This window comes from Acromyrmex echinatior, chromosome 4, assembly GCF_024713525.1.
Source record: "Acromyrmex echinatior isolate Ae372 chromosome 4, ASM2471352v2, whole genome shotgun sequence".
Lineage (NCBI taxonomy): Eukaryota > Metazoa > Arthropoda > Insecta > Hymenoptera > Formicidae > Acromyrmex > Acromyrmex echinatior.
The window spans coordinates 7875970-8341749 of record NC_141855.1 but is presented as its reverse complement, the minus strand read 5'-3'; the positions used below and the strand labels follow the sequence as shown (position 1 = coordinate 8341749).

Genomic DNA, 465780 nt, shown 5'->3' with positions numbered 1-465780 from the left:
GACTTTAGTCTCCGTGTTAAACGCGATGATAACGAGACTTGGACATCTTCGGTCATTCGAGCAGCCATCAAGGGTCAGGGTAGTTAATTAAGATCCGTCTTCGTCTTTACCTCTCTACTTTTCATCCTGCTCGCTCCACCTATGTAGATCCTTCTTCGATGTCCTTTTGACATATTTCGGAGCCGTCGCATGGTCGCGATCGAGATCAAAGGTATGCTTTCGCGAGTTTTAATGAGCACGAGTTCACCGCGAAAACGACGGCTTCCGTAATTATTCAATTACGGTAACGTTTGTCGGTGAATATCGCCGCGACATCTACCGAAGAGATTATATCAAAGAGCTGTAGTTAAAAATTCCTTTGTGCAGGGAATTGAGTATTCTCTATTACGCAAATAATACCGCGGCGGAAATTTTGAAATTCGTGAGGGAGAATTTAGTTATGATTTATTCCTGTGTGATGTAAAGCTTCAATTTGAGCAGTATTTATTTAATCTCTTCAATATTATTATTAGATATAAAATACTTTAGACAAAACTTTCAAAAAGCACTAAGCCTAACGTTAATTAATTATGACAAGATCAAACAGTTCAATATAGAAATATTTCATAAAGTATCAATAAAAAAAAAAGAGAGAGCAGCAATATCTTTTCCAATATGTCTTGTTTCCAATTTATCACCTTCGAAGATTTCATATGAATTGTTGCATCTATTGAATTGAGCCGATATCTCTTCTTTGGATGAAACAGCACAGAATACATCCTTTGACAAATCGTTCGCGTTCGAACACACCGCGAATTTAGGGATTGAAATCTTATCTCCTCGATGCAGACAATCCTGTATTCTTGCTCTAGTCTCACTTGCGCCCTGCGTGCAACGTACGTAACGCGGGGACCACCCTTAAATCTCTCATACATTCATAAAGACCGCCTGCGAGCAAACAACTATGATGAATTCCCGTTTCATCGGCCATCAGGAGGGCCGGTTTACATCCGAAAAGAATGGGCGGAGCGACATATGTGGGCTTTTTTCTTTGTTCTCCCGCACCCTTATGCCCTTATTGATTGGCTTCCACGTGACGGATACGCACGCCACCCACGTGATCGAAGTGCACGCATATATTCACGGTGTGTGAGTTTATATACACGTGTACGTATGTACGTGTGTTCGTATAACGCACGGCAGGCACGAGACCAAGGGTTTCTCGTGTGTACATCTGGCAGTTTCCAATGATAACGTCCGAACCATGAATATCACTGCGATATTTGTTCTCCGATGCGAGAGCACAGAGCAAAACTATGATTTCATTTGCAGTTTTGCAATTGTGATGTTCCGCTGTGAAAAACGATACAATATCCCGAATAGTCATCCCTTTCTATCGTATCGTGTGTTAATGACCGTCAAGTGATTTTTAAAAAGCTTTGAAATGAAAATTCCACGTTAATTAAAATATCCGGTGGATCTAGCAATTTCTGTCGCGTTGCAGTTTTAGTTCTAACTCTAAATTAAATCTTTATAATTAAATTGTTAAATTTTAACAATGTTATTTGAATCAAAATGTGTAAAACTATCATATTGAATACAGTAAGATACCATTAGTTAATAATGCCATTTCATAGAATTTATGAAGAAATTTATGTCGTGTAAAAATTAACGGTGCACGTAATTCACTGTACGTCTCGTTTAATTTCTAAATTTATTAATCGATAAACCTGCTCTAAGGAAAGAGGTCGACTCATGCTGCGCCTCCCATATATTTCCTCGTGAAGCACCAACAAAACGGAAAGGAGGGGCCGATTCTCTGGAGGTCTTAACTTTTAATTTTTTAACCGTATCCGTGGATGCTTCGGGAAAGCCAGATGCGCGAAGCCCGTAAAAGCCTAGCAGTTACCCCCTGATAGCCGGTACAATTTGTATGCACGATCACGTCGTGTGTGGGAAACCTGAGTAGTCAAGAAAAACTGCAGCAGAAAATAACAAGCAATATTTTTACAAACAAAAAAGTTTCTCTGTTTAAAACATTCGGAATAATAAAACTAATAAATCGTGTACAAATGAGTACAAATCGAGCAACTCTTCTTTTCAATCTTTTTTTTTTTGTTGCTCAAGCGCTGCTATAATAATTCTTGCTTTTACATCTGTCGTGCTCAATGCCTCGCATTGAATAGCGTGCAGATCTGCAATGAAAAAAGTAAGCTTTTTGTGAAGCCGGTTTGTCATTATATGGTAGGGCCACAAAGTTTTTTTTTTTCAAAACTATCCAGAACCACGCCCGTACGCTGCAGACGCAGGATCGTCATTTTGGCTATTGTTGCACCCCTTATGTCGCGTGTCATACTCGCACCCCCTCTATTCGCCTTTAGTTATGCTAATTCGTGCGCGGCTCTCCCTCCAAATTGTATATGAAGCGCAAGAATATAAAACCGATTTCATAGGCTGTCGCGAGCACATTAGTGTATATATGTGAAATTTTATATATATGTATTATATATAAAGTTCTTTTAGTTATATACAATACAATTATACATATATACATCATACATTTAATCATATTTAAAAGAAGCGGTAAAAAAGTTTGATTTTTGAAATTTCATTAAAAAGTTTCAAAATAGAAATTCTATATTAATTAAAATGTCCAGCGACATGATACTTGCTGGCGCGTTGCAGTTTTAGTTTTGTGATCCTAAATTAAGTTTTTATAATCGAATTGCTGTTAAAGTTCAACAATATTATTACCGATCGAGCAGAGAAAAATTATTTGTAACTATAACACTAATACACATTAGTGAAAAAAATATTACCAATTTTCCAATTTATTCAACGAATACACAAGCGTGATTAATCTCAAGCAATTCTCATCACTTCATTTACTCGCATTTCTCATTGTCGCTATTATTCGCACCAATAAATGATTGGAAATGAACTGCGATTAGAGTAATCGCACGTACAACACACGCTCGGATATTTCTTTATAACTCCGAACGAGAGAAACCGTCCTCATGAGGGCAATCGAGACCTTATAGTACATTCCGTATTGTTACGAGGCCATTACACGGCTGGGGGAAGGAGGAAGGAGGGGATGAACCAGGGGGGGGCTTGGACAAGACGCGTGTGCACGCGTGCAGCCTCTATAATGGCAGATGGTGTTGGGGCTCGCGTTTGCGGCGCAGCTGCAGACGGGAAGGGCGGCACGAGCGAGAAAGGACGAAGGGGAGAAGACCCGCGAAATCGCGAGGACCACCCTGTGACCCCCATAACCGTCGGAGGAGCCTTCCTTGCACGCGGGTTGTTGCTCCCTGTAGCTCTCGAACGCTAACCTGTTGGTGTGTGGTTGGGCCCGTGCCAACTTGATTATCGCGCGACGAAAAAAAGCTCATTCTGAAAACTCCAGGAATGGGAGCTACAAGCGCGTATCGCGCGAGAGAACGTGAATCCTGTTATCATCCTGCAATGCGCACCGCGCGTGCACGTGTCTGTTGCAGACAACAGCGAAAAGCTCACTCGTATGGACCGCGAATAATGGATGTACGTTAAGCACGCGAAACGGGCTGTCGTTCAGCACACGTTCGCCTCGCCGACCCCGTAAATGGGAAACGCTCTGTCGTTTAAATTGATTAGTATCGGCACAGTGTCATATAATCAGATTAAAACAAGAGAACAACGAGAAGCACTCGAGCCAACAGTACGTCAGGATTTTCAGAAAATTGACTTCCACATTTGTTTGAAGAAGTACTAGGTACTAGGAACGGACCATTCGAAATGCGTCTGAATTTGATTTGGAGTTCAACATTTTTTTGTTCTAAAATGTACGTTTATTTAATCATTAAATACTGCGTGATTACTATGCGGCAAGATTGAAAAAAGAGAAGTTATACGTGTCGCGTCTAATATTTTATATACTTGGAAAATAGCTGTATAGAACTCGAATTTGATTATTCACGTAGGAAACATTGCATAGTGAAATAAGAATTATGATATGATAAGAATATATTTTCCAAAAAAATTTATAATCGTTTGTGGCACAGAAGTAATAAACATAAGAGAGAGAGAGAGAGAGAGAGAGAGAGAGAGAGAGAGAGAGAGAAAGCGTTTATTTGAAATTCTGTGGCAAGCCATCTAAGAACATGCAAAATAAATTGAAACTTAAGAGAAAACGAGTTATGGCAGACGGTAAATAAACGGTAAAGATTAAATGGAAAGGAAAAGATATTGTAACTATAAGAGTAAAATAGAAACAAAATAAAATAAAACGAATACAACGTGATGCATATTAAAATTAAAATAAAAAAAGAAGAGAAAGAAAGGCAATGTGTGTTATATTCTTTTAGCTAACTTCTTCATCATTCGACTTGATAAAACGGAATTTTATTGTTGCAACCAATCGCGATTGCAGTTTCGTACTTACATATCATTTCGGTTATAGACTCACCCCATCATGGAATCGGCGGATTCTCAATACTAAACAGCAGCTGCCGCTGTGCTCTCGACGCAGCGGGGGGAGCAGCTGTTCTCTCTCTCTCTCTCTCCCTCTCTGCTCTCGAACCCGGATCTCGATTCTGGTTTTGCTTGTCGTATCTTCCGCGCCATATGTGTGGATGGATTCATCTCTACGAGTGACCCGATATAGCTTCCAAAAAACGTGTTTATCCAAATAAAATGAGTGTTGCACTCGCGACAGTACATTCGATGTAGGCTTGATATAAACGAATTGAATTGAACGCGCTGATGTTTCTTCCATCAGAACATTAATCCCATTTTTTTCAAGGGATTGATTTATAGAAATAAATTCCGATTTTTATTTTGTAACTACTGTAAAAAACACCTACTAAAAAACTGATTCTTTTTTTACTAAAAAGATCGACGAAACATATACGTTTTGAAAATATATTGAAGACATAAATTGTAAGGAAGAATATCGGTGAATTGGAGTATGAAAAGATCGGTCTAAAATGTTAAATTGAATAGATTTTCATGAAACTTCTATCAAACGTTATACTGGGTCATAGAATATTGGTGAAAAGATTTTATGTAGAAATGATCAGAAGGGCCAATATGGCGACTTGGGATAAAGGCTGCTCCGTCTTTTGGATAATATTCCATTCTTTTCAGTAACTTTAGGAGATACGATAGATATTACGATAGATAGATAAATAATAAAAAAATTACGAAGAAATTACAAATAATTCTAAATTTAAAAGTAACACAATAAATTTTTAGTGGCAGTTTACCAATAATATCAAAAGTTATTTTAGTAAGAAATATTTTTTTAATCTGTGCTTTCTCTAATAGAAATGATGGAAATGTATTATAAAATAATGACAAAAATTTCAATTTTTTTTTTATGTAAGTACTTTAAATATTCAAAATGATTTATGTGAAATTACATTGCGATACAAAAGTCAGTTGTCCAGTAAATATATAAAATATTTATTTATTCTAAATCTTTGTAATTAATCAGTGAATCGCAATGACACTTTGCATAAATCATTTTGAATACTTAAAGTACCATAGAAACATTTAGGTTTTTTTATTATTATTTTTAAAATTTTAGTTTTTAACAATGAAAATAAAAAATAAGTAAACAATAAAAATGAATTATTCAATGAAAATAGGGTATTATAAACATAACTTTTCTATGTATATGGTTTGTTTAAATATAAACATTAATTTATGTGCTGTTTCTTTATCGAACCTTCTAATTTTGTTAATTTCGCAATGCATTCTCTCAGTCATTCAAATAGTCTGTGAGTTTTTTTAGCTTTTTCCAAATTTCGAGAAATAGAATGATCTATCAGATTTCACTTATTTTATTGATTTGTTATATAAAATTCTTGCATCAGTATGATTCTATGATAAGTAAAATATTTGATGAAAGTTACATGAAAATCTATTTAATTTAACATTTTTTAATAAATCTTTGCATATTCCCTTCAACGCACATGTCGAATAACAACAATATTATGAATGGATACTTTTGTAACGATTTTCCGTTGTTACACTTCGATGATACAATTGACGTAAACGGCAATAAGCGCGGATTTATCGAGTCGATTATATCGATACGCGAGCGCCAGCGATTTCTGAACCGCAGACATAAATAAAAAAAGAAAGAAAGAAAGAAAGAAAGAAAGAACAGACACAATCGAGTGCGAAGGAGGTACGATAGAGGAAACGATGAAAATTGTAGACAGACGTGAAAACGATCGACATAAAATCTTTTATTTCGTGATGTAAGTCACTATTTACTTACATTCACATATCGATATCGTGGAAACTGATGCGATAACGCAAAAGGCAAACTTGGATGAAGGAATCTTTTTATCTCGGGAAATGGTTTCGATGATTTATCAATATTTGTAAATCCGGATATAAGATGTTTTCCAGCAAGACACAGTGTAACACAACGAATTATTTCATCCTTGTTTAATGTTGATAAATAGCAAGAATGTAATGATTCACTGTGTTACATTGTGTCTTTGACGTCAACAAGATATATGTTCTTTGATATGTTTTATATCAAACTTATGATATTTGAAATGCGACAATCGTGCAAAACGTCGTTTGATTCTCGTTTAAAAAAATCTCATTATCAAATTCTCCCAGCTTCAGAACTAAGAATTAACAATCTCGAATTAATAATCTCGTATTATTGTTCTCATCATTTGAAAATCCTGTTCAGTCGAGTTGGACTCGTCCTCCTCAGCTTAATGAACGTCGCTCCCCTTTCGCTCATCCAGATTGTCAATTATGGCGTAACGCGCATACTACGCGAGGATGATTGCGCGCGTGTCAATCGACTCGCGTCGGCGACTCGGCGATGAGAAGGGTGGTTCGCCCTCAACCTAAGCAGCATTGTCCGCCCGATTCTGGTCCCTCTGCCAGCTGTTGCCATTTTTTTTTTATTTAGCCCCTTCTCGCTCGTGCTCGCCTCCGGGCTCTTTTGTCGAGCATCGCGTACTCGTTCATGTCAGTCGATCCGAACCAAAATTAATCAAAAGGGGACGATCGGTTGCACGTGGGCAAGCCTCTTTCTCCTCCTCTTGTCTCTCGCCCTTGCAAACGCGCACTTTTCCTCCATCAAAATATTAAGTAGCGCAATCCCCAGTAACAATTCCGCCCGGAATAATGAGGGGGACGAGGAACAAAGGGGAGAAAGAGGAGGACGTGGAAATGAAGAAGCGAACGGCCACGTGCCAACCATGGGAATATAATGCCGCAACGGCCACGTGCTTAGTATCTATCGGGTGAGCGGCAGAAAACGACCACTGGTTGCGTCATGGCGACTTACGCTTCCAATTCCGTTTCCCTCGCGCAGTCGGCAATATTTATTTAATTATTTGCATCTGGGATTTATCTTGAGTGCGGATCTTAGCTGAGGAGCGTGAAAATTGAATTGCCACCGATGAAGAAAACAGGCAGCCACTCCCCTCGTGTGTAACTTACCCCCGCGATTAAATAAATGCGTATGGTAATTGACTCGAGTAGCTTCGCGGCAATTGTAAAATCCAAGAGAAAGTACCTCGGTTTTAACGTTAATAAATGTGCTTTTATTAAAATTAAATGCACGAATATTACGCGTGTTAAATTGTTACATTAAAGCAAAAATTGCTGCAAATAATCTTCACTAGAAATTTGTTCAGATTAATGAAACTTTTGATATTGATGATTTGATTAGAACTACTTTTTTTATAAGTAACTTTGTACTTTATTCAATCTCGATTTATCAACGTATGACATCATAATAAACAATATAAGTTATTTACATTATTGTAATTATATGATTATTCTTTTAAAATTTACTCTTATTTTTTTCAAACTTTCATAATCTTCGTCTTATCTTGTGGATAAAAGAAGTCAGAGTTTGTTGGACGTTATTATTGGATGTCTTCGTTTTTCTATTCAAGATTACAGAATGTTTGTACAGAAGGTTTGTACGTAATGGGAAATAGCTTGTTTCAGAGAACTACAGCATTTTCTGACTCATGCTTTACGTACCGCTGAATCATTTGATGCTCGTGACAGCATCTCGCATCGTAAGCGTAGAAAATAAAATCCAAAGACTCAAATGACATGACGAATCGCTTGGGTCATAACGCTCCGTAATCACAAATTACAAAAGGGGGTGCAAATGGCGACGCCATTGCCGGTATAAATTAGCCTGGCTTAGTCTGTTATGCTCTTTCTTTCCGTATTAACTTTAAGCGTCGATAAATTACTTTCTCTGCATGCTAATAGAACCTAAACGAGGGTAGATAAGAACTCACGACTCTCCGCCGCCAACTTTGTAAAATTTTAATCTAACTTCGAGAAAGCCTCATAAGTAAACACGGCGAACGTTTCGAAAGGCTATTCGCCATTTACGGTATACTATTTATTACTGTTTCGTTTTTTATAAAAGTTTTTTATAATTTACATTAAGTAATTAAATAAAGAACAAAATACCAGCATTAAGCAAAATATTTCAATCATACATATTTGTTAACACAACGTAAAATGTATTTAATCATAAAATATACTTATATAAAAATCATTTCTCCTACAATTATAAACCATCCGTTATTTGTCAATCACGACGATTCCAAGTGAAAGTGTTTCTATAAGCAAATAATTATAGATAGGATTTAATACTGCACTAAGACTTCATACTCCCTGTATGGTATTTCCTTCCCATCGAACGGAATGTACAGAACACCGTGACTTCTTTGAACCTGTCAAACAATAGATTTAGGTATATGTAAAGATTTCTGATCGTTTTCGTACAGTTACATATTGTTTTCCAGCTCGGACACGCTACGTCACATTGTGTTACACCGTGTAAAATAATTGTTGGCATAATTGTTTATAGTTTCATAACATGACACCAGAGTGCATTATAATCTTCCATTCTTATTTTTACAGGTATTAGACAGTATCTATTATAGATTTATTATTTTAATGTATAGACTTAAATTATAAAATTCTTTCAGGATTGCAGTTTTATTATAAAATAAGCATGACTACTAAATAATTTTTTAAAAAGTTGATAACACTATTGTACTTATACCTTTACATTCGAGCAGAGTAACACTATGTCATAGTTAGAATACTTTGTATTGAACACAGTCATCTGTATATTCCTTGTGGAAAACAGCCACAGACTGTGTTTGGCTTAGACGCTCACGCGCTGTAAGTTTCATTATCTTCTTTCCGTATGCAATGAATGCGAAAGATAGAATAAAGTTGACAACGTTCAAACGTCTAAACGTCCAAATCCAATGCTTTCAGCGCTTTTCAGTATTTCTATTCTTATTTTCGTCTAATGACCGATAAAGACAGAATGATAATTACAAGCGCTTAAAGCGTGTGAGCATCTAAATCGACCGCAGCCAGTCTCACTAAAATTAACGAGCAGTTGACTCAACAATGGGCGCGTTCAAGTCGGCAAAACGGCTAGCCTGCTCGCCAAGCAAATGAACATGATTGGTTGTTACTTATGGATCCAACTAATCACATTCAATCACTCGGCAAGCAGGAGAGTAGCTTTGTCCGGTTTGAACGCGCCCAATTGTTCCGATTCCTAGCGTACCTTTCCTATGCAGGGTGCACCATTGTGATAAGTACGACCGACGTAGAGCATTTCCCCGTTCGCAGTCCTTCCGGCCTCCACCGCGTGTTCCGGTACGTGACCGTGACCCGCTCGAATCCAGTTAAAATGGGCGGGCATCAATACCTAAGATACAGAAGCCAGCGTTGTTTTAAATTACGTTCGCCTGGATTTCGCAACGGAAAGAAGGAAGGGGCCTCGAATCCAACCAACAAAGCGGCATACTTTGCATTTTCCTTCCGACGCAAATAGATTAGTCCGCGGACGATCGTGCGGCTGTGTAAGCCGAGCCGAGAAGAAATTGATTCGGACGAGCGCGATCGAGTGCACGCCAAATAGCAAACAAAGGGTCCACCCAATGCGGGATGGAAGGATGTACTTCAGTAACGCATCGAATCTCGCTACCGATCAATATTGAATAATACATTTCGTTCTACATTCACTATCCTTATGCTTTCGTTTTTCATCCTATCTGGAAAGTAGAGGGTTATCTATTATCATTCAGTATTTTTATGAAGAATTTAGTGAATATCCTACGATGAAAATTATTGCTAATGTTGGCGAGATAATAAATTAAATTATACGTCGTTCCATTCGTATAGGAGGTGTCTCGGATTTGCTATGACTTCATCAAGGAAGGAAATAATTGCGAAAATGGAGGGAAACTGGAAGAAGATTTGTCGGGGCAATAAAACGCGCTCGATCGTTTCTAGAATATCGCCGTGCAAATATCCATGACTAACACACTTCGCTCGATCACACAGTCGTAATCTTATCTTTGCTATCGAAATGAGATGCGCCAGGGATATAGAGATAAAACGCGTTCGTGCGCTACGTTACGTAAAGTTTTACACAAACTCTTTAATTCGCTTATTAATGAAAGAAGAAACGATAGCGTTATGAAACTAGTAACTGTCGATGCGGAGGGAAAAAAACACATAAAAATGTAGTTCATGCAGTTGTTACGTAATTACAGATTGATTAAAATTATGATGTCGTATAAGATAACTAAATGAAAATAATTGACGCACGATTGATGGTATTCGAATGGCAATGGCGTGTAATTGGAACTTCATTTCACGTAATTGGAAGAGAGATAATTTCGTTTGAAATTCCAGCTCGATGTCAATGTGTGAAATAACGAAGAGAATCGAATCTCTCGTTTCTCGCGATCTATTATACCTCAAAGTCATGTTTCATGTGCTCGGCACCTCCGTGGCAAACGTAAGCAACTCCATGATCCGGCTTCACTTTCGCCGGCAGCATATCACCCTGGTGCATGGCACGACCTACGACGAGATTCATACCGTCCAGGTCCCTGCCGATGGAGATCATCATGTTACGATCGGCATAGGAGGACCATCTGACCCATTTGTATCCTGCAATAAATTCTCACGATACTTTCACGAAGTCGCTCGTAATGATGTATTTCAAGATTTCCAATCAGAATTTATCGCGCCTTCTTATCATATCGATTACTCATCGCGTCGATTCTCACAAGTAAGTAAATAAATGAGTAATCATTACAGTGATTATTAAGGAAACTTTATCATATTTTTTATCAAAAAAAATTTTAAATAACAAACAGATAATTCACTTTCATGTTATTTATCATGTTTATCGATAATTATCGAAATATTACACAGTACGACAAAAATTGAATTTTTTTTCTCCTATGAAAAATTCAAAAGAGATTCTGAAAGTAAATGTAAAAAAAAATACTCATGTCTCGGCATTTTAGATCAAGTCGTTAACGTTTTTTAAGTATCATCAAATGTCTTTTTATAATATTGTACAGCACAAGTTTTCTCCCATGAAAAATTCAAAGAGATTCTGAAAGAAGACATTAGGAAAGCATTTATTTGATTATTTTAAATTCTTATTCAGTTAATGGTCTTATTCAGGTATTTAAAAAATGAAAACTTCCGTAAATTGTTGAATACAATGGAAAAACGAGCATGGAATGGTTTGGTAGCCGTCATCGAAAATTTTCTAGGCAATAAAAAAGCCGACAATTACAAAAAAATTGCTGAAATGATTTTGGCTTAACATGTCGCTCAAAATACACTTTCTTCATAATCATTTGGATTTTTTTCCACCAAATTTGGATGAATTCAGTAATGAACGCTTTCATCAAGACACTGCGATCATTGAGAAATGCTTCAAAGGAAAAGATATCAGATAAATGCTTGGTGAATACTTGGTTTATTGTTCGTGATACAAAACTGGAATCATACAAACGGCAAATCAAACAATCAAGATTCTTATAATAATTATAATTATAATTGTATAATATTATTATTATTCTACAAAAATTTAAAAATATATAAAAAAAATTCTCAGTTGTTTTTTTGTATTCGGACTTATTGCATAATTTCACATGCAAAAACATTAATTATTTATTTTAAAAAATTATTATATAATTTAAAACAATTGTAAAAAACCAATATGAAGCAAATACGACAAATGCATAAAAACCGCCGAGACACGAGTATTTTTTTTTACATCTACTTTCAGAATCTCTTTGATTTTTTTCACGAGAGGAAGTGTATGTTGTACTGTGTTATATTCTTCATAATATTTTTTAAATGATCAATAAGTAAATAAAACAATGAAACCATTTTGTTGTAATTACAATTGTATGTATATATATATTAGGTGTTGGAATTAATTCGTAGCGTTTTTTAATGAAAGAATGTTATTTATTTCACATGAGCATTAAAAAATACATTAATGAAAGTACTTCCCATCACTTGTAAAACGCTACGAATTAATTCCAACACCTAATATATATATATATATATATATATATATATATAAAATTATATATAATAATTATAAAACTATATTAGAATTTGAAATATTTATTAGAAAATTTCATATCAGATAAAACAAATACAAATGATTAAGAAAAATATTAATAGTTTATAATTATTAAAATAATTATATTAAAATATTCAATTTATATTTTTATATTAAAATATTCATTTATTTTAGTTGATTGGGATAATATATAATGCATTATAAAAATAGAATCTTTTTCTTCTAGAGTCTTTTTGTTCTTCATTTTTAAAAATTGTATTCTAAAATTAAAAACCAACTTTGCATTTACTTCATGATTTGATTATTACTTTTATCTGTTTATATCTGAATTTTATGATATTTAATATCACTGCTTACCAGGCATTATTGTTCCTTGATCGAAACCCGCTGTCGTACTGTCACGCTACAATGAATAATTAAATAGCACAAGTGACGATTTGCGTGGCGACACGTTTAAGTGAGAATTATCACTGAACGTGTCGATACTTTGGGCGTAAACGAGCTGAAGTCGCAATCCCACCAGTCGAGACCTTATCAATCTTATCAGCTCGGAAACGTATGTTACATAGAGCCACGCAAAATGCCATGTTCGAACACATGAGCCATATTATTCTATTCATTCGTCATATCACGCGACGTGATTCCATACCTATAATAATCTCGTTGTTACAACTTTTACTTTAACTTCACGGTTGTATGACGAAAAGTGATGAAAGTATATCGAGTAGCGCGAATTTGCGACACGTAATACATTAATCACTGTTGCGTGCAAGATAAAACAAATTCATAATAATCAATCTGATTGCATCATATATGTTATCGAGAACAAATAAAGTAGTCGAAAGGTAAAATACAATGTATTTCGCTCACTAAACTGTTTGAACTTATTTTGAAAAAAAAAACGCATAATCCCATTAAAATTTTGATAAATGGAATATAAATAAATTTTCAGAGCAGAGTGATTTGTCAGTTCACACAATGCAAGTTTAGCAATCCGCAATAGCGTATTTAGGAAGAGAGGAGAGGGAGGGAAGGGAGAGAGAGAGAGAGAGAGAGAGAGAGAGAGAGAGAGAGAGAGAGAGAGAACAAAGCTCAGATCGAGCAGTCTCGAGCAAAGAAGACCCGTTATTTTCTCGTCACTGTAAACGTCACAATCGTGTCTCGCGAGGAATGCACGACGGCGGAGGAATGAACTTTCTCGTTCGTTCGCGCGACAGGAAACGAGCGATTTGCTGCGCTCGTCGCTCGAGCGAAAAGAAGCCCATCTCTTACGTATCGCCGTGTTGTACACAGAAATACACACGTTACGCGATTCACGATTCACACTTGGAGCGATCGCACGTAGTCGTGTTTGGCCATTATCGTGAGATAAAAATCTTGTTAGAAAACACATATTATATAATGAGAGAAAACGCAGGTATAATCGGACTTTAGATGAAAATTTATCTTAAGTACTGTATAGTATGTATAGTATGTACTTGGAAAAGCGATCGTTTACTGTTTCCGTTAAAATTACGGCTAAAATTAGTAAGGTAAAAAGGTTCTTTCGCCAGAATCGCCTGCCTTCTCTAATCGCTGATCCGTAGTTAATTGTGCCACAGGTAATGCATTTAGAGCGGAGGCGGTCTGTTCGTTTAATGAGACGTATAACGAGCGGGCATATCGCTTCGAGCGTAAAAAAAAATAAGGATCTAACGATCAATCTTGTTTGAAAATTCTGTCCGGTTTTTCGCTCGAAATTTCGCGCGAATCCATTTCGTGATTTGCACTCGCATTCGTTGTTTATTTCGTTTTATACTCACACGCTGTAAGCAGTTCGTTCTTATTATCCATCAAATATTGAACAAGCGCTGTAAGTGCATCACGGAACGCATTCGAAGTATGTCTGATGTGATGGATAGCATCCGAAATTCGAGACATTTAATCGAACGAGATGAGACAGGAGTGTCTTTTGCCGTGCTCTTGTATGCAAGAAGGGTGATTTAAGCTCGAGGGTGTTTTAATGGATCTGCTAAGGCAAGTGCTATCTTATGGATATAACTCCCTCGTCCCTTTGTGACTAACGCTTTCGCTCACACCGTGATCGCTCTTTTCTTTTCTTTTCTTTTTCCGATATAACAGAAAAAGGAAAGATATATATATATATATATATATATATATATATATATATATATATATATATATATAGGTATATATAGTAACTCTAGACTGATATAAAATATCGAAATCACGGCGATATTTGCCCAATACTATTGACACGATAGAGAAGATATTGCGGCATTCGTTCGAGTTATTCAAAAATTCTCAATGGTGATTGCCAATATACATTAAAGCAGCTGCTTTAATAAAAAAAAATATATGCATATATTATATGAATATACTATGTATATATATATATATATATATATATATATATATATATATGCAAACCAAGTAGAATAACCCTTTATAAACATAGATAAAAGATAAAAGATAAATTTATGTATAAAAGATAAAAGATAAAAGATAAATTTATGTATAAAAATTTATGTATAAATTCTACATAAATATGTGATATATCAATATAATAATATAAATTTATAGAAATATAACAAATTCGCGCAAAAAAACTAGAATATGTGCATGAATTATTACAATGTTTAATGGGAGATATTTGTTTCAGTGTTATTAGATCAATTAATTCCGAGCGAATTATCATCATTATCCGCAAAGATAAACATTTTCATGTTATAGCAATTTGCTTCAATTAGTGCGACTGCAAAACTAGGTTAATTTCGTTTAACGAAAGCGCTCGCCTTTCTAACGAACGTTAAATCGCAGGATTCAAGCAGAAGTGCTGTACGCATAGCAGACGCACAGCGTCGGGGTAGGTTTCACAGCGACAGAACAAGAGAATTGCTCAAGCCGCTGAACCGAACAAAACACCCTGGCCGGCGCTTTAAGCCGACAAAACAATTCCGCCAGCGGAGTGGCGGCTGGCAAATACGTTGCCGGTAGTCAATGTTCCAAAAGGATTCATTTGTCTCGCTCGACAAAACGTCGGACCGAGCGTGCGCGATACCGCGTTTATTCCGTATCACGCTCACGCTGCATTCAACATGCACATCCATAAGTAATGCCATGTTAACGAGTCAAGTGTGATTCTCCGACCTGTTTAAGGCGTTTGAACGTTAACGTATTAGATATGATGACGTTATATATCTATGTAGATAACTAGAAATACTTAAAATAACTCGATCTCCGAGAGATATTTTAAATTTTTGTACATCCCTTTGAAGGGTTTAAACTCTTTAACCTTTAAGTAGTTAGGTGGCTACAGTACTCTATGCATAGTTATCTTAAAAACCTTTTGGAAAAGAAAATTAAAAAAAAATTGCCAGAAGTCTTAAAGTTAATTATTTTTAAATTTTTAGTTTTCTCTCTCTCTCTCTCTCTCTCTCTCTCTATCTCATAAATAATGTAAATTTAACTTTATACGTATTATTAAAAAATATAATTATAAAAATAAAATTTGTTTGGAGTTCTAAACGTTCCACTTATTTACTTGAAAGTTAAAGATAATTGTAATCTTTGTAGATGTCATAGCTGATTTGACGTGATATTACTTGCTTACTAGCGAGTAATACGATTGCTAGCTGTACTCTTCTTAAGATCATAAAATTTCTGGTCATTAATTAAAATTTTATGTTTAGAAAATTATATTAATAAGAATTGTCAATAAACATCATTGTAAAAATTTTGTTTTATCAAATTTAATGCATAAAATAATTATACCTCCTTCTTGTGTCTTATCATCTTTTTTAAAAAGTGTACGTATGTACTTTTTTCTTCATGATTCAGATATGATAATCCTATTTACGAATGAAACGTCAATAATTAATCTTCGTAAAATAATTACAATAATCTCCGAAGAAATGATACTATACAAATCTGTTTGATCTCAAATAAGTGGTAATATGGGACGAGTTAAGTCTCGACATATAGAATCGGGAAACAAATCGCGACTTTCTTGATGATGGCAAAGAGAATTAAACAAAGTATGTTTTTCTTTGCTGTTTGATGGTTTTTTTTATTCATATCGTGAAGCTCTTTAATATGCAAATAGAATAGAAATTATATAATAGCTGTATACTTTGAATTAAATGTAAAAGTTCGTCGAAATTCGTTAGCATATATCTAGAGACTGCTCGAGACAGAAAGGATGAAATCGAAACTTCGATAATGCCATTCGATGTTATGTTTAAATTAGATGTCTGTTTATATATCGCTAAATATCTTCTATTTATCTCAGTTGATACGAATATAGAATACGAAATATCATTATGCGAAAATATTGTTTTGCAAAGTTTGTTTAAATCTTATTAATTTCTTGCTGTATGTTTTTGTTCGAATTAGTTCAGCTTAATTCCTGTTTATATTAATTTCGTTCAACTATTTCTCAAATCTTTAAATCTCTGATAGCTTTTAAGCGCAATTTTTTTTAACTTCTGTTATATCACTTACAATTGTTAAATCATCATTAAGAATTCTGAGTTAGCCAGTAATTCCTCGGCGAATGTTATTTTAGCGGTGAAAGGCTAACAAAGGCAAGCAAAGTTCGAGCTGTTGGCTGAGCCAACTGAGGTGGCACAATAGCCGACAATTCCTGAATATCGTTCAGGTTATTTAACGTAATTAAAATAAAAAACCATTACTAATGACAGTTAAAAATCCTCATCATATTAATCATTTTAATTTCAGGTAAAGAAGAATTTTTTTTCAAGACGAGTCTTGCAATCGCTCCATGTCAGCGTTCTTTCGCGCGGTGAATACGCAACAACCGAGAAAGACGCGTCTCGAAGAATCCCGTCGACAGAAAACAAAGAAACACCGCAAAAGTTTCACAGCACCATCGCGTTTTCTTTGTTCAAGCAATCCCGCCACGCGACGCGTCGCGTCGCGTCGCACAACGCTGAAGTCTCTGGTGTTCGTGAGGTGGAGGGAGAGCTCGAAGCTGGCACCGCGATCGATACAGCACCAAGGGGTAGTGTTATGGGGGTGGCTGGCTCGTAATACACGGGGGCTCGCCGCTATTCCGTGATGGCAAAAGCGTGCGAGCAAGTGAGAGAGAGAGAGAGGGAGGGAAGGAGGGAGGGAAGGAGAGAGGGTTGAGAAGAGGGGACGAGAATGAGAGAGAAAATGTACGTGCACACCCTCTGCTCTAACCTGGCGGAGGCAGAGCTAGCGCCAGCAGCATCCCATTCGTCAATTCTCGTCCCTCGTTGTTGAAGGCTCTTTCTCTTTGTTCGAGTTCGTTAAACTTCCAGTCGGCCAACACGACCTCCGCACCCCTGAATCTATATCCCTTAACCGTTTCCTTCGTCTTCCGCGCGTTTCTCGCACCGGTTCTTAATTACGACGGGTTTGCGTCTCATTTCCTTCCGCTTAAATGAGGCTCACCTTGAGATTCGCGGCACGAGTTCGAAATACTCCAGTACACATCTCACAGTTATCCCAATTATTTGCCAACACGTTCTATTATTACAGTATGCTATTATCCTAAATAATGCTTATTGTTTCTCGGTTTCTTTTTCAGACTATGTTATTGTCACTTAAACATTGATTGTGGAGATAACAAGCGCTATAAATTTATTTCTGAGCAAGAGTAGATAACTGAAGATTAATATCTCTTAAAGATGAAAAAGAAAATATAATCAGACATAAGCTTTTAAACTCGCGAGAAGTCTCGTTCGTCGCTGTAGACGGTCTGACTAGATCGTAGAACTTACTACTTGCATCAACCATAAGTGCTCTTATAGATAAAGTTGCACAATATTTGTGTGAATGTGTTTTGCTCCGCTTTTGAAGTACTGTTTTTGTTAAATTATAAAAGAGATAACATTTATTTGTCGAATAATTCGTGTATATATTTTCTCAATAAATCTAATCTGAAGTAAAAATAACAAAGCTAAAATAATATTAATTATCAATCTTCTTGATTATGTTAAATCTCTCTCTTCTTATTAATAGTTTGTCACCAGTAATAATTCTCTCATTAAACTTTATTCAAAACAATCAAAGTTCATTATATATTATTCATTATCATTGTATCTGTATCTGAATAAATTGTTTACATAAACAATTAAAATCCATTATTTATCATCGTTATACTTTATAATTTGCTTGTATTATTGTTTCATAATCCTTTAAATAAAATTAGAGATCCATTGCAACTGCGGGTCAAGGACGAATGAGGAAACTGACGGCCTCGCAATGCGTTTTCCGATATGCGCTCGCTTACAAAATTGAAATCATGGAAACATTCAACGGTCTGCATTATGATATACTTTTTCGCGAATGTAGCGACGTTTCATTGCGCATAACGGCAGGTCACGAAGTTCCTTGGACTAGCTCGGACAAAGGAGAGAAATGACGTCGGCGTTCTGGTACAGTTGCCTCGAAGTATACTCTAACAATAGAATAAACTTAGAAAGATAAAAGACGACGCGTAAGCGAGCGAGACTTCGAGGAAGGAGCACGACACCATAACGATGATTATTTTTTTATGATCCCGCAACGGAACCAGGATAAAGTTCTTGTGTGTGCGATCTACGACGCAATTTTCGTCTTATCACAATCTCATTAACTGCGCGCGCCTTTGCAATAATATTCTAATCAGAAGTTCTAAAGAATAATGATGCATTTATAATGTCGCAGAATTTAAATAATTTTATGAGAGAGAGACAAAGTCGCTAATTTAATCTTTGAATTAAATATGTAGTTCTATATACTGTTATATATACGTAGCCATTTTATATATATATATATATATATATATATATATATAAAGCTCATTATACATTAATAATTTATATAAAAGAGCAATTTCCTTCTTCTAAATTTTTCTAAATTGTCTTGTGCTCGCGCATATTTGTAAAAAAGTTATGACATAAATTGTATAATTTTCTTTTGTAATAACTACTTTACACACAGTGTTTGATAACATATATAATTGATACATTTATACAATATGAAAAACGTTCATCTCATCTTCGATATCAGATTAAAGAATGTAGTTTTAATACGCGCTAATTTTAAGTTAGAAAGAAGTCGATCGTAATTTAAAAGATAATTGCAGATATAATCTAATTGCACGAGAAGTGCTATAATTTTACAAGCTTCAGAGCGACGGAGCATTGTGATTACAGTTAGTCAGACAAGACGTATTTAGACGTCAGAGAGAAAGGGATACACGATGGTTACGAGACAGGAATTTAAACCAGGTTTAGTCATAGCTAGCTTTCTCGAAGCACCATCTTTTCTCTCGCCAGCTCTATGGTAGCTTTTGTACCGAAAGCTTCCACGGAGCTTACGTTCCATTCTAAATGCATTAACCCCTGTACATCTTCTGCGTACTGCACTTTACCCGTTCCTACTTCACCGGTACGTTTTATCCCACAATTCCCACAGGCGATCCAACATCACAACTATTACAATTATTTTCAGAGCATTCGCAGACATAATACCCTTTTATTTTATTTCAATATTGCATATTCTGCAAATCATGTGCTCGAATAAATTTATTAATAATAATAATAAATAAGTAATAATGCAATTTATGAGAAATTATTTGAAAATTATAATTCTGTTAATAGCAACACATTTACATTATTATTTAGTTACTTATATCCTTCATTAAATAAACGCTCTGATAAAAATACGTTTTGTTATAAACTTTTTCCTAATATTTTCATGTCATGTTAATTTTTCCAAACTTTTTAAAATTTATATAAACTAGATATTAAATTAAAAATAAGTTAAAAATTGTAATATTTTGTGACGTTATTAAACTTTCTTGATAAAATTTGTTCAACTTTATTGTTTAATGTAGTTTAGAGTTTTAGAGACAGTCTAACGTTTCTAGAAACTATAATACGGTATGCATAATTTATCATTTAATATATTTAATGATATGGTTATAGGCGCGATGCGCCAAGTTTTACATTATTTTACTTAGATTTCATATTTTCCAATTCAATGTGCATTTATTTGAGATTACTCCGGTCGTTTTATTGGACAAGTTCGATCTTTAACCGAGTCGTTTTCCTCCCTGAATTGCTGCGGAAGTGATTTCACCGTGAGATGATTGTCCCATTGTGAGATATAATATTCTTCCTGTTTACCAGACAATAGCAAATAGCAAGAGAGAGTCTGTTTAGAAAGAATATATATCTTAAATATTTTACATAAATACGAAATAATGTTTAATAAATTCTTAAAATAATATCTAAAATTTATAGAAATATAGAATAATGTCTAATAAATTGATTTCGCAAAGTTTAGTCATATAAATATATGTTGTTTATTAATACTATCTTTTTATTGAATAGAAAAAAATTTGTGCGAAGTTACTTATTACAGTGGCGATAGATTTTATTAAAAATAATCAATCAGCGCAATAGTAATCACAATATTTGTTTTCTAAAATGGCAATAAACCTCTTTATACGCTTAACAATATTTAACGAAATAAAAGATTATAAATTGAAACTAGATTGTAAAAATAAATCAATTAATAGAAATAAACTGGTTAAAGTGGATTTTAGTGCTTAATAATACTAAATGCAAATTTTTGCAAATATATATTTCTACTTTAATCAAAAATAGGATCATTTCTACTAATTGAAATAAATTGAAAAAGATGCAAATAATTCTACTAATTAGAATTAAAAAATGCATTATTACTTCCCAGCAATAGTCATATTGAATTATAGAGGAAATTATAACTATCAGGTACGTAACGTGTAACTTGAATTTACTGGATGTTCTTTATATTAATATTACTTTTAACTGTCATAAAAATCTATTTTCAGAATTTAGAAAAAACGTATGGAAGAGATATATTGTAGCAATGATATGCTAAGAAAAGTTGAAACATAACAAAACTCATTTCGAGGCCAAACAATTTTCGATATAATAGCTATAATATCCATGATGATCGTCAGTTGTGCAAACTATGTGAACTACTTTCAAGATTGACAATACTAAAGTGCAATATCTCCCTTCGTATTTTTACGAAGCAACCTCTTCTTCCGCTAACGACTATCTTGGGAAAGAACATTTCTCAATCGAGTTTCTCCGTGTCTAAACTAAAGTTCATCGGAATCGAATTGATATATACCGTGTCCAAAACTAATAAAACTATAATATTAATGCAAAAGTCGCAACGTTTGACGTTTAATATTTACGGTAATTTACATCTCTTTTCTTATATCTTTATTCTAACAAAAGAGAAAATTTTATATATAATAATAGATATTATATATTAATATATAATAATAGAAATTATGTATATATTAATTTTATATATATATATATATATATATATATAATATAATTAATATATACATATAATAATAATAAAAAATATATTCTATGCAAAATAGTATTCTCAATATTTCTTTTAATTATTTATTATTGCAGATGTATATGAGAACATTATTTTTTATATTAAAAATAAGAAAATCAAGTTATATCACACGCGCGCGCGTGTAATATAATATATAATACATTTAATAGACACGGTTATAAAAAAATTATTCTTAAATATTTAAAAAGTAATTAATATTATTAAATTTCATTGATTAATATTATAATTATGTATACTTAAAATTATTTCCTTACAGGCTTCTAGGTAATGGTAGTGCTTCGATAATTAATAATTAAAGCTTATGATGATTATAGGAATAATTTTGGAAGAGACTGTATGATATTCTATACAATAAGCGGGTGAGTTTGCGTCATCGACAGCATTTGAAGGATCTATTACTTGCTAAGGTAACGGTGATTCAGGTCACTGTAGAAAGTGGATATTCCTTGTATTAGTTGTAATACTACCGGTAGTTGAGCTAACAATGCGAACTGTTACGGTCGTTAAACGATGTAATTACCACAACGTTCAATATTATATTACAATGAATTAATTAGCAGTTTTAAACCTATATGTAATGGCATCGATTAATTCTCAATTATTGCATAACTTTCCCCAAAAGAAGTTTATTCAAATATATTTTTTGTAGAGTTTAATCTGTGTAAGATAAAATGTAAGATTAAATATCGTTTTTAATTACTAGCATCTTTCAAAATATTTAGAATCGTTTACTTTTCATTTTAAACTTTATCAAATGATGTGACATTTGAACAAGGAAAGTTATGAAAAGTGAAATGTGTCGAAAATTTTAACGATCTCACGCGTAAACTTCTGTCTTTTCAAAAGAGAAGCTTATATGAAGAAAGTGTTTTTAGGTCAACACTTTCATTTCAGATCAATCGTTTTTCTTCTACTTCCTTTTTTACAGGTATATACTTCACCAATGCACATCGCACTTCCTTTACATAACACGCGTGCTGTGCTCCTTTCGCCTCGCCATTGTATCGCATTGTATCGATCTACGTTAATTATAACGGAGACTTTCAAACAAAAAGTGCTTAAAAAAATTAAAAAATTCGTCGACAGTAAAAGACCATGAAAAAAGATATCGGATTAAATTTGCTAAGAGGAAAAATCTGAAATTTAATTTCAAATCTTTCTAAGAATTTGCGATTGTAAGAGAGAATGTGTGGTTTTCATCACATCCCTATGTAAATACGTTGCTTTAATGAGATTTTTGGCATGCGGAAGAGATGCTTGAGCCTAAGGGCGACTGACATCAGGCAGGCACAATATTTTTTTCTATCAAAAGTTCACCAGGGTTCCCCCGTATGCTATGTAATGATAAATCCGCTTTTTTTTCTTCTTTTATGATCGCCTTTTCGGTATTTACCCTTGGTCGAGGATTTACGTCGTCGACTTCTGTAGTAGCGGATTTTCGCATAGAGACATCTCGACATTGGAGGCTTCGACTTAGCTTGCGCAAGCAGTCTCACATCGAAGGGGAATATCCTTCTCTAAAGGTTTTTTCCTCGTAAAGAGAAAAGTTACAGGCCGTTATTGGAACGCGTTCTTTCAGTCGAATGCCATCGGCGTTTCCTACTTTTTTTTTATTGGAGATAAAAATTTTAAATTCTATTTCGTATAGCTCTTTATTTCATTTGCGCGACTGAGCGGTTTATTCGAGAACCTAAGATCATTCACTGTGAAATATTATATTAATTATCACATAAATGGCAAAATGTTAATTATTAAATAAACAGCAATATCACTACTGTGCAATAACAACAATAATAATTAATAAAGTTACAATTATTATAATATAATTAAATAATAGGAAGATTGTTTAAAACTCATTCGTTTGTTATAATTATTTACAGATGACCTGTTTAAAAAGTTATGCAATTTTATTATAATTCGATAATTATCTATTAATTAATTATTATTGTTTAATATTCTGAACAAAAGGAGATTATCTCTTGCATAATTTATACGTACACATTATATCATCAAAATAAAATTGTGTAATTATTAGTTTAATAATACATAGTATAGTATATAATATAATAGTATTTAGTTTAATAACAATATTTAAAGAAATTATTAAGAGTATCTCAACAGTTTGCATCGCATTTTATTTAAAAATACGATGACAAGCATTTACGGCGAAATCTTCCGATATATTTCCATTCAAATATGATATTCTATGCACACACATAAAACTTAAATAGAATTAAATATAAAAAAGAAATCGTTATGTCACGTAGTTAAAAAGTAAAATGGAAAAGAGATCGTTCTATATAGGACATTTATATAGAAGGGATTACGAGATAAAAATTGAACGGGCATTGGAAGGATTGGAGAGGCAATTATTACCATGAAAAGTACTCTTATACTCTTGATCGAAGAAAAGTTGCATCGTGATAGGAATGGCCTGCAGCCGAGCAAATTAGAATCCTGCAATTTCCTTCCAGGAAATATCCCGGAATATTCTACTGAGAAAACCGGTTCGCAAAGCAAACGTATCCTACGAAAATGGATCTCTTCGTCTTTTCCCAACAGGGATAGTTATCTTCATAGGAGACTGTTTAACTTATTTCATGTTTCCCATGAATACATTATCACGGATTAAATATTTCGTCCAATATTTATTTCGTGAATTCTCGCATTACGATAACAATTATCGCGTTTATGACAGTAACATCTAAGATAGAGTCATGTACTGGTATATCTAGAATAACTCTTTTTAAAATGATAATATTAAAATGTTAAAACATTAAGAGATTTAATCACAAATATCGTAGTAATTAATTATATTCAAAAGTAATATCTGTAAAAGGGTGCATTTTATCCACGCATGAAAACTTCAGGACGAATTTAATTAGAGAATCTTTGCGTATCACCTTACGCAAATCGTGCTGAGCAAAAAAGAGACAGGAGGAAGAGGGAAAGAGAGAGAGAGAGTCATATAGTAAAATGCATTTGGAGAATATTAATTTCCGGATCCTGTACCGCGCGTATACTGCTCGATAATTAAAGCGTGACCGAGAACGGTTAGATAATTAAATCGATGCGCTGTCCGATGAATTAGGAACGCGATTATCATATATATTTGTTCTCCAAAATATTATTTCCATCATGTTGTCACGTATTGTAAAGAATTATCATGTTGTCATGTATTGTAAAAAAATCATATTTTTCTTTCTGAAAATCTGCGATGATGGTTTCATTATTTTCCTTTATGACACAAAAGTAATCACTCTTTATCACCGGAAGGGAAATCAAAAGTTATAGTGGATAAGTTAATTCAGGAGCTGTCACGATGGTAATGAGTCGATAAACAATAAGTTTAATGTCCGCGATGGTTTCGAGGTACGATGGTTCACCGTAGTTTACCTAGACAAATCCGATTTACTAACTTTAACTTTAACAACGACGGAGTCATAACACGAATTTGTACATAATGTTTAGTAGCAAAGAAATTTGTCAACCAGAAAATACTAATATAATATTAACTATAATATATATATATATATATATATATATATATATATATATATCGATAATACGATCGTAAATATATTTGATAAGCCACTTATATGTTTCACATCCATACGCAAAAATAAAATTATTTCAAATATAAAATTTATACAAAATACAACCTAATGAAGAAATGACATAACATTTGCCTTAAAACGGCATTTCTTTTATGTAATACAACAATTGTATTTTAAATAATAATATCTTGATTTTAAAGATTTCAAAAATTAAATTATATAAAATAGATATAATTTGATGCTACATATAAAATTGTGTGTGTGTTAGAAATTCCTAACGAGAAAACAGAAGATAAGCAATATTAGACACAGAATAATTATTCTCAAAAATAAAAAAATGTTAACTTTTTGACCATAATGAAATATCCTATAACGGAAATGCGATTGCAAAAACGATTGTTTTTTAAAGATTTCCATTATTCGGAAGAATGAATTTTATTGACTATGAAAGAGGCTGTACACGCGCGCGAAGGCACGCCGCGCCGTGCTGTGCTCGAGGATGACGACGCGGAGGTAGTAAAAGAGGAGGAAGAAAAGGGGAGAATAATTCTGGTGAACGCCCTCCCTGCCTTGACCTCGGTGACCTCTCGTTGCACTCGTCCGACTCGGGACCAGATTCCTTCGAAGCTCCGAGAACGTACAGACCCGAGTAGGCGCGTGCAGTTGCACCGCTGTTCAGTATGACGTGTATTGCCGATGCAATTGGAATTTCTCTCCGTGGCGAGAGATTGTAGCAATATTGCAGCAATATATACCGTCCGAGCTCGAATCGCAAATATTTCCCGGTTTATATATGAACTATTCGATCGAGCTATTGTAAATAGCAATTTATTGCAATTACAGATAAATCGCAATGCATATTAAAATATTAATCAATTATAAAATATTTTATATTAATATCAATTAGAATAAAAATCTTCATTTAGAATATATTTGTGCTCATCTGTTGTTTTGTGAAATTATTTGTAATACTACGAGAGAGAGAAAAAGAGAGTAAAATATCTCATGTTAACGTAATATTATATAATAATGTAATGCGCATCTCTTTTACGGTCAGATATACTTTACGCATAATGCTTTTACGGATACATAGGATTTGAGAATTATTCCATGAATTTATGCATTTCTCAGATGCTATATGTTGGCTTAATTATGTCACTCGATGATGCATGGTGCAGCAGCCGCGATTGGATCATATCTCACGGGACGTCCAGTAATCCGATGAACTGGTCCTGTCCGCCAACGTGACAGGATATTGTGTTAGCATCCTTGTTCTCTCGTCACACTTAAATTAAAAGGGCACTAATAAATCCGCCTTGAGTTTTAATTGCATCATTATGTTGGATAAAATATAAATAGTGCTAAGTAACGACAGAGAGGAAAAGAGAGACTTATTTCTCTCTCTTTCTCCTTCTTTCTCTTAAAAATCAATTTAATTTGTAAAACAGTCAACATACTCGACAGACGATCAGTTCAAATAATTTTAGTCAATACACTAATATAATTATATGCATCCCCAAATCAATACTAAAATACTCCGTATATACCGATTGAAATACGATGTTTGTTCTCGCTGTGACGATCATTATCGGAATCGTTCTGCTGACTTCCCGCTGCATCAATTTTAAATCACCCTCCGGCGATCGAAATATTAGGGATCGACGCAATTTTCTCTCTCTCTCTCTTTCTCTCTCTCTCTCTCTCTCTCTCTCTCTCTCTCTCTCTCTCTCTGTCTCCCCTTTCCCTCTCTTCCTCTCTTCCCCTTTCTCTTTCTCTCTCGGTACAAAGGTCTCGTGCTTTATTATTTTGTGAGATGAATTTGAATAAAAAAGGAGAGCAACCCCAGCGGAGAGAATGAAAAAGGGGATAGAAGACACAAAACCTGGAGAGGGGTTCTTGTATGGAGAGGTAATTCTGGTTGCAGAAGGACATCTGTCGCCGCGCGAGATGCAAATTAGTCAGCAGGACTCGTCTCGGGGCAACGTGTCCTCTCTGTGTCGTCGAGTTTCTCTTCTCATTCTAAAAGTCACGTTGGCGTTTGCATTAAATAATCAGGAAAAAGCTGCGTAACGAATTCATAAAGACTTTATTTGACGACACGGTGCATCGAGTAACACAATTGAATTTCACACTCTGTCGAGAGAGCATCAGAGCCGAGAATGCGTCTCCTTATTATTGATTAAGCGACTCCTTTCGCAGCAACGTTCTACTTGTTGCTTGGATATTCCTCTTCCGCGCAGCTTGGCTTGAGAATCGTATAAATCGATAAACATACCCGAGCAAATACTTGTGTCTCCAGTTTGATTTAAGTCGCCGATTTAATTAATTGTCCATTAGATAAGCGCAAACATTTTTGCAAGTTTAAAAACTTGTATCGAAAATCGCTAAGCACTCCATTAAATTCGCGCGTTTTCAATTACACGATAAATGAATTCGTTCGAAGAATCATAATACTTGTTGTGAAGAAAATGAGAAAGTAAATATTTCTTGACATCAAATGAATCGCGTTTTATAGCTATTCTTTGATAAGACTACAAGACTATAAACTACTCGTTTACCTCTGAAAAAGCATCACTATCCTGTATTTTGAAAAATACGAGGTTACGTCACAATAAAGAAAATCTGGTGTTCCCACGTTCGTGTGATAAACGTGTTTTTTTTTTGTATCCTCGTAAAAACATCTCACTATAGTTTTATACTTATATTTTTATACTGTGGAAGTTATAATATTGTCGATGGATATACCACTGCTTTTTTGTTCGCGAATTTATGCGTATTATTCAATATCATATATCTTCAAAAGAAATTCCTTGATGTTTTTGCCTTATTAAAGAGCATAAATAAAATCAATTTAAATTTTTGTATTAATGTTTTTTTCGATGACTATTCCATGTTCTGAAAATTTTTTAAAAATTAGAAAAGAGAATTCACTTCGAATGTATAAGTTCATGTTATTTAAAAACTGCGCTTTCTTTCTTTTCTCATCACGCGAAATGTTTTCATCAGGATTTCTTGCTATCTGATTAGAAAAATTTCTCATTTCGATAGAATAATCTTAAAAATATCCATATTGAGCTCAGCAATTTTCTCTTTCATTTTCTCTGCCAAAATCTCACTCGTTCCCAGGCGGCATGTCGCTCAACGTTTTTCATGATTATATCATTCTCTCATTCCCGAAAAGTTTCTTTCCCTCTCTCTCTTTCTCTCTTTCCCTGTTATAGAGCAAGGACGATGCCATCGTGGAAACCAATAAATCCATTGAACGTCGTGCCTCATACGTCAGCGAAGTCGGTGCGGCGCTGCGGTGCGAGGGAAAATTCGAAGAGAGCCGCAGGGAGGAACCGCGACCCGTAAAATTTCCTGGCGAAGTCATTCCGCGTTTACGGTGGCCCATAAACATGGGGAAACGTCGTTACGCCCGGGAAAGATTTTACGATAGTGGTACCTGCCTCCACCAGCCCTGTCGTTCTTCCGATTTGCCACGCTCGAAATTCACGCGCTCTACCTCGTGCGAGAGATAATGTCCTTCGATCGTGAATAATCCCCGTGTTCCGGTACACGCGTGTTCGAACTAGAATTTTGCACTTCCTAAATAACAAATTTATTATTATGTCAGCGGGATATGTATTTCCCAGAAGGCAAATCATCTCGCGAAATCGCGAGAAGCAAAATTACTTAAAACAATTAGGGAATTGTATCTTAAAGTGTCTATATCATTCCGTAGACACCTTCCCGTTTATAGAAATATCTCTGTTTATCAAGTCCGACAATGAATCTCTAGCAAACATATTCATGCAAATATAATATTTCTTTTAGCCCTCAATTACAGCTATAAAAATTACTTAAGTTTTAAAGTTGCCTGTTGAAATACAATGCAAGTGAATTATTGCCTTACGGTGATTGATGGTTCAAAATTATTTTATAATTTAGAACCTCATGGCTCATAGTACCAATTGTACAACTGTCTAAAATTTTCGCTTTGGATCTAAATATAACTCGTTGCTATAGTTGAGAGTTGTTAAATAGATTCGATCTAAACAATGTTTGCAAAGATTGTTTTTCTTGTTTTGTACGATTTTTTGTTTATAACTCTTATATAATCATATACAATGAGAGATTTGGATATGATGATATAATATCAAGATGATATAATATCAAGATATTTTCATATCATAGTCTAAGTGGAATCGACAACGAGAAAAATGAAAGGATGTGCGAAATATCTTGGTTGATATTATCATCAATGTGGAACATGATAAGCTTATCTGTCCCTATTACAGAGATCCCTGATAATTCGAAAAGGGATCATCAAGATTCTTTACACAAAAAGGGGAAACCAGCTATTACATCTGAAGTGTCAAAAGAATACTTATTTGAACCTATTCTATTTCGAGATTTTTGTGTTATTGAAGGAAGTATTGAATTTGTAAATTTCGTAAATCTGATGAATTCTTACAAGCATATTATATATAAAATATGTGTTCTTAAAAATAACAAAATAAACATTTGAAAATTATGTATAAAAGAGATAAAATGCTAGATAATGTTTCCGTAAAAATTTTCATGGCGACAATTATTGTAAAGAATTATAAAAATAGTGACATAAGAATAAAATAAAATACTCTTTTCAAAATAATATTTCTAAGATAAATTTTACTACATTACATTTTACATTTCCTTCCTTTTAAAATAATTTAAAAGAAAGTTATAAGAAAAAGACAATTATAGACTAGATAAGTTGAATAAAAGATCGATAAAATACATGAAATTATGGAATATCACAAGGACTTTAATTCACAATAGTCTGTGCATAGCGACAAAGGATAATGATTGCAAATCACTCGGTCGAATCGATTCAACAGAGACCAGTGGGAACTCTATAATTAAACGGCTGGAAATTGTATCACAGCGTTGCACGTTCGTGGGAACGCGTGTGTTGCACGTGGCACGGATGTGACTCTCATCACCCACACGAGCAAAATATAACAAGCAGAGGCCTAGAGACTTTAATCAGCCATAAAAGTGGCTAGCAACAAGTGGTAGAGCTTTGAGTCTCCAAGAGCTTCGCCTGGCATGGTTATAGATCCGGAAGACAATACCTAGAGAAAGAAGAAGATTAGCGCATCTCTTGACAAAAGAGTGACATTCCAATAACTATTCCCCAATAATTATTCCCTTAAAATTTTTCTTTGCATAAGTGGATATAACATCGCATTCATTATCCGTAATTTTTTTATTAAGTAGTTAAAAAGAAGAAATATCTGTTTTGCTTTAAATTATAATATTTTTCTAATATTTTTTAGAATTGTACTTATGTAAACAAATTTGCTACTCTTTGCTTAATAATGTAATCAGAAGCCAGTAATTCTAAATATGTAATATTAATAATTTATTTCATTTAACTTTCCTCTTAGATGTTCGCATGAGTTTCTCCACTCTCTCCAAACTATTGGCAATTAATTTTTCACACAAAGAACTGTATTTATATTATATAAGTATTATTGTATATTTGCAAGAGGAACAAATTTCGCGTATCAGTTCAAATTTTCTAACCTTTTAAAATTATAAATTACATATATAATTAAAATATAATTTCCTTGTACCTTTTACATAAAGAAATAAAAAAAAGTTTTTATAAAATCTATAATATTTAGATTTAATGTAATGTTAGGTTATTTATTCAGTTCAAGATTTTACGTTTTAATACGTATATAATAAATGATCATAAAAGCAGAAGTTAATGTGTAACCGATAATAATATAAATCGAAAAGGGAACCTTCGAATACTTCCTTGAGGCTATGGCGAATATATACGGCTAATACAAGCTGCCCTAGTTTCATTGATCGCTTTACCCGTCGTTCCCTGGTGTATCCTGTTTGAATTTAAATTACGTATGCAGAGTCATGTACACACATCGAAGCCAAACTAATAAATTAAGAGAATAAAGCCGACACAAACTTACAAAGATCTCTTGTCGTAAATAGTTGGTGAAATAAAAATATTTTAAAATGTAAAAAGTTTTTATAAATCAACAAAATAAAACTTTTTTTTCATAACAAGAATTGTTCTCTGATTTCTGTATTGACACAATAACACAATAACGCAGGTTTGTACAGTAAATAATATGATTTTTACATACAGTTTTCGTTTCTCTCGTGAACCAACTTTCAAAGAAGAAAAAAAATTTATAGATTAAATTTATAGAATAAAATTTTGCTAAATCAATTGTTAAAAAATGTGACTATTCTAATAGCAAACGATTAATAACTTGCTGCAAGTTATTAATTCCAACACTTAAAATTATAAATTAAATGTATAGGCGATCTTCTGTCTTTTTGTTAATTTTTAACAATGTGCTTCATTAATATGCTTTGTCTTCCCTATTTTTCCGATTTTTCTTCTCTTCTTTTTCTCTCACAGACTTTTTAGTATTACTCGAAATACTCGATCGCCTATTTCGCTAACAACAATGCCATTATCATTATCACAATTGCCACTATTTGTCGAACTATTAGACAGTACTAGTAAACAAGCGCTACATAGCTGGCGTAAAGCAATTACTATCCTTGTTGTTGCTTGTACATGTCCGATAATGGATTTTACAGACCCCTTTATCTCAACATTTTCAACTATACATTTGGATGAATTTTACGATACGTCAGTTAAATGCTTTTTTTTCAATATGGCAAACGTTTGTGCGAATAAAAATTTTTAATAAATGGAGAAAAATCTATCTATTATACATAAAATTATAGTTTGAATTCTGCTTAAGATTATATCATTACAAATAAAGAAAGATTTGTTCAAATAACAATCAATCGACAAACACAAATTTCACGATAAAATTAATACATATTGTGATGATAAACTATAATAAAAATAAATTGTTATTTTTATCGATAATAATTAATGCTTTTCTTGCTTTTTCTTTGAATTCTGTAAATTCAATTACTCAAAATAGTTCAATCGGAATTTTTTGTCAGCAACCTATTTATTTTATTAGGTCCCATTATTACTCTTTCAAACGATGCGGTTTTTTACAAGCTGTCGCATGTTAACTGTTATCATTTTCATCGGGAGTCGCGAAAGGACGACAAAGCGACTCTATCGTTTCAACAATAAATTGCACCGTCCAATGCACGTGGTGCACTGAGGTTAACAGCTGTCGCAGTCACCTCTCGTGCATGTGTCTGTACATATGTCGAACGATAAAGAGAGAACAAGGGAGAGACAGAGGCAGCAAAAGTAATGTATGCATGATATATAATGCGTAGGTCTACATACATGTTTCAATTACATCAATAGGTAAGACCACCTGTACGAACAAACCGATGATGCTGCTTTTTAACCTTCCTGTACAAGAATATTTTTCCCCAAGCAGTTCATTGCGTGTAGATTGAACGATATATTAATAATTGAAGTTGCCTTTTGCCTGCTAACTCAACGAGAAGTAAAAGACCTCATTAAACGAAATGTGGGCAACATTCATATCATGTTGAAACTACCAATTCCCGTCTGATCATTGAAGTTAAGCACGGTTAGTACTTGGATGATCGCTTGGAAACATCGTGTGATATTGTCTTTCAATATTTTATTTCTTGCTCCTAGTTAGTAGAATGAAATCCTATGAAAAAAAAATCACTAACATAAACAGAATATCCATTATTTTGACATATGGCAATTTTTTCATTTTACAATATTAAGAATCTTTATTTTCATTTTAGATTGAGTTTTGTTTAACTTATTTTTATTTCTAAAATACAATTGTATTAAATCGAACTTTGTATTGAATCTAACTTGTTCATTTTGCACAACTACGTTACAATACAACTTTCTCATTTTTAAACATGTTATAGTTATAAAATATAAAAAATAACACATTTAATTTTCATAATATATTAACTGTAAGTCAGGGAATGGAAGAGTTACTTTCCGTTACTTTTACAGTTACTTTTTATAATAACAATTTAATATTATAATAATGCAATTTTTTATGATTGTAATGATGACTAAACGCTGAGGTTACGCTAAAGTCAGGAAAATCACTTTAAAAAGTAAGTTTCATCATTACGCGTTACTTATTAAAAAAAATAACAAGTAACAAGTAACATCGTAAAATTACTCCATTATAAATTATTTTAAAAAATAAAATTACAAATTGCGAGTTATTTTTTTCAATAACGAATGATTTTTCCAGTTCATTATAAGTAACTATTGACTGTTCCAACTCTGATATTACATTATCATCACAAAAAATTTGCAAAGTCATTATTATAAAAATTATTATTATAACAAAGTAATTAAGTAATAGCAGTTACAGTAAATAGTTACTTCTATTCTCTGTTGTAAATAAATAAGAAATGAAACAGAAATAAATAATGAATATGACAGCAATAAATAAATATATAGCTTTGATACTTTTTTATCTTACACAACTATAATATAACTTTCTCATTTTTAAAAGTTATAAAATATAAAAAAGTATAAAACACAAAAACACTAAAAAAACAAAGATAAGTAATGAAAATGATAATAATTAAAGTAAATAAATAGTTTTGATAAAGACAATATGTATTACAATTACATAATATGATATCATTGCATCACAAAACGCCGATAGATAATTGCATCAATTTTCACATTTATAAAATATTAGATGTAGGTAAAATTGTAAAGTTTTGCTTAGAATGCTTTTGGAATTTTTCATTCTTTACTGAGAAATTGACTTTTTCTTCTTGGCGCGAGCGGTATGGACGATAAGCAATGACAAAAATAGAATTTCTTTTTACGCACCAGCCATCACATGTAACATGCGGCGATGCTTACGCCAGCAAGAAAAAACAGCTTAAAGTCCGTCGTGGGTGGATGAGATAAGAGGTTTTAAGAATCGGTATTTGCCTGCACAGGGAAATACGTGACATTAGCTTGCACAACGGGATTCGTCATTCTGACAGAGAATGCGGCTGAATTAATATTAATTATATTATTTATATAAATAATGTAACTATTTCCAACATAAGACACAATTTTCAAAATATTAACAAAACTTGTAATTTTCGAAATTTGATGCATGAGAAATGATGAGCTGCTTTGACATTTTCGCTAAGAAAAGATCTTTCAAATTGACTGAAGGAGCTTTAGTTAAAAGGATATCTCTTCGTGTAGGAAGAGAAAAACACTTTATGTAGTCTCGCGTTGCACACGAAATTGGAGTATTCTCATGGTGCGGAAAGCTTCTAGCACGGCGATAAAAAGCGGTCACTTTTATCCTTTCGAGGTGATTACCGGTGGAGAGGAACTCCCTGCAAGCTTCTCTTTTCGCCTTCGGTATGGTGCCATTGTGTGGACTCGCGCCACTTAGAGGGAATATGCTCTTAAAGATAATGACGCGACAGTGTCTCTACGGACATTATTAAGTCTTCCTTCCTCTCATCGCGATCCTTTATCACAGGACACACGCTTCTGCTGTTGTCTCGACAAGAGCAGATTGATCTTTGTATAGAGAAGTCGAACTGAAGGAAAGAGAGATCAAAACGTGTCTTCGACAGTCGCGAGGGTACTAAAAAGCATTTTCAAAATTAAAGAGGATGCAAGTCAGAATAAAATGTCCAATTTAATGACTATCTTTTATGTTGAAAGTTTATTCGCATTTATTTCTTCGCTTGGTTTAACTTAATAGTCACGGCCATTACGGCAAACTTTAGATAATAAATTTCGTAAATCGTTTCACATTTTTTAGAACATAATGTTATGCGCTATGTAGACGTCATAAATATATATTTTTGTAATAAATTTTTTAAATCCACTTTTAATATTTTTGTGAATAAAATCTTCAATCGATGTAATTTCATTCATTTTTATTATGCTACATACCAAGCAATTTGTACATTAATTGCGCAAATTAAAAATATGTCAAAAATAAAATAATATTTTATTTAATTCTATCAACGTTTGTACATATTCTCTGACTCTAATAAAGTTTCGTATATCTCGAGAATATAACCACTTCAAAGAGATGACCTGTTTCGTGCTTAGACTTTAGAGAGGTAAACGTATATGTGTACTAACCGAAAAAATTACTTCATTAATAATGAATAATTGACGTTCACTTCGAATGTAATACTGTCAAATGAGCACGAGAGAAGTGCAACGTATATAGTTTGTAATATGCATATTAACAGAGATAGCTGCAGTCCACGAAAGTTTTGGCATAATTCAAAAGCACTCGTCCATCTTGTACTTTGCATCTGCAAAGTTTGGGAACGATTCGAGTACCGAATAACTGAACAGGTACGAAGATATGAATACGGTATATATCTATTATCGATACGTTGACATATATTTTTTTACATAATATTTTCTTGTATAAATTATATATCTGTACTTAAAGATGCAGTAAGTGAGAAGCGAATTATTATTATAATATTATATCGATATGTACATGTAAACAAGTTACCAATAAAATACTTGTTAAAAGGTCACAGAGCTAAAACGCTTTTATTTTTTATAATACTGATGTTAAAAATTGATCGATCGTCGCTTTAATATTTGTTAATAAGCAGTTTAAAATTCAAAATAATAGAATAAATCACGTAAAAATGATAAAAATTGCAAAAATAATTATGCAAAAATAAGACAGTTTTTTGTGTCCAAATTTTTATAAGTTGATTATTGTAGTTTTGTATTATAATAATAAATGGAAAAGCAAATATCTAAGAGATTTAATCGCAGTCGATGAAATTTTATGATTATAAACATGACTTATAATATAGATCATATAATTAATTAAGATCACCAAAAAGCGATTCTATTTATAAAGAAGAGAAAGGGATGAAAAAATCTCTTGGAATGAAATTTTTAATATCCATCCATTAATGATCCCTTTTACGAGAGAGGTAAATTTGAAAATATAACTCGAAGGGCAGCGACACGAGGAAATCGATGGCCATCTAGGGGATGATAACCAATCTCCGTGCTTCCCGGGTCGGCATGTGAAACCGACGGGTCGATTAATAAAAGGACCGTGTCGAGATTACGCCATATTGTAATGCGGTCGAAATAATTACCAAATTCGACGGATGGATTGATGGTTGGTCCGCGATAAATTATTCGCACGAGCGCAATTAGACGGGCCGCCAAACCGGCGTAATTGCGCCCGTTGACCGCATCCGATAATGTATAGGAAACGATGTTAAGCGGCAGAAAGACCGACTCGTATTTCAGCTACATCGCGTAGCAGGTGCCTGTAGCTTACGTAGTAGTAATTAAATTAATATTTAAATATCTCATGACACCAAAGTTTCACTGTTATTATATATTACGTATGTAGTTTTCGAGTAAAATATTTGCGTGTAAAAAAACTCTACAGTTTTTAACGCAATCAATGATATTAACGTTTGTTAAGAGAGAACCTTGTTTTTACGTTGTGCATTTATTACCACCATTTATTACCATAAATCACAATTATAAACACCTGCAAATCATGAAATAATAAATTTAATGCTCTCTCTAAATCTGAATCAGTGAATCCAATTAAACAAAAGGAAGTTTGGACATTATACGTATAGCAATTATATTCATAATTTGTTAGATAAAATAGATAAAATTTTTTTTTGGACTATATAAATTTCTCAATAAGATCAGAGCATCAAGAAAAAATTATACTATTTTTTTCAACAATAGAAAAATATATGGTACTACAACGTTAGATAAATGAGTGGGACTGTCTGGTCGAAGGTCGACGAACAACGAAGGTCATTTTTCCTGTGTGGCCCTCTCTCTTTGTGTGGCCAGAGAAAGGGCTCCCATGGGGAAGAAGAGATAGCGAGTTAGCTCCCGACAGACTTTCCCTTTTCTGTTCGTAGGGAAGTCGGACGTGAGCGAGCAACTTCCGGCTGAAATAGAGGGACAGTGCTCTCACCTTTATTTGCTCTGTAAATAGGATTTCCTTTCTTCAGGGTGAGAGAGACAGACTATAAATCGAGAACAATTCTTCTTGATAAAGAATTGTCTACATTTGAGTCATTTGATATATCGAGATAAAGTTTTCGAAACTTCGCGTCTCTGTTTAATTACACTTCTATTAATTTTCTGATATAAAAATGATTAAAATAAAATTTTCTAGGTATATGCAAAGTTTTATTAATTTCCAGATGGAATCATATTTCGTTAGTCGACTTAAATTTTTAATATAACAGTGAAAGATGAAAAAATATAATTATTCTAATATTTTAATTTCTGTTACAAAATTGCGATTATATTGTATTATATATGTATATTTATAGACCAAAAAGTTCAAGGTGAAGTATATTGAGTTTTACTCTTTGTAAAACTCGGATTCAATTTTTGGTCATGTCAATTTTTCCTCAACAGAAACATCTTTCTCACGCAGTTCGTATTTCATTATTAACAAGAAGCACGTACCAGAAACATCGACCTTTGCACATTCGCAATTCCCGATTGAAAGGGGAATATCACTGGAATAAATTCCCCTACATTACACACGAAGTTCCAGCCATCATATAAAAACGTCACGAAAATTTTGCATTTGACAGCCAAAAATTTTCTAGGAACTTAAAGAAACGATTGAATTTTTCAAGGTACTCGTCCTGGGACGAGTCATCTGTTCCCTCATATCTCGTGAAAAAAATGTGACGTCAAGAAAAAAACAATTATAGTTGACGAAAAATTGCGGATTCTACTCGCAAAGCGTTCCTCTTTTCATTTTCTTTTTCTCTTGAAAAACTCATTTTGCCCGACATGTTTCATGTTGCGTATCGATTAAACCACATTTCGCGTGTCTTCGGTATAATTCATGTTCCGGTGATTGCGCAGAGCAAATATTCAACAATAAACGTGTTTGTGTTACAGAATTATGAATCGACGCGAATTACAGACTGTCATACGTTACATACAGAATATCAGAACTTACGAGTTTAAACTGACTTTCACACACCAGACCATTCGGATAATTCCGAATTCTAATTAATGATAAAGTACGAACGTGTTGATCGGCGTTTATTACTATTAAAATTGAGAGATGCAAATACCGAACAGTTAACAATTCACATATAATATTTACATTGTAATAAATACATATTTGCTGTTTCCAATTAGATAAAAAGTCTAATTATTGAGATCTGATTATAAAACCGATAAAATATTTTTAAAAAATAATGGTATGTGCAAAATTCTAAAAATTGAGAGATTAATTCGCAAATAGAACTACATATTTTATATTTAAAAAAAAAGGAAATTTAATTAGAGTATATGTATGTCTATCAACTATAATTAGAAATAGGACAATACACGCAATGACGATCGCATTATACCAATTGGATGGTTTACAACCCTCTAGCGTAATATTCACATTTGTCTCCGAATTTGCTAGACACATTGAAATCAAATCGCTCGCTTGCATTAGCAAGCGAACAATTCTGGACATTCGCGTCGGGTTACCTGTCATTAATTCATATCGGTTAATGCATGCAGCAATCACTAAAACGCACACCTGTCGAAGCACTAAATACGTGCTCGAAATACGTTTTTCCGTTATGTAATGATTTCTACTATCCCTTCGATTACAAAATTTTGATAAAATATCTGAAATTATAAAACTGGAGACAAAGATTTCTATTTTATTTTTTAAATATTAAAGTCTCTGAAGTAAGCTTATAAATTTAAGCGAAAATAAAAGATATAAATTATTAAATAATTCAAAATAGAATACGAAATATTTAAATCCCAGAATTGCTAAAGAACCAATTACCATTCGTAAATATCACGAGTCAATAATGTATAATTTCTGTTACCTATATCGCTTCGATTCCTATGTCAAATTAATAAATCGCATGAAATATCGAGTTTGATAAACAAACCTTGCCTCGATACGCTTGAGTTAATTAATAGCGCGAGCTGATAATCGCTAATTGTTCATAGGGAATCGCATATCGAAGAATAATAACACAATGCACAGAGCAACTCGCGCAGTTGCCTCCTCGCTCGAGGCTTGCCAATAGGCGACAAAATTACCACATGTATTTGCCCACAACATGCATTAACGCCGCAAAAAATGAACGCCGGACACAATTTGAAATATTCAACAAGCTTCAAAACAAACGCCGATTATTCTTTATGCATCGAATTAATCTCGATGAATTATTATCGCGTATTAAATTTAATTTATTTGGGAATGAAATTTATTTTGTTTGTCAATGAAACAAATATTTATGTAAAGTAATTTAGTTTTTTTTTGTTATTTCAAGAGGTATTCCAAGGGGAAGATACATAATTATATACATAAATAGTTAAGGAATTTTTTTCAGTATCTTTAAGTTATAAAAATAATTGAAATGTAAAGAAGAGTTCAAAGAAATATTCAAAGTTATTTTCAAATTTATTAAAGGAAGAAATGCTCTAAAAATTATTCCTAAAAATTGTTAGATTGTAAGAAAGTTTCCTTCCAGTGTACATTTTGTTAAAAGAAAATTTACTATATTTTCTTGAAAAGATAAAAATTGATCAAGTTGTTCAAAGATAAGAACAAGAATATCAAAGTAAAGAAATATATGTACTATTTCTAAGAAAGTTTAGTCAATATTAGTCTTTGTGCGCTCGAAATGTCGTTTGTAATAGCATCACAATTTCTTAAAACAGAATAGTTGCTTTTGAAATATCTTGTTTCACTTTTATTTACTCTAATTTTGTGTAAACGGAAGAATGTAATCTAATCTAATTTAGTTTTATTTATATATAAAAGTGCCTATTGCTGAGTAAATTACACAGTATAAAAGATCGTTCTTATTTTTTTTTCATTCTCATTATTTATGTGTAGATTTAAGCGCTAGATTTCAAATGAACTCTGTTATGTTCTCCTAATCCGCGCGTTTTTTTTTGTAATGTTTCCTGGAAGAAAATTTGCCGTTAATACCTACAAATATTCGTCTGTGTCTCTCGACGAGGTCTCTAAAATATTCATTAGTGCAGGGATTTTCGTGCAGACGCTCTTTTGCATCGTGCTTGTGTCCCGCCACTGCGAGTCAAGACTACGTCAGGATGTCGCAGTGCGGTATGCACGTGCGAGCCAATGAAAGAAACCGGACCTTACTGCGCTGTGTAGCGAGCCTCGAAATTTCAGTCGCAACCTTAAATCGCGTACTCGGATTCGCGTTGGATTTAATCAAATGCTGCGAGTAAGCTGCCGAAGAAATGCAGCTGTAGAAAGTCTATGTGATTATTAACCCTATTGAATAAAAAGCTCTTCGAGAGAAAGCTCACTTTTACGATCTCTGGGAAGCTTCACGTCAGATTACAGGATTTTGAAAATTCAAGCAAATTTGAAGAAATTCCTATTCAAGTCGATCAAAAACAGCAGAATAAATTTATAAAAACATTTTCCTTATTTTATTGTTATCAATAATTCAACTGGTGAGTTCTGAATAATTTTATAAAATATTGGTCTCATGATTTAATTGACACTGAATACGTTTCAAATTAGAATTAAAAAGAAATATTTTTATTGGTTAGCATTGTTTTATCATCTATATATTTATTTTTAGAAATACTGGTCTTGCTTTGATTTTAATCTTCTTTCGCGTGAAAAAAAAAGATCTATTTCACAAAAGAAAGTTAGAACTTATTAACACTCGCCATGAAAAATCGATTTGCTGCAACAAGATCACATGATTTCTTAACTGCGTATAATAGCCTGCAGTAATAGCTCTTTGTTTTATTGCGAGTAATCTCGTCTCTTCCTGCGGGATTTGCGAGGGAGAATTGTGACATTGTTGACGTAGGTCTATTCCCGTAGCAGTCTCTCTGCGAGCGTCTAGGCACGCGCATAACCAGTGCCGATACAACGTCAGGGAATCGCCTCAATTAACGGCGTAACCATGAGCCATTGTTTCGGCCGTAGCACATACAGCGTATCTTGCATGCAAGTACGCTCAGCCAACCGCTCGAAATCGGAGCTCATTGGGAACGCGACACACTATAGCGACATCCGATGTCCGATAATGATCAGCTGTATACGGAGCAAAATGTTTCCGGTCAATCATCATCAGCTTAGTTATAACATTCATAAGTTCACAGTCCATTCGTAGATTAATTACAGAGACAATACAGAGATTGTTCGATCTCGCGCTTGTCATTCAAAAATTGAAATATACCATTCTTTTGTGTGATGATGCTTATATAGTACTAGCAGTTATTAAGTTCTTCAATATTATTCAAAAATATCGGTACGTTTGTAACCAATACGTTTTAAAGATATTTTGTCAAATATTTTGAAAAATTCTCGACCTAGATTTTATTAATTTAATTATAACATTTTTTTTTCCAAACAGAATAATAGAGAATTCAGGATTTGAAATATTCTAAATGATATACAGAAAAACACGAAGTGTTTTTATTTTAAATAAATTTCAAAATGAATAAGTAATTTTTGTAATTTTGAAATCGACTTTTAACCATTCGTAGGCAAAATTATAAGGATTAATAGCATAGTTCATTCGGAAAGGTCTCAATTAGACATCGAAGTGACGCACTGTCGTTGTCTCATGATTCCGTTCACTACGATCGACAGAGAAGATCAGAGAGTCGGCTGCTTGTCTCGTTCCAGTGATTTCGAGGGTTTGTCGCCCGCGCGTTCCTCTCTCATCCTCTTCTCTCCACTCTTATTCCGAAAGGAATTTAATCAGACTACCCTTCGAATCGAGTCGATTCGAACCGAATTGAATCGAATAGCTTGTAGCGGCAGGGGCGAGAATTTCTCGCGGCGAATGAAAAGACACCCTCACGAAATATTTGACGAGTTTGAGCGAAAATAGGGAACTGCGCGGGAAAACATCGAAGCAGAGAACGGCGAGAGGAAAGGAGATATCATATTTCCGACAATAAATTCCCCGTTGGTACTTCGAGTCGATTGATAGCTCAAAAACATGCCGAAATGAATATGTTGAGATCAACCAAAAATGATATTATATGTACGCATAAAATATTTTTCTGCAGTAAAATTAATATGCTGTTGAATAAGAGAATTGATATTATTTATCATCAAATATAAATTTTGAAATTTATAATTCAGATAATTATTATAAAATATATATGAAATATAAATGTCCATATCTCCATTATTTGAGCAGTGAAAAAGATCATAAATAAAAAAAAATTACTTATTATTAAATTTAAAAAATTAGCCTTAGAAAAACGAAAAATAAAAAGATCGTTGATATTTTGTTAGAAGTTAATTTGTATTGGAAAGCTAACAATAATTTGTTAAAAATTAATTTATATTGGAAAGCCAATTTAGTTTATAATTTATGCGTATTTATATTAAAAATACGATTTCGTACAAAACTAGGACGATACGTAATTATTATTCCGTTAATTGTGATCGCCTTGAGCATTGTTTTTTCTCTTCTTTCCATATTGTTTTTCTCTCATGATATTAATTCAAAATACTGTGTTTTCTCGTTTAAGCAGTGAACAATGTTTTTTAAACATTAAAATAATAAACAATCACCCATATTCTGTAATATTCTCATAAAAATTTGTTTCAAAACAAGTAAATTTGTAATTTCGGCAAAGTGAAACTAATTAACAATAGAATATTACACGTAATAATTTATTATATTGTCTCACTTTTATATTATATATTAAATAAGTACTTTTCTTCGTCAATTAACACGTTTTTGTTGCCTCATGTTGTGCAAAAGAGAATTTGAAATTTCTCCACAGAAGATAATTACAGAAAGAAACTGATAAAAATTGTAATGAAAGATACTTTTATAGATATCATATAAAATGTACGTGTATATAAAACATGTTATATACAGTACCTTTCATAAGATTGGGAACATCCTACGTTTTACAGGAAAGCCATTACATAACAGCGATCTATACATATTTTTGATTTACTTCGTAAGACATCTAAATGACGATAAACATTTATCTAGAATACCTATAAGCTTATACATGCCGAAAATATGTTAGACAATCATTTCACAGCATCGAAGCGCTCAAGATTGAATTTCGCGCTTTGGTCTTGTTTATATGTATATTGCCACTTGTTTTGCAACATCATTATATATACAGGTTATTTAATTGTAATTTAATGGTTTCTATAAAAGTGGTAAACTATTTAAGTCGCAAATTGATTTCAGACTCCGTAAAAATTATAAAATGGCTCCGAAGAATCAGATTTATAAATCGCATTTTAATAAAAATTCCATATTTTAATAGCATGTAATTAATAGCATGTCTTTTTTCAATTAAATAATTATTTACAAATCTGTAAAACGTAGAGTATTCCAAAACTTATGGAGAGTACCGTATATATAGAGCAAATATAACTTACGAAAAGCACAAATCTCGTGACAATTTTCTTAACTCTCTTTAAGATCTCACTTATTCGCGTGAAACCCGTGATTACACTCGTCCCATATTCTAAATATTATTCTCAATCAAGCACGCTTTGTTCTATCATGTCCGTTTATTGCCGCCGACACGACTCATGGCGAATAAGAAATAACAACGTTGCGACGCATTTTTACGTGCTGATGAGAGCGAAACGAAATTCCGACAGATAATTGCGAGTCTTCGGATGTCCCCGGTTTGATTATGCTGCGACATAATTCGATTTTATATCGCGCAAGAGAGATGCGAGGCATGGTTGACGTTGCATTCGGGAAACGCTTAGCAGAGCTCGTTTTCATGGCCGGAAGAACGAAGCTTGTAATTTCTCTCGCAAAAGTCTCTCTCTCTTTTCACTTTCTCGCTCTTTGTCATTGTCTCTTTTTCCCTTACTTCCTCGAGCCTTCTCGGTTTAGATCGCGCGACACAATAACGTGCAATTACGCGACACACATACAATTACTGTAGTACGTTCAGCGCAAGCAACACTAACCGCTGCTATTTCAAGCTGCGGCTGAACCTCTCCGGTTAGCCCCTGTGGGGGTTGGAACGATTCAGGGAGAATATGCGCTGTTAACGTTTTCTCTCCGCGAGTAACTTAACACTTTAAACCCGACGCTGCCGACACCTTCGTGACATTTCAATCATCAACGAGACGTGAATTTATTTTCACATGTAATTTATTATGTAATTTATGATTCCTTCAACGAGAGTCGTTTTTGTTGATAATAAATGCGTACACATTTCTACGATCAATCCCCATTCTTTTTTTAGTTACGTATATTCGTTGAATTATTTGGCGCTCCTAAAAATGTTTCTAATAGATTTTCTTGAAATATTGTAAAATAGATTGCTCCGATTAATCTAGAAATTTTTCGAGAATCGTTTTATACATAAAATATATTATTCTATATTGTTAAGAAAAGTAATTACTCATGTCAACTTACGTTTTTCTTTTAAGTAGCGGTTGTTTATACAAAGAATATTTTCTTGGAAACAGTCTTAAAAAATATATTTATTCCAAGTTTTAGTAACTATTGTCATGTTCTTAAAAAGAGAATTTATTTTCTTTTGAAGAATATTATAAAATTCTATGAAAAAAGCGACTTCATACGTATAATAAGCAAATTTACTCTAATTTAATAACTTTGATTGAAGTATTAATTTATTAAGATTCAGAATATATTTTGAATAAAGGTGCTTGTGATAAATTTATAATAGATTTGCGAAGAGATGAATGAATTTTTAAAATTCTTAAAGCAAATAATTAGCATTTAAATATAGTATGCGTATTATTCTGTGTACACATTCTAAAAGTTATCTGTTCTTGAATGCATTCGCGTGGTGCATCTGTATGCAGATATTTACGTGTTTTTAATTTTATCGACATGCAAAATCTAGTGAAATGCTTTGAAAGATTCGCGGAAAAGATCATATAATTTGATATACAAATGTAATACTGATATACAAACATATAATTCTAACATACAAACATTGTTACAATAAATAAATTCGCTCTTGCTTCTTTTGATGTTTATAAAGTTTGTTTAATTTCCTTATATCATAAAAACAATTCTACAATTAAAAAAAAATTTACTCAAATATTATTATTTTATATTACTTTATATAAAATATTTTAAATTTTATCTATTTTAATATTATTTTTTGTATTCTACTGATATTCCATATTGTAAATAGTGATATTTTGTACTTTAAAGTAATCAATTTTGTTTTTAACGTATAACATAAATGTTCTTTTGATTATGTACAAATATTATTGCTAGAATTAAATATCATAATAATAAGAAATATCTCAATGCTAAAAATAATTTTAATGATAGATTTTATTACAAAATTTTTCATAATTGCAAAAGTTTCATAAAATGTTGTAAGAACATTGTATAAATTCATTATATTAGTATTTAATTCTCTGAAAGAAATTCTTTACGTAGAAGTGTGTTGGTAGAAGAAATCATGTATATTTATTTGTGACGAAGAGTTGAAGAGTCCCTTTCATTGCGAGTCTGAGCTATGCGATACTGCTGGTTCTCGATATCTCGGGTCGTTTAACTGTGGTAGACTCATTGCGGAAAATTGCATTTCTGTCTGTGATAAATCGTCGAGACGTGCTGCTATGCTCGGAAACGGAACGGAAAACTCGATGTCTTGCTCTCTCTCACCGAATCCGACGACATTCTTAACGCTCGGATTAAGATCGTTTCAGACAACTCTTTTATACAGCTTCTCATCCGACACGGCGTCTCAAATACAAACATTTTGGAAATGACTCCAGAATAAAATTTTATTTCATAAATTTTAAAAGGAAATATCTATTAATTTTTTAGCTCGTTTATAACAAGTTAATGAACGATTTGACATGCGAGATATTTTATATTAAAGGATTTTATATGTTTTATAATACATGTGAAATTCTTCAAGCTTTTGACACGTTATTTATGTTCGTATATGTATATGTACACCGATTCAAGCAATATAATATTTGCGCATAACAATTTGCCATAGCAATATATCTAGCACAGCTATGCTTCAAGATATCCTACATTTCCGAAACATTTCTGTTCTTCACTAAATCTTCTGTGTAAGTATATAAGCACGGTCGTAAAAGTACATGAAGGATATATAGATATCGTATATAAATAAATAATAGTAAAAGCAAATTTAAGTTGAGTGGATTTTCAGGGATCCAGGGAAACGAAAAATTAATAATCCTAACCGCTATAAAGTTTACAACCAATCAAAGATATTTTTAAAAAAATAATATGTACATTTTAAATAATCCTGGTATTGATCATGAATTATGTAATTGAATTTTGTACTTATTTTTCTATAAATTTATAGAGTTGAAGAATGTTTTATTAAAATTGAAAGGCTGTTAAGCCACTTTTAATTAGTTATTAAATTTGCTAGCAAGAATAAGAATTGAAAAACATCATGAAGATCAAAGATCTCTTTCGTAATTAGATGTATCTAGGAAAATTTATATTTCATATGAATTTTAATAAAATGATTTACGAGATTTTAACAAAATGATTTAATACAAGTATAATAAGAAATCGTTATTACTGCATATATCCAGTACGCCAAAACCAAAATTCACGAGTGGATCTTATCAAAATTTTCAAAATTTTTTATCATTATGTTGCGCGAATAGCTTTCAAACGTAAAGCATTTCCCATGATTTTACTTACTTCCCTTTCACACATCGAATCTCGTCCGGCGCAAGCGCGCTGCGAACGCGTCGAAGAGAATCCACCTTCTTTTCAAAACCAGCTCCATCGGTTTCCTCCATAGGGAACTAAATCCATTAGACATTCGTCTTCTCTTTTTCCACGAGATAGACGAGATATGGGTACGAGCGCGATGCGACGGAACAGTAAAGCCAATGTGAAAAAGACGCATCTCTCGGCGAAGAAGATTCATTGCGAATAGCTGGATAAAAAGAGTATCTAGCAAATTAAAGTATCGAAAGCCACACGCACATTCTTGGATTCGATTTATTTATTTTCTCATCGATTTTTAAGGTTATAAAGAAACATCTGTTTTTTTTTATACGATATTAGTTTACGGATACAAAATTGCTAGGAAAATTCTTATTTCGTCTCTTTGATTGAATCGTTATATGGGTTAAGGGACAAGCCAAATTGCTCCCACAAGATTGACGCTAATTGCAGGTCGTGACGTAAGAGACTGGAGTATATTGCAAGTTAGCACAAGTCAAGATAGCACATAAGGACAAGGCACTTTGCTAATACACTTCTATAAAGTATCACAAGGCTACGTTAGAAGCGATTTTTTCACAATATTGATATTAATTCATTAAATAATGTTATTTTCATGTTCGATTTTAAGATAAGATATTTTGAGGAAAAATATATTAATTTCAAAGATATTAATTTTAAGGTATAAAGTAATTTTTTAAAAGGTATTAATTTTTAAATTTTATATTATTTATTTTTTTCTGAAGAAACTTATTTAAATACAAAGCTTATTTATTTTTTATTACTTTTGTATATCAAATTACTTTTCTTATTACAAAAAATGTAATATTAATTTCTACAAGAAATTAATATTCTTTTACATAGAAATCTTTTCTAAGTTGAAAAGAATAATACATTTATTATCATATATTGTAAAAAGTAAAAGTAAGCTATTTAATTTCTTTGAATAATACATAAAATAACTAAAGATTTTCAGTATAAATTCAGTATAAAAAGAAAAGTATAAAATGGGATAATGAGAATCAGCACGGTAATTAGTGCACAAGTCTTTTAAAATATAATAATTTAATAATTTATTACTCTGTAAATCTGAATCAGTGGATAATCACTGATATCAGTGCCAAGTATGCCACTGGTAATTAGTGAATGAAATGTGAGATCCTTAATTATCTAATGTTTATTATGTGATCCAATTAACCTTGTTTTAGTGCATAAATTCAATGAATATAATATTAGAAGATTGAAATTAACATGGAAATATCAGTATTTTAATTATATAATGTTCAAACATTCTTCCTTTTTTAATTAAACTTCACTGAATATCCAGTACCAAGTATGCCATTGGATAATTAGTGACTATCTACTGATTCAGATTTAAAGAGTATACATCATTCACAATGAGTAATGTTTAAAATCCGTACGTTGTAGTACCAAAATTTGTGCACTGACTTCAGTTTCCCGTTTTTTTCTTTTTCTTTTAATTTTTTTACTTCTTCTATTAGGTGTTGGAATTAATTCGTAGCGTTTTACAAGTGATGGGAAGTACTTTCATTAATGTATTTTTTAATGCTCATGTGAAATAAATAACATTCTTTCATTAAAAAACGCTACGAATTAATTCCAACACCTAATACATAGAAAAGAAATCTGAAATATACTAAATTATTTTTAATACTATTTTTAATTCTCATCAAAATTGTATTATCGTCAAACAGTGTATTCTGATATCACGACATTCACATACATCGTTAAATCTATATAGTGTCAAATTTAACCTAATGTAAGTCGCCACTGCTCCTACTATATATCGTTATTTTATACTAAATTAAATAATTAATTAAATTATTAAATTTGATACTATATCGTGTCAATTTGACGCTATATAATGTATAGTGTCAAATGTAATCATTGTTTTAATATAAAACAACGATATAATTGAGCAGGAGCAGTGGCGACTCACATTAGGTTAAATTATAGATTTAATAGTGTACATATATATATACATATATTATATATATATATATATATATATATATTGTTAAAAAATTTGCTTTAACCAACTTTTTATTTTATTAATATTTTTCGCAATAAATTTTTTATTAACAGTTTTTCAATATATTAATTTATCTTTAAATATGATGCTTGATTGTAGCATTACATTATTAAAATTACTTGTCAATTTAATTCGCGACTAAAATAGTTTAATTGTGTTTATAGTCCGGAAAAATAATTTAGCGTAATTCGAAAGGCACAATATGATATTAGGTGTTGGAATTAATTCGTAGCGTTTTACAAGTGATGGGAAGTACTTTCATTAATGTATTTTTTAATGCTCATGTGAAATAAATAACATTCTTTCATTAAAAAACGCTACGAATTAATTCCAACACCTAATATATATAGTAATTCAAGATTGAATTATTTAAGCAATAAAAATTTAGCTTCGATTAAGCTTATAAGCATTTTAATTTCTAATATTGATTGTGTTTTCACATATGCAGTCTAAAATAAAGATTCTTAATATAGTTTTTATTTTGCAAACTTCGCGACGTAACAATCAATTATCCGACGAGAAATAATCGATCGGCGCGAGAAATTCCGCAAAAAAGAATGTTGGGAATATAGCAATCGAGGAAATGGCCGTCGATAGAAGTGGGAACGATTAGGGTGGTTCAAAAGCTCGAACGGAGGGGAGGTCGTATTTGTCACGGTTGTTCAATCCCGTGAAATTGCGTGCGTGTTGAACGTTTCCTTCTATGGTGGACCACAACAGAGCTGGGAATGACAGCTCGTTACGAGGATTTTCAGGGAAACTTGAGCGTATTCGGGTTGCGCTCATTGTTAGAGGATCGCTTTTACACGTGGGCCTAGGTTACCGTGATTACAAGTCAATTCTAAGAAAACACATCCCTTTCTTGTTGCAAAAACAATCCTTCTTTCGAAAAAAGAGTGTGCGCGAAGTGCGATATCGTAGGTATGATATCTCGAACAAAAATTGTAAAAATAATATACTGTAATGAATTGAGATACGCGTGTTCGTTACTGAAAATATTTTTCATGTGAAAACTTAAATTAAAGTACTGACTTCCAAAGATAATTTTGTGAGCAAGAAGAATAAATATTGTAAATAGTATATGAGAGGTTCAGTTTTTTTTTACTTTTATTAGCAAAAAGAAGATTTGACATATGATATGATTTTGTAATATTATATAATTTCGAAAATTGCAACACATGCGATAATATGCTCGTGTATTGTTCACGATATGTGAAATTATAATTACATTTGTTGTAGTTCATAGATCCTTAAAAATATTAATGAATGTAATTAAATTAATTACGTACAATGATGGATACGTGCACGTAAAACCTATGCTAATTGGAAATTCGGTACGTATCGAATGTAAATAAAACGTTTTTAAATGATTCATACTTGTAGTAATATGATATTCTATGTCGAGAATTAAAAAAGAGAGGAGCGAAATTATACTACACAGATAAAAAAAATCAAAATTGTTCTCATTTAACAATAAACTAGTGATATGGATTCTTATTCTAGTATAATAAATTTCATTTCAAATTCTCGAGATAAGCTATTATTTGTTGTATCTGTTATGATTCTAGATATTCTCAATTCTGTTTCAGACAGTTTCTGACAGATTGAATATACATGAGTACGTATGTTTTCGCGAGCAAAACATGATTATTGTGAATGATAAACCAGACAATTACAAATAAAACTAGAAAATTCTGACGTAACAACTACACTAACTAAATAAATAATCTTTTTCCGTGAAAGCGAAAATTGCGATAAAACCGTAAAGCTTTCAAACAAACATTTCAAGTTTTAATTCACAATTAAAAATTAATAATAAATTCCTACATTAATTATTATAATATCAAGGTTGTTAGAATACACTACACCTATTATTTATTTTGTAGAGTTTAAATCAAAATTTTTTATTAATCAAATAATCTCAATATTTGTTTTTTTTTTAATTATCGCGATCAAATGAAAAATTAATTGATCGAAAAGGAAATAAATTTATAATCCTTTTCCTTTCTAAGCAAATTGCGAATTGAAGATTATTGTATCGCGCAAAATGAGATCGATCCAAGATATTTCTCAGCGACCTTACGACTAGTGACTCGCAAAAGAGGGACCAATCCCTACACGCAGTACTAGACGTCGCATCCTCTCGAGTTTGTTTCCACCCCTCGTTTGCCCCCAGGAGCCCTTGGCCTCGCTGGCTCCTGCCACCTGCTAACCCCTGGCTCGCCTGCGACACGTCAATATTCGCTATCCACCCTCCGAAAACCGCCGTCCCCACCATCGCCACTATCCCAGAGGCCTGAGGAGCGCAGGCGCTCTAGATAAACTAGATTGTACGATGGAGCCTCTGGTACTGAAGAACAAAGCGCTCGGATACGCTTGTAGCGTTTCGTACGAATACCATGCACATGATAAACTCGCGTGTCGCGAATGCCAAATTCATTTGCGAGCCATTATTTATAGCGAAGCATCTAGATTCTGGAATACAAATGAAATAAATTTTAATTCTAAACTTCTCACGCAATTACGGCGTGTATTATACAATATAAAATTTCTTTTTAATCAAAGATAAGAAATGAATAGATAAATTAATTATAAAATATCTGATAATATGCAATAACTTGGTTAAATATGCAAAATTTTATGGAATTCGGTCTCAGTAAATAATCTTATCAAGATGTTCTTGATAAGATTATTTACTGAGATATAAGAAATATTAACACACATGAATGAAAAATTCGGTCAAGGCGATTCTTTGTACCTAACAATACTTCTTAGCAAATATAAAGTTCTTAATGCTACTATACAATTACATATTCTGTCTTTTAATCTTTTTAGAGATATAATTTCTCAACAAATAAAATGTATGTGTATGTGTGTGTATATATACATAAAAATCGAAAATCAGTCTGTAATTTTTCAAAAAAAAATAATCGCAGTAAAATAAATAGGGAATAATAGCGTAATAATTTTCGCTTTACATTCATAATAAACTCGTATTAACGCGTTTAACACACGCATGCGTCCACGTGTCAAACATGATAATACAAAAGTCAATAAGCGGAATGTATAATCGAATATGAGGAAGCGTTATCTGCAATCAAATTACAAGATCAAACGCAGCGTTTGTATGGATTTGATGTATCGAACTTTGGCGAGTACAGCCATAGAGGCTGCGAATTCGATTAAAGCCGATTTATAATTCACAAGACAGATGAAACTTAAGGGCACTCCATGTGCGCTTTAAATAAACATTATAATAAATGCGAAATAGCAACGGCACGTTACGATAATGTAACGCCAGTATTCCGCATCAAAGTTGGAGCGAGAAATTATTATATAAAAACTCCTTTATTGATTTTATCGGTTTAATATCACGTTGATTTAATATCACATTTATTTTAGATGAATCTTAATCCTCTGAATGATCATTTATAAAAAATGCAAAAACCATTCTTGGAAATGCTGATACTTTCATAATAATCAGATTAGCATTAAAAACAATGAGCTTTTCCATTGAACTCATCCTATCCGTATCTCATGTATCTGACACGTGTTATACACGTTATATATCCATCACATAGTATCGCAATTTTTCGTGGCAAACTAAGCGTTGCGTTTGGAATGTAATATCCTTGAAGCAAGTAATAGAATACCATGCAATCTGAAATTTGCGGAAAATCTCAAAAAAAATCTCTCTCATTCTCTTTTAAAGGCATTTAATTTTAAAAGAACTTTTTTCTTATATAAGATAACGCAATCGCAATCTTCGATAAAAGTTTTTAGGTATGAACTGGAAGAATCTAAATGACCGAATTTGTGCCATTTGAAATAAATGGAAATTACTATTCTATACGCATCAGCGTTACGGCGAATCGAAAATTTCCTTTCACAGGAAGATTACTCGCGTTTCACGATTCTACAAGCCGTCTGCTACACTCTATTTCATTGTACAACAAAATTCTATGATTTTTCCGATGTCGAAAATCGTAAGTGAATTATTAGTTAAAGGTCCGTGACGTGATCAATAAATAATATTTGTGTATCGATATATTTTTTTTTTTTATAAAAAAGAGATGAAGAATATTATCTATATTAAGAAGCGCTGTGCGCGCTGAATTTATGCTTTCAGTCGAGCAATTCTTTACGTTGGAAATGGAACTGACATCGGGGAAAATTAGTTAACGCGAGCGAAACTGGTGGAAATTCTTTTTGTCAGTAGTGACCAGCCAACCGACCGGCGACCGTTCGCACTATATTCAACGCGATACTTTCGAAACAAAAGCAACCAAAATAAATAGTAGGATTGATATTTTCTAACATTCAAACAGTCTGGGTTCCATGTAGCGCGCAGTTGGAAAAACGGCTCGTTTTTCACATGAAATTGAACCATGGAAGGAGGAATTCTGTTACGGTCAGAAATCGGAAATAGATTCCGTCACTTCAGTTATTTCACAACTTTGTAAGAAACATTAAAAGCTTATCTCTGCGATCACATCTGAACCTAAAAAAAAAATACGCCAAAATGACAAAAATTGCCATTCTCTGGCGAAAACAAAAAGCGTAAATCGAATATAAGGGAAAAGAAACAGAAACGTACACGAAGCTTCTAGGAGATAAAAATTGAAGCAACGAAACATAAAAGAGGTGTAAACGCCGAGTAATCTTCCGTTTTGTTGTTTTAATTTTCGCCTCCTACAAATTCCATTTATACTTCTGTTACTCTCCCCTTACATTCAATTGACTCTTCGATTTTTATCGCCAGGATAATCTAATTTACTTAATATTCTATTCAACTACAATCCTGTTTGAAGCAATGAAATCTTTAGGAAAATAGGCACGAATCGCAGAAGTTCCAACGCGCGCAACCGAGAATGTATTTCACTAACTGCTTGTTTAACAGTGATCTCATGCAGAGTGGACCGAAGAAATCCCAAAAGGTTCGCACGAACAGTAAATATCGCGGGGGCGTGCGAACCTGCGCCCAGGTTCGTCTCACTTTACCTCACCCCCGCACCCTGCTCTCGCACCGCCATTGCTAACCCCTCCTACGGCGGGGTTCCGCATCCCCGCCTCTCACAAACGTCGCCTCGTCGGCTGCTTCGTCGACTGGCGTCAGCGCCGTCAACGTCGTCGTCGGTGTCGTCGTCGTGGTGGTCCTCGCGTCGGCGTAAGTCCCGGCGATCAGGCTCTCGCGAACACGAAGCTGCACGGCAAGAACCACGAAAATACGGCAAATTCGTGATTATCTGCGTGCATCTCGCGCACTCGCGCGTACCTCGAAATCTCGCGCGCTTCGCTCCGTGAACCGGAAGTGCGGAAGAAAGCTCGGTTCAGTGTTATTGTTCTACTACTGTTAACGAGTGTTTTTCATTATAGCGATAAGCGTTATCAGAGATCTAAGACGAGTCCCAAACGAATTCCAAAAGAGATTTCCGGACCCGGCGATAGTTTACATCCCTGTCACGTGGCGAATGTAATGAAAACGCGTCGTCGCATGGCTGACTCAAGGTAAAAGCATTTATGTTACATTTGTTTAGAAAGATCTATATTTTGCACATATTTATCTCTTTATTTTGATTTTAATAACGCTTGCTGTTAATTTTCATACCTTTGTGAAAAACTGCTAAAACTCTTTTTATCAAAATTGAGATTGATGCTTTTACATGTAATAACGTTATAACGTTTATACCGAGGTTTATACATGTTAGAGTTCTTAATTCTATCAAAAATAGTTTTTACGTCAGCTTCCTCGGTACAGTTAAAGTCAATTTTTCTTTAGCAAAAGCTTTCTGAAAATTTTTTATGTAAAACAAAATCATAATTTATGAAATTATATATTAAATATTGCAAACTATGTTCTAAATAAATCACAGAAAAATTGCCGTAATAAAACTATGATAAACGTCCGAGATTATTACATTTATATAACATTGTGAAAATGTATCACGTGAGTATAAATTCATATACTATTAAATTATATACCTTTTAACGAATTATTAAAATAATTTGATATGTATTAGTACATACTATATAAAAACAGATAGCATAAATTACTAAAATATCGCTATAAAAAGATAGTAAATCACTCACTGGAGGAAATTTGGATTCAAAAAACGAAAAATTATTTATGATTTCTTTTGACCAACTGGTTCGAGTTATTTGAAATTTTAGAAGTATCATAAATATATTATATTCACTCTCTCACATCGTTTTCTACCCGTGTATCTACATTCAATACTTCTCTACCTAAACCCTCATCCTTGCTGGTATCTCGACGTAGTGTAACCAGATGCACTTGGGACGAGCTATTAATATGAGAACCCTATTTCGGTCTGTGGTGTGTTTACACCACGAGCTTGCCCCGTGCATGAAACGGAAGTACGGCGGATTCGCTTTTACGTACGACGCGTTGGAAAGTCGCTTTTAACCAAGTACTCGTGACTGCCCGTCGCAATTTTCCTAAATTAATTAAGATTGCATTCGTCGTGTCAGCAAGCCTGGGAGTTACAAAGTTGCGTACGCCAATCAACGTGTCGCTTATAGAGAGGAAAAGTGTAGAGAAAAAAATATTCTTAGCTGCGCTAAGAAAAGATCGTGTTTCGCCGTAATTAAGGCTTCCTGATTTAGATAATGATGTGCAATATCCATTACCGTTTCTTTTTGCACAAGTTAGAGGCAGCGTTTGCAAGTAGTGTTATAAATAATTAACTACGAGCGAATATGTGTTTACAAAATTGACGTTAATTATTTCTCCAACGTAATTCTACGCGAAAGTGACATTTATATATATTGCAAATTCAAATTTGTTATGCAAATAAGAACTTTCCAAGCTATAGTTGGAGATTCAATATCACATTTATTTGAAATTTTATGAAAATATAAAAACGTAATTATAGTTTTGCAAAATATCCAAAATGGCACAAATTAAAAAAAAAATTAAAAATAAATCTAATGAGCACATATTTGATATTTTTATTACCATAAATAAAATGTTTCAATTTCTAAAAATTATTACTAAGGTATTAGGTACTCCAAGATATTAAAATTTTAGAAAGATATGACGATTAAGACAGTAGAGTGTATATATATATTAGGTGTTGGAATTAATTCGTAGCGTTTTACAAGTGATGGGAAGTACTTTCATTAATGTATTTTTTAATGCTCATGTGAAATAAATAACATTCTTTCATTAAAAAACGCTACGAATTAATTCCAACACCTAATATAATATATATATATAAATTATTTTATGGCAGGAAAATCCAGAATTTTGATGATGGCAAAATATACAAAGATAATCACCATATGCGATGAGACATGAAAAGACGCATGATCTCGTGTGTTTTCATGAGATTTTATTGCTGATCGCCTCTCAACGTTCCTTTTCTCTTCGTTCTCTATTCTACCATATTCGCGACTCAAAGATGCCGAGTACATGGTTGCGTAATGCTCGACGGAGGAGAAAGTCGGCCTTACGAAGACTGTGGAGTTCTGTTCGTGCACGTGGAGCGCGCAGACGTTGGTTCTGTAACCGCGATCACCAAGCGTTACACAAAGCGCAGATTTCCATCGTACTTTCGATGGATAAAACACTCGCGCTCGGCCGCATTATCTCGCCCGCTTATCTCCACCGTCGAGTGCTCGGAAAATACGTGTTCCACACTTTGACGTGCGCTTTGTTGATTTTCCTCGCGTAACTCCAAGTTTCGATCGTTAAAATAACAGTCTCATTTTTGCGTCGCAGTCCCAAATAGATATTTTGTACTCGAAAGCCGTGTTCACATTGCTACTAATTGTTTTAAGTAAAAAGGCGTATGATGAGCTGAGAGATTTAGAAATAAATTTGTGTATTCTACCGTAGAAAAATTGGATAACATTTATAATTTTATCTCTTTGTAGTTAAACCAACAAAATTTTGATCTAAATATTGCTCAACCTACGATAAATCTGATTGAAGACATAATCGTTACGTTCACGTTTATAGCATCGTAAAAAGTCAGATAAAGCTAAACTCTTTTCTGGTATTAAGAAAAGGATTTCCACTAAGTACACGTAATTCCATGCAGATATGAGGATAATAATGGATGATGCTTTTATTCTATGATGTCTTTATTCAAAACATTCACAACGATGATTAATCAAGACTTTCTCATATCGGAGCAGCCATCGACGGACATTTCCGGGGAAATGTTAATGGAAAGGAAGAAGAACGCGCTTATTTGTTAAAGCAAGCTCGTCGACAGGGCGCTTTTGATTCAAAGACAAAGCTCACTTTGTCTTCGCGTAATCACCGCACCGATCCCGATACGGATGACGGTTGTAAGGAGACTGCGCTTTTCCCACGAAAGTACACTGCTAGGCGTGTCTTTTTACTGTCAGATATTCTCGCGGCTATAACGATTCCCTCGCAAAGAAGTCTTCAGCTCGAGCCAGATAGCTCGTTATACTGTCACGTAAAAGAAGATAGAAAGCAGTAAAAAGTACATTTTTCAACATAGCTTGCTCCGTGATCTAAAAAGGATATTTATCTTACTGATTTATGTCACGGTATTTCACCGAAATCATAAACTCTGTGACTACTTCATTAGTTTACAAATTAAAAATTTGACAAAGCAATATATGCTGTAAAATGTGTTACACGTTATTAAATTTTTAATATTAATTTCTCGTTAATATCGAAATTATTTCTCTCAATTAGAATTTCCGTCCATTTATACCTTCATATCCAGAAAGCGTTCCGGAATTTGCTCTCGAAAAGAAACTGGATTTACGATTCGAAGTCATAAATTTCTGATGGTAAACAAGTCAAGAACATATCTTTATGTAACATCGCACATTTTCTATCAAATGCAGATTCTTTGATAGATTCAAAATCGCAACTTTTTCTTTTGTAACAAAAATTATAAATTATTTTCTTTAAAAAATGTTCTCTTAACAAACAAGTAAGATCATCTTAAGATAAAATATATTTTAATATAAAAATAAGCAAAGAAGTTATTTGTTTACACGTTAGACTTTAATGGACGTTGCAGTTCCACATGTCAATATTTAGAAAAGACTTTATCAAACCGATCTCCTATATGATTTGTTTGTAATGGTCATTTAATTTATGTTTGTTACACGTCTTTCAATGGTAATAGTTTTCATTTTATCAAATTAAATATTGTAAGACTTTTGTATAAAACTTAATGTGAATTTCGTTACATAATAAATCATATATTATATTAGGTGTTGGAATTAATTCGTAGCGTTTTTAATGAAAGAATGTTATTTATTTCACATGAGCATTAAAAAATACATTAATGAAAGTACTTCCCATCACTTGTAAAACGCTACGAATTAATTCCAACACCTAATATATATATATATATATATACTCACGAAAAGGACAATTTTGCTGAAGCATTTAAAAAATTTAGCTAGATAAGTAAATAATTATTAGACTATCAAAATATGTAGTTAAAATAAGTTGCTAGAATGTCAAAACTTTTTACAATCATCAACATATACAGTTATGCCCATTTCTGCCAATATAATTTAATTTTAATCTCAATTCAATTAATTCTTCATCTTTTTCTAGTTTTAAGAATGAGAAGAAGATGAAGAATAAGTTAAATCAAGATTAAAATTAATTTACATTGGTAGAAACGGGCATTAGATTCTACATAATTATTTTAATAAAATCCAATAAAATTATTTTCCAATCTGTATGTAACTAAATTTTTAGATACTTCAGCAAAACCGTTCTTTCCGCATAGATAGCCAAATTATTATTTTATTCCTTGATTCATATATCCGAACACAATGATCTTCCGAGAAATCGTGTTATATATTTAACAAAATTTCTGCAAAACAGTTTCAGTGCGAATTTAATTTGCGAGTGCGATGATATTCTTGCAAATAGCTGGTCGCCTTTGTTTCAACGTCTCTCTACCGAGACGATAATAGCGACTGTTATGGCGCGTGTCATAAGATTGTGCGGCAGACTCCGCAGGTAAAAATTGTATTTTCTCATGAAAGTCGGATGAATCATGCCGCGGTGCACGTCGTCAGCGCCGACGATGCAATTCCTACGGTCATCTTTTCTCCTTGAGGTTACGCTGCTGGTCCTCAGTTACGGAGCGGCATAATAAGATTTCGCCGTGTATTTCGCTCGCTCGCTGGCGCGGTTAACTCGAGAGTCTCCTGAGAAAGGAGCCCGTCCGCTTCGTAATTACGCTCTCGATGAGCCGTTAATCCGCCTTACGGCTGAAATTGTTTCAACAGCGAGCTTATCGCGTTTGAAACGGCAGAATATTTAATCGGTGACTAGAACCATATTAAGTCACAAATATACATACATATTGATTTCAAGGATAGAAACCTTCTTTTTCTCGCTTAAAAAATATTGTTTATTAATTATAAAATTCCAATCTCTCCAATATCTTTTCGATATTCGTTTCAATATTTCAAAATTAATTTAACATTTATCTAAGTTGTTCAATGTTAATGAGATTTGATATATATTCAATGAAAATGCATTCAGAATGAATATGAATTATATTTCTTCTACGACAGGAAACTGTTCGATTCATCTACTTTCACTCCTTGGATCAGAATCTCACTCAGATAGATGCTTTCCGTAAATCCATGAGTCTCGTGAGAACCCGACACAGATCTTCCTGTTTGAGTTCTTGGTAAGTGCAAAAAGGCCAGATACCGTAATCTCGGCAGCGATCATATTTTCGAGATCATTGACTTTTGCAATTTGAGTTCCTACGTTTAGCAGAGATGAGAGAGAGAGAGAGAGAGAGAGAAAGAGAGAGAGAAGTTGTCTTTGTTCTATAACAAAGGCAAGGAGACTAAATGAGACCTTCGAAGTTTCGATTATTTTACCTACCGTTTATTCGGGAAATAGCCTTGCGAGGAAAATACACGATAAGACGATACGTAAAAGTGCTGTCTCTACGAAATGCGATACACGTCGATATCTACGCGCATGTAATAGATGTTGACGCGTTGTGCGGAAGGTGAGATCTCCTCTTCCTCCTCCTTCGCCACTCCTGTGTATCTTCTCCTCTTTCAACTTTCGATCGCATTCCATTTTATGCGTCGGCGAATCTAGGTTATCGCTTAGACGACCATCGCGCATCGTCGCGTATCTATATCGGTTTCTGCACCTAAGATACGAGCCGTCTCGAAATGCTTAGTATTAGTAATGATATGAGAGTCTTAATAAAATTGAGACATTACAGCTTTGAAAAAAGTCCTTGTACGTTCATTGTTTTTATACATTTAAGCCTGACGCCATCAATATAAGATTAATCTTTTATCTCGATTCGATTTATTTTTTATCTCTTTCTAATTCTAAGAATTAAAAAAAGATAAACATAAAGTTAAACTGAGATTAAAGTTAATCTTACATTATGGAACTATACCGTTAATTGTATGCTTGAGCTGAATAATTAACGAAGAATATACATTTGCAGCGATACATGATATATATTCAGATAATTTTCCAAAAGTACAATATATTGCATAATGAAAAAAATTCTGTCGAAAAAGTTTGAAAATTTCTCGCGACACGAAGGTAGAACGAAAAGAAAGATTTCTTTCACCGAAGATATTTTTTGCTCTTTTATATCTTCTCAGGTGGTTTTTGCCAGAATCCTCGTCGACGTCGACATTTTTACTCAATCTTACAAAATACCTGTTCGTCTCTTTGCTCGGATACGTTTGAGGAAAATTCAATGTTCCGACAGAACACTATTCCACTGATGAACATCTTATTTGAAAAACATTAAGATTATTATACTATTTGATGAAGAATCATTATATGTATGTCGATATGTACATCTTTTTCTATTTTTTAAATTTCTAAAGATAATTAAATGTTATTTAAATGTGGGTTAGAATTCAGTAACTCCTAATGATAGTATCGAAATCTCAATTTTTTATATGTAATACCTGCGCAGTGATACTAATATCATATCGACTATAGTTAAGAGTTACAAAATCTTCAAACGCTGGACGCTAATTGTAGTGAAACTTTTGATGAAATTATATCTTTTCACTTCTTTTTTTATTAAATAAATTAATCGGAACAAAAATCGGTTAATATTGAATAAAAATAAAAAACACTTTCAAAACAACGTTACATATGTTACCGATAACTATCGACTAACTTTAAATATAATACTTGTTGCGTTTTATTTATATAGTTGCACACTGCTATTTAAAGTGGTGGGCCAATTTACAATCAATTATAAAGATCTTATTTAACTTAATAAATGCTTTTCTCCTTTTTTTAACACAATAATTCTCGGCTATTTGTATCAGATTAATATCTCCACTTACTTTGAATCAAATTATTTGACCTGCCCGACATATAGTTCAACTACGCGGATCTTTGGGATAGCGATGGCTGCTTGCAGAGCAGTGAAGCGGTGTGAAACGGGCGCAAAGGCCCGAGGAAACTTGAATTAATAAAGCAAAGCTTATACGAGCAAGAAAGAAAGAGAGGCAGAGAGAGAGAGAGAGAGAGAGAGAGAGAGAGAGAGAGAGAGATAGAGAAGGTACAGGCAGCGGCCGCGCATGTATTTATAGATCGTCTTGCAAGTAAACCACTTCGGTTGCGTTCAATTACGCTTCTTCCGCGTCGTTCCGATATGCCCATTTTGGCCCAATCTCCGTTCTCTATTAAATCGATCGTTCGACGGCTCAATTTAAATCGTCAGCGCGGTTATCGACCCGAGGAGAAAGGGTAGAAGACATTGCGAGTGCACAAGCAAAAAACATAGGTATCTTCCTATTAAATAAAGTATACAATTGATACAAAATATTACAATTTTATAGAAAAAAATGAGTAAAAAATTTCTAATCATCTTGATCATGAGAGGATATATCTATTTTATAATTTATAAATCTGATTTTAAAAAAATCTCTTTATAAAATGTCACTTATATTCTGAGAAAAGATGACACTTCATAAAAGAGATTTTAAGCACGATGTGTGTACTGTATTATTCGAATTTACTGCCTGAGAAGTAAAAACTCATGTTTTGAATTAATGAGGATTGATGAAGACTGAAAACACTCGCCGTGGAATTTTTCATTAAATTGTGAACTATACATTTCTTTTTCAACTAAACCTACAGTCTAAATGTAACGAATTTAACATACTTGGTTACAACCAACGAGTAGTCAGTAGCGTCAGTAGACTACTTGTAAACCAAGCAGCCAAAGTTTAAACTATCCACTCCTTGGAGACTCAAGTATCTGACCGAGTGCTCAGCCAAGTGCCCGCGGTGAGTGTATACTCGAAAGCAACGAGAACCGTACAGAAAGGAAAACTTTGTTTTATCCTGAACTGTTGTTGTAATTTAAGTTCATTCCCGCATAGATCTTCAACCAGGTTTGAACTTAAAGAAGGAATCCATTAGTATATCATAGAATAATAACACAAATATAGAATAACATTATATTTTGTACGTCATTTTGCAACCTTCGAGCGCTTTGCTAGTTTCTCGCAAAAGACCTGCGAGAGCAAAAGCTTGGTGAACCACGTACTTGAGAAAAGCTCGGAAGCTATATCTACGCGAAGGAAGAAACAGTCTTCTAGCCGAGTGCATGATTAATGCCTGGTAAACTTAACCGTCGTGCCACTGCTAACGTGTATACATTATGACGCTGCAACGTCAATGTAACGCGAGCAACTCGCTGTTCATATGTAAGAAACGGCGCCGTTGTTGAGACGAAACAGTTAAATTTGACTCTGCATCTTACTAATATATATTTAAAGAAGCTAACAAACATTTCTGTGAATTTCTTTTATTTTCTCCGAGTATATTTAAGGAATGTTGCAAATTCATAAAGAGAAAGAAAGAGAGAGAGAGAGAGAGAGAGAGAGAGAGAGAGAGAGAAATAAATTATTTCATCTAATTAATTAAAATATTCTTGTTTTATCTTCTTTACATCTTTGAAAAATTTCCCTTGTTATTCACGTAGATATTAATACTATTTTAATATAATAATATTTCTATTACAAATATTATACTAATATTCAACTATTTATCTGTTTTTAGATACGAAAATATATTCATGACTTGTTTACTTCACATGACTTGTTTCAACGTTATTATATAATTTTATGAGTTGAAAATTAATTATGATATAATTCCTTCTAGTATATTTAATGACATAAAAAATATCTAACTCGTGACTATCTAAAATTAAATTACACTCTCGCGAAGTTTCAGTGGACCTCGTGATGACGTGAAGATTTCTAGCACGACAACAAAACCAGTTACTACCTGTGTGTCGTACGAGTAATATGATACACCGGTCATGATAAATTTGTGATTTAATGATAACGTCAAAATGGCGGTTTATGTCGTGATAAAAACCAATTAACTTCGCGAAACGTTGACCCGAGTAACTTGTCGTACTCGTTTGTAAAGGGCAGCGCGAAGCGTTAATTAATTAATTCCACAAAGGTTGCCTCCTTCGTTTTGTCACGGTGTCGCAACGTCGCTCTCAGTTCCTAAAACGGTTACCTGAGATTTTACAATTATGGTCTCGATCTCATCAGATTACGCAATTAATTTACTCCATCGTAAAACAGAATAGGAATTTTAATAGCACAACTTATTGTCGTATATTAGATATCCATTACGTGAATCGAATCTAATGGAAAATCGAGATATCTGGAATTCCATTTTTATTTCACGGGGGGAAGAAGCTCACATCATTCACTATTAAAGAAGTGAATACCAAGAAGTGAAACTCAGCGAGGCGCAATGTTCTTATACTCTATCGTGATTATTCTCGCGAACGATGGCATTTAATCTTCGCGCGAAATCGAAGAAGCTTGTAAAGCAAATCGCGTTCGAGGTCTTGCTCGCGGGACACACTGTTTGAAGATTGATGGTTTCGCGCGAAGAAGGCATTAGAGGAAAGAAAATAATGGATAGATATTGACCCTTTCTATAGATAAAAGAGGCTTTTACCCCCTCGGAAGTTCGCAACATTGTCATTAAATGTACATTAAGATCTAATGTACCCCCCCACATTCAATCACTTTCAATTTAATTCAGTTTTCTCCTTCCGTTTTTTTTTTACAAAAGAATTTTTTTTACAAAAGGAAAGAGAACATAAATCTATTTGTAAAAATCTTAAAAATCTTGAAATCTTTTAAAACAAAAAATATTTAAGACATATTTCTTCATCAAGCATACAATTTTTTCATCGTACAGTGGCGTTAACGAAATTAGAAAATACTGACTTGGTTGGGCGCCAATATCGACTTCTAGAAATAAACATCAAATTATCGTGTTGTGGAAAAGCAATTAAAGAGAAGTATCCGAGATATGGAGAACGAAGTTATAAGAACGAAAGATGGAAATCCGTGTTGAAGTTTAATGGATGATTTTTTTAAAGTATTTCACGCAGAAAAAATGCAAAATCATAAAAAATACTTATAGAATTTCGATTAAGCGAAATATACATATATTGAGTTAAGAAGTCTTTTTACGAGTTATCTCGGTTTTTTATCGAGAAATCACAGTTCTATACTCATGGAATAATGGCTCTATCTTAAAAATGGCAAAAGATCATTAATCAAAATGGCACATATTTAGTTTAATAAAAGATTTCTAAACAATTTAAAAAATATGTTTCAATTATCTATATGTAAAAAGACTTTTTCCTTAACCCAATATTATTCTTTCGTAGAAAATTCAGTTTGATTAATGAATTTTTATACAAGTTGTACAAAAATGCTATAATTCATACGAATTGTATAAAAATGCTATAATTTATGCAGAATAAATCAGGTTGATTCTACTTATATAAATTCGCTAAATTTAAATTCCTATTTTGTGTATTTATTCTACATGTATCTGATTTCTAATTAGGTAAAAAATAATTTCCTCCAGCAAGACAATTGCACTATCTAACAATAATTAATACTGATCATTTGCCAATGCTTCTAATAGTAATAAATGCATTTAACTCACCGGTCTTCATCAAGATGAGAGACGTGTGAAGTAGAGAGTTGTTGTCACACATCGTTGAAAGAATTACGCGAATAAGTACGAAATGTACGGACAAATCTATCGTACAGCATGACGCACAGAATTCCGGATCTCCGAGAGAATTGCAGACAAAATTGCATTATGTTGTCCGAGAGATCGTATCCAACTTTCAGTCCCTCGAGAGCATGGTAGATTCGCGTCGGAAAGACGGTGACGTTATCAATTTAATATCCAATTACATGCGCCGCGTCTATGCTGCATTATCGACCATGAATTATCTGGATACACTGAAATCAAAATTAAAGCACAAAATAAAGTACTAATTAAAAATGCAATATTAAATTTTGCAATACCTCCTATTACTGAATAATAGATACATTTTCTGTTTTAATAATACATGTATATAAGAAGAAAGATATAATAACATAAATAAATATAAAATAAATAAATATATATATGAACACATTTAAAACAAAAAATGGAAATATATTATATTTTATATAAGATGTATATATATATATATATATATATATATATATATGCATATATATGCGATATATTATATCTTCTATTTCTTCTCATATATACATGTTGAGTTTGCTAATAACAGAATGCGTTAATTACAAATATAAAATCCTTGCATATTATTACGCATAATAATTTGGCGTTATATGGAGAGCATAATATAAGAGAGATAAAATATCATATCAATATTATCGCGAATAAATGAAATACACTATATGAGATAACACGTTCTGATATATACATAATAGCGTAATAGCGATATAGAAGTGTACTGTAATTGAGTACAAAACCAAATTAATTTAGTATTTTGCGGTGAATTGTTTAACCTTTATCATTTCTCTTGTGTCGAGAAATATTTCGAGAGTAACGCAAATGCTGTTTTCTTATTTTATTAACCCGCTCGCTTGTGTTTAACCACGAAACGTTATGTGCAATACTATACAAACAAGGTGCATGACGTAAATATAAAACGTGCACGACTTTCGTAGCGTAAAATGTGCTTGGTATAAACGTTGACGATAAGCAATATAGGCAGTGATAAATACCACGGACTTATATGCGAATTTATACAATTCGCTCGTAATAACCGATTGTGCATGAAAGAGAGTCCGAAAAAAGATATTAATCCGTTATAACCTTTTCTTGAATTCAAACCTCGCGAATTGCAATCTTGCAACACATGAAATATGATGATACATAAACACTCGCGTCATCTTAATAAGCATTTATCTTAATTACCGTTTGATTAGTGAGATAATTTATGATTAACTTTCTATATCTTCACATAGACGTGTTCACGCGAATCTTTTTGAAACTCATATATTATTATTGCAGAATGTGAACTTTTGATTAAAAAATATGATACTTTCCGTTTATTTACGTTTTTTTTTCTCGTTATGCACGAAAATGTCTACATGTAGATATCCGATAGCTTATATCCCGGAACAATGTGTAAATTCCGAGCTGGACGCAAGTGTGAGCGCGTGAGACCCGTTCGCATCATAAACACGTCGCGGATATGGCGCAGGTGGACGCTACACGTGCGTCCGAATGATGTCATTATGCTCTTACTCTATCAGTGATCTTTCCATGTTTGGTATTTTACAATGGCGAACATGCCCGCGGAATAGCTAAGTAGTCTCGTGTGGACGTCACACCGAGAATAAAGGCAATCTTTTATTATCGACTAAAAAAATGCGTGTGCCGTGACTTGTTTCGCTTGAGGCGTGTATTTATTCACGCTTATGTTAATTGATTAAAAGGAGTTATTTATGACATTCGTTGCCATTTCGTAATTTTATAATGATAATAAGTTCTTAAGGATCATGTTTTATTCAAGATAAAAATTTTTAATCTAAACATCTTTAAAAATTTTGGGAATTTTACACTGAAAGAGCAATTTTTTTAATTTTGCTAAACTATCAAAATAATTAGGTAAGACGACAAATTGATTGCTAAAATATTAAAAAATTTTGCAACATTGCTTATCAAGATTTCTGTAAAATTATTTTAATGATCCGACAAAATTATTTTCAGATCTTATCAAATTTTTAGATTCGTCAGCAAAATTGCTAGTGTAATAAATGATCTACTATGAGTCAAATCAATTTACAATGAACATTATCTCAATGAAAACTTAATATAGGATAACATAAAAAATAGCACAAAAGCGGATTAGTGATCGTTAAAGTATAGACACAGTTTGAAACTTTTTGAAAATAAAACGCTAACGCTTTAAAAATAAAGAAAGAAATATTTAGAACGCCACATGTACGTCGCATCGTAATCCACATGGTAAATCGACGCATTGTTCGTGTAAATTTTAACATATGCGTTAGGACCATGAAGCAAAGTTGCAAATCCGCAAAAAATGCTGAAAAACGTTCTGGAAACCATATCGAATACGCGGACGGGATTACGATTTATGCTATAGTCCGAGATACAGGAAAAGGCCCGACAAATCTCGTGCATTCTTCGGGATCGTATATCATCGCCGCTATCAAAAATCTATCGCGATTTATGGACGTGACGTATCCGTCAGACGGATACGATATAGGCGCGTATAGAATGTATAGATTTCTTTTTTTTCTCCGTAAGCAAAAGTATGCGCAAGCAGTTGATTTATTCTGCAGCTATATCCATTGCCGCACGTTCGCGTCCATGACACGAAAATTCATCGTCGCGTCGGATCCGAAACGCGTTCAAATGATGAGGTACGAGTTGGAATGTTGTGGTCCATCCACACTTATTGGGATTCCAAACCGATAGACCGTCCGAAGGATGTTTCTCGCTTTTCGTTTTTCGAAGCTGAACAGGCGCTTTTGGAGCAACCCTATTGATCCCTTTTCACGATACAATAGAGTTTCCTAATGGATACACGGATATTTGGCGCCAAATGGATAAATAAACTAATGGGCGATGTGCCAAAATATGTTAGATTAAAATACAAAGTGTCGCGTAGAATATTCAACTGTTCGATAAGCGATTGACGATGACCAGTATGCTTTCCATTCGTGCTAACATCGATGCCTGCGGCGTGGCGGACTGTCACGTCGCGTCGTGTCGTCTCGCGGCCAGGGTCAACCACTTGTAGAATCCTGGCAAGCGTCTATGTGGCTCGCGGTATTCGACCGGATACCGTGCCAAAATCTCACGCCATTATAGCCTTTGTTCCACCGTCAATGACCCCTTGAAGCTCCCGCATTCGCTCCCGCCTCAGCGATCTTATCCGGTGAACGCCGTAAATGTCATTAAACGAAGCTGTTAGCTCATCACGTTAACACTTTGACTATCTTGTCGCTAATAAATGAGTTTGTAAGGACTTCCTCAATCAGAAATAACTTAATTAAATATTTATAAAGATATGAAAAAAGCAGAAAATATTATTTGTATGATAGGTATAACGTGCATTTTTTTCTTAAAAAAAGAAATTCTACCTCTATCCAACATTTAAACTCACTTTACACTATAATTTGCGTATTATAGTATACAATAAATTGGGCTATAAGTGGGAGCCTCTCAAAGCGCTGAATATATATATAATAAATGATAACAATTCATTCATTCGATAGCGCAACATCCCAAAATTAAACCAGGGTCTACTTCTTATGAGGTATACATAATAATGGATTTTTTCCGGAATTAGCTTGTTAAGTCTAATATCTAACCTTCAGTGGAGGATCTAGATGTATCCGGATCTACAGATCGTGAGTCAATCACACCAAGCAAATCACTCGACGCCTAACTACGGCACGACGCAAACAATTATAGCTATCTGAGCGATTACCAGTGTTTCTAGCTCTGCATACTTCACACACATTCGTACATTTTCCAGCTTTGAGTTTTTCAAGACTCACGCGAAATTAGCTTGGCAAAAGCAATAGCAAAAATAATGAAGTTAAATCTGTGATTGTACTATTATTTGAATTGTAATCATTTTAGTTCTGCGTAGAAAATCGATATGGAATATTTAATACAAACGCTTATCTGTGACTAAATGCTAAAATGACAGTTTAAAATTTTGTAATGTAACGAGGATAAAAGGATCTCGTGAATGTATAATATAATATTTTCTGCGTCATTCGTAAAATACTAAATCTATCATGATTTCAATTATAATCATTTGCCGCTTGATGCATAGAAAACTATATTTAATACAAATGATGCTTATATCTGTGACCAAGCAATAATTGACAGTTTAAAAGATATTTATAAACATAGCGAGGATAAAAGGATCTTGTAAATGCGTTCCTATGATATTCGCAAAACGTATTATTTACATCAGGTCACAGTATTAACGAAAATCGTTGTCGAATCGTCACGATAGGCCGCACGGCGTACGATAATCGCAGAAATAGATATCGTTTTCGTAGTATATGGCGTAGTCGACCCGGGGTGCTAGAACACGCACGCATGATAGTGCGTAATATACATGCATACCGTGTGACACGTGTGCACATGCATATGTGTACGCGTGCCACGATGATATACACGCAAGCCTGAACAACGGGCTCTGCATTGCGGAAATTCCAGAATCGCATATATTACCAATGTTAATTCATTCCCTTTATATATATTCGGCCATGTGTGCATTTACGCGCATTTACATGCGCCGTACACAAAAGGGCCTCGCGAATTCATCACGCAGCCTTTCGGCGGAAAAGTCTTTCTTCGTTGAAACTGAAATCAACTTGTTTTAATAGAATTACATTTTATAATTCCAAATGTATCACAGTTTTGAAAAACACTTTTTTTTTAATTTTATAAATTCTCAGAGATTGTATACCTTATCACAAGTACAAATAACAAAACACAAGATATTAGCTTTCTTTTGTTATTATAGCATACATATATCAATGTCGCTATACACGCGAAAGATAAATCTAGTATTATCGCATCGGTGATTAGCGACACGGCGAACCCATATATTCTTCAAACATCGGTTTTCGCACTTTCATCATGATGTAATTAGTTCCTTCTTCAGTAGATTACCATCACATAATTGAACCAAGTGCGAAGATCTTGTTCGCAAGTAATAGACCGCGCCGATATAATTAGTCCTGTGCAAGTCACGTGGATAGATTTTATAATCGCGAGTAAGCAACAGGCTTCAATTTCGAGATCCGTTGGAGGGTCTTTATACGCGATGAATATCTCTCTCTCTCTCTCTCTCTCTCTCTCTCGTAGGATAATATGAAACGATAAGTCCTCTATAAAGAAAGGAAAATCCCGATTGAGAAATCTCTTTGTCCTCTGAGAAACAAGCTTTCCATTTGCTTCTCTTCCTCCTATGCTTTTCTTCAAATAATTAAAATCTATAAACCCTTTAGCGAGATTTAACGATTTGAATACGCAAGTGGCGATTAAATCAATATGATCTTGTATAAATTTATAAGGACTCTTATAAAGAACGTGAGAGAAAGAGAGAGAGAGAGAGAAGTAAATATAAATTGTTTATATTTAAATAAAATATTAATTACTATATATATAGAGAAGATACTGTCTCTTGTTGTCGAACTCGGTTACAACATTAGTTCATTAACAATGCAGGGCACTACCTGTGATGCGGATCAATTCGATTAATTGAATCAATTTACAATTATAATTACTAATTACAAGCATAATATTCGTTTATTACCGATACATTTAATTCAAAATTTATGATTGTCGCATTATTTAAATTTTGATAGAATTATAAATGTTGAGTTAATAAATTTGCTTTTTTCTTCTTAGATACATTACATAATTTGAAAGATAAAGATATTAAATTTTAACTATTATCTGATGTCTTTAATCGATTGGAATTTATGATAAATGAAGTCATGGTTTAAAATAACAAATAGAAAGTATACGAAGTTATACGTTACTTTGACAACAAAACTATATGTAATGATTATACAAGTATATATGCTATGTATAGATTATGTTATATTATGAGAATATTAGATAAGAAAGTTATATACTTAAAATTTTTAATTAATTTTGATTTCATTAAGAAAGATAAGACAAAAAAAAGTGATAAAAAAGAAAAGTAAAATAAGTATATATTATTAAAAATGATTGACAATTAATGTTTTATCGCCGATCCTAATAAAATCCTAATCAATTCTTGAGAAAATACTTGCAACTGATGCAAGTTGTAGTATTATCAATAATGTAATGTTATGAGCGATACTCGCATATTTCTGTAGCGATCTGTTGTTAATAATAGTTCACAAAATTGTAAATTATTTTAATATACGAAAACTTGCTTATTTATTATGAATTCCTTGAGGTACTAAAAAATTGTTTTTTTTTTAAATTGAAAGATTTGTAAATCTTAAACAAAATTAATGATAATTATTAAAAATATTGAATACTATTAAAGTTTCATTACAAAAATAATGTTGTTTGTATTTCTTTGTAAACTTGTCGAATTTTAAAAAATTCTTGTATATTAAGATGCTAATTTTTAGGTGATTCCTTGAACATCTTTATTGCCATGGCTTGGCAATTTGAAAACCGCTTGCAGGTATTCAAGATATCATCTAAAATTACTTAGAGATTAAAGGATAAAATATTCGGCTCGATGCTATGTCCGATATTAGAAATTCCAGCGCGCAGGCACCCCTAGATAACATCATTTATGTGCTCTCGTCTGCGTGTATTCCCATTTGGAAATCACAGCCATCGGAAGAAATTTCCGTTAGTACGCTCCCGTCTTAAGTTGCAATTTAAATGCGCGTTCTCACATACACACACACATACAGTTATCGTCCCGTGAAAAACCTCATACGAAAATTCTAAATTCTACGAGACAACAAGAAGCGTCAGAGAGAAACAGAATGTATTGCAAAGATATCGTCTTTATTACCGTCTTATCAAATCAAGTTTGAACTATTGTCATATCTAAACAAGTTCATAAAGATAACTAAATTTTTTCAGGGAAACTTTTCATTTGGAAAATTGAACTAAAAATCTTATGTTCTATCACAGAAGCACAAAGATATCATTATATAAGGCTAGTCTCCAATTTAAGTTCTCTCAGATTAATATCGGATAATTCTTATATGGATTATTCTTATACTTTGTGGAATTTCGATGGTCGATGAAAAATGAATGCAAACTAGAAAATCCAGTCGATTATTGTTGTTCTCTCCTCAAAAGAGAGACGCTCACGAATGCTGCTGCGTCTTTGCATTCTTCGTCGTTCCATCGTCACGGAACCGCCACGTCCGCAGAAAAGAGAGGACGACGAAGAAGGTGGCAGGTAAACCAGTTTCTCTGAGCCCCGGCGGGACCCTCGGCTCGGGTCGAGGTCCCTCAAGATGCCCTTCGTTCAAGAATTCCCAGGCCGAGGTTCAGTCCGGTGTACCTTGCTCTGCACCGCGTCTAACGGTCTGTCTATTGTCCCCTTTGGGGTCCATAGCTCGGGGCCTAAGGCTCCAAATCGCGATCGGGCGCCCCGAGATCCATCACGCACCCTCTTTCCTCTTTTTTCTATCTTTTCGATCACTCGCATCATTGACGAAACACAGATGTACAAATTTTTTCTTCAAACGAATCGTGAGGTGACGAAATGAAGTAGATATATATAATAGGAAATACTTATTCTTTATATTAATTCATTACTTCGCAGAATAGTTTTCTTTGAATTTCTAATTATAAAATAATTAAAAAATATATAATTGAAATTAATACTAATTAATTGTGGTACTAATTAGAATATTTTTATAAACCTAACTAACTTTTTTGATACTAATATACTTTTTCAAATCGTGTAGACTCGACTTTTCTAAAAGCGAGCGAAGGTTTCCAGTTACAAAATGGATTGTCTACAAAGATCTACATTTTGGACAAATTTATGAAAAAATTGGAAATCGATAGTGACGTTCTGATAAAAAAAATCAAAATTATTAACACATTGATACGCGTATATGATCGCGTTTATATAGAAAATACTGCTGTTCAAAATTTACTTAACAAATAACACAGGGAAAACTATGTGGAACTAGGGAAGTTCCTTCTTCGAATCGCGAATAATATCAAAAGACGCATTCGTCCGAGGTAGTTCGAACGGAATGCAGCCGACAGGATGCAACGTTGCACGGTCGCAGTCGCTACAGGCGGTGAGACGTATCGCGAGGTATATAATGGTTGCCCCGGCCGGGAAAAAAGGCGGATGGAAACGATGGAGAAGGTGAAACTGGATGTAGCGAGAGAGATGCAGCGCGAGATGAAAGGGAAATGACGGGTATAAATGGCAGATACGCTGATATAAGAAATTCCATAGGCCATAAGATATCAAGAGATCGTAATAAGTCGGGAGATAAAGAGAAAACGTGAAATAAGAAATCTAGGAGGAAGACAACATAAATTATATGGCAACAGAACAGTTTATGATAAAAGTCTTATGAATAGATGAATAGTCTTCTAAAAAAGTTCAAAAATATAAAAGGAGATACTTACTCTCTAAATTCTTTAAAGTGGAATCTCATTCTAAGTGAAAATTAAGCTAGTCTTGAAGAAGAGCTCAATTTTCAATCTTTAAAAGTGAAGGTTTACAATCTTCAGAGTGAAAATTCACTCTAAAAGTTTTAGAAGGTATTTAAATCTCACTAAAACTCATTGAGATAAAATAAAACGGAAGTACATAAGAAAAAATAAAAGTACATAAAAATAGCGACGCAGAAAATATTGACAGTAATTACAAGCGGAAGAAGGCAACCTCGTGAAGAGAATCATGACTACAGGAAGAAAAGCGACAAGCAAAAGGAAATTGTGCAACCTGGGAAGAAATAGAAGAACAATGTGAGAGGAGAAGAAAGGCGATCGTTTCGATCTGAAACGGACGAAGAGCGGAGTAGCTCGTACACTTTCTACGTTTCAGTGGAAAGGACGAAAAGGATAAGTGGAAGCGCAAACGCGCGCGTTTGTAGGAGAAGAACAACGAATGGCAAAGAAAGGTGAACGAGGAAAAGGGAAGAGGAAAGGGAGAAAAAGGGAAGAGAACAGCTCGTTGGCTCCCCCGCGTTCCTGTGAGTCTTCCACGAAGAGAGACCTACGGGGTTAGTCCTCGGCTTCACGAGTTTCCTCTACTCTCGGCACAGACCTGCGCGGAGAGAATAAGAGAGAACAAGAGGCGTAGGCCTGACATGGGTATCGTAGTTTCTAACTTCGTATTATTATACGTTTTATATGGCGGTATGCTATACATCACGGCGGTGAGTCGATTAGTTTTACGAGAATCAGGACTCAGTCTTGACCAGGATTTGACACTTTCAGGACACGTGTTCGTGATTGAATTTAATTAAACGCGCAGATTTCAAAATGAATCTTAGAGGGATAGACAGCACCTGGTAGATTAATCGCTTGTCTTGTTAATCCTAAATGACTCCTGACATTGTCGAATTTTTCGGTATAATTAAATTAATATAAGGAGATATAAAAAATACGAATATAATATTTAATTTGTTTTATCTATGAATTGTGCGTTTAAAAGTGCAAATTAAAAATATGATTTAAAATATAATCCTTCCTTATTAAAATCATAATAATGTAACTTTAACACTTTATATAAATTAAATATAACTTTTTATAATTATGAAGAGATAAAGTGTTAATAAAAAGGCTTAAATATTATGATGTAAAATAATTAAATCATTAATATCTCTCTTCACTGTTTTACGGAAAAAAACAAAGACAAAGTTAAATATGTGATTTTTTCCCCTTTTGAATAAAGTTGAATAATTATTAGAATTCACTTTTGAATGTTTCATGTTCATTGTATTACTCATTGTATAGATTAATATTCATTAACGTTCATTATTCAGAGCATTCTAGATCTACCAGCGCGACTCTTTAATTAATTACAGCGAATTTTATTTATACCGTATATAACCATCGTATAGAATAAAATCACAATGAAGGATCATTTACAGCAATATCTACGTGTACTATATGCTTGTTATTATTTTAGTAGAGACTGGCATTTCACGATATGAAAATTTTCACATTGGCAATACAATTAATATTTCAATCGACACAAAGCCGATACATAATAAATATTCGTGTATCCGTAAACTTTCGCTACTCCTTTTTTATTGGTTTTACTGAATATTTAATTCATGCTGCTTCGCAGCGTTTTTTTTTTCTATCGATAGAGACGTAACTCGTATATATAGGATAAAAAATGCACCGGTGCGATCTTAACGTTCCATCGCGTAGTCATATCAAGGCTATCTTCGTCAAGGTCAAAACCAGTTTGGCCATCTTCCGAAAGAAAAGCAGCATCGTGCGAAGCTTTTCCATAACCAGTTTCACTTGGCCCAGATACTCAAGCCAATGTCGTTTCTGATCTAGATCGCGTGACTCTTTTAAGGAGAGTTCATCTTCGCGACTTAGAAATTATCTTGTCAGATGTCATCATAAATACCTTAACTGATTTTAACGGTATAAGTTAAAACATAAATATAAATAAATTGTGTGCGAAACTCTTCGAATAGTTTTCATCTAGAAACTCGTTCAAGTTTTAAGTTCGAAAAGTTTACAATAAAAGGAGGAATCGGAAAGTTGAATTGCGAAGCAATCCAATATTCGAGGATTTCGTAAAATAATTATATCGAGGAACGTTTATACGATAGAATAAGATTTTTTGAAAATACAAATAACCAGCTTTCATTTTTTTCCTTTTTGCAATATATCGCTCAACTTTACTCGGCCATTTTACCTAATTCAGCTTGGAAATATTTTTCAAGTCCGAAGTGTGCAATCATTTAAAAATTTAATTGTGAAAAATGTTAAGATTAAATTTGTGATTCAAAATTAGATCATAAATTATGAGTTCCACAATAGAAAATGAAATAAACAATATATAATTGTAATTTGCTTTGTAGATGTCAATAAAATTATATCTCTTTTATTTTTCATCATTTATGCCAGACAGATATTGCGTCTATATTACATTACTCACGTTTGATTTTGTCATTTATCTACCATCACTCTTTTCACCCTTGCAATTTGTCAATCTGTCACTGGAAAACAAATGTTCCGTTAATTTTCACGGATCAAAGGAAAGTAGACAATACATTAATTAATACCTCGCTCGTCCATCGTATATAAACGTTTCGAATGAAAAATTACGTCGACTTTATTGCGATTCCACCTCGCGCCTTCTGTTAGTCTCAAAGGGTTGAAAATGAACGAGGTGTCACGGCGTGACCTCATTCGCGCCGACCACCGGTTGCTTCCAAGTCATTCGTGAGAGATGGAAAAGACAATTCTCGCGCCTTTCAGAAGGAAAAATTCTCGACATCTAACCGGAATATATATAGAGTGATACACGGAACAAATGATTCCCGATTCGTTAGTCACAGTGCACGCCAACTCGATCACTTTCACGATCAGTTCGAACCGATAGTTACGTTTCAGTCGTTTCGTTTACAATTTCCGGGGTCAGGAAATTTTATGTACGAAACAGCTTCCGGCGTCTTACGCCTGGCGCGTGTCATTTCCGGTCTATGAGGAACGTTAAACCGGAACGTCGAGTGTCGCGTGCGGAAGGAAATTGCGCGTTGGCGCGGCGACAGGATGCAACCTGATGCACGACGTACTAAAATATCCGCGCGCAAGAAAGGGCGGGGAGACCTTCGATCGGATACCGGTTTTACGGGAAACTATTAGCTGTGCAAATCACACGACGACACGCACGCTATTAATTACGCGCGTACGTTCAACCCCGTTATTTATTAGTAATCGCACTGTATATATGTATAATAATTTACAGGAGTTTACAGGAGTGGCCCTTCTTCGCTCTCTGATTGACGTACGCTAATAATGTCATAATTTAGATTCATTCACTAGATTGAAAACTTTTTTTTGCATCATTTTGTGACTGTTATTTAACATTTTTCTACGCGAAATCAACCTTTCGGAACTAACGCCAAAATATGTAACACAATTACTGACGTTGAGTCTGTAGAAAGAGAGAGAGAGAGAGAGAGAGAGATTTAATTTGTTAATTAACACGTTGCCGCGCTAATTTTAAATGATTCGCGCCGTGAATCGTCAATGACGATACGTGACCTACGATATTTTTGTTTTCGTTTAATATATTTTTTAATAACATGTATTTTTTAACAAAATTATTGTTAAAAAATTTTTTTAATTATTGTTTTATAAGAAAGGCCTAATATACATCATCTATTATTATGTATCCACGTATATGGCATTAAAAATTATTTTATAATCACATTTCTTTTTATAGCTAAAATAAAAATGAATAATAGAAAAAATGGTCTGAAAAATTCAACGTACACAAAATGTGTTAAAAGATTTTTACACTAATTAATTTTAAAGAAAAATGACATAAAAAGGAATAAATACTAATGATGAATTCGTTAAAGCCATCGTATACTGATTTAATTTGAGTATAAAAGTAAAATGCAAATATTTCGAATTATAAAATACATATTTTACTTAATACTACAATAAAATGTACTGAGTGTTTCAGGATTTAATCGATTTCTATGTTTATGTACAAACATATCTTTATGTTATTTTGTGAACGATGGCTTTAATATGCACCCTGAATATGTTTAATCGAATTCGCTATAAGTGTATATATATACATATTAATAAGGATTATTCAAATTTGCAGATAAACAAAATTTAATTGTTTGATAAAGAAATTTATAACTGAGTGGGTTCTCAACACGTCAGTTCCGAAGAATTAAATATTAAATATTAGCCCTAATCTTATTGTTATTTATTATATTAAATATTAAATTATAACGAAATTGTTTAGCTGTAAAATTGTTTTTCCCTATTTAAATCACAAGAATCGTGTAAAAAATTTAAATTCGATATTAGAATATTCGACGATTATATTAATAATCGCAATGGACTTCCAAATAAGACTTACAAAAGAATTGATCTTGAATAGGATAAGGGAAATGATTCAAATGAGATTAGATCGATCAACGTAATCTTCACGTCTATCTTTGAAGATCAATTCGTTCATGCTACTTTTTTGTCAGCGTTTTGTGGATTAAATTTTAATCGTCTTAGGGGGCGACAGTGTATTTAACTTGAGCAACCGATCGATCAATATTAAAGCGAATAACGTAAAGGAATAGGTCGCTAATTAAATGAAATACAAACTTGTTGAAGTAGCGAAATCGTTATTTCCGTTGCAGCACAAACTTTTGTAATTTGTCGAACGTTATATACGTTAACTCCTTCGAAGTTGTTTATTTAGTTTTCTTTTTCATAAGTTGTTTCATTACGAATTACGGAACTTTATTCTGTATACTTAAATGTAATTTTTATGGAGCATTCAAGAAAATGTCTCTATTAATAAAAATATTTGTAAGTCAATATGCAAAATTTTGTATTTGAGAAACGCTGGTATGATTTTAATATTTTCGTTTCCAGCATCAACCTTTTTTCTCCATCGCTACCTTTCACCACGAGAATGCCAATTCGGATTACGATACGCGGTCATATTTATGACATCACGAGGTTGTCGGGCAGGAATAAACGAAAGTTGCGGGATTACTCTCACTCTCGTCGTGCTCGGAACGAGGACTCGTTTCTCATGTATAACAACAAGAAAGTGGGAGCGAACATACCTTAAGCTACTTTTTCATCTTGCAATGTTTTGTCGCGGTAGTGCACGTTTCTAGAAGAAAGTTCATGGTGTATCATTATTATTTTATTGCGATGCAGGAGCGAGACTAAACTCTTTCGCAACTCTTTTGTACATATATTAATATATGTATGTTAGCTCATAACCTTGCACCAATTACAACTTGTTCTCGCGAAAAAAGATGTTCTTTTTTACAATTACACAATATCATTCCTTTGCAATATCCATATATTATTGTAACCAACTATATTTAATGAAAAAAATTCTTGATAAGGCTCGAATGAAAGCTATATTATCGCCATACAGAAAAAAGATTATTCTTAAATCAACCATAATATTATATACTCACATATAAACAATATTGTAATCTTGCTTCAAAGATATTAGTCTTGATTTAATTAAAGAAGGATGTTAAAAAGAGGTCGATTTTTGAAAATTGAGTATAAATATGATATATTTGACAAATTTCAATATTCTTATTTTTTAAGGTATTCTCTTTTTAAGGTATCGATCTCGAATTTTTTATTAACATTATCGTATTCAGGAAATCAAAATTTATAAAATCGCTATTCCTTTTATTTACATCTTTATGAGCAAAAATCGACCTCTTTTTAACATCCTTCTTTGTTTTGATGCAAGTATTACTTTGCATTCAATTTAAGACTTGCTCAATTAAAAATCTTATATCAATACGAGTTCTCTTTAAAGCAAGATTACAATATTTTTGTTTATATATGAGTATATTATGGTTGATTTAAGAATAATTCTTTTTTCTTTGTTGTATGAGATTAGTAATGTCAAGAGTATATTATGAAATGACTAACTATTTATAACGAGAACATTAAAGATTTATTTTGGATATGCCTAAATAAATTTAATTATTTTTATGTGGTGGATTACAGTTTATTAGGAAGAAAGGAAATTACTAAGCATTAATTAATCGAGAGATTGCTAATGATATTGACTCTGTGTTTGGAATTAAACACGAAATGAAAAAAGAGATATAAAGTGCTTCAGAATAACTTTTGAAGTAAAAATGATTGCGCATTAGTGAGAGTAAAAAATTAATGTAAAGTTAAGCCTCTTTGGTTATAGTAAAAACAGGTCAGGTTAAATTAAATGCTCACATGCGATTATCAAACTTTCGAATAAAATCGTCATGTATTATTATGAAGAACGCGTTTGTGCGGAAAAAAAAATATATCTCGATTTTTCTTTCGCGAAAAAGTTGTCAGAAGAATAAATTTTCAACCCGCTTATGTGCATCCTAAAGTTTGTTCCACGTATAACTTTGGAAACCTCTACTAGTTGAGATTTTTCTATTTCTATTTCTTTCTTTCTCCGCATACTTATCAGATTGTATAGAGGAACGTGATTCTTCCGAAACCAAACTGCACGATTCTATTTTTTGCAAAATCCATAATTTTAACTCTTTATATACGCGATAATTTTCTTGTCCTTTGCTATACATGATGGATTGTGTCCTGTATTAATGCCTTTAGACCCTGTATACATTATAATGTAATTTGAAGATTATCTGTTGAAATTATTTAATTCTATTGACATCATCTGAGATCAAATATACATAAATAATGTATATTTAATATTAATAATGTAATATTGAAAAAATAATCAAAATTTTGAAAAAAAATTAATTGTTTAATTTGAATTACTCATTAAAGCATCCTTGAATGGAATTAAAAAGTTTTTTTTAATATGATTTCAATAAGATCAAATCTGAAGGAGTTAATTTTCATCGTTTTTATAAGTATACATATAAAAATTAAGTGATTTTTACATATACTTTAACATCTTTAGAAAGTATTTGGAAGGTGGTAAAATTTAAAAAGTTGTAATTAATTATTTGGTGCGCTTAATATTTAAAAAAGAAGGAAAAAAAATAAATATGCAGGCTGACCTAAATGTGTAATAATAAAGATTAATATTAAAGCGTGAGTTTTTTATTTTCATTACGTTTTATTTCATGGATTAATTTGATTTTTCAGATTTTCGTAAAAAGTCATTAAGAAACTAGATTGTTTCAATTTTAAATAATACGAGACGGGACGATTTTCAAACTTCATTTCAATAATAATTTTAGGCCACACCCTATGGGACAATATACACAAAGGCAAAAGTCATATCGATGCATTAATATCCTGCATTAATACGATCGGAACAGCCAGACAAAGCATAGTATATACACATTTCACAGACTCCACTCGAAATACCGAAGTGCATAATGCGTTTACATGATTGCACTGCGTATATATGATCCATCACACACAATTTTATCGATCCACGCTGTGCTGCAGCGTAAAGGCTGTCGAAATGTCTGGCATTCCTAACTCACATGCGCGTCGGTCGCACGTATAACATACAGTGGGGGGAGTAGAGTATCTTTCTACGTACAGTAAACCATAATATGCTGCGAATGCGTCTGCCCGGTATGTCCGTGCGAAATATTCAAACAAACCATGAAAAGTCAAGGAACTCGATCGAGCGTTAAACAGTCGAATAACCTTGACGAAAAATTCTTGGAAAAAAGCGATGAATTAAATCGTCAACCGACATGACGTGGCATTCGAGTGTTTTCAACTGATTATTCGCGAAATTTTTATATATTTTTTTGGCATCGTAAGTATGAAAACATTTTAGAAATAGCTAAATTCGTTTGATATTTGCATGCATCATTTATATTCGGATTTTATTGGAAAGTTTTTAAAAAGTACTGCAACTTTATGTACTCGGAGATTTATATTACTGAATCAATTATGATAAAGATTATAAAATAAATATATATATATATATATATATATATATATAAGATATAATAAAGATAACAATTAAAATAAAAAATAAAAGTTGCCAATTAATGAGCTTTAAAATAAACTTTACCTCTGATACATTTCATGAAATCCTTTAGGAAAGCATTTTGTTAGTTTAAGATTCGCAGTACTATTTTTACACTCTCTTTTATAAGAAAAAAATATTATATAAAAGTTATAAACTTAAAAAGCTATAAACTTGATGCATTTATTTTTTGATATTTAAATGCTCTTTATAAATTTTTTTAAACATTGTGAAAGGTTTTGTTGCCAATTATTTGCAAATCTGTATAGGCACGTTAAAAAAACATCGACTCACTATTGTTATAATGATTCATGTAGTTTTAATCTGAATTGAAATAAAATTTTTAAGAAAAGTTATCAATATTCTTTTTATTCGACCTATAATTAAATAAAAATTTCAATTTTTCGATTTTTCCAGTAAGGAAAAAGCTAACAAAAACAGCGAAAAAATTAAACTTCTTTTTGAAACTTTATCATTTTTTTTTTCACAAAAACCAATGTTTTAACTTGGATGTGGGTCGAACGTAAATTATACTTATAATAGGTTCTGAATTTTTTGTTTCAAGTAATTTTTGTATCATAAGTCATGACATGAGATGGCATGATTATCTTGACATGTGTACACAGATTTGCAAATAATTGCCAAAAAAATCTTTTATAATATTTAAAAAGTTTGAACATTTAAATATAAAAAAATTAATGTATCAAGTTTTATATCTTTTATACTTTTTCTCAAAAAATAATAAAATGGGAAAGATACTGAAAGCAAGAATACTCCCCTAAGGAACTATGAAGAATAAAAATCTCGAACGAAATTGTTTTTAACATACTCAGAAAAAACATAATCATGACAACTATAAAGGTAAAATAACTGGTAACTGATAACTGTATAAATTTGATATGAGTTTTTGGGACAACTATATATATATTTATAGTTATTTTACGGTTATATCAATACAAATATAGTCAATTGAGCTATTAATAGTCACATACACACACACTCTGAAAATCTTTAGTTTTTTCATAACATTTTTTAAAACAAGAAATAAAAACTGCCAATTAATGCTTTAAAATAAACTTTATCTTTGATATTAAATTTCATGAAATCCTTTAAGAGAGTATCTTTTTAGTTTAAGAAGATATTTTTGTAGTATTTTTATACCTTCTTTTAGAGGAATTTTTTTATTTATTATTACTACATAAATAGTAAAAAAATAGTTATATTCGTTATAATCACGATAGTTACTGAATAAAAGTATTTTATTTATTATTTATCTCTTGATACACACACACACTTTAGTATATTAATATTTGAATAACAACAATAACCGTAAAATAAAGATGTCAAATTTAAAACACTAAAAGATTCCTACTGATTTAAACAATAAAATAATAAAGCGAAAGCCATTAGGAGTTGGCGCGGTAAATGGATTTGCGCGCGATAAATTAATACAAAAATTCATTTAATGATTCAATTGAAAATACATTGATTTATAAATTTTACACGTCGGCGCTAAATTGAGCCATTCTCAGCACAAATAGTTAACATATAAATGATTAATATTTTAAATTATTATAATTTTCAAAATTGAGAAATAGATATATATATGGTTATTATTACTAACATTATAGCAATAATAATCATAAAAATGAAACTCCTAATCATAATTATTTTACCATACAATTATAGTCTTAAATACTATTTTTCTCTCAGTATTCAAACATGAATGCAAATGAAAACTGACTATCTAAGACCGAAACCAGACTACGCATTGAAGATTGAGATTGAAGACTGAAATTTGATCAATAAAGACAAAGAAATTTTGTTCCTTTTGTTTCGATTGATCAAATTTGAATTTTTCAATCTTTAATCTCAATCTTTAATAGCGTAGTCTGGATTCCGGCCTTAGATAACTCGGTAAGATGCTGTTATCGACGAGATAGTAGTAATAGCAGTAGTTGGAAATAATTTACGTTTTAGGATCGGAGAATTTGTACCAGGCGTAAATAGCGCGAGTCTATTCCGGCGCGCGCCTTGGAAGCTTGTTCGCGCGGTTTGAATGAACGACGCGCGAATCCCGCAGGCGAAACGATGCGAGGTATGCTCGAAGGAGACTTACATGTCGACCTACATGAGTTTAGAGATCGAAAGTCTTCAAGTCTCGCATGAATCGCGAACTTGTGTACAAGGCGCCGCTTCTTGCAATTGTCAAATAGAAGGATCTCCTTAAGCAAACAAAAGACATTTCCCGCTTTCTATATTCTACTACGAATATGGAGATCCTCCATCTTTGAATTTAAATCATAGACAAAATCGGTCTTCTTTTCTTCGCGAGAGGCGCCAGAACGGCGTCGCCGCTGATTGAGTCGAAGCGATCGAAAGATAGGATAAGAAAACGAGAAATTTCTACGGCTTATCGAAAAGATCACAGACATGCAAACAAACCTCATCCTTCCGTCCAAAAGAATTGATTCGTCGGGAATACGCGACCACCTACGCGATGTACGTCGCAACGTTCGAGTTACTTCGGGCACTTCGGGCACTTCGGGCTGTTCCGGCTATTCGTGCTGGCGCGGCGGCTCGAGCGCGACCGAGGCCGGCCGAACGCCGCCGAGCTCAGCCGAGTGCGTCCGAGCACGGCCGAGCGCAGCGGGAGGCGGGAGGACGCGCGAGCGGCGAGCGGCGTCGGGTGTGTATGGAACGTGCGCCGGTACGTGCAGAGCGATCGTTGTTCGAAAAAGTCGAGTTTTTCGTGTACGTGAGGTCGTCAAGGAGTCGCTTTAGCGAGTATACACGTGTTCCACGGAATCGCACGTTAAATTTGACCCACGATCATCGAGTCGCGTTATCGGACACCTCGAGACGTGTCTCGTCGGAAAGAACCCGGCACGTGCCGGCTGTTCTCTCGAGCCACAAGCCGGCAAAAACCTAACCTTCAAAAATAACTGCGTGTCTTTGAACTGCGGAGACGCTTCTAGATGCTTCAACCAGCTTCGAGAGGTGAGCGTGTGAAATTTTCAATACGATAAAAGCCCATGAGTTAAGGGATACAGGGTTCCTCTCTTCTTCCGCTTATGAATCTTTGACTCTGAAGAGTCAGGATTTCTCGATTCCAAAGACAATCAAGAGTCTGCGTTTTCTTCTAGTCAAATGTAGGGAGAATAATCCCTCGTGGAGGCCTTGAGTGCTCGTAAGTGCTCGAGTGCTCGAGTGCTCGAGTGACGCTTTAATATACGGGACAGGGTTTTTGTGTCATGCGTTTTTCCAACAATGACGTTCAACGGCGCATCTGTGTGTACGTTAGCTGTGCGTTGTAAGAATCATGGCATGAGACCTCCTTTATCTTTTTACACGTAGTTTCATACGCCGTCGGAATGTCGGAATCTGCGTGTGCGACCGGTTATCCTCGCGCGGTGAAAATATTTAGATTCTCTTTCACGAGACATTTCTTTCGTCTGGTTCTTAGGTTTATAAGAACACCACGTTTCTTAAATTCATGAGAACATCATGCGTGTGTGAATGTCGATTCCGCGAAGAGTTCTCTCGGGAATTTAATATTCTTCCCAGCTTTGTCATTCCGCGAACTGTTAGTACTTAAAAAAATTTCTACTAATGTAGATTAACTTTAATCTTGATTTAATGTATTCTTTATCTTTTTCTAATTTTTAGAATTAGAAAAAGATGAAAAGTTAGTTAAACCGAGATTAAAATTAATTTACAGTGATAAAAACGGGTATTACTCCATTTTCATTTTCTGGTTAATTTTTTATTTAACCTCACTTAACTTGATAATAATATAAAAATTGTGTTTTTTTTCTAGCTTTGATTAATCTTGATTAATCATTAAACTAATGATTTTGTAATGGTAGCTTTAAAAGTTATTCTACAAAATCATCAGTTTTAATAGATTAACTATAGCTAGAAAAATATAATTTTTATTTTTTAGGTATTGTTTCTACCATTTGATGCATTTGCATCAAAGGGACCTTCAGTCCCTTCTTGAGGTTATATAATGTTAAAAATACAATTTTTACATTAGGTCTGTTGCGTTGCTTGAAATTTTAAAAAATTTTTACACTTAAAAGGACATAATACATGTTCGAATTAATTAAAGAGAGAGAAAGCAATGATGCTAAGTGTAAAAAAGTGCAAGCAACACGAACAGACCTATTATCATCAGGTTAGGAGTGCGTTCCGTTTCACGCATGATGCACATGATGCGTTATTTTATCCTTATTCATTAATATTAATATTAAGGACCAACTAGGAATACCGGCCGTAGAATCAGAAAAAGATATAAAATAAGTTAAACCGAGATTAAAATTAATTTACATTTCTATCAATGTAGATTAACTTTAATCTTGATTTAATTTACTTTTTATTATTTTCTGATTTTTAGGCTGGTTTTAGTTGGATTTTGTATTTGAAACCGTTTACAGTACAGTCATAAGCCAAGCACAGAGTAGTATTAACATTAATTACTTAGAACTGCTTGCTGCACACACTTTTTATAATAGTAAGACTGTGTTTGAAAACTACCTGAATGCCTCCTACCTACCTGAATGTCTACTACCTGAATCATCTTGTCCTTGTTTAAGTTTCAGTGAACAACAAGGATAAAATGATACTCGGAGGTACTCGATAATGTTTTCAAACGCACTCTAATCGTAAAGTGCCAATGTAGATTAATTTCAATCTCGGTTCAATTTATTCTTGATTCTTTTTTAATTCTTAAAGCTAGAAAAAGATGAAGAGTTAATTAAGCCAAGATTAAAATTAAACTACATTGGTAGAAACAAGTATAAGACATGTAAGAATTAGCCAAATATAGTCAAGAATTGTAAAAAAATTTTCTGCTCTAATTGGCTACGGAAAGCGTATACAGTCTTTAAGATGATCTTGAAATAAGAACCAACTGATGTAATTACAGGTCTCATATCAGAATTAGATTAGAATAAGATAAGAAGTAAGTTAAATCGAGATTAAAGTTGAACTACGTTAGAAATGGACGCAAGTCCAACCTCAAGTTAAGCAGAAAATGAAAAACCGAATCTTTAAACATGATCGTTTCGTACGCGAGCACGCATTACGTAAATCATGATTTCCAAGCACGTTCACGCTTGATTTCAAACCGTGTTGATATTTCTCGTCGATTCGAGAGATATGTTCAATATCAATTCAAAGACTTTTCGGAGCGCAGCGTATTGACAAAGACTCGTCTGTCAATTACAGGTACGTAATCTCGAAGTTCCTATCCGATTTGGATCCCGAAGTCACGACGGTGCAGACGATTGCGAGTGACAGCCGTATTGGTGAGTACGCAAATGAATATAGTGAAAACGAACGAAACTTTTCATCAGTCGCAAATTCCAAGGACTAGTATCTCTAGAAAAGTGGCCAATCTTCTAGGATTCTAATTTCATTAAAAATATACACATATATGTGCATCAAGGTGTTCCGTGTATCTATTTTTCAATTTTTTTCACGTGCTCAGTCATCTAGTTTGCCCCGCCATTTTTCATCATGCTAATGGCTTTCAGCAGAAAAAAATTAAGTTAGCACTTAGTGATTCTTTAATATAATTGGTTCCTACACTTAGATTCAGCGAAGAACTAAAGGCAAAAATCGATCATATAATATTAAAAAAATCATTAAGTGTTAACTGATTAGTCTTCTCTGCTGAACACAGCCAGTAACTGTGAGACTCAAGAGTTGAGTGAGTGTTGACTATTATTACATTGAAAAAAAAGATTGACTGCTGCAGCAAATTAATAAAATATGGCATAGCATTTTTAATTAGCTGCAACAGTCAATTTTTGTTTGCTGCTGCCAACTTTTTAATTATGTTAACCTATCCGCAAGTATAAAATTTCGATTGGCAATCAAAAATTGACTGCTGCAGCCAATTAAAAATGCTATTCTATATTTTATCATCTAACTTGCTGCAGCAGCTAATCTTTTCTTTCAACGTAATGTATCCTTCTAGATCATCCTATCAAACTTTTGAATCTAAAAGAATACATCAATCGATCGATCACTCAACTGTTGAGTCTGCTGAAAGCAGCCAATCCAAAATAGGACAAGATTGGCCAGACTTTTACGACTAATAGGAACTTTATAGCGAGGAGCGCATCTTCCTCGATGTCCATGCAGAGAACGACGAGGACGATTTGGAGCGGCCGGCTTGCACGAGGAGAGAAACCGGGTAAAAAGCCTTAATCTCTTCAACATGTGTGCGGGAGGTGACGGATCGTAGGCGATAAACGCTTCTCTCTCGTCGTCCTCGTTCTCGCTTCTCTTGTGTTTGTGCGTGCACGTACGCAACCGACGCGGCGCAGTGCGTACACGAAAAAACCGCCTCGGTTACGCTCGTACTGCGTCTCCCGCGCGCGCTTTTACGGTCATGGCAGGAGGTTCGGCGTAAAATCGGTCGAGACAGCCGGCTGTTGCTGCCGGTCGTGACACACCCCGAAGAAATTACGGCCCGAGACATTCGCGGGAAGGGACGGAGAAAGATCCTGGGAATTATCATTTTTTTATTACGGTTTTTCGTCGGACGCGCTTTAGAACGAAAGTAGATACGAGAAAGAGAATCTCCAGTGGGTTGACGATAAGCTTGTTGCACAGGGTGTTCAGTAATCTGCGATAGGAATCAGCGAGGTAATTGTGGAAAGACGGAGTAAAAAATAGAAAGTGAGTTCTTATCGATCGTGTGAGAAAAGCGATTATGAACTCTTGAGTTTTTCAAGTGTAAATCTATTTGTCCTCATATTAACCTTTAAGTAGGTAAATGGCCACAGCACTCCACGCACAATTATCTTAAAAAGCTTTTTCTGGAAAGTTGAAAATAAAAAATATTGCCTAGAAGTTTTAAAGTTCATTATTTTTATATTCTTCTCTTAAAAGGATATAAATAATGTAAAACCGTACGTACTATTGAAAGAGATATAACTATATAGAAATAAATTTTTTTAGAGTATCTGTGTACTTATTTATCTACTTTGTTAATCCACGAGTAGTTATTTTTTACGTAAACTCACTTGGGATGTTTTTACTTTGTAATTAAAATCGCTTATTAACTACATAATATTATATACTGTATATTGATTGTTTTCCGATTTATTAGTATTTGAGAATTATGGATTTAATCACAAGTTTCTGAAAAAATAAATAAAAATGGAATAAATTATTAAATAAAATAAACATGTGAAGTAGCTTATGACAGGATTTCTAAACAATAAAGGTTTATGTAACGTTTTTTTATTGTGAATTTTCAATGGAATTATCTATTTAAAAATTTATAAAGGAAGTTATTAAAGATAAAAGGAGATATATTAAACATCCAAACAAAACAATATTTTAAAAATCACACTTTTTTGTTGCTGGAGTGTAAAAATACTCCAACTGTGATTAATGATTCAGATTAAAAATTAACGTTGTGCATATAATTATCTAGTTGAGATATTATTACGAACTCCAAATTCTGTATACAAAAAATGTATCGCGATTGATGTATCTTGCTATTTTGAGAGGTTAATGAACTAACGTTGTCAGTATTCTGCAACATAATCGCACATAAATAAATTCTAAAGTCAGATGTGAAGAATATTTTGCTGTCAGTCAACAGATTGTTTCAACAAGTGTTTACGTATAAATGAACGAACGTTATTTTTATCTGAATAATCAATTTAAAAAAAAAATTCACGCAATCTCACAGAAAAACTTATTCTTTACTTGTTTTTTTTTCACGAGGAATTGTTTCTTCAATATTTACTGACGCAGCATATATATGTTTATAATCATTATTTATAATCTTTGTAAATTTGAGGTCAAACAGAATTGTTAGATGAACTTTATCTATACAAATTTATCAGTAAGTTGTTCCTTTTCCAAATTCGTCTTAAAGAATTGGAGCACAGGCGGTCAAATGTTATCGTTTAAAATAAATACTAAATGAATTCTAAATAAATTCCCGAATCGATTACGGATGATTAATGATCACGGATTTGTGTCCGTCTGATTTTCGTTATCCTTATTATGTAAAGATGGCTATTTTTGTGAAGTGCGATTTTTAATGTAATGACTCGCATGAGAAATCGACGCTCCAGGCACGAGACGCAACAAAGCATCGACGTAACCTTGGTACGTTTCCGTGGCGAGAAAAATCGTCAAAGCAGCACGGTCGCTTTTGCTCTCACCGATACGTCACAATCTCCCTTTTACTTTTCTTTTTTTTTCATGAAACTCTTCCTAAGACTCGCTACGACCTTGAAGGAAGATTGTTCAAATCAAACGATTGTTTTTTCGCTCGCGTTTAAGACTTGTAAATATACTTAACGACAATCGATTGTTAATTGATTGAATAATTGCTGTATTCGATATTTCTATTTTTAATTTATATTAATTCTGCTTTCTTGATACTTATATATATTTATCCGAATATAAGCGTTTCTTATTCTCTGAGAAAAATGATGTTATGTCAACATTATTTTTATTGAAAACAAAAATAATTTTGTTGATTCTATAATACTGTTAATGAAAAAAATACGTCATATTTTTATTTTAATAAAATTTTATTTTTTTTCATTGTTATTAACAAGATTACTTTTAATTAAAATAATACTATTGATATAATGATATTTTTTTTAATCTATATAAAATATTAATTATTGGATTTTTATATTGGAAGTATATTAGAATATAATAGTGTAGAAAGTATATGCCTCCCTATCATTCTTTAATTTAAAATTGTTATTTATTTCATACTATCATAATTCCGTTAATAGATTTAATTTTGACATATTTTTACGTCAAACAAAATAATCACAATTTATATTTTTTTAAATATGATTATTTAAATTAAATTATATGTATTAAGGAAGTTCTTAATTATATCGTTCATCATCTATATATAAAATATGTCATTTTTATTGGCAATCAGGATAATATATTTATATAAATTACATCAGGAAAATATATTTAACTAGCGTAAAAATTTAATGAATTAATTTGCGGTCTCATGCGGTAAAACATGCATTGACAATTTTCATTTTGACTAATCGTAAATTGTCAACGTAATTTAATCGTTGACATTTCTAAGTAAACACAATCTCGCTATGAATTTCTTCAACGACAAGTTAATTCGAAACCTCTATTTATGCTAACATTATAAACTTTCAGTATTAAATGTACGATTGAGTCCGAAGTAAAATTTTCGTTAGTGGTTTGCCATTCAATTTATCGAAATCAATTACTGTTAACCGGTTTGCCGTACAAATTACTGAAATCAATTTGTGTTACTCGTTAAAACTTATGTAATCGATACTTCGTTAATATTGAAAAATTCGCTAATTATATTGTGAATTATATTCTTGTAAATGCATTTGCAGAAAAGAAATGGAAGAAGATCATAGAAAGATTGAAATTTAATTGACGAGATATTTATGAAACATTCTCTAAATTAAGTATATCAATGTTTGTAAATTTTATTTCGAAAAAGATTTTATATATACATATATATTGATAGTTTTTTTGCGCACAAAAACTTATATGTACTGTGTATAATATATTATATAGTAACGAAAGTGCTATTTAAAGTTGTACTTAATTGTGACGGACGGATTCGATGAAATGATTCAGGTAGTATAAAAGTAGTCCTTGAAATCAAACAAAGAATTATTCGGAGAAACGATAATCAATAATCCATTTTTGTGGTTCACATCGTCATCTCATACTTTCCATACCATCGCAAATTGGAAAGTTTTTGATCGAATTGTCGGGACGATTAAAGTTTGTCGTTCGCATTATATAAATTTAAGAAAAACTTAAGGAGAGCACGAGGATGGAGACGTGATACAAAACGTGTACCAAGAATTGCATGAATCAAAAGCTCGGCAAAGATTATTGCGGGTGGTTGGAATAGATTGGACTTTGTGACAATCGAGCATAAATTAATAACTCTTTAAAAAACAGAATTTTATTGCATTCGGGTGTACAGCATATCTGGTCTACTGAATTTGTTTGAAGTATCTAATGTGTTGATAAATTACTCGATAAATATATAAAAAGTGAATATTTGAAGTATTATAATTTTTAACTTTTGATATCAGATATAGTTTTAATTAATTGAATAAATTTGTTGAAAAAAGATTCACTTGATGAAAATTTATTATTTGTGTATTCAAACATTTCCTTTAGAATAGAGAATTGCAATTAATGATGCTCTTTGATAATTTGTAAGCAGTGTTTTGTACACATTTTTCTAATTAGTTTTTTGTCAAATAATTATATTATTATGAAGCACAAATGCAAATGTACTGCTTGCATGTTTGTTATTTCGGTTCATTTATCAAATTCTCTCTGTTGATATAAAGGCAATTGATTCAGTTAACCATTATTTGATATTACCAAGATCTGCACAATTTTCCAGGCATTCAGCCACGTAATTTTGCACCTATTCGTCAGCGCGTCCTACTTCTTCGATACGTTCATTCTGCTCCATTCATTCGCGAATCTATACGTGAATAAATCCCGTGATTCTTTCGGATTGTGACATGATGACCGAAGAGTACTCCGCGAGAAGACATTCGAAGAAGAGCGAAGCGCGAGTCGGATTAATCGTTCTCGTTTTCTTGCTTGAGCATTTTCTTGGAATTACTGAGTCTTATTTTAATTGCGTGGTTACATCAGACGATGGTGAACTCAATTCGTCGGCGTGAATACTCATGCTGCGCCTAGTACTTTCCCCAACTCTTTGATCGTCGACCTGTCTATAACAAGCCTACGCGCTAATTCTATGCGAAACGAAAATGTATCTGCGGCATTATCGGTGGTGCGCATATTAGTTAGATGAGCAAGGTCGCAATATTAACGAGCTTCCAGCTGGAAACTTTCCAGCAAATTTTCCGGTTGGAAAACTCGTCGCATCATATTGATGATTCAGCAGGTATCATTTAATCGAATGTAATTCAGTCCCTCTTCAATTTTCCGGATTGATTTTAAATATTGACCTGCTACTTTATCTCGTTAATCAATACCAAGTCACTGAAAAAAGGATCTGATAATAGCTGTTAAAAATTTAATGAAATAATTTTAATTTAAGTGTGTTTTGGTTTTAGATTTGATTTTATTTGGAGCCATGTTAAAACATTTTTTAAAAGGTCTCTCTCAATTCATGCGCACTTTAATAAGTAATTTATACTAAATTATTAATTTTTTTCGAAATTTTGACTATTTTTTCAACGTATACATTGTTATGTATATCAGATCTCAGATGATATCAATAGAATTAAATAATTTCAATGGATAATGTCAAATTTTATGTACATTACAATGTGCGCAGAGTCCGAAAGGGTTAACAAAAAATTATTTTAATACTTTTCTAAACATTTATTAAGTATTACTAAATGCTTGATTATATTATTTTGATAATACTTAATAAATATATTTAGAAAAATATTAAAAATTGAAAGAGTAGATAAAAAGCTGCGAGACTATTTAGATTCATAGCCTTTTATCTATTCTTTCGATTTTTAACAAATTGAGCCTTGTTCCATTTAATTAAAAGTATTAAAATGATTTTTGGTCATATTAACCGAGTTTGATTTAAATTATTTTACTCAACATTTAGTCGCTATTATCAGACTCTCTTTTTCAGTGAGAGATTAATTTACGACCGATTTAGCACGACGCAAAATTCTTCTGAGAGTCGGTCTATCGTGCCGGTTCGATGCATTATATTGACAATAACATCAAAGGTAAACTTCTCTCAGTATTCAAGAGGCATTCATGCACACGATGGTAACAAACGGGTTCAAGTTTTTTGTGGCCTTTACCATCTACAGTACTTTCCATTACTCGTAATACCGCGGAAGGTAATGGACCGGCGATAAATTCTTTTTTCTTTTACAGTTAAATATACTCGGGAAAATGCCCTAATGGGGAAATAGCCCTCACGCGGAAATAGCGATTGAAAGTGGAGAATTCTTGTAATTATTGCTGATATAGGCGATAGTACTTATTTTATGCATCTTTAAGAGTGTTCAATACATTAACTTTCTTCATTGTTGTATGTGGGCTTAGGTAATTAGGTTATTATATATATATTCAACATGCTGTTCATTAATTATGCCCCAATTACCGCAATGTTATCGCAATATATTGTCAATACTTCATATTTTAAAGTAATGTACTGTAATTCAACATAAACTTATTAAAATGATAGATTTCTTAACGATAATTTGATTCCCTTTTATAATAATCATGGATTACACCATTATTACACCATCTGGAAAAATTTCTTTTACATTCCTTGATACCAAATAATGAAATGATATCGAATTCAATTGTAACAACAGGAAATTTGAATAATTGCGTAGTTTATAGATGAACAATTGTAAGTTTACAGATGTTTGAAGCGATAACGATTTCTTTCGTTTATCGTATTAACGTCTCTCGTCAGTCATTATATTTTTTTTTTATCAGAGAACAATTCGCGTTGTGTCACGCATACAATTACTTTGAAACGAACTCTGGCGTACTTAGTTATTGGCTGATGAAAGGCACACCCGGTATAAGGAACGCAGACGGCTCTTAGCTCGTGGACTGGCCAACCAGCTGCTCCTTCAACGAAAAAGTACAAGTCAGCTGTTTTCCGGCGTGGCGCACGTCGCGCCGGTTCCAGGCGTCCATAAGCGGAAAGGCGGACTTGAGAGGATGCGACGAGCTCAAGTCTGCCTTTCATTTTGCAAGGCCAATTCCAAAAGTAAAGCCGATATGACCGCCTATACTCCACAACGAGTAGAACTTTACCACATTTGTCAATGAGCCTTCCTGAATACGTTTCTTGATATTAAAACTTTCCAATGAAACACGTAATTTTTTAACGTTACACGTGTCAAACACATTTGTCAATAAGTCTTCCTGAATACGTTTTTTGATATTAAAACTTTCCAATGAAATACGTAATTTTTTAACGTATCAAACAATAATTTCTGTCTGAAGACCAGTTATTTTTAAGTAAATAATGGCAGTTGTAGCAACTGTCATTAAATGAAGCTTCTAAAGGGGAAGGCTTGACTCGTGCGAATGAGTAAATATTACTTAGGAAGCAGCTGCTTTCCCGAAAAGTCAGCTGTTTTCCGATATTCGTATCGGTTCGTAGCACAGGCTGATTATAGTATGATAGAGAAAATATTGATTGGAAAAGGTCGGAAAAAAATTTCATCGATTTTAAAAAATGTAAGTGAATCATCAGTCAATAGACAAGTATTTCTCGACGTTTTAATCTCTGTCTGTATTTGCCGAAGAGCAATAAAATTACAAAGTAAAAAGTCGAAGTAGACAATCAAAATTCAATTTTCGCGTGACAATATAAAGGAAATACCTTTCATATATACATAACATAGCAGGTCTGTTTTTTTTTTCCATTAGACTGCACTAGAACTTCCTTTCTCGCTTTCGCAAAATATCAAATACATACCTATTTAACTTCCGAGTTCCAAAAGTTTACACTAGTTTAGCTAAAGAAAACAGACTTATGCCTGTTTCTACCAATTTAATTTTAATCTCAGTTTATTAATCTCAATTAATTCTTTATATTTTTCTAGTTCTAGAGAGAATTAGAGAAAGATGAAGAGTAAGTTGAATAAAAATTAAAATTAATCTACATTGTTAGAAATGGCCACAAGCGTCACACTCGTAATCGTAAGATAATACGAGCACGCTAAAGGAATTGTGTAAATGACGCAATTAACATACAAATTTTGTATTTAAGAAATATTTTTGTCTCGTGGATTTTTCAATCTGTAATTACTTTCGCGCCACTTTTCCACGTGACAGTTTTCGTAACTTCGATTGTTAAGAATAATGAGTTGAGAACCGCTGTCCTTTGTACCCGTTTGCCCGGAACGAAACGGAATGTAACCGACCAGAGAAAATACGCAGGGTATGTTCGTTGCGTGTAACGTCTTTCGGATCCGGAGCAGGTGCCCCTTGCTGTGCTCGACCGGGACTCAGGGCCGTAAGCCATTCCGATGGTGGCAAAAACTCGTTACGAGTGTCATAATTTAACGCCCGGGTAGTTGTGATGTTCCTTCACAACTATAATCATATATATCTTGAGACACTTTGAATACTTTATCTTGATAAAAAAAGAAAGGTTTTCAGTTAAAGGGAAAAGAATTTTTTGTGCGAATCAAAAGATTTCAATACGTTCGATACGTTCTAGCTCTACAAAACTTCATTCAATTTATGACGATTCTTTTTTCCTTTTTATCTTTAAAATATACTTTACACGGGACATCGAATTTGTACGCTAATAATTTTACAGTATTAATAAATTATAGCAAATTGTAAAAATTTCTTCAAAATTTGTTCAGTATTAACAGGTTTACGACGAAAATTTCTAGAAATTTCTTCTCACTTGGTGAAAGCACGCAGAATGATATTTCAAAACTCTACTAAATTTACTGACGTTTCCTTAAGTCGGATACGTTGGTCGGGCGAATATCGATATTTATCGCCAATGCAATCGTGGTGTCGATAAAATTTACGATGACTTTCAGAGTATCTGTGAATTTACTACGAAAGAGTTTTGAGTCGTACAAAGAGGAATTTTTTGGGATCAACTTCCATCATGGAAAAAAGTCTCTAAAGCGATCAATGTAACAGATACAAAAAATATATACAAAGACCTGTAGTTTATCAAAAACTTCAAAGAAAAACAAAGGAAAACATATTAACTATTTATTTTATCTTTACAAATCGGTGAATCTCACATCACTTAAAGTTTACCTTTCTTCAGAATTCTTGAAGGATTCTTTTGGGACCAGAATTTGATATTCGAGATTTTGTCCCAGAAACGAACCCCCACCGATCCTTTTATACTTTTTGAAATGAATAAATACGAGCATATATACGGGAACAAAACGAATAGTATCTTTATTGGTATTCATTACTTAACAATACTCATCCGTTCAATATTCGTTTGTTCATTTTTTGCAATATTCAATTTGATAGAATGATTAACGATTATAATTTGACCTAATTCTCTAATATTTCATTTTTTTCATTTTTTATTTTTATTGATTGATTTATAACAATGTAGATTTATAGCGCGATGGAAATGCGACGTGTAATTGGAAAATGCGGAAAACATGCATCACTATACATATTTCAAAACGATTTTGCATACCTATACAATTTTTTAAAATTACAACGACGTACTGTCGTTATATGACGTACTTATTTCGAACTTGAAAGGGTACGTAGGTATTATTATTACGATATGATATAAAGATATATGTTTATACAAATAAATTATTATTATTATATTTTGAAAAATATTTAATCTTAAATAAATACTTATTATCGTATTATCGTGAAACGTTAATGTCATCTCTACGACACCCGTAATTATATGCGTGCAATGCTCGCAGTTAAATAAGCAGAAAAAGCCGCCAATACTCGTAAAAGTGTCTAATGGTTGCAATGTTTCTATCTTGGTGATTTCTAACTGGTGGTGATTGGAAAGTTGAACGCGACGAAACTTAATGTTAGCTCATCTACCTGTGAATTTAGACTTTTTAAAAACATACAAAATTTTAGAAAGCAAAGTCGCTTCTTCAGACGTTCGAAATTCCTGTTTTTCCGACAGCTTAAGATTTAAAGTACAAAAATTGTCAAAAATTGTCGTTAAAATAACGAACAGTTAATAATTGTCAAGTTATTCTTCATTAACGAAAAAACAATTTGTGTAAATGTAAACATATACGCGTTTTATCAGAATAATACAATGACACGATGGAGATTCTTTTCGCTTTTTGCGCAAATACTGTCAGAGTCTTTAATTTTATGTTCATCGCGAATAAAGAAGGTGTTAGCTTTCATTTGTCATCGCCCTTTCGTCATCCCGCCATTACCGGATATTTTTGCCGTTTATTCATTTGCAACTGTGCTATGCGGATTTTTTTTCCATCCCCGGTAATTGATTCGCCTCATTTCAAACGTCACTCCCCACAACTGCCGTGCAATATAACCGACCCCTTAAACCCATGAAAAAGAAACTTAGACTGTTTGTCTCCTTCCCAGCTACCTCGAAGCTGTTTTCTCATGAGTGTCAGCTTCGTGAAATATTCCATGAAATAATCTACTTGTCTTGATAGTATTTTCTTATATTTTATGAAATAATGCTGAAACTCATGAGCACATGAGAATCTTTTGAAAAATTGATCTGCACGAAGAACTTATTCGTTTTTAATAAAAATTTGTTGCGTGACGAAATAAATTTTGTGTATCGTGATGTATTTAGGATGAATTCCTGTGAGCACAGGTGAATACGTTTACGCAAGATAAATTTCACCGCGCATTACTACGTTACGTCTGTTGCAAATGTTTACTTTGATTTCTAGCAAAAGCTCTCTTTCTACATGGTAATCTTTATATAACGAACTGGTGCAAAATGTTTTCATTAATTTATGCTCGACACGCATGTACAAGGCGATTCCGCGATATTTTCAAGCGCTTTCTGGTTTTGCAATCGTACCTACTCTACTGTTCATCACTTTCGATTATGTAATGTTTTTATTATATCACGTTTTTCGCTAATATAATACGAGCTACATAGTTGGAAAATATATGTTAAACTTCACGTATTTCAAAATAGTTCACTCAGATTTTTAAGATTGTTAATTTAATACACGATGTATTAAAAGTAATTCAAATATTATGTAAAAAAATTAACATGAAAGCGCAACACTGACATTGTAGAAACATATTTTTTTAATTACATTAACATTTTTAATTGAATTAACATGTATTTTATTCACTTATTTTATAATTTACGTTTTAAAATGCATTATTTTTATGTTATTTGTTCAAAATTGTGTTATTTTAGCAGTAAAAAAATATTGAATATCAATTTAACATGAAATATTTAAACAACATTTTTTTAATTACATTATGTTAAATTAACATTCGGATATGTTAAAAATTCAACGAGGAGTTGAGTGGACTGATTTAAACACAGATACAAAACCGTTTTTACTGTGCACGATAATTTTATACGATTAACAAATGATATGTAGAGAATGTAGATTCGAGTTACACATTATGGTTGAATTACGACGCGGTATATGGACATATAGAATAAGAAAGCATACAATCGTTATATGAACGCCCAATGAAAGAAAAGCAAAACCGCGATCTCCACACAAACGGGGAAAACCACTGCGTGTAGAAAATTTTCTCACGAATGTAAAACATTCTCTCCCTCGCAACGACCGGCATACTTTTCCTCATTATCTCTTATATCCTCACCTGGCGTCCACATCCCTAAGATTTTCACGCTTATTGTTTCTTTTTTCAACATGCACACATGTATTATAGATAAATGATTCACATTTCCAATTACTCACATTGTAGAATATTTTTTTAATACAGTTAATTTAACTCTAATACGTTATTTAATCTTTTCTTGATATGAACTCCAACGAAAGAGAGAATGAATAATACTATTTAGAATAATTGAATAAAGTTTGTCTATTTTGTGCGTGTCAAGTTGAGAAAATTGAAATGCTATGCGAGATATCCCTCGCGCAAAAGTCAATTAATTTGATCTCCGAATAATTAACAAGATAAATAGTACTTTGGAATAAAGTATATTTTTGCACAATATGCTATATTAATTTAAGAAAATATTAATTTAGATATTAATTTTAAAATTAAAAATTAATTTTTAAATTTATCTATCAGAACTCACAACAACAAAATAAAAAAGTTGTGTTTTTACACCAATAATATATATTAGACTTTAAAGGTACAATTTTTTTTATCTTTTTATTATGGATTTCTGATAAAGATAAATTTAAATCTGTAAAAAATGAATAAAGTACAATCCAACTTCTGTAGTAGTGAAAACTCGTCTGAAGCTTTCACAAGTATGTAAGAATTTTTTTTACATTTTTATGCAGTACAGAACAATATAAAAATCTGCATTAAAATTCAAAGACTCAGATTGCAATTGCAAGGATGAAAATGTTCAATGGAGAGTTAAGGGCAAAATGTACATTTATTTAGGGCAAATGAGAGTCAAGCGCAGTTAGTAAAGCGCAAAATGAGTCTATTCTTATTTAGGAAATATAATAAATTCAACTTTATGAATTTATTTGGTATATGAATTTATTTTATGAATACATTATTTTATTTTATGAATATATTATTTTATCTTATGAATTTATGTATATCTTTTCTAAATAAGAATACTCATTTTGCATCCTACTAAATACGTCTCATTTACTATACACTTTACGTTTAATTTTTATATTCTTGTATTTTCTTCTGAACAATTGCAGCTTTTGAAGTACGCTTTATACATTTTGTGAAAGAGAGCAATAATAATATTTAGGAAAGTTCTATTTCGGAAAATAATACATCATACGAATTTGACTGTGTCGAATGCGGCGAACTAAAATAGCTTCTAGGAAATATATGATAAGAGGCGTCATGTTTTACCATTATAATAGATGGATGTTTTATTGATTCGTCGTAAACTACAGTGTATCATAGGTTATGGTATGAAACCTGTGTTCGTCTGTAATTGGTTACGGTTTTACGTCCGATTGTCCCACAGCTGCCGCTTTCGGCTTTGCATTATTTATCGCGAGGCGTCGCGCAAAATGTGCTTGCAACATATATTCATCGATAAAGAGCAATAATGTCGACTCTATCAGTTTATCGCAACGCAATATCGAAAATCGTTTTCTTTTACAGAAAAAAAAAATTTTACTACAGTGGCCATACATTTTTTATTGTAAAGAAAGAATAGTCTTTTATTTCAGACAGCTGTTCTTTAGATTTATTTATTTTTTTTCTCAAAACTCAATTTTGTCTCTTATTTTAATAATATTACGGGAAATTCTACTTCAGTTAGCATTATAATGTATTAATAAGCAAATTTTAGAGAAACAATCAATAAATTTAGTTTTATGCAAAGGCAATATTAGCTCAAGCAAAATAATAAATACACAATAATATTAGAATATCATCAAAATGAGTTGTGATTAATTAAGAAGTGACTTTTAATAATCATCATTTTAATGTTCTGATGATTTGTGCTTACTTGGAAATTATCTCAGCTATATTGTGCAAACAAAATTTCAGAAATTAATGCACAGACTTCTGATAGTCGCAAACTAGTTTGGTAATGTTTAGGAATGAAAGTTCTAAAATTTCAGATTTATTATTCTTTTTCTCTTTGGCTGAGTTTTTCATTTTTCTTGTTAACTTGTTAGATTTAACATCTATGATTCATCTATGATGATGTCCTGGATGACATTTATTGGGTGAAATATCATTAAGCTCAATCACAAGTTAATCAGATGAAGAAAAACCGAGTTTTAAAATTATTGTGACAAAACTATCAGTTTAGTGATTGGTTGGTAACTAGAAAAACGTGATTTTTCATATGTAAGATTAAGTCTAAACTGGTTGATGAAAAGCCGGGTCTAGGAAAATGATGATGGTCACTGTATGCGTGCACCTAAGAAAATCCTGTTCTCACATATAAAAGAAAGAGACGTGTTTTCGTTGCAAATCTTCCAACTTATCTAACGCACATCTCTCTCTCTCTCTCTCTCTCTCTCTCTCTCTCTCTCTCTCTCTCTCTCTCTCTCTCTCTCTCTTTCTCTCTCTCTCTCTCTAACATTAATCCGATGACGTACAGTACGGCGATAGCACCAAAATTTACGGATCAAGATCAAGGTTATCGTCCCGAAAGCGTCGGGGAGTCCGCCGTTTGTGCGGCGATCGATCGGTGCGGAGCATCAGTGACTTCTTTCTATCTGGCCACCCGTTATGACGCCAACGGGCGCCGCGTCGCGCCGGGTTGATGCCGCGAGGGTGTTGCGCGCCAGCCGGGAGGGCAAGCCGGAACGGTGGAAGGGAAAGGGGAGGCACACCACCGGCGATGGCGGTGGCGGCAGCGGCGTCAGCGTCGGCGTCGGCGTCGGCGATGGTAGTGGTGGTGGTGGTTGTTCCAAAGCCTCCCCTCTCTACCATTTACCACAGCGTCTCGACGCCGCCGTTCAACTCGGACTCCACCGTTAGAGCGTCGTTTCAGTTACCAACAGACTGCGCGATCGTTCGCATCGCCGACGTGAAGTAAGAGGGGGAGCGCGAGAGAGAACGCGAGAGTGAAAGAAAGAGTGAGAGAAAGAGAGAGTGAGACAGAGAGAAAGAGAGGAGTGCGCGAGTGTGGCATGTGCATACGCGCAAAAGGGAGCGAAAGAGAAGGATCAAAATAATACGAGAGAAAAGCGCATCGGGAGAGGAGAAGAGAGGGAGAGAGAGAGAGAGAGAAAGAAAGAAAGAGAGAGAGCGGAGACTATGTTACGAGTCGTCTTGGTCGTCGCAGTCATCGTCGTCGTGCCGCTCGGTCTTGCCTGAACAAAGGAAGGTTCTTCTCCCTCGGCTCTCCGCGTCGAGGGTCGTTTCCGATCGACGAACCGTCGGGATCCTACCTCGGGTGTCTTCGGCGCGGCTCGTATGCGTCGGCCGCGCACGAAGCGGTCAGTCACGTAGCAGCGGCCGAGACGTGAGGAACAAAGGACGGCGGCAGGATCTGCGCGCGCGTGAAAGAGGGAGAGAACGGTGCGGGGTAACAAAACCGAGCGTTGTATTGTACATATACGGCGGTCGTGCGCGTTACTCCCGACATTGTTGACATTTTAGGGGCCGGTGTAAACGCTCGTTCGATCGAAAGTCTTCTGGAAATCGAGAAAGAGAGGCAGAGAGAGAGAGAGAGAGAGACAGAGGGAGGAGAAATTCTTCGAGAGCAGCGCGAGCCAAGTAACACCGGTGCTCCGAAAGACAGACGCGTCGTCGCGAACTCGACTTGTGCATTGTGCGTTGTTTTTTTTGCTTTTTTTATACTTTTCTATCCCGACGATATCGCAGTGCGACGATTCTGGAGTAAGGAGAGAGAGAGAGGAAGAAAGAAAGGAACGTATATACCTGCCTGTCGGATATCCTTCGAAAAGGGACAGGATTTGTGAGTGAAAGGGAGAAGGACCGATATATATTCGATCGAGAGTGCAGAAGAGTGAGAGTGGAAGAAGGAGAGAAACGAGATCCCTCTCGGATTTTTTGGCCTGCCTTGCCTGTCTGCCTGCCTGCCTGCCTGCCTGCCTGCCTGCCTGCCTGCGCGACGAACCGGCGACCTAACCTAACGACAACGACGGTTGAAAAGTGCGCGCGAGAATCCGAGAGAAAGAGAGAATCTCGTCAGTGCCGAGGGTCAAGGGAGAGAGAGGAAGAGAGAGAAAGAGAAAGAACGGGAAAGAACGGGAGGCGAAAGGACGAAAGTGAAAAGGTAAAATTGGAACGTCCTCCGTTCTTCGCTCTGGCGTAGGTTTAAACGACGTCGCGCGCGTCGTGAGGTTTTTTTTTCTTGTGACATGTGCCGCGGAGTGTACCGCGATTGAAGGGAGACACAAACGGGAAGCTCAAACATTTATTCGGCAACGCACGGATTATCCTCGTGTTTACGGTGAGTTTTTTCATAGTCTGGTTAAAAAAAAAAGGCGGTGTAAGATATGTCCCGTCGACTTTTCGACTTTCGGCTGCCAAACGACTTTCGGTTTTCGGAGCCGCATTTTAGAACTTCACTCTTGGTTATTGTTCTACGAAGGGTATAATATTCTTTTATTTTTGGAGACGGTTTATTTTACGGTTTTCAATCAGCCTTCTTTTGGGTCTTCCTTTCTTGGAAGAAAGAACCGTATTTCTTTATGAGGGAATAATGGAATAACGAAAAGTGTGACGGGGTAGAATAAATAGGGAAACGAATACAATGAACACATTGAAACACGAATATATGGAAAGAAAATTGGAGGAAAATCTTTAGTGACGCCCAAGGGGAATCGTAAATACTTTGGGAAATTTTTCAGCTTCAAGATTCGTGGCACACAAAAAAAACTTTAGGCAACAAAACGTAAGCAGTAAGAAAATTAACATTTTAGATTTGTTATTGCTTGCGTTATTATTCACTGTTAAATTTATAATGTCAAATTATACTCGATTTGAGTTATTTTCAATCAAAATTTCTATAAGTCTGCTCCTACTCGATATATCGTTAATTTAACTAAAACAATTGAGTTATGCAATTTAATTCAAGAAAATTATTGTTAAATTGGACTTTAATTTATTATTTATTAAATGCATACGTTAATATGGACGTTTACATTGAAAATAATCACAGAAATGGATTGATTCACATTTCGACACACATTGAGAAAAATTTCTGTGTGACAATGAACGAAAAGATTCTGATCATATGAATGAAAGAAGTGTTATCTTAATTAGAATTCTAGATTCAGCCAGAAAATTCTGAAATTTTTCTACTTTTAACCAGAATTACAATTAACGCAGATTAACGAGATTCTTTTTTCAGTGCATAGAAGTTAAAAATAATCAAATGTTATTTAACTCGAGAGATTGGATTACTATTGCTTCTTTGATATCTAATAGTGTTGCCTTACGTTCTCTAATGTGATTGGCCGATTCGTTTACTACCTCACATTCTTTTGTGTGCCGTAACCTTTACTTCGCACGAACTTGAACGAAAATTTTCCGCCATTAAAGTAGATGAGATGCGTTAAAACGTCGTGAAACTTGGACGGCTTGTGCGAGTACGGTTTGTGCGATTTGCGATTCCGAATCGCGTCCGCGTTAAGTAGAATTATAGTCGTGCGTCACTACTCTCGTCAGCACTCGCATCAATCGAGATACCGTGTCGAGTTGTATTTTCTCCCACGCGTTAACATCTCGAGGAGCCCCCGTTTCGTCGAATCTCATCGAATTCTCTCGCTTTCCCATTCGTCGCTTCACGGCGACTTCTCAGTGATGAAAATTCCACGACTCGGCGCGTCGCTTTTGATCGTTGAAGAATTCCCGGGTTCCCGGGAACAATGAGACGGTTGGAGCCTTCCTTTCTCCCATCCCGTCCCTGCCTCCTGCCCATTGCGTTGTATAGTTACGGTTGTAATCACGTTTTCCATGCGGTACGGATGGTCTCCGGCCCTGAAAGAGAATTCCACGAAGCTTCCAGAACGTTGTCGCGTCTTGCGAGGGAGGGCGCAAACATAAGTCGTCGGTGATGTTTGCATACTCCTGTTTATTGTCTTCTCGGTGGTAAACAGGAGTATTTACGCGATCGGTGCCATTGGTTCCTGCGGGAACATCGTGGTATACGCGATCATAAACGAGCTATTCGGAGGGAAATTATTCGTCTCTCGAATATATGACTTCGGTACCAATCGCTCCAAAACTGTCTCGATGAAGGGTGGTGTTCGTGGAATTTTTCTTGGAATAATATTAAACTAAGAACTTTTCTGGAGTATACATGGAGAAAAATAGTTGAGTAATTTTTAGAAAAATAATAGTGAAAATATTCTGATTATTTTTGTCAAACTTATGACAAACAAACTCTCTAAAATCTTGTAGGGTAGAATCTAATTCTAAAAAGTGACAAAGAAGTGACAGTTGAGTCATTGTTGAAAAAGAGTGGCTCAAATATCAATTTTTAAATGTGAGATTTTATTCTTTATAGAATTTGATTTCACTTCAAAAATTTTAGAGAGAACTTTACTTGTCTGAAAATAAAAATAACGAAAGTGTAAGGTAAAAAGGATATTACAATTATAGTAAATCCAAACTGACTTTATTATACCTCATAATAAAGTAAATATACTATTCTCAAGACTAAGCACAATTCTAAGAACAATTCTCAAAATTTACGAAATGTAAAAAGTACCTTACGGTGTGATTATACGACGATCGCTCATGTATCAGAAATGTAAAGTAAATTTTATATAAGTGAGCGTGTGTCCCTACATGGATCTGCCAATTCCATAAAATTTACTGGAATTCTAGTGTTTATTACTTTACATTTTTCTCCATGTAGGGTGCCGTCCGTGCTCTTTGAATATCATCCTTTTTTTCATCTGGGGAGATTTTTCAAAGGTATCCGAATTATAAGCGTCCGGGTTTCAAGCTTGTAAGTTCTAGTTCTGAAGATTTCAATATGGCAACCTCACAATGGAACAGAAACGTGAAAAGTGGAAATTTTTTCCATTATCATTAATGAGAAAAATGTTAGCTTTTTGTACGCTTCTGCTCTAGGAAAAGTTATACAATTACTATCTTGGATCGGATAAAAAGAAGTTACGATCAATGATAGTATCGCCGCGTTACAAATCACCTTTTATTGTAATGCACGGAAAAAATTATGTATTAATAGTATTAACCAACAGCAATTTAATTCAAAGTAATCTTGTTGATTTAATGACAGTACTAATAAAACAAATAATATTTTATTAAAATAAGAGCATGACTGATTTGTTTTATCAAAGCCACACAATGCATTTTTTCCTGCTGGATTGCTTGCGTTTTATAAATTATTAGAATTGTACCACACAAAAAGAATGCAGAATTTTTAATAATTTTTACAACGGAAGTAATTCAATAGGAAAAAATGCATAAGCTTAATATTATACTATTATCAATATTAACGAGATTATTTTCGATTTTAGATTATTGTTATTAACGCTATTAGTGCATAATTTTTTCCATGTATAAAATTATGTGTATATAATACGATTCTTTTCTTATTAATGACTAGTTTTATTGGAGACTTATTATAACGGAGATGGATAGGAGTTGCAAAGAAATTGAATTTATTTCTCTATAAAGTTTATGCATCTGTCAGACGTTGTCGGTTTCCGGCGCATTTCTCCATGCATTTATGGCAACATGACTCGGACGGCTACATTTAGCCCTAAATGCGCGTCGAGAGCTAGCGGGCCTTTGAAAATTGCCGCGCCGCGTCATGACAAAGTTAACCACGTTTGTCGGCGAGTACCGAGGAGAGCTTAATTAGACATTCGTTCGAGAGCGACATTTCCCGCGATCCTGTCGTTGACAGTGGTTAATTATTCAAAAGCATACGTGTCGATGCGATACATCGAGATTGCCACTTCCGGCAGCTCGCAACTTCGTCAATGACAGAGGGGAACAACTTATTGCGCAAGACGTAAGCGAAGAAAGTGACATGCAGTATCTACTTTGTGTAATCTGTCAAGCGCGGAATGGAAACAAGAGAAATTTTTTTTCTTGAGATCTGACTGTTAAACCTTCAGAACTGCCGTCAAACTCTGTAATACATTTATTAATGTTGGATCTGTAAAACTAATTTGTATTAATTTATGTTAAATTTAATTTATGTTAATTGAAAGATTAATTAATTTCAAGGAACCAAAATGACGACATAACTTATATAAAAAAAGAATGAATATTGAGTATATTTTAATAAGAATAATTCGAGGGAGTGATCAGCGGTTATAATGTATAAAAATTACTCTTGATACTTTCAAGGATTATTTTTAAATTACTTAAGATCACCTAATATTATCTCAAATTACCCAAGATTACCTTAAAATATTTAAAATTAAGTGATATTTTCTGAGATTATCCGAGATCTTTCCAAATTTACTTTGCTCATTTAGAGATGATAAGCAAAAATTACCTTATACGAGTAGTATATAAAATATTATTTCTTCAGATTACTGTAGAATATCTCGGTCTTTTAATAATGCATTTTTATAATAAATAAATATTTATTGCAGGAATACAAAAATATAATTTCGCAAACAGAATATGTATTTTATATAAATAGTAACAAGTTCGATTACTCGCACGTTTGAGATTTTTTTATACTAACAAAACAATATCCAATTGAACATAAATTTTAATAGATATTTTATAAAATAAAAAAATATTTTTAAAGAAACCAGTAATAAGTCTGTTAAACAATATCACAATTTAGCGTTAAATTAAAATTTTCGTGACTAATCAAGTTAAGTATAAATAAAAAGGTATACTAAAAAATTACATTGGATTATCCAAAATTTTGTTGAATTATCTGAGCGTGTGATCAATCCCTTGGAATCCAAAATTTTTTTACAGATGTAACACAAAGAAAATTAAATTATTTGATATTTTTCATAGCTAGTGGATTTAAATAATTGAGTAGGTTCAATAGATTCACTGTCAGTTCCAGAGGGTTAAAATATCTAACATTGATAACTGAAGAGGTAGAATAAATTCTCCAACAAAATTAGCAATCCCTATAAAATAAAATAAAATTGTAAAAGTAGATCTCTGTTATATAAATATGTAATGACGCTGTATAAATATACAACTACACACACAACACACACCGTATACACACACGCGCGTTTTTATGAAACATTCTTCAAAATTTTCTCGTGCTTCGACTGTCGGCAAAATGAAACGCGCGTCGCATACGGACGGCCCATTGATTTCACGTAACGCAGCGTTTCTATCGATGGATGCTGATGGAAAAGGAGAGGACAATGCGCGGATCGCGCTGAAAAGAAAAGGAGGGGAGAGAGATGAAATGGAGGAACATCAATTTTCTGTAGGACAAGCGAGTAATTAAAAAATTTTGTCCCGCCCGCGCGCTGACTTCGGAAATCAAATCGGTCCGTCATTTATGGCCTGCGTGATATCCTGCGTTTTTATTTTCGTTTTCTGTCGTTTTCTAACTAATAACATGAGAGAGAGAGAGAGAAAAGAGTTTTGATACCAAATCAGCAGTCGAACACGCCACATATATGTGATTTATTACAACAGTTAAAATTATGTTATTTTAATTACCAGCTTTCGCTGAAACCATTAATTGCTGAAGCTCATCCTTATGAGAATGTATTTTTATTTATGTACATATATCCGGTTTAATAATGGCAGAACTTTGTTTTTTTGAAATGATTATTGATATTCTGGCTATTTGAAGATAAGTTCTTTATAAGTTGAAGAAAGTTTGTTATTAGAAAGCACGAAAGTTAGAAAGTTTAATAAGCTTAAAAGTGCAAAAGTTATTTAATCTGGCATAATAAAATGAGTGTTATCGTTTATTGATAACGATCAAAGTGATGTAATAATGTACTGTAAAATAGTAAAATGCATATAATCATTACTTTAAGTGATATTTATTACATTATTTTGATTGTCCAATAAATTTGCTCTCTCGTTGTCATAATAATCAACGCTCTTTTCAATATGAACTGATCGAAAATCCATTTCAATGATAAACTGTGCTTGCATTCGACGCGTCCGACGAGAACAAAGAATTTATGCGAGATTTTCAAGCGCTCGCATGATCGAAATCGTCAATTTAGCCGAATAAAAGGTTGAAGAATAAAACTTCTAAAAATATAACAATTTATCTACACCTACACTATTATATTTTACACTATTATATTTATTTCACGTCTATTGGCGTACAAGTAATTTCAGACTATTGTGTAAAGTTCATAACGTTTGAAATCGGAAGTTTTGTCGTAAAATTTTACTTTATTTATGTTTAAAATAATGATTTCCATATCTACGAAAAGTAGAATCGATATATTATATTTGAGAAGATAACTAACAAAATTTTTGATTACGATAATTTTCTTTACGTGACAATTGAAGAATTCTCTGCGTGCCAGCGAGATGATTCAAACAACTTCTATTTGCTCTTATCTCAAGTCATTTTACAATCATCAAACCTAGAATATCTCGTATCTAATCATCTGATCTTTGAAGTATTAAATTAAGTGATTTAGAATTACGTATATTTTTCCTTTTACTTTTTAATATATTTACAGAAATAGAACTATTTTCTTTTCAAATTTCCTTCTGAAATATTTCATGTAATACTATTAATACTTGTAATCTATTCTATGTCGTTATAGTATATATACATATGTAATCTTTACATTATCTTTGTTTGAAAAAGTATATATACACACTTTTAGAGAAGCCATTATTTAATATAATGGCAACATGCAATCTGTATTGTAAATGTTTTTATTGTTGGATTCAAGATGACTCATTCTGTACATATACGTTCAAAGATTAGAAAGCTGGACTCTTAGCCAAACAAAAACATATTATATGATATTATCGTTTATTAAACCCGACGTAAAACCATGTAACATGCAAATTCGTATTTGAATAATCTACTGCAACTAAATTTTGAGCGACATGGCTTATTGTGTAAATTCTAAATTGCTCATACTTAGTCATATAACATATCCAGTTATATTCTCATACATATTTTATAAAAATGGTAATTTTGTAATTAATTATAGTTACTTTCAATTCTGTTGTAAAAATGATGCTAACGAACAGTCAGTACAATTATCATTCAATTCTAAATTTGAATGTTCTATTCTTTATTACTGAACTTTGCGTAAAGATTTTTTTAATAATTTTTTTTAATAATTTTTTTTTAAAACAGATTCTAAAAAAAGTTCGAAAAACAAAATCTATATTTGTTCCTCGCTGTTTTTGAGAAGCTCTTTTTTGTGAACGTGATTTCGTCGCGATTGTGTTTAGGTGAAAACAGATTCACGCAGCCGTTAATATTTGCACCGCGATAAAGCCAACGCATAAATACCCACGTCCTCCCCGGTATTAAAGTGTCATTGCGATTAATGCGTCATCGCCGGCGTAGACCGCGCGTAATCGCTTTTCGTTACATCAAAGTTTCAGTAAAGCGCCGGACGAGGAGATCCTATATCCGATGGAAAATAGTGTCGTAGTAGGGATAGTAGAATCCGGTCGTATTTTTCATGAATCATACAGTTTATTCGGAAAATAGGGTAAAAAGAATGTCGAAGGAAACGTTCGAGCAAGCGCTGACTACCTGAAATGGATATGGTGTGAAATTCCTAAAAGATTGAGTAAACAAGACATACGAGAGCGATGAGATCCCAGAGATCCAGACAAGATTGTCCGATTTATTTCGTGACTTTATTACTGTACGAATATATAACTTAAAATTAAAATACAAATTGATGTACAAACCAATACAAAATAACAATATATAAAATTGTATATATATTAATAAAAAATATATACAGACCAGAATTTAGGTTCAGTATTTCGGCTTCAGTGTAGAATAAACAAGTCAATAAATTAAATATTGAACATTACATTATAATTGATAATATAAGAATATATAAACGAGATATAGAATCGAAAATATATTGCAAGTTTAAAATCTAAATTAAGAATCCAGAAATAAAAGTCATCAACCAATCTATCATATTTAACAGAATATTTAAATCGTAAGTCAGATATTAAAATATTGATCAAAAACAATAAAATATCTCAGTCTAGATAACAACAGCCTGAAATATTGAACAAACAATAAAATATTTCAGTCTAGATAAAATAAAACGTTTTAAAATTTACGTTAAAATAAGATTTCAATGAATTATTGAAATAAAACATATACATATGACGAAATGTGTATTATATACACATATAAAGATGCTATCAGCTATGATAGAACATCAAAACAAATGAACGTGTATCTATAACAATAAATAAATAAAAGATAAAAGCACATATAACACTTTAGTTGTAAATTACGATATTTTAACAATCAGAGGCATATTATTAATTATGCTAAAATCAAAATATAGCTTATGCCTCCAAAGCATTGCGTATCATTATTATTGTATAATTAATATGTTGCGTCCGGGTATCTCAAATTAGTCCATCAACTTTTGAATGAAAAACTAAATAAAATATATAATTTCGTAATTTGTTTGCGTCAATGTTCCGGGGAAATGTTGATAATTACTAGTGTGCGTTTATAACGATCGGTTCGATGATTTGAATAGTTGTGGTAATTACTTTTTCGTTCGGCGCGAACGCGAGCCGTCTAATTGCCCATCGATTGGCTTTATCTCGCAACGACCGCTGTTTAAATCAGTCGCAGTGTATACCTGTCGTCTGTGGTGTTATTGATATCTCTTTTTTTCCTTGAAATTGACATTAATATCTTTGACAGAAATAGTGAAAAAAGTTAAAAAATACAGATTATTTAAAGGTTTATTTTACATTTGACAAATCGTGTGCTGTAACAGATGTTAATTTTATATTACAAATTTAGCGAAAAAGAAATTTTTCGATGAAAAGAATTTAAAATATATGATTCCGAGAGGCTAATAATAGAAAGCAAAAATAAAAAAAAGTTTCGAGGAAAATAATTTAATTCAAAATAAGAAATAATTTATATATATTTATTTCTTTAAAATTATAAATTTTCTAATTATTTTTTTTTAAGTCGCTATATATTGTGGAAACGTGATGTGATAATTATGTTTTAGTCGTTGCAACGTTGAAAAGTTTGACACACTTTGCAAAATAGAGTTACGTCTAATCAAAAGGATTACCCTATACGACCTCTGTGCCATTTATCCAAAGTTATGAAAAATGTGTGGACGTGCCTTAAACAGCGAAAGTAAACTGTCTGTGTTCTATCGTTGCGAAGACGAAAGCGTATCTCGCGTTATACAGGAGCAAGACGACGGCTGTCTTGCATGTTACATAATTACACAGTAGGAAACTCTCTGATCTGGGCAGTCGAGCGCAATAATAGCGTAAATCCACTTACGTTGTTATTGCACCAAAGACCTTTCTAAAATCGAGATTTATTCAGCTCTTATGCGATTATTCATCTGTTACTAAGGTTTCCTTTACAGAGATCACCTCATGTCATAAGACATTTTATTATAAAGTAACCGTTTGTACGTCACAATGATGTGAAATAAATCAAAAATTTATGTAATAAGGACCTAATATTTAAATATCCAGGAAAAAATAAGTTTCTTTTTATTATTTTTATTACAAAATAACGTAAATAAATCATTAAATTTAAAGTATTTCATTACATAATTTTTATAAAATCTATTATAAATATTAAGACGTATTGTTCCGTATTATAAATAAATTTTGTTTAAAAATTTTGTTTTTATTTAAAAAATAAGAGTTGTAAATCTTGTTGAAATTATTTACTTTGAGCTTATTTCTCTCGGAGCAATTATATGTATTTTATATATTTTATGTTGCTTAATGACAAATATCTCGCACCAACAATTAAATAACTAATTAATAATTAATATGAATAATATTTTAATAGCGTGTGCTGAATTATCTGTCAGCATAAATTTTATTCCAAGTATGCATATGTTCGACATAGCTCAAGGTAACCATGTTTAGCATTAAATCCAAGTCCGGTTCGAGGAGATAAACGTACACAATTTGCAGGGAGTTAGTTTCCAACAGATATCCGACAAATTCTCAATTTAGAAATCGGACAATGATTGTGCCATTGTCATCTGTAGTCTTCAACAAACAACAAATAACGTCGAAAATGAGACGCACAATTGTATTATGTATTCAACGAAGCACACTGCGTTCGCTCGAAAAATTACAAAAATAAGGATGATTCGTAGAATTGGATATTATCTTTCGACTGTGAAACGCATCAAATATATCCAAATATTCGTGAAATTTAAAATTTATTTATTGATTTATAATCGCGTTTATTCAATTAAGCAAGATTATGTCCAAAATCATATTTGTTATTTTTGTCGATTGAAATTTCAACGCAATATGAGATTTCGTTTACGAGATTAATATGAGAAAATTGAAAAAAATATGTCGTTATCATAGTATTGATTTAGTTTTATCTGTGTAGAACATATATTAATTAAAAGATTCCATTATACTAATCACATAATTATCGTGACTCGAGAGAGTACACATGATGAATAGCTATCTGGTAAATAGCATATGAATAACTTGTGATTACCGTTAACTCTAAGCTTTTTTGCTATTACATTTTTTGCTATTACGTTGCATATATATATATATATATATATATATATATATATGTGTGTGTGTAAAGTATAACCTTCTGGACATGCATTTATCAAGTATCATTATCAACACGTTCATGTTAGATGATTAATTTTATTAATAATTTAGAATAGAGGATACTGTTGGTCCTTAATTAAATCACTTTTCTTTATGTATATTATTATAAAGGATATGATCTACAAATGGATAGAGGTTCGCACAATGACTATGTTTGCTTCTACAAGTTTGTCGATATAACTATCATTACATCTAATGATGATAAATCTTTCCCATTCTATAAATAACACTTTCCTTTAACGTTGCTGTCATCAATCTATCTCGAATCATCTATCTCAATCCGTACATTAGAAAGTTAATCTGAAAATTACATTTAGCTTATACATATCATGTACGAAAAGCTATAGAAAGATATATAAAAATTATTTATAATTACAGCTTTTATCAATTAGAAAAATATTGCAAGTTTTATAAGAACGGGAAATTTTTGGTAATACTTGTTACATATTTATTTACGTGAGAATGAGAACGTCAATTTAATGGATGTCACGAAAATCGCGAAGCTTATCCGAAGTCTCCTATTCCGTGTATTTCGATACTTTAGCCTTTCTAATAGTCGATCTTTCGTAAGGCAGCCTTGCTTTTCGTCACGTCGCGACATACGATAGCAATTCAAGATAGATATTAGATTGCACGTTGGCACGAATCAATATTTTAGAAATGAACCAAAATGCGCGCAAAAACGACAAGAATAAACTGTATATTATTACGTTTTGCCTTTTAAAATACGAATAAATTGTACACCATTATAAGTTGAATTAATTACAAATTATAATTATAAATTATAATTTTATCCATTTATTTATTTTGAAATTATTTCGTTTCTAAGGAAGAGTAATTACCTATTTCAAGCAAAACAGGCTTACATAAGAATTAATTTCCGCATTTTAATGAAATAATATTTATATGGGATTATGATAAATGTTATGCGGTTGCACATAGCGTGTTAAAAATGCAACGAAAAAATTGACGGAACAAGAATGTCGTATGTATAGGTACAACAACAGCAGCTTTATTTGCTCCATTTTGACGTAATCGTATGCGATTTTTCCACTATCGCTTTTTGTACTTTCGCTCACTGTCGTTGACTCGTGCCATCTCGACAGCCTCTCGATCTCGCGAGAGTGAAATGCCAAAGTGAAAGGGTATGTCTTCCCGTGCGTGCTGTTACCTCACAACTCGTCGCGCCGGCTGTAACTGTGATTCGAGAGGAAGTCGTTAAGCTGCATACACATTGCGTATCCTTTTTATCGAAATGCCAGTATCCTTCTCGATCTCTTTGTGGTTTATCACTCATCGTTTTATTTAAACGTTTGAGAATTGAAGCTCTATAAAAGAATAATCTAATACAAATGTCATGTAACTCAAATATTAAAGACTCAAACGTTATACTCAATACGTTATACTTATTACACTCAAACGTTAAAGAACTTGAAGCTTCAATAAATCCGATTTAATAATTTTTATTAACATATTTTTAAAAATATTTAATAATATTTAATATGTTAATAACGAGATTTAAGATCAGCTCGCTGAGGAAATGCAAAATTCAAAAATCACACTCCTTTCTCTCGCTTTCTCTCGCGCACGGTATTATCCAACAAGAAGATAAATGACATCGAACGCAACTTCAAGTTAATAGCAAAATAGTTTATTAGACAGTTTAAAGAGACAGACAAAATAGTTTAAAGAGACAGACTCGCGAAATTTTATAAAGTTTCTTGAAATTCTAAAAATAATTTCGTTTCTTCGAGCCATGGATGGAACGTAACGAGCCTATTGATGACTTGAGGGATTTGGAATCGCGGAGCTAATGTCACACATAAATGATGTGAATCATACAATGTAGTTGCGCATAAATGTAAAATGTCGAGAGTTACATAGTTCGTTGATCGGCCCTCGCTGGCTCTCGTCTGAGAGCGTTCGTAATATCGCGTGCGCGTTGGCGTGAAAAGGGGTCTTGCGTTTAGTCGCTCGTCGAGAGCACGCTGCTCCACGCGTGTTCCACATCGGCCACGTGACGTGTGCGGAGCCGATTCGCTCGACGCGAGATCGATATCACACGCACGACTCGCGTTTGCATGGCGGTCTTTAACCCTCTGCGACACGAATCGCTTCAACTAAAAGGTTAATAAAACCGCAACTTCCGGCGCGACGTATAGAGACGAGTGGAACTTGCGAATAACGCTTTTTCTTCTCAAACTTTATATATTCTCCGTATTAATAACGAATATCTTCAGTTTCATATTTTTAATTTGAATTTCATATTTTTAATAATAAGCAATATAACGTAGTAGAATTTATAGGAAAATGTTAGAGAAATTTTAGAGAGAGGAAAGTACATTTACTTTTAAAACTGAGAAAAATATATAAATATATATATATTTTTTTTTTGTTTCATAAATTATATTACATTTTTATTTTAAATAAACTATCTCTGAAGTATTCAATATATTCGATATGACACATTTACCATTCTGTGGACTTTACCATGGCTATGTGTAGTGTCATAAAAGAGTAATTTATCAGACATGCGATAAGACCGGAAGGGACTTTACTAATAGCGTGATGGAGATTATGGTGCAACGTCTGTCTGCTAGATACCTAGGATGGTAACGATAGGTGAATTTATGATGGGATTCGTGCAAACAAGAACGATGGAAGAATCAAAAATACGTTGCCTTATTATATTCATCGTCCTTTTTATGTATATATTCATCAACCATTTTCTCAAGCTTTTTACGTGGTAATTTAACTTGCCGCACAAGTGGACGTAACCTTTTCCTCTTCGCACGAATATACGGAGTTGGTTTTTGTAAAAAGGTAGATTGTAATCGAGTTACCCTAGATGCATCAATATTGTGCAATATGTAAATTTTTTACGTTGTGTTTGAATACATTTCTCCGCGCTCTCAAGAGCAACTCTCGATGACTGAGAACACTCTTCAATGAATAGAGTTGAGAATGACTCTCAACGAGAGGATAAAAAAGTTGGAAGTCTATAGAAATAAGAACGACTCACTTAATGAGTATACGCTGAGGATTTCGTCGTAGGTATGATTCTTAACAGTGAAATCCTCGAGTGAACACGAAGAACAGTCTTCAATAGTTATGCTTTAAAATTGTTGAGAATGGCAGTTAATACACAGTGGTGATCTCAAAGGAAATATCTAGTTTTACTTCTATTATATCTTTGAAAATTTTATTTGCTACGAGAATAACTTTTTAATTCTTTCTTTCTTTTGTTATAATAAGAAAAAATCTTAACCATACCTTTCAATAAACATCTATTTAAAAGTTTATTTTCTGGAAACAATCTTCTCTTTAAATATATTTTATAATATAAGATTTACCTTTTTCTGTAAACATATCTGCGTTATTAAAGCAAACTTTTTAAAAAACTTTTTATGTTTGACATATATAATTACGTGACGCCCAGGTTGGTTCTCATTTTCCTTTCGTGTAGAAATTTCGAGATTAAATGAACATTCTCTAAAGCAACAACAAATGTTAAGAATTTATGTAAGCATTTCAACCTTCTGTGTCTTTCCTTTTTTTAATTCGTGACCGAATTCGCTTTCGTAAGATCCTGTCTCGGTTTGCACGGAATTATAATAGTCACTCTATATTTAATTTTAAATACGATTCTCTTTAATTTTCAATTTATTAAAATATTATTTTACACGTCATATTTCTGTAATCGATATTCAAAATTGTCTATTCTCAGATTTTATAATTCTTAACAGCTGACAAAATTTGTATATTCATCACATCTAATTATAAAGAGCACATAGTTACATTGAAAAAAATATCTACTAAATTTTAATAAATATTTCTTTGAATAGTTCTAAGTAAATATTTATCGAATATAAACATATTTATTTGATATAGAAACCGTTCATTTGATATAATTATTATATTTTATTGAGTAAATATTTATTTACTATAAGTAAATGTTTACTTAGTACCAAATTTTTTCGAGTAAAATTTTATTCCAAAAGAGTTAAAATACTGTTACTATTGAAAAAGAGTGAAAAATTTGCACTCTTGAATAAGAGTGACAGATTTTCATTCTTTTTTTTTAGAAGTAAAATTCATTCCAAAAGAAAGAAATCTCCCTTTTTTGGAGTGAATCTATTCAAGAAATTTAGAGTACTATTTGAAGAAATATGTATTAAGATTTAGTAAATTTCTTTTTTCCGTGTACTATCATCGATTTATCAACATTACGCTTTAAGATAATATTGATAGATCGCTACGATCTTTTGTTGGAAGTCTCGACGAGTCTTGAGGGACGACAGATCGCAATTTTACGGTTGCGAAAACTAGGTTAAGAACAATCGCATCGAGAATCTATTGATTAAGTCAACCGATTAATCGCGAACCGGTCCTTTTTAGTCAGTTGGCGAGGCCACCGCAGATAAAAGGTGCTCGCGCGTGTAGGATTTACGCGCTCCACGAACGAACGTATTACGAGAACTAGAATAGCAGACTGTTCCCGAAGACTATCGAATCAGTCGTCGCAGCCCGTCATTTTTAACAGTTAACGTCTGGGGCAATTTAAATTCTCCGCCGGTTGCCGGGCTAATGTTTTACGCGTGTGGAAGAAAAATGGCACCTTGGCCTCTAAAATAAGAAGCTCCGATCAATACTAGTTAGTCTCCTAAATAATAAAAGCATGATACCTGTAATATGTGCAACAATAATACTATCGACAGTTAAATAGCTTTTTGAAATATTTACTGGATCGATCATAATAAACGAATATACCAGGGATTTTAAAACCTAATAAAATTTTTACCGTATAAAAATTTATCGTAAATAATTATTCATATCAGTTTCAAAAGAAAGAAATAGCGGTGAGTTTAAAACTTCAAATTTTTATGGATTTATACTAAATCCATTACATTCATCGAATACATTTTTTTATTGAGAAAGTATTAAATTAACAGTACCAAATCAAACATATTTTAAAATATTAATGAACTCCAAGAGATATCCGAAGAAAGTTCATTTGAGCATAATAATGACGTAATGATAGTATATTTTATACAGAGATTGAGTCATCTTTATTCAATATTTGTAGAATTGCAAGCATTTCAAATAATGTTTCGCTGCACATTGAGATTATCGGAGAAAAAAATATTTTTTCTTTATAACAATTGCAGCTTTTCAAAACATCAAATACTATTAAATGCATAAAATGCTTGGTCTTCACAGCCGTTTTTCTTCGTTCAGGTAAACATATGCTAGAAGAATGCATATCCAATTCTTGATTTGTTGAGAAAGAAAGGAACGCGCTTTGTGTTAACAATCTTAATGTAGAACATTTCTGAAAGGACTTGTGCCAAGGAAACGGAGATTAAAGCGCTTGCGGCGCTGTATCCTTGCTCCATTTTGCTTTGTATATTAAAACTTTGTTCTTTTACTTCATTTGGTGCATCTTTCTTTCTATTTATCAAGTGTGCAGACTGTAAATATTTTTCCTGCAGCAATTTACAAAAATATTTTCATCTCATAGGTGAGAGATTTATAGCAACTAATCGTTTGTGACTTCTCGAATCGACAGATCATTCGTCACCATACTTGCTAGACCTTCACGCTTCGATATGCGACCTTGACACGCTTTCTCTTTCTCTTGTAGAATATCTGCCCTTTCGCACTTTTCGATCTGAAATTTCTACTCCGGCGTTTCATTGAAAATTTAAAATCAAACAATGGTATTTTAATTTTAAAGTAGATAATCTGAATTTGCGATTTATTTAATTCTTTTATATTAAATGAGATATCGTATATTCTATATTATGATATATTATGCTGTTGTAATATGTGAGAGTTGTATTTTAATTGAGATAAATGAAATGTAAAGAAGCTCCGTAGCTAATGATATAATTTTCATAAAACTGAAAAATCAGTGATGAAGGAAAAGGAAAACCAATCATAACGAACATTTTTTTTATTTTACTTTCACGAATCTATGCTCATCCGCCACCGATTTATTTTTCTCTTTTCCAATGTTATACTATATTAAGTTATGCTGTAGAATAAGTCGAATTTTGCTGTTGATGTTTTTCATTGTTGCTGTTGTTGTCGATAATAAATCGGGTGAAACATAACACGGCTTTCAGTTGAAAAATTGCGTCGAGCAATTTGGAGGTATTGCAATTCGCGATATGTATTGTTTTAGAATTTCAACGCTGTTACGGCGCATCCTCTCTCATAATATTTGAACACTGTATTTTTTTCTGTTTTGTATTTATTTATTTTACGTAAATACCACATGAAATATAAAAGTATTATTGAGATTTATCGAGTGATCATGATTTTATGTATTGTTTTGCTCAATACAATTTTCACGTTATAGATGATTTTTCGCGGTTTATAGATATTAATATTTACTAGCTTATGTATATTATGTATAATTTATGTTTAATTTTTGTGCTCTCATTTCTAGTTTAACTTATTTTAAGCAATTTCATTTTTACATTGCAACTACTATTAATTTTTATGGCAAAGATTGCTGAAATTTAATTTATTATGTATTGTAATATTAATATATTTATTTAGTTATGTTATATTACATAGTCATTAACATTTTTATATAATCTGCATTTGTTCATATAATATAATTTGATTATTTTATGTTATCTGCATAATAATTGCATATAATAAAATTATTATTATGTTAAGTACAATATTAAAATCATATTATTAAGCAAAAAGCTACTTTTCGAAGTAAATGTTTTGACGTAATTAATCCATATTATATTTATAATATTTTTGTTCGCTTAGACATTATTGAAAATTTTATATATATTTGTTGTATAATTACAGAAAATGTTAAATTTATAAGTATATAAAATATTTTTCGAGAACAATTATTTAAGAGGAAATGAAATTTCATGTGAAATAATTTTTCTTTCTTGAGTAGGTTATTTTAATATCATCATTGAGATAAAACAATGTCTCGTAATCAGCAGAGTTTATTATAGAATTAAAATTATCAATTTATGATAGAAATTTAAAATTTCCAAATCGTTGCAAATACCGATGTTTATCGTGTAAACGATTATTCGTTGTGAATATTTATTTATCAAATACGTACATATTTCATTATTCTTATTTCCTATCTGTATTATTGCGTAGTAGAACGCGTCCTTTCGTTTCAACAATTCATGGGAGCGATTTTGGTGAGAGTGAGAATCGATAGTAGCTCAATCTCTATGTAAATGTTATTTGAGGGCAAAACGCGAAGGGAAACGCGATTTGAAAAATGTCCACGAATGTCAGAAACACTCGCATCGCCGCGGATGAAAATTTTAAACTATCCTGCGGCTGTAACTCGAGGTTACGAACAATTACGTGTGGAATTCTCGTTTCACTAACACACACGGAAAATCTGCGAACACGTCATCGCGTCGTACTAACAGTGAACGGGTCAACCTCTTACTATACAGCGTATAATATATACAGGGTGTTCCATGTACCTTTCACTCTCTACATTGTATTACACGATGTACGGATTCTTCCCACGCAAAATGACTATATAAATTTTTAATCTAATCTTTTAACTTCTTCCATTAAACGCTTCGATAATGATTTTTGAAATTATATAATTCTGTTGGCGTCTGAAATTTTCACTGGAAAAAGTCTGGTTGCATTAATCGAAAATCATAGATAAATAGATTCAACCGTGAAGATACAAATCAGACACTTCTAATTAAATCTATCAAATATTCAAATTGAGATAATCAGAAATTCAATTACAATAGAATTCTAATTAATATGTGATCATTTTGTTTGTATCTCTTGTCTGTATAATTAGAACATTTTTTTTTATAAGAGTTTCTATATTTCTATATTTCTATTTTTTAAACAATATATACAAGTATTTATTATACTTTGTTTTACTCAATACAAATTAATAAATTTTCGAAATAATAATTACGCATAATAAAATTATTATGATGATAATGTTAAGTATAATATTAAACTCACCAATTGTATTAAGCAAGGAACTATTTTTCAAAGTTTCAAAAAATGTTCTGACGTCATTAATTCATAGCGCTCTCTCTCTCTCCCTCTCTCTCTCAATTCCAAACAGAAAAAGATAAAATATTATTATATTAATGTTACTTTATCTTTTTGCTTGCAAAATATTCCGGCAACGAGGTATTGACGACTTGGGGTTAAAATATTGCATATTTAAATAAAGCGATGTGGATGGAAATGTAGAAATCTAGCACCTCCCCCCCCTCTCTCTCTCTCTCTCTCTCTCTCTCTCGATTCTAAATAGAAAACGCGTGTCGCGTTTATCCGATGCGACGCGCCGCACCAGATGGCCGATATATCGACAGAAGTGTCGATTTAATTCTCATCGTTATTCTTTATCTAGCACCATTCCTGTAGATAAGCGTGCTCGATACGTCCGAGATTTACCCTTCATGATCTTCTTTTTCGTCGCAACAAACGACGGTCGTTAAAAGTAATAAACCGACACATCGGTTCTACGCGCAGTCAGACGCAAATTTATCGCCGGAAATGGCCTCCACGTTTCCCGAGTCCTTGGTCGGCTTTATCATTTGGGCCACGCACGCAAAGGAAAGAACATTCCTATCATTTGCCACATAATATGACTATAAAACAGAGAGTCATTATATACGCAAACTTATTATTTAAATTTAAAAGTCAGGAAGTCGGGCAGTGATTTCACGAATATCGAAATATAATTTCATTATGATGCATATTAACAATACGCTTTAATATGTTTTAATACGCTATGAAAATTTCAAGTTGATGAAATTATGTATCTAAAAGGTTTTTAACAACATTGTGATAATATAATAATATATACAAAATGTAGCAATATATGGAGAGAGAATATGATTATCATGGTTCGGTTATTTTCAACGATAAGGGATTACAGAAAATTTGTCTGGTTTACATAATTCGTTAACAGAAAATTGATATTTATAGAGATGAAGCCGTAATTATAAAAAATCGACTGTAGAACATTTTTTACAAGTCTCTCTCATCGAAATATATCCTTATATATATCCTTACGACACGGACGTGAGATTGGAATTTAAATCATCACACGAGCGCCTCGACGAGAGATTTCATGTCTTAGAGCCGCGAAAATGTGGCGGCTCATTAATGCAGAAGGTCGTAGATGAGTAGATATCTCATTTTAACATTCGGAGGATGTTCTCACGTTTCCGGTTAACCAAAAGTGACGATCACCAAATGTTTCCTTGAACGGGTAACGGTCTCTCTGTCTCTTTTATTCTCTCGCTCTTCCTACAGGCGATTGATCGAAGACACACGTAGTCGCTAACGTCATCGAGGACTTGTTTAAGTTTATACAATTGCAATTTCAACTTCCTTGAACGCGATTACGTACGGAGTTGCGTCTTACATTTGTGTTCTCGCGAACAATGCGTGCTCCGAACATTTAACCTTTAAATACATTTTACATTAATATGAAGAATATCCTGAATAATCAGCATTATGAAACCAAATTTTTTAATTTCTTATAAACATATTTCTTATAAACATATTTTTTTAATTTTTATAAAATAAAACTTGTCCTGTTTCTTCTTATTTTTTTTAAATATGTATAATTATACTGTCGTTTGAGAATGCGATATGTTTAAAGATTTATAATTCTTGAAAATTGATTACTTGATCTGAACAGAAATGTAATTTGAAACTCGATTGTCAGGAAGTTTAATTAAAGATTAAAAATTTTTGGAAAATATGTATTTCTCTTTCCGATTGTTAGAAGAGAGAAACTGGCTCAATTTATAGAATCTACAATATGACCGGAAGCATATTCGGTGATGGTTATGATAGGATTAAGATGTAAAGCGTGACAAGGAAGATTTGGAGACTCTTAGATCTTATGGAAATGCAATCAGCTCGCGGAGCAGATTTCGAAGAACCAGTCGGTCAGATTCCCAGTAACCAATCGCGGTCCTAATCCCTACAGGTCACTCTTGGCACACGGCGGCTTGAGCTGCCGTGGTTAATCGAATCTCGACGGAGAGATGCTCTCACAGTCGGTAATCTCTCCGATGGGACTAGCGCGGCAACGCATAAACGCTCGCTTGAACGGCACACACCGAATATACCCGCTCTCGAATATGCAATAGTTAGCCCCACATCGTTGTACGCCCGTGTGTTGTATTCGGCTGCCCGCCTACTTGAGATGCCTAACTCCTCCTGACTCCATAATCGCCAGTTTCGCTCGTTATCGCGTGTTCGTGGAGAAACTACCGTATGATCACTGACCCGTGAAATGATTTTCAGCAAAAATATTTGTAAAAGAAGTTCAATGTCCGGCTTAAAGGGGAGAAAATTTCCCGTTTGTGCACTTGAATTCAATTGGCCTTCATCGCATGATATAGCGATCAAGTTTTCCAATTTGAACTTTTCATGATAATAATTTATTTATATGCACATATATGACAATTATTGTAGATAACTGTGTATCATATATATTTTATTATTTCTTATTTTATTAATTGATTTTGTAACTTTGTGTATATATTTTTTTCCAACACAGAGTAAGTGACATTAATATTTATAGGTATTTTGCACGTTATCGAAAAGATAAAAATAATTGTAAAAGTTTTTTTTACAATGAAGTTACAGTAGTAACTTGACTTTTGTTTGTCAGTATTAGATTTGAAATATAATATTATTAAATCTACCTATTTAAATACAGCTGCAATCGAAAAATCATTATTTGCTTGAAATTTTATATATATTCAGAGATCCAAATTGTCTTTGGCTGCATTCAGCAGAAAAAAGCAGCTTTGCAACTGTTGTAAAATTCTTTAAAATGATTGGTCTTGGCCTTAACGCTTTACTGGATCTAAATGTATAAACCAATCGTATTAAAGAATTTTACAACAGTTGCAAGCTGCTTTTTCCGCTGAAATTCCGCAATCATTGAATGCACATATTACTAAATTCTTCTTACCGTTCTTACTTTTCTCGCCAAGAGGCAATTTCAACTACAGATTACGGGTTTGATCGGTGAATGCGACCCATTGCCGATCGTGAGAACCGAACGGAAGGCGGAGACCGGCATTCGCGGCACATGTCGAGCGGTCCTTTCCAATGACTTCTAATTTGTGGCCATATATATATATACTCGCGTGGAAAAAGTCTTGCATTGCTCGGAAGTGACAGCAATACCTGTCCGTCGTTCTTCCTCCATTTATTCCTTTTTTTTTTTTAAACCTGGGAAAGAACGAAGTGAAATAACGGTGCTCTTAAAGCCATTTCCGCTTTACGACATCAAATCAGAGAGTGCGAATTTTTACAACATTAATATATCACAAAAAATATCGAGATTGATATAAAAATATGATAAAATACAATTTTTGTAAAAAAATTATATTTTTAATGATATGATAATTATACGAAAAAGATGAAAAAAGAGAGATATTCCGTCAAAAAAAAATGTTTCGCGCTCAGAGATTAAAACTTTAGAGAGCTTTTAGGGAAAGTCCATAAATAGCTTCGCGTGAATGAAAATTGCAACGATATCTCTATACTATATCAGACATGCGCCTCTGTTAACATCGCCAGGAGGCAGTGAACAAAAGCGGTAGCGTTCAAGCGATTTCGTATCACCCTGTATAGAACGAAAAGGACTGAAATTTAATGACATCATAAATTTCAGTCTTCAAGCAGACGTTGCTATTAAATATCTCTCCTTTTCGAGATGTCTTTCTTGCGATTGAGAACACTATTTCTCAGACCTGTACAGAAGTTTCTATTTCACTGTATTTCTATATTATTCCAAACATAAGCCTGATTTACACGATGCTTTTTTCTTAGCAATTAGCGTGCTAAGTCTTTTTATAAAATAAAAATTAGCTGTTGAAAAATATAATTCATAAAAAATATAATTCATAAAATTATATTTTTTTGTGCTGGTCTTTTAGCGAGTTAAAAAACTAACAAAATATAAAAATAACTAAAAAAATATTTTATAAATTTTGTTTAAGAAAATTAATAGCTAAAAATAATTTACAGAATTATATATTTTCTAACTGTGTGCTAGTTTTCTAGTCGCTACTAAAAAAGTGTCATACAAATCAAGCCTTAGGAATCTTAGAAAGTTATTTTGATCAAATCGATGTTTTCTTATCTTTCATGATCGTTTGATTTTGAATACTGGGTCATCTCTGAATATCGTGCAGAAAATCGAAGGCAGCGTCGATTTATAGAATGTAAAGAGACGCGCGTTCGCTAGTGAATAAGGACGATTCTCATGTCGCCGGTTATCGTTTAGGGGCCGTTCTATTTAACCGCGAAGGAAAGTAACCGGCGTGATAAGAGCGAAACCAGTAGCATAAATGGAAGACGGAGAGAGGAAGGGCGAAAGGGCGTTCACAACGTCGTCATCGAGGTAGGTCGAGAGGTCACTGGCTTCGTGAGAATTTTCGCGCGACCGATGCGCGATGCGAGCTGAGATCGCATTGTTATCTTGAAGAACATAATCGAGCGTGTTTGAGATATTATCCAGTCTCTGGCGTGATGAAATTTACACAATTCTAAGCATGTCTATTTAATTTACACTCAGTCGTGAATATAATATTGCGATAACAATCTGTAGTTATACAATTAAATATCTTTACATTTACTTCTAAGTTACTTCTATTAAATTAACTAATGGCAATTTTCATTGGATATACTCAGTGCGCACTGATGCACGTTAAAGCCGTACATAAATTTACGTAAAGATATGCATATAATATAAATATAAAAACGGATTAATATCCATTTCTACCAATGTAGATTAACTTATTTCAATTTACTCTTTATCCTGTTGTAATTCTCAAAACTATAAAAAGATGAAAAGTAAGTTAAATCGTAGATTAAAATTAATCTAAAATGATAGAAACGAACATAAATCGTGAAATTCTTAATACTTTAATCTTTTTATTGTACTGTTAAGTAAAATATGTATTTTATAATTCGAAATATTTGCATTTCACTCTAATACATATTAAATTCGTGTACAACGATTTTAATATACACCAGTGCGTTCACCTGAATTTGCTACAACATACTTGGAATTCCTCATCTTTATTCGTTAATATTATTATATTTATTAGTTTGTCTGGAGAATTCTGCGATAGTTCAAGAATCGTATTTTACACAAATCGGATTTTATACAAGCGCAATTTTGCACGTAATTCGCAGGCAGAGTTTCAGCGAGCATCAATTTTGATGAATTGAAAAAAGCATTAGCACATACAGTTAATATGAAGTTGAAAAAAGAGCTCAATGGATCTGACAATTCCAGATAGAACGATACATTTGCTATATTAATTTCTAACGAACTGGTGAAAATGAACACGCGAAGACCGATAGCCGTTTAGATGATAAAAAAATCCCAAAAAAGAGATACCATTCGCGCCCTCGTGTGAATTATTCAGTGGACATTTTACGCATTAACTCTTGCGTGTATCTCGCTAACGCGATCACTCGAGTTGTTGCTTTTTGTGATACTCGATTCTCGAGTGGCATAAAGCCTACACAGCACATCGTGTTGGACTTGTCAAACAATTTGTAACATGGGTTGTGGAATATTCATATAGCATTGGATCGAAACGAAAATCAAATTCTAGCCAATCAATGTAACTTTTCATTAGTTTGTAAAATAACGATGACTGATCATCCATAATATCGTTCGATCGCATGCTTAATGCATTGATGCTATTGAGAATGTTGGGCGATCTGTTTTTCGTTTAAGTGCAATCTGTATTACATGTTAATGTCATAATAATTGAATTGAGAAAGGGAGGAGAGAAAGAGAGAGAGTGTTTAGTATAGTTGTGTTAATTATAAACTCTTGAAGCAGAGAGACATTAATTTTTAGAATTGCGTGCGTGATGTAAATTCTCAAATTTACAGTGAAATTGCGTAATTTGTGTAATCAACGTTCCTGGAGCTGTCGAGCTGTTAGTTCAATGAATAAATACACTTTCATATTCGTAGGTACTACAAGACGGTCAAATTAAAACGATCATATATTTCTCGAGAAGAAACAATTGGTCTCGCTGAATCATCACAATGCGACTCAGAAACTTGCTTATTCTCATAATTTCGCGAGCCATCTCTGTATCCGTGTTACAATATACGTTTTCAAAATTTTTAATCACAGAGAACTCAACGTAAAGCAGCGTAACCATTTCTTGCATGAAGATTAAAAAATTAAATGTAAATGATTACATCAGGTTTTCTTGGAAAAGAGAATTTTGCCGCATTAATTAACTCCGATCATTTGTTTTACGATTTATTTATCCTCTTTATCGCGATTCTTTTTTTAATATATTTAACATATATATAATCGAATGGAATTTCGACAATTTTGTTTCTGTCCTCGCACTTGCGGATGTCACAGTGGCAATGTGGCCTTGGCTTACTGCCAGACCGTGTCACATCGTTTCTGAATTTCAAATGATCGTAATGCACGATTGTTGTTTTACGACTGCGATATAAGTCTCTCTTCCTCTCGTTTCTTTTGTCTCCTGCTCTCTTGTACCAGGTGCGTCAAGTAAATTGATGGGAATGACGGCGATTAACTTACGCAACGTTTCCCCATTTCCGCGCCCTTTCAAAGTTTCGACTCCGCTATTAACACATTCCACCGTTACGACTGACAGGGTCGTTTCCATTTTGGCCGGGAAAGAACGTATTTCTCAGTCTGCTTATAAAAGCTTTTCTTGCGTGAAAGTATTATATAAGTGAATGATAGAAGAAATTACAAAATAAAGCGAGGAAAAATTTATTCTGTTGCGCATTGTATTTTTCGATGGGGATCGTAGGGAAGGTCTACCATTTTTATGCCTTTTTGTTGATGTTAGTATTTCGTGAGACGAATAATATATCGCAGTAGAAAAACCACTAAATCATTGCTAAAATTATCAAGAATAAAAATAACAAGGGACGCTCGTTAAAGCACCGACAAATTGTTTCATACTCTCCAGTAGTTTGCATAAATGTATTAACATTGGCTCGCGAAGCAATTTTGCATGATTGCGTCGTATTTCTGCTGCGTGTTACTTCACCGCTTAATAGTATCCTCGTCGCAAACGCGTATCGACCGCGATGAGTTCTTGTGCGGTTTTGTTGCGCACACCGCGTATGCCACATGGGTGTCGGTTTCGCCGGAAGTTTCGCTTCGTTGCGTGTTTCCGGCTATCTGTTGAGATCCGACAATGGTATTGCGCGGTGCAAAACATTTCATCCCTCCCCCTTATTTTTTTTATTTCTTGCGTATACATTTAGATCAGAAATAGTTAATGCTGCGGGAAAAGTCAATGAAGAAATTAGTTGGACCTATCTTTTAGATAAAATATTACTAATTATCACAAAATGGTATTCAACTTCGTTACATATTTATTTTATTGTTTATCTAATATATTTATATTATTTGTAGAATGCAATATATTGTTTATATTAAATTATTTCCGTTTTAATTACCAATGTTTGTTATTACAATTGATATGTTCCGTTTTTTTCCTTTATTTCGATTAACATTTTAAAATTATTTTTTACAATTATTATTTATATTGTGTTCTCTTTTCTAATCAGTTTCTTAACATTTAACAAAATACATACAAAATGCTTATACACTATTAAATCTACAGTGTCAAATTTAACCTAATTTAAGTTGCCACTCAATATATCATTGTGTTATATTAACACAATGATTAAATTTGACACTAAATATATTGTTTTAGTATGAAATAACCATATATTGAACAATGACGACTTAAATTATGTTAAATTTTTGTACTCTAGTCATTATTCAATTACACATTCAATTAAGAATATTTTTCTTTTACAAAAGAAAAAAAACTTTTAAACCTATTTTGGACATAATTTAAAATTCTTTTTGCTGGTTATGAATATAAGTTATGGATTTTCTCGGATGTCGATAATCTCAATAAAACTTCCATTAGTTCATAAATTTTCAATTCTGTTCATGTTTTTCGTCACTTCATTTTCCTCAAACGCGAGAACTGATTTTCCAACGGCAAGGAAAAACCTTCTATCCAAACTTCTCGTGATTTTGGAAGTCAGAGGAGATAACATATTAAATGGAAAAGTTCTAAAGGCGGATGCGAAAGCTCATTTTGCACATCCTTTCGGGCGCAAATCGATCTAGTCGTCATTGTAACGTCGATCGTGTGTCACACGGACATCGATTATTCAACCCCCGTCTTTTGCAGATATCTTCTGAAATAAATATCGTGTATTTTTGATTATGTCGTGTATTTTGTTATGCCGGGAAAAATGATATTATTCGCCGAAAACAAGCTTCTTTTTTGTGATAGAAATTTGTTGTAGATGATTTGTTAATACTTCTCTTTCATCAATCATTCTTTAGTAATTTGATTATTTTTACACGAAGCATTTTTAATGACAAAATATTTTATAATTATAATTATTACTGTTTATTGTGAAATATATATTTTTTCTGTTATCCTAAAAATAATGTGTGATTTATTACTTAAGATCTGAAATTTTGTTTGATGAGTTTATGGAATAGGGCATTGTTTTATGATATAAAATAATAGGTCTGGTTTACATGATATTTTTTTTTCACAGCTAACTAGTCTTCTAACAAACTGTTTTATAAACGTCAAAATTGAAACGAAATTTCAGGTCTCGTATAACAAATAACACATTGTTTTTGAGACCAAATATATTTTTCACGATAAATAATGGTGGTAAATATTTTGTTATTAAGAATGCTTCGTATAAAAATAATCAAATAATTAAAGAAAAATTTTTGTATAATTATATTTTCTTTTAAGCTGCTAATTTTCTAATTAATATGCTAGAAGACTATAGCATATTATTTGCTAGTAAAAAACCTTCGCATAAATTAGGGCATAATAAAGAAAAATTATATAATTTTTTAATAATTTTATTTTACTTCTATATTTTTACGATGATGACATTAATGAATAGTATTTTGGGTAATAAATGTTATTTTAAGCAATGCTGCAATTGCTTCGAGACAAGTACATATAACATTAAGGACATAATATTCTATCGTGAACATTGTCAGTCCACTAATTTAGGTATACCTATATACTAAAATTTTCTTTTCTGCTTTCAGGTGAGTATTGTGATGTTCCGGCAGCGTACCGTAGAGAAGTCATAAATTTTGCGAGTACAAGATTACCGAGTATTATATCTGGAAGGTAACATATAGGCTTTTACGCTACTTGTCAGTACGAGCTCGTTCTTTACGACTTTGCATCATAATCTCGAAGAATGCGCTACAATTTCTCAGAAAGCAACCTGAGAAAGCTTTATAAACACCATTCTCGTTCTGTACAGTGTAATAATGTTTATATTGCGAGACATTTTTATGTTAGATAAAAGTTATTCTTGTTACGTCTTTTCTCTTGCTATTCAATATTTCAATTCATTTTACTTTCAATACAGTCCGATCGTGAGAAATATTTCAATAAGAAAAAGAAAAATATATTGCAGAGAGAAACAGGAAAAAGAAAATTGTTGCAATGATTATTATTTAGTTATTTAATATTGTCACGAGATTATAATGTGAATCAGTAAATAACAACTAACTGCTCAAATTTTGTCTCTCTTCTAATATGCGAAAATATTACGTGATTTGTAACATAACGTATGTACAATAATTTAACATACAATTTAATAACGTACAATTATTCCATATCTTATAAAAAGAGAATTTAGCATTTTTTTTTTGTAAAAAAAGAGGTATTTGAAGAATTTTGTGATATAAAAATTTATTACATATTTCTATAAAACTATTTTATTTTTAAAATTACGTGATAATTGATGTGGTGAAAATTTAAATTCTAATTCTCGAAATAGATTAAATGTAAAAAATAAAAAATACATAATTAATAATATAATACATAAAATAAAAACATAATAATAATAATAATAATATATAAGGACTTATATTCTCATTACAAATATGACATGGACTTCCGCAAATCGTTGCACCTTGCAAAAGATTTTATAATTTCTATAAACTATCTAATCCAACTCTCCTGTCTCTCTACTGATGTATCTGCATGTCTGAGAGAGCAATTAATCTCGCAATTAATATCGCGTATGTTATCCACGGCAAGGGTTATTCAAGGGTTATCCTTCGGTAAAATAACGCCGTTAGATCTCTAACGAGCATCTTCGATGATACGGTAGACAGGGATATGTTAATAAATTCGCTAGCGATACTGTAATTCTGCTCGCGACGTGCGCTTTAAGTAATTTATCGTACTTATAACATGTAAATTTTTATCTTGCGTCGACGGCCTCGGATATTAAATGAACGATCGTAATACAGTTCAACGCGTGGAGCCGAAGACTTTACAACGTGATTGGAGAACTGATGCGATGTAAACACGTGCCAATCAAATCGACTACTAATTTAAGAGATCGTAAATGAGACGGGAGCTGCAATACTACCTTTCTACATCAACCATACAAACCGTGGAATTGCGCGTCTACCATGCATTATCGACGCGTGTGGTTATGATCAAGCTATTATACCCTCGCAGATCTTCCGGAATCCGAATAACTCCAATCTATTCGCCGGGAACCCACCTTACCCGCGATACACGTATGTATTATAACTTATTACCGATCGGCGTTATTCGAGTGACTCACGCGATTCTTCGCGTCGTTCGGCGATAATTCATCGCTACGAGTTGTCGGTTGCAAGATGCATGCCTCATGCCGGATACTTCTCCCGGAGGCGCATAAATACGTAAATCGCTGTGCTGCTGCAGTATTTCCGGATTAATCTCGCGCTTGACGGTTAATGCACGCTTAGGATACCGTAGCGAATGCGGCCTGCAGGCTGTTCCTTACGCAAATTATACGATAACGTAGAAAAGTGAATGGAAGAGTTGATGAACGCCCCGAAGACGAACTTTCAAGTTTTTTTCTTGTTGTACGCGGGAAATGAGGAGCGACTCCGTTGATTTTTTTGTAATTTAAATCTAGATATTTTAGTTTATTAACTGTTAGAATATTATCGCTATTGAGTGATATAGTATTGCTTTTGATAAATTTTATGTACAAGGAAATAGGTCACTCTTAATTAATATAACGCAAGTTTTGTGTATTTCGCACTTTTTTTAAAACAATAAAATATTTATAATCGACATTTTTATAAACGTACGAATAATTAATTTAATTATACATTTCACAATTTTAATAACAAAATATTTGTAATCTAGACTTTTATAAATAGAAATCATCTAATTATTAACTTAAAAGAAAAGACGAAATGAGCACACTATTAAATTCAATCTTGAAATTATATGCAGTATGTATAGTCCAATTGTGTATGTACGTCTCCTCATAATACTTAACCTTTAGAGGGCAGAAATCTATTTTTAAAGTCTTACAGCTTTTTCTTGATGAAGATTTGTTATAATTCATTATTTCTTGTCTCAAAGTATGACATTATTTCAGCACCACTAAAGTGACTTTCTCATGCTATAAAGATTAAATAAAATATTATAATAACATAAAACTTTAAAAATTCAATCACTTGTCACGCTTTCCGTTAATACTGACGATTAGGAGTCCAAACTGATATGTAACATAGAATTTTTAAATGCTTGTCTTCTCTTATCCTAGTGTTTAACATGGCAGATTGGATCTCCTAATAATCACTGATAACATAGCTTAACGTTCAATGATTTCGCTGGCTTGTAAAATTTTTACGCATCAAGCATTCCAGAGTTAAAATTCATATATGGTGCATTAGCTCATATTTGCATATCATTACAGTCTGTAGCGTTTGAAAAATTAATTTTGTACACTGAAAAAAAATTGTTCATTTGAAATTAATTTAATTGTCTTTATTTCTTTTATTGAAGAATGTATGTATTTAAGTCACATATAATATGTTTGACTTAAAGACGTTTTTCATTGAAAGAAATAAAGAAAAGCTAAATTAATTTGGTCAAATGAAGAATTTTTTTCTTTGTGTATTATTTTAAAATTATGTGGCATCCTTTTCTTATTTCTCATTATCGCATTATCATTTTTATTTTTATAACGAAGAAATTGGATTGCCCAATAGTATTTCGCTCTTTAATATACTCACTTTATTAAACCAAGATAACTAAGTGGAATAAAAATTTGCGCGTAGATTCCTTAATGCGGTAAATTTTCTCACGGCGGTTTTCGTGATCAAAAGATCCGTAGGCGGACAGGAATAAAGAAAACCGAAGGTCGCGTAGGGAGGCAAGTTATACGTATATCTACGGACGGGTATGTGTACAGGGAAAGCAGCACCTACGCGATACGTGTCGACGTTCTAAAAATACGGGCTTATTTTAGCGAGGAGAGGGATGTACCCGCGTGAGAACGACATACGGCCGAGTATCATACGGGTTCCTGCTTAAGCAGGAAGGTCATAGAGTGAACTACAAGATTGCACTGTAATACGCAAGAAATTATAGACGAAAGATACTGTTTGTCGATGATGAATGTATATCTCATATAAACTTGAAGAAGAGTATGCTTTATGAGGAACCTTTCATTAATTTATTAGATGCACTTCTCGCATGTGTTTATGAATCTTTAAGCCCGTGTCATATTATGCATTGGAGATTAGAATTCGATCAGTTATAATTTTAATTTTAAAAAAGAGGGTTTAATCTAAAAGCTGAAACATGTAAGAATTTGTAGAATTATAATTTATGTATTTGTTTGAAATTTAATGTAGTGTAATCTATTTCATAAAATTTTGTCTTAATAATTTTTACACTCATTTTGTCAAATCGATTCTTATATGCTTTTTACAATTTCATTTTATTCTTTCTGATTGAGTTCTAATCTCTAATTCACAATCTTCAATTACCAATACGTAATGTGACATGACTTTAGACGTATTTTGAGACGACTTTAGCTTTAGACATATTTAAGTTTAGGATGATTTGCGTGGCGTACAAAATATATAATAAAAAAATAAAATGGCTGTTTCTACTACTATAAATTAACTTTAATATTTAATTTACTTTAAAGTTTAACTTATTTTTAATTTTATTTAATTTTAAAAATTAGAAAAGGAAAAAAATGAATTAAATAGAGGTTAATTTACGTTGGTATAAATATACATTAATCCTCGAGTTATTTAACTGGAAACATTTTTTGAGAGAATTACGCTTTATTGTTGCAAAGAAACTAATGTCTGGAAGAAATTTCGGGGCTATCACAGTCGCGAGTATCGCAACCACCTCTCTGAGTTGGACGATAAGTGACAATGATATCGATTGTGTGGATCGCGTGCGTTGCACGATTCTCTCCCCGCGTGGGGACGTGTGCCAAGCGCGTGCGGCGCCGGGCGTCGCGACGCCCCCTCCAACAGACGGTGAAGAAAAAAATAAGAATGGAAAAAAGACTACGAGTCGCAGCGTTTAATTATTTCTGCCACGGTGCTGTCACGGTCCCAAACGTAAGCGACCGCAAAAAATGAAATTTTCTCCGTCAGCGCGTGGATGTCCCCTGCAATAAGCGTTGAAAGGTCAAGGGAAAAATTATTGTTTTTTGATTTAATTACGTTCTTGGAAACAAGAGAAAGAAATGTTAACTTTACCATCAAATGAGCATTGGTGTTACCTATGTTGAGCTGAAAACATTTCTGGTGAATTTTTTGTTTATTTGTTTATAAAGTTGGAGTTTAGTTTAAATGGTTTTATTTAAAAATATATTAAAATTTATTTATCATTTCGTCATATGTATTTCTGTAACACAAAATATAAATTTTTTTATAGGTCTTAAAATCTATCTTTCATTTTTTATTTACAGACGTTTTATTTTTTTAAACAGCCGTCTGATTGCGTAAAAAATTTCGAAAGTACTATAATCTCGTATTCAATTTTCGATCGTCAGAATCCCGTGCTGTTAACGGACGCTGATCTCGTTTCCGGCTGTTCGGCTTTCTCGCCAATCAGTACGCCAAGCTAATTTTAGCCTCTATCGATTCCCACCTGGCAGAATTCGGGCTGGCCTTTCGTCCAAACGCGATGGATGATACCGCATTTAATATTGGCAAATGAATTGTGCATCGCCGAAAATCGAGGAACATTAATTGCATTATGAAATATCTCCTTCGAAAATGGAACTTTCTCTTAGTAACAGTACTCTTACTGAACACTGTCGATATATTGATTGTGGGAATTAGGAATTACAATGTTATGTAAATTAGCGTGCATTATTTACTGCAGAATATAAGTTTCAACAATGTATAAATTCTTGTGCAATACAATAGGTGCTGTAAAGAATAACGTAGATATATTTATATCTTGCAAGTATGAAATATTAAATCTGGAAGATATCGCGATTGCGTCCTGGAATATTGAAGTCTTAGAATTTTGGAACCTTGAAACTTTAATATGAATCTTCTCTTGAAGCTCTTGAACCTTGGAACCTTACAAAAGCTACTTCAATAGGTTCAAAGGTTATGAAACTTTAAGTCTTTGAAATCATCGATGTTTGGGACAATAACTTTATAATTTCGAAATTTTTAAAATAGCTCGTTCCATTTATATGTAACAAAGAAACGAAATATCTCTTTGGATAAAAGACACATAAATTGTATCATCGATTTTTGCTCAAAGAATCATCCCAATTTGTTTAAAACGTGAGGCTGATATATTTTTTTCAGTCTGTAATACTCAGCATTGAGAAAAATATTTTAGCTTTACCGAATCTTTTCTTAGTAATATTATATGTAATATAATCAGTTGTATTTCTGTAACAGATTGCATTAGCATTAATAGTCGACTGTGGAAAGGACGTGTCCATTGCAGTAACGTCATTTTCACGGTGAAAATCGTCTCGTCGCACGAGCAATCTAGAACATTGCGTAATGCCATAAATAAGCGAGCTGGACTCTTGTTTAACATTATAAATATCGTAGGTACCTGGTATATCGATCGATGTCTCTGACACAACGTGCGTCGTTGTAAACAACCTCGCAGCAGTGAAACGAGTCAGAAATAATTTCCTCTCTTTTCACGACGCTTTAGAAAGCTGAATATCATAAATAGCACATCAGCGTGTACTTGCTAATATGTGACTAGTATTGCTTGAATTGCCGATGATTGATCGTGGTTGGAGATTGTCGTTGTAATGAGAATTCACTTTTATGAGGTGCTATAAATTAAATTAGTTGTAACAAAGCAAAAAAGTATTGAAGATAATGAAGCGTATTTCGAGTAAAATTTGTTTTTATTGTTATATGAAACGCTGTCATTTCTGCTTTCTATATATAATCTCAATTTTTAGTGTTTTTTTAGTGTCTCTAACTTCGCGAAGTGACAAATTGATTCTGGTTTTTAAATAAAACTTTATATACAATGCAATTGTTATGTAAATAGATGAATTTAGAACATATCAATTGCGGTTCAAAAATGTTTCAAGGTATCAAAAAATGTTTTTATATAAAAATTTTGCAATAAAATTACCTCTATATTTATTTACGTTAACAGCATTTGTAAAACATTTTTAAAAATTATATATTTTTTAAATAATTAAATAATTATTGTGGATGAATAAGATAATTTTATTGTAAAACTTTTGTATAAAAAATTTGATATCTTGAATAATTTTTGAAATAAAACAAAAAACTAAAAATTTACACAAAAGACGAGTTTACTCCTTAAAATTATTTTTAGATTGCCATTATCATTTTCTAAATTCATCTGTTTATATAATCTATGTATATAAACTTAGATATACAAAGTTTTGTTAAAGTCAAAATTTGACACTTCGCTAGATTTTCTTATAAGTTAAATAAACAGTTCTTAACTGTAATAGAAAGTAATAAAGATCGTGATAAAGATCGTGTTTATTATTCTCTACATTTAGTGCGAATCTTATAGCCAACTCCTACGCTTCGATTCAAGTGTCGTTACATGCATAACGATTATATCGCTAATACATAAATAAATAGTTAGACACCCCGATCGTTACCCGTCACGTGGACAAGGTAATTAAGAAAGTTCTAACGGGGGAGGTTTCCTATGCTTTAATATAACTCGGACGATCTCTCATCTTCAATAAGTGGAGCTTCCATAAATTAATTAATAAACCTTTGGAATTCAGCACGGAGAAGCGTGGTGGTGCCGTGCCGTGCGCAGCATGTCCTCTCATTAAAATTGCAACCCATGTTTATGTTCCTGAAACCGCTCGCCCCGTTTCGTTACGTTTCGTTTTACATTGTAGCCGATGGTGTGTAACGTAACACGAAAGTAAATTTCAGGGGCCGCCGGCTATCGTTGAAAGATTGATCGCAAGGCCGAAAGAGCTTCGACATAACATTTCCTGCTCGCGGCTCACCGCAACCATAAATTTCTCACCGCGTTCACAAAATGCACCTCGTGACGCGAAACGGGAAAATGCCCCGGAATTCTCGTCAGTGAGAAATAATACATGATAAGTGTAATAAAAACTGGCTGTTTGGGACAAGTGAAAGACCGAAGAAACAGTTCTGAACACTTAAAATGGTAAATGTGAACTATAAATGTCAGGAAAAAGTGAAGTCATTGACGAGAAAATATACATCTTGATCTCTTTTAAGATCATTCTTATCGCATTTAGTCTCTTGTTTTATTTTCAATTTTCCATTCTTTCTTTTCTCATTTATACCGACCACTGAAGCTCGAAGCCATTTATAAATGTTTTTGTTACATTTTATCGAATTTCTTTGTAAAAATTTCAAACTGAAATTGCATAAAAATATAACCAATGCGGAATTAAAAGAAGAATAGGTTGAAACAGAAATAGAAAGGTTTTGTTCCGCAACGTTTGACATATTAATCAGAAAATATTCAATTTTGTCAAAGGCTTCATTATGACTTATTTATTCCACTATATAGCAAATCGTGTAATTTGCAAGTAGCTTGCATTCAAGCCCTTAGGCTCTTCTCTCGGAACTAGCTACAGTATAATACAGATAATCCTAAATGCGAAGTATATCGTTCTTTACTATTTCACCGTGAGAAACTGTTCGCGCAACGAACCGCATTACAATTAGCAATTAGTATTGCGGCGGCCGTATGTATTAATTGGAATAATAATCATGATACGCTCAGCTTGCTCCGAAGTCAGAGCACTTTAATCGCGATCCGGAAAAGTGTGCATGCAGTGATAAAATTTGTTATTGTTACCTTCAGCTAGAGCATTGCCGAGCGTTCTCTGCAATCGTATTAATTGTAAAATCATGCTACACATTACGTATTATTATTTTCTCTCTCTCCTCCCCCGTTCCCTCTCCTCTTTTTCTCTTCCTTTCTCTTCTCTGCATATTTATTCCTGAACGTATTAAAACTATAAAAGCGAGCTTTTATAAAATAATTAAAAAATATAGAACAAATGCGTATAAAAATATTTTATTTATTTTTTGTTATTCAATAATAGGGGCACGCATAGAATACAATAAATAATTTTCTGAATAAAAAGTGTAATAATAATAATAATTATATATATATAATTATTATTATTACATATATATATAGAAATTTCAGGAATTTATGAAATTAATTTTACTTGGAAAGGTTATAAGATTGAACGAAGATGATAAAGAAGAGAAGTATTTTATATAAATATATGCTCTAAAGTTAAAATTAAAAATATTTTAAAATTATCTTTATACAAAAAATAATAGACACATCGAACAATTAATTAATTTATATTTAATGCAGATTAATAAAATGTATTTATCGTATTTTGATTATTCTACGCTCAGATTCCTGTGGGTCGCATTGTGTAAGATCCTCGAGATTCTCTTCAAGACTCTCGATCATGTGGTACAAACATCAGAAGATGACGTATGCGGGCGACAGCATAATGTTGTCTGGTGCTTCCGTTAGACGTAATTGTTTCTATAGCTATTAAGGAAGCCTCGGGTATTCTCTTCTCTTCTCTTCTCGTATTTCACGAAGCATGAAAGAGTGAAACTGAAGTAGAGATTTTTATATAAAACATAAAAATCTAATAAATTGAAAATAATGTAAAGTTTATTTCACAATAAGGAATCTTAAAAATATTTTATTGCGTTTATAAGAAACTTAATTTTCGAGAAATATTAAACTATTTAAGAAGTGTATCTGACAATCACAAGTCTCACACTCATATAATAATTTATTTTGCCTTTTTATATTACAAATATAAAAAACATCGATACGTTTAAATTACAATTTTCATTTTTAAAAATGTTAATTAAATCAATTATACATTTATATGTATTATGTTAATTGGTATGAATTAATTTTTATTTCGATCATTTCGGAAATCATGCATTTAGACTACATACATGGAAAAAGTAATTTACAGAAGAATCTAAAAATTTATCTAAATATAGATTTGAGAATAATTTTCTAGAAATTTCAACCATGATACGCAATACTGCAAAAAGTTTTGACATTTTGGTAATTAGTTTTAAACGTCCCACATAATAATTTTAATGATCCAATAAAATTATTTTTAGATCTGTTTTTAACTAAATTTTTTAGATTCTTTAGCAGAATTATTTTTGTTGTATATAATTAAATTTATCGCAAATAAAAAAAAACTTGTTGAAACTCATTGTTCAATAATTCGCGAGTATAATCAAATCTTTATCGGTCATAAGCGTATCATCATTAGCGTATTAGGTATGCGCTTTTTGTCGATATCTCTTGTGAAGCTTCTCATATCCTCTTTCACACACGTATATACACACGAGCGCGCATACACTTCTCTTAAAATTTCTATCCTTGTATAAAACTATTCATGTTAAAACATAATGTTCTGAAATTCTGCCATAAAAGATTAATAATTTAATAAGTTCTTTTGTAATAAGTTGCTCATACATTTAATATTTACAGTCTATTAATCTATTTTGAACATGTACATCTAACTTGATCTCACTGATCGCATAACACCGTCTTGCGTGCTCGAGAAAGTATCACGTAAAGCAAGTAGGTATATCCGCCTTTCTTCTTCCCACTTTTATTTTAATAAGCGTCAAACGAAGCATATCTTGAATTATGACACAATATTATGTAAATAGTTCTGTGTTAAACTCTAAATCTGAATCAATGAATAGTCACTAATTACCCAGTGGCATACTTGACACTGATAATCATTGAAATTCGACCAAAAAAGGAAGAATGTTTGAGCATTATATAATCAAAATACTAATATTTGTGCACGTTAATTTCAATTTTCCAATACCATATTCATTGAATTTAAATACTAAAACAAGGTTAGTTATTAATTTTTATTATCACATAATAAAAATTAGCTAGGTTAGGAATCTCACATTTAATTTACTAATTACCAGTGGTATACTTGGCACTGATATTCAATGATTATCCACTGATTCAGATTTAGAGAGTAAGAATCATCAATGATTGCATGGAACTAATTTCCATACTGACGCGATGCGTTTTTAGAAACGTGCTTTAGCTGATGGTAATTGCGATTGCTCGGAGGGCTAACGAAACGCTGCGCGTTCAATGGAACTAGTTGTTTACGAATATCTGTAGAAAATATAGCATACCTTTTACACAATGTGCGCATCGACGTAGAAATTAATCCTTCCTGGATTAATATAAATGATTGCATGTGCCTGGAAATAGGATTCCTCGAATATTATTTGTGTAATAAATTTGCAATATGGAAACGTATTTAAAAAAAAAATATATATATATATATATATATAAATAAATAATCATTTAATAGCGACAGTGAACTATGCGACACGCCAACCGTTAACTAGTTGAGACTGATTCGAGACTTTTAAAGTAACATTAATTACTTGATGGTCTTAATTGAAATCTTACTTAAGAAGAGCACTTCGGGCTTGTTTTTGAAATTAGTGGCTTCCGTTCTCCCACGTCATACATTCACATATCACCCCAATGTCGTCATAATGATCGATATAGCACTATTATATTTTGAAATGTCTGTTCATCGTAAATTATGTCAGCAGATAAATCATTTGAGGCAATCTATCACATCCTAAATATTTCGAAATATCTAAAAGTATCTCGCAGAAACGTATTCCATGAATTGATCAATATGTACAAAAGATTTATTTGAATTATAAATTCTTCTCTTTGAGAGATTTAAAAATACTATTACATCTGACAACGTCATAATGACTTAGAATGCAAAAAAGTTGAACTGCTATTTACTTCTTATTTTTTTTAATTATTTAAGAATTAGATATTCAAATATGCTAAAGAGAGGAAAAACAAACGAATTATTTTTATCGGTTTGGAAATGTTTGTGCCCAGTTATGTTTACATGTATTGAAGCAACTTTGACTAAAATTTTAAAGGCAAGGTCACGATGAAAGAAGTCGCAACCAACTTCGACCTCAAACGCTGTTTCGCCGCGCGCGAAAACAATTCTACCAATGTTGCTCTCCTTAGACGTGCGATTTATCCGACCCACCCACATTGCCGTGCGATTTAACGAGCCATCGTGTAACGGTCGCTTAACGATGATTCAGAGACCGGTCAAATGGTGCTTGAACCTCGCTTCCACTCATCCTCCCTTTCGCTCTTTCTCTTTTTCTCTCCCTTTCTCTCTGTCTTTGATATACGGCGTCATTCGCTCGTTTCCACTCTCCGGTCTCCTCTAGGTATACTCTCGTGCGCCAGTCTCATCAACTGAGAACTTCGAGAATGATACTAGATACTACCAGCGAGAAATAATCGTAACAACTTCCTTACTCTTCAATGTTCAATAATTCAATATCCTTCCATCTCGTTCATTTCTTTTTCAGACATGTTTACGAGAAGAAAAATATGTGCTTTGATAAAAGAAAAATTATACATCAAACTTTAAAAAAAAATTTTTATTTGTTTATTTATTACTAAACTTTAATGTTCAACATACAGTGATACCAGATTTTTAATATACAAATAAAAATTGTTGTTCAGTTTTATATTACTTAGATGTGCATATATATATATATATATATATATATATATATATATATATATGCACATATAAATATAAATATTGGAATTATTATTTCAATACACGCGAAAGGAAAGTTTTATTGCTGTACCTGAAAATTTAGTTAAGTATAGATCTGAAAATAATTTTGTTGGGTTATCAAAATAATTATATAGAACGCTTAAGCGTTGATAATGTTGTAGAAAATGTTCTACAATTCTAGCAATTAGTTTAAACGTTCTATAATTATTTTGATAGTCAAAACAAAGTTACTTTCAAATTTATGTTTAGCTAAACTTTTAACTATTTGAGCAGAACTGTTCTTTCCATGTAGGAATCACTCTTTAATAAGTACTTTCACGTGACAGTTGATTATAAAGTTGCTTATGTATTTTTATAGATATTCTTCACGCGTTAAGATCGATCGTTTAATAAATATAATTATGCTGTTTCCTATATTGATGGAACAAGATTCATTTAATACTCTCGTAGCGTACCGATGTATTTCCGTATTTCGTTCATCTGAACCGACATTCTATCCCACCGTAACGATGTTACAATATATTGGAGGTCATTCAACTTTCTGTATTGTTTCAAAATTTAGGTACATTGTTTTCACAATGTATTCTGACGGAGTTATCAGGATGTCAACATGTATACAAAATCGATCTTGCAATTCGCGCGACCTTCTGTCGACGAGAGAGGTTCTCAGTGCAGTGACCTCCTCCTACGTATTCCGCATGCGGAACAGAACGTCGTCCGCATGGCGTCATAACCACTCCGCGCTTGTAAACCATCGGCGGCGGAACGACCGACACTTCCGGAAAGCGTGACGCTGATGCACTTTAACGTTCAAAATGCACCGGCGGGTTTAAGTCCCCGACAGCGAAGAGGATTCGAAACTTCCACTCGTGAAAAGTACTCGCTCGATTTAACGTTAACAGAAATATCATCGCGCTCAAACGCACGCTCCACTTTGTAAATTGCTGACAATCGAAACCGTAAAATGTAAGATGACAACCAACACAATTCATTTTGTAGTATTGTATGGTTTATTGATATCACGTATTTCTATCGTATTAATAATAATTGTCACATATTATCAATTTTGGCAACATTAATTGATGGATTAAATTTATATTATATTATGAAACAATAATCGTTAAAATTTCTAAGGATAGAATAATGCTATACATGTTGTAATTTTGTAAGTCATCAATTATGTGAAGATACAGATTCTTGAAATCATAATAATCCTATATAATTTTGTTAAATAATTCTACAGTATTATACATTTATGATGATAGTTAAAAAATTGCAATGTTTTCTTCAAACAGGATTAAAATAAATTTTGTAGTAGCAAAATTCATAAGTTAGGCTCTTGAGGTAGAAAATTTTCCATTCGTTAGAAATCCTTTGCATTGAGACCTAAACGATCTCGTTACAACCACTTTCCTTTGTCAATGCCGGCACGCAGACGCGATCGATTTGGCGTCTGGCAGGCTTCCGTCTCATTGTATCCTTTTCTCAGCTCTGGAATATTTTCTCTTTAGGGATAAAATATTTTGTTTCCATTAATAATGAAATATCCAATAGCTTTGTACATTTTCTAGATATTTTCATACAAAATTATATCGTTATTTCTGATTATTGATTTATGATTGTTAAGAATATTTTACTATTTTCTTATTTATTTATTTTATATGTATTTGATATTATCAACTTGTCGTATTGACCGAGGTCAGAATAATCAATAATCAACATACACACACATACGTGCGCGCGCGCATGCTCTCTCTCTCTCTCTCTCTCTCTCTCTCTCTCTCTCTCTCTCTCTCTCTCTCTCTCTCTCTCTCTCTTTCTCTATTTTCTTTGTAACAGTTTTCTTTTCAATAATATACTACTATTTTTTTTCATTTACTTATTTTTTGTGTTATGTTTTGCGCTTGAGATCTTATTCCAGAGCGCGTAATAAAACGCCCCTCCTCTTCTTTCTCCTCTCTTTCTCTCTACACATATATACACATACATATATATACAGGGTGTTCAGCGTAACAGTCCGCACGATTTTTCGGACAATTTAAAAAAAAAGTTGAAAGGTGAATATTTATCTGTCTTATAGAGACTACAATATATAATAAAAAAATTTTTTTTAAAAAATTTTTTTTTTCATAAAAGTATTCTTAAATTTTTTAAATGGCACTATACACAATTTTTTTCTATAAAAGGGTGTTTTTTTAAGCTTTATTTTTTTAAGCCCGATAGAACTTAAAATTGTAAAAACTAACACAAAAATTAAATTATAATAAAAAAATTTTTTTAGTCGAAAGATCAATGCATGGCATTAACATTTGAAAATGATTTCGGGCATATGGCCACCGCGGCTGTTTAATTTAATTTTTTGTTTTATTTTTTACAATTTCAAGTTCTATCGGGCTTAAAAAAACACCCTTTTGTAGAGGTCTTTAAGACATTCAAATTACTATCGCGAAATGTCACTTTTATTAATGTTTTATTGATACTTAGTATCAAATTCGCATCATTATTAATAGCAGTACTTATAACTTTTGACTAGACAAGAACATACATACATATAGAAGTTACAGTTTTTCTTTATTGATTTATGCTTATAATAGTATTCTTTATGAATATTTATGATACATACATATTATGTATTTAATAAAATATGCAATAAATACAACATTAATAAAGGTGACATTTCGGTAGTATTTATAATTTAAATTGAATTCGTCTTGAAGACCTTTGCAATATTATGGAAAAAAATAATATGCCATTTAAAAAATTTAAGCTAATTTTTTCTGAAAAAAAAATTTTTTTATATTTTTTCTTGCATGTTATAGCCTGTATGAAACAGATAAATACTTACCTTTCAACTTTTTTTTTTAACTGTCTAAAGTGTCCGAAAAGTCATGCGGACTGTTACGCTGAATACTCTGTATATAAAATTTCTAATTAATATCTAATTTCTGTTTTTCATTTAAATTGTATTATTAATACGTGGATGAATTAATAAATAATCTCAATTTTTATTTATATTAATTTTGATATGTATAATATATAGTATAATATATTATGTATACACATATACATGATAGGTCAATCAGTTAATCAATTATCATTATATGTCAAATATATGTAATTATCAGATATTATAATGATGAAGGTGATAAAAATTCAGATTACTCACCCACGTATATAATTAAAATAATATCTACAATTGAAATTAAAAGCAGAAATTAGACATTAAAAATCGACTTGCGTTATCAAATGGAAAATATTCGTTTCGGAGCGGAATAGATCAGCGAGAGACAAACGTTCGGACATAAAACGGATAAATCCGTATATAGGTATATTTCTTCGGATATTGTCACGTGTACGTATCGTGCGTATTGTTAAATATACGAGGCCTGGGGCTCCGAGGTATAATAAATTTCTCCCTTCCTATCCGTCCATCACGCTCGCTTCGCGTTCGCTCGCCTACCTTTTCCCATAACCGCAGCGCCGCAGCCGTTACCAATCCGTCTGCGGCGCAGGCCGATGGCCTTTTCGCTCGGCTCCGTCTGTCTCATCTCGTTCCTCGTTCCTTGTTCCTCGACTCGCAAACGTGACTATACCGCCGCCACCGCCGCCGCCGCCGCCACTGCCATCGCCGCCGCCGCGCCATGTATCGATCGTGGTCGATGCTTGCCCGTCGAGCAAAATAACGTTAATCAAACGAGAGGGTGGAGGGGGCAGGTGGCGACTGCTCCCCTCATTTGGGGCTGAAGAAACATCCGGCAGTGACATTGAAATTACCGGCCGCAGTACACACGAGAATGTATGTATGCCCCGGGTAGTGCACTCGATACAAGTCTTGCTGACACTGTGGACGCTATTTGACATTTAATTCCCGATGAGCGTAAATTCGTGGGCATAGATTTTCACGGATAGTTCGATTAACTCGATTTTTCGAAAATATCCATCTGAATATATTCTAAAGTTGTAAAATTTGAAGAAGAGTTAAGTCCTTAAAATATTAAAATAGAGAAAAAAGAGAGAACATCAATTCTCAAAGTTTTAAATCAATTTACGAAGCATTATTTAAATTGCCACCGGAGGAACAATCAATCATAGAAAAATCTGTAAGAGTGTATATTGTTAAACGCTGTAAAGTAACGCGTTTTTACAAAGAATATTATTAATCAATCTTTAAAGTTTTAAATTATTGATAATCGATAAGAACATCGTAAAATCTTAGCTTCATCAATATCAGTGATTATCGCTGTGGCGATAATCACAGATAGATAACGAAATAAAAAAACTTTGTTTAACGATTCTTTTTTTTAAACTGTTCGCGATTACTCCCGTATATCCTGGCTTTTCGAGATTCTTTTCGATCACCCCGTAGAAAAGCACGCACCAGCAGGCTGCGTCGAAGGGCGATGCACCAACGGTTACCGTTCCCGAAGGGCGGTTGCCATCCCCCTTGGTTCCCGCCGCACCACCGTCGCTACCACCACCATCACGAGCGGCAACGGACTCGACCCTCGTCGGAACAACTCCGGTTCGAAGGGTTGGGGCGGTCGATGCAGCGTTACCATGGAAACCAGACGCGCCGTCCGCCACCCCTTCCCACGGTGCATTCAACCGTGGGGTTGTGCGATCCGCGTTCGAAAATGCAACGGTACTTCGATAACGGGAATTATCCTTGCCAAGGACACGTTCCTACGCCCGTTTCCCCTTGATCCCCCGTCGCATTTTTTATTCAGACACTTCATCCCCTCGCGCGCGAGAAAGAATTAACCTTCCTCTTCCTCCCTCGTTATATCCCGTTGCGGTACGTGATTTGTCATACGTGCACGATCGTTTGAAATTACGTTTTTTTTATATTCTTCTCCCGACAGTTGAAGCGTACATGTTCAAAGACAGATGTTAAAAGTTAAAATGAAATAAACTGGGTGAATGCATAAAGTAATAAATTTTTATACAAAATCATGTATCTTTAACGTATTCCAGATTTTACTTTAAAAAGCTAACAAATAAGTGAAAAAACAAAAAACATACTTGCTATTTTCATAGCTGACCTATCTCAATTATATACATTGATTGATTATTGAACTGCATACATTCAATATACATATTTTACGTAAACAATACATTAAGTAGTTTATTATTAATATTTTATAAGTTAAATATTTCAACAATTTGCCATTAGCTTTTTCATTATATACATCGCATTGATATCGTATCAAAGTTAATGATTATTTCCGATAATAAAATGCTATTTCTTTTCATCTCAATAAATCTCATAAAATCCGTTTTGTCTTTAAAAGCTTTAAAGGAGCTATTGTTGATATGTAAAATACAAATAATTCATTTTATTAAAATATGCGTGCTGAATATTTTTTGCATGAAATTATTTCAACGGGAAGATATTTTATGTATATACACAGTACACTGTTTTTATACGTAGACTTCTTCACAATGGCGTGAATTCTTACTTTTGGTGAGTTCATCGCGCGTTCCTCGCTATTTCCTCGGCCTTGGTATGTTAAACACGACTTTCCGGCGACCTCGGGCTCCACGGACACTTCCCTCAGGAGCGTTCACCTTTTATCTCGGGAGTTAATCGAAATTCTTGCACGAAGACGGCGCGCACTAGTCGCGCTCGCGAGCGAGGACTCGCCGGCGCAGCAACTTCAGAAAGTGTTTCCTGGAGCGCGCGAGCAAGATGCTCTTTGTTCTCTTCGCCTCCGCGCTTTCCTCTCTTCCTCTATCTGTGGCTTCACTATCTTGTTTCCAATATTATATTATCGCGAATTTCGACCACTGTTCGACCTCGATTAAAAAATATGAAACAAATCGAATAAAAACGATTTTGAGGGAAAAGAAAATGTCGATATTTTCTATCAAGTCTTTCTTGCACCGATGAGATAATAGGCCTTTCTCTCCAAGAGGAAGGAAGAGGAAAAAAGATGAACTGGTGCAAAAATTTAGTCAAAAAAAAAACAAGCCTAATGTCGGTTGATGCACAAAATTTCCGAGAAATGATATTTTCATTTAGACAAGCTTAACACGTTGAAAAAGATCCTCTTCTTTCTCTTTCTTCCTCTCTTTCTCTTATTTATTCTCTCTCTTTCTCTCTCTCTCTTTTCTTTCTTGTCGACATTACCTCTTTCGCGTTGCTCCTCCTCTTCCTCCTCCTTCTCTCGAGCGTGGAAAAGCGAGTGTCGTCGCACGGTATCCGATAAATTCGCTCGACTGGGTGGGAGAGAAGTACGATAACCTTCGCATTTGTGACCTTGGACTCGCAATTTATACCAGTCCTCCCTCATTCTTCCTTTTCCTTCGCCGCCGGCGCACGTCGTTTCCTTTCCTCCGGCCACTTGGACGATCTCTGTCTTCTTCTGACTGCCAGGTGAAACATGGCCGTCCGGCTCGAGCGATTTAATTAGACGGACCGAAGCCTCCTGCTCGTCGCGAGCCACGCGAATAACCGCTGTGCCTTGGGGGGGTGTGAAGAAGGTGAAAAGGTAGCCAGACGTACGCGTGGGAATCGCAATAAAAGAAACCTTTGAGATAGGAAACACCGTAATAACAATTAATCGCAACGACAATGGCCTGCCTCTCTCTCTCTCTCTCTCTCTCTCTCTCTCTCTCTCGAGGAACAGTCAGGGAGCGACCGATAGTTGAATAAATAAATATTACAACGTTATTATACTATTGTTATAGTAGATACTATTACCGATAAGACACAGAATAATATGATATTCTCTTCCGTTACTGCAAACTCTCTCACGGATGAAGTAAAATGTACAGAGAAATTCGCATTACTCTTAGCAAAGCTCCGTTATTAAAATTTTATTTTATACTAGCGTGTTTTACATAACAGAAAAATATATAGACACACTCGGTTACATCATTACGTAGTTATGACGCTAATAATTAATGAAATAAATTTTAATAAAATCATCATTTTAATGGAAAATTAAAATTGTAAAGAGAATTTAGAAAAACGTATGTAAACATGTACTTTTGAAATAAAGTGACAGAAATAATGATATAATTGTTAAAATGTTTCAGATACAACAAAATTTTGTATCTTGTAATATTTTGTTGAAATAATAGTCTATAATAATAGAATAATAATATAATAATGATGTATACAAAATGTAGCGATACACGATATAAATATTGGTGATTTCTGCTTGCAGGGATGCCGGTTGACTGAAGATGGCCTCGCCGACACCCTCATTGGAATCGCGCGCAAATTCCCTCGGGTCCCCGGTCTCGCTGTCCCCAGTAACGGTGAGCGGCAGCTCGCCGCCTGCTAGCGATTCGGCGATCTGTGACGTCGACAGCTGCGACTTGTGCCTCGACGCGCCAAAGTCGGGCGAAGATCCGTGCCCGCGCTGCCGACTGGGTAGCACCGGTGGCACCAGTCGCATCCGTTGCACCGGTTGCAAATCCACTGAAGCTGGCGCTGTAGCGCGTTGTTACGATTGTGATCAATTTCTCTGTCCAAATTGCGTGATGGCACATCAATACATGCTCTGTTTCGAAGGCCACCGATTATTGAACCTGGCCGACTCCAAGCTGGAGACCGTCGGTAGCGGCGGCGGCAGCGGTGGCGGCGGCGGCGGAAATGGCGGCGGCGGTGGTGGAGGCGGTGGCGGTGGCGGCGGCGGTGGTAGTACGATCACTGCGACCACGGAATTGCCTAAAAACGCCTGTAACGGCAGTAGCGGTGGCGGCGGAGGCGGTGGTGGCAATACTCTGGTTATCAACGGCACCGGAAACAGCAACAACGGTGGCAACGCCGAGAAGGTACACTTCTGTTTGCGACATAAGCAGGAGATAATCAAGTACTTCTGCCGAAGCTGTAATGTGCCAATTTGCAAAGAGTGCACGCTGACGGAGCATACTGCGCCGCTACATGACTGTGCCCACGTCACGGAAGTAGGCTCGCAACAACTGGAAGCATTGTCGCGGATCATCCAGGAGTGTCGCTCGAAGGCGGCGGACGCGCGTGCGGCGGTCAAAGCAACGGACCATAATACCGCAATACTACAGGTGCAGTATCACAAAGCGCAAAATGAGATCAACGATACCTTCCAGTTCTATCGATCGATGCTGGACGAGCGCAAGCAGGAGCTGTTGAAGGAACTCGATTCGGTGTTCTCGACCAAGCAAATCTCCTTAAATGTGCTCTCCCAACGAGCCAATGAGATGGCGGACAAAATGATGCAGACCTGCGACTTCGTTGAGCGTGTAACCAAAGTTACCACTATCACAGATTTCCTCATGGTCAAGAAGATCCTTGAGGCTAAGCTTCAGTCACTGCTCAGTTACACTCCAAATACAGACATTGCCAATCAGACAGCGGACCTCGAATTCGTCAGCAATTATCAAGCGATACAAGTGGGAGTGAGGAATACCTTCGGTTACGTTCGGAGTAATAGTAACAGCGAAAATAACGCGATCGGCAAACAACCACCTATCGCACGACCTACTGCTCTGTCGAGCAACGGCATTGGTAGCAGTAGCAGCAGCAACATTAGCAACGGACCCGGAAGCGGCGTTGGTTCTCTGGGCAGTCTTCTCTTAGATCGGACTTACAGTAACGGCCTGATCTCCTCCAGTATGAACTGCGGCTCGTCATCCTCACCTTCCTCGATCGACACTGTCAGCAGCGTGATCTCAAAACGTTTCAGTTCGGCCAATAGTCTCGGCCCATTCTCCACGACGATCAGCGACGTAAACTTAAACGGCATGAATACCAATCCATATGAGAAATGGAGCAACGGCGGTAGTGACACTTACCCGGTCGTGACGACGAACGATCATTTCGCGATGCCGTCGGTAGCTGTAGCGACGAACGCCGCACCAGGCGATTCCGTCCTTGACTTGACTTCGAAACTGATGTCCGCCACCGCGATATTCCCGCCCAAGTCACAAATTAAACGACAGAAGATGATCTACCATTGCAAGTTCGGTGAATTTGGCGTGATGGAGGGTCAGTTCACCGAGCCATCGGGCGTCGCGGTAAACGCGCAGAACGATATCATCGTTGCCGACACGAACAATCATCGCATTCAGATCTTCGATAAGGAAGGCAGGTTCAAGTTTCAATTTGGCGAGTGCGGTAAACGCGATGGCCAATTACTTTATCCAAATCGCGTCGCCGTTGTGAAGACATCTGGTGACATTATTGTTACGGAACGTTCGCCGACCCATCAGATTCAAATTTACAATCAATACGGTCAATTTGTACGCAAGTTTGGCGCAAATATCCTCCAGCATCCACGTGGCGTCACCGTCGACTCGAAAGGACGGATCGTCGTCGTAGAATGCAAAGTTATGCGTGTCATCATCTTTGATCAGACTGGCAACGTTCTACAAAAATTTGGTTGCTCGAAACATCTCGAATTCCCGAACGGCGTGGTGGTGAATGATAAACAGGAGATCTTCATCAGCGACAATCGCGCCCATTGTGTCAAAGTTTTTAACTACGAGGGCTCTTACTTACGACAAATTGGCGGTGAAGGTATCACCAATTATCCGATTGGCGTGGGCATCAATACGCATGGCGAGATACTGATAGCGGACAATCATAACAATTTCAATCTGACTATCTTCACGCAGGATGGTCAGTTGGTCTCAGCTCTTGAGAGCAAGGTGAAGCACGCACAGTGTTTCGACGTGGCGCTAATGGATGACGGCTCGGTCGTACTGGCCAGTAAGGATTACCGGCTGTACATATACCGCTATGTACAGGTACCGCCGATTGGCATGTAGAGCAGTGACGCGTCACGACGACGACGATGATCGTCGTGCGCCAGTGTCAACGTTTTTCATCGTGTCATTGTCATCGCCATCATCATCGCCGCTCTTCGTCGTTGGACGGTCGCGTGGCCACCACGATCTCATCGATCTTTTCTCTCACCTACCTTCGCTTGTCTTCTACGTCTGCTTCATCGTCAACGCTCGTGCGCTCAACTCACCATCTTCTTCGCCATCATCTATTCATCACCTTCTTCGCTCGCCCCAACGAGACCTTTCACGCCGACCACGAGAAAAAAGCGCACCATTTATTGCTTCATATATGACTCTCAAGGAACCGACTCCCGAGCGAGTGTCGTTTACGCGGCAAGAAAATGGGAGTCCCCTCGCCGGAACTTTCCCGAGGCGCTCCTCTTGTGGACTCTGCCGAACGACGGACATCACCGACGGTATGCGAGAAAGCACGCGCGCGCTTCCCTCGATATCCTCCTCGCGTTTCCGCGAGCTATCCCTCTTTATCCCGCGTGGACGAGCGGAAAGAAAGAGGAAAAACGCGCGACGCTTTGTATGCATAGCCCTTGCGATGCTGGGCTGTTTAGGACCCGCGAGAGAGAGAGAGAGAGAGAGAGAGAGAGAGAGAGAGAGAGAGAGAGAGAGAGAGAGAGAGAGAGAGAGAGAGAGAGAGAGAGGACGTCAACCCTGCCCCGAAAAATTCGCGCGCGCTCCTTTCTTCACGCGTACGCGCTATGAATACGCGTGCGCGTACGCGATAACTTACTTGTTAATGTTGTTATAATACTGAAAATACTGTTGTTGTTGTTTAGTTGTAGAGCTCGCCGCCGCTAGTCACTTCCCCCCTCGCCTTCCACCCTCCGATCCTCTTCCCTTCACGCCCATTCCCTTCGTTACCATTCTCCTACCTTCCCATTCCCATTTCCCACACTAACCACGGTCTTCTCTCTGAGACCTCGTCCGACGATCACATCAGGAAGTGCATTTCCACTCGTCGCGACGACATGGTCCACACTAACACATGCATCGAGTTGTTACGTGTGCCCGAATCCACGCGCGTATTATCATTTTTGTTACTCTCTTTGATGGTGATCGATCGCGACCGTCGCGCTCGGGTCACTTCCGATCATCGCGCTTGAAATGTCTCCCTCCAAATGCCGTGCGAGGTTCGCGAGGAATGTCCGTTCGTCGCGCGAACATCCGTTTCGATGTATATCTCGTGAGAGATTCGTTTTGAGATCTATGAAATCCAACGATTTTCTGCAAACCGTTTTCAACAGGTTTGATTTTGTCCCATGGGACATGAGACTGATTGCCGCGAGTAATTATTGCTTTACTTCGATAAGCTTCGAATTAGCTCATACATCATCAGCACATCTTATTCGCGGTTTTAAACGATTTTGTTTCCCAAATTGTTCATACGTTATTTCTATGGACAATTGTTTGATCTTATTGCGTAAGACATTAGATTGATCCATATGTTATCAATATATAATATGTTTGCGGAGATAGTATGAGAAATTGTTGGAGACATTAATAATTTCATCATTATATTTCAATACAATAATATATATAATATAATATATCGATATATTTGGGTAGCAGACTCGCCGAAGATTGTTGAATCGTGTATGGGCGCGTTTGGGACTGTGCTGATCATCCGAGATCAGCTTGACCCAATTAATTTTCCGTGAGATGCGAGAATAGAAGCGGATTCTAAGTAACCGGACGACAGGACATCTTATATGTTGCGGATCGATAGATTGTATATTCCCTATGAATTTGCCTTTTGATTTCCATCTCATACGTCTTTCCCCTTCGTTTTGTAACGGTTATCGACAATTCCTACGGAAATTCATTCTGAGGTGCATTTCGTAACTATGACAGCGTTTTGTTGAACGTCATTGAACGGTCATCGCACGCATTTATTTTTTTTTTGTCTTTCCAACTTATTATTATTATTGATCAGTTTTACTTACGTAATTTTCGCACCTCCCACCCCAGTACATTCGTCTCCATCGTTTTGTCGCGAAATCGTATCGACCTACGTTAACTTTTTGGTCAATAATTACTTTTCTCACTCAGTTTACGTGATAAATTTAATAACTTTTGTCGGCGAGTATATGCTGAGTGCTTATCGATGGTATCATTATTCATTACGTTTAAATATATGTCACGATACGTTTCGAATAAATTCGCGGAAAATCGTACCAAGTAACGTTAAACGCTTACATATGAGATCCTGAATTCACTTATAGATAACGCAAATAACTAGAAATAAAGATCGTTCAACTCAAGGAGATACGCAGGAAATTTATAGAGACCTGAATGATGTAGTATTACAGGAAATGAATCTCAAGAAAAGAAATAGGATGTTTGGCGTTTGATTCAGGCGTATAAAAAAAGAAGCCGATTGCGTATACTACAGTTAAATTATCGAGGCTCATTCTCGACTTTCATAGCAAAATAACGCAATCGTTTTAACGTAATCACTATCTTCATTAACGATATGAAAACAGAAGACGAATTGTCATTGTCGTTTCTAACTTCCCATTTTACAGCAAAATCCTCTTCCTTTTTCTTTCTTATTAGCGTAGTTAGTATTGTAGCGCATATAGTAGCTATTAGCCGGTTTAGCAATCAGTGTAAGACTTTTCCTTTTTGCTCTATATCTCATTCTCTCGATAGTTACGTTACAGCCTGATGCAACTTTTATTTTTCTCTCTTTTTCATTTGTGTCGCTGCGCTTAAAAAAAGAATGCGTTGTTGCTACCGCTTATGTTTTTGAATTCTCACGAAACCATCATCTACCCGAACTACCAACGATGAGAACTACCACCACCACCCTCCGATTCCCACCTGACTGCCGCGCAGCCGTTTTAGGTTTGCGCCGGAGTCTGTTTCACTTAAAAAGAAAACTTATAGTATTAATATATTTTGTTGGATGGATCGCCAATCGCGGAAGTCCTCACAAGTCCTCCGCTGCGCGACTCCGTGCATGTTTGCTATTATATTTTTTATTAATATTATTATATTATTATTATTCTATTATTATTAACGTGTTGCGACTTTCGATTGTCGATACAAGATGTCATCCAACGCCCCTGTATTATGAAGAGAAAAAGGCTAGCTGGCATGACCTAACGACTCTAATTACAATGAGGATTCGTGGATTATATCAGGATCTTTGAAGATCATCAGAGATTGCTTCATTGATGCAAACATCAACTTAATTCTGAAAATTTTGGAAAATTCTTAGATTGCTCTAAGGTTTTCGGATTTTTGCACTCAATCGTTTATTAAAAAAAAGAAAGTTATTTCACCACTTTGAGAATATTACACATATTTTACACATAGATAATTATTGAATTTTTTTACAAAATTAATTTTCGATGACTCGATCGAGTATCGGATTGTTTCAAATCAATGACAGATTTTTAAATAGAATAATGAATTAAGTGGATAGAAATAACGATCTCTTAATAATTGACTCCGTAATTCGATTAGGATTCGAACGATAACTAATATTTAACATTTCCGCGTCTTCAAATAGTTTCGTAATCGATTGCAATCGAAGATCCTGGGATAATCCGCGATTATTGCTATCTCGTGATCGCTTGATTTGGTAGTCGATTTGATCAAGTCGGCAACAAGCTGATATTTACGAAGTCAGACTGAAGATTCATGGCATTCGATTAAGGACTTCGATCCAAAGACTTAATTCTTCGATCAATCTACCGTGAATTTATAATTCGAGAAACAGGAATTGTGATTTAAACGTTTTGTACCTGCTGTAGTCACTGTTTACAAGTATAAACGACTTTTAAAGAAAAGAAATACATGTGATCAAAAAAATATATAAGTTTCAGTGACGTTTGTATAACGTTATGAATCTCATAACTGATGTTAATGAATATTTAAAGACACGCAAATTATGATGTACGACAAACGTTTTGCATCTGCGACGAACAAGTATGTGATATTCGACAGATACAGGTACTAAAATAGATGTTGAATCGTGAATCCTTTAATTTTTTTACACAATTAAAGACTACCGAACCAGGTGATCGTCGTTGAATTTTATCCTTGTTCGTCTGAAATAATTCCGTAGACATTCCGTGAGCATTTTCGATCTTCTTCCTTCGAGTCGCGTAAACGCTCAGAATCATATCGCGGAGTAGCACCTGTCGTTACATGTCGTTTGCCATCTCGAATGAAGGATTCGATATTATTTTTGACCTAAATGAAGTAAATTCTGGACATTTTCCGATTGGGATGTCCTCGTCATGAAGACGAAACTTTAAGGATGAACAAGGATATTAAAAATTAACAGGGTTTCCGCAGAGAAAACGAATGCAGAGATCACCGAGAATTATTTAGATCAATCTCATTTTTCATTATATCGCGATTTTGTTTCGATGTTTCTGTTTTAGTCTCTTGATTAAGCGCCATTCTCGCGTTGGCTCGGGCAAACCGTCAAGCTGTTTCAACATTAATCGATCACGCCTCCGTGTCTATTTTTTAAATAACTTGACAAAGACGGAATGCCAAGAGAACGACGCGAATGGAATATCAGTAATTCGAAATCTTTTTCTCTAGGAAGGGGGATATTAATTTAGGGAGGGGGAGGGGTGCACAGAGGAAACTTGCACCATCGAGACGGCATCACAAGGTATCTGTCCATTAGTATTTATATCGCATAAACATGCGTTGATCCCTAATTAACATTACTGTCATTATCATTATTGCTATTATTAATTAGTTATTATCGATTATTTAGTTACTATTATTATTATTATTATTATTATTATTACATTATTATCCTTATTAATCAGTTATTATATCGTTATTATATTGTATTAACGCGTTTGACGCGAAAACTGAGAAGAGACGATGCGCCACCTTGCCAGCTAGCCATCACTACCACTTCGCCGCTCTCATTGTCAGTAATCGGCCGTGAGGCGCGCGCACACAAGACAAGAGATTAAATTCCATTCCTACGCATTACTCCCAAAGTAAGAGTCCGCGAGATGTACGTACATGCGTGTGTGTATGTGTGTATATGTTACTACTGTGCCTGCGTGTGTTTTATATATGCGTGTGCGCGTTCGCATTGCTCGCGTTATCACCGAGAATGAGACGCGCTCCGCGATGCGCGCGAGAGATGAGAACGAATTACCGTTTCGACACTGTCACTTTTCTTCTCGCTATCAGCCACTCTTCTTCCTCTTTTTTTTGTACTGGTTTGTTATGTTATTATTATTAATATTATTATAATATTATTGTATTATTATTTTTAGATGATACAACTCGATTGTTCTTAATTTAATTGTAAATCGTATTTTTGTTTGTTTTTTAGTTATTTTTTGTTGTAAAATGCTTTTTAATAATATTTTCAGTTCACATTATAGATAAGCATTGGTCTTATTTTTATTTTCTACGTCTCTTGCCTGCTATTCCCTGACAACGGCGGCGGCCCGGTTCGGAAAATCAATATCCCCCTTTTGAGGAAAGTCCATTTTGAAGCATCGAATGGAAATGTAACTCTTAAGAAAAGTCCACTGTCAAATGAAAGTTTAATTAGTCATATAAAATTCCCAATTTTATTATTTCATTCTTGTTGCACATAGATTAAATATTCTTCGCTTAGTATCGCAATGCGACGGTGCTGTTTGAAATTCATTCTTAATTATCCATTACATAAATGATAAAAAAGTATTTTTATAGCATAGATACATAATTTAAATAATGTAAATTTGACTATTAATTCGTTATTTCATTAATTAATTATTTTTCTCATTTTTTTTTTTAGTAAATTGCTTTAACATAATCTCAAACTAACATATTTCTCGAACTGGTCCGTCAATATTTTCTTATCCGAGTAATCGAGTTTTCATTTACGATCCTTGTAGGCGTATCATATGCATTTTAACGCAAGTATGATCGACGAGAAAACCTACTCCCAACGAAGTTTCCTCGTCGATGGTGATCAGTACATTCCACTATAACGTGTGCGTTACATAGCTTTATGTTCCTGTTTGATTATAGATGATGCAGTATAGTCTCTATAGATCTCTTAACGTAGCTAGTTGTTTGTTGTCCACCGACACACATGTCCTCGTTACGTGTAACCGCTGGGATTTCTCATAGTAATTTAAAATCTATTATGCGAAAGAAGAAACACTGTCAAAAATAAAACCGAAATTTTATCTTTTATTCAAATTAACTATTTGTATTATGTGCCATTTCTTGATTTTTATTGTTAAAAATTATTATTAATTATATTATTCTATAGCGAGTTTCAGTATTTGTCATTTCTTTGATTTGGTCTATAAAAACCCGGAAAAAAATATTTTGTATGTAATAATTATATATAATTTTAAATAATTATGTATAATTAAATAAAATATTTGTGATATAACATATTTTATATATAACTATATAATTATATATAACTATATATGAAATATGTCCGCATATATAACATTTTTTCCCGGGAAAGTAGATGTTTATTATTTTTTCCTTTACTAGCAATTTTTTTCTTCAAATTCCAAAGTCGTTTGAGAAAAATATAGTATTTTGTACAAATGCCAAAAATGATGAATAGAAGTGATACTTCGAATGATAAATGAATCCTGAAAAAGGCATTGCCGATAGCAAACATCTTGTCGATCGATACGGTTCAGTCGAGGAATGACCAAGTCAACTGCATATTCTCTCGAGTTGTTGAATTTTACTTAACTTGTTCCTAGCACATGTTATTCCTTCTGATATCTTAAGTGCGAAAATGTAACGTGAGATGAAGAACTTGGTCAGTTCTCGATCTTAGTTTCCAATACCGAATATCCTCGCTTTTCCTGACAGTTTTCTTTCCGCGCGATGATCTCTCGTGACGGACGTTCAGAAAAATGGAGAAACGATCTCGCGACTGAACGGGGAAATTCCTGTGAGCGAATGCATGGCCCCTCGGCGGCACTCGACGCGACGTCGTAATCGCCAGTGAATTAATAATAACGAGAAAAAAAAAGAGAGACGAGTTTTTAGAAACCTATAGCGGATTATATAGATATCACATATATATTTTTGTACGTTCGCAACGCGCGTTAATTGTGTATCGACCGCGCCGAGCGCCGCCGACGAAACGCATGCAGAACGTCTGTCCCTTGAAAACACGAGGAGGGATGACTTATTCTAAATCATTTGACTTGCTGCAATTTGTGCGGTGAAGTCACGGATGCGTCTGTGTTACGAGTAATTCGATCTCGGTCGAGGGTCAGAGAAAACTTTTCCTTACGTGGGAGAAGAGGAGAAGAGACGAGATCGAGAGCTTAATGACAAAAAGGTATACATACATTTCGAAAGAAGGGGGAACTTTTTTTTTAATTTTCCACACGACGCCACACATTTTGAGACACAAAAGCAAAGACAGCGGCGCGCGGCGACTCTGTGTAACTTTCGCGAGAAAGGGAGAGAGCAAGAGAGAGAGAAAAAAAAGAAGAAAAATTACATTCTTCCCGGGCCCAAGTAATGTTACTTAATGAGTAAACAAAAAAGAGCAACTGTGAAAGTGAGATGATGAGAGAGTGAGACAGATACTTTTGGGGAGAAAGGGTACGAGAGGAGATTGAATGATTGATCGCTATTTTTAACTTGAGAAAAATACCACTCCAAGTATTGTTGCATGCCTAGTTATATATTGTACTTGCTGCCGAGCTGCAGTCTCTCTGACACCACACAATGCATATTAAATGCTATAAATGAAATCCGTGGAGGATCGGCGCATCGCAATGTCGGCTCGGTGGCACCGAATCGGCTCCGGTCGATCGTACTTTCGTCCTCTGCACGGCTAGGTTATTATAATTTAGCGAAGTCGTCGGATCGCTGACCGGAGCTGATCGAAATGCGACCGCAAGCCTTGGGCGACACGCGCGACACGAATTTCCTAGTCCGTAAGCGATATACGCGAATTAATTATTATTGTACGCATATATCACTAGCATGATTAAACGTGGTGTATACGTATCCGCGCGCGACGTGCGCCAATCGACGACGGTACGAATTACAAGAGGGTCCACGAATCGAGAACGAGCGTACGTATATTAATGACGAAGTTTTCGAAGAATTTTTTCGAAGATGAAGAAATTCGAAGGAAAATTCATGAGGTCATTAATATTATCAGTAAATTCAGCTCGAGAGACTCGGTCATATACTCAATGTTTGAATCTCTCGATATTCTGTAATCTCGTTATTCTGGACTATGTAACTCTGGAAAGCACAGTATCCAAGATAAAGAAAATGATAAAGTTATTTTGGAAAAATCCATTTCAACATTTCCTGATAAAAGAAAATCACTAAGGGGAAACTCGCCTGTCGCTGACCGTTCTTATAAAATCTATTTAAGTCTTGATTTTGCAATCGTGATCGAAATGGCGATCTGGAAATGACGGAGTAGCGAAGTATGCAAGCGCGGGAAATGACGTGAATTACGCCGTAATGCGAGTTACGAGTATGAAGAAAAAAGGATATGAAGAGAAAAAAGAAAGAAAATTGGTGCGTACGTTTGAAGTACAAAGATGGCGATTCTTTATTATTATAGCCTGACCGACGAACAAATTATCAAGCCGGTCGCGTCGTTCTCCTTTGGAATTTAAGTAGATCTTAAGACGTTACTCGATGTTGAATGGCCAGTTATCGTTAATCGTTGAACCGCCCTTACTGCTTACTTACCTTGGAAAAAGTTTTTAATCGTCCGTATGTTGAAGCGTGAAAGCGAAACGATGCGACCAGCATTCCGTGTTTCCATTAGAAAATAACTCTTCACGTCTTTTTCTTCTTTGAAGAATCGCTGCTGATCTTCCGATACGCCATTAAAATCTTCGATTTACTCTGAGTTTGATATACAATATAATATTTATATTTCAAATGATTAATAAGCCCTTTGTAAGCCCTTCTTTATGTATTGTAGTACGTGCTTATTAACAATGATATAATTTTATCCGTTTATCTTATCCGCTTTGTAACATAAGAGGATTTAGAATCGAGGTGTTATGTCTCCTCTAATTCAGATACTACAGACAAATTACTTATGTCAAATAATAGTTCAGCCTTAAATAGAATCTTTCATAAGAGCACGTGTCCTAATTCATCACGCTTGGTGATATTTCCAGAGTTGCATGTTCCCTAAAATGGTACACGAGCATGAGACGCATAATCAATTTTCAGCCCTCGTTTCGATCAGGGAAAAAAATAAACACCTGTGAATTTCGATATACTTTAACGCTTTCGTGACGAAGAGGTGTAAAGTATCATAATTGTAAAGTATCGTAAATGTAAGGACGTTGTAACGCAGATCTCGCGTGGACCACTTGTTGTGCGATTAACTAATACATTCCATTAAGAGGAGCTTATCAGAAGGAATGCAGGGTCCGAACGTACTGGTTTGTTTTCCCCAACGAACCGCCACTTTTTTGCGGGGAAAGGAAAGAAAAAGAGACGGGAGGAGTATGAACGATCGAACTATAATCGATCAGTTGATAGCCGTTGATTGGGCACAGCACGTGGTACGGTATGTGTTGTAATTTAAGGTACGTTTTTCTAGACTTAGCTCTCGCGTGTTTTTAAGGTTTAACTCTAGCGAACGAAAATAAGAAAGAAGGGTGTACATGCATGGGCGAGATAGAGAGAGTAAGATTTTGCTATGTGGTGTATAGATAAGAAGCCTCCAGTATTCCAGAATGTCTGTCATGTAATCGTGAATCGTTTACTCTCTTTTAATTTTTACCATTGAGCAAGAGAAGGAGGGGAGAAAGAGCGCCGAGTATCTCCTTAAAATGACGAAGGAGTTAAATTACTGAAAGTAAGATAGCGCATTAAATAAAGAGGACGAGGAAGAAAGAGAGGGAGAGATGAGAAGATGGGAGGACAAAACTTATATGTATATTACGTGTATGGATATATTAATTAAGTCGAGTGTGTTTTATTCGTCGGCCATTTTTCCGGTGCCGCCCGCCATCTTGTTATTACTATTGTAAGTCGTATGACAAGAAAACTTATACGATTGAATGTCTAGTCATGGCCTCTCGATAACCTTTGCTACTTTGCATCGCGTGTAAAACAAGTTAAACACTCAGCGTATGTAATAATTAATACTATTAGTCAATAAGGTATAACACGTATACACGCACGTATATACATAAATATACGTACGACACGGAGACACGCGCATGACACACACGTACACTCGAGGAAGGACACGTGCGCGGAGCACAGGGATAATTGCTATTATTATCGCTATTATTACTATTATCATATTATTATATTATTATTATTATTATTACTATTATTATTCTATTATTATTACTATTATTATATTAGAAAGGGGATTTAATAAGGCTTTTCCTACATTTTCATACTCGTCGTCGTGATGTCAGTCACATTATTATTATCATTGATTACTATTGGCATACGACAATTGTATTATCCCCGCTATCGAATCTGTTGCCAAACGCGCGCGTTCGTCATTTATTATCGGGTCATTACGACACCTTGCCATTTACTATTGTCTCTTTGTGGAATTATATATCTTCGTCTCTGTTCTGTTTATTGCGGTTTATCGAATTTATTAAGTATTATTTATAATTGCCGACCTTAATTGTCTTTGCACAAGCATCGCGACACAACTCTAGTCGCCAACTACTAAACTCCGCGATGCGATTTTATTATTACAATCTAATTACTATTAATTGAACATTATTTATTATTTTAGTTTTATTATTTTTTATTATTACTCTAATATTATTTTTATTATTATGATTATTATTATTGTCATTATTATTGATAAATTATTGCCCAATCTAACATTACGCATCATTATATTCCATATAAATCCTATTCATATCTCTATATTCGCTAATCGAGCATAGTACAGACACATAATATACGCATAATACATTACAAATATATATGACGTATACATGCATATATATTTAAATTAACTATTATTATTACTTAGATTGGTAGGATTTTATTAAGGAAGTTAACACGAGCAAAGAGATAGGGAGAGAAAGAAGGAGAGAGAAAGAGAAGCACGGAAGCGGCAGAAGCGTTGTTTGACAAGTTGAACAAAAAGAAAAAAAAAACGAAAGAGAGAAAAGTAAATAGTTAGACCGCGCCCGTCGCGATGCGCGTGTCTGGTTGAGAATATATATGTATTTTTTTAAATTTTGAAATTAACAAAGAACACAAAAAATTGTGTGTGCGTGAATGTGAGAGGGAGGCGCGATGAATAAATAAATCTGGGAACAGTACTACTTGTAGGTTATTAATTAACGACTCTTTAGCTGTGCAACGTCACGGTGACATTAGCGTTGATAACACTCTGTTGATAACGACAAGGAGCGATAGGAGAGATACGGAAGACAAAAGGTGACAATGTGGTACGGGAGGGGAGGAGGATAGAGGGAGGAGAAGAAATAAGCTGAGATTCGGAGAAGAGGGCTTGGATGTTTCTCTTTTTGTTTAGACGATAGCTAGATATTAGCTCGTTATCGACGTAATTGTATGTCTGCGAATTATCGAATAACATTTCCGCGTAATCTCGCGACTCTTCTCTCTCGTAGGAACAACTACGTACGCGGCATTTGAACTTTTCTCTCGCAACGATCCCAGATTATGGTAATCGATAGCTCGTCGTAACGCGCTCTTCCGGCGAACGAGAAATGCGGATCTAGAACGAACAAACGAACGAACAAACTCGCAGATCGTGCGCGATAAACCGCAACAATAGCGGCTGGAAATTTGCGCAAAAATCAGCGATGCTTGACACTCCGCGTGTCTTAATTCTTGTACTCTTGGAACCAGATGCCATGGGCATCTATCCAGCCATTCCTGTCGCAATATTTTTTTAAGCAAGTATCTTATCTATCACACATTTTTACGGATTGAGCTAACAAATTTTTACAGATTCAACTAAGAATTTCCTTTAGATAGAGACTAATTATAATACTACTTTAAAAAAATTAATAAATTTCTGATTGTGAATCAGATGCCACTTTAAAACAAGCACTTCTCTTGGATTCTGTACAATAATTAAGAAACAATATGAAATATAGAAGGGGAGGAACATTTGAAGATTTTCTTTAACACGTGCACATAGATATATCGTGTTTGTTGACTTCTTTTTCAATACATTTACTTACTTTGTGCGATAGAGGACAGAGGAGAGTTGATGGAAATAATACGAAAGGTTTGAGTCACATTCATTAAAAAAAAAGAAAAAAGGAAATTACTTTTTTTAATATATGACTTGTTAATATATCTGACATTTGAATGCGTGACGCAATATTTTAAATGTCATACTGTATCATTAAATGTCACTAAGCCCGAAAAAAATTTTTATATAAAAACATATATAAATATGTATAAAAATATATTATAATCTAATTTGATCATACAAGTTTGATCATATGAAGTTTGATCATACAAATTTACATGTTCTTCTCCTTTTGTAAAATTACTGTTTAATACAAGAAAAATAATAATGAGAAAACATAAAAAATAATTAAAAGAATTATTTTTGCATTGCTTCTTTTACAAAAAAATCTAATTGGAAGGAATGAAGAAAATTGCTATATAAAAATTTTTATATGTGTTTATATATGTTTATATATGTTTTTATATGAAAAATTTTTTTTTGGGAATTCATTAATTTTTGTCACAAACGTCCCTTCGATCTATCTACTCTCCTCTTCACGCAAGTCAATCGACCACGTGAGAGATAATGTTTAGCGGTGGAAATTTTATATCTCCGGGAAGCTTGTTACTTTTCATGATAAAAAAATTCTTTTTTTATATTTTATTAAAATCCTTTTAGTATCCAAAGTTTGGAAAAAATATTTTTCAATTTTTATATACTTTGTATGATTTTTTTTCATGTTGTTAAGGATATAAAGAAATTGAAGATTTTAAAAATCCATAAGAGATATTACCTTTCTTATAAAATATTAATTCAAAATATATTTATGATTTTGTATTGCTTTTCATGATATCAATTTCTATCGCTATGCGAGCGCATCGAGTCGCGAGGAAACAGAATTGAGTGAAAAAAAAAGGGAGGGAGTTCAGCGAAAAGAAAGGTATAAACTATAAGTATCTTCACATGTCAATTACTCTAGGGAACATCAAAGCCACGGGTGAAACGTAGCCTTTGCGAACCATCAAAGGAACTTTTTATCCCGCGAAAATCTTTTTTCTACCATCCTAACGTATGTACTTTTTAATGCGTATCCGGTTATCGACCGATTCGTCTACCGCTTCCGCTTCTTCTTGGCACACCGTTCAATTTTGATGCACGCTGATGCGAGAGGAACAAATAGAACGCATTGAACAAAAGAAGAGCGGAACCACACTGACCACGCGAAAGGCATCATTCGCAGTTCTGGAATCCGCGATTCGTTTCACACGAAATGAAAGAAAAAAAAATGGATAGAGAAGGACATAAGGAAACTCGACAGATTTCGGGCGGGACGTCCGATTCTTTCTCGGAAATTATGGCAACGGGACCGAAGTTTGTTTTGAAGGTACCGTTACGACATACACTTTTGCATGAAATGAAAGGGAAAAAAAGGGGAGAAATATAGAAGCGCGAAATGTCGCATTCTCGCTGGCTTGATCGGTGAATGATCGATAATAACGCTCAGCTGATAAACGCCGACGATCGTTGAACGAGAGTATCAGAGTTGTTCTTTGGAAATTTTATTTTTGCAAAGCAAACCAATAATGATAGATCAGCTATATAGAATATAGCGACTGCCAAGAGAAAGATGACAGTCTAATAAGATACGTATTACGCGTATTGTTGTAATTCCCAATATGAAAGAATAAACGTTCCCTCCGAGCTGATCGACAGATCAAAGTCAAAATAAAAAAAGGAAAGAAATAAATATAAGGGAGCCAAAAACGAGATAAATAGAAAAAATGTGGAAGCGATCAGTTTTTCACGAGCAACATGCGCGAACTTTTATACGACTTAATCCTTCCGAGGCACTTTTTTACTATTTAACATTTGACTAAAAGCATATCTTTTATTAATACATCTGTAAAGTCATTTTCCCTTCTTAAAATTTGTTACTATTTAATAAATTAAAGATAAAAAAGGGAAAATAAGTTTACATATCGATTTCGAAAAGTTATTATAATCTTTAACTTTTCTTTCCAAAATAATATCCGCGCAGTACTTTTCTATAAGAACTTTTGTAGAATTCAATCCCAATCCTTAGGACACAAATTCTTCGAAGTCTCGAAAGGCTGAGAGATTTTCGTAGCCGCGATCACGAAAAGCAGCAGAATATTCAATTTGAAAACTTGTGTCGACTAAATTTTTCAACTGGATGGCTAAATCAAACCGAACTGACACGCGAGGGAATTTATTCAACAAGTCTGATTGTTATAGGTGTTTTAAAAAGTTGAACGAATGAAATTTACAATCATTAAAATTACATTACGTTGTTGGAGCACGACGCTTTTATCGATTCCATTTTGATAATTCCATTTCGATAATCATATACGTAGATTCGTTAGAATTAGGAATTAGTTATATTTTTAACGTAACGATTTAGAGGCCAGACTGTACAATTGTTTGAAGAATTATAGAACAACGTAAGAATTTTTTATAGAATATGCGGAGGACGCAAGTATCGATCGTTGACGCAAGGATGGATGTTTTTTTATTGTTATCTGAGAGAAAACTTCGAGCACATGTGATTCTGTTTTCAATTGGGGAAGCGTTTTGATAAATTGAACTATAATTAATTTACAGACAATCTTATTTTTAAAGTAATAAGGAGACAGCACTGATTTTTGTGTACCGAGATATATTCTCCCTAGTGCACATTCGATAAAGATGATCGTAGATTAATATTTCGTACGAATGTGTAAAATAAAAAAGAATCACATCGAATTATTGATAAATTTACATCAAGACTTTGTTTGCTCGCGATATTCACTTTCACGTCCCACACTTATAAATAATCTCGTGCGCGATAAACTTGTAAGATTTCACACCAAGTGAAGCTCAAGGAAGAATCGTTTTACTTGAATTTGAGAAAAACGATTCTTTAACAAGTGAGTCTTATCGCAAAGTTGACAACAAAAAATGCCTATGAGATTTCTATACACGAATTATTATTTTTCAATAATGTCGAATTCAACATTTTGTAAGTTGAATCATAATCTGGTGATTGTTAATAATTTTGGTCAATTTTGTTACATTAATGTACGTGAATCATGCGCAAATTTTTGTTACAATATGCATACAGTTAATATTTCATAATTAAAAAAGATGCTACAGCCGAGCTATTTAATTTCTCGTTCAGTTTCCTCATTGCTTGACCAGGCATGATTTAGATCCGGCCTACAATATCGATGAACTTAAGTTCCACCTCCACGTGATGCGATAGCATGGCTTTATTAATCTCCAGTGTTGGATATTTATTCGATGTTCGTTGAATTTGGCCGCGTGGGGATAGATCTTAAGCACAGATTGATAAAGGATGTCTCGCTCGTTCAAACTAACTAAATCCTTGAGAATGTAAATCTCCAGGAACCGAGTTGAATCGTTAAAAGAGATGACTTTAAAAGGGGTACGCGCAGCGAGAGAAAGAGGAATAGGAAAGAGAGGAAGAGAAAGATTTTTAGAGTATTATTTTGTCATAGTAGTATTTATCATATTTGTAGGTATATACATAAATTAGAAAGCCAATATATCGATTAATGGTTAACAATATACGTGCATATTTAACGTACATATACGTATAGCTATTTTAGAAAACGCACTATGACTAATTATCGAACTATATGATATTAACAATTTATCGAATATGTTATATAACATGTTTGTACGTAATTTTTAATTATTGATTAACTGCGTTTTGCTCATGTTGCGGGGGGGATTTTCACTGTATGAAACATTCGTGTTATCGCATTTGCAGATTCGTATGGAGCGAAGTGGGAAGTTCCAGAGGCGTACTTTGTATACGTTTGATTGCGTGCTACTTTTAGTGGCCCTTTCTCTTTATCAAGTTTTCTCGAAAGGCATTTACAATATATATTCGATATTTTAGCAAATGCACTTGGTAAGAATTGATAATCAGGAAAGACAAATACGTGAACATGAAAATTATTTTAAATGTTACTTTTATTTCGAAAGAGAAAGAATCTGTTCTAGGATGTTCCAAAAAAATACGGAATGACGTAATGATAGAAACAACATAAATGATCTTTAGAATCTGGAAGAGAGCTTCGATGAGTAGCATAAATAAGGTCTATAAGGGCGATATTGACAGCCTAAGAGGAAGAAGAAAATAATAAAGCTAGTCTATTGTAAACGATTATTACGTACGACTGTACTATTTGTATAATTACGATTATTGGCACGTTTACTTACATCGCTATGACATTATTATTATGACAGTTACGACGCATAACAATATCATTATAATATCTATACGTATGCCATCACTGTTAGTTATCGATGTCCTTTGACTCCGATCGAACGCTCAAACGAACGATGTACCGCGTATCGTTCGTGCGATCGTACGCTCGGTCGCTTGATTAACATCTCGTAGAAGTAACTTAATCGGACCTTAGATATTCTTATCAACAAAGGCTTGGTGTAAATATGGACCGTGTGTATGTACGATTTTACAATCGTATACCGCAGGACCGTCGTTTGTACGTCGTGCTCATTCTCCATTTTTATCTACGCAAATAATGCTACCTATTTAAGTATCGCGGCATTAAGCAGCGCGCTTGTGTCAGGATGTTATAATGTATAGTCGCTTTGCTAACTAACCCCCCGCGAGCAAGAATACATACGGAAGAGTGACGATAAACTGTAACTGAACACCAATACCGTAACAATATCAATTCCAATCCCCACCCTATTTTAACTGCGTTAGTACCCTCCCCTTTGACCCGTCGTTTCTATACGCCCCAAACTTATCGAATTAGTTCTCGTGGCTTTAATTGGCCTGTGTTACGCGAACGTGCGACATTCTGTCGGTCGGATTTCGCATGAACGTTGAAAGAGAAGACATCGCGTTTTCCGCAAAACCCTAGATATCGTTTTATTCGCTCGATTTGTGGAAAATATATTAATTTCATATTTCTCATTACGCTCGAATTGAGAGCTTTGAATATAGACGATTATTTGTAATAATCCTAGCGGCGAATAATCAAAGAATAATCTGTGGTGTTTTGATGTTAAAAGCACTGAGTATTACTATTTTACGTAGTAACAATAATCCGTTGTTGTTGTTGCGGAACAGATAAACTAAATTATCATTAATAGGTAATTTATAAATTGAATATCGATATTGCATATTTAAAATGTCAGACATAAATTATATAATTTCTACGAAAAAGAATTAATTATATAATATGATATTGTCATAATTTAAATATTCTCAAGCGATTTCGTCAGATTTTTTTTCTAAAGAAAATCTTTATGTTGATCTCTTCTTTATGTCTAAAATATTTTCAAAAGCAGTATTACATTGTACGTACATGAATACATGAAAGATATATTTGCGCGAGCTTAAACGTTGTTGAACAAAGCGTTGTTTGTTCCTACATTGTTCGGTTAATGTGTTAATCCTTCGAGACAGTCGAGGTCTTTTATTAAGGTAGTAATTTTTATTAATGGATTTATTAGAATCTCACTTTTCAGACGTTGGGTGAGATATTTTTTATAAGTAATTTTACTATCTCATGTTATTTTATGAAAATTTCGTTGCTCATTATGTTACGTATGTGACATTGCTTTATCGCGGTAATGTCAATAGATCGATATCCAGCAATCGACTCAGCGCGTGTTTATATTGGGCGTTCGATAGCATACATATGTTGTCTTCAATTTCCGCAAATCCCCGAAATCCGTAATATTACAATTAATGTGTAACATGTGACTATATGTAACGTGTAGTCTGTGTAACTAAACCTCTAATCTAATGTGCATCGTGAATAGCTTAGTCATGAGGTCTGGTGAAATAATATTCGCAATTTTACACGCATTTACTCACGTAATTACTAAATTGTGCGTGTACGTGCAATGTGTCTGCTACTGCGAAATTATTTAAAAATTAAACATATTCACTTTATTTCTGAAGTACGATAGCTTACGGTCATTGCGGAAAAAGAGTAATTGTAATGCTCGCATGCAATAATTCGTGTCCTCAGTTTCTATATATATATATATGTACGCGAGAGAAGAATGGCGGAATTAAATCTCTTACGGTATATCACGAGTAGATCCCTTTTGCAGAAAGTCATAAATTCCAATACAATTTCGCGATGAGTTGAGAACTTTACTTAAACGGTCTCAAGTATAAAACTCAGCAACGGAAAGCATAGAAGAGATTCTTCTAGACGAAATATTTCTTCCTCACGTTACGCTCATGTATTAGATGATTATCTCTGTAGTATCGCATTATTTATCGACATCGAAACTTTTGAGAGACTGTTTTTTAATCCGACATAATGTTTGACTATTAAACAAGCGGCGATACTCATTTGTTGCAAGTTATTGCCGACGCTGTTATACAAGTTACTCCCGTACTGTAATCGACAGTGAATCGAAGGCAACATATTTCGATATATCTTATCGATACGCTGATAGCCACACTGTTCAATAGAAGAGTGTATTATTGAAGCCGTGATATGAAGCAACGTATTGATAGGCTGTCACAAGCAACACGGAAAATGTACTATTTGTTGCTGAAACGTTTATTGTCCTCTATTAAGCGATAATTATTAACATGCGGCGCGTAAAGCCGGTCCTTGTAAAAATTCGTTGATCATTCCTCTGACTAGAATATTTTTCTGCATACAAAATATTTTTTTACCAGGAGAATATGAGAGTTAAGGGATTAAACGCGATGACGCGAGTGCTGATTAATCAAGTTAATGTTGCGTAATCACCGTTTTACCGATAGTTATTTCGGATATTGTTCGACCAATACATATATATTCGTCGTTTCTCGTTTTTTAATCTTGCCACGCACAATAAACATCGTAAAAAGCACTAGTAGGTAACACTGTTTTATAACGTATAAAAAAAGGACAAGAGACTTAATGCGACATCAATCGATATCAAAAGAAGTAATTGATAAATAATGCTTCGCCAGTATTTGTAAATTGAAACGAATTTTTTTTACTTTGATATTAAATAATATTATAAATCTTTGTATTTACTAAAAGTGTGAAGTTATCTCCGCTGGAATACAATCTAATATTTTTTCGCCCTAGTTTGGGGGGTGTAGAATTAACTCGTACAAGACTTCGCGATTCGTCAAGAAGCCTAATGCAATTTACAATCGGGATTTAAATGTCTCTCGAGAAAATACAGCACTCTGTGTTTTCTTTGCCGTGTTTTAGCGCTAAATGCGGCTTTCAAGCTTCGTTTACTTGTTAATATAAGGATTCACGTTCAAAATTAGTAAGATCAGATTAGAAAGAATCAAACACTATAACGAGGTAATTTATAGATCCAAAAAAAGACTTTTCCAAGCTACGAAAATGAAGTATTCGCAAGTCTTAATAATGAAACTCCTCTTTAATAAAACCTTGTTTTCTCAAGTTTAGTAAAACATTTAACGGAAATTAATAAGCGAATAAGTGATAATGATATAACTAAATTAACAAGTTCGCAAACTTGGAGTAAAATGTTACAATAAGTACATCTTGGATAAATATAAGTATATCTTTAAGAATTGAGCGGTCAAATGCGTTTAGCGCTAAAAGGCGTGCCGAGAATGCGGTCTGTTATCTCGTAATAACGCGATCGAATCAATAACTATTTTCCTCCGGCGACGTTACGATCGCGCGTATACCTTTGTAGGATTTAGGCCAGTCGTGTAGTAAAAGCGCTCGTAGTAAGCTACATGTAGTCGAGTACTCCGTGCCAGGGGGGTACCCGTTGTAGAGATCTCTTTATTAAATAAGGACATAAGGTAGCCATTCGGTTTTTCTCTTCTTGTCGATAGGTATTATAGGCGGGGTCCACCTCAGGGTCGACCGCAGTCACGCGTGTAGATTAGCAATAGTGAGTCGTAGCGTAGCGATTATTTCGACGCACCTATTATTATAACCCTTCACGAGAGCGTATATGAGAGAGAATGGCCCTCTGGATTCAAAGCGTGGCGGAAGTATCACAGATACGTACCGTTCCCTGCATACCCCTCTCGTTCGGTCGTGAGTCCCTCGCCAAAGATGGTCGCCGAAGGGCCAATGGAGAGAAAAGGGTCTCGTATTTTTGTCTCGTTGAATGTTGGTCTTATCGATATACGAGATGCTTTTTAACGCGCGCTAAATATTTCAGGGATGATTCTGGAAGTCAAACACATCAAGAACGAATATCTATACGAGCCGTTTTTTTTCTTCCTTTTTATTCGATAAAAAAATATACGGATTATATCTAACGAAATATAAATATTTTGTTAAATGTGATACAACGTGATAGATGATCGCTCTACAACGGTTCGTATGTAATAACCAAAAGTATAAATTGTTTTGATGAAAATTATAAATGGTAACACGGTGGAAAAAAATAATAAAATTGTCTCTGTAGCAATGGCACGTGTTAAGAAGCATTTTATAGTATCATCATTATTAAACATTTGAGAAAATTTATTTTTCTACTGCATACACATCGCGCGTGTCGCACAACAGCGAGCATCTTTGTTTTGCGTAACGGCATCCCCTCGTGATTCTCACGCTGATTTAGAGAACCACGGTTTGGAAAATTGAAATTTGTTAACACTAGAACACCCGGAGGTGAACAGTTTGTTCACCAACGATTTCATTTAACTATAAGATTTAATGATATACCTCGGGGAGAGATATTGTAAAGAGAACATGGATGCTTTTCAATTATAAAATCACTATCAGACGCTTTCGTGCACGCGGCGACACAAGCTGTGTTCTAATTGTCGTAATTATCCACAACTACACATCCATATACAGAGCTATTAGTGTAAAGATACTTGTGTTTTCTAAAATTATTAAATGCTCAGTTTAATGTATGTTACTGTGACTCTAGTTCTATTCATGATTTCAAGAATAAGATTTCGGAGCGTGGTTTGCAGAATTGGATATGTATATAAATTCACTCTAATTAAGATCCATTATCTATTTTCTCGAAAATAGATTTATTTCTCTTGACTTGTGCATTCTGGTAACAGTTATTTATATGTTACTAATTGCGGCGATTAGAAATGAAATTAGAAGACGTTGGATAGTTGGTATTTTTACTTTTTCTTTATTCAATACGGGAAAAGCTATATTTAACTTAACTCTCCGAATCCGAAATCATGCACGGCATGCACATTCTATTCCAACTGAGTTGTGCACAATGCTACACTTAGTGCTTTCCTGTATACGTTTGTATTAAGCAATTGAAAAGCAATTGAAAAGTCAATGTGTCTTTTAGTGCCAACAAGTATATTTTTTTCTTGATATATTCAGAGACAAATTGAGCATCATTCAGAATTTCATATGTAAAAATGTCACTTTTTCATAAAAAAAAAACTTTTTTTTCTTCTTCTTACTTAATATGACATATTTTGAAAGAATGTCATGTATGCGTTCTACGACGTGTATATAGACATCCGCAAATGCGGCGTGTATCAAGTCGCGAAGTTATTGCTCTTGCTTATACATTATTCAGTGCTCGCGACTCGGTTTCCGATTTGATTGCGTATGGCAAGTTCTGGAAGAGTGGCATTCGATCGAGAAACGACCGGACGTTCTAGTGTTAAGCAAACGCAGATAGGAATCTTTCTACGGAAAGGCACCGAGAGGAGCGAGGGGTAGTTAAAGGCCAGGACTGAAATCCGTTGACTTGGTAGAACCGAAAGATTTGAGGAGAAAGAAGAGGAGAGAAAGAGAGAAGGGGAGGGAGAGAGAGAGAGAGAGAGAGAGAAAATAATAAGACATTTCTCTCCGACATTTAGATCGAGGACTCACGACACGCACACATATTTTACGCACACGAGAATAGAGGGTGGGTGAATAAGGGCGGGAGGAAGAGAGAGAAAGAAGAATTAACGTAAGCAGCACACAATGAAAGACACATACATGTATATCGATTATGCTATGTGCGCACAACATTCAACACGATCACACATTATAACTGTTGTATAAAGAAATCGCCGTTATCGTAACTACTACTTTCGCAGGGAGATTGTGTAAAGAACATTTTGCATGCACATTTTCACACGCACCATTCATATTCTCCCCGCGGCATTAGTATCCCTCTTTTACGTCTCTGCGCTCTTCGCTATTATCATCAGATGAAAATAATTGACGGAAGAGGGGGAGGAAATTATTGAGTTTCGAAGAAACGATCGTGATCGGAAAAAGAAGAGAAATCGTACGCTTCCTCGAAGAAAATAGTTTCACGTTACTTTTTTTATATAATTTTGCATATCCAAAAATTTTGTATATCCAAAAATATCCATCGGATATTCATACGAGGTGATATATCTGCGAAAGTTAGTACCGGTACAAAGAAATATTTGCTTCAGGCGGAGCAATACAAGAAAGAGAAGGAAAAGGGAGAATTTGAGAAAATCGCCTTGAGAAAGGTCGTATCTCTTGGGAGTCGCACCACCTTGCACATCTTCTCATCCATCCTTTAAGACTGAACGTTCATATGTATTCGTGTGACTTCTAAAAAAGACGTGACAAGCGTACACGATTCTCGTTTCTTAAGAAAAAAGAGGAAAAAATGAGGGAAAAGACGAGAGAAAATTGCTTCATGACAATAATACACATGAAGCAAGTAAATCGCATGAGGAATGTTACGCGTGAACGAGATAGAGGGATTGGACGACAGAAAATGATGAGAATCTGCATTTTTTTAAATACAATGCCACGTAGGTGTTTTTCGTCGCGCGAGTTTGACGCTTCGGCGAAAGGATCGAGCGTGTGCAGCCAAGAGTTTTGCCTTCGCGAGGTGAATTAGTTTTTCTCTCGCAGGGGAGACGTACGTTTGAAAGTTACTCGCAGAAAGCAAAACTCCCGAGAGTGATTCTTAGGGATGTGAAAAATGGATGGGAAAGGGCGCGAGACGGAGAGTAGGGATATTATCGAGGCGTAATCGATAAAAAAGATGAAAAAAAAAAGAAAAAAGACATAATAACGATTGATTCTAACTCTATCTCTATATTCTTCTACCAATTATATTTTTCTAATTATATTTGTACGTTGACTCGTAAGCTAATCGACCAAGCGATGTTTCGTGCTTGTGGTAGAACGAGGACGAGGAGGTGATAAAATGCGACAAAATTTTTTAAAAAAAGAAAAAAAGAGGAAAGTCATAGGAAACGGAAGAGGAAGATAGAGACATGTTTTTTGGATTAAAAGGGAGAGCGGGGCTCGCGTTGCACTTCGTGATTACTACAATAAACTGCGTCGCTCGTTTTCACGTAGACGATTCGGTCTATCTTTTTTATTCCCGACGATCAGCCTTTATTCGTACTGCTGTGGTCTACAAAAATACACGCGATAACACTCGCGAGATTTTGAATCGATGTATGGTAATTTCGGTAAGTTCGGATCTTGGCGTTTCACAGAAAAGACGAAAACAACCCCTATGTCCGTTCGTCGCAGTAAAAATAACGAGGATGAAGCGTCTTCTTCTTCTAGTCACGATATATTTAAGAAATTGAATTATCGAAATTATATACTGAGAATCTCATTTGGTTGAATCAACTAATCTCTTGTTTAGGCAAACAAATCTTTGATTGATACAATAAAATTCTAACATTTTACTTATGTTATCAGAAAGAAATAAAATATTACAATAATCGACTTTTTGCTTCAATTATTTTATTGCATAATAAACAAAAGATTAGTTGATTCAATCAAATGTGATTCTTAATGTACCGATTTCAAATCTCGTGCACATATTACTTCGGGTCGCACTTCAAGAAAAATCACAGTAGCTGCGTTCAGCAGAGAAAGCAGCTTTCCACCTGTTGTAAAGTTTTTTAATATAATTGGTCTCGCTTTTTTTCCTCTCTGATTCTAAATGTATAAACCAATCACATAAAAGAATTTTACAACAGTTGTAAAATTGCTTTCTCTGCTGAATGCAGCCATTGTCGCAATCGCGGGCAGAGCTGAGTTGCTTTGACGTCGAAGATATAAGGACAATCGGTTACCCATTTTATAAAATCCCTCGTCTGTAAAATAAAAAAATAAAAAGAAAGAAAATTACCGTTCGAAAATGAAGCTAATTGCGCTTTGTTAATCGAGATTCGCTCAGAAATCTCCAAGAAAGACAGGTTCATTGAGAACTCACAAAGACGATCTTTTTTTTTTTTTAGCTTTGTACCGTTCGTCTATTAGCTCGAAAAAGCGGAATGGAAAAATTTGCGTTGCGTTTAAGATTTCCTTTTCTTGCTGGTCGAGTTGTAATGTATTCCTTTTCGTTCGCTCAGCTCTGTGCGCAAAAATGCGGACGTAATTAAGACTCTAAAACTACGTATGCACAAAACCGTATCAGATCGAATTTATTCGGCCGATTTATTACGCTCGTATGCCGCGCCTGGTCCCCGACGATAGTCTGTCGGTTGAAAAAAAGCGAAAGAAATAAAAAGGGAGAAAGATACGTCTGTTCGATCTGACTCGGTATGGATATCGGCTCTACCGAAATAATTTCTCGCGATTTCCAAAAGAGCTACTCGGAATTTTTCGTGCAGTACGACGAAAAAATTCTTTCACTAAGACTAAAGCAATCTATTAGAATTTATTTTTATACTGCAAAAAAGAGTCCTCGTTCGATGCGAAATATGCATTATCGCATTTGTACGAATGTCAAGTGGATCATTAAGCTCTATCAGATTTTCCTAAGGACCTTCCGCGTCAAATGAGGTCAGTCCAATTGGACGACGGTGAACTAATATTAACTATCATGCTGCTACAATAATATTATAATAACTAATAAATTCTTACTAACAATATTATAATGCGACCACGGTTTCCGCCGAGCAGTATTTACGGCGATTAACGATCCCCGTGGCTTTCATTGACGCGATTAAGATGATGTTTACTCTTATTAAATCAAAAAAATATACAAGTCTCTCTCTGCGAATCCACAAAAAGTTCGTATTTTTGTGTATAATGGAGCGAGATGGTGCACACCGACGCGTTCTCCACAGAGCCATGGCACTTGTTACGACTAATTTCGCACGAGACACACGTACGCAATTTCCATGAGGGGGTGGTAAGAAGGGGAGAAAGAGGGAAGGCGCAGTGGCTCGAGATCGCGTGGAAAATAAAATGGGAGGAGAGCGACGTCGGGCCCCCGAGCGCGGTACTCTTTCTTCGAGCGGTCGCACCAGACACACAAAAGAAAAAACGGTTATTAATCAATGTGCAAAATAATAAACTCGAAGTTCAGTCTCGAACGGCGTGGACAATTCTTTTATATCGCGTTTATCTGGCGTTGTTAAGTCTTAGCGTTAATGATCGGCCAAAGGAAATGCACACACACCAACACATACGTGCGCATACACACGCACATACACGCATGCACGCACATACACACACACACACACACACACACAAAGGTACACGACAAATACGTGCGATATTTTGGCACAAAGTTGGAAACAAGTGAACAATACATACAGGGACTCTTCATTTTCTCACCGCTCCTTCCGGGTGTAGAATAATGGAAGTCAAAAAGATATTGGTATTTCATTCGCCATCGGCGATCGACCATTCGTACATTCCACACATCAATCGGTCGACAATGTAAGCCGTCGATGTCTTGCATACAATGTACGTAACGTAAAATGATTACAACTTATCTTTACAATACAAACACACGTACACACACACGTACGGATCTTGCGAGAAATCCGCGAATTTGTACGAATAGTATCTACATTAATTGCGTATATACATATATTAATCACGAACACGCGTACACGAGTATCTATACGTACACGTTTGTAATATGTATATACATGTATTATCAAAAGAAGTGAAGTAGAACGTAAGCTGATCGCGGCTACTTCGAGAAATCAAATTTACGTGTACGCGCGGATGATGTTGTGAGAACGTGTGAGGAACTGAGAGAATGAGAGCGAGAGAGCGGACGGGTGGAGGGGGAGAAAAAAATGATGGAGATAAGTAAATAATAATAATTAAAAATGATGATGAAAAATGACGATGACTGTAAACGGTTAAACAAGCGCCGCGGGGGGCGCGGGGTATGCGCGCGTGGTCGATGTTTCGCGCGTGAAGAAACGAGAATAGGAAATCGGGTGTACGGCGTGTCATCGGAGTGTTTGTGACAGGCGAACGCAAATGCAATTTTCTGCAATGATAATTATGTATAAATACCGCGATGCAATTAATATTAATGCGCTAAAGTCACAAAATTTAAAATTAAATAGGCACAAAAACTAAAAGATGCGCCCAGCTGTCTATAATTTTTATTTTGTAACTGTATTTTTTGGTAAAATATTTTTTGTAATACAAATATTTATATTTGTAATACAAATTGAAGGAAATGCTCAAATTTCCAAAGATCCTAAGAATCTGCGAAAACATTTCAACAAAACAATTATAATATGAATTTGGATAGATGAAAATGAAATCTATTTAAGTAAGAGAAATTCTATATTTTAGTCGAAGCGGATCCTTAAATATTATACTTCTGTGTGAATTTATATACATATCTGATTCTGCGAACCGCGCCCCGAAATCCTTTCCGGTTTTAAAACGCAATTATAAGTAGAATCAGAGTAGTAATATTACTTATTAAATTGATAAACAATATCATTAATATAATAATTTTTGTTGCTAATAAGCATCTATAAAAGAATATTAATAATCTGATGTTAATTAGAATTTTAAATCTGTAAATAATTTATTATAAAAAATATTGTTATAAATACAAGATTCCTCTTATTTGATTTTAAAAATTACGACTTCGCGCAAAGATGCAATATACATTTTATGCATCGCTTTTATGCGTTATATGAAGTAACGAGAATAATGTTACTCCTTTTTTACTGGATGATAGATACGAGACGATATCGCATTTACCCCGTCACAATCACTCCGATAAAACTTGCGACGATAACGTCGGTGCTCCTTCGGCGAGCTTCCTGTTTGATAACGTCGCGAAGGGGGAACGACACTATGGATAGTATTCGTGACAATTTGGTGATTACACTGACTTTTAAATCGCGAAGCGGCGTTACGTCTCGTTCTGCATAATCGATATGAGAAACGGCTGTAAATCTGTATAAAGGGTTTTCCAGTTGAAATAATTATTTTATTAACTTGGTCGTTTGTACGTGTGCGGTTTTTGCGGTGTAACGAGGAGAGAGTATATATTCGGGGGGCGATATATATGTATACGTGTACGTGCGCGCTTGGAATTGGTTCAATTCTTCCTCAATCGCGAGAAGATCGACCGCCCTCAAATGTATTTTTGTTACTAACGATGTTAGGCGTATACCTGAGAGAATGAAAAAGAGAGAGAGAAAGAGAGAGAGAGAGAGAGAGAGAGAGAGGGAGGGGGGGGAGGTGAGCTAGAAAAAGAAAAAAAATGAGAACCTATAAATATATATTTTTCTCTTAGAGAGGTCGCTTTCAATAAGTGTATTGGACAATTTCGACGCGTGAAATAAAACTTTTTGTTGAGATTCCATTCAACGCTAAGGACTTTCAATACTAAAAGCAGAAAGCAGCTATCGGGGATTAAAGCTGCGAAGGTTACTCCGAAAATCTCGTATATATCAGGAAACTCTCTCTCTCTTAGAAACGACTAAGAAATAAAAAACAAAGCTCTCAAGTATACGTCAGATTTTGCTCGCGACGGTGACGTTGTTGGTAGAACGGTACGTGCATTACGTTCGCATTACGGTACGTGCTCGCGTGTACGGGTTTGAACGAGGAGGAAGTAAATTTTCGATATCGCGGATACGGCACGTAGAGAAGGTTGAGAAGGGTTTTTTGTGACGGTGACGCAACAGATCGGTGCAACATCCGCAACCCCTTGTTCGTAAACCCCCCCCCCCCCTCGGTCGCCGATTCATGTTTGTTTGGTTTTTATTGTCAGAAGTTTCTATTTTTCCATAATATCACGATAAGGGATGATAATATTTACTACTGATATATATGATGTGTGTATATGCATGTATGAGTGTAAGCGATAACGTCTGATCGAGAAAACATAAGAGAGAAAGAGAGAGAAAGAAGGAGAGAGCGAGAGAGAGAGAGAGAGAGAGAGAGAGAGAGAGAGAGAGAGCAACCAGATTGAAGCAAAGTTTTATGATATTTGTTAAGTTATTAAAAGGAGGCCACACACGCGTGTTTGCGGAAGGTACTTTAACAGTGCCCATCATCGGGGCTCGAAAATCACGTCCGTTATGTTGATAAGGAAGTTGTTGCTATTAAGTAAAGAGGTGCTTAATCGAAACCCGTAAGATTTGTAAGGAAAAATAAAGGTTAAGATTAAACCTCTTGTTCTAACTTCTTTTCTTTCTTCCTTTCTTTTTTTTTTTTGGTTTTCGAGCCCCGTATCTGTTATTACCTGTGGCGAAAGATAAGAGATGAAAATAAAGCAAAAAATCTTGCAAAGTTATCCAAGTTGATAAAGATCGCGGTAAAGGGACGGCGGAGTGAAGAAGAATCGGATACGAGTGAGTGCGAGCGAGAGAGAGACAATTTTTTTCTTGTTATGAACTAAGTGTGCCTAGTCAATAGAGAATATATCTCGTCAATTTTAATATTATATATATATTATATATATTATATATATATTACTACGATTATATGATTTAAACTTGATACTCTCTGTAATATTAATGATGTGAAAACCTATCGAACGTGAGGAAAAAGGGAGAAAATGGAAAAAAAATGGAGAAAAAAAATATAATGAGATGCGACAATGATTGTGCTGTGTTGTACTACGAAATGTTGGCCTGTGACTTATATTTGTAGCAATTATACGTACGTACCCCCGTATAAAATGATAAAAAAAAAGAAACAACCAGAATACAAAACAAGGAAGTAATAACAATACGCGAGTCTCACACACACACACACATACGTACATATATATACGTGTCTATATATGTAGGTTGTGCGACTTTTTTCAGTCGAACCCCTCGAAGAGAATCGCGAATGATTGATGAAATAGAAATGTGATCTCTCGCAAAATATCGAATCTCCAATTTTGTTCCAATCGAATGCGTCTTCTTTCTTTTGAGAAAAGCAATAATTATTTATCAAGATGATTTATTCGGAAGGAGCTTGAAATGAAAGTCCAAGCTCAAAATTAGTTGAATCGCATCGAGAGTCGCAAGTCGATGCAACCAAAATTTGATTTTTGCAAATTACTCGGAATCGAAATTGTCAAGAATGTCAAGAAGCTTCGCGATTCTTGTCCTTCTGTTACGCAGACATGAGAGCCAAAGCTCGTGGTAGCGAATGACGAGAGAAGCGCTCATGTGTGCTTCGACTTATATTGAGGATAGAAAACTTGAGAGAGCCACGAGGAATACGAAAGAATTTTGAAAATAGTAAACGGTAAAGTGGATCAACGATAAATTTGTTCGATTCTTTGTTGCTCTCTCTCATTTTCTCTTACCCATCTCTCTTTTTTCCTCTCTCTCTCTTTCTCTCTCTCTCTCTCTCTCTCTCTCTCTCTCTCTCTCTCCCTTTCTCATGCATTCCGCGTGTTGAAAATATAAAATATGATTTGTAAGAGTACTGAAAAGTCGAGTATCAATGCCGAAAAATAATAAAAATCATGCATGTGAAAGTGCGTGTACATGTATGTGTATGAATATGTGTGCGTATGTCATGTATGATATTATATGCATGTAAAGACAAGACACTCCGAGCGGGAAATATTTTTTCTAATAAAGACTCGTCCCAGTCATGGCAAATGCAACCCCCTATCTTGTTACGTGCGAAACTAATTCGCTATTGATGATTAATTCGTTGTAAACAGATGTGGAACCAAGAATGAGAGAAGCAAAGAAAGAGAGAAATAGAGAGAGAGAGAGAGAGAGAGAGAGAGAGAAGAGAAAAAGAGAAAAAGAAAGATAATTTCTGTTAAAACCAAAGATAGCATGAAAAGAATAAGATAGTAAATAAGAGAGAGAGAGAGAGAGAGAGAGAGAGAGAGAGAGAGAGAGAGAGAAATGGGGAAAACCAGAGGCAGATATTGAAGGGTCATATCAAGATTGGTTATGGAATAAGAGGGCTATTTATTTAGGATATAACTAAATGGTCTGTTTTAATGTGTCACGGGCTACACGTATTGTACTATAATATCTAACAATAAAGTATTTTGTTTGCTTCAAGAAATTTCGCGCTTTATTTATCCTCATTATCTTAATTCATTGTCTTAAAAAATTTCAAATCGTAAAATTTTACGTTTTGAGTAGAGGTAAGTATAGAAAAATAATTAGTATTAAGCTACTTTTAATACGTGAATTTAATACGTGAATGTTAATGTATCAAATAAAATGTACGGATGTTGAAGTCGGAACTCACGTTTATTCATACTACTGTCGATTGTAACTGTTTGACAAGTAGCTAAAATACCATGTGCAATATGAAGATGGTTAAATTAAGAATATTTTGCGAAATAACTATTATATTAAATTCTGATTATACCTTTTTAATGATTCTGAGAAAGAGTTAAATAGAGAGTTTTAAATTATCTTTAGAATCAATATCGTATTAATTAAATAATATGTGTCAATTACAGTGTTATAAATTATAAATGTATCTGATAATACAATAAAATGCATTATATAAATGCAGCATATTTGGATTTATGAAACATTTGACAAGTAATGCATTTAGTGCTAAGTTTAATTATTTATAATTATAATATATTTATTTAATATTTATTTATTTACAATTAATGTACTTTTATTAATATATTTACGTTGTATATTCAGTACAAGATTATATTCTATATCTTATCACAGTATATTAAACATATTATATTTTTTAATCCATTATTTACATTTCTCGTGAATTTGCAATTTATATCTTGCATTTAATGAAACAGCAATTCCTTGATAAAAATTTTATGTGCTGCAGGAATATTATTTTCTCTGTAGATACTTTAATCTTTAAATTTTTTATAGATTTTTTTTTTTATAAAATGATATACTCCTTTAATAAAGACAAAAGAAAAATAATAAACGTTGGAAATATAGCGTAAGAGAAAAACAAAATTTCTTTGTATTGAAGACTATCTATGCTGCATGAACATCGTCCGAGAAAACGAAGGCAGTACTGAATTACGAAACGAGCAAGCAAGATATATAACCGGGTAAGTACATAACTATTTCTCTGCATTATGACTGGAAGCGTAGAACTTTTCCAATCGAGCGTTGTTTCTTCACAACTATCCGTTGGTGCTTCCAAAGCGTTCTTATCTATCACATAAAATGAAGTCTCATAAAAGATTTCCACGTCAACGGATTAACTGGATTATTATCCTGAAACTATTTTATTGTTGTGAACAGCCATGTATGCGCATGTAAGGACGAAAAATGTTTAACTTTTTTTTATCGAGAATTATTCTAGAATGTGTGTTTTTCAGCAAATTTGTAGTCTTTTCTACGTTCTATGTGATTTTAACGTCGCTGTTTTTTATCGAAAGTATTCCTTAAAATGATTTCGAAATGATATTTATAATAATTAATAATTATTTTTCTTCCAACTAAAACACAAGTCATCATGATGACTCTAAAATAATTATCAACTTTTTAATCATATTTATAATTCATTTTAAAACTCATTTTAACGCCAGCGGAATAAAGGAGTTGCTAACAATACGCTAAGATAAAAGAATTAATTAAGATAAAAGATTAACAGAAACTATGAGATGAAAGAAAGGGGAGAGTGTAAGAAAGGAAAAAGATACACACACACACACACACACACACGCGCGCGCGCGCACACGTACATATATACCTATCTCTAATTGAACCGCAACTTCAATACATTAACTATAGGTGCATACTTGTGTTCTCGTGGATCTATCCGAGGCTTAGATTTCACAAATCATTCAACAATCAATGAAAGCAAATCATATAAGGAGTGGCACTCTCTATTCATGTGGGTATCTATTTTCACAACGTGACCCCTAAATACGTTAATTTTATATATATATACGTAGAATGTAATTAAATAGATTAATGTTGAGTCTAAAGACGTGAATGTGACAGCTTTTATGTGAGAGGGAGCGTGGGATAAACGTCAGTTTCTATTTCCATTTGTTAAAGATTTCATCCCTCTCTCTCTCTCTCTCTCTCTCTCTCTCTCTCTCTCTATCTCTCTCTCTCTCTCCTATCACTCCTCTTTCTTGCATTCTCACCTTTCTTCCACCCACATAGTTTCTGTTAATCTTTTATCTTAGTTAATCCTTTATCTTAGCGTATTGTCGGCAACTCCTTTATTTCACCGGCAAGTATATCAACCCCTGTAGACGCGCTTCGCAGGGGCAAATACCGTTCGGAGGGGGTTATCCCACTCCTGGTCTCTCTCGTCTCCCTTGCTCTCTTTCTCGACCCTACGAGTCCCTCGCGACCGACACGATCGATGGAGCGTCGCCCGCGGTGAGTAACCGGTCGACGCGACGCGACGCGACGCGACGCGACGCGACGCGACGCGACGCGACGCGACACGATGCAATGCCATAGACTCAATATTGAAAACATAATGTAATTGTATGTCTGATTTGTTTTTACATCATTACAAAATTTTATTATGTACCCATGATGCAACAATAATTAGATCCCTGGACATGAATAGTGAGGGTAATGGTGAAGCAAGGTGACAAGGAAATTCTGAATCTCTAAAATTTAGGCGCTGCGTCGGAACAAATTGGCTCTCTGCGCTTTAATCACGCCTATTTTTCGCAAGCGAGAGTAACTAGGGTACTTCGTTACTTGCTCGTTCAGCTCGTTGGTAGACGAATTGCAAGCGTAAACGCGAACGGCCAATTTCGTGAAATAAAGTTAAACGAGCAACGCGATGAGTTCAAGCTCAGCACGAAAATAATTAACCCTCAGGTACTATCGGATAAGTTAAACGCTGGTTCGCGGTAGTTAGAGCTAAATATATTGCGCCTTGTAGGAGGATTCTTCGGATTAACTTCAGTTTCGTGTTCCATACTCACGCATGTAGAAAATGAAAGAAAAAGAGCGAGTTAATTAGACTAAAATGGAACGGAGCAGCAAAGGTAATACCTACAACTGCGCATGTTCCTTTTAATAATAATGATATACTGTTGAAAGATAAATCAGTAGTTTTGTAAAACGTAGTACGAAAGAAAATAATAAATATTACAATATTAAATTTGAAACTTTTTTTGAATAAGTTTTAATTAATACTTCCCTTTGTTTCACATAAAATTAGTTCATGTATGAATTGGAATATCTAATAAGAATAAATAAGATAATACTTATTTTTGTATTTAAATTTTTTCTACTATTGGATTATTAAGCAAATAATAAATAAATATTATACTGTAATATTTTTGGGGAAAAGATTATTTTCTATTAATAACCAATTAAGACTAAATTTTAAGCTACGGACGATCTAAAACTAATATTCGTTTCCATTAAGACAGCAATGTAGATAAACTTTAATCTTATTGTTTAACTTACTCTTCATCTTTTTCTAATTCTTAGAACTAAAACAAGATATGAACAAATTGAGCCAATTTTAATCTATAATATTTAATCTGTAATATTTAATCTATAATTATTAATTTAATTTATAATCTTTAATCTATAATAATTTATAATTATTTTTTTTATTTGAATTTTTAATGCTAATTTAAATTAAAGTTCTTTGCTACATTACTGGCTCTTTGCCCTTCTTTTGTACCGCATTGTTTTATACGTACAGAGTCTTATTACTATTTATTAACTATAATACATTGATGAAAACGATCATAGGAGTTACTTTAATAAAAAAATTATAATTTTAAAATTTATTTTAACAAATGATTATATAATAGTAAATGACTATATAATAGTAAATAAATAAAGAACGCTAATTGATAATGATTTTATTAAGTGAATAATTTTTACTGATTATGTATTTGTTGATGATGATTTTGAAAATAATGTAAGAATTTATCCTATGAGCTCTTTTTTACCCAAATTATTAATAATTTTTTACCCAACATATATATATTTTTTAAATTTATGCGTTTTGCTAACAATAGCTCGTTACACAAAAACTTTTTCTTAATAAAAATAATTTATTTTTGTTTAAAGTTTTTTCTAATAAATAGAAGATTATGATTGAATTCAATAGCTATTTTCTATGTTATTAAAAAAAAATCTTGCTGTTCTAATTTGACGAAAACAAACATAAATTTAACTTAAAAAATGCTGTAAGAAATAGCTTTATTTAACAAAAAGTGAAATTTTTATCAGTGATAAATCATGTTTCTATTAATCGAAGAAAAGTACTGATAAAGTGGACTATATTTTATAGAAAGGTTTCTAATCACTTTTTGTGCACAGTATAAATAGAATTCAACTTTTCCTGTCTTACGGAAAAAGATTTGCATGATAGTGCAAAAATATGTGTGAGTCAGTGTCGAGTCAGTATACGTGCAAATGACAATTACTCATTAATCCATGTTGAATTGAGCATAGCCTTTAGCGAAGGTTTTCTGGTCGTAGAAAACATGATTCACACCGCGTGTTCTCACGGTTCTGAATCACTACGCGTCACTGGAGAAAACGTCAACTGTCAGCTACAACTCTAAAGTGCATTCAAAATAAAATTCTATTTCTATATGAGCGAGACAAGTTACATACAATATATAGCTTTGTTTTAAGATGATATATATGATGTGAAAAAAAAGATACAGCAAATATCTAAATTCGTTCAACAAATCGTTATAGAAATATAGTAAAGAAATAGTAAAGTGTACGAAAAATTTTCAGTATTTTTATTACTTCAGAACTAATATAATTTTAAGAAGTTATACATTATCATAGCATGTGCGAATTAGAATTGTCTTTAATCATGTTATAAATCTATATGTAATTATTATATAGAAATATATCTTTATTTTAATAAAATATTATGTTTTTTAAATTACAATTTTGAAAAAATATTATTTTGTATATATTTATAATTGTTATGAAGTATTGTTTTATTCTAATAAAAGGTTATTACATAAAATATCAGTTACAACTTTTTTTAATTATATTATGTTAATCCATATATATGTGTGCGTGCGTGCGTGAGTGCGTGCGTACGTGCGTGCATGCGTACGTGTGTGTGTGTGTGTGTGTGTGTGTGTGTGTGTGTGCGTGCGTGCGTGCGTGCGTGCGTGCATGCGTACGTGTGTGTGTGTTGTGTGTTGTGTGTGTGTGTGTGTGTGTGTGTGTGTGTGTGTGTGTGTGTACATATATGTACGGCATATGCGTCCCGTATACGCCATACCAGTGTCATCTAGCGATTAAAACATGAAACGAAATATTCAACAGCAATGTGCCATATAAAGATGCATTTACGTTGCCATTCTACAGGTGCTACAGATACTACAGTCTCACATGTACAATTTGCGAATATTTTTGCACTGTCTTTACTCATAAAAACAATCATATGATATCATTTCTAGGAAATATCATGTCACTACAATGAGCAATATATAAAAATATAATAAAAAAAATTTTTTTAATTTTTAATATAAACTTAATAATTTAATAATAATTCAATATGATAACATATAGTGAAATCAGGCTCAATCGAAATAAATCTATATAATGATATAAATACCTTTATAAAACGCATTAGATTTATATTTCTTATCGAATAGATACACTTACACATTACTGTCATCCTGTGTCGACTCATAAAGACATTTATATTATTATATTAATTTAATAATAATTATACCGTTTATTATATTTATAAATATTAATAAATTGCTAATTAATATTTATTATCTACAAATAATAAAGCCTTTTTAAAATCTCGTATACAATTACAAGTACAATTACTTTTTATATTTACTATATAAAAAGTATATATATTATTAAATATATCTATTACAGATGAATTATAATAAATTTAAAAAACAGAAAAAGCATGATAATATCCATTTATCAGAAACTGTAAAATGTACTGTTGTGAGTAGATTATTTAGTATTTACTTATTTTAATATATGTTAAGTACACTTTGTGACAGCGAGGCTATTGATGCGCGACCTTACTCAAAGAACATGTCAAAAATGTGATTATAATACGTCTTGAAGACTAAGACGTCTTAAAGACGTCTTTATCTTATCATCAAGATACCTTTCAGACATTGTTATAATGTCATAAAATTGTTCTCAAAATATCTGTAAAAACTGTATGTCTCTTTTTTGGACATGCTCTCTGGATAATGATTGTGCGGCAGATGAGACGCGTTGTACGTTGTATGTACTTATCCACAGTCGGCACGCTATCATTTAACGTTAAATTAAGTCTTTGAGATCTGAAGATAAAATATTTCCGACTACTAATATAACATTTTCGACTGTTGAAATAAAAAATGTCTGTAAAACAATTTTGATTTATTATACACTATTTAATTCATGATTTTTTCTACAGATGCTTCATAAATTGGACATAGAGATATATATTTACAACGCAATAATATGTTGCCATGAAACTTTATTTTTTATCACAGTTATTTCATCGTGGCATAAATAATAATAATAGCAATACAATTTTAATTTGAAATGAGATATAATCAAGTTGTATTTATATTTTCATCTCGATATTTTGTCAGGATAATAATAGTACATATAAAATGAATGATAAATTATAAAATTAATATTATGTAAAATTAATATAAAATCGTTTCTAGATTATAACAATTATCAAATAAATTTCTATACAATTGTCAGTTTTTTAATAACACATAAGTACTTTACGCGATTAAATACAATCCTCAATTATTGATTTCAATTTTAGGCAACTCATAAATATATCTAAAAGTCGTTTATTGCAAAGCGAGATGCGATTTATCCGTAGGGATCAAAGCGAAATTCATTGCAATTTACTTATCGAATGATGATTATTCCTTGAAGAATGTTCAAGTACAAACGTACTCTACATCGTGCTACATTGTGCTTCGTCAACTTGAGAATAATTTTCTTATCATTTTTACATTGAAAGTGTGAAATGATACATTTATGTGAATTGTTATATTGTGTAAGTCATGTAACGGAATATGCGAATTAAGTAACAAAAGACTGCGATATATTGATCATTTAATAACACTTGTGTTCTGTAAAATTTATATGCAGAAATTAACATAAATTGATTATGATTTCAATAATAAAGACAGTAATGCGTGATTAATGAGTACATATTGTTTGTAACAAGAAACGATTAATAAACATATCGTGACGACGACTTTTTATCAAAGTGGATATTAATTTGAACGATTTACTAATTTAAGATATAAATTTGAACCATGATATTTTTTCCGAATAAAGGATATAAGTAAAAAAATTTGAGAAAAGGACGATTTAAAAATTTAAATTTGACAAGAATTATAAATTATAATTAAATATTAATTATAAATAATCTCTAATTAGCAATTTATTTGTCAGTTAAACTGTTGCGAGTTTGCATAGTCTATATTTATTACATCTGTAGACCAGCTTCTACAAAACTTTTTGTATAAAAATACAGAAAAAATAAAAGTGAGACATATAACTTATGTTTTAATTAACATTTTAATTATTAATAGAGTAAATAATATTCATAAATTTTAAAAGAAGAAAATATTGTAATTAACAACAAGTTTAAACTTAATATTAGTATAATGGTATGCTACTGCTTTCTAAAAGCCAACAAGTAACTCGATTGCGGAAAGGGATTACTGATATACTAAACTACATAGAAAGGGAGTGACTTGGACTACTGGTGCGGGTCATTAAATTACAGGCAATTAATATCATATCAATGATCACATAACCCCATAGATTTGAGGTCCCGCAACAAAGCTATTCGCATAAAAGTGTTTATAAATAAGTAAATAATAAAAGAATAACAATGGTAAGTGTAAAAACTCGACCGTTTGTTTATTCATTATTCATTATTCATTATTATTTAATGGATAAATAATATTATTTTCAAGCTTTGTTTTATATTTAGTAATAATGTACATGTTTTTGTTATCTGCAAAAGATTTATTTCTGAAATAATCCATACAAAAGCAAAAAATGAAATTTTATGAAATTTATATTTATATATTTAAAGAACTAATTCTTTAACAACATAATCCATTGATTAAGAGAATCTTTTTATTATTATACTATCACTCAAATGATAATAATTGGATTATATTATAATAAAATTCAGATTCTCCCGACGAGATAATCCGACATTTTTTTATTCTCAAACAATTTTCAATTTTAATGTTATATTGATCTGATATTACATTAAGTAAATTCTATACATGATGTTCTACAATTGACATTATTTATGAATTTTAATCATAATTTCTTAAAGACTCTACATTTATTTAGTTTATTTATCTTTATTTTATATTTAGATTTTTATCTTCTTTATTTATTTTTATACACTTTTGTTATTAATTTATTTATTCCGTATTATGCCATATCAATTCTAATTTATATTCTTTTTAATTTATGAATTCTTGATATTTATGACATTTTAAATTTTCATGTTGAGGAAGACTTAGTGTAGTCAAAATATTCATATTATTTATTGAATTAATATTATTAGTATATAACATTAAATATAATTTATTAATTTTATTATCCTTCTTAACTCGTTTTATTGAATATTATTTTTTTTATTTGGATTCGCATATATCAAACTTATTTAACAATTTATCTTTATAAATCTTATTACTCACTTTCTACACAATTTAGTATTACATATGCCTTTTAAATCATTGTCCTTTTAAAAATTATATATATTATCAGGCAAATGGAATAATTATTTCTAATTAATATGTTTGTCGCTAATTAATAGAATTTGCAAATAAGTTATACATCGATTAATCTACGGGTTGTATGTTACAACGGCCGGACGCCAACGCAATTCCCTCGACGCGTGGCGTCGACTGGTCTCCACTTCCCCTTCCCAATCTTCGCTTAAGAGCGTTACAATTTATGCCCAGCTACGGGATTTCACAACGAGGAAATATGTGGCAATGACGAGTGGTAGCCACTAGCTGCAAGATAATAATTCCATGATTATTTCATAAGGGGAGGAAGGGCTAGGAGGTATCCGAAAGAGGGTTTTCCAAAGTCGACACACTAGAAAAGAGGAGATACCAGTCTCTTTGAATATGTATTTAATGAAATTTATAGCCGATAAGGGTTGGATAATTGTAAAGTGCCCCTGCATTCGGAGGGGATTTAGCTAAGAGCTGAGTTGACCGGTAGCCCTTGAATATGTAAAGATCGCGAGCGCACCCCTTGTGGCAGTATAATAGAACCAAAACATTCTGTAGGCCTGAACGAACCCTTAATTATATTTTACTGCCTCTCTAACAATCGTTACTGCGAAATTTTCGTTTCTCTACAACCTCTCTTTTTTTTTTATAACAGGGTTTTGCTGCAACAGGCGGCCGTGTCGAATTTTTTTCGAAGCATCATATACATTGCTCATACAGCCGCCGGCAGAAAACGAATAAGGAAGCTGATATATAATACACTCCACATAACTACATGAAATATAGATTCCAATTAGTTACGCTATAGAACGCTCTTATAAACAAATTTTTTTGATAAACATATATTGAATACTGTTTATGAATAATATAATTTTACTATTTAATCATACTAGTATTTTTTTTACAAATATTTATAAAATGTGTTTTTATATTTGTAAAATATTTACAATTTTACAATTTTCGAGTTAATACCATAAATTTGTAAAAAATTGAAAAATCTATACCATAAATTTGTAAAAAATTGAAAATCTTATACAAAAAATATTGTTATTTTTTTATATTAAAGTCAAATGTGATATTATAGAAACAGTTTAACCTATACTTACAATGTAACCTATATTTAAGAAAAATCATAATAACATAAAAGAAAAAAAAGTATAAAGACATAAAAAAAAGGATATTGGAACATGATATAGCAGGGAGATCTTTCATGCTTCGAGAGAGATGCAGTTTGATGTCTTAATAACAAGTCGCATTACGATAACAGAATAAAGAACACGAATCATAAAGAGCTTGGCTGGGTAAACTACCGAGTTGCGCTGCAACCGAAGCGAATGTGAGAAAAACGCGACATTGTACTGCAGAACTTTCAGTAAGTCACATTTCTGCTACAACGTTGCAGAGTAAGCTCGTTTTTTTCAATTTTTCTTTCCATTCCTCCCTAACCACTTTCATCCACCTTGTCCACTTCTGTTTTAGAATTGAATGAAAGTTTCATGAGATTTAAAATAAAAAAATAATCTCTCAAGTAAAAGGACAGTTTACGAATAGTAAAAGGAAAATGATTTGAATGAATGAAATGAAAATTTAAAAAAATGTTTAAAAAATTGTTTTAAAAGCTTTTTAAAAGCCAGGTATTACGTTAATCATAAAACTTTAATTTTATAATTATTTTTTTCAAAATTTAAAAATTATTGAATAATTAGCTGAGAATTATAAATCATTTTTATTTCAAAGATTTCTATACTGACTGAGGTACTATATCTTTCCATACTGAAACAAATGTTTGTTGGAAAATTATGTAAAAATATATAGTTCCACTGTTTTAAAAATAAAAAGTTATTCTTCTAATTTTATTTTCATCAAAAATAGGAAGTTTAAAAATAGAAAGAATTAGTTTAAAGCATTTCCAATTTTATTCAATTGTTAAATTTGTACATCAATACTGATTTTTTCTAATGTTTTGAAATATTATATATCTTTATCTCATGAATTTTTCATGAAATATATACTATAAATTATTTTTATAGTATAATATTCGTGTACATTCGTGTACATGTATAATATTCGACTTAAAAATTACTTCCTACACAAATTTACTAATTTCTTTTGTATTTCTAAAAATTTATCATACAAATAAATGTATCATACAAATAAAAAAAATTTGTTTTAAGTAATTTCATATTTTTGTTATAAATGTCACTTTAACATAATATTCAAAATTGTCAAAAATGTAGATATTTACATGTGATATTCAATTATTATCAAAAAACATTTACATTAAAGTGTTTGTAAAAATAATTTAAAATGGCGAAGACCACACTCGTGTGGTCTAGTCGGTTTAGATGCAAAATAATTTAAGTTGCATCTCGTGGGATTTGTATCGTTTACTGGATTTCTTTCTATTCTATTGTCTTTTTATTTCTACCGCATGCGCTTCTTCCTTTATTTACAAGACGCTCAAGGTGAGTACATCTGACACTTGCTCTCTCTCTCTCTCTCACTCTGGAAATTATGTTTATCTCATCTGACATCGGACATTAAGTAAAAGCTTCTGACCATGTTTACTTGATCTCGCGAAATGTTCCCGCGAATTATTCAAACGTGAGTACTGATGGCACTTTATATAATTACGTAATATTTAAATGCAATTGCTATTCATTTAAATTAATTTAATATTATACATATATTAATTTGACATCTTATTTTTAGTTTATTTAGTTAGAATATTAATTTGATATCTTATTTTAGTTTTATATTTATAAATACTATATAATTTTTTGTTGTATAATAATTTTATTTTCAAAAAAACGTTAATGATTTTTTTAGTTTAAGTTATTTATTAAAAACCATTTAATTATTTATTCTATTATTGGTTCCTATTATTAGTTTCAATTTGGCTTCTAATTTTAAAATGCATACAAAAATTAATTTGTTTTCCAATTTTATCAAAACAATTTTATTTAAATACAATATGTTTTTTTTCAGAAAATTAATATTTTTATTTTTATTTTAAAACAAGTTATATTTAAAAAATAGTTTTACAAAAATCGAATTTATTTTTTCTCCTTAATTTAAATGACAATATATTATTTAAATATATTATTTAAAAAATATGTAATGACAACAATTTATTTTTTAAGAGGATTATTATTAAAAGTAATCGCAGCGCGCAGTCTTATATTTAAGATAAATTTATATAAATACATTTAGATGTAAATATTATTCTAACATCTGACTTTGATCGCAAGTGGCACTTCTCTTACTCTTACTCACTCTTATTAGTTTTAAGTTAATTTATATATGAATATGCATACTTAGAAAAACATATTTTCGTGTTTTAATACATAAAATAATGTTCGAAGAACTAAGTATTAAATCAAATGACAATAAACAAAATTAAATGACTAAAATTTCAAAAAAACGATATTATAAAGGGCATACACCATTACGCAAGGATGTATGCCCTTTATAATATTGTTTTTAAATCAAATATTTAATAGCTCTGTACATTATAGTTATACTTTTTCACATTTGTTGTATTTAAAACATCATTGAAACAAGAAAAAGAAAAGTAAAATATAGAAAGCGTGAATAAATAAATATTGATATTATAATTATTTCTTAAAAATCCCTGAAATGTTTATTATTTTTATTTCTTGTTCTCAGCATTTGAGTGATGGAATTTAGCAATAGCCTCTACGAGATGTGATTCACAACACGTGCATGTCCTCATGGGTCAGAAGGAATGGCCTGGTGAACGGCAGCTATGCATCTCGAGACCAATACGTGGTGTTTTTGGTGATGAAAGCCACAGAAATCGATACTAATGGGAGTTCGAATGTCAGAGCCAAGAGAAACTACCACGCTAACGGAGAAACCAATGTGGTCGCATCACAGAGACAGGCAGAGAGAAAGAGAGAATGAGGAAGAAACCAAATGACGAAAATGCAAATTGCGTATGATCAAGTGTGAGGAAGATGACATAAATATTATTTAGAATCAGCGGCTCATCCTTCACCTTCATCCATCAGACAGTCAGTTGATTTGGGGAATCCCTTTGTGGTTTCGAAATTGGCCGAACTTTGATACCTGGCATTCCAGAATCAAAGCGAAATTCAACCTTCAGCCCGTATGCATGCGCTGAGATCGAATAATTCCATGGCTTACAAAGTGAAGTGATATGTGTGATAGGATTTTATAAAAGAAAACCTTTATTTGGAAATGCAGTCTGACAAAAATATTACGCATTCAATTTTAGAAACGACTAAATTTGTTTCAAAAGTGAAAATTATTATTTATTTAAAATATTTAATATTTATTGCGTAAACTTGAGAAAAACTCTTTCTTAAAAATATAATTAATATTAATTAATATTCGAGAGCAACGAGTAAAGCTGTCGTCATTATTAACATAATTATGTAGAATATGTATATAGATTAACAAACAGAATCTAATGCATAGCGAATTGCCTTAATCTTATGCATTCGCTAAGAGAAAAAGCAATGATAAGATAATCTTTGCTACGAAAAAAACCTACTGGAGATCACAGTAAAAGAGTATACGAGAAGATTTATAGGATTCTGTGTAGCGGAATTTCTTTGCGTGAAGGCGATACCAATGCGCGTACAATCTGTAGCGACTCCTGGGGCAAAGGCAGACAGACAGGAATCGTGGCACGTTCTCGCCAACGTTGTGAGAACAGATGTTCTCTTTCGGATTTACGAACTAATTTGACGAGCAATTTTATGGAAGACATAACTGTGGAGACGCCAAAGCTAACCAATCAATTCGTATTGAGAGTTTCATCAGTTTCTTGGCAAAATTATGTGCCACACAAATCTCTACTCATAATTAGGTATATATAGTAACATCGACGGTTTTCATTGTGAATTATTAAATGAATGATCGTACAATTATCCTTATAAATAACAACTTGCTTAATAAGTCTTTGCAAAAGTTAAAATTGTAAAAGAATAATTTCTATACATAAATCTAAATTAATTATTGTAAAAAGAAAATTTTATCTCTTTTAGTAAAAAGAAACATTAATAATTAGAAGATAATGGAAAGAAGAAAATGGAAAGAGATTTTTTTTAAAAAGAAATTAATAATTTTGCATAAACGATAACAATGTTACATATTTCAAATTTAAATATGCCTGTAGTTTTTTGCATTATATAAGATTTCTAATTATTTTTGTATGAAAGTATTATTTATATATTAATACTAATATTTTTAAATTATATATGTATAATTTAAAATTATTCACTTATGTATATAAAATTATATACATTATTATGTGTATGTGGGTATATATATATATATAATTGTCAATAAATCACGATGCATATTTACATGATTTTATTAGATATTCTTTATTAATTTATTTTTTATGGAAATGAAAACAATAGATATAATTTTTATACAGCATTCATCATATAAATTTCAGCGAAATGTAATTTATATCAACAATTATACTTCAATAACATAAAACGTTTGCTTTATTAATTAATTACTGAGAATTCGTCACTTCCTCCGACTTTAATTGCAAAAAATTACAGAATACATTGCAAAGGGAAGTAGTTTCGCAAGAGAACTGTGTTTCGCTTATTATTGTTGTTTTCTCTGATGCATGTAGCACGCAACAAAGTAAGAAATCAACATTATATTTAATATGTATAAGTGCAATAATGTAAAATAAAAAAATTTATTAACTCAAAAGCGAAAAGCATCTCATAATATTAATATAATCTCATAATATTAATATGTGTAAGAAGTAACAGAAAATATAATTAACAATTGGATTTAACTTTGCAAAAAAATCTATTGTTTAATTGTTATTATTAAAAAATTTTTGGTAAAATTAATTGATCTTCTATACTTTATAATCTTAGAACTATTATTAATCAACAAAATAGAGAGAGAGAGAGAGAGAGAGAGAGAGAGAGAGAGAGAGAGAGATGTATTATATATTATGCATATATGTATACATGCGTAAGGCCGGAATCAGACGTATTTGAAGATTGAATAAGGATAAAAAAATTTTAGTTTCCTTTGTTTTGATTGATTAAATTTCAATTTTTTTAATCTTCAATACGTAATCTAATACAGCTTAACAAACTATTTCAAAAAATAAGATAAAAATTATTTCATTATTAATAAAATTATTCAATTAATAGTCAAATTAATAATCAATTATTTGCCTCGTAATTTTAATAAATATAATTAGTTAAAAACTAATTTTTTAAATTTGAGGTAATCTTAAATCTATTTTGACATTATATGGTACGTGCTTATGTTAGAAGCTGTACGTTAATAAGCTGTACACTGACAGTATGAATCATTCAACCCTTGTCTTATAAATATGAGTCTGTCTTATCGAAGGAAACCGCCGTTCGCGCTTTAGAAATATCTTTTGAGCAAATAATGCCGCTTGGTCGGTGAAAAATGCAAAAACGACTTTGTCCGCTCTTCCCCCGAAGACTGAATGCGCGTATATATCGAATATACAGCCACTCCGTCGCGTTCGTGTTGAATAATTGACAATGCAATTTGCTCGAGCGGTGGTAAAAGAGGAGTACTTCGTATCTTTGCGCGGAAACGTCTTCGGTTTCAAGTCGCAGTGCGGTTTCCTTCGTGCATCCTCGTTACAAAATGTGAAATTTTTTCCAATGCAATAGAACAAAAATATTCTACTTGATTGTATGCAAATTGCACTATGATATTTTTTTAGATTAATTATTGTTATATATTTAAAGTATATATATATATATACATAGAAATTTAAGATAAATGAATAAGATTAAACAGAAATCTTTTTAAAGTCTTGATGTTTAAACTTTTGGATGTCACATGATTTCAACAGCTGAATTACATGTACTATTTAATTCTGCGTATCAGGCTTAATAGCGACACGTAGACATAACATAGTTGCGAAAGTCGAAGGGCTTTCAGGAAGGGGTGTTACCGGTAGAGAGACAGACTACCACGCCCAGTCCCTAAAATTTCATCCCCTGAATGATTAAAACCTAATATAGGGACACGCCTATCTGGGGTGCAAGACCCTCGTTGCAATATACCGTCTCGACCTTGTTATCTCTTGTTGCTGCTCTATCTGCAACTCTGATATTTGTCCTTCTTCAATCAGAATTTGATATTTTTATATGTACATTTTTATATGTATGTTTTTCTTATTTACTCTTTTATCTTTCTCAGAACATTTTTCTCAATAACAATTATTTTTTTATTGTCAAAATTAGTTTATAAAAATCTAAAAAATATTTAATATTTGTAAATAAATAAATAAATAAATAGAATATTCAGTTTGTATTGCCAAAGCATAGAGATTGCTTTTTATATTGTAACATATTAAACACATTTATATTGTAATTTTGAAGTATTACGACAACTTATACGATTGATTTCCTTGGAAATATTTTTGAATAAAAATTTATCAAGAGAGAGATTTTATTAATTAAAATTGTTAAACTGAATATTCAAAATTAATAGTTCCTGGAGTATTGCCTTTTCAACGAAAAATTTTTGCACGAAATTAAAGCTGTACAACTGTTCTGTAAAAAGAACGTCTCTTTATTTAAAAGTTGTAAAGAGAGGAAAACGTTTTTATTTAAAAACTACGAGAAAAGTTTTACATTGAAACCGTGAAATTGTGAAGAGAAATTTTTTCTATATACTTGAATTGTGATAAAAGTTTTTTTTTAATACTAACATAGATATAACATATGTTTTTTCTTTTTTCTTTATTTTTTCTATTTTCTATTTTGTGATATGCTAATTTTTTATTTAAAATTTTTCAAGATTCTATCATACTTTATATGTCACATATACGTTTTTTACATTCGTTTTTTACATTTTCTTTGTTTTGTCATTTTATGGATAGGCATAACACTCTTGCACAAATCCATAGCAGATTTTTTGCAGTTACACTTCAATTTCTGGTCAGCGATTTTCTTTCATGAATTTCGATGAAAATAGTTCAATAGATTGAATGATCGAAAGGGACAGAGTTGGGAAAAGAGAAGAAAAGGAAAAAGAGAAATAGAGAAAAAAATCATAAATAAAGGGGGAGATAGAGAGAGAGAGAGAGAGAGAGAGAGAGAGAGAGAGAGAGAAAGAGGAAAAGAGGTAAAAAATAAATCGAGTAAAAAAGAGAGAAATAAGAAAAAAGAAAAGAGGAGAGAAGAAAAAAGGGAAAAGCTGAATAGATGAAAAAAGGTGGAATATGGACAGAGAAAGAGAATGTGGAAGAGAGAGAGAGAGAGAGAGAGAGAGAGAGAGAGAGAGAGAGAGAGAGAAAGAGAGAAAGAACAGATAGAAATAAATTTTTATATAATATGTGTTATGAGAAAATTACAAAAATTGATAAAAATAAATTTTGAAAATAATATAGTATATCTATTAACTTATATTACTGTTATAAACTTCACAGTTTATAAATTTCTTTCATTTAATTTAATGTCTTATTATCTCAGAATTTTGAGGAATTATTATACAAAATTCGGATTTTGTCTTAGATGAATTTTTCTGTTGTCCTACATTTTATATCCTATATTTTAAATTTTCAACAGACATTATATGGAGGCAAGATTTAATAAACTATAAAAATTGTATAGTAAAAATAATCAAAATTTCTTTGAATAAGGGAGTAAATTGTTATTTTTAATATGTTAAAAAATAAATGTCCTTATAACTTTATTAACACTTATTACTAAAAATTTCAGATTATTGCTGCGTTTAAAAAATCATTGGAAACATAAATTTTGAAATCTGTAGTCTATTAAATGAGGAAACGTTATCGTTATGAGATATTCAACATTGACCTGCAAATAAATGTGTCAAACGGAGAAGTGACATTCCTTGTAGCCCGTTTTAAAATTCGGCACGCGTTTATGTGAGATAAAACTTTCACAGTTAGAGGCAAAAGAGGATTCCAAGAATGACACGTCGCGACGTCCTATCCGTGTTTTTGCTATGTTCTTCTGCAGGTCTCTCCACGTCAGTCTGTAATGCTGTAACTTATTGTTAGACGTTTCTAACAATAACGTTCTAACGTTATAAGTTTCTTGTTGCTTGAGAACTGCAGAATCATAGCTCTAGCTGTTGCGAATATTAAAGTGCAATATTTACATGCTAAATCAAATTTTAAAATACTAATTGTAGCTTAATAATTAACTAATAAATTAAAATGGGGGGAAAACTTATGTATATAAATTTGTAAAATTTTATTTTTACCATGACTATATACATGTTTATTATAATTTCAGTTAGATTTTTTTGGCAATAAATAAATCTAATTCGGGAACAGGTAAAATATAATAATTAATTTTACCAAAACAGCAATATAACTAATGGCTTGTTTTTCGCAAATAATGTAAAAATTACGATTTGTATATTTAGTTCAAGAATAATAGAACATTTTATAACAAAAATGTAGCTACTAAAAAATATATGATATCTATTTGTCTACCCTGATTTTATTTTCTTGCATGGTAATGTTGTTAGTATAATTTTATGATCTTAGATCATTTTCTTCATTATCATAATAACCGGTGTTTTTCAGTTAAATTGCATAAAGAATATACCAAGAATAAATCATATAACTTCAATAATAAATTGCATCAATTTGATTGAATGATAAAAAATAAAATCTTTACTCTATTTTAAATATATATTTGATCTAAATTGAGAATTTCATTTTATTTGTGCAAATTTTGCATTGTATATTTTTTTAATTAATAAAACAATGAACGAGTGACCAGCTGACCCGATGCAACTGTCACAAATTGCGGCACTTTGGGGAAAACTTCAGGGTTGAACTTTCGAAACTTCGGAAAACTGGCCGTTAAATCCTCGTTATCGTTAAAATTAATCCGAACTTACGGCGTCACAACTTCTTGGCTTATAACACAGCATGCGCAATATAAGCGATTCGTCAAAAAACAATTATTAATATAATTTAATTGCACACACACACACACATACACACACACACACACACACAACCTATGATTAATTTAAATTAACTTAAACAGTTTGTCCTTTAAATTTCTGATATACACATAACATATATATATTTTTTATTTAATATGAAATGTGCAAGTTATTTTTGATGTCATGTTTTGTGTTCAATAAATAGACAGAAAAATAGATATATGTAAAAAATTTATTTAAAAAAGTTTCAATGTTTTATTTTTAAGTCATGCATATAAAATATGGCTTTAGGAAATATCTAGTCAAGAACTACATGTATCATATGTATGATTTTCTAAGAATAACTTCTATTATATAATATATTTTGATATACATTTATAAATAATTAATTTAATAATATGTAGCAACAATTAAAAATGTTAATTTATATTAATGTTAAAAAATTAAAATCTTATTTATAACATTGTTATATTATCAATAAGTAATGAAAAATGAGAATATTTGTAATAATACATAATTTTTTAAATTATTTAAATATTATTATATCTATGTACAGGTATTTTTTAAAAATATTAGGTATTTTTTGAAAATATATCTTTGTTAATGTATAGATATACATATTTCTTATACTTTATTATACATGTTATCGTTTAATAAATTTTACTTTACAGAAAATTAAATTATACGTAAAACAAACAGAGGAAAATCAAGTGTTATTGGATTATATAATATTGCGGATCATCTCGAAGCAAACAGTTGGTTCGATAGCGAGACGTAGTGGTTTGCTAGGTGCATCTGCAGACAGCAATTTCATAGCTGCCGTGCTTGTTTTGCAGTATATATCTACGCGTATGCAACTATGATCAGCCGATCCGGAGAAGAATTTGATCCGCAGTTGATCAAAGGCGATGCATCAGGGATCATGGAAGAGCGAAAGCGCATTCAAACTCGCAGCACGTATTCAATTTTTCTCTTGAAAATATCGGTGACACGACGGCAGTACTACGACGGAGTATTGTCTCTCGAGTTAAATGCCGCCTCTCGAACTCTTGTGCAAACTCACATTCGGAGGATTTTCACACGACAATCGCGACGTTCAAGTTACATGTCATCTGGATTTACGACGCTTGGTTGAAAATGATAAAGGATAGAAATTGAAGTGTTTGCTTTCTCAAATTGTATTGTAAAACACTGTATTGTAAAACATTTTAGTTACCTTATTTCCGTAAATCGTGATAATTAGAATAAAATAGTTCTCTATTTTCTGATAAACTTTTATTTTAATTTAGGTATATATTTTTTGATATTTATAGTATGAATCTTTTAATGAAATAATGAATCAAATTTTCCTGGTACTCCTACATCTCAATTTTTACTACAATTTAACTACAGAGCACTGCTTATATTTAACGAAGAAAATTTTCCCTCTTATGTTTCTCAATTTTTGCTACAACTTAACTGTAGAACATTGTTGGCTATTTAATGAAGAAAAGATGTTGACATTCTTAGACTATTTAACAACCTCATCGTAAAAAGAATTATATCATATATATTATATCATATATATTATTTTACCTTTTACATTCACGTTTTTAAAAAGTTATCGCAAAATGTTGTAGACATTTGACATATAAGATGTACTCGTATAAACTGTAAATGTTAATTATGTAAATTATAATTTTGGTTTATGTGTAATTTGGCTGATGTAAATTATATTTTTGGCTCACAGAATAAATAGATAATTAGTTATAGATATTATATATTTATAGTCTGTACAAAAATCAAAGCAAACATACCGTGATTCCTAGAATTTTTAAGTATATTGAATAATTTTTTGACCAAGAATGTCGAAAATTTAATGAAAGATATGAATGAATAATCTCATTTTATAAAATCGAATTTGATTTTTGTCTTGAATCGATCTTGATCTTTTATTCTGATTTCGGAGACACAGTTGGTCACACTATTATTGCATCCTTCAAATTTTCGTCTGAAATATTTTTTTAAAAAATAATATCTAACAGAATTATAGAACCTCTTTGATTTAAATCCACTCTATATACTAATATTTACATCCAAGATATCAAAATACTTTTATTCTATTGCAGAAACACTGCGCATCACAGAATATTAGGTTGTCGCTGCAAATGGCGACTTGTTTGTCTCATGTTCGACATATAGTCTAATTATATCGGTACATGTTGACCGTCGATTTCCCTGAGCAGAACAAATCGATCGCGTGTCATCTGTCCACTGGCTTTGAACTATTCGTTTTCTTTGGCCGAGTATTGTTTCTTTTGTCCTCGTGGTTAGACGTCTCTCGTGATTCTATTCGCAAAATTGTATTATTTCTTATCGATATACGTATCGGCTCGACCTCCAAAATTCCGTCCAATACTCGCGATGCAAAAATGATTTGTGTCGGAGAAACAGATAGTTCTATGTAAAAGCAATCTGCGAACATAAAGAAAATTTTATTCATCTAATATCTTCTCTTCGTTTCTTTTTCAAAAGCTGTTACATAAAATAAAGGTAAGTAAAAATTGAGTCTAAAAATAAAATCTTACACTTTAAGTAAATATCTGTTTTGAGATTAATATAGAGATACATTAAAGAAAAAAATTTTCAAATGCATTTATCTTTTGATATTAACATTAATAATTTTTGAAATTTGTTATCATTTGTAACATTTAAAAAATAATAATTCATATTTATTTTTATACGCTACAAAAAATTAGATAATATTACACCTATAATATATAAGTGTAATAATAGAATAAATTAATTAATTCTTAAATTAGTGTTACAAAATTTTAATTGAGTTTTTTTGATATTTTTTAATAAAATATAGGTTATATTGTTCTAATAAATATATATAAGTTTACAATAATAATATAAAAATGGAAGATGACAACGATCTTTTAGTTTTAATTTTGTTAAAAATTTTATAAATAATTTTGTGAATTATTATGTATAAATATATGTATATATTATATAAATTTTGATTGTAAGAAAATTTATTTTTTTAAAACACTTAAGATATAAGTGTTTTAAAAAAATATATATAATTATATACGTATATAATTTCAATTGCGTTTTGTAGTGGTTACGTGTAAGAATTGTTTGTTATCAGATGTCTCAGATTCTTATTCTTGCACATGCAGTTAATATATAGGATGTCATCGTTAATAAATGATATATAACCTCGATTTTTTACTACTGAAAAACAATTTTATTAATCGACAGTACATTTTGTGTGTGTGTGTGTGTGTGTGTATGTGTTATAATTTTACAACAATTCTAAAGATCGTGTTGTTTTTTCTTATGTTCAAATTTCATGATTGTTTTAAATTTATTTTTTTTTCTATACTTACGATCTTGTCTATTTTGTTAATTATTCATATACCTATGAATTCATAATCCATGTAAACAATCTCTGCGACATAGACTTTTATAAGGTAACCAATATAAATTGATTTAATAATTTATACATTTATATAGAGATATTAAAAATAATACTTAGCAATAAAATATAAAATAACGCATAATAAATTTTACAATTTTATTGTGTAAATTTGAGTACTTATATAAAAATAATTTTTGACAAATTGATGCAAAAATTAAGATAAAGACTTAAAGATATAAAATGTAAGGAATTAGCAAAATTAAAAGAAAAAGAATTAAACATTTTTAATTAAATAAAAAATGAGATAAAAAAATAAATAATGACAAAAAAAGTCACTCGATTCCAGGATGAGATTTACTAAAAATTATTAAATAGTTTACTAAAATATATTATAGTAGTGTAATAAAGTATCAACTATTCATATTGAATTAATCAAATTTTTTTGCTAACCTTAGTAAGCAATTTCTATAATAAATAATTATTACTGTTAAATTGCAGTAACAATTCAAATTAATAATACGTTAATAACAAGTTTCGTAATGACATTTTCTCATCTCTATTACAATATGCATTTACAATATAATATACTATAGAGAGCATACATTTAATTATATGAATACAAAAGCTATATATATTCTAAAATATATTAATAATTATGCATATAATGTAAAAATTTTATTGTTAGCAATTAATTCAATTACTAATACGAGCTTTAACTTTATGAGCTCGTGATAATCTTGCTTCAAAATTTGAATGTGTATGTAGATTAAATTGTCGATTCTAATATTTCAATGAAATGACAAGGACGCATGAAATTAGGTAAAGATGACAATTGTTACTAATTCTCTGCGGCTTGGGGTTCATATAAACAGGCATGATGATCATGTAGCGACCCTCAGTATGGGCGTTTAAACGAAGCTTAAACAAGGCAGAATGATTTGCAACATCGTACTATAAACGACGTTTTCCACGTTGACAAAGTCCTACTAAGAGTGAAAACAAGATCTAAAACTGGGTAATAACTTCACAGTTATTGCTATATACTTGTAATATTGTATTATGTTTAATGTGATGTAAAACGCTCACAATATAACAGTGACTTAATTTAAAAAAAGAATTAAGTGTAATATTTCTTATAATAAAATGTATATATAAATGTAATGGTCCAATAGATATACGCGAAAAGTGATGAGGTCAGTGACAATTTGTGCAACTGTAGTGTAATTGGATCGTGTCCACCATAGAAAGATAAACAATAGTATATAGAAACCTATGCCATCTACACCAGCTGAGCCAATATAGATTATTCAACAAAATCATTTCCACTGCAGTCATTATCTATCTGACCATTTGAATTTGCTATTTAAATCTAATAAATCTGACAATGTAACGTATACTATGTATTGGGTACATGAGAGAAACATAATACAGGATAAAGTTCTAATCCATAAAGCATGCAACATAATATATGAGAGATATGTACTAATATGTTTGAACTTTAAAAGGATGGATTAATTACTTAACTCTCACTTTTTGGAAACAAAAACACATTTGTCTGCTTTATTATTGATTATTTAAATTCTTAAAAAAATTTTTGTGGTTGCTTATTTATGTTTAAAATACATATAAATATATTAAATAGGATCAAATATGATTGATACAAAGTAAAATATTTCTAAATTCCAATGAAATTATATATTACTATGTAACAAATTGAATTATTATCTCTTAAAAAAATTATCTGTTACTACATAACAAATTTAAATTGTTAATTCTTTATTTATTTTTACAAGTCTATGTATATACATTTTTCTTTGTGTACATACATATAATATATTTCTTTTACACTATGTATGATATATTTTTTATAATATATTTAACTTATTTTACTTTGTTATTTATTACAAAATAACGGATATTTAATTTTAGCAAAATTTTCTGATTTTTATCCGGCTATATATTTAGAATTTTATTATTATTTTCTCTTATAAAATTCGACGAGCGCATAAATTACTTTGCAAAAATGAGCGATAAAATATATTTTCCAGTGAATGTGCGAGGCAAAAATCAATCAGTGTGAGTGTGAGAAGCACGACTGACAGTTTGATTAACCTGAATTATCGAAATACGATGGGAAAGGTATTGTACTGATTGATATGCAATTAATGCTTATAAATACTTGTCCAATATTTGTCCATAAAATTTATAACTCTATATATTTATAAATACGAATGTATACATATATGTGTTCTAAAGAATATTATTTCAGATTTTTAAGATAAATTATTAATTTTACATATAATACATACATGTTCATACAATACATAATTTCTAAAAACGTTTTAAAGACATTCAAAGAACTTCCCTATGTTTTAAAAACATTCTAAGACATCCCTTAGATATAGTATGTACATAGATATTAACTTTTATTTTTTTAAACATCTAAATTATAACATAACATGTTTTAAAAGTAAAATATAAATAGGCAAACCTATATATTTCATATTGCACATTTATTATTCCTTATAACATTCAGAAAATGGTCATCTTTTATTCAACAAAAATTTGATTTTATATATTAGGTGTTGGAATTAATTCGTAGCGTTTTTTAATGAAAGAATGTTATTTATTTCACATGAGCATTAAAAAATACATTAATGAAAGTACTTCCCATCACTTGTAAAACGCTACGAATTAATTCCAACACCTAATATATATATATATATATATATATATATATATATATATATATATATTGCTTTATATGGTTGTCAAATAAAGATAAATAGAAATAAAATAATTGTTTTAAGAAAATAAAAAGATGTTAGGGAAATTAATTTTATTTATCAAGGATCTGATTAATTTAATTCAATAATATATATATATATATATATATATATATTGCTTTATATGGTTGTCAAATAAAGATAAATAGAAATAAAATAATTGTTTTAAGAAAATAAAAAGATGTTAGGGAAATTAATTTTATTTATCAAGGATCTGATTAATTTAATTCAATAAAGTCAAAGTATAATAAATTAAAATATTAATAATATTATAAAGAATTAAACAATTTTTGAAAAATTGGCACTAAACACAATATATAAAACATTGGTCCCAATAAAATAAGTTAGTTTAAAAATAAAATAAAAATATCTTATGGACTTCTTTTAATTAAATAATAATTATAAAAATTAAATATTATATGTAAAACAAGGCATTAGAAGTCGTCGCAAGAACTAAGTTAGTAAGAGTTAGTTTAATATATAATATAGCTTATAATGTAAACATAAAAGGTATTATAAACGCAAGGCTTAATGAGTTTTTAAGCTATAATGTATATCAAAGGTACTCTGTGGATGATACTCATAGTCGATTCTTATATTTAAGACTCTTTTAAGTACAGTCTCATGATAAGACGAATCAGAGGATCATATTAGCATCTTAAGTTATATTTAAGATAATCTTAAAATAAGAACGGAATATAAATATCGACCTATGAACATAAGTTTTATACTTTTGATATACCATAGCTAAAAAACTACCTATTATTAAGTCTTACATTTATGACATCTTATGTTCACCATTCTACATTTTATCCTACATTAGTCAAGTCGATCGTAAACGTGTTGCAACAGTCAACAGTAAAGCTCATTTTTTAAATTGACGATTCATATTGATCAACTCACAACTAATATAAAATTAGGGATAATAAATCCTAACTCTCATTTCATCGAAATCCAATTTTCATATAATTAATATCAATCATTAAAAATAAAATTTCTTAAGTCTATAAAATATAAAAATAATAAAATAATAATAAGAATAATAATAAAGAAAGGATATCTTTCCTTTCAAAATTTCTCTTCCTTGAAAAAAGCTCTAAATAAAAAAAAACTCATCTAAGATAGATTTCAATAAATAAAAACTTTTGCAAACTAATAATTTGATCGTAACAAAGGTACTTGTTTTAACTATCCAAATACATTTCTTTACAGACAATGTATATCTCAGTCACCGAGAAACAGCAAGTATTGATGCTATTTTTGCTCGAGATCATCCTAATCGCGCTAATAGGGACATTTATGTCGTATGGTCCAGATGCAAACGCTAATCTGCTAAAAAATCGTACCGGTCAGTATACAATATATATATGTACAAATGTGCATATGTATATTTCATATATGTCTTGTAGTTAAGCATTATTATTGATATAAATCGTTTATGTGTCTCCAAATTTGCGTTATTAGTAAATATAAAATATTATTAAATAAAAAAAATATGTAAATTTAAAATTAAATATTAAATTCATACTCTTCTACAAAATTTTATAGAATTGTTACATATAAAATATTAATTTTTATACAAACAATTCTTTTAAATATAACTTTAAAAAAATTAAGGTATATACAATATATATTTAAATATATATATATTTAAAGAATTTATTATAACATTTTTTACGTTTTTTATAATTTATAATCTTTACAATCTCACAATTTACTGAAACATAAAAAATGTAAAAAAAAATTAAATATTAACGTTTTTAAGAATAATAATTTTTAAAAAACTTTGAAAATCTCTTTTAAAAATTAGAAATTCAAAAAATGTTAAAAATTTAGAGCTCAAAAAATTGTATAAATTCTAAAAACTTTTAGAACTTTTAGAATAGAGAATTCAATAAATAATTGGCCAGTATTAATTGACCAGAAGTTTCTATAACGGTGTGTTTAAAATGAATACTAATTATATTTATAGGCACCGCCGACAAATCTGGACAAATAAAAAAACCACAAAACGATCCGTTACGAATTTATCCGAGTAAGTAAATCAATTATGTTTTATTAATTTAAGTAAGAGAAGGGAAAATATGAAGATGAAAAAGAAATTTAGAAAAAGTAATTTCATCTAAAAAAATATGTTGACCACGAATATCCCATTCAAAACAGAGTCAGTTTAATCTAAAACATTTTTTTAAATGATTTATTTTCAAAAATGTGAAGAATGAATAGAAAAATTAAAATAGATTATCTTATCTGTATATTCTGCATTGCACAAAAGGAAGAATATACACATTATCATATGAATAAAAGTTACGAGTTCTGACCATCTTGATCTTTCTTATTTTAAATATCGATTCATTATCATATGTTCAAAAGAGACGTTGTTGGAGAGACGTTGTTTGTGCGTTCAGTTGGAAACAGTTCGTTTACAGCATCTGTCAGAATTGTCATGTCAACGTTTCTTCCAATTAGCGTCTACTTGTAAAGTTTATTTTTAAACTTAATAGGTTTTTAATCATGTAATTTTTTTCAATTAATATACTAGTATAATCAATAAATTATAATTATTTTAAATAAAAGTAAATAAGGCTGTTGTAAAAAGGATTGCGGAATAAATTAAAAATATTTAAAGTGTCTCTTTAAAAAGTTGTTCATAAAAATTATTTATAAAAGGAGAATAAAATTCAATAATAACGACTTTAATTTATTCATATGTTTTTCTTTTTTTAGAAATAACTGCATAATAATCATAAAATTAATATAAAAATTAATAAATTAATCTTAATTCTTATATTTACAAGTAATACAAAGAAATTAATATTTGTTTTAATTTGAAAAATTTTAACTCATTGTATTAATATTTTAAGATTAACTTAAAAATTAAAGTGTACACTTTCTTATGTGATCAATTAAATTTAAACCCATATGCATTGAAAAGAAATGAATCAATTTTCATGAAATATGAAAATACCAATAATTTCGAAAAAGTCACGACCACGCATATTTACCGTATGACACTCCGTACATTGCGGTGGCTTCATCGGCATATAGTCAATCCCTGCACAATGCTGCAACTGGTACGAATGAGAATGTGCAATGGGCCAGTGCACGCAATCATACTTCTTTTTATCGAGGGTTTTCTGTTGTGTGCTTTTCTTGCCATATATGATTACGCCCCGGAGGCGGATGCCAGTAACCGACTGAATAGCGTCCATCCTTATTTGAATGGACAATCAAAGTCTCTACCCACCACATATACATGTGAGTTCAACTTATATTGATGCTGTCATTTTCTACCATTATTATTTTTCTGTTATTTTCTTCTTTTCCTTATTATTTGTTTTATTTCGCCTACTGTCAATTCTTTTTGAAATCTTTTGCTTTCTTCTCTTTCATATATGTATGTCTTCGAAGAAGACTCAAATATAAAACATCATGCAAAATATCATGAAATCTGTAGCAGTGTATAATCTGAAAAAATAAACGTAAAATTTTCAATTGTCTATTTACTGGGTCATCGATGATCTTAATTATTCAATGAAAAAAAGACTTTCAATATCTTCTGTTATTTTGTAAAATTATGAGAAAGTGATAAAATAATAGTGTATCTTTCATTAAAGAAGAATATTGGGAATGAAATAAAAAAAATAAATAAAATATAAAATTAAGAAAAGTCACATGTTAAGCAAATTAAAAAATTAAAGTAATAATAAATGTAAGTCTCAATGATGACATGCAATAGTATATGAAATGAAATATACAACACAATAACGAATGAAATAGAAATGGCTGTATGAACCAACAACAAATTAATTACATTAAAACTGAATGTACGAATATATAATTATAAATAACAGTGTGTCTCTTTACTCAGTCTCTATCTCTTTACTTTTATCTCATTAATCAGGCAAAATTCATTTTAAATTAAAAAATTTTACACAGCCAAAAAATTGTAATATATTTGCAGTAATAATATAACATTTATTGATAACAAATTCTGACATGTATTTTATATAACGCATATTTCTTCTTTAATACGAATATCAGTTTTTTATCTGTTATTTATAAAATGTGACATAACTCTCCTATTTTATTGAATATGTAGAATTTGCTAATTATTAACTGAAAAAAATTTTATTATCATATTTATTAATATATTAACAGATTATTTATAATATTATTACATTATCTTCCACTATACTATCTTAAGTATCAAAAAAGATAGAATTATAAGAAAATAATAGAATTTTATTTTGAAAAAAAATTATGACTCTCTTATTATTATTTTTAACATGTTTATTTTTGCAAGTATACTTTCTCTCTCTCTCTCTCTCTCTCTCTCTCTCTCTCTCTCTCTCTCTCTCTGCAGTTAGTAGAGACCCTATAGTCTGATCATGAGGATTTCGTAAAAATCTTATATAAGAAAAGAGAAAGATATATATATATATATATATATATATATATATATATATACTTTCTGTATATATAAATATTATCTCACTACTATTTATATACTGTTTTACAATATAACTGAAGTTATAGAGTCAGTTAAGATGAGATAGTATATATACATATATATATATAAAATATATATATATATATATATATATATATCGAGGAAGAAGTATGTATACCTTTTCCTTTCGTAGGGTTTTGACAAAATCGCTTGTGATCATATTCTGTCATAAGTTCTCCGAGTCATTTTTCCTCTAATTATTTAGTCTTAAGATATAAGCAATGCGGTGCCGAGTATAAATTGTGATCAACATAAATTGTAAGTTAAATCTTTCACTGTCATTTTATCCTATAATCCTGAATGATAAATTAATGTGTAATTAACTATGTATGTAAGTATTATAGAAGTAAATGAAGAAAGAAAACATTATCCGCTTGTCAACTTAACGCAAATTGTTGCGGATATATCATTTACAAAATGCTTGTTTTTTTTGTTCTTGGTTTGTCTAAAATGGTACAGTGTACCAAGATGTCCATGTGATGATTTGGATTGGTTTTGGCTTCCTGATGACGTTCCTCAAGAAGTACAGCCAGAGCGCTGTTGGTCTGACTTTCCTTGTAGGTGCAATTCTCGTCCAGGTGGCTTTAATCTGCGATGGCGTAATAAATATGCAGTTAGGCCATAAGGCTTACCTCTCATTAGAGAGGTCAGTGTTTATTTTGATTTATATTAAAAATTGCAAAGATAAAGTGATTAGATTATATTTTATATTAGTTTGATTTTATATGTGTGGGAACATAAACGGTTTATTTTTACACTAAACTTAAATAAAATAAAAAATAACCTCTTTAAAGTTTGAGAAAAGATATTTATTTCTTCATCATGTATCGTTACGAAACTTTTCAGTCTGCTTAGTGCAGACGTTGCTGTGGCTACGCCGCTTATCTCCATGGGAGCAGTTTTAGGCAAAGTGACTTATATGCAACTGGTGTTCATGGGAATAGTGGAGTTGATTATGTTTACCATTAATAAGTATGTAGGCGAAGAATTGTTTATGGTGAGTTTATTCCTATTTTTTGCATGATTACAATAAGTAGATTGGCGCATGAAAAAGAAAGAAAGAAGAAAAGAGAGAAAATTAATCATTTGATGATATTTTAATATAAAATATTTGGTATAACAATATATATGGATATAAATTTTTTATTTATCTACATATAATGTATAATTAAAATTAGAATATAACAATAAATTTTTATCATATACGTATATAATATATAAACATACGTATATTTTTTATCATTTTGTAAATATTATTGATTATAAATATTATTCTATTTTATACAATACCAATATTATTTGAAAACTTTAAAGTAAACAATAAGTGATACTTGTTTTATTGTAAATATATGGTGTAATTTCTGTAAGATAAGATATACTTTCCTATATTATGTAAATTTTTTTCACATTTTTAAGGCTGTTGACGCTGGTGACAGTATGTTTGTTCATGTGTTTGGCGCATATTTTGGATTGGCAGTTAGCTTCGTATTCGGATTGAAGGAAAAACCAAAGGAACATGATTTGGAAGGATCGAATTATCAATCAGACATTTTTGCCATGATCGGTATGTGTCAAAGAAGCTATTTGTATGTCTAATATAATATAATAATAATAATAATAATAATGAATAATGGATATTTGATTAAGTTTTATCTTTTTTTTTAATATTACATAATATTTTAAATATTATATATATAATTTTATCACATTTTCTAAGTATTAACTGCTAAAGTAGGATAATAAGATAATAATTCATTACCTTTAGGTACTGTGTTCTTATGGCTATTTTGGCCGTCATTCAATAGCGCTGCATTGACAGGAGATGATCAACAGAGAGCTATAATCAACACTCTGTTATCAATATCTGCGAGTTGCGTGATCACGTTTGCTGTATCGGCATTGGTTTCTAAGGACAACAAATTTAATATGGTACACGTACAAAACTCGACTCTAGCTGGAGGCGTTGCTATTGGCACAGCTGCAGGTTGATTATTACCTCTTTAATATGCAAATACTAGATTTAAAAATATTATATACATATATTATATATACATATATTTCCCATGTAGCATTTTTATATAATACATAGTGTAAAATATAGTAACATATAGTATAACATATAGTACATAGTGTAAAACCATATAACACATAGCAAAATAATTTGAACTTTCTAAATACACATAGGTATGATGTGTCAACCAGTAGGTGCTTTGATCATCGGTGCCATATCCGGTGTAATTAGTGTGCTGGGATACAAATACCTTACGGTAATAATGAAAATCATTATGCAATAGCGACAGTTGATTAGTTATTTGTTTTTAAAACTGTTTTTAATGTTTTTTCTGAAAATTAGTTATCTACGAGGAAATTCATATTATACCAAATCTATATTAGAAATATATCAGAAGAAAAGATTTGCTTTTTGATGATTATATCTTAATGCTTTCATGCAAAAAATACGAAATTAATCTCTCTCTCTCTCTCTCTCTCTCTCTCTCTCTCTATATATATATATATATATATATATATATATATATATATATAGGTATTATTATTATAGGAAATATATGATAGAATTATTTTTCCGTTACAGTTTATACTTTTTATAATAAAAATTTGATAATAATGTTACAATTTTTTGTGTAATAATGGCTAACTAAACTTACTAAACACTAAGGTCAGGAAAATTACTTTAAAAAGTCACCATTACGCATTATTTCTTGAAAAAAGTAGTAAATAACGAGTAATACCGTAAAGTTAGTTTAAAATGTTATACATTAAAAAGTAACGAGATATAAGTCGCAACTTGTTATTTACTGTTGCAACTTGTTATTTTTTCAATAACAAATGACTTTTCCAACTCGTTATAAATAACTATGACCGTTCCAAACTTGGATGTTACATTATCATCATAAAAAAATTTACAATGTCATTATCCAAATCGTTACAACAAGGTATTATAACTAAGTAACTAAGTAAAGGTAATTATAGTAACTAATTACTTTTATTCTTTGATGTTTTATATATATATATATATATAATACAAAAGAGAACACTTTTATTCGCTATAGAAAGAAATATGTATAACAAACATATGTTGGAACAAAGTACATATATATTAGATTTTTCATTCTAATCAGGAATTTTGCTAGACTCTATGTATTTATATTAATTTTTTTAACAAAAAATATATTAACAACACATTGATTCTTTACACAAAAATTATATGAATACTGATTGGTTATTTATATCAATCATTTATAAGTCTATTCTCTTTTAATTTTTGCACTTAAGGAAAGATTATCAGTTAGTTAAAAAAGCTATTTTTATAAATTTTTTTTGAAACTATATATAAATTTATTTTAAACTTTATATATCATAAAAATAGATATTTTATTTATTACTGATAATTTATAGTAGTAAAAATAATGAAAATTATAATAATTATAAAAATATTTGTAATATGTTCGAGTCTCATGGCTATCATAAAATCTAAATATTTATTGTTAGTCATCTGTAGCAAAAGAATGAAAGTAAAAAATCATTAATCATCTACAGGTGTGTGTGTGTGTGTGTGTGTGTGTGTGTGTGTGTGTTCGGTTATCATTAGAATCAGCATTAAAATACATTTACTTTTTTTAAAAAAATACATTTACTTTTTTCATTTTTTTTATAACGTAAAATAAACTTTTTACAAAAAACTTAAATTGTATTATAGTTGAAGATTTTTCCATTACAATGAGTAAGTTATATGATTCTGCAAAGTTTCTGTTCTAATAAATGTTCTCTTGTTCTAATAAATCATTCTTTTATTAATTTATTTACCTTTTTTTACAGCCATTTATGCAGAAACATCTTCGTATCCATGACACTTGCGGAGTACATAATTTACACGGAATGCCTGGCGTGATAGCTGCATTTTTTGGAGCACTTATGGCATGCTTAGCTACGGAAGCCACTTACGATTATTCCCTATACGAAGTACATAATTCCATTGTCTTGAATTAATCATTTTATTGTTTTCGAGTAATTAACTCTTATTTATGTTGCTGAGCGGGACTATAATTTAACCATCTCAGTTTTAAATTACTTTCGCGGTAATTGCCGCACAAATAACTTCCACTAGTAAAATGAAAAGGTGAAATAATCATTTGAAACTGGATTATCTAAGGAATATATTTATTAGAATATATCAATGGTACAGGAAATTGTATATAATGTTTGATAAAATTCTAATTTCAGTCTTATTTTTATCTGTTTTCTATCAAATTATGCATAGAAATTTGCAATTTAAAAATAATATAACTAAAAATTTGAATGTTCTTAAAGATATTATAAATTTTTATTAAAAATAAATTATGATTATTGTTAAGTTAGAATAATTATTTATTAAATAATTTTATTTATAATTATCTTTGATGAATTTTTGTATTTGTTAACAGATTTTTCCTGCGCGAGCACCGAGCTCAGAGCTAAAAATTAGTGAGATGCGCGACAATTATGGAATATCAACAGGATACAATAGAACGGCGTATCAGCAAGCGGGATATCAATTACTGGCGCTAGTGGTTACCCTTGGGATCTCTATTGTTTCTGGATTAATAACAGGTACTTCTAATCAATCTCCATGTCACATATTGTAACCAAAGATAGAAAAAATTTTCTTTATTTTTATTAAATATGTTTTTAATATAATATCTTTTATAGTAATAAATTGAATTTTCGATGACAATGAAAAATTTTTTACAATTTTTGAATGTTTTACTTATATGTCAAAATAAATTAATTTTTGTGTCTGATTTAAATGTGCTAAAAATTTATTTTTTACTTATTTTTTTATTAGAACATAAATGTATAATTTAATCTATATGCTTCTTGCAAAAATAAATTTACGATTTTACAATATTTATAATTATTACACAGTATTTGTAGTTATTTATTAATAAACAAATCGAAAAAAGAGTTTTCAAATATTTTATAAATCTATCAAATATGAATAATTATTGTAAAAAGTAAAATTTATTTACTTTAAGATATATATAAGATATAATATAAGGAAATATTCATATAATTCTTTGATTTCAATACAATTTAATATGATTCTAATGAGATGCCAGAAATTTTCTTTTTTCTTCTTTGCTTTCGTTTTCTTTTCTTTGTTTTCTTTGTCTCTGTTTTTTCTTTTCTTTTCCTTTTTCCTTGTTTTTTGCACTTTTTTTTTTCTTTTATAAATGTAATAAATATAGATTGCAATGATTTTGTCATTATCGATTTAAAAAAAATAAAGGTGTATGTAACACTTGATGCGCGCACATAAAAATGATGGTTTTGATGAAATGTTTAAGAATTTAGTCAGAGACAATACTAAACATAATTTGGATCCATGAAATAATTATATAGGACGCTCAAATTTGTTAGAATGTCAAAACTTTTTTAGCATTATTTATTATGATTTTTATATAACTATTTTTTTTAATGATCTAACAAAATTTCCGTGGGTATATAGCTAAATTAGAGCCAAATATTTAAATACTTTAGCAAAATCATTCTATGTATTTTTTATTTTTTCTAAAATATTAGTAATGGGCATAATGACAGATAGGATTGAAGCTTCTCTATTCATTCATCATTATTATTTTAGATTGTGACATAGAAGTAAGAAAATACACAATAAAAATTCTTATAAAGCACATTATGCGGAAATAAAACAACGTTTACACTCGATAGGACCGACTTGTAAAGTATACCAAAAACTTTTTTGTTTCATTAATGAATAAATAACATGTATTGAACTGTGTTTGGTTTTGTTTATGCTGGACACTTTATTTTATCTTTATTGCTTATTATATGGAATAAAATGAAGCTTACAATGCAGAAGCATCAAACTGACTCAAACCCTGAAAATAAATTATGTATAATCAAAAACGAAATAAATTATGTTCATAACTGACAAACTGTCGAATCAATATATATAATATATAGAAATAAATGTGGTTTATTAATATTAATTCTCCCAGAAACAAGAAGATAGTTTCATATATTTTACAAGACTATTTTATCGATTGTAAATGTTATCTTCATAAAAAATACTTCTATTTAAATATAATTTGCAAAAGTTTTATTGTGTATTTCTTTGCTAGTCACAATCTGAAATTATAGGTAAGGTGAAATTATAGTGGTAAGTGAACAGGAGCCTTAAATCCCCATTCCTTTTGTGTCCTCTATTGCGCTCTCCATCTAAAGCGAATTAAAAGAGAGATACTGATTTAACATTCTCTTTCTAACAGAACACAGATGCTAAGATCAGTTAAAATAGGAGAAACGCATAGTTTCTATACCCATTACGTCTTTTCCTATCAGATTTTTTCTCTCTATCATTTTCCTCTATCTTTTCTATCTCTCTTTTTATACTTTTCCTCCCTTTCTCTCTCCTTTTCTTTTCCCTCCCTCCTTTTGTTCTCTATTCGTCTGTTTTTCTGGTTTTGTCTCGCCTTTCTCTTTTTTTCTCTCTTTACCTCACTTTGATAGAAATTCAATAATGCAATTTTTTTTCCATCAAATTATACTTAAATTGTAAAATCTAATTCAAGTCCTTAAAGCGCAGATGTGTATATGTGTAATAATACAATTATCTTTCTTTCCTTTATGTATTAACAACCGTCGATTTTATTCTTTGTGCATATAAAAACTTCAACTGGTATTTTGAAATTAATTTAAACCTTTGTCTATACTAGTGCCAGTTCACGGCTTTTTTAATCGTTCTTTAAACTCATATTTTTCTTAAATTGAATTGTCTTTATTTGTTTATAAATGAGCTAATTATTTCTTATTTTATTAATTTTGTTCATTTACTTCTTGTGATTATTGTATGTATAACTTAATTTACAGGTTTATTTCTATGTATGATGATGTGCGGATGGGTCACTGAGCAGCAGAAATTTGATGATGGGGTTGTCTGGGACTTGGAAGAGGAATTCCAGCACGAATTCGGAAAAAATCGAAATGATAACAATCGCCCTAATGATCATATAGTTATGGGCAATATTTAACATGTTGATATAATACACAGTATAAAATGTAAAGTACGCTCTCACAATGTTATTTAAGCTTGCATGTAAACATTAGTATTAAGTACCATATTTCAATATTTGTGTAATTAATTCTTACTTAATAATTAGTTCCTGTTTGCACCTTTAGAAGCCACAAATGATTACAAAAAACCGATTACTTTACGATACAGATTTTTACAATTTGCCAAGTACTAAAAGCAATTAATATCGACGATATAAAATGTATCTTTATAATCTTTTAAAAAGTATCTCTTACGTAAAAAAATTTAAGAAAAAACATTGTTATAAAATGTTTAAAAAATATATTATTTGTGTTTATAAATACAAATAAAACAATTTATAACATTTTTCTTTTTGTAAATATAAGCAATAAATAAACGGAAAGTTATAAATAAATAAAAGTAAGAAGTGTATAAGTGATAAATAAATAAGTTCTCTTTCTCTCTCTCTCTCTCTCTCTCTCTCTCTCTCTCTCTCTCTCTCTCTCTCTCTCTCTCTCTCTCTCTCTCTCTCTCTCTCTCTCTCTCTCTCTCTCTCTCTCTCTCTCTCTCTCTCTCTCTCTCCCTCTAAGTGTATTATATTAAAACCTATAATAAATTTTTAATAAAATTGTTTAGAAAAGGATTAACGCGGTCAGACACATAATTATTAATCTATAAATGTGATTTGAGATCTAATCATTAATTAGAAATTATAATAAATCTTATTGTTTTACTGAGTATATAAGGTATTTGCAAAAAATGTATCTTTTATTTTGAATTGTCTAAAATTCATAAAAATTGAAACATTTGCATATATTTCTTTGTCAATGTAATTTACTATAGTCCTCCATTTCACTTTCTTCTCTTCTTATATTTTTTTCTTTTCTCCTTCTCCGTTTTCACTCTTTTCTCTTCCTTTCTTTTTATATCTTTTTTTCTCTCTTTCTTGACTACATTTTTGAAACTTTTTCGTTACTTTCCTTTTACTTCTTTTTACAAGTTTCTATAATTCTTCACTTCATCATTTTTTTTGAGCAATCTCTTTTTCTAATATATATATATATATATATATATATATATATATATATATATATATATATATATATACCACAAAAATCGGTTAAAAATTCAACACGTTCACGTTTAATTTCGGATATCTGAAATATATATAAATTAAATTTTGTTCATTCTTGTATCCATTTTAATGTAAATATCATTTATATTATTTATTACAGTATAAAACATTGTACATATAACACACTTTATTCTCGTAAATTAGAATTACCTTTTTCCTCTCTCTTTCTCTATTCTGAAAATTCACTTCGTACTATTATTCTAATGATACAAGCGCAGAATAAAAATGTTATGTACTACATTTCACTCGCTGTCTTATTCTCAGTATAATTAAGTGATTACGTGACAAATGTATAATAGAAAAATAAAACAAGAGGAAAAGTTAAGTTCACAAGAGGTTAACTATTCTAGAATAAAAACTAATTCAAAATAATAGAAGATAGAAAAAAAAGTTTTACTCTGTAAATTTTACAATCTTTTAATAAAAACTTTTATAACATGTTTTATTGATATTGTCAATGAAAAATGCAAAATTAATAGGATAAATTTTGATGGGAATAAGTTACCGGAAAAGAGAAACACAGCGACACACAGCTTCTTTATTTTTCGACGATTTATTTCTGATTATTGTTAAATCTTACAAAAGAACATATAATACATATTACAGCGCTTGTGATGGTAAATCCATAAATAGACTAAACCTAATTTATTGTTATTGCGTCTATACTTAAATTAATAGTATATATGTAAAAAAAAAAATCATTGCATTCTCCCAAGAAATATTTTCATTATAAAATACATCCGACATATATTGAAGCGCATACGTCGAATATGAAATCTTACTCCTTTAATAAATAAAGTTACTCGAATAAAAGCGTCTAATATAGCGATATACATATTAAAATATCATATGAAAATCGAACAGACAAGTTGGGAGACTTACAGAGTGAATAATAGAATAACAGAATTAGCAAATTGTTCAATTATCTACCTTAATTATTAATATCCTAATTGAATTTGTAATCCATTAGCCAATCAGTTTTTAATTTTATGATAACCTTCTTTCTTTGTTCAATAGATTTATTAATATATGAAAGAATGTGAATAGGAGAGTGAGAAAAAGAGAAAGAAGGAAACCCTGTGGAAAATTCACAGGGTCCCATTTTACTATGACTTATAGAGACTCGGGATTGACAGTGTACTTGTTCATTCATTTATCAGATTCAATTATCTAATTTATTTATTTTACTTAGTGCGATCAGGCAGATCATAAATTGTGTATGAGAGAGATTCCTAACAGCTAACACCAAACTTTTCTTAACTTTTGTATCTATAAGTTAAATGTCTTATATGATCGGTATCTTCTTTTTTATATTCTTTTCAATAAATCTTGCTTATCACTTGTTTTTAACGAAATTGTCTATATTTATAATTAATAATCCTAATAAAAAATTCCTGAATGTTTCAGACTATGTGCTTCAGATTTAATAAAAAAAAATTAGTTAATAATATTTCACTTTATTGAAAAATTGCGGCTCTAAATATGTTCATTTATAGTTTAATTTTATATCTTACGAATGATCCAATAACGTATTGTGTACGCAGTACCCCGGAACACTTTAATTTATACGCGCATTTCTTTCAACTGACAACAGGTGTCATGCCGCATTATGGCATCGAGCGAACAGCAAGATTCGACGACTTGATAAAGAGAAAAATTTTTCATAGAAAGAAAAAGATAAGTATTTATTTCATATATGTGTGTATGTGTGTGTGTGTGTATGTGCGCGCGCGTGTGTGCGTGTGCGTGTGTGTATGTGTAGAATAGAAAAGAGTATTTACTTTACCGTGGTAATTTTTTAAATGTTTATATCATGGCAGTTTAATAATATAAAATTTGATAATTTAATTTACCACTTTAAGTTCACTACTCAAAGTGGTAAATTAAATTATATATATAAAAAGATATTATTATATCTTTTTTAATAATATAAAAAAGAATAAGTTATATTATAAGCATGACAAACTATATAAATGAAAAATAAATTAACATTATGAAATAGTTTCTTCGTAAAAAATAATACTTTATGTTTAAACATATATGTATTATTTTTATAAAGCAATAATAAATAAAATAGTTTATATTCAAAATAGTTTATATTCAAATAATTCATAAAAAAAAATAATTTAATGCATTTTTTATTGCTCTTATATATTTAATTCGCCGTAACATACTTAAATTGTTCTATTACTGATTCTTTTAATTAATTATAAAATCTCTTTTCTCTACAATGCGTAATCTCTATAAATATAATTCAAAAAAATTTAATATGATGAAAGAAAGACACTTCCAATTTTTTATCAAACATGGTAACACTTAAATTAAATTTCTATTACGATTTATTTTTGAGAGATCAAAAGAGATATCAAATACATAAGAATAATAAATGCTTTAATGAAAGTAAAAAGAAATATATGAAATTGTTGTAAAAAAAAAATTTAATCGTAATTAAATTTTTTCTTTATGAAAATTGTAAATCTTAAATTAAAGCATTTTGAAATTAAAAACACTCACAACCTTTTTAATTAAATATTTTTAGCCATGATTTTAATCGAAATCTAAATTAAATTTATGACATTTAAAAAAGTTTGTAGTTTATGATTATACAAAAGGTCTCGATAGTCGATCTTCTTGAGTTCCCTACGATATCGTTTTGCGACTTGACGTTTCATATATTATATAAACATTATCACGATATTATGACAACGCATATACTATGACAAATAACACCTCAACATTATTAATAATTCTTTTCCTTATCATTGTTCCGTAGGGCCAGGTTATGTTTCACGTTATCCATATCGTGCGTTTTTTACTAATTGATTGTTGCTAATTACGTCTGTTCGCTCCAGTTGCGCTTTCCGTTTTCAATCTCGTTCTTTTTCTCTTCTAAAGATTAAAATATAAGTCTATTTAGTTTAAAACTTGTACGCAAAAAGCACAAGAAAGTGCACCTCAAACAAACAGATCGTCATAGACGTAATCGTTGTGAACTTGCTTACTAAATGTTGCGCACATACAAAAATGTTACGATTATAATCTTATAAGAAGAATGATAAAAATGCTTAATGCTCGAAAAATCTCTTGTTTTCAGTCTCATTTCGTATACCAAGAAATATATTTTGTAGGATAAAAAGTATATATTCCTTGTATTAAGTATTATATCAATTAGACACACGAGGATGATTAAACAAAATATATTAAATAATTCGCATACAATTGAATCAATTATTATTAAATGCACATGATCAAGTTATCATTTTCACGAAATTGAGTTTAAATGTAGTTTCTTGGTTAATAACAATCCACAGTACATGCTACATTAAAAAAAAGAATTAATTGGATCATTAATTACAAGAATATTGAACTGTTTATAGGCAAATGTTACGAAAAAGTATGACTATTACCAAACCTTCTTTCAAATATGTTCCAATTGATAAGCACTTATTTATATCTCTATAAATATTAAATATGAACTAAAATACTAATATATATGATAAAATTAAGGAAAAAAAAGTTTCTTGTCATTTTCCAAAAAGCTTGTTAGCATGACTCATGCATTTTCGTAATCGACTAATTCAATTGCTTTCTTCTTAATTTCTTTCCTTGATAAATATCGAAATCAGCAGTATAAAATCTTAATTTTTATAATCATATAGTGTCGATCTTAATTTTTCTTAAAAAATGTGTTAATCATATCAATTTTGATGTTCTATAGTTACACCGTGTCTTTAATTTTTTTTTAATTGTACATCAATTCTTGATATTTTTGATATTCTAAATATCGAGTCCTATACAAGGATCCAAATCTATTCATCTGATCATAGCTATTGACTTAATATAAAAAATATGTAAAACTCGTCAAATCTATAATAATAATAATGCACTTAAATCTCCGTATTCTTAACATATTAGGGTAGAGAATAATCTCCATCAAGTCCTCAATTTGATTTCGATGGCACATGCGCAGATTAAAAATGTCGCTGCGTTTGTTGTGCTATTAGCAAATGAGGTAATGATTACGTATAATATTTTTCATAGACAAAACATTTATTTATTCATAATCGATAAAAATATAAATGGATTGACTGATTTCCATGCCAATAAAGCTTTGAAGAGAAAGCCAAAATAAATAAAATGAGAAAATAATTGCCGTATTTCTTTCTCTCTTATTCGCGCCTGCGCGTTGACATTCGATGTTCATGATACGCATGCATACATTCGTGCATAAATAAGAAATTCCTATTTATAACTAAGAAACATCTATAATTCTCTTCTTCCTATGGCATCCTCCATCTGTCATTCTATGATCGAATGATCCATTCATGGTCATATGATAAAATATGATAGCATGTATATATATATATATATATATATATATATATATATATGCTGTCATATTTTATATATATATATATATATATATGCTGTCATATTTTATATATATATACATATATATATATATGCTATCATATTTTATATATATATGCAGTAGCACAAAGGTGTTAAGAATACGGAGTTCATAAATGTTATAATAAATATAGAGAAGTTAAAAATAGATATTAAGAATATGAAGATTCATAGATTTATGAATGAAATATTTAAGAGAGAATTGGCTATGTAAATAAATTTAATATTTTAATTTATAATATTTTAAAAGTTACAAAAAAGCAATATTAAAACAAATATTATGTAAATTTATATCAAAATTTTAAAGTTATCCATAGAACTGAGCGAGCAGAATTGGCAGTGTACAGTATTTAATCTGGAGACATGGTAGTATCTCGGCGCTAAGACAAGCGCATATTTTAACCGTAATCTTGTAAAAGGCTATAAAAAAATACACAAAGAAAAGTAATTTAAAGAGTACATTGATATCAAAACGTTTAAATTATTCTTAAAATTAAGATAAATGGAACTAGTAGAAAAATGGAGATAATTATTATACTTTATAGTCATAAATAAACAATTAAAAAATCTGCTGTCTAATTTCTCTATCAAAATTTTAATATTTATTCTAAATTGTATGGCAGTATTTCTGGCAATTTCTAGCATTTTGTAATTATATTGATATTTGGAGCCGTTGTATAGCTGGACCCATCGTCTCGGTCAAAATTAGTTGAATATAATATAATGGACTATGATCTAAATGGTAGTATGTAATCACGCAAGCGAAATAGTTAACGAGAAACGGCAGTGTGCGCGGTATTTTTTAATGGTATTCTTATAATACACATCTTCTTTGGTATTTTTATAATACACACATTCAGTAAAACTACGCATATATATACTGTACAAATACGGGAATGACAGTATGTAAGAGAGCGCATTTGAGCTCGAATTAAATTCGATCAATACGTAAAATAAAACGCTATATGCAACTTTATTATTTTTAGACTATCATTTTGGCTTATGTTGAAAAAGACACGTAAACATGTAAATTATTGCGAACATAAAATGTTGCATCTCGTTATAGTTGGCCCATTAAACTCTGCATAACAAAAAAAACACGTTTGAAATAATGGTGAACGTTTTTATCATATTATCACGTCAAGTACACAAGAGATTTTTAAAAAATTATCAAACTTTAAAAATGACATGCAAATGCAGCCGCGTTTTGGTACTGGACAATTGTGATTTAACGATCCCGTCCATCGTGATGCATTATCGATATGCAATCACGTTCGTGCAACATTTTTAAAATTTGGACTGTTCGGATGCTTTAAAGAGACTTCATACAACAAACGATAACTATAAGTGCTTCGAAAAGCAGTTTTGAAGGTACGTCTCTTGTCCAGTTAGTTTCCTACGTAAGTGTTCACGCGCCCGCACACACATACACACATACACACACACACACACACACACACACAAACATAAACATACACTTTCTTTCACGTCCCGTTTCGTTTATGTGTACGATTTTCCATTCGCTCACTCGAGCATATCGGGACGCCAAATGGCATTTATATCGCTTTAGTTTTGAACGCTTAGCTGCTTCTACGTGAAAAAAAGTATAGCTAGCAATAGCAATGAGGCAACGAGGACGGACTGACCAGCCTGGACCGAGATCGAACCAGAGCTGAACCAGCTGGAGCCCACGCGGGCGTTTTCATGGCGGCTGGATGGTTGTTCGGAGGCCATCAAATCCTCACGCTGCGGGCATGGCAGTTCTTCTACCTTCAAATCGAATAGATGCTTTATACAGCACTTCCTATCCTCACGATTGTTCTGTAAATTAAAACCAAAATGGTCTACGTAGAATCACTCAATCGATAGAAAGGTTTAAACGTTTTGATCAAACGAAAGGTAGATTTATAACATATACGTGCATGTGCAATAATTTTGTTAGATTAATAATGTGCAAAAAAAAGTTTTAATTACTTTTATTATATTATTTTAAGATATCTGATTCTAAGTTATAGAATTATTTCCAAACATAAACAGAATTTTGTGCTGTAGATATTTCTTTTTAATTTAACATATACATACAGAAATTAAAAAAATTATTCAAAAATATAAAATGTATTTTATGTATTATATATTTTTCTTTATAATTTTAATAATATATACATAATTTAAAAAAATTTTTTTTATAATGCTTATATCGGTATATTGTTTGTATGCTTCTATATCTTCATCGTTTCTTGTAAAAATTCTATACTTGCGCATAATATAAAAAATATAAAATGAAAAATCTGACATTAAGCTCAACTTGATATATAATAAACTTGATATATAATAAAAAAATTTTTTTTAGTGTTAATTTTAATCTCTTCTAGTGTTAATTTTTTTCTAAGCATAAAAATATAAAAGTTTAAATCACGTTTTAATAGTAATTAAGATTAGCAATTAAGATATAATGTAAGAAATTAATTTGATCAAGCAACTATTTATAAGATTATTCCAAGAGGAATTTCAAAAAACCTGATTACATGTATCTATCATTTATATGCAATTAACAAATCGAATATCTTACCTTGCTATGAAAATTCGATGAATTTTCGTCATCGGATTCATCGAAATAACCACCACTCTCAGCCTCATCATCCTCGTTATCATAATCTCTTGAATTATTATCGACATATTCGTCTGTAACACAATACAATAAAATTTCGTTAAAAAAAATAAGAAATGTCAAATATTATATCAAAGAGATCTCTCTCTCTCTCTCTCTCTCTCTCTCTCTACGATTCTATTTTTGTTTAATGTATGTATCTTAATTATTATAATTAATCATGAAATATGTTTGCAACTAATAAAGATCTATCAGTTTAAATACATTTTTCCAACATTGTAAAATATATTTACATATACATGTAAAACAATTTATACGTACAAAAGAAGTAATTACCCAGAAAACAATTTAGAGAAAGAGTCTAAATTCGGAACATGTAATGTTATATATACACGTCTAAAATATTTTGAAATCTCTTTTATGAGAACTATAAGTCTAAAAGACGTCTTATAATACGTCTCATGTTTCGATTTCGGACTTCGTGTTATTTGATATTTTATTTTTAACTTTTGTTAGCAAGTATAAATGAAATGAAATTAATTTCTGTGCCTATTTATACATGTAACAGATAAAATTTATTTTTATGTCTCTATGTTGAGTATATTTTATATTTTCAACACAAAAATGAAATAAGTTTCGCTGAAAGCGTTCGTATTAGCGTGTATTCACGCATGAAGCAAAACTTACCGGAAATCTCGGGCGGCTGATTCCTCTCCCGGTCTTCCCTGTTGATCTTCTGCGTTACATTATTGCTTTCAAGGAAGCAAGTGAGCTCCTCCAGGGCATCTCTCAGTTTCGTGTTCTTCGTCTCGTTTCGCAAGCCCCAGATCCATGTGAGTTTGCAGTCGCAGATCAGATTGTTTTCTACGCAAATAGGATGATGCACTTTGATCAGTCAAATCTTGCTACTTTGATCGTTAATATCACTTCAAATCGCCGCAGGTAATTTAATATCCAACTTAAAATTGCAACTTAGAATAACTGTCTCTTTTTAATTATAATCTTCTAAATTATTGTTTCTTAAATTTATTTGTGAGATATTTAATCTAATTTTTATTTAAAATTATTCTTTAGCAGACGATAAGTTTAATCATTTCTTTCACAGTTTCTTTCGAAACTTTCAAATAGATGCCATATTAAAAATAATAATCTATATAAGTACTTACCGCTTAGATATAAGTAGCCGTTAATTTCGTAGAGATTGGTCATAATTGGTTTAACGTTGTCAAAGGTCACGGTCTTCAAAAAGTTATCTCTCAGATCCAAAAAGTTAATGCCAGGTGCACCAGCCAAGAAATTTGGTGGCAATGATGTTAGCTGATTATCGTTAAGTTGCAACCTCTGGAGATTGCGCATGCTGTCAAATGCTCTTTCGCGTATGAGTATGATCTGATTTTGATCGAGCTCGAGTTCGACTAGTTCCGACATCTCGACGAAGCTACGTTCGCCAAGCAAGTTAATCCTATTGCCGCGTAGATTAAGACGCTTTAGATTGCGCAGACCGTAAAACATATCGCGCGTGATAATACTGATCTGGTTGTTGCTCAGTTCGAGCTCCTGTAACGAGCCCAGGAGCTTAAACGCCTTGTCATGAACAATGGTAATGTTGTTGTGGTTCAAGTTCAGCTTGCGCAAGTTTGGCAAGTTTACAAATGTGTCTCTGTAACAAGTATATAAAACCATTGTGCATATCATGTGTATATATTTTACTGTGTTCGTTAATTAAATGAAATTTTATTTCTTAATTATATTAATTATTGTTCTCATTAGTCAGTATTCACATTATTAATTATTTGTGCTTTTTGTATTGTGAATTTATTATTAAGTGAATAAATATACGCGTAATAAGATGTTTTATATATATATATATATATATATATATATATATATACATATGTACACAATATATATTAATTAGAAAACGTTACAAAATTATATAATATTAATAATATAATATATTAATCATAAATATATAATGTTATAAATATAAATATCAAAAATATTGTCACTGTTAACAATAATAATAATAACAATTTTTATTATCTAAAAGTTTGAGTTAGTATTGTAGCATCAGTTTTATGCATTAAATCTTTATACTTTTAATAAATTACTACTTTTATTGATGTGCATGTATTATACATGCACACGGCCTTATCGCTTATATCGAAAAATTTTTTAACAATATGGCATTTATTATCATATTAAAATAAATATACATAAATATTCTCAAATAAAATATCATTACAATACATTTCATTAAATACAAAATGTATTTAATATCAAAATGTGTAAAAAAATTAGACTTCATAGCATAATCATTCAATAATTTAATTGACGTATTTTTCTAATATCAATTTGTAGAAAAAACAAATTTAAATAATAATTAATATGTTCTTCTTTTATAATGTTTTGTAAAAGTATATTAATTTGCTTTTATGCATTTTATCCATTTTTATTTGAGAAACTTTCTATATAATTAGATTGTAGTTAATATTATAAATTATTAATTTCAAGCTGAAAAATAAAATAAAATTTATAATTTTCAATTTATTATTGCGATATAATAAAATATATTTTGAAACACTTCTTTTAAAAAATCTTTTTTACGTGTTTACGTATGTGTTTACGTATTTGTATAAACATTTTCTTAACATCAAATAATACAAATAGCTCAAATAGTATAGCATGAATACTGATAAAAATAAAAAATAAATAACGCAAATTTAGGAATAAATTGTAAATAACAAATCGGATTATATTTATTAGGTGTTAACAAATTCAATAAAGATTATAATGATCATCTCTACTATAATAGATAACACTATAATAGATACTATCAATTATTGATTATCCATACCTAATAATCTCGAAGATACGGTTATAGTCAAGATTTATGAAAGTGAGATTTTGCATAGCCTCGAAGGTATAATTGCTCAGTTCGACAATCATGTTACCGCTGAGATTGATCTCGACAATGCTGTTGAGATTGCTAAAAGTGTAACTGGCAAGCTTATGGAACTTCCCATGCTGGAATACGATTATGCGCAAATTCTTCAAATTTTGCAACAAATGATCGGGTACGTAGTCGAGGCTGTCCAGCTGACGCACCGTAAACGTCAATTTTTCGAGCTGGGTTTGCGATTTAAAATAATTCCACATGGGATTGGTCCGTTCAAACTTGCTCAATACCAAGCAACTGACGACACTGGAATTATGCAGGCCGTCGTTGCAGTAGCAATAGATCGGTGCCTGCTGGCCCAGAATGTCGCAGATGTTCACCTCCTTCGTCTCCTTAATGTTTTTCTTTTTGTCGCGCGTCTTTGACATCGCCAGACCTGACGACGCGAACAGGATTGTTAGCAGCAGCAGTTCAAGGATAAAGGAATTGTACAGAAACTGACGCATTATGATCCTGAAACAGAGAATTGAAAGTTTCGTTTGAATATTGCAATGCAATTATAACTCATTAATTAAGATTATCTCATAATAGGATTATTTTGGAAGATTTTAGAGCATATATTCTTTTTTTACTGATATGTAGCAATCTTTGATATTTAATTTTTTATTATGTATTTTTCTTACATAAAAAACTTTTTCTAAAACAATAATATAGACTTTCTTTCTTTTTTCCGATTTTTTCCCTTTCTTGGACGGATTTAAGTGCGAATAATGAGCAACTGATCGCTCTCGAAGCATCGAGGCGACATCGCGAAGCGATAAGGGTCGATTTTCATTGTATTTAAAGTCGACACGATACGACGCGCGCCTCCGGCTCTGTATCACAGAAAATTTGCTCGACAGCTCCATTACAAGCACGTCGATACGTAACGGCATATCGTTTCTCCATCACGAGGCTGCTCTTTAGAGAAAAATATTCCCCTCTTCCATCCATAGAGAGAACGTGTCCACATTGTCGCATCGATCGACGACATAAATAAAAATTTTTTTAGTCGAATATGTTTTATTCTTTTAAAGATATACATAATAAAATATAATTTCAAAAACTGTCAATACTCGAATAAAAATACTTCAATTTGACGTATATTATGAATTAAAATTTTGTATTTTAATACGCTGAGATTTTATATTGTACTATTTTTAAATCTTCGTGTTTTGTTTCTATCGTGCTGTAATATTTTAAATCCACTATATTCGATTGATACGGGGTAATTAACTCGAAGTAAAAAAATCTCTCTAAAACTTTTACATCACACATAAGTAAACAGACATTTTGGAATTATTTTTAGAAATTATTTTTGTCATCGCATAAAAATGTTATGTACTTGAACATTACAAATCTCTTCTTCCTGTTGTGCTTATGAATTGTTAAATTTATTAACTTGTGTTCTTTTATCAAATAAATATTGTGAGTGAAATATGAATCCCGCTGTTGTGTCAATTTTTTTATTGTATTATATTTATATTATCTGTATATCATATTGTTATAATTACTATATTTTTCATTTCAAATACTTTATTAAGATTATTATAATTTTATTATAAAAACATTATTACAAATGAAATATCTGAAAATTTTTTATCTGAATTTATTTATTATTATATTAGCTTAATATAAATTTTAATATTATTTATGAAATAATATTAATATTAATTCAAAAGTGAGTTTAATTTTAATAACATATTAATAAGTTACAATATACCTCATATCGATAAACAAATAAATAAATATTTTTGTCACGTATTTTTCAAATATAATTTGTCCAATAATATCATATATTTTCTATAAAAATCTTTCATAAATTTTAATACTGCAAAGTTTACGAAAGAGATCGATTTTAGAACAAAATAATTTGTGGAAAATAATTTACCTTAACTTCATAAATGCTAGCATATGAATAACTCCGAAGGGAAAAGCAGCATAGATAAAAATTTTCTCAGCGGGAAAAGAAAAAATAATTTCTATTCAAGCCAAGAGAGAAAAAGCTATTGCCACATAAATTAAAGGATTTTCTTGACCTAGTGAACCATCTTTTACCTAGATTATATCATATTTTATAAAAATTTTTTATACAAATTCATGGACAAAACTGGAGTCGTTGTTTTCTTAAAAAAATAAGAAGATATAATAAATGTTTAAAAAAAGTTTCTAGATTATTTTAAATAAAATACTTTTTAGATACTAAACTCTATCGGTGTATGTAAGTAATAATATAATTTTATTCATAATTTTATTTGAAGTCGACAACTTAATTGAGAGAGAAGTCAATATTTTAATAATTTTATATTTTAATAGTTTTAAATAATCATATCATTATAATTATATCTATATTTATTATAGATATATAATTGAATTCTCTAAGTCTTCGTAGCTTTTATGTTATTCTCTTTACGTTTCTTTTTTCACAATTCAGTAGAGAATCTTATCATAGTCTCGTCTATGATAAGTGAGATTTTATAAATATGGCGGCAAATGATATCGCTAGCGATGCCTTTGTCGTGCAATAACGTTTGTTCGCAAACTTCCTGAGGCCGGACGGTTTTAACGTACATGCGGCGCGTTCGCGAATTTCGCGAACTTTCCTCCTCCGTATAACTCGGCTTATTTAATTACTGTCGGGAACAGCAAGCGGAAGCTTCGACGAAAAGCCACGGGGATCCGCGAGTTCCGGATCAATTTGAGTTTTGTTCAATTTTCCTGATGGACTTCTTCCCCTCTCTCGCTATACCATCTCGTTATGCCAAGGTGTTCGCTAAATGAGTAACATATTTATTCGATGTTAAATCTATCCGCAAGGTAAAATGTCCGTTTGCATAGTGATTCTGTTTAAATTACTCAACATGAAATTTATCCATTACGGAAGAATAGAAGTAAAAAGTAAAAATCTCTAATTATATAAGATTTAATTATATTAATCTGAATGAAAATAAAATTTTAAAGTAAGTAAAGTATATTTAATTACAAAAATAAAATAATATCATACTTTATTAAAGATTTTTAACAGATAACAATAATTTATTAACCTTTTATTAAAATTTTCTCTTATAAATTTTTAATCTTTCATATACCGCCCATACTCTGGTTCCCAATATTCCTTTTTTTCAATATATTTTTATTCTTTTAACTAAAATAAATTTTTTACATTGTGTGGTATATCAGAAATATATTTTGCGATATATATGATATTTCGTGAGTGAAATAAATCACAAGACTAGCGAATATCATCACAGTGTATGCAGCCGTTACAGAACCGCTGCGGTGGATATGGTCGATGCAACATATGCAGATAATGCACGAAAGTTTTTAAACAGCGCACTTGGGATAGTCGTAATACTTTGTGAACCGCACGATAGCCGTCGCTTTGTTTCGTACTTATTTCCGATTGCGAGAGAAACTCGTCTCGGAAAGCACCGCGTGTTGCGTAAAGGCAGGTGCAAGTCCAAGACTTTGTGTAGTGTTGTCTCGACTTTGCAATATTTGCATTTAATTTTGACTATAGTAGCTACGGAGTTGCTACTACTTCGTAAAGTTGATACTCTTGTATGACGATGACAGTTGCGCTGAATCGCACAAAAACGCGTTGCATTGTCAGCATTTATAGTGATAAAGATTAGAACTCTGCGCAATTTGAAAATATTTGTTAATAAGCAATAATATGTTTTTTTTTTGCTATATTCTATGTATAAAAACAGGCCACAAATGTATAAATTATAAGTTTTTACTTCTTTAGTTATCCGAACTCGGATAGCATAGAAAGTTCAAAAAGAATTCTTTTTCTGAAAAGTTCTGAAAAGAATTAATTCTTTTGCATCTAAAAATGAATTCAGAATTGATGACATACAAATTCTTTTTGAATTCTTTTTGCTCCCTCTGTGCTATCTGAAAATAGATCATGTTTCTATTAATATTAATAAAGTGTAATAGTTTACGAAAAATAAGAGAACCTCTTTAAAAGAACTATGTTAGGCGACTTTCTTCTTAACTTTCTTCATATTTTATAAAGATATGCGCGAATTTCTATCTCAATTTAATTGATTATGTATATCTCCTCTCTTTTTCCTCTTCTCCTCGTTTCTCACTCTCCCTCTGTCGACTTTCTCGCGATAATTCCACAACATAAAGCAACATATACTAGACCACAAATAATAATGCACGAAACTGGCACTTGCCGGGCACAAAGGGTGCAACGTCCGCAACATCATGGACGAGGCAGAGACATATGAATATATGTACACCCCGGAACGTTTAATATAACTTCGCAACTGGCCGAAGTTTCGACACAGCACGATTGCCATACGTCGCACCGCGAAAATTATCCATAACACCGCGGTCCATTCAGCGCCTCTTACCGTCACGCACGCTTCGTGTATGCTAATTGTACCTTGATAGAATTCGAGTTGCGACTCGGAGAGACGAACGGAGAGAGTACAACACGCGTGTGCAAAACACGAGTTGTTTATTTCGAAAGTTATACGAGTAGGATGCCGACGAATTTAACCCTCCGCTCGGATAATCTGAACCCTTTTTAATTTTCTATTGTAACATTTTCCACACGTTAAATTATTTACATCAAAAATAATATAAAACATTTACACTTAGTATTATACATAATTTCGTAAATAAGAACAAATGCAAACATATAAGAAGTATTACATATTTGATAACGTTCCAAAAGGTATGAACGTGGACTATTTAAACATTACCACGGGCATTACCGTAAAGTAAGTTAGTAATAAGGCTTGTTCGAATAAATAGAGTTTCAATTAAGTGATATGATTTTATTAATTTACCACTGAAAGCTACTTTAGAGCCGCTTTAAAGCCACTGAAGATATTTTAATATAGTGCTCATACAGTGGCTACAACAGTGGTACTAATACAATGCAAATTAAAACAGCTTAATAAGTTTAATTAAAATCGCGCGTAAACCCAGATACCCGTATTATTCGACGATGAATTCGCAATTGCAGAGAGAGATTCGCAAAGGATGGCATCCAATCAACGTCGAAATGTGGTGCAATCGGAAAATTCTCGTGGTACAGCGATGCGTTACAGGAATTGACTCGTATTTCTATGGCTCTTGCGCATAAGCATGATTCCATTATGCTAATTACATTCGACTATGATATAGGTAATTAATAATTAGATCGGAAGATATTTTAGCAATTCATACATGAAAAATTTTTTTCTGATAAAGATACCATAATGCGTAATTCTTGTATAAGAACCCCAGGACACATCCCGGTATTATATGGCGCGTAATATCGGGTAGTCGCCTATAGCGATGGAGCCCTCCACTCGATCGAAGCGCGCGCGTATCGTGCTTTTATGCTAATGAATGACGGCGCGATTCGAGCTTTATTATAGGCCAGTACATCCGCACTATGCAAAAGAAGGACGCAATACGTTTTCGGAACGCTCGGATGCAAATAAAAGCAGAAAAAGTGGACGAAAAGAGGGAGCAACCCTCTCACGTGACTACGATCTAGGGAGAAAACCACTGTATAACTGCGGCGGCAGCTTCTTAAGATTATGCCTAGACATGATCCCGCATAGATCGGGACTTGGGTAGACAAAGGGGGGGGGGGATGAAGATAGGGGAAGAGAGCTGAATCTAGCTAGTGTATGCAAATCCCCCTCGTGGCAAACTGCTAGACATTTGCATAAGCTTACAGATAACGACGCGTTAGAAGTAGAAGCCTTTCCTTTGGATTCGTTTCTACCATCGAGCTCTTCTAACGAAAGAGCTGGGACGAACGAAGAATCGATTTTTCTAACGTGCAAGCCGATCCTGAGCGACGTCCAAGAGTGATTTCACGGGCGGAAAATCACAATTTCTTAAATGTCTCGAAAAATTGATCAAATACCATATCGGTATGGGAATTAGGATCATATTTTATGACGACGACAGCGACGAGGACGACGCCTCTGCACCTCATCGACCTCTTTTCGAGCTTCATGTTTTTTACTGCATATCGCGGAAGAAAGCAGAGAACGATGGTAGCTGAGAAAAAATCGAGAACGCCCTTATCGATAATGGCGTGTGTCGAGAGCGGCTGTAAAGGCAGTTCGTTTATCGAGAGGGGAATACTGGAGGCACCTGGACTGGATGTATAGTTTGACATGCTGGAGCATATGACGAGCCCTTCTTCGATCGAGAAAGCAAATATGGGCGAAAACTCGAGCCGTTATGGTGTCAAAATTCAAACATCACAGTGATCGAGAATGTTAGTGGTATTCTAGAAGAACAATTTTCTATCTTATGCGCACAAAAAAAACAGAAGCTTGTTATCAACGAAAAGTTTCAACTTTTTTCTCACGATTTATACATCTCTTATTAATCGAAATTTTACAAAAAATTTAGATTCAAAAGCTTTATAAAAACAAGAACAATTTTATATCTTAAAAAAATTAAAAAGTTTATTTGATGTAAAAAATTAAACTTTTTTTTTAATTTGTTCTCTCTTTCTCATGTAATTTCTATTGCTGATATTAATTAAAGAATTATAAAAACACGAATTTTATGCTTATGAATTACTGAGTTTTTAGAAGAGTTTTATTAACAACGCCTCATTAACGGGAAACTTCCCTTCTCTTCTCCTTAATTCACAGAGTCGCCAACGATTTAATTAGATCGCACGCGCGCTCGGCTAGTGAAAGCTTTGCGACGCCAACGTCGACGTCGGGACGCGTGCCCGTCTCTCCGACGAAGTGACGCCCATTCACTTGATTCTTACAACGGAAACTTTCGGTCCTCGTATTTCATTTAGTTCTGAAAAAGAGGTCATGTTCGTTCGATCGCAAATTCTGGAAAATTAGAGTTTCTCGACATCGCGCTGCATCGCGAAAAGTGACAATTCGAATTTAGAATTTATTTTCATGTAAAGATATTAATTTATCAATATTGTTTAAAGTACAGTTACAGAATTACTAATATATCTAATAATAAAATAATAAAATAATAAAATGTTACAAGTATAAAATATTTTGTTCAAATATGCATATTCTATTTTTGTATACATATATAATATATATATTATTCTATATTAAATATATTCTTTAAATTATATACAGTATATATATCGAAAAATAAAGTAAATAATATGTCATAAAATTCTAAAGGATAGAAAATGGAGAGAATAAAAAGTCCATTTCCATAAAAATATCAAAATAAAATTTAGAAATTAAATTGAAAAAGCTTTTCAATTATAATTCATTCAAAATTATTAAAATATAAATAATATTGAAATGAAAAAATACCGAATATTCATATATAACCGGATTCAAGAGTCTTTGTCCGCCTACGTCAGGTAAATTTTATGATGTAAAATATTAACGTTATTGCGCTTGAAATGCAAACTGAGGTGCATATCGACGGAGTATGTGTGCGTGTGTATGTGTGTGCATGTGGTATTCTCCCTTCAGTCGTATATCATATATATCAGTGGTGGAGGTGCTGGTCGAGAGAGAGCCAGAGGTCGAACTCTTATTGCCGTAAAATACAGCAACAAGGCGATGATGTAGTGGCCAGTACGGATCGGAATTTTTAGCGTGAGGACGATTGCCAGAAAAGCGATATAGAAATATCGCAACGCTCTTAAAGTATGAAATCGATGACAACATTGTCACGCTTTAAAAGGACTTTTAGCGACTGTTTTATGCTTAAAAGAATATTTCAAATAATAAGTTGGACATATAAAAATATTAAAAATGTTTAATATAAAAGTATTAAAAGATCTTCAAAATATTTTGGATTCTTTAAACTTAATCTTTAAACCTCCTTTACACCTCCTTTGAGTACCTAATGGTATACAAGTGCGAATTTGGATTTGATATTTTTAATTGCAAATCTCTCTTGAGGATTAAAACGGAAATTTCTTTAAAAAAAACCACTCTTTTTTTAGGTATAATTTTCTCACAAATCTAATGGTATCACTCAAATTTAATGAAAAAGCATATTTAACGTAATGGGGATAAGCTGCGGTAACTGCGCAATTGTCAGCAAATTGAAAATTCTCGTGGTGCAAATTCGCATTAGTGTACGGTTTGAAGGTTAATAAGGTAATTTTTGTATATTCTAATTTGAAATTAAAAACAATACAATACTATTTGTATTATAATATGTTTATATATGTTAATTAGTAAGAATTATTAATATATATTACGTTACTAATATATTTTATTACAATACATAATGATTAATATAATATCAGAACAACCAATTTTACTAAAGCACTGAAATACTATCCAAACCAATCGTATTCCACGGAGCGAATCTTTCTCCAATTCCTCAGCATCTGTACACACGCTCGCACCTTTGTTGGAAATTCAGCCTGCTTTTCAGATAGTCCGGACTACTCCGTTCTCCCTGAGGACTCTAGGCCGCGTTTCGTTGCACCAGAAGAAAGGCGCATAAATCGATCTCTCTGCCACAGAGTGCTGCCTAAGCGAATGAAACTTGAATTTTTCAAAGCCTCGAAAATATTCGAACATACCTAACCTCTTATATTGTAAATAAAAAATTGTGATAAAAGTATTATATATAATAAAGTTGCTTAAATATAACAATGACAGTCATTGATAATGAGAATACAATGTAATAATAATAAGCCACCTTTAAAAGTTTAAAACTATAATAAACTTATTTAACTCATAATTATCTATGTATTAATAAATTAATAATAAACAATCATTTTAACTCATTTTAACATTAAAATTAATATTTTACATTTTTTCTTATAATTAAAAGAATATATCGTAAAACAAAATGTTCTTGAAGTGCAGTATTTATTGAATATTGATAAAAAATACCAAGAAAAGAAAAAAAAACTGAATAATGATTTTTAGAATCATTTTCTATACGCTACACGATACTTTTTTTATTTCATAGTGGGAAAGTAAAAATGAAATATCTTATGAAAACTTTATATGTTTTTTTATGATCTTTTCATTCTCATTTCACGAATTATTAAATTCAATTATCGATAATAATGCATACATGTTTCTAAATTCATTTTTTCCAAAAAAACATGTTGCGTATAAAAAGAAAAGAAAGAAAATTGAACCGACTTTGCTCCCCTCGGCAGAAGTAATTTTTCCATATTTCTCGCAGAACTAGCGAAGCCCGATATTGGTTCCGGATACGTTTCCTCGTGTATATATTGAGTCACTCTGCAGAAGATCGCACAGTTAATATTATACCTTATCGAGAGCAATTTTTTTCTTCTCTTTTTTTCTTTTAAATTATAAAAAAAATTAATTTTTATTTATTTCTTAATAACGGTTTACAATATAAACGTTAATAAGAATTCAAATTGCAATTTAATTATTTCTTTATATTCCTATTATATAGATTTTGCTTTGCGTACAGAAATATTTTTTCGTAAGAGATTTTTAATGAAATATTCTCTATAATTGTTGGCACAATGTAACGCAATTTACAAAGATAACTTAACAAAATTAAAAATAAAAACAATTGATATCACATTTTTCAATAAAAAAATAATTCTTTGAATCTATAGAAACAAAACTATGTCTAACAGTTTTTTATATTAAATACTTTGGACGTCTAAAATACTTTACACATTATTTTTTATTAATAATTAAATTCATATTAATAATAAATAAAAGGAACATTCAGCCATATGCAGAGTGGTATCATATATTTTAAAATTGTATGTTAAAAATATAAACTTATAAATATTATAAGTTTATATGTTAAATGGAATAAAAAAACTATATACTCTGTATTCCACAGAAGTAGTATTCCTACTTTTATCAAAGAAACAATTCTCCTTGTTCCCTTTATATATTTTTTTTATTGATATAAAAATTTTCTCATTTCTTATATTACATGTATTAATTTTATATTATGTGTATCTAAAATGTTTAATTAAAAAACTTCCATAAGATAGAAAAAAAATAGAGTGCGCTCACAATTTTCTTTTGTAAAGTTAAAATAAGAAATAAGAAAATTCTTACGTTAATACATAAAGGGAACAAGAAGAAACATTTCTTCCGCAAAAGCATTCCTTTCTGTGGAGTACAGAGCACATAGCGTTTCTTTATTTTATTTCGTCGATTGGAGCGATAGCGGTGGCTACTTATAGATTGTGCGAACCTGTAAACAGTATCTTTGTACCAAACCCGATAATCTTCAACAGCTCCGAGAAATAGCTGTTTTCGATTCTTTGGATTTGGAACTCGGGACTTTTCTTCGTAGAAAGAGAGACATTACTTCCCTATCGTTTGTTGTGTGCAGCAATGCGAGTAGTTAAACTTATTTCACGGTGAAATGATCGTATCACACTCTGATTTTTTTTCATTATTTTTCATAAAAGATGTTTGAAAAAATGTTGTTAATTATTTTGTCAAAATGTTAAAATGTTGAGAATTTAATTCAAATTTAAGTAATTTAATCTTAGTCCAAAAAAAATTTTAATTGTAATTTTTATTAACAAACTACAATTTTTTAAAAATTCATGCAAATTTAGACCATCTAGACAAAGAATTTATAAAAAAAGTATTGTTGCATTACTCATGATATAATAAATAAGAAATAAAAGTGTTTATTATTATTCATTAATTGTCTATAATATTAAATTGCCGTAAACGTCAAATAGTTCAAACGTCAAATTAATTCTATCCTGAAGCCAGTTCAAGTTATGCCAAATCGCAATAAGCATTTCATAATTAATTGGAATCTGTTGTAATCGCTGAACACAATAAGCAAAATCTCTCTCCCTCTCTCTTTCTCTAATAATTTGTTAGTAAATTAATTTAATTAAACTATATCTATATCGAAAATTGATCTGCCATTCAAATCTTGAGATTGACTATCTCTCATTGTAATTTAATAGAATTTATATGTGTGTGCCTGTTATCACTATATTTATCTTCATTTTCAGTACATTATGTCAATTATTAATTATTATATACATATATCAATTTAATCATTTTAACTTAAAGTACATACAGATTCATACATGTATAAGAAAAAATGATTGGATTCAGGGTTCGGTTAAATAACTGTTACGATATTTATTTAAAACAAAAAATAAAAAATCTGGGTCAGAAGAAATTATTTAAAATAATAAATATTAAATAACTCTTTTATTTTTTTAATTTAAAGTATATTTAAAGTATATTATATTAATTTAAAGTATTTTAAATAACTTTATTTCAAACACGATCAAGGTTAAATTATTCTATCTTTTTTTAAGGAAAATTCACATATTTATATTTCACATATTATATATTTGTGTCTTAAATTTATTTCTATATTAATTTAAATCATATTTTATTTAAAAATTTTTATTTAGAGTCTATTTAATAATGTCAAACACAAATAATTTAATTTAAAATAAGTATTTTAAATCAGTTTGATTCATCAATTTATTCTATTTATCTATTTATTTCTAAACAAAATTTCTAAATAAAATTTACATTTACCTTTATACTAATTTGAGTAATATTTTGTTTAACAATTTAATACTTTTTGTTAATTTAATATCTTTAATATATAATATGTAAACATTTTAAATCAATTTATAATCTAGCTTGATCAAATATATTTCCAGAGAAATTATATCTAAATTAACTAAAATCAGATTAAGAAATATCAACTATATTTGTATTAATTAAATTCAAGCTTGTAATATATTCTGTAATTCACTGATAAGAATCAATAATTAAGAATCAAATAGAAGCAAGTATCGCTAATATGGGACAAAGCCTTATATTGCGGCTTGCTTGAAAACATGATTTACAATTCCCGGCTCGTTTCAAGAGTTATGACGGTAAAGCCGCGACTCAGCTTGTGAGGTTGTTCTCACCCTGCATTTAATTTCGCGCATTTAATTCCCGTAGGATGCATTCCAGGAAGGAAGGCGACCTGCGTTAAGGTAAACCTGGACCGGTTATGACGGCGGCTTTCAGCCAGGATTTCCTGCGGGTGGGGATGAAGACAGCACAACCCCGAAGAGACCGGAAGCGACGGCTGCGACGGTAATTCCTGCGCACGAGGAGGAATTAAGGGACTCCCGAACAAAAATGGGGCGAGAGAAGGGGTTAAAGAAGGAGGAAGAGGAGAGGGTGAGACGCGTGATTTAAGTCGCGAGCGGCAAGATAACGCCATCCTCGGCGCCGTAATTTCGCCAAGACGAACGGTTATTGGGCGAACTTCAGCGCATAATGCGGCGCTGTTCCCTTTTGTTGCATCTTCCTGTTTTTTTAATCAGATCCAAAATATGTTCCGAGAATTTGGAATAATATAGATAATGTGTAGTCTTTCTTCGGAATTTTAATGAAAGAGAGATTTAAACAATCAGAATAATTATTGCGTGATTTATAAACATAATTAGTATTTCAGATAAGATAATTGTGATATCTAAATAAAATCTAAGTTTAATTTATAAAAATAATTGAACAACATATTATAATACACATTATATAATTAATTGAATATCAATTCATGTCTCTCTAAAAGAATATATTAGGTGTTGGAATTAATTCGTAGCGTTTTACAAGTGATGGGAAGTACTTTCATTAATGTATTTTTTAATGCTCATGTGAAATAAATAACATTCTTTCATTAAAAACGCTACGAATTAATTCCAACACCTAATATATATAATGATATATATATATATATGATTGCGTTCAAAGAAAGCAGCTTTGCAACTGTTGTAAAATTCTTCAATATACGTTTATTTGTTTTATATTTTTTTTAGATCCATAAAAAAATCATAAATAAGAACCAATCGTATTAAAAAATTTTACAATGGTTGTAAAACTGCTTTCTCTGCTGAACACTGCCAATATGTTATTTTATATTTATTTCTTTGTGTGTTAAATTTATATTAAACTAAATTAAAAGTAAAAAAAGTAATTTTAGTATTGTAAAAAAAGGATAAAGTTAAATAGATTAGTAATAAGTTGTATAAAAAAGACAAAAATTGATTTTAATTTAATAATTCAGTCGTATCATTTTATGTGAAATTGTAAATATATTATATTATAAATCAAATTGGAAATACTGTCTTATTAATTTATTTATCAACCATGTTATTAACGATTATTAACGGTCTGATTAATTTATTCATCAACCATGTTATTCTATTAAAATCCTTCGTCTTTATTTTATAAGTAAGTTACATTTACTTTATATCGTGAAATAAAAATGTCCAAGTATAACAATAGGTCTGTTCGTTTTAGTTGTATTTTCAACACTCTATGTATCTTTCCTATTCCCCCCTTTTCTCAAAGCTTGAATACACACTTATTCTGTGTCAGATACAGAAAGGAAATGCAGGGAGAAAGAAAGGAAGTACGGTTAAAATGAACAGTCTTATTATGCTTCTAATGTCCCTCTTAATAAATGTAACTTTGAATAAAAACTTTCAAAATTTCTCTCAAAACGATCAAAACGTTATTATTACACATATGTTTCTTTAAAATAAATTCCTCAGCTGTAATTTCTAATTTTTATATATTGAGTGTGCAAAATTTTATTATACCAAATAATTATTTAATAATTATATTTATATAAAAAGACTACTAGAGAGAGAGAGAGAGAGAGAGAGAGAAAGAGAGATGATTGCGATAAAGAATTGTCATGTGTTTACATTTTAATTAAGCAATATTATCTATTTATTATAAATTCACATGTGTATGCGTATGTTTCACGATAAAATAAACTTTTCATATATTATATAAGAAATTATCTAACAAAAATACGTTAAAATTTGTCGTTATTTCATATATTATATAAGAAATTATCTAACAAAAATACGTTAAAATATTAGTATATCTCTCTTACGATAAAGGGCATTTATGATAAAGATAAATCTCTTTTATGATAAAAGTATTAAAGTAATATCATTAAAAAACGAATAGCTTACGGAATATTTCATACTTTACTCTGACACATTTTGACACAGTAAAATCTCATAAAGTATTCGCTTTTCGATAATTTCGTCTTACACTTTTATACATAGAATGATAAAAGAAATCGGCTTATGTGATACAAATTATATAATTCCATTAATAAAAAATGCAGTATTTGCAAGTTTTATTGTAATTCGTTATTGCAAGTGCATCATTGCATTTGCGGAAAAGTAATGATATAAGAAGTTGAATCTTATTATTATGTCCAACTTTTCTTTTCGTCGTTTTCTCGTCATTTTCTTCCGTCGTAGTAAGAAAGATATTCCTGGGGTCTTAAGAATTTTTATAATCCTTCTAAAAGTAGAAAAGACATAGAATATCTTTACAGATTTATTTGTCGATATTTCGTCAATTCTTATTGACTTAACAGAAAACAGCATTTACAAAATTTATTGCAATTGCAAACAATTAACTAAAAAATTAAGAATTTGTCTCTGTGTGTGTGTGTGTGTGTGTGTGTGTGTGTGTGTGTGTGTGTGTGTGTGAAAAAATTCTTTTCTGAATATTTTATATCGATTTGTTCAATAACAAAATAAAATATCGAAAAAAATATCACAATTGTATGAATCTTAATATTTCTTTTTATTTTAAAATTTAAATTCAAAGAAATATACGATCACTGTACAATTATGAACAATCATAGATAATGTAAATTTTAGATTATTTGTTTATAAGTTATAAGTTATATTATATATTTTATTTTTTACTTTAATCATTGTTTTAAATGTTAATTTTTAAGGTATCATTTTCTCAAAATATTATCTTTTTTGTTTTTATACTCGAACTTTTTTTTCTAGAATATCATTTTTAAAGTTTTGTTAATTCAATTTACCCCTCAATTATAATTCAATATCAATATTGAATTTATTTTGTTTTTATCTAAAATTTTCGTGCAAGATATTAAAGCCGCAAAGAATTTCATTTACAATTTTGCGAGAGCGAAAACAGTGGAAGATTTCATACAGCGAAATTTTCGCCGGGGACAATTAAGAGTAGAATCTGCAAATTGCGCCATAATACGCAATGACAAAGAGGTAAACGTCTGCGAGACGACGTAAAGGAAAAGGAGAAAAGCAAAAGAGAGACAGAGCTAAGATTAATAAGTATGACGGAGATACGCGCGCAAGCTATAATATCACGGGCGCAGAGAGAGGAGCGGCGTTTAAGGTGAAATATATACGAAACGCGATACGATGCAACGAAAGATATATCCCGACGATGCCAACTAGAGAGATTAGATCTCGGCGATTCGCTTCGAAATTAAGCTTGCTTTAATCCCGCGCAACTCCAGCGATTAATCTTCCCGCGTACTTCGGTTTACCGTTCTAAGATTCCAACGTAACTTTACCTCTTTTACATCAGATTTACGAGCGATTTGACGAATGGTGAGGTTCATCAAAATTAGCTTCTTTACTTTTCAACCTACCTACTTGTTACGCTTTCTTTATTCAAAAACGTTTTCATATTTTTTGCAAAATTCATTGTTTGAAATAGAATGGCATGATTATTTTAAATGCGTGACTTTAATATGACTAGCCAATATGACTGGCTAATATGACTGAGCCAGATAATAAATCGCATAAACAGAGAATTCCTCTAGCAATAGGAAATTTTTAATTATTTACATTATTCATTATGAGCAATTAAATATATATTATCTTATTATTTTAATATTAATATGTAATTAATACACAGTTCATATTATTTAATTATTAATTTAATATTTAGTTAAATATTATTGTTTTAGTAATTTCATATTTGATATGAGCTGGTGAAAGATACATCCTGCGTATATTTTTACTTGAAATTAACGTATAATATTACTTTAATTAATTTTATTAATATATAAATCACTTTGATATTAAACTTAAATATTTGTAGTATACATACACACATACGTGCGCGCATGCACTAGTTTTATTTATTTTTTATAATATATTAAATACATTTTATTTAGGATAGTAATAAAGAATGCGTATAATATCAGTTAATCTATTATGTATGTATATTTAATGCTTGAAAAGTGAGAGAATACTAGAATAACTTATTAAATCCAAATATGGACATTCTTGCAAAAAATAAATATTGTACAAATTAGGTAAAAGAAGACTTTTTTTTTTTCCTTATTGTATCCTATTACTTTATTCCTTTCATTTCCGATTGGTTGCCTGAATATTGGAACAGCTGTCGGCAACAGATTAATGGTCCATTATTGAGTGTCGCTATTCTTTAGATTTCTTAAAGCATCATTAAAAAGGAATGTTGTTGAATCAAGTACAGTTTTTTCCTATTTGTGCAAAATTATTCAATTTTTAAATTAATTAACGAATTTCATTTTTTAATTAAAAAAATTGTTTAAGAGAATTTTTTTAGGAACATCGTCTCTTGTTGCGAACAAATTTTTACATCTTTGTGTTGCTAATTTCTACGTTGAATCAAGATAATCATCTTTCCAGTTTGAAACCGAAAGAAGAAGACCGTAGATGAGCGGATTTAATCGACAGACAATTAAACGCTATAAAAACAAGACATATACACGTACGAAGATATTCGAATGGAAACAAAAATGTGCTCGCCTACGGCTGAAATGCTCGAGTAAGCCGACGTGACGATGCAAACCCATATAGCAGAAAAAAAGAGATGGGAACAGAGGGCAAGAGGAAAAGCAGACCCTTCGACCCATCGAAGCTTTCGTTGCAAACGCGATAAATAAATAATCCTAATTGCAGCTGAATGGTCGCGATGGTAGAGAGAGAGAGAGAGAGAGAGAGAAAGAGAGAGGGAGGGAGAGAGGGGGGCATATAAAAAAAAAGATATATGGAGGGGTAAGAGGGAGAGAAAGAGGGAAAGAGAGAGAGGGGGGAGAGGGTAGGAAAATAAAAGCAACCCTCGAGACAATGGCGATCGGTCGGTTTTTTTTCGTCCGCCACGTACGGTTTTTTTATCGCCTTTCATCGGACGCAGCCGTTCGTTTCTCCGCGATGATAATACGGCTAATTATTTATTCAGCCGATAAAAGCGACCGACAGGCTTCTAACGTGATAGCTGCAGCCGATTTACGCGTCGTTCCCGCGAGACGCGCAGATAATTTAATTAAAACAAAATAAACTGCGATTGAACGGAATAATTAATCCAAGATGTAACTACATATATTTATAAGTTCATAAATATTTGGTAAAGTTTCGTATTCATATAATGGATTTATATACTTGTAAAGTGCAAAATGCGAAATTCTACATTTAACCTATTTATGAAAAGTGATACAAGGAAAAAATTTATCTTATTTCCTAATACTGTCAATATTATTTCATACTTAATAATTAATTATATCAAAAATAATGAAATAAAATAATAATAATAATAATAATAATAATAATAATAAATGATAATAAAGTTCTTTTTAATAAAATTTTTAAGTCTTTTAAAATTTGTTAAAATCTTTTAGAGAAATTTAAAACATATACACAAAATCTGCATGTGCCCGACATGAATCCGAGAAAATCCTTTCTCCAAGTATTTCGCCATAGCTTAATTAAACTAAAATAAACCGATTACGTTAATCAGTTAAACATAAAACACTTTCGCAGTAAGTAGAGAAAATAGTGAAGGAACCAAAATGGTAAACAGACGAAGAGAACCATCGTGCAACCGCGTAAATATAATAAACTTAGCTCTCACTTTAATCAATTTTATATACCGTTTTGCACATGCAATGTTTTGGACGACATGTACAAGATAAACGAATTAAAAGAAATAAGTGAATGAAAATTAAGATCCCCGAGAGACTTAATTAAATGCTTTTAAGTGCATCCACTTGTTAATAGGTGCTCTCTATTACGAACCTTTGAAAGATTAAATTATTATAAGCGTCGTTTAATTAAATGTCATTCTAACATCAGAATTATAATATAATGTAATAATAAAATTGAATTTTTATCATATAATAATAAGAACGTGCGATTAGATCTACAAAAATACGTTGTGTTGTTTCATCAAACATATTATATAAAATAATATATACGCAACGTCAATCGCGTTAGAAAAATGAAACTTACACTTTATATATGTGTTACATATAAATATTTGAGTAAAATTCAAATTATCAAGATATGTAAAAGTCAAATTCTGTTCCTTTCTCATTAAAATTAGCTTCGAGAACATGTTAATCTTCGTTCACTCTGGTATGAATGGAAACTCACTAATTAGCGACAGTTACGTAGTTGTGTGAATATGACACGCCTCGTATCGAATAACTCATTTCAAAGCGAGATAGTGCGATACGTGTTAATGCATATGAAAGCGGCAGAAAATATTATTACAGCGGGAAATATCGTTTTTATGAAACCCTTATACTGAGTTTAAGCGACCTTGAAGTCACATTAGTATAATTAATGCATGAAGGGGACGAGAAGGGAAACCACGTTAACCCCTTTTAGGACTGTTTTCGTAGACGTTGCGGTTGGAACACGGGTAATAACGAGGTGTTAGATAAACGATTGGATAATACATTAAGTCGTTGTATATGAAATGTAAGCGAATTCCGAAAGTGTGGATTAACCGACTGCAGTTTACGCGGTGTAGGTCGAGCGATTAATGACGCGTCGTGCACGATACGACCAAGTCCAGTCGACAGCGGAAAGTTGTTTTTAATTAAAAGCTAACCGCCTGCTGGTGGCAGAAGTTTTAGAAGTACTGTCGCGCGAACCGTCTTTCTTCTTCTGCTTCAATTAGATCTCTTGATAGCATAGTGGACGCTTGTATAAACGTATGCGTGCGTATGCGCGTGCGTGCGTGCGACATATATCTCAAATTGGTTTAATTAAAACGTCGACCTTTTCTTTAATTAGATCCCAAACCACAGGTCGTCACAAACGTCCTGTCGCTTATATCTCACTTTGAATCGTGTGTGCAAGGATCGTGATATGAATTGCGTTATTCAGAAGCCAGGCAGAAGAGACACGATAGAATGCTGGAAAACTCCGCACGTACAAACGTTGAAATTGAAGAATTTATTTTTCTAACGCGTTTTAAATCCATATTTATGTAACACTATATAAAACACTTTTTATCTTTTTTTGAATTTTCAGCATAATTAAGGCTTACATTCTTTTAAAATTTTTTTCCATATTTTGTATTTAGGAAAAAAATGTTAAAATTACGAGATTATTTGAAAAGATTGCGGAATATATAAAATCTATATTAATATTCAAACATATTACACTTAAATTTTTTTCAAGTTTCAATTTGATATATTGAATATGTAAAAAATTTGAAAATTGAACTATATTAGAAACTATAATTAATACGATATAGGATTTTAGAATTATTTATGATTATTAGTTTCATATATACTCAAAATTATTTTATTATAATTATTTTTATATGTTTATGATATTATATATATCATAATTGTTATTATAATAATTACTACCTTTAAATAACAAAAATTGTCTAACTTTCATTTTCAATAGATAAAACGCAGTTAAAGTTAAAATTATTTTTTCCGAGATGCCACATATCGTGGAAAATGGCAAGTGAAGAATATAAAGAGGATGAACAGAAAAAAGCAATGTAGAACGAATGATATTAAAAATGAGAAGTGTAAAACGGCATGAACAAAATTGAGGATCTTTATGTGAAATGTTAGAGATGATATCAAATCATCTGCGTAGATATGGAATTTAATATTTCGTTACAATTTACCTCAATGTTCATCTTTATTTTATATATGTGCATATATAATGTATTTATTGTATATACGTAAAAAATCACAAGGAAAAGTATAAATAGTTACATATAAATTTAACATTTTTAAACGTTTTATATATATATATATATATATATATATATATATATATATGAGACACTTATTTTTTAAAATTTAATATTTTATTATTGTTGTAAAAGAAAAAGATTTTGCATAAATAATTAGTTTATTACGTGCGTGTATGTGTAGTTTAATCTATAAAAAAAAATTTCCATTAATTAACTTTAATGAGTTTTCTTAATCTCGCTATTACATTCCCATCATGATCTTTATCATTATACTTAATTTGAATACGATTTGATCTCTTCAAAATCTCAATGTTCTTTCCTAATTATAGAGTAAACCATCATTCTCGATAGTTTCTTAATTTACGAAATTTTGATATCGATCGAATAGATAAAGTGTCTAAAACCCGCTTTTTATGTTTGAATAACCGACATCTCAAAAACACATCCACCAAAGCATCTTCGTAGAATTATCTTGGAATAATAATGAATGCCAATAAATAATATCGATAACCACAATTGTAAGCCATCATAATCTCGTAAAACCATGCTTTCTCGCTTTGTTCACATTTATTCATGTACATTATACAGCGGCTATCGACCATTCCGCGCAAAGTATTGAGGAATATTAACAACGACCGGGTGGACCCAAGGAAGCAATTTCGCGAGCGGGCAGATTTGCGAAGCTTTCAGCCGGAAAGACCGTCCATGTCCCGGTGCTTAACAATTTCACAAGTTTGCCGTCCAGGCGGCTTACAGTTTACGCGATGGTGGCTTTGTTCTCACTTCGGGGCACTTACGACTTCGTAAAACCCTCAGATCCCAGACGGCCAGAGAGAGAAAGAGAGAGAGAGAGAGAGAAAGTAGAGTTGAATGTACATATTTCATGTTTATAAGGATTGAAGTAGCTTTGAAACACCAGAAATATTTATGTTTTACTTAGCAAATACTGGTAAATATAGACATAAAAAGATTAAAATTATATTATATAAATTAAAATATTGAATTAAATAAAAATATTTATAACTGTACAATTATATAAAAATTAAACATAACAATGATACAAGTTAATTAAGATTGCAAATTAAAGTTTTACACAATCCATATCGTAATAAAAGTACATATTATTTTTAAAAACTTTTGCTTTTATTTCCATGGACAATTGTTATTGCAGAAAAAAATATAAATATTTTTGATGCTCTGAAAAGATGCTTCTAAAAATATTTTTTATAAAACATATTTAAAAAAAATATATGTATCTACTTAAATAATGATGTTTTTTATATGTTTCATATTTGTTTCAGGGTAATGTAATTTACATATATGAAACTAAAATACAAACATATCAAATATTTTCATAAAAAAAAATATATTTAAAATTTGAATGTGTGAATCTAACAAATAAAAAGTATAAAACACGGAAGACAATGTTTTATTTACGTAATAGATATACAAATATTCAATATTAATAATATTATCAATAATATTTAAATTCATTTAAATAAAAATACGTATATACATTATTTAATTTAACATCTAATTTTGACCGTTTAGTGGTGCTTCTCGTATTTAGGTGATGTATTCACATAAAACGGTTTTAATTCCAAATCTTATTATTCTATATTAAATAATTTTCTACCTAATTATGTTATATAGATATAAGATGACGCATGAAATGTCATACTACTTAATTATCCAATTTTTAAGTTTTGGTAATCAATTTTACATTTCTGTAATATTATTAAAAATAAATGTACCATATATAAACAAAATACGTCAAGTACAAAATATGTCATTTCGTGCGCTATCCAGTATTTAGTATACTTAGGCCCAGTTACACCAATATCACTTTGACTTTAAGGGAGACTTAAAACTCTATCTGTCTCGTTTTAAAGCCAAAAAGAGACAGAGACAGAAAGAGTTTTAAGCCTCACTTAAAATTAAAGTAACGTTGGTGCAATAGGGCCTTAGTGATATACACATACACATGCACGAAACATATTATAGAAAAAAAGAAATATAACAAATGCACACAGATAGAAAATTAGGAAGAGAGAACAGAGCAAGAGATAAAGAAAAAAGAAAGAAAAGAGAAAAAAAAGAAAAAAATATATATTTTTGAAAAAAATGACTTCACTTCCGATTATGCCAGGAGATCAATCTCAGGTCGAGGTGGTTATAACTCATTTCCTCTGCCGAAAGAATTAAGATCGATGTATATGCGGCGTGTGATTTTCTGACACAATGGGGATTTATATATGAATGTACGTATATGCATCGGGATAAATATTAATGCTTTCAAATGGTTCGTATAATCAACGGATTTTGTGATCTGCGCATTTGAGTAATCTCTGTCAAAATTGATCATATATTTATATCAACAATGCTGATTATTACAATTGAGATTATTAATATGCTTTTTCATATATCATTTAACATTGTAAATACGTTGCTGTATATGGCTATTTATAATGTTTTTCATAAAAAATACAGTGATAAATCCTGTAAACAAGTTGACCAACAAGTGTTTGCATATTTAATCAAACTATTAGGGACATGTTATTTAGTACATCATGCACAATTTGAACGATAAGAGCTATTCAATATGAATTGGAAAACCGTCATGCTGGTCCCACATTATCGATAGTTATTGTAGGAAAACATTTTCCATTAATTTTAATAGTTTTTGAACTAAAAGTCAGCGTACTTTTGGCCATTTAAACTTTCGTATATAATAATGGATCTATAATTTTTAAGCGTGCCATATCATACAATATATGGCACAGATGCTGATGTACCATTTATTTAAAGAAATCTAAAATTCTCAACTGTAATGCATGTTATGGATATTTAATTGTACATAATTTGTAAATGTCAATTTATCAAATTTGCGTTTTCCTAAAAAACGTTTTCCTAAAAAATTAGAATCATTTCCATCATCTCTTTTTTATTAAATATTTCGACAATAATTGATAAAAATCTCTGAAAATTTTTTACTAATAATCGCTCGGACAATACAAATAGTATTGATTTAACAGATTTATTGAATTGGAGTAAACACTATAGTTTCAACGTACAGTGGCAAATATTTGGAGCAAAATAATAACAACAATAAATAAAAGTATTTTCCTAACAATAAAAAAGTTATAAGAGATATTTGACGTTGAGATTTTTATTGAAATGTGCTTCTGATACAATAATATAACATTTCTTTTAAAATTTTTTTATAAATTCAATAAAATTTAATTCTCTTAATTATTAACAAATAGAAATAAGATTGTAAAGAATATTTGTTTCAACTAATAATACTTGTGAATAATTTTAAAACAAGATATTCGATTCTTGCATGTTTTCTATTTATTAATTAATATTTAGTAAATTACATATGCATGAATATAAAATAGCACAAATATAAAACAATATTGAAAATGTATAGATAAAAATTTTTCTCTTCTTGTGTTATTTATGTGAACGAAACGGTGACTGTGTTAATATTCACACATTCAATATTTCTGTTTATACTCGAACACCGTATACCTTTTCATACGCGCATACGGAAAATAATTTGTGAAATCTTTTCACATACGGGAAAAATATTCCGTCAAACGTCGTAGGGAATTCTTTCTCCAGTAAATCATATTTTGTTTCGTTTTGCGAGTGCTTTCGCGCCGTTTTCGCGCGTCGCTTTTGAAATGTGATTAAGAAAATGCAACGTTTCTCTATTACCGTATGCTTTTCCCTTTGCTGTTAGCTTTTCCGTCCGCAAAATTCAGGTGCTAACATTATGAAATTAAACCAACGTGGACACATAAAATATTCTATTTCTAATTACAAGTCGTGTTTAAAAAATATATATATTATTCTAAATATTTATCATATACTATCATTCATAAATATATAATATACGTATCCATATTCATACGTGTGTGTGTGTGTGTGTGTGTGTGTGTGTGTGTGTGTGTGTGTGTGTGTGTGTGTGTGTGTGTGTATTATACATACGCATAAAAGAAATATTTTACAATAAATATTTTGCATGTTAAATATTGGAGCTTCAGTTTAGGACTGCTTTAAAATTTATGAATAACCAACGCGCAGTTTAAACTGCAAATTGTAAAATTCATATAGAGAACGTATTGTACATGATATTATTGAACATCAGCTTTAATAGAATATGACCCTTTTCTCTTATTTTTAAATATTTTTCAGTCAATTTTTAATTAATATTACAAAATATTAAATTCAAAAATTTATTTTCATGAAGTATTCTATAAAACAGATCTTTCTTGTCAATAAAGTACGTTAAAGCGACGTTCACAATATCAGCTGCAATCATGTTAAAGAGAAAATTATTATATCTATTTTCCCTTAGTATTCCTTAACGGACAACTTTGACCGCAATGGTGTCCTCAAGATTGTCTGTCTTTTGAAGAGCAGCAGAATATGGCGACCGGATGTATGTAACATAACCTAAACTGACATAAATGTGTGCAAACAGAGTTTATACGAGAGGGGGAACGCTGTAAAACGTGTGTATCTTGGCCGTGGCTGACGCCGGGCTCGCTAAATTAAACAAGGGCCTAAAGGGTCGCCCCTAATTTACGTAGCTCGCTAATTCAGCCCTCTTCCGTCCGCCTCAATCCTCCCCTTCCCTTCACTCTTCCTTCTCATTCTCGCTCCCTATTTAAACGAGTATCATCGTCCTTTCTCTCATGTTGCAGGCTCTCCGTTACGGATTTCCGCGGTAAAATCCCTCATCTCACCCTCCCGTGGCGGCAGTATCTCTTTTCCCGGATTGGATAATGGGATTATTTACCCTTCGGTGCGCAGATTCACGTCATTCACGAGCTAAATCTGCATCGAGAATTACGTTCAGAGATAATGAGATTGCAACGGATATACGAGAGACGACGCAGATTTGTGTTATGAAGCGTGTGTCCATTTGACACAAATCTCTTTTATTGTTTTTTAAACAAGTTATCTATCGCAATTGTCATTAAACAGTCAGAGACAGCTGAAGGGCTAATAATAGCAAACTGTAGATAAACGTTCTAATATTTCATATGATAATTTTTTTATATTTATTTTGATCGATTTTTATAATTCCATCAAAATTGTATACATATATATCGAAATTTTTTTCTACCACTTTTATCTTATAATAAAATTCATCCGATAGTTTCGAATTCCAACGGATAGCTCTGATGAAAAATGCAACGGATGAGATCATCCGGAATCGCGGCGACGCGACAACAATACGAAACGCTGAGCGGAGCGAGTAATCCGCTTCGCGCGTCGTATGCGCGCACGCGCTACTGTTATCAGGCTATATTTCGCGACGCAACACAATCTACCTTGTCGAGTACCAGCGCGCGCGAATAAGAGGATTATTACTTTTCTCTGCATTATTCCGAAATGCAAGACGACGAGAAAACTGGTCCATCTCTCCTCCTTCCCGAATACGAGAAACGCACAATTTCCGCCCATCCGTGCGCAAGCGCGTCACGTAGCTTATCTTTCCGGTTCGTGCGATGGCACGTGACTTTCGATGTTAAGTACGACCTCGTAGAGAGATGCTCTCAGGAGTGGCATACAACTCGTTGTAATTATAAAGCGTAAGATAACACCGCACGATATAAATCCTCATTATTGGCCGTGCGCTTTTTCTCATCTCTATACCGGAATCGCAACTGTGTTTTTCCCCCTCGGCTATGGGAAATTATATGGCAAAGTTTCGCCTACCGCAAACCGCTTTCGGTGCACATGATCGTAACACAGTGTAAAAAACACTCGTTGGGTGTATCTTGCGGCTAAATTTTAGCAATGAAGCAGCATTGTTGTTATTATACTTTGCTACTGTAATTATTCTGAACACAAGAGGGATTGACACAAATCATATCGAGAGTTTAGTTGCAATATGTGAAAATGATATTTATTATTATTCATTATTTTTTGTATCAAGATAAAAAAAAGAAATGAATATTTATTAACTATTGAAACGAAGTAAGAGGAGTTAATTGCCAAAGTTGAACATACATTTATATATATTTTAATAAATTTCTATATATACATATATATTAATGTATATCACATACGTAACTGTGTTAATTATTTTCGGACTTACAACACAATCAAACTGAAATAATAATAATAATAACAATAATAATAATACAATTTAAAACGACTAACTGCAATGATCGAGCAAGGTGTTAGAAAATATAAAATTGCATTTTTAGATTTAATATACAGGGTTGGCCATATTCGATGGAAAGATGTTTTTTTTTTCAATCATGGGAAAGAGATGTTAGATCGAGTAACGACGTTTCCCATGATTGAAAAAAAAAACATCTTTCCGTCGAATATGGCCAACCCTGTATCTATATTAATATATATTTCAATTATTACAGAGACTTCACCAGTTTAAATTAATATAATATGAATTTAACTAATTTTAAAATAACGTATCAAGATAATAAAATATAATGGTGATAAATTAAACAATATGGACAAGAGAATCAAACCAGATGGATATTATTTTATATATTTTATGAACTCAATGTTCCCACTTAATGCTTTATATTCTCGATATACCTTTGTCTTTTATCGGTCACCCTTGGGACTTGTTAACAATATGAGACTAAATTCAAACTAGACATTTATATTAAATTTTATCACAACGGCTATTCGTAAGTTTTTTTTTATAAATAATGGAATTTAACTATAAGTTTCTTTTTTTATTTGTTTTTAATATTATATTGTTAACTGTCTATATTCAATTTTTATTTTTGTGATTAAATTATTTCATTTAGACTCGTGATTCTCGCGATCAAACGACAAATTGGTTACGCATCTAATTTATTACATGACGATTACATTATATCATCTTGTTGAATGTGAATGAAGCACATTGATCAAAATTATCATGTTAAAAAAGAAATATTTACTTAAGATTAATTTGAAATGTCAAAGTGTGATTTGATTCGGCTTTGTCACTTTTATATCGTTTATTTTATCATTGTTACATTTTATTATTATGATATATTATTTTAAAAATAGTTGAATTATTATATTAATTTAAACTGATAAAAATTCTGTGATAATCGAAACATATTGATATTGAACCTAAAAATATAATATATTTTCTAACACCTTACTTGCTCGATTATTGATTGTTTTAAATTGTATTGCTGTGAAATTTAATAAACATTAATTTGAATTGCTTTGTAAAATAATAATAATCCTAATAATAATAATCCTAATAATAATCCCCTAAATTAAATTTGATCGATAAATTGAATTTGATGCTACTAGCATCTTAAAATCTAATTAGGTAAGATCTATGTAATTGGGAGGGATTATTATTATTTTACTTTAATTGTGTTGCAAATTCGAAAGTAATCAGCACAGTCATAAATATGAGATAAATTTATCTAAATATAGAAACGTATTATTTCTAATTTTCCCAATAATTAGTGTTTTTTTTATATATTTTGTTAGTTAATGTCTTCATAAACAGTCTTATTCTGATCTTAATTTTGAATATTTGTTATTATAATATTGAATATTTATTATTATTTGTTATTTTACGATACATATAATACTTACAATTAGTTATTATTATCTATTATTTTATGATTATTAATTATAATGTGGACATTAATAGAAGAATTTGACTTTATCTAATTCAGTTCCAAACGTAAACAAAAACATAATGTAAAAGTATCAGAAAAAAATTATTTCTTATATTTTTATTTGAAGTAATATTTTAGTAACTGAGAAGAATTAAAGAAAGAAAAGATTATAATTTCATTCCAAGCAAAATAAACAAAAATACGCAGATGTAATGAAAGATGGTTGTAATAAAAAAATTAAAAAAAGAAGAAAAAATAAGTATTATTTTTAAAATATTATTTCATTTCAGAACTTAAAAAATATAATTATTTTCAATCATCTCCTTTCTTTAATTTTTTGTAGAACAAAACAAAGTTTAAAAGAAAAGGAGAATAAGTGTAATATGGTATTCATACTTTTCAACAATGATTATGTAGCGTTATATTGGATCGATACAACGATAAAAGCCGACAGATTGAAATATCAGTCGCTCTTGTTTTCCTCAAGAACGTTTCGTAGCTAATTTAGCAAGCATGTCGTAATTTGCATGTGTTGTTTGCCCACGATTACAACCTCCGCCGATGTCATACTTTTTTTACGCTGCTTCTTTTGCAACAATGCAATGTATAGCTCCATCGATTGTCGAGTTTTCGCTGCGAAAGAGCATCGTAAAGAGCTGTGATTTACAAATCCAAACTTATGACTCTCCGCATGCATAATGTGATAAGGTCCTCTACTTCGCTAATGATCTGAATATTTCATGAAACGTACATGTGACGATGAACTCAACTGTGATACAGTTCTTAAAACTTAAATCGGATTCATTGCAAATGCTTCAAATTTTATAGATAAATTTAATTTTTTGGAAAGTTATCATATTATGCTAAAGATCTATCTCTACTAAAATTGTTTATTTATTGTATTACTCATACAGAATCAATTCACGAAAAGTGCAATCTCGTTGGCTGACATTATCTTGAATCAAAAACATATATACTATAATATATCAATCACATGTATCGCATGATAAGTATCGCTCGTACGGTTTTGATTCGCAGTCGATTGATTCAGATTCGAACACGTCATAGGTGAGCCATAACTCCGCGAAACCATAGCACCCGACAGTATCTGTGCATCGCTATCTCTCATATAGAGTGCGTGAATGTGGGTTAACAATCGAGTTAATTTCCTGGCGTAGATAACCAGCCGGCCAACCGCGCATTTGTATTCCGCTACGATTATTCGCCGGAGGAAATTCGCGGATCGAAGGCGGGAGCACGAGCACGTGTCACGTCCTTCCGCTTCGGCGTTTTACTATGTAAATCCGGCGGTTAAACTCGCATCAAATGAGCTCTGTAATTTGTGACGAAATCTAGAGACGAAAATCATATTCAAGTTAATTTCAATTATGTAACAATGACATGTAAAATGTCACTTTTATGTCAACTAACTGTTTCCCTGTTACATATTTAGCTATAGCAGTACTGTAAATTGAATATAACTGTTTGTAATTGTATTTTAATCTATTAATAATCTTTTTATTTTACAATTGAATTAAGAATAAATATTTACTAATTTCATAAAAGAATATTTTTAATTTATTAAACCAATTAAATATTTTCATTTTTACGAGTAGAATCATAATGAGATAATGTATGAAACATAATTTTAAATAAATAAATATTTTTTTGAGATGCGTATAATTCGCATTTTAGAGAAATCTAGTATTATGCTTGTGAAAAAATAATATAATCGTTTACTATACATATTATATATACATATATATTATATATACATATATAATACACGTGTGTTTTTAATAAACATGTATTTTTTTAATTAACTTTGTCTTTCTATTCAATATAAATTTTAACATATGCTTTTATTTGATCTCTCATATATACAAATTCATTTTATTTATATATTTTATATCTATGTATTTTTGAAACTCAACAAAATACAATTAATCATGAAAAGTATTTACAAAATACAATTAATCATGAAAAGTATCTACATATCAATATAAAAAAATAATTCAGCTTTCTTAAGAATTGTCTAAAAAAGAGAAAATGTGAAGAAAGAAGAGAGAGAGAGAGAAAGAAAAAAAAGAAAAAGAAAGAGAAGGGGAGAGAGCGAAAAAGAATAGAAGAATACAAGTGGTTCGTGAGAATGGCGTAGGACGAATATTTGCAATTCCGGCTGTGCCATTACGGCGGTCTGCACGCAACAATGTTGCATACATGCCGAGACAAATTTTTCGCCATTCCGACGGCGACACGGTAGCTTTTTTGCCACGTGTCGAGATATCATCTCGATTCGCCGTTAACACGGCAGCTTTCCATCTCGCTACCTTTTCTTCTGCGGAAAATCGCAAAAAAGATATAAAATCTAGTAAACAAAATAAAGAAAAATCTAGTAAAATTCAAAATATTTATCTATATTGTTCAATATATAATTATATCTCTATTGAGCTACTTGTTTTAAATATGCATCCCAATAGTATCCCAATTCAATTAGTATAGTTGAATATCTCCAGAATTAAACAAATTATTAGATTATATTTTTTATTCCTCTTTAATTAAAATGTATCCTTTTTGATGTCATTTAACTGTCAAAAACTAGTTCAATATCTGGCTTTTAAGTAAAATATTCAATCATATTGATTAAAGTGAGACGCTCCGTATACCTGTTGTATTATTACATCTTTAGCATATACAGAGCAAAATTTTCTTCAAACAAGAAATAAAGATTACTTAAGTTTATCTATAGTGCAATAAAAAAAGTAAAATAATTTTAAACAAAAAGATAAACTAAAAATATAAAAAAAAAATTTTCCGTAAAACTTCATTTGCAATAAAAATAAAAAAATTGTTGGCTAGATTATTAATGTCTTAAAGATGCTTATTAGCTTTAATAATATTAAACTGCTTATTAATTTGTGATATTAAGTTTCAGTTTTAAGACTGCATTTTAAGACCGATAATCGCGCGATGCGTAATTTGTTTGAATTGGAAATTGTAAAAATTCACACATTATATTATTGGACACTAAGACCTGCCTTGATTGAATACAGCTCTTTTCATTCATTTTGAATTTCTCGGTCTATTTCACTTAATATTCTTTATAAGATTATGTTTATGTCAAAAATCACAGTTTCATAATACAGTCTTATATAAGTTATATTTGTATAAACTGTAAAAAATAGATAAATAGTATAGATAAGTAGTATAAATAAATTAGAGGTATGAAAATAAACATATTTTTTATAATTATATGTTACATATGTCATATAGTATTGATATCATCTCGTATATATATATATATATATATATATATATATATATATATATATATATTAGGTGTTGGAATTAATTCGTAGCGTTTTTAATGAAAGAATGTTATTTATTTCACATGAGCATTAAAAAATACATTAATGAAAGTACTTCCCATCACTTGTAAAACGCTACGAATTAATTCCAACACCTAATATATATATATTGTGTGTGTATATATATATATATATATATACATATATACACATATATGTATATATATCATTTCGTAAAAAATATTTTGCATATGTTAAGTTTAGGGATTTATTATAAAAGATTACATCTAATATATACTGAGAAAAATTTAATACACAATACATATATTAAAAATTAAATCTCAAAATAAAAATTACATCTTTTATGAACAATTACAAGATATAAATATAAGATATATCCCATACAGCATCAAACTTCTAAAGATATTCATAGAACATTTTAGGAATGTACAAATGTTCTTAGAATGTTCACATACGTTCTATTAATGTCGTGTGTTATCTGGGGGGATAGATTTGCACATTATCTTTTCATGTTATTTCATAATTTCACAGATTTGCAAGATCCATTCCTTTATCTCATACAAGATATAAACGTCACATATAACATAAATTGCATAATATGTCTGTCACATGTGTATTTTATTACTATGTCTCTCACATATGCTCAATTTTCAATTTAAACCATTCTAAAAACTATCTACGTGTTTTTGAAATATGTATGTATTGTTTTATTTTAGTATAAATTTCACTATATTACAAGGCATACTCGACGTCGCATTGACTGAGTCCAATTTTGTGTTCTGCACATTGATGATATCTCTAAAGCTAGAACAGCTATTCAGGTACTCTGTTTCTGCGATAGTACACTCTACATATCGGCAAGGATCAAAAGGAAACAAATTCCGAATGGATTGCCATCGACGGACGCTAATTCGAGCGAGATTCACCTGATACAGGTTTTTAACGATATTTTTCCGGACACGGAGGATTTTCTCGAATTCGTAGAACGTGACCGATTTGATTGCAAAAAGCGCAAATCCACTTAAGGCTCGCCATTTGTCTAGCACACACGGCAGACTTTCCCACTCTCTTTCGTGTATATATATAATGTGTGTATATATATATATATATATATATATATATATATACATACACACACACACACACACACACACATATATATATATACATATCCATATATTGTCAATTCAATCCCGTCAGTTAGCGCCGAAGTGCTCCAACAACGCTTGCCTCTATACCCACAGAACGTGCAGTTATAAATCAGCGCGAGATGCAAGTGCCATTTCGAATTCCGGTGCGCATATAGTCCTTTGTCGTGGCGCATAATTCATACTCAGTTACACATTACGCCGCGCATTACACCATGCATTGCACCTAATGTCAAACAATATTCCGAGCAATAATATTTCAAGCATCGTCGCCGTTCCGTCCTGTACTTGTAATACACTTGGGGTCACCGTTGACCCCATTATACAAGAAATGAATAATATTTACGTAGTATTAGACTGTTATATATAAGGAAATATCGTTTTCACATCAACGACATCTGAACAATTTGCAGGAGAGCAAAATATATAAGTAATAGAAAGAAAGCAGAGTAACATTTCTCAAAACAAAATATTATTTTAATCTTATTTCGATTAAATGTGAAAAACTGAAAAATAGAAACAGTTAATATTTTTTTATATTTTTTAGTTCTTTTATATTTTATCAGAACAAGATAGTGAAAATAATTTTTTGTTTTTACATAAAAAATAATCTTTTTGTATATCTAAATAACAAGAGTCACACAATAAATACAATTATGTGTAATAATCGATATGTATTTTTTTCTTTTCCTTCTTTTTGTCTTGAGAATCTCTTTTCCTTCTTTCTGTCTTGGGAATTTCTAAAATTTTCTAATGGTTCGAGTTCTGTAAGCAGCTATCGCTTGTATCAGACGTTGTTCAATTCAATTGCTAAGTGACTTCTAGTAAATTAAAATTTAAAGATCATATTACAGAAAAGCGAAGCGAGTCAGTCCAATACATTTTACAATGTGTCCAGTACCTTTTATAAATTCCATTTCGAAGGAATCTGTAATGCTCCTTGAGCTCTTGCATCATTCTGGATTAACTCTTCAAGGTTTTCAATCTATAAAAGATCGCTCAATCTTCCCACGTAATAGTATATTCAGCACAGTAGTACCTATGTAAGTAAGATTTGAATTTTCCTGAAAGTCTAGTTATATCATTTATATAATGATATACTAAAAATTTATTGAATAAATTATTTGAAAAAGATCATTTATTACAATTATATTTTTAATATATCTAATTTTTAATATCTATATTTTGTTCTAAAAGACATTTTGTATTAATAATTAATTTCTTTTGTCAATATATATTCAATATATACTTGTCAATATATATTTTTGTCAATATATACTCTGTCGCTTATTAATTTTGATACACTTCTAGATTCATTGATTTTTCTGTAGAGAATAAACGTGATACGTATGTACGAAAGCTGCACTGAAATGAGTCCACCTGCTGTTATAAGCACTTTCTATGACTATGGCAGATCACTTTTCAATTGATAACTTCTTCCTGGGAGCCATTTACGAGACCATTTTACACGTTTTCACAAGTTTTCACAGTATCACAATACAAGGCGAACGACACTATCAGAGTTCTTTTATTGTGTATGTATTGGTTTCGTTGCGAATCAGTTTCGAAACGGCATTGAACATGTATCTGATATCACTACCTCGTAACCTTGCGCGTGTATTTCGTTTTTTCGAAATTAATCGAAAACTACTCGAAAAAGTTTTTAAGAATTTTTATGTAAGTAATGTATATATATATATATATATATTATGTGTGTATATATATATAATATATATATATATATATATATATATATATATATATGCATTTGAGTGCTAAAAGTGTTTTCAGTTTGTAATAGCAAGTAGATTCATTTCTGTATAAAATACAAGCACGTATTATTTATTATTTACATCTATATTAAAATTAAGTGATATTGTATGATATTTTAGCAATTTTTGAAAAAAATTAAGAATAAAAATAAAAACTTTTATAATTATCACAATTTATCATAAAATTTATTTATAATTTATCATAAAAAATGTATGCAAAAGCGAAAGATTATTTAACGTAATTTATTGATTGAAAGAAATACAATTAAATAAAAAGAATTCTTATCCTTAAAATACATTAGAATTACATTTTAATCAAAAAATTGTAAAAAGGATCTTTTGTCTATAAAATCTTTTTTAAGCACAATACAATATACATATATGTTAACGCACAATACATATATAGTATGTTAGCACAATATATATGTCAAGACACATCCGCTGTCTATAATCAATAATAATCGATTCTAGATCATTTGGTAGTACGAACAGAAACAAGAATTGGAGAGAAAAAAAGGGAAAGATTAGCTAAAATTATGATGGTACGTAAAGGGCACCCGTCATACAAACTTATTGGCTGAAGAGTCTTGTTAAGTCACTATGGAGGTCAACAAACTCAAACATGGAGTCGACAAAGGCATAATCTTTCGAGACTGTCTTTGCGGAGAAATGACTGTCGGTCGCAACTAAGCACTTGAAAGGCAAAGATAATTTACCGGTCTCTAGAATAATACTCGGATTACGCAAAATACGGACAAACAGAAGAGAATGTAAAACGCATTCTCTTCAAGGCTTTCTCTATTCATTAATATTAACTCTTCGTGAGTCCTATATTGCGGGTATTCTAGATTTTCAACTAGCGATTTTCAATCTTTTACAATTCACATATTAAATAACGAATCAAATTTGTCAAGTATCAGTAAGTGCATACGCTTTAATGTACAGCATAAGTTTCTCAGATCTTACCAATATAACATTCAGAAATAAAAAGTAAAGTAGTATTTATAAAAGCTATTATTTTTTATTTTATTATTTAAAAAATGTATTTTTAATTTTATTGCAATGGCGATATCGCTTTGGTCAAAATGAGAGTAAACAGGATAATAAAATTTAAAAAATTGCTATAATTTAAAAAAATTTTACTTCTCAGCTTCGCGCCTCATTTATTTTCTTACTTATTTTTAAATTCTTTAAAGAAACTTGAAAAATCTTTAATCACAGTGATTTTATCTTAATGGAAGAACTCTTATATGAATAATAATAAGATTAGAAATAGAACTTTTATAAAAATTAATTTAAAAAGATTTGTTGCAAACTGCATAGTACAAAAAAGTATATCTGTTATCAATATGCAATCTTATTATAAGAAAGAAATGGTCAATATGTTTGAATTCGCCTGGAGCAAAATTTTTCAACTGAGTGTGCTGCGATGCACTGGTATACCGTAAAGATTCTCCAAGTATACCGCAAAAATTTTAGAAAACATAAAAAAAGAAGCGAAAAAATTTAGAAATAAAAAAGTTTAGATATAAAATTTAGATATAAAAAAGTGTGAATGAGGTGCGAATTAAAAAATATTTTTAAAATATTTTATGTTATGTTTGCTCTCATTTTAACCAAAGCGATAGGATTGATGTAATAAAATCATTTTTTAAACGATAAAATAAAAAATAAAAACTTTATTGTGTGATATATATATATATATATATATATATATATATATTCTTTATTATTTTACGTAATAATTTTTTTCAGTATTCTTAATGCCATTTTTTTATTATTACTTTTCTCCATCTCCTGTTTTAGTGACATTTTTCTCACGTGACTATATGATTATATACATATTATATATATATATAAAATAAGAATAAATGATGAGAGCTAAAAGATTTGCATAGCCTTAATAGCACAACAATATTATTATTTTGTACCATTTAAATAGAGAGACATTGAAAATAAAAATACAAAAATTATTCTCAATTCAAGAATTATTTCTGAAATATCAAAAATATAAAGATTTGGCTATTTTTCATTATCGAAGAATATTTAAATATGTATTTTACACAAAAGCATTTTATAAAATAAATTTTTAAAAATATTTTGTATGTAATGATCCAATATTTTATAGCAACTAAAAAAACTAAAAGTAATTTAATTGTCTATTGAAACAATCATCCTCAATTGTATAGATCAATATTGAATAGCACGTTTCATTCTGTGTATGCGATAAATTCTTCGGCGTCAAATTGATTGTCGATCAGAACAGGCTACACGGTATGTAGCTCGGGCGTGTTAACGCATTCCCTCCGCAATTTAGCGCAATTTAGTACTTCGCAGCACACTTATTCGAGTACCACGGACTCGCTGCCGCGCCGGCCCGGTTCTGCCCTGTAGAATGAATGATCAAAGCGAGCCGGATAACGTTTATTCGTTCCGCCAGTATACACGCCTGCGGTCGTTATTTTCGTGCTGGGATTCGGGGATGTGTTCGATGCCGACTGCGCTTTTCGAAAATTCTGTCCGTTAGTGGCAAGCTGACTGGTAGCCATCACTAATATTTTCGCTGCGGAACCTGTTGGCTATTACTAAATCATAAGAAAGAAATTGGAACAAATGTATACCTATGTAAATTCTTGTTCTAAATTACACGTAAATCAAATAAGCTTTATTGACAACAAGAGATTCATAATTACAAAATTCCCAAAAACAATTTTTGTTTAGTTCATGAAAAAAAAATATTTTTGCAGCCCAAAAACGATCAAATTTTCTCTAATTTTTTTCTTATGAATACAATTCTACAGTTTCTAATTATTTTATCACATCATTATTTTAAAAAGTTAGGAGATAAAATGAAAATTTTTATGTACTTTATTTTGTCACAATACGATATGTGTTTACGATGTATTGTTTCATTAAAAATTAAGTATATTACTGAAATTTTCTGTCTTTGCATGATTAATTAAAGAATTAATTAATAAAGTTTTCGTAATAAAAATCGATAGCAAAATTGTGTTAGCAAAATTTAATTAAATTATTGATATATGTATATACTATAAGTAAATAATATTTTTCAATTCAAATTTAAAAGTTTTTCATGTGGTACAAATTTAATAATAAAACAAATTTCATATAATAACATCAATATATCAATATCATAACATCAATTAAAAGTTTTTGAATTTTTGAAAATATTTATACTATTATAGAAACTTTATTAATGTCATTAAACATAAATGCAATATCAAAATTGACAAATAATATACAGAATTTAATGTTCGAAAATAATTATAAGCAATAAATATTTTTTTCTTAAGTTCTTTTTGTTGAATTATATTATTAGAATCTACATAATATTTTTACATAAAATACATCTTTAATTATCATTTATTTTTACGCATGTTTTTGCATGACATATATATATATATTTTAAATATGACAAAAATTGTCAAAAAAACGCACCGAGGAAGTTTGTTCCATAGCGCGACTAATAATATCTCGTTCATGTATATACATATCGCGTATGCGATATATCAGACAGTAAAACATCCGTTTCAACGCCTCGTTTCGCTACAATACACAGTATATTCCTGTCATTAAAATGAATGCTTTATGATCGCAAATTGTACGTTTTTCGACATCGATCTACCGTCTTTTTCGCGGAAGTTGATTCGCGTTAATGATCATCATGTTGCATACGTAACCATAGGTACTGGAAACAAAATTAAAAACTTTGAAGCACATACGCGAATTCAAGGGAAAGGAGAGGGGTTGCAACCCTAACGTACTATAGAACTGGAAAGGCGGAGAAATGCGGTAAACCGCAAAACGGTGCGTGACGGGGGATTGCAATGAATGATCTAATCGACACCCACATATCGCCCCCTATCCAAAGGAGAGACAAGGTTAAAACAACCCTCAATTACATGTCATGAGTGGTTGCACATAAGGTGAGTCAGGTACGCACTGTCACAGGGGTTGGATATAATGATTACCTCAAAATAAAATCTAATAGTATTCCCACATAAAGAAAAATTCAAGATAATATAAAATATAATTAAAAACAAAATATAGAATAAATTAATTAAAGCACGGTATAAATCAAATAAAGGCCTATCAATTTAAAAGAAGTATTTACTTTTTAAAAGTTAAAATTAAAATTTTTAGTTTAATTAAATTGTATCATATGTATCAACCATAACATTCGATAATTTTGGTATACTACATAAAATAATTGAGTTTTTCTCATCGTGAACTATTTCGATTAAATTCGAGTGAGACAATTATCATGATAGAGTCAATTCAACTTCAATTAATAAATAGCGCTATATATTTCACGTCAAAGTAACGATGGCTTTATTTATCATTATTCATTCTCGCAATGAGCAAAAAATGCCAACGAGAAATAACGAAGAGTTACTAATTGTGATTTAATTAACTTTTCTCATTCAAATTGGTAACGTTTTATGAGAAATATATCGCTATTTGCTAATAGACTACACGTACACACACACGTGCGCATGCATAAAGATAATTGAAACGATGTTTCGCATGATCGTTTCTTTTCTATTTCTCTCTTCATTTCTCTCTCTCTCTCTCTCTCTCTCTCTCCCTTTCTCTCTCGTTTTTCGTATATAGATATATGAATATGATAATTTTGTTTTATCACAAATAAATAAAAATTAAAGTTAATGAAAATTTCTAAAAAAATAAATGCAAAATTTGATGATAAAAAGATTAAAAATTTTCTATAAATACATATATATCATATATAAAATATATATCATATATAAATACATATATATCACACATATATATATATTATATATATATATGTGTGTGTGTGTGTGTGTGTGTGTGTGTGTGTGTGTATTGTAAATATTTTTGTATATCTGTATGTATTATGTATATATAAAATAAATAAAAAATACCTGAGAAGGTATTTTAATAAATTTTAATAAATAAAAATTTACGTGAATAAAAAAAATTATTTATTCCGAATATACAATATAATTAATATACAAATGAAAAGATTATTGATATGTATTTATAAATAAAAAGTGTAAATTATATTAATTTGCATAATTATATAGTCATTATACTATTAACAGTGTTAAACATTTTGAATATCAATTTCAAATACTATACACGTGCACTGGATATTTCAGAAACCCTATGTACTTTATATCAACTGAGGAAGCGTTGAGCACGGGTAATGGCATTAATTATGCAGGCAATTAACATTCGAGCTACCCCTTGCAGGTATCATTTTACAGGTCCGCTCTCCCTCTTTGCCATCAATCCAAATGTATCATCTAGTATACGATCTCGTGACATGATACGCCCTTCGTCCAAGTGCGCAATTGAGAACCGCCTTGCATACTTATGTACAATAATATTCGCCACGTGTATCACTAATTATTATTATTGATATTGAACGGAAACATCAGTCTTTTAATTAATAAGGAAACTATATCATATCTTTATTTTTCTCAGGAAATAAGAAATTTAAAATATTTACGTTAAAAGACCTTATTTATTATACGGAGTGTCATTTAAAATAACTGCTAACCAATAATAGAAGAAAGCGTAAATACAATTTCTTTATTATTTGTTATATACTACAATAATAATATTGTTCAATAGTATTATTTTAATTAAAAATAATCTTGTTGATTTATATAACAACAGTATTAGTGAAACAAATAATATCTTATTAAAACTTGACGTGTTATTGAATTAACAAAATTATTTTTGATTAAAATAATGTTGTTGAGACAACATTATTTAGATGATATCGATGGGCATAGATGATATAGTTGTAGAAGTGAATGTATACACATTTAATTTAAACACATTGAAATATTATTTAAGAATTAAAATCCAAGTTCGACTGATAAAGTCTTTTTGTTAAAAAAAATAATTATATGTGTGTAATGTATATATTCCAATGTATACAAAATTAATTAATATTTACATTATTAGTTATAACTATAAACGCGAAGTTACGTTAAAATTGTCTACCTATGTAAGCAGAAAATGTAAAAAGGTTAAACTAAAGAATGTACAAAAGTTTAACTAAAGCATTTAATGGAAATCGTGCATGTATCTAAAAAAGTGGAAACTGCAAAACTGCGCCGCTAATCCCCGTTTGGACCGTGTCAGCTTTTGCAACAGTGAAATATGCAACGATGCGTTTGTTATGTTGTGCGGCGTGAAAGTATATTTTTTCGCTTACAGTAACTTGCATTTTTTAACTGCGGTGTTTTCGAGATATATACCTACATTTTAACGGATGGCATAACAACTCGCTCTTGCAACAGGACTAGTCTAGTATACATTTCGCGATTTTGCAGTAAATTAAACGGATACACTAGATATAACTTGGCATTTGCCATAATTTCTCTCTCTCTCTCTCTCTCTCTCTCTCTCCTGCAGGGTTCTGCGTATAATTTTCATTAATTTAAAAACTTGCGTTAGTTAAGAACAAGCAATCATTTTATTGAAATTTTAAAATTTGAAACTTTATTTTTAATTATTAAAGCTATATTATTTATTTAATTTTTTTATATGTATTTTATATTTCTTGTATAATTGACATTGACGCATACTGTGTATGCTTGCATAATATATTTAAATATTTTTTAAAAAAACTTTTATCTTTCTTGTTCGTTATGAGGATCAAAACTTTTTAATGCAACAAAATTACCAAGACCATTATTTAATGCTCGACCAAAGAAATTTCTATTCGTCGTGAAACTATCGTCCTTTCTTATTGTCTGGAGAGGCGCGGTTCGTACCACGATGCTTTTACGGCGTCCAACTTTGCGATTGAAGGGTGTAACGCCGTAATAAGCCGTATGGCAATTTCAAGTATGCCGACGACGAACAAAAAGGGGACTCATTTGAACGGTCGCCAGTTGAAGAACATAACATTTCGTCCTTGTATAATTCTTGACAATTATGAGTTCTAATGGTGCTTACACTTTGCAAATTTATTATTATCATTAAACCATAAAAGAAAGTTTTAAACATAGCAAAATTGAATCGCAATTTTTGTTATCACTTCTTAATATCTATTAAAATATTAATTCAAATATGAAACAATAATCTGTAATTAAGTAATCATTAATATAGTCCGTTGATAAAAATGTACTTTATCAAATCTTTTTTAAGCATCAAGTGTTATTTTTATCTTTTTTGCAAACTTTGTTATGGCATTCTAAATCTTTCTACGTGTACATTTAAAAAGAAATATTATCATAAATGCTTGTAAGAGTTTTATAACCAAGGCACTACATTCTGCAGAAAACTTAACTACAGATAGCAAGAAGTAAAACGTTTAATAAGTATGCGTCATCGAAATTCCAGAGCGGAGATTGAGATAAACGAGTTGATGGCTTTCGAAAGAAGCTTGCCAAGCGGGATCTACGAAAAAGAAAATCTCGAGATGTCTGCCGAGTATAATTATGAGCTTCCTTTAATTATTCCTAACGGTCTTCATAGCGCGGCTTCTCATGAATCTTTACCAGGCTCGCGATTAACGAGCCAATCGTATACCACAATAACCAAATATCTACAATATTGTGCACATATAATTATATACTAAACTAAACGTCAAAATATAGATACTTTAAAAAATTGATCGGCAAATAAACGATGTGAAATATTTGCTATTTAAGATGCTATTTATTGCTGCTATCAAATTTCAGCACAATACAATAATTCTTTTTTTTACAATAGCAATAAAAAAAAGCATATAATACAAAAATTAAAGACATGGCAAATTATTAATGACAAATTTATTTACAGTAAAATAACGCAAATTTTATGAAAATACGTACGATACATTTGTATAAAAAAAGAAAACATTTTTACATTAATAATAGAAAAATTGTCAAGCAGAGAAATACGTTTATTATTCTGTTCCACAAGAAAATATATTCAATAACATTATTAGTCGTACAGTAACAAAAACTGTCATGGGCTATTTAAAGTGCTAAATCACAATATAGAAAAAAGAACTATATCATTGAAAAAGTTACGCACAATCATATTTTTTATCGTATATTGTTCTTTTGCTGTTCTATTCTATATTCTTTACATGACATGTGTCTATGTATGTACAGCGACAAAAATAAAAAAAGTTACATATAACCATGTAATCAGTAGTATGACCAGATATTGTCACTACATATATAGAAGTAGATGTATATAGAAAGAGCAATTTTGTCAAAGTACCTAAACATTTAACTAGATAAAGATTTAAAAATGCGATTAGAAGTATATAGGATGAGATCATCTGAATAACTCACTTGTTTTTAACAATAGAAAGAAAAGTTTCAAACAAAATTGCTTGGTTTTGAGGAGGACATATTTTGATCGTGTTATTTTAACTTTTGTTTGAAAATTTTCTTTCTATTTTTAAAAGCAAGCGAATTATTCAGATGGCCTGTTTTATAGACGCCTCACTCTGTATAGAGAGTTGTGTGACTACTCTTCTGTGCTAAAGGTTTTTAAATCCATTCAGAATACACATATCAATTTTTATTTGATCAGCTCTCGGAAAGCAATGGCAAAAGTATCTTTGCCACCGAATCTTTGCTATGACAACCTCTTCTGATATAATGAATTCGGCATTTGAAAACTGTAGATCCTATATATCAGTATATATATGTAAAATAGGTCATCACATCTGACAAGAGCTAAGAAGAGAAGATTTGAAAATAACTTTATTGAATTACCAAAATATTTATGTAAGAAAGCTGTTTGTTACAATATCAGAATTTTTTAGAACTTTATGCTTGAGCGTACTAGCTCCTACATAATTATTTTGATGATCTAACAAAATTATTTTTAAACTTCTAGTTAAATTTTTAAAAACTTTAATAAAATCGTGTAAAAATTGAGGAAAGATATTAGGAATAAACAAATTATTATTAAAACGTGATATATTCTACAACAAAAAATTGTAAAAAGAGAAAAGAAAAAAGAAAAAAAGGGCGAAAACTGCTATGTTTCAAATATTAGGAATACTTAGGTTCGACTATATATATTAATCATATAGAATCTGCAACAGACAGTGATTCCGCGGACATATGATATAATGTTCCATCGAAATCGCAGCTGCAATGATAATCATTGTTGTAGAGTCTTCCGTAAATGTCGGCGTCAGGGTGCTCATAGCACGTTTCGCGTTACCGCAAACGAGACGGGTGGTAGGAGGGAAAGGGAAAGGGCGACTAATTCGGCCGCCACAGGTGAATATTCATGAGGGGGTGATCTTTGCAGCTTAGAGCGCCCCATTCGCGAGGCCGTATCGCTGTCGAAGAGACCTTTGCAACGAAGAAACGGTTGGTTAGAGTACCTGAAGAGAGGAAAACGCGGTGAAGAGAAATAAATATTTCCGTAATGACGTCGACCTCATTGTCGCACCCTCCTGCGAAAGCTACCGTATGTGTGTGTACAAACTGAACAAGCATGACTGCTATTCTTGGCTACGACGAGTATAATGATATCTAGACCTACATGCACGCGAATAAATGATAAATTTTTTAAAGTTTAAATTTTTTAAAATCTAAGAAATACGCAAATAAAATAATCTTTTCATGTATTCCTCCTATTTTATCGTATTTGTAATAGAAATAGAATAAAATTTTATTTTTCTTCAGAATAAAATATTGTGATAAAATTTTATTCTATTTCTTTTATTTATTTCTTCATGCAAAATTACTTTCACGTAAAATAAAAATAATTTTCTGTAGATATAGTATTATTGTAGATATAGTATTACTAATACTAAGATAATCCAATATAATTACGTATATTTTGATAAATTGAGAACGCTAAGACCATTAATCTACGAAACAAGATCCACGTACGTGTAAAAAGCGAATGCAGCACGTGTTGCCGGAAGCGAAGAAGGTGCTTCGACAGCTATGAAATTCATCGATTCAATAGCTATGAAAACCTGGGGTGCATCATCGATCAGTCAAATGAGCGAAGAAAAATGGAACGCTGGAAGATCGATGATCTGGTTGGAGCTTAGCTTGAAGGTTTCCTGAAATTCTTCGTAGTCTTCTTATCCCTTTATGGTTGTTTGAGATTTTTCCATCTTCTTTTTTTTCCGTCTTCTATTAGACCGTTGGATATGAAATGCCGGTTTTGTATCAACAATTTTCAGATAATAAACGACCTGCGATATTCTTAGCTTCTGCAGATTTTTTAAAAAATTGCCGTAGCTAACGTATATTCGCATTATATCTCTCGCAGTATCCGCTACCGACAATGTAAACGCGACTAGCCTAGCCCAGTAGTCGTTAACTCGAGAGTTCCCGCTCCTCATTATGGTCGATAACTTTAATCACCGCTTGCACAACCACTCTTGCCGTCCCTATTTCGTGCCAGTCAACAACGATGGCATCAGCGAGCGTGTGTCACTCTAGTCATCTATGTTTATCGTTGTGTGGGATAAACCCATCAATTCGTTTGCAAGTGTTAACAAAATGTAGAATTTAATTAGAATTATTAAATTAAAAGATCCATTCTTTAAATTGCTTATTTCTGTAGCTATTTATGGTTGATAATCTTTGTCGTATATAAATTTTCTTCTTTGTCATATATGAAGTATTAAGAAATTAAACATTTTTTAATGCAAATTAATGTAAAACTGAAATAAAGTCATCTTTGACTAACCGATTTATTTTAAATTTTCTCTCTTTACTTCTTAAATATTTAAAATTGTCTTTGATTGACTGATACTTTAAATTTTTATTACATTTCTAACTTAAGAAAATCATATTGATTCTTAATAATAATATAAAAATTTAAGATAACCAACTTTTAATAGTACATAAAAAGATTAGTTTATCTGTTAAATTAATAATAATTAGTTTTTAAATTAAATCATACGTGATTGCATTATTATCTATATAAAGCACAATTATCAAAACGGCAAGAAAATAATAAATGTAAGCTGTAATCGTTTAATTGGCCCATATTTATCTTATTGTCTTTCAAATTTATAGTATTGATTAAATAACTGATTTATGTATATACCGTTCAATTTATTCCGCAAACTATCGTAAAGTTACACTATGTCTTTACGAGTATCGCAATAGTATCCTCAACCTTAAATAATCCAATGTACTTTATTTCTAATCGATTGGGGGATTACCTGAAATACTATAGATAACGGTATCGTTGCCGCGCCATTTCCGTCAGTCGAGAGATTGACCAGCCAGTGCCTCGTTCTATCCTATAAAACAATAACTGGCGCATTGCAAAGGATTGGAAACTTGCGTCAGCATTATTTTCGAGACGAATTCGACCCCCTCTTACTTTCGCCCAAGGGAGATGACACATCTTTCATATGTTATCGTGGGACACGCTAGCACGTAGCTCGATATCTCGCGGTCACGATAATCTGTTGTGCCTTACCTTCAATTTCTCGGCAATATTTTACACTGCGGAATCATGAACGGCCAACATCGATTCACATGTCGTGATGCAATAACTGTACTTCTGCCACGGTATAATTTCACTCAGAATAAAGCACCCACTTTCGGAAAGCACAGTCTTTCTTCCCGGACGACCGAATGACCGTCTATGTGTGGACAGAGTGTTATTTTCCTCTCGACAAGATTTACTGCTATTTTATACTTCTTGAAGAAGGTACTTGCATATACTTGCATGTACTATGTCAGCCAAGCCGTGTCATACAGAGTGAAATGTGTACTAACTATAAAAATAAACATGTAACATTTTATTTGATTATGTGCGAACATGCGGGATTTCTTTATTTAGAAATTATTTAATTTACTCATAAAAATATATAATTTAAAATTTAAATTCGGAAATTAACGTTAAAATTGCGTCTCATCTTTTATTAGTATAACTAATTTAAAATAAAATTTATATAAAGAGAATATTAAAAATAAAATTTACTGCATCCAACTCTTTTCCAAATTTTACTCAATTTTTAAAGAATAAAAAATCTCAAGGGGATATATCTCACGAAATACATCTATATGTGAAATCCTCAATTTCCTGCATCCAACGATCGTGTCTTTTCCGACCGGGTATCTGCGAGTTAAGATGTTTTTTCGCGGATATTTTATTTGCACGAGCAACGTATCCGACCATTTCGAGGTCGATGACGTCCGAAATCGACCAACGAGAATTTCGTTCATCTTCTTCACGTAGATTATAAAATCGCCAAGAAATCGTCAGACGTCCAACTCATCGAATATTAATGCACGCTAGCAAAGGGACTTATCGATCACCCACTGCATAATCCCAGAAGGAATATGAGAAGTGCGGGTTTCGAGATCTACTTCCAATATGTGATTTCATGCGTGTGTATCGCGGGATACTCTCGCGGGGAATCCAAGTTTCACATACAACTTCAAACCTTGTCTTAAACTCAATTTCGGTTTTGGAACAAAGCGAGTTAACAAATATTATCGAGAAAAATACGTTATTAATTTTAACAATTTCCAATATCATAATTAAAGTTATAATTGATCAAGCATTATTTAACAAATTTTATATATATAATTTTATAATTTTATATATTCATTAAAATTACAATATTTAATTAATGTAAACATATTATAGTATTTATATGTTTTAACATTGTACTTAATTAATAAAAATTAATATATATGTGTGTGTGTGTATGTGTGTGTGTGTGTGTATATATATATATATATATATATATAAAATACACATAATTAAAATTATGTGTAAGAAGAGTTAACTAGAGATACTTCTATATTTTTTATATCAACGTTGATGTCACCATAATCAACTTTCTTTTTATTAGATTAAAGTGGAAAAAACTTTATCTCTTTTTCTATTTTTTCTATTTTATATATTCTAACACTCTTAGTGAACAATTTTTATTAAAAAATTTATTCAAAGAAATGCTATAAATACATTATTTTCAGAGAAGAATCTATATATTTATAATTAATTGTAAATTACAAACAATTTTAAAATTAAATAATTGTAATTATAAATTAAAATAAACTTTAAAAGTAACAAGAATGTATAAGAATTTATTTAAAACTATTTAATTACTTTAGATATGTAATTAACAGTATAATTCATTTCATCATCATATAATATTTAAACTTAATACATTAAAAATATTGTTGTATATAAATGTTCTGATATATGTATAAATGTTCTTTCCATGAAATCTACAATACTCGATAAGTTTCAAGCAGAAGTAAGTCATAGGAAGTTCGCTGCGTTAATTTTTAAAGAGCATTCAGCTGTAAGCTGCCGATAATGTCTATCAAGTAATAAGTAATAAGTATCAATTGAAAATATTTTCAGCAAAAGTGGAAAAAATCATATATTTATGTATTCTTTTATCCACTGTATTTAATTATGTAGAAATTATATCAGCGCTCTATTAGAACATTCTTATATGAATTTAATATCTTATAATTACATGTCTCACGCGTAATGCGCTCATAAAAATCATTTTTCATAGATGTTCTTGGTCCATACAAAATCCGTAACATGTCTCAATTTATTATTACGTGCATCTGAAGTTCAAATTATAATGGACATCGTTGTATTTCGCATTCAACGTGACTCTTCGAAGTCTTCGTTTACGACCGGCTCATTTTTACGATTTACCAACGAGTAAACGGCTACATGTTAAGGAAAATACATTCTGTAATACATGCTATTATACTTTGACTTAAATGTTAAAATTTAAAATATTTTTAATTTCGAATACTACAGTATTATATTAAAACAAAAATGTTATAGCACGTTTTTATTATATACAATATTTAGATTATAATAAATATATATTTATCTAGGTATATTTATAATATATTAAATCTAGAAAAATAATTTATATATTAATATTCATATATTATAATTACGATGACCATACGTCCTTTATTGTAAAGGACAGTCCTTAATTTTCTAATATTGTCATTTATTTGATATTACGGGAAATTCTTTTCCCCTTCTTTTCTAACTAGCGTTCTAATGTTTAATATTATATTAATGAGCAAATTTTTACGGAAAATATTTTACAGTTTCATGTATATAAATACAATTTGTTTTTGTTAATTTTTTATATGTCTTAACTTTTAAAATTAAATTTATTCAAACTACAATCGTTTTTATTTTTTATTATTTCGAACCTTTTATTATTTCAGATCAAAGGTTGTTCCAATACAGTTTCAAACTATCAGAAAACTGCGCATTATCTCAATTTAATTATATATTAATAAAATTTTATAATGCACAGATCTCTCTCTCACAGACACAAACTAGTTTGAAAACTGGTTTGATATAGGAACACAAAGCCTTAACCTTTTCAAATTTGTCCTTTATTTTCTTTAACAAAACATGGTCACTATAATTATAATAAATATATATTTATTAAGTCTTGAACAATAATTTATATGTTAATATTTATATATTAATACACAATTATTTCTGTTATATTTCAAATAATTGGCATTCTTAAGAAATCTGAACAAGTTCTTCAATTATATTTTCAACTTTACTTAAGAATAGCAAATTCTTTGGTATCAATGTAACTGATTATCTTAGAAATGTTATGTTGACTTTGTTGCAGGAACGAATATATTGAATAACTGTTCTATTGCAAGCGCGTAACGCGAATCAATATTAAGTTCAGCATCGGCTGTCGACCGTATTTGGGAGGAGGAAAGGAAGGAATCCTTGAAAATCCCATCGTACGGTGTTTGCTATGCCCGTCCATCCGTCGTTCCAGCCATCCATCCAAGGGGGCTATGGCGCCCTTTTTCACGTCAGCACACGGGCGGGCCCCGTCGAGTAGTATCGATTTTGTCGACGGAATAAAAAGGCGATTCGTTTCTCTTTCTCGCGACGGCAACGGGACGAGTTTGCATGCCAACCTCGTAAACTTGCGCGTCCATGATTCTTCCGCGACAGTGGAGCGACTGTGACGCTGGGAATCGGGCCCTCTTTACATCCTCTCTCTGACTGACTATAGGAAAATAAGCGCAGTGGAAAATGGCAACTAAGCTGCGAAGCTTGCCTTCTTGAAGAAGGAATCGGAATGTCTTTCAAGAAATTAAGCTCTTAATTTTGTAAGATTTTCTTGCGACATTGAAGTGTCATGCATAGTTAAGGAAATCAGTTAAATAAAATGAGTTAATTTAAATAAGATACAGACATTACTATTTATTGCCGTGAGCAGCAACTTTAATTAAAATACGCAAATCAAATACAAACTTACCTAATAATTAATGTTTTTTTATTTATAATTTCTGTATATTTTTAACTTATTCACATACATATATATATATATATATACGTATTAAATTATTTTTAATTTTAAAAAGCAATACATAATTAAATTAATACAATAAATTAATACAATAAATGAAGAATTTATTTTTAAAAAATTCAACTTTATTTTAATTCATTATTTGTGCTAATAATTTATGTATAAATTTATACATGACGTTTAGTTTAAATGTGTATGACCGACAAAATAATGATCGGCTATAAAAAATAAATAAAAGTATGGAAAAATATTTGTTTAAATATGTCATTTGAAAAAAAATTTGAACAAATAGAAAGTTAATAATTATTTACATTTTTTTTAAAACAATTAATCTTACGTTATACGTCAAATTTGTCTTAAAAATGGTTATTTATGAATACACAGCACACATTTCATTTTTAATAAATAAAAATATTAGTTACTGAGGAAGTAATAAATAAAAAATCAAGAATAATTTTATTTGTCAAATAAAATATTAAATTTTTAAACATATTTTAACAGCTATTGCCAATCGTGTATGTAAACATGTAAATAGATTAAACATAAATATTAATTTTCAAATAATTTGTCTCTGAAACATAGTTTCAAAGTTAATACTTTATTCTTGTTTATTTTTTTAAGAGGCATCATCCCCTATCGATTGTATTACGTTTCACTTTGTACATGTTAGTTTACGTTATATACGATGTGACGTTTACGAAAAGCGAAGACGATGAACATCGACGCTACGAGATACAATACACGGAAGTTATGCGAATTGACATTAAGGAGAAACAACGTCGATCTTTATTCTGTAAGAAAGCCGCTTGCGAAAGCGGAGAACTTCGTAGAGTGCATGCAACGTCATCGGCTATTATAGTTGAGCACAATATTCCAAGCAAAGGCAGCACGATAACGCAGTGGTTTATCAGGAATTCTTTTCTCGCGAATGAATCACAATGTATAGGTTTTTTCTTAGAAAAAAAATTACCTAGATATTCCATTTAAAGTACATAAGAGAACAGAACGAATTGCTCGAATAATTGATCTGAATATATTTAAACGTATAAAATTTATTATTACAATTTATTATTATTATTATCGTATAGTTTAATTAAAAGAGCTTCAATAGAAAATATTTTAAAATGTATTGTTTTAAAAAAAACCTAGTTTTCTTTCATTCATGTATACGTACAAAATCATTACCTGTTATAAATTACACAGATCAATTAGAATAATAAATTACAAACAGCAAAATTTATCTTGTATTAAATTATTGTCAATAAAATAGAAAATGCAATTTCACACGCAATTATATTTTAATAAATCCATATACATACCATGTGAATACAAAATAAAATCTAAAAAAGTCTAAACCTGAGTTTATCGTGAAATGTAAAAGTATTAAAATTAAATGCTGTATAATTCGAATGAAAAATTGTAATAATATGGAAATAATTCAAACCATTTTATTTCATTCCTAACAATAATATTTAATTGTGTTTTTTAAAACAAAGGAGCTTTATTTAAACGGTTCCTATTTACCTTTAGATATCTTTTTCATCATCAATGTTTGTTGATATCGGCATGATTTATACATATTTTCTATAAATTTTACACTAACATAAATCACTTCCTTATAGAATAAAAATCGATGTTTTTCCTTATATAATGTCAATTCTGATCATTCCGGTGGTACATCTCTTCATCGCTTTCGCTTTTCGCAGATGTCACATCGTGTATCCTGCTAAACGGCCTCTTTTCGATCCCGTATGCCAGCCGTCGGAGAAAATCGAATCTCGTCCGAAACTAATTTCGTGCCTTTGTAGAAGAGACGTGCACGATTACTGCCAAGCGAGAGGAAGCGAAAAGGGTAGAGGGAAGAGGAATGGATGGATTCCTAGATTTCCGATAGTATTGAAATCCGTCGAAGTGAAAAGCAAATTATATGAACTCTCTTTACTTTATGCCTCTTTCTCCCTCTCTTTTCTCCTTTTTGCGCACGCACGCGAGCGAGAAAGAGAGAGAGAGAGAGAGAGAGAGAAGGGAGAAACGGTGGTAGGGTCCTTTGATGTTCTCATTGCCGAAACAAAGTGGCCCGCATGCTCTTGGGGACGAGATCTTTGCGAAAGATACGCAACCCCGAACCAGTAGCCGACTCTGGTGCCCTTTCTTCAGTCGAGATGCCCCGACAAATTATTAAGTCAGCTCTAAGCGAGGAAAACTATAAGCGTCGACAAACAGGAGTCACAAAGTAATCGAAGTATACGATTTAGAAGAAATAATTTTAAGTTAAAATAAATTGAATTTCTGTAATATGACACTCTTTCACGTGCAAATTATGTCGCTGAAGTGGAGAACTTAATCGAGAAATTCGTACTTGCAAAATCCATTAGACTGATGAAACAAGATATATATATATATATATATATATATATATATATTATATATATATTAATATATATTATATTTCTTGCTTTTTACATATTTAGTTCATATTTATTTATTAACAATCTCAGGAAAATTATTTATTACTATCCGAAGATATTCTCTCTTTTCTCCATCCGTCTTTGTATGTTTGATTGATATTTTGCATGACTACTCTCATTAGATCCATAGCGCGTGTCAACACTTCTAATATGTTATACGTAACACTTTCATGTAAGATGATTGTGACAAAATTCTCTTTAATTGTTTAATAAATTCGACAATTTGTGCATCAATGCATTGATGAAAATAGACGAACTATATGAAGCAATAACAACACACACTGAGATTCAGTTCAACATTCGCTACTAAAATAATTTCAACTTGAATAATTCAACTTGAATTTTGTAAGACTAATTTAAAAAATTGATTATGTTCATATATTATCGATATTAATTTGCGTATTCGCTTAATTATGCACTGAAGAGAATCAGTGGTCAAAACATATTTTTATGTTAATATTTGTAGAATAAATTATTTGGATATCCTGTGGCTCTTAAAGATAATTATAATTTACTGTTTTATTATGCGAAGCTTTTTCTAAATACGCGAGCGTTATTGTAAAACGAGATCAAAGTCAACATGGAGAAGTGATGATGTCATGGAGGCGGTCCTGACACAAAATGGCGTCTTGACATGCCTATAGCATGGCAGATTGCCTCTCGTGTAATTTTCGTAAAAATTAGCTAGGTTCGGCCATCTTTCAGGGAAAGGGCCATTTTGAAGGGTTGAAACCGCCGCCGACGGTTTCACGCTCCGATCGGCCTAACGAGGTTTCGTTAGTCGCCCCTTCACCCTGGCATTCGCCCACCGCCATCGGCTTAATTGTATAAATATTAGATTACGCGTAGGGTGCGCGACTCGTAGCATAACTCCAAAATCGGACACGAATTTTACGCTTCGTTGGACGGATTTATACGCGGAATACAAATTCGTTGGATTCACCGAAAGTTAAATATTTTCTCTGAGCTATAGATACTCTGAAAACCAAACACTCTGAAACAATGTAGAAATCTAAATATACGTTTAATGTCAGAAAAATTGAAATAAATATTTTAGCTCTTTCTACATCGTTTAAGAAGAATATTAACTTATCTTCCAAAGTTCCAACATTGAAAGCAAGAATAATGCCAATTTAAAGATTTTTATTATATCTTTATATTGTTGAATAAAAATGAATTCTCAAGCAATAAAGACAATAGTTTAAAATTCGTTGCCACTATGAATATAATACATATATGTATATGTACACATGTATAATATAAAGACAAATATATAATCAATGAAAATTGTAGTACAATCGAAAAGAAGTGAGTTCCACGCAAAAAACTCGAAAATGTAGAATAAATACATTTATACGAGATTTTTATAAAACTAACTTTAAAAATGGAAAATTAATAATATAATCTTTTTAACAACTTTTTACAGTTTATGCCATATACCAGCGAGTTGGTCTCGTCAATAGTTATTTAAATATTTATAAAACTACAAAATTTAGTTAAAAAAATAAAACTGTTTGATATTTTACACATGACTTTTATAGTAAGTTAAATTATTTTGAAATATTTTTTTTTTAATAAAATAATTTTTTTTATAAGTAGTTATTTTAGTTCAACGTTATAATCATATACTGAGACGATCAATGATATTATTTAAAATAACATAAATGCATTATTAGTTTTCTATTTTTTCAAGTTATTTTTATTGATTACCTATATCTTTAATTATATTTTCTTTAATATTAACTATAGCATAAAAAAATTATCGCCTTTTTGAATGTATTAAAATATTTAATTTTTAATATATATTAAATTACTTTAACCTTAACGTAAAAAAAATGTAAAAATAAAAAAATCAAATGTAAAAAGGATTACGAATGAAAGGATACTAGTTCATTTACTTTTGACCTGTAATATACTTTTGCAACAAATTACAGAAATTGAACGACGCATAGTAGGAACATCTTGAAACACGATGCTTATTTATCACATTTATTACGCGGGAATACGAGTTGTACGAGTGGAGTTCGCGAAGTTCGCCGACCGATGAAACAGGTGGGTATCGCCGTGCTTGTGGCGGCTCCATTCAAAACCGTCTCTCACCCTCGACCTCACTCTCAGCTTGTAAAAGAGACGCCAGACATAACCGGGCGCATGTTACGCCACCAACGACGTACGTGTGATTTATCCGCTCGAACAGGTGTCAACGATACGCCGGTTCTCATGTGTGAACGACAGGTAGATGGCCTGTGACACGAGACCGACATCTCTCCTTTGCGTTGACTTTCCGTGTGGATTCACTTCCGCAACAATGGAATTTCGAGAGCAAATGTGCGCAAATCGTCGTTACATAGATTCGCCACGTAGAGTCACTTAATTAATGGAGAAATCGTGCAGCTTTACAATCAAAATTTTCAGATTTTTATAATTCTTATAATATTATTATGATAATTCCACAAATTTAAGAAAATTATGTGCTGATTATTAAAACATAATTTAGCTTTAGTAAGGATAATTATAGTAAGTCATTTACAGCAATTTAGATAAATATTTAATATTTTATATGATCCAATAATATGTGCTCACGTCAGCGTCCGCCAATTCTGGATCGCGTCGTCACGTCTCTTATTAATGAATTCCGCACCGCATACGTGAGTGTCTGCTCATCTCACATAATCGACGCGTTCCAGCTGACTTGTTACTCATACGACTCCGATCAAAAAATAGCAAAGACTCGAGAATGCACTCTCGTGACGCATCTTTCAAGCCGACAGAATTCGCATACGAAATGCACGCCGTGGCATTTTCTTCGCCGCTCTTGAGAAAAGTTTGCTTTGTTAGCGGAGCGAGCTTTTCCTTGCCATGCTGGACGTAAAGTTGGAGGAGATTCAGTTCCCGACCCACCGAGCTAAAATTCTTGACGTTCTTCCATACAAAATTACCGTTTCGACCACGGAAAGAAGAAGAAAAAAAAAAAGAAAGAGAGAGAATTCGCGGGTGTACTGGTAGGATAGTCCTGAATATGGCTGTCCCTCTTTTTTACATGTTTTGTCGTTTTCTCATAGTTTTCCTACTTTGTACTAGTCTTGCAAAAGTACAGAACTATTCGCTTCAAAAGATTTTAAAATTGTATTTTTAAAACAAAATAATTTTTCTTTATATACTTTGATTAATTAATGTATTTTTTTTACTCTAATAGCAAATAAAGTTCTGAGAATTATAAAGTAAAAGGTAAAAGGAAAGTCTGTATGAACCAACGCTGAGTTAACGATGCGAGAATTATTGTGTTATATTTATCAATAGTATATATTGTGAATTTTATAAGAAAACTTCAATTATTTTAGTACGATGGCTTTAATTACTTTAATTACTTAATTGATATTTGCAACTGTAACGGATTAAAGATTTTATACTAAACTTGATTACATATTATCAATAAACACCGAAGAAGACTCAAACTTATTTGTGAAACATATGTGATTTGTGTGTACTTAGACTTTGTATATAATTCTTGGCAAATATATATGTATAATAAATGTACACAATAATTTACACATCGTTAACTCCGTTGGCTCATCACAGACTTTCTTTCTATATTTGCAACTTTTACGAAATTTTTTACAAACTTGAAATGTAAAATTAATATATTTTTTTTTAAATAAAAAAATGATCTAATAATTTTGAAATGGACTAATAACAGCTAATATATTATGATTGTTTTGTAGCGTATAATCTTTAAATTATATTCTCTATTTTTGCATAATTTTTTTCCACTCAAACGTTTCGATCCTTAGTTTTGAACCATTTTCAGCGTTTAACAGTTTAAAATAATTGAATGATGCACTCTCAGAAATGGAACCAAGGAGATTCACATTTGACACTTATGAAAATTCTCTCCTCTGACAGTTACACGATTAAGATCTACTGTGGAATAGATTTTTAAATAATTTCTTTTATACAAACAATTAAATAATTAGCTCCGATTCTTCAAAAACAAATAAATCTCTCTAATTAGGTAAAAGTTAGATGGATTTCTATTCAAAAAATTTTCAAAATACTGCAATCGAATGATTTTTCTATAAATGCTGCAAATTTCTTAATGATTTTTTACAAATTATGCAAATATTTTCGTGTCTATTTGCGAAGTATGCCGATGAATTGCAAAATTTATACGCAACAACAGCGTCCATCGAACGTAGCGCGTTTGCTTTCATAATCGAATTCGCGCGACACAGCGGCAATGACTACGATGCTACAATTTGCATCCCTGGTGCAATCACCGGAACAACGTACATCCAATCCGATTCTGCTGATCAATCGGGACGAACTTCTCGACGAAATAACCGGTAGCTACAACAATGGGCTAAAGATATCGATCGATAATAATCCATTGTCAATCGATCGCCGCGCCGGAAGAAGTATATAACGACCGGCGCCGTTATTAATTGCGGTTACTATCGCGAAATTGCCCTTTTAAATCATGCTCGGTATGCATCGGCAAATATTTCAACCAAGGGGTAGGTAGAGTGCGATGGCTTTTCGCAAATGCGTCGATCGATTCCGTCGGATATTTATGCGACGTCGATAATTAATCTCATGACGAAATAACGCGGATAGTTTCTTGGAGTATGAACAAATTTCTCACTTCTCAGGAGATTATTTTCCATAATGGGTTGCTGTTAGAGATAGCTATGCATAAAACAATATTTTACATTACGGATTTTCAAATAGTATTTTCAAAAAATTAAAATAAATAATTCTGCATATTTGATCACTTACTACTTTTTAACGATATATTTTTTAATCAATTTGAAATAACTTTTTTCTTAGCGATAACAAGTCATCATTTATCTTAATTTCCTATATTTATATAATTACAAATTATATTAAAATAAATTTATTTAAAATTTTTATTTCAAATTTATTGAAAAGTGTAGCTTTGTATTCTGTTCAATTTTTTTTAGTTTACACAATATACTCTTTCCAAAAAGTTTTATTTCTATATCACTCATAACTAAAAAATTATTGTTGTATTCTTGATATACTAAGAAAATGTTCTTTCTAAATTCCTTATCTTAAATGTTAAATTATATACATATATTCACTTTTCTCGTTTTATTTATCCATTTTTCTTTCTATAAGTCGTATTTGCACTTTTAAAGTTATAAAACAATCTACAAATTTCTCAACGATTTTTACGTTTATATAATTTTCCTGTTATTTGAAAAATCTTAAATATTACATGATATTTCAAATACACTTTGTAGGTATACGCATCATGATATCTAACTTGATTGTCACACAAAATGTTTATATTACATGAGTTTCGTAAAAGTAGTACTTTTAGAATATGACGTCGCATATGCAACGAAAGGCAATTTCTTGAAATAAGCTTATATATATATACTTGTATATTTGAAATTGTTATTTGCGTTACTCGCAAATATATTTTGTCAGCGTTGATAACAAGACTCGCTGCGGGTTGGTCTGTTCTTGCGAATCAACGACGTAGACGGGATTTTGCTTGTTGTTCTAGCTTACAATCTGGAGTGCATCCAAACGGCCGAATCCTGGCCGGGCTGGATATCTATTGTCCTAGCGTCCCGGACCACCATCTCGCCGAGCGATAACATCTGGCTGTCCCCTTATAACGACACCTCGAACGCGCCCGATTATTTGCCCGCCCGGGCGTTTATCCTCGAGAAATCGATTCGTCGCGCATAGATCTTACGTTACTCCCTTGTGTAAACTGTACAACAAACGGTTTGCTGCCGCTGCCTGATTTCGAAACAATGAGGACCGGGTATTGGACTGGTTAAATTAATGTAGGACTATAAAATGAATGTTTTCTCCTTGGTAAGAAATATTACTAATTTTTTAAATTGTACACATTTTTTTTAAATAAAATAATTTTTCATGCACAATGAGGCAATGCGTTAGAGAAAACTGTTACCAGCGCGATACTATGCAAATTAAATGACGGACAATTATTTGCAAAGTGCGAGTGACGTTGAACGATCGTCGAAGTCGATCTTTATTCCTCGTCTCTATTGTAACCACTGTCATGATCATTAGTGGCTGCACGCGAGTGCACTGAAAGTTAATAGTCGACTATCATTTTTCTGCTATTATCTACCGGCGAACTATTAATATTCGAGCACTGGTTCAGTACTTTCCTCGTATAACGGGAACGTAAAACAGAACATGGTATCATATATAGCCATATCATGTATAGTGAAATAATTATGCTGTATTTAAATCTATTATCATAAAGAGTAATAATTGCTAATGAAAAAAGATAATATTTTATTTCAATTAAATACGTATTGTCAAGAAATAAAATAATAAATTTAATTAATGAACAACATAATAAACACACAAGCATTCAAACGCAATTAATTATATGAAAACGTTATTTAAACGTTCTAAAATCCCATTAAAATAAAATCCCTTTCTCAGACGAACTAAAGAATATAATCCTATCATTTATTTTCTCTCCTAAAGCTTAGCTTTTTTCTCGAAAAAAGATAACTTTAAATAGGTTAAAAAATTTGTAAATAAAGAAAATATTCATTTTAGGCACTCTACTTATTTACATAACGTGTGGTTCAGTTTACTAATCATGCAGTATATTATTTCGTTCCATAAATCGTGTTAGAGGTAAGGGAACAATGTGTTTCGTGCATCGCGAGAATATTATTGCTGCCCGAGTAACTTCAGGAATGGAACTCTGCGATGCACCTTGTCTTCCATATTCATTAAACTATTTAAAGCGGCCATTACGGCGTTACAACGGCACCAGCCGTTACAACACCCTCCAACAATACCCACGGCGAAACTGTTACACGTTCAAAAACTTGACCAACAATTTATTAGTGCATTCGCATTATTCTCGGCACCTACGAAACGCCATATTCTTTACCCTCTTGTTTCCCTGTTATTTACCATTTTTCTTTCTATCCTGCTCACCTACTTGTTCACATTTGCGTGACTGCGTGACATATTTCACTCACATTCTCACTCTCTACGCATGGTCACGTAATCACACAAATGTGAAGAGTAGTGAGAGCGCACTAAGGGGAGAAATGTTACTTCTTTTCCTCGTGTGCAGCAGATGGCATAAACATCTTAACATTTGCTAGACATAATTTCTAAAGATATATCTAAAAAGAACAAACCTAAGTTACCACAGTTTATTTATGAAATCTTTAGAAATGCTTTAACATTTTTTAAAAGCTATTTTTAAAGAGATATTATTTAACAAACTAAATCATTCACAAAATTACATTATAACTTTTGACTGTCATGCGGAACGAATCGTTTGGAAAAAATTTTTCTGAATAATTATGCTATAAGATTTTGATAATTTTGTGTGTCTTCCTAATTGATTTTTAAATTATAAATTTTTGTTGTGACAAATAAATACATAACATATACAATTTTCAAAAAGATATATTTTATTTGCTTGAGGTGATCCATTCTTAGGAATATTATATTATTACTGCTTTAAAGAGTTGATTTTTATTTACAAAAAATTTAAAAAATTAATATTAATTTAATAACATTTATATTATTTACGGAATTGTGTTATTGTACTAAAATAGCAAGTTATACAACAACTAGAGTATATTATAGAATATCAAATCTCTATGATATTTATTTTGTTATTATAGTTAATTGTAAAGATGTTCTAAATCATTACAAAATAAAAGTAAATGACATTGTATTATTAATATATATTATTTATTAATATATTATTTATTAATATATTTATTTATTATATTTTAATATAATTTTAACATTATAAACGCTATTATGCAGAAAATGTTTTGAGGTCAACCGCTCGCTCCACTTGCAAACTATAAGTCTAGAAAGTTAGCACGAAAGTCAAAAGGTTAAAGACTTATAAATTATGTGTTACAATGTCCTGCCTATGAAGGAAAATTTTATTTTTAAGAATATTTTTCGATAATAAAATTATGTCATTTTAATTTTAAGCAATTCGCTTAAAATCAAGTAATTAATACAATGTCGTTTATATTGTTGGGACCATATAAACGATTGCAAGAGATTGTAGTTTTGCGCTGTCAACAACACACTCGTAATACGCTTCAGGCGTTAATGACGACTCTTAAATCGACTACTCTTGGCTGATCCACTTCATTCCCATGTCCGCGACACATGCAACGACAAAGCGCCGTGATTGCAATATACACCGAGAGTGCACGGGAGCCTTTCATTTCCGCCGAAACCGCTGCTCGCGGTGACACCTTTTGCTCTGCGCTTTTGCCGAATTACTTGCGACTGATTAAATCCTGTCCGGTAATGCAACATCAAAGAATATCGAAGGATGTCTGTCGACAATGTCTAGGTGGACAGTTAAATAAAATAGATATGCAGTACAGCATGCATAAATTAAAAAATTGCCCAATATAAGAGGAAAATATTCCATTTCATTATATATTCGTGAAAAAAGATTTTAAGATTTAGAAGACTAATCTTTTGAGTATTATTTGCCCAATACCAGAATAAAAACTATCTAACATAAATCGAAAAATTAATCATGTCACTTCATATATAAAAATATTAGAATCATCACACAATGAATATTTTACGATATACTAATAAAATATAGTTTTACGAGACATTTTCTACGATAAAATATATAAAAATAAAATAAAATACATTATATATTATGCAAAATATTAAATATCATGTTAAATATTTATTTTACAATTATTATTTGATATTTTTATTTGTAAAAAATAATTGCAAAAATTAAGTTATGTAGAAAGAAAAGGAATTACATGAATCTATGCAAAAATACATTACTAAATATTATTAAAATTGAAAACTGTTTTTTATTTCTGAGATTAATTTTTTGATTCATTTGATCAGACACTTTTTAAAACAGATTTTAATATAGTTGAGGATTTATTCGAACTGATTTATTTAATGTTTCCATCCGATATATCCATTCTATTATATCAGTATTATATCATTCTATTATATCATTCTATTATATTAGTAGATTGTATATAATATGCGATATATGAAGCAGATTAATTGAACATTTCGAATTTGAAAAAAAAGCATATCAATAGTGTCTACTGAGTACATGTCGATGGAATTATTTTACTTAGCGAGCTGTTTATACGTTCAAGTATAGTTACCAACTTATCATACGGAAGTTGTGTTAGTTAGACAAACAGCTCCTTCCAATCTCTCGCCTTAAGATGTCGTGTGTAAACAAAACCAAGACTATCCGACATCCGCATGCGGGCACAACGTTAAGTATCGTAAAATATGTATCGCTTGCGCACATGCAAGTGAGTATATATATATATAAAATCTCCGTAAATCTTAACTATTTTAGTATTAACAGTCTATTTCTCACATTGCTTTTTTCTTTGTTTTAAAAGTTAATATTTGTTATTATTATTAAATGCTATTAAAATATTAATTAGAATTATACTAAACAGCTTTAAATGTAACATTTAATATCTTAAAAATAAAGAAAATAGATTTTAAGTAAAAAAGGTTTAATAATTTTCATGTTAATTAGATTAAAAAAAACAAAAATAATTATGATTTAAAAATCTTTACCTCATCCTTATATCACAGTTATAACTAATGATTAAATTCCATCGGCTTTAATTATAGGTCTTTGTTCGGATTCAATTAGCTGGAACAAGAAGGAATTTCCCACGGAAGTCTATATATTTGGCATGGTAACCGAATCATGCGGGAAAATACGAACTTGATTTAATTTAAGCGTTATTTTATATTTGCGTGTGTCCGCGTTTTTGTTTCTTGGAAATTTTATAAAAATTGAAAAGCGTCAAAAGATAAAATTCATTGCAAGGTACTTGTGTAACGATTTATTTAAATATTCTATTATATAACCATTCTATATAACAATGATAATCTGTGTAATAACCAACGTAATTTTACAATAAATTTTTTTATAAAATTGATATAAATATGAAGTAAAAATATTGTTATTATAAAAATAAAATATTACTTAAAATACGTTAAAAAATATACGTATAAGAAAATAATTTATTATTAATAATATATTTCATCTTTTAATATTCTAATCTTTAAAATTAATTTATTTTACTTTTATTTATTTTTATTATTTATAAGTTAAAGATAATAATTTTTTAAAGATGTTTAAATTTTAAAAGCAAAATAAAATACAAATAACACGAGAAATAATAATATAATGAAATAAATTATAAAAATTATGAAAAATTTTATAATTAATATTCATAAAAATATAATACATGCATAGTACATAAATTTATATAATTAAATAATGTAAAATACTAATATAATAATATAAATAATATAATTTAAATATCTTCTAAAAAAAAAATATTAAAAGTCGTACACTTTCTTTATTTTTAATTCTTTTAAATTCTTTTCTTCTACGTCTGTTGATTCATTCTAAATAGTATTTCCTTTTATTTCATGCTTTGACTTTAAAACAAACGTTCTTGTACTCACCGTTAAGCTTCACTTTCCTTCGCGTAGTTCAATATCCTGGAAATTTCGTTCTGCTCGCTGCCCCGATCAGTTAACTGCATCCAATCTGTACGGAAACGAAGGACGAGGATGAAAAAACAGCGTTTCCCTCTATTCCGTAATTAATTCGGCCATTAATCCACCGGTAAATTAAACTTGAGATAAGTTGAACAGGACGTGGGCAATTAATTATTAATCACACATATCGACATCAATTTTCTGGGATTTTCTGGGATTTTCAATTTTCTTGCTCTACTGTTTCATGTATTAATATATATCTTATTAAAAAGTAACTATATGTACATGTTCAATAATACAATATTATATTCAATAATAAAATGTCACTCTAGCATGAAATTGTTGATCGAGGAGAGAGATACATTACATATTAATTTATCCGTTTTTCGAACATTTTCGTATTCGCGTCGTGTCCTCGTATCGCGCATATTCCACCAAATATTTGGGATTTGTCACGTTGCTACCCCTTCTGGGAGAATTTGCGCTCTATGTTTCGCGCGTCTAATCGTCACCGTCGGGAAATTACATCGAGTTTCCCGGTTACAGGCCGGCCGTAATTTACACCGAACGGAAACTACACGACATTCCGTATAGCCCTTATGGCTGCACTATATATCGAACATCAGGAGTGAGAGAGGAAGAAGAGAGAGAATTGTTAACTCCCAGAAACAAATTTCCGATTATATTACATACTTTACATTTCTTTCGTACATTTTTTATATAAGAACTAGCAATTTAACATTAAATGTATCCAGATAGCACAGAAAGTTCAAAACGAATTCTATTTTATTTTCGACTTACTAAATTTCTGTTTTGTTTATTCTGAAAATATTCTTGAGGAAATCTAAAGAAATTTTCACTTTTATATTATCAATCGTGAAATCTTTTTCAAAAAAGTTATTCTTTTTCTAATATTTTTCTATTTCTTAATTATTTTGTGTAAGAATAAATCATAATTTGATTTTTATTATCATTTTTATTAAAAGTAACATATATACAAAAATATGTATATAAATATATAAATATATTTGTATATACTTTTTATTTCTTTTTAAGTTTAGAGTTCGAACAGATTACGTTAATTCATAAAGAATTTAAGAAAGTGTGAATATTTTTTAGATTTAAATGGATCAGTTATGCTAGCTGGGCAAGCATTCATTTCGGGAACTTTTTCTGTGTATTTCATTCTATCATCTCCAAAATTAGCTACAATCTTTTAATTTCTTTTTCTTAACATTTTTAATTTAGTACTTTTAGATCACTCTATATTTAAACGTGAATGTTTGAAAGATGTTCTCTCTCTTCTTTAAATAAAATGCACGTCGATAGCGCAGTTTCGTATTCAGGAATTCCTTAATATTTCGAGTGCCGGTTGATGCGTCTCGAAACCTCGAAAGTAAAGATAGGAAGTGAAGAAGTAAAGAAAACAGCGAAGATCCGGCACTTAGATCAAAGGCATGAGACGTCATCGAAAAGATTGCGAAGGCGTTTCCATTCACTTTGGCGAAGAAATAAAGAAAGAGTAGAGCTACTTTCAGAAACGAAGAAACACTTTGCGTTTCGAATTAATCGATAAAATTGATTTCGAACTAGAAAAATAAATGTAACTAATCTTAAAATAACGTTCTTATAAAATATTTACAAACTTGCCAAATATATTGAAATAATCTTGAATGCTCTGTAACAAGTTTTACAGAATTATAAAAGTGTTAGGAAAGGATATAATATCCTTTCGAATTATTTTAATTATAAATATAAACTTTAGTTTTGTATTTTCATATTTTACTTTCAAATTTTAGTTTATCTATAATATATTCTTCGTTTAAAATCGTGTTTTTAAAATTAAATCTGTACCATAATAGCTTTATCGTGTCTCAATAATTTCATCCTCGTACTTAATTTTAGTCGTTAAATTTACATCATCCCGCTCAAAGTTTATCTCCGAAGTTCGCAATATTCCGTCACTCAAAGGACCTGAGAAAATTGATGTCGGCCATAATATCCCGTCATTTCTTCACGGCGACGACATACTCGGCAGCCTCAACTTTTCCCGGAATATTTCCATGGAAAAGCACGAAGAATCCATCGAACAATTACATTTGCGGAATCGCAAATCAGACGATGATATCGCTCTCACGAGTTCTCGATTCTTATTCCGCTTGAAAATTCCTTTTCGCCGCGAGCGCACGGGGGCAGATAATTTGTTCAAGTTGTCGGCTGCTGAAGGGATGTAGGCGAATGCGAGGACGAGGAAGAAGCGAGTTTTTATTTTAGACGGGGGTCGCGAGCGCGCTGACGGCGCATCGAACTTCCGCTCGTCAGCTCGCGGACTCTGTTCAAACATTACCGGCGTCCTCCAAGAGTTCGCTACTCGCAAAGTGGATGATTCGGCCCATCGAACCGTGAATCTCTTCCTCCATCCTCCTACACCGCACGAATCTGCGCGGGAAAGGGCGAGATTCTCTTGCGGTTTTTTTTATCCGCGTGAAAGGAAACCGCGCGTTCTCGCGCGATTTATATAAGGATACCGGCGGCGGGGTTCACAGTGTAAAGATGCAGAGTTTCCCCCAACTACTCACCCCTTACTTCCACAATGTACTTCTTATTTCTAAAGTCGGATAATGGTTTACATGAGATGGAAAATAAAATGGGTATATCGGTACTTTCTCTATAGCCTCCGAAAGACTTGAGTATTGTGGATGATACATGTGCTTTAGAGACAGCGTGTTGCCTTGGATAATATTGTAAAAAAAAGTAACGCGCCCGAACCAAGCCGGTAACACGGCCGAGGTTAAACAACATATTAAACGGAATTCTCGCTACAACGCGCGGCCATGTCCGCGTAATTAACGCGCCGCAAAGCCCGACAATTCCAACGGCTGTGTTAAAAACACAGTCACGTTCGTCATCGTCGATATTTGGTAGTATTTTCATATATCATGGAAATTAAATTAATGATAAAAGTTTGTGCGTTGCATAATTTATCTTTCGAATCTATGTAACAGTTTATATTCGATGAACAATTAGAACTCAATTTTTCAAAAACGGATCTATTCTGATAGATTAAACTTTCGGTATCATTCTTAGTATGATATACCCGAGATTTAGTTTGCTTTATATAAATATTATAATGTTTTTATTAATAAAGATATATATATATATATATATATATATATTTGCTTGTTATTGATATATATAAATTATATTCTTCAATGTCTAGCGTTTCGATTTAAAAAGAACTTTATTATAATGTGCTCATTTTTATGCGATATTTTTCATAATACTCAGTATAGTAAATTCGTGATAAAATAGTATAAAGTGCACCGAAAAGTTAAATGGTATATCAACTATAGTCAATGACTACTCAACAATTACGCAACTGTTGTACTTATTGAATTAATTATATATAAATAGCTACACGATAATTATATTATTTAACAAAATTTTTATGTTAAATTATTTGCTTAATAAACCAATTATCATAATTTATTATTATTATAAAATTATTATAAAATTTACTCAAAATTGTACATTTTCTCCAGATAAAAGTTCAACAAACTTAGAAAAAAATAAAAATAGATTTTTTATCATGATTTTTTTCTATATTCCCTCTTCCTTATCCTTTTTTTGCCATAACAGAGTTCTGAGAAACTTTTTCGCGCTAAATACTTTATAAAGTAATTTGTTACTTCAAAGGGGAACATATATCTACTTGGTTATGAAACCAAGTTCTTGTGCAGCCGATACTTTTAAATTCTTCGTTTTTTGTGAATATGTGAATTTAAAATGTTCTGCAAAAATTTTAAATACTGTATTGCATTAAAACGTTGCAATTTTTTGTATTTTACTCTTTAACGTTTTATAATATACAATAGATTATCATACGTTAAATCAATAATTCGTAATAACCTGTATTTATTGATAATTATCAAAAAGTTCACGACATTTAAATAATACTATTATATATTTATATATTAAAATATCATTACAATGATAATGACATATAATAATGTATTATATGTAATATTAACATATATAATACTTTAGAAATATATTTATATTGTAACAAAAATAAATAGCTACATATGTATCGTTATCTTTTCCAATTAGATCACTATGAATTTCGACTAGGTTTGTTTTGATATGAGATTCAAATTATGAAATACGCATGATCATAATTAGCATCGTAATCATGCAATAATATATATGGGGACGCATAATAAGATTTGTTTTGTTTCAAGTTGCGATAACTCGTAATGTTGCAATACAATTTCATTAATGGAAAATAGAATTTCGATTGATGATAATAAACAAAGTTATGCGATTTTACTCAGCGAGAATTAAAACATAATGTTTTAATCAACGGGTGAACCAAATTTTATGATTCGCTGAACTGATACAATAAATTAGGAAGTAATTGCAAATCTCTATGGCCAAATATGCACCAATTTAAATACATAATTGTTATGTTGATAATCTAAAAAAATTTTAAATTAGTAATAAAAAATAAGAATACAACGAAAACAATATTTATTTTTAATCAATATTCTTCATTTAAAAAAAAAGATGTTTATTGTCCATTTCTTTAATAATTTGAGATTTTTGGACAAATTTTTATAAAGTTTTTTTTTAATTGTTTGTAATTGTTGTCTTAATTGTTGATTCTAAATTAATTCAAAAATTTATTATTAATAATAGATTAGTAGATAATTTTTATACATTCTGTGTATATAATTATATATTATATACCTATCCTCTAATAAATTTTAAAATAAAATTAAAAATTGGAAATCTTAAATTTCAATTAACATATATTGATATCAATTAATGCATTATTAGTTAACTTCCTCAATCCTAATTGATCAACATTGCTTTTTATTATTATTTTGTTTAATCATATTAAAATAAAAGGGATTTTTGATTATATACGAAAAATATTAGAAATTCTGGCAAAATTCACTAGTGACGCATTTTATACTAAATTTGAAGTGTTCACCTCAGCGGAGACACGAAAAACGCCCGCGCATTTCGCCATTTGCTTTAAAGCTCGAAAGCTGATAACTATGGAAAAATGGTAGAAAAAGTGAATTACGAGAACAGTGTTGAAACTTTTCGCGTTTCATTCTGCGAGGTTCGCTGACAAGCCGCCGATATAGGACGGTTCGACTTTTAGTAATTAGCTTCTCGCGTAATTACCATCCACACTAATTGTTACGTGGTGATCTATCGCTAGCCGTTGAACGAAATGCTTTATCTCGGAAAAGAGTCGGTAACGTGCTTTTCGAGAACATTTACGTTAATTTACATTGATAGGAAAAGATATTATCAATCTTTCAAAAGGATTACATCTTGACTGTTAATAAATCATAAAATACATAAAATGTCGATATATAAGCCAACAAAGAATATTTGCACTTATACATTGTTTTTTATTATTTAAAAAGTATTAAGTATACATTGTGACTCCAATTTTGGTCTTTAGTAAAAAAATTTGATTTACATGTTAAAATTAAGCTATACCATTAAAACAATGTATTGGATTCCAAGCATCGCAGAACTTATGAGTAGAGTACATATGATTAAAGAGTAAAAAAAACTTTATGATTAATAGTTTGTCCAATAATGAAATAGTCAATTATGATAAAGAATCTCAAGCAACTGAAATGTGAAATATTCAAAATGTGGTGATCTTATGATATTACACACTAGCATAAGATCATCGTACTTTAAATGTTTTACAATGTATCGCAGCTGCTTGACATTCATTCTTTATCATAATTTGACTATTTTATTATTGGACAAGCTATTAATCATACTGTACTTTTACTGTGTTTAACCATGCATACTAAAGTAAGTTCTACAACGTTCTTTCTGGAATTAAATATTGTTTTAATGGTACGATTTAATTTTTAACATATTGATTCAACTTTTCTACTAAAGATAATTCAAAATTAAGGTATGTAATTTTTATTCAATTTTTAAAACTTTTTTATTATGATAAGTAAAGTGTTTTACGTATTAAAGTCTTATTTACATTAATAAGATCGAGATTAAAATACAAAATTTATTCATGTATAACAGTATATATACTTTGATACTTTTTAATCAATAAAACAATATACATACACGAATTAATATTATGTTGAGTATTGACATTTTTTTATATTGCATAATTTATTTTTTTTTTTTAAGCATGGTTTTTTCCTTTTATTCCATTGTTAATACTGATGAGAATGAAAATAGGAATACAAAGAAAACAAGAGACAGAGAAAAAGAGAAAAAGAAAGAGAGAGAGAAAATTATATTTAATTTTTAATTAAATCGAACATATTGTACATATAAATTATTTTTATTATAAATTATTTATTCGTAATAATATTTGATAATGGTAATTATAATATCACTGATTAATATGTAATGTTAAAATGAATATACAAATATAATAATTTTCATTTTCATCAAAACATTTAAGTTCCTTTTTATTTAATTTTTAAAACGTTTTATCACAATAGATAAATATTTTATATATTAAATTCTTGTCTATATTAATGAGAGTTAAGGTTAAAATATATTCAGAATTTATTTAAATATAACAGTAAAATAGATATGCATTTTTTGCACGTGTAAATCTCGTGATATCAGCTTTAATATCGAAAATCTACTGCGTGATCATCACGTAACCACGGTCGTTTTTCACCCTAACTTACTCTGAAATCGATTCGATATTTTAGTCGAAATTTCGGCCACGATACGCATGCATAACAACGATATGCATACAATACATCCATACAACACATACACACGTATACTCATACACAATGCAACCACAATGTGCGCAAACCTTTGACACCACAGTACGTTGTGGAATATTTTTTTCAAAAATTCGTTCGAGAACGAGCGATAACTGATGCGTCAGTCCACCCTATAAATTTTTATAACAATGGAATTTCTAACTGGGGGAGACGACAGACGAGAATTCACCGGTGCAGATGACTCTTCACGTCGTTAAATATTCATTAAATAACTTGTCGTTGAAAGCTCTTTACAGTTTTTGCCCATTTAACGAGCAAGACATTTAATAAAAGTGCCTTAATACATAATCAATACTATGTAAAAAAATGTACAGTATAAAAGTATAAAAGTATGCACAAAAATTATCGATATATTGACATCTGTTTATATTCATGATGTGATTAAGTATATGTATTATTATATTAGAAAAAAATAATTTTGCTAATTTAATAATAAACAATCTTTAAAAATTCGCGGTTTTAATTAATGATTCTCTGGTCGGTTTTAATTAATGATTCTCTGGTTAGAAACGATTTTTGTTTAGCAAGAATATTGAAGCATTGATAGCTTTCAAGTTAAAAATAATTGAAAAAAAGATTTTTCCACTAAAATAACTTTCGTTTTAATAATCTTGCAAAGATATCTAGTTGCAAAATATAATCAAGAAAATTGCAATAAATAATAACATTCTTCAATATTTCAGCTAAGAAAATATAAAACTTCAAATTGATAAAAAAAATCTGTCATCAAAATTAATCATGTAAGTTTAACATAACAAATGCTATTGTATTACAAAAAAATATATATATATGTAGATATATTTTTATTTATTTATTTATAGGTTGTATGATATTGAATATTTCCTTTCTGGTAGAATCGGAATAGTTGAATATACAGCCTTGGTCAAAAATATTAGACATCTTTATTAATCATGATTTGACTAAATTTTAGTTCAAAAATTGATTTATGATATTTGCTGTAAATTATCCTTTGTTTAAAAAATCTTTTAAACTTATGTACAATGCTGGTAATTAATAAGTAATAATGCAAGTTAAAAAATTCCAGATAAATGAAAAAAATATAGATAACATTTTTGACAAAGACTGTACCGACGGCGAAATGCGGAATGAGAATGAGTACATAGGTTTGTCGGTTCAAGAGGTCCACCCATCTTTTTCGTTTTTCCAAGTGAAAGCCCCCAAAAAACGCCAGGAGAATTTTCGAGCTTATGGTGTATACGCACCGATCGATTTACGACTTGTCGTCTGGTGAATGTCCGGCTTCCGAGAGAGATATTTTTGCGAAATACCGAATACTGAATATAGCCCCAGACAAGCCGCTATTGCATCAACAGACCACCGACGATCGCCAAAATCGCGTTCATACTCGAATACAATAATTTATTCCTCTTGCTCAAAAATTTGTAAAGAATATTCAATATTTTGTAAACATATACAGGCAATGTTTGCTTATACAGAGAAAATATTGTAATATAAATTATAAGTATAAATTGTATACTCTTTTTACAATTCCAGTTTTATTGTAAAACTAGAACATAACATTATAGCATTTATTACAATAAAGTCCAACAATTAATTATATGTGTATTTAACTCCCTTCCCCTTCCTACGAATTGTAAGGGAGATCGGGGACAAAATAAGGGGATAGTAAGGTTAATATTTCTTAAACTATAATAGATATGTGCGGCTGCATGGTAAAATTCTGTAGATAGATCGGCATTGAATCGTTCGTTACATGCTGATTCTCGCGGACCGTGCACGAGTGCAGGAGCAGAAATTACTTTTTTCATGCAAGTTTTATTGCACAAAATCTAAATTTTTTTTTTCTTTACAACAAAGGTATAATGTATTATCTTAATATGTTTTAATGATTATCTGCATTGATGGTTTGCACATTTTAGTTGATTTTTATATAGGTTTTTATTTTAAAAATTTACTATAAATCATAAAATACTATTAGGGAAAAATAATAACATCGATGCCTAAAATCACTTGTTATGTTACAATTTTTTATTATCTCCGAACTTACTCGATTTTACTTTAGTATTATTTTGTTCAATATTATTTGTATTTTTCTTCATAGAATGCTGTTAACAAGAAAACGCAAGACAGATAAGAGAAAAATTATATAAAAGAAGTGTCTTTATACAAACAGACATTTAAAGAGGTTATAAAGGACCAGTTATCCATTCGTGCAGCTGTAAGAAAAAGTATGACTTATATAGTTGTGTTATGTATCCTCCTTTACTGTTACAATCGTTCATGAAGTTGGGACGGTCGTAACAAAATTCCTCACAGTCTTTAAACAAACATAACAGTTTTTCTAGTTACATAAAAAAATTAAATCAAAGAAAATTTTGTAGCTAAATAAATTCTACGTCTAAAGATACATATTTTTTAAATGTAAATATTATATTTTAACTGTTGTAACACTTCAAAGACAAAATGTTACTTTTGTCCCCGCACCGCGGCCACCCCTATACTAAAATTTTTTATAATGTACATTATAATACTTGTCATACAATCAATAAATTTTTTGTCACGTTTAAAAATAATTAAAATAAAAATAAAAATAGTTTTGTAACTCTCAAAATAAATCAAATAAAAGATATATATGAGTTTATTATTTTACACTTTTTTGAGATGTCCTAATTTAAAAAATAGAAATTGTAACTATAATGGATATAGAAGTGAAGAATACAGAATTAGAAATTTAAAATTAATTACAATGTAAATTTAAATCAACTCCGTGGTTGTTGTGTAAATAGTATATATTTATAAGATATATAATTTATAAACAATTAAAATGTATGTATCAACAAAGTTAATTGCAAATGTTGTGACTCCGAATTGAATTCTCCTCTTGAATTAGAAAATCAAGCACAAACTACAATAAAAGCGCAAAGGAATATCGGATATAAATACTTCTTTTCTGGTCACAGACTTTCCCGTCACACAGACTTAGATAAAAAAATAGATATAAAGAGAAAGGAGAAAAGAGGAAAAAAGAAAGCTTATGTATCACAAAATGATGAATAGGACTGAAATGAACTTTTGAATCCAATTTATTTCAATTTTATTTTAATATGTGAGCTTCCTTTTGCTATTTCTTTCTTATCTAAGCTGTATGACGGGGAAATCCATGACCGTGAGGAAGAAGGTTACACTTATATTTGATGCTCTCTTGCGCTTTCATTGTAGTTTGTATTTGACTTCGCACTGAAGAGGACTCAAATTCAAAGTCGAAATATGTTTGCAGTTAACTTTGTTAGTAAGTATCGTTCTAAATGTTTGTGAATTATATCTTATCGTCTTATATAAATATATTATTTATGCACCAACAACAGCATAGGCTCACACACACATGCACACATACATACATACATATGTAATAAAACATGAAACGTAATATCTGAACAAAAATATTATCGTCAATTTCTGTTTCATACAATGTTAATATACTAACAAAAAAAGAAAACTTTATTCTAATTTTTATTACAATATTTTTCTTCACTAGCCCTGTCTAACAAAAATTTAATAATAAAATTGTTCATTTATATGCTCTTAAAATTTGATATAATTTTATATATCATTTTTTTTATATGGATAACAGCCTATAACAGACAAATGTGTATAGATATATTATAAATTAATAACAGAATTTATTAAACTTATTATTGTCGTATTTAATTAAAATTTGTTAATTTAAATTTAACTTATAATTAATTTTAATTATCTAATTCTATATTCTTCACTCTTATATTCATTATCTATGGTTCCATTATTCATAATTCGTCTATCGTTAAAATTAGAACGTCTCAGAAGGAAAGAGTAAATTTACAGTTAAAATTAATGACCGATATTGTTTAAATTAACCTGATGAACAATATTGGGATTTTATTCTATTACAGATTATCTTGTAACATACTTAATAAGGGGCACTTTATACATCAATAATTTTTAAAGAGAATGGAGAAGCAAGACGAGAAACGAGCGCTTACTGCATTATCCGTTAATTATACATTTTTTTCCAGCTTTACTTACGCACGACCTATATACGCAAGAAAACTAATTTACCGGCTCAACTAATTTCCTATTCTTCGTCCTCGCGTAGACTTTACGCAGGAGACTTTAAATTTTCGTACTACGGAGTATGTCACGATGATTTCAAGTTCCGAAGAAGTCATATCTCGACGTTTTATTTTTTCCGGAAATTAGAAAAATTATCTTGAATTTTTCGTCCATTAAAATAAATCAATGACATACATTTCCAGTCATCGCTTCCTGTAACTTTATTGATTTTCTCCTTTTAGAATAAAAAATCTATTGGTTTAGTTCTACTTGTTTGAATTCTTTATTTAAGTCTGATTAACCAAAGTTTTTCAATTAAGTAATACATAAAAAGATTTTTTTATTAAAAATTCTTCTAATATTTCAAATCAACATTATAAAATAAATCTTAATAATATTTAATAATACTCAACATATAAAATATGTTAAAAATATTATAATGCACTCATTTCTCTATTTTTTCTTCTCTCTCTCTCTCTCTCTCTCTCTCTCTCTCTCTCTCTCTCTTTCTTCTTCTTCTCTCTTAGAATTTGTTAGATTTATATCTTTATTTTAGTCGAGAGAGATGCAAAAGAGAGAAAAAAGAATAGATTAAAAATGTCTCAAACATATTTTTCGATTCGCAACGTGAAATCCGCCACTTCCACGAAATATTTCTGCATCGCAAGTAATATTAGCATCATATCAGGTCTTTTGCTCGCAAAAGAAAAGAAATCGACGGGATTAAAAGAGCAGGATGAGAAGAGTTTCCGAGTCAAAGCTCGTAATTCCGTCGAACGTAAAAGTCGAACCGAGAAGGGAGAAAGAGAAAGAGAGAGAGAGAAAGAGAGAGAGAGAGAGAGAGAGAGAGACAGAGAGGAAGAGAGAGGGAGAGAGAGGGAGAGATGATCTTCTTACAGTCCTCTCGCGGACTTCCGGCCACAGGCGAGCAATTGCGGCCTGAGGTTGAAGTGAACCTTTGACCTCGAGTAGCGCACTTGCGTGAACGTGCGATGGTGGTTAACAAGCCGTCCACTCGTCTCGATCAAACGTGGACGGGGTACATGGGTTTGGCGTTTAGCTACGGGTGTCGCCTTAATTGCATATCGCTCGTAAGATCCACGAGATCTTACGCGAAATGAATGGCTGCAGATTCAGAATATCTAAATCTCAAAAAAGCATTTAAAAAAATTAAATAATAAATTAAATATTAAAACAATATTTAGAATACTTAAAATATTAACTGACAAACATTATTACTTTGAAACATTATTACATTATCGAAATAAAAATAATTTGTGATGTAAGAATATCTAATAACACATAATTAAAATAACATCAAATATTAACGTTATATAATATACGATAATAACGTTATATAATATATGATATAATATTATTGTTATATATAGAAAAAATAAGAATATTTTGATACAAAAATATCACTTTCTCTTACAGAATGGATAGAGATGTCTTTAGATTGGAGAATAATCCTCGAATTAAACATTCAAAATAATGCAATGAGAGCAAAATTTGAATTTGTAATCTTCGTCCTTAAAATTGTTTTTAACCAACTGACATTGTAAGCTCTACTAATTCTTGGGATAAGATAAAAGATTATCTTTTTTTCAAAGATTCATTTATTATTCAATTTAGTTTTACGTAACTAAATTGAGGTTTACGTAACTATCTGATAATTAGAAACAATATATTTTATTTATTACATATGATATTTTATTTAGGTGAAAAACTCAAGTTAAATAAACCTAAATTAAGATAAGATAAGATTTTCTATTTAATTCATTTAAACCGAATTGAACGCATACTTAATTTGTATTTTACCCAAATGAAATGACATAAATAATGTATTATTTTTTTATGTATTGCAAAACTATATTGATTAATAGAGTAATAAAATCAAGAAAAGAATGGCAATTTTTTAAACAATAAAATTCTAATCACAGGCAAGTGACAGCAAAAATTTTGCAATTTTTATTTCGAAAACTCGATTTTTAAAAGTTTTCTTTCTATATGTGCTTTTTAAAAAATATTCAACAACGTTAACAGATTTGTCAAGAAACATAATCAAATTTAAACTTTTTGATTGATGCACTTCAACCAAAAATAATCTATTTCAAAATAAACGGAAAGTGCTAAATGTACTCTATGCAACCAGATAGAATATTTTTGTTGAAATAAAAATTCGCAGAGAGATATCATGCGTCACTGCACGCACAGAGAGAAAGAGAGTTGCGCGGATTAATATTTAGCAAGAGTGAAACGGTACATCAGTTACAGTTACGAATCGTTGACACACACACATCGGTACATCTTCTGGTGATACATCGTATATATCCGACATGTTGAGTCTGTGAATAAATATGGCTCGCGTTACGATTTTTCAACTTTTACGTCTGAATTACGATATAAGCAGGATTACGATTATCCCAGTCGAAAAGAGAAAAAAGAAACAGAGAGGCTACAAGTATTAAGCCTATCACTTTCTCCATATGGGGAGAGATATAAAAAATCTCATATCTACGCGCATCCTTCATTTCCGCCGTCTTTATTTCTATTTCCGATTGGATCAAATAAAATTGAAAACGGAAGTATCTATTGAGATAATATAAAAATCAATATCGACGTCACGACGCAAGGAAACACATGAGTTAAATTGAGAATATATTTATACTACTGATTTAAATTGTTCTTTGATTGATATCTTTGATAATTCCTTTATCCTACGGATTATAAAAAATATGATTTGTAACAGTAATATAAAATACAAAGAGATATCACTTAAATCTTTCTTTAGTTTGATAACTGAGAATGAAGCGAGTATCTCAGCTTTAAACATTGAATGTACAGAGTATGTATCACCTAATTACCGGCGTCATCGTCTCGTCTCCGCGAAACTTCGTCAGGATCAACAGCTAACCGAGAATCTTACCTGCCTGTGAGTTAATAGCTCAGCGATCCAATTAGCGACGTAGCGCGATCATGGCGCGCACTCTATTGCGAAAATCCTTATTTGACGTCTGAACGCTCCAATTGCGTATCCTATCGCATACTGAATGCATACTTGTATCTCGTGTTGCTGTTACAAGCAACACACTTTGATACTCATGCCATAAAAATATTTTTTTTAATTGTAGAAAAAATAACTTTTTTAACATGCCACCGATTCCAATTTTAAAAAATTACAAGAATTTATATAAAAGCAAAAAATGTTAATAAATTAATTAAAATAAAAATAAGATTATAATTATAAACTAGTGAAAATATTTAATATGTATGTATATATAATTAAATATATATTTAAATATATATTTAAATATATATATTTAAATTCACGAAAATAATATTTTCTAATTAAATAATAACGTTAGAATAAAATTCAACAGTCACATAATAAAGTTAATAATACAAATAAAAAATACATCATAATTATACAAATAATACATATGACTATAATACAAATAAAATATATCATAATTATAATTTTAAAAAATTAAAATTAATTATAGTATAATAGAAATGCTGATTTTAGTTGCAAGATAAAGAATTTTAGATAAAGAATTAATTGTAAAAGTATTGTGTTTAAGGAAATATCAATATTTATTAAATTATTAATCATTCATTATTATATTAATATATAATATATTGTGATATATATATTGTGATATATATTGTTTTTTCACATGCCAATGATAGTAATTATTATGAAGCAATTAATAACGATAAACATTGTTAAATAATTAACTATAATCAATATTAGGTCATCGAAAATAATTAATATTGTTTAATTTCGCTATTAATTATTGGCACTAAATAACAGCTGCAAAAGCTATCTGGGAATCAGTTGCTGATAATAGTGTCAAATATGATATTATATGCTTTCATGCCTATGTACATATACATATATTACATATACGGATACGGATATTTTGGATATATACATATACATATATACATATATGTATATGTATATGCAAAAAATGCGTGACGAAAAACACACAAGATATCTATTAAAATCGATCTTCTTCATTAAAAAATTTTTTTTAATAACTAAGAAGATTAATGCTTTGCAACGGCTGCAACTTCACATTCAGTGCCTTCACGAAACTCGCCGTTAATTAAGTCCACCGCTTTCATTTGCAAGTAAATGCGTTCGCTCGCTGTCGCTCGTCCCGTCGTTCTCGACAAATTCTCGACTATCGCGTTATCAAGCGGCGACACATTCTGCACTTGAAAAAAAAAAATAGAGCGCTCCGCGTTTGTCTGTTCGTTCAATCGTGCGACATAGTATGTATGGGCGGCCCATTTAATTAGAGCAACGACGTTGTCGACATGGCACGCCCAGAATGTCGACGAATTCGATTCTCGAGCGACACACCCGGTAGATGCGCAATTTCGCGCAATCCCGTCCGGCAATTCATCAGGATTAATCCGCCGCTGTGATGCTTCGGCGTCGGCGTCGCGACGCGTGCCGCGCGTGTTATTACATGCCGTTGAGGATGACAACGACAGCGATATCACGCATCGTCTACGTGACCATCATAAAATGCGGCCAGTAAGGCCCATTTCACAGTCGAGTGTCTTTCATGACAGCTGGTAATTAATGACTCATAAATAATTAGAGATTTTGAGAAATGAGAATCATATTATGTCAAAGTGACTTTAATGTTTAATGTTGTAATTTAAATCATTAAATATTAAAATTTTAATTGTTTACATATAATCTATAATACAAAATATATTTTTAAAGAAGTATTGCAGTATACAATTATGTATTAAAATACATTTCTTAATTAATTATAAGATAGAAAAAAGTTTATTGTTCTGTAATATAACTTGGTTTAAATTTTTATATTTACTAATACAAAATTATTAAATAATTTAATGATAACAGATTAACATAAATTAATATTTAGAAAAATTGTAAAAAAATATAATTAATTTCTGTTTTTAACAACATTACCTATTAATCAGTTCGATTTTATTCAGTTTGCATTTACAGAATAATTTTTAATATAAATTAATAATAAAAAATATTAATTGGAGATCGTTAGCAGTTTCAATATAAATAAAATATTTTTAAAATATAATTGTATTTATGAAGGATTTTATTTGAAGAATCCCTTTAAAAAATGTATTCATTTTACACATTTATTGTTTATTAAGCCAGGTATTTATTTAATCATTTTAAAACTTATGTAGCTATATTTACTCAATATTAAAATATTCAAGTACCTACAGCTAAAAATTTCATACGTTAAAATTGTTTCATATCACTGTGGCATTTTACTAAAATACGCTGTACATCTCTGAAACTGTGATCTTTATTCCATTGTATACGTACATGGAAGTGGAGTACGATATGTGTAGGTGTTATTGCATTTATAACTATTTCTAAAAATAGTTTTGTTTTTTAAATTAAATTAAAATTTCCAAATGTTTGTTGCTGTCTACAAAATGGCAAATAGCACACTATAATATGGAAACGTGCAGCGTAACAAATGACTTTGCAATCGTGATACATCGAAAATTCGGAAGAGTGATCCGAATGAACCTACAGTATGCGGTCCGGTTAGTTTCTGTGAAACCCTGGGAATCGATGCCTTTGCATGATTCAAGCGTAATGCTCGCCGAACGCATATGCACACACATACACATCTCTCTCTTTCCAGTATTCTGAGCACCCCGCATTGAGACGCACCCCGTATACAATCGGACTCAGACTTCCCTCCCTCTTGAAACATTAATGCATTGTCTTTCGTCATGCAGTTGTACGACGCCACGACGGCGTCGACAAGGGCAAACGATCGCTTTCGTCGGCATACGATTGCCGTTCATACCCTGTTTATTTCTCTTCTCCTATGTTCTGTTATTTTTCTACCATAGTTGTGCAGAACAATAGAGATCCTTCTCTCGCAACAACTCCTGTTTACAATAAAAATCGTTAAAAAACTTCACGTGATTTTATGCAATACACAATACAAAATCAATTTGAATTCAACAGAAGTTTCATTTAAATATCGAACAGAATATAGAAAATACCGTCCCAGAATACATTTATAGAAAGTAAAACTTTCCATTTACAATTATTTACAAATTGTTGTTTTAATTTTAGAATTTCATTTTTAATTATATTTTTAATTATAGATATGTTGTTGTGTGCACAATATTATCGATAATGCATAAGAAGTATAAATACAAACATATAACATTTTAATAAAGAAAATAAGGAGTAGAGTAAGTTTATATAACAATATCAAATAAAAACAAGTAATTTAAATGTTAAATTAATGCATTAACTTTTAATACTTAAAATTATATATATATAAATGAAGACGTTCCGATTAATACAAAGTATTCATCAGTTTATGAATCACAATAATAAGAAAAAATAATAATAATGCAGTTTTACATATTAAAAAAACAATATTTAAATGTAAGAGGTCACGTCAAAACAAGACTACCAATCCAATAATAATGTGTGAATAAATCGCAAAAAATAAAGTAAATTCGAAATTTTACATTGTACTATAATCACTACGTCACTCAATAACATGGAAAAAGTTAAATTATAAAAATTCTTCTATTAATAATTCTTTTATTAATAACAAATTCATTATTCTGTGGTGAGAATTGTGTTAAATTAAAAACAAAATTGTCAAGCTTAATTAAAATGAAAAAAGTCTAAAAGTTAAAGAAAAAAATGGAAAATAATAAAGAAATTTTTGAAAGATAAAGTTAATTTTTTAAAATACAACTTACAGGGATTGTATGGAAGAGAGCCGTTAGTTATTAAATTGAAATCCTTGTTATTATATAACATTTTACAAACATATATTTTGTTACTTTTTATTTACAGTAAATATTATTAAATCTATCATAATCCTGCTGATTCATTTTCATCAATTCACGATCATAAACAGCCATAATGCATTATCTTTTACTTTCTCGCTGCGTTATTCTTTCCCTCGCGATTGCGCGATTATCCGTCGATCGTGCCATTCATTTCCCTCCTTCTTCCAGCTAGAAAAGTTTTCGAAGCGGCGGCGCGGCGCCGTAAACTTTCTCGGGCGCGCACGATCGACTATCGGGCACTCGAAGCGATTTTTGCGAGCAACACGAACTCGGCCGCGAGCTTTCTTCGCCGCTCTGATACAAAAAACATAGAATAATGCTGTGTGAGATCCGCATGAATCACCATCCGCGTGATGAGGTCGAGAACCTAAGCTTGCACTTATACGCGTCCAGGGAGATTTCTATCTTTTAACTAAATCGTTTCTAGTCCAATTACGTTGTTAAATTGGTTTTCTTTTCTTTCACACCTCCGGTAAATTAATGGAGAAGAGATTTTACTTGTAAGTCGACTGAGATTCATGTTTTTTAAATGCGAAGTGTTTATATCTATTATATTATATTATAAAATCATTATAAATATTGTATACACAAACATAACAAATTTAATATTATATATACAGTTGATCAATTGAAATAAAAAAAATAAAAGGAAATATTAATTTATGTAAAATATTGACTTTTTCTCAAAATAGATATCAATTTCTAATTTATAAAAATAAAGAACGAATGTAAATTTTATACAATTTTCAAGTTCCATGCAGTTTTTATAATATGCAACTAGATAAAACAGCTGTTTTTTTTTATAACAAGATAGCGCAAATTTTATGTGACATACGAGAGAAATCCATGGTGATGAAAATATGTAATGTGAATTAATGGAATCCAAAACTTGCATATCAAGTTAGTCAATGCCATAAAACGTTTCTAGTAAAAATAACGCAATGTACAGGTTTTATTATAAAAGCGTCAAACATCAGCAATAATGAAGACGGAATGATGTATTATCTATTGATCAACTATACTAATTTTGGATAATGCACATCACATTATTCGTCTAAAAATACAATAATGATTAATTAATTCGATAACGTGTCGACAGACATTTGTCAAGTTAATCACCGCCACGTGTCCACTTTTTTCGTACACTAAAAAGAATCTCTGCTTTCTTTAGATATTTTTGGTCAACTATTTTTATTTTGAGTACGATGTAGTAACCATAAACATATTAGGTGTTGGAATTAATTCGTAGCGTTTTACAAGTGATGGGAAGTACTTTCATTAATGTATTTTTTAATGCTCATGTGAAATAAATAACATTCTTTCATTAAAAAACGCTACGAATTAATTCCAACACCTAATATAATATTAAAGTTTGGAAAATTTTTCAAATTTTTGAGATCCAAAGATTATCATTTCATATTTGTACTCTTAAATTTATTTTTAAAAAATATTTATTATATAATTTTATATTAAATTTTTATTTTATAACTTTAGTTTAAAATTTTTATAATAGATTTATGTTTTTCAGAGATCTTGCAAATTCAATTAATTTATTTAATATCGCTCTCTTGTCGAAGTAATAAGAAGTCATTTATCATACGACAACTAGAATATATCAAAGATTTTTATACCATAATGAGTTTAAATCACTCGACAAGCGTTCAATTTTATACGTGCCGCCTATCGGAAAGAAATTTTTCAAATATATTGGAACTTCCGCTTTAAAATCCAGTTTAAATCATCGACACGCTGAAACGAAGTAGCAGAGAGAGAGAGAGAGAGAGGGGGGGGGGCTAAGCTAAGATCAATTAATTTATTAGACTTATTTATATCGATACTAAAGGGTAAGATATGGAGAGCTAGACATAGAGAAAAGGAAAGAGAGATGAATTCATTCTTCTATACGAATCGAAAAGTAATCATTCACCGAAAGAGAAAGAGAGAAAGATGAGGGGCAGGTAAAGGGCTATCCGGAAATTAAATCCTTCGAACTCGTCCGCGATAAATCACTCTTCCTCGTGAGGCGCGAATTAGGCCGCTCGATATTAAGGAAATAACAGCGATTTCATACCGCGGGATAGTTATTACCATAACTGGGTTAACGCGCGAATCACGTGGGGCGGCTTTTAACAAATATTTCCTGCGTTCGTTAGCTCTTTTTCAATGCATAACGGTCCTGCGTGAAACTTTCGTGAAAATCGAACTATTTATGTAAAAACATTTTTGTTTAACAACAGTTAAACAGCAGTTACACGACTGAAATTTTATAACGAAATATTTTACCTTAAAATATAAAACGTCACCTTTAACTTTTAACCTAAATGAAAAGAGGATTAATTCAATCAAGTATGAGAATTGTATTTGTTTAATCCATAGATTGTTGTGTTCAATGTCAACATGAGGTGTTTCAAGTGGCAGTTACGTTTAGTGCGTAATAAACTTATACAGTAAGGATACAAAGCTGGATGAAAAGAGAGGTGCGCGACATTTCAAGACCGGGTCGCGTAGATACGACGATTATATCCGGAATTTCCATTAACAATGCACGCGCAAGAGAAACCGTAGGTGCAACACGGAAACCGCGAAGCACCCGCGGGGCGTTCACATACACGACTATTCGCTCTATACTACTGCCATACCAATATTATTCCAATTACGGCACGCCGTAGTGCAACTTGCGTGTCGAATAATACCTCGGTTATCGTCATTTTTAATCCACAATACGCTTGGTTGTAAAATGAAACATAATATATAGCAACAAAATCATATAATAATTTGATTTCAATAAATGCAATGCGAAATATGAAAAAGGATATCGAATAATTATTTTAAGAACAAATAAATAACAATTATCTATATAATATTCATTTCACACACACACACACACACGTGCACACGCACGCACGCACGCACGCACGCACGCACGCATACACATAACTATATCTCATCCCTTTCTCAACCCTATATCGTTTTGTCACGTACTATACTGAATATTGTGAAAAATATCGCATAAAAATCAACATATTAAAATAAATTATTTTTACAATATCGAAGAATATAATGGTAACAAATGAATATCATTAATAAAATTCATTAATAAAATTCATTAATAAAAATGTAGCATGGTAAAGTAAAAGAATCTTGGATTTGCCACAATAAGCTTCCTAAAGACTAAAAATATATTATAAGTAAGTATATAAGATGCATTAAATGTATGTATAATACGTATGTATATACGTATACACTTATAAGTATACACATATAAGTATACATACATGCATATATATTTAATTTAAAATGATAATAAAATTATTATATAGCACATAATTTTTAAATGATTTTAGATTAATTTTCGCTATGAACAGAAGAATATATTACTATAATATTACTATAATATTTATTTACTTTTATCTATAAATCAGAAGTTTATCGGTAATAATCATAGTTTGAGATGCAAATTATAAAAGTTAATGTCTAATTTTTTTTAAATGGATGAGAGATGTTATAACTGTATTGCGTGCCAACCCACATATTGTTGAGTTCATCATCAGCGATTGCCGAGGTTGCAAATCGAGTTCGCGACAAGCAATGTTATAAAAAAAGGAGAACGAAAAAAAAGAAGAGAGGAAAAAAGAGCAGGTCATATGCTCTGAAACTCCACCTCGTCTGGCGTGCGAATGCACAACCTGAAAATTTGAAACTGTTGTCCCACTGGGAAAAAAAGAAGGAGAACTAGGAGAGTCGTCGTCCAAATGAATCGTGGACGATAGGAATATATGGTATACATATAATAATATGATGCAACGGTAAACAATTATGCGGACAAAGATTTCAAACTTTTAATTATTTCATAAAATTGAATCAAAAACAATTTGTATATATTAATTATAAAAATTAAATTACTTTTTCATGCGATGTTATATTTATTTCGCTTCTTCTCTGTGCAATCAATCAGACTGCAATGAAATGCATTACAAGTGCATACGAAAGACCTATATTTGTCAATTAAATGAAGCCAAAGCGAATGAAAGTTCAATAACAGAATAAATGCGATGGTAGAACAGTGTGCGTCGCTTTGTAAATTGTTTAAATACTACGTGTAATCTATAAAATGTGAGTGTGATTTAGTGAAGAGCTTGGAACGAGCCTCTTCCTTTGATGTGTACGCTCAATTTCTCTCGACATTTTACGATATTTTATAGTAGTTGGATTTCATAAATTTCTCGCCATAGATTTTACATTTTATTAACCAATTTCTCCGGAAAAGAACCATTGATATACAACGGAATGTAAAGGATCCATTATTTTGAAATTCAATAAAATTGAAGTATTGTACGTATGTATGAATAATTATACTGTACGTAATCGTAGACAAACACACATTATGTGTACATAAATACATAAATTGCATATATGTATATAAACGTACATTATATGTACATATAATTTAGCGAGTTATGCACAGATGCATTAATAATTTTTTAATTACATATACCTACAAATTAAATTTTGTTTAAATATACATATGTATTAATCGAGCATTAAAGAATCTATTATAAAAAATAATACAATACTTTGTATACTTCGTACTTTAAGTTTGAAGATCTGAAAGATTCAATAAAAAATTCTTTATAAAACAAATTAATTAAAATGTAAAATAAAATTATGTCATACAAGGTTTTATTTAAAAAAAAAAAATTATAAGATTAATAACACATTAATGATTTTTAAAATTATAATTGCTTTTGTAAGAATATTATATTAAATGAAACATAGAAAGAAAATTTTTCTCATCGACAGTTATTAAAATATATATTTTAAATTTTTGAGAATTTTTTTACTGTTTCAAATTTTTATTCTCTAATAAGTAAAATAAAAAAATAAATTTAACTAACTATATATTGATGTAATTAATGCAAATTTATCAACATAATTCACACGTTTTTATCGTTTATAAATTTTCTGTAAGTATTCACGTAAAATTTAACGCAAGATTATTGCCAGCATAATGTACATGCGAGAGCGTTAAAATTTACGGTGTGTTCTCACTCGCTTGTTCGATTTTCGTCATTTTTCAAAGTTACCGCGTAAAGTGCATCTTGCTACGCTTATATACTCAGCTTACGAATTACAAAATATATACAAATTTTAATAAAAGAGTTTAGTAAAACACGCAGCTTAAATTAATTGACGATGACTAACAATCAATAATGTCTAGTGATTATTAATCGGTTTGCATTATGCAATGCCAGGATAATATCGCGAGAGAAACGATCCGTCTCGCTAATTGCGACGCGCGATATATCGCGCAACTGATGTCGAACGCGACGTAATTAGTGCGTTAGTCATTAAAGGCATCAGATTCAACGTCAGAATCTGAAAATTATGGTCGTATGCAACAACTACCACTTGACTATAATAAACTCAAGAATGTATTAATGTAGATAAAGCTTTATTTCATTTCGTAAAAATAAATTAGTTTTAATTTCACCAAATATCACACTGTGAGTGTATAAATTGTATAAGAGAATACATAAATATAGAGTTTTTGCTCTAATCTTTAAAAATCTTTAGCTTCGATACTTTTTCCGTGTAGAAAAAAGTTCCTTGAATCTTCTTTTGAAAAAACTTAGTACTGTGCTAATATAATACTATTTAAAACAGAACTTAACAGAAAAATAACAAATTTTTTGCATGAATCTACCATGAATTCGACGCTTGTCGACTTGACTCAACTCAACTATTTAAGATTATTCAATGCCATTTGTCTAAGGTCTTGAGAAGCCCTTATTTCAACGATTATAAATATTTATCTTTCATGAGGCACTTAGTAACTGCGTAGCGAGACGCATTGGCAATTCACGTGTCACGTCCTGAATTTTTCACATCGTTTTAGCTGTGGAACTGCCATGGAATATCGATGACCTTTAAGTGGTATTTCTAAATTCGGGAGCTAGACGAGTGCACAGCACGACCTTTAGAAAGGCTCCCCCTTTCCATTTACCATTTTCCAGTCATTGCAATATCAACCCCTTTTATCGTCCCTCTCTTTTTTTTCTTAGTTTCAATATATTTATTTAATTATAAGTTCTCTCTCTCTCTCTCTCTCTCTTTCTCTCTTTCTCTCTTCATCTTTCACCTTTCTACATTCAACCAATAAAAATTTTTTATATTGGAAACAAAGTTAACAAAAAACTGACAAATTTTTAACAGCTTATTAATAGACACAAGTGCAATATTTCGATAGTGATATAATTGGTATATTCGAATTATTATTGTGAAGTCGTAAAGCTGCATTTGTGCGCTGAACGGCTAAATACTGTCGAATACAACTCGACATATGCTCGTTCTCCGTGGGATTTACATCGCTCGGCAAGTCAAACGACGAGTAATCCCGTGTGTGACCACGACACCGTAGATACATACCTATCTCTGTTATGTAACACGCAATTTTCCGTGTTCTTGGTCGGCGAGAAGTACATCTCTCTGCCGAGGGATTACAGTTTAGTTACTTTTTTGTGTTTTTTACCGTATTACGTGACTTATAATGCGAAAGAAGAAATCAGATTTACCTAGCTCTCACTTCATTTTGTATTCTGGCAGATTCACGATGTCATAGCATAAAATTTATATTTTGTAAATCTAACTATGTCATTGCGAATGAAATTTTAATTGTAAATCAACAATTTCTTTTCAATTAACTTTTTGTATAATTAAAAATATTAACATGATCTTAATATTTTTAGAATTAAATAGTTTTAATTCTAAATCTAAAAAATTGAAAATTAAAAGGATTAAAAAAAATTTTTCCAATAAAAGATCTTAACAATATCTCAAGAATAATGTATTTCTGTATTTATATGTATACATATATGATAGAGTCTGACTGAAACTTTTGCCGAAATTGAATCGAAACACTCGGCTACATATCAATTTCAATCGAAACCAAAATTAAAAAATAGCAATCCCATAAAGGCCATATGTGTAGATATGCCCATATATCATATATTTTTTCTTCATAAATATCATAATTTATTGAAACAATAATTAAATTTCGGTTAAATATGTGTTAATTTTGGCCAAAGAATATAAAGTATTTCTTCTTTATAAACATCATAATTTAATTATTGAAACAATAATTACACATATTAAAATTAATATTTATGAAGAGTTGTATAATTTCAGTTATATATAATAATTTCAGAAACTAATACGTAATAAGTGTTCATTTTCAGTTTCGGTAGAAATTTTAGTCGGACTCTAGTGTATGAGATCTTCCATAATTATAGAATTTATAACATAAATTACTTCTAGAATGTTGTGTTTGATTAAAAATTATAAATATATTACGTAAATTTCCTAATGTTCTACGTTTTTTCACAAATTTATGAATAAAAATTTACAAATAATTCGCAATTGTCACAACATTCTTGTAACAAAAATTATGTTATTTTTTTAAATAGTTTTGGTTAAATAGTTATAAAAAATACATATATAGTTGCAAAAAAATATATAGGATGGATAAATTAAAATATATATTCAACATTTTATCTCTCAAATTAAATATCTCAGCAGAAAGTCTTAGATGAGAACTTTGTTTGATTTTGAAAAATATGAAAAATGATTATCATAGCTTTATCTTAATATCTTTAACATATCGTATCTTCATTAATATCGTGTCATTTTTTACTTTTTTATAATAAAATCATTTTAAAGCTTAAAATTATCCTAGTTTTTCTTGTCAAATAGTAAAACTAATACCTTTACCTAATATCTTTATATCTCGAAAATAAATATTGTGCGAATTCCTATATTTTAACAGGAAAGAAGATAGTCTACATGTAGTTATTCCATTCAGATAACAGAACACGGAATATTGAAATAGTTGGACATTCAAATAATGGAGCTTCCGATAACGGAGATTCTACCTTCTAGTCGATTACATCGTTGTTCCGGCTTCGACAACGTTGTTCACGCTTCAATCGTCGGTCTCTGGTATTCGACTTTTGCGATATTCGATCGGTTCGATTCGCTAATGGAGGAAGCGACGTTTCGACGCTTTGTCGATCGGTCGGAAATATGGATATTTTCGGTTCGTTAGGGATTACAAGCCCAGTAGCTGTAACTCTCCGCGTGGAATATTTATTCCACATCTCGTTTCATTCCAATATTCCGATATTTCGTTGCTTTCTCTGTTATACACCTGGCGATGTCTATGTCGCGCGATAGTAATGGCGAAAGTATTTCATACCCGATCGCTATTTTTGCTCGACTGACGATTTAGCCACGGCGTTTCTATTCACAATCCGATCGATGCGCATAGTATATGCATGACTGGAATATCTGCCGCAATTTTTCCCTTTCGGAACAGTTCTACAGCCGATCAAACGTTCCCTATGATCTGCATACTGACTATGGTCAGCAACCAGAAAAATATATGAACCTTTTTGTTCTTAAATCATTCATCGGGATATATTATTATTAAATAAAAAAATGCATATATTCACAATATGATTCACATCAAGAGTTTAGTAGTTGCAATTTAATAAATTATATTTATATATAATAGGATTGTTCTTGATTAAAACACAACGTTGGATCGTTTGTACAATTACTGCTTTAGTGAAAGAATGTCAAATTAAAATTGGTAATGTAACAGCCTGTTAAAATTATTCTTTTAAAAATAAATATATTTCATTTTATTTAACTTCGTTTTATTATTCTATTTGATTAATATTATGTATTATAATATAGTGTAAATGTAAATACAATAAAAAATAAAATAAAAGTAATTCGGACAACAGAACATGCATTTTCGTTATATTTATTTTATAAAAATTAGTAGATATTTATAAAATAAAAAAATATTAGATATTTTTTTAGGATAATAAGTCATTAATGATTTAAATTTGAAAAACATAATAAAGAAAAATGCAAATACATTTCCATGAAATTGAGTTACCTAAACATGAAAAATGGCTTGAATAATATTATTTTGGCGAAATAAAAACGAAGATATATCTCTGATAAAAGTATTGCGAAAATAAATACGATCAACTTTTAACTAATTGGACATCGTTGTTATCGGGATTTCATGTTTTCTCCATTCTATCCTACACAAACGCGTAAAGCGGAATCTAAACAAACGGTGCTTATTTTTTGACTTGTCAGACTAAAATTAATTTATAAAACAATTTTTGTTAAAATTCAGATCCTGCAATGTGTGAACTTTATTAATAACCTATTTGGGGAAATATTTATACATAATTGGAAAATCTAAATATTTTATATATATACATATATGTGTGTGTGTGTGTGTGTGTGTGTGTGTGTGTGTGTGTGTGTGTGTGTGTGTGTGTGTGTGTGTGTGTGTGTGTGTGTGTGTGTGTGTGTGTGTGTGGTGTGTGTAGATACGTAAAGAAATAATAAAATATAAATAATATATGATAATAAAATCTGTTCAAATAACAAATCTATAAAGAAATAAGTTTCTACATTGTAACTTCAAAATTATAAGTAATGGTTGACAAACGAAAAGGAAACATGAGAAAGAAACTAGATCCAAAGCACAAATTGTTGTTTTGTAAAAGTTTGAAATATAAATCGCAATTTAAGAACGGCGCGCGGTATTATCCACATCTCTTTCCTTCACCCGGCTTAAATACAATCGATCATGGCCGCCGCGGAGATGGATTGAGGAGGCAGACATTATTTCAAAACAATATCCGCGTATCCGATACGAAATTCTGAGGTCAATGAACCTGCGATTCGGATCTTCCTGAGTGTAATTGGGAAGAACATCTATGTAATTGAAATGATACGACTGTGTTCTAATGGACAGAAACTAATATTTCTCAACTTGATAATAGATACCAGTCTTGACCGATGGTATCTAATTTTTCTTTACGTTACGTTAGTTTAGATATTTTATTTTCTTATAGTCATTTTCGTATTTTCACTCTAACCAAATGTAAAAAATAGAAATGCATTGGATATCCAGGGAAAGTCGCCAGAAATCAAATATCCAGTAATGTTTCCCAGATATTCGGTGCATCTCTAGTTAAAAAATTTAAAAATATATAGATAGGGTTAAAAATTGAAAATGTTTTTCATTTTTAAGTATTGTCAGAATTTAAAGAATTTTTGAAATTTCGGCAATATTTTAAAAGTAATGTTCAGAATTTTAAAAGTATTTGTGATTTCACGTTTCAACACAATGAAGGGCATGAGAGAAAGAAGAAGAGAGAGACAAAGAGTACCTTTTTCTATAATATTTTTTCCCAACGTCAATAATTTGAAGAAAAGTAGAAATTGTAATAAAACATCTCGATTTAAACAGTAATGCGCGCACGAGATAAAGGGCGAGGTTCTAGCCGACGGCGCAATTAAAATTTTTGGCAACCGCAAGTTCAGTACCCCAAAAAAACCTTCGAGCCTTGGGAGAAACTACTAGCCATTAGCGAGAAGCATCCCCTGCATCCAAGTTCAGCCTGCAGGGTGAGCGAAAGCGAAAGGGAGAGAGCAAGAAAATCAACGAACCAGAGTAAGAGAAACAGGTAGGAGAGACAGAGAGAAAGAGAGAGAGAGAGAGAGAGAATCGGCCCATTTCACGGGCTTTAAACACTCCGCCCCGGAAAAGAAAAAGGAAAAAAAGAAGGAAGGTTTGGTAGAATCTGATTCTAGCCATTCGCCCGCTGCTGATTTCCTGCTTGCTGCCTTCTGGAAATAAGGGTGGAGACTTTTCGCGGCGGATGCGCATGATACCAGTTCTTCCTTTTCTACCTTCATCCTATTTCTTCTGTTTCCCCTCCCGTTTTATACGAAAAAGCCTAGTTTCGGGCACTCTAAAAAGAAATGACGTATGCGTGCAAAGGGGAAATGAGGGTAGAAGATGCGTGGGGAGGACACGAGGGGTGACATGAGAAGAATAAGAGCAAAGCTCGCTTCAAAGGGCGATTTGTCGACAGTCAACATGACAAAGACATTAGTCGGCCCGAGGGCGAAAAGGGATGACCCCTTCGGATCATTAAGGAAAAACAGCAGTGTAAAGGGGATTGCAGAAAGATGATAGGAGGAAGGGAAGGAGGGAAGGAAAAATGCAAAGGCCTTGCCGGAGGTAACTGCACCATGGAATTCTTGCTAAGCTGTCTCAAAGAATGTCACACGCGGAAAAATTAATTTTTTCCTACGTCGTCTTTTTAAAAAAAATCCTCTTTTCCTTCCCTCCCCTCTCTTTCTCTCTCTCTCTCTCTCTCTCTCTCTCTCTCTCTCTCTCTCTGTTTTACTTTTTATCTTTATTCGTTATTTGCAAACAGTGCTTTTGATGAAAATTCTAGCGCTTCTCGCGTGAAAACGAATGCACTCTTCCGGATGGTTTGTCCTGTTCGATGTGTTCCACATCTTCTAGCTTTGCTGGTTTGGAAGAGGATCACAAAAATCTAAATCGTTATTTTCTTTTGGTTTTCTTTCATCCTTAAAACCGTTTTATAGAATGCACAATTGCCCAATTTAAAAGGAGAGTATTAAATTTACATATAATTAAACGTAGATTTAATTCAATGTATTAATTTTATTACTCATTTAATAATTCCAAATTAAACCGTTTACAAATTGTAAATAACAAATAGAGATAAAAAGTGAAACAGAGAGACAGAGAGAGAGAGAGAGAGAGAGGAGAGGTTTTTTTAAAAGAACGTAGAAAAAAATTAATTTTTATGTATATTTATCACGTTTTTCTACGTACAATTTTCTACATACAAATAAAAAAATTTTTTCTTTTATGAATAGCTTCTTTATAATAGAATGCAATACAAATCAAGAGCTCAGAACAAACGAGAAGTTTGTAAAAACTTGAAATGCAAAGAAATTCAAAAATAACGTCAGGACAAAGACGACATTGACGGTCGTTTCAATTAATAACGCGCCTGCGGCTTTCGAGAACCTTACACAAATAAATTTCAAACATCCGTAATCTTTCTGTGCTCTTTCTCATCTCCTCCTACTTTTTTCTTTCCTTCGATTCGGGCTTTCAGCAGAAACCGCCAATAAACGAAAGAGTGAGAGGAAGAAAGAATTGGCAAGCTGTGTGTGTGCTCCTACCGATCGAAACGTTCATGGTAGGAAAGAGCTTTTCGCGGTACGAGGAAAATTCCGGTTGCTGAAGGCATGGACGATAGAAGGAGAATGGTGTGAGCAGACTTGGATCATAGATCGATCCGGAGACAAACATTTCCAATCAGCGTAGAAAAGGGACTGGCAAACGTTATCGTCGCCTTTTCGCCTTCATTTTTTTTTTGCTCGCTGATACAGAGACTAAGAGAAGGCGTGACAAGGGGCTGTCGATTTTTATCGAGTTACAAAGGGCGAGGAATTAGCGCTAAGCGAAAGTGCAGAGAGCTAAAGCTTAGAAATTAAATTTCCTCGGCCAGATGTTTCGTCCGCTTCTCACGAATAGACGTCTGCTTTTCCTCCGCCATGTCCACAGCCGGAAAACAATAATGGGGTCTGACGGGGAGTCAAAGGGAAGAAGGGCAAATCTCAATCTCATTTGATAAATAACAGATTAAACAAAAAGTTATTCATGAATAACGTTCTTTGAATAAGTCTTTGAATCTCGCCTTCTTGCTTAAATATTATGCTCCATTATTAATTCAAATTACTTGTTTAAATAAAAAATGGTTTTGTATTTCTCTATTCGATTTTTGAAAAACATTTTAATTCCTTCGACTTATACAATTATATAGAAATTTTACTACTTACCGAAAATCGCCAATCTTCACCACAAATACAGAATTTATCAATTTTCTACGCACTACTGGATAAAATCATTAAATCATCTGGAAAAGAAAAAAATAAAATCCAGAATTAATAAAAAATTTAATAAATAAAGTTAGCAAAATCTAATTTTAAATCAAATTAAAAAAATATAAGAGATCGATTTCTTTTTGTTCTCTTTCCTAAAATCAAAATTATAGCTAAATTAGTTTATTAACTATAATAATTAAAAACTATTCTAATGTATGTTTAGAAAAATTTTATAAAGAAAACCATGAAAATTCATATTTTTATCCAAAACAATATTAAATTAATAAAATATTTATGTCATGTTTAATCATAAAGATAATATTATGGATGATTTTATACCATTTCATTATATACCATTTACATGTTTTGATTTTATACTATTTTACATGTTTTAATTTGAATTAAGTAAAATAATGACAATTATCCACAATTAAACCCCACGTACTATTTGCGGATCAATTCACCAAATACTTTATCCTTTTTGGTGGCGTTATTACATCCTATAAGAATAATAAAAATGATTTGCGCATACATATCGTAATATATATAATGAAATTATAATTGATAATCCACATCTAGTTATAGGTCATCTAGTTATATTTAATCGTCAATGGATCATGCAATTTTAACACATTCAAGTTTAAAATTAATGACAGTTAAAATCAATCATAATTTTAAAAAATTAATAAAAATTAAACGTTTAATAATAAAAAACATTTAAATTATGAATAATAACACTTTTTGCATATAGGCAGTTATACTATTTTATATTCTATTTTGATACTTAAAATAAATAAATTTTTTCGGGCATCATTTCTAAGATTGGACAAGTTTTTAAATATTTTTATAATAAATTTACGCAATAAAAGTATAGTAATAACATAGCGATTAAATCATACCCGCGAATATATTTAATCTCAACTGAGTATAACGTTGATTTTTTCATGAAATCTGATTTTTTCCATTCTATCTAATGCTATTTACTACTTACTAAGGCAATTTTTATGATATTACACTTTGAATGAATTTTTAAAGATACATACGTCAATTCATAACTTTAATTAATTAACGACATCAATAAAATGTGTAGCACTGTTCCTAATAAATTAAATTCAATTGACACTTGAAAAATAGAAAACAAATACTAAAGAATCTTGTGATATGTATCATTTAATGGACATCTATTTAATCCACATCTAGTGCTTTTACTAAATATTTAAATAACAATCAGAAGCAAAATCGATACGAAGAGCTTTAAATTCACTGTATCTTATAATTGCACAACGGAAGTTTTGATTAAAAAGAATAAAGAGTTTCTAGGACTGTTTTCTGTGTAATTCGATTTCGAATTAGTCCAGTATCAATGGATACTGGATCAATTGTAGTCAATGGATACTGGATCAGTCATAATTAATTAACTATGATACTGTTGTACTATTTTGTCATCACTACTTAATTTATATTTGGATTTCCATCTCATGATTGAGACAAAGTTATAAAATATTCGATCAACCATACGATTGGTCCCTTAACTAATTGTTTTCATATTACTAACACCTCTGTGTTATATCTGCGACAAAACTAGTATATTAATTGCCGCAAGAATGGAGCGACATTAATCCGGTTTATTGTTCGCGGCGTTTGGAAACCATTCGGTCGTTATTTCGCGGCTATGCACGAATATTGGGTCGCGCGCGCGGAATATCAAATTACGAATGCGAATAATTAATCGAATGGTAGAATCGCGCGACGTTCGTAACCACGAAAATCGGGTTTTTACTATTCTCTTGCAAATTTAGAATCTAAAAGTCAAATAATAACGTAATTCAACAAAAATAGCTTCATTAAAATCCAAGAAAGACATTTAATAATTTTTATATATAAATTTAATTTTCAAAATAATTTATTTAAGTCACAATTTTAAGAAATTTTAAAAAAGATTGTAAAAGATTATAAAAGAATTATTTTAACATTAAAAGTTATTATTTATGTAATTTATATGATATTTAATATCTTGGATATTAAATGGATATTATTCCTACATTCAAAATTAAATATACAGTTAGAATTTGTAGTCTTTAAAAAATTTGTGATTAATAATAAAATTTATAAAAGTTAACTTTTTAATAATAATGACAAATCTTAGTCATGTAGGTGCATTACACTTTTAGTGTCTTTCTAAATGTTTTTAATGTTCTAATCAATGTTACAATCAACCAGTACTATAAAAAAAAAGTATTCGCGACGTTCTCCCAAATAGCCAGCTCCATGTGACAAACGGTCGGTCGTTCCCGATTCGTTTATCGAAATCTAACCATCATTCGCGAAACTAAAACGAAACTGACCATCACTCCCTTCAATCAATCGTCCTCGCGGCGTTATTTACACTACAGCCAAGTTTTCATTTCGACAATACCGCGAGAACCTGTAAGCGCGGCAAACGAATTGCTGGAAAAGCGTTTTTTGAGAAAATATTTTTTACGTAACATTTTATTTTTTAAAGAAAATAACAAGAATATAACAAGAATAACAAAGATGACTACTATAATCTCTTCTGTCAGAATTAATTAAAAATTTATGAAAAAAATTGTTTGTCTCACACAAAAATACGACGTATTTTGACGTATTTTTATTACTAAAATTATATTCAGTTATTAATATCGATGGGGTGATTGTAAGTATACATCTCGTATATCAAAATCAACATGGTAGAAAAAAAACGTGGTCATCGTCACGGAACACAAACGTCACCCTCACGCAATCACGTAACGACTTCCGTGATGTTCAAGGGATGCTCACGAGAGAGTGAGAGAAACCATGACGTCATGGCGGAAATAAAAATTAGGAAGCTCACGGAGCGAATCACCCCAGAACTTGTCTCCTAAACTACTACCGTTCTTAAATCTTTGCGAGAAAACTACGCCGCAGTTCACATAAAAGTTATTTATTGGAATGCAGTTAAACGTTCTCGTCGTTGAGAGTGGACGAATGCGTTTGTCTGCACGTGTGCGTGGCTAGCACACAAACACATTTATATCAAGTAGATTTTCGATTTATTATATTGCCCTCGGCGTTTTTCCAGGCATTATTATCGACCAATGGAGGACTACCGAGCGATTCACCACCGATTCCCTTAAATCGATTTAAGTATATTGAGGCGACATGTAAAGCTTCCAATCGCCGAAGACTCATATCAAAAAAGCAGACAAATGTTATTTTATAGTAAGCTCTTTACCATTATTCTATCGGTTTGTTTTATGAGTTACAATGTATAGCAAAATTATACTTTATAACTATTCCAAAAACCAGCATATAAAAATTATAAAATAATTGCTCCATTTAAAAAAATAACAACTCAAAAAATTAAATTTAGAAAAAAAGAAAGAACTATTCTTCAACTTGATGGAAAACGAACTAATCAAATAATATCGATAAAAAGAATATATTTTTAACATAATAAAACGTTATTTTGTCATTTCTGTTTCATAATCTTTTAAAAATCGCCCTTTTTGAATTGTGACGATATTGACAATTTTTTTTCAGAAATCACCTTTTGAGACAATTTTAATAATTTTTTTTTATGAAGATCAGTTAATTCAATTTTGATATCTGATAGGATAATATTTATTATTCATACAATAACTCAAAAATGATGTTAATTGACCCATTTTTTGAAGTAATCTTATTCGGATGTTATAAATATATCTTATTCACATAATTGAATTTTAATTTATATCTATCTTCAGTAACGTCTTTGTAATTTTTTATAAATACCTTTTTATAAATGTGTAAGTGCATGTGTGTGTTTAATAATATGCAAATAATGTTTTGTTAAAAAAAAATTTCTTTTAATTATCTTTTCCCTTCTCTGTTAATGTCCAGGCTTGTTACAGGATATTCAATAAAAGTTAAATGCGACCTGGAAATGAATTATTATATTCCATCGCGTGCAACTATCAATTTACTTGTGCAACGCTGGTTTGATGAAATTGCATGCACATATAAATATGCGTCAATACGTTAAATTGCGTTAGCCAGGCCATCAACCGAACCTTCAAATTTGATATCTTAAAATGTTATAATAAATGCCAGATATGCCGGCTCTTCCATTTGATTACCTCTTCAATTGTTATCGTCAACATTAATTCCAATAAATTGTACATCCATAATGCTGTTAGCACTGTAAATGGATGTTTTATCAATATATTGTTCATAGAAAATAACAAAAAAATTGATTTATAAATTTACAAAAAACCTTTACTAAACACACAAATAAAATCCTAAGTTTAGCAACTAAAAGAGATAATTCCAAATTAAACTTTTTTATTAAAACAACGTCGACTTGAAATTTATTTTAAAAAGTATCGCGTTATTATTTTTTTAAATTCAGAATTCTCAAAAAAATCTCTTATTTCCAATCATTAATTATTTAGAAAGTTGTTTGGACATCTTTGTTGAGAAAAATTGATCGAGATCGAAAAAAACTTGTAATAAAAAGGACACCCCGTATAAATGTCGCGAGACAACGATCCGAACGAGCCATCTCGGCGATCGGTAAATCCTCGACGGTGATTTACAGCGTCTACTAGCGTCGTGGCGCCGTTTTCTTTCCGCTAGCGCTCCTTGTCGAGGAATCGCTTTGCCGCTACATCGAATCCGACAAGCGCGACTCGCGGAGTTATAGACTGCCGAGTCAGATCTGTGAAGGAATTGCTTTTCGACAATTCGTATTTTCCTTAGCCGCAAGCGCACTTCACTCAGTTTCAAATTGATTACCTCTTAATGTGTATGTGCGTGTGCGTGTGCGTGCGCGTGTACGTATGCGTGCGCGCGCGCGCGCGCGTGTGTGTGTGTGTGTGTGTGCTTCATTTTTTAAATAAAAATATTCTAAATAATTAGACATGAAATATAGTCAAAATAAACTATAACTAACTTTATATAGCGATTACGTCATATATATAATCATATATATAATCACCAATCATAATAATAAGACTAGTCGAAGATCGTTTTCTTTTTCTTATTTTTTCATATTTTAACTGTTTATTTCATTACAAATCAAAATAGAAAAGAAATAAATGACAGAACATTTTTTAGTAACTTCTGTGTCTCATAAGTTAAGGGAGGGAAAGAGTTCTCACGCATACGCGTTGTAAAGAATCTCTTCGTAAGATAACTAACGATCCGAATCGGTCGAGCTCTATCTATATCGGCTCGAGGGAACCTCATTGGCGGGAGGCGTAGAATTTTAAGCGGCCTCTTAAATTTACTCGGCACCTTGCGGATAACAGGCGAGTTATCGAGTTATCGAGTTACGAGCTGGGGGAATAACGCTTATACCCGGAACGCCACCGCTAAAGGCGGAACGAAGTTTTCGGGGGAATCGGGGGCGAGGTGGTCGAGGGATGATTCACCCATCGCATCGTCGAAAAACGCAAGTAGACGATGATGAAGAAAGGAAAATGGAAGGGCAAACTCCGTAGAGAATAAAGGATTCCGAAACTAGTCTTATTAAGGTTTCGTGGCAAATTTTCACTGCAGGAAAATTCATCCTACTAATTCGTGAGCGAAAGAGAGAAAGAGAGATAAAGAGAGTAAAAGAGAGAAAATAATGAAGCAGCTTTGCGCAAGAGGGACTTTGTCTTATATTAAAAGGACTTTGTCTTATATTAATGTGGTATTTAACTTCTAAAAAGAGAGATCATAAATTCTAATAAATTTTTTAGGGAAACTAAGTTTCTTAATTAACTCAACTAGTCTGATAAATATAAAATTCCACAAAACATTTATAATTTTTCTAAAATAAATATTAAGCTAAACTTTTTACTAACAAATTATATATAATACAAAATAATTTTAAAAACTTATCTAAGAAATTATTTAATTAAACTTAAAGTTTTACTTAAAATTGTAAATTTTACATATATTTTTATTTTATTTTCTACATTTTGTATATATATATATGTGTATATACAATATATATTAGATAATATATTATAGTTCTATATATTTAAAGGAACAGAAATATTTTTTAACAATTTTTATGAGAAAAAATTGTTTTAATAGTAAAATATTATAAAATCTTTATGTCAACTTTAGAAAATTTTTTTATTCTCTCTCCATCTTTGTCTCTCCAGACGACTTATTATCATTTTATGTCTTGAATTCAACAATATTGTCTGTGATTCTGTAACTATACTGAGAGATAAGTCTCCTAATACATAATTTTCTATAACCCTTTTGTAAACAAATTATTCATCTAATTTTATAATTAGATGATCTTCTGCATTATTTATGGACGAAACAGCGACAATTGTCAAATTGATCAGAATACAAAATGAGAGTCAGTTTCGCCATGACATAAAATATTTATACAACTAACAACATACGTTTCAAAGTTACATGTTTAGCTACGTGTAATTAATTAAATTATCGAATTACGTAAACGTTCAACTTCGGAATAAAAAAATAGCAACACTGTTGCTTTATCAATCTCCGATATTTCAGTCGTTCGATAAATAAATCATTTGCATAGCTTGAATTATATTTGTTTTAATAAGCAGCCAAAATAAGCGGCATATCTAAATAAAATATACCATCACACAAATAGATTATTCCAGTCTAGATAATCTATAAAAGTTAACATTGCAAAAAAAATATTGTATGCAATATCCGGAATACTTTGTTCCTTTTAGGTCACCCTGTGAACGAAGAACGAATATTGATCCGATTCGACCGGAATGCAAAACGACTTTGATGCATTCGTGATCTGAGGTACCGGGGTGGAATCGAGCCCATGCATGTCCCGACGATGAGATCTCCACGAATCCTCCGCGAGCCTTGGCTCCATTACTTCGTCATCACTGTCGCTATTACGTCCGCCCTCCCTCAATCCTCGTCGCGACGTCAAGACGAGAAACCGACTCCTCATCTTACCAGCGCGCAAATACCACCACTATCATCCATTTAACGACTCTCTGCACATATATGGATTCGTAGCGGACATCCACGCACACGTGTAATCGTGACTCGCACGTGTAGCACGTCTCGATGTACCCGGATGAACGATAAATCATTCCAAACGCGAATTCGTCGTCCTCCGTCAACGTCCGCGTTTCGGATCGAGTCTCAGTTAATTGGCATGATTCTCCTGCAATATTCTCTTGAATAGAAACTAACACATATTCACGATATGCATTCTTAACTCAACAGCATTTTTTTTATTTAAAATCTTAATTCTATGCAATTTTTTCCTGAAATAATTGCAAAATAACGCGAACATGTTATAAACTCTAAATATAAAACTTTTGTAATAAAATATTTGAATACACAGCAAAAAGATAACTTTTTAAAAAATTATAAAATAATTATTATTATTTAAATAATTATTATTTTTATGTTAAATATATACAATTCTAGTCTCTTAAATGCTTTATTAGATTGCAATTTTAAAAAATTTCAGATTAACAAAAAAAGAAGAAAAAAGAGATTATTTTAACGTATATAGATATACATAGTATATATATATACATACACATTTATATATATATATATATATATATATAAAGATCTTAACATGCTACAAGCTATATGACGTGATGGAAAAATCTTGTCCCATTCAAAATTAAATATAGAACTGGTAGAATTTTTTCGATGCTCAAAAGGAATTTGTTATAAAGATTAAGCTTATAGTAAGACTTTGTGATCATTAAATATTTAATCTAACTACATCGTTCAAAAAAGTTATAAATATAAAAATTGGACCTTTTAATTTTAATATTCACCGCGTATTTCTTTTGCCATAGCATTTTGATTGTTTACAATTATTTATTTGTTGTTTATAATTTGTTAAAATTTACCAACATTTACATTTACTGATTATTTATTCAACTTTAAGAGTTTTCAATTTTTTGAATGAAGATTAAATATAAATTACTCAAATGTGAAATTAATAAATGTTAACAAATAATAAACAACAAATATACAATTATAAATATTTAGAGCGAAAAAATAAATGCGCCATAAATATTAAAATTAAAAAATTTTTCAATTTCAATTTTTACAAAAATTTATAACATGAATATTATTAAATGTAAATCTGATATTAAAAATAAAAAAATATATGTATATATATATATATATATATACATATATATATATATATATATATATATATACAGTGAATTTAACGTTGATATATTGCGTGTATTTATTTGATTGCATGTGTTTCTTAATATAACAAGCTTCCTAATAGATCTAATCTTTATTTATGAAAATTTTATTAATCTTAATCTTCATAATGAGTTACCTTTAAGGATTGATAGTTTTAACTTAGTTTTGAACAGGGTAAAACTTTTTTAACACGTCATATACCGCACAACTGTAGCATGATAAATTATATTAAAATAACCCTCTTTACTACTTCACACTTTAATCTGAAATATCTGAAAACTATGACGTGATGGAGAATTTCCGAGAGCAAAATTATATTTAGTATTAAGAATTTACATAAAATAATAATTTGCAAAGATTCTTTTTGTATTAAACTGCGTTATTGAAGACAGACATTAATAAAAAGAAACAAAATGAAACTTCCTATCTGTTTCACACATAATGACGCAATGCATCAAGATACATAGTGTCTATGCTGACTGCAAATTGCGGGCGAAATATGTGCCATGTATCCGAGCGCGACGTTAAGATGTCAACGATCGAGCGGGTAATCGCTTACGCTTACAATTGTACTTAATGGAATTGCTGTTGCGGGGTGGGATTGGTCTTAAGCGGCGAAGTTAACGCGGTTTCGAGCAATACATCAGGCCCGAATGCGCGTCCTGGTCGATCCTGGCGAATCGCCAATTATTTGGGTTAATGGGTTAAAGGGGACGTGCTGTGCTACCGGCCGCGGTATCGGTTTCCGAAACAAAGCGGAGTTCGTTTGCATCACGTTCGCAGAATATACATGTGGAAATTTAACATCCGATGCGAAATTGGAAACTACAGCGAGGGATAACATTGTGGATAACCGTAAACATTATATCGTCTCATATAATTAGGTTTAAGCTTTCCTTAGACATTATCAGCTCGTCGCATATCCTTCTTGTGTACTTTTTATCGTAAACCTATCTCGTTATCACACGTTAAATTTATCCTTCGGTGAATATATATATATATATATATATATATATATATATTCACCGAATTTATCCTTTTACTCCATTTTCTTCATTTTGCATAAAATCGAAAAAGCTCCATGAGTACACAATTTCCTTTGTTTTCCAATAAAATGCATGCGCGCTCTCAATACGTAATAAAATCGAAATTTGCCCTTTCTCTCCCCTGGGAGAGAATGGGGGGGTAAGTTGAAATGAAAAAGGGGGTGTGAAGCAACATCCGAAACCGGTCCGGTGCATTGTCCGAGCGCAAGTCGCATGTCGGCCATGCCGTCTGCGACTATACTTCATAGCTCGCTCGCGCGCCGCATGCAAGTTTAATCTCCTGGAAGTAACGTAAACGCAGTAGAGTGTGTGTACACTGCCACCCCGTACACTGCCGCGCCTCGTAGCGCTTCGCAGCGCCTCTCCCTGAATAATGCATTTATGTTGCTCCGCGTGTCCGCGAATCTCCAGCGCACCGACTGTTCGAGCGTGTCGAGATGCCGCACGCGCGACGTACCGTATTTTGAGAAAGCCGCCCCCGTTAAGTTCTCCGTGCCCATGATTGCGATATTTACATCTTGCACGAGCGGCGCGTTAATGTCCTAGAAAGAGATACCGACTTCGCGCTTTGCAGTTTCGCACCCCCGATGATGCTTCGCGTTTCAGAAGGATATGAGCGAGTGGTTTCGACGTGCGCTGGATGCTGATGGTGAAGATCAATTTTGTGAAAGATGTGCTTTCTCACAATGTACAGGTAATATCATAGATATTTATGTCTTATTTAGAGCTACTAGCATTAGAGTCCCGAAAGACATACGTTTCTGAAAGTACCTACATTTATACGAAATTATTGGTCCTTTTACAGTTTAATATATTAAACTTTATTTTTATTACTGTTACATTTTTTATCAATTATTTTTACCTATTACTTATCTTGCTATGTAAAGTTAAATTATTAATATTTTTAAATTCGTGCTATACTGTAACTTTTTCTTGTAACCGTTCATAAACTGTTTTTTTTAATTTATTTTTAAATTAAATTAAAATTTTAACATCGCGAAAAATTATCATTTTTTTTAAATACATAATTCCTTTTAAAAAGTATGACGTTTATATGCTTTTTTTTCTGAAATTTAGAAAAGTAACTTGATGCATCACCGCGATGACTCGCTTTGGTTGTTATCAAAGCCTGTTCTCGACGGTAATTGAAACTAATTTGTGGTCGCGTGGAAGAGATGATGCTCTCATAATTCATGTGGCGAGGGTTAATGCACCATCTGTGTAAGCGAAATGTAAATATGAAAACCGTACGTGGATATGAAGCAAACTTGAGATGTAGTCATTACATTCTAGGATATCGTATTTTCTGCAATATATATTAAGATTAAATTGAATTCAATGTAATAAATTGCTAAAATATTTAAATACAATAAAATAGATTAAATTTTACATATATATATTATTACATATAGATATATAAAATATATGTTAATTTACGTATTATTTTACGCAATTAAATTAATTCGTTTTAATATGTATTATTTTGAATTATTTAAATATTTGAATTATTAATCAATCTCTTTTTGTAATGTGTGAAATAAGAATATTTTTATCTTCTTCTATATAAATTTTTTTAAAACGTTATAAAATTGTTTTATCTTCTTCTACAATAATTTTCTGGTGCAAATAAATATCTCGAGCAAATCGATACAATTTATCAGTAAGCAGTATCACGTGATAGTAAGTTAAATCACGATACAAGTTTAATCTTGCGGCTATTTGATCACGAGGCCTTCCTCGAAGAGACGCCGTACATCACGAGCTCCGCAGAATTCTGATTTCAGACATCGATCGACATCTTGTCGTAAGATAGATTGAACTCTCGACGAGATTGACTTACAATACCCGTCGGACCAAAGTCCGACGAGTACGACGCAAATATTGGAATCACGCGCGACAGTACCAGAACCTAGTCTCTTAAATTACCCTTGCCATCTCTACCTTTAGACCTTTAAAAGACAGTTTAACCAGCAATTCTGTATGAAATAACATGCAAAATAATATTTATATTAAATAATATTTATATTAAATAATATTTATATTAAATAATATTTATATTAATCGATAATAATAAATATATATAATATAGAAAAACTTTAATTTATTCAATAAAACTGATAAATTTGTTTTAGCGATACTTTCTGCCACTCCCCTGACGCTTATCGCTTCCCTATAGGTAATCCTCCACTTAGGAAACTGCTGATCTAGATCTTTAAAACTCGAAACTAAACGGAACGAATCAATTTTCGTTCCAGTCAGCTTGTACATCGTGAAAGAATTCGACACGCCAGGATCAACGTAACGACACGATGACGACGATAAATGAGTTCACCCGTATATCCCTCGGCTCTCACGCTGTCGCATAACGTCTTACTTAATTCTCTTGTTAAACGTGTTAAATGTACGAGACACATCCAAGTGGAATGATGCTAAAAGCATGACAAATCGTAATTTTCGTCCGTTTTGCAAACCATTCGGAATTGCATTTAATCTTTAAGATGAAGTATCCCAGCTCTTTATAATTTTTTTCATTTATTATGAACCATTTACTTTTTACACTGTAGTTAAATAAAGAAAAAGAATTACAAAATACATACAATAGTTATAGCGATTATGTGACATTTTTCTTTTCAGTTTAATTAAAGAAGTATAAGATTTCCAATATTCAGAATACAGCATTTTATCTATACTATCTAAATAAAATGATAAAATAAAGAATAGCGAGGAATTATAATTAATAACAGTGTTCGTTATCTTTGGCTTGTGAAGTATCATTTCTGAAGTATTTTTTGATGCTGAAAACAATGCTGTCCTTAGAATTTGTCTATTACATTTTCGAGAATTTATTATTATCTTGCTTAATGTTGTTTTTTATTTTTTATTTTTATTTTATCTTTATTATTCCGTCAAGTATCGTAAATCTTTCTCGACTTCAAATAAGCATCAAACGGTAATAACTTCAAACTCATGTAATTTGATCATAAAAAATCGTCCAGAAACAAAAAAAACTTATTTTGAAGGCAAAAAATAGTACGTAAGATAGTATGGATAAAATTGGCAAAATAAAATTTCCTTAATCACTACCATTCTAAATATGACCAACATTGTCATTTTTCGCCAATATTATTCCAATTTACTCGGAAATGTGAAGTGATAGAATTTTTCTGAGCACACAGATTCCAATCCAGTGGCTAAAAATATATTCGAGAAGTCACTTCACACGTCAAAGATAAAAAAAGTCAAATTTAACAGTGTAATAATATCATAGACATCAATACAAAACTACGTAAATGTATTCAAATATAATTTATTGTTAGACAAATTTTTTTCAATAATTCAGGTCCCTCCAAACAGCACTACTATGTTTCTGTTTCTCTCAAGTTGCATTATTCAGAAGTATCAACACCGCTAGGCACACAGGCGAGTGGAGCAAATTACGCGCGATTCGTTAGCAGAAAGAGATCGTCGGCGAGTTGGTAATTTATAATCGTACAGCCACTCTGTTACACCCCCGATCGCCCGCCGCGCCCGCTACCGGAATTTATCGCGCGATGGTTAACACGATTTTCGCGTGTACGGCCTGCTTAATATATTCGCGCGATCTATGTTCTACAATACCGAAATATAGCGGCAGCACCGTGTCAAGCTGATCGAGAATTTATAGTCTAGCTACTTGTAATACTTGAATACGCTTTTCGTTCGCGTTCAAGATCATTTTCTCATTTTTCTCACTTTCCGAGTGAAACCATATTTCGTATTCACTTATCTTTATTTCATTTCATTTTTACTTATTCATTTAAATGCCCTTCCATTTATAGAAGTAGTAGGTAACTCTGCAGACTTACCAACCATTGTACATTTAATTAAAGATTATTAAATGTTTTTTTTTTAAACAATATTAAATCTTATAGAACCGTATATATGAGAAACACAACCTATATATCATATCGATAGAAATCAATGTTTTAAATGGTCTAGCTGGATTTTAAGTGCTTGTATAATATCGTGTGAAATTTATATACAATATTATCACGGAAAAAAAATATTTGGTTGAATTAACTAGAATTCTAGTGGAAAATGTAACAATCCAGAATTTTTGTTAAATCTACTAGATTTCTGATTAAATCTAAATGTTGGTTATTTTAACTAGAATTTTAAGATTTAATCAAAAATTGTATAAATTTAACTAGAATTTTGTAATCATTCATTTTTCATTAGAATTCTAGTTAATTCAACCAAACATTTTTTTCTGTGTACGTATGTAGCCCTAAATTTTTTTTAGTTTGGAGATTAGAGAATAAAAGTTAACACGCAAATATACAATGCCTTTTAGATTTCATATAAATTTATTTGGATCTTGCAATTTATGGCGACACACATAAATTTTATATATATTTAAGCTATAAAATATTTTAGCTATAAAATATATATTATATATTAAATATATATTATATCTTCAGTAATAAAATTACTTAATTCTATTCGAAGAACAGACAAGAAATCTAAATTTGTTACCCAGTGTAAACTTAGTTAACTAATTTCTAAAAAGATATACACATTCTGTGTGCAAACTAAGGAGTATGTATATGTGTTTTGTGTACAATAGAATATGTTCCTAAGATCAATTCAAGTAGAAAATGTTTTATTAAGTTCAATTTAGTGACTTAGCTGTAAGCGTTTAAAATTTATTAAAAATTAAAAAATTCTTTGCAACATTTTATAATTAAAAACAAAAAAGTATATCAATAATTAAGAATATAAAGCGTAAAAATCACATAAATTATTACAAATGTTCATCCGTGATAATACATAGAAAGTACGAGTTCAAAAAAGATTTGGAATAATAATTATAAACAGATCTATACTGATTATGCATCAAACTAATCAACTGAAACTGATCTCGGAAACATATTTCTTCGTTTTATAAATTATGGAACACTTTGTATAGCACTTTTGATGCGAATTGTATCTACAAGATTTCGGATTGGCGATCACGCTCCGCGTGACTCGCCTTGTGACAGCAATTTTGCGATAGCCGTACGTATGTGTTGCATGCAAATACCCGGAAGTCCCGGTCTTCGGTGAGAATTTAGGTTGCATGCTCTCTCCTACATACTCCCATTCTGCAATTTGTTCTCGCGGTAGCCTTCCAGAAGCGATACCCTCCACGAAGCGTTGTCCGACGACGTCGACGTCACTACCGGATTACGAGTACGGCGCATTGCCCCGCCCTTCTACGATGAACATGACAGAAATTCGATGGAATCGGCATCTAGTATGGTCTAAATTTCTGATCAAATTGAACAAAGAATCGTTGACTCAGCAAAGAGACTCGACGTTTTTGCAATAAATTATAATCTCTATAAATAATGCATATGCTGCCATATGCCACGGTCCAGCATTTATTGTAATTATTTTGTTTTTAATGTAGTTTTTGAACACTATCGTAATTTTTAAAAAATTTTCATATTCCTTTTTGTATAAATCGTTTTAATTTTTCAAAATATTAGGTATCTGCAGAAATTTTAATCTTTCTTAAATTTTCTTTTATTTACATGTAATAATGTAAATTTTTCTTCTATTTTTCCGGCCAAATTATTTAATATTTAATTGATGACAATAATTGATGACAAAAATAGCATTGATATTAACATTTTAATCTGATTTAAGGAATGCTTTTAATAAAGCATGTCTTTCACATCTCATCAGAAGCACTTAGAAAAAAACCTTCACATCAAAATTACTGTCTTAAAGACAAGACTAGTATTGTGAGATATTTCGCCAAGAACAGAACAAATTGATGATGATATGCTTTAGCAGTATTATATTTTTTTCTTATAGCTGAAGTTCATATTTAATGTATGGTAATGTCAAAGATATCTAAAGCTTTTCTCGCTCATTATGTTTATTATTATTTTGTAAGATTGTGTGTATTATTAAATTATAAAATATAACTTTTCGAATAATTTGATATCAGTTTTATACATGAAAAAGCGATAAATTATTTAAATTTAAAATAACTATATCAGAACATTAAAAAAAGAGAGATTAAAACTTCTGCTTACATCTAATATAATAAAATTCATTACTGTATACAAAGTAAAAACAACTTTTCACTAGTCAATTAACAATGCTGGTTAATTCATAGTCAGTGTTATAACTTCGGCAACATATCGTGTAATTTTCGTGTTTGAATTAAGATAGATTACAGATTAAAGGCGCTCATTAAAGTCCAATTCGCTCTCATGCTTTCCTTTCCAGCTCGCTGCACGTCTACACAATGTGGAACGAGCTTAATCCTCGATGATACAGGTTTATAAATCTCGCTCCCCTTTTTCTCCTCCCCCAAGCTACTCTTTACTCTCAAGTACCCGAGACGTCGCGACTTCCCGTTCCCGCTTGTATTTCCAATTCGCTCTCCCCTTTCAACACAAGTACGCCAACTTTTCTTGAGAATTCTCGCATCTACCTTCTTCATCCGCAGACGACAAAAGCAATTCTTCAAAGGTGTCGTAAAGTTATTACGAGTGAAATAACACACGTCTCGATTCAACCATCGGCCGATATTCTATTCGACACCCTGTCATGAACAATATAGCATTTACGCTTCCCTTTTCTTATCTAGCGTGAAATTATTATGATTATTATTATCTTTTTTACTAAAAAGCTAAAAAAGATAAACTATCTCCACATTAATATTTATTAATGCCTTTGCACATTCAGGATAGCTATTTCTTTATTAGTTGGGCAAATATGTTATGTTTGAATTCATTCATTATGACTGTTAATTATTGTTAATTACAACCGTTAACTATTTCAAATACAGAAATACATTTTCTATTAATTAATTTAGTTATTTTCTGCTATTTATTTTTAATCTTATGCACGCTCAATCTTTCATACACTTAGCAACTTTTCGTATGCTAAACTGTCAGACAAAGTTCATGGCATAACGAATATCTAGGTATTATACGTCCAACCAGGAATATCTAATAATCCTTATAGAGTCCGGAAGTATTAAAACATTTATGTATCTAATTAAATCTATAGTACATTATTAATTTAGTAATACAATCTTTAATGTAATCTATACCGAACTGTAATATAAATGCATCAAGTACAGAATAAACATTTCCTTGTCACGGATTGACGTAATCCATAGGAAATATTAGCGGCTCGTTAACCATAATATAAAAATCTTCAGCTTAAACCGAGAAGAGCTCTTCCGCATCTCCGAACAAATTTCGACTTGAAACGAAATCGGATCGCATGCGAAAACTCGTCTTTTTGCACGCGATCGACAGCATAAACACATAGAACTGTGCAAGATGCTTTCGGCTCACTCAATAGGATTGCGAGATTACAGGAAGAGGGATTCGTCGGCACATGTGTACTCTCACTTACATGCACATATTGCACATAACAACGTTTTCATCTTTGTTTGACAAATAGGATAAACTATTTACACAATCAAATATTCTTCCAATATATATTGACTGTAATTTAGTTTCTGTGGACTCATATAAATATATAAAGAAATATATTCTATGAAATATATGTATGTATTGTAGAACGTATTCTTTACAAGCATATAGAGAGATATATACAATAATTTGAAGAGGTCCTTCCTTAAAACAATGATATAAGATACTGAGAAAAGAATGATTACTTGCGTATAAATAAGTTGAATAGAAAGTTTATAAAAATATAATTAATAATTAATAATATTTTTATAAAGATAAAACTAAAATTTGCGCTTTCTAAAATTTTAATAATTTTTAGCTAGCTTATACATTATTTTAGTGATAATCACATTATTTTAATGATAAGACAGTACATCGCCAACAGTAAGAAATGAATCAAAATTTTATTACACACATATATATATATATATATATATATAGATGATTATAAATATTAAAGTCTACAAGTAAAAATTTTGATTCATTTCATACTGTTAGCGATGTACTGTTGACAATGATGATTATCACTAAAATAATGTATAAACTGGCTAAAAATTATTAAAATTTTAGAAAGCACAAATATTTAGTTTTATCTTTGTAAAAATACTATTAATTATTAATTTTATTTATTTATATTTTTATAAACTTTTTATTCGACTTATTTATACGCAAGTAATCATTCTTTCTCAGTTATATCATTGTTTTGAGGAAGGACCTCTTCAAATATATATATATATACAGGAAAGTAACTCGTTACTTAAAACAAAGTTACAGTTACAAGTTATTTTTTTGGTAACTTTACTGATAACTGCGTTGCTTTTTTTTAGTAACTGTACATTGAAAGAAAAGATTGACTGCTGCAGCAATTTAGATAACAAAATATAGCATAGCATTTTTATAATTGGCTGCAGCAGCCAATTATAAAAATGCTATATATATAAAATTAATATTATTATTATATATCGCAGCAAATGAAATAATTTACACAATAATTTACAGTATAAACATTAGGTATTCGCCTCTTACAGTCTTGAGGCTCGAAGTTGCGAAATCGCGTACCGACTTAGATATTCGATTTCAGTTGGCCTGTTAAGTTTTGACGGAATTCGCCCGGTAGTAATTCGATGTTGCGAGTTTGCTAGTAATTTTGCAGAGAGGTCTAGCGATATAACATCTAACGGGAAAGTGGCCGAATAGTGCGATCGATCTCTCAGCGGCGCGAGAGAAATTTCGACGCCAAGTTGCAACCCTAGGAGTGCGCGCGCGCGCCTATATGCCTTCGAATACCGGATCTATGTAGAATTCCCGACAACTCCGAATTTCGAACTTCCTTCGGACAGCCGTTGCTTAACGTGACCAACCACAGCTGTTTGAATCGGCAATATTTGGAGCTGAAGAAAAATTCAAATATCTAAGATATTACATATGGGCCCATTCATAAGTAATCGATTTTTTAAAAGAATTCAAAATTTGTTATGCAAATACTTCAAATATGTAGCCTGTTTTTACCTGTTTAAAACTTCTCTACGATATAACTAACTATTTAACCATTTTCTCCGCAATTTACTTCAATAGTTAGACATTATAACGGTGATATTCCATAAATTAAAATTAGATTTTATAATAATCTAATAAACATAAAATTGACAATGAAAAAAAAATTCATAAGGAAGATAAGTGTTTCAATATTTCTGAACAAATAACACCTTAAACACAGATTGAATCAAGCGGACTGTTTAATTAATACCAAATTGAATTAATATGACAATCATTCTTGTGAACAAGATGGAAACGAGGAGTTGAATGGTGCTCAAATCAAACATTCACTCGACCGAAATGGGACCTAACTTGAATTGGCACTTAGACAAGGAAAGATGAGGTAACAGCAGGAGAGAGAAAAGGAAGATGCATGGGAGAGGCCGTAACTGTATTACAAAAGTCAAGTAGCCGCGAGCACTCGTGGTCCACTGCTCCAAACCATTGTTGCGCCAACACAGATGTCAAAAGGAGAACCGGCGGTGGCCATATGGTGCCGGCCTCGTGGCTGAATTCGAGTGTCATACACTTATACAGATCGAGTAAACGCGAACTTATCTCATTATGATGGTCCTTCTGACGATCTATAGTACATTTAACTATCGATCGCGAATATTTTATTATGGTAAACTGGCGAGTAATCAGTAGGACAAAAATTATTAAAATATTTTAGAGAGGATATTTAATATTTTTTTTTAATAAGAAATATACATTACATTATCTTTTTCTCTTTTTATAGATTCTTCGATCAATTTAAAATTAATCAATAAAAAAAAAACTCCACAGAAAAGTATTACTATTTAGTAGAGAGTTAATTTATAGAAAATTAAATTTTCATCATTATTAGTTCAATTATATATCAAAGAAAGAAAATTAAATCATTGAGAACTATCAATATCTATCCAATATTGAATTTATTACACTATATAACATTAAAATTAATATTCAGATAACATACTTTTATATAGGTTCAGCAAGCTCTAACAAATTTCAAATCAATAAAATAATTGATATAGAAGAGAAATGTTAATTATTTTTGAATAACTGATATCCAAAACGACACAGATTAAATCAGCAGTATCATCAATGAGATATATACATATCATATTGTACATTGCAAAAAATTTATATGCAACAAACTAACTATTTTTTAATTTTAATATTAATAATAATTATTTTGTCTCAAAATAAAAAAAATATTACACTTATACATTTAGAGATCTAAAACTATCTAACTTTAAATAAACAATTAAAAAATGTTTAGTAGATTACACTGAGTAACATTTTTAAACTTTTTCACGTTTTATGACACATGACAGGTGATTCTGATAAGTTTTTTTTCCCGTAAATTATGAATTTAAAAAATGAGACATCAGAGAAATTCGGATATCCGAATAAAACCTTAAGCTGAAACCATAAAATAAAAATAAATAAAAATAAATAAAAAAAATTTTTTGTAGCACAGATTTTTTTAGGAGTGCGTATCAATTATTCTGTAATATATTATAATAAATTCAATATTTAATCACAAAAATTTTATAAAATCTTCATCTTTATGATAAATTCTGAAAATTAAAAAAGTTCTAACAATATATTTAATTTTAGATAGAATAAAACTTTTCTAATATGTTAAACATGTGCTATAGTATAGCATAAGACAGTTAAAGTAGTATAAATAGTTTTCTCCATAATTTTATCTACAATTTTTTAAAATTCTAAAATAATAAAATATCTTGGCAATCAAAATTCTGTTAGGCATCAAAGAAACCATAGAGAATATAATTTTTCTCGAATTTAAAAGAAAGAGTTACATGTTGTTGAACTAATAATTAATTAAACAATTACCTAAACAAATTGCATTTATTTTATAAATCTTTTATTTTTGATTATATTGGAATAAAAATAAATCTCTATCGACTTGATCTCTATCAACTTAACTAAGTTGATGAATAACTTAAACGTACAAAACAGATATAATCTTTATTATTGTAGGATAAATACAAAGCTTGAGTTTCAGACTAAAAACCCTGTATGTGCTTATTGACTTTATTAAGATATACTCTTCGCATATATAATGATCAAATCGTAATCAAAAACTAATTATCTCTAACAATAAATAACAGGAGAAACTATACAATAGTATGAATCACACTTCTAGAGAACATAGCATTGTATACATAATTGTTAGATTTATCAGTTATAGTTAGCTTTCCCTATTATTATTTCACGTTATACTTTTTTCCTTATAAGAACTTAACAGTTTTACATAATCTGTGACTTGTTCAAACTCGTTAAGCAGGAGATTTTTGTAATAAAAGATACAAAAACAAGGATAATCGTCAAAACTCTGTAAAAGGAATGAAACTACAAGGCGAAGTAAGCAACTATAAAGGCGCAAAGGAAAATGAGAAGGTTGACTCCGAGAGATTTCTAACTATGTATAGGGTTGTTCTTATATAAGTCGTCGTGTCGTCGTCGTTGTCGTCATCGTCGTCTTTGTTGGTTTCCGCACAGATAGAAACGTGTAAATGTTGGCAGGATTAAATCCACGACAAAGGACTCACCAGATTCCTTCCGGGTACCGAAAAAGAGACGATGGTAGAAAGTTCGTTGTCGCGTACTGTTCATAAGAAACCTCTGTCATACTCTCCCGATTGAGGGAGAAACGACGAACGACGCTATAATGAACTTATGGGATCGAAGGCCGCAAGGGACACAATGCGAGCTGTATCAAAGAGTAACGCAATTAGCATTTCGTGACGAAATTCGTATCTTTAATTAACGTTCGCTCGTTAGCGGCGGCACTGTCGGAATTTTGTTCCTAGAAAGTAGAAGCTTCACGAAGAAGAACACTGATGACGTTACTTGATTTTCAGCATTCATAACTGTTACTGCGTATTTCATTAAAATCATGTCTTTGTATTCTAGACATTTATTACTCATTTTAATAATGAATTAATACTATTTAATTTGTTAAATGGAGTTCAACAATCTTTTAAGTTAGATTGTTTCATTATTATTATAATCGCATTGTTATTATAATCACATTTTATGTTTTCATAAAAAGAATATTCGTTGTGGTTAAATATCGATAACAATTAGCTTGTTATCATTTAGTAAATTATAATAATTACATATTAATTACTAATTAATTACTAATAATAATTTTTAATTAATAATGAAGAATTAATGAATATATTTTAATAATGACAATTAAATTCCAATTTTAACTTATTTCAGAAGTACTGTACTTTTCATAAAGTTATTTACAGATATAATTTATCTTAGTTTTTGTATACTATTTCATTTATATTTAATCTTATTTAGAATTTTATTTCTTCATGCATTAGAAAAAAAATTTTATATTTTTATTACAATTCTCATTAATTTTCTATTTTATATATAAAGAATTCTATTGATATCGAATAAATTAGCTGTCTTAGTTAATTGAATTAATAATTAAAGGATTAATGCTTTGAGTTTTTGCTTGTAAGCGAATGCATTTAAAGACGTCCGCGCTCGTAAATTGGTGAAATCATGGTATGCATAATTCGCTCTATCGCATGATGAAGTAAATCGATTATTCCCATTACGGGCGTCGTATCGAATCGCACGCGCCGATAAATTCCCTCGGTTATAGCGCCGAAGGTATCTCGTTTTCGACTTCAAAGTTAATTAAAATTTCCTTGCGATTCATAATTCGCGATTTCGATGCAAATGAACTTCTCTTTCCGCCCCCTCTTTCTCGTCTCACACTCTCTCTTTCTCTCTCTTTCTAGAGCACTCGAGAATAGCTTCCGCTCTCTTCTGTATACAGTCAGTTATATTTGAGAATTACATAGAAAATTGATACGTGCATGTAGATGCATGTAAATGTAGAAAGACATTGGTGCACTGAAAAACATCATAGTTTTTTTCTCACAAAACTTTACCGCGCAGAAGTCACGTTTTCATGGTAACATGCATAACATATCGTCTTCATTTGTTTGCTGTGCATTCACGAATATGGTTCAAATAATATTGAGGTACAAAGAGGGAGGGAGGGAAAGAGAGAGAGAAAGAGAGAGAGAGAGAGAGAGAGAGAGAGAGAGAGAGAGAGAATGAAAAAAAAGAAAAAAGGAAACAATAAAAATTGTTGTAAAAAATAATCTTTAAATAAAATTAAAATTATATATGCATATAATAATCATGGTACAAAATATAATAATATAAATGAAAACATAAAAAATAAAAAATAAATAAAAATATAAAATATGATAACAAAAAAATATATATAAATAATGTTAGAATTATAATATAGCTTTAAAACTTTAAAATTAAAAATAAATAATAATTTTATAACAATTAAATAAAATTAAAAAGTTATTTTTCACATTACTGCTCTCATTTCCTACTTTTAACTACCTAAAAAAATAACATCAGGCATAATAGTTTATAATTTAACAATTAAAATACTCTTTGTAAACCATAATGGAATTTATTTTTTTATAATTATCATTTTATTTTATATTCCTTTAAATATTTTTTTATTCATCGAGAAATAAAATTTTGAGATGAGATCCTGTTAAATTATTCATAATAATTCACAAACCTATTATCAACATCATTTAAATAAGAATATAAAAATCTTCTCTAAAAATCTTTCCTCACATAAATAGCTGAATGTCGTATTAGGCGAATCAGCTCGCACGAGTTCAAAGTTCTGTGCGTTTCCACATTTCTGCCGTAAAGTTTCTGGCGAGGGTCGGGTAGACCTCCGTCGGGAGATTCCTGTCGTAAGCTGGCCGGATATTTGCCTATCCCGAAACTGTTCTTGTCATGCTGCGAAATACGTTTCCTATCGGACGAATTTTTCCTCGTCATGACTCAAAACTTCACTCACGAAACTGGATTTAATCTTACGAAGAAATTACCCTACTACGTACTAATATTTCAACATTGCCTGAAAAAGTACAAGAAGACAGAAAGTACGCCATTTCAATTTGTAAAATTGTAATAGAAACTATTCGTTTTCTTTAGCAGAAAAAATCCTAATAATTTCATTACTTCTACGTATACGTGTGACATTATACTTTTCTCATAATAGAAAATATAGAATAAACAAAATGTATCGGACCGGCTGAATATATCAAAAATAAAATATTTGAAAAAAAATTTTATATAAACATTCTATTATAAGCCATTACTTTAGCTTTAAGTCTTAGGTCGTAAAACCTGACGAGTCACAGTCGAATGTAAGAAGAATAATTAGCTATGATTGATCAATTTCTTATGGCTTAAGAAGCTTAAGTAAAGACCGCAACACAGACTTTTCATCCCCCCTGAAAGTAGAGATTATTACGTTTTTATATAAAGACACTCTTCTAAAAAAAATCACAACAGATTTTTTTTAAGAATCTTAAAATTCACAATATTCATGATATGATTATAAATCAATGTTTTTATAAAACTTAATACTTCGAAAGAACTTATAGTTAAAAGAAGGAAGATATTTAACAAAAATTTTTAGACAGGCAATGTTATACTGCCTGTCGAATTTCTCTGAAAAAATTTTTGTTTTCATTCGTTATGCAAAACGGCTTTAAGAAATAAATGGAATCTGAGATGCTATACAAATAAAGGGAATCTAAAATGAGAAATTTGCAAGTGATGAAATAAAAAACGCAGAAGGTGATCGAAAGTCTAGTGTCTAGTTCACAAAGGTTGGTACAAAAAAATTAAAAAGTTCAAGATAAGATTTATCCTGTAACTCGAGAAGACATACTGGAATGCGCTCGAGAATGCAGTCGGCGACAGAAAATACAGGATTTCCTAGATTTAGCCGGTTACCTTTCACCTCTATGGATTCCTAAGTAAAATACGCGGCAACGAATAAAATAATAATGTACGTTCCTTTTTAAAATACCTATAAATATTTAATATATTTCTGATAACTAACTACGGAGACATTTTAAGGAGAAAACGTTTATTATTAAAATCAGTTTAATACTCACAAAACCTTTGTTCTAAAAATGGAACGTTAGCCATTAACGGGTTAAAGGTTTGTTTTTTTTTCATACTACATGCCATGGTAATATTCCATCCGGTGGCACGCCGAGTCGTTATCACCACCGGAAAATGGGAGAAAAGCGAACAACATTTTCATCAGCTCAGCGGCCGAATGAAAAATGGCATGCGCGGCGAGCGCACATGAAAATACGCGACGACGCAAATCCGATTAATATACGTCGGATCGGCGTATCGACTGCTTTTACGCGTATTCCCCTTCTTATCCCTCTCTTCCCTTTTCGTCCCCTTTTTACCGTCCCCGCGTGATGTCCTATGAATCACCGTTTAAAACGTCGCGTGCGCCAGCACTCCCCGAAATCATTTTTCACGTCTCTTGATTGATACAAACGCGATCTAACCACCACTTGCAGAAAACTTGAAGAAAACGGGAGAAAGGCGAAAAAAGGATGGCGAAGGGCGAATCACCCTTTATCTAGTTTTTACACATTACTCTTTTTCCCGTTCCAAAGCACCATGCACCCACCAGCCAGATTACACTACCGTTTTATATCCCATTTTCGTTCTACATTTTTGCCACTTTGTTACCTTACCTTTTTTATTTTCTTTTTCCCTTTTGATCACTCTTCATTTCCATTCTACCTTACGTTTGTTATTTTTGTTTATCTGGAATTTATTTATCTTATTTTATTTTAATATTTATTTTAATATGTACTGTTTACAATATTTACTTTATTAAGTTAAAATTATTAGATAATTAACCCCTTGTACAATTGTAATTCTCTCTCTTTTTAATAAAATCTCTTTTCAGTAAAATTTTATATAAATTATTGAATTTAATTAAACCGTTTTCAACAAATATAGCAGGAAGAGAATATAAAGTTTGAACAGAAATCGACAAATCGCTTTCGAATCGGAAATAAATGCCCGTCGCGAAAGGAAGAACGTAAACTTAAACTGACATGTCACCAATAAAATTGATAGATTATGTCTTGCGAATAAAATTGATGGATGCCAATATGTGTATTTATTTCTATTGATTGCAATAAAATCTGCCTCCTTATACTTGTCTCTTTTATTGAATCATATTAATGTATACTTATACAATTTTCTTTATAAATCGTAATTATATAATGTATGATTACAATTTTCTTTATGAATTTAGAAATAAAACTTAATGTAAAATAGCTTCATCGCATTTAACAAATAATCGAGAACAAAATTAAATAATTTAGTTTTGTATTTTATTTGATAAAACAGTTATAATTAATACTGTTTATAATTAATATTTAATTATACTGGCATTACTCTCTTAGAATATATTGTTTATTGTTAGTAGAATCATTCAATGCAAAACTATATTGAAGTATAAAGTTACACCGAAATGATAAAATAAGGACAAACAAAAAAAAACTAACTTGATATAGGATCGAAGGAAGACAGTTTGATAAAATATGGTATCGAGCAAAACCGCGAGAGCGGCAAGTCGCTTCGTACGAAGAAGAAAAATCTATGGGATTCTGCGCCCGCACCTGCGGTTTCATTGGCGGCGAACGGAGAAATATGGTTTTTAAACAAACATTTTCCTAGGTCAGCCTCTTTCCGAGACTACGAAGCCACCGTTCGTGTGTGATCGATAACGATTGATCGAGAACTTCATGTATATGCTCCAAGTAAATCGTTGTGTACGTATGTGAACAGAAAATATTGATAGATCTCTCTTCATAAATATATCAGAACAAAAAATGTAGAGAGAAAAAGAGACAAAAAGAGAAAGAAAGAAAGTATCCCTTTTTATTACTTATAACTTCAATGACGATTTGAGAATGTTTCAAATTTTCTACATAATTGAATTTAAATTTATACTAGATAGTTTTTTATTTCCTATTCAACCTCGACTGCAGCAACGGATCGTTTAGACTTAAAATGAAAATTTTAAACGGCTATAAAACTTGTACGATTGGTATTATGACTGTTAAGAGATTATAAATTGCAGATAAAAAAAAACTTTAAAAAACTTCCTCTATCAATCGCCACAAATCGAATATTTACTTGCATTCTGTACTTCAAATAGGACGCTTTAGAACTTAAATTTTTAGTACTCAGCTTTCATAACTGTAATTGAGAATTAATAATAATTATATGTGAGTCTTGAAATATGTATTAAAATTATAGAAACTTATTACATATTTATTTCATATACATCATATTTTTGTGATGAATATGTACATGTAATAAATTACTGAAAATCAATATGTAATAAATTTTTAATAGAAGAAAGATTGATGAAACAAATTACATAAAACTTGAAATTTTTCTATTATATTCTATAGGTTTTCTTAAACAAGAAATGTTGATCAACTGTGTTTACATATTTATGAAGCTTCGTTCTGAATACATATTTTACGCTTTCGAGTATGTGCGAAATATCAAGAAAAATGTGAACTACATGTGAGAAATGCTCGTAAAATTTCGAAATATGTAATAATATATATAATTGGAATCCGTATTTTTATCGACAAGAATATTTAATCGCGCATTTAACGTATATGGAAGGAATAGTTTTGCTGAAGTATTTAAAATTAAGTCTAGCATACAGAAAATAATTTTGATAACTATTGAATAATTTATAAGACGCTCAAATGGGATGACAATGCTGCAAAATAATTAACAGTTTAGCTATCAGTTTGAGTAACTCATACAGTTATTTTTTGCGTTCAACCGAATTATTTTCAGATCTGTATTTAGCTAAATATTTAGTTACTTTAGCAAAGCTATTCTTTCCGTATGAATATTTTAAAAACCAATAAAAGTGACACTTTTTTATATTGTACAAAATATTACGTCATCATGATTTTTTTAAAAGTTCAAAACTGTCAAAACTAATATGATGAAATTGATATCAATACAGTAAAAAAAAATCTGCGGTTTTTATTGCCGAAAATAAAACTGATTGCACAGAATCAAATCTAAAGGAAATTCTATTCCACATTCAAAACTTAAATTAAATTTTAACTTATAAAAATCTCAATCTACATCTTTAAAAATATCAAATATATTATATATAAATATATAATAACGTAGCTATATAAAAATGTTATATATAGCACTTTTATATAATACTATTATATATAAAATATTATTATATAATTTTTTATATAATAGATATGCAACGTAGATATACTAAAATTTTTTCTTGTGTATACTTAACTGAAAGTAACTAACAAAATATTTAATAAAAATATCTATTCGAAAACATAAATACAAATTTTAATAAACTTAACAAATAAAAAGAATATAAATTTTTCAATATTTCGTATATTGAAATTGTGATACTCATAGAATTAATAGAAATAAAATTTTAAAAATGTAGCAAAATTTATTTTAATTTTACTAATAATTATTATTGACTAATAATTTAAAATTTTTTTAATAATTTTAATTATTCAGTAAATTCAATAATTTAGTAAATTCAAATATTAGCCTTCTTGAATACTTATTGACTGAAAATGACTAACATTTAGACTTGTTTGATTTTCGTCGACATTTGCTACATGTTGGAAAAGATGAAGCGAACCGATAATAATAACGAACGACGTGTCAAACTGCAAATTACCGGACGGGAGAGATTGTTTAAAACAATATTCCGCCAAGGTACTGTCAATAATCAACAGCCAACGGCTACTGTAAATTTGGAACGATCGAATGCCATTATGCCATTTTCGGGATATGTATTTGTCGATGCACGATTATTCCGTTTTACGGCGACTGCTACAATACTTTACTGTCGTGGAATTAAACGGCCGTTGTTGCCGTCAGTCATAAAAATAACTAACGTGTCGCGAATGACAATGAATGAAAGCCCGATCGGCTACAGTTCGATAAAATCGACGTAATTTCGGATATTTAATGGAATGGGAGTTACCATATCTACCATTCCATCAGAAATTATATTCACACACACATACAGAATCCGATCCTTTATTTATTATATATAAATTATATATAAATTATATATAAATTATATATAAATTGTTAATAATATAATATTATATGTATTTAAATTAAAAAAAGCTTAAGGTTATTATTGTAAATAATATTATAAGTAAATAATTACTTGCAAAAACATTTCATATATATTATAGATAAACATTCTGGATTGAAAAAGAAATATTTTAATATTTAGGTTTTTTTTTAATTAATAAATATGGTAAGTAAAAAATTAAATTTAAAAATCTGCCTATGTAAAATTTATATAATACAAAAATTTATATAATACAAAAAATATTATGCATGTATTTGACAAAGACAAATCCTTCAAATTCTTTCTTTTATACTAGAACAACAAAAGTTAGTTAAACATTTACGCACACTTAATAAATAAAAATAAAAAAAATTTATAAACAAAATTTACGATAAAAGAATATTAGAAGTAGAACATAATACGACCAAAAAATAAAATTTAAACTTTCGATATCTATTAAATATCATTGATATCCAATTTTGTAACTAATAAGAGTAATAAAATAATAAATGCAATAATTTCCATTAAAGGAAATTTAAGAAAAAAGAAATTTAAAATAGAACATCTGATACAGTCAAGAATAAAATAAAATATTGTAAAAAGAAATATTAACTAACATCATTTTCAGGGAGATTGAAATGAAAAAGGTGAAAAGCCAATCTCTAAATGGCTACTGCTAAGTAAAATTGTTCTCTGTACATTACCAATTCAAATCGATACTACATTATGGAAGATAAATATCTTTTCAGAGCAATATAATACAATTAGCAGTTTAAAAAATGTAAAATTTATATTATGCAAAAGGTAAAATGTATACATGATCTATATTTCATAGAGACAAAGGCTATTTTTTCTTTTACATTAAAACGACAAAAGTTAGTTAAATACATACGCGCACACTCAATAAATATTATAGAAAATTGCATTTTTATCTATGTTAAAAAGAAAAACTCAAATACAAAATGATTGATAATACATTTTATGTGTGTGATTATTACTTGAAGATTATTGTATGTATGTGATTATTATTTAAACTTAAAAGATAAAAATGTATTATTTCAAATAACAAAAAATATAAAATTCATTTACATATATATATATCTACTTTTACGTATACACATATAAAGTAATAATAATCTTAATAATGTTTATACCATATTTAAAATATAATTTTGTTAGAATAAATAAAATCTTAAAAAATAAAACTTTTCTGTACGCAAAAGTAAAAATGTAATATATTATAAACAAATAAAATGTTTTTGTTCTCCTCTTCTTTACACTGCTCTCTACAATGAGTAAATTTCACACTAACGCGGTTTTATCGAACGTTTAGTGAAATGGGAACCAAATTTTCGCCATCTTCGTGTCAAATCTCGCTGACACTACCCATACAGTTTAAACAAACTACGTAGGAATGAAGTCAACAATGCGAAATGACAAGTCCACTACCAGGACACGATTTTATATATTAAATCGTGAGTCATGTCATATCGTGCGACTGGTAATGGATTTAGATAGGCGCATTTCGATCTAAATATTTATTCATTATGATAAATGAAAAGCACGTCGCGTTGCAGAAATCAGATGGCGATCGCCCACGAAATAATACTCAATATCCGAGCCATATCGAGAGCAATCGAGAGGAAAAGATTCACGTTGAATTGAGAAATAGATCAAACAATAATCCACTATTGTACTCATAGCACACGAAATTAAATGACCATATCTTTCGGAAGCGCACGTCTCGTTTCGCGGTTCACGAATCAATGAATACGAAAGTAGGAAACGAGGTGATGAAAAAAAATCAGTCACTGATTATTCATGACGCGCGTTTCACGAGGAAGGATTGTGAGACAAACAAAACGAGAGAAAAAAATTGTTATAGAGATGCATTGTTGTCCGCTTTTATATTGTACCATATATATCTGATTTAATATAGCGACATTTAAATAACTACTTTGCTTTTACTTTTAATAATGTAATATCAAGAATAAATCATATAAATCAATAACAATAAAACAATTCAGTGACAATTAGTGTACGCTAATATTAAATAGATTATTATTTATATCTATTTAATATATATAAAATCATACACTTGAAAAAATAAAATTGAAATCTGCAATGTATATATTTTTGTCTTGCCATTTAAGAGATAAAATATATTTTACTCTTGAGAATTAAAGCAGCGATATATTACGTAGTCGACCGAGACGCATGATTAAAAATGTACACCGTGGTTGAAGTATGTCTTCTGATCTGCTATCGCTCGTTCAGCTTGATTACTGTGTCCCCTATCACAGCGTGATCGGGGGCTTGCCCGCGGAAGACATCAGCTCGTTAGGGAACGGGGAACGATACTCCAGCATTAATAAAGCTGCACACTCATGCCGCAAATATTCCGAGAGTGGAACAACCACGTTTTAAACCCCGGATTATTCTTCTTGTTTAATAGTCCATTAATATTTAAAATGCATAAAAATAAAAAAAAATTTATACAATTTTTCTGTCGTATATGAAATTTATTTCGACACTGTTATCTCTATGTAGAGAGAATTTATATCAAGGGCTAAAGACAGAAAGAGAAATATCAAAAGAGGTAATACCGAGGAAATACAGAACGCAAAAAGCCGCTACGATCGACTTGAGATCAGCGGATATGCAGTAAAAAAGTAATAGACTAGGGGCTGAAGCGGATATAAAGCGCCAGGATACAATCTCTCGGTATATGAGGAGAAAAACAAGTCCGGCTAGTTCCGGGAGATACATGTGAATAAAATACAGTGGCAGAAACGGAGATTAGCATATTCGTCCATTTGGAATTTCAATTATTAAAATTACGCAAACATGGATGGAATAGGAGACGGACCAATAACACGGCCCCAGTGACGACAGCGTGAAGCTTAATAGTATCCAAGAGGTAGGATACATGAGAGATGGAGACGTATAACATACATTTCTCTGTAATCATTAAAACTGTTATCGCTTCGCAGGCAGATTAAAATAGATTGTCGGGTCATTGTCACAAAAATGTCAAGAAAATCATCCAGAGTAAATACAAGAAATAGCATGTGGCCTAGCCTTGATAATTGAATTAAAAAATGAAGTAGCAGTGGAAGAAATATATCGCATTTATTTGAGCATAAACATTACGTCAGTAAAACGCAGACTAAAGTCATATATATTATTGATTTAACATCCGAAATAGTATCTGCTGCATATTGATTAATGCATACTCTCTATCAGAATACAGAAATATTATGGTAACATTAAATGAAATACAATTCAATAAAAAAACTTTTACATTTTAATTTTTATGAAAAAAATTAGAAATATGTTATGTTCTTACAAAAATAGAATTTTTTTAGAAGAAAATGAGGCAGGAGTTTACTCATATTATCTGTGCACATAGTTTTAAAAAAAAGAAAAAAGCAAAAAAAAAGATAATTAATTCTTGTATTTTATTATATATGTTTTATACAATTTTAGCTGAATTTTAATAGAAATAATAGAGATAATATTTACTCATTAAAGAAACAATTAATAATAAGAATAATAACATTTTAGATACTTATACACACACATTATCATCATATTAAAACAATTTTTTAATTTGTAAAAAGAACTCAACATAATTTAATAAACTTTAACTATTATATATGACGTATTTGTGAATGCATTTGAGATTAAATAAAGATTTAATTAGGACTTTCAATCTTCAAATAGAATTCTTCTCTCTCATAACATTAAGATCAATTTCGGTGATTAAATATTGGATTTATTATACCGCATATAGATATATTAAAGCCATTAAGAGCTACGAACGTACTACAGAAATTACATCCGCATATTGTATGCGTCAATTTTAATATTGAATTTCTCTGTAACCTGTCAATTTTAATATCTATCGAATTTCTCAGTAATCGGAATAATTCCTATATTATAAATTTTTGTAAAAATTCAAATGTCTTTATTATTCTAACATTCATTATATTAATTTCACAATTGTTAATTTTTGTTGTGAATTTTTAGATATCGAATTTAGCAAACACCTTTGGAAAACACTTTTGTTTAAATAAACAATTGAAATCTATAGATTATCAATAATTATTAATTTACAATTTTTGTATAAAGTAGAAAATTCAATAATTTTATTTTCAAGATATTATGTCTTAATCTTTATATTATGTCTTTAATCTTTGCAATAAATTCTTCCTTTGATAATCAATAATGCATATACATATGTAATTTAGAATAAAACTTTCATACGATGCTGACTGTGATTTAGACGTAGCATAATAAAAAGACATTATTTTATAAAATTGTAACTGCACTTCGAAGATTAGAATTGTACTCAACATAAAAAAATCACAGAAAATGATTTCTTTCTTGTATTAAAAAAACAAGTTTCTTTTGTTGTATTATAGCGATTGACACGATTTATTTAATCGTTAATGTTAACGCGATATTACTTAATAAAATAAGGTAAATTTAACGAGATAAGATTGACAAACAATTGATTTTAAATAAACTACAAAAGAATGTTTTGATAACATTCAGAAATGGATTTTAATTGAAATAGATTATTAACCGACGATTTCAATTAAACATATGTGTGTATGTGTGCGCGCGCGCGCGTGTGTGTGTGTGTGTGTGTGTCTGAAGTGGATGAAGAAAATATGTCATATATCATATGCAAATGTATACAGCAGGATAAATCAACGTTACTCATTGTGTCATAATGCCATTTTAGTATCATGATAATATTTAGTATAAAAATATTTTCATTAACTCAAACAGAACGATAGTATTTCGTTGTATTACATGAACAATTTTATATCAAGCAGAATATTTTTTATATTCTTAAACGTATCTGTGTAATATCAGTTTTCAAATGTTAAATTATAGAATATTTATTAATTTAATAATTACTAACTTGAGATAAAATTGTGATTTAATTGAATTTTTTATATTATAATTAATTTTTCTTTGATCAACATATTTGTAATATTGCTTAAATATATTCTTATATTCGCTATTCAGTATCAATTATTAATAACATTATAATGACACGCATTATTATAATTTAGAATATATTATGTCATTTATATATATAATATAATATATAACTATTATATAAAATTATCTATACTATTGTTATAGCTTTTAAAAAATACATTTAAGTGATGTCGAAGTTTGAAAATCAAACCATCTGTCATAGTGAATAAAAAAAAACACGTGCACGCATAAATTCGAAAAAAGGACCACAATAAACTTCAAAATGCATATCGACTGCAGTAGCATCAAGCTCCGTGAGAAAGCATGTGCGAGGAATACAAAAGGGGACCTCGTATGCAGAAGGGGTGGCGGGATAATATTGGCAACGTAGCGTATCCGTATACGGCTAACGTACTATTATATATACTGAGCTCTATCGCACGCATTATATATGACGCTGATTAGTGACATATTCTCGTGCATCGTTTAGGATTATCTCACGCGTTCTTGTGGAGCATCTAAATATGATAAGTATGTATTTTAAGCTTATTTAAGCTAACATCGACATGTGCCAGAATCCCCAACCGGAATAATCAATCGAGATAAACATCTCCCCTTTTTTCCCCTTTACAATCACATATAACTCACGACGTTAATTTTATAGTGACAGATTTTCTAAAAAATATAAAGTCAATTTTTCTTTTTAAATGTCAGAATTATTAATTTCAAATTTCAAAGACAGTATCTAAATTAGATTAACAATATATAGATTCTTATTTTTATATTTTTATATTATCCTTTTTACATATTATTTTTATCAACCAATAATTCCGTATTACAAATAAGAAAAAATGATAAACGTTACAACTTAGATAAAACGTTAAACAAAGATTAAATATTTTCAATTTCTAAGACAATCTAATAAAATCAAAAAACAAAATAAAAAAGATTTAATTAAATTTAAAAATATCAAAGGTATATAAAAATATTATTCTTAAGTTTCCAAAAATGTTCCGAAAAGATAAAGCAGAAGTATATTAAAACAATGAAAATAAGGTGAAAATAAATATAGAAAAATAATAACCAATGATAATGATACTTTTTATACGAAACTGCAACTTTAGTAGCTTAGTCAATCAAATATCACATCTCTGTTATCGTCGTCGAGTCTCAATATAGCGCTTTAGATTCATCCGATATTCGCAGTGCTTCCATTGAATGCCGGCGCAATGGTATTAACTAATATATACGAGAGGCCGAGAATCATGCAGTCGTTTAATTTGCACGCAGCCTCTACGCTGCGCTGCGTTGCGCTTTTGAGCAGGAGACTGATCAGAAATTGAGTGGGAATTCAGAGACGGAATTAATTCGACGATCACATTCGAAACGGATTACTATGCTACTCGCGCTGCCTAACTGCGATACTCCCTTTGAGATTTAAAGGATATTCAAATCAATCGATCAAATTAACAAAATCTATGAATAATTTTTAAGATTTTTCGTTCGCATCTTTCAGACAAATTGATTTGTGTCTTCAAAATAATTTAGAAACCTTTGTAAATCAAATTGGCTCTCTCCACTTCTATTCTTATTTTTATTTTTTCGCTTTCCTTGCAAATTTTGTGTAATAATATTAAACATTTTATTTGATATGTTTGATAAAAAAAAATCAAGATTTATTATTTATATATGTTACCAATAGTTTTAATCTCTTACTATCAATTAAGAAGAGTTTTTTAAATTTTGTTATAATAAAATACCCTTTTTTATTATCAATATTTAAAAAACATAAAATTGGTTTAATTTTACGTTAAACGAAATCGGTAACATACACAAATAATAACAAATTTTGAATTTTTGTTACAAAAAGTATCAAATAGTGTTTATTATTACTACATAAATATTTATACGATAAAAAGCAAAAATAAAAAATGAAATTATAATATCATATAATAAAAATCACGTACAATATTTTCATTTCAATTCTGAAAAACATTTTGTCTTAAAATATGAAAAGACATAATAATTAAAAAAAAAATAACTTTAAAATAACTAAGAATATATTTTTAAGAGATATTTGTATTATTTAAGATGTATCAACATATTTTGAACTTGCTCGTTATACCGACACTATAATGTATCAATATCCATTATGCAGTGGCTATCATGGAAATCTGATCGCTATCATCATATATTTACATAGAAGACTTGAATTTAGTTTAGTGGGATTCCGTAATGAGATTATGTTCAATAATATGTTATAGTATCGAAAATTCATTATGATACATGTAATATTATTTAATAAAGCACAGAGAAAAGAGGAGCCTCCTCATTGAGGAGACTCTTCAAGAATAAATTTCCCTCTTCTTATTATTATTCAAATGTGATTTGAATAATACGTGAGAACCAACCGATAATCCATATATAATGTAGTACTGAAGGTGTGTATGCATCCTGATACTGGAAAGAAACCGCGACAGATCGTTGCATCATATGCGAATTCTTTGCTCTTTCAATAGCAATGAATGCGATTATATTTGCGTCGCGACACGCAAAGAATCATAGCATCCCGGTTTCTTTCATGTCATACGTATTTAAGGTTAAAGCTTTACGGAGCGCGGCATGGGTTCTCTTTCATTATTTTTTAGTCGAAAATAAAATGAAAAAGAGTAGTAGAACACACCCTGCATCTAACCTTCCGGGAGTGTTGGAATTCTCGGCAGGAACGGAAGAAGCTCGGGCAAGACGATCTTTCCACGTTGAAACTTGGCCGGCTTGCCGCACCGAAAGGATGAGACTAATTCACGCTGACGAGATCTGACAAAGATATAATGCCGCTGCAGTCGCTTGATAACCCGTGGATTTTTAATGCTCAATTTTGAGGGCGCGCGGAAGTTTATTTCCGACGGTATACGTATTGCAGTTTTCTCGTGAAATATTTCCTATTATTCGCTCTATTAATATTTGTATAAAATAATCTATTAAATAACACACAAGAATTATTTTATTAGCATTTGTTCATAAGTTTTGTTAGAAAAATATACTTTTGCAAGAAATGGTTTTTTAAAATATTAATTTTATTAACATTATTCTTTTTAAATAAAGTATTAATAATCAAAAATATCTCGCATGGAAAAAATATTTAAATAACTATATAATATTAAAAATGAAAACAATATTTCTCTTATTATTTTAGTACCAAGGAATACAATTGCACATCTCTCGTTTCATATTTGAAAATTGTCAATGTACGTTATTGCTTTCTTCTATTTCATTATTCGATATTGGTTATTTAGTATTCCACAGAATAATTTAATTTATTAATTTCTGTTAGATTGCGGTAGAAATCGAGCATATCAATAGCATTTATTATAATTTTCAGATTCTTGTGATCCTGGCAGGCAAATAATAATACAATAAAGTTTAACAAAAAGTTTAATAAAATAGAAAATAATATTTCAAAGAGAATAACATTTTGAATGTGACATGTCACTTTTATTGCTTTCAATTGATGAGTCCTTGAAATATTCAACCACTACGCAAGTTCAGAAACAAACGTGCCAAATGCAAAATATCACGAATTTCACGGATAATTCGTGGAAAATGTCACTCTCTAAAACTATATAACAAAAGCGATGATCGAAAACAAGAGTGATAAAGGACTGAAATATTCATAGAAAGCGCTCAGAATATTTGTTCGTTTCAATCGTAGGTAGGTACTTTTTACATTTTTAGAACATCTTTTCTTCTTTCTGCCTTCAAAGACTTTCACGCTTCTTCCCTGTCAAATATACAAAGGTGTTCCGTATCAACCACGATATAAAAGATATATTTCTTTTCAATTGCGGATTCCTCGACCATTGTCGAGCCGATCTTTCCTTCACGAAAATGTCGTGAACGAGTTATTCTCCAAGTTATAAGAGAAAATGATAAGACTTCCTGAAGAAACCATTTTCTCTCGTAACAAAAATATATAATTGGACTGTATTTTACAAACACTTTCATAACGTCACTAAAATAGAATGTTATTCGTTATTTTATTCCATATTCCAATATTCGTTTAATATCTTTATTTACTTTAATACTATAAAAGATACATATATTAAAAAATAAATAATTGTAAGTAGGTATCAAAAAAGTAATATTGTAATAATATTATAATAACAATTGTAGAAACTGAGACATAAACAAAAGTAAAATAACCGTTAAAATAACATTACATCAAATTTGTGACATAAAAAAATTCATAATTGCAAAAAAATTAAACGACAATTTCTAAACTGACAATTTCTGAACTTATATATATGTATATATGTATCTCTTGTTGCAAAATATTGCTAGATATCTATATGTTGAGAGTGCATCAAGCATAACAAAACCAATCGTCAGAGAGCAGTTATCGCATATCAAAAAACAGCCAGTGTGTCAGCAAAACAAAAAGTCATTCTATCCTACATCACTATAGATAGAACTATGTTTGAAATATGTTTTTTTAAAATGGCTGAATTCGAAAGAGCATAATGTTTTTCTGCTTCCAATTACTTATGCCCATTTCAATGTAGATAAACACAATCTCGATTCTACTTATTCTTTTTACTCTAGAAAAAAATGAGGAGCTAGTTGAACCCGAAATTAAAATTAAACTATATTAGTAAAAAAGGATAGAAAGAATCTAAGAATTGAAGAAAATAGTCTAAGAAATTGTATATATAATTGAAAAACTATATATAACTGTATACCTAGACAACACAAAGTCTAAAATTGAGACGTAAAACATTTTTTAGACACCGAAGGTGTCTTATGTATTTGTTTTATTACATTAAACTGAGATAAAAGATACTATTAAAGACATAAGTATAAGTAATATCTTATTTATATTTAAAAATCTTATACTTAAAAATAGTTTTAAAAGCTTGAATATTAACTTATGGTGCTCCGATCTCTCATCATGTGATTTTGGACACTTTGCGTTGTCTGGATATATATACCCAACTCAATCACTGATACGAAAAAAAAGTTAACAAAAGTTTGAGGCACAGTTATTTTGCTACAATTCAATTTGCATGGAATGCAATAAAAAGAAGCAAATGTCTTCGGATACACGGAAACGCACGTACGGTTTTTCAGCGCAATAAGTTTGGGAGTCGCGCGGCTGAATTTAAGTGCTAACTCACACACAGACGAGAAAAATATTGAAACTCACCGGTCAATCCCGCGTCACGCAGTGACGATCCGCGTCGCAGAATCGTTCACAATTGACTCGTATCGCACTTAGCTCGTAACGCGCGCCCGATGTTCACGAAACGTTAACCGCGTAACCGTGAGTCCAAAAGAGATGCGCGTTCGTTCGCATCTAAAATGCAACTTAAACCGTAACCCGCGCTTTGCCACCGGCGCCGTCGACGGAACGAAGCATCAGGGTTGGAATGGAGGGAGAAGAGGCGTCTCGATCATTCCTCACTCGACACCAGACGGAGCTAGTGCACTATCGGTCACGAATACGAGCAAATTTTAGATCTCTGCATTACCAGCGAAATTATTAAGGGTAATGTACCGACATATTAAGTCGTTGAAAATTATGTCATGGATGAATGTTATATTAAATATAAACTGGAATAACTAATCGTCGGTAAGTACGTTTACACTTTAGTAGAAAATAAAATTTCTTTTACCGTCCGTAGAAAAAAACATTTTACTGATGGCATAAATATTCTCGTAAACATTTTCTTATCGTAATTTCTTGACGTAATTTAATATTTTTAAACTTGAAAATATATTACACATAGACTAAGTTTTGTATTCTTTAATGAAAATGTATGATTTCAAGAAAAGCAATAATTCTTGAAAATACTTTTGTTTCATTCATGATACTCATATTTTATAATATAATAATTTTGTAAATTAATTTTGAAATATTGTTAATTTATATAAATTAAGAGAGGTCGGAGCACCATAAGTTAATATTCAAGCTTTTAAAACTATTTTTAAGTGTAAGATTTTTAAGTATAAATAAGATACTTATATCTTTAATAGTATCTTTTATCTCAGTTGGATATAATAAAACAAATCATTTAATAAAACAATTATTTTTATATTAAAATTTATTGAGTATACATAAATAAATGATAATTGACTTTTTAAAAAGAAATAAGAACACATTTTTCTTAAGTAAAATGAATGCTCAAAGTGTTTTATATCTGGAACATTAAACAAGTTAATTATTTTACATAAGAAATTCAAAATATTTTGAAATATAAAAATGATTTAATCTATAATTACGCAATAATTTAATATTCAAAACTTTTCGAGATACGGAAATAATCTTAAAATTTTATTATAATAAAACACTAGAATTTGCCTCATATAGGCAAATTCTAATCATGCTGATTATTTAATTCAAAAATTTGAAGACATTTTTAAAGTTTTGGAGTTTATTTATTATATAATTTATTAATTGATAAATATTTAAATAAATGACAAACAAGCGTAATATTTCAAACATGTAAAATATTTAAGACAGTCACGTAATATAGAAAGAAAATGTAATAAACAAGAAATAAAAGTATATATACATATCATTCCTAATTTTTATAATCATGTTAGTATTTTTATATATTGTATATCATTTAGAATATAAACATATAAGGCATTAAAAAATTCTATTGTATGATGGCGCAGTACCGTATGCGCCTCACAACAGAATTTTTTAACTATACATTCCATTTGAGTTTCATTTGTAATTTTGAGGGTTACTTCATAATTGAAGTAATATAATATATATTTTTACAGAATTTTTAAATTGATGAGTTGATGATGAAAAATATTAATAAAAATTGTAAACAAGTGGAAAATGATTTATTTATATGAAAATGATAAATTAAAAATAACTTATCTATAGAACAATTTGAGATCTTTAAAATTGATCACTTGCATTTTTTTTGTACTAATGGTTTCAATAATATAATTTCGCATTGAGCGATGTTTTTTTATGAATTTCTGCAACTTACAATTGTCAATAACTTTACAAAAAAAATCTCAAATTTTTCGCAAAACACGTGTCTTATATTTTTATCTGTAGAATATTAAAAAAAAAAGAAAATTAAAAAAAATTAAAAATGATGTTTTAAAGGTTTGCCTCATATATAATACATATTTCGTATGTTGCTGATAAAGCTATAAAAATATTTTTTTAATCGTTTCTTATATTTATTTCAAAATAATTTTTCTTCTATTTAATTATTAATTTATTTCAACTATTTTTCTTCTATTTTCATTCTAATGCTCAAATAAAAGTATATCGTTTTAAGTGAAAAGAGTATAACATATCATAACCATAGAGAGCAAAATGTAGTAGCTGCAAGGAAAATATCGGTAAATAATATCATCTTTTCTTTCATGAAAGCCATTTGTTTCTGTGCTTTATCAGGTAAAGAAAGTAAATATTTTTCACAGACAAAAGAAATAAATAAATTTGTTTTCTTTTTCTTTCAAAATACAATTGGAAATATTATTAATTGTTATCCGATAAGCTTACAACTCAGCGATCAAATTTCTTTATAATATTTTAGAAACGTATCCTTTTGCCTACACCGTTAATGATATAACTTATTCACCCTTCATATTTTTTAAAGATAGAAAAAATTAGCTAGATGTGTTATATAAAATGTCTTGAAACTATTTTGGATGGTATACTCTACTGTATTTACTGTGGTAGAATTATAAAATCTTATAGCGATTAATAATGTCAAAGAGAGAATTATAATTCTAACAACAAATTTTAATGATTTTTATTAAGGGAAAGAGAACACTTAAAAATAATTACAATATAAATTTTTTACTTTTCTATACACATTAAAATTTTTTTTAGAAATAAATTGACTAGAACATAATTATTTCTGGTTTTAAAAACTATAATAATTTCATAATAAAAAAGCTATAAATAATCAAAATTGCTAAAACATTGATTATTCACTTACTTTTAATCGTAATTAAAATTTAGAAAGTGCTCTCTTTAGAGAAAAGTATCAATCAAAAAAGGAAAAGAATAAAGAACGATAATTCAAATATGTTGATGCACTTGAAAAAGAAGATACAAAGAATAGTACTTTTATGGTGCATTCGAGAAGACGCTATATTAGCGCGTTTTGTGTCATTCTATCTTCATCGCTTATTAGACACAAAATAAGAATGACACAAATATAGCGCCAATAGAGTTTCCCTGAATGCAATATTTAGTAGTATTTTTTCATGATAGTATTTCGTAACAGTTTTTCGTAATAGTTCTGACTTATAATTTTACAATTGCACCCTTCTCCTTCAACTGTCGTGGGTACCGAGAGATTGTTAATAAAGACCGCCAATTCTGAGTAAATTTTTGTTAATTACAAAAGGGCCCCTACGGAGATAATTAATTAGAGAGCGTAGATATTATCGACTGTTTTATGTCCAAGGATAATTAATAAAGATTTTATGTCTTCCTTAATCATTTTTTTATCATAAAAAATATACAATCATAAGATTTTTACATTTTTGATGATCGATATAAACTGATAAAAATAATGATTAAAGGATAAAACAGTGATTCAGTAAAATCTTCATTAATTTATCAGAATAAGTTTCTCAGAACTGCTAAAAGTTGATAATGTTCTTTAATTTTCTTTCTTAATCGTTCTTATCTTTCTTAATACAATAAATTCTCCAGGATAATCACGCTAAGGATGCCATAGACATAAAAAATGAAATGTAAAAGTTAAAGACGACCAATCAGTATTGTTCTAAAAAATTTGTATGCGTCGGCTTTTCACATGTTTTTGTCTATTAGTTCAATAAATGAAAAGTGTAGAAGTTATATCATTTATACGTAAGTATACATAATCGAAATATAATTATTATATTGTGTATCATATATTAGGTGTTGGAATTAATTCGTAGCGTTTTACAAGTGATGGGAAGTACTTTCATTAATGTATTTTTTAATGCTCATGTGAAATAAATAACATTCTTTCATTAAAAAACGCTACGAATTAATTCCAACACCTAATAATATCAATAATATTAAATAAAATAATATATATTAAAACTATCTTTGTATTTACATATTACATACATTAAGCAGTTTCATTCCTTATGCATCAAGATTTTTGGAAATTAATGAAATTAGTAAGTTTATTTTAATGTGATTAAATATATAATATATAGAGAAATTATATACATATTAATTGAGTAAAATAATTAAGAAAAATATATTAAATTAAAACAAACATAAGATTAAAACATCATTCCGCTCTTAAGATATATGCCCGCATGGGGAACCAAGTGCTAAGAGCCAGGAATGAAATGCATTCTAATATGTAAATAAAAAATAGTCTTATATATATATATATATATGTGTGTGTGTGTGTGTGTGTGTGTGTGTGTGTGTGTGTGTGTGTGTGTGTGTGTGTGTGTGTGTGTGTGTGTGTGTGTGTGTGTGTGTATGTATATGTGTGTATATATATATATATATATATATATACACAATATAAAATACTAATATTACAATACATAGTTTTTTAATCAGAGACTGCAAAATATTTGGAAAAATAAGCATTGTATGAAAAAATGTTCCATATAAACCCTTAACATTTTTGAAGGAGCAATTCTATCCCACAAAACTTAGCCACCTCCCACTTCTCTCTGGGAGTGGAGCTGGGGGTAACTTTGAAATCTTAAATGGAAACCCCTACTTTTTATCGCTCCCCGGGCCTCATTGATAGTCACAAAAATTTGCTCAGGGCCAAGAGTCTTTAATAGTATCTCGTCGGTGATTTTACTGTCATAGCAGAAATATTAAAATAAAATCTGCTAAAAAATGATAAAAAAAGGTCAAGCTCTGATTGGTCGCAGCAGATAAACATGCGCAAGAGCATACCATATCTACTTCTACTTGTCTATTTGCATCATGGCTGAAATTTCGAGTCGTTCATATTAGCAAGTAAATTATCTTGCTATGGAGAGCCACACAGCCCGACAAAAAGCTATCAGGGTGATTGTCTTCTTCATCTTTTCCCCTGATTTTCCGACTCAAACAAAGGGTCACAATACCATGCGATAAATTTAGAAAAAAGATCCTGTGATATCCCTTTGCGGGGGATAGAGGCTCTACAATTAAATGAGTCAAATAAGGATAAAATAATACCTCATGCATATTATGCGTGTAATGGAACGTAGCCAAGTGAGCTCCAAAATTGGGCTTTAAAGTGAATAATATGGAATGTGTTCTTCACAAATTCTTCTTCTTCTGGAATTTCTAGAAAAATTAAAATTTTGCGGAATATATATGGAACATTCTCGAAATATATAACGACATATGTATAAATGGAGTTTTTAACGGATATTTGAACGTTGTTTCTACATTTCGTAAATATTTCGCGATATTCTGAAATACTCTTGGAATCTTTTTTTTTTTTTAAGATTTTAGGAATCTTATAAATATTTCAAGAATATTTAGTGTCAACTGAGGAAACACGTGGAAAGAACCGTGATTATATCGTGTCAATAAAACTGTACAAACAGATAAAAAGGAAGACACAGGAAGCAAGGAACGTATTGCAGATTAGCTTAAAGCGGGCATAGATTCTTGCACAACGCATAACACATAAAGCATAAGAAATTCCGTCAGAGTTCTTTATTTTATTGAAAGGAAGAAAATGAAGGACTTTGATTGGTTCAATTTCTTATGCATTATGTATTATGCAAGAGTCTGTACTCTCCGTTTTACTACGATAAAAATGTCGGTTTTTAATAGCCTCGTCGATGTCATGGAATTTACACGACTCTTTTCTGAAATTCGAATTGCGCGCCACAATGCAAATGGAAAATCGCGAGAGTTGAGCGTTGAAAAGCGTGACTACAGCGCCACTATCGATACTCGATAGAACGCTGCTTTTGGCTCTCTCGGCAAGGGGCAGGGCGGGGTGTCGCTGACGTCACATTCGGCAATGTCCGCCGGCGCTCGACTGGCCCGATCTCGCCCGAACGGGTCAATGTCTGAGGAGGAGGTATCGAAAAATTCAATGGTCGGTGTGGTGTTGCCGTGCTGCTGCTCGACGACGACGAGGCAGAGAGGTCGTCGCTGATCGCCGTGTGTATCGTTCGACATTACCGCCGCCGTGTGACCGCCGCGGACGCGTGTTTCTTTTTTTTCCGCGTTCGATATTATCCACCGCGTCCAATCGCGTCGTCGCGACATACTGAGGAACTGCTGCGAGAACTGCCCTGCGTCGGCCTGTCCGGTGCCCACGACACACAGCAATAGTGAGAAAGGGATAGGGAAAGAAAGAAAAAGACAGACAGAGTGCCGATTGAATACGGGCGTTGAACGCGAGAACGACGACGAAGAACGGCGACGACGGCGACGGCGACGACGATCTCCTGTTGAGTAGAGTGCAATAGTCGTTCTTCTCGCTCCGTAATTTCATACTACCCGACTCGCACCGCGCGCGGCGATATGCAGCAGTACGGAAATCTGTCAGACATCAACGACGAGGAGTGAAGTAGAGTAAAACGCAAGAATCGGAGTAACTAGCGAGTGACGAGACTATAACGGAGAGAGAGAGAGAGAGAGAGAGAGAGAGAGAGAGAGAGAGAGAGAGAGAGAGAGAGAGAGAGAGAGAGAGAGAGAGAGAGAGAGAGAAAGACAGTGAAGAAGAAAAGTATAGTGCGTGAGACAGAAAAAGAGAGAAGAGAGAGAAAGACGGAACGAGGCGCGACGACACCAGTGAGAGAAAGAGAGACAGAGAGAGAGAGAGAAACGTCGGAGTAGCGAGTGCGGAGCGAAGATAGCCGCGATCGGTGGGAGATCAACGCGACGTTGGCCGTGGAAGTAAGAATTCACGCCGCGCGTCGTCGGCGGAGTACCGCGCGGTGGCGCGCCGCTACGTAATACGTCGGCGACCGACGACGACGGAGAGAGCCGAGGCGCGGGATCGCGAGGAAGCAGCCGTGTTTTATAGGAGTCAAGTAGTACAAGCCATCCTAAAAACGTCGATCTGTCGTCGCCACTACCGCCACCACCGCCACCGCCACCATCGCCACCGCCGCCACGACGTTGGCACGCACCCTTCGTTGCTCTCGCCAGCGGCGCTCCGCAGCGTCATCCCTCCCCCTCCCCCGCCACCGTTCATTGGCTGACGGTACCGCGCTTTGGACTGCTCGCGGCCGCCACTGCTGCATCGCCGTGACAGCAGCGCGAGAAGGAAGCTAGGCCGTCGTCGCCGAGAGAGTGCGCGTCAGTGTGCCGAAAAAGAGGGTGGTGTCGCTTGTACGACGACGAGTGTATGAAGGTGGGCTCTCCTCTCTCTCCTCCTTCCCCCTTCTGTGGAAAAGGTGCTTTCGTGCAACGAACACGGAGTGCTGATCGACACTCGTCACCTCTTCGCGCGTACACAGGAAGGTAAAAGTTATCCGTAAAAAAGTTAGTGTCGTCTGCGGTCTCTCGCGCTGCTTGTCGCCATCTCTCTTCCTATACTCCTGCCCTCCACGTTCACCTTCCTCCTTCAGTCTTGTCACACTCTTTAACTTTTCCCCGAACTAGCAGTCGAGCGTCGTTGGCATAACGTGCGAAGTAGAAACCGTGAAAACGGTGTGAAGAGGTGACAGAGAAGATAAGAAGAGAGCGAGAGAGAGAGAGAAAGAGAGAAAAGAAAGTGCGCGCGTGAGCGCGCACTCTCGTGCGATGTGATAATCGCGTGTGCGACTGTTATTGATGTGCGAAGTGGTGTTGACGAGGGAAACGACATCAACGGCGACTACCCGGGCTAACTTCAGGCGGTGGCGGAGGAGGAGGAGGAAAATCGCCGGAGAGATACCGGCCAACCTAACCTAGTAGACGCAGTAGGAGTAGCAGGAGAGAAAGAGGCAGCGGGGACGCAACCTTCTCAAATCGCGGTGTAGGTGTGGAGGCGGAGGTGGAGGCGGTCGAGAAGGCTTCAGAATGAGCGGACGACCGAGAACCACCTCCTTCGCCGAGGGTAACAAGCAGCCTGCGAATCCGCCCCTCGGCGGTATGAAGATAAGCAGTAAGTACCATAACCTCACGTCTGCTAGTTTCTTTCTTTTCTCTCCTTTTTTCTCTTCACCTGCATGGTTTTCGAGAAAAACCATTCTTTGAGAAACTGTTCTTTCGGTTATATCGCTTTCACTTTCATCCAATTTTACGCATCCAATTTTATGTTCCTATTGAGTATCGTTCGAATGTTATAAATTGCAAAAGATTGAAAAAGATCGATAGTTTGCTTCTTTCTCTGCTGGATTTTGCCCATTTTTTTTACTTACTTTTTTCTTTTTCTCTTTTTGTGACAATTGCGTGCACATCTATTTTGGTTTAGGCACGAAAAGTGTAACAAAGTGCAAGGTGTGAAATAGTGAATAAGTGTAATTAACTTGACGAGAGTGTAGAGAGTGTAGGAAGGTGTGATTGAAACGAGCAGACTCATCGTCCATCTTTGTCTCTCTCTTTCATTTTCTCATTCGTTCTTTCTGCGATATTTCCTTTCTTCCACTTCTTTTTTAATTATATGATTTTCGATATAAAATTGATTTTGAAATTGTACTTTATTTTCAACCATGATTTTAATTTAAATATGCATATGCTTAATATGCATATGATTGCTCTTTAAATGTAATAAAGTATAAAAGAGGATGAATAAACTATTTCTTTGACTACTTTGATGGCTTTGTTCATATCAAATTTATTCTTTTCACATATTTATTTCTTTTTACTATTATATGATTATATATACATTTATCTTTTAAATACAAAAAGCGCAAAGCTCGTATCAGAAAGAAACGTTGATTCTGTATCTTGAAACAAGTAAAAATTATAAAAGTAATTTATTAGATGACGTTAATGACCAACTAAATTATAAATATTCTAGTGAATTTGCTCGCTTTTATCATTTTTAACTCATTTCAACATACACAATCGAGATCTCCAAATTAAGTATTGAAAACTGAAGACTGCTAACTGATGATACAAATTCTACCAATCGGATAAATTTAATTTTATTCTGTTTTATATCCTAATTGATTAAATTTTAATTTTCAATCTATATAATTTTTAATCTCCAATATGTAATCTGATATGGATATAAGAAAGTATGAAATAGCGCGAATAATTTGATAAAGTATACAGAGTGTAAGAAAGTGTAAGAAAGTGCAGTTGAAAGGAACTAATCCATCTTTGTCTCTTTTATTTTTCTCGCGCTCGTTTATTCCCCGTTATTTCTGATCTTTCATTTTTTTTCTTCTTTCCTTCTCTTTCTCCCTTTCTTCCTTCTTTCTGCTCTTCCTCTTTTTTTTCTTATCGATTCATCTGTGGGATACAGAGCTATGCGTATGCATGCATCCGGATGCTCTCGAGGGAGTGAAGAGGTGTCAGAAGAGAAGGTGGATGGGAAAATAGAAGCAATTGCCTTTTTTATGCTAACCCTTAAGATTCCGCTCTCACAACTGTCGATCTTGGCGATTTACATGCTTTCTGATAACCTCGATAGGAGTGTCGTGAGATTCTATGAGGGTGGAGTCGATCTTGCACCTCTCCGCATTTCCCCTTTATTCACCTGACTTTTACGCCCTTGCGACAAAGTAGATTGAATGACAAAATACAACATAAATTGTCCAAAATGTATTGCAAAAAACTTGGGTTATCTTTTTATATGCTATATTATTATAGAATGTTTCTCTTAAAATAATTTAAGCCTTTTTTATACTTCATTATACTTTAAAAGAAAATCTTAATGGTACTTTATAAAAATCTTAATGGTACTTAAAATAAAACAATAATTGCATATACAGTAATTTATTTTTATTTTGTTATAATTACAATATTTTAATTTTAAAATGTATTCTGCATTAACTAATTTAGAGAGGATGATAATTAATATTCCATAATTTTTTCTCTTTAGCTATTTTATGATATTATATATGTATACATTATACATTTTAAACACTGAATAAATGAATAGTTCAAGTGTGAACAGTAAAATTGAATTTAAAATTAGTAAAATGCCGACATATATATAGCATAAAAACACAAAAATATGAAAAGACTTTATAACAAAAATATTTTTGTAAGAACAATCTGGCAATTTTTTTAATAAGTGCATTGTACCTTCAAGTATACATTAGATGAATAGTAGTATTTTAATATGTGACTGCATATCTTGCTGCTAATTATTACATTTATTAGTCCTTTGTTAATCCATTTAATATAGTCTGATGCGTATGGATTTGACAACTCATTATCTCATGAAAGTTACTTTTAAATATTGTATTAACTAAGTTTTTAATAAAATTATGAAACAGTGTCGTGAAATTGACCTTAGACTTTTTTATTGAATGGTAAAATGCTCCAAACTACAAAAGAGCGTGCTGGCAATACCTAAAAATGTATTATCACGTTGGAAAGACAATTATTTTGGCTTATTTTTTTGTTAATCAATTTATATATTCATGATTAATATAGTTTTGATAGTTAATTATCTTATAAAGATTATGTTTGAATGATTTTTCTGTTTGTAAAGATTTTAAATTATCTATTAATAAAAAAATTAAAGAAATAATTTCTATTAATATAAGCAATTTAATAATATAACAATTTTTATGTAGCACGTGATGAAACGTAAGTAATATAGGAACACAAAAAAAATTTTATTACAAGATATTCTAGTGAATAATATTATAATTAATACCGGGAAAATTTTTATTGAAATTTTATCTTGCAACTGATTAAATTATATGTGTACTTATTTACGCGATGATTATTTTCATCGCTCGCGATCATAATCATGTCGACGCAATTCAATGACCATGACAGCGTTATATATGCATGCGAAAATCTTATTATATATGCACGACATTTTTGGCGAGCGTTTGATTTACGTATGTATTAACGCACATTGATCCATTGCATTACATGCAATGTGTATATGCTGCGCTCAATTACAAAAAATAAAAGGCTGTTATGCGAACTAACGCGATTATAAGACATAACTCTCTCTATTAAAAAACTTTTCAATATTAATAATATCTTTAAAAAAACTGTTATATATGCGTAACATTCACATTTATCCTGATTCATATTAAAGAATTAAAATTAAAAAATAATGGAAAAAGATGTAAAATAACAAAATATTAAAATAATAAAAATAGTTTATATGTGTTTATTAAAATAAATTAATTAATATTAATTTTTTAATAATAAAGTATAATAACAAGTGAACAAATAGTATAATAACAAGTAAATGTGAGATGAATGGTATGGATTGTTAATGTGATCATTATTTGGATAAAACATTTTGATTAATAATACTTAAGTTTATTCATAGCATTGAAAGTTTAGTGATTCATGTTTACGAAAACAAGTTCAACTTTATTATTTGATATAGATAACCTAGAAGCCTAATTGCACTTGTGTTTAATAAACATTTCTCCGTGTTGCGTACTTGCTCATTGGCAAGGCAATTTATATAACGGCACAGGATAAATCACGTATCTCGCCATGCAATCCACATGCGCCGGACTGTGCAAGATAAACCGTTACCGCCTTGAACTTGCATAACGCTTGCATAATTTTTAATCGATATACTGAACTATATATGGAGTTAAATTATGCAGTTTGACAGAATAAAGCTAACAGCTTTAGCATAACTTTCTTTTTTTATTTTATTTATAAACATCAAAAGTTATGGTTATAATATGTTATGGTCGTAATATTTTTGTAATTTTGTAAAAGAAGCATAATCTGAGTTTTTAAATTTTCTGTAAATATGAGTACAAAAGGGTATATTTTTCTTTTTTTAAAAATTTTATATAAAAATATTTTTAAATCTCTTATTTTATTAAATAAAGTGATCATACACATTGTGTTGACTAAAAATTGTTCAGCTTTTATGTATTTTATTAAGACAAGAATTTCTTTATTATTCTCATAGTTATGAGTAATTTTTAATATCTTATTCTTTGTGTTTTAATGTACTTCATGCAAGAGGTAATATATCATTACACATTTAAAACGCTAGTGAGTGGCCTACGTCTCCCCAAGGACGTATTATAATTTACCATTCCGATGGATTATCTGTAAGATACTGCTGGCCCACATCGAATGACCGATAGTAGATGATAGTAGGCGTAAATAGGCGACAATAATGATTTAGACTTCTACTTTGAATTTCGTAAATGTGGCTCATGCTTGAATGATAATCTATTATGACTCATCTGACTAAAATACTCAACTCTCAGATATTCGGTGATCAATAGAAAACTCTACTTCCAATACATATAATTATAGAAACTGATTGACATATCTAAATTAAACGGAAACTGTATATAATACATATATTAATAATTGTTATTTTAAGTTTATAAATTTATGGAAGAAAGTAATACTTCCTGAAAAGAATTTCAGTTTTTAAATGGGATATAAGATATTCTGATGTTTCTATAATCGATTTCTATGATAATATCATGATAGTAAAATGAGCATAGGTAAAGAGAAAATTACTGGAAAAAAACATATTTCGCTCACTTCATAAAGATCAAAGATCGAGTTTCTATAACGATAATGTTAAATTAAGATAACTTTCAGAGCTTCCGTGTTGTCAGCGACGAGAGCGTGCTCCTGTCAAAAATAGTGACACAAGTAATGCAATCGCACCGCTATCTTTGGCGCACGCGACCTGCGTACGTCCATAACCTTCCGATGCAATTAAAAATACAATTTGATCATATAATAAGAGTTCCTGTATCAGTTAAGATATTTTAAAATAATATTAGGAGGATTAATATTTGCAGAAACTAATTTAATTCCTTTAATAATGGCGGTATGTTTAAAAATGATTTTTTTAACTATTTTTTTATTATTTTTAATAATAGAATTTGTTTTTACATGAGTCAATGTGATGTCACAAATAAGAATATTATCACATAGTTGGAAAAGGATTTATATATATATATTTTTTTTTTACTATTGATTTATTATTAAAGATTACAGATACATTGATAGTATTAAATGATAATTTTACGACTGGAAAACCATCTATTAAAAAATATCCATTTCTGAAATAAGAGATACTTACATATACTTGTTATATGTATATATGTATATATATGTATATTTTTTTATTATACCTTAGCGATCGATTTTTGAAGGACTGTAAATTCCCCCGAGAATGTTTGCGTTATAAAGAGGGTCGATCACGTTACCGATTCACGTGTTCGAGATCTAGGTCAATGTGCTTCTACGATATTAAACTATTCGTGAGAGAGAAAGAGAAAGATGATACGCGTATTTCAACGAGCTCCTAACCTAGTACGTTAATCGACCCGATTTTTGCTTGATATCATATCATTCAATTTTGATATTTATTCAAAGCATTCGCAGTAATTTGTTATAAAATACTTATCTGTATTCAACATTTTTAAAATATATCCGAAAAAGATATTTAAATATTTTTTTATAGAATTATTATTATGGAAATGATTGCTGTCGTTTAACGTCACAATTATCGAAATCGCATTTATGAATGACAATCACTCTATGTCACCCCATTTGTTCCGATGTGTCATGCTAAAATACGCATGACAGAACACATGTTTTACAAATGAAAATACCTAAGACATTTGATTGAGCACCAATTTATCTCTTTATACTCTTGTCATCACATATTCATTATCTGCGAAAATGTCACGCTTTTCCTATACACACATTTTTAATTCGATTTTTACATATTCATGTTCTTTCAAAAACATATCGTCGACTACTCTCTAAACTTTTAGAATGGAATCTAACACTAAAGAGTGAAATCTCACTCTTAGAAATTGACAATTGCATTATTCTTTTTCAGCACTAACTCAATTGTCACTCTTTGGAATTCGATTCCACTCCAAAGATTTTAGAGAGCAAGAATTTTCTATTCAATTATTACATTTCTCTTATTTTAATTTTATATAAACTTGTCAAAATAATTAAAATTAATATTTTCATCTATTTTTCCGTATTCATTTTACAATATTATAATCAATTAATAAAAAAAAAAGATAAATCGTACATTTAAATTCAAAATTGCAAAATTGCAATTAAACAGTAAATTGTATAATTGATTTTACAATTTGTATCGCATACATTTTTGTCACGAGGTCTATGTAGATCAATAAACTCACAATTCTGGAACATAACTTGTTTTTTAATAACTTATTACAGATAGGTATAAAAAATTTCAAGATCAATATTTTGGAGTAATTAAAATGGAGTATAAAAAATTGTTTTCTTAATGTTTAAAGGTAACTTTAAATGGATAAATGCTTTTTATATGTTGACTAAGTTTTGTTTTCTTGGTCTTTAAGATAAGAGATAATAAACTTTGTCTCTTGAATCTTCCTCGTTCGTGACTTATCTCGATAACAGACGGACAACAGTACCGACCGATCCGATGTATAAATAATCGGGGCTGATGGTCGACCAAGTAATTGCGTATTGACGCGGTTGCCAGGCGGAGCGCGGAGACTCGATTGCGCCGAGGATCGATTATCCTCGTGGCGGTGGCAGCGGGCTATTCTGACCCGAATCAGACTCATTCCATGGATAGCAGTCTAAAAAGGATCGTATTTCATATGCATCCCGATTTCTCTTAACCTTTACTGCTCCGATCGATTCTTCTTCGGATGGCCTGATCGCAGGATCGCAGCTTAGTGACAATGCTAAAACAGCGACTGTTTAATCTTGAAATGCTACTATCCAATACTTCAAGTATTTTAAAGAAAAGAGTAAATAGGTATTACATTTTAAAGAAAACTTTTTTATTTCAACTAAAACATGATTAAAACTAATATGACGCAAAGGAAACTGAACGCAATTATTAACTTATTGCTATTAAATTATGTGTATTTTGTATTACGGATTATTATTTAAACTATTTAATTCTACATCCAATTTTCGAATTTTATTTATATATTGTTTAAAATAAGCTTAAAAGTCATAGATTAATAATGTCAGCCGTTTTCAAAGATACTCTCAGTTCTCGATATCGATCACTCAAGGTCACTGTGTTAAATTCGAGTACAATATATAGTACAATTGAGAGAAAGAGAGGTAGAAAGAAAAAAGGAGGGGGACGAGAGAGAGAGAGAGAGAGAGAGAGAGAGAGAGAGAGAGAGAGAGAGAGAGAGAGAGAGAGAAAACGAGAACGAGAACGAACTTTGGACACTCGTTAGTAATTTGAAGGTGTAACGACTCTATGATTTTATGAATGGCACATTTCTTCCCGGATTTTGGAATTATTTCAGAGAATTTGGAGAATTTGTAGGTATATGAAGAATATATATAATTACTACACGGAAAAAGATTTTATAGTTGAAAATGGACAATTTTCTGATTAAATTTATTAGAATTTTAGTTAAAATAATCAGATTTCTGCTTGATACAATATTTCTGTAAAATATATCTACCAAAATTTTTATTTTTATCAGAACAATTATATCAGTCAGAATTCTAGTTATTTTAACTAGAATTCTAGAAGTCTAGATTTAATCAGAAAATTCTAATTTTTTCACTAGAGTTACTAGTGATCTAACCAATCAGACCGCTTTTCTTAATATATAAAACAAAAAAAAGCGAATATTACTCTATATAATTAAAATTTTCATAATAATAAAAAACAAGAATAAATAAACTGAATTTTCTTATCAAACTAATTTTTTCTATTGAAAATATAATATTGGAATATAATATTAGGCAGAGTATTATTTCTATTTTTAAAATACATGAATTAGTAATATAAAAAATTATATGAAGTAACATTTTTTTGTTAAAATTTTATCCAATTGTCAGGTGCAGAAATAAAAATAATTTGACTCGTGTGTGCGGTTTCTGAAATTTACCAATTGATTTTAATAGATTTTATATATATTATACAGATAATTTTTTAATTTATTATTTTATTTATTTACTTTTTTATTTTTTTATTTTTATTTTAGCTTAACGAAATTTTTAATTTTTTTTTATTTTTTGAAACTTTTTTGCATCAGGAACTCTAGATTCACAAAATGAAGCTATTAAGCCGCTTAGAACTTCGATCTCGATTTTCGATAAGAAGTTAGCACTCTATTTTTAAAAAATTATTTAAAAATGGTTATTGAGCGGAACTCTTGTTATAGACTATACAAAACTTTTTGTTTCGTCAAAAGGAAACGGGAATTCTAATCAGAATTATGGAATTTTAATGTCGGGGTGCTAACTTCACAGACGCACCGAAGGGTAAACCGCTGACAACAAGTGTATACACCAATGTTTACTAATACCTAGCAATGTTCAATTTTTATATCCATTAATGCTCCTAATAATGTCTATTAATACCTTAATAATGCATAATATCATACCACTTATAATACAAAATTCTCTTAAATAATGCCTAGTAATGTTCCAAATCTACACCACAATGCTCTAGCGGTTTATCCTTTGGTAGTTATTACCTAACGATTGAATCATATTAAAAAAAGGAAACATTATGGAAATGTAAAAGTTAAAGGAATAATTTTATACTACTGTTATCTCAATAAAACACGCGGTAGTACTTTCATACCTTTTTTACAAAAACCAACCCTTTCTAACAGCGTCATAGTTGTAAATATCTTCGCTTTCCACGCTCATTTTTAAAAATAGATTCATTACAACGCGTTATAAAGCTGCGTCTGCTGACGCGTTATATTTTTAAACTTTCGCTTTGCGTCTCAAAAAAGAATTGCAGGCGCATTTATAGATACGAACAATCAATTGTTGGAATTCATTCGATTGTATCAGTTTTCTTTTTACTCGCTGTATCTTAGTACGTTTACTGAAAGAAATAATTTTAGATTAGAATTGTTTTTCTTTATTTTACATTTAAATAATTTTTTTCTATTTTTCTCCATAATTTATTTAAAAAAAAAACTTAATAAAATTATTCAAATTGTCAAACAATTTTTTCTTACTTTTTAAATGTACATTTGTTTTATTTTCAAATTATTTTAAATTATTAAAAATAAATATTTAAGAAAATCTAAATTGTATGTTTATTATGCACTATTTTCATATTTTGCTTTGTAAATTTAATCTTGATTTTTAAAATATTGCTTCAAGATAGTTTTATGGAAATAATTAATGGAATTATAATTAATTAATTTCCTAACAAAGTAGCGTTCACGATATTTATGACAGTATGGTCAATCATTTGGTTGCGTGCCAACGCACACATTATTTATGTAATTTTTATACGCTCAACTAAAATTTCTCTCATTAAAAGAAATAGATTTTCTTGTCTCTTTTGTTCATATATTTCAATTTAATTTAAATTTCTTTAAAAATTTGGTATATTTCAATTTAATTTAAATTTCTTTAAAAATTTTGTGCATGTATAAATATATTACTTAATTGTGTAAAGAACGGTGGCAGTTTAGGGCCAAAATTTGCCTGAGATGGACGTATGAAATCGGTATGAAACCAATTTTTAGATTTGGACGTGCTGAACTCGAATATGAAGTTTAAAATTTTCCCATAAAAGTACGAGAAACTTTGAAGAATTTAAGCTTTACTTTGCAGCAAAATATTACAAATATAATATTTGTTCGATGAACAAATAATATAGCTGAACAAGAAACTTTTTTTTCTATTATAATGACCTCAAAAACTGCAACTTTTTTTCAATGTAAAAGTCAATGTTACACGGCATACAATAACATGAACAAAACAAAAATGAATGTCCTACGTGCGTGGGCATGAATGCGTTTCTGCTTTTTCACCATCAGCATTAGCTTTACTCAAGATACACTGCATGATGGTTACTGAATTATCTGTTATAAAGAAAGCGACCCTATTCCCCTCTGATTTTAATGAGCTTTTGATCATTTATTATTTTGATCGAATTATATTCTCCAGACAAAAATAAGCGACATGTATTTTTTTATACGTGCCCGCTTTCACTTTTAAGGGGTGAAAACACCCCTTTGAAAAATATCAGATTTTCTCTTTCGAAATATCGTCGAAACTATAAGAGATAAGAAAAAAATATTCGAAATGAAAGTAACACATTGCTTCAAGAGTACTTTATAACAAAAAAAAAGAAAAAAGGTTTTTTTTACCTATTATATTATTTTTACTTATTATATAATTAAATTTAAAAAATTAAAAAAAGTTCAGTTACTATTTGATAACAAATATAATATTTTGCTGCAAAGCTTAAAATGCTCCAAAGTCTGGAAAACTTTGTGAAAATGTAATTAAAGTCTTTCAAAACTTTGTGAAAATGTAACATTTGTCTCTCAAATCTTTTTTAACTTTTAAAGAAAAATTCAAAGCTTAATTTATAATTAAATTAATGGAAGATAATTTTTTTGCTATATTTATATAATCTGAATAGGGGGGTAGTTAATTTCTAATTTCTTTTACAAATAGCTTTTTTGAGTGCACAAAAGAAGTAATTAAATCAATAGTGCGAATCTTCTTACGATTAAAAGTCTTAATATTATTTCTATAAAATATGAGCCTCAAATAAAGTCATGAGAAATTGAAGAAAATTAATTTTTCTATAATTATGATTAGACTTAATCTTCTTTTTTGTTTGTTTTATTTATTATTCGTTTATTACAAAAGAACATTCCACTTCAAAGTTGCAGTTGCTTAGAATTGTTGGAATTCGCCTCTGACAAAGTATGTTAGAGCGAGAGATATGCCTCATTGTGTCAGTTCCCTTAATATAATTTCGCGATCGGCCTTGAGCCGAGAGAAAAACAAGGCGTAATTTGCTGGTATAGGGCTTGCTCATCCAACTGAATTGTATGGTCTACGTAAATGTTTTTATTTATATCTATTTGGATATGCTCTAGTATTACTAGAGCAATAAATAAAAATATATCATCATAATTTATATTAGTGTCAAATTAAAAAAAAATCGTCTAAAATGGTTTCTTATCTATATCATTTTATCAAATCTCTTGCAAAAATAAATTAAGATTAGAATAAAGATTGATTTTAATTTTTTAAATTATAATTAAATAACCTTTTTTATACTAACTATACACTTTATAGAAAAAATACTTTCTAAAAATTTTTATTTTTAATTCTTTTTAAAAAATTATTTTGAAAGATGAAAGCATAATATACTCTCAAACATATTTATTTGATAGAAATAAAATTATAATAAGGCAAATATTTTATGAAAAATCATTTCGGCGCGCAATTCAAATAACTATACATTTAGTATATAAATTCACATAGAAAATAGTTTAAAAGCATTATAAATCCAGGTTCGACTGGTATAGGTTTCTAGTTTATTTATGTTCTCACATCTACGGTCTAAAATAAGATTCTAATCACAAATATTTTATTTTGGATAAATATTTAAATCAGTATATTACATATTATCTTTCTTGTAATTTAAGCTAACATAATCTAAAGTCACATTAAGACTTTATCAAAACATCTGTCATTAAAATTAAAATTGCGATTTATATTATATATATATATTATTACAATAATAATATTATATCTTACGATATCTTCATTATTTTTGATAATGTTTTTATTAAAAGGAACTGTTCACATGATAAATAATTAAACCTAATTTAATATAAATATATGCATAAGTTAGAATATTTTCTATTTTTTCTTGTATAGTAATTCTTTTCGGAACTATACTTAAAATAAATGTATTTTATAAAATAAAGGACAGCATCTGCGTCCCAAAAGTGTCTTGTCATCCAGAGTCACAAAAGTTAAGCTTAGCTTAAATTACCATAACTTTGATATATTTCGGTTTTCTGTCGATTAGAGATGTAGCAACTCACGATATGTCGAATCAATAAATGAATGTTCTGCCACAAATAGAAATCCGCTCTTGTTTGCGCGGTATACAGTGCGTTTGTGTTTCGCATCCACAGGACACTATTGTTCTTCACAGACGATCGCGGAGAACGCCCGCCATTGTCTCCATTGGTTCATCCTTCGACGAAAGCATGATCTGTCGCGTTATTTTCATCGACCGAACACTTTCTGTGCTGTATATCTCCCATAAATAAATATTTTATATAAATATTTTACGTATTATCACCTGATTCATTTTGCAGAAATTATTAAAAAATACTTCATTCATTGCGATATATTTTCCGTTTTTTTTTTATTCTGTTTAATTCGATTTATTTTATTATTGACGATATTTTTACTATATTTTATAAAATTTAAATTTAATTTCACTACTCGACACTAATTTCATTACTCGACGCGACATTGTTTCGATAAATGTAATTTGTGATATTTACAACTTGTACGATGTTTATTCTTATTATTAGATATTATTACTAGATAAATTTTTAATCTGTATGTAATGTTTTCAAATACTAAAATCTTATCATGTAAATGAATTTTATTACAAAGAATACAACAAACAATCTTAATGGATAATTCAGAGATTTTAATACATTTTAAAAACTGAACTCAAAAAGAATTTAATACATATATACCCCATGAAAATAAGATTGTGTTATTTATAATTTGAGTTTGAAAACTATCGTTAAAACTTTTTGTTAATTTTTTTGACTAATTTAGAATTGATTATTTTTAATGAAAGTTTCATGTGATATTACTTCATGAAATTTAAAAAGATCCCCCATGGTATACCCGAGTTTAAAATAGTCCCGCCTCCTCGAAAGAGATACGCGTTTGCTATTAGTTGCATCAGTATATTCTTAGCTGACTAGTATATTGCCGGTATATTCTTAGCGTAAGTTGATTTACGATATCATCAGTACGAGCCAAAAAGCAATCGTTGTGTTCGACTCTGCAATGTACAATCGACACTCTATATATGCAGTCACTTCTTCCGGATAACAAGTATTTCAAGATACCGACCTTGACTGTGAACCGAAGTAAAGTTGAACGAACCACCTTTGTTTAAATTTGATATTTCGTTCTTAATAAATTAATAATAAATTTTTAATAAAAAATGTCGATATTTTTTTTATAATTGTTTGTAGTAAAACAATAGTCGTTTAAGTTGTAAAAAAATCAATTATTTTGAAAAAATGATTATAATCTGATTTTTAAATGAAAAAATTTGCTGTTATATTTGATTCAAAATTTATTCCTTTTTGCAATGCAATTTTTTTTATTTATAATTGCACGATTTAAAAACTCCAACAATTTAATCAATTAATTAACTTTATCAGTTAGGTATATATTTATAATTATTTGTATTGATTTTTTTAGATTTTTTTCAAAAACTTTCTCTTAAAATATTAAAGTTTTAAATTATACTTTAGAAAAAAACCACTTCTTCCAAATTGGAAAAATTTCGGTTTTTTTCTGAAAAATTGATTTTTTTAAATTGCTGTTTTTGCTATGTAAATGACATACCTAATACTTAACTTTTAATATCTATAAAATTAATGTGATTCATGAAATTATGTAATTTTATTAAAATTTTTTAGTTATCCTTCTATTTTTATAGTAAAATCTAATCTAACCTTCCTTTTGTGCATATCAAAGCTTAAGTAGATGACTGCGCAAGTGATTATTATGGTGCGGCATGGTACCTTTCGCAGTCATGAATAAAAAAATAGATCTTATATTTATTCGCGTTACCCTTAAAATTTTTGTACTTAAAACGAAATAGATATTCGTTGAAAAAGGGAGAAAGCGAAGATGCTGAGTGTGAAAAATAATCTGAGCGATTAAAAATTAATATATGTTTATGAGAGAGATATAGATTATTAATTCTTGAAACTGCGAGTAAGGATAAGTTTTTAAAAAATTTTATAATTCTTTTTATATTGGGTCATCTAAAAAGTATCTGCGATTTTTTGTCACTAGATGGGTTGACCATCAACACCGAAAATATTGACATTTTTTATTGAAAACTTAAAAATGTAAATTTCGTTGGTACCATAGCTCCTATAGGTATATACACAAAAACGCACAGTTATTAATGTTAGAAAGTGTATTTGACAGTTTTCAAAAGTGTCTCGATTGCGCAAATTCATCATTTCGGAAACATCGCAGCATCGTGCTTCCAGCCGAATGATTTAATCTTTTTATTTTTAAAAGTTCATACATGTATTTTTTACACGTAAAAAACGCACTTTTTTTCTATAAAGTTAATTTAGTTAGTTGTTTCTATTCTTATTGTACGTAAAATAATATTTATTTAGTTAATAGCTTTCCAATTATACTACATTAAATTCAATATCATATCATTTAATAATTTAACATATATGTTTTTATATACTCTTAAGTTTGTATTATAAAATTTAATTAATCATCGGAAATGTTAGCAAGTATACTTTTTATCTACGCAAAGTTGATTCCATTAATTTTTAAATGTCAGTTTTAAGATTTAGACTAACTATGTTTTCTACACGAAGAGAATTTTTTGTTGCAAAATTTGGTATAAAATTTATCATATTTAGTCAAACAACAACTTGGCAACTTATTCAATGTTATTGTAACGAATATTGTAGGAATTTTAAATACAAAAACATTTTATAAACTACATAATAAAAATTGCTAAGTAAATTGTAAATTATTCGAACAAAATATTTACAATGTACTTCGTAAAATTTACGTACATTTTAATACAGATTAGTTGCTATTATTTTAATATTTTAAAATAAATAAGAGAAAATTCTCCGTGCAGAGAAAGCTATAAAACGTAATATTGTATATAATTTATATTGAAATAGCGAACTTATAGGATGATATCACGATATAAAATCGAAAGAAAAAAAAATTGGAATTGTAAAAATTAAAGCGATAAATCATTAATACTAATACCTACTGTGCATTAGACCAATGAGCGATGAACGACGAGCGATATCCAATGAAAGCACTGCTTTTTCTCACATGATGATGTAAAACTGAGTTTTTATTGGATATCGCTTGTTACTCATCACTCATCGCATCTAATGTGCAGTAGGCATTAGTACTAATACGCGATTTATTTCTATCATTTGGCTCTAACAAATAAAGTTAATGATTTGAGATGTGGATATATATATAGCTTTAACTATATACATTATTGATTCTTTTCAAATAAAAATGTAATATAAAAAAATAACTCGCCAATTAAATTCATAAGACCGAAATGAAGAATTTATAATTTTACATTTAAAAATTTGATCACACTTTTGCGAAAATATTTCACTATTTATTTATTAAAATTTTTTAATAAATACTTATTGGAACGGATTCCCTCTAAAAATTTTTACATATATGAATAATTTTCTCAAAGCTTCAGCCACTCATTATTATTCGAAAATTATGAATAACAAAAGAATATTTTCTGTACAAAATAAATTCAACATGTATCATTAAATATTTATTAGAGATAAAAAATAAATAAGTACGCGTGGGAAAAGGACAAAGCCCTTTGAAACCTAATCTAAAATTGTCTTGAAAGTTTGTGATGCAGGGGAAAAAATTCCAACTTTCCTTTTATGTATTTATTTTAAATTTAATGAGTAATGAGTAACTATTAAATTATTTAGATTAAAATAAACCACTTAATGATATGCGAATAATGGATGATTTTAACGATATTACGATTATAAAATTATAAAATATAACAAAAATAGATATAAATTAATCGAACTATTTATACATTACTCAATTTTCCAACTAAAAATGACTTCTGATTAATTTAATCGATGATTTACTTATCAAATATTATTTTGTTAACATGGATAGATTCATTAAATTTTTGTTTGATATTTAGAAAAAAATTCGATTATAGAGACAACAATTTGTGTAGTTAGACACTTTGCAATAATTCTTGAATTTATCGCTGATTAAGTTAATCAGAGTTTAGTTACTGTGAAAAAATATATATATTACTACCTAAAAGTAGCAAGCAACACGTGCCAATCGTGTGGCGCCACCCTTGTGCGTCATCTTGTGGTACCACATGAATAAACTTTGATAATAAAGCAAGCTATAATCATGCGCATGGATAAGATTGTGAAAACTATTTTTCACAAAACTCATACAGATATATATAGAATCAACACTACCAAAGTAAAGTATAAAAAATATTAAAAAGTAAAGTAAAAAATATTTAAAAAATATTAAAAAATACATTTTTTTCCAATATTTCATTAATTTCTAAAATGAATATATAGTTGCAAAAAAACTTCTAAAGAATGGCATACTATTTAAAAAATGAGAATAAATATATATATATATATATAATAATAATAATAATAATAATAATAATAATAATAATAATAATAATAATAATCTAGTTGAAGTAATGCTGATACCAAATGTTTTAATATCGAAATTTAGTAAGAGAACAACATTATTAATGTCTTCACAACTGCGCAAACGCCACAGTTGCGTAAACTGGTAACTCATTGTCAAGCATCGTGCATCTTATGATATTAAATGTTTACCATCGTCGATAGGTGGCACTGTAAACTTATTAGCTTTCCTCTAGATATCTTTTCGAAGAATCTTCATTTTCTTTATTAAGCATCATGATATTGGTAATGCTAATAATCCTCCTAAATGTAATTGAGGTCTGTCACTTTTTTAATGTAATAAATATTTTTTCTTTAACATTTTTCTTAAAATTTTTAATTATTTTTTAATTTAAATTATTTATTATTTCGCGATGCTAATATTAAATTAAGATTTCTAGAAAATAATAATGATTAAAAAGTCTGGAATATTCTATAATAGTTGCCAAGAATTAAACCTAATAATAATGTTTACTACGATGAAAGTTCACAAATTCAATTCTCCAGAACTATAGGTAAGTCTTGTTAAACTTTCAATATTGAAGTCTAATGATTTATGTACAAGAAATAATAAATTATTTTTATAGACAGATTGCACCATTTTTATATTTTAGTACAATTTATTATTATTGCGTCAAATTTTTTTTTTTTTTTTTAGTAATTATCTCTAGTGATATTAAACATTTATGATGATTTTTCCATGTTGTATGTTTATTACATTAATTTACGTATTATTATATTTATGTATGACCAGCTTGAAACTTGTAACATGTGTTAATAGATGACTCGCGTAGCGTTATTAGAGTATAAACTCTAATGAACGACTTTCGAGCGAATCTTTAGTATTGCGATCTCTGCAGTAAATTACCGTGACTATAAGAAACTTTTCTACTCTTGAGCAAATCACAATCAACATATGTCGATAATGTAGGAATCATTTTTATCATTTTATTATTTTAAAACTTTAATCTTTAATAATTTTTTAAAATTAATTATAATTAAAATTGATTTTTCCTTTTTTTTTGTTGACAAGCGTATTCAGACATATTGATTCAATAAACATTTTAATTTGATTATTTTCGGAAATGTTAGAGTGACAAGAGTTAAATGTTATGCATTATACGCAACATCAAAAGATTTATTTAGAATTTATTATATAAATCTAGCTCCTGCAAATTGTCAATATAAACACGATTTTCGTATTTCGTTATTTTCACGATATGTAATTTTCCATCGATCTGTTATTCTTTGTTCTGCTAATACATATTTGATTTATCATGATGATCTTTTGACTCGAATAAATATTCTATCACATCATTCTTTTTCATTCTTGCTAAATTCAATAAAATAAAATATTGATATAAAAAAGTTAGGAAATACGTAAAATAAAATTGATATATTGAATAAAAATGTGTAATCTATTCAAAATCTATTTTAATTTCATATTTTACTAACTGATAAGTACCAAAAAAAAACTAACTTGTTTTTAATAATTTTACGTATTTTAGTCATATTGGTTTTATTAGCGGATACAGTGATAGATATAAGAAATTATATAAGAAGCTTAATAAGTAATATAATATGTAAAATATTAAAAAAAATAAAATACTTTTTATAAATTATTGTACATTTAATATTTATAATTTTGTATAAATGATTAAAATATAATTTATACGTATAATGGTTTTTTTATAAATCTTTGTATTAATGTCGAAATTCGTTATCAATATTATTTATATGTATATTGTTTCACATCGAAGTCGTGTCGATTTTTCGGTCACGAAAGTGCGGCGTGTTCGAACAGAGACTCGCTTCATATATCCGTATGTATCGCCAGCTATTAATAGTATAGTGTTATCACCATTTTTACAGAGCGGTCAAAAGAAAAAGAATAAATTCGCTCCCCCTTCCTTTCAGAGAATTATCCCGATTAATTCTTCGAATGCATTTGAGCAAATTTCCATTTTTTAAAAAAGTGAAGATATTTCCAAGAAATCGTACAACAATGTACACATACAATTTGAAATTGATTTTACCGTTGTGTTTATGCAACTATAGACCTATTAAGTGTCATTTATATATTGAAAATTTAATGAATCTTTACACGAAGCAGCGAGACATAACAAAATATTTCATTTTGATAGTCACTATTCGGTGTGATATGTAGTTATATTATAAATACGTTCAATCTTTGTATTATATGATAAAAAAATCATTACAAATTCAAGTTTTACTATGAAAGAAATAATCTTTTGTTATGACATTCTTAGCGATTCAATAACTGATATTTTCATTCGAATGTTTGACATATCTTCATCGTTCGTTTTTCATTTCTTGTTCGACTTATATACGGTTATTATACCCTACGTTGAAATTTATAGTTCTTTGAAAAGGAACCGCCTTCATTGTGACGACAAATCGAAATTATTGGCAAACGATCAAAGCATTCAACGACGTCGTGACGTTGCACCTGACTGACGTCGTCCATTACGGCAGGTGCCAATATTTCCCGCAACTATGACGACACTAGGCGTTTACGTCATTTTTTCAATAAGGCCAACGATTATTAGAAATCGGAGAAAATTATAATAATAGAATTAAATACGTGAATATATAAAAATGGAATGTAAAATATTCACTAAGAAATCATTACCTTCTTTTCTTGATTAAAAAATTTATTAATGTGAAATTAATAATAAAATTAATCTCTGTTTTCTTTTAACGACAGTTCGTATCATTGCCATCGCACAGCTTTCTTACCAGATATAATAAATATACGCATTGACAATGTAATGGCACTGTCACTAACAATAAGAATTACACTGATTTACAGAATAGGAATCTAGATAAAATAATTAAAATTGGATATGATAAAGAATAACAGATATTTTTCGAATAACCGTTGCTCTGTTTTTACTTTTTATATTAGGTGTTGGAATTAATTCGTAGCGTTTTACAAGTGATGGGAAGTACTTTCATTAATGTATTTTTTAATGCTCATGTGAAATAAATAACATTCTTTCATTAAAAACGCTACGAATTAATTCCAACACCTAATAATATTATTTAATTAATAATTATTGACCGATTTTTTCTTTTATGAAGATACCAAAGCATTGATAAATTTTACATAATTTTAAATTATTTTAATGCGATTAAAAATAAATAATTTTCTGTAAATTAAATTTGCAAGTTGCTAATAAAAATTAGTAAAACTTTATAAGAATTTTACAAAGGATATTGTTCAGATAAGTAAACTTTAAATATTAAAATGATGAAATTGTAATTTAAGAGTTAATTGGAATTTGTTTTATTTTATTATTGTTAAGATTTAATTTCTGAGTAATTCTATCAAAGTAAAATGTATTTGAAACTAATTAAAAAGTATAGTAAAATTCTGTTATATCTATTTGCGTTTTCTTTTTTTTTGTATGCTCTATAACTCGAAAAATATTTTTAGAATTATAAGGAAAAGTGAATTATAGATTTGTCAGAAAATCTGTCTTAAAATTATACTGAGAGAAAAATGTCGAAGTATTGCGAAGCAAATGTTACTTATGAAGTTTGATTGACGAAATATACATTTCTGTGAAATATATCTTATTTCTATGAAATATATTTCATTTATGTAAAATATATCTCATTAATTGCAAAAAAAAATAAAATATATGGTTTATTTGCTAGGAATAAAATTTTATTTTATCACTATTTAAATAAATATTTATTTCAGTGAAATAAATATATTTCTCATAAATATATTTTTAGGCATCTTTTTCTCAGTGTAAAGTCACGAGTATGGAATAATAACTGCATGTATACGCATGTGTAGATACATAATTTTACGTACATACATACATATATGTAATATAATATATATGTATAATAATGAAGAAATATGAATTATTGCGATAATTATAGCCCGTACTATAATTATCGCAATAGTTCCTATTTCTGTTTTGCTCTAATCTTCCTTCATTTATTCATCTCGACATGTGTCGAAAGATAAAATCATAGATACCAGATAATGAAATGTTTGCTCTTATTTTTTTCGATCATAAATTAATTATTACAATAATATATTTTTTGATAAATATATTATTATTATGAATATAATTGCGGTGGATTTTATTATATTATTCGAATAAACTTTTTACACTCGGATTTCATCTGCAAATTTATTTTTTGTTTCCTGGAATAAATATGACTGAATAAAATAAGAAATAATTTTTTTAATCGCAAAGGCTCAAAAAATTTTTTTTATTACAATATTTCATATAAAGCATTACAATAAGTGTATAAAAAATTTATTCATTTATTCAACTAATAACATTTTAATACTATGTCAAAGTTAAACTTAAAGTTGGACTATAATATATGCAATCGGACAGAATATTTTCATTCCATTTCTATTTGAATAAACATTGCACTGTAACAGCCATGTAAATGCAAGATATAACATTTCGGTAAACGTAATTACTAACTTCACAGAAATAGAGATGTAAATAGTGTCAGTAGAAATTCCGCGGAGTCACGCATTTTCGCTAAAAGACTTCGCTTGTCTGCGGCTAATTTCGCGAACAACTGGTTCCGACACTGCGTTTCTGGACTCTCGGAATACACACAAAGGAACTCGTGAACGAATTTACACGGTACTAACGCGCTCACAAAAGAAGATGGCGCAAAAAGAATTGTGAATCAGCAAAATTTCGCGAGAAGACTTTGTCCGAAGTTTCTCTAAAATGTATCATTTATACATATATCATACATACATACACATATACACATATATATATGTATGTATGTACGTGTGTGTATATATATATATATATATATATATATATATATATATATATATATAGAAAGTTAATGTAATGGAAACTAAACTAGAGATTAAATGCACCAAGAAGTTAGAAGAGTAATAAATATAAAAACATAATGAGTAGTTTTGTAAAATTTTACAGTCACTACTATATTAATAACTGACTGCTTGCATTTTTAATATCAATTTGATATTGAAATAATCAATTCATGAAAAAAATTTTATAATACTTGTGTATTAATAACTGGTTTGATTTTTTTTATATTAATTGACATTGAATCGATTTTTTTGTATAATTATTTAGAATTTTATAACGAACAAGTCATCATCTATTTTCATTTATAATTTATAATTTTATAAAATTAATTAATAAATGTAAGTGTGGATTTTTATTAGATTTGCCAACATAGACAATTATATAATAGCATTATTAGAAAATATTTAATATTGTAAAATAATTGAGATTTGTTGAAATGAATTAATTGGATATTTTAATTTTCTAAAGTGATTTTATGAAAGTTGATTTTATGAAAGAAATGTATTGTACCATTTTCGTCTTAACATATATATGTAAAACATTGTTTTTCTGAAATAAGTGAATTTCGCATTGTGCGACATTGCATAACAAAGTAAAATGCGTCTTGAAATAAATGCGGATAAATAAGCGATTTCCGACCCGTATACATAATGCGAACGAAAAGTCATATGCCACGTCGTCTCATTGTCGTGTCTTACGTCAAAATGATTTCCGTTGACGTTGATTACTACAATTCGTCAAAAATGCGCGCATTGTACAGTTATCGTGACGAAATCGCGCTGTCTCTAAAAACGTCTTCTTAAAACGTCCTCTTCTTTTCAATCTTATCTAAAGACAACAGTGGTTCTCGAATTAATGTTTCTCAATCGACGATAGAGATTAATTTGAAAAACGTAAAAGTAAAATTAAATATGATAAAGATAGAGATAACATATACTTGTTTGTTTTATTTTGTTTTAAGTGAAAAAAAAATCGGATAATAGCTCAAATGTTGAGTGAAATAATTCCAATCAAATGTTCGATTAATATAATAAAAAAGAATTTCAGCTATTACCAGACTTTTTTTTTAATATATATTTTATTTGAATAGAAATTGTTTGGAAATATTGTTACCGTTTTAAAATTATTATAGAATGGAGATTCTTTCCGCCGTTTCAGATGAATAAAGTTCCACGGTCGAAGGATGCTACGTCCTTTTAATTTCCCCTCAGAAACGCACTTAATAATAATCTGTTACGTATTGAAGGGCACACGCCGCGGAATTGTCGCGACATATCTGTATTGCAATCGATAATTCACGCTGTCAGGGTCAGTGTGTTAAACCGCATATCCTGTGTACGCCACTTGTACGTTCTTCCTTGGAAATATCTTTATAATTAATCACGCACTCTCCGTATATATAGTGGGAAAAAATGTCAGGGCTTTTAAATATAACGAGAAATCCATTTTTAAACTTTTAAAATTTTACGGTTTTTACGATGAAACATAATGCACAAATTTTTTATGGCATAGTCTGCTTTATAAGATATCTTTACTTAAATTGAATCATACTTTTTATATATTTTATATATTGTACAGAATATATAAAACCTTAAATAAAATCTGTACTTGGAATCACGTAGCGATCTTTTTTGATGTCTGAGATAATTACTTATTATAATTAGTATAATATTTAGGCCCGATTTTATCAATGCTTAAGATTAATTTTAATTGGTTCAATTTATTCTTTATTTTTTCTTAATCCTAAGCATAAAAAAAAAAGTAAACAAAAAGATAAACTGAGATAAAAGTTAATTAAAGTAAGTCAAATGAAGGAGCTTATAAATCTATTGCCGCCGGTTATATTGTGCAAATAAATTATTCCTTAATTAAGATATATCTTATAATTAATAAAGAATAATTTATAACCAGCGATATGCTTATACGCTCCTTTGTTTGACTTTGTTTAGGTTTAAAGCTTTTGACATTTTGTAAAGTTAATTATATTAGTGGAACCGGACCTTAATTTGTGATTTACTGTCTTGTGTTTTTTATGTCTATCACTTGTGGATATTCAAAAAATAGATTGACAAAAAAAATATATAATTGCGAGAAAAGATATTGGAAGCTCCAAATATTGAAATAGTTTATTTAAATTCACATATCTTATTTAGAATTGTAAAAAAGCAAATGAATAAAAGAAAAGAAATAAAAAAATGAAATACTGAAATGTAATGTTTAATTTAACACAAAAGTTAGTTTAATGCATTAATCGCAAGATATTGAAATTGCTAATCGTTTAGTTATACCGAAAGGAATTTACATTGTAATGCCTGTTTTGCGCGACAAAGCTTGATCGACACGCAACCGGTCTGGCAATTGAGTTATGACCAATTTGCGCAGCTGATCGGTGACAAAAATAGATCGTGCAACGTTTGTATATGGTTATTCTTGTTACTTACCGATACACTCTTTGACCGACGACGTCCGAAAGACGAAGATCTGACGCAAGAACGCTTACCGATGAGCGCAGTTTATTTTTTTTTTTTCTTCATTTTCTCATGTTTCAATACTGTCGTCTTGTGAATTTACAGATAAACGATAATATTCTTTTATTATTTACATGAAGAATTATGAATACAACGTCATTTTCCTTAAAAAAATATTGATTCCAAATTGGATTGAAAAATCTGCAGTGAGGAAAATATTCGATAATTTTGATACATTCCACAGTCTTGGTAAAGGACTGAAATTTTTAGGACAGTCATTCGCGACCTCGTTCATGTTAATAATATATACTAATATAGATTCGGAATAATGTCGTCATCAAGTGGCGAGTGTGGGTCACTAAGATCGAACTGTCCGATTTTCAGGTTTTGCTGAAGAGAGACGAGAGAAAGAGATGGCAACTACGTAGTCTGCAATATAATCAACAATCGGAATCGGTTTTAAATGGAAAAATACGTATTATATCGCAAGTTATTTTCAAATTGCTATTTCTTAAAAATAAAAAATTATATCGTCCGAAACGAAACTAAAAGCATTTTAAAGCTAAATGATATTTTTACGTGGCATAAATAAATTTTAGAAAAAAAATTACTGTTGAAACATCATGAAAATTATCAGAATTGTAATTTTTTTATCTCTTTGATTTCACTTTTTTACTCCTTTTTTTTCAACACTAATCATTTCTTGCACATTTATTCGATATCGCATTTATTTGATATTAAGAATTATTGAAAAGTTTTGAATTCTGCAAAGAAAATATTTTGTGTTTGCGTCTCTAATCTTTTATTTGACGGAGATAAAATTAGTTAAGAAAATTAAACATAAAGAACAAGTTTTCTGTAAATGGCGAACAAATTCGACGAAAATATTAACTATTTTATTGATAAAACGGGAGAATTATCAATTATTGAAACGATAACAATTATCACGCTTGACAGAAATACTTTATCATACTTTTACAGAGGCTTAGCTTATCGCTTTAATTTGTATTTGGAGAAACTCGAAATACGAAATATGACCTCTTTCCAGCATATGAAGTAATAACCTGACTTCAGTTCTCGAGATTATTTTCATAATCCAAAAAATGTTATGAATTTATTATAAAATTTATTATGAAACAATTTTTTTTATATTTTGGTTATACAATATCAGCTAAAAAGGTCAAAAAGATCAACTTAAAAAGCCAATATCAACTAATATATATTAGCCAAAAAATTTATGTAAATACGTCCTGAAACCAATTACAAAAAACAGAATATTATAAAAAACAAATAATCTAGCTTACAATTACTTCATACAACGAAATGACAATATTTTGTTGCAGTTTTAGATAATAACTTTTATACAAGTAAAATACTATTTATTAATTTTATTTTCAAAATTAGAGTTTTTATTTATAGAATTTGATTTAATTCATAATATTGTTACTTTATATTAAATTTTCAAAATATTGTAAAACACAATTTTACATAAGAATCAAGACAAACAAACAAAAATTGAATACCTTTTAAATTAGTAAGGAAATTCTATTGAAATTTTATAGAAATACTCAAATGCAATAATAGAACAATTCAAGAAATTTTTATATTTTTGGTAATGCTGAAACAATATTAATATTTCGAGCAATTTGAATACTTTTGTAAGGTTCACCATGTTCTCTCCGCATTCGTTATCATATTTCTTCTCGAAGACGCGCGTTTGGACTCGGATATTACTCACGTGTACTGCTTATTTGTGTGTTATAACGATGTTATCTCCTTATAGCAGCTAAATATAGCAAACTCTAACCTGCTTCGTTTAACATATGTGATATCTACACGTTCATTTCACTCGCTTTATTCGACGCAGGAATGCGAGAATCGAGTACCTAATTTTTTATACTATTGTTTTCACTTTCTCTTCACTTTTACAATTTCCTTTCAAACGATTTAGAATAGATTTTTTTGTTAACAAAAAATTAAAATGTTAAAAAATACAGATACAAATTAATTTGCAATAATAACATACACTATGCAATATAAATACATTAATTTATTTTACGAAATTTAAATTATTTATTAAGATTTAAATTCATCATTTATATTGAGCTCAGTTAAATAAGAGAAGGCTATTTACAGCTTCAGCTAAGTGCGAGTTATTAATATGTATCGTTATGACGACGAAGGATATACGTTATGATTAGAGATTATTGCGACACTATCGATATTATCGATGTACGTCATTATCATAATTTAAGTATCTCGTTTAATGGACGTAAAACTTAATCGAACGTGAAAGAAATATTTATAACACACTTGAATGATTTTGCCTTATTTTGCGTAGAGCGATTTTGCATGAGTGTTGACTGCAGATAAATTTTTCACGAATGAAACTTCCACTTTTTCCGGTCTAATAATGTTATAAGTCTAATTTTCTCGCGGCTTCATCGTGAAATTAATACAATTCGAGTATAATAGCAAAGTATTGCGATGAATTATCATATGTACGATTATAAGAAAACTATCAAGATGTAATGTAATTATCTCTCTATTATAATTATACGAAACAATTTTTGTGAAAAGAAAATGCATGTTGTATTTATTATTTTATTAAGTCTATAATCTTATATGTAAGAACACCAAATATTTCAAAGCATTTTATTGCATATTCGATAATTATGGAATATTTAACTTAACAATATTATACTTATTATTAGATATAATTTATCATCTTTCGAATACATTGTAAGACTGCACGTGATCCGTATTCGTGCTCTATTTAATGTATTTAATACAGAAAGAACTCCCTAGAGATTATCAAGACCAACAATCACGTAAAATCACATAGTAAACGTGAAACGCTAATTAATTCGCTTTTATCTGATCAACTTTTTATAGACCGAAAATTTCAATTCTACGGGAAGACGACTCGGCCTTCGCCGGAAATCGATCTAACAGAAATGGTATCTCTTTATCTACAATCGAGCGGTACCGTTTCGTAAATTGTTCGCCTTATTTCGTCTTATCAGTAATCGAATCAGCAGCACAAATTCCTGGGATGAACGAATGTCGAGTTTAACGGCTCGGATGCAATCGACATGATTATTCACTTTCCCGATCAAACGCTCACTCTCTTCCGACTATTCTTCTCTTTTTCCCTCTCTATATCACTTGCAGGGTCGGTTGTTATGCACGGTATCAGAGAACTATCGTTTCGAATTCTAATGTTTCAGTTAATCAAAATTCAAATTGATGTTGAGGAAATATGACTAGCAATTGGCCGCGTTTATTTTGCAACTGTCGGAAATTTTTCTCGCGCTTATTAAATTATACTTTTAAATCTAAGGGAGTAATTCTATTTCAAGAAAAAAAAAATTGCAGACAGTTGCAAAATAAACGTTTACGTTTTGCTGAACGCGGCCATTGAATAATTTTTTAATGCTAAACAGAATGGAAACAATTGGAGAAAAGGTTTCTCAAGGAGAAACTTTATTTTGGTATACATAGTATGAATGAAAAACACGGATTTTTTATATTCTTTGTTTTTTATAATCAAATTGAAAAAAAATTCATTCTACCTTACCAAGATACGTCAGGTAATTATTGTACAAGATTATAATTATGCAGACAAAAATATCTTAGAAGACAAAGGGTTGATTCGGCGCTGTGCTCTCCCACTGCGTCATCTTGAACGACCGACGCGGCGCAAGTGAAGGCTCAATCGACGGCGTGGTTGGCTTTAGTCGCGTGCCGGTAGTCCATCGCGAATCAACGCAGTTACTGCGTGTAAGTCGGCTCGGGCCGGTCCCGTTTGCGAATCGCGCCGATCCGACACAACGTGTGATCTCACCGCGCTTCGAGTTAATCGTTAGTATCCGTTTGAAAACGCGATCATTGTTGTTGCGATCCTAATGAAGTAAGTGTACTTCTTAGAAGAGATAAAAAGAATCTTTGTGAGTCCAAATCAAACGATTGAATCAATCGACCATCGATCTCGTGAAGATATGTGAGGATATTGCAAATGAAGATTAAGCGATCAGAGTCCGTGACGGTTAATCATTATTGATTACCTTTAAAAAGACAGACTTGAGTGATGGAAGTTTAGTGTAAAAAAAAAATGTAAGACACTTGTTTAATTTGAACATAAGTGGTTGAAAATTCTTGTAGAGACAAGAGATATTTTCTGATCGTGATATCGCGGTGTATCAGTTTATCGTGAAAAAGATCACAAAAACTTTTAAAAACTTATATTTAAAATATACCATTCATCTTGTAAGTGTCAATAACTAATAATTTTTATAAAGATTGAAGACAATTATTTATCGGTTATACAAGATTATAGAAGACTGATTGATTATCGCATGATGACGTAAAGGATATAAAAGTGATATATAGTAGCAATCATTAATAATTTTTGTGAGAATAGTAAAGTATTAAAAACAATATCGACAAATCTTTATTGATATTAAAACTTGGAATAAATAAACGCGAATTAAATAGATACATATAACGAATTAGTGAGATAAAAATATAAAACTTAAAACTTTTTCAATTAAAATACGTTAATTTGAGTACCAATTTTTTATGTGAATAATAATCAAGAACAGATATTTTCCAATTCTGTATGGAAAATAAAAATTGGTTATTTTGAAGAAAAAAATATAAACGATTATTGAACTTTGTACTGTATGAACATTCGTGATATTCGATTCTTGTTAAATTTGCGATTTGAGTAATTGTCGATTCCACAAGTTTGAAGATATTGTGAAAATTATTAAAAACGCATGAAAATATTATAAATATTCTTAGAGAGGCAATTTAGAATACAAAATATATAGTGAAATATATAATAAATAAATTATATGAAAATTTTAAAAGAGAATTGTATTTATAAATTACAATTCTTCACAAATATAAATTAATTCTCCGAACTAAGTACAAAATAAACAAATTAAGATGGACAAGTTCTACACACTGAAATGAATATATACAAATCTGTATCAATAATTGAAGATATTCTTCTATCTGTGATCCAAAGCATTAAAAACATTATAATAATAAACATATTGATTTATAATATAAAAAGAAATAATAAAATTTAAAATAATAATAAAAGGAATATATATAATACAATATAATATAAAAAAATAATAGAAAAAGAACTATATAATCGAAAAACGATAATAGATATATATCTGTGATACAACAATTAATTAATCAAAGAGAACTAGTTGAAATTTAGTCTTTTATTTTGAAGAACTGAGTGAAATGATGAAAATCTAACTTTGATATTTCAAAATATGAAACGAAGTAAAAACGAAGCATAATCGTGATATATCGTGGGACTTTTCGATAATTAATCGATCACTAGGTCATGGCTCCAGCGAACAATCTTGATTGGTCAGAACCATGTCAGCAGTGGCGATATCCAAAATTCTATCCGACGGCGGCTGGACAGAAAAACGAACGTCCTAAAAGCGCTGTGGAATTGGGTGGCAAAGAGGCCAATACTGCATATAAAAAATTCTGCAAGTTCTTGCGCCGACTAAGTAGTAAGAAACGTAAGTGTATCGAACGATCGATGTACCTTGTGTATAAGCACATTAGTATTTCATAATTCTATTGCTTCAGATTTATAAAGTTTTTACATATTTTGAAACGTTACAGAGTTATTAATCTTTATAAACTGAAATTTTTAATTAATTATTATAGAATAGTGAGAAATATTATTACTTCTATTAATACAGTTGCTCTAGAAAATTTATTATAAAGGGTATAAAAAAATACAGCTCTTACATATGTATATATAATAAACGGCAAGTTTTGTATTCAAAATATATTACAAAAAATAAAATCTCGTTTATTTTTCACGATATTTTTATGTAAAATGAGATTGATTTCTACAAAAGATGTTTTAATTTTATTGCAAAAATGTAAATAAATCTATATTATTAAAACCAAATATATATTTTATTTTTTAAATAATTCATTTTTCGAGCTATGTTGATTACTGATTAAACATTTATTACTTGCTATTTAAGTGAGCCGAGCTCTTTTTTTAATCTTGTATAATTATTACACAATTCAATTAAATTTATTAATTAAAGTGAAATTTATTGAATAGTTAATTTTACATATGCGCGTACACATACACATATGCACAGATAATTGAAAAAAATTTAATTAAAATTCTATATCTAAAGATTCTTTTTTAAATAAAAGAACTTATTTATATGTTTTAGAAACTCTTTGTTAATATATTACTTATAAATGCTTCAATTTTTTCTTCAATAATAGTTCTATGAAATTTTCTTGTACATTGTCACGTCATCAAAAGAAATCGATATCGCCTTCATCTTATTCTTCCGAGAAAAAAAAGTCTACTGCTCATCGACGCGTTTCATCGAGTGTCATTCAATTTCCAAGACGATTTCTCGCTGATCTGATTTCTTCGAGTGATGGACCGATTTCTACGATGACGCGTTTAATAAATGTCGTCAAGTATATACGTGCTTTGTGTATCGAGAGCGCGTGATCCTCTGACATTTACACCGCCTCTTGGCGATGCCGTATTTACTCTTGGTCGCACCTACCGTGTGTGATGTGGTTTTTCTATCTATTCGAGAGTGAGAACAGATCGAGAAAGCAGGAAAAAGAGAGAGAGACGAAAGGGTTAAAAGGAAAGTCGATGGGTATCTGTTATCCTCGATATTGCTTTACGCGAAGCGTCGAGGGAAGTTCTTTCCGTTACGGTAACAAACTGAATATCTCAATTGTAAATGGCAAATAAATATGTTTTGTAGTCATACGAAGTAATGCAATCAAGTGTGATAATAAATCTGATATATTTCGTGTAGGCAATAAAAACGATTACCTATTATATTAAAATTAACAGTTACTCACACACTGATGATTTTTTAAATTTAATACTTTCTTTAATATTCTTTTTTTCTATATTTAATTACTATGTAAAGTAAGTTATACAAAAATTAAAATCATTTTATAATACAATTATAATTGTGTATAACAATATCTGATAACTAATCACAGTTATACTGATAATAGAACATTGTAAAGAATATGTCATACAAATCGCATTTAGTAGGTCTAATCATAAAAGATTGCTTCGAACTCTATTCTGTCGCTTTTCTCTGGCTTGATTAATCCCTCGATTAATCCCTTTTTTATTATCTGCGCAGCCTATTTCGTTAAACCGAGCACGATTGCCTCTGACGACAAAGAAACCTTCGGTATAACGAGGGACGCCCCCTTAAGCCGCGCGAAATGCCACCATGAGGACCGATAGATAAATATATAGATATTTTCTGAAGCTTTCTTGCTTCACAGGTAGGGGCTGCATACTACGGGAAAGGTCGAAGTCTCCTCCGATGCGCGCGTAACGCGATAAAAGGATCCGCAGCATACGCGATGCAGCTGCAACACCGCTTCATTGCGCTTTTTGTCGCAAGCTGGATTTAGCTAGCTACATAACTGACTAGTCGGCTGGATTTTCTAGCCTCGACTGTCACTTGACCCATTTTCTTCACACGATGGATAAGCGCGATGTTTACCTGGTTTTTTTTAGTCCCTTTCAAGAACCTCGGTAATTATTCTGAGATTCTATCTGATTTTTTCGAAATTTTTAGTAGAAACACGTTCAAAATATTATTAATTAAAATAATTTTTTATTACTATATTTCGGTTTATACTTGGAAAGTATAAAAAGATATATATTGGCAAAAAGTACAAAAATATATTATAAAGTGAAAGGATAAAGTAACGTGAGATGGAATTCATTTAAAAACAATGAAAAATTAATAAATAAAATAAAATAAATAAAAATATTTGTATGATTTATCTTTTATATTAAATTATTATATTATATTTTGTGTGTGTGTGTGTGTGTGTGTGTGTGTGTGTGTGTGTTATTTTCTATATTATTTCATTTTTACATTATTATTTATATCCATTTAGTTTTTCTAAACATATTCTTCTAGGATATCTCCTACACATCATGATTTAATTTAGCCGGTGAGACACACTCAGTATCTTGCCAATGTAGCGGTGCTTCGCAGAAACGTGACAAGATTTTTTTCAAACTTACTTCACTGTTCAATTCTCGTGATAAATCGGCGACAGGTACAAGATTTTCGTATCTGTCATCGATGGTAATCATGTGCCTCGCGTACGATGTAACCTACATTTCGGAATGAGTTCCTATTAAATCGTTTATTATATCTCGTCGTAATTAATGAACGATATATAAATTCCATGACTTATATCTACAATTTAACATACACAATTATAAGTGAATTCTATTATAAAGTCTGTTTTTTATCGAAGAACTTCTTAAATTGATGCACACGGTGTAATACCTAAATTGAAGTATGTGAAATAAATTATATTTCTTTTCAACTTATTGCGCTAGTTTGCACGAGTTCAAAAAGTTCATCGATAAAGAATAGACTTATTAATTATTTACAAAAAATTTTGCATTGGATATCAAAATCTAATTAATATTAATTTCACGAAATATACAAAACAAATGATATATTCGCGATCTTCAGTCTCTAGTTGGCAGTAAATATAATAGTTGATGAAAATATTGCGAATAGGTCTGTTTTTTATTGCTGCAATCTCTGAACTGGTGCACAGTGCAATAAGTTGAAATGAAATATACGTTTGTCTCACTTCAACTTACTTTACCGTGTTCAGAGAGTACAGCAATAAAAAATAAACCTAATATGTCAGAAGACAAGACATCATCCACGTGGAAAGTGATCGTTCGATGTATTCATAAATCGGAAGCCTCATATTCGTCTTCGAGCTCAAAAGAAGGTGATTCTTTATTTTCAATTAATAAGATTTTCAATCAAAGATATTCTAATTCTTTCTGTTAAATATAATTTTTATAGAAATTTTTATAGAAAATTGATTTAACCTCTTTCTATTGTTAAAATGATGATGAAGTTACATCATATACATACAATCATTAGATTTAAGTTTTAAGTAACAACTATTGTCACATTTTTTTATATTAAAACATATAAAAATACATATAACAACAATACATATAATTATAATTATTATTGTGATATTAACCTTCAATAATTTGATTTTTTTATTACAAAGAATTTCTTATGTTTCGTGTTTACTTAAATCTGTCTATTTTTTTACCTTATAAAGAGTAAAATGTATGCCCTTCTATGTTTTATACTTTTTTTATTATATTGATTAAGTAGGCACAATATATCTTTAAATATTTATAATATTAAAGTACGATAATTCTATAAACACTTTTAATATGATATTCATTAATTACATCACGATCACTTTATCACATCTATGTAGTGTGAGCTATTTTAGATATCTCGTCTATGAGTCAACATTTTCTTATGACATTTGTAATGTGTTATTAAAATAACCTACGTACTCCCAGTACCTGTTTTTTAACAACAGATATTATGAAAGATATTATGAAAAGTATGACGCAATTGAAAAATATAGATACCTTTAATAGCTAGGATAATTGTTGATGATAAAAATTTTGCTGTGAAAATATGTATTTGTGCGAGTCTTTTGAGAGAGTTTACATTGCAACGGTAACAGAACCAGTTGTTTGCAATCATTTACATCGTTTGTTCAGATTCTATCAAGGTTATTTTACACGTATTCTAATAATTGCCTTTCTGATAATTCTGACGATAGAAAACATTTTTCAATGTACTCGTACATATTCGTTCAATTTTATGTAAACCTATACACATTTATTATTCTTTTTTTGGATGATGAAAGGAATTGTCAACAGACTATTTTGCCTGAGTTCTCATTAAAGAATCTATTCGCGATATTAATGTTGGAGGTCATAAAATTGCCGAATAGTTGTAAATTGTAAATTTCGATAATTTCTTTGAATCTGCACCACGCGATCATTTACTTTACGAGTTGCAAGGTTCGAAACTATTAGTAGTATAGCAAAAACAAATCAAGGATTAAGTTATTTCTGGTCGCCCAATGTCCAAGAATTACATGTTAAAATAGCGACGATTATGAATCTGAGGGGTGTTGTAATTTATATAGAACGCTTTCCAGATTTGTGACTTGTAATGATATGTGTGTGTATGTATGTGTGCTTTGTGCGTAATCTTTTTTTACATTTCTGCGAAATATAAAGCTCTCAGAGAGAAAATTAAAAAAGAGAAACATTTCACAAAATAATAATATAAAAATAGTTGATTCTAATATAATGTATACGTATTTAATGTTCTTTATATTAATAAATTACATTTTGCAAACCAATATGTTGCATTTTGTCATAAATGTTTTAAGACAATTATTGTTGATGTAAAGACAATTTTGCTTACTTAGATTTATGCAAAATAGGAGCAAGCTATCCTCGATTCTAGAGGGCTCTGGGCGTTTTCTGCTTTTAGAGGAAGTTCGGTTTCCTACTTTTGTTTCTATTTCTTTTCCTGCACTGTGGTTTTTTCAAATTTGTTTCTATGGGTGGTGCAATGTACCCTGCAGGCAAGGATGGCAGCAAGGTAACGACTGTAGTAGCGACTCCTGGTGCTGGTCCGGATCGTCCTCAGGAAGTCGCATACACCGATACCAAGGTCATAGGCAACGGCAGCTTTGGTGTGGTATATCAAGCGAAACTCTGCGATTCGGGAGAGATGGTTGCTATCAAGAAGGTTCTCCAGGATAAACGATTTAAGGTGAGCATTTATACGTTGTATCGATATAACGAAGTATAAATAAAAATGTATATAGAACATAGTAACAACTGCTATAAGTTAATAATTGTTAAATAATGTATTGAAGCAACTTATTATTACATAATTACACTAACTACGTTCTTGTTTCCATTGTGTTTTATTTAATTTGATTTGATTATATTCTATTCTATCTTTTTTTATTATATGTTTATGATTTTACTAGATATTTTATTTTATTTTTGTTTTACTTTTTATTTTATATCTTATTTTCTTGTTTATTTCATTTATTTAATGAACGATGAGTGTACTAATAAGTTTTCATAATAAAACTTTATTTTTTTTCCAGAACAGGGAATTACAAATTATGCGACGCCTCGAACATTGCAACATTGTGAAACTCAAATATTTCTTTTATTCTAGTGGTGATAAGGTAACTATCTCATCTCCATCTTCCTTAAATTTTAAGTGAAGATGAGTTCGCTATCTATTATTTAAGAGATATTTCAATAATTATATCAATCTATTAAAATTTGCGAAAAAATGATACGCAGTATGTAATTTAAATGGCGGTACAACTTCCATTGATTAGCACGCAATTATCAATTTTATCATAATCGGGTTGTTACGTAAATGACACGTTTCTATAAATAAAACGAAAGATGTTCATTTAATGCATGCCATATTGTTATGTTATTTTATAGAACATCTTAACCGCGACTAATCCGGTTTTTCACGTTGACGTAAGTTGAAGTGCACCCAGTAGTAGTTTGTACGAGAATCTTCCTTTTGGCGAGAAAAAATCTCTAGGCGAATTATCGCTTCCACATAGGAACATCTTCACAATCGTATCATTCCTTCGAAACGTCATTGTTTTAATGTCGATCTGGGTCCGATTAGATTACGCTGCTTCGCTAGTTTTGTTAGTACGTAACGTTTCTGAAGGCGTGTGTGATAAATGTTAATAACACCAGGGCATCGATGTGTGTGTCCAAGAGAAATAATAAAGATGAAATGTATAACTTAAATGATCCCACGGGGTATCCCACAATTTGCTACAATTATTTTACAATTTTAATCACAGATTCTGGTGAAACCCATTCGACTTTAGTGTATTTTATTGTAAATTTCAGGACCTTAATAACATGAAAAGAAGAAAATTTTCATGTATAAGAGTGAATAAATAAATAAAATAATTATACTTCTACATATTATATAAATAACATAATTACAGTCTAATAATTTTTAATTCTTGATCTATTTATAAAAATAAACGTGCAATGTTGAAAACTAGAAGATAAAATTATAAAAGAATAGATGATCAAAGATTGTGGAAATAGTTCAAAATTATTATTTTTTGCTGTTAGATTAATTAGAAAGAATTTATTATTAAAGTTCCAGTCCGCGCGAATTGCGGGAAACTCTACATTCGAGTACGTCGTCAATGTTTTGGGTTTTGGAGTAGTGTGCCTTTGAGACGACAAATATTTGTAAACAGACCCTCGCTTGTTGAATGAAGGTTGCAATGAAATTTTCTTATTTCGTTCTTTTTTTTTAGAAGGACGAGGTTTATCTTAATCTAGTCCTGGAATACATACCCGAAACTGTGTACAAAGTCGCTCGACATTATAGCAAAAGCAAGCAGACGATACCAATCAGTTTCATCAAAGTGAGTTATTTTTTATTAGTTTTATAATTTTTAGTTATTTCTAAAATCGTAATATAACAAAAACAGAAATTATGTTTGTAAACCTATTTAATACTGTTTTTTCAATTAATTTTTAAAAGATCATAGATATTATATTTAATATGTAGTTCTGATTGCATAAAAAGGAAACATTCTTTTCATGCAATATTCGATATCTAAGAATTTTTGAGATTACGAATTATGAATCTGAAAATTTAATTTACAAGATTTGTAGGTGTTAAAAATCCGTCATTTTAACTTTATTATTATTCTGATCTCAGATTTGTAATCAGTGGTTTCAAAAACTTAGAAATAACTGTAGAGAAAATTTGAAAAAAATTTTATAAAGATTTTTATAAAGATATAATAAAAAAATGTGTTTTGTAAATTTAATCAGTTATATAAATAATAAATTTTCAGATATATAGATAATAATCTTTTCTTTGTTTTTTGCAGTTGTATATGTATCAACTGTTCCGTTCGTTGGCGTACATCCATTCGCTGGGTATTTGTCACAGGGATATAAAACCACAGAATTTGTTGCTAGATCCGGATACTGGTGTCTTGAAGCTATGCGATTTTGGTTCAGCTAAACACCTTGTGAAGGGCGAACCAAATGTGTCCTATATCTGCAGTCGCTACTATCGCGCACCTGAACTCATCTTTGGTGCTATTGACTACACTACAAAAATTGGTATATTAAAATTTAATAACGATCTTTGTTTAATATAGCATATTTATGTCTGTTTCCACAAATGTAAATTAATTTTAATTTCGGTTCAACTTATTTCTTATCTTTTTCCAATAAAACTAGAAAGTTCTTAATTAATCTACATTTTTGGGAACAGGTATAAATTTGAAAGGAGTTTATCGCTGACCTACTATTTATACCTACTATTTATTTCTTTTTGACCTCTAATTTGGAATATGTGTTCATAAAAATTATCTAACCCTGATATATATCTAAATATTTTGATATTAAAGAAAAACCGTTGAAATATTGATAGCAAGATTTAATAAAAATACATTAATTCATTTTCGTGCTTCTTTTATTATATTTTATTTTGTTGTAATGTTTCTTTTAATGTAACATTTTTCTCATTTCCTTGATAGATGTTTGGAGTGCAGGTTGTGTGCTAGCAGAACTACTGTTAGGTCAACCAATATTTCCCGGTGATAGCGGTGTCGATCAACTGGTAGAGATTATCAAAGTCCTTGGTACGCCTACGCGCGATCAGATACGTGAGATGAATCCCAACTACACCGAATTCAAATTTCCACAAATTAAATCACATCCCTGGCAAAAGGTAGAGTCTATTATTATAACTAATATAACTTGTTATATTAGTATAACTTGTATAACTTGTTAAACACAAATTGTTATTAATACATATTTATACCTGTATATCCAGCGAAATATTTCATATATTTCTTCATCATGTGATTGTTTCGTTTTGTTTCACACATGTCTATTAACTTTGTGATTCATTATAAGTAATTGAAAAGCTCATTTTTGTTTTAAATTCATAATTTTAATAAAACAAATAATATAGAATATTTTTTATCTTTGAAACATATAAAATATTTTAAAACAGAAATGTGAAAAAATATAGATTTTTCAGACAGGATAATAACAAAATAAAAAGTAAGGCTTTCCAATTAACTTTTAAAATTAAAGGAGAAAGTAGAATCGAATTTGATGTAACGTTTTATGAGGTTTTACATGCATTTTCGTAGGAAGAGATTATTTTTTCATATTTAAAATAAGATCGATGGCAATAACAATAGCGCCTCGATCGGCCATTGCCATTCATCAATACATGTCTCATGATTTGCAGTATATGCTTCAACGAATGAGTGAAACATCTATGTGTTCCACGGAGCACCAGAAGATTAGAGTAAGTGATTCGACTTGCAACAAGTGTTGTTCAATATGGCTAGCACAAACTTTCTCTATCTTGGCCCGTTGTACTAACATTCAAAATAACATCTAAACTTCGATATCTGAACGAGCGTGCAGAGTTATTCCCAATCTTATTTAGTCATTACTTAAAAGAAAAGGAAAATAAAGAAAAGAATAGTCTTCAAGATTTCCTTTACAATCAGTTATCTTCTTCATGTAACTCCTCATTGCCTAGTCACATCTGTTAACGACACTAATAATTTTTTATATTCGACTTCTTACATTTTACATTTGTTATGGCGACTTAAAATAATCGAGAGTATCACTTACTCTGATATTCTGGTGGTATTTGAATTTGATTTCAAACTTGAAAGAATGAGTAACATATTGTGGTCTTTCGTGTCTGTTGCGCAAAGACTTAGAGCTTGAAGTCTGTGTTCATTTTAAATGTACATATTCGTATTTAATTCATTATTGTATTGCTATATGTATGTATATACACATATATACACACGCACGCACAAACATATATATACAAAAAGACAAAATACATAAGGAGTTGCATATGTGTAAGTACATGTGTAGATTTCCAGATTATATACATTTTTCTTTGTTTTTATTGGATATTTGGGATACATTGCTCTAAATTGTGCAAATTACGGATGAGTATAAAATATGTTTTATGATGGAAAATTTTAGATCGATAAATTTTTAGTGTTAATATTAATGATCAATATCAATGTTATCTTTATTCATTATCGATACAAAGTATCATTATCTTACTTTCAGTTCTCAGCAGGTATCATACAAGTTTCTTAACCCTAGGACTACACATGACATTTTTGTACATGTATTACTGAATTTATCAGATTTATAGAGTTTTTTGGCAAAATTAGTGCACATTCAGTGTACTTTAAAACCGTTGTGCACAAATCGACATGAAGATGTACGTTCAATAAAAATATAGTAACGAATTGGGCATTTTATCAATTGAGATATCTCTTACTTCTATATTTAAATTAGAATAGTACAACAGCTTTAAGTGCATTGTGTGCGCACTAGTTTTGTTAATAAAAAACGCTATTAATCTTTTAATCTTATTTTTGGACGCAATTCTGATACAAAATATATTTTTCAATAAATTTGTTTATATTAAAATATCAGATATCATGAAATAAGATTATAAATAAAATTAAATTTAAAGTTTGTTAACTAAATTGTTAAATGTAAATATTTAAAGAAAAAATTTCTAAGAATAGCAGCAAATAGAAATTTTCGCCGGATCAAATCCAGGTATAGTCCTAGGGTTGGACGCCATAAAATGAAATGTAAGAACTGAAATTTTTTATACATACAAAGTGACATAACTAAAATCATCTCATTATGAATCTTTCAATAACATATCACTTTTCATGTCTACCATGCAGATAGTAGTGCTTAGAATCAATGTTTAATTTTCTTAAAGAGAATTTTGTAGATTTTATAGTGTAAAAAAAATTACGATACCTACAAAATTTACGACACCTACTGAGATTTAAAACTGAAAATTAAAACTGACAATTTACATGTCACTAACTTCTTGCTATTAATTTGTGCAATCTTCAACAATTCTACAACGCGCGCGCGCGTTAAATATTTTGAAAATAAAATTATTAAAATGAAAATAAAATTTGATCCGTATTTTTATTGCTCTTTTGGTACAGCTAGTTGATCAACGGTGAAGAAGCAAATAAATTTTATAGTAGCATAACGGAAGTTAGTCTCATTCTTACATATTTATAATATTCTTATCTTAGAAATACAAATGTATAACACAATATAATATGCATTATGGAAGAAATATCTAATTTTATACATCTGTCCTTCAACGTTGTCGTTGCGTAAGAATGCATAGTCTATTTGAAGAATGTAAGTCTATAATATACCGCACATATAATTGACCACTGCTGATAAACTTTCTTATTTTATTTATTAGGTGTTGGAATTAATTCGTAGCGTTTTACAAGTGATGGGAAGTACTTTCATTAATGTATTTTTTAATGCTCATGTGAAATAAATAACATTCTTTCATTAAAAACGCTACGAATTAATTCCAACACCTAATATAATTTTATTTATTAAGATATCTATTTTTTACACACTATTTTTATATCTTTTGTACTTTAAGAGATCGAAGAAATACTAAAAGTATTTCTCACAAAAACTCGATATATATGTTGATTTTATCAATTAAATTAATCATATAATGCTACTAGAATTAATTAAACTTGCAAAACATTCATTACTTTACTAATGGTGCTTACATTCATTAAGCACCATTATTATAAATAAGTGTGCTACAAATGAAGGTCAGAATTTTTATTCTAAGTCAGTTCTTTAAATGAAGACTGACATTTCTATCTCCAAAAATTCCAACGAATATGTACAAAATACAGTAATTTTTCATATTATCCAGGGAAGATTTATTAGTACATTTAGTAATGAAAGAGAAAGAGTTGAGAATATAGCTTTTTGTCATGAGTTTGATGATAATTGCAGGTGTTCAGGGCGCGCACTCCACCGGAAGCGATGGATCTAGTGGCACGACTCTTGGAGTATACACCGTCGTTGCGCATGACACCATTGCAAGCATGTGCGCATTCATTCTTCAATGAATTACGCGAACAAGGCACGCGGTTACCAAGCGGCCGTGAATTACCGCCGCTTTTCAATTTCACCGAGCATGAGCTGCGAATTCAGTCGATTCTCAACAGCATACTGATACCCAAATACATGCAATCGGCCGCCGCCACCACCGGTACAGAGGGGAATCCCGGCGGGGGCGGCGGAGGCGGAGGTGGCCAGTCGGACGCCACAGGCGCCGCTGCCAGTGCTAGCGGTAATTCTAGTGATAATAGCGCCAACAATCCCAACACCACCACTAATACCACCGCTACCAACACGCAAAACACTGACCCCAGCCAATCGAACATGGCTTGAACCGCTTTATTCTATCTTCTATTTTTCTTTTCCTTTTTAACGTTATTAAAGAGTTGGGTTATGACGTTGTTACGATGGCATGACGAAGTAACCATCTTCTGACGAGGATGTCCACGTTGTAAATGCGATATACCGCATTGCGGAGTAAATAGATATAAGGTTTTCACCTTCTCTCTAGCGAGAAGTAGTGTAGTACTGCGATGCGATTCAGTGAAATTAAGGCTCTTAGTTCATCTTCGTAGATACCTCTATAAGTAGGACCAGAGGATCCTAACTCTCTTTATTTTGACAAAAACGGAAGTTTGATGAATTCATAATTTTTAGAGGACAAGGCGACGTCAATTAATTTCTTCGTCACTGGCTTTTTTATTGCCAATAGTGGTTGATTGACCAATTTCTGTAAATTAGATAGTCAAGTTTCTTCTATTTCAAGATTTATTTTGCATCTATTCTTTATTTATTTAAAGATAAAATTGCTATTCTTAACGGAACAGATATATAAATAGACGAATTTCTCAGATTCATAAAGATGTTTCTGAAAAAAATAATATAAATAATAATTATTAATAACAAGACAAAAAGGAGCAAATTATATTCATTTTATAATTGCATGAAATATATAGAAATAGAAGTGCGTATGTGTATATATAATATATATATATATATATATGTATGTATGTATGTATGTATGTATATATGTGTATATATATATGTATGTATATATATATGTGTGTGTGTGTGTGTATATGTATATGTATGTATGTATGTATGTATGTATGTATGTATGTATGTATGTATGTATGTATGTATGTATGTATGTATGTATGTATGTATGTATGTATGTATATAGATACGTGTATAGCTTTCACATAAATGTAACAAGTATAAATTGCGCATTCTGTTTAAGTATTGTATACACAATTTGTAAAAAAGGAAGCTTTGCTTATATCTTCTTCTTCTTTATCTAAAATAAAAGGATGTTGTGAGATTGCGTCTAAACTGACATAAAGTCAACGAAGACATCGAAAAATATTACTCTCTTTCTCTAACATTGTGGCTAGATAGAGAATGCACAATTTTTATTTATTACATTCGTAGATTCCAATATACGTCACATCTCGTTTCTCGTTAAATGAACTATTTTAGTTCGCTGTTTTTGAATGGTGGAATCAGGCGGCGTTGAAATTCATATTTTCTGAAATTCTTATTTTCTCTTTGCAAAGGGAGTTTGGAGCCTCTGTGTAGGCGTATAGTATCAACAGATTTTACACGTTAAGATAGATTATGTTTTTCATATGTTACAATATGTATTTGATAGAATAAATTTACGAAACATGCCGAAAATTCTAGAGAAATACCTGTGAAACTAGATCTGTCACAAAATTCATATATGGGACATGTATAAATCATACAATATTAATATATCTACAAAGGAGAAAGTTCGAAACTGTTTGCGAATTTATTCTGTCAACTGCGAATTGTCATATGTGGAAAGAAGAAATTAATTCAATGTGCATGCAAAAAAGAAATTTATGCTATTCTTTATTTTTGACATAAACCGATATTGTTACTGGGAGTCTTAATTTCGCTTCGTTGTTTTCGAATCGAATTTAATGTATATACATATACGTGTACGAACTTGTTTCTCTTTAACTTTAAATACCGCTGAATGCGTCTAATTAAAGGTAAACTAAGAGGATGTATAATCTAATGCGTCTATAGTAATGTCGTTTGCGTCGCCATCATTTTATATTTTAAGACATTGCGGAATCGAAGCTCGACAAAAATATCGACTTGAAGTGATTGTGAATGCTAGTTGAAGGATGCTATGTTGTTTTTTGTAGACTAGAACGACGCAATTTGACAGCGAATGCTTAATTATACCTTATGTATATATAAAAAATAAAATTCTTTAACACAATGACTGCTATATTATATATTATATGCATCATTTATATGCAAATGACACTCTTGTTTCTACTATTCAAATACGACGGCAAATTTTCATAAGCTCTGTTGTGCAATGATATTCTATGATAAAGAAAGTGAGATAAAGAAAATATATTTGGTTTCCTAGAACTTGTTTCTGAAATTGAATGTCATTTATATATAAATGACATGGCAGTCAATGTGTTAATTAACTGATAACGGTTAAATACACGACCCTAATTGAGTTAAAATACAGTCGAATGCCTGTGAACTCGTTAAGATTAAAAGAAAAGCATTTTATGTATTTTTCCTTCAGTCGGATTTTTCAATAGTATACAGAATATCTGGTAATTAATGTGCCATCTTTCGCGGGCAAATAGGAGAAATTAAACTGAATAAAAGTTTTAACATTTTTCGAGTAATGACTCAATAATTAATGAGACATTAATAAAGAGATTTGTGAATGAGTGTGCATCCGAGCATAACAAAAGATATCAGTGTTGTATTATTTATTGTTGGTAGATGCGCGTTCCTTCCCATATCTCGTTGCACAATTATCGCGTGACATTGTCTTCGACTGTTTCTTGCCGAATTGCATACTGATTTGCGAATAATTAATTCTTTAATTAATTATTCGTATTATTAATTACTCAATTCCAGTAATTAATTATTGAGAGCTTTATAAAAGAATATTTATACTCATTGTACAAATCATAGGATGACTTTACTTGTCTATGAGGGATGCGCCACTCAGGGTAATTACCAGACATATTGAATAAAAATGTATGCTCTTACCTGCTTTTTCATTGTATAATAATTATATAGCAAATTATGCGGGAAAAAATTATCTTTAAAAAATATTTGATTCACAGTGTGACCGGTATGTCACCGGAGTTGATTATACAGATATTCGACTGTAACCATATTTAATTATGTCTAGGCGGTTCTAGACAGAGTTCGATCTACAACATTAACTTGAAAAAGTACAGATGCTTGTTGAAAGAGGACCATCATACTGTTAAAGTAATTTGGCAACAAGAACAAATTACTTTATTGCTGAATTGACTTAAATGTACATACTAAATGTACATATATATTGGTTCCTCTTTAATCAACAATTGCTAAACATGATTCGAGTTGAAGACAAACTAAAACAATCTGTAATCAAATGTCTAGTAATTTATTAATTGCAAAATCAATTGGGAAAAACATCGATGACGTAAGATCATCGTGCTATGGACATCTATATATACATATATATATGTGAGTGTGTGTATATATATCGTTCCTTCTCTAACAACTGATAATTGCTAAACTTGACACTAGTTGAAAGAAAATTCAAAATAATTACGTAATTTAGCATCTAATATTATTTTAACGAATGAGAAGAAAGAACAGAAACCGATATAATTAAACATTTAAACTTAAATGATTATTTATATTCGTGAATACATGAAATGGTAATTTTCTTAAAATTTTTTCTTACGGAAAATTGTACTCGTCGAAATTATACCGGTTTCAAATTATATATAGCGTTATTGCAAAGTTTAGCTTGAGAGAAGGAAAGTAAAAATTGGAAATGGACTATAACATTCTCGATTCGTAACATGAGTTTCATTAAGCCGGACTGTATTTCTTCAAGATTTCAGTCAAACCGTAGACATCAGTATAGTACAGAACAATATAACAATGAATATGGTTATCGAGCGATAGTATCAATAGTAATTAATGTTCGCAAATCATCTCGACTGATATCTTGTAGACAAATGATCATGGAAGGGATACTCTATATTTTGTGTTCAAATTTTTAATGGATTCTTTCCGTTAATAACTACTGATAAAGAGAGATACTTGAAATATGTTTCAATATATGTACAAAAATGTCTCGGATAAAAAAAAATTGGTCGACTTGCCGCAGACTAAACACGGTGTCATAGTTGAAGAGAATGCTAGCTAACAAATTCATGTTTCTTGCCGGAGCATTTAGTAAAAAGACAAATATTAATTAGCCTATATCAGCCTCAACTCTTAAAATTGTTATCCGTAAATACTGTCGCTATACTATGATTTTTCTCGGTTTTTCGGCTTTTCAAATTCTTTTCTCTTTTTTTTTTTTAATCTAGATGACTTCTGATCGACTCAATGGAGCGATTTGTAATACTTTTAAGTCGATGACACATCATCATGGTGAATGGACTTTTTGACATGTTAATAAAAATCCTTCGATAATAAAAAAAGCTTTTTGTGCGTTATACATGTCCCAGGAATCAGTTACGTGGGAAACAGAAAATTCAAGTTTTTTTTATGAAGGGACGGGTGATAAGAACGAACACTCTTAGATTAAGAAGATACGCGCTTCTCATATTGCAAGAATTATGGAAAGGTTTGTAGCACGTACTATATATATATATATATATATATATATATATATATATATATATATATATATATATATATATATATAATTTCCATTTTCTAAAAATAGTTTTAAAAAATAAAATAAATTGATGTATATATAAAATAATAAAGACAAATGATCTTTATACATAATTTAGAAGGTATATTTATTGTTGAGTTATTATTGCCAACAATTTTTCAATATATTAACTGTTACGAGATACAAAAATCAAATTATTTATTAGTGATTTTTAACAAAATGTATAATTTCTGCAGAAAATTAATAATATAAATAAAATTAATAACATGATTTTCTAAATCTAAAAATTGAAAAATAAATTGATATTCATCGCGTTCCGAGACAGTTTAGTTATTTTATTTTAATATGTACAGTATATTATTGCGTTACAAAAGATAATATTTGAGTTCGGTTCTTCTTCCAAGAGAAGAAACCAAAGGTAAACGGAACGAAGTAAAAAAAGATATGAAGAAAAGGTTAATGATATATAAGAATTAGATGTTAATGTTCAAAAATTAGAGTTTTATCGATGTTGTATATATATTAAAATTAAATTTTTTAGTCATTAATTCTTTCATCTTTCTTTTTTATTAGTACTTCATCCTTTTTTTAAACATCAACTCTTTTTTTTAATTTTAATTAAAGAATTCGTTCTTCGGAACGTATTTTCCGGTTTTGAAAAAAGGAAAATATGTTTTTTATATAAAAAGTTGCAAACGAGATAGAAAACTGAAATTCACGTTTTCGCTGTGTTCAAATTTGAATTACAATTTTATACAATTAGAAACAAATAACATTATAAAAGTTATGAAAGTTTTGAAAATTAAAATATTGCGTAAAATATATAAATACATTCTAAAAATAAATTAAATAGAGATACCAATTTAGAGATATCAGAAGCAATTTTAAAAATATTAAATCATTTTCTAATTATAGTTATATTTAAATATATTAGATGTAGTAAAAAGAAATCCATTATTTTTGCAATAGATGGCTTTAGTAATCTGTATCTCGTCTACGCGTGATACAGATTACTAAAGCCATCTATTGGAAAAATAATGGATTTCTTTTTACTACACCTAATATAGTGTGTGTGTATATATATATATATATATATATATATATATTTTTTTTTTTAATAATTATTTTCCAATATTCGTTTTGAATAGTTTATACATCCTTACTAAAAGAGATGGTTGATTCGATGTAAAGGCTCGAATTCTTCATATTATCATTGATACGTAGTACGAAATATTACATAAAAGATATTTAAATAATTGAAATTTAAATTGGACAAAATTACACCGGTATTTATCTCAAAGTCTCTTTGTTTTAGTTGCATCTTTCATCAATCATTTTTTGTACTTCTCTTCGGAAACTAGATATATATAATATCTGTTTTTAAATAAAGTACATAACAGAGCAATTGATACAAATAGACTCTCCATTTCTTTCGAATGAGTTTTAAAACTACTGAGAGAAATACTGAAAAAGCAATCAATCAGAAATTTATTCTTGTAAAAGAAATTTTAATAAAAATCGAATATCGTTTCTTCGGACATAGATATGTTGTTAATTATTTATCATTATTATTATTAATAAATAAATTCAACGATTTTTTTGTTTTAATTAATTCCTTTCACGTTTTGTCTCAGCGCGTCTTTTCTTTATCATCTGTGAAAAGCTTATCCAAGTAGCACAGCGGGAAAGGTATTGGGTCATTTAAAAAGTATCCGCGGTTTTTGTTCATTCAAAAATTGAACAAAAAACCGCGGATACTTTTTAAATGACCTAATACATTCAGACAAACGGGAAAGGGAGATTTTGTGTTTTATATTTTGTAATATATTATTTTATATCTAATGTATTATCTAATATAATATTTTATAAGATATTAGATGATCACAAATCTTTTTTGATGTGATTGTCGATCTGAAAGAAAAATGTGTAAAATATTAAAATTCCATATAAATATCAAATATCGATCGAAGCGTTCATTCATTTTGTTTTCTTGTTTATTAATATAAGGAGCCATATAGAGAAGAAATAATGAACGAATCTTTCAATTAATCTAATAATAATAAAATTATAATATGTGCGTATATATTATATAATACTATTATTAGATTAATAATATAAATATAAATAGAATTTAATATATAGAATTAAATTCATATATACACACACACACACACACACCACAGCATATATATATATTATATATATATATATATATATATACTCATATATATGAATTTAATTTTGTATATATATATATATATACACACACACACACGTGCAAATTAATTAATATTTTAATGGTAGTGGTAAATAAAAACGCGTCAGTGTTGTAAAGGAAGAGTGCGAAAAAGAAATATTAGAGAAAAATTTGCCTTTTAGATTTTTATTTCTTCGTATTGAATTGTGATGATAACAATAAAAAATTATGTTGACTTTGTAATATTACACATTAAAATAAATAGGTCTTTTGTATGTTATGTAATAGACATGTAACAAATGTTTATTATCAAATATTTATTGTTTATCTCTTTACAATTGTATTTCATTCATCATCTTGTAAAGTGTGAACACTGATGTTAAGATAAAAAGAAACTTAACGAATAAGTTTATTATAAAATGAGAAGAATATATTATTTAAGGTTCTAGTTTCCTTTCTCATTGCAATTATGTAATATTGATTTATTAAAAATGAAAAATTACATAAATTTTTCCTTGTATTGTACATCGAGATAAATTAGTTCTTTTACAAATTATTCCTTATTGTTTGATAAATTTGCATGAATAAGTACTATTAAAAATATATCAATTATTTTTTCTTAAATTATTAAATAGCTATAAATCTTGATTAATTGAAAATAATATATGCAATTTGTGAATTATACTTATAAGATGTATTCGAAAAATTCCTTGTTCCATTCAGTTCCAGTAAAGTATAATTCACAAATTGTAAATATTATTTTCAATAAGTTTCCAGTGAAAAGGAATTTTACGATAATTAATCAAGATTTACAGCTATTTAATAATTCAAGAAAAGATAATTGTTATATTTTTTATTCACGCATACTATTTATTCACGCAAATCTATCAAACAATAAGGAATAATTTGTGAAAGAACTAATTTATCTCGATATACAATACAAGGAAAAATTTATGTAATTTTTCATTTTTTATGTTATAAATTAATATTATATAATTGCATTGAGAGAGGAAATAAGAATCTTAAATAATATATTCTTCTCATTTTATAATAATAGACTTATTCCTTAAGTTTTCTTTTTATCCTAGCATCAGTATACTTTACAAAATGTAACGGATAAAATATGTAACAAAAATAAAATATGTAAAGGGATAAACAATAAATTAATTTAATATGCAAAATATATATGTATGTGTGTGTGTTTGCGCGCGTGTGTTTATGAGTATTAAATTAGTGCAAAAGATTAAGTTACGAGTTCAAAGTTTAAATTCAAAATTTTTAAATATGTGAAAAAGGATAAAACATTAAAGTTTACAATATATGATTATATTATAATTAATAAGAGTATTGTTCTTAAAACTGTTATTTCGTTCTAAATTTTATTTGGTGAATACTTTTGCACTAATATAATATATTGTAAAATATATTTTATACTTGAGTATTGCCAACGTATATGTAATATTATTCTGTATCGTATAATGTGTTGTATGTATATCTGCATAAGATAAAAGAACGCTAAATAATGTAATTATGATATATCGATAATGACCAATCTTTCTTAACTTCTATTTTCCTAAAATGACATATCGTGTAAGAACTTAATGTAATGTGTATATTACGTTAATCCATTAACGACCAATATTATTTTTAAGATACAAATTTTATTGCGAATGAAATAAATTTAGTAACAAATGACGTTCTCGTATCAATTATTTTTAATATCTCGTTTTCAAATGTACGAAAATGTTTGATATATGATGGTAAATTGTTCAAAATATTGTGACATAAAAAGTGAGTGCAATTGTAATGAAATATTATGTTATAAAAACAGTCTTTAACTAAATTCTTAATGTAACAGCACTATGGTCTTTAATGGATTCATAAATTGGACACGAATAAAAATGGATGAGAAAGAGGGAATTGTTGAAAATAAATTAAGTAATTTTAAGCACAACCAACAGATTAATTAAAATAAATCTAAATTTGAAAAGTTTAATTATCTTTTAATGTACCCCTGGCGGAAAAAATTAAAAAAAAACTGCGTAGACAGGTTTTTAGAAACTCTGACTTTTTCGTAGTAAAATGTAGAGTAGTATTGTTCGTTTTATGATATAAGATAAATATAAAAAAAGATTCTATAAAAGCATAATACAGAATTTCTTGTTCAAACAAACAACATTACTCTACGTTCTCCTAAGAATATCTTTGAAAAATTAAGGATTTCTAAGATCTTGTTTCGATCTATGTAGTTTTTATAAAAATTTTTCCGCCAGGGACTTACACATGTATACGATATTCTGGTATCTCTTTATTGTTGTGTATTAATTTGAATGTTGACTTTATAAGTATATGTATGTTTTAATTTTTTATTAAAATAAGATTTTTAATAATTTTTAATTTTTTAATATTTTAATTTTTTGTCTAAATTGAAAAAAAGCAAACATTAAAAAAAATATATGTTATAGAAAGAATTAAAAATATCCATTTTTATTCCATATTTTGTTTTTGATTAAATTAAATGCATTAATTTAATTTAATGTTTACTTTAATTTTTCAAAATTTCACGAATATATCTTATGAACTCCATACGAATAATTTTTCTTTCTAATTCCATTTTAATTCGTCCATTTTTTCCACGACATTTTATATCTCATTTATTATCCGTTTATTAAAGTTCATGTAAACATGAATTTATACACTGTTGTGGAATGTTTGATATGAAGATGTGAGTGATTACGTTAAGAACAATCTTAATTTTTTTTTATCCAGTCTGATCTGATTTCAACATTTGTTCAAAAAATTTTAGTTATTGGACATCCTCTTCAGAAGTGTGCAAAAAAGTTTATGAGGATAAAAAAAGCTTTGAATTTTTAATTTAAAAAAATTTATAATTATAACTACCCAGATAGCACAGAGAGTTCAAAAAGAATTCGGTGATATGTCATCAATTCTGAACTCATTTTCAGATACAACAAGAATTTTGCTATCTGGATATATAATTCTTCTGATTTTCTGTTATATAATAGAAAAATTATTTTTCCAATTAAAAATTTATTAAGTTTGAAAATTAAAATATTAGCTGAAGTTTCACAATTTTTTTCTATTGTCTGTTATACTGTGTATATAAATTAAAGCTATCAAATTAATCATAATTTTTATACAGGGTTTTCTAATATTTTTTGCATTTTCCTGTAACTTATTAAATTTTAATGTTCTATGTTTTAATAACTAAATTAAAATTTTTATTGAAATCCAATTTAAATCGCACGTCAATGTTTTATCATTTATATACTAATATCTGTAATATCTAAGTTGTATTGAAAAAATTCATGTTTTATTAATATCCTTAGAGAATTAATTAAAAATAATATTCTCTATTTTAAAATTGTACGAATACTTACAATTTATTTACATTCTTAAAATACTTACGCAATAATGCTTTTATTTTCAATAGACTACAAAATGGATTTTTCATGAATTCTTGGATACCCTGTATAGAAATTATATCCGTTTCATTATCACATCGCAACATCCTTGATGACGTTATAAGTTCTAACCGATTTGACCTAATGACAGAGCAATCAATATCTCACTGTAGTCATTAGTAAATACGTTTCATTTAATACGCAATTATTCTCTTATTCAATACAAATATTATAGAACCTTCAAAAAAAATTGTCAATCTCTTCAAATTATTTTTCTTTTTTTGATAGAAATGTAAAAAAGAACGATCTTAGATAAAAGATATTTTGTATAAAAAGATTTTGTTTATTGTATAATCTAACTTTAAAATAATAGAATAATGTAAATTTTTCTATTTAGTTTTATAATTATTTTTAAACCATTTAATTTCTTTTATATATTTTCTATATATTTCTACTCTTGTTTTAATATTTCTATTTTTGGATTAATTAAGAATAATAGGATGAAGAAAGAAATTATTGCATGTTAACATTTTGAAGCAAACTGCATAATCACTTAGTTACGTAACATAAAGAAGAAATACATTATACAAAAAGAATCTTCTAATAACGCCTCTTTTTTTTATAACCCTATACCTCTTTTACACTCCTCAATATCGCATTTTAGACGAGGACAAAGATGCCAAGGAAACAAAGGAGCTGGAGACTCAGGAGCAGCAAGTGGTGGACGGTGAATAGAAAATGGTTGATGGAGATCACATCGCGCCCCAGTTGGAACAGGATTATGATTTTCCCGAATGATATAAGGAACGGCGGATAATGATAAACCAAGGTAACACCCACAATCGAAAGCGCAGTGAGTCCTTAACATTTAAAACACGAATGTACGATATTAGGGAGAAATTGTTAATATATATATATATATATATATATATATATATATATATAGAGAGAGAGAGAGAGAGAGAGAGAGAGAGAGAGAGAAGAGAGTGAAACGATACAAAAATATTTACTACGCAGTTAAATAAAATGAAAATAATATGAAAAGATGATTAAGAAAAAAAGAAGTAAAGAGTAGTGCTAGTTACTACCACGCCTATACGATAAAAACGCTAATTCGACGTTGTGAATAGGTGTGAGATTATATGCGCACATGTATATGTGTGTGTGTATGTGTGAAAAAATAAAAGTTTGAAAGAAAGAGAGAGAGAGAGAGAGAGAGAGAGAGAGAGAGAGAGAAAGCGAAAAAAAGAAGCATGTACATACATATATATGTATGTAATATATAATAGATAAAGCGCATATATATATGAATATGTATATGTATGTATAGGTAATTAATTATATATAACTACACACTGTACTGTAAGCGGTGAGCAAAAAGTGAAAAAAGTAGTAAAACTCTTATTACATGATTGCTATGTTTACACAATTATATATATATATATATATACATAAGTATATATATTATACATATATATATAAAATTATAAATACACACACTTACCTACCATTCTTATTTCGCTACTCCTCCTCTGCGTTCTTTCTCTTGAATGTTATTTTTAGTTTTATGAATAATGACGCAAAAAAACGTCTTAGTCGCAATGACGATGAATACCTTGTAGTATAACTATTCTGAATGTGTTTAAGCGAAAAAGAAATCGCGCGATACCGCCCCGATGTTAATCACGCGGAATCACTCTATATATAAATAATATTATTATTGTATATTTTGTGGTTTATTTAACAATAAACTATTAACAATAATAACGTTAATTGCTGTCTCAATCTTTTTCTGTATACCAAAATTTACTTTCTAATATTACTAAATATATAAGCGAATAAATAAAAGATATGCGATTTAATAAACTTAAAATACTTGAATGAGAATATGTCGATCTTGAAATGGAAAGGATCGTTCCAACAATTAGATTTATTTATTCTCTACTTTAAAATATTCTCTCAATTTTGATTCTATTTTCCTATAACTCAATATGCAAAATGAATCACATGCTCTAGCTTTTACTCGTTTTCTCATTCTATACATATAGTCACATGATTATGTGATAAATGTGTAATATGAAAGTAGCATAATTCCAGTTTACAAAAAAATTGTTTTAAAATGAAAAAGAAGGATTTTAAATAAAGGGTTTGAAATATAGGATTTATATTTCAAATTGATTTTGAAAAAAACTTTTATTCTGTTTTGCTGTCTTCGAAGTTATACTAAAGAGTCAACAGAAAATATTTATATTGTAGTTAAATACTTATTATATTTTACAAAATTATATTTAATAGTAGTTATTGTATTATACTTTTAATACCAAAAAGAAGAAAAATACACAGATTCGATATAAAATATGTCGTAATATCTATACATTTACGTGTTATAACTTTCATTCCTCAGTTTTCTCCACTTATTCTAGAATTTATTACTCTTGTATAGAATATAATTATTCCGATATATAATTATTTCCATATAAACATGAACATTTTTAAATTTTATATCATTGATCAAGAGCAAATTCTTATAGAAAATGGAAAATATCTTCCTTGAAGTGAAAATAATTATAGTGAAATAATTTTCGAGATCTTTAGAATGTAATCTTATCTCCTATTACAAAAATATATTTTTAAAATTTCACTAGCCGAGAAGAACTTTTCTAATCATGGCACCACTGACGGGTTCCTCATGGTTGTCGCGTGGTTCGATGCACTTACTACTACATAAGTATTGCAACAATGGTAAGCGATATTTGCCACAGAAATCGACAAATTTAATGTGTTCCACGCGATTATTAAAGAAAACACCTGCGCAGAAAAGTAAAAGTTAATCTTGTTATGAGATTTGATCCAAAAGAACGCTTTGTTATTTTGAATTATTCTAAATTTTATTGCTGCACAATTTTACACTGAGATTAAAACTTTTTGGTATTTGTAACTATAATTGTAATATATTACTATAATTATGATTATGATTATTATAGTATAACTATGTGTACAGTTCAATGCCAATATATATATTATATATAGTTGGCAAACCAAAAATGACTATAATTACAGTCATAATAATTATAATTATAATCATTTTCGATTATCAACTATACATATTGGTCGATAGAATTATACATATGTATAGTTATTATTACTAATACTATAGTAATCATAATCATAGTTATAGTAATATACAATAATTATAGTTACAAATGCCAAAAAGTTTTTCTTTCACATCGTTTACGTTTCTCTCCTCTCACATTTGATGTGAATCCGATTATTATTTGGCCAAGGCAATGATTTATTACCATTTATTACGTCTAAATTATTATTGTTAATCAAAACACTGACCTTTGCATTTAGGATTGACACAACTGTGGGCACTATTGAGGTACTGTACTAGATTGTGCGGTATACTTTCATTATCGTAGCGAATATCACTGGATTTAATGATACGCGCTGCTAGCTCCAACAACGATGGTGGATTGTGTGTCATATCAGATACGAATCTCACCACCAACGGATTATCTCGTAAAGACAACTGCGAAAAACGAATAAAATTTTTTTCCACAGAACAAACTTTAAATTAGTAAAAGTCAGTTACAACAAATAAAAATAAACAATCTATACAGGGCCACTAAGAGTCATAGGTTACAAAAATTATAAATTATATGTAAAGATTGCATAGTAAAAACATTTAAATAAACAGAGAGTGCAGTAAAGAAATCAAATTTATGAAACCAATTATATTAAACGAATTAATTCATTATAATAAAAATCGTTAAACTAAATTTACCTCGATACTTTAAATGTATATGTATGTACATACATACATACATACATACATACATACATACATACATACATACATACATACATACATACATACATACATACATACATACATACATACATACATACATACATACATACATACATACATACATACATACATACATACATACATACATACATACATACATACATACATACATACATACATACATACATACATACATACATACATACATACATACATACATACATACATACATACATACATACATACATACATACATACATACATACATACATACATACATACATACATACATACATACATACATACATACATACATACATACATACATACATACATACATACATACATACATACATACATACATACATACATACATACATACATACATACATACATACATACATACATACATACATACATACATACATACATACATACATACATACATACATACATACATACATACATACATACATACATACATACATACATACATACATACATACATACATACATACATACATACATACATACATACATACATACATACATACATACATACATACATACATACATACATACATACATACATACATACATACATACATACATACATACATACATACATACATACATACATACATACATACATACATACATACATACATACATACATACATACATACATACATACATACATACATACATACATACATACATACATACATACATACATACATACATACATACATACATACATACATACATACATACATACATACATACATACATACATACATACATACATACATACATACATACATACATACATACATACATACATACATACATACATACATACATACATACATACATACATACATACATACATACATACATACATACATACATACATACATACATACATACATACATACATACATACATACATACATACATACATACATACATACATACATACATACATACATACATACATACATACATACATACATACATACATACATACATACATACATACATACATACATACATACATACATACATACATACATACATACATACATACATACATACATACATACATACATACATACATACATACATACATACATACATACATACATACATACATACATACATACATACATACATACATACATACATACATACATACATACATACATACATACATACATACATACATACATACATACATACATACATACATACATACATACATACATACATACATACATACATACATACATACATACATACATACATACATACATACATACATACATACATACATACATACATACATACATACATACATACATACATACATACATACATACATACATACATACATACATACATACATACATACATACATACATACATACATACATACATACATACATAGATACATACATACATACATACATACATACATACATACATACATACATACATACATACATACATACATACATACATACATACATACATACATACATACATACACATACACACACACACACGCACACACACACACACACATACATACATATATACATACACATACACAAAAAGTATAAAATATAAGATGATTAAGTAATATAAGATGATTTAGTAAATTATTCGTAACCCACCTCTGTGAGACATTTTAACGTTATTATTTCAGTAGGCAATGTCCGTAATCTGTTTTTGTGAAGCGATAGAGTCTTCAAGTTCGTTAAATTGGCTATTGAGCTTGGCAGACTCTCTAGCATGTTATCACAAAGTACGAGAGCCTGTAGGGTCTTTAGTTGACCAAGAGTGCACGGTACTTCTGTCAATCTGTTGTTTCCCATCGACAAAACTCGCAATCTTTGACAAATCAGAATATTATTTCTTAATAATGTTTTAGGCAAAGTCGACTAATTATTCAATTTTTTAATATATAAAACAATACGGGATATATTATACTCGCAAATAATTATTTAAATTAATAGTATCAAAATATTATTATATAATATAACTCGCATAATTCTTTACATTACCACATATTACATACCAAGATATTTAATTACAGCTTTCAAATTTTCATGCTCTTCACATTTAAGTTTTTAATCGCCGATTATTAATTTGCTAATAATTAAATTAACAAATTTTATTTTTATTTAAAATTTAAACATTATTAAAATTCGTTAAAATGAGCAATTACCCTTGCAGTTTCCAGATGTCCTTGGTAATTTCGCTGATACGATTACCACCCAAATAAAGATACTTTAATCCAGATAGATCAAAAATTTGATTAGGAAATTCCGTGAGTCTATTACCACTTAGATTGAGTTCTCTTAAATTAACGAGATTTTCAAAATCTTTCGCTAGTCCATCATTGGTCAGGTTATTGTGTTTCGCAATCAAACAGGTCAAAGGACAATCCGCCCAAAAATTTGATAAACTGGTAAGGCCACAGTTCGAGATATCGAGGAAATTCAGATTGATGAATCTAATGATATTGGCAGGTACAGTTGTGAGAAGATTCTGACTCAACAATAAGGTATCCACTTGCTCTGGATTTTTGGTATTGAGGAATTGCTTATCTAATACTTCGTTGTCCAATGCCAAATAGGACAGATCCAACGTTCTTAAGGCAGAATCCGAGTCGCTGGAGTCCGATGTGTAATTCTCCATGACTATTCTAAGTTTTAAAATATTTTATACTATTATTTATATTTCATTATTATATCACTTATTTATTATAATATACCGTTATATAAGAAAATGTAAACGTAATGTAACATATAAATTATTTTATTATATATAAAATGGGGAGAAAAACTTCGTATTATATTATTATAATAATTTGTATATATAACAATTTATATATGTATATACATAAATATATGTATATAATTAAATTATGACCTTAATTTATTTATACATTTATAATATTTATAAATATTTAATTAATGTTTTTAATATGTTTTTATTTTATCTATTTTAATATATGATCTTTATAGTATTATATATATATATATATATATACATATAAAATTAATTTATTAATTTAATGTTAATTTTCTTATTATATGTGCGCGCGATTATCTAAATTCTTCTTCCAAGGAAAATGCAGGAAATTTATATAGTAATAAAATGATATTGTACTTTTATATATAAAACCGCATTGTCATTATCGTAATCGTACAAGCAATGAGAAATGGCAAAATGTAAATAATGGATATGAAACTTTCGTTATGTAGATGATATATGATTTGTGTTAAAATTATCACACGACGCGTATCAAGTAAATTATTTTAAAAAATCGATAATTTCGAAAAGATTAAAAGCGTACAATAACCGATAATAACTAAATTACTATTGCCTTGAAATAATTTTTTTAAACAGTTCATAAAAATAGTATAATTAGAAATAAGTATTTTTTAATATGTATTCTTCATTTGGCGCCCTTTTAAAGTAATAATTATCCACGAACACGCGCGCGTTCGTTACACATTCGGTGCATGTAAAATTATCAAAAGTATCGATAAGATTCTGAGAAGAATCTATGCAAATCATTCTAGCTGTTATTAGTCCAAATCAAGATCCAAATGATCTGTTATGAAATAATTCTCAAGTATTTCGTAGAAAATAATTAATATATGGAGTGTTTCAAATTATCGAACTTTTAATAATGAAGAATAGCTCTTTCAACTGAATTGCAGTCATTAATATTATAAAAATTATTTATAAACTATACATATATTACAAACTATACATATAATTTGTTATATATTTATATATAAAACAAATTATTTAAATGAGTCATTTTGATAAAAAGTTGTAAAAATTCCAGATAGCGTTTTATACTATAAAGACTTATACCCCGATTTTCAACACTGTGCTATATTGGGACAAAGAATTGTAGATAAAAAATATAATTTACACTCGATTAATGACCGTGTAAATATTGAATAAAATTTACATACTGACAATTTTTTAATTTAAAGAAGACGATAAAGAAGACGATTTTATCCAATATAAAATGAAAATATTTTTGTTCTATATTATGTTATTTTAAAACGTTTTATAAAGAAATTTTATTCGTATTTTATTTTAATTCTATTACTCTCAATAGAAATTAAGAATAATATAGAAGTAAAAACGATTTACACAGATGTTTGAAATCCGCGCTATTATACGAATTATTAGTAATTCTCATGTGACGTCACACTGTGAACCGTCTGGTATCATGAGCTGTATGAAGTACAACACTTACTTATTACTTATTTTAGCTTCACAAAGAAGACAATGCCGTTGGCAATTTACCGTTAGTTAACACTTCCTGAAAACACAATTCGTATCACAATGCGTAAATCTCAAATGAGCGAATTTTATAAGCAGCGCAAATAGAACGGCGCAAATAAAACTAACCAAACACGCGGAGATCGGCGGTACACGAAACGCGACACATCACATCTGCGCTTTATTAGCGCATGTCTCACGTCTATCCTGCTATATCCATCGCCTATCATCTCCGCTGCCGTTCCATTCTCCCCGTCGAGTGCTGTAGCAACCAATCCTAAATATATTGGGAGCTTTCCACAAGCAAAGTTCACAGTCATCAAAGATCATTTCATCTTTATTTAACATTGGTGAACAACTAGGATGTAAATACGTAATAATAATTCACTGTGTTACACTGTGTCATCTGTGTCTCTTGTTGGAAAGCTCTTGTCATCGTTAAAGGCTTATTCAGATCGATGGATTTGCATATATTTGAAAAAAGTCTGTTATAATTCTATTAAGTAATTTATAAAGATGTATCTAATTAAAATCCATTGTTAAAAAGTTTGTTTATTACGTATATAAAGAATTTATTTTTTAAAAATAATTTTTGAGATTTTATTTTTATATAAAGTATAATTAAAGTATAAATTTTTTAAATGACTTATCTGATTATATATTTTATATGTAAAAGCGTAATAAGTCTTTCGAATTTAATATTTAAAATTCTCGTTGTTTTATAATTTGTTACAATTTAATTTATACATATATTTATTAAAAATAGATTTTGACGTTTATCATCAATTGATAATCCGGTTGCTTGATATGTCAGCATTCTTCAATTTCTGCTGAACCTTCAGACATATCGGTTTTTAGTCTTCGGTATTTCCGATGTTATTTTGGATGGAGAGGTTAGAAAATGTGCTCCTTTCTACTATAAAAATTCTACTATAAAAAAAGGAACGAAGAGAAAAAAAGAAACAGCCTTTGAAATTGACTTGTATATTCACGTATGAATTTTACAATTTATTATATCTATCATTACACTACTGTGAATCTTTTTCTTGTTAATTAACTTGCATGTGGTAAGATTAATGGTAACATCTTAATGAGCTTATAGTGTTGAAATAAATTTTGTTAACATTGTTTAATAATGTTAATTAATTGTTTAATAATCAATAAGATTATTGAACAACGTATTAATATTATTATGTATTAAATTGCATAGTAAAATTATATTTAAATTAGAATATATTTATTATTACATAAATACACCATCTCTCTCTTGTAGATGTATTTATTGAATACTAATGTGTGTATTATGAGGAATGTTAAATAAAATGAAATGATATAATGAGATTTAATTATTATTAATAAATACCATTATTAATAAATATAACATTTATAATTTATATATATCTTACATAGACTTCTAAAATATTTATAAAATATTTTTTTTTATTATTTTCATTATTTTGTTTTTGTATAGTAATAGTATCTCTATTTTTTAAATATATATTATGACACAAATTTTAATAAAATAGACTAAACAAATTCTATTTCTTACAAATTATGAAATAATTTTAATAATGAATAAATTTAATTTTTAGGTGTACAATAAATGACGCTGTTTTACAAGCTACGTCAACCATTACGATCTCATTTTTATAAGTTTAACATAAATACGTATGTTTTATCAAAGCAAAGCTATAGTAATAGAAAAATTGTTCATTTAAAAACTCTAATCACGGAAAATAATATATATGAGGAAATGAAAAGCGATTTATCTACTATAGAATGGAAAAGCATACGAGAAAAAATTCTTCAAAAAAATACAGAAATCACATCATCCATTGTAGACTCCGTAATCATAGATATGTGTGTCGACTATTTTCATGTGAATAACGCTATTGCATATTTTAAATTCTTGAAGGAAAATAATTATTCTTTGAATGCAGGAGTGATTGGAAAATATCTTAAACTCTATGTTTTGAAACAAAATTCCTTGACCGATGCAGATAAAATAGAAATTGTAGAAACATACAACTATTTGAGGCAAAAGTATCAGCATTTGGATTCTGTTACAGCTGAAGAATGTATAACGAGTTTATGTTTGACAGATGAATGGGAGAAAACACAAGATATAATAGAAATGGTGAAGATTACCTCTTCTCCAGGCACTACTATATATTCTGCATTAGCTAGTGCAGCATTTAGAAATGGAAAACCCGACATTGCATGGAAAGCACTGACAAATATAGTGTTACGCAAACTGATTCCAAAAGAATATGTATACTTATCACATCTTCAATATTGCCAGCTGGAAGATGCAAAATTTTTCAACAATAGAATAGAAGAAATGTTTCATTTCTGGATTAAACACAGTATAATACCATATGATAAAATTATAAGAACATATTCTAATACAGCTATCAAATATGGTTGGTCTACAGATCGCATAACAATCTCCAAAAAAACGTTCGTTTTTTTAATATTTCAGCATGATTTAGTTTAATATACTTAGTAATTTTAAATAATAGTTTAAAAAAAGTTAATAATTAATGATAGAATTCTGTAAGTTATTAGTAATAATATTAAGTAAGTTATTAGTTACTACTATATAAGTACAGTTATATTTTTTAAAATAATGTTTAAGAATATACTAAATAAAATTAAGATTTTAAAGCAAATAGATTAGTATTTCTATAAAATAAAATTAATATTTTGAGTTAATAGATAAAATTTTAATATTTATTCTGTTTGTAGGGGGAATTGCAAACATTGCGGTTATTTTTTATCTAAAATGACATTTAGTGAAGACGAATTTCAAGAATTGGCAAAATTTGTGATGGACAGAGTGATTATAGGATCGGACATTTATAATAAAACTAATCCAAAAGAATTGTTGAACTTTAAGACATTTATTGAAAACAATAAACCTTTTGATGTAGTCATTGACGGACTTAATCTAACTTATATGAAATATAAGTCCGCACCAAAATTGCTATTGGTAATATATATTGTTTTTATCAAAATAATTGTATTGGTCATTTATCAATATCGATACATTATATAAGTTCATATATATGTAGAAATTTCAATTATAAAAAATGATTTTTTTCTATTATTTTCGTATTATATTAAATATATTAATTATTAAATATTAATATATAGTTTATATTACAGCTAATCAATGTAGTAGAGCATTTCAAAAGTCGTGGTAAAAAAGTACTTGTATTGACGCGGAAACATCAAAGGAAGCTATCTGAATTTAAACGCGTAGAGCGAAATGCGTTCGTCTTCCTCATAGATAATTTGTAAGTATTGAATTTACGCAGATGCTATGGGATTTTTATTTTTTTACATTGATATAATTAATATCATGGCGTATGATTACTTTATGATGATAGTATAAAATAAAAGTATGTATATGTACATAACAATTATGAAACAGTTATAATAATATTTTAAATAATACATTAAATAAAATTTTTGTATACAAATACATCAAATTTTAGATCCGCCGATGATCCGTACATACTCTATGCAACTATGGCGTGTGGAATGAATACAATGTTTGTTTCGTCAGATTTAATGCGACAACATAAATATTCCTTGCAAGATGCAGACTTACAACAAAAATTTAAGAAGTGGCAGTTTTCGCATCAGTATTTCATTAAATTCAGTGCAACTGGTATTCGCATCCAAGACCCTTTTATCTATTTACCGATTGTACAAAAGAATGATAACTGTTGGCACATACCGTGTGTCACTGAAGATCTTAGGGAAACTTTAAAAGAGTTTTATGAATTTTCAGATAAGTGGTACTGTTTGAAGTATAATGAAAAAAAAATGTATTAAAATATAAATTTCTGGTTGGCGTATTGTATATATTTATATGATGAACGTCAGATGTGATTTCAAGATTCAAAATTTTCTTAAATGTCTTTAATAACAAGCAGTACTATGTTTTTTATATAAATTTATAATAAATGTTATAAATTATATTGCTTGTGTTCTATTACATTAGTCCTAAAGACTAATGTATTTAAATTAACTATGTTCGTAATTGCTCATAATAGTCGAGGTATATTTAAATTTAAAACAAAATGAAGTTAAACATCAGAGGTAAACAGTAAAAATAATATTTTTATTGATTTGTAGAATATGTATATATATATATTTTTGTTTGTAATATATATATTTTTTTTTTCATATATTTATAATATACATATACATATAGTTATAGTTTTAATATATCTGGAAAAAATTAATTTGACAAATATCTATATTTATAAACGTTATTTATTACATTTTTGGCTCTGCTAGCGCTTAGAAAATTATTAATAATGAATTGCACTGTTACGTAATTATTATTTACCTCATTGAGATAGAAAAAAGGATAACCGTTAATAAACACTTTTTAGCGAAAGAAAATATGCTGAAACAGATGCACAATCTTCTTAAAAGCTTTGAACAAAATATCAAAATTGAATTTAAAGAATGCATTATCTTTTTCATCATTCGTTTTCATATAAAAAATCGTCGTTATATAAAAAATCCGGTAAATTCTTGTATAAATTCAAAATTGATTTTTTCTTATTCCCTATTGCTACATGCTCGTATTACTCATTCAAAATTGATTATTTCAATTAAAGAACAAAATAATTGAAAATAGCACTTAAAAAGGTGCGTGAGCATCCAAAAAGTACAATATATATTAGGTGTTGGAATTAATTCGTAGCGTTTTTAATGAAAGAATGTTATTTATTTCACATGAGCATTAAAAAATACATTAATGAAAGTACTTCCCATCACTTGTAAAACGCTACGAATTAATTCCAACACCTAATATATATATATGTACATACATACATGTGATTATAGTTTATTTTTTGTAATTAAATTTTTTGTATTTTTCCAATCTCATCTCTTTTTCCCCTCTAACATCCATCGTTTCAAATTGAATGCAAAAGTAGTATAATATACAAATACAAAGAACAAGTAGACACAAAGAACAAATTTGCAAATATAAAAAACGGGCTTTAAAAGGCATGAAAGTTACGAGGTCGAGTAATCGCGTCATGAAAATAAGCCCGTTTGTTCGTGAGAGTGCAGTAGTGCAATCTGCGCAGCGGAGGTCGCTGCAATCGCGATTTTATGCTCCAACAGAATTATCGCGCGATAATTCCGTATTGTAATTTATCGCGTTTCCCAAAGCATCGTTCCGTCCGAATTCTCGGGTGTCGCGTTTCCGCGCGCTTTTCGGCAGCCGATCGATTCGGTATTCTTGCTCCAAACTCGTCCTTGCCGGATATGTAATGCTGCGTATCGTGGTCTGCGCCCGAGCCTCGCCATCTTTGTCTGTCACCGTCACCGTCGTCGTCGCCGCCGCGAGAACGGTCTCGCAGAACGTGGTCCGGATGCTCGCGGACTGTCATAGTATTTTCGTCGCGTAGGAACTAATCGTGAGTTTTTCCGTTCCAAATCGCAGACGTTTCAAGATCGATTCTGCGTGAGGATACCGCGGTTTCTCCTTCTCGTGCTTCTCCGGCGTGTCGGTTTGATCCGCGAGAGAAACGGAGAGGCTGGACTCTCTTTCAGCAAGGAACTTTCGCAGGACCTTTCAAGGACATTTCTGGGACGTCCCAAGGATTTCTTCGGGGCATCCTGGTGGCATCCCTTCGCCGGTGGGATGCTACATTGAAGCGAGCGGTGGCAACCTTACTTGGACCATTCGCAAAAGTAAGTACGAATTATGTTGAAATCTAAATTGTATCGCACAAGAATTTAATCAGCTGGTATAAGACGCTGCTAGATAACAGACGACGCGATTCAATTTATGTCGACGAATGGTTTGAAATGAACAATTGAAAAGATATATAAGAACTGTTTCTGTCTAATTATTAAATAAATAAACAGATATTGTAGTGTATAATTTTTAGGAATAAGAATACGTTTCTGTATGTTTTGATATGAGAGAAGCAATTATGCACCAATTGTCATAAAAGAAGATTTTCATATGAAAATAATTTTAAATGGGAACTTATATTATTTTTACATGATTTGTATACTATAATCTGGGGATTTAACTTTTAGGAAAGTGTCCCTTCCGATGAATATTTTGCAGTTTCTCTGGTATTAATTAGTTCTGATTGTTATTATTGATAAAAGAAATACGTCTCTCTTGGCAATTCGCAGGTATAACAGGGAAACTAATCGGCTTTAATTTATTTCCGCCGACAATAGTCGCGGAAGCAGAACAAAAGGTTAGCGACCATGACGTTGACCATCACTGTTTTCGACTATCTTTTCGTATACTTTAAGCGATGTAAAAGTTACAGAATGTATAATAAAATTTATTAAATTGAGAAATTAAAAATTAATTGATCCTTCTTTGAAAGATTAATAAAATATGTGTATATATATATATATAACAATAAATACGTAAATAATGAAAATAAGCGTATGTGCGCTAATTCTTGTAAATGGAAAAGCAAATATAAAATAAAAAATCTCTGTAAAATATAAAAAATGTTTATCTTATTTTAGATTTATTTCATTTTTTTAGCAGTTTGATAAAAATATTCCAAACGTCTTAAAAAATTCAAATATAAGAATTAAAATATTCAATTGTACATATATATTTGAAGTTTTTTTTATTTTAATGAAAGTTTTTTTATAGTAGTTTAATGTAAAAGTACTAATAGCGACAGTAATTTTATTTCTATTTTTATATACATATTACTATATACATCTACATCTTCTATTTCTTATCTCAGTTACAACATTTAATAATCAATTGTAAAGAAATCAGTAAAATTAATTGATATTAGATTCTCAAATTATTAGTAAGACGATATATTAAAACTTTTTAAAGTTATTTATAGTAATAATATGAATTTATTTCTCTTTAGATAATTTTGAAAATAAATATGAATATTTTTATCGGAAAACATTTAATTTGTTTGATAAAACAAACTTTTCTTAATTGATATTTGCAATTAATAATGAGCATGTTAATAAATTTTTTTATTAAACGATTAAATGTCAAACAATTTTATTACGTGATCCATCCAATTAATTTTTTTAAAAAGTGGAATTTTATTAACAGATAATTCAGTGATTATGGATATATAATTTTATTAAATACAAATGTTTTTATTTATTTATTAGAACTTGAATAATACTTTAGAAAAGTCTTTTTGTCGATTATCGTGAAATTATTTCGCTATACAATTCTAAAATCCTTTCTCGTCGGTTCCGAGTGAAACTTAATAAGACTTTTCCTTTCTCTTCATTATAGTTCTTTTACTGTTATTTTTATTATGCATTTTAATTTTTAATTATTATATATTTCATATACTACTTTCATATATTACTTGATATCTAAGATTATGCTGTATTTATGAAGTAATTTCGTTCGATGTAATAACAGTTTAATATGTTATTTTAAATTATGAATTATATAATTATCAAGAAACTACATATATATTTGAGATATTATACATTGAAGAATTTTACATGAAATTCTTTATTTTACTTATATAAAATATAATATACAGAGTGTCACGTAAGTTTTGGCCAATCCTGTATTTATCATATATTAAAAAAAAAAAAAATATATATATATATATATATATAATTTAAATGGAGAATATTATAATATAAAAATTAATATTGAATATTAATGTTCTTCGTAATAAAATATATAACTAATATAAAAGAATGTACATATAAATTGATTAGATAGATATAATAGATAATTTTATTATTATAATAATAATTTTATTATTATATTAAATAATGATTGATATATATTTACATATCTAGAATAATAATATGTTTGGTTATCATCATTAGAACAATTACGATATAATATAGGTGAATTATATTTGTTTATATTTGTTTATATTTCAAATTATCCATTTAAAGCTCAAGTGCAGTCTTACATTATTAAATTTATATTTATGGTTATATAATAATTATTATTATTGGTTTGATATTATTTAATGTTAATTATCATTTTATAAAACTCTATTATTAAAAAATTTGTTCAGAAAATATTATCTTTGTCAAAAGTCTCGAAATTAGATATCTATTTTTAAGAAGAAAAAATTGGGAGTTAGCGTCTCTTATCATCAAATGTTTTTGTATCTCAATTGATAAATGATTTTCTTCACTGTATGTATTATTTATTGCGAAAAATATCATTAGTTTTAATTCACTTGATGATCGAAAATATCCAATCTGTTTGTTCTATATTTTGTTACAGTATTTTATTAATTTTGTATTTTATTAATTTTGTATTTTATTCCTATGTTTAATTATTCATTATACTATTATTACGCATGTCTATTGAAACGTTATAAAATATAATGATAATTCTGATTCATTAGTATATTGAAATTATATGAGAAATTATGCAAAAAATATGTGGATACAGCATTAATAAAACAGTAAGTTTTTATTTTTAGACAGTTCGCATTGATGCGATCGATCCCCTGATTAATTATTTAATTAAAGGTGTTACGATTATCAAAAAAAATTCTAAGGGTTTAAAATTATACATTATTATTACGCAAATGTTTTCTCACATTTGATGATTTTTTTTATAGATTATAAAAATCTGATATGAAATTTCCGTGAGAAAAAAAATATTTTGCATATCTCTATGCATACAGACACTACGTTATTCTACGTTATTCGATAATAGTGCATTATTGGCAGTAGTCTGTCGTCATCTCGTGAGTCATCGAATGCCAGTCACAGCTGTATTCTCTAGTAGTCTGGGATTGCAGAAACAGACTGCGTGGAACTTTCTTACCGCTCCGCAGATCTTGAGGTTTGCTCTCATTTACTTTACATTTGCGCGAAAAATTTTCAAATAAATTTTACATATCAAGTATAAAAAATTTTCATTAATTACAGGTCATTTATATCTAAATTTTTGTTATCAATTGTTGACATTTATTGTATTAACATTTAATATTATTAATAAATATGTAAGACAAATTCTTTGATGAAGATAGATCAACTATGATCTGCTTTAGTGGATATAATTAGATAATATAACAATTAATAAAATATTCAAGAATGAATATGTGTTACTATTATATGACCAAAAATATTTTATTTGATTTTCGTTCACTTTTATTAATGTAGATTAAACTCGGATTAATTTACCTTTTATCTTTTTCTAATGTCCGTTTCTACCAATATATACATTAACTTTAATCCGATTTAATTCAGGCTTTACTCTTTACCTTTTTCTAATTCTTAGAACTGGAAAACGATAAAAAAGTAAGTTAAACCAAGATTAAAATTAATCTACATTGATATAGAAACGGATATAATTCTTAGAATTAGAAGAAGATAAAAAGTACAAGTTAAATTGAGATTAAGGTATCTGTGATAGAAATGAACATTTAAGATTGCACATAAATCTTACTTGTATTCCGACTGCGGTCTTATGAGGATACGATTTGTGCACCCTCTTTACGCAACCCAGCGTGTATACTCTGTACGGAAGAGCATTGTAGCGCAGGCGTTGTGCATCTTCCATCTCCACTGACGCTTTGCACCCTTTCTGAAGTAGGGATGGGGTTGTTACGGGGGTGGAGGTCTTCAGTGAGAGACTAAACGTGATACCGCACGGTACGATCACCGTAGCGATCGAAAGTACAGTGTACATACATCCTCCTTCCCTTCCCCGTAGACGCAACACGCATATTTATGTATATACGCGACGCATATTTGTATACGATCTATATTTTTGTACCAATAATATAATTAGATGACTTTTTTGTACCCTGAAATACGTCCAACTGGCAGAATCATTGTGTATATATACACATATATGGTGCATGAAAAGTGGTAGAACCGGCAGAGTCCACCGTTACCGATGGGTAGGACGGATATGTCAAAAACGCTCAATGCTTATAGAATGTGAGTAGACATAAAAAATTTATATCCTTTTCTTCTTTTTTTGAATAATTTTTTCATAATTTCTCTATGATTACTTGGAGTGATAAAGTAGCTCAGATTTATAATATTGTAATCGTGTCGTGAAATAACGAGTGTATTTTTGAAGAGAGAAAACTTTTACAAGCCCTAATATAGATTTTTTTTGTCTATGCTTGTATAAGCAATTTTCCAAAATTCCATACTGTCATAATTTATACATCTGTTTGTTTTAATAGCATTATCTACATTTTATCTTTCTTCGTTTTGTAGAGATACACGCATCTATTTCATATTAAGTGTAAACGTATAAAAAACATAGTAGAACAGACAAATTTATTAATAAATATGGGATTGGCAAAATGGCTGTAGTGATTATGGTTGTATGGAAGATAGCTTCTGCGGCGAATTCGATGGTGAGCTGTTGAACGTTTCCAAAATTACGTTTGACTCTTCAATGATAAGAATCATTCATATCCGATTGCCATGTAACGTACTTAGAAATTGCACCAATTGTCGTCGGTGCCAAGCATCGATCGACGGTTCGCATGGCGCCGCGACGTTATCGTGCTCATCTGCGATAGTTCAGAGCGCAATATACTGATATATGTAATTTCCGGAAATATTTTCGAAAATTCGTATCTTTCTGTTATGAAAAGATTCTTAATATTAATGCATACATGTACACATATACTGTTTATTTAATTTTTAAACCTTAAAATATTGATCAATATTATATAGATTTTTGTTGAAAATATATTTTGCTTTGGTGCTATATCTGATGCTAAAATTCCATATGATAATTCGGTTTCCAACAATTTTATATATATATATACACACACACACACACACACACACACACACACACACATATATATATATATATATATATATATATATATATATATATATATATATAATTGATGCTACAGTTCATCTGAACCTAGGTTTTTTGAAGGTTAGAAAAGTATAATGTTAACATTAATTGATCAATGTTGTTTTGTTACAATTAAAATTTTGTGCTAGATTTATTTTAGATAACATTCAAAAAGATATAAATGTTTCAATATGTATGTATATACGTTTTTAGCATTTCTAAATTGTCATATATAATTAATCAGTATTGCTAGAAAAATTAGCTCGTGTTAATTATAGCTCATCTAATCTGTCTCTTGTTATATAATAAAAATTTAGAATTTTAATATTAATATTGATTAATGTGTCATTACAATTCATTACTTTCAACTTTGATTTTTGAACGATAACATTTTCTTTATTTTTTAATTTTTATTATTTTTTTATTTATTTATTCTTAGATGTTTGCTTATATTTGATTTTTGTAATTTGATAATACTTTTGGAAAAAAAAAAATTATTTCAATTCATAATGAGCGTTACTACACTCCAGTATCGAATTTCTCAGTTTATTGCATGTTAACATAAACATGTAATGTCGCTATAGTTTTGATATTTTTCCTCGTATGAAATAAACTGTTTCGAAGTACGATGGCATGAAAAGATTAATTTCAAATTAATTTGAAAATGGTAAGATAATGGTAAGTTATTATTACAAACTAGTCTGAAAGTATATTAAATTGAACACAACGTTTTTTCTGCGATACTGCATTAAAACGAAAGAATAAATTCGATTAGCATTTTATGAATGCAATAGTTGCACATTAATTAGACTCAAATGATTTTTTCCCTTTTTTCCATTTAAAAAAAAAACGAAATTTTATATTATTTAGTTCTCAAATTCTATAAATTTGATTTTTATCTTTAGTTCATTTTATAGATGACCTATAATTTATGTCAGAGTTCAGGATAAAATTCTGTTCATTACTTTATTTGTCATCATAAACATTTGAAAAATTGTAATATGAAAAACAATTAAAGAGTCAAAATATTTATATGTATGTATAAATACAAATATAAAAGTACACGAATACATCAAAATATATACGCGACGTATAAAAATATAAATAGAATTAACAGTTTTATTCCGAAAGCTGATGTAAATTATAGATCATCTTAAGTGGACTTCATCTGTATGTACTTATTTTTATATATATTATATTTTAGTATATACTGAATTTGAAGCTTAAAATTAGATTGGATATGTAATTTAATCCATCTGTTATCCTTTTATGTTCATATTTATATTCTTATTTCTTCTTTGTTTCTATTCTTTCTGTATTCTTTGTAACTGTAGTCATTGATCTTATCACGCTGTTCTTCCTTTTTTTATTTACTAATCTTTTTCTTTTTATTCTATAACTCTTCTGATAATTTTCAATGACCCTGAGGTGCTGTTTTATATATATTCCTATAATATTTGTAGAATATTTGCTTTTTCAAAATAATGAATAATTCATTAATTTTCCTTTGAAAATTTTACCCATACTTGCGATAAAAGGTGTAACTTAAAAAAAAAATACGCATTTTTATATTTTTTAATTGCTCTTTAGCTATTTAATTATAATTGCTATAAATTAAAAATAATTGTATATTGACATAAACTTGTCGATGCGATTTTTTTATTTATAATACTAAAATAGGATTAACGTGTTATGAATATATTATATAAAGTGTGTAAATGTAAAAGATGGTTAAGTAGCAGAAAACTGTTTAGAGCGTATAACAGCTTCAAGAAAATGATTATGTACAGGTAAATAATTTTATTCACTTTTCCAACTTTCCACTCCTTACTAGCCTAACCTACAAAACTTGTTATAGAATATTTTTTAAATTGTTTCTAAGATTTTGAATTTCTCGATTGTTAATTTCTTCTTTATATATATGTTTTAATTTATGGTTTATGCATTAGTTGGCCGATTAATCCAGAGAAATTCAAGGCAGATTACTTAGGTTGGTCTCTCTCTCTCCATCTTTTATTGCTATTATTTTGAATGGTTAAGGTCGTACTGATCGTAACTGGTTGAATAGCGGAAGTATTGGGATCAGACAAATGATCTTGTTGTGAGGTTACCAGACCTGTTTTACTGACCTTAGATTGTTGGGGAAGGTCAAGGTGTTTATGAGTGCGTGAAAATTTAACTTCGTCTGAGCCGAAAACAGTAGTTATAACTAAGATATAACTGTCACGTATCACATTTGAATTGATGTATCTATTTGATTAGAATGCTTCTTAATTGTCATTCCATAATAAATATATTTAAGATAGTTTTCCAAATGGACGGATAGTTCAACAAATCGGCAATAAATGGCAAATTGATTAAAGCTATAAAGATATTGTACGATTGAAAAGACTATTTAATTAGTTTTTTATAGTCTTACATCGAAATACCAAATTTGAAAACATTGCCTAATAATACACATCATATATGATATGTGCAATATCGATTACAATAAAGTGTTTCACAATTGATCAAAGAAAAGGTGGTCTCTCTTGACCAGTATCGATTATGCAGCAGCGACGCGATCGTTTCTCTTCACCATCAAATTTCTAGTTGCGCTACGATTCTACAGGCTGATTCATAAAAAATACCGTAATAAGAGAATTCAATTGTTTTATATAATTTAAGAGAAATTGTAAACAGATAATTTTACATAAAGTCTTGAATTGAAGTAATATTATTAGAAAGAGAAGAGAGACTAAATATTTGATATTTCAATTATTACATTGAAAAATTTAGGCGAAATTTCTTGGTATTGTAGAACGATTCATAAAACCGAAAAACCGTGACTGTTGGAATTCGAATTTTGAGGAGATTTAAAATTATAAGTTTTGAATCAACAAGAGATTTTAACAACTGCAAAGCTGAAATATGTTTAAATTGATGCTTCAATTAAAATCTATATTACGGGCTGTCACTAACATAAGTGATTAATTCACATAAGTGTATATTTTTATTGACATAAAGACCTTGATTATTGAAATAATAATTTATGCCTTCATATCAATAAAAATATATATGAATTAATCACTTAGACTTTAATTGAATCAACAACATTTTTTTCTCAGTGTAGAAATGCACTCTATATTGATATTTTAAAATTTATTTTTTACATTTTTAATGTTTATTGAATTATATTTATTGAACGTTTATTGTGACATATCCACATAAAAAAATGCATTTTTGTTATATAAATATTTTGTACGTCACAGACGTTAAGCGTTCCTTCAGAATTACAAAATGATCTATCATTAGCTGATATCTTTGCAACATTTATAAGATTTTTATCATAGCCTTTCTACATTTTTGCAAATTTCTTTTTCTTTTATGTTTTTTTCAATAATGTTATATATATTTTCCATTTTAAATATAAAATAGGTATAAGAGAAGCGAAAAGAAAGACATGTGCCATTGTCTGTAATTTCACTAATAGAATTTGTCGTGTTGACTTTTACTGTTACTATATATATTTATATTATTTTTCTTAATATTTAATTATTCATTTATATGCAATATATTTATTTAAGTTTATCCAAATGTCGAAAGCTAAATAGTTAGAAACAAGAACTACTGAAATAAGAAAGAATATAATTAGAGAATAATCTATAATCGCAGTTAATTTTTATAATTGTTAAATAATATTTTATTCTGTATTATTCTAATTTATCCAATAACATTATATTCTGCTTTACATTCCGCAATTCTTTACATATATTTTTGTTTAAATTAAAAATTTTGATGATTTTGAAATATTAATTTTAATGAAAATCTCGTCTTTTTACTATTTGATGGAATAGATAAAAATTTTATTGCATAGTGTTGTATATAAATAAAATATATCATGAACGTTTAAAGTCTGTCTTGTAGAACTTTGAATTAAAAAAATTTTATTTAAAATATTGTTTTTAATTTTTTGGTTTTATTATATTTTATATTTTCTTATTATAATTTGTATTTTATTCTATGATATGATATTTTGACTTTATGATTATATGATTCTAACAAATTCTATTATATATTGCAATTTGCAAAAATAAAATCTTTGTTGTTGTGACATGTAAGAGAGAGAGAGAGAGTAATATATTGAGATATGTCTCCGAATGAATCGCTCTGTATATGTATCCGATTCTGTCAGAATCACGAGAGCGCCGCGGTACCGCGATGCGCCGGCGTCAAAATATTGAGCCGACAGTACCGCGCGTTAGACTAGCACGTAGACAGCTTCAACGCGGCCCTGAAGACATGGGGTAAGTCCTCTCTCTTCGTCCTCGTCTTTCATTTTGCTCGCGACTTACCCCGATCGAGTGTCGATCGCGTGCTCGAGTTATCATTATAACGATTCTCCTGCCTTCGGGATTTAGAGACCTCGCACTTTCGGCCTTCAACTTCCTTCTCTGCGACGGAAGCGCCTTGGCGCTCGTCGGCCATTTTGCAAAAATATAATAATATGAATATTTGATATTTTATTATAAGGTATACACCTAAATACGTAGGATGAAATATTTTATTGACATTCTTTTGTAAAAACTAATTGCTATTTATTCTTTAAAACACAAAAATTAAGTGTTTATATTTGTATCATATTGACTATTTATATTTTTCAACAGAACATTTATACATTTTCTATAGAAAAAAAAAGAAATCTTTTTGTTTTGCAAATATAAATTTCCCTTCTTTGTTTCTATTTTCAGTAAAAAAATTGAGAACATAGGCAGAATGACGGCGATGACGCAGGAGGAAATTGTGGCTGGAGCACGGACCGTCGCACAAGGTCTGGAGGCTCTCCGAGTCGAACATGGTGGTCTACTACAAGGCCTGCAGTCTCAGGACGCACCTGCTGCTCGGGACAAGGCTAGTCTGCTTTCTAAAATCATCGAGATGATCGACCTGGGCCTAGGCGAAGCGCAAGTGATGCAAGCGTTAGCGAGTCATCTGCAGATGGTGGAAGCAGAAAAGCAGAAACTAAGGACACAGGTGAAGAGGCTGTGCCAGGAGAACGCTTGGCTTAGAGACGAGCTAGCCGGCACACAACAGAAGTTGCAAGCGAGTGAGCAAGCTGTAAGTTACTTTCATTACAACATTATTAATCCTAATTCATTAACGTAACATGATTTTATTAAGTGAAAATTGACTGATGAAATTAAACACACATAAGTGAAAAATGCCATATTCGGTTCTTCATAATATTCCTAATAATATTTATTGTGAATTTAATTATGAATTTAATCTTAAAACACAGTTCTAAACTAAAGCTGGAGTTATAATATCACAAATTAATTGACAAGTAATTTAATGTTGATGCAAATAAGCATTTTAGAAAGCTGTTAATAATTTGATCTTAATATTAATTTAACACTGCATATTTAATGTTATGTACAGAGTGTCTCTTCATACAGTATCAAAACTGCAATTATAGCAGTTTCAGTACATGAAAATAAGTCGAAAATATTTAATAAATGTATCCGATTCCGAACAATTTCGAAGTTACGGGATATTAACATTATAATTTGATGTTAAGATTTTTCGCAATAAATTATTTAGTTTTCAAAATACTTATTAACATTAAATTAACAGCTTATTAACAGCTTTCTAAGATGCTTATTTGCATCAAGAATATTAAATTGCTTGTCAATTAATTTATAATATTACTATTTCAGCTTCGGTTTAGGATTGTATTTTAAGACCGACAAATAATCAACGCATAGTTTACGTGAACTGGAAATTGTATAAATTCACAAGAAATATTGTTAGGCACAAAACATTGTCTTGATCGGATATGGTATTTTTGTTCATATATGATAATGATTTTATGTAGATATATGTATAATAAAAATAATTTAAATGGAAATTTTAAGAATTTTTTTTCATAAATTTTAGCGTTTTAATTTTATTTTTAATATATTAGTAGTGTATTATCTATTAGTCTCAAATATATATAAATATGTTAAAAATTAATGTTTTCCACAAAAAAACTTCAATTTGTTTGAAACTTAATTCGGAATACAATTAAATATATTTTGATTAAATATATATGGTTTTTTTTCTTTAACTTGTAAAAAACAAATTTTGTAAATTATTTCATACTTTTTATCTAAGTCTTGAAATTTCACAGTATTTAAATAGAGAATAAAATATTTGTTTAATGAAATACTGTATAAAATTTATTCCACTTTTCGAACACTTTTTTCGAAAATTTATGTGATCGAAACCGTGCAGAGAGTATTTAAATTAAAATTGAGTATTTATAATTACTATGCTTGATGATGACATTCAACGCGTTGATGCTGCCGCGGTGTTCAATTGCAGGCCATCACTTATAAGTCAAACAAAAATGACCCACGATAACAAATCATTTCAAACAAAGCACATAACAATCCCCTTTTAAGGGAAACAAATTAATAAATAAATCAATAAATTGGAAACGTGTCGACTTGTTTGGATTCTTTCAAGCTCGTAGTTCAGACTATAGAAGATTGAGATTAGATTTAAATTTAACCAATCAGAAAAAAGAAAACGAATATCAAGTTTAATGAATTTTTTTGATTAGTTAAATTTCAATTCAATCTTAATCTTATTTGCCTAATGCGACTACTGATAAAATTAAAAGAGCAGTCGTGAATAAAAGAATTGCGCAGAAGGAGCGGACTACAGGATCTCGAAAATAATAACACGTTAGTCTTGATTAATTTTAAACAAAGGAATACGCTCGTTAACGAAAAGTATGCTCATTCCTTTTATCGTCGTTACTCGCGGAATGAAAGTATTTTTGCGCATTTTATTTGCAATCTTCTTTGCAGCCTGCTTCCTTGCAGCTCGCAAAGTGTGCACCTGCATAAGAGTTTTGCGATATGTTGAAACTCCGTTAGCCAAATCTGGAAATGTATCACATTGCAAAATTCTGTGGTCCTTATCTAAAATTAGTTTTAAATAATGGTCTTTTATTAAAATTGCCATATAGTTCAGACTTTTATCACTCTCTCTCTCTCTCTTAACCTTTTTAAAACCTTTTATCTCTCACACTCACACCTTTTATCATTCACTATTTACCTACTGTGCATTTATTACGCTCTCGAACACTGAATAAGAAATTATTTAGATGACAGTCTTTAGTCTGATTAATCATAGATATCTTGTGTCCATGATTTACAAGAATTGTAATACTTGACATTTTCGAGCAAGCTTTTTCGCACAGAAGCAAGGAAAATTTTTAGTGATAATCATAAAAATATTAATAATTGAAAAACCCTTTTTTATTAATAATTTTTTTATTATAACAATTTGTTATTTTAGTTAGTTGCAAATTTATTACATTTGCAATGTATTTCGCAGGTTGCTCAATTAGAAGAAGAAAAGAGACACTTAGACTTTATGGCCAGTATGCGACAATACGATCCGGATCCATCAACAGAAGATGAAAATGCTAAGGATCGACCTAAGGACGATCCTGTGGTGGATCTCTTTCCTGATGATGATACGGACGATCGCAACAGCAAATGTAAGTCTATCTATCTTTGAATTATCACAAAATTCGAAAATTTTTGAAATTTAAATTTTTATAAAAATAATTACTAAAATTAATAATATATACAGTAATTCAAGTAATTTAATAGTAATTTATAAGTAGAAAATTATAAACGAATAATAATAATAATAATAATAATTGCAATTAAAATTTTTTTAATTATACAAATTAAATTTTTTAATTATTACTTTTAGATGAATTAAATGCGAAATAGAACTTCATAAGTATTGCATAGCTATTTCTTCAACAAAGATTTTTATTGTATTTTTCAAGCTATATCTCCGACTCCGCCCTCGCAGTTTGCTCAGCAAGTGAATGCTGGCTATGAGATACCGGCACGCTTGCGTACACTGCATAATCTGGTGATCCAATATGCGAGTCAAGGCCGTTATGAAGTGGCGGTTCCCCTGTGTAAACAAGCTTTGGAAGATCTAGAAAAAACCTCTGGTCATGATCATCCTGACGTGGCAACCATGCTTAATATTCTCGCTCTCGTATATCGAGATCAGAACAAATATAAAGAAGCTGCGAATCTTCTGAATGATGCTCTAGCCATTCGAGAGAAGACGTTAGGTGAAAATCACCCCGCAGTAGCGGCAACGTTGAACAACCTCGCAGTGCTATATGGAAAACGAGGAAAATATAAGGAGGCTGAACCCCTATGCAAACGAGCACTAGAGATCCGCGAGAAGGTATTAGGTCGCGATCATCCGGATGTAGCAAAGCAATTAAATAATCTGGCACTACTGTGCCAGAATCAAGGCAAGTACGAAGAGGTGGAACGTTATTATCAACGAGCATTGGAGATCTATGAGGTTAAGCTGGGACCGGATGACCCAAACGTCGCTAAAACGAAAAACAATCTAGCATCTTGTTACTTGAAACAAGGAAAATATAAAGATGCCGAAGTGTTATATAAGCAGGTGCTCACTAGAGCGCATGAGAGAGAATTTGGCGCCATCGATGGTGACAACAAACCGATTTGGCAGGTACGAAATAATGAATTACAATCCATATTGAATGCTTATACCTATATAGAAGTTGCGGACAAGAAATTTTTGAGCCAGTTTTTGAAAATCTTTCCAGAAGATAAAAATGTAGTAACTCGAAGTTCCAAAAAATTATATAAAATTATAAAAGAGCATTTATTCATTGTAATTTCTTTTGAAATAATTCCTTTTAGAATAATGTAATAATTGCTTAAATATTTGTAATATGGAGATTTGTTCCTACGTGATGCTATTTAAAAACAAATAAGATTTCTGGAATATTTTATTTATAAATGTATCTATTTAATTTTAAATAGATGCATTTGTGTGATAATTTTAAGTAAATAATAATATAATTGTGATATATATATATATATAAAATTTTAAACTATAATATTTGTTGTAATTAAAAGTAATAAATAATTACATGATTTAAAATTAATGATCATTGAAAAATAAAATATTTTTATATAGCAATTTTCTTACATACTGTTACTAATGAGATACTATTAAAAACATCCGGTCTTACGGAAGTTCGCGTGACTGTTAAAATGTAATTAAAAGTAAGAAACTGGTATAGTACTAATTTTATGATTTATTAGTTTTGTAGACATGTGTATACTTTTAAATTCAAAATATTCGATTTTTATTTAAAATTAATAAACTTTATTGTCTGACTTTGATTATTATTAATAGGAATGATAATTGTAGAGAAAAAAATTGGAATTTTGCGGCAATATAAGATAATATAGCATTACAAGTATGCACACTTATTTATGCAACATTTATATAATAAAAAAATCAAGAATTTAATATTGTATTATCCAAATATTTGTGTTAAATCGGAAATTTGTTATATTAATTGTCGATAATATCATGGTTCTTCAATTATTCTCGGACTTCCGGGTCTTAATGAATCAAAAATTTGCCCAGGACCAACCGTCTTTAATAATTATCTCGTCGGTGATACTGTAATACAAGAAATAAAATAAAAGTAGGTAGTAGAATCTGTTTTGCCTACGTATATTTTTTATTTTAATTAAAATTTTTTTTATTTCAAATTTTTTTTATTTAAAATTTTTTTTATTTAAAATTTTATTTAAAAATAGTGGATATTTATATAATTTAAAAAAATTTTTTTTATTAGCATCTTAAGACGTTTTGAAACAAGAATAGAATAAACTATGAATACCGGCCTTAGATTGTTAGACATATACAATTCTCTGGGGGATTGATATATTAAATGATATATGGGACCTACAGTGTTTAATGCCGGTTCCGAATGATATACTCTCGGTGGTTTGTCATTGCTTTCTAAGAAGTAGCGATCAAATCAAATTTTTGTGTTCTGAGTAGATTTGAATCCTGTGAATCTCTGGCATAGAGAGCAACAGCGTTTCATGCAATGATCAACACATTTTTAACAATTTTATAAATTGTTTATAGATGCAATTTTATATATATATATATATATATATATATATATATATATATATAATTGCACCTAGGAACAATGTACATATGTTATACCTGAGGACACAAAATTAAACGTTTTGTATGAAAAAAACAACTTTAATTCCATTGAAGTTTGTTATAATTAAACTATAATTATTAGTAAAGATATAACTCTTAGGATAATTCAGACAAATGTGCCTCAGTGCTCAATGCGCCTCACTTTTTATAGATATCTTATGTAAACTAGAGGCAACAATCAAATATTGATTTGTTCCCAAAAGAATATTATCCTAATAAAAAGTTAAGAAACAAGATATGTTAATTATACAGTCAACACGGCAATAATTATTTTAATAATTTTTTGTAAGATTTAAGATGAAAATTTTAATATGAAAATGTCGAGACTCTAATAATTTTTAAATGGAAAGAGTTTAAAGATTATGGCTAAAATTTCGCGAGTTAAAGAAAAACAAGATAATCAGTGATGAATTCTACGAATTTCACGCCTTCAATAATAATGAATTATTATACAAATAAGAATTTCGTTAAGAAATTATTTCTGTTTATTCGTAACTTACGAATTTACTGTAAAAATTGATCAAAAGATTTAGGTAGCATATGTTGATTAGAATATATATTTTTTTACAATAAAGAGGTTTTACAAATGTATTTAATGTTATGATCATTTTAAAGTATGTAAAACTATGTGCTACTTGGGTTAATTATAATCTGGAGATTTTATAAACAATATTGAAACAAATTATTATTAAAATCAAAGGAAATACAATTTACCATTTGTTTAAAATGGTTACATAAATCATATCCAATGTATCTTCTTTTTTTATAACAAATGTGGGAAAAATAAAAAAAAATCAACAAACAAATAATATAAAATTTTTTTCAAAAAATTTTCTAAAAAATGTTATAAAATAAAATTGATTTTAGTACAATAATATTTCTGTTTTTCTTAATTTTAATCTCCTTTGTTATTATATATTTACAAAGAGTATGTATAACAAGAATGAAATAATATATAATTTTAATTTTATTACTGATTTTGAACATATTAGTTATATGTGAGGCGTGTTTGTCTAAATTATTCTACAGATCTTTTTTCTATCTAAAATATCTTTAATCACTACTTTCATTTTGTTTAGGTTCAATGTTCTTTTTTTTGCTTCTTATTTTTATCCTTTTTGCGTTATTACAGTGCACTGATAAAAATAAAAATATAGTATTCAGCATTGTGCTGCACATGTTAAAAGTGTCTCGAAGTACACGTCCCTAGATATAACACTTCAGTTTAATTACCTATGCAAAAAAGATAAAAATAAAAATGTGTCAACATCACTTGAAGATGTTAAAGTGTAACCTGAATATATAATATTATATAATTGTCCCTAGGAACAACAATTGGATAGAAATAAAAATGCAATTTTTTAAATATATTAAGTAATAGTTGAAATTATATAGAATTTTATGGTATATTTAAATATCTCAAAAAATTGGAGAAAAAAATTATTAACAGGAAAAAAAGATAAAGAAAATTTCGCGAAACAAACTTTTGTCGGTAAAAAAAAAACGGCCGCACAAAAGAAGTAATTTAGATTAAAATCAAATAACAACTAAAGTAATATAACTGAATTGCCAACATTAGAAATCTTGTTATTCTTAAAAAAATAATCTTAAAAAAATAATCTCGTTATTCTTAAAAATAATTTAGACATATCTTAGGTATAATCATTTCCCTATCAAAGATAATTCATATCTTTTATTACATTAATTAAACAGAGATACTTAACTTAAATATGTTTTCTCATCTAAGATTTATATTATAAGACAGAAATATTTATTCATGATGATGACTTGGAATATATTTAATTGAACAGTATAAGATAAAGAAAAAATGTTAATTAGCATAAAATATAAATATAGTTTATAAAACAATATTGTTTTTAATAATTTAATAATAAAATTTAACAATAAATTTAATAATTTAATATTAAAATTTAACAATAAATTTAATAATAAAAAGTAAAAATAACTAATAAAAGAAATATAAGATAAAAGATTAATTTGTTGAAAAAAAATAAGGAGCAGCATTATAGATTTATATTTTATATTATCTGTTTATATAATTTAAAATTTTATCGAATTCTTGATGAAATTTTTTGAAATTCATTTAATTGTTTTTTGATCATCTTATGATTTCTGTTTTAGGTGGCCGAAGAAAGAGAGGAAAATAAACATAGGAACAAGGAAAACACACCATATGGCGAATATGGCGGTTGGCACAAGGCTGCGAAAGTGGATTCTCCTACTGTTACTACTACTTTAAAGAATCTTGGTGCCCTTTATCGAAGACAGGGTAAATACGAAGCTGCTGAAACGCTCGAAGATTGCGCCTTGAGATCTCGAAGAGAGGTAGATAATATTTGTATTAACTTCTTGGTAAAGAATACACAAGAATACAAGAATTATTACGTATAATTATAAATAATATAACTAACAATATTTCTTACATTTCTCGCACGCAGCACGTGCAACAAGTGAGTAAAAGTTTCTTAGCACTGTTCTAAAATTTTGATTTTTGCACATTGCAAAATTACACAAAATTGATTTTCTTTGTCTGCGTTTAAAATATTCTTTTTTAAATATTTTTTAATTCAAATTTTAATTTGAATTAATATAATGTTAATTAATTGATTGCCACATATAATAATTAATACATATAATTAATATATATATGAACCAAATTTCTTGATTGTTTCTTCAAGTCACATTTATAATTCATACACAAATCACATTTTAACAATTATTATAACAATCGATTATAAAATAAAAAGACCTATCAAGAGAGAAAAATTTTTTTATTCACCTTGGAATAAATTTATGATTTGAGGCATTAGTAGTCAAAATGTTAGATAGTAGATTACTTTTTTCAGCTAGACTCCTTGCACAATTCATTTTTTCTCCTCTTTCTTTAACGTGAAAAGAAAAAGAAGAAATATCAATTGTGCAAAAAGTTCAAATTAACTAGGCCTTTAAATATTTAGATCAAATATTAGAATTATATAATAAATTTGCAAATTAGAATTAATAAAAAATACATATATGATATACATAATATTGTGTGTGTGTATATATTAGGTGTTGGAATTAATTCGTAGCGTTTTACAAGTGATGGGAAGTACTTTCATTAATGTATTTTTTAATGCTCATGTGAAATAAATAACATTCTTTCATTAAAAACGCTACGAATTAATTCCAACACCTAATATATATATATATATATATATATGAAATAAAAAAATATATATCCATTAAAATTTGATTTAATTAGTTACAATAATATGCATTTGTAAAATAATTTGTTTTTCTTTTTGCAGGCATTAGAATTGGTGAGTAAGGCACGGGTGGTACAGACGCTGTTAGGCGATGACAAAAGCTCTACCAGACGTGGCTCACGATCCAGTCTGGCTAATAGCGAACATGAACAAAGTCACGAAGAGGTGAGTTTTTTTTCTGTCGTTTGTCATTTCGACGTATAAATTAGCCGTATGCACTTCCGCATGCTATGCAGTAGCTGACACAAACACTTATAGCCGTCTACTATCCTTTTCTTCTTTCTTTTTGTTCTTTTTTTCGTTTCGTCGTCCGTCACGTCCGGCACAACCTGATCTGACCGAATTCTGGCCGAATCTCATCGGCGACCGCACTCGCACGCATACGAACGCAATCGAACGCAGGTGAACAGTTCGCTGCCATTGGTGCAAAGGGCGCTACATGAAGGACAGTCAGCGGCGAGCAGTGGCCAGCACCAACATGATGCTAGTCCTAACAAACCCGGGTTTAAAAATAAGATCTTCCAAGCTTTTGGCATTCACTCGTCATCTACATAAATCGGGTGGATTCCATTTTCCGTTTCTCGTTAGCTTCTATTCCGCTTTATTGATTCGTTAAATCCGTTCTCTTCAGTTGCGTATCCTGTATTTTTTCTAACAAATTTTATCTATCTTTTACTCTATAATGCTTTCTTATAACATTTGTCTCATCTTAAATGCAGAATACATACATACATACGTACGTACATATGTGTGTGTGTGTATATATGTGTATATATATATATGTGTATGTATGTATGTGTGTGTGTGTATATATATATATGTGTATATATATGTATATATATATATATATATATATATATATATATATATATATATATAATGTATTGTAGCTAAAGAGAACAGATATATTTTACCGTGCTCTCATTCGTTTATCGATGATTTTTTTAAGTACGACGTCACTGAATAGATAGATGTATTTCTAGGATGAGCGAAGATTCTAAAATATATTCTTTTAGAATGATAATCTATAAACAATTCATATCTCAATCGATTAATTTCTATCTTTTGGTATCATAAAATAGAAAACTAGGAAACTTAATATTATAAAATTAAAATGAAAGTCTGGTAAAATTAAAATTAATTGGTCAAATTTGAAATAAAATATTAAAATTAAAGATATTAAAATGAAGTATTAAGATTTATTTTTGTCTCTGTACTCACAATTTTATAATCTCCTTAATTAAATAGTTCATTGTTTTATACAGATTATGAAAGAACGTATCAAGAAAAATATTGAAACTAGATAGAATGGAAAGTGTGTCAGTTTATATGTGGCGTAAAAATATAGTATCGCGTAATGCATATCTAACAATAAGTACACATCCTGAATATGCTCCGAATAGAACACATCTAACTATCATGTGATAAAGCGTGACGTAAATATACCCTTCCAAGTGAATCACTCAGTATAGAATTATATGCAGGATTCTCCTTAAATCATCGATTAGAACATTGATGATTTATTTTTAGAATTTTATTCATTCAAGATATTTTATAATTATATTTGACACACATTTTATTGTACACTTTGTAAAGCTATTCATCATCATTTCCTAAGATGAGCAGAAAATTTCAGCAATTTTTTTTTAGAAGAACAATAAGGTATTAGCGTTTTTGATATGGCATTTCTCTTTATTCATTATAGACACAAATTAAAAACTTTTTTACGTATTTTAGTATTATATATAATTACAGGGTGTAATCATCGTTTTAATTGGAACACCTTGTATATATTGCATTTACGTGAGACTCATTTTTCAGATAAAGGTTTACTCACTTATATCGTAAATGTAAGAAATAACTGGACCAGCTTATCTGTCATTTTATGCAAACTGTAGCTGACAAATATAAAAACGATAAAAAAATATAAAATAACATAATATTGTAAATATACGAAAATGTTATGTTAATTGAAAATATAAAGATTTTTAACTATGAAAAACATTAAGAAATTTAAACTCGTATTATTAAAATATACGGATATTTTTTATATAAGGATATTTCACATCAAATCGAACCGAAAAAATGCGTGTTTTTTTGCTCTTTCCGAAATTTTTGATTCTTATACATAATGTTAAGATATGTATTTTAACGCTGTAATCATAATACTTTTTGAGATATGAAAGTTTTTAATTTAAATTTAAAAAATTTTGAAAATGATACTTTTAGAATGCTCCAACTTCAAAACGGTTTAAAATACAGAACTTGACGACAAATAATTTTAAAGCGTATTTATCACTTTACGCGTGAATAAACAAATTTTTAAATAATGTATAATTGTTGAAAAATATATTGTATATTTAAATACTTACAAAAATTTTTTAAAGAGATTAAAGTTATACGGTTTGGAAGTTAAAGCGTTCTAAAGATATTCGGAATTTGTGTAAAACTTTTACACCTTGAAAAACATTATGATTATAACATTGGAACTTGAACTAGAAATGCATTTTAATATTATATAAGAATAAAAAATTTCAAAAAAAAATAAATATTTTTTTCTGTTTGATTTGATGTAAAAATCATATCTATAATGTTAACTTATCTAGGAAATAAAATATATTAAAATATATTAAATCTACTTTGAAATATGTAACGTATTACATTATTGCCTTCCAATTTTGAAGCATTTTTGACGCATTTCATTAGATATTTATTTACTACGATTATTCATAAAATATTTGAAATTACATTTTTATTGATGAATCTAGTATATGTTAAAATTTGTACATCTAAAAAAAATTGTGTCAATAAGGTAATCAATATTGATTTGATATGACATATTTTTCTCTATACTTCTCTTTTTTTACGTAGACGTTTTATAGCAGGTTCAGTCATTTTCTTATATTCATGATTTACATAAAGAGATTGCAACAATCAAATATATTTGACACGTTGATTTTAATTGAAATTAAAAAATGAATGCAATTAGAAGAATCAATAAAAACAATATATATATGTTGATAAGAACTCAAAAATATAAAGAATCTAAACATAATGAAAATTCTTATATATTTGATTTATCATATGTTATGTAGTCTGATTTAAAAACTTTTCTTCTTTTGCCCCTAAAATGTGTGTCTATTTCTTTTTTTTTCTTTTTTATCGAAATCGATGAAATTACGCACATGTTATTTAAAAGTAGTATTTAAAAGTAGTATTGTGCAAATTGCAACTTTGCTTAACTATATAATGCAGTATAGATTCGCAAAGCAAATCCTGAAAAAAAAAAGAAACTAAATATATTAATGATTAAAAGGCTTCAACTGAAATAAGCAAAAGACTATGTAAAAACAATGTTATAAATCTAATAATTCTGAAAATATTCCGAATTTTATTCAATTTATTATAACAATTACATGCATATGTATTTATTACGATATAAATTGGAATATAAATCGGAATATAATTCATTAAAATTTATCGGAAAATATATTCTAACGTTTTAAATGAAGTCAAAATTGGAATACATCGATAAATATTGACGATGTATTTTGATTTTTTAAATTTTATTTTATAAAGAGTTTCTCCAAGTTTGCAATGCAGTGACACACATATATCTCATATATCGATAAAAATATTAGATAGTACGAAATATATTTTATTAAGTATTTTGCGTTATAAACAAATCGATTTTAAAAATTTATCACCATATGGCTTTTAGCGATATCTTAATCGCAATTTATGCACGGTTCGAAACCAGATTGCAGCAATTTCTTGAATATATAATATTTTGAAAATATGAAATAAGATATCTCGAAGATATATTTTATTTACAGCGATAGATATATTTACATAATTGTATAGAGAAAAATGTATTTCAAATATAATTCGGACATAGATCTACATCGAATGTATTTGAAAATTTTATTAGGAAAAAATGTCAAGTCGAAATTAAAAATATATATTCGAAATATATCTGAATTATACTTGAAATATATTTAACGGTGGCACAAAATGATGTAGGCGATATCTCTCGTAAGATTTCAACGGTGCATGTAAAAAAAGAAAAAAATTAATGTTTGTTGATTTCTGCGTTGCGAGATACCAAGAGTATGATTTTGATTGAAAAAGAGATATGAGTTTTATATGTATATTCTACGAAGCGACATACAGCAATCTTAATATACACACATTCTTTTTTTAGATAGGATAATTTGTTACATAAATTAATGATTATTTTATTCTCGATTAAATTAATAGGTTAAAAATGATGAAGGTAGTGCCTTGAGATTTTAATAAATAATAAATAAATTATTTTCAAACTTTAGACTTTAATTTATTCTTAATTTCTTCTCCATTGATATTTTGAAGTCATCACAATTTTTTTTATTATAGTTAGTCTATGAAGAAATGATAATGTATATAAAACATTATTTTTTATAATACTTTTAATAATTATGTGTTAAATCAAGATTTAAATTAAGATTAAATTGCTTCTGAAAAAAATATGTATATAATCATACTTGATTTTCTTTGCATATAACATGATGCATAAATGTATAATATGCAACATGTAGTTTCACTTTTCATAGCTATATATTCTTTTACATTAATTGATTATCGTTTTTCTATTATACAAATGTAAAATAAGATCGAAGAATATGAAGTGCTTTACATTTTATAAGTTATTTCATATCTTATTTACATCAAATGTTATGCATATTATGATAAAATATGAAATATTTTGTGAATTATTTACTTTTTAATAATTTTAATTATCTAAATAATTTTACATAAAGAATATTAAGAAAATCGAGTAAGAAAAAAATATATATTCCAATATAGAACAAAAAATTTAGGTTGAAATCTATGTTACGCTTTTTGACATGCTCTATCTACAACAAAACTATATTAACCAAAGATATTTCGAAAATACTAACAATTTTTATTTGAAATATCTTTATAAAGTTGTATTTTAGAATTTTGTGTTAATTATAATAACTTCTAATAATCAACAATAACGCACACACTCATATACATAAAGATTTTGCAATTAAAAGCAAGTATTGTAGACTCTATCTATTTTAGATCTATTTTAGATCATTTATTTTGGAACATCTATTTCGTTATAATCTAATTTTATTTTATAATTATGCGCTTCATCCGAGTAGAACGAGACATGACTATATTTCTATTCGGACGAAGCATTCGCATAATTATGATCGAACTTCACTTGTAAGTTCGTTTGATCATGTAATTTTATTTTGAGCTATTTTATTAGTACATGTTTGCCATATCAGTACATATAAAATATATTTATGATAGAATATTTTTTTATTTCCATGTATAGTGTGAGAAATTGAACGAAAACAGAACGCGTAATATTTTATTTATTTAATTAAAGATTCAATTTCACATGTTCCATTAAAATGCGATTAAAAATTGAAGGCATCTAAAATAAAGAAATATCTAAGTCCTAACTGTGTTCCAATTTTGTTCAAAAATAATTTTTTCTTGGTCTTGAAATAGATAGGTATGTTTTTAGTGCAAATAGAGCGTTTGTCTCAAGCTTTTAGGCTTAAAATAGACGTTAAAAATTAGCACTAAGAAAGGACACAAGTTCAGGATTCGTAATATTCAAGATTAACAAAAAAATGTTGATTGTACATTCTGTAAAAATGTAGAAGCTTCTTTGATGAGTTTTTTAAATAGTCAAATTAAATCTGAGCAATCAAAAGAGATATTTTAATAGTCAGTATTTTAACACTATTTTGAAAATTATTTTATGTAAATTATTTCATATTGTTACAACATAAAGAGAAATAATTGTTTAATATAATTTAAGGTAAATAAGGTAAATATGTAATAGTATACCACAAAATTTATATTTTCGAGTGTAGAAAGGGTATGAGTCCAAATTAGAAATCTAAATTTTTTATTCAATAGATAAGATTCAGAAATGTTTCAAAAATATTAAATGTCAATTAAATTTTCAAAAATAATTTTCTTAATCTTTTCACTGAAATTAAAATTTAACAGTTTTTTTAATACTGAAAAATTTATTAAATATGATTTGTCCTTTTTTTATACTCATTAATTCAATTTTAGAATAGATGGATTCTACAATACGTTTGATTTTAGAACGCCGAAAAGGCATGTAGAAAAAAAATAGAAATTTATGGAACGTATAATGTAATGTTCGTAATGAATGGAATATTGTGCATTTTTCTGCACGCAAACTTGTGTTTAACTATGAGATTCGTTCTTTGGATCAACTTGCGTTGTCGTTTTTGTTTCGCTTTTGGTTCTTGAGTATAAATTGAGCGGAATCCGAGGTAACAAAACGAGGATGACGATGACATAGCGGAAATATATCAATGCCGATGACGAAAGGATAAATAATAAGGTGCGTATTTTTTTCGTAGAAAAGTACATAGAGATTTTCGTTAAGCACATAATTTAACTGATTGCGATTATTTTTGTTTATTGTTTTTGTTTATTGTTTATTTCTTTCTAGATATTTTATTTCTTTTAAATGAATAAATATCTGGTTAATGTTGAAGGAGCAAGTCGATAAAAAGATAATACATCTTATAAAGATACACTTTTTATATAAAGATTAAAAATATATATCAGATTGTATAATATATCGGTTGATTATTTTTATAAATAATCAAATTATTTTATATTGAAAATAAAAGTTATTGGTAATATATGATATGGATTTTATATTATTATATACAAAATCTGTATTTAATTTTTTTAAAACATCTTCTCGTTTACTTGCTTCTTTAATTTTTATTTTCTAATAATTAATGAATGCCTTTGATGTGAAATTCATAAATATAGTGATAATAATAATAAATATAATTGTATCGAATATAATAAGTTTTAAAACAGAATGTGAATACTAATATTAATAACTAGATAATTAAGGAAGTTGCAGAAGAAGTAAATGTAAACTTGTTGTGTGGAATTGCATGCCGAAACAATAATTGTGTATCATAATTGTTTTCACGATTTTTGTGTGCTTGCTATGATGAAATATAAATGCTCATTAGTTAATTTAACTAATTTACTATGCGGTTCTTTCAGAGCACTGTTATTAATATTGTATAAAATATAATTATAAATATCTTGTGTCTTTAATAAAAATAGAATTGACGTCAATATTAAATCACAAATTGTAGGATTACTACAGAAGAATATCATATAAAATGCAGAAAACCATATGAAGTGCGAGAATATTCTTTATAGGAATTGGAAAAGTTTCTATTAACATAATTATCATTAATTTACATCAAAGTGTCATAATATTTGTTTATGTATTGATATAATTAATATTATATTTAAAGTAAAAAATGTATATTAACTTCATTTAGTAATTATATAAAAAAAAATAACGTAATTTATTATTTCTGTATGGATTTATTCATTATAGATATCCAAACTTTAAATTATTATATTATTTCTATATTATTCAATTTTTAGAGGTATATTATCCGTAGAAATAATCGAAGACACAAGATTCTTTTTATTTTTGAAACAATTAGGCTTAAAACTTGTTGCCATTCTGTTGCAGGACTGGAAATATGCCTTTCGTGCGAAGTAAAGGAAACGTTCATTGACGAAAACTACTTTACGAGAACTACATTAGACTATAATCTCAATGTGCGAATGATAAGAGGCGAAAGGAGATTCTGCATTGACGGATGATGTTCGGATCGTTTACAGCACACATTCCAGTTACTTCTCTCTAACGAAAAACTCACTGTTATGCGAGCTAATTTATTCTGCTTTTAGATTTTTATTCATAATTTCATGCGGACAATTTTACTGTTTAGCACGAATTACTATTTACGACGTTTTCAAACGATTATAAGAATAAATCTGAAAGATATCGAGTAATCGAATGAAAATTCAAAAGAATAATTATTTAAATCACGTACATTATTTCTATTTATATTTTTTTCGATAATGTGCGTTGTCCTAGCTAAATCTGATTAATTTCAACTTCATATTTGCACGTGTATAATGATAAAAATACTTCCACATATGCGTTTTTTCTTCTATGGTGATATTTTAACTTTTTCAGTTTTAATTGAATGTGCAACTGTTAGATTTACATATATATTTAATTTATATTAATTTCGCACATTTCGATGATTATCTTAAGTAAGAAATAGTTTTTTTGCGGCATTATGGACACATTTTCTTAAAATTAGTTTTTAAATCTATATTTAAAAAATAGATCCCTTGATAAAAGGACCATCCTATAGATTGTTACAAAATTGTGTTTTAGCAATATTTTACTTTATGTTTTACATAAACTTTAGAAGATTAAAGTGTAAATTTTTCAATATGTTTTTTTCAATATGTTTTTCATGCAATAGAAGGATAATGTCACAATCAATGACATACGCAGCGATGTTGTAGCAGAAATTGTGAGCGTAAAACTTGTCTATTTGTTTATCAAACAGATAATAAAACCATTCGATTAATATAAGTCAGTTTTCAATTGCGCTGGATTATATGCCAGCTAGTAAATTGCAAAAAAAATGTAATGCTTGTAATTTTTACAGAATTTTAACGTGTGGAAAAAGTGCACCGTCTGCCGTAAGGTACATGGTTGAATCCGAATCTAACATATTATTTAACTTCAGATCTCTCTCTCTCTCTCTCTCTCTCTCTCTCTCTCTCTCTCTCTCTCTCTCTCCCCCCTATCTCTCGCTCTCATTCCCCTCTCCTCTGCCTCCTTCTCCCCTCTCCCCCACTTTTTCCGCTATTGAACTCCCTTGGAAAAATTAAACGAAATGCTTTTTTCATCACGGTAATTCAACTGCGATGGTCAGATAACTAGGGAATTGAATAATATATTGTCAAATAATCCGGATTCTTTGCATGATTCTAGAGTTCTAGATTCGAAAGTGCAATACATGTATTTTCGATATACGTCAAAATCTTCGAGATCGTTCTCATGACTTTGACATATTCCATTGCATTAAGATAAAAAATTGTGATTATCTTTTCCATTCATAAGTGTACATATAGTTGGCATCGAAAAGATTGACGCTTTGAATCATTTTTTTAAATATCTAACAGGAGAATTTGATTCTTTTTACAAAAATACTATGGAGCATAAAATAAACAGAGTATAAAATTTTTTATGTTAAGCCTTTTTTAATAATAAATTCTTAGTTATTATTTCCGTTTTGCAACTTTTACTACATGCCAGAAATTCGAGTTAATTCCAATTAACTGTACTTCAAGTTGAGAGATATAGACGAGAGGAAAAAATCAATTTCAAATATTAAATTATGTGCAACATAATTTTGTCACTTGAAAAATGTATGTAAATATATTTTTTTGAGTGTAGTTATATAAAAATGTTTTTTAAAAATGTAATTAAGATTATAATAATTTATTTTTATAATAGAATTATATTATTATTATCAAAATAAATTAATTTTATGTATTGTTGTATAACTCAAAGTATTGATATTTTGTGTATTAATTTTTACGTATGAGAAATATTTTCTATTCATTGTATTATAATTAATGGTTTGAATTAATTTAAATCAATCTTTGTTGAAAGTTATTAATTAAAACTGTTTTTATTTCTTAAATAAATTTTGGAAGTCGTAAAAAGAAAATTTTAATTTTCGTCTTTTTAATGTCAACTTGCACACTTACGAGTTCTAAACTAAAATGAAACATATTTTATTAACATATTTTTTCGAGCTTTTTTTACTGTGTTTTATCATTTTTGAATATCCCTGGATTCGAAATGAAAACGATTATTTTTTCTATAATTTTTAAAAAAGTTCAAATAAAAAGTTTAATATTGTTCGCATTATACATATATTATTTTATTTTAAATGAATGTTTTCGTGAAAATGAAAAAACATAAAAGAAGTTAACAATAAGCAAATCGATGCATTGCAATTGAGCATTCTTCTAGACTTTCCATTTGATCTCTTTAATCTCCTATTCTTGGAAATGTTTGACTACGTAAATATACACACAGTAAAATAATGAAAACTATATGCATTCGAAACTGCGTAACATTGTATTCGGTTCTATTGAATGTACACGTTTAATTCACGTCTTGACGGAAAGAAAAATATTGCATATTTATCTATTTGTAAATTAAATCTTTTTTGAAAACTTTATTTATTTATTTTCATCACTTACAATATTTTACATTATCATTTTTGCTTTATTTTTGTTACATGCCTTTAATATTGTTCCAATTTATGTGCCTGAGAGCTTAAAGGCCTAAATTCTCTTTCAATTCGATTAAAATTAATAAATGTTGATCCTCAGCAGACATTTTATATATATATAAAAGGCTTCCCATTCCATAAGATTTTTTTTATTCCGTCTAGGAAAGAATTTCTTAAACTCCTTAATATATAACAATAGATTATAATTAATTACGTAAAATAATTGTTAGTTCCGATTACATCTCTAAATCTTTTATTTCGAACGATTTTGTTTGTAATGAAGTTATATAAATTCCGTGATATCAAAGGCTTAAATTTCTGTGTCTACTGAGGATTGAATGCTCCTTTTTTGATTGAGATTATTTTAAATTAAACCATTTTAGTAAAATTACAAGTTAAGGAAAGATCTGCAAGTCAAATAGATATAATAGGTTCAATGTTTTGAAATTATCTAATGTATTCTCTTTCTGTTGTGTACTGTTATTATTTAAAAATTTATATATATATATATATATATAATAAAAACTTTTATAAAATACAATGACAAGGAATAATATAATGGCAAGAAAAATTGATATTGGCCTTATTATTCACATATACTTACTAATGCATATGCGATATGAAACTTGACGCTATGTATTATTTTATGTCTATCGATTCATTTTATCATTTCAAGTTTAAAAATACTGAACTAATGTCATTGGGCAGCGACTGTTTTACAAGATATTTCGTCTTACATCCGAATATATCAGGATAAAATACAAGATATTTCATAAATACTTATATGTCGATATTTTTTTAGTAATTTTGCGTGCAGAGTGATAACGAATATCGATTAAAAAACCAAATATAGTTAGATTGAACAAAATATCAAATAACTTTAAAATTTCGAAAATACTTTCATCAAACATGAAAATCGTCATATCGCTCGAAACAAAATAATTTTTTTTTATTTGAAACTTATTAAATGTATTATTTTCGAAATATTTGTGATCATTTAAAATTTATTTACGTTCATGTAATAAACATAATTATTATTTACATATAACTATCACGTGATTAGAAAATGTAATTATGTAGATATGTCATGTTTTTCTAATTTACATTTTATTTTAAATATATTCAATACTAAAAATAACAAAACTTTCAAATATGAAGATTGATTTAACTTATTTGTCTATAAGAAGGAATAAATGAAGTCGAATTTCTAAAATATGATTTGCTGTACATTAAATTAAAGAGAAAAATTTAATAATTTGTTATTAAAATAATTTGTTATACTTTTGTTGCATTTCTATAAAATTATCATTTTGCTCAAATAGATTTGATCGATAAACAGAATTAACGCCATTCTATTTTATTCTAATTTTTTTTCATCTTTCTACATAAGATCAGCAAAAATTCTTTTTTTTCTTATATAGAAAATCTATACTATCATTGTTTCATTGTGAAAAACCGCTGTCTAGAATTAATATAATAATATTACATCTACGACGAAGTTTTCTAAAAAAAATAATGATGCTTTTGTATTCGGTATGAATGATACAAGAGATAATCTAAATAATATTCGAGAAGTATATTATCGGATCACGAATGGATACATATACTTACATGGATAGATACTGTTTTATTATATATGCGGTTGCATAATATTAATAGGAGCTTTCGAAGCGTAATGTAGCTCTCAGGTGCAAACATATTGTTATTTAATGACATGCATATATGTATAAGCTTTGATTTATAATAAATATTTCCACTTATACATTCTTTCCTTCAATGTCCAAGCAAAATCAACAAGAATTCTAACATTTACATATTACTACATTTATTACATTTACATATTATTCTTATACGTCTTCTACATCACAAAACACGGCCACATGTCACATAATTCGATTTTTTTATTTCAATTTTTAAGTGTATGACCAAAAATTTTTAATTGTATTTTAATGATCATTTTGTGATATTAAAAGAATCCGCAATAGGATCGAAACGTCTATTGTACATTATATTGAATATATCGATCAAATAATATATACATATATATATTAAATAAGAGAAGATGACCCCAAACAGAGTTGCCCATCCACAAAGATTTAAAAGTGCTAAATATTTTCTGAAATTTTAGTCATTTATTTATATTGTTCCATGAATGGTAAAGAGTTTCGTTCTAATCTATTTTTTAGTGTTGCAATTTCAATTTCTGGCAGCGTATTTATTAAAATTTAATAATAAATATTTTTAGTAAATAATATTAATAATCTTTATAATCAAAATTCACGTTATATAAATATAATTTCATTATATGAAAAAATAAAAAAATATTTTATGAATAAATTTTCAAGACATTAAATTTTATATCATTCAGTATAAATAATTTTATATACATATAATAATAAATTAATAAATATGTAACTAAAGTATTATGAAGAACTAGAATAATTTAAAATTCATTCGCAATATCTTTTTAACTGATTATAAGCATCCGGAACCGATAGAGAACGGTAGAGTAACAGTAGTGAATGGATTGACGATTTACAGAGGAGCCGCGGGTATCACTGCCTACTGCAGTACGAAAGGATCGGCATATTTCTAAGGAAATGTTTGGACACAGGATACTGGAGCGACGAGAGCCAAAATGCGAATGTAAATAAGATATCGATATCGATATCATATCTTTGAAATGTATATTTAAATAATATCACTTTTTAGATATTTTTATACTAAAACTGAAAAATCTTCAAACTCCATCGGCTAATTTCCAAAGTTTTTTAAAAACTGAATATTAAAAAAATCTTTCATCAAAGATCCATAACAGCAGATTACTTAAAATAAATTTAACGTCATTAATATTACGAATTGTTTATTTTACGCGTCGAGGAAATAAGTATGAAAAATGAAAAATTTGAATCAGGTACATGATTGTTTGTATTGCAGTGGCCACGAATGAGATAGCAGAACCTCAAGGTGTAAACACGAGCATTGGCATTGGAGCTAGCGTTATTATCTTTATATTAATTATTCTCAGATTAATTTATCTTAGGCTGTGAGTATTAATTCTCGAGATAATATGCACATTTTGTTCAAAACATATTTACGAATTATATTCGCAGACGAAAAGCTACGCCGGTCAAAAACACCGAAAATGTTCAAATCGCGGAATGAAAGAAAGATCAAAACGTCGCCGTTATGTTTTACGCGAAATTGAGTGACGGCACGCATAATAACATGAATACGAAAACATCCCCGAGGATAATCTCTGATAATCCGTACAGTCTAAGTGGCAACGCATACAGATAAATCACAACTGTGCAAAACAATTTAAAGAGACGCACCAATTCGGATCATACACTGCAGAAAAATATTAAAATTACATGAAAAATAGGTATAAAAATAATATGTGGAAAATTAATAAAAATTAATACTTTTATCCCTAATTGTGTATAAATATATTTTTATGTTTGACAGAAAATTATACAATAATAATAGTATATTTTATAATTTATATGTAAATGTACAAATTTTTGTAATATATAACATAATGGTAATATACCATAATATTTATATTTTT

At 30.6% G+C, this 465780-nt stretch overlaps 8 protein-coding genes and 2 long non-coding RNA genes across 35 annotated transcripts; 6 read left to right on the top strand and 4 right to left on the bottom strand.

Moving 5' to 3' along the window:
* Positions 1 to 7879: 7879 nt before the first annotated feature.
* On the bottom strand, positions 7880 to 84134 carry LOC105152455 (pfs47 receptor). Of its 2 annotated transcripts, XM_011066762.2 has the most exons (5): positions 84034 to 84134; positions 65067 to 65371; positions 10763 to 10959; positions 9563 to 9706; positions 7880 to 8705 (listed from the first exon to the last, which is right to left on the bottom strand). In XM_011066762.2, the coding sequence occupies exons 2-5, from the start codon at positions 65116 to 65118 to the stop codon at positions 8619 to 8621; spliced, it is 480 nt and encodes a 159-aa protein (XP_011065064.1). In that variant the 5' UTR covers positions 65119 to 65371; positions 84034 to 84134; the 3' UTR covers positions 7880 to 8618. The 2 variants fall into 2 exon arrangements, with proteins under 2 accessions (XP_011065064.1, XP_011065066.1); XM_011066764.2 differs by lacking the exons at positions 65067 to 65371; positions 84034 to 84134 and adding an exon at positions 12761 to 12918.
* Positions 50022 to 182649, top strand: brat (tripartite motif-containing protein brain tumor). 3 transcript variants are annotated; one of them, XM_087405448.1, is made up of 3 exons: positions 50022 to 54580; positions 86821 to 86900; positions 149670 to 182649. In XM_087405448.1, exon 3 carries the CDS (start codon positions 149689 to 149691, stop codon positions 152251 to 152253), a length of 2565 nt encoding a protein of 854 aa, XP_087261574.1. In that variant the 5' UTR covers positions 50022 to 54580; positions 86821 to 86900; positions 149670 to 149688; the 3' UTR covers positions 152254 to 182649. The 3 variants fall into 3 exon arrangements, with proteins under 3 accessions (XP_087261574.1, XP_087261575.1, XP_087261573.1); XM_087405447.1 differs by lacking the exon at positions 50022 to 54580 and adding an exon at positions 84253 to 84588; XM_087405449.1 differs by lacking the exon at positions 86821 to 86900.
* On the top strand, positions 91728 to 140074 carry LOC147909908 (uncharacterized). Its single transcript, XR_015544822.1, has 2 exons — positions 91728 to 103132; positions 130601 to 140074. It is a non-coding gene; the product is annotated as an uncharacterized LOC147909908 (long non-coding RNA).
* A 20832-nt stretch (positions 182650 to 203481) lies between the features above and the next one.
* Positions 203482 to 219400, top strand: Rh50 (Rhesus blood group-associated glycoprotein Rh50). 10 transcript variants are annotated; one of them, XM_087405236.1, is made up of 14 exons: positions 205509 to 205816; positions 206672 to 206762; positions 208622 to 208757; positions 209382 to 209444; positions 210137 to 210146; positions 210399 to 210667; positions 212382 to 212568; positions 212769 to 212919; positions 213339 to 213486; positions 213688 to 213906; positions 214107 to 214189; positions 215760 to 215903; positions 216365 to 216530; positions 218811 to 219400. In XM_087405236.1, exons 1-14 carry the CDS (start codon positions 205812 to 205814, stop codon positions 218969 to 218971), a joined length of 1833 nt encoding a protein of 610 aa, XP_087261362.1. In that variant the 5' UTR covers positions 205509 to 205811; the 3' UTR covers positions 218972 to 219400. The 10 variants fall into 10 exon arrangements, with proteins under 10 accessions (XP_087261359.1, XP_087261360.1, XP_087261362.1 ...); XM_087405233.1 differs by lacking the exons at positions 205509 to 205816; positions 210137 to 210146 and adding an exon at positions 203482 to 203749 and having other exon boundaries at positions 210458 to 210667; XM_087405229.1 differs by lacking the exon at positions 210137 to 210146 and having other exon boundaries at positions 205509 to 205638; positions 210458 to 210667.
* A 6090-nt stretch (positions 219401 to 225490) lies between these two features.
* On the bottom strand, positions 225491 to 362897 carry Con (leucine rich repeat protein connectin). 2 transcript variants are annotated; one of them, XM_011066772.2, is made up of 8 exons: positions 360991 to 362897; positions 322498 to 322574; positions 291968 to 292052; positions 229984 to 230538; positions 228293 to 228786; positions 227814 to 227990; positions 227088 to 227200; positions 225491 to 226339 (listed from the first exon to the last, which is right to left on the bottom strand). In XM_011066772.2, the coding sequence occupies exons 4-8, from the start codon at positions 230529 to 230531 to the stop codon at positions 226109 to 226111; spliced, it is 1563 nt and encodes a 520-aa protein (XP_011065074.1). In that variant the 5' UTR covers positions 230532 to 230538; positions 291968 to 292052; positions 322498 to 322574; positions 360991 to 362897; the 3' UTR covers positions 225491 to 226108. The 2 variants fall into 2 exon arrangements, with proteins under 2 accessions (XP_011065074.1, XP_011065073.1); XM_011066771.2 differs by lacking the exon at positions 322498 to 322574.
* A 3861-nt stretch (positions 362898 to 366758) lies between these two features.
* LOC105152459 (glycogen synthase kinase-3 beta) lies at positions 366759 to 421451 on the top strand. 5 transcript variants are annotated; one of them, XM_087405802.1, is made up of 10 exons: positions 366760 to 368845; positions 392794 to 397967; positions 402934 to 403124; positions 403471 to 403554; positions 403826 to 403864; positions 404680 to 404790; positions 405265 to 405502; positions 405922 to 406115; positions 409250 to 409589; positions 420343 to 421451. In XM_087405802.1, the coding sequence occupies exons 2-10, from the start codon at positions 397781 to 397783 to the stop codon at positions 420411 to 420413; spliced, it is 1455 nt and encodes a 484-aa protein (XP_087261928.1). In that variant the 5' UTR covers positions 366760 to 368845; positions 392794 to 397780; the 3' UTR covers positions 420414 to 421451. The 5 variants fall into 5 exon arrangements, with proteins under 5 accessions (XP_087261927.1, XP_087261929.1, XP_087261928.1 ...); XM_087405801.1 differs by lacking the exon at positions 420343 to 421451 and having other exon boundaries at positions 366759 to 368845; positions 409250 to 413856; XM_087405803.1 differs by lacking the exons at positions 403826 to 403864; positions 420343 to 421451 and having other exon boundaries at positions 366759 to 368845; positions 409250 to 413856.
* LOC147909907 (uncharacterized) lies at positions 376854 to 386535 on the bottom strand. Its single transcript, XR_015544971.1, has 2 exons — positions 383781 to 386535; positions 376854 to 383622 (listed from the first exon to the last, which is right to left on the bottom strand). It is a non-coding gene; the product is annotated as an uncharacterized LOC147909907 (long non-coding RNA).
* Positions 421452 to 421839: 388 nt separating the features above from the next.
* LOC105152460 (leucine-rich repeat-containing protein 58) lies at positions 421840 to 428078 on the bottom strand. 3 transcript variants are annotated; one of them, XM_011066779.2, is made up of 6 exons: positions 427939 to 428078; positions 427834 to 427849; positions 425726 to 426205; positions 425172 to 425388; positions 423021 to 423210; positions 421840 to 422486 (listed from the first exon to the last, which is right to left on the bottom strand). In XM_011066779.2, the coding sequence occupies exons 3-6, from the start codon at positions 426196 to 426198 to the stop codon at positions 422320 to 422322; spliced, it is 1047 nt and encodes a 348-aa protein (XP_011065081.1). In that variant the 5' UTR covers positions 426199 to 426205; positions 427834 to 427849; positions 427939 to 428078; the 3' UTR covers positions 421840 to 422319. The 3 variants fall into 3 exon arrangements, with proteins under 3 accessions (XP_011065081.1, XP_011065080.1, XP_087261932.1); XM_011066778.2 differs by having other exon boundaries at positions 427784 to 427849; positions 427939 to 428013; XM_087405806.1 differs by having other exon boundaries at positions 427834 to 427974.
* Positions 428079 to 428151: 73 nt separating this feature from the next.
* Positions 428152 to 437739, top strand: mldr (mitochondrial ribonuclease P catalytic subunit). The gene is made up of 6 exons (XM_011066780.2): positions 428152 to 428292; positions 428576 to 428801; positions 429402 to 430269; positions 430558 to 430801; positions 430978 to 431108; positions 431310 to 437739. Exons 3-6 carry the CDS (start codon positions 429413 to 429415, stop codon positions 431650 to 431652), a joined length of 1575 nt encoding a protein of 524 aa, XP_011065082.1. The 5' UTR covers positions 428152 to 428292; positions 428576 to 428801; positions 429402 to 429412; the 3' UTR covers positions 431653 to 437739.
* On the top strand, positions 433398 to 463971 carry Klc (kinesin light chain). 7 transcript variants are annotated; one of them, XM_011066786.2, is made up of 8 exons: positions 433398 to 433536; positions 443362 to 443728; positions 446000 to 446165; positions 446466 to 447181; positions 450857 to 451060; positions 451174 to 451185; positions 452026 to 452148; positions 452386 to 456305. In XM_011066786.2, the coding sequence occupies exons 2-8, from the start codon at positions 443387 to 443389 to the stop codon at positions 452536 to 452538; spliced, it is 1716 nt and encodes a 571-aa protein (XP_011065088.1). In that variant the 5' UTR covers positions 433398 to 433536; positions 443362 to 443386; the 3' UTR covers positions 452539 to 456305. The 7 variants fall into 7 exon arrangements, with proteins under 7 accessions (XP_011065088.1, XP_011065085.1, XP_011065084.2 ...); XM_011066783.2 differs by lacking the exon at positions 433398 to 433536 and adding an exon at positions 437601 to 437739; XM_011066781.2 differs by lacking the exon at positions 433398 to 433536 and adding an exon at positions 442657 to 442917.
* Positions 463972 to 465780: the final 1809 nt, after the last annotated feature.

Excerpts from the sequence above, each read along its gene's own strand:
- mldr (XM_011066780.2), top strand. The coding sequence starts at position 429,413 with ATGACGCTGTTTTACAAGCTACGTCAACCATTACGATCTCATTTTTAT. Across the intron at positions 430,270-430,557 it reads ATAACAATCTCCAAAAAAAC|GGGGAATTGCAAACATTGCG; the intron begins GTTCGTTTTTTT and ends TTCTGTTTGTAG. Across the intron at positions 430,802-430,977 it reads CCGCACCAAAATTGCTATTG|CTAATCAATGTAGTAGAGCA; the intron begins GTAATATATATT and ends TTTATATTACAG.
- Rh50 (XM_087405236.1), top strand. Across the intron at positions 208,758-209,381 it reads TCTGCTAAAAAATCGTACCG|GCACCGCCGACAAATCTGGA; the intron begins GTCAGTATACAA and ends TTATATTTATAG. Across the intron at positions 213,907-214,106 it reads TGCTATTGGCACAGCTGCAG|GTATGATGTGTCAACCAGTA; the intron begins GTTGATTATTAC and ends AAATACACATAG.
- LOC105152460 (XM_011066779.2), bottom strand. The coding sequence starts at position 426,198 with ATGGAGAATTACACATCGGACTCCAGCGACTCGGATTCTGCCTTAAGA. Across the intron at positions 423,211-425,171 it reads CGTTAAAATGTCTCACAGAG|TTGTCTTTACGAGATAATCC; the intron begins GTGGGTTACGAA and ends CGTTTTTCGCAG. Across the intron at positions 422,487-423,020 it reads TGTCAATCCTAAATGCAAAG|GTGTTTTCTTTAATAATCGC; the intron begins GTCAGTGTTTTG and ends TTTTCTGCGCAG.
- brat (XM_087405449.1), top strand. The coding sequence starts at position 149,689 with ATGGCCTCGCCGACACCCTCATTGGAATCGCGCGCAAATTCCCTCGGG.
- LOC105152455 (XM_011066762.2), bottom strand. The coding sequence starts at position 65,118 with ATGTGTGACAACAACTCTCTACTTCACACGTCTCTCATCTTGATGAAG. Across the intron at positions 9,707-10,762 it reads ACATGAAACATGACTTTGAG|GTATTGATGCCCGCCCATTT; the intron begins GTATAATAGATC and ends TCTGTATCTTAG. Across the intron at positions 8,706-9,562 it reads GTGCACCCTGCATAGGAAAG|GTTCAAAGAAGTCACGGTGT; the intron begins GTACGCTAGGAA and ends ATTGTTTGACAG.
- Con (XM_011066772.2), bottom strand. The coding sequence starts at position 230,531 with ATGCGTCAGTTTCTGTACAATTCCTTTATCCTTGAACTGCTGCTGCTA. Across the intron at positions 227,201-227,813 it reads TCAGCCGCCCGAGATTTCCG|ACGAATATGTCGATAATAAT; the intron begins GTAAGTTTTGCT and ends ATTGTGTTACAG. Across the intron at positions 226,340-227,087 it reads CATCGAATTTTCATAGCAAG|AACAATCGTGAGGATAGGAA; the intron begins GTAAGATATTCG and ends TTTAATTTACAG.
- Klc (XM_011066781.2), top strand. The coding sequence starts at position 442,787 with ATGTATCCGATTCTGTCAGAATCACGAGAGCGCCGCGGTACCGCGATG. Across the intron at positions 443,729-445,999 it reads TGCAAGCGAGTGAGCAAGCT|GTTGCTCAATTAGAAGAAGA; the intron begins GTAAGTTACTTT and ends TGTATTTCGCAG. Across the intron at positions 446,166-446,465 it reads GGACGATCGCAACAGCAAAT|CTATATCTCCGACTCCGCCC; the intron begins GTAAGTCTATCT and ends GTATTTTTCAAG.
- LOC105152459 (XM_087405801.1), top strand. The coding sequence starts at position 397,781 with ATGGCTCCAGCGAACAATCTTGATTGGTCAGAACCATGTCAGCAGTGG. Across the intron at positions 403,865-404,679 it reads ATCCGGTTTTTCACGTTGAC|AAGGACGAGGTTTATCTTAA; the intron begins GTAAGTTGAAGT and ends CTTTTTTTTTAG. Across the intron at positions 405,503-405,921 it reads TGACTACACTACAAAAATTG|ATGTTTGGAGTGCAGGTTGT; the intron begins GTATATTAAAAT and ends TTTCCTTGATAG.